The 537,500-nt window shown below is 44.8% G+C and overlaps 42 protein-coding genes, 1 non-coding gene and 1 pseudogene across 72 annotated transcripts in view; 20 read left to right on the top strand and 24 right to left on the bottom strand.

The window, feature by feature from the left end:
• Positions 1–562, bottom strand: part of LOC120828520 (zona pellucida sperm-binding protein 3) — a 2,089-nt gene extending 1,527 nt beyond the window's left edge. Inside the window, exon 1 of the mRNA XM_040192139.2 lies at positions 1–562. This exon is cut by the window's left edge and continues 17 nt beyond it. Coding sequence (XP_040048073.2) covers positions 1–385 — 385 coding nt within the window. The 5' untranslated portion in view covers positions 386–562.
• A 1,044-nt stretch (positions 563–1,606) lies between these two features.
• Positions 1,607–4,381, top strand: LOC120828287 (zona pellucida sperm-binding protein 3). 2 transcript variants are annotated; one of them, XM_078083881.1, is made up of 10 exons: positions 1,607–2,272; positions 2,343–2,458; positions 2,530–2,633; positions 2,701–2,875; positions 3,148–3,265; positions 3,339–3,421; positions 3,500–3,642; positions 3,736–3,858; positions 3,983–4,084; positions 4,167–4,381. In XM_078083881.1, the coding sequence occupies exons 1-10, from the start codon at positions 1,901–1,903 to the stop codon at positions 4,175–4,177; spliced, it is 1,347 nt and encodes a 448-aa protein (XP_077940007.1). In that variant the 5' UTR covers positions 1,607–1,900; the 3' UTR covers positions 4,178–4,381. The 2 variants fall into 2 exon arrangements, with proteins under 2 accessions (XP_077940007.1, XP_040047715.2); XM_040191781.2 differs by having other exon boundaries at positions 4,162–4,381.
• Positions 4,382–5,423: 1,042 nt separating this feature from the next.
• LOC120828291 (zona pellucida sperm-binding protein 3) lies at positions 5,424–7,825 on the top strand. The gene is made up of 8 exons (XM_040191787.2): positions 5,424–5,982; positions 6,066–6,181; positions 6,259–6,362; positions 6,427–6,604; positions 6,672–6,789; positions 6,875–6,960; positions 7,506–7,594; positions 7,685–7,825. Exons 1-8 carry the CDS (start codon positions 5,581–5,583, stop codon positions 7,741–7,743), a joined length of 1,152 nt encoding a protein of 383 aa, XP_040047721.2. The 5' UTR covers positions 5,424–5,580; the 3' UTR covers positions 7,744–7,825.
• Positions 7,826–10,698: 2,873 nt separating this feature from the next.
• On the bottom strand, positions 10,699–13,388 carry LOC120828288 (zona pellucida sperm-binding protein 3). Its single transcript, XM_040191782.2, has 10 exons — positions 12,821–13,388; positions 12,621–12,736; positions 12,446–12,549; positions 12,204–12,378; positions 11,794–11,911; positions 11,638–11,720; positions 11,420–11,562; positions 11,172–11,327; positions 10,995–11,085; positions 10,699–10,936 (listed from the first exon to the last, which is right to left on the bottom strand). Exons 1-9 carry the CDS (start codon positions 13,190–13,192, stop codon positions 11,003–11,005), a joined length of 1,350 nt encoding a protein of 449 aa, XP_040047716.2. The 5' UTR covers positions 13,193–13,388; the 3' UTR covers positions 10,699–10,936; positions 10,995–11,002.
• A 1,515-nt stretch (positions 13,389–14,903) lies between these two features.
• LOC144382990 (zona pellucida sperm-binding protein 3-like) lies at positions 14,904–17,545 on the top strand. Its single transcript, XM_040191777.2, has 10 exons — positions 14,904–15,451; positions 15,522–15,637; positions 15,711–15,814; positions 15,883–16,057; positions 16,291–16,408; positions 16,482–16,564; positions 16,643–16,785; positions 16,877–17,017; positions 17,142–17,225; positions 17,315–17,545. Exons 1-10 carry the CDS (start codon positions 15,080–15,082, stop codon positions 17,485–17,487), a joined length of 1,509 nt encoding a protein of 502 aa, XP_040047711.2. The 5' UTR covers positions 14,904–15,079; the 3' UTR covers positions 17,488–17,545.
• A 4,438-nt stretch (positions 17,546–21,983) lies between these two features.
• Positions 21,984–24,610, bottom strand: LOC144382967 (zona pellucida sperm-binding protein 3-like). The gene is made up of 10 exons (XM_040191784.2): positions 24,113–24,610; positions 23,926–24,041; positions 23,749–23,852; positions 23,507–23,681; positions 23,104–23,221; positions 22,948–23,030; positions 22,734–22,876; positions 22,485–22,631; positions 22,291–22,382; positions 21,984–22,197 (listed from the first exon to the last, which is right to left on the bottom strand). The coding sequence occupies exons 1-9, from the start codon at positions 24,482–24,484 to the stop codon at positions 22,330–22,332; spliced, it is 1,311 nt and encodes a 436-aa protein (XP_040047718.2). The 5' UTR covers positions 24,485–24,610; the 3' UTR covers positions 21,984–22,197; positions 22,291–22,329.
• A 2,337-nt stretch (positions 24,611–26,947) lies between these two features.
• On the top strand, positions 26,948–29,644 carry LOC144382989 (zona pellucida sperm-binding protein 3-like). Its single transcript, XM_078083878.1, has 10 exons — positions 26,948–27,458; positions 27,530–27,645; positions 27,717–27,820; positions 27,888–28,062; positions 28,384–28,501; positions 28,575–28,657; positions 28,736–28,878; positions 28,981–29,121; positions 29,246–29,329; positions 29,419–29,644. The coding sequence occupies exons 1-10, from the start codon at positions 27,087–27,089 to the stop codon at positions 29,580–29,582; spliced, it is 1,500 nt and encodes a 499-aa protein (XP_077940004.1). The 5' UTR covers positions 26,948–27,086; the 3' UTR covers positions 29,583–29,644.
• Positions 29,645–30,776: 1,132 nt separating this feature from the next.
• LOC144384538 (zona pellucida sperm-binding protein 3-like) lies at positions 30,777–33,181 on the top strand. The gene is made up of 8 exons (XM_078083880.1): positions 30,777–31,335; positions 31,431–31,546; positions 31,624–31,724; positions 31,789–31,966; positions 32,034–32,151; positions 32,237–32,322; positions 32,866–32,954; positions 33,045–33,181. Exons 1-8 carry the CDS (start codon positions 30,934–30,936, stop codon positions 33,101–33,103), a joined length of 1,149 nt encoding a protein of 382 aa, XP_077940006.1. The 5' UTR covers positions 30,777–30,933; the 3' UTR covers positions 33,104–33,181.
• Positions 33,182–35,064: 1,883 nt separating this feature from the next.
• LOC144384539 (zona pellucida sperm-binding protein 3-like) lies at positions 35,065–37,466 on the top strand (annotated as a pseudogene). The gene is made up of 10 exons (XR_013451328.1): positions 35,065–35,436; positions 35,504–35,617; positions 35,698–35,792; positions 35,860–36,034; positions 36,246–36,363; positions 36,428–36,510; positions 36,587–36,729; positions 36,821–36,961; positions 37,086–37,169; positions 37,245–37,466. The product of XR_013451328.1 is annotated as a zona pellucida sperm-binding protein 3-like (transcript).
• A 4,167-nt stretch (positions 37,467–41,633) lies between these two features.
• LOC144384537 (zona pellucida sperm-binding protein 3-like) lies at positions 41,634–44,184 on the bottom strand. 2 transcript variants are annotated; one of them, XM_078083879.1, is made up of 10 exons: positions 43,751–44,184; positions 43,565–43,680; positions 43,390–43,493; positions 43,148–43,322; positions 42,745–42,862; positions 42,589–42,671; positions 42,375–42,517; positions 42,126–42,272; positions 41,933–42,023; positions 41,634–41,849 (listed from the first exon to the last, which is right to left on the bottom strand). In XM_078083879.1, the coding sequence occupies exons 1-9, from the start codon at positions 44,120–44,122 to the stop codon at positions 41,965–41,967; spliced, it is 1,317 nt and encodes a 438-aa protein (XP_077940005.1). In that variant the 5' UTR covers positions 44,123–44,184; the 3' UTR covers positions 41,634–41,849; positions 41,933–41,964. The 2 variants fall into 2 exon arrangements, 1 of the variants encoding a protein (XP_077940005.1); XR_013451327.1 differs by having other exon boundaries at positions 41,801–41,849; positions 42,167–42,272.
• A 1,641-nt stretch (positions 44,185–45,825) lies between these two features.
• LOC120828286 (zona pellucida sperm-binding protein 3) lies at positions 45,826–48,571 on the top strand. The gene is made up of 10 exons (XM_040191779.2): positions 45,826–46,344; positions 46,451–46,566; positions 46,640–46,743; positions 46,811–46,985; positions 47,312–47,429; positions 47,502–47,584; positions 47,663–47,805; positions 47,908–48,048; positions 48,173–48,256; positions 48,346–48,571. Exons 1-10 carry the CDS (start codon positions 45,973–45,975, stop codon positions 48,507–48,509), a joined length of 1,500 nt encoding a protein of 499 aa, XP_040047713.2. The 5' UTR covers positions 45,826–45,972; the 3' UTR covers positions 48,510–48,571.
• Positions 48,572–49,714: 1,143 nt separating this feature from the next.
• On the top strand, positions 49,715–51,837 carry LOC120828289 (zona pellucida sperm-binding protein 3). 2 transcript variants are annotated; one of them, XM_040191785.2, is made up of 8 exons: positions 49,715–50,262; positions 50,346–50,461; positions 50,539–50,642; positions 50,707–50,884; positions 50,954–51,071; positions 51,160–51,245; positions 51,537–51,640; positions 51,720–51,837. In XM_040191785.2, the coding sequence occupies exons 1-8, from the start codon at positions 49,861–49,863 to the stop codon at positions 51,782–51,784; spliced, it is 1,173 nt and encodes a 390-aa protein (XP_040047719.2). In that variant the 5' UTR covers positions 49,715–49,860; the 3' UTR covers positions 51,785–51,837. The 2 variants fall into 2 exon arrangements, with proteins under 2 accessions (XP_040047719.2, XP_040047720.2); XM_040191786.2 differs by having other exon boundaries at positions 49,735–50,262; positions 51,726–51,837.
• Positions 51,838–55,066: 3,229 nt separating this feature from the next.
• On the bottom strand, positions 55,067–57,436 carry LOC120828157 (zona pellucida sperm-binding protein 3-like). Of its 2 annotated transcripts, none has more exons than XM_078083876.1 (9): positions 56,981–57,436; positions 56,709–56,824; positions 56,532–56,635; positions 56,290–56,464; positions 56,088–56,205; positions 55,932–56,014; positions 55,711–55,859; positions 55,386–55,544; positions 55,067–55,289 (listed from the first exon to the last, which is right to left on the bottom strand). In XM_078083876.1, the coding sequence occupies exons 1-9, from the start codon at positions 57,350–57,352 to the stop codon at positions 55,108–55,110; spliced, it is 1,458 nt and encodes a 485-aa protein (XP_077940002.1). In that variant the 5' UTR covers positions 57,353–57,436; the 3' UTR covers positions 55,067–55,107. The 2 variants fall into 2 exon arrangements, with proteins under 2 accessions (XP_077940002.1, XP_077940003.1); XM_078083877.1 differs by having other exon boundaries at positions 55,067–55,256; positions 56,981–57,433.
• A 724-nt stretch (positions 57,437–58,160) lies between these two features.
• Positions 58,161–62,487, top strand: LOC120827516 (uncharacterized). The gene is made up of 4 exons (XM_040190462.2): positions 58,161–58,278; positions 58,764–59,123; positions 59,229–59,335; positions 60,646–62,487. Exons 1-4 carry the CDS (start codon positions 58,230–58,232, stop codon positions 60,856–60,858), a joined length of 729 nt encoding a protein of 242 aa, XP_040046396.1. The 5' UTR covers positions 58,161–58,229; the 3' UTR covers positions 60,859–62,487.
• A 1,877-nt stretch (positions 62,488–64,364) lies between these two features.
• Positions 64,365–94,950, bottom strand: tnrc6c1 (trinucleotide repeat containing adaptor 6C1). 6 transcript variants are annotated; one of them, XM_078083871.1, is made up of 21 exons: positions 94,725–94,950; positions 89,541–89,643; positions 89,026–89,047; positions 82,742–83,095; positions 74,886–77,429; positions 73,605–73,790; positions 73,134–73,300; positions 72,955–73,041; positions 72,607–72,822; positions 71,933–72,115; positions 71,522–71,641; positions 71,260–71,343; positions 70,868–71,108; positions 70,597–70,785; positions 70,274–70,450; positions 69,878–70,027; positions 69,479–69,589; positions 68,893–69,111; positions 68,426–68,499; positions 68,154–68,293; positions 64,365–68,058 (listed from the first exon to the last, which is right to left on the bottom strand). In XM_078083871.1, the coding sequence occupies exons 2-21, from the start codon at positions 89,601–89,603 to the stop codon at positions 67,677–67,679; spliced, it is 5,709 nt and encodes a 1,902-aa protein (XP_077939997.1). In that variant the 5' UTR covers positions 89,604–89,643; positions 94,725–94,950; the 3' UTR covers positions 64,365–67,676. The 6 variants fall into 6 exon arrangements, with proteins under 6 accessions (XP_077939997.1, XP_077939998.1, XP_077939999.1 ...); XM_078083872.1 differs by having other exon boundaries at positions 70,621–70,785; XM_078083873.1 differs by lacking the exon at positions 69,479–69,589.
• Positions 94,951–115,446: 20,496 nt separating this feature from the next.
• LOC120827567 (septin-9) lies at positions 115,447–171,387 on the bottom strand. Of its 7 annotated transcripts, XM_040190553.2 has the most exons (12): positions 170,982–171,387; positions 162,298–162,360; positions 146,652–147,419; positions 122,747–122,956; positions 121,552–121,680; positions 121,126–121,207; positions 120,818–120,955; positions 119,285–119,402; positions 118,112–118,207; positions 117,846–117,942; positions 117,076–117,127; positions 115,447–116,690 (listed from the first exon to the last, which is right to left on the bottom strand). In XM_040190553.2, the coding sequence occupies exons 1-12, from the start codon at positions 171,001–171,003 to the stop codon at positions 116,549–116,551; spliced, it is 1,917 nt and encodes a 638-aa protein (XP_040046487.2). In that variant the 5' UTR covers positions 171,004–171,387; the 3' UTR covers positions 115,447–116,548. The 7 variants fall into 7 exon arrangements, with proteins under 7 accessions (XP_040046487.2, XP_040046491.2, XP_040046489.2 ...); XM_040190557.2 differs by lacking the exons at positions 162,298–162,360; positions 170,982–171,387 and adding an exon at positions 159,040–159,642; XM_040190555.2 differs by lacking the exons at positions 162,298–162,360; positions 170,982–171,387 and adding an exon at positions 152,786–153,228.
• On the top strand, positions 132,894–135,397 carry LOC144384536 (uncharacterized). Its single transcript, XM_078083859.1, has 2 exons — positions 132,894–132,977; positions 133,275–135,397. Exon 2 carries the CDS (start codon positions 133,276–133,278, stop codon positions 135,199–135,201), a length of 1,926 nt encoding a protein of 641 aa, XP_077939985.1. The 5' UTR covers positions 132,894–132,977; position 133,275; the 3' UTR covers positions 135,202–135,397.
• LOC120827570 (uncharacterized) lies at positions 135,911–138,199 on the top strand. Its single transcript, XM_040190568.2, has 2 exons — positions 135,911–136,050; positions 136,436–138,199. Exon 2 carries the CDS (start codon positions 136,437–136,439, stop codon positions 137,349–137,351), a length of 915 nt encoding a protein of 304 aa, XP_040046502.2. The 5' UTR covers positions 135,911–136,050; position 136,436; the 3' UTR covers positions 137,352–138,199.
• On the top strand, positions 138,246–143,613 carry LOC120827569 (uncharacterized). 7 transcript variants are annotated; one of them, XM_078083866.1, is made up of 3 exons: positions 138,246–138,422; positions 138,855–139,066; positions 142,082–143,613. In XM_078083866.1, the coding sequence occupies exon 3, from the start codon at positions 142,086–142,088 to the stop codon at positions 143,076–143,078; it is 993 nt and encodes a 330-aa protein (XP_077939992.1). In that variant the 5' UTR covers positions 138,246–138,422; positions 138,855–139,066; positions 142,082–142,085; the 3' UTR covers positions 143,079–143,613. The 7 variants fall into 7 exon arrangements, with proteins under 7 accessions (XP_077939992.1, XP_077939988.1, XP_077939989.1 ...); XM_078083862.1 differs by lacking the exon at positions 142,082–143,613 and adding an exon at positions 139,504–141,182 and having other exon boundaries at positions 138,294–138,422; XM_078083863.1 differs by lacking the exons at positions 138,855–139,066; positions 142,082–143,613 and adding an exon at positions 139,494–141,182 and having other exon boundaries at positions 138,308–138,422.
• Positions 171,388–174,295: 2,908 nt separating the features above from the next.
• On the bottom strand, positions 174,296–177,148 carry LOC120827980 (uncharacterized). The gene is made up of 4 exons (XM_078083870.1): positions 176,934–177,148; positions 176,519–176,821; positions 175,841–175,953; positions 174,296–174,928 (listed from the first exon to the last, which is right to left on the bottom strand). The coding sequence occupies exons 1-4, from the start codon at positions 177,016–177,018 to the stop codon at positions 174,851–174,853; spliced, it is 579 nt and encodes a 192-aa protein (XP_077939996.1). The 5' UTR covers positions 177,019–177,148; the 3' UTR covers positions 174,296–174,850.
• A 3,593-nt stretch (positions 177,149–180,741) lies between these two features.
• Positions 180,742–188,541, bottom strand: LOC120827984 (jupiter microtubule associated homolog 1). The gene is made up of 5 exons (XM_040191237.2): positions 188,281–188,541; positions 185,750–185,889; positions 183,398–183,546; positions 182,695–182,725; positions 180,742–181,348 (listed from the first exon to the last, which is right to left on the bottom strand). Exons 1-5 carry the CDS (start codon positions 188,334–188,336, stop codon positions 181,200–181,202), a joined length of 525 nt encoding a protein of 174 aa, XP_040047171.2. The 5' UTR covers positions 188,337–188,541; the 3' UTR covers positions 180,742–181,199.
• Positions 188,542–188,869: 328 nt separating this feature from the next.
• sumo2b (small ubiquitin like modifier 2b) lies at positions 188,870–193,604 on the bottom strand. Its single transcript, XM_040191238.2, has 4 exons — positions 193,033–193,604; positions 192,447–192,578; positions 190,681–190,752; positions 188,870–190,140 (listed from the first exon to the last, which is right to left on the bottom strand). Exons 1-4 carry the CDS (start codon positions 193,051–193,053, stop codon positions 190,078–190,080), a joined length of 288 nt encoding a protein of 95 aa, XP_040047172.1. The 5' UTR covers positions 193,054–193,604; the 3' UTR covers positions 188,870–190,077.
• nup85 (nucleoporin 85) lies at positions 193,294–198,980 on the top strand. Its single transcript, XM_040191225.2, has 19 exons — positions 193,294–193,783; positions 194,333–194,423; positions 194,530–194,686; positions 194,814–194,884; positions 194,965–195,008; positions 195,335–195,404; positions 195,596–195,717; positions 195,841–195,975; positions 196,102–196,224; positions 196,383–196,514; positions 196,606–196,712; positions 196,813–196,896; positions 196,986–197,051; positions 197,231–197,382; positions 197,482–197,599; positions 197,774–197,874; positions 198,120–198,271; positions 198,390–198,491; positions 198,763–198,980. Exons 1-19 carry the CDS (start codon positions 193,751–193,753, stop codon positions 198,859–198,861), a joined length of 1,959 nt encoding a protein of 652 aa, XP_040047159.2. The 5' UTR covers positions 193,294–193,750; the 3' UTR covers positions 198,862–198,980.
• Positions 198,981–198,988: 8 nt separating this feature from the next.
• Positions 198,989–204,890, bottom strand: LOC120827975 (ADP-ribosylation factor-binding protein GGA3). Of its 2 annotated transcripts, none has more exons than XM_040191224.2 (17): positions 204,757–204,890; positions 204,269–204,353; positions 204,103–204,178; positions 203,926–204,024; positions 203,708–203,831; positions 203,526–203,629; positions 203,230–203,310; positions 202,961–203,098; positions 202,750–202,831; positions 202,548–202,673; positions 202,200–202,448; positions 201,921–202,003; positions 201,681–201,850; positions 201,235–201,518; positions 200,983–201,152; positions 200,781–200,891; positions 198,989–200,675 (listed from the first exon to the last, which is right to left on the bottom strand). In XM_040191224.2, exons 1-17 carry the CDS (start codon positions 204,794–204,796, stop codon positions 200,565–200,567), a joined length of 2,133 nt encoding a protein of 710 aa, XP_040047158.2. In that variant the 5' UTR covers positions 204,797–204,890; the 3' UTR covers positions 198,989–200,564. The 2 variants fall into 2 exon arrangements, with proteins under 2 accessions (XP_040047158.2, XP_077939984.1); XM_078083858.1 differs by having other exon boundaries at positions 202,557–202,673.
• Positions 204,891–204,918: 28 nt separating this feature from the next.
• mrps7 (mitochondrial ribosomal protein S7) lies at positions 204,919–207,010 on the top strand. Its single transcript, XM_040191230.2, has 5 exons — positions 204,919–205,091; positions 205,867–206,058; positions 206,132–206,195; positions 206,275–206,442; positions 206,532–207,010. Exons 1-5 carry the CDS (start codon positions 205,048–205,050, stop codon positions 206,751–206,753), a joined length of 690 nt encoding a protein of 229 aa, XP_040047164.2. The 5' UTR covers positions 204,919–205,047; the 3' UTR covers positions 206,754–207,010.
• mif4gdb (MIF4G domain containing b) lies at positions 206,984–211,561 on the bottom strand. 2 transcript variants are annotated; one of them, XM_040191233.2, is made up of 6 exons: positions 210,920–211,561; positions 210,435–210,517; positions 210,143–210,252; positions 209,690–209,845; positions 209,314–209,406; positions 206,984–208,626 (listed from the first exon to the last, which is right to left on the bottom strand). In XM_040191233.2, the coding sequence occupies exons 2-6, from the start codon at positions 210,511–210,513 to the stop codon at positions 208,399–208,401; spliced, it is 666 nt and encodes a 221-aa protein (XP_040047167.1). In that variant the 5' UTR covers positions 210,514–210,517; positions 210,920–211,561; the 3' UTR covers positions 206,984–208,398. The 2 variants fall into 2 exon arrangements, with proteins under 2 accessions (XP_040047167.1, XP_040047166.1); XM_040191232.2 differs by having other exon boundaries at positions 211,128–211,269.
• A 29-nt stretch (positions 211,562–211,590) lies between these two features.
• On the top strand, positions 211,591–214,701 carry slc25a19 (solute carrier family 25 member 19). 2 transcript variants are annotated; one of them, XM_040191228.2, is made up of 7 exons: positions 211,591–211,819; positions 212,252–212,413; positions 212,602–212,757; positions 212,849–213,019; positions 213,442–213,625; positions 213,721–213,851; positions 213,934–214,701. In XM_040191228.2, exons 2-7 carry the CDS (start codon positions 212,282–212,284, stop codon positions 214,138–214,140), a joined length of 981 nt encoding a protein of 326 aa, XP_040047162.2. In that variant the 5' UTR covers positions 211,591–211,819; positions 212,252–212,281; the 3' UTR covers positions 214,141–214,701. The 2 variants fall into 2 exon arrangements, with proteins under 2 accessions (XP_040047162.2, XP_077939994.1); XM_078083868.1 differs by having other exon boundaries at positions 211,683–211,819; positions 212,263–212,413.
• A 374-nt stretch (positions 214,702–215,075) lies between these two features.
• On the bottom strand, positions 215,076–246,730 carry pitpnc1a (phosphatidylinositol transfer protein cytoplasmic 1a). Of its 2 annotated transcripts, XM_040191226.2 has the most exons (10): positions 245,329–246,730; positions 245,132–245,250; positions 225,548–225,696; positions 223,672–223,760; positions 222,864–222,871; positions 220,038–220,109; positions 218,739–218,834; positions 217,623–217,778; positions 217,031–217,094; positions 215,076–216,349 (listed from the first exon to the last, which is right to left on the bottom strand). In XM_040191226.2, the coding sequence occupies exons 2-10, from the start codon at positions 245,177–245,179 to the stop codon at positions 216,039–216,041; spliced, it is 993 nt and encodes a 330-aa protein (XP_040047160.1). In that variant the 5' UTR covers positions 245,180–245,250; positions 245,329–246,730; the 3' UTR covers positions 215,076–216,038. The 2 variants fall into 2 exon arrangements, with proteins under 2 accessions (XP_040047160.1, XP_077939993.1); XM_078083867.1 differs by lacking the exons at positions 245,132–245,250; positions 245,329–246,730 and adding an exon at positions 225,902–226,025.
• A 9,158-nt stretch (positions 246,731–255,888) lies between these two features.
• LOC120828480 (voltage-dependent calcium channel gamma-1 subunit) lies at positions 255,889–263,731 on the bottom strand. The gene is made up of 4 exons (XM_040192081.2): positions 262,264–263,731; positions 257,690–257,764; positions 256,885–257,022; positions 255,889–256,581 (listed from the first exon to the last, which is right to left on the bottom strand). The coding sequence occupies exons 1-4, from the start codon at positions 262,502–262,504 to the stop codon at positions 256,349–256,351; spliced, it is 687 nt and encodes a 228-aa protein (XP_040048015.1). The 5' UTR covers positions 262,505–263,731; the 3' UTR covers positions 255,889–256,348.
• Positions 263,732–265,371: 1,640 nt separating this feature from the next.
• cacng4b (calcium channel, voltage-dependent, gamma subunit 4b) lies at positions 265,372–276,515 on the bottom strand. The gene is made up of 4 exons (XM_040190734.2): positions 275,891–276,515; positions 268,861–268,944; positions 268,248–268,388; positions 265,372–267,933 (listed from the first exon to the last, which is right to left on the bottom strand). Exons 1-4 carry the CDS (start codon positions 276,111–276,113, stop codon positions 267,416–267,418), a joined length of 966 nt encoding a protein of 321 aa, XP_040046668.1. The 5' UTR covers positions 276,114–276,515; the 3' UTR covers positions 265,372–267,415.
• A 1,192-nt stretch (positions 276,516–277,707) lies between these two features.
• On the top strand, positions 277,708–281,136 carry zbedx (zinc finger BED-type containing X). The gene is made up of 2 exons (XM_040190733.2): positions 277,708–278,105; positions 278,414–281,136. The coding sequence occupies exons 1-2, from the start codon at positions 277,905–277,907 to the stop codon at positions 280,124–280,126; spliced, it is 1,914 nt and encodes a 637-aa protein (XP_040046667.2). The 5' UTR covers positions 277,708–277,904; the 3' UTR covers positions 280,127–281,136.
• Positions 281,137–282,612: 1,476 nt separating this feature from the next.
• aimp2 (aminoacyl tRNA synthetase complex interacting multifunctional protein 2) lies at positions 282,613–285,927 on the bottom strand. 2 transcript variants are annotated; one of them, XM_040190736.2, is made up of 4 exons: positions 285,518–285,927; positions 284,617–284,841; positions 284,035–284,269; positions 282,613–283,453 (listed from the first exon to the last, which is right to left on the bottom strand). In XM_040190736.2, the coding sequence occupies exons 1-4, from the start codon at positions 285,611–285,613 to the stop codon at positions 283,065–283,067; spliced, it is 945 nt and encodes a 314-aa protein (XP_040046670.1). In that variant the 5' UTR covers positions 285,614–285,927; the 3' UTR covers positions 282,613–283,064. The 2 variants fall into 2 exon arrangements, with proteins under 2 accessions (XP_040046670.1, XP_040046671.1); XM_040190737.2 differs by having other exon boundaries at positions 285,599–285,764.
• Positions 285,928–291,958: 6,031 nt separating this feature from the next.
• Positions 291,959–294,269, bottom strand: pvalb8 (parvalbumin 8). Its single transcript, XM_040191749.2, has 5 exons — positions 294,011–294,269; positions 293,564–293,631; positions 292,921–293,053; positions 292,552–292,661; positions 291,959–292,248 (listed from the first exon to the last, which is right to left on the bottom strand). Exons 2-5 carry the CDS (start codon positions 293,622–293,624, stop codon positions 292,223–292,225), a joined length of 330 nt encoding a protein of 109 aa, XP_040047683.1. The 5' UTR covers positions 293,625–293,631; positions 294,011–294,269; the 3' UTR covers positions 291,959–292,222.
• A 1,094-nt stretch (positions 294,270–295,363) lies between these two features.
• trnaq-cug (transfer RNA glutamine (anticodon CUG)) lies at positions 295,364–295,435 on the bottom strand. Its single transcript has one exon. It is a non-coding gene; the product is annotated as a tRNA-Gln (tRNA).
• A 1,897-nt stretch (positions 295,436–297,332) lies between these two features.
• Positions 297,333–299,216, bottom strand: LOC120828267 (parvalbumin beta). Its single transcript, XM_040191746.2, has 5 exons — positions 298,920–299,216; positions 298,272–298,341; positions 298,050–298,182; positions 297,748–297,857; positions 297,333–297,634 (listed from the first exon to the last, which is right to left on the bottom strand). The coding sequence occupies exons 2-5, from the start codon at positions 298,333–298,335 to the stop codon at positions 297,609–297,611; spliced, it is 333 nt and encodes a 110-aa protein (XP_040047680.2). The 5' UTR covers positions 298,336–298,341; positions 298,920–299,216; the 3' UTR covers positions 297,333–297,608.
• A 1,225-nt stretch (positions 299,217–300,441) lies between these two features.
• On the bottom strand, positions 300,442–302,762 carry LOC120828268 (parvalbumin beta). The gene is made up of 5 exons (XM_040191748.2): positions 302,641–302,762; positions 301,727–301,795; positions 301,373–301,505; positions 300,970–301,079; positions 300,442–300,727 (listed from the first exon to the last, which is right to left on the bottom strand). The coding sequence occupies exons 2-5, from the start codon at positions 301,785–301,787 to the stop codon at positions 300,702–300,704; spliced, it is 330 nt and encodes a 109-aa protein (XP_040047682.1). The 5' UTR covers positions 301,788–301,795; positions 302,641–302,762; the 3' UTR covers positions 300,442–300,701.
• A 1,703-nt stretch (positions 302,763–304,465) lies between these two features.
• Positions 304,466–306,890, bottom strand: LOC120827154 (parvalbumin beta). The gene is made up of 5 exons (XM_040189819.2): positions 306,758–306,890; positions 306,268–306,344; positions 305,172–305,304; positions 304,924–305,033; positions 304,466–304,735 (listed from the first exon to the last, which is right to left on the bottom strand). The coding sequence occupies exons 2-5, from the start codon at positions 306,326–306,328 to the stop codon at positions 304,713–304,715; spliced, it is 327 nt and encodes a 108-aa protein (XP_040045753.1). The 5' UTR covers positions 306,329–306,344; positions 306,758–306,890; the 3' UTR covers positions 304,466–304,712.
• Positions 306,891–307,657: 767 nt separating this feature from the next.
• On the top strand, positions 307,658–329,104 carry lmtk2 (lemur tyrosine kinase 2). 3 transcript variants are annotated; one of them, XM_040190893.2, is made up of 15 exons: positions 307,738–308,008; positions 308,131–308,279; positions 314,200–314,327; positions 314,477–314,630; positions 314,745–314,821; positions 315,210–315,328; positions 315,646–315,733; positions 319,552–319,682; positions 321,395–321,479; positions 322,460–322,581; positions 322,977–323,126; positions 323,296–326,362; positions 326,477–326,603; positions 326,751–327,002; positions 327,121–329,104. In XM_040190893.2, exons 2-15 carry the CDS (start codon positions 308,177–308,179, stop codon positions 327,147–327,149), a joined length of 4,632 nt encoding a protein of 1,543 aa, XP_040046827.2. In that variant the 5' UTR covers positions 307,738–308,008; positions 308,131–308,176; the 3' UTR covers positions 327,150–329,104. The 3 variants fall into 3 exon arrangements, with proteins under 3 accessions (XP_077939983.1, XP_040046827.2, XP_077939981.1); XM_078083855.1 differs by having other exon boundaries at positions 307,769–307,785; XM_078083857.1 differs by having other exon boundaries at positions 307,658–308,279; positions 326,751–327,006; positions 327,125–329,104.
• A 102-nt stretch (positions 329,105–329,206) lies between these two features.
• tecpr1b (tectonin beta-propeller repeat containing 1b) lies at positions 329,207–339,461 on the bottom strand. The gene is made up of 25 exons (XM_040192074.2): positions 339,320–339,461; positions 339,043–339,142; positions 338,080–338,312; positions 337,817–337,996; positions 337,589–337,711; positions 337,379–337,501; positions 336,789–336,963; positions 336,174–336,274; positions 335,973–336,074; positions 335,075–335,202; positions 334,391–334,962; positions 334,176–334,303; positions 333,937–334,092; positions 333,707–333,856; positions 333,452–333,609; positions 333,058–333,185; positions 331,792–331,885; positions 331,582–331,678; positions 331,398–331,477; positions 331,263–331,319; positions 331,007–331,181; positions 330,689–330,917; positions 330,507–330,613; positions 330,287–330,406; positions 329,207–330,014 (listed from the first exon to the last, which is right to left on the bottom strand). The coding sequence occupies exons 3-25, from the start codon at positions 338,302–338,304 to the stop codon at positions 329,883–329,885; spliced, it is 3,540 nt and encodes a 1,179-aa protein (XP_040048008.2). The 5' UTR covers positions 338,305–338,312; positions 339,043–339,142; positions 339,320–339,461; the 3' UTR covers positions 329,207–329,882.
• Positions 339,462–339,489: 28 nt separating this feature from the next.
• Positions 339,490–344,575, top strand: bri3 (brain protein I3). The gene is made up of 3 exons (XM_040192076.2): positions 339,490–340,981; positions 341,884–341,992; positions 343,291–344,575. Exons 1-3 carry the CDS (start codon positions 340,828–340,830, stop codon positions 343,421–343,423), a joined length of 396 nt encoding a protein of 131 aa, XP_040048010.1. The 5' UTR covers positions 339,490–340,827; the 3' UTR covers positions 343,424–344,575.
• A 143-nt stretch (positions 344,576–344,718) lies between these two features.
• Positions 344,719–364,229, bottom strand: baiap2l1b (BAR/IMD domain containing adaptor protein 2 like 1b). Its single transcript, XM_040192075.2, has 14 exons — positions 363,790–364,229; positions 362,102–362,177; positions 361,845–361,931; positions 357,112–357,173; positions 355,703–355,774; positions 354,970–355,104; positions 352,061–352,213; positions 351,630–351,785; positions 350,826–350,940; positions 350,416–350,632; positions 348,752–348,814; positions 347,808–348,024; positions 345,681–345,727; positions 344,719–345,591 (listed from the first exon to the last, which is right to left on the bottom strand). Exons 1-14 carry the CDS (start codon positions 363,838–363,840, stop codon positions 345,519–345,521), a joined length of 1,524 nt encoding a protein of 507 aa, XP_040048009.2. The 5' UTR covers positions 363,841–364,229; the 3' UTR covers positions 344,719–345,518.
• Positions 364,230–373,894: 9,665 nt separating this feature from the next.
• On the bottom strand, positions 373,895–382,543 carry nptx2a (neuronal pentraxin 2a). The gene is made up of 5 exons (XM_040191745.2): positions 381,621–382,543; positions 379,935–380,175; positions 379,132–379,376; positions 376,470–376,649; positions 373,895–375,975 (listed from the first exon to the last, which is right to left on the bottom strand). The coding sequence occupies exons 1-5, from the start codon at positions 382,068–382,070 to the stop codon at positions 375,748–375,750; spliced, it is 1,344 nt and encodes a 447-aa protein (XP_040047679.2). The 5' UTR covers positions 382,071–382,543; the 3' UTR covers positions 373,895–375,747.
• Positions 382,544–489,552: 107,009 nt separating this feature from the next.
• Positions 489,553–514,262, top strand: fam20ca (FAM20C golgi associated secretory pathway kinase a). Its single transcript, XM_040191312.2, has 10 exons — positions 489,553–491,023; positions 491,283–491,479; positions 494,171–494,249; positions 508,860–508,952; positions 510,495–510,610; positions 511,322–511,502; positions 511,616–511,725; positions 511,826–511,907; positions 512,113–512,172; positions 512,596–514,262. The coding sequence occupies exons 1-10, from the start codon at positions 490,467–490,469 to the stop codon at positions 512,855–512,857; spliced, it is 1,737 nt and encodes a 578-aa protein (XP_040047246.2). The 5' UTR covers positions 489,553–490,466; the 3' UTR covers positions 512,858–514,262.
• A 4,069-nt stretch (positions 514,263–518,331) lies between these two features.
• The window catches only part of rai1 (retinoic acid induced 1), a 48,009-nt gene continuing 28,840 nt past the window's right edge, over positions 518,332–537,500 (top strand). Inside the window, exon 1 of the mRNA XM_078083847.1 lies at positions 518,332–518,652. The gene's annotated coding sequence lies outside the window, so the exon portion shown is untranslated. The remainder of the gene's footprint in view (positions 518,653–537,500) is intronic.

Genomic DNA, 537,500 nt, shown 5'->3' with positions numbered 1-537,500 from the left:
AGTCTTGCAGTTCTGCTTCAATGATATATTCAGAGTCACCAGCAGCAACAGCTCGGCACTGAGTACTCTGTGAATGCTCCGACTCTCCTAAAGAAAGCTCTTCTGCAGACACAAGGAATCCATTTTTGTAGATATCAGCCTTCACCACAATGATCATGGAGGCAGCTGTGCATTGCACACGGACAGTGGGTCCATCGTTGCGTTGTGGCGACCTGGGGTATCCTGCATCAGTTGGGAAATTGGCAGATTTATATTCTCTTCCCTCAGCGTCTATCATAGGTCCATCTTTCAAAGTTCTGACGGCATCCGCCACGCCAAAGGAAAAAGCTATCAGCAGCACCAGAGAGGCTGAGTGAACCACGATCACCATTGTGCTGGTTCTCATTACGCCACAAAGCCTCCTGCTCGACTTAATCAGTGCAGCAAGTGGGTCGATGGTTAAACAGAAGCAGTGGTGTGTTTTAAAAAAGGCTGCAGAAGGTTCAAACGCTCAGCCTCAAATACTTTCTATCTCAAACCAATCAAATCACATGGAGACAACAGCTGAAGCCAATTACTCATTAACTGAAGTGGGAGTTGAAGCTGCAGTCACACTAAGATACAAGCCTGTGATTGGCCCACAATGAGCCAGTGATGCAGCAGAGCCAATAGCTGTTATTGTGGTCCAATATGTTGACACTATGAGAGATAAAGGATCATACTAATGTACTTTGCCTTTTTATTTCACACTCAATGATCAGATGTTCCAAAACTAATACTGAAATTCAGTTCACAAAACATTAATTTCATTTTTTTTCAACGCTCATTTCTGGGACCTTTTTACAAACTTTAGAAAGCTTTATTGGTAAATGGCAGTAAGAATAAGTGTTTCACTCCTAGCTTTCTTTGTGATGCAGTAAATGCTTGATCGCCATAGGACCTCAATAAAAAAAAAATCTCTAATATTGGATCATCCTTTCCAGAACAGATCAGGTTCTTCTGGAACTGCAGAATGACTCAAAGTTTCCATTTGCCGCTGTGTACGAAGAAAGGAGGGCGAGTCAACATGCTCTCGCACAAAAACTCTGCTACCCATCTTGAACTTTACCCGGACTGTCTCACCTGTTTTGCAAGGTTCATGACCTAGTTTCATATCTCACTTGCTTCGCAAGTCTCATTTCTGCCATCTGCCATGCGGTCTAGTGGTTAGGATTCGGCAGCGCAGCGGACCGCCTGCCACTGGAGGTGACCTTCTTTTGTGTGTATACATGTGTAAGCTCGGTACTTTGACTGAGACGCCATCTCCATAGAGCTGAAATACGTGCTTGTGTATTTGACCTCCTGCTTGCAAGCAATAAATTGACGTTTTTTTATGAGATAAACATTGAAACAAATTATCTTGTCTTCTCCCGAACACAAACCCACGAGGACCAAACTTACCAGGACTGCTGGGCTTATTGTGACAATTCCCACATAAATAGTCATTACCATCAGCTGACCTCCATCTGAGAAGAAAACATTCAGGCCGCCTCATTTACTCTCAATACGTGTTATGGGGTAATTTTGGACTGGATCTCACTTGCCTGTCTTTTACAAAAGAACACACTTTATTTGGTGCGTCTGCATTATTCTTTGCAACAGCAGTCAGGTGACATGTGATGTAGAGCTGTTAGAGGGGACTAGAGTGTAAATACCTACATGTGTAGTAATTACTTGACTTAATGACTTAAGTTATGTGATTTCCAGCAGGTCTGAAATCAATCACTTGCTGATCTATCTCAGGTGTGAATTGCTGTCTGTTAGACTGCTTGTGTGAATATAAAGTAAAACATGCTTCACTGTTGAGACTTGTGTGCTGCCTAGTGGGTCTGACAGGAACACAGTTTGTAGTCTGTGCTAGTTCACCAGGTATTTTTGTGACATGAAAACCTCGTGTTTTTGGCTCAACCTCCTGGTTGGTCTCTGCTTCAGATCGTCTTTGGCTTTTCCTCCCAAAGATTACACACGACGTGCTTCATTTAAAGGACCTCTGGTCACAGGGAGCTCCCAACTCGCTCCCCAGCAAAAGGCTCCGGCCAAGGAACGAGAGCAGGTGAACACTGTCTCAGTGACCTGCTATCCAGACTCATTGGAGTTAATCATCAAAGCTGACCTGTTTGGAGTTGGATTTCCTGTTCGTGGTGATGAATTGCGCCTTGGAGTGGAGTACGATGATTACTGTTTCGCCAGAATGTCTTCAGAAGATGAGTTCAGGATACACGTTTCACTCGTGGACTGCGGCACTAAACGATGGGTAATTAATTTTGTTATAATTGTTTGTTTATTTGACATGTGACAGTTTTTAACCCCCTGTCTATCCACAGATGACTGAAGACACTCTGGCCTACACAAACCTGCTCATCTACTCTCCTGTGGCGTCTCCAGACGGGGTTGTTCGCATGGACGAGGCTGTAATTCCAATCGAGTGTCATTATGAAAGGTCTGTCTTCCAGAGCTCATCTCTTGAGACAGTCTCACTAAAGTTAAAACGATACTTGTTCTCCCCCTCAGGAAGTACAGTTTGTCCAGCTCTTCACTCTCTCCCACCTGGATCCCCTTCACGTCGACCCAAACTGCTGTGGGAACTTTGCAGTTTGACTTGAGAATTATGACAAGTAGGTTTGGTTCATTGCTCACTTGTTGACTTATTTGAGCCTCTATTGATTTGTAATTTCTTTGCAGATGACTGGCTCCATGAAAGAAGCTCTAATGTGTTTTACATCGGTGAGCCCATCGCCATCGAAGCCTCAGTCAGAGTTGGACATCACATGGCGCTGCAAGTGTTTGTCAGCAGCTGTGTGGCGACGCTGGAACCCGAAATGAACTCTGATCCCAGATACGTCTTTATTGAAAATGGGTAAGAACTTTATGGTGACTCAAACTCTATTTGATCATTGTTCACTTCCAGCCCTCCCCATTCTATCCCCCTCCCTTTACAAAGCTTGAATGAAGTTTATATTTGCGTTGGCGTTGAAGACTAAAAGATAAAAAAATAAAAATGACTAGTTTAGGTTAGGTTCTTTTTTTAGGGGTAGGGTGGTTCTGGTCTTTGTTCAACCCAACTTCATTTTGGCATTGCTTGGATGATTGTTCACTACCAGCTCTCCTCTCATTCTCTCCCCTTCACAGGTGCTTGGTTGACTCTGAGCTTCCAGGTTCTAGGTCTCACTTCTTTTCCAGGATCGAGGATGACAAGCTCCACTTGACTATTGATGCTTTCAAGTTTTATAATGAGGAGCAGGGACAGGTGAGGCTCTACTTGAGGTGGGTTAAGTAATTACTACACATGTAGGTATTTACACTCTTGTCCCCTCCAACAGCTCTACATCACATGTCACCTGACTGCTGTAGCAAAGAATGGTGCAGACGCACCAAATAAAGCGTGCTCTTTTGTAAACGACAGGCAAGTGAGCTCCAGTCCAAAATTACTCTATAACACGCATTGAGAGTAAATGAGGAGGCCTGAATGTTTGCTTCTCAGATGGAGGTCAGCTGATGGTAATGACTATTTATGTGGGGCTTGTCAAAGTCACAATCAGCCCAGCAGTCCTGGCAAGTTTGGTCCTCGTGGGTTTGCACTGCCAGAAGAACCTGATCAGTCCTGGAGCAAGAGGACCAATGCAGGTTGGGTTTCTCAGCAGTCTTAATGATGCCTTCAGTCGCCTAAAATGTGTTGTGCCATCAGCCTTTACACATGGTTTGGATCCTTGTTTTCAGTGTGGGGACAGGATGCAAGAGTGGGTCCAATGATAATTTTACCTGCCGAGGAGCTTCCTGCTGTACATGAAGTCACACGACCTTCACGGTATGGAAGCCAGTGGAGAAGTGTCATAAAAGTTGGTGAGTTGACTTACAAATCGGCTGATCAATCATTCGACAATGGGTTTTAATTGAGGTCCAGTGGCGTTCAAGCATTTCCTGCATTGCAAAGGAAGCTGTGAGTGACACTATACTTCTGTCCTAGATGGAAAGGGTCCTGGTTCACATTCCACATCAGACGAGGTGACTGTTCAGACTTATGACGAAGCGCAGACTAAAGATGTCAGAAGTGGATCTGATCTAGAAGGTAAATATGCAAAGGCCATTGTTATTGCAACAGACTTCTTACAGATGGCAATGCTGGTAAAAACTCTGCCCTTCCAGAAAAGTCTTCCCCTGAGGACGTGAAGTCAAAGGCGCTGGATGGAAACGGCACAGCCTTCAACGTCATCCCCACTGCTCAGTTTACTGTGGATGTGACTCAATAATCACATGCAATGGGAATTGTCCTTTCAGATCCCGAAACACATGGAAATTTCTTAAATCGTTTTTTTAAATTGTATCGTTTCTTTACCTGCAACACAAATAAACCCTGTTAAAATTATGCGTGTCTCACAACTCATTCAATATACTAAAGCTGTACTTCAGTTGGCAAATTATCGCGGTCTTGCAATGTGATTTATGTAAGATGGATCATGTATACATTTTGGACCTCAGTCTTGCATCCTCATAGCTGAACGTCTGACATGTGTGAATTTCAAACGTTGTACTCTGACCAGTTTGGTTCTGCATGCATAGAGTATATTAACCACTCTGAATGCACCATCTACTCAAACCACTTGGACACCTGCATGATATGAAAGCAGTTTGTGTAGTGAGAAACTCTGAGGCTTAAAACACTAATGTGGTTCAGTGCTGAACCGTAAAGGTTTGTATAGTCTGGGTATTTAATCCTGTAGGTCTATAGTATACAAAATAATTGCACTTTTTTTAGGTGGTATTAAATGTATTGTGAATGATTACTGCTGTAATCAGTCGGTTTCTTGGCCATAATCGCGGCTTTCTTTTAATTGTAGTTTGAGAAGGTTGGCCAGAACGTGCACTCCCATTCCCAGGCTGTTTAAAGGAGGCAGGTCCAACCAATCAGGATCTCTAATTCCACCCATGCAATCTTTAGCCATGGGGTAGACCGTACCGTTTCCATCTTGAAGGATGATTGGAGATTCCTGTCCTGCAGTAAAGATGGCCACATTGCGCTCACTCTGAAGACTGATATTTTTGAATTTACCAATGAAACTTTCAAAAGCTCCCAGAAATGAGCGTTGACAAAACATTACAAAACAAATTGGTTAATGTATTTATTTATATTCATGTTTTGTGAACTGAATATCAGTATTAGTTTTTGCACATGTGATCAGTGACTGTGAAACATAAAGCTGAAGTACATTAGTATACTTTAGCTCTTATAGAGGTATTGGATCATTCTGTAAAGCCTACACAAGCAGCACCAGACAGTTGCTGGAAAGTCAATTAACAGCTACTGGCTCTGCTGCATCACTGGCTCATTGTGGGCCAATCACAGGCTTGTATCTCAGTGTGACTGCAGCTTCAACTCCTACTTCAGTTAATGAGTAATTGGCTTCAGCTGTTGTCTCCATGTGATTTGATTGGTTTGAGATAGAAAGTATTTGAGGCTGAGCATTTGAACCTTCTGCAGCCTTTTTTAAAACACACCACTGCTTCTGTTTAACCATCGACCCACTTGCTGCACTGATTAAGTCGAGCAGGAGGCTTTGTGGCGTAATGAGAACCAGCACAATGGTGATCGTGGTTCACTCAGCCTCTCTGGTGCTGCTGATAGCTTTTTCCTTTGGCGTGGCGGATGCCGTCAGAACTTTGAAAGATGGACCTATGATAGACGCTGAGGGAAGAGAATATAAATCTGCCAATTTCCCAACTGATGCAGGATACCCCAGGTCGCCACAACGCAACGATGGACCCACTGTCCGTGTGCAATGCACAGCTGCCTCCATGATCATTGTGGTGAAGGCTGATATCTACAAAAATGGATTCCTTGTGTCTGCAGAAGAGCTTTCTTTAGGAGAGTCGGAGCATTCACAGAGTACTCAGTGCCGAGCTGTTGCTGCTGGTGACTCTGAATATATCATTGAAGCAGAACTGCAAGACTGTGGCTCCAAATTAACCGTAAGTCGTTGGTGACTGCTGGACATGTCGGTGGTAAAAGTCTGCACCTTTTGCAGTAAGTTCCATGATTTCTTTGTGTCTAGGTCTCTAATGACTCTGTGATTTACTCCAACGAGCTGATAATCTCAGCAGCTGCCAGTTCCCATGGCATTACCAGAAGGGCGCGTGCCGTCGTTCCCGTGTCTTGTCACTATAAGAGGTGAGATTTGCATCAATGTTCTGCAGAGAAGCTGCTCTGTGACGTGATGAGGTCAGACGTTTGCTTTTCTTTCACAGGACACACCTTGCGAGCAGCACTGATCATCAGCAGCAGCACCAGCTGCCCCCCTCCCTTCTTGAAAAGCTTTCCCCTGCTGCGTTCTCTCTCAAGCTGATGACCGGTAAGTGAATGCAACCTGTTTGTTTTTGCCGAGTGTGCATGCAGCGACCTCCGTCTACCTGCAGGCGACTGGACGGGTGAGGTGCTCCCCGAGGCTTTGTACATCGGAGATCTCCTGCACCTGGAGGCGTCTTACACTGGTCCTGACTCCGGACAGAGACGGCTCTTCATCGACAGCTGCGTCGCCACTTTGTCACGTGACGCCACGTCGGATCCCAGCTACTACATCGTTGAAAACCATGGGTGAGTGGCTCTGTAGGCCTCACTGTGTGAAACCTGGAAGACTGATCAAGACGTTGTTTTTTGTCAGGTGCCTCGTTGATGCAACAGAGGAAGAATCAAACGCACGATTCTTACCCAGAAGGAGGGCTTCTTCACTGCAACTGCAGCTCAATACTTTCCTTTTCCACGATGATTCAAGAAACTCAGTGAGCTACTTTCATAAATGTGGTGATTCAAACGTGTTTGGAAATGCTCCGAGGTTGTTGGGTGACATTGATCTCTTCTTTAAAGATATTCATCACTTGCCAGTTGAAGGTAACTTCTGTAATGCAGATGAGCAGCTCCATCAACAAGGCCTGCAACTTTGTACATCCAAGGTGATTTTCCTTTTGTGTATTGTAGCCCCATAACTGAATATAGTTTTTACTCAGCTGGCCAAATGATATTGGAACTTGTTTTCTAATTTGGATTCTTGTATACATGACCTTAACCTACAACCTGAGTCGGTGCCTACCCTCAACAATAGTTTTAAATACAAACTACATTGCATCGGCAACCTGCACAACAAATTGGTAGAATTTGGGGCGACTGCTGGTGGGTGCAGAGTACCGTGTCGTCCTCAAATTGGAGGATTGGTGTTTCTATCCCAGGCCCTTCTAACCTGTGTCCTTGGCTAAGACACTTGACCCTAACATGGGTCCTGTAGCTGGGACTTATTAAGGGAGCTACCATACAATCAGTGGGTGAATGATGACATTAACTGTTCTAACTGCTTTGAGTGGTCAGAAGACTAGAAAAGCACCAAGTAGTACAGTCCATTAACCATTTATACCCCCTACAGATCGGATTTTAAGTGGTTCAACAAACTGTCTGCTGCACAGTAATGTAAAGGTTTTATGCAATGTGAATATTTTTCATTCAGATGGATAAATGTTGACGGCAGTGACGTGTGTCATTGTTGTGGCAGTATCTGTTCCCAAAGCTCTCTGGATTATTCCACGAATCACAGAGGTATGTTATAGATTCTAGCTTTTCATTAGTGTGAACCTGTGGAATTTCTTTGCTAAAGTCTCAACAAAATGCCCTAAATTTTATTTTCAGATGTCATGGCTTCAGGAACTGTCACAATTGGCCCTTTGATGATTTTCCCCAGGAAATGACTAAACCGTTTCAGGGAAAGAAATGTCCACAATGTTTTAATTGTCATTTTTTTCTTACATTAAAATCGAACTTCAATCTTCAGTTCTTGTTTTTGACAACTTTGTTACTAGCATAGTGTATTAAGAGGGGTGGTATTTAGAATTTCATAAAAGGTGTTGAGTGCTAAAAAATCCTTTAACCTGGGACCAGGGGTGTTTCTAGACCCCCTGAGGGCCCCCAGAATCATGATTACTGATCCGTAGTCCTGGACTTCATTTAAGAAATCTTTCGTTAAACAATTAACATACAAATTGCATAACTATCTGAATGCAAACTTTACACACAATGTATATCAGCAAAACAAACAAATGTGCCAAATTTGCAGAATAAAAATGCAAAAAACAAGGAAATTATGTAAAAAGGAAACTTAAGACTTGCTGTGACACAGTGGTCATATATCCAGTCCAATAGTAGTGCCTTTTTTACTGAACTGCTGCTGGTGGGCCTTGGCTTCTGCAACTGCAGCCACTATGTCTCCCATATCTAAGGACCTCTGAACATCTTTCTATTGAAATCAGTGAAAGTCCTGTGAGCCTCTCCTGGCACATGGTTGACCTCATAGGTTTCAATCAACTGCAAAGCAGAAAAGGTTCTCTCACCAGAGGCAAGAGGAGACTCAATGCTTAGCTTACTGTACAGATTTAAGGTGTTCACTCTAAATGTAATTTAACATGCCATTTGGGCAGGTGGAGGCGTGGTGCAGTAGACTGCAGAATTGATCTCCAATTCTAAATCATCTGCCTCAATGTCATGCATGGTTTGCTCCAAGTTCTTGTAACTTGCACGAAGCTTGCCACTCTTGGCACCTGTTGCACGCTTTTCTTTGAAAACAGGAGACTGTAGAGAGCATAGACATCTTCCAGTTTTGAGAATCTATCATTCAGGCTTCTAAGGGCTGTGTCTACTAAAGGGGGAGAACTCTTCTAGACTGGGTTTCTGCTGCTCCCTCAGGCTGAAATCTTTTTGCTGCCTTCCCTCTGGAAGCTCCATTTCAATTTCCAGTTCTTCTGCACTTTCTACTGCATCAGATTGACCTGAAGCAGGACCACTGTCCCTGAAGTTTTCCAGCTACTGCCTCACACAGCGTTTCTGTTCTAAGAGTTTCCAGAGAAACATCTGGATTTTGCAGCAGCTTGCTCACACGGTTAACCTGGTACAAGCCCAGAGAGATGTACGCCTCATTTGTGTGCTTGACTGGGACCGCACGTCGATGCCGGCTAGTAAGGGGGCCCCATTAGGGAGATTCCCGACGTGTCATTGCAGTGTCTACGGGGGTTTCAAGTTGTGTCGCTGATATGGAGCGATATCAGCCCTCTGCCCGGGGGACTCTACTAGCAACTAGCCAGTGACAAAGGAGGCCCTGCGCGGGGTATTTCCGATGGGTTGTCGCTGCAGCGTCTAAAGCAGTTCCATCATTTTGTCATTGACGTCAGCCGTCCCTCGGGGCCCCCTTCAGCTCGGGTTGCCTGCCCCGTTGCGTTTCTGCCTGGGATCCAACTTCCAAGCCATTGCCACACATAAGGAGGGATTTGCCTTGGTGCAACAAGAATAAAGTAAAATATGGGTCTCCCGTCCCCAAAAGATCTGTGGTTTAAAGATTTTACCTTTTGTCATTTGATACAAGTTTGTGAATTTCAGAGCTCGAAAAAACACTATTAGTGACAACTAATTTGGCCTTTTGAAACAATCCAGACCCAATCACATGTTCTTCCACGTAGACCCCGAACCCTCAGTGAACCACCGATTGTTTCCTGGGATGTGCTTCGTGTGAGGATGCAGCCTACTTCTAACCTGAATATATTTGAAAAATGGATGTGATGACATTTGAAAAGGCATTTTTTTAAACTTAAGACCCCTTGTAGGAACACTTGAAGCTAGCCGGTTGCAGTCTGTTGGGAGAGTTCTCTATTTGATTTAAGATTTCTTTGATTTGCTCAGGATGGCTGAAAGTCATCAGTACTCCAGGTACCATACAATGAGCAGATCTTTGAACAAAATTGCATAGGTAGAAACTGATTTGATTTTAAACAGCTTAGCTCTGTCCAGAAGATTAGAGGTAAGAACAGTAAAATGTGAAAGGAACTGTGCAACATGCTGACAGTTTACAAACTGTAGTTGAGACCATGTCATTCAAGGTAGCCCACATTAGTTTCATTTCAGATGGCAAAAATACACTGGTGCCAAGTGGCATTTTCCGGGGGCCCTTTCAACAGAATCTGTATTTAGAATCAAATTTAATTTAGCCACCGAAAAACTCATGTGGACAGAAAACACATGATTGAACGCCATGAATCTGAAAATAGAATCTATAAAGCGCCAAATAGCCCAGAATCAGTTCTGGTCAATACATAAAATGTTGTAGTGAAAGTTATCCAAAGTTTCAAGACGAAACCAACCTTATGCAAAGAAAAACAGAATGGTGGCATCTGCGAAGGATTGTAAATTGAGTTGGAAGCTTGCAGAAAAGTTTCTGAAAATGATCTTGTCCACAAGCAGCCTTTGTTCTAGCCAGTCCCCTATGTAGGTAGTGGTGTAACGCCTGCAGTATGAAGCATTCAGTGAGTCAATAACTCTAGAATGAAATTCGGTTCTATGAACAAAGCCATCAATGGATTACATTAATATTAGAGGGTTAGTTGAAATACCCAGTGTTCCTGGAGTTTTAAAAGTACTCAAAGAAAATGTGGGGATTTGTGAATAGAATCTTAAGCATTACAGATAGTAATCTTTCAGCATATACCTGAGCTGGGGGGGGGGGGCATTGCATGTGTTTAATGAGTGATAACCCATGTTGTGAGTCAAACCCTGAACGGAATGTATCACAAGAGATGGTTGAGGGATTTAAAAACCTGACAATTGTTTTTTTCTAAATATATGCACTTGTAGAAAAAATTCCTACAGGAGGGCAAAGGAGATGTTTTTAATGAAGTTTATTTCCTTTGTGTGTTGCAGACAGTCAAATAAAATTAAAACTAGTTTAAATTTCACAGACATTTGGATCTGAAAGGACAGTTCCTATTGCATTTTAAATGTGTTGCACAAGAGTAAACTGATCAGTCAGGCTGCTGTCTGGTTTTCATTCAGGGCTGCCGGCTATGACGTCATGTAGTCCAAGACTTTTCCAGAAGGGGAGAGTTCTTACAGCATCGACATCTGTAAGAAATCAGTTTCAATAATGCCATTTTAAAAGAACAGGCCTTTGTGCATTTACCTTCTAGATCAGTTCCACTTGACTGCGGTCGGCTGGTCATCAAAAGGGAAACCGTCACCTTGTCTGGATGGTGACCGAAGACCCTTTTCATCTACGATAAAAGTTTGACTCAGCTCTCTTTGCAAAGCACGTCATCAGAAATTAAGGCAAATGATCGTAGTGGAGATTCCAACTCACCAACTTTGTCTTTTATGACACTTCTCCACTGGCTTCCATACCATGAAGGTCCAGTGACTTCACGAACAGCAGGAAGCTCCTCTGCAGGTATTTGCTCACTTTGCTGGTTGGCAGGTAAGATCATCATTGGGCCCACTCTTGCATCCTGCCCCCACACTGAAAACAAGGATCACAAGTCCAAAACCAGGTGTAGGCTCAACACATTTAGGCGACTGAAAGGCATCATGAAGACTGCTGAGAAACCCAACCTGCATTGGTCCTCTTGCTCCAGGACAGATCAGGTTGTTCTGGCAGTGCAAACCCACGAGGACCAAACTTGCCAGGACTGCTGGGCTGATTGTGACTTTGACAAGCCTCACATAAATTGTCATTACCATCAGCTGACCGCCATCTGAGAAGCAAACATTCAGGCCTCATTTACTCTCAATGCGTGTTATAGAGTAATTTTGGACTGGAGCTCACTTGCCTGTCGTTTACAAAAGAGCACGCTTTATTTGGTGCGTCGGCACCATTCTTTGCTACAGCAGTCAGGTGACATGTGATGTAGAGCTGTTGGAGGGGACAAGAGTGTAAATACCTACATGTGTAGTAATTACTTAACCCACCTCAAGTAGAGCCTCACCTGTCCCTGCTCCTCATTATAAAACTTGAAAGCATCAATAGTCAAGTGGAGCTTGTCATCCTCGATCCTGGAAAAGAAGTGGGACCTAGAGCCTGGAAGCTCAGAGTCAACCAAGCACCTGTGAAGGGGAATAGAATGAGAGGAGAGCTGGTAGTGAACAATCAAAGCCATGCCAAAATAAAGATGCATGCTTGAACAAAGACTAGAACCAAACTGAATTAAGAAAAGCTTTGAAAAGTCAAACCGCTCTAGCTAACCTGGACTCAAGTTATAGTTTGTGGTCTTCATTCTGACGCAAACATAACTTATTAATTTCTCTCTTTTAATTTCTTCAGACTTCACAATAAGGTCTGCAAACAAATGCGTAAAGGTTTTCTAGGTTACCGTTTGATTCACCATAAAGTGCTTACCCATTATCAATAAAGACGTATCTGGGATCAGAGTTTATTTCAGGTTCAAGAGTCGCCACACAGCTGCTCACAAACACTTGCAGCGCCATGTGATGTCCAACTCTGACTGAGGCTTCGATGGCGATGGGCTCACCGATGTAAAACACATTAGAGCTTCTTTCATGGAGCCAGTCATCTGCAAAGAAATTACAAATCAATAGAGGCTCAAATAAGTCAACAAGTGAGCAATGAACCAAACCTACTTGTCATAATTCTCAAGTCAAACTGCAAAGTTCCCACAGCAGTTTGGGTTGACGTGAAGGGGATCCAGGTGGGAGAGAGTGAAGAGCTGGACAAACTGTACTTCCTGAGAGGCAGAACAAATATCGTTTTAACTTTAGTGAGACTGTCTCAAGAGAAGAGCTCTGGAAGACAGACCTTTCATAATGACACTCGATTGGAATTACAGCCCCGTCCATGCGAACAACCCCGTCTGGAGACGCCACAGGAGAGTAGATGAGCAGGTTTGTGTAGGCCAGAGTGTCTTCAGTCATCTGTGGATAGAAAGTGTTAAAAAAAAAAAACCCACGTAAAACATGTCAAATAAATGAAACCATGAAAACAAAAACAATCATTACCCATCGTTTAGTGCCGCAGTCGACGAATGAAACATGTATTCTGAACTCATCTTCTGAAGACATTCTAGCGAAACAGTACTCATCGTACTCCACTCCAAGGTGTAATTCATCACAATGAACAGGAAATCCAACTCCAAACAGGTCAGCTTTGATGATTATCTCCAACGAGTCTGGATGGCAGGTCACTGAGACAGTGTTCACCTGCTCTCGTTCCTCGGCCGGAGCCTTTTGCTGGGGAGTGAGTTGGGAGCTCCCTGTGACCAGAGGTCCTTTAAATGAAGCATGTCGTGTGTAATCTTTGGGAGGAAAAGCCAAAGACGATCTGAAGAAGAGAACAACCAGGAGGTTGAGCCAAAAACACGAGGTCTTCATGTCACACAAAAAACCTGGCGAACTAGCGCAGACTACAAACTGTGTTCCTGTCAGACCCACTGGGCAGCACACAAGTCTCAACAGTGAAGCATGTTTTACTTTATATTCACACAAGCAGTCTAACAGACAGCAATGCACACCTGAGACTAATCATCCACTAATCACTGTGTAATTTGTTTCACACCGTCTGAGACTCAAGACAAAAGTCGCGGGGGGATTCTTTTGAGGAAATTCGGCTGCTCTTTTTCCCAATTACCCACAACTCATTGCAATGTGACACGGGATAACTAGTGGAAGCACGAAGGTAAACAAGAAGACGGCACATGTCAATTCAGCCTCTACGATCTAATCAATAATAAATTATATAAAAATTAAAAATTAAAAAGTTTCTCCTACCACAGCTATGCCGATGACACCCAACTAATTCTGTCCTTCCCTCACTCGGACACCCAGATGGCGGCACGGATCTCTGCGTGTCTGACTGACATCTCTCAGTGGATGTCCGCTCACCATCGGAATATCGACCCTGACAAGACTGAACTACTTCTCTTTCCGGGAAAAGATTCTACGACCCAGGACTTGACTGTCAACTTTGGCAACTCTGTGATAACGCCCGCTTTGACTGCTAGGAATCTCGGCGTCACATTCGACAGCCAACTTTCCCTGACTCTCAACATCACTGCAACAACAGGATCCTGTAGCGACACGCTCTACATCATCAGGAGAATGTCTCCTTCTTAGCGCAGGTACTGATTCAGGCTCTTGTCATCTCCCGCCGGTCGACTTCACATCTTCCGCTGAAAATTAAAGACACACCTCTTCAGACTCTACCTTGACTAAAGACTAACAAATTGTAGCACTTAAATTGTACTTGTAACGCCACTTGTCTGTAACAAATTGTAAATCGGCTTATTTGAGGAAATTGCTCTTTCTTATTTCTTGTTCTTCTGAGTTTGTATCCCTATCGTTGAATGCACTTATTGTAAGTGGCTTTGGATAAAAGCGTCAGCTAAATTAAATGTAATGTAATATAATGAGGAAAGAGCCTGGGTTTAAATCACAGATGAATAAAATGCCATCAGTTCTTCGCCATATATTTCTACATTGTTGTCGCAATCTACCATTTGATCGGGGACGTCTGTAGCTCCTTCAGGGTTCAAGGCAAGGCAATTTAATTTGTATAACATTTTTTAGATTTGTGTGTCATCTGCATAACTATGATCACGCACTGTTGTTTTCCATAATCAGAGCTAATGGAAGCATGTATATGAGGAAAAGAAGGGGTCCCACTATTGAACCTTGGGGAACACCACATTTCATTTTCTTCAGCTTTGATGTGTAATTATAGTATAGTATAGTAGTTACATACATACGGTCTGTGCAGCTAATCTTCAATGCCTTGAATGACTTATAATTATTGTCATTCCTTTTAAAAATCCAACCTATATTTGTGATGGAAATCACAAATCTTTGCATGGTCATTGATTACTAGTTTCAAATGTAATTTATTTTTGTAAAGAAGTTCAATCAAGTTTATTTTTATTCTTAATATTTGAAATGCAATTTTCTGCACTGTAGTGAACTGTAGTACTTTTCGGAAATTCCAAAAAAGCAAGCAATGATACAAACTTTTGTCTTAAATGTTTTAACATATTCATTTCTGGTGGAATTCCCCCCCCACACACACACTTCCCTTTCCCTTGATTCCCAGCGGGTGTGAAACCAATCACGTGCTGATCTATCTCAGGTGTGCATTGCTGGTCTGATTAGACTGCTTGTGTGATATAAAGTAAAACATGCCTCACTGTTGAGACTTGTGTGCTACCTAGTGGGTCTGACAGGAACACAGTTTGTAGTCTGCGCTAGTTCACCAGGTATTTTTGTGACATGAAGACCTCGTGTTTTTGGCTCAACCTCCTGGTTGTTCTCTTCTTCAGATCGTCTTTGGCTTTTCCTCCCAAAGATTACACACGACGTGCTTCATTTAAAGGACCTCTGGCCACAGGGAGCTCCCAACTCGCTCCCCAGCAAAAGGCTCCGGCCGAGAAACGAGAGCAGGTGAACACCGTCTCAGTGACCTGCTATCCAGACTCGTTGGAGATAATCATCAAAGCTGACCTGTTTGGAGTTGGATTTCCTGTTCGTAGTGATGAATTGCGCCTTGGAGTGGAGTACGATGATTACTGTTTCGCTAGAATGTCTTCAGAAGATGAGTTCAGGATACACGTTTCACTCGTGAACTGCGGCACTAAACGATGGGTAATTAATTTTGTTATAATTGTTTGTTTATTTGACATGTGACAGTTTTTAACACCCTGTCTATCCACAGATGACTGAAGACACTCTGGCCTACACAAACCTGCTCATCTACTCTCCTGTGGCGTCTCCAGACGGGGTTGTTCGCATGGACAAGGCTGTAATTCCAATCGAGTGTCATTATGAAAGGTCTGTCTTCCAGAGCTCATCTCTTGAGACACTGTCTCACTAAAGTAAAAACGATACTTGTTCTGCCTCTCAGGAAGTACAGTTTGTCCAGCTCCTCACTCTCTCCCACCTGGATCCCCTTCACGTCGACCCAAACTGCTGTGGAAACTTTGCAGTTTGACTTGAGAATTATGACAAGTAGGTTTGGTTCATTGCTCACTTGTTGACTTATTTGAACCATTTATTGATTTGTAATTTCTTTTCAGATGACTGGCTCCATGAAAGAAGCTCTAATGTGTTTTACATCGGTGAGCCCATCGCCATCGAAGCCTCAGTCAGAGTTGGACATCACATGGCGCTCCGAGTGTTTGTCAGCAGCTGTGTGGCGACACTGGAACCCGAAATGAACTCTGATCCCAGATACGTCTTTATTGAAAATGGGTAAGCACTTTATGGTGACTCGAACGGGAACCTAGAAAACCTGTGTTTACATATTGGTTTGTACGCAGTTCTTAAGTAATGCTACATTGTGTTTTATGGCTGCAGAGGAAGTTTTTTTTTATTTCTATTTAGGGGTAGGGTGGTTCTGGACTTGGTTCAACCAAACTTCATTCTGGCATTGCTTGGATGATTGTTCACTACCAGCTCTCCTCTCATTCTATTATCCTACACAGGTGCTTGGTTGACTCTGAGCTTCCAGGTTCTAGGTCCCACTTCTTTTCCAGGATCGAGGATGACAAGCTCCACTTGACCATTGATGCTTTCAAGTTTTATAATGAGGACCAGGGACAGGTGAGGCTCTACTTGAGGTGGGTTAAGTAATTACTACACCTGTAGGTATTTACACTCTTGTCCCCTCTAACAGCTCTACATCACATGTCACCTGACTGCTGTAGCAAAGAATGGTGCAGACGCACCAAATAAAGCGTGCTCTTTTGTAAACGACAGGTAAGTGAGCTCCAGTCCAAAATTACTCTATAACACGCATTAAGAGTAAATGAGGAGGCCTGAATGTTTGCTTCTCAGATGGCGGTCAGCTGATGGTAATGACTATTTATGTGGGGCTTGTCAAAGTCACAATCAGCCCAGCAGTCCTGGCAAGTTTGGTCCTCGTGGCTTTGCAACGCCAGAAGAACCTGATCTGTCCTGGAGCAGGAGGACCAATGCGGGTTAGGTTTCTCAGCATCTTCATGATTCCTTCAGCTGCCTAATTGTGTGGTCTCCTCAGCCTTTACACATGGTTTGGATCCTTGTTTTCAGTGTGGGGACAGGATGCAAGAGTGGGTCCAATGATAATTTTACCTGCCAACCAGCAAATACCTGCAGAGGAGCTTCCTGCTGTACGTGAAGTCACACGACCTTCGCGGTATGGAAGCCAGTGGAGAAGTGTCATAAAAGTTGGTGAGTTGACTGACAAATCAGCTAATCCATCATCCGAGGATGGGTTTTACTTGAGGTCCTGTGGCGTTCAAGCATTTTTTGCATTGCAAAGAAAGGTGTGAGGGACACTATACTTCTGTCCTAGATGGAAAGGGTCCTGGTTCACATTCTACATCAGACGAGGGAACTGCTCAGACTGAAGATGTCAGAAGTGGATCTGATCTAGAAGGTAAATATGCAAAGTCCTATTAAATAAATGGCATTGTTGCTGCAACAGACTTCTTACAGATGGCAATGCTGGTAAAAACTCCTTTCTAGAAAAGTCTTCACCTGAGGGCGACGTGAAGTCAAAGGCACCAGCGCTGGATGGAAACGGCACAGCAGCCCTTGACGTCATCCCCACTGCTCAGTTTACTGTGGCTGTGAAACAATTCTCAAATGCAACAGGAAATGTCCTTTTAGATCCAAATAACCGTGAAACAATGTATTAAGTCAGTTTTAATTGTATTCTACTTTTTGACTTCAAAGAAATAAACCTTGTTAAAATAATTCATGTCTCTATGGGAAAGATTCACAATCAATATATTAAAGCAGTCCTACCATCTTGCACCCTTAAATAACTGAACGTCTGACGTAAATGTGACTATTATGAGCAGTTTTGTTCAGCATGCAGAAAAGTTATACTAACCACTTTGAATGCACCATCTACTCAAATCACTTGGCACCTGCATCATTGATATGTAAGCAGTGTATTGAAGGGCAGAGGCTTGAACAAATGGTAATCTGGTTCAGTGCAGAACTGTAAAGGTCGGTCTGGATATTAATTTAATCTAAAATTTCTACTGATGTGATAAACAGATGGTATTCTCAATACTCTGCATGGATTCAAATAAATGGCTTAGTCGGACTGAAATCTAATTATCAGTTTCATGTAAACTCTTTTGTCCGACTAACACCCCTGGATAACTCTATGCGATCCAGTTGATCGACTATTGCGGCATGTAACGGTGAATTGGATAAGGAACTGGACTTTGCGTCTTTGCATGCTTGAGATCCCGACCGTCTTCTCAGTTATCAAATCAGCCAATGGCGCCATTCGCTGTACTATTATGCGAAAATAGTGGGATGTAGCTTCACCTTGCTCTCCGATCTCCATCTTTCTCGTAATGTTGTTGGTTGGTGGTAGTGGTGAAGAGGTCAAGCGGAAATGGCTTTATCGCAACTAGTAATGAAAACAGCGCCACCTATCGTATCAGATATGACATGCTTTCGGCCAATGATTCGATTTATTCACGGCCATGTATATTGGGACTTGCCCCCGAAAGATAGCATAGTCCGACTAAGCAAAGATTCGAATTATACCATGTAAACACACTGATGACTGTTCTGGTCCTGATCTGAGTTTACTTGAGGCCCGCGGGCCCCCTGACTGGCCCCTCTGCCCCCCACTACTTGAACTGGCGCGATGAGGCAATCCCCCCCATCCTGTTTAGAGACGATGTGACCGGCATGTAACGTTAAAGTTATCTGCTACTGTAGCAGAGCTGCAAGTTTAACAGAACGAGCAGAGAGAGAGCCTGTCGCGTGCGCACTCTCTTCGGAGCCAGGCGAAAGTGTAAACAAGACTTCACCATCTCCAAACTAAACGCTCTCTTGCTCTTTCCCTCGCACCTATAAATCAAAATAGTCATGGAAATGTGCCGAAAAGTATTGGTTAAAATGTGTATGAACCCTGAATATGGTGCTTCTTGTGTTCAATCTGTCATCCCTCCATGCCAGGGCTCCAGAAGGCACCCTGAAGTGAGGAGAGGAAATTGCTGTTGCTGACTCCATCCCAAACACAATTCATCATCCATCCATCCATTGTCAAACCGCTTATCCTGCACACAGGGTCGCGGGGGGGCTGGAGTCCATCCCAGCCAACTTCGGGCGATAGACAGGGTACATCCTGGATTGGTCGCCGGCCAATCGCAGGGCTACACAGAGACAAACAACCATTCACACTCCCATTCACACATCTACGGGCAATTTAAAGTCCCCAATTAACCTGATCCCCAGAGCATGTCTTTGGACTGTGGGAGGAAGCCGGAGAACCCGGAGAGAACCCACGCAGAAACCCAGGACCTTCTTGCTGTGAGGCAACAGTGCTAACCACCGCGCCACCGTGCCGCCCTCACGATTCATCAACAATCACTTTCATATACTACTGATTTTGATTGCCATTATTCTGTATTATGGTTGTGCTTTAGTTTTGAGCCTACTGCTCATTTTCCCCTTGACCTAAAAAATGTTTACTGAACATGCTCACCTGGATAGGCATAAGAGCTGGCTAGTTGTTCTATTACTCGTGTTATTATAATTTCAATGTTTTTTTAAATAATTAATACATTTTATAAGCCTATTTATTTGACCTTTGTTAAGTGCTGCACATACTTATTAATATTAATATCAACAGGCCTACCTATAATTTATAATTTTTCACTCCCGTTTGCCAGTGTCAGTCACCTCAACAAGTCAGATGTTTCTTACCTTGACAGCTTTGATGTTATTTTCATTTGAAAATATATAAATGGAATATCTGTGATATTTCAAAATAAAACAAAGTGTCAAGACTCAATTACTACTTTTGCAAACCACTAGTGAAGATAAACAAATATGTGCCAGGAATCAAGTGTTGATATAGAAGTGGGGATATAGTAGTGGGGATGGCTGTGCGAGGCAAGTAATCTCTACTACACAATGAGGCCTGCTAGTGGTCATTTTGATCTGGGTCATACAATTCTTTATTGTATAGCTGACTCGGCCCCCCATCACAGTTCGGAACGATAATGTGGCCCCCAGAGAAAAAAGTTCGGTGACCCCTGCACTAGAGATATCCAACCTTTTAAGAAGGTTGATTCAGAATATGCTAGCTCCTACCTCTGCACTTTACAATCAATGCATCAAGCAACATGCTGTATCAACCACCTGAAGCTTGGAGGGGGCACAACCCTTTGGTCTCTATCCCATTCCCTAAAATCAGTGAAGACCTACCTGACAATCTTGGAGTTACAATCTCGATGATGGAAGTGCAGGAGGCTATTAAAACTACTACAAAATGGCAAGTCACCAGAATTTTACAAAACATGCTCCGAACTAGTCTCCTCTGCTGACAAAAGTATATAATGAATCATTTACAAAGGGAAGGTTACCCCCAACGCTATCTGAAGCCACAATTTGTTTACTAAAGACCCCGTATGTGACAATTACAGGCCCATATCCCTTTTGAACGTTGACCAGAAAATCTTAGCCAAGGTTTTATCTATACGTCTTCAGAAAGTTCTACCATCTCTGATCAGACAAACAGGCTCCATGGCAGGACGAAGCTCCTCATTCAATACTAGGCGGCTGCTTAACATAGTCGGCTCCCCAAATCACCCCTGAGGCAATATTATCTTCAGATGCAGAAAAAGACTTTGACATAGTCCAGTGAAAGTACCTAAACTATATTTTAGAAAGGTTTGAGTTTAACCCAGACTATAGCCTGTATCGAGTTGCTATATAATTCTCCGACTGCCTCCATTCTCACCCCTTCTATTCGGTTTGATTATTGAACCTCTATGGCTCCGGCTATTACGTCCAGGCTATTACTTTATGCGGATGACCTCTTGCTGTATGTGTCTAATCCTGTCTCATCCCTTTCGGTCGTCAAAGACATTCTACGTGAATTTGGAAAATATTGTGGCTATAAATTAAACTTTCATAAAAGTGAGCTTCTCCCCATAAATCAGCCAAGGCACTACCAAAATCTACTTTTCCATTTAAGGTGACCATTGAAGGATTTAGATACCTCGGGGTGGTCGTCACACCATCAATTAACAATCTCTTTGGCAAAAAGTTGTCTTGTTGACAACTGTAAATCCGATGACCCGCTGGTCTGCTCTCCCAGTCCCCAATTGGCCGCATCAACCTCATAAAAATGGTAAATCCGTTTCAACATATTCCAAACTATAAGAAATAATTTTTTCACCAACTTGATCAGACCATCTCTACATCCCTATGAGCTAATAAAACTGCCTCGCATTAAGAAAGCAATCTTACAACTTCCTAAAAAGTTAGGTGGATTAAGATTGCCTAATTTCATCCAATACTATTGGGCCTGCAACATTGAAAAACTGCGTTGCTGGCTGGATGATGGGCCAAGGAACAGCCCTCTGTGGGCCCAAATGGAACGATCCTCTTCCAAGGTCTCCCTTCAATCCCCCATCGCCATTCAAAAATGAAACTTTCAAAAACGTCGTAAAAAAGGTCCCAGAAATGAGCATTGACAAAAAAAGGAAATTTAATATTCATATTAAACATGTTTTGTGAACTGAATCAGGATTAGCTTTTGCACATCTGACTGAAATACAGTTTCAGGCCAGATTTTTGTATAAATTACCACAACCTACAATCCGAGTCGGTGCATACCCTCAATTGTTTTAAATACAAACTGCAGTGCATCGTCAATCCTGCACAGCAACTTTGTAGAATTTGGGGCGACTGCTGGTGGGCGGAGAGCACGTGTTGTCCAATTGGAGGTTTTGATCCCAGGTGCTGCTAACCTGTGTCTCCTTTGGCAAGACACTTGACCCCAACATGGGTCCTGTAACTGGGACTCGTGTATGGTAGCTCCTTTCAGTGGGTGAATGAGTAACTGTTCGAATCGCTTGAAGTGATCGGCAGACTAGAAGCGTCAAGTAGCACAGTCCATTAACTATACCTCAATGACTTATTCTCCTGGTAATGCAAAAGAGCAACCACAGTCTTGTAAAATGAAAGATCAGTCTGCATGTGCAGAACCTCCCAGTTTAGGTTGGTGCTGTAGCAGATGGACCTTGCACCACCATGACACTGAGAAATTCAGACTGCTCACATGACTGGCTTTCTATTGTGTGTATATATATATATATATTTTTTTTTTATAGAAATAAGCTTGCCTCTTGAAGTACTGCAGGAGTGCAAAGGATAGATTTTTAAACAAAGTTTATTTCTTTTGTGTGTTGCAGAAAGTCAAATACAATTAAAATTGTTTGAATTTGTCATTTGGATCTGAAAAGGAAATTTCCCCATTGCATTTTAAATTTGTTACAGCAAGAGTAAACTGGCGGCTGCTGTCCAGTTTCCATCCAGTGCTGCCAGCTATGACTTTAGAAGGGCAGTGTTTTTACCAGCATCAAAGTCTGTTAAAAAAAGATATTGAAATTATATATATATATATATATATCTCTCACACACACACACCATTTTGAAATAAAGATCCTTTGCGCATTTACCTTCTAGATCAGTTCCACCTGACAGAGGTCTGCTAGTCATCAAAAGTGTGAACCGTCATCTCGTCTGGATGGTGACCGAAGACCCTTTTCATCTAGGACAAAAGTAAGTTTGACTCAGCTCTTTGCAAAGCAAAAGCGCTTAATCATCAGAACCAGAATTTAAGGCAAGTGAGCCTAGTGAGATTCCGACTCACCAACTTCGTCTTTTATGATACTTCTCCACTGGCTTCCATACCGTGAAGGTCCAGAGACTTCACGAACAGCATGAAGCTCCTCTGCAGGCATTTGCTGCTTGGCAGGAAAGATAATCATTGGACCCACTCTTGCATCCTGTCCCCACACTAGAGACAAGGATCACAAGTCCAAAACCATGTGTAAAGGCTCATGGCACAACACATTTAGGCGACTGAAGGAATCATGAAGACTTCTGTGAGAAACCAAACCTGCATTGGTCCTCTTACGCCAAGACAGATCAGGTTCTTCTGGCGTTGCAAAGCCACGAGGACCAAACTTTCCAGGACTGCTGGGCTGATTGTGACTTTGACAAGCCCCACATAAATTGTCATTACCATCAGCTGACCTCCATCTGAAAACAAAATTCAGACCTCATTAACACTTCGATTTGAGTTATGTCATTTTGGACTGGATCTCACTTGCCTGTCGTTTACAAAAGAGCACGCTTTATTTGGTGCGTCTGCACTATTCTTTGCAGCAGCAGTCAGGTGACATGTGATGTAGAGCTGTTAGAGGGGACAAGAGTGTAAATCCCTACATGTGTAGTAATTACTTAAGCCACCTCAAGTAGAGCCTCACCTGTCCCTGGTCCTCATTATAAAACTTGAAAGCATCAATGGTCAAGTGGAGCTTGTCATCCTCGATCCTGGAAAAGAAGTGGGACCTAGAACCTGGAAGCTCAGAGTCAACCAAGCACCTGTGAAGGATAATAGAATGAGAGGAGAGCTGGTAGTGAACAATCATCCAAGCAATGCCAAAATAAAGTTGTACGCTTGAACCAAACTAACAGAATTCAGCTTTGAAAAGTCAAACCAGCTAACCTGGATTCATCAAGTTATAGTTTGTGGTCTTCACTCGGACGCAAACATAACTGGATTTCGATTTCAATTTCTTAAGACATCTCACAATAAGAACTGTGTGCAAACCAATATGTGAACACAGGTTTTCTAGGTTCCCGTTTGATTCACCATGAAGTGCTTACCCGTTGTCAATAAAGACGTATCTGGGATCAGAGTTCATTTCGGGTTCCAGCGTCGCCACACAGCTGCTGACAAACACTCGGAGCGCCATGTGATGTCCAACTCTGACTGAGGCTTCGATGGCGATGGGCTCACCGATGTAAAACACATTAGAGCTTCTTTCATGGAGCCAGTCATCTGCAAAGAAATTACAAATCAATAGAGGCTCAAATAAGTCAACACATGAGAAATGAACCAAACCTACTTGTCATAATTCTCAAGTCAAACTGCAAAGTTCCCACAGCAGTTTGGGTCGACGTGAAGGGGATCCAGGTGGGAGAGAGTGAAGAGCTGGACAAACTGTACTTCCTGAGAGGCAGAACAAGTACCGTTTTAACTTTAGTGAGACAGTGTCTCAAGAGATGAGGTCTGGAAGACAGACCTTTCATAATGACACTCGATTGGAATTACAGCCTCATCCAGTCGAACAACCCCATCTGGAGAGGCTACAGGAGAGTAGATGAGCAGGTTTGTGTAGGCCAGAGTGTCTTCAGTCATCTGGGGATAGACAGGGGGTTAAAAACTGTTGCATGGTCAAATAAATATACAATTAAAACAAAATTAATTACCCATCGTTTGGTGCCGCAGTTCACGAGTGAAACATGTATCCTGAACTCATCCTCTGAAGACATTCTAGCGAAACAGTTATCATCGTACTCCACTCCAAGGCGCAATTCATCACCACGAACAGGAAATCCAACTCCAAACAGGTCAGCTTTGATGATTATCTCCAACGAGTCTGGATAGCAGGTCACTGAGACGGTGTTCACCTGTGCTCGTTCCTCGGCCGGAGCCTTTTGCTGGGGAGCGAGTTGGGAGCTCCCTGGGACCAGAGGTCCTTTGAATGAAGCATGTCGTGTGTAATCTTTGGGAGGAAAAGCCAAAGACGATCTGAAGCAGAGACCAAACAGGAGGTTGAGCCAAAAACACGAGGTCTTCATTTCACAAAAATACCCGGTGAACTAGCGTCGACTACAAACTGTGTTCCTGTTGGGACTGTCACTAGGCAGCACACAAGTCTCAACAGTGAAGCATGTTTTACTTTATATTCACACAAGCAGTCTAACAGACAGCAATGCACACCTGAGACTAATCATCCACTAATCACTGTGTTATTGGTTTCACACCACCTGAGACCCCGTTTACACGATGGGAAAACGCGTATACTTTCATGCATTTTGGACTTCCATTTACACAAAAACGGAGGTTTTATCACGGAAAACGATCATTTCTAAAAACTCCGGCCAAAGTGGAGATTTTTGAAATCTCAGTTTTTGTGTTTGCGTGTGAACTAGGTCCAACAGAGTTTTAGGTGTTCAAACGACACAGTATGCGACTTGTTGTTGGTTTTGAGAATTCTGATTGGTTTGCATGTCTTTATCCTTCTTGTTACACTGCCGACTACAGGTTTGGCATAGTTATGATGGCGTCCGGGGCCATATTTATGCGGGTTCATATAAACAGAAACTTTTTTGAAAACGGAGGGGCAGAAATATTTGTTTCTCTAAATACCCAGCTATGTGTAAATGTGGCCTGAGACTCAAGACAAAAGTCTGATGAAGTGTGGGAGGATTCTTTTCAGAATATCTGGATGCTATTTTTTCCAATTACCCCCATTTCATGTTAATGTGACACGGTATAACTAGTGGAAGCATGGAGGTAAACAAAGAGGACGGCGCATGTCAACTCAGCCTCTACGAATTCTATCTAATCGAAGAAATATTATCAAATATGTAGTAAAATATATGAAAAGACCTCTTATCTCATGAGAAAATAGCCTGGAAGACGTTCAAATCAAGGAATGAATCATAGATGAATAAAATACGTCAGTTGTACATTATATATTTCTACATTGTCGTGGGGATGTGTTTTGACTGTTGCACTCTATCATTTGACCGAGGACGTCTGTAGGTCCTTCAGGGTTCAAGGCAAGGCAATTTAATTTGTATTTCCTTCTTTAGATTTGTGTGTCATCTGCATAACTATAATAACTCACTGTTGTTTTCCATCATCTGAGCTACTGGAAGCACGTAGAAGCACGTAGCGGCCCCAGCATTAAACCTTGTGGAACATCGCATGTAATTTTCTTCAGATCTGATGTGTAATTACTCACAGATCAACAGTGTTTTCGGTCTTTTAAGTATGTTTCAAATCAGTCAAATGGTGTGCCAGAAAGTCTCACCAAGTGGCTTAGTCTGTCCAGTAGTATGTCATTGTCGACTGTATCAAATGCCACGCAGAGATCCAGTAATCCTAAAACCAAAATTCTGCCAAAGTCTGTGTTAAGAGGTAGTTTAGCTTGTGAAATAACACCTTTTCATCTATTTTACTTGTAATGGGCAGGTCTGATATTGGCCTTTGGTTTTTCATCGTTGCGATGTCTAAAATAGCCGTCTTTAAAAGTGTATTAATAGCAGTTTTTAAGGCTTGCTGGAAGACACCTGAGAGAAGAATTGTTACAATTATACAAGTATTTAGGGTTAAAGTGGGAGTTCTCGATTGGGCCTAGAATTGGTTCATAGTTTCTCAAGCGTGATGGAGAACTACAGAAGCCTCCAGGTAACTGAAAATGGCTAAATGAATCCACTATGGCCACTTGTTGGTGTGTCAGTTCTCGGCTACTCCAGAAACAGACGTGCAGAGAACTCGCTGTATGCTAACATCAAGGATTCATTCAAGGCTAACAAAAACACTATTATTAGTTTCAGATATTTATACTACATTCCACTTCTGCTAAAATATTCTATAAACTGCAACACACTGTATCCTTAATTGCATTTACCGTTTGAAAGCTCGCCAAAATTTCTGGTAATGACTGTCATGTCGAGATATCTTAAAATTCTCATTTGTTTTTGCAGGCATCCATTGAATTTTCCATCTTGTGTGACCCCCTCATTAATTCAAGTTCTACTGGAAATAAATGCATTCTGAACAAATAATTTAAGATGGGTACTCTGCCTCAGTGTTTTGAATGTCTATGGTTTATATACATACGGTCTGTGTAGTTGCTCTTCAATGCCGTTAATGAGTTATGATCATTGTCTTTCCCTCTAAAAGGCATTCCAATATTTGTGATGACAGCCTCTTCAAATATTATTCTGATCAAGTTGTAACTGTTATAGAAATTGAACTTTCCAAGAAAAGGAATGCAAATGATTTATGCATGGTCATTGTTCACTAATTTAAAATGTTATAAAAGTTATTTTAGTAAAAACGTTCTTTTATTTGTATTTTAATTCTTAATGTTTCAAATGCATTTCTGTTTTAATTTAGTTTGCACTGTAGTGAACTGTAGCACTTTTCTGAAATTCCAAAGAATCAAGCAATGATACAAACCTTTTATTTATGGTTGAATCCCCACAGACTTGATCAAACTTTGGCCTTGATTCCAAGGAGGTGTGAAACCAATCACATGCTGATCAGTCTCAGGTGTGAATTGCTGGGCTGTGAGAATATAAAGTAAAATATGCTTCAATGGAACCTGTGTGCTGCCTAGTGGGTCTGACAGGAAGTAGTCTGTGCTAGTTCACCAGGTTTTGTGAGATGAAGACCTCGTGTTTTTGGCTTAACCTCCTGGTTGGTCTCTGCTTCAGATTGTCTTTGGCTTTTCCTCCCAAAGATTACACACGACATGCTTCATTTAAAGGACCTCTGGTCACAGGGAGCTCCCAACTCGCTCCCCAGCAAAAGGCTCCGGCTGAGGAACGAGCACAGGTGAACACTGTCTCAGTGACCTGCCATCCAGACTCATTGGAGATATTCATCAAAGCTGACCTGTTTGGAGTTGGATTTCCTGTTTGTGGTGATGAATTGCGCCTTGGAGTGGAGTACGATGATTACTGTTTCGCTAGAATGTCTTCAGAGGATGAGTTCAGGATACATGTTTCACTCGTGAACTGCGGCACCAAACGATGGGTAATTAATTTTGTTTTAATTGTATATTTATTTGACCATGCAACAGTTTTTAACCCCCTGTCTATCCCCAGATGACTGAAGACACTCTGGCCTACACAAACCTGCTCATCTACTCTCCTGTGGCGTCTCCAGACGGGGTTGTTCGCATGGACGAGGCTGTAATTCCAATCGAGTGTCATTATGAAAGGTCTGTCTTCCAGAGCTCATCTCTTGAGACAGTCTCACTAAAGTTAAAACGATACTTGTTCTGCCTCTCAGGAAGTACAGTTTGTCCAGCTCTTCACTCTCTCCCACCTGGATCCCATTCACGTCGACCCAAACTGCTGTGGGAACTTTGCAGTTTGACTTGAGAATTATGACAAGTAGGTTTGGTTCATTTCTCATGTGTTGACTTATTTGAGCCTCTATTGATTTGTAATTTCTTTGCAGATGACTGGCTCCATGAAAGAAGCTCTAATGTGTTTTACATCGGTGAGCCCATCGCCATCGAAGCCTCAGTCAGAGTTGGACATCACATGGCGCTCCGAGTGTTTGTCAGCAGCTGTGTGGCGACGCTGGAACCCGAAATGAACTCTGATCCCAGATACGTCTTTATTGACAATGGGTAAGAACTTTATGGTGAATCAAACGAGAACCTAGAAAACCTGTGTTTACATTATTTTTTTTACAGTTAAGTAATTCTACATTGTGTTTAGCCTTTTCCTGGTTGTAGAAGCTGTGCAGTCTGAAATGTAATGTTTGTTTGTTCAGTTTGGTTTGAAGACTAAAAGTTTAGGTTAGCTAGTTTGGATTTGTCTAGTCTTATCAGAAAGGAAGCAATCATTAGGGTGTGTTCTGGTCTTTGTTCAACCCAACTTCATTTTGGCATTACTTGGATCATTGTTCACTACCAGCTCTTCTCATTCTATTTCCCCTCCCTTCACAGGTGCTTGGTTGACTCTGAGCTTCCAGGTTCTAGGTCTCACTTCTTTTCCAGGATCGAGGATGACAAGCTCCACTTGACCATTGATGCTTTCAAGTTTTATAATGAGGACCAGGGACAGGTGAGGCTCTACTTGAGGTGGGTTAAGTAATTACTACACCTGTAGGGATTTACACTCTTGTCCCCTCTAACAGCTCTACATCACATGTCACCTGACTGCTGCTGCAAAGAATAGTGCAGAAGCACCAAATAAAGCGTGCTCTTTTGTAAACGACAGGCAAGTGAGCTCCAGTCCAAAATTACTCTATAACACACATCGAGAGTAAATGAGGAGGCCTGAATGTTTGCTTCTCAGATGGAGGTCAGCTGATGGTAATGACTATTTATGTGGGGCTTGTCAAAGTCACAATCAGCCCAGCAGTCCTGGCAAGTTTGGTCCTCGTGGGTTTGCACTGCCAGAAGAACCTGATCTGTCCTGGAGCAAGAGGACTAATGCGGGTTCGGTTTTTCTCTGCAGTCTTCATGATGCCTTCAGTCGCCTAAATGTGTTGTGCCATGAGCCTTTACACATGGTTTTGGACTTGTGATCCTTGTCTCTAGTGTGGGGACAGGATGCAAGAGTGGGTCCAATGATTATCTTTCCTGCCAACCAGCAAATACCTGCAGAGGAGCTTCCTGCTGTACGTGAAGTCACTGGACCTTCACGGTATGGAAGCCAGTGGCGAAGTGTCCTAAAAGTTGGTGAGTTGACCTACAAATCGGCTGATCAATCATTCGAGGATGGGTTTTAATTGAAGTCCTGTGGTGTTCAAGCATTTTCTGCATTGCAAATAAAGCTGTGAGGGACACTATACTTCTGTCCTAGATGGAAAGGGTCCTGGTTCACATTCTACATCAGACGAGATGACTGTTCAGACTGAAGATGTCAGAAGTGGATCTGATCTAGAAGGTAAATATGCAAAGTCCTATTAAATAAATGGCGTTGTTGCTGCAACAGACTTCTTACAGATGGCAATGCTGGTAAAAACTCCTTTCTAGAAAAGTCTTCACCTGAGGGCGACGTGAAGTCAAAGGTACCAGCGCTGGATGGAAACGGCACAGCAGCCCTCGACGTCATCCCCACTGCTCCGTTTACTGTGGCTGTGACACAATCGCATGCAATGGAAAATGTCCTTTCAGATGCTAATGACCGTGGAATATAATGTATTAAAATTGTTTGGTATTTTACCTGCGACACAAAAGGAATAAAATCTTGTTCAATTTACCAGTGTCTCTTTAGTGGGTTGGGATTTACCAGTTATCCGGTTAAATCCTTTTACAGTATGTGCCAACAAGAAATTTCTTCTGTACAGTTTGGACCCAGTGTTTGTACTCTCATCAACTTGAAGCCCCGAATAACTGCACTCAAGATGGAGATGGGATTTTTAAAACTACTATTTGCATAGTATGCATGCAGTTGGCTTAAAATATAGTTGGTAATTTAACTGCCTCATTACTTAACTGGACATTACTTTTGAATGGCAGTTTCAGTGTAGTGTGCACAGCAGAGGCTTAATAAGCAGGTTGGTGTTTTCGTGCAGAAATGCAACTCTGTATTCAGTTCGTATACTGTATGACTTTGGAATTGTGTAAACCGTATACTGATTGACACACAGAATAAGGGTATGGTAAAACTCTGGTTCAAACTCTGCATTTATGGGTTACTAATGACTCGTTTAGACTTGAGGTGACATTAAATCGTATGATCTGGTTTTCAGAAATATTATTGAAGCATTGTGAAATAAAGCCAGGTGGCATCAAGAAATGTATTCTTACTGCCATTTACCAATAAAACTTTCAAAAGTTTGTAAAGTCCCAGAAACGAGTGACAAGCATTTGTTAATATATTCATGTTTTGTGAACTATTACATTTTGAACATCTGATCATTAACTGAAACATAAAGGCAAAGTACATTAGAATGATACTTGAGATTCCTGTCCTGCAGTAAAGATGGCCACATTGCGCTCACTCTGAAGACTGATATTTTTGCATTTACCAATGAAACTTTCAAAAGCTCCCAGAAATGAGCGTTGACAAAAACATTACAAAACAAATTGGTTAATGTATTTATTTATATTCATGTTTTGTGAACTGAATATCAGTATTAGTTTTTGCACATGTGATCATTGACTGAAACATAAAGCTGAAGTACATTAGTATGATACTTTAGCTCTCATAGAGGTATTGGACCATTCTATAAAGCCTACACAAGCAGCACCAGACAGTTGCTGGAAAGTCAATTAACAGCTATTGGCTCTCCTGCATCACTGGCTCATTGTGGGCCAATCACAGGCTTGTATCTCAGTGTGACTGCAGCTTCAACTCCCACTTCAGTTAATGAGTAATTGGCTTCAGCTGTTGTCTCCATGTGATTTGATTGGTTTGAGATAGAAATTATTTGAGGCTGAGCATTTGAACCTTTTGCAGCCTTTTTTAAAACACACCACTGCTTCTGTTTAACCATCGACCCACTTGCTGCACTGATTAAGTCGAGCAGGAGGCTTTGTGGCGTAATGAGAACCAGCACAATGGTGATCGTGGTTCACTCAGCCTCTCTGGTGCTGCTGATAACTTTTTCCTTTGGCGTGGCGGGTGCCATTAGAACTTTGAAAGATGGACCTATGATAGACGCTGAGGGAAGAGAATATAAATCTGCCAATTTCCCAACTGATGCAGGATACCCCAGGTCGCCACAACGCAACGATGGACCCACTGTCCGTGTGCAATGCACAGCTGCCTCCATGATCATTGTGGTGAAGGCTGATATCTACAAAAATGGATTCCTTGTGTCTGCAGAAGAGCTTTCTTTAGGAGAGTCGGAGCATTCACAGAGTACTCAGTGCCGAGCTGTTGCTGCTGGTGACTCTGAATATATCATTGAAGCAGAACTGCAAGACTGTGGCTCCAAATTAACCGTAAGTCGTTGGTTGGTTAAAGCAAGACTGCTGGACATGTCGGTGTTAAAAGTCTGCACCTTTTGCCGTAAGTTCCATGATTTCTTTGTGTCTAGGTCTCTAATGACTCTGTGATTTACTCCAACGAGCTGATAATCTCAGCAGCTGCCAGTTCCCATGGCATTACTAGAAGGGCGCGTGCCGTCGTTCCCGTGTCTTGTCACTATAAGAGGTGAGATTTGCATCAATGTTCTGCAGAGAAGCTGCTCTGTGACGTGATGAGGTCAGACGTTTGCTTTTCTTTCACAGGACACACCTTGCGAGCAGCACTGATCATCAGCAGCAGCAGCTGCCCCCCTCCCTTCTTAAAAAGCTTTCCCCTGCTGCGTTCTCTCTCAAGCTGATGACCGGTAAGTGAATGCAACTTGTTTGTTTTTGCCGAGTGTGCATGCAGCGACCTCCGTCTACCTGCAGGCGACTGGACGGGTGAGGTGCTCCCCGAGGCTTTGTACATCGGAGATCTCCTGCACCTGGAGGCATCTTACACTGGTCCTGACTCCGGACAGAGACGGCTCTTCATCGACAGCTGCATTGCCACTTTGTCCCGTGACGCCACGTCGGATCCCAGCTACTACATTGTTGAAAACCATGGGTGAGTGGCTCTGTAGGCCTCACGGTGTGAAACCTGGAAGACTGATCAAGACGTTGTTTTTTGTCAGGTGCCTCGTTGATGCAACAGAGGAAGAATCAAACGCACGATTCTTACCCAGAAGGAGGGCTTCTTCACTGCAACTGCAGCTCAATACTTTCCTTTGCCACGATGATTCAAGAAACTCAGTGAGCTACTTTCATAAATGTGGTGATTCAAACGTGTTTGGAAATGCTCCGAGGTTGTTGGGTGACATTGATCTCTTCTTTAAAGATATTCATCACTTGCCAGTTGAAGGTAACTTCTGTAATGCAGATGAGCAGCTCCATCAACAAGGCCTGCAACTTTGTACATCCAAGGTGATTTTCCTTTTGTGTATTGTAGCCCCATAACTGAATATATAGTTTTTACTCAGCTGGCCAAATGATATTGGAACTTGTTTTCTAATTTGGATTCTTGTATACATGACCTTAACCTACAACCTGAGTCGGTGCCTACCCTCAACAATGGTTTTAAATACTACATTGCATCGGCAACCTGCACAACAAATTGGTAGAATTTGGGGCGACTGCTGGTGGGTGCAGAGTACCGTGTCGTCCTCAAATTGGAGGATTGGTGTGTCTATCCCAGGCCCTTCTAACCTGTGTCCTTGGCTAAGACACTTGACCCCAACATGGGTCCTGTAGCTGGGACTTATTAAGGGAGCTACCATACAATCAGTGGGTGAATGATGACATTAACTGTTCTAACCGCTTTGAGTGGTCAGAAGACTAGAAAAGCACAAAGTAGTCCAGTCCATTAACCATTTATACCCCCTACAGATCGGATTTTAAGTAGTTCAACAAACTGTCTGCTGCACAGTAATGTAAAGGTTTTATGCAATGTGAATATTTTTCATTCAGATGGATAAATGTTGACGGCAGTGACGTGTGTCATTGTTGTGGCAGTATCTGTTCCCAAAGCTCTCTGGATTATTCCACAAATCACAGAGGTATGTTATAGATTCTAGCTTTTCATAAGTGTGAACCTGTGGAATTTCTTTGCTAAAGACTTAACAAAATGCCCTGAATTTTATTTTCAGATGTCATGGCTTCAGGAACTGTCACAATTGGCCCTTTGATGATTTTCCCCAGGAAATAACTAAACCGTTTGAGGGAAAGAAATGTCCACAATGTTTTAATTGTCATTTTTTTTCTTTCATTAAAATCGAACTTCAATTTCCAGTTCTTGTTTTTGACAACTTTGTTACTAGCATAGTGTATTAAGAGGGGTGGTATTTAGGTGTTGAGTGCTAAACAATCCTTTAACCTGGGACCAGGGGTGTTTCTAGACCCCCTGAGGGCCCCCAGAATCATGATTACTGATCCGTAGTCCTGGACTTCATTTAAGAAATCTTTCGTTATGCAATGCAATTTGTATGTTAATTGTTTAACTATCTGAATGCAAACTTTACACACAATTTAACAGCAAAACAAACAAATGTGCCAAATTTTCAGAATAAAAATGCAACTAAGCAAAAAACAAACAAGGAAATTATGTAAAAAGGAAACTTAAGACTTGCTGTGACACAGTGGTCATATATCCAGTCATATAGTAGTGCCTTTTTTACTTGCTGCTGCTGGTGGGCCTTGGCTTTTGCAACTGCAGCCACTATGTCTCCCATATCTAAGGACCTCTGAACATCTTTCTATTGAAATCAGTGAAAGTCCTGTGAGCCTCTCCTGGCACATGGTTGACCTCATAGGTTTCAATCAACTGCAAAGCAGAAAAGGTTCTCTCACCAGAGGCAAGAGGAGACGCAATGCTTAGCTTACTGTACAGATTTAAGGTGTTCACTCTAAATGTAATTTAACTTGTCATTTGGGCGGGTGGAGGCGTTGTGCAGTAGACTGCAGAATTGATCTCCAATTCTAAATCATCTGCCTCCAATGTCATGCATGGTTTGCTCCAAGTTCTTGTAACTTGCACGAAGCTTGCCACTCTTGGCACCTGTTGCACGCTTTTCTTTGAAAACAGGAGACTAGAGAGCATAGACATCTTCCAGTTTTGAGAATCATTCAGGCTTCTAAGGGCTGTGTCTACTAAAGGGGGAGAACTCTTCTAGACTGGGTTTCTGCTGCTCCCTCAGGCTGAAATCTTTTTGCTGCCTTTCCTCTGAAAGCTCCATTTCAATTTCCAGTTCTTCTGCACTTTCTACTGCATCAGATTGACCTGAAGCAAGACCACTGTCCCTGAAGTTTTCCAGCTACTGCCTCACTCAGCGTTTCTGTTCTAAGAGTTTCCAGAGAAACATCTGGATTTTGCAGCAGCTTGCTCACACGGTTAACCTGGTACAAGCCCAGAGAGATGTACGCCTCATTTGTTCATCTGTGTGCTTGACTGGGACCGCACGTCGATGCCGGCTAGTAAGGGGGCCCCATTAGGGAGATTATCAGCCCTCTGCCCGGGGGCCTCTACTAGCAACTAGCCAGTGACAAAGGAGGCCCTGCGCGGGGTATTTCCGATGGGTTGTCGCTGCAGCGTCTAATCATTTTGTCATTGACGTCAGCCGTCCCTCGGGGGCCCCTTCAGCTCGGGTTGCCTGCCCCGTTGCGTTTCTGCCTGGGATCCAACTTCCAAGCCATTGCCACACATGAGGAAAGGAGGGATTTGCCTTGGTGCAATAAGAATAAAGTAAAAGATCTGTGGTTTAAAGATTTTACCTTTTGTCATTTGATACAAGTTTGTGAATTTCAGAGCTCGAAAAAACACTATTAGTGACAACTAATTTGGCCTTTTGAAACAATCCAGACCCAATCACATGTTCTTCCACCGTAGACCCCGAACCCTCAGTGAACCACCGATTGTTTCCTGGGATGTGCTTCGTGTGAGGATGCAGCCTACTTCTAACCTGAATATATTTGAAAAATGGATGTGATGACATTTGAAAAGGCATTTTTTTAAACTTAAGACCCCTTGTAAGAACACTTAAAGCTAGCCGGTTGCAGTCTGTTGGGAGAGTTCTCTATTTGATTTAAGATCTCTTTGATTTGCTCAGGATGGCTGAAAGTCATCAGTACTCCAGGTACCATACAATGAGCAGATCTCTTGAACCATGAACCATGAAGACCTCGTGTTTTTGGCTCAACCTCCTGGTTGGTCTCTGCTTCAGATTGTCTTTGGCTTTTCCTCCCAAAGATTACACACGACGTGCTTCATTTAAAGGACCTCTGGCCACAGGGAGCTCCCAACTCGCTCCCCAGCAAAAGGCTCCGGCTGAGGAACGAGGGCAGGTGAACACTGTCTCAGTGACCTGCTATCCAGACTCGTTGGAGATAATCATCAAAGCTGACCTGTTTGGAGTTGGCTTTCCTGTTCGTGGTGATGAATTGCGCCTTGGAGTGGAGTACGATGAGTACTGTTTCGCTAGAATGTCTTCAGAAGATGAGTTCAGGATACACGTTTCACTCGTGAACTGCGGCACTAAACGATGGGTAATTCATTTAGTTATAATTGTTTGTTTGACATCATGCGACAGTTTTTAACACCCTGTCTATCCAGATGACTGAAGACACTCTGGCCTACACAAACCTGCTCATCTACTCTCCTGTGGCGTCTCCAGACGGGGTTGTTCGCATGGACGAGGCTGTGATTCCAATAGTGTCATTATGAAAGGTCTGTCTTCCAGAGCTCATCTCTTGAGACACTGTGTCACTAAAGTTAAAACGATACTTGTTCTGCCTCTCAGGAAATAGTTTGTCCAGCTCCTCACTATCTCCCACCTGGATCCCCTTCACGTCGACCCAAACTGCTGTGGGAACTTTGCAGTTTGACTTGAGAATTATGACAAGTAGGTTTGGTTCATTGCTCACTTGTTGACTTATTTGAACCTTTATTGATTTGTAATTTCTTTGCAGATGACTGGCTCCATGAAAGAAGCTCTAATGTGTTTTACATCGGTGAGCCCATCGCCATCGAAGCCTCAGTCAGAGTTGGACATCACATGGCGCTGCAAGTGTTTGTGAGCAGCTGTGTGGCGACACTGGAACCCGAAATGAACTCTGATCCCAGATACGTCTTTATTGAAAATGGGTAAGCATTTCATGGTGACTCAAACGGGAACCTAGAAAACCTGTGTTTACATATTGGTTTGCACACAGTTCTTATTGTGAGATGTCTTAAGAAATTTTTTTTTTTTTTAGGGGTAGGGTGGTTCTGGACTTGGTTCAACCAAACTTCATTCTGGCATTGCTTGGATGATTGTTCACTACCAGCTCTCCTCTCATTCTATTATCCTTCACAGGTGCTTGGTTGACTCTGAGCTTCCAGGTTCTAGGTCCTACTTCTTTTCCAGGATCGAGGATGACAAGCTCCACTTGACTATTGATGCTTTCAAGTTTTATAATGAGGACCAGGGACAGGTGAGGCGGTGGGTTAAGTAATTACTACACATGTAGGTATTTACACTCTTGTCCCCTCTAACAGCTCTACATCACGTGTCACCTGACTGCTGTAGCAAAGAATGGTGCAGACTCACCAAATAAAGCGTGCTCTTTTGTAAACGACAGGTAAGTGAGCTCCAGTCAAATGACTCTATAACACGCATTAAGAGCAAATGAGGAGGCCTGAATGTTTGCTTCTCAGATGGAGGTCAGCTGATGGTAATGACTATTTATGTTGGGCTTGTCAAAGTCACAATCAGCCCAGCAGTCCTGGTAAGTTTGGTCCTCGTGGCTTTGCAACGCCAGAAGAACCTGATCTGTCCTGGAGCAAGAGGACCAATGCGGGTTAGGTTTCTCAGCATCTTCATGATTCCTTCAGCTGCCTAATTGTGTTGTCTCCTCAGCCTTTACACATGGTTTGGACTCTTGTTTTCAGTGTGGGGACAGGATGCAAGAGTGGGTCCAATGATTATCTTTCCTGCCAACCAGCAAATACCTGCAGAGGAGCTTCCTGCTGTAGCTGAAGTCACACAACCTTCACGGTATGGAAGCCAGTGGAGAAGTGTCCTAAAAGTTGGTGAGTTGACCTACAAATCGGCTGATCAATCATTCGAGGATGGGTTTTAATTGAAGTCCTGTGGTGTTCAAGCATTTTCTGCATTGCAAATAAAGCTGTGAGGGACACTATACTTCTGTCCTAGATGGAAAGGGTCCTGGTTCACATTCTACATCAGACGAGATGACTGTTCAGACTGAAGATGTCAGAAGTGGATCTGATCTAGAAGGTAAATATGCAAAGTCCTATTCAATAAATGGCATTGTTACAGATGGCAATGCTGGTAAAATATCTGCCCTTCTAGAAAAGTCTTCCCCTGAGGGCGACGTGAAGTCAAAGGCACTGGATGGAAACAGCACAGCAGCCCTCGATGTCATCCCCACTGCTCAGTTTACTGTGTCTGTGAAACAATTCTCAAATGCAACAGGAAATGTCCTTTTAGATCCAAATAACCGTAAAACAACGTATTAAGTCAGTTTTAATTCTATTCTACTGTTTGGCTTCAAAGAAATAAACCTTGTTAAAATAATTCATGTCTCTATGGGAAAGATTCACAATCAATATATTAAAGCAGTCCTACCATCTTGCACCCTTAAATAACAACGTCTGACGTAAATGTGACTTTATTATGAGCAGTTTTGTTCAGATGCAGAAAAGTTATACTAACCACTTTGAATGCACCATCTACTCAAATCACTTGGCCACCTGCATCATTGATATGAAAGCAGTGTATTGAACGGCAGAGGCTTGAACAAATGGTAATCTGGTTCAGTGCAGAACTGTAAAGGTCGGTCTGGATATTAATTTAATCTAAAATTTCTACTGATGTGATAAACAAATGGTATTCTCAATACTCTGCGTGGTTACATGGATTCAAATAAATGGCTTAGTCGGACTGAAATCTAATTCAGTTTCATGTAAACTCCTTTGTCCGACTGTGCGGTCCGACTAACACCCCTGGATAACTCTATGCGATCCAGTTGATCGACTATTGCGGCATGTAACGGTGAATTGGATAAGGAACTGTACTTTGCGTCTTTGCATGCTTGAGATCCCGACCGTCTTCTCAGTTATCAAATCAGCCAATGGCGCCATTCGCTGTACTATTATGCGAAAATAGTGGGATGTAGCTTCACCTTGCTCTCCGATCTCCATCTTTCTCGTAATGTTGTTGGTTGGTGGTAGTGGTGAAGAGGTCAAGCGGAAATGGCTTTATCGCAACTAGTTGTAATGAAAACAGCGGCACCTATTGTATCGGATATGACATGCTTTCGGCCAATGATTCGATTTATTCACGGCCATGTATATTGGGACTTGCCCCCGAAAGATAGCATAGTCCGACTAAGCAAAGATTCGAATTATACCATGTAAACACACTGACTGTTCTGGTCCTGATCTGAGTTTACTTGAGGCCCGCGGGCCCCCTGACTGGCCCCTCTGCCCCCCACTACTTGAACTGGTGCGATGAGGCAATCCCCGCCATCCTGTTTAGAGACGATGTGACCGGCATGTAACGTTAAAGTTATCTGCTACTGTAGCAGAGCTGCAAGTTTAACAGAACGAGCAGAGAGAGCCTGTCGCGTGCGCGCGCACTCTCTTCGGAGCCAGGCGAAAGTGTAAACAAGACTTCACCATCTCCAAACTAAACGCTCTCTTGCTCTTTCCCTCGCACCTATAAATCAAAATAGTCATGGAAATGTGCCGAAAAGTATTGGTTAAAATGTGTATGAACCCTGAATATGGTGCTTCTTGTGTTCAATCTGTCATCCCTCCATGCCAGGGCTCCAGAAGGCACCCTGAAGTGAGAGGAAATTGCTGTTGCTGACTCCATCCCAAACACAATTCATCAACAAGTGCAAATCCAGCTCACTTACATATACTACTGATTTTGATTGCCATTATTCTGTATTATGGTTGTGCTTTAGTTTTGAGCCTACTGCTCATTTTCCCCTTGACCTAAAAAATGTTTACTGAACATGCTCACCTGGATAGGCATAAGAGCTGGCTAGTTGTTCTATTACTCGTGTTATTATAATTTCAATGTTTTTTTAAATAATTAATACATTTTATAAGCCTATTTATTTGACCTTTGTTAAGTGCTGCACATACTTATTAATATTAATATCAACAGGCCTACCTATAATTTATAATTTTTCACTCCCGTTTGCCAGTGTCAATCACCTCAACAAGTCAGATGTTTCTTACCTTGACAGCTTTGATGTTATTTTCATTTGAAAATAAATAAATGGAATATCTGTGATATTTCAAAATAAAACAAAGTGTCAAGACTCAATTACTACTTTTGCAAACCACTAGTAAATGTAAACAAATATGTGCCAGGAATCAAGTGTTGATATAGAAGTGGGGATATAGTAGTGGGGATGGCTGTGCCAGGCAAGTAATCTCTACTACACAATGAGGCCTGCTAGTGGTCATTTTGATCTGGGTCATACAATTCTTTATTGTATAGCTGACTCGGCCCCCCATCACAGTCCGGAACGATAATGTGGCCCCCAGAGAAAAAAGTTTGGTGACCCCTGCACTAGAGATATCCAACCTTTTAAGAAGGTTGATTCAGAATATGCTAGCTCCTACCTCTGCACTTTACAATCAATGCATCAAGCAACATGCTATATCAACCACCTGAAGCTTGGAGGGGGCACAACCCTTTGGACTCTATCCCATTCCCTAAAATCAGTGAAGACCTACCTGACAATCTTGGAGTTACGTTCTCGATGATGGAAGTGCAGGAGGCTATTAAAACTACTACAAAATGGCAAGTCACCAGAATTTTACAAAACATGCTTCGAACTAGTCTCCTCTGCTGACAAAAGTATATAATGAATCATTTACAAAGGGAAGGTTACCCCCAACGCTATCTGAAGCCACAATTTGTTTACTAAAGACCCCGTATGTGACAATTACAGGCCCATATCCCTTTTGAACGTTGACCAGAAAATCTTAGCCAAGGTTTTATCTATACGTCTTCAGAAAGTTCTACCATCTCTGATCAGAGAAACACGCTCCATGGCAGGACGAAGCTCCTCATTCAATACTAGGCGGCTGCTTAACATAGTCGGCTCCCCAAATCACCCCTGAGGCAATATTATCTTCAGATGCAGAAAAAGACTTTGACATAGTTCAGTGAAAGTACCTAAACTATATTTTAGAAAGGTTTGAGTTTAACCCAGACTATAGCCTGTATCGAGTTGCTATATAATTCTCCGACTGCCTCCATTCTCACCCCTTCTATTCGGTTTGATTATTGAACCTCTATGGCTCCGGCTATTACGTCCAGGCTATTACTTTATGCGGATGACCTCTTGCTGTATGTGTCTAATCCTGTCTCATCCCTTTCGGTCGTCAAAGACATTCTACGTGAATTTGGAAAATATTGTGGCTATAAATTAAACTTTCATAAAAGTGAGCTTCTCCCCATAAATCAGCCAAGGCACTACCAAAATCTATTTTTCCATTTAAGGTGACCATTGAAGGATTTAGATACCTCGGGGTGGTCGTCACACCATCAATTAACAATCTCTTTGGCAAAAAGTTGTCTTGTTGACAACTGTAAATCCGATGACCCGCTGGTCTACTCTGCCCGTCCCCAATTGGCCGCATCAACCTCATAAAAATGGTAAATCCGTTTCAACATATTCCAAACTATAAGAAATAATTTTTTCACCAACTTGATCAGACCATCTCTACATCCCTATGAGCTAATAAAACTGCCTCGCATTAAGAAAGCAATCTTACAACTTCCTAAAAAGTTAGGTGGATTAAGATTGCCTAATTTCATCCAATACTATTGGGCCTGCAACATTGAAAAACTGCGTTGCTGGCTGGATGATGGGCCAAGGAACAGCCCTCTGTGGGCCCAAATGGAACGATCCTCTTCCAAGGTCTCCCTTCAATCCCCCATCGCCATTCAAAAATGAAACTTTCAAAAACGTCGTAAAAAAGGTCCCAGAAATGAGCATTGACAAAAAAAAGGAAATTTAATATATTCATATTAAACATGTTTTGTGAACTGAATCAGGATTAGCTTTTGCACATCTGACTGAAATACTGTTTCAGGCCAGATTTTTGTATAAATTACCACAACCTACAATCCGAGTCGGTGCCTACCCTCAATTGTTTTAAATACAAACTGCAGTGCATCGTCAATCCTGCACAGCAACTTTGTAGAATTTGGGGCGACTGCTGATGGGTGGAGAGCACGTGTTGTCCAATTGGAGGTTTTGATCCCAGGTGCTGCTAACCTGTGTCCTTTGGCAAGACACTTGACCAACATGGGTCCTGTAACTGGGACTCGTGTATGGTAGCTCCTTTCAGTGGGTGAATGAGCAACTGTTCGAATCGCTTGAAGTGATCGGAAGACTAGAAAAAGCGCCAAGTAGCACAGTCCATTAACTATACCTCAATGACTTATTCTCCTGGTAATGCAAAAGAGCAACCACAGTCTTGTAAAATGAAAGATCAGTCTGCATGTGCAGAACCTCCCAGTTTAGGTTGGTGCTGTAGCAGATGGATCTTGACACCACCATGACACTGAGAAATTCAGACTGCTCACATGACTGGCTTTCTATTGTGTGTGTGTATATATATATATATATATATACACACACACACACATATATATATTTTTTATAGAAATAGCTTGCCTCTTGAAGTACTGCAGGAGTGCAAAGGATAGATTTTTTAAAACAAAGTTTATTTCTTTTGTGTGTTGCAGAAAGTCAAATACAATTAAAATTGTTTGAATTTGTCATTTGGATCTGAAAAGGAAATTTCCCCATTGGATTTTAAATTTGTTACAGCAAGAGTAAACTGGCGGCTGCTGTCCAGTTTCCATCCAGTGCTGCCAGCTATGACTTTAGAAGGGCAGTGTTTTTACCAGCATCAAAGTCTGTTAAAAAAAAAAAGATATTGAAATTATATATCTATCTCTCTCACACACCATTTTGAAATAAAGATCCTTTGCGCATTTACCTTCTAGATCCGTTCCACCTGACAGCGGTCTGCTAGTCATCAAAAGTGTGAACCGTCACCTCGTCTGGATGTGACCGAAGACCCTTTTCATCTAGGACAAAAGTAAGTTTGACTCAGCTCTTTGCAAAGCAAAAGCGCTTAATCATCAGAACCAGAATTTAAGGCAAGTGAGCCTAGTGAGATTCCGACTCACCAACTTCGTCTTTCATGACACTTCTCCACTGGCTTCCATACCGTGAAGGTCCAGTGACTTCACGAACAGCATGAAGCTCCTCTGCAGGCATTTGCTGCTTGGCAGGAAAGATGATCATTGGACCCACTCTTGCATCCTGTCCCCACACTAGAGACAAGGATCACAAGTCCAAAACCATGTGTAAAGGCGGATGGCACAACACATTTAGGCGACTGAAGAAATCATGAAGACTTCTGTGAGAAACCAAACCTGCATTGGTCCTCTTACGCCAAGACAGATCAGGTTCTTCTGGCGTTGCAAAGCCACGAGGACCAAACTTTCCAGGACTGCTGGGCTGATTGTGACTTTGACAAGCCCCACATAATTTGTCATTACCATCAGCTGACCTCCATCTGAAAACAAAATTCAGACCTCATTAACACTTCGATTTGAGTTATGTCATTTTGGACTGGATCTCACTTGCCTGTCGTTTACAAAAGAGCACGCTTTATTTGGTGCGTCTGCACTATTCTTTGCAGCAGCAGTCAGGTGACATGTGATGTAGAGCTGTTAGAGGGGACAAGAGTGTAAATCCCTACATGTGTAGTAATTACTTAAGCCACCTCAAGTAGAGCCTCACCTGTCCCTGGTCCTCATTATAAAACTTGAAAGCATCAATGGTCAAGTGGAGCTTGTCATCCTCGATCCTGGAAAAGAAGTGGGACCTAGAACCTGGAAGCTCAGAGTCAACCAAGCACCTGTGAAGGATAATAGAATGAGAGGAGAGCTGGTAGTGAACAATCATCCAAGCAATGCCAAAATAAAGTTGCACGCTTGAACCAAACTAACAGAATTCAGCTTTGAAATGTCAAACCAGCTAACCTGGATTCATCAAGTTATAGTTTGTAGTCTTCACTCTGACGCAAACATAACTGGATTTCGATTTCAATTTCTTAAGACATCTCACAATAAGAACTGTGTGCAAACCAATATGTAAACACAGGTTTTCTAGGTTCCCGTTTGAGTCACCATAAAGTGCTTACCCGTTGTCAATAAAGACGTATCTGGGATCAGAGTTCATTTCGGGTTCCAGTGTTGCCACACAGCTGCTGACAAACACTCGGAGCGCCATGTGATGTCCAACTCTGACTGAGGCTTCGATGGCGATGGGCTCACCGATGTAAAACACATTAGAGCTTCTTTCATGGAGCCAGTCATCTGCAAAGAAATCACAAATCAATAGAGGCTCAAATAAGTCAACAAGTGAGCAATGAACCAAACCTACTGGTCATAATTCTCAAGTCAAACTGCAAAGTTCCCACAGCAGTTTGGGTCGACGTGAAGGGGATCCAGGTGGGAGAGAGTGAAGAGCTGGACAAACTGTACTTCCTGAGAGGCAGAACAAGTATCGTTTTAACTTTAGTGAGACTGTCTCAAGAGAAGAGCTCTGGAAGACAGACCTTTCATAATGACACTCGATTGGAATTACAGCCTCGTCCAGTCGAACAACCCCGTCTGGAGAGGCTACAGGAGAGTAGATGAGCAGGTTTGTGTAGCCCAGAGTGTCTTCAGTCATCTGTGGATAGACAGGGGGTTAAAAACTGTTGCATGGTCAAATAAATATACAATTAAACCAAATTAATTACCCATCGTTTAGTGCCGCAGTTCACGAGTGAAACATGTATCCTAAACTCATCTTCAGAAGACATTCTAGCGAAACAGTTATCATCGTACTCCACTCCAAGGCGCAATTCATCACCACGAACAGGAAATCCAACTCCAAACAGGTCAGCTTTGATGATTATCTCCAACGAGTCTGGATAGCAGGTCACTGAGACGGTGTTCACCTGCTCTTGTTCCTCGGCCGGAGCCTTTTGCTGGGGATCGAGTTGGGAGTTCCCTGGGACCAGTGGTCCTTTAAATAAAGCATGTCGTGTGTAATCTTTGGGAGGAAAAGCCAAAGACGATCTGAAGCAGAGACCAAACAGGAGGTTGAGCCAAAAACACGAGGTCTTCATTTCACAAAACCTGGTGAACTAGCACAGACTACTTCCTGTCAGACCCACTAGGCAGCACACAGGTTTCATTAAAGCATATTTTACTTTATATTCTCACAGCCCAGCAATTCACACCTGAGACTGATCAGCATGTGATTGGTTTCACACCTCCTTGGAATCAAGGCCAAAGTTTGATCAAGTCTGTGGGGATTCAACCATAAATAAAAGGTTTGTATCATTGCTTGATTCTTTGGAATTTCAGAAAAGTGCTACAGTTCACTACAGTGCAAACTAAATTAAAACAGAAATGCATTTGAAACATTAAGAATTAAAATATAAATAAAAGTACGTGTTTCAGGAAGCATGTTGAAGCACATAGCGGCTCCAGCATTAAACCTTGTGGAACATCGCATGTAATTTTCTTCAGATCTGATGTGTAATTACTCACAGATCAACAGTGTTTTCGGTCTTTTAAGTATGTTTCAAACCAGTCAAATGGTGTGCCAGAGAGTCTCACCAAGTGGCTTAGTCTGTCCAGTAGTATGTCATTGTCGACTGTATCAAATGCCACGCGGAGATCCAGTAATCCTAAAACCAAAATTCTGCCAAAGTCTGTGTTAAGAGGTAGTTTAGCTTGTGAAATAACACCTTTTCATCTATTTTACTTGTAAAGGGCAGGTCTGATATTGGCCTTTGGTTTTTCATCGTTGCGATGTCTAAAATAGCCTTCTTTAAAAGTGGTATAATAGCAGTTTTTAAGGCTTGCTGGAAGACACCTGAGAGAAGAATTGTTACAATTATACAAGTATTTAGGGTTAAAGTGGGAGTTCTCGATTGGGCCTTGAATTGGTTCATAGTTTCTCAAGCGTGATGGAGAACTACAGAAGCCTCCAGGTAACTGAAAATGGCTAAATGCATCCACTATGGCCACTTGTTGGTGTGTCAGTTCTCGGCTACTCCAGAAACAGACGTGCAGAGAACTCGCTGTATGCTAACATCAAGGATTCATTCAAGGCTAACAAAAAAACTATTATTAGTTTCAGATAATTATGCTACATTCCACTTCTGCTAAAAGATTCTATAAACTGCAACACACTGTATCCTTAATTGCATTTACCGTTTGAAAGCTCGCCAAAATGTCTGGTAATGACTGTCATGTCGAGATATCTTAAAATTCTCATTTGTTTTTGCAGGCATCCATTGAATCTTGTGTGACCCCCTCATTAATTCAAGTTCTACTGGAAATAAATGCATTCTGAACAAATCATTTAAGAGGGGTACTCTGCCTCAGTGTTTTGAATGTCTATGGTTTATATACATACGGTCTGTGTAGTTGCTCTTCAATGCCGTGAATGAGTTATGATCATTGTCTTTCCCTGTAAAAGGCATTCTAATATTTGTGATGACAGCCTCTTCAAATATTATTCTGATCAAGTTTTAACTGTTATAGAAATTGAACTTTCCAAGAAAAGGAATGCAAATGATTTATGCATGGTCATTGTTCACTAATTTAAAATGTTATAAAAGTTATTTTAGTAAAAACGTTCTTTTATTTATATTTTAATTCTTAATGTTTCAAATGCATTTCTGTTTTAATTTAGTTTGCACTGTAGTGAACTGTAGCACTTTTCTGAAATTCCAAAGAATCAAGCAATGATACAAACCTTTTATTTATGGTTGAATCCCCACAGACTTGATCAAACTTTGGCCTTGATTCCAAGGAGGTGTGAAACCAATCACATGCTGATCAGTCTCAGGTGTGAATTGCTGGGCTGTGAGAATATAAAGTAAAATATGCTTTAATGAAACCTGTGTGCTGCCTAGTGGGTCTGACAGGAAGTAGTCTGTGCTAGTTCACCGGGTTTTGTGAAATGAAGACCTTGTGTTTTTGGCTCAACCTCCTGTTTGGTCTCTGCTTCAGATCGTCTTTAGCTTTTCCTCCCAAAGATTACACACGACATGCTTCATTTAAAGGACCTCTGGTCACAGGGAGCTCCCAACTCGCTCCCCAGGAAAAGGCTCCGGCTGAGGAACGAGCACAGGTGAACACTGTCTCAGTGACCTGCCATCCAGACTCATTGGAGATATTCATCAAAGCTGACCTGTTTGGAGTTGGCTTTCCTGTTTGTGGTGATGAATTGCGCCTTGGAGTGGAGTACGATGATTACTGTTTCGCTAGAATGTCTTCAGAGGATGAGTTCAGGATACATGTTTCACTCGTGGACTGCGGCACTAAACGATGGGTAATGATTCCTTTTTAAAAAATGTTTTTTGATTGTTTCATTTATTTCACATGTACGTGGTTTTTAAAAAAAAAACTTGGTTTTTTTTAACACCCTTTCTATCCAGATGACTGAAGACACTCTGGCCTACACAAACCTGCTCATCTACTCTCCTGTGGTGTCTCCAGACGGGGTTGTTCGCATGGACGAGGCTGTAATTCCAATCGAGTGTCATTATGAAAGGTCTGTCTTCCAGAGCTCATCTCTTGAGACGCTGTCTCACTAAAGTTAAAACAATACTTGTTCTGCCTCTCAGGAAATACAGTTTGTCCAGCTCCTCACTCTCTCCCACCTGGATCCCCTTCACGTCGACCCAAACTGCTGTGGGAACTTTGCAGTTTGACTTGAGAATTATGACAAGTAGGTTTGGTTCATTTCTCATGTGTTGACTTATTTGAGCCTCTATTGATTTGTAATTTCTTTGCAGATGACTGGCTCCATGAAAGAAGCTCTAATGTGTTTTACATCGGTGAGCCCATCGCCATCGAAGCCTCAGTCAGAGTTGGACATCACATGGCGCTGCAAGTGTTTGTCAGCAGCTGTGTGGCGACGCTGGATCCCGACATGAACTCTGATCCCAGATACGTCTTTATTGAAAATGGGTAAGCACTTTATGGTGAATCAAACGGGAACCTCGAAAACCTGTGTTTACATTGTTGTTTTTGTTTTTTTACAGTTCAGTAATTCTACATTGTGTTTAGCCTTTTCCTGGTTGTAGAAGCTGTGCAGTCTGAAATGTAATGTTTGTTTGATCAGTTTGGTTTTAAGACCAAAAGTTTAGGTTAGATAGTTTGGGTTTGTCTAGTCTTCTCAGAAAGGAAGCAATCATTAGGGTGGGTTCTGGTCTTTGTTCAACCCAATTTCATTTTGGCATTGCTTGGATGATTGTTCACTACCAGCTCTCCTCTCATTCTATTCCCCTTCACAGGTGCTTGGTTGACTCTGAGCTTCCAGGTTCTAGGTCTCAATTCTTTTCCAGGATCGAGGATGACAAGCTCCACTTGACCATTGATGCTTTCAAGTTTTATAATGAGGACCAGGGACAGGTGAGGCTCTACTTGAGGTGGGTTAAGTATTACTACACATGTAGGTATTTACACTCTTGTCCCCTCTAACAGCTCTACATCACATGTCACCTGACTGCTGCTGCAAAGAATAGTGCAGAAGCGCCAAATAAAGCGTGCTCTTTTGTAAACGACAGGCAAGTGAGCTCCAGTCCAAAATTACTCTATAACACACATTGAGAGTAAATGAGGAGGCCTGAATGTTTGCTTCTCAGATGGAGGTCAGCTGATGGTAATGACTATTTATGTGGGGCTTGTCAAAGTCACAATCAGCCCAGCAGTCCTGGCAAGTTTGGTCCTCGTGGGTTTGCACTGCCAGAAGAACTTGATCTGTCCTGGAGCAAGAGGACTAATGCGGGTTCGGTTTCTCTCTGCAGTCTTCATGATGCCTTCAGTCACCTAAATGTGTTGTGCCATCAGCCTTTACACATGGTTTTGGACTTGTGATCCTTGTTTTCAGTGTGGGGACAGGATGCAAGAGTGGGTCCAATGATTATCTTTCCTGCCAACCAGCAAATACCTGCAGAGGAGCTTCCTGCTGTACGTGAAGTCATACGACCTTCACGGTATGGAAGCCAGTGGAGAAGTGTCCTAAAAGTTGGTGAGTTGACCTACAAATCGGCTGATCAATCATTCGAGGATGGGTTTTAATTGAAGTCCTGTGGTGTTCAAGCATTTTCTGCATTGCAAATAAAGCTGTGAGGGACACTATACTTCTGTCCTAGATGGAAAGGGTCCTGGTTCACATTCTACATCAGACGAGGTGACTGTTCAGACTGAAGATGTCAGAAGTGGATCTGATCTAGAAGGTAAATATGCAAAGTCCTCTTAAATAAATGGCATTGTTGCTGCAACAGACTTCTTACAGATGGCAATGCTGGTAAAAACTCCTTTCTAGAAAAGTCTTCAGCTGAGGGCGACGTGAAGTCAAAGGCACCAGCGCTGGATGGAAACGGCACAGCAGCCCTCGATGTCATCCCCACTGCTCCGTTTACTGTGGCTGTGACACAATCACATGCAATGGAAAATGTCCTTTCAGATGCTAATGACCGTGGAATATAATGTATTAAAATTGTTTGGTATTTTACCTGCGACACAAAAGGAATGAAATCTTGTTCAATTTACCAGTGTATCTATAGTGGGTTGGGATTTACCAGTTATCCGGTTAAATCCTTTTACAGTATGTGCCAACAAGAAATTTCTTCTGTACAGTTTGGACCCAGTGTTTGTACTCTCACCAACTTGAAGCCCCGAATAACTGCACTCAAGATGGAGATGGGATTTTTAAAACTACTATTTGCATAGTATGCATGCAGTTGGCTTAAAATATAGTTGGTAATTTAACTGCCTCATTACTTAACTGGACATTACTTTTGAATGGCAGTTTCAGTGTAGTGTGCACAGCAGAGGCTTAATAAGCAGGTTGGTGTTTTCGTGCAGAAATGCAACTCTGTATTCAGTTCGTATACTGTATGACTTTGGAATTGTGTAAACCGTATACTGATTGACACACAGAATAAGGGTATGGTAAAACTCTGGTTCAAACTCTGCATTTATGGGTTACTAATGACTCGTTTAGACTTGAGGTGACATTAAATCGTATGATCTGGTTTTCAGAAATATTATTGAAGCATTGTGAAATAAAGCCAGGTGGCATCAAGAAATGTATTCTTACTGCCATTTACCAATAAAACTTTCAAAAGTTTGTAAAGTCCCAGAAACGAGTGACAAGCATTTGTTAATATATTCATGTTTTGTGAACTATTACATTTTGAACATCTGATCATTAACTGAAACATAAAGGCAAAGTACATTAGAATGATACTTGAGATTCCTGTCCTGCAGTAAAGATGGCCACATTGCGCTCACTCTGAAGACCAATATTTTTGCATTTACCAATGAAACTTTCAAAAGCTCCCAGAAATGAGCGTTGACAAAAACATTACAAAACAAATTGGTTAATGTATTTATTTATATTCATGTTTTGTGAACTGAATATCAGTATTAGTTTTTGCACATGTGATCATTGACTGAAACATAAAGCTGAAGTACATTAGTATGATACTTTAGCTCTCATAGAGGTATTGGACCATTCTATAAAGCCTACACAAGCAGCACCAGACAGTTGCTGGAAAGTCAATTAACAGCTACTGGCTCTGCTGCATCACTGGCTCATTGTGGGCCAATCACAGGCTTGTATCTCAGTGTGACTGCAGCTTCCACTCCCACTTCAGTTAATGAGTAATTGGCTTCAGCTGTTGTCTCCATGTGATTTGATTGGTTTGAGATAGAAAGTATTTGAGGCTGAGCATTTGAACCTTTTGCAGCCTTTTTTAAAACACACCACTGCTTCTGTTTAACCATCGACCCACTTGCTGCACTGATTAAGTCGAGCAGGAGGCTTTGTGGCGTAATGAGAACCAGCACAATGGTGATCGTGGTTCACTCAGCCTCTCTGGTGCTGCTGATAACTTTTTCCTTTGGCGTGGCGGGTGCCATTAGAACTTTGAAAGATGGACCTATGATAGACGCTGAGGGAAGAGAATATAAATCTGCCAATTTCCCAACTGATGCAGGATACCCCAGGTCGCCACAACGCAACGATGGACCCACTGTCCGTGTGCAATGCACAGCTGCCTCCATGATCATTGTGGTGAAGGCTGATATCTACAAAAATGGATTCCTTGTGTCTGCAGAAGAGCTTTCTTTAGGAGAGTCGGAGCATTCACAGAGTACTCAGTGCCGAGCTGTTGCTGCTGGTGACTCTGAATATATCATTGAAGCAGAACTGCAAGACTGTGGCTCCAAATTAACCGTAAGTCGTTGGTGACTGCTGGACATGTCGGTGGTAAAAGTCTGCACCTTTTGCAGTAAGTTCCATGATTTCTTTGTGTCTAGGTCTCTAATGACTCTGTGATTTACTCCAACGAGCTGATAATCTCAGCAGCTGCCGGTTCCCATGGCATTACCAGAAGGGCGCGTGCCGTCGTTCCCGTGTCTTGTCACTATAAGAGGTGAGATTTGCATCAATGTTCTGCAGAGAAGCTGCTCTGTGACGTGATGAGGTCAGACGTTTGCTTTTCTTTCACAGGACACACCTTGCGAGCAGCACTGATCATCAGCAGCAGCAGCAGCTGCCCCCCTCCCTTCTTGAAAAGCTTTCCCCTGCTGCGTTCTCTCTCAAGCTGATGACCGGTAAGTGAATGCAACCTGTTTGTTTTTGCCGAGTGTGCATGCAGCGACCTCCGTCTACCTGCAGGCGACTGGACGGGTGAGGTGTTCCCTGAGGCTTTGTACATCGGAGATCTCCTGCACCTGGAGGCGTCTTACACTGGTCCTGACTCCGGACAGAGACGGCTCTTCATCGACAGCTGCGTCGCCACTTTGTCACGTGACGCCACGTCGGATCCCAGCTACTACATCGTTGAAAACCATGGGTGAGTGGCTCTGTAGGCCTCACGGTGTGAAACCTGGAAGACTTTGATCAAGACGTTGTTTTTTGTCAGGTGCCTTGTTGATGCAACAGCGGAAGAATCAAACGCACGATTCTTACCCAGAAGGAGGGCTTCTTCACTGCAACTGCAGCTCAATACTTTCCTTTTCCACGATGATTCAAGAAACTCGGTGAGCCACTTTCATAAATGTGGTGATTCAAACGTGTTTGGAAATGCTCCGAGGTTGTTAGGTGACATTGATCTCTTGTTCTTTAAAGATATTCATCACTTGCCAGTTGAAGGTAACTTCTGTAATGCAGATGAGCAGCTCCATCAACAAGGCCTGCAACTTTGTATATCCAAGGTGATTTTCCTTTTGTGTATGCAAGTTCTACTCAGTTGGCCAAATGATATTGGAATATCTTTAACATTAATGTTAACTTATTATGGTGTCCCCATGACCTTTTTTAAAACTAAATGCTTTAGTCTGTGTCTTAACCTTAATCATTCTGTTAGATACCTTTTTGGTCTAGTGAAGCCTGAACAGTTTCTATCCAAATGACTAATCTTTTCCCTAACGATTATGCAACTCGTAACTCCAGGTGTTTTGATTTCAGATATAATGTATAACTTGTGTGTGAATAAATTTCTCCAGATGGGTAAACGTTGATGGCAGTGACGTGTGTCAATGTTGTGGCAGTATCTGTTCCCAAAACTCTCCGGATTATTCCACTAATCTGAGAAGTCAAGGATCTGACGGTATGTTACATTGTAGATTACCTTAACTACTATAGCTGTGCAAAAGTCTCAACAAAATGCCTTAATCACTGTTTTTCAGTTTCAGATATCATGGCTTCAGGAACTGTAACACTTGGCCCTTTGCTGGTTTTCCCCAGGAAGTAGAACCATCAATGTCGACTATGTTCTTTGTATTGTGATTAAAATCAAACTTCTTAGTTTTAGTGTTCTTTTTGAAAACTCATTTGGTGGGGTGCTACAAGAAATCCTTTTACTTGGGACAGAGGACACAGGCACAGCACCTACAAGCTCCTGCAATGAAAATATTTATTTGATGAATAACCAGGTTCTGCACACTCAAAGTTCCATACCTCTACTTTCAATGTAGAGATGAGAATTATAAGTATTTCACTATAATCTCTTGTTTGAATATTGATGAAACGTTTACATTTATGCATTCTTGTGATTGAGCAGGAAGGGAATCTAGTTATGAATTTCAACTGTTCAAAAATGTTTTCAAATATATGAATCATTTTGAGGTTATGTAAAATAAACCCCTGCTCTAAAACATTAAAGGTTAATCATACATTGTGAAAGACTGTTTAGACATTTAAAATATTCTGGGTCTAAATTGACAACATACTGCGACTATCTAATGCGAACAGTGTTTAAAGCACTGACCTTTCTTGCTGATTGACTTCATTCTGGCGCAAGGCCTTCCAGAGAGGAATTTCAACACATCAGACCGCTCATATAAGCGTTACAAATATAACATTTTCTTCATGTGGAGCTCCTTTTTAAAGCATTTAGAGCTCTCAAACGGCAGCCACTTGTACTACTTTGGGGTAATTTCACTCAGACAATTCGCTTCAAGCTGACTGAAGTTAACCACCCTGCATCTCCCTTAACTACAAAAGGATGTGTCCTCACCACTGCAGTCCCTCAAGGGTCCTCTTCTCTCTGCACAACTGCCTCATCTGTCATCCCCTCACGTGGCTTCTTCTCCTAAAGCTATGCCAATGACACCCAATTAATCTCATATTTCCTCCCCTTCTGAGACTAGCAGAATGAATGTGCCTGTCTGACATCTCTGGATGTGCACTCACACCACTTGAAAATTAACCTTGACAAGACTGGACTGCATCTCCTTTCACTGTTTACCACTACATCCTATTCCTACGGTGGCCCTGAAGCGCAAAATAAGGAACGCACAACAGCAAATAGGATAACACAACATTAACTTCTTACGGAAAGGGTAGGGCGTTATAGCCGGAAGCAGAGGACGGACCCTCCTGATTGGACAGACGGACTGTCTTTTAACCCTCTTAATCCGAAGCCTTTCGCCGGCGACGGAAAGTGACATGGAGGATTCAAATTACCGTGACTCCTTTAACTATTTGCACAATCCGATTGTGAAATCTGAGAAATGCCGCTTCCTAGATATTATGGCAATCAATAAATCAGTGGCGGGACTGAGAGCCTGTGATGAGGGTGGAAGTGACGCAGCAGGAGAGATGGCAATATTTTACGAGTGTCTTAAAAGGGTCCTACTAGTGTTTTACCATTGTTTTACCGGTATTTTGTTGTTCAATTATATTTAGAAGTAAAAAAAGTAAATAAAAGGGGGAGGGGGGACGAGGAATTGTATGTGTGGCTGGAGTGCGTGACACTTGAGAGCCCTGTATCATTTCCAGATAAAAGACAGACAGTTCGACTGTCCAATCAGAAGGGCCCATCCTCTGCTTTCTGCTATAAGGCGCTACCCTTTCCGTAAGAAGTTAATGTCGTTGTGTTTTGCACTTCAGGGCCACCGTATATTCCCTCCCCTGCACGGCCTGTCACACCTTTAACTTTGCCTGACTGCCAACATGTTGGATGTTGTGCAATCTTTAACCAACTCTATCTCCACCACAACAACCTCCTTGACCCTCACCAGTCAGGCTTCAAGGCCATTCCAGAGACTGCTCTCCTCGCTGTCTCAGAGCAACTCCACACTGCTAGAGCCGCCTCTCTCTCCTCTGTCCTCATCCTTCTGGACCTTTCTGCTGCATTTGACACAGTAAACCACCAGATCCTTATTTCCTCCCTTCAGGAACTTGGTGGCTCAGGCTCTGCGCTCTCCCTTCTCTCGTCCTACCTTGACGGCCGCACCTACCGGGTAACCTGGTGAAGATCTGTGTCGGAACCTTGTCCTCTTACTACTGGAGTTCCTCAGGCTTCCGTCCTGGGTCCTCTCCGCTTTGCGCTCTACACCAACTCTCTCGGCGCAGTCATTCGCTCGCCTGGCTTCTCCTACCACAGCTTTGCCAATGACACCCAACTAATTCTCTCCTTCCCTCACTCGGACACCCAGGTGGCGGCACTGATCTCTGCCTTTCTGACTGACATCTCTCAGTGGATGTCCACTCACCATCTGAAAATCAATCCCTACAAGATTGAACTACTTCTTTCTGGGAAAGTATTCTGACCCAGGACTGGACGGTTAACTTTGGCATCTGTGTTAATGCTCACTTTGACTTCTAGGAACCTCAGTGTCACACTTGACTCCCAACATCACTGCGACAACACGATCCTGTAGATACACGCTCTACATCAGCAGAATACGTCCTCTTACTGAGAAGGCAGCCCAGGTACTGATCCAGGCTCTGGTCATCTCCCGTCTGGACTACTGGAACTCTCTCCTGGCAGGTTTCCCGCTCCCGCCATTCGAAATCTGATGCCCATCCAGAATGCAGCAGCTCGTCTGGTCAACCTTACACTAATCACTGGCTACCCGCATCCAGTTCAAAACATTGGTCATCACGTACCATGCTGTGGATGGATCGGGTCCAGCTTACATCCAGGACATGGTTAAACCCTACATCCCGACCTGCACTCTCCATGCACGCTCTGCATCTGCCAAACTGCTTGTTCCCTCACTGAGCAAAAGACTCCTAGATCACGACTGCTGTCTTTGCTCCTAAATGGTGGAACGAGCTCTCTGAAGACCCCAGGAGAGCAGAGAGCCTTCAACTTCCGCCGCAAACTAAAGACACCTCTTCAGACGCTACCTTGACTAAAAGACTAACAAGATGTAGCACTTAAATTGTACTTATCTATAGCAAATTGGATTATTTGATGAAAGGGTTTCCTGCTCTTCGGAGTTTGTATCCCTACGGTTGAAGGCAGTCATTGGAAGTTGCTTTGGATAAAAGTCTCAGCTAAATGACATGCAATGTTCCAGTACTCATGCTGCAGATCACCAAAATACAGCCGCACTACTAAATGGTAGGAGCTTTCCAATGACACCAGGAGCAAATACAGCTTTGTCGTAAACCATCAATAGTCTGCTTTTCCTCAGCTAGTACAGAAGTTATTATAAGGTACTTGATATAGGCTACAATATCCATTAAAAACAAAAAAGTTCCTTTGTGTTGCAAATAAGTAGCAGCACACTAAACACTAGAATTCCATTTTAAGGAAACATCTGTTTAATTCATTTTTGTATCTCAAAGCACATTTCCGGTTTCATTTGACATTTGTGTCACATCCACAGTAAACTGAGCATTTGGGATGACATCCTCGAGGGCTGCCGTCCTGATTTCATCCAGCGCTGCTGCCGCCTTTGACTTTACGTCGTCCTCAGGGGAAGACTTTTCTAGAAGGACAGCGTTTATACCAGCATCACCATCTGTTAGAAGTCAGGTTCAATAATGGAGTTGCAGTTTGCAAGGCTTCAAATAACTACATTTTGCCATCCCAGTGAAAAAAAAAAAAAAACACTCACCAATGTTGTCTTTTCTTACACTTCTCCACTGGCTTCCATACCGTGAGGGTCCAATGACTTGATCAAGAACAGCAGGAAGCTCCTCTGCAGGTATTCGCCCACTTTTCTGCTTTGCTGGCAAAATAATCATCGGTCCCACTCTTGCGTCCTGTTGCCACACTGAACACATGGAGTAGAAAGCAAATTATATATATATATATATATATATATATATATATATATATATATATATATATATATATATATATATATATATATAAACTACTATAAACACTACTCATAAGTTTCTGAAAAGAGTCATGAAAACTGCTATTAGAAACCAAACCTGCATTGGCCCTCGGTTCTTTTCTCCAAAGAAGATCAGGTTCTTCTGGCGTTGCAAACCCACGAGGACCAAACTTACCAGGACTGCTGGGCTGATTGGGACTTTGACAATTCCCACATAAATAGTCATTACCATCAGCTGACCTCCATCTGAAACAAACATTGAGACCTCCTCATTTACCCTCAATACGCGTTAGTCATTTTGGACTAGAGCTCACTTGCCTGTCTTTTACAAAAGAGCACGCTTTATTTGGAGAGTCTGCATCATTCTTTGCAGCAGCAGTCAGGTGACATGTGATGTAGAGCTGTTAGAGGGGACAAGAGTGTAAATACCTACATGTGTAGTAATTACTTAACCCACCTCAAGTAGAGCCTCACCTGTCCCTGGTCCTCATTATAAAACTTGAAAGCATCAATGGTCAAGTGGAGCTTGTCATCCTCAATCCTGGTAAAGAAGTGAGACCTAGAACCTGGAAGCTCAGAGTCAACCAAGCACCTGTGAAGGGAGGAGAACAGAATGAGAGGAGAGCTGGTAGTGACCAATCATCCAATCCCGTTTGAGTCACCATAAAGTGCTTACCCATTTTCAATAAAGATGTATCTGGGATCAGAGTTAATTTCGGGTTCCAGCGTCGCCACACAGCTGCTGACAAACACTTGCAGCGCCATGTGATGTCCAACTCTGACTGAGGCTTCGATGGCGATGGGCTCACCAATGTAAAACACATTAGAGCTTCTTTCATGGAGCCAGTCATCTGCAAAGAAATTACAAATCAATAGAGGCTCAAATAAGTCAACAAGTGAGCAATGAACCAAACCTACTGGTCATAATTCTCAAGTCAAACTGCAAAGTTCCCACAGCAGTTTGGGTCGACGTAAAGGGGATCCAGGTGGGAGAGAGTGAAGAGCTGGACAAACTGTACTTCCTGAGAGGGAGAACAAGTATCGTTTTAACTTTAGTGAGACAGTGTCTCAAGAGATGAGCTCTGGAAGACAGACCTTTCATAATGACACTCGATTGGAATTACAGCCCCGTCCATGCGAACAACCCCGTCTGGAGACGCCACAGGAGAGTAGATGAGCAGGTTTGTGTAGGCCAGAGTGTCTTCAGTCATCTGTGGATAGACAGGGCGATAAAGGGAAATGAGGATTTTTGGTTAATTTTGTAAACACTGCTCTTGGGACTACAAAAGAAAGATTTGCCTTACAGAAATTGTATTAATATGCACATCCAAAATATCAATATACCAATAAAATGAATGAGATATTACCCAATGTTTAGTGCCGCAGTCCACGAGTGAAGCATGTATCCTGAACTCATCTTCTGAAGACATTCTAGCGAAACAGTAATCATCGTTCTCCACTCCAAGGCGCAATTCATCACCACGAACAGGAAAGCCAACTCCAAACAGGTCAGCTTTAATGATTAACTCCAATGAGTCGGGATAGCAAGTCACTGAGACAGTGTTCACCTGCTCTCGTTCCTCGGCCGGAGCCTTTTGCTGGGGACCGAGTTGGGAGCTCCCTGTGACCAGAGGTCCTTTAAATGAAGCATGTCGTGTGTAATCTTTGGGAGGAAAAGCTAAAGACGATCTGAAGCAGAGACCAACCAGGAGGTTAAGCCAAAAACACGAGGTCTTCATGTCACACACAAAAAAAACCCCAGCAAACCTCAAGCGAATACCAACTGTCCTCCTGTCAGACCCACTAGGCAGCACACAAGTCTTAACAGTGACGCATGTTTGACTTTATATTCACACCAGCAGTCTAACAGACAGCAATGCACACCTGAGACTAATCATCCACTAATCACTCTGTAATTGGTTTTCCGCCCTCGGGGAATCAAGACCAAAATTAATGTGTTCAAAAAACTCCAAAAACAAATATACCAAACTATGTCAAAAAAGTCATCATATAATTTTTTATCTTTTTTAAAGTCAACATAAACTCAAGAGTAAAATCCTACAAATTCCATATAATGGTGATAGACAGAAAAAGTCTAAATTAATGATTGAATTATTAATTCAATCATTAATTAATTATGAATGATTGAGTATGTCAAAAAGTGAGTACAATCCTAGTATATTATGATTAAAAAAAAACATACAAATTAATTACATACTATGCCCATAACATTCATAAAAAAGTGCATATTGGAAAAAAAGTGGAGTACATTGATAAAGATCACATTATTGTATGTTGAGAGTGTTATTGAAAAAAAGTCACAGCATAGTGTGTCAAAAAAGCATTAGTAATGTGTATAGTAAAACAAGGTATAGTATACTGTCAATATTAATCGCAGTATCATATGTTAAAAATAAAAACATGAGTATAAGGGTTCATTAGAAACCTTATACTTGCGGGTCTTACTCTGATATCCTCTTTCTGCTTTGAAGTGAAGGACAATACACACAGCGGTGGGTGTTGACAAAGTCTCACAATAGACGAGCAGGAAATGGGAGGAGTACGACATGACTGAGCCGTGGTAAATCTTATTGTCTGTTCATAACGGCAAAGGCCATGAAGATGAGCTTGCCATGCGTTCTCCTTCTCATTCAGCTCATTGAAGGTAAGATAAAACTCACAGGTGTGACTTTGTCACCCTGACAGTGCGTTTCTTCTACCGTGTAACAGTTTCATTGGTTTTTCTCTACTGGGAGAAAATCCAACGACAGTTGGGGCTAAAAGATGAATGCGTGATTACAATGACAACGTGCTGTTGTTCATAACGAATGTTACATCATGTTGCGAATATATCAACAGCAGCCTTTTAGCAGTTAACATTTAAATAGATGAATCTTTTTAGGTTGTTTTTGAAAATGATTCACTGGACTGTCCTTGGTTGTGCCAGTATTTAACAAATATAACAGTGGTGGTAGAGCTGTTAAAACAGAAGGTTCTGGGTTCGTCCCCTGTGGCCGACTAGTGGTGCGCCAGAGGAAAACATCTGCCGATCAGGGGACCAATGCAAGACATCATAGCAACCCACCCAATAGTAGTTGGGATATTTCAGGCTAAAGACTGACGTTAACTGTGTATTTTCTTTAACTGCAGCCTGTGCGGAGTTGATCTTTCGTCAGCAGACGGACGGCCAGTCCCTGGAGCTCTCCTGCTCCCCTCAGCTGCAGCGCGGCGCTCCCACCGGCCTCCACCTGTACCACCGCGGCGCCCGCAGCCAGACCACCCTGCTGTCCATGGCCGAGGGCGGCGGCGGCCCGAGGCTCAACGCGGAACACGTGGGCCGCCTCAGGCTCGCCGGAGGCCTGGACAGCCGGCAGGTCAACGTGACCGTGGCCCTTTTGCAGCCCAGTGACACGGGCCTCTACGTGTGGGAGCTGAGCTACGGACGGGGGAACCGCTCTGAGCAGATGGTCCTCGGTGCTCCGACGGTGTTCTTGTTGGTTGAAGGCGCAGGTACGTGGTTGAGACACCTCGCGATACACTCTGCTGTGGTTAAACCCCGAGTAGCTCCGTGCAGATTGAAATGCGCCTCCATGTGTGTGTGTGTCTTTGGTGCAGGAGGGTCCTGCCGGTGCTCAGCCAGTTACCCTCTTCTGCTCCTGATCATCTTTACCGTAGCGGGGCTTCTTCTGCTCACACTCGGCCTGCTGGCCTTGGAGAAATGTGTAAGTGTTTAAACGCTTTAAATTGAATTTATGTTTTTTTTTTATAACGTGAAGCAAGAATGCACATGGGTTTGATTAACAGCATCTACTCGTGTCTTAGACGTTTGCAGTATTTCTGACTGAAGCGGTGGCTTTTCAACTGCTGCACATTTAAATATCAGTTGCTCAAGTGAGTCATGTTGAGTTCACAACCAATTATTGTGTCAGCGTTAATAACGTTGATAGAGGCCTGACAGGATCGCTTTGATGGAGCCACTTTTTCAGAAAATGTACGTACTTTAAAATTACTGCTGGGATTATTGATGTATGACTCACAAAATCTGACAATACGCCTGAAGACAAAAGGGAGGATTTCTTTGTGGACTCTTATCTGTAGAGACTGACGGCCACGAAATAAATATCTCAGGCAATTGTAACAAGTTACGGCTTCAAAAATGACCATCATGTCCAGATATTGTACTATGTAGTCTTAAATAAGCAGTAAATAATTCATTTTTTGCATTATGCATTTCAGCTATATTGGGTTGAAGATGTTATATTCTATACTGTATAATCCCATATGTGTGTTATTTTGCTAAACAAGCCTTACCTTTGTCGTTCTGTGTACTTATTTGTTGTGTGACTGAGACCAGACCTTCCATTTGTTGCATGTTTCCCAAGTTGGTGCCTGCAGGGGTGAAGGATTACGGTCTCTTTTTGGACCAAAAGAACGATTGACCTCGAACACAAGAGGGTCTAAAATGTATTAGTTTTCTCATGTGAAAGGAAAAACGCTCAAGTACGTCAATATAATCTCAAATGGCATTTCTCCATTAGAGATGCAATTAGATGATCAGAAAGAAACGCATTAATCAATTATGTAATTTCTTAAACAAAGATCCCGACAATCCTTTGGTTCCACTTGTCAAATGGGAGTACTGGTTAACCTTAACATCTTAATGATTGTAAACTGAATTTCTTTTGGTTTTAGGATGTTTTCAAGATTTCACTTTACATAATAGATTAATTATGTAAACACTAGACTACAACGTAGTAAGGTAATAAATACATAGAGGAAATGGAGGCTTTGAGTATAAAGAGTATAAACTGTAATGTTGTACGTCACGGCCATGTTGTAGTTTATATTCTAATCGTCCTTCATCACTTCTGTTAGACATGTGCGGTGAATTGTCATTGGCCAATTGTGTTTTGTGATGTCACACTGCTCAGGCAGCTCCAAAATGAGTATGTCCACCAGAATATACGTACATACGTCCTAAAAACATAATGTCCCCAACAAAAACACCTAAAAGTAATGTTGTGTGTTGCAGGTGAAGTCCCGGCATCATCACAGACCACAACCCCCTGTTCCCATCTACGAGGAAATGACCTGCAAGCAGCGCAGTCCGGTGGCCCCCAAAAATAACCCTGAGGCCCCCTCACACCTGGAGGAAGTAAACTTCCCCGCGTACGCCAACACGGACATCCGGCAGCCACAGGACAACTACTACGCATGTCCCAGGCAGCTCGCCCTCAGGGCCTGAGGTGACTCGGTGGAGCAGATGTCAACAGGATGTGACATCAGCGCCTCTGCAAACACACGATGAGACGCTCAGGATATAAATATTTATATAACTATATATATATATATATATATATATATATATATATCTAAAATGGGTTTAGTGATGGAAAAAAAACACCCAATTGCCCATCTTTAACAGCCAAGAAAAAAATGCTATTTTATTAATATTTCAAAGAAGCTCCATAGTTCATGAAAACATTTGTTTCGGTGCATGTCATTTAACAATCACATTCTATGAGGAGAAAGAGATATACAGAGAGAAAAAAAACAAAAAACATTACAAGCCACTGACTTTTCATTAAATCTCAGTACAGACATTTTTACTCAATATTCCAAATAAAAAAGGCAAAAAAATGAAGAGGAAAAAAAAGCAGCCCTAATCCAACACCCACCGCCCTCCCAAAAAAACCCTTAACTCAGAAAACAAACCCTTGAGGGTGACAGGCTAGAATCCCACAGTGCTAACGAGTGAGACGCTCATTGGTTTTAGGAATACACAGCATGGCGATGTGGCGCTATAGGTCAATCTGAATGGGGAGAAGGAAGCTGGAGGCAGAGAGCTTTACATGAATCAACTCGCCCCTGCGCGCCCTTCACAATAAAATAAAAAACACATTGGATCCCAAAAACCCAGCAACAGATGAGCCACTTAGAAGTAGGCCATAAAATCCCCCCCCCCCCCCCCCCCGAAAAAAAACACTTGTGCATAGTTTCATGATCCTTTACAACCAGCTCATGTTTTATAAACATCCTCCAAAATGGGAAAAATGTTCCACAAAAGTCTGATTTCTATATTAATAATACCCGCTGTGGGAGAATGAGAGAAAGAGGAAAGAAAGAGTAATGCACAAAGTTCCTGATTTAGTCAGGACAGGACCTCATTTAGAAAACACAATAAAGATTCCAACATACAGCATTTTGTTATTCAGTCTTTTTTTTGACAATCAAAATCATTGACCTTTTTCGTTTTTAAATGTAAAGCAATTTTAATATATAGATTTTTTTTTTATATAAAGCACTCCATTTTCATTTAAAGTCCATTATTTGGTTATTATGTAACTGCTACGGATTTAGAAACAAAAGGTATTTTCTCTTCTTCTGAAACCCATAACTTTCAGTGCTTAGCATTGTTTCTTTTAAATCGTCCATTTGTTTTACTCATCATAGAAATGTACATTAAAATGGCGTGGAGTTGGTACTCTGGAACCCTGGCCTTCCTGAGACAAAATCCACTTTTTCGTGTGCAAGATAGTGAGCAATTATGTCTTTTTTTCTTTTCTTTTTTTTTCTATATAAAGGAAAAATATATATAATCAACATAAAACGTACAGGCTTCAGATAATCGATGAAATCAACATTAACACACAACAAAGAAGGTTAAACAGAAGAAGACAACACTGTTCAATCCCAGAGTTCTGAAAGTAGCACAAGAAATATTCATTTATTTGAAGTGTTGTGTTTTTTTTCTTTAATGGAAGCATTTGTCCTTTTTTTCCTTCTTTTTACAACATTCCCATTATTTAATTCCTTTGTGTTGCTGATTTATTTTTTTGAACTCCAGAAATAAACAAAGTGTTTGTAAACTGTCAGTGGCCTTGCAGGAAAACAAACGACAACATGAGTGAATTGAACGTTGAAGTGAAAACAGAACGGAAAGCTAACAAACCAAAAAGGTAGGCACCTCTGAAGTCAGCCCTAGAAGCCAAGGCTCAGTCTGATGTCTCTTTCAATCCCTCCGTTGCTTAGATTTGGGAGAGCTGAAGTCCTTCTGCCCAAATCTATGGCGACAGTTCTGCAAAATACTTTTTTTTTTATGCTGAATTTTATTTTATACATGTCATTTTTTTATTTCTTTTCTTTTCTTGCTTTCTTCTTTTTCTCAGGTTTATAGTCCGAAAAATGGTGCAATACTCAATTATGATCCATACTTTCTTGGATTATTCGACAATGAAAGCCACTAAGGTAGATAAACATTACATTTTAAAAACACACTTATTTTAGTCCTTGAGTAAACATTTACACATGAACTGTCCCCGTCTCCCCTCAGTACGTGTATCATGTTGTTCGTTTAGCTGGATGAGGGATGAGGCCGACACTCAGTGCAACGCTAGAGGCTAGTCACAATTAACATCAGAATATATTTTTGACAAGCGAAAAGAAAAAAAATCAAAAACAAAACGATACTTAATTGAAAAAGAACCACGAGGCGGAGTTTCCTCCGCTGTAATCACGAGATCTCATACATATTTTCACCTCGTACACTAAACATTCGTTCATACAACATACGGTACAAGCAGCCTTGTGCAAACACTCAAATACAACAGACATAAATTTACCTTTATATCGACCTTTGTTTTCAACACTCGTTTTCCAAATTTTAATTCACTCCTAACTGATGCTATCAAAAATCTCTGTTTATGAATGAGACAGAAAGTCACTACAAAAAAAGTGTTCACATTACATTATTGGCGCTTCTTTTGATTCAAGTATTTGTTTTCATTATTTTGTATTACTCTGATATGTTTATGATCTTGTCTTCTGGGGAACATAACGCCGAGGAGGGTACACGGGGTAAGTGCCAAAGCCGGGGCAGGGGGGCAGAGAGGGGGGTTGTGGGGCTTAGGCCAAGTGGAAAACAAAGAGATCTAGCCATATACACACACACACACATTATGTAATCTTGGTTGTATAGATGCATGTTGTGTATATGAACTAGCATGTGCATATTCAACCCAGGCCTTTTTTTTTTATAAGAGTGATTTGCTAAGTCCACTTTTTCGGGGCCTTTGACCCTCGTCTGATCCATGATTGAGAAGCATTTGCTTGAGGTCCAGTTACCTTTGAGTCTGTGTGACTTTCAAACAGGGGCAGCGTCTGATTTCCAACCACAGACAGGCAGATAAGAGAGCGGGACGCGGGACGCGGGAAGGGGCGGGCTCTCAGTGCTGGTGCGGCGCCAAAACAAAAACAAAAAAAACCCCCGGGCACTTCTGAGACTTGACCTCCGTCCCAGTGACCCGTCCTCCCACTCCACTCGACCCCCCCAGACGCCAGTTGCTTGGTTCAAGTCCAATGTGGAGTTGATGCAGGTTTTTTTTTTTAGGAACAAACGAACACACAACACAGGCAATAGTGATGGTTTTGTTGAATGAGTCTACAGTGACTCTGGAAGTTTTTAAGACTCAGTACCGAACTTAAGGTTTTGTCCCTATTTCTGATGATACCTCGGACCCTGCCCCCCCCCACCCCCGAGCCAGATGAGCAGAAATGACCTGTCTTTGACCTTCAGGTCAGAGGTCCAAAACGAACCACCTGGATGCAGCTTCCCAGACAGGGCGAGAAGGCGGGCGCTTTCAGGGACACGGGACACAGACGCCTCGGAGTGCACAGCTCGACGACCCTTTTCCTTTTCCTTTTTTGTATTTTCTAGTTTTTGCAAAAATCTTGATGATAAAGACAAATACGTTTTTGGTTTTTTAAAGAGATGTACCCGATTTGACCCATAAACAGTGCACAGACACCTACAGGGGGACCCTTCGCCACCGCCCTCCCCAGCCTGGTTCGCCACTACGGTTCAAGTCCACTGTCGGTGAAAGCCCAGCACCATTCATCTGTCCGGCCCTTCTACTCCCCTTGCCTCCCGCAGCTGGAATAATCTCGCTTAAGATAAATTAGGATATGGCAAAGTGGAAGTAAATGTTTGTGGATCACTCGGCAAAACACTGAAGAAGGGACTTGGTTTGCCAACGACTCGCGTCTGCAGCAGGTCAGTTAAGAGTCACGCAGCAGCTCCGTCCACACAGCGGGGGGCTAAACCCTCGAAGGGACTCGTTCAGCGTCCGGCTTACATTTGATCAAGGGGGTTTGAAGGGAAGCTACCGGTTAGTGATGGTGGAGAGATGTGAGGATTGGCAAATGTGTGTGTGCGGGGGGGGGGGGGTCTGCGAATGAACACCTCCTCGTCTTTGCATAGAAATGGAAGGCTGTTATCAGTTGGTTCTAAGTGTAACTGAGTGCTCCCAGAGTTAAACATAAAGCACCAGTGTGAGTGTGGGGTGGGGGAGGATGGACAGAAGAAGTTGGCCGACTATCCTGGAGAACCTTTGACTACACAACCCTTTCCCACCTGATTGGACGTGACTCTTTTAACCTGTCCGAGTAAAGAACTCCCCCCACTGACCCTGTCGACTGAGATCTGCAGCGTTTCGTACCTCGTCACCACACACCGCTTGTGCCCGGGGGGGGGGCAGTGGGAGGGGCAGGAGAGGGGCAGGAGAGGGGCTGAACACTGCATAAAAGACCATTGTGAAAAAAAAAAGCCATGAAAACAATCATTATCATTATATCCTCAATGATAACAGCAACAATGTCAGCAAACTTCATGACAACAATCAAATAAAAATCCACACTGGCGATTCCATAAGTGAAAGCAAGAAAAACAACTACGCATTGAACGCCTCCATTTCTGGGTAAAGTGATCCTTGCAGGAGGGAGACAAAGAGGGGGGGGGGGGGGGGGTGTTGCTGAGGACAGACTCTGGCGCAGCAGTAGTAGTAAATGTATTATGAAAGAGCTGCTCTCGGCCTGGAGGCCAAAGTGTGTGGGGGGGGGGGGGGGACGCCAGTCTGTAGGGATCCGCAGGGGGGGGGGCGGCAGCTGCTGCAGGGCACCGTACTCTGCAGCAGGCAGGCACTCAGTGGCCACACTATCACACAGGTTGGCAGGGCCTCCAATAGAAAGAAGAGGAGAAGAAGAAGACCAAAAGAAATGGACGAAGACGGCGGCGGCGGCGATCCTCCCTGCTTGGATCCAGTGGAACATGTCGAGGGTTTTCCAGACACCGAGGCGGAAGGTTCCAGAGTACGCAATGCAACAGTGATATTTACTTAGTTGAAGAGGGCGAGTGCTTTGGGGGTCTGGCCCCCGCTGCACCCATCGTCAGTTGAGTTAGTTCTTGCTTTGTATTTCCCTTCACTTTGCTACCATGTTTGACATCCTTCCTCGTCCTTGAGACTTGAGGGAAGAAGGATAGAGAGAGGAGAAAAAAAAATACATCTTCACATTCATGTCAAGTTAAAAAATAAGCGTTTGGAGAAGCCACCAGGCAGATTGCTTTTTTTGTCTTATTTTTTTTTCCAGTTTTTTTTTGCCATCGTGGCTTCTCCTCTCTTCTGTCTGTTGGCGTTAAGGGTATAACGAGCTGCGACGCTCTTGCTAAGTGCTATGATAGACGACCTATTCACAAATCTCCGCTGCCAACATTCCTACCAATGCAAATATGAGCAAACAGGGAAAACACAAAAAAGGTAACCTGGTTTTCTTGGGTACAAAGAAAAACCAGCTCCTCTCATTTTGGTTTGATGCCTTCTACCCAAGTGCACACACACACACACACACACACACACACACACACACACACACACACACACACACACACACACACACACGCGCACACACGCACACACACACCTTTCCCTCCTCCCCCGAAACCAGTCACTGGTGTAAGTGTGGAGGGTGGGCTGGCTGAAGAAGTGCTTTGTGGGTACCTCCTTGTATCTTGGACATAAGGTGGGTGAAGACCAGCTCGCTGCTCTCCTGCGCACACACACACTCTTGGGGGGGGTAGTAGTGGCAGTTTTAAGGGGTGATCGAAGGGCAGATTTTGCGGTTCAATCATTCCTTACAGTCTCCTCTCTCTCTGAGAGGTGGTGGTGCTTGGACGGTAGAGTCTGTGGCATATATTGCACGGGGGGGACATTTTACGACTTGAGGTTTTTCCACAACATCGGTGAGAGGTTCCCGAAACTGAGACCAAAAACTGCGAGTTGCCCGCAGATGAGTTGAGGTGCATCGAAGTGACTTTACAGTTACTTAGTAATAGCAGTGGTTCCTTTTGTAGTCCATCGCGCCCATCAGTGTACATGCGATGACCCCCCCCTCACCACCCAGAGATTGACAGACACATTTGAATAATATCATTTCTTAGCTTGCAATGATTTAAGAAAAAAAAGAAATACAAAAACGAATGGCTTGAACACCACAGAGTTGCATCATTGTGTCGGGGAACTCGATCCGCTTGCAAAAATGCACTGAAGCTGTGAGCTGTGGTTGCTTGCGTCGGGCCGCAGCAGCTGTGGACTCTCCACTCGGGTTTCACTGGCTCAGAAATAAGGGTGTGCAAGTGTCCGTATGCTTCTTCACCAAGTACAGAGTGAGTGAGGATAGCAGGGCAGGAAAGAGGTTAAGGCTAATATTAGTGCTGAGAGAAACAGAAGTTTGAGTCCGGACCAGCTGAAAGTTTGACAACCACTCTGATTGAAGGGTTTTACTTTGGGAATGATGCCTTTTTCATGGATCTCTGAGGTGCAGTGTGATTGCCTGAAAAGGCAGAGAGGGATTACGCAAGTTTAAAGATGGCGGCTCGTCATCTCGTGTCAGTTTGGACTGAAGTTCGCGTTCCAACTCGCGAGTTCCCGCGCAAGTTCATTTCTGTAAAAAGTTCTCCTTCTTTGTCAAACGAAAGACTCCTTCCCGTGTCTCGAAAAGAGAAAAGCTGAACACTGAGATTCATAAAACAACTGCAGCTGAAATGTCATTAAAATACAAAAAAAAAAAAAAAAAGGAGTGGAGGAGGTTGGCGAGGGTGAGCAGCGAGGATGTAGCCCCTCCCTCCTCTCGTCTCCCCTTCTCACCGTTACAGCCACACTGATTATCTCCACAATGATTTGCAAGATTTGATACTCCTGTTGGTGTTTGTTGCGCCCGGGCTCCTCCGCCCTACATGGACTCTCCACTCAGCAGGTCCCCAGGCAGCAGGGTATTGATCTGTGTGGGACTCCCCATGACCCGCCCCTCCTCTCCACTCGGCGGCCCCCACAGGCTGGAATACTGCTGCACGCCACCCCACAGCAACTCCCCCCCCGTCTTTGCTCCGCCCGCTCCGAGCCCTCCGCCGCCGTTGTTGTTGTTGTTCCAGTGCGGGGAGTGGCCGATGGGGTGGGGGGCTCCCGACCCGGCGCCGCCCATCCTCGTCTGATTGGAGCCCGGCGTGGCCTGCCAGCTGGTGGTGCCGCCGAGCGACTGGCCCTGTGCAAAGAAGCGGTTCACTTCATCTTCCCCGGCAAACTCGGCCAGGATGGTGGTGTTCCCGAGCACGCACCTGGGTGGGGGCGAGAGGAATAAACACGGGTAAGTGAGGGTTCAAGCCTCCTTAGCAGAAAAACCAAAAAAAGGGAATTTTATTAAGAGGTTTACATGTGCAGGGACTTCTGAGCCTTGGCAGCTTCGTCCTTGGAGCTGTAGCGCACCACGGCGTTGCCCTGCGTCAGGTTGAGGTGGAATGTGATGAGGGGGCCGTGTTGCATGCACAGTGTACGCAGAGTCGAACCGTCGATCTGGGTCAAAGAACAAGGACACAGAGAGAGAGTGAGAGAGAGCAAGGCCACGAGTGCAAGGAAACGGTGAATTCTCTGTGAGGCCTGAATGCTTTCAGCCCGGGAGGAAGCAGCTGTAGCATAAACCGGTACCTGGGGAGTGAGGTTCCTCAGAACCAGCCAGCTACTGGCCCTGGTGGCGCTGTCTGTACTCCACGTGGTACCTGCTGCATAGAGAGAGAGACACACACACACACACACACACACACACACACACACACACAAAGATGCTTAACAAGCTCGCGTGAAACCAAAATCAGTTGCAATAGCTGAATGGGTGGTGTCTAGTTCTGCCCAGCGTCAGTTGACAAACTGTTGAACTCCATGAGTAGTTTTCACCCGCCTACTCTCTACTCTCAAAGTGGTTATATGACACATCAAAGTGCAGCCTCGCCTACACTCCTCCTGCATTCTTTACAACCACACACACCAACTCATTGGGACCCCTTTATCTCATTTAACGCCTTGTAGCGCTGCTATGCGGTTTTCATCATGTCATAAATGTAAGAATGTTTCACTGGGGGGGGGCGCAGTTCTGTATATATTCACTATCAGGCTACCTGTTGTGTAGGAGCTGCTCCAGCCTTGAGCAAGGCCCAGGGAGTTGCCCCCCCAAGTGGAAGTGGGCTTGCTGTTGGTAAGGCCAGGTGGAGGTCGGGAAGGGGCCGCGTTGCTGCTCCGGGGGCCCTGTGGGACCTTCCACAGCTCGTGGGATAGAGAGGCCTGGTTGTGGGAAACGGGGCCCGGAGACCAAGTCGATTTCATTTCTGACAGTTTACCTGGAAGGAAAAGAGTGAGTGAAAGGTCGACCTGCACAACCAAGCGGGGCGGGGTTCCTGCAAATGCCTAAAAGGTTATTCATAGTTATACATATATTTAAGTGGAGAACCTCCCGTGCCACGTACAAGGAGGATATAGACCGACAACCACAGGGGAAATATGCCCAGCAAGAGAGGAAAAGTGGAGCGCGAGCTCAAGGGAGGATCTTATTCAATCAGAAGAGGGAACGGACAGGTGACATGTTGTCTGGTTGTTTTAGGGTAAGAGGAGGGAGAGGATAATGTTGATGTGCAGTGATTCAGCCACTGCAACCTGGGAGGGGGGGGGGGGGGGGGGGGGGGGATTGGTGATGGATGAACCATGTACCTGCATCGTCTGTCTCCGGGGACGACAGACTGAACGAGCTAGTGTAGGCACTGACTGGCCAATCACTGGGGGGAGGCACAGCCTCGCTCTGAGGCGAGGGGGGGGAGGAGCCTGAGCCGATGCAACCAACACCAACAAATAGACAAACAAAAAAGGAAAAAGTAGCAGAAAGAGACAATGGAGTAAAGGAAAAATGCAGGACAAATGATGAGAGCAAGCTTGTGAAGAAGAGACTGGAAAATGACAATGATTATAAAAGCTGTTAAAAGTAAAAAAAAAAAAAAGGAGTACAAAAGAAGCAGACTCTTTTTTTGGCAGCAGCTGCACGAAGAGGACTTTAAATCGATGGGGGTTTGCTCCATGAAAAATGAATTCAGAGTGACTACACAAAGCTCTCACCTGCGCTCCTGTCCCGCAGCAGGTAGCGGTTGACATCTTGGATGTTGGTGTTGATGGTGGGCCCGCTGGGCACACTGCCGGGGGTCACGTTAGGGTCGGTCTCAGGGTCAATATTCTGGAGGCCCTTCCAGGGGACACCTGGGCAGAACTCTGAAAAACAAAATTATTGTTATTAGTTAGCTTTTTTTTTTTTTTTACCTCTGAAAAATTCCACATTACATAACGGCTGCCAACCAGCTGGCGACCGGGCATCTGTTTTACTGAATTGTCACTATATTGACTTTAGTCCTGTCTAATTGAGTTGTTTTACTTGATTGTATCTCTTCAGTTCTCTTATCAGCAATTCTGCCTCCCAACGACAAACCATCAGCAGAGAGCTCCTAAAGTCTTGCTAACCTGGTGGCCAGTTGATATTGGTCCCGTTGGCCATCTTATCACTGGTGCCCTTGACCTGCCCCCAGTTGTCTTGGGGGACCAAGGGGCTGTTAGGAGAGTCTGAGCTGGACATCAAGTTGTAGTGGCTGTACGAGTCCTCCATCTGAGGGAGCTTTCCAGGGGGGCCCAGGTTGGCACCTGAGAGAAGGGATATTAAAACGGAAAATATTGAGGTTGATAACAGGGGGAAGTGGTAAACATTTTTTGCTCCATTCAGGTCAACTATGAAGGACATGGAGAAAAGGGCTGAATGTGAAAACGGGGTTTGATTAGTATTTAATTACCCAGGATGCCATTTCTTTTCTCACCATGCTTGCCCAGGTTGGGCTCCAGAGGGGAGGAGCTTCCGGAGAGGCTTTCGATGGAGTTGGGATGCGTCCATTGCGACAAGCGCGACTGGGGCTGGTGGGGCTCCTTCATGGACAGACCCCCCACCTCCACGCAGTTTACATTCATGTTCTGATTCAGTCCGGCTGAGGAGACAGACAGTGGTTACGACGCGAGCCCACCAGGCGCTTTTTTGCGGTTCGCCATTCAAAGCCACGAGCCACTCACAGAGAGAGTAGGGGCCGTAGGAGTTGGGAGATGACTGCGGCTCTTTGGTCTGCAGGTCGTGGAGGCCCGCAGCGTGGGGGTGACCCGGAAATAAGTCCAGGGCGGATTTGGGCCCGCCGGGGTGCAGGCCAGAGTGGGAGGGGGGCGGCTGCTGTTGCTGCTGCTTCATCAGCAGGGCCTGGGCCAGCTGACGCTGGTGCTGTTGGATCTGCTGCTGCATGTTGTTGATTGTACGCGCGACCTGTGATGACATCGCAGTGGTTGGGATCTATGATGTGGAGGGGTTACGTCGCAAGCTACCTTTAAAAGCATAGTCAGCTTGTATTATGTAAAAATAAGTAGTAGTGATTAGAGTGACGGAAAAGGGAGAGGGGGGGTGGAGGAAAACTCACTTGCTGCTCTTGTTGTCGAATTGGGCCAGAAACGTTGCGCTGCGCCTGCAACATCTGCTGCTGAATTTGTAAACGCTGGTATGCCTGTGTATCAGCAGGAGGCACGGGGGCAATGTCAGAAGATGTCACTCACGAAATAAAAAAGCTACAATAACCTTAAAAAAAAGGAAACGCTCATGGTGGATTTGGTCTTTGAGCCCTGATGCAGATTTTGTATCTAATGTATTTAAACTGAAAGTAGAGATGGCTAAATGCGACTCACCAGTTGCAGCTGGTAAAGTTGATTCAGAAGGGTCATATGTTGAGGGTTTATTGGTGAGGTTAAAAGTGCAGGATTCAGACCAATGTTTTTTGCTGCAAACTGTAAGAGCTGTGCTTGAACCTGAAGGTATCAACACAATAAAAACAAAAAGGCTTTATCTAAAAATATATGTATCAAATATTAGTTTTAGGTCAAGTTTGAAGGGTCCTAAACTGCTAAATAATAAATGCTAAACTCAATGGAGATGCTTTTAAAGACTGCAATCTGAATATAACAGATTTATCAATGCATCGATTAAAACGCCTAGTATGCACTTATATAATAGGAGAGTAATTAGGCTGGTGTATACACACATACAAATATACATATGTATAGATACATACATACATGCATACATATGTGCTTCTTTACCTGAGGGGACAGAAACTGAGGCACTTGAGCACGCAGACTGGGCTGAGAGGAACTGAGAGGCTGCACAGGAGGCTGAGGAGGCGGCTGTTGCTGCTGTTGTTGTTGTTGTTGTTGTTGCTGCTGCTGCTGCATGGCCCGGGCTTGTACTGCTCCACCACCGCCAAACATTCCACTCTGCATTTGCTGGAATGGACGACGGCAACGTCAAACATTGTGTTCTTTATTCCTTATCAGTTTCCGTTCATCTATGCCACTACAGTGATCTCGAAACGGTCCACATGCGTGAGTTTGAAATGTCAAAAATTGCATTTAGAGTCGATAATGGAGATCACAAAATAACTATGCATCAAAAGTGATATCAATGTTATTAATGACAACTTTTTCTTTCTTTTGCAACAGCAGAAGGCGAGGCTGTGAGAAACTAGTTTATGCGTTGTTGATTTGTCTCATCCTGTGCACAAAGAATATATATTCCTTTTAACCAGACAACTAAATGATAATTACACTTTAGTAAAATAGGGTTATTCTAAGGTGTCTCATTGTAAAATGTAAAATGACAATCAATTTAACATTTAACCTTGTTATCAACTTTTACAGTGAAATATTTCCTACTGACACTCAAATTTTAAACTATTTCAATACACAGTTTGTTTCTATGTCATGGACTGAATTACCTTTTCCATGAAGGGCAAGCGGGGGTCTGTCGAGTGGTCTTTGGAAAGAAGCGGAGGCCGAGGGCAGCTCATGGGCTTGTTGATGAGCCCGTTGTAGTCGTGGCCGGTTATTCCCATCCCCCGCTTGTCCAGCTCCGTCTTTTTCTCCAGCAGGGCGCTCATGGCCTGGTCCAGGCTCATGTTGTTGCTCTTCAGAGCCTCTTCTGACGGATCTCTCTGGTGAATGACCCAGAAATCGTTACAAACTATAGAAATAAATCAACGCAAAACCGGGCGCTTTGCGAACAGAACGGCGTCTTCAGAATCGCTCAGAGGGCGGCGGAGCGGTTAACTGTCACTTCAACTCACAGGGAAGCCCATGTCCGTCAGCTGTTTGATGAGACGATTCATCATCCACGCATCTTCTTGCTTCCCCGGGACCTTTGCCTGGGAGAGCTGATGACAGGACATCGGCATTACCGCACTGTGTCAGTAATATTTGACTATGAAAAAAAAGAAATGTCATTTTTGGCCTTCTCTCGTCTTACCTTCGGTGGGCCCTTTTTAGATGCGTTGCCCCAGGAGTTACAGGAGGGATTGCTCTCCTGGGACGCAACGCTGTTCCACATGTCTCCCTCCTCGGCGTCCCACTGACCGCCCGTCACGCTCAGCTCTTCGCCTCCACCTCCCCATCCGTCTTGCATAGGTTTGGGACCTGGAAAACACGGCGAGAGGATGTAAACCATCCAGCAAGCAGGACATCCACTTTGACAATGGCGTCATGCAAACGTTACGATGTTCATAACTAAGAACCGGTTAAATACTTACAACTAAAAATTGCACATTACAATCTAAAAGTAATCGCAAATGGCCACTGGGGGTCAGTGTGGATCCCCCTCCCTCCTCTACATTTTGATGACCCTGATTGACTTGGGAGCTGTTCAACTATTTATTCCGCAGTGGAGCCATTTGTTTGGGATTCATTTGTAAATATATATATGGAGAGTTAAGCTACATACCAGGTTTGCAGGACGCGGATGTCATCGTCAGGTTGCCCCTGCCGTAGCCGTCCGGGTTGCTGTCCCCCCAGCCCCCACTAGATTTGCTCCAGGCAGACGTCCCGTTGTCGACGCTGACTGGAGCGGGTGCAGCTTCCCCCCAAGTGCTCTCTGGTTTTGTGTGAGAGCTGGATGTCTCTCCCCAACCTTAAAGGGCACACAAGGACATTAGAAATGCTGAACATGTTTTTATAGCAGACCTAAAAGCACTGCATAACACGTTTTTTTTTTTCAAATGGCCTTAACACCAACAAACGCGTGAAATGATATTGTTCCGTTTTGGGGTGTGAATGAAATGTAGCTCATTAACAGAGAGAGAAGATACCCATTTAAGAGTTGGCCCGTCTCCTATTGACGTGAGCGACGCAGCACCGTCTGGGCCTGTGGCCGAGGCAGCGCTCTCCCTCTTTCTCTCTCAAAATTATAATAAACATTCAACCTTCTAGTACGACCAAGTATGACCAAGACCACTCTAATGAAGGCATAATGGAACGAGCTAATTCTTTTTAAACAGCATGCCATTAGTTATAAATAGTATATTGGAATTATCGTTCTTTGTCCTTAGCCTGGTCTACGCACGGCAGCCCGTATAGCTTCTGAAGGGCCAGCTATCAGGTTTTACTGCGAAAGGAAAACAATCCAATGTGAGGGACAGCAGGGGGCGTCGGCTCCTTCTAAAGCTTCTACAAGGCCTTGCTGCTCCTCCTCTTCCTCCTCCTCCTCCCTCAATCAACTGACAGATGGCGGCTCCCATATAATCACACACTTCCGATCCTTCTCAAACGGTTAGTGGTGAATCTCCATTTTCCCGAGGCACTGTGTAAACAGCATTCTTGTGCTTCCTTCGGGGAACTATTTGAGGGTACCAGGGTTACTGCTCCCCCTCACCACCCCGGCCTCCCCACGGACGTGTGTTGTTGTGAAATGTGAGGAGCCTCGTGGAGGGATGGGCTGGCCCTGATTAACTCATTTGGATAGTCGATTAGATGTAAATCCAAAGAGGGCGAACTAGGTCAAGATTTTACCTTTAAGTGGATCATGAGATTGGAGCTTAACAGTGCTAACTAAACATCCAGCTTTCATGTTTGACACCTTTACTATGAATGGTGGAAAGGAAAACAGAAATGCTTGGTTATGTTATTTAAAAAAGAAAAAAATGAAAATGAAAAGAATTAGTTCTCTATGGTTAAATGAATCTGACCAGCTGTGTGCTAAGTGCCACTATTACACATGGAATCTCACCTTGAGCTATTAAGGGACTCCTGTTGTGAGATGGCCCCGACTGGTGTTGGACAACAGGATCCATGGGCCCACTGCTGGGTCCTGGGTTTGGGGGATTTGGGGTGTGGTTCTGTAAAGGGGCAGGTGGCCCTTGATAGGGGTGATTGTGCGGGTGGGAATGGTTGTTGTTGGGGCCCGGGGGGTTATTGCCTCCAGTGGTAACTTTAGCCTGGGACTTTCCTGGATTGTTCCTGTCCCACAGGTTGACTGACTTTCTGTGGTTAACTGGGTCGCCCCAAGCCGAGGTCCCGTCATCTATCTCCATCTTACGGCGGATTGAAGGTGGGGAGGGCTCTTCCCAGCCTGTGGGTGGAGCAGAAGACTCCTTTTTACTGCCGGCCCAGCTTCCACCCTGCTTTACCGAGCCCGATCCAGCCCAAGAGCCCATGCTCCCAGCCGCACTACTACCGCCGGGTCCATCCTGAGGCTTGGCCCCCCAGCTTTGGGCAGGGCCACTGGGACGCTGGCAAGCTGTCTCTGCCCAGCCCCCATTTCCTCCAGCTCCGGGTGTCACAGGTCCTGAAGAAGATCCTCCCCAACTTCGTTGATTTTCCTTCCAGCCCCCTGCTTCTCCCTCCCAGCCCGGCTTGGTGGGATTCTTTTTGCTCTCCTCTGGTTCTCTCCAGTCACCTGGGTTATTGCTTCCTCCACCATTGCCCCAGCTATGGGATGCTTTGGGTTGCTCTCCCCAGCCCTGGGATGTTGCTTTGCTGCGAGAATCGTCCCACCCAGTTGGCTTCTCTTCTGCCCAGGATTGACCTCCATTCTTGGGTACGCTGGGTGTGGGGGCTCCTGTTGGCGGATTGCCCCATCCACCAGGGCCACCTGGGGGCTTAACGTTGTTGACTGGCTCTCCCCAGCCGGCGATAGGTGGGTTGTTGGCAGCTATGCCTCCACCCCAACCTGAAGCTACCTGAGAACCAGGCATATCATTTTGACCCCCAGGATCAGCCCTCTGAGAGGGGCCCATGTTAGTGCTGGAGGGGCCCACGCTAATGCTGGAGGGGGCCATGTTAACGCTGGCGGGCCCCTGAGCGTCATTTGGAGTGGTTGGGCCGGAGCCCCACGAATCGGCAGCCGCATCATTCTTGCGTTTAGACTTGACCATGTCCCAGGTGGTGTGCTGGCGAACAGGGGTCTGTCCCCAGCCGGTGTTACACAGCACCCTGGGGTCCAAGTCCTGGGCAGGCAGCGGAGGAGCAGGGTTATCTCTTGACGAGGAGTCTCTGTGCGGGGGCTGTGCTTCCATGCTGTCACTGCTCCCTTCACTTGCAGCAGCTGTGCTCACTGCTCTGTTCCAAGGGGTGGCCTGTGGATCCTGGGGAGGAGAGCCAGGGGCCGCCCAGCCTCCCTGGGCCTCTTCAGTGCGCGGTTTCCCCCAGCTTCCACCAGACTGGTCACCCCAGCCCCCAGAGTTTCCTGCTCCACCTCCACGGCCCCAGCCAGAGTCCCATCCAGGCGCCTCCTTGGATGAAGGTGCCTTCGAGTCACCACTGTTTCCCCATACTGAGCTATTATCTTCTCCATTGACCTGCTGGCCCCCTGAGGGTGTCTGGTCCATGGAACCCAAGTGTACAGGTTCACTACCCCAGCCAGGCAAATTGCGGATGGGGCTGGGGGGTTCCTGCTTATTAGTGTGATTTGGTCCGTCAGTTTTAAGGTTCTGAGGTTCTGAACTGAAAGACACATTCGTGGATGGGGAGGGGTGTGGCTCCGGACTGTCAGAGGTCATTAAGCTACCCCAGGCGCTGCCAATCCCCGCAGAGCTGTTAGCGTTGATTCCGGTACAGCTGCTGGTCTGGACTGGTGGGGGGCCAGGCGGATTACAGAGGTTGGGTGTAGGTTGAGGAGGTGAAATGGTGTTGGCTCCTCCTGAGCTGCCTCCCCCTGTGCCAACCCCATCGTGTCCCAACATGGGCCAGGCGGACGGGTTGGCGTTAGGGTTTAGGTTCAAGTTAAAGTTGGTGTTGGAGGATGATGAAGACGACCCCCAGCCCCTACTGCCTCCCGCTCCCCCAGGGCTGTCATTCTTCCCTTCGCCCCCCACTGAGGACTGAGGGGGGCAATGAGAGGATCCAGGCCCAGAGCCCCAGCTGCAATTAGCTGCAACCGGGCTAGAGAGCATGCTGGTTCCAGTATGATTGGCTGGGCTGGGCCCACTGTTAACCTTGCTGCTAAGGTGGTTGGCAGGAAAATGGCCTGTCTGGCTATTAGCCCCCGAGGCCATATTCAATGTACTACAACTACTACTAATACTACTGCTGCTGCTGTTGCTGCTGGCCAGGTGACCAGGGTCAGTGTCCGAAGAGCATCCTCCTGGAGGGGCCTGGCTCTGGCTGAGGGTAATAGAAGGCCAAGCCTCCGTTTCCTTCTGGTCAGTGATTAGTTGATCCCAGTCACTAGGATTGGTGGAAGATGCAGCACTTGTGGCACTCCTATTGGCTGGCCGGTTTCCCCAGAGGGGATTATCATACTGCGCTCCCTGGCCTCTCTGTGGGGGCAGTTCTGTAGGGCAGGAAAGAAAAAAAGATAGGATGATGATGAGAGAAAAGAGGTGTAAGCTATGTACGTCATCACACCCACATATTCTCAGTAAGGTTGAAATACCATGGCAACATATAAGATGTATGCTTAGACTTCAAAAGATGCTTTATTAATACAAATAAATACCACCCACACAAAATATGCAAACACACAGTAAATGACGAATATGTTAGCAGAGGTAGCTCACCCCAAGAAAAGGAGAAGATGAAGAAGAATATTTGGAACCCCAATAACGCATGTGACCAATGACAGGAGTCATGCAGCCACGTCATTGTTCTCTTCTGACCCCCTCCCTCCAGTTTTGACATGAAGCCCTAGTCTGCACCGCCCCCCCCCGGGCAGCCTGTCTCCTCACCGACACGTCAGCCTCTATCTGCCCATACAACTGCTCTGACAAGCCAAAAAGATGCTTTGGCTGATTTCTCTCGGATTCCTGTGGAGTGAGTTGAGCAAGCTCCACGTTGCTTATGGATGGTCTTAACTAAGCCCAGTTTGCAGATCATTACTGCGGCACTGATCAACCCGCTGCAGCCTCATTGCCCCATTTCTGCCCCCCCCGGAGCTGCAGTGGCTTGTTGTTTACGTTTGCATGCAAAGACCCTGACTGTACTCCTGTGCATGAGGGAAGTGACAGCAAACACAAATGCTTGCACCTACAGCACAGAGAAGAGGCAGTCAGATGGGGGGGGGGGAGGCACGTGGGGGGAAAAGTGCACTGTCGCTCTGTAGCGTCTCTCCAGTGAGAAGTGCAGGACCGCCATTTTCTCAGTGCTGAACCAAAGCCAAAAAGGCTGCGAGCTACCGCCGGTATCTTCACCGCTGCCCGTCTCACGAAGCAGAAAGCAGACTCGGCACTGCGTGCACCGCCGCTGCAGCTTTGGCATTTGGAAAAGTGCTCATCTGCTCAGTGTGTAAATACAAGGCAGCAAAAAAAGAGCAGATGCAAGACGAGCGAGAGAGAGAGAGAGAAACAAAACAGGGCGGCTGAAGAGAACTGAAGATAATGAAAGAGCAGTAAAAAAGAAAAAATACCCGCGTTGAGGCGCCTCCCAACCATCCTGCAAAGAGCCGGGTTCTGTGCGACGTAGGGACCATCCTTGTTTCAATATGTCTGCTCGGCTCGCCAAGCCTCTGAGGCTCATTTTTGAAATGCTGCCAAGAAGTTGCACAGCTCTTGCGCGGCATGAGACAAACCCTCCCACCCCCCCTTCCTTCCGCACCCCTCATGCCCAGTCCCTCCCGCCAACGTTGCTTCGGCTGGGTCTCTCTATTCTATATATTGCCTCCCTCTGGCTTTATTTATATCATGTTCTATTCCTATCCCGACCGAGGATATTCTCCCTCTCCGGAAAAGCACTGAAAGAACGCTGGTTGGGGGAAGGGAGCGTTGGAGAGATGTGTGGAGTGAGGGAGGTGGGAGGGGTAGTATTAGTGTGTGTGTGTGTGTGTGTGTGTGTGTGTGTGTTTGGTTGAACAGCTGAACGAAGATGTTCACCGTTGCACTCACGAGGCATGAAGTAAAACAAAACTGTAATGTGGGGCTCTTCCGACCCTCACATCATAGGAAGGAAATGAAATAAACGAACTCCTATGGATCTGGAATATATGCATCCTACTTTTAAAAAAGGCACGAACGGAGGAGGAAAACTGTGGCTGGGAGCCCCGCAAAAAGAAAAAGGAAAGAAAGAAAAGGAAATACAAAAAAAGCGCAGCAGTCCTCTGGATCAAGGCCGGTATTGTTTACAAATGATCGCAGCGCCCACGCAACAAAACAACAAGTCCATGTTTTGTAGAGAACAGAATCCCTTTATGGCCGAGGCTCAGCCCCCCCGGTGCCCCTCCACTGTGAGCTCCTAACACGCGGTGAGGTCATGCCATGCTGCTGCATGGACGCTCTTTTGTGTGCTCACATGCACACAGTGTGTACATCGCATCTACCGTGTGGCCACATACACACTACATACACACTAGCCAAGAGCGGGGGGGGGGGGGGGGCAAGGGGTCAGGCTAAAAAGGATCACCGGGAATACAAATACAAAGAAGGATGTTGATGGATGGAAGGAGGAAGTGATGTAGCAGGGCTGTGTGGCCTCAGCTGGACTGACCTCGGCCTAATGAAGCCCCCCCGAGGGGCCGTGCAGAGTGGATGGGCATGCTGCCAGCCAGCAGTCGACTATCATCTCATCCTCACCTCACGATTGATTATTCAATCAATGGCAGCTGCATGAATTGATAATTGAGTCATCATTTTTGCTTGTAATTTTTTCAGGCAGAAAAGGCCAAACTTCACTGGTTCTTTTCTTCTCAGCAGATTTGATATTTTGTTGATTTTACAGTAAATAATGATAAAAGGAACATCTTTTTTTTGTCAGAAAAACAAATAAATTTTGGTCGGTCCGCATGAACTTTAGCAAATTTAATGGTTATTTATCAATACTTTTACATTTAATAGCTATAACAGTTAATCGATGAACATAAGAAAATACTGCGCATACTGATCATTGGTTAGACGCCGAAATGTATTTGCATTTCAGCATTAAACTTCAATTTCAACTTCAATTACAATGTATTTTACTTACGTTACAGCAGCTGAGATTATGTAAGAATCCGATCCGATCTTTTACCAACTGCAGGGATTCAATAGTTCAATTATTTTTATGTTGTGCAACCACAAATTTTCATCCCTTTTTTTGTCTCTTCAGTTTTTCAAAGCTTTATTCTAGAGACCCATAAGCAAGCAAATAATACACTGCTGCAAATGAGATATTGTATGTGGAAGGGTACTGGAGCAGCCAAACCCGCGACATTTCTTGCAGGCCCAGAATAAACATAACACTTGGCAGCCTCTTGTTACTGCTACTTTAGGGAATATGCTAAAGAGGCAAAGATAGTTTGTTGGACTCATCCTGGAACAAACAACAGCTGCTCAGTTACACGGACTGTACAGAAATATTTGCAAGAAACGTAGTTTTCTCATGGATGCTTCCTTTGTGTTAATGCAATGCTGTTATTATCTCAAGGGCAGATCCTAACAGAGGGGCAGAGACAGAAGTAAGAAGTACACGTCTACGTAAGAAGACATCTGGTGGTCGTGTTGGCCTGCTTTATTCTAAAGCATAAACCAGGTCAGCGGCTTTCTTCAGCACGCCGCTCTTAAAATAGCCTTCTCTCTCACGCCGCCTACATGGAAGGGCCCTGGCATAGCAGCAAAGAGCAGCGCCGCAAGAAGGCCTCAACAAATGGGCGGATCGACAGGCCGACATTATAGTGTGCGCGGCCCGGAGGCAACGCGGGCGCCGTGTGCGGCGGAGGTGGAGGAGGCGAGGGACATGCGCATCGGGGAAACACCGAGCTCAGAGAGCGAGTGAGCGGAGATGATGTTTAATCACGAGACGAGACGAGCCGGTCCTCTCGGGGAGAGGATTCCCGGGGCTCTTTTTACAGCATCATCAGCAGACTTTAGAGAGCGTCAAGTCCAGCGTGCACACACTCAGTTCCCCTAGACAAGCCATTAACACATTAGCTGCACTGTGCGCTAGACGGGGCTTGTTTTTAATGAACATTTGTTGTCGTTGGCCTCTGCTCTGCTTGGAGAGTATAAAATCTTGATCTGTGCTTCAAGGAGTTTTAGATAAACGCGGATAGGGAGGGGCTATAAATTGTTACTGCTACAGCCAATACGTTATAGGATTACCAGCTAACTTGATTCGAACATATGTGGAATCGGCACCGTGGGGATTAAAGTCCCACCAGCGGTGGCTGCTGCTTGCTTGAGGAGACGCTTACAATCCTGCAGGGACGGCAGAGACTGCAGAGGGGAGGGCGCCCGTGTTCTCATGTCCACGCACGCATGTGGACAAGCGGGCCGCGTTGATCAGCCAGGCTTTCCGAGAAAGCCAACATCTGACTGGGTAACGGGGGGTTGGGGGGGGGATGGGGAGGGGGGGGAGGAGTGAATGAATGCTTCCACTGTTATCTGCAAGAAATAATATGGGATGGGACAACAGAGACAGTTTTGTCAGTATAGACGAGGCTGTCGGGACAGCAGCAGGGAGGCGTTTACCTGTAGCGTCTTACATAACATCGCTGAGCTGTGAGGTTTTTAAACTAGTTTGTGCCGTGCAAAAAAAAAAAAAAAACTCCTCGTGCACCAGTTCAGCGTGCAGTCTGTGGCGAGGAATACCAAACACTCCCGTCTCCCAGCCTGGAAGGATCTCCTGTCGGCCCTAATGTAATCAGTAGGTTCAAAGACACACGGAGAGGAAAAGCAGAGCGCAGCCGGCCTGCCAGAGAGGGGCGGAGAGAAGCTGCAGCTTTTACCGTAAGCCGTGAGTCACTGCAGCCCACAGTACTGGACCTCTGCCATGCTCGCTCTCTCCTGCTTTCTTTCTTTCCTTCTCCACTCGGTCTTTCTGTCGGTGCCAGGTCAAGCCCACTGAGGCGCCCCGGCCAACCAGCTTGCTCCCTGTGGCTCCTCCTCCGATACACAGGAAATACTGTGGGGCTGGTCAGCAACGCTACACGGAGAGTGGGAGGACGGTGACGATGACGATGATGATGATGATTATTATTATGAGTGGGAGGAGAAAGGTCAGGGAAAACATCTCATCGCCATGGAGATGGAGCGGCCTTCAAAAAGCATCGGAGGGGTTTGACAGTTCTCAGACACACTTAGAAAAAATTAGTTTTTTCTTTCCAGACAATGAAATGTGCAGAGTGCTCTAAAAATAATGTTGGACATCTTAGTCATCAAAAGCACATGGCACTTTAATAAAAACCACAACAGACCCACACTTGGAAATACAGAGAGAGAGAGAGAGAGAGAGGGGGGGGGCAGCTGGGTTTACTTTGCATCCTCTGTACTCTTTATTTCTATTTCCCAACTAGGCAGACTAAACAGCAGCCCCTTGGATGGAAGTGCCTTCAAAATGCCCCTGAGGTAAAAACTGCCGTGTCACAATCTCAGTTCCATACAAAAGGTAGACGTATAGGCACCGCCATTCAACAACGCCATTAAGCAAAAACACGACCACCACCACTGTGCACAGTAGTAATATATCAGACCGCTGTCAGAAAGAGGTGCCCCCAAAAAATCCACTCTAAGCAAAGGAAAAGTCACATAACTAAATATAATGAAAGCAGTTCACAACAACCTCCAAGCCTCATGCACCCCACTGTGGTGCTTCAAGATGAACGCTTTCAGTGCACATTAAACGCATTCCCATTAAAAACCGCAGAGATCTCGCATCTCGCCAACAGAGTCTCTCGCTGACCTGTAGGCAGGCTGGCTGTGGAGGACGAGGAGCCGGCGAGAGAGGAGAGCGCGGCTACCGCTGCCGCGGGTTCAGCAGCGGCGGGACGTCCCGTGGTGGTGGGAGGCGGGGTCCCGGCGGGCAGAGGCTGGCCCCTCTTCAACAGCTGCTTGTGCTCCTGCTGGCGGAAGCGCGGGGGCACCTCTCTCGGCGGGTAGCGCTGCTGGAGCAGGTTCTGCGGCTGCTGTGCTGTCTGCGGCTGACCTCCAGAGGGGGCGCGCTTGCCATTGCCACCGCTCGGGGGTGCAGACGGGACGGCACTGGGGCTGTTGGGGGGAAGAGGAGGGGTGGGGTCTCGCCTGGCAGAGTCTGGCACTGTGGAGATGGGAGGGTAGGGGGAGAGGGGACGGGGGTGGGGGGGGCAGGAACACAGGGATGAGGAAGGTAAAAAGGAGCATTAGGAAAAAGCAGAGTTATTGAGCGCATACTTGTGCCAAAACTATTTTTTGACTGATTATTGCAATAAAACATTGTGTACCAGATAATGATGACATTATTGAGGGCTATTGTCAGCAAAGTGTTCAACGTAAGCTCTGTGCCGGGTTATGGCCCTCAAAATGATCACCTAAGCCGTTAGATCCTACTAGCTTGTTACCCGTAGCAACAGATTGTGATTTTACTCCGCTCACGCACGAAAAATTGACATTCAAACGCATTAGCAAACAGACAGGTATTTATACAACCAACAGTTACAAAGCAATTTTTTCTTGTTTATTGGTCTCTTTTAGCTCAGATATTTTCAGATCTTTTTTGGGGGGATTAAAGCCACTTTAAAAAGGCCCGCTCCACATTTAAATCTGCATGGTAAAAGACGAGCAATGTCACATTTATTGTCTTTGTAAACAACGGCAAAACAAATCAACCTCAAATGTAAAGCCACAGGGGCGGCTAATATCTTGTAGATGAATGTGGAAGTGCAAGGTCAGAGGTCACCACTAAGTTGAGCAGGAGGATCAGCTCACTCCGAGCTCGCTGCTGGCTGAGATGCATCATGGGACACAAAGCGCGCGGGGTAATCGCCTCAGAACATCTCATTACGTAATAGACTGATCTGATAAACTAGAATGTAAACAGGACACATGAAAAGGTGTTTGAAACCTCCACGAACTGCTGGAAAACAAACCCAAGCAGCTGATCGGACTGTGTGTGCACCCAAAGGTATAATAGAGGTAGTCTTTGCAGGTAATAAAACACAGAAAGAGGATTCTAAGGGGGGGGGGCTTGTCGAGACAGCAACCGAAAGGCGAAAAGAAATTCTTTGTGTGGCTGAAATGAGTTTTAAAGAGCGGTGCTTCAACATTGGCTGCAGTCCCGCGTGTGTGCGTGCAGTGAAAAACACACACACATGCAGCCAGCCCGACGCACACAAACACACAGTTATGCAATCACGAGGCCCTCGGCGAGGGGGGTGGGGGGGGGGGACTGGGCAGGATGGTGTCGCAGAATATACTTTCACAGCCCTGTAAAGGCCGAAAGACACGCTCGCTCATAAATAAGTACTTCTCGTTTGTCTGTGCACGTTTCCGTCTGCGGCTGATTTCCTCCTAAAGTCAGAGGACTTTGCGTCTGTGCCGCAATTTATACTTGCAGCCATGAAGGCAATGGCTATATAGTTTGGTGCGTCTGATGTTCGGCATAGACTCCTGGACACCGGGGGGAGGGGGGGAAGGAGGTAGAGCAGGCAGGGTGATGAAGAGAGTTGTATGTGTGTGTGTGTGTGTGTGTCCGTCTCCACCCCCCCCTGCCTGAAACCAGCTTTAGTTTAAATCCGCTCACAATTAAAACACTATCTGACTATAGTATGCAATGCTGCACAGAATTGTTTTTCTCAGGACAACAACAACACGAGTCCTGCACATTAGGTGACATGAAAGTCGCTGATGCACTATTAAGAAAAATGTTCTAATTATTGCGTTTGTTTTCATTGGGAAAATCGGATTACAAAAAGGATTCAGGAGAACAAACAAAAACCTTTTGGCATCAGAGAGGTTGTTAATAAGCCGCGAGTCTCACGAGGCGGTGCTTTTGTAGAAAGAAGTGAAGCAGGGTAAAGAGAGACAGATCTAAGTCACTCGCTCTGACAGCCGATTTGCAAAAACAAAGTCTTCGGCTGCACAGGAGAATTCACAGTTCATCAAAGATGCACATGGAGCCGCGGCTCAGGGGCCTCGTGCGCTTCCCGCAGAGAAAGACAGCTCATTTTTCACTTAAAAAAAAGGGGTCTTAATTGTGCTGGTAACCAAGTTGCCTGACTGAACTTTGAGTCGCCTCTGACTCCAATAATATCAGTGCTCGTCTACCCGGAGGTTTAATAACAGCACGGCGCTGACTCTACTTTCCGATAATCAAAGCAGAGCATCGCCTTTGAGTGAACACAGATGAGATGCACGAAAAGGTTCCGTTTGTTAGCGACTATAAGCGTTCTTTAGCTAAACTTTTAATCATGCAGGTTAATGCCCGAGGTTAGCTGTTACAAACGCCCCAATCGACATATTGTTACTTTAATCGAATCTGAATTGTGTTAATAGAATGGCAGCACAATTATCAACTCTGTATCAACAGTGCGACAGACAACGGACAGACAAGACATAAACGTGTCCTTTTTATGGAGTAAAATTAATGTGTATTCATTATATTGATACATGCTTAATCTTGAAGTATGGTGTCACACTAAAATGCTCTAATTGAAGCCAAAAAGAAAACATGGGAATGTCTGGATCTTTATCAGACGCAACAGAAAGAGAATCTGCGAATGATGAGCGAGGAAGGAAGGCAAGTCTTTAGGGTTTTTATCGTTTCTCCTCTGGGCTTTAAAATGTGAGCAGTGAGCAAGATGGAAGATTAAAAGACTTAATTAGAAGTGAATAAATGTGACACTGTAGTTAAGAGAGAAAATCTTCCCTCGCATTCGATGCAGACAAAACTGCTATTTAAAAGCAGGACCGGACGGGGCAAAAAAACAAAAACACGGCTATGTGGGTCAGAGTTTTTATTAAATGGTAACCAGATATGTGAACGGAGCCACAGAACGGCACACCGGAGCGGGTCAACACGCTGCAACGCACTTCTCTCACGAGCGACGCTAGTCTTTCAGTAGCAGTTTAACCGACCCGAGCGGTTGTCCACGCGCAGAAAGGGCAGATCAGAGGCCCGCTGCTCTCTCAGGAGACGTCGCTCCCGTCCCGGGACTTTGTGTCAAAAAAAGCTGCGGGCGACCGAGGTTCCCCCGTCTGTTTGCATTTAGAGGAGGCGATGCGTAAAGAGAGCGAGGACGCAGCGCCAACGCAATCCACAGAGAAGAGGCGGCGTTATTGGCTTCATACAGAAACTGGAAGAGGCAGCACTTTATTTTTCCCCCGAAAAGAAATCATATTGGATATATTATATATATATATATATATATATATTTTTTTTTTTCTTTTTTAAAATGTTTTATTCAAAGTGACCTTTTTGACCTTGTTCAGAATACCACTTTACTATTTTTTCTTGCATGACCCCAGATTTGCACTCTGTAACTTGCTCTCCCTCTATAATATATATATATATATATATATATAGAAAATCCTGCACCCAAAACCAATACATCCGCCCTCCACACCTCACTTTACTGACAGCTCCAGGAATTCTCGTAACACCCTTTAACTCACCACTTACGGTAAGATAAACACACCCACCGTATTTAGCAAAAAAGAAAGTGAATACTTATCACTTAAAAGGCTCCAGAACCAAATCCACTATTCATAATCTGTGCGGCCCTCCGGATAACGCCGTGCTCGGAAAGACATATTTAATGACGGCTCACATATGAACAATTTATAGCGTAACGCTTCTTCACAGCAACATCCTGTGTTACCCGCGCTGCTCTTTACAATGCGGTTCGTCTGCACCAGCGACGCGAAGGAGAGGCGGCTCGCCGGTATAAATTACACCCTGATCACGCCGCAATTTAAGACCCGCCGACACAGAGCGCCGGGCGTAATTAAGCCGACGTGAAACGGCAAATTAATCTGTTATGAAGTGACTGCCGCGGCACTGCTTTATAATAATATTATCTTTCATGGTGCAATGTAAAGGTGCGTTTGGCTGTGTATGCATGTGGTGCTCCGTGATGAAAATGAAAATAACGGAGCATGAAAAGACACAATTAACTCCTTAAAAAGGAACTCTAGTTGTTGCTGTAAACAATAGCTGTGAAAGTCCCCAAAAATATCAGCTCGGCTCATTTATCTGGGCATTTCTTGAGGGAGCGATTCAATAGTCATTGTATAATGAATTAGGTACGATACGTATACAGTTAAATGTCTTGTAAAATGACTTCTTAAACTTGTAAAACCATGCGTGTGCGCCGCTGCTGTTTGTCGGATTAGAGGCCTGGTGGAGTGAGAGTGTGTCTGAGAGGTGAGCCAGCGCAACTATCCCACAAAAGGGCCCCTCGGCCGCCCGGCTAACAGGAAACCGGCCTTCTCACAGTTGCACCATGGCTCCGTCTGTTTCTGCTGCTCCCGCCTGCCCTCCTGCCGCCTCCCTCAGACGGGGCCCACGTGCTGCAGCGGCTGCCTCGCTGCACTTTGCACGGATTGAACCAACACAATTCAGCCCAGTTTCATTGCTTCCTGCCCGCTTTCTTCGTCTGCTCCCTCTTCCCCTCCCGCTGGTCCCAGAGTGGGCCCCTCCGCTGGACGAGACGGGAGGTGGTGTAGTGTTACTATGGTGCTCAGGGTCTCACTGGAGATCTCCTGCGCACGGACGCATGTTTGTTCGGCCCACGCGCTCACAACCTTCTCCTAATTAGTTCCCAGCGTACCCTTCATTAGTGTCATATATACTCCGCTAAAAGGGGAATTAAAAATAATAATAATATGTATATATTTTTTCCATTGTCTACAATCATTAAGAACTCAAAAATCACAAAAAAATTCATGAAGATTTGCGATCTGGAAATATCCTTCTATATGTCTGAATGAAACAATAATAATCAACGTGTTTTAGTTATAAAAATCCTATAAATAGTCAAGTGGGAACAACAGCAGTCATACAGGAAACAAACCGATGGACATGATCATAAATATGTACACAAATATGTTCAATATGCTCAAAAGTCAAGCTTGATGTTCAGGATCACAGTGAAATCAGGCAAGTCGCCCTCATGAGCAGAAGCCAAGAATATAGTTCCGGATCTCAGCTTAGTTTGAAGATAAGGCGACGGGTAGCGAATACGGGTCAATGTGTGGATGCTGTGAGAAAAAACCCACAAAGTAGATAAGAGACAAAAGGAACGCGAACGCTGCCAAACCCAGATCACATTCATTAGTGCGGCGTACTGTGAGGGGATGAAAGTGCCTCAGAGGAGAGGGATAGGGAGTCAGAGGGGGGGGGGGGGGGGGGGCTGTGTGACATTACAACCTCATTACCTCCTTGAGCCCGGACAGAGAAGAGTTCACGGGACTACGTACTAAGAGGTGCAACAGCTGAGCAACACCGGCCCCCCCAAACTCACACGGACCAAATGCGTCCAGGTGGGCCCAGCGTGATTAGGTGCCCCTCCGCTTCCTGCCAAAAGGTCTAATCAGATTTCCCCCCCACACACACACACACATCAAGTCCCATCTGCCGGCTCGTCCAGGAGATCCGCTGCCGAGGGGGGGGGGGCGAGCGACCGCCTAACATCGCCCACCCGCCTCTCTCTCTGTGCGGCCATTAGGAGCTCCGGCTCGGGGGAAGCGAAGCGGACGCAGCGAGACCTGCAAGCTGAACTCAACCCGAGTCGGCTTCATTTGCTTCTTTCTCTCTCGCTCTTTTTTTTTGTTTTTTGAAAGGTTTGTTTGGTGGTTCTCTCGCTCTCCTGAGGTTCTCCTCCTCACCTCTGCCCTCCTCGGGATGCTGGAGGCGCCCACGAGGAGCAGCTGTACCTTCCCCCTGCTCCTTATTAGTCTCGTATAGGCAGCTGGCTCAGGTAGTACGAGCCGCCCTGCTGCTGATGTACTGTTAGAAAGATGTTTTTGCTAGAAATCAAGATTTCTTCACGTCCATATTGATCAGATGTGAGCAAAGGGGAAACTCAAATATAAAAAGCAATCCTGGACAGGAATCGTTCATCTAATTAGGAGGATACAGACGTATACGATGTCCGTATTGTGGAACACATTCCAACACAAAGCAAAGTTTTTAAATTGAAAAGAAATCTAAAGAAATAAAATCAAATTAGAGGAGCTTAGTTTAGTTCACCGTAAGAAGCCACAACTCACCTTTGGTTCTCTGTTCTGTGGCCTGCGGAAAAGAGAAAAAGAGAAATCAATGTATAAGCCATAGAAAGTAAAAATAACTGTACAAGTGGCCCTATGTTAACACGCTGATCCCACCCAGTCGCCTCGGCTGGTTCTCAGCGACCGGCCGGGGGCCACCGGAACAAAATGTTCAGGGACGGCTTTTGCCCATCTATTGAAATGCTAAAAGGTTCACGTTCATCCCTGCTGCTCGGCAGGGTGAGCGGGTTCGCTGGGCTTGTGGCTGCAGTGGGAGTAAAATAGATGCTCCGCTCAGCACTGACAAGAGGGATCGAGGACACACACACACACTATATATATGTATATATATATATATATATATGTATAACAGCAGGCGAACCCTGAAAGCACGCGAGCCACTGAAGGGAAAAATGAACCAACGCCAACCGGTTGTTCACGTTATTTTACTTTACTTGTGTTTTCATTCGATGGTGGGCAGGAAAGTCTAATGAAAAGATGAGTGTGTCAAAACTCACCTTTTTCTGAGCGGCTTCTTTCTTTTTCTTCTCTTCTTGCTTTTTCTTTTTCTTATCTTCCATCAAATGGTTCTCTTCTCGTGTTCTTTGCTTCTTCTCACAGCTTCAATTCAAAGACAGACAGAGAGGGAGAGACATTGGAACGTTTTTATCCCAATTACCAACTGAGGGCATAAACATGAAGCGGTTTGCCATTTCGTAGCTCCATTGTTCAATTGTATGACCCCCCCCCCCCAAAGGTAGACGCGGTGTTGTCAATGGCTGCTGTTGTCGCAGCGCACGAGATCACGTGCGCAGAAGAATGTGGGGTTTGTTTTGCACCGTGTGTGCGTTGGCCGGGCGCTGCTCTGGAAACCATTAAGGAGTCGGGGTTCCACCGACATCAGCGCAACACAATGAGTATGTGGGGCGGATCAGAAAAAGGACACGTAACATTGTTCCCCCCCCATTCATCTGTTGACAAAGTCTCCTTCCTACGTCATGCACACGTCATTCTTGAGAGGAGAAGTGTTGACGACAGGCACACACAGCAGCTGGAAACCACCCGACAAGAGCTTTATCCAGACTAATCCTCCCGCACAGAAAAAAGAAATGAATGAAAAGCTCTTTTCGAAAAAAAAAAAAAAAAGGACTGAGGCAGGTGGAACAACACTTACATGTGACATTAAAGCCATCAGCCGATGCTGCTACAGGCAGCAGCGGTGTGTGCGGTCGCCTAGCAACAAGCGCTACCCGGGTGATGGGGGGGGGGGGTCCCAGTGGTGGAGACAGACGGCGTCCTTAACCGCGGCGGTGGAAATCGGGTCGATTTTGGCGGTTCGATAATGGAAGTGGGAGTTTGAGCGATTACGTGACATCACATTTAGCTACATGATGCACGGTTTACTGAATCAGAGTTGTGTGCCGTCACAACCCTTCACTTTAATGATGAGAATAGAAAAGTAAGAAAGCAGAAGCCCCCCCCCCCCCCCAGGTGATTAAAGAACTCAAGTAGGATGCAACCTAAATACCTCTGAACAGATCATAAGTAACATTTAGTCTGCACTTGTCCTGAATGTTAGAAGAGGTTGGGCTTAGGCGATAGATGGGTAGTAAATTAGAACACAACATCTATGGAGGTCTGTGATCATCTCATCTCGATGCACACTCACTTGCATCCACTTACATTACAGAAAATGTACAGTGACGTGCAAAAGATTCCACCAAGAAACGACAACAGGATTTTTGCACGGTAAAGATAATGTGGACGGGGAGAGTTTTTCCCGATCCGATCTTGCAAACCGCACAGCGACGCCGCGTCTCCAGAGTGCTTCTCCGCTCTCGGGCCGAGCGTCGAGCCAAGAGGCGGCGGAGAGGAACGAGCATCAGATCCCACGGCGTTCCTTCAGCTTTTTAATTTCCTCTTTTTAAACACTCTCTTTAAGTCGGAGACATTTGTGACACAGTCGAGTGCTGCTGCTGTTTTTTCTTCAAGGGAAACCGGGGGCATTCGGTCAGTGTAAAGTCGGTCCTTGCATCATTTTGAACGACGGGACGTGCAAATCAGACGTGTACAAAAAGGACACGAATAAATAGGACACCTGACGTTCTACCCAATATATTTTTGGTAGAGACACTCTACCATGGCTCCTCTGAATCAAGAACAAAACTCACCTATTAACTCCAACAGATCCAAATATGCAACACAAACACAAATCGACAACCAACAACCTGTGACTACTCATTTCAGCTTCAACCGCTTATTTCGCTCGGCTTTTAACGCTTTCGCTTGTGCGTCTTTTTTTTTCAAAAATAGAAGATGGCATCAGCGAGCCTCCACGGTGACACATTAGGAGATATTTTTAGACAATCCTCTCACTCGCCGGCTCAGCCCACATGCCACCGACGTTTACGCAGCGGCGATGAGAAGAGGCAGCGTGACGCGGAGAGCCTCTCCCTCACTGCCCAGCACTTCTCGTTGGAAAGCGCCTCCGGTCCCGTCCACCTCATCGGCATCATCACCGCAAACCATTATTTTCTCGGAACCCGCGTGCTGCAGCTGCCGTGCTAAATATAGCCGCCGCTGCTCCTTTCCGAGGCATCAGTGTGTGGGGGTGGAAGTGTGGAGGGTGGGAGGAGGGGGGGGGGGGGTTGTGTTGTGTCATGCGGGATCAGAGGATAAGAGCGATGCTCCAGTTAACGTGAGCCGCCGTCGGCCTCCGGCCCGGCTGAGGAGGCCGACGGGGGCGAGCAAAGCGTCAAAAGGATTCCATTTTTACAGAAACATTGGGTGCCGGAGCCGGACAGCGAGAGTCTCACCCGATGAGGGCGCCCGTGTCGTTCGCAAACATCTGCCCGGATCGGACAGATGTGCTTGCCGATGGCGTAACAGCGGCTGTTTCCCACTTGGGCTGCTGCCGGCGCCTCTGGAAAATACAATGGCACGTGCCACTATGCACATGGCGGCATTTTAATGAAACCGTGATTGGAAAAGATACAGAAAGAAAAAAAAAAACAATTCAAAAAGGAACCCTTTCATAAAATGTAGATGAGAACATCATTAACTACATCGCGATGGAGACGGAGGACGCGGGTCAACGAGCTCAGCTCTTTGGTGGAATTACACCCTCCTGACAGAACAACAGGATTACGGCTCGGTGTCCCTCTTAAAACCAGGCAGACACTCACTCTGACAAAGGAGGGCAAAGAGGGGAGGGATGAGGGAGGGGGGAGGGGGGGGGGGGGGATACCCAAGGACGGCCTCCAACCAGCGAGTGTTAGATCTGTAGGGAGATGAAGCAGAGGACGGCGCCGTGTGACGATTTGTGGACACGTACATGCCGAAAGCTGCGAGGAAGATGAGAGGGATGCAACGGAGGGGGGGGAGGGGGGGGTGGGGGGCTGTGTGCATGCAGGGAAGGGGATGGAGGGGGGGAGGAGGGGGGGCTGCTAGACGGCAGTCGCTGGGCACGGAGCCAGGAATGCCTTCGTTGCCAAACGAGAGCGCGCCCTCGGGAGAGCCGAGCTCAGCAGCTTTTTGGCACAATGCGCGGCTCCCGCTTTTGGAGCGAGACGGTTTTCTCGACCACAAATGCACCACCCAAAAACAAAAAAAAAACAGCAAAAGAGGTGGGGTGGGGGGGGGGGGTCCAAATTCAGTGAGCTACCTCGGAAATGGTGTGACAGCTAATAAGTCACCACCGACCCAAGAGGATTGCGCCCTCTAAAGTACTCGGAGCGGTTCTCAGTGGGAGGGGGGGGGGGGGGGGGGGGGTCACGTTAATGCTTTCTGACCCGAGCGAAGGACGAGGAGGGAAGAGAGAAACGCATGCGGGCCATCCTGGCACTCGGAACGGACCCGAAAATAACTCCCGCGGCCCCCGCTGCAGAAGGTCCGCCTCCCGGCCCACAGGCAGAAGTGAAGGGTAGCGGTCTTGTTTCAGGGGGACGGTGTGTTGGTCCAGGAGACCAATGGACGCCGCCAACAAGCGTCTCTTACAGAGTCCATTTGTCTTCAGGAATTGAGCGATATTAGATTATCTGTGTGGATTAATGGCCTGGATGAAAAGAGAGCTCACATAACTGGGCTGCAGATATTTATTACTGTAAAGGACGATTATGGAAATGAATTATATTTGCTTTTATAAAACACCCCCCCCCCCATTAGAATTAGAATTGGAAACCATATGTGCACTGCTAACAGCTTAAAGTAACTAATCCTTACCCAAATACAGAAACTTCCAAACGAAAGATGAACAGCAACTTTTTATGAAGTCAAAAATGTTCTTTGACAGCAATAAACTGCAGAACGCCAGTTCATCACTTCCACTGAGGACTCGATCACTGACACCGACAACAACTCGCCAAAGCCAAATGACCCAACCTGGCAGAAAGCCCCTCGGCCCGGAGCAGCAGGAAGCCGCCGTGTTTCGGGCTGAATGTGAAGCTGTGACCTAAAGCCTCGTAGTAATCGGCCCATTTAGAGGCCTGTTTTTGTTATCAAGCCCCCTCTGGCGCCTCTCTGTGAATACACACTGCCTCTTTCAGAGACAGAGCTGGGTGCTGACTGGGAGGGGGGGGGGGGTGGGGGGGGGAGAGAAGACACCCCCCGCCCCCCCCCCCAACCCTCCACCACGGACACACCAGTGAAAGCAGCGGGCCTGCGAGCTTACGTCAGGCTGCCCTCCTGCATGCATCTTCGTGCATGCTGGCATCCCCAGTCTGCACACGCGGCTCGCTGCTTCAGGACTGTGTGACACTGCAGGAGCTCTGCAAAATGCAACATACCCCAACGTTGCTCAAAGTAAACGGACTGTCAGTGCTTGAGTTCCAACACACACGCACACACACGCACACAGGGAATAAAATAGGAAGCAGTCCTGCAACAGTGCCAACAAAACACCTCTCAAGGTTATTTGAAGCCAATGAAAGGCGTCGCTATAAACAGCTCTCTGCATTTCTATTTTCTGCATTTACAAACGGAGCCTCTCCAACCTTTCAGCAAGTGTGTAGTTATTCAACAAGTGAAAAATAATGCATGGGTGGGGATGGTGTGTGTGTGTGTGTGTGTGTGTGTGGGGGGAGGGGGGGGGGGTCATTACAGCAGCTAAATAAAGCTGCTAAAGCTAAACCCTGTGTCGACATCATGAGTGGAGTAAATAAACTCAGCCTGCTAATGCGTTTACTGCCTGTCAGCTGATGCACAGCTCGCTCTGCAGAATGAGCTGCACCGATCTCCATGTTCCTCCTCCTCTTCCTCCTCCTCCTCCTCCTCCTCCTCCTACACACACCAGTGCAGCGGCAACAAACAGCCCGTCTGCAGACACACAACAAACACAACAAACCAGCAGGGTGCCCTTGAATCACAACAAGGAGCGGGGCCACCGTCAGGCCGGCTGGTTACCCGGACTGAAGCTACACCCGGATGCGGGCTGAGGTCACAACCCGGGTAGAAAGTACCGAGGACGGGTCCGACCAGCGCGCGCAAGAGCGCGCGACCCATCGACGTCAAAGTGGGCCGAACCGAACATATTCCCGTTCCCTTTTGCAGCATCGCTCGGTTAACTTAAAAAAATAAAACGCGCAGATTTTTTCCCGAAAGTGCAAAGCGATCGCGGTGCAAAGAAAGCGGAGAGAGAGAGAGAGAGAGAGAGAGAGAGAGAGAGGGGGGGCGTCGGGTCGGGGGGGGGGGTTAACAAATCCTACCGTGAAGCGTTCAGGAGCTTTTCGTCGGCGGCGGAGCCTCTGCAGCCATTTTGTAGTAACTGACCGGAGCAGCAGCTCGAGTCGGTTGAATCGGTGGTAACGGGAGGGGAGGGAGGGGGGGGGGGGGGGGGGTGGCGGGGAATGAGAGAGGGGAGGAGCTTCACCTCGCCACGTGACCTTCAATAACAAAACAAACTGGTCCCACTTCCCAACGCTCCACCCCGCCGGCGTTTCCATGACAACTGCAGCCCCTCCATCAGTCCCCTCTCTCTCTCTCTCTCTCTCTCTCTCTCTCAGCTCTGTGGATTCCTCCTCCCCCCCAACTCCCTCCCTCCCTCCCTCACGGTGTGCAGCTAAAGAAGGAAGTTTGCGAGTTTGTCGGCGGAGGGAAAACGTCAATCGTCCTGTTCGCGGATAAAGAGGACAGCGCGTCATTCTTTGTGCAGCCGGGCCACGTCTTCACACCAGTAGAGGGCGCAGTTCCCACCGTTAACCAACTTTACTCCACAATTTGTATGCTGCTCATACAAAGGGGGGGGGGGGGGGGGGGTCTATATATGAGTCACTTCTTAGTATTTCAATTCTTTGCTTCTTTTATGCTACTTACAATTATTGACATTGATACGTTTTACCCTTTGTGTCATTTTAATCGGAGCATTTTTCTCTACTTGCAATTGCAACTTCTACTTAAGGAGCTGACTACTTACCCCCCTCTATTTGATGTACTTGATGTCCTGCCATGCTGACACCATATGTTTGCACCATGAGCACTTTCACCGGCAGGTTACGAAGGGCTCTGTAACGACGTTCAGTCGACACTTTTAGCATCTCACTGCACCTTCAACAACCCAAACCACCAGCTACAGCATCGACTGACCAGTGGTGGTCTCCACACCACCCAGTTTGGATAAACAGACTAGTCACCTCTATATAAAACCTCAAATAAAACCACATTTTTTTGGCACTGAAAAATTCCTTCAATGCACTTCATTTCCAGCATCAAACTGGGGAGAAACCGATAGGATTGGAGCGCGTGCCGGGCCAATGTGTCTCCGTTCTAGCTGGCAAGGAAGCCCACTCCTGAGAAATGATTCTGTAAACATCAAATGGAGAAGACACAGAAGAAAGTTCCATGAATCTGATTATGAAGCAAGTTGATCTCCACCGTGTGCTCGCAATTACACGGCCATCTGTACTCGTGTCCCGGGCATATGGATTACGGTGCCACACACATCTGGATAATCGGAAGGATATGCATCACTCTGACGGTGGCAAAACACAATTATTCAGTCTGCAAGATGATGGAGCGCAAGTGGAGAAGTGTGTGGAGGGGAGGCGAGGCACTAATCACGCACCGTGGTGATGAATCTTTTGTGTGTCACGGTAGTAGATAGATTGCCTGTGTGTGTGTGTGTGTGTGTTTCTATTCAACAACCATGCTTTTTTTTTGCAGGAGTACAGTTGATGATGAGATCAATATCCCATCAGAAACACTCATGTCAATCACCCTCTTAACAACAAAATATCCACTGCTGCCGCTAAGGATTATGAATTGTACAGTTTTTAATGTAATATTAGTTTTTTGCTCTGCACAGATAATAGGAAACTGTCAAAAACGAATCCTACACAGTGAATATACAGTATTTACATCCTCACATGAACATACTTTACATTATCATCCACTCCAAAATGCATCATATTGATTTTAATTGCATTATTTGCGACGTTTACAGCTAACCGAACACTTGACTTATTTAAAGACGTTTTATTCCGTATTTCATTGTTGGTCATCGGTGCTTTTTACGCAGCTGAGATGAGGTCATACCCTCATTTGACCCGCAGTGGATGGTGCACAAAGTCCCCTGTGTGTGTTTGTGTGTTAGAGACAGCCCTAAATTGTTAGAGAGAATAAAATCTGACCTGCTTGTTCCTCCACTTTGGCCGTTAGCGTCAGCGGCATTGATCTGTGATCGCAGTCAGTCAATGGGAATCCAAGAAGATAAATCATGACCGCCGCCAGCCGAACTGTCTGGTTGAGGGTAGAGTTCAAAGGTCGAACCGATGCCACGTCGGCCCGATCACTCCGGGGAAGGGAGGAGGTCAATCGAAGTGTCATTTGATGACAAAGAGGCGTCGCGTCTGGGAGATCTCCCAGGAGCAGAGAGGCGTTTGTACCGATGGAGGCAAAGGTGCTGGAAACACGCTTGTCACACTTTTGTGTGAACAGTGACCTAAAGTTATTGATCAATAACTATTTCAATCCTTATTTTCATGCCTAAATATAAATATATTTCTGGTACTTCTTAATACTACACCCCCTGATACTATTGAATGCTTACAAAAATACACATTTGTGGATGCAAATACTTCTGCGACTGAATTTGAGGACGATCACTGCATACACGTTATTTTATTTCTTTGTTATGTTGCACACCGATCCTTTCTATGAATGAGTGGGCACGGTGTGTCTCACACATCCACTCCACAGATAGAGAGAACATTAGTTCATACCAACATCGTCCTCCTCTGTCCCGTATTATTCCGACAGTTCTGCAGTAATCTGAAAACCAGCGGCGGCCTCACGCCTCCGAGCTAAACGTCACGTTTCAAGTGTAGCGAGACAGCGGGTGAAAGTATGGAGCGCGAGTCCATCCCAGCGAGTCAATCATCACATTGAATCCATCGGCGTCGCTCTGGCGGAGTCCGTGAAGTCTGATGGGATGCAGCATCTTTGTAGAGTTTCCGTGTTAAAAGACAGTGTTCCTACTTCATTTGGCAGCTCATTCGGCTCGACCTCAAATAAGATAACTGGTATTGTTTACTTCTACTCATTCACTGCACAGCATTTGCTCCCCATAGTGTGTGACTGCTAGAGTGATCTAAAAAATGGTAGATGTTACCAAAAGATTCAACTATCAATGTTTTACATTTGTAGCAAATCATTGACAAAAACAAACACAACAACTTTTTCTCTTTCAGCATCGTTTTAACGCTGATGTTTGAGTCCAATCATAGATTGTGTAATAATAGAAAGAGATAAGTGACGGTGCTTTCTATCTAATAAGTGATATACGTGAGCGGTGTGGGTGGGCATTACACCCCCATACAGCGTTAATCACATTCATGGTACGCACAATATAATTGTGTGCCTTTGATTCAAATGATTCAATTGAACAATTCAGCTTCAGCAAATATTATTTTGCCTTTTCTGAATGCTTTATTCGTGCAATCCGTTTCTTTCTAATTCTCTGCGTCACATCTTTAAGCTGCTTTCTTCCCTCCTTTTATGACCGCATCACATCTTCAAAGCACGAACACTGACAGACACCCACACACACACATGAAGCACCCCCCCTACAGAGAGGAGACTGGGAGAAAGAGAGGACACAGTATGCTATGAAAGCCTCTCACTTTGTCATCCTTCAAAATCAACAAAGAACACACCTGCCAAGGTCACTCCGCTGTTTGGGGCGGGTGGGAGTGGGGGGGAGTTGGCGAGTGTGCTACATCATTGAAAGTGTCACCCCCACCAGCAGCTATGATTGTTTCCATTTTTTATTTGAAAGGAGATTAAAGTCCTTGGGGGCATCAATCTGTTGTAACACGATGAGTCTTTTCTGGGGAGCAAACAGGCACTTGGTCCAACGACGGTCGATATTTGTCCACCAGCAGCAACCGTATGCAGAGGAGGCATGAGAGGGAGAGAAGGAAGACGGATGTTTCACCGGACACAGAGCAGTGCAGGCGTTTGTTAAACCGTTGCATCTTAATTTAAATGAACAACAACACTCAGAATACAGAATCTCCGTAAGCTGAGTAGATCATCACAGTGAGGAAATGATGAGGAATAAACTGCAAGCAGCAGAAAAGTGTTGGGTGGATTAACACAAACGCACCATCCACTTTCCCCCAGAAGTGTCAGAGTGATGAATGTCTCCTTCCTGGCGAGTGACCTCCAAGGTCAGCGGCAGCGAGGCGGACGCAGCCGTCGCTGCTCCGCTTCCCCGGCAGCTATACGGCAAGGTAACCTGCTCGGGCGTGATTCACCAGCGCTTAGCAGCAGCTCCAACCGCCAACGCGATCAAGCTGGCACCGGGCCGGACCGGATCAGGGTGCACGCAGTCTGTGCGGACACGCGCAGGAGCACCTACACACACAAACACACACACACACACACACACACACACACACACACACACACACACACACACACAAGGTCTAAAGCTTGTGTTACACCTGCACATGTAGTACACAGTTCCAACCATGTGACCCAACACACTTTTGTGCCTTTGAAGACAGATGTCATGTTTGAAATGTGTATCTTCTCATTTTCAAGGACGTCCCACCCCAACACCTACGAATAAAAAAAATGGACAATACAAGACACAATGGTATACAACGCGACAGGCACCACACCAACAGCAAATCACCAAATCAATAACAGATGGAAAATTAATAAATAGTTTAAAAGGGAAAAGAAAAAAAAAAAGAAGAAGAATAAGAAAAGGAGAATAATCTTAAGACGGCACAAAGTGAACAAACAATGATCAAACTCCAAATACAAAAAGAAACATGGCATTACTGAAAACATTGGCAGTCCATTTAGACAAAACATTTAAGCAGTAAATGATACCATTTTAAAACACTGTATTCCAAACAGGTGGGGCTCAAAAAAATGCCAGCTTTTTTAACCAACTTCACTGGATACAAAGGACTCTACTGCTGCCTGCTTCACTTCACAAATTCAGCTACACTTCAGAGAGAAGATGATTCAAATAAAAGCACCAGAGAAATGCACACTGCGAGTAATCCGTCGGTCTCTACATGGGAACACACTGTAAAGCTAAACTGCAGACGCCTGGTGCCAAAAAAGGCCTGTTTTGTCCCGTTGCATCATGTTTGCCGCCTCAGCCTCTGGATGTGCCCGTAAATTATACATAAGTGTGTCGTTACGCTCAGAAGCCGACGACGGTGGCCTAATGAATATGGGCAGCGTCGCAGTCAACAGCGTCCCCTCAATGGAGAGATGCTATCTGGGCCGCGGCATCAATCTTCCTGTCAGCCAACCACTAGCCAGGCCTCGCCACCACAAGCAGATATATTATTCATGAATTAGCGTTATTGTCCACTTAATTATTCAGCAGGTCTTAATCATCCGGCAGACAATCTACTTCAGGTCGTGGGAAATTGGATGAGGGAAGATAACGTCGTTTTGAGGGTCTCACCATCCCGAGGAGGGCGCGTGTGTTTTCTGCTGGCCGGGATTGTAGATTGAGAAAGAATTATTTCCATTATTGATTTAAAATAAACGATATGAAAGGAAGAAGGAATGAAGAAGATGAGACAAAGGAACAAACAAGCCCGGGACATATTTTGATTAATGGGATAATAAAGTGTGATGAATAGCAATTAGTGCACCTCTGAGTAGTAATGAGAGCCTTCATTTCAGAAATACTCTCTTAATGGAGGAAAAGTGCGTCCTGCAGGCCATAACCAGCACAGAGACAAGGTTAATGGAATCGTCCAATGGTCATTGCAGGTACATTGCTGCACATATGCAGGAAGATTACTGTAAAATGGCTGACAGAGCATTTTATTTATGTCGTTCTACCCCAAACCTCATAATGTCTACTTCATGATCCTCACTGCTGTCCTCCACCGCTGGCCATGTTTCTCGTCTCCGGTCACCTCATCTCCCCTTCCTGCAGCCATGTACCGCACCCTCTCTTCCCCTTCCTTGTTTCCTAGTCCAGGCACATACACCGTGGAGGGGCCATGAATCATTCATAGCAGCACATAATGCCCTCGGCCGTCTCCCCAGAGAGCGACGGAGACAGACGGAATGAAAGACAGCAGGACGAGCACATAGACAAGAGAGCGAGAGAGAAGAGGGGAGCAATAGCAAAGCAATTCAGTGAGCGGGCGGATTAAATAGATGGAGCAGATATACAGCATGTTATGGGGAGTCTGAGTAAGACATTCCACCATTTAATAAGGTCTGATTTGCTGATACAGACAATATATTCATAAAGTAGATAAGACTGAAATTGTTGTATGTGTTTAATAATAATAGCTCAAGTCAAAACACATTTATTTTTGTGAGAGGATGTGTCGATATGCTCGCACAGTGTTCAAGCATATCTACAGGTTTGAACTGAGCTCTGCACGTGTAGTCAATGCTACACCCACAAACAAAAGTCAACACGGCACAAGTCAAAGACTTTATTATTCACACCACATCTGTTATGTTAAAGCATTATCTTTTCATCATCCACCTTTCTCCCGTTTCAAAATACTGTGAGAACGACCGTATTGAACCACTGGGAGACCACAGGCATCATCTGACAGGCGTGCAACAGCTTGGGTGTGCAGAAGCATCTGCTGCAAGTTGGGGTGCAGCCTGAGGACATCTCCATCTCTGGTCAGCGGGCCTCTAAATCACACAGCTAGTAATTCACTTATGGTCCCCTGAGACCCCCCCCACCCCCCCACCCCCCTCCGTGCGGTGCACTGACAGGAGATTACACAACCACATATAGTAGTCTGGATTCCTTTTGAAGAGCAAATCTGTCCACGCGCCTGTGATATTATCAGCAGCGGGAGAGTGACAAAGCGTGTAATCGTCCTCCTTCTTTCATCAGTTGTGCGAGGATTTTCTATTTCCCCGCTGTGAGGCCGGCTCGTCTCTCTCCCTTCACTCCCTCGTGATTATTTTCTCCACCTCACCTCTTTTACTTTTACTTACCTATCAAAACTGTACCCTTTAGCCTCTCCGGATATCTGGCTGACCGCTGACTTTACAACAGTAATATTTACAGCACAAACCGGTTGCATTTAACTTATTAATGCGCTGGCACCTCAGAAAGGGATATATGTGTGTTTATTATATAAGCCTTTAAAATAAAGCGAATGAGGTCCGGCTACACTTCTGCATCCTGGTTGTTTTGTAGTGAGCATGTGAGGTTAGATGCTGCTGGAAAGTACCAGACTTTCCAAGGAAGTATTTTTCGGGCCCTGCAGGCTGTGGTGTGCATGCAAAAGCTTGTTTTTACCGGCGTGTTACACAAAATGTCTCAAATGCTGCACTAAGCATGAGCTTTTTGGGTGGCCGCCTTTGTGCAAAACACACAGCAAACAAATATATTATTATTTCAGCCATGGGCCTTCAGACGTCTTGGCACATTGCATCCAGCTGTGAGAATGACAGCCATTACACCTCAAAAGGCCACAACAAGCCCGGTCTGTAAAAGGAACGAGTGCTGTTTATAGGCGTCCATTATCTCCACCCTCCGTAACCTGCAACAACCTATTGTTCCATTTCAAGGACCCAGAGTGTTTTCCTTTTTAATGCATCCACTCACCAAGACCTCACCTCACCCTCTCTTGTCCTCCCCTCTCTCACATACAAATGCCTTTAATGTCTGCAGTGGGGGTGGGGGGGTTACCGAGTGTGTGAGCATTGGATCCGCTGTTATCTTGGCAAGCTCTCACACGGCTAATTGCTGCTCTGGAACCGGAGCTTGCGGGACAGACCTTCTAAACCCACAGCCTGCGTTCACCCTTGTTCAATGAAGGTGAGACGGAGAGGGTGAGACAGGGACAGACGGATGAAAAGAGACGGGGATTAAAGAGAGTGAACGAGGAGACGGATGCAATGTGTGGGAGAGAGAGTAATGAGGATCACGTGTGAGGGAGAATGTGGAGGAAGAATCAGCAGAATGCAAGAGAAGGGAACAGTAAAGAAAAGATACACAGAAAAGCAAATCTGGCTCAGGAAGATGATTTTTAATCCACTTAATGTGTCACAACTGCTTTATCCTGTTTAATAAAATATTTGACTACCTGCAGGATCCAGCAATACGAGCAAATTCATTACTGAGCCGGAGCATTTCATTGCACTTATATTCTAATGAAAATAAATTAATGAGTGAGTGAGGTACAAGTATTATAAGCCTTAAACAGAACCAGGCATCATCAGACTATTTACTGTACCTTATTAGAGGGGGGAGAAAATCCCTTTCGCTCTCCTGAGAGCTTTTAGTAGCAGGCAGCCGACTAGACAACTCGGCCCAATGGGCTAAAGTCCCCCCCCCCACTGTTGCCATAGAAATAACGAAAGGAAGATACCAGATGGAAAATGTAAATTACTGTATAGGCAGGCGGGATGTGTCGGGTATCCGGCGGGGAAGCTCCCCACCTGTCCATTTAAATGTGCGCCGTCTCTGCGACGGTGCGTCACCGTCCTTCTGGGGCAGGAAGACCCCCCCAAACATATTGATCCCGCTGCGCGATCAATACAAGCAATAAAAGCCTCTTCAGGGAGCCGTGACCCACAATAGAGATTCTTCTGTGTGTGCGCGTGTGCATGTGCGCGTGTGCGTGTGCGTGTCAACGGCCCACGGTGGTTTCCTTGCGGGACTCCACAAACATTTAACATGACGACGGAGTCAGTATGCTGCGATCAAATACCAGAGCGCGTGCACAGAGAAATTGTATTGGTGCACGCGCATCAATCGTAGAGGCATTTTTTACACCGCGAGATTTGTGTGCACACGCACACGCTCAGACACGCGCAGGGTGAGAGGCAGCGCCACCTGCAGGTGAGTCACACGCTGCAACTCCTTCATGTTGGGCCACAATCATGATTGCATTCATTTTATATTTTTCACTTCTACTTGGAGGACATTTTAATATTCCTATTTCATCAGGGACCCTGCTCAGACCCACTGCTGGTGGTAGTATTATTAATCGCTTTTTCTAGTTCTAAATAATATCATTGCTGCTTTTATTATCATCATTCTACTATATCCGCTCAGTTTTTCCCTTCGTGAGGATCCTGCATCAAAGGATGAGTATTGAGACATTGTGGCAAATTCGTGGTTTTGAGAGCTACAAAATCCATTCAATTGTATTGAATTGCTTTTGCACACACAATAAATGAAGTCACAACTTAATATATTGAAAAGGGCAATACAGAAAAGACTATTTGCATACATTCCCTGCAGTGACACAATTTTCCGGACCCGGAATGAAAATAAAAATGAATTCTGAAATTATAGGGAGGATATTTATAATCCCTGTACATCACTGGGTTTTTTATACTACCCCCACCGCCTCTGCAATCATCATTATTTTTATTGTGTCAGTTGTAGCATCATTAGCATACTGTATTGCAATGGGTTGGGGGAAACATGAGGTAGGTTGTGGTGCTCGTAATACTCATTGTACGCATTTCTTTTAATATCTGGTGGAATTCACTTTTTTGTTTTCTGTCGAATTCATGAGGTGTGTGAACTGAAAAGGTGCCGTATGTTGTATTTATGGATATCGGCCAATGAAAACCACATTTCTGTGCTCAGACATCTCCCCGGCCTTGGTTGGTCTGTTTATCAGCGAATAGCCTGCAGTTTTCTTGTCTGGGGAAAATCTTACTGAGGGCGATATTGTGTTCACTGGATTCGAGCTGATTCTTGTAAACAGAGAAAATAAATTTGACCTGATGGTGGGCTGCTGTCCATCTGCTCTGACCCTCGGCAGTGGTGAATGCAGCACGGAGAGAAAAAAACACAAAGCGAGGTCAGAGGCAGGTGTTCAAAAGGAAGGATGGAGGGGAAAAGCAGAGCGGCAGGATGAGAAGACCTCAGAATGACGGACAAATACATGAACCAATGTGGAAAAAGAAAACATCACCTAAAATTCCAACATGTGAGCAGACAGACTGAGAAGCTGTAAAACGAGAGAGTAGAAAGCCTGCGATAACATGACAAATCCCAGTGCATGTGCTCCCTCAGAGGATTGGGCTTCATTAACAGATAAAGAGTGGAGGAGACAGAGGAGAGAGAAAAAACAGGGGCGAGGAGAGACGCTCTGCTCTTTGTTCCTCAGCCTTGATTCATTTCACTGTTATCTGCTTCGGGGAGCTTTATTTGACGACACGACCTTTAAGTTGCAGGAACATGAATTTGGAAAAAGGGCACACGTTTTCAACAGTATGCTGATGTGCGTTTAATCTCCTGCTAGGAGACTTTCTTATCACATCCCCTCCTGCAGTGGCAAGGATAAATAATAGTGTCTGTGTGTCTGTGAGTGCAGCATCTCAAAGAAATGAATACGCAGCGTTTTTTCACAACGGCTCCATAGGAACTCTCGGTTTGCGGTTAAAAAAAGTCCCCTAAATGATTCCCAGGAAGGGATTGAAATCCATTGGAAATCGTGCATAAAGGAACGGTTGAACATTTTTTTAACAAATGACAAGTTGACAATGATGAAACAAGATATTTTCATTTGTGATATTTACATATAGGTAGATATGAACGTTTTAAAATAAATAAATGTATAATATATTTCTATTAAATGTATTTTCAAAGTTGCTCCGTGGGACCCGGCTTGTATTTATGGGAGAAACGTGTGAGTGAGAGAAAGCAGAGTCAGATATACGTCTACATGAGCCCCGTCAGCCCCAGACCGCCCTGGGAGTCACTGGAGAGGTCAGAGGTCAGGACTTCAAACAGACCAGACCAAACCAGACATGACCCCTGACATTATAACCCTTAACAACAGCTGATATGAATAGGGATCCTGGTGGGATATAAAGTGATGTATGTGATAAAAATCTGCACCTTAATTTAATAAAGAAATTACTTCGGCAAAGCAGAAAGAACATACGTGCATACTTTGTAGTGCTGGTTGGTTATGCACAGTTACAGGGAGAGGTTGCATCGTTAGAGAGGGTGAAGAAGTAGGAAGTCGAGGAAGATGATGAACAAGGGTGTTATTTATAAACCATACGATCAATAACCATTACAATTTTAATTTCCTTGCAACAGCGGTTGGCGCGTGTGTGTGTGTGTGTGTGTCTGTGTGTGGGGGGTGGGTTGTGGGGAGCAAGAGAAAAGGGAAGGAAGAGAGAAGATATCGACAATTATTCCATTTACATTCGCAAGCACTCACACTCGTTACGCTTTTGTTAATTTTCAGCAGTTTTGTGATGAATGGAAGGCCGGGGTCTTTTCATTAAATCGTCTCTCCCTCATGAATAAAAGTTCCTCGGAGAGATTTAGATTGATATCTACACACAGCTCTTCTGTTAGAGAGGCAGGGGGATATCATGCCGTCGGCACTTAAGACAGCCCATGTTCATTCCTTCTCCAGTCCTTCTCCTCGCTTGACGTATCCAGGATCCAGAATGTCACTTGGACACACTTGGACGGATGATTCTTCCCTGCAGTGTCGACGCAGGTCATGAACTCAACGCGCCTTATGGTTGTGAACACATTCGTATTCTTGGAAAATACTTAAATTGACTACAGATGAGCTCGGAATGAGAAGCCCCCCCCTTGTATCTGTTTACCGAGCATATGCTGTACCACTCAGCCTCCAATCAATCCCGCCATGACCCCCCCCCTCCCCGCCCTGCTTTACCCCGATGCACCGCGGCCTGGGTGAGCTGTGCGTTAATTGCCATTTCGTTTGGCATCAGGACGGATGCTGTATGCTTAAGAGCCGTTTCCCTGGTAACCCACATTAAACGCAACGTGGATTGTTCCGCGGCCTCCGCAGCAGGCAGCAAATGCTTGATGGTTTACAGCGTTGGCCGGGTGAAATGTCATCGTGTGGGTTGTCAATTTCCCCCGGTGAGCTCTGAAACGTCTGGAAAAACACCCAGCAGCCGCAGCTCTGGAACCTGATATCGGCCGAGGAAACGGCGGTTTGATCTGCCCAGCAACAGGAAGTAATCACGGTGAGTTACTTCATCTCTCGCTCCCTCTTGTTCACCCTGCGCAAACATGAACTCCACCGGGAGTGACACACACACACACACACACACACACACACACACACACACACACACACACACACACACACACAGTGAGCTCACCTGTTCTCAACCACAGCTCGCCTCTGCAAACTCGCGCGACGCCTGGTGAGGGGGGATTACGGACGGACTGCCGGAGAGCTCTATTCACCATTCATATCTCGCAGCCTGCAGCCCCGCGGGATCATCCATCTCCATTTCCTTCTCCCTGTCCACGCGTCTGCACCACCAGCTCAGGCTTAATCAATTTAATTACCAAGCTCCGAATGGCCCCCCGGACACGTCTATACCAGCCAAAGCTTCCAGCCCCTCTAAGGGCCTCTGGTCTAAACATCCCCTCCCCCTCGGCGGAGCTGGATTGAAGAGCATTTGATTATTTGATGGTTAACAGCGAGAAGAAATAGATGTGGAGTTTACAAATTAGTTTTATTAATAAAGACAGTTTGAAGGGGGGAATGAACATTTATACTTTTAATACGTTTTAATCATGTCGACGCAAATCTTAAAACCGCCCATTTAAGGCTCACATTTAGGTAAATGGAGTTGTGTTTCACAGTTTCTTTCGCTGATAATATTCACGTTATGTCATTTTTAGGCTTTCACACAAGTTGCCATTCGTTTTAACTTAATCAAAATACCTTTTAATTATCAAATGTATTTTTAAGCAATCGGACAAAATGACGAATTAAATATTAAATCAAATAATTTGATATATATATATATATATATATATATATATATAGAGAGAGAGAGAGAGAGAGAGATAGTTTGATATGGATCAAATATCAAAAAATCAATCAAAATACAGTCCTTGTTAGTAATGAATATTAATAATGACCTTGCACGCACACTCCTACGACTGGAATCCCATCACTGGTGCAAGAAGAAAAAGAAAGTAAATATGATCTCTCTCTCTCTCTCTCTCTCTCTCTCTCTTTCTGACAACGGCAAGCTAATTAAAATCTTTTCATCTTTCATATTCATCACTAATTAGCTTAGCGAGATGGCAGCTCCGGAGTGGGCTGCTCTTAATTAAGCCGGAGAATTTGAGCTACACTTCAGTGCGTAGGCGGGTGTGTGTCTGTGTGCACGCAGGGTGTGTTTGTGTGTCTGTGCGCTAGCGTCTCGGCTGCATTCGTCGTGTCGAGAGCCACGGCATTCTCCTGGAAGCTGAGGTTAAAGGTCATCTAAAGTAGCCTGTATATAACGCACGCTACACACCGTCCGTGTGGTTTAACGGGGTCCACGGTGTTTCATGCCAAACTAATTATAAAGACGTCATTATAAAGTACATAATTTTACACAACAGTTAAGTGATGATGCGGTACAAATTGTGGAAAACCTTTCATCAGAATTAATTGGATATCCACAAGATAGGTGGCGTTTTTATGTTTAACAAGTGTAAAAATGAGAATTTATATGAAAATATGTATTTTCTTTCACACCCTTTTCCCATTATGAGATGCGAATGAGGGGGAGACGAGGCGAGCACACTGCTCTACCAGGTGAGCAACCTGGGCGCCCCCTCAATTAAGTTTATGAGTTATGTAACCCGCCTGGTTGCCTGGCAACTTCTCAAAGTCAAATTCATAGTCATGCACATAACTTCCAAAACAGGGAATCACCATTTTTTTTTAACTTAATCCCAGGGTTGATTAGTCAACCTTTCCACTAAAAAAAGGCTCCTGCAAAAACGAGTTTTTTGTGCTCATTCTGTCTCTAATCCTGTGTGACTATATTCATTTGGTTTATATGTATTCAGGTTTATATGCATGTACCTCAGCACCACAACGAGATACACAGCTCCCTCAGGCCTCAGTCTCAGACACACCGTTCCAACCAGCTCTCATTATTATGTCTCCCACACACGCTGAGGATATTCTGTTTACCGTATTGCTCAGGTGAGCAAGAACTGAAGCAAGAGTCCAGATAATATAATAGATTCAAATTGTGTACACCTTTGTTTTGCTCGGGTGTAAGATCTTTTCTCCGTGAAGATTTAGTGAGGAGGGACAGAGGAAGAGGATAAATAAAGCACAAGGAGAGGAAGTACAGGTGCGTATAACGTTCATATCCCCTGCTCAGATTCTCCTAATCCCAGTCAGAACATCCTCTTTCATTCTTTACAAGATTCCCAAATCCTGCATTAATCCAAAACAAGACTTTAGTGCACTGAGAACCCCTCCCTGACTATATAGAGATTTGCATTTTATAAAGCAATTTGAGCTGAACTACACTGTTGTGACAACATCACCAGCCCACCTGCTATCCGTCATCTGGCCAAATTAAAATATCCAACAAGTTCATCGCAGTCCTGCAACAGTAAGAGCTACAACATTGTTCAGCCACAGAGAGATTTTGTGTGCAGCCATAGCTTCAAGTCGTGAAACCTCCTGGAGATATTGTGTCCCAAATGAAAATTTCACAGAAGACGAGGCCGAGAGCAGAAACTAACCCCCCCCCCCTCGGTGGAGATGGATTGAAGAGCATTTGATTGACTTGCCGTCCATATGTTTGCTAACTTGCTGAGGAGCTTCCTGGAGTCTTTGCTGCTATAAGACTTTTTTTGCCCTGTTTTCAGCCTCTATGCTAAGCCAACTGGCTGCCGGCCCCATGTGCATGTTTACTGCATAGGAATCAGAGCAGCATCAACATTCCCATTCAACCCTCAAAAAGGCAAGAAAAAAAGAAAAAAAAGTGCCATTTCCCCTTTCAGACAGCGAGGATTCTGAACAGAATCGAATCAAATAACACATGGAAAATCACAAAATATATTCGGTATGAATCGTTGTCTCTCACTGTCATCAGAAGTGAATGTCCTTCAACTGAACTCACATATGCAGCTTTCTTTGCACATGATTAATTAATAAATGAACCGCATAAATGAGCAGTAAAGTGACCTCAGGAGCGCTGTAGTCAAACATAGAAACCCCACACCTTCCCATTGAAGCAGCGTTGTGTGTCGTTACGATGACTGTGCCGTTTGGCTTGTATTTCATTATGTATTTCAATGGCTCTTATTATTATGACGAAGAAAAACAAGGTTGTGTTTTCAACCGACGCGTGATGGAAAGTCAGTGGGTGTTTTTACTAATTTAACGCGAAAGGCACATTCTATGTCCTTACAGAACAAGCTACACTGCCGGTTTGAATGCGTGTCCTTGCGTGTGTTTGAGTGAAGGATATTATCTGTCAAACGTTGGCTGCCGAGGCCGGCTGGCTCTGATCCACGTGTTCCTGCAGTGTGTAGATTAGCACCAGGTTCATCGATAGGCTGCCAACCTGACATGCACACGCACACACACACACACACACACACACACACACACACACACACACACACACACACACATTAAGACAAGCAAGGTTCAATAAAGGATGTGGTTTCCGAAAGAGGGACACCTTGAACATCTTTGAGGAAACAACAAGACAAAGAGGTGAAACAGTCACATGAGATGAAAAAAGGTTTTTAAAAAAGCAGAGAAGAAGTGTTAAAATCCATTTCTCACAGACGGGCTTGTCATCTGCATGGTGCATAACAGCTCCTGTGCAGGTGCACACAGACACAGACACAGTGTGTGTGTGTGTGTGTGTGTGTGTGTGTGTGTGTGTGTGTGTGTGTGTACGAGGGTATAAAAAGCAGTCTGCATGAAGAAAATGAACCCATAAATCATTACAGGACTGAGTTAAAATACATCGTAGTTGATCTAAATACTGTGCACAATTTGTATTCATCATTTCATTTGAAATCTCATTACACTTTTTGCCTCCTACTTCAAACAGATATAACCTCCATCTTATTTATCCAAGGATGAAGTTAAAATGGAAAACCTCGTCACATAAACACACACACACACACATTACATTCCGACTACATACATTTCCACAACTATTTATTATCTTTTTTCCCAAACTGCAAATTCTGCGGTTTGTCAACATCTGTTTGATGTAATAAAGTTTCATTCTCCTCAACATTTTTATTGCCGCAAAATGACTTTTGGCAGTGAATGAAAAGGACTGAGCAACATCACAACCTTGTTCTGACCACATTACCATTACCCGTCACCGCACTAGTAAATAAAAGCAGAAAGAAAGCTAAAGAGCTTATTATCCATTTTCAGCGAAGTAATTGCACAATCGTCTTCCAGACTGTCTCCCGGTCAGGTGTGGCCTTTTATAACCTCGTTATTCCGGGACAGATTAAGCCGATAGAGGCCCCGGAGCTGTGAAAATATTGACTTTGCATTTGGCAGCTCATCCTTGGAACACTTGGCACGCGAACCAAAGAGGCGCCGACGCCAAGTGAAGGAAGCCATCGCAAGGCCGCCTTTCCAAATCACTTGGAGGTGCGTAAACAGGCAACATTTATAAAAAACGTGTCACAGACCAAATACTTACAGCCCTGACTGTATACGCAGAGACATGCTCCTTTTCCTCTGGTCGTCCATAGAACACTGGTTGTCTAAATATATCACTCCCTCACTGACAGCCAGCAATCGATGGTGAGCCATCCGCCCACCTCCCACGGAGGAATGAAAGCAAACACAGTCGCGCTTTTGTTAACAGCGCAGTGGGCTCAAATCTCAGACTTAAAAACAAACAAAAAGACAGTTCACAGTTCCACATCACACCGTACAGCAGGCCCGACAATATTGAACACATGAGAGCGGAGACGGAGACGGTGCAGAGGTGCCGTGGAGACGAAGTGAACACCTCATTTCTCCTCTAATAAAGAGCTGGTTCTTCCTCTGCCGCTCTACGCGGGCTCAGACTGTCTGGCTTTATTGGTTCATGTCTGACTGAACAACTACTGCAGCCACAGGGGGAGCGTGTGTGTGTGGTCAGGATTTGCATAATATTAATCCCTCAACACATCAAACCATGGAAAAGGAAAGAGACAAGTTGATGGAGAAAGAGAGCCAAAGCCCCGAGGACAGATGTGCATGGCAACGGAATGACCTGTAAGGTAATCTCACATCATATCAGGTGTAATAAAAGGGAAAATAGGGTTTAACTGGCTTTATTTACGAGTCAGGCTTATGGAATAATTCCTTTAGTATCTCAAGGGAATTCCTGCTGTGAGATGTTGTTTAATTAGACAGGCATGGGAGGCTTTGTGAAGGGTTTATCAAGCCAGCAAACTTGGCTCGTACAACCAATAGGGAAATAAAAGGAAACATCTACCTCTGCTTCTGTGTTTGTGACGTGTTTGTCCTCAGTGTCTCTGCAGATGTCTGAGTGCAGAGCCTCAACCCGGGGTTCAAAACTCTGTGGCAGCAACTACTTATATCATCAGTTTTGAGGTTAATAGTTGGAACTCAACCAGAGGATGCTTCTCTGTCTATTCGCCTGTTTGCTCCTGCAGTGTGTGTGTGTGTGTGTGTGTGGACTGCTTATGCACATACGAGTCCAGCCAAGCATTCACACCTCCTTCCTGATTAATTCTCGTTAATCCTCTCTACCGGCATTCATCAACAACCTTTCCGTTGCTTTGGCTCGTTTTTCACCCTTAACCTCCGTTGCTATTCACCTGCAGCCTCCCCCTGGCTGCACACATCAAATCCGGCTCTAAGAGCCTCTTTTCCAGAGAGAAGGCTGGCTTTATTCTTCCTATTGCTGATGCAATTTGAAGGCTGGCAGCAGACTTGAGCAGGAAAGTCAAACACCAATCTGGCGAGCGCGTCCTTGCTACAGGAGCACATTTAGGATTTTCCCCAGGCACATTCACACTGATTGGATCTGTTGGTGTGCAGTAGGTCCTGCATGCAGATCATAGACACGAGCCAACCAAAGACAAACCGGGCCTTGTCCCATTCTATGATCGTTGAATCTGAAATGACTCAATATTATGTATTTGCTGTAACCAGAGTGACTCTGTGAGCTCCCTCATCTCCAGCTCGTCTCCGTCCTTCTAATCCCTCTTTTTAATTTCTCCCATACCCTCATTTTTTCCTCCCCATCCATTTCGGTCTTCAGACTCCGTTTCACTCATCGACTCTTCGTGATGCATCACCCGTCGTACCTCAACAACCTACCAGCCCGTTTTTCTCGGTGGTCTCTGAACGCTGAGCTTGTGTCGTTGGTGCACCAGATCGGTCACCGATGCTTAAATGACAAACTGCTTTGGACGAAATGGTTCTCCACGCGGCCAGTCCAGGGGCAGCATAAGAGACCAAGACTAAAAACGAACAAGCATTACTTTACATGTAAGCATACGCCGTTACAAGTACACACACACACACACACACACACACACACACACACACACACACACACACACACACACACACACACACATTCACAGCTCACCTTCATTTCCATTACAGCAGCATAAGGGTGGACATGAATCTGTAACTAGTTTAATTACTCCCAGTAATTAGCCAGAGGCAAGAGCTACGAGCGCAGCTCCTCTCTCTCTGTCTGGATCCCTGTGTGTGAGTCAGCGGAGTTTCTCAGCATTCTTATAATCGGACCGGTTGCTGCCATTGCCTATTCTGCTTTATTCCCTCGTTAACGTGACCGTTTTAACCCGGTCTTTACTCTTTTATCAAAATCCGTCCCACCTAGAAAACCTCAATCCCCGTTTCTTTGTGTTCCAGTCGTCTCCCTCACGACGTCTGGAGATTTACTTTTGATCCCAACCCGCTTCAAAGCCATCCCAGCAAACCCACTCCTCTCTGTTCAGGGCTAATTGAATTTGCATCCGACTTTTAATTAACAGCAGAGCCAATTTGCATAAAGTCGAATGATTTGCATATGGTCTACAGACCCATCCCCCCCAGCCCTCCCCCTAGGTGTCTGAGTGCCTGGCACAGAGCCATGGGTAGGGGTGGAACCTGACATCATAGAGAGAAATAAGGAGGGAGGAAGGGACGGGTGGAGGAGGAGGTGAGGTATCTGCCAACAAAGAGAAACAGCAGATGGGGGAAGGAGAAGACAAATGGGGGCAAACAACAACTCATAACATGAAATGTGGGGCGGTGGGGTGGTGGGGAGCAAGGGAACGTCGCAGACATGCATTTACAGTTACACACACCAAAATAGATGCACGACATGATCGCCGCGCACACGCACGCCTGGCATCACACTGGCACAAATACCTCTGCAGATTTTGCAATCAAGTTAGCTAATTAAAATCAAAAAGGAAACAAATTAAATAATGAATGCTAAATAGTTCTACTCGTCTGACAAACAGGTGTTAAACGATGGCACAACCGAATGTGGCAATGCGGTGCAACGCATTTACAAGCACATTGGCGGCTTCGTGTGGAGGGACGCTGCAGGAGAGCAAGTAACCACGTTAGTGCAGAGACGTGCACGTTAAGCCCCTGGTTTTAGATGTGGCAAGTGGCTTCTAAGGCACACCCAAACATACCAACACTACTGCACTGCATACTCGTGCACACATTAACTCCAGTATCCGGTCCAGAGGGCGCGTCCTGCGCCGCTGGGTACCACCCATCACACGGTGCAAAGTTTCACTAATAAGCAATCTATTAACAATGCCTCGTGGAGTGGTCCGTCTTGTCTATCCAGCAACATTTTGCAACACTGGATCACGTGGCCTGAGTCTGCAGTGCAATCTGGCAGCAGAGTGGCAAAGATGTCACTGAGAATTTAAAGCAAACTCGCCTTGCACTCAAGCAGCAGTATCCTCACGCACTACGTAGAAACCTGACCTGAAATCTACAATGCACAGTCTACATGTTACATTCTACAATGCGTGTACGCAAACAAGCAGCCTGCAAACAGAACCCTGCGCGTACCAGCACAAGTTCTGTCTCCGTCCGAGTTGCCAGACTTCATTAGTGTTCGAATAAAAGAAAGCAGCTCATTAAGGAACGCCATGAAGACCAGCAGAGTAGAGCTGGGTTGCTGCCAACAGGGCGGCGCGGAGGGAGGGGACGAGCCTCGACCCGGCGAGAGTGGAGATACAGCTGCTTCTCTCTCGCTCTCTCTCGATTGTTCCCTGGGGAGATAAAAGGGAGAGTTGTGGGGGGGAAAGGAGAATGTGGGGGTCTCGACTTCTTCGAGGTTATGAGGAGGGGGGGTTTGCTCGGGGCTGTGGCCGTTGCAGGCGTGTGCCATCGTAACGCAGGAACAAGGCGTGGCTTACGCCATTTTGAGCAGTGATGCAGCGTGTCGCCATTTTGAAGGGCACGGGGGGGGGGGGGGGGGGGGGGGGGGGGGAGACATGTGAAGACTATTGTTCCACTTTGGCAGGAACTTATCGGCGCACGTCACTGCATGGACTTTGCAGCAACAAATTAACATCAGATAAGCAAACGATATTCCCGCACATTTCACCAGACCTTCTGTTTCTCTGACATTCACATGTAGAGAGAGGACCTATAGCTACGTCTAAATGTGTTCATCCAAAATCAGCAAGAGCGTATTTAAATTAAACACGACTGCGACTGGGACTATTTTCTTCTTGATATCAGCCTTTTAACGGTCTACATTCTGGTGCCGTTTCGATACTTTAGGACACGGACATCTGCACAACGATCGGAAGTCGCTGTCTGGAGCTCAGGACTCATCTTCTCCCTTCTCGGTTACTAAAAAAGAGGAGAACACACACTTAGGTGTTCAGTAATTAGTGCTAATCAGCCATGCACTGGCCCAGCACGCCGCTATATTGATTTCAGAGGTTAATCAAGTAAAAGCTTAATGACATAGCAATTAAAATGCTTCAGAGTAGGAATTGCACCTGCAATTAGGTACTACGGGTATCCAGTGTGGTAGAAAATGATCTAAAGTGTGGTCTAGTTGTTCATCCCAAGCCTCAATACACTTGCGGGTCTGTAAGTGTATTGATGGGGGGAGGGGGGGGGGGGGGGGAGCAGTTCATACAGTTGTTGACAAAGGAAATTATTACAACAGTGCCAAAAAAAAAAGTCAAATAAATTGTATATTTACAGCTCTTTATTTCTTTAAAATAAAAGAAAAGAAAATGTGTTATCATCAATAGTACAAATACAAAACATGTATGAGAGCACAAGAATATACAGAACCGGGCATGACGGTGACGGCTTAGAGAAATGTATGGTTCAAACTGTTAAGGATCCTTGGTATATCATAAAAAAGAGTGGGCTGGTCAATGGAGAACTGGAAATAAACAAATGGAATTTAGATTAAAAAAATAACCAACTGTACTAAACAACAAACCTGCTCTTTCCAGTTTCAGCCAAAATGCTTGCAAACATTCTCCAATAAATAAGGCACTACGATGGGCCCAAAAGCAGGAAGTGTGTGTGTGTGTGTGTAAATAATCTGATTAAGTGGACCACAATGGATGATAAACTTTCACATTTTATATCATGCATAAATACTTATTCCCCTTAAATCACTCTTAAGATATTTTTAATAAAAAACATGGACATTAATGGAGATTTTAGAAAGACAGAAACAAACTGACATCTATATTTTACAAACCGCTTGTGACAAAAAAGGGATCAAACACATGATGCGCTGCTTGATCACCTTATCTTGTTTATCTACGTTGAGGGAGCTGATGTTCAAACATGCTTTTCCAAAGACAGACAATGTAGTGATCATGTGCAATAATTATTTCTAAGCACGGATTAAAAACATAAAACTTAAAAAGAAAAGTTGAGTATAACATGACACCGCTTAAGGCAACTGTGGCAATAAAAGCTATTAAGTGTAAGTCGTTTCTGTTTGACGGTTGCCTCAATGTTTGGTACCAAAAGGAAAAGAAAAGAAAAATCACAAAAGTAAACCATGAGATCGGGATGCGGATCTCATGAAGGAGAATCAAACTTCTCTTCACTCTCTTGATGGTGTAACGAGGCAATGAACTGACATGAACAGTCCGAGCGGCATTGAAAAATAAAGTCCCCTCTGGCCGGCTTTTACGTTTCTGTCCCACCTGTGAGATGGAGAAGGGTGGAGCGGAGGGCTGGAAGACTCTCAATGAGGGTCAAAGTCTCACGGTAAATGAATTATAACCCGTTGAGGTGCACTGCGGCGGCGCGGCGGCTGGCCTCTACATCTCGTGGGCGGCCAGGTGATGTTCCGGCACGCCGTTGGCGTGAGCCACCACCGTGTTGTTCTCGTTGAGGCGCCTCACGCGATACATTTCGTAGTGGATGCTGCTGGTGATGTCCTTAATGTTCTGCATGTGGGTCCTGGAAGAAACATCACACGGCTGTTAGAAACCAGAAGGAGAGATGGACAAAGGCCCAAAAAACACCAGACACTAGTTTTCATTGTCACTTTGATCAGATGTCTGATTTACAAAGTGCAAATATTGAGTTTGAAATATTATTTTCTTTACATTTATCTGCTGCTGTTGACAATGTGTGTGGGGGGAAGTTGAAACATTCAGCACACAAACACCAAGAAATCACTTTTCAATGTCTTTTGTCCATCAATTATATGTTATTAGTTATCTGCATATTCATTTGGACTCTGGATTATTTCAAGGGGTTTAACAAATTTAAACATGACTGGTTGTATTTCTAACTTGAAGCATTTCAAATGCAAAATTACATGGAGACGAAAAGTCCTCACCTGATGAGGAGATCCCGTAGATAGGCAAACTCACAGTGGGCTATGTTTTCGACTGAAAGAGACAGAAGTCACGAGTTATCAGAAATAACAAAGTGACAGAATACACACAAAAAGGACAGTATGACAGTTGTGAGGTCAGTTTGTTGCCATTTGAGTTTCCTAAACAGGCCACAAGGGGGAATCAGTGCAGAGCTCCATGGAGCCTCCCGGGGAAGACCTAAATCCTGTGTATATGTGTGTGTGTGTGTGTGTGTGTGTGTCTCTCTCTCTGCACTGAACACTCTGCAGGGAAATAAAGTTAACGAGACACTTGATTGAGGGATGGGGCCTTCTGTCTGGAGTAGATAACATAATTAACTATTTGAAAGATGAATCTCGCAGTAATAGTGGAAACAGTTTTCAGGGGGGTTTTCAGTATAAGATTTAACACATGTGAGCAAAATGCATATCCAGTGGTAGCATCCACAGTGCATCCTCTGTGATACAAAAAAGGGGAGGCGAGGAGTGGAGGAGCCACACAAACAAATCAGGCCTCTCCAGACAGAATGCGTCTGCTGCAGGCCGAGCCGGCTGCACGGCACACGACGCCAGTCTGCCGGCTGAATGGAGCCTTGTTTCATTGACCGGCTGGCTCAGTGAGGTCTCCCTTTTGTCTCTTCTTCTCAACAAAGCCACCTCCGGGGTTTGTTATGTGCATACGGAGATATTCCGTACAGGAAGGAGAATAACAAAGTCGTTGCCATGGCAGTAAAGGAGAGGGAGCGTTATACCTTCAATGGTTCCCCACTTTGTCTTCCTCCCCAGCAGCCTCCTGCCATTGACCTGGTACTCCTGGTCGCTGCCCACCACCGCAAACGGGATCATCTCCTGCTCACAGGTTGCAGATCAAGCGTCAGAAGGGATTCATCTCAAGTACGTTAACAAAAGGGAATCGTTTCAGGGTGCCATCGCTCTATGCAAAAGCATGTCAGAGCATCAATGAGGATAATCGGGTCAAAACTCCTGCCACATCGATCTGTAATTTCTTAGGCCTCACCCTGATCTTCTCGTTTATCATTCGGTCCTCGGCGTCCTCGTCAAACTCCTTCTGAGGGTACACGTCGATCCCGTTGGCTCGCAGCTCTTCCCTGATCTGGTGACCGCAGGTGGAAACATGGAGGTTACTTTCACATCGCAGAGCCTAATTACCAATTGCATTTTGTCTTTGCCTCTTTCCGTTCACATTTATTTTTGAAGTGAACAGAAAAACATCTCACAAGCAACCACAACCGTTACACCCCAGCGAGATTGGCACGCACGCACGCACATGCACGCACGCATGCACGCACGCACACGCACACACACAGTTTGGGATACAAAACATACGACTCTGCTTGACTTGATGTGTGACATGTGACATGGGCCCCTGATCGGGTGAGTGGAAAAACACATGAATCCCAATAGGATTGTTCACTCAGTGGTTGACCGGATTTAGGACCACACATAGCGCAGATATGATCAGAAGAAATTACATCCATGTCACTTGAGTCATGAATTTGGGCTTTGCAATGTGAAGCCAAAGAGAAACTTGACAAGCTTTAAACCCACTAAAGATTTGAAAGGATATAAATTAAGGCCTTTAAATGCAGGAGTAATTAGACAGACGTGCTCAAAAGACATCAAACTAAATGTACCTAAATCTGCAGTGTACAGATCAAGGTGGTATTAAGAATAATCTGCCTTCTAATCTACTTTAAAAGTTTGAGCTTAGTCATTAATCGCTGTCCGTATACAAACAGAAAACCTCACAAGAAGGATGATTTCCATGTGCACACCAGTAAGCACAGGCATGCCCATATAATCCAGGGGGGGTTATGCTGCTAATTAGAGAAGGGGAAATCCTGAGATTCTTGCAGACTGCCAATAAAAACATACAAATGAACGGCTGCGGCCTTATTAACCGTGAAGAGGAAAGAAAGAAAGGGACAGATGCTCTTGAGCTCCTGCTGGAGTCGAGCCACAATTTGTGACTATCCAGAGAGCGAAGGCAGAGTGCCGCTACAGGAATGCATCTCCGGTTACAGCTCCACAAAGATCGACGAATGCAGGGATGAAGAGGGAGAACAAAAAAAGAGCGTGTTCCTAGATTTTGGATTGATAGAAGAATAAAAGGAATTGTAGATACAGTAAAATGTTGAAGGATAAACACGAGGCACCAGACAAACATTACCTTCTTTTTGAAGAAGTCCCTCTCCTCCAGGGTGAGCGTGTCTGCCTTGGCAATGACTGGGACAATGTTGACCACTTTACTGAGACGTCTCATGAATTCTACATCCAGAGGCCGCAGACTGAGAGCGGGAAAGACAACAAGATAGATGAAAATGTGTAACACCGAACTCCTCCACCAGGGGGCAGATGTTCATCACAACTCTCCACCCAGATGCAGGAACTACTGTACTAACATTCAGTATTAACAGTTTAAAGGGTTGAATCCATGACCTAATATGTGTGATCGAGTTTGAAAGGAGTGGTGTTCAGTTTGAGTGTCCCGCAGTCGGCCCGGCTAACAAGCCTTTGACAAAAAACAGCTATTGTTGACGCGCAGCGTCGTGCACCTCATGCATGTCTTGCAGGAGCAGACACAGAAAGACAAGAGTGCAAAATTGATTGCATGCTCCCAGACACCCACGCAGACTCTCTGTCTCCCCCGTCCTTCCTTCCTCTCTACATTAGACTTTTTAAGGCAGTCCTCGTGCAGCTGCTGGCCGGCCCATGTGACATCTGCAGAGCTACATCAACATGAAACATTAATTAGTGGATGGGGCAGAGATGGGGAGGTGGGGGGGTGGGGTCGTTTTCACACGAGGGCCCTGCCAAAGTGAAGAGTCCCATGACCCAAAAATGTTAATAAGTGAAATGCAGCACATGAATGGTGCCGTTGATAGACTTTGTGTCTTTGTGAGTGCGCTCAAACAAGGCTGACAATCCACAGCTGCCCTCAACATTTACCCTAAGACCGCCCGCAACACTCGACTAGAGGGACACAAAAGCAAAGGCCAGGAAATGCTCTGTGAATCCATTACACGATGGACACGACAAGCCTATGCGAGCTCTGCAGTGATACACGGCACAGTGTGGAGACGGACGTTTATGCAGTTCGATCGGAGCCAGATGTGCGTCTCTGTGAGAGATCCAGGGAGAGGAACTCGGGACATTGTGGTGCTCTGGGGCCCGGGAGATCAGCCCATCTTTCCTCTGTGTGTGTGTGTGTGTGTGTGTGTTGGACTGGTGTTCTGTGATATGTTGCGTCGAGCAGCAGAAATGTGTGTTGTCAATGAGCGGCACGAAATGTTTCAACCTGCCCGAACAGAAAGCTTGAGATTTATCTTTTTCTGATCTTGTAGCACATTCTCAACACACACATTTGTTTCCGGGTCTTTGGTTATTATCTTGTCAGCTAAAGATCAGTCAGGTTGTGTCAATGAATGACTCACCGGTTACCATTTGGTGATCACCATGGTAATAAAAGACTTTGTCACTTGACTTTTCAAGAGCTGAATGAGAAGACCCGTCCAATGCCTGTACTCTAAACATCTCTATCACCAGCTAGCTTTGCTTAACAGAGCAACTGGTAACAGCAATATTTTCATCCAAGAGAGTGAACTACCGAATATGCCAAAATGTTTAAGCCCCAAGACTGCTCTTTTCCGAGTGGACCTGTGCTCTCATATCTACGTGTAGCCGCGTCGCCGTGCGTCCTTACCAGTGTCCGGTCGGGGGGATGAAGTATATGCAGCAGTGGACTCTGGAGTCCGGAATCCTTTTCTTCCTGTTGATGTTGATCTCCTCCTGCAGGTACGCCTCGTACTGGTCATTGATGAACTTCATGATGGGCTGCCAGCTGGTCCACGGGAGGGACGGGTTAACGGAAGCGATGAGGGAGGAGATGGACGGATTGATGGAGGTGAAGATACAAATGTGAGGTGACCGAGAGCAGGAAGAGAGACATATCTAGTTAGAATATTCAACAGTTTATATAGTTGCTGCAATGATGGAGAAATTGTAGCGTACCAGTTCTCATTGTTGATCTGGTCTCCAAAACCCGGTGTGTCAATGACAGTCAGCTTCATTCTCACTCCCTTCTCTTCGATGTCTGTGCACAAAGAATTACACTTTATTCTCTGGAAACTTCAATACACAACCACACGTTACAGATGCAGATACAGATTAAGAATGTAGCACGATACTGCGTTGCACAGCTGCCAAATTTGAAACTGGGCAAAAAATTATCTACAATCAAATTGTGTTATCTGTGATTAATTTAATTTAGAATTAAAGAAAAGTAGAGTGAAATAAGGACAAGGCACTCTAAGTCTTTGGTGCGACTGCACAAAAGTGTAAATACAAAGAAAGTATCAGAGCAGATGAATATCTTGGCAAACAGTTGACAGAAAAAGATACAGAGGGAAGGAGTTGAGGGGTTAAAATCGACCTTACCATGACTGACGGACTTTATTTCTATTGTTTTGGGGATCTTCTCCTGCGCTGTAGCCAGCACCGACTTACGGCTCACTTTAGACTTAAACAAGGTGTTCATCAGAGTAGACTTTCCTAGGCCACTCTGTCCTGTGAGCACAGACAGACAGGCAGACAGTGAGACAGATACAGACCGCAAAACCTAAACAATATCCATTATTTGGACATGGCTCAGTTTTTTGGCCAAAGCGGTGACAAGCTGCAGATGTGCGCCAGCACACACGGTGAAAGAAACATGACTTCAACCCATTAACACCATCAATAAGTCATATTGGATGTGCAAACTTTTTAAATCAAAAGGTTTGGGTTATTGTGCGTTGAGTTTTTATTCATGGTGACACCGCGTCACAAATGAGACCCACAGACTAATAGATCATAATGTGAAAAACTACAGATAGCACTTATAATATTTGCACACATCTAACCGGTACAAATGCATGGTTGCAGTTTTCTTTCAAGGACCCGACGATAAAGTGAGTCTGGAACTTAGCCGACTAAATGCTCCCCAACCAGATGAGATGAAGTGAGGGCGACTTTAGTGGAACCAGCGAGACTCACTCCAGCTTGTGTCTGTATGTCTGGATGGGACCATCTGCGCCTCCCGCCCACCATGCTTACAGCACCGCGGGGTTAACGAAGAGCTTATAAAAGGGGCCCAATGGAGCAGCGAACATTCACAGTTCAACTTAAGGTCAAATCAACGCGGAGACCTTTACTGATTTATGGAGACGCAAACTCCGACGCAGGCTCGTGTTCAGAACTGTAGAAGCAGTACAGAAGACAACAGCTGCATTCCTTCCTCCACTGCTTCATTTTATAAAGTGGGCTATACAGCGTCACCTAAACATGGAGAAAACGGTTTATTACGTTTCTTTTACCATTGCCTCCACGTCTTTATCCAAGTCAATCTTATGGCCGAGGCTGCCTCCGAAACAAGCATGAAACACACAGACCAACCGGCGCGACACCATCCGGAGGAGACACGTGCTTTACGACGGCTCGTCTAGCGTCGAGGTGTGGACGTGTAATTAGCTCCGGTTTTTAAAAAGGTGTCTCATCGCAGTGATGAGGGCTTGGTGAGAAACGGCTTTAAGTCGTTGCTCATTAAGAGAAGTTTAATGTCCTCGCGATACGGGCCGAGACGCGAGCTACTTACCCACTACCATGATGTTGAGCTCGAAACCCTGCTTCATGGCCTTCCTCCGCATCTGCTCCAGGATGGCGTCGATGCCCACGTAGCTGAAGTCCACCCCGGGGCCCCCGGCCTTCTCCCCGTACGGCCCACCGGCCGCTGGGGACACCGTCGCATCAGGCACCACCGCCTCAGACATGGCACTGCTGCTGTAGCTGGAATTCACCTCCAGCCCTGATGGGACAGAGCGGGAGAAGAAAAAGGAGGGAGAAGGTTAGATGAGGTCGAGCAGAAGTGACGGATGAATGTAAGATGAGCAGAGGGACCAAGAACAAAGATAGGGAAGTGGACGAATATGGAAGAGTAAGATATGACGGCAAAGTGTGTTGAATAGGAAACAGTCTAGTGTACGATAAGATACCAAGATGCACAGAAACCCTCGATTTTGAGAGGAAAAAGAAACTCCACTTATTGACGGGGAGTTTGGTGAGAGGATCAATGCCGCCCGTCTGTCACAGCCACATGTGGTACATGACCCGCTGTAAAACTGCAAATTGCTGCTTTGTATTTAACTTTTTGAAAGAAAGTGTATTTCACAACTATTCTGCTCATCAGTGCTTTGGTGCAGCTGATGAATCCGGAAAGTTGCTTTATTCAAACTACAAAAAAGAAAAAAAAAGAAAAGAGAAAACACCTCCTGACTTTTGAACAGCGGGAGCGGCCGGTTTCATGCCGAAGCAGACGTTTGACACAGCAGAAAAGTATCAGAAGAAACAGGGTGTTGAATTAAGGTATTTTGCATTTGGCAAGAGGTTATCCCTGCAGTTTGTGTTGAGTAATGATTTGCTTCACGTCGTCCTGTGGAATGCCTTCGGATAAATATTCAACTTCTGACGTGTCTGCAGACACTTCACAGCCTACAATATGCACGCAGAATGTAACGAACCATAATGTGTGGAATCAGCGCAGGTGGAGGGTTTACAGTGTGCGTTTGAGTGTATGCACGTGAAGCACTTCATGTAACCCCCCCCCCCCGACAAGGCCTCCCTCTCGCCCGGTCGCTCCACAGTGTTACTGTCCTGTTGATGCCGAGGCTGAAACCCGATCCGCCGGCGCAGTTAACAACCCCCCCTCCCTCGGCCCTTTCCTGCGTTTGACCCGCCAGCGCGCACAAGCGCATGAAAACGAGCGGAGCGCCAGCTGCTGCCAACTGGGGGGGCACATCTCACCCCAGAACACTCGGCCTTCCAAGAAGAAGTCCAGACAACCGTCTGGTTGATTCTTACTGCTTTGGGGAATTAAATCAACAGAAGAATGACAACTAGAAAGTCCACACAACTTCCAGCTGGCACGGCTTCGATTAATTGAAGAAATTTATTGAAGAATAACACCCCTGTGGAAACAGTGGTTCATATTCACCCTTTAGTCTTACTGATATAATGTGCTCCATTGTGTGTGTGTGTGTGTGTGTGTGTGTGTTGGAGACACACCTATGGAAGCAGCTCTCATGGCCTCCGTCACCACTTCCCCATCCTGTTCCAGCGGTCAGTCAGCAACTTACTGCGACTCGCTGTCCTCCACCTCACCCACATTCCCGTACCTCCTCTCACCGATAGCGTCCAGCCTTGTCATCGGTTTCCGCTCTTCCCTACATCGCTTTAGTTTCCCCCCCCAGCGGCTCGTCTGGCTTTTATCTTTTAGCATTACATTGGTTCCCTTTTTTGGTTACCTCTACCTCATTTGAATTTCACTTATTTGTATCCTGCGCTTTCCACTTTAGAAGTCAAGCTCCCTCTCCGCTCCGCCAGCACTTCTCTGTGGAGAGAGAAGTCGGCCAAAGGCCTGCTCGCCTCCACGGGCAACGGAGCCTCACCTCAGGCAGGACGCCAGCGGAGCGTCGACGGGAATGGACACAAAATGACTGGACACAAAATAAATGGGCTCAACAGACACTTGAGTTCAAATATCACCCAAGAGCAGATTCCACTGCAAAATCGTAAACACTCCTCTGTTAATATTAGAGTTACTTAATAAAAATGTCAGACAAGTTTTAGTTTCAGGATTTTAAGCCAAATATTTAGCTATTAACTTTCTTTTTCGCATTTTGTACTGAGTGACTTTAAAAAAAAAGGAGAAAACCGTATCTTTACCTAAATGTAAAGACTACAAGACTAAATTAAAGTGTCTCATGGATCCAGCAGCATTGTGTTAAGTCACTTTGATGTTTGAGTACGAACCAATAAGGTATTGTACTAAAATGCGTGTCCCATTTCCCTGTTTGAGTGCAGGGTACCGCGAACAATACCACCCACCTCTATTGTATTTACCTGCTTTGTGTTTTGTAACAAAACAGTAAGCACACATCATTCTCCTGGTGTGGGTGGAAGAATTCTGAAGCCTCCCCAAACAGAGCGTGAATGGAGGAGAGACAGAAAGACTGTTTGTGCATGCCGCCTCTCAGCCCAGCTTCAGAGCACCGTTAACGGTCCTTTCACCACCAATTTACCCGAAACAAGAGTAGAGTCAAGCACTCGAAAAGAGCTGGCAAACTACACAACCCACACAGAAAGAACAAAGAGCAGGAGCATCTCCACCCAACGAGGGACATCAATCTCCTTCATCACAGGTATGAAGCAGGAAAGTAAACAAAGGAGTTCCACACAGACGCAACATTTAGGAGCAATTTCTCAAACTTCCCTCCGCTCCACTCTAAAGATTGTTCCCGCTTTCATTTCAAGTTATGGGATTGGATAGAAAAGAATAGAAAAGGGTATTTGCTTCGAGTCTGTGAGAAAGTTAAAATGTAGTTTAGAAATTGGAAAGCAGAACGTGAGTCATTGAATGTGCCGGGATCCTGTTTTCAATTACAGGGACTAAAGAATGTATTTTTTTCTCCCCTTTTCTTGCTTTCAGCAGCATCGGATTACGTTGCCTTTTGTTAATACAGAGCAAAGCATTCGGGAGAAGGCAGGAATACAGAGGAGTCACGGGCGCAACAAGGAGAGAGTCAAAGCAGCAGGGAAATATGCACGACTGGGAGAAGATATGAGATAAAGAGAAGCTGTAAGGAGGAACAGGATTATTGAGTAGTGGGGGAGAAGAAAAGATAAGAACAGAAGAAGGAGTTTGGAAAACAGGGAAAAGGAGACTCATTTGAGAAAGAAAAGAGCAACAAAGAACTCTGCCTGCGGCGTCTATGTTTAGTGGCGATTTGGTCCAAACCACTGAGCCATGCCTCGGCCTACCAGGGTGTTTATCTTGACAGCATGGCGAGCAGGTCAGAGGTCATGTTCCCGGTTTAGGTTGTGAAGGAGTGGCGGTTCTACCCTTTATGACAAACCAGTGGTTTGACCCTCTGTACAAACTGACCTGAAATCACAACAGAGGAATCCAGAGAGAGAAAAAAATAAAAATAAGGACTGGAAACTTGGCCAGAGAGAAGTTCCGTTGCAGCAGAATGAGTCACCCGATGCAAACTCTTTGATTGGTTTCTCCCTGTATTTTCACAAAGAAAAAGTAGAAAGTACTACTTTATTTCATGTTTACCAGCCAGGAGATACCAAGTCTTAGTATGACTCGTCACAATGGGTTTTCCTACTGCTCATACCGATCATTAACAATGTAATCACCATTGTCGGCCCTTTCTGTGGTTTGTTTTAATTAATTAGCACTAATAAAGAGTGTAATTACTGCATGTGGATGAACGCAGGTCAGGTCCACCACTGTTCCAGGTGGCTTCTACTCGTCTGGAGCGCCATGTCAAACACACATTACCAAACTAATCCATCCCAAAATATTTTATGGGCCCCGTTTGAAAACATCTGCTCCGCTTGTCCTTTATTTACATTCCCAGGAGGGGAAAATAAGGTTTGCATCCTGTCCCATCTTAATGCTGCTAAATCTGTTTTTGACGCAGTGGCAATTCATATTTGTGGTGATTAAATAAAAATAAATGCATTTCTGTGCTCTGAGAACTTTCACAGAGGAGGAATATGGTATCAGCACAGTCGGGGAAAGACGGAAGTGCACGCGGCCGTTAAATAACTTTAAACTGGGGCTCAGACAGCCCCACCCCCCTCCCAGGCCTGAATCAATCAGATCAGCCCACAAGGGTTCTGGCAGGCCCAGGGGAGGTGATACAAACACATACATACACCCAAACACTTTTTCCCACCCTCTGACAGCGAATCGCTTAATAAAAAAGGGGGAAAGCGAGGCGGTTGTAGTGCAAACATGGTCGGTTGTATAATTAAAGTCACAGTGTTTGTGCAGGAAGGCCCCGTTCCCAGAGTCCTCCTCGTTCAGCTCTCTGGGGAAATCTGCCCTTTGACCCCGACGGGGTTCAACTCGTGTCACCTGGCGCTGGACACGGCGTGTGCATCTGTCCGTGTGTCATACATGTGATCCGCTTCGTAACAGGAGGAGGAAGGTCACACATACAGTACTTTGCATGCATGTTCATGAGGACGCGTATGATCACTACTCTTCACCTCCCCACAGCCTCGAACCAATTCTACCTCATTTCAAGCATTAATTCAATCCCGTTTCTTTCTGGGTCAAGGCGGTTTTACTCAGTCAGTGCAAATGTTACTTTACTGCCGTTTTTACAACATTTTCTGAAATGTCTGCAGTGAGAGTAGAAGACCACAGGTTTGTCCAGACTACCAGAGGAATGTGTTCGGTCTCTGAGAGCTGTTGTTCAACGTCCTCCCACACAGAACTCATAAGCTTTGGCTTCAACTGCAACAAGGTGCCTTTTCCCGCAATTCAATCAGCGCATCGTGCAAAACCAACTCCTCAATCCAAGGCTCATTTATTTCATTTCACCCCACAACTATAGTTAAGGAAAGCAATTACACTGCAAAACTACATTCCTACAATTGAGCGAATTTTCAGGCGTGAGAAAACAACATGCTAGCACAAAGTAATTGCTGAACATTAAGCAGCAAGTAGGTTTACACAAAAAGCTCACTGGATCAGGAAGTCGCCAATTTTGTGAGGCGCTATGAAAGCCGGCTGAATAATAGCTTAACTGGCCATTATCTGCTAGCTGCACGCTGACGTGAGTCGCTAAAGTCAACAGCCAGGCGGCGGCAGCTGGCCAGTGGGGTCCGTTATCTCTGCCTGCAGGTTAAAGTGTATCAGTGAAATGGTTGGCTGACAGCAAGTGTGGGTCTGCAGGGCTCAGGAACCCGACCTCTGTCCTCACACATACCTCACATCAGCAACAGTAGATTAATCACTCAGATTAAAAAAAACACACAATTTTAACTTTCGGTTTATTCAAGAGATTATTCAATAGTTATTACCAGCATAGTTAAACACGAAGACGCTCTTAATGGCCAACTTTTGATGAAATCTGTGTGATACTATTTGCTTCTCTAATTACCATTTGATTCTGTATGCCAGCAAAGAGACAAGTGAAGCAAAATAATAAATAAAAACACTCCTGCAATGATGCACATCCTCTGGAAAACCTGCTATTCTGAGATATGTGTGTAGCATGTCAAGCTACAGAGACAAAACCGTATCCATCTTACAGGACCAGGGCTCCGGTTACATTCATGGCATGTTTTGCATTTGAAAGTTATGATGCTGAATTCCACCACAGATACATAATCTTACTGCACCGACTTATTGGCTGACTCAAGCATTCGCGGAGACGCACAAAGACCTTCAAGATACGGAAGGTAACGATGACCTTTTCAGCATCCCGTCCAACGCTGCTGAAAGGACTCCGTCTGTTCTCGCCTGGCAAATGCACAGGAGCCACAACAGAGCTCCTTTCAACTGCTCTGTGTGTGTGTGTGTGTGTGTGTGTGTGTGTGTGTGTGTGTGTGTGTGTGTGTGTGTGGCAAAACAGAGGCGGGTTGCTGCTTTCCATCGGTTTGATATTGTCAGAGAGCAATGGCAAATCTCAGGTCAACCCGGGGCAACAAAGCCTCGGGGGCACAATGCACGGACGAAACTTGTTCCTACTGCTGCACGTCGCCGGTAAGTCAAAAGCTCACACAATCGCAGACTGAGAGGCTTATCAGAAGACTAGACGTGACAAAAATGACTTGAAGGTGAAATTGTACGGGTGGAACACAGCGGCTCAAACAGGGTTTCCCTCCACAAAGAAAAAAAAAAAAAAAAAAGGACCACAATCAACCAATTCAATAAATAAGATGATTCCTTCACTGTACTTTCTATCCAGGAGCTAAACCTAATGAGTCCTTCTGCACTCTGTGGAGCCACCAAACCAAGAGAGTCAAACTTTTCTGCACACACAGACACACGAACATCTGAGCGCTCGCTGCTCGATCACGTAATGGATCATGGTCAGAGAAAGCAAAATGTGAATTACATGAATATACACACATTAATAAAAAAACAGTGGAATTTAACTTCGACCTGAATTATAGCAGCAAATGTTTCAACAGTCAACTTGCATTTGCTGCTGAAAACAACATTAAGACGCATCCAAACAGCAGAGGTTCCTGAGTGAAAGGAGATATTCAAAGAGTTGGAAAACAACGGATGATCAAATCCGTAGAGAGAAGGAACAACAGTGAAGGGAACAGCACTCCCTCTTCTTACAAACACACCCACGTCACACACATCCATGCACACCCACGCAGACGCTCTCCCGGCATGCAAAACACTCACCGTGTGTGAACTGTGTATGTGTGTGTGTGTGTGTGAGAGAGAGAGAGAGAGAGAGAGAGAGAGAGAGTCGTCCCCGGCCAAAGCGCAGCGCTCCAGTGAGAGGCCAAACTCCGCTGAGGCTCTGGAAGCTCCCGGCCTGCCCCCTCCCGCCCATGCCTGTCATGTGACAGTACGCAATGGCAACTAGATACGCCCATTTCCTGCAACCCCCCCCCCCACCACAAACCCACACTCCAACACAGAGTAAAAAGATAGTGTGTAAGAGAGGAGGGGGGGGGGCTCCTTATCTATACTGATATTGAACGAGCCTCCGGGCCCTCTGAATGTCGCTCTCCTAAACTCCTCCAGGGCATGCGGCCCCAATCACGTGACCCCCTCGCCTGCTCCTCCCCGGGGCTCTGCATTCATCGCACCCCATTCATTCCTCTCGCACAGACCTGAGACACGTCAAGCCGCCCGAGATTCCCTTTGTGTGAACCCCCCTTCGCTGGTGCACCGTCGCATTCCGCTCTGAGTGTTCGAGACACAGAACAAACCCTGCGGCGCTCCGGGTCATCGTTGTCGCGCATGACTCCGGGCGGCCTTCTTCACAGCCGTGTGATTCAGGCATTCTTGTGTGATGCGGGGAGGATGTGACAACGTTGGTTCTTTCTCAAAAGTGAGAAAATGTTGAAAAAGCTGGATGTTGCAATTTCACAGCAAAGAGAAAAGTGAACAATCCGGCAGCAACGTCCTCACGCACTGCTAGACAACAACAACAACAACATGAGCATCCAATAAAGGCGTCCTACGTTGATATAATCAGTATATATATTGATGTTGGAATCCAGACATAATGATGAGTAAGATTTAAGTCCAACTCAAAATTGCTTGCAACTTTGAGTTGGATTGCAACTTTCTGTTGAAAAGTCAGAAATGCAGCCTTAAATTATTTATTTCTTCAAACCTGGGAACAAACCAATTACTTTGGCTGATTACTATTCTTATACAAGTGTGTATGCGTGTGATTAAAGAGGAGAGGAAACAGCTGTCTCCAGCCTCACAGGAAGTGTAATTACACAGCAGTGCAGTGGCTGGAGTGGAACCTCACAGCCGCACATGTGCACACGGGGCAACACCTGCATTCCACCAAATAAAGAGTCCGCTTTCTTAAATAGTGGCAACGACCGGCTGGAAGGGTGGATTTCGTTTCGTTGAATTAAACGCGTCTCCAAGCAGCTCGAAGTTAAATTACCAGTCACACCCAGATCAGAATACATAGAATATGAATCTAACTGATTGATATAGGCCTTCAAAATTCTGCACTTTGCCAAAATATATTAAACAAACAAGGACGTCCGTGTGATCGAAACCCGGACTTACCAAATAAGGAGCAGAAATAAACCACCGTTAAACTTAGTTTTACAATGTGGGAAACGCTCCATTTTCCCCAAACCCCCCCCCTCCCCCCATTCCACCTCTCTCCGTCCAAAACTCCACTTTATCAGCCCAATAAAAGTGCAGTGTTTGAAAAGGAAATACTCGAGACGATATAGGAGATAAAGGAGCCTCTGCTAGTTGGATTTCTCATCACCGCAGACCCATTTTGGTGTAATTTACATGGAACACAGGAGTTCTTCCTCACTGGGTTCTTTACAACACCAAGAGGAAAAACATGTTTTCACATAATAATAATAAACACGTTTATTTCTGTACTCCATTTAATGAAAGACATTTAACCCCCATATTCAATTAATTTAACTACGCAGCAGTATCTGCTGACACGGCATATTTGCCCCGTTTAACAAATTAAGTTTTGAACAACTCCGATCTTAAACTTCTCTCTCCGGAGCCAAACTCCAGAGAAACAAACTTTTTCTGAGCTTTCTGTAAATCGGTGTTCGCCCTCGGCACCCAACGTACTCCAATTCACTGCAGGTTTCACTATAGCTCAGTCTGTGTCAACTCAACTACAGCTGTGCGAGCAGACACAGATGTTAACGGGTCAAAACAATATCATTTTCAACACTACAAAAAAAAAAAAAAAAAAAGATTATTATAGACTATTCCCTCCCTGTCAAAGATTCTCCGTGCACGCACAGGCAACCAGCAATCATTGGTTTGATTTGCACGGCATGCTGCTTTGTTCTAGAGGAGCAGGGGACACGATCTAGCTTTGGGGGGGATGGAGCGGCAGAAGGTCGTTGGTGTCAGATATTGGCAGGCGGAGCAGAGGGTCTGACCCCGGACAGCGTCCCCCTGCAGCTGTCCAAGGACATCCACTACAACTTGAGGCATAAAAGTAGCACGAGTCACCGAATTTTACCGTCAGATAAAGAGTGAAGAGGATGACGTGTATGAACGCGTGCGAGCGCAGCACAGGCCTATCAAAAAGGGGAAATGAGTTAATCAATTTCTCAAAATTTACTGGATCATCAGCATCTCTAGCAGCACGGTACATGTTGAGAGCATCGTCAGTACCTCTGTGTGAAAGACGTGGGTGGTGACCACTGAGAAACTACACGTCTCCTTTGTGTGTATTTGACTCTTTGTGTCTTTCCCACAGTGAACACCAACGCGAGTCTTTGTGAATACACAGAGGGAACGTTTATCGAGTCACGGGAAGAAGAAATACTTCGGTTTATAGAGCGCTGATCTGCTTGGTATGTTTTAAATGTAAACTATACTAGCCTAAGCAACGCTTTTACTGATACCTTCCAGGTGTCAGACAACTACCTGTGTGACAGCGCCTCCTGCTGGCTTCTGGTAGAAAAGCAGCAGTACAGAGAATAAACAGGACCATCAAACATAATACAGTAACACAACTTTAACTATTCCCAATCCACAGAGGAGAAAAACATATAGTACATCTATATACAGATATATGGCTTTATAGAATATGTTGTATTGTTCGAAATGCCAACCTTTGATAGGGTGTCTAACACATTTCAGCGAAATTGCACCACAAAAACTGTAATGTATTTTTTTTTATATATATATATGCCGTTTATGCCGTTATGAAAAGGATCCCACCACCGACCACCAGAGGAACCAACCACCGACCACCGGAAGAACCGATCACTTTTCGCACAAGGCGTCACTCCGATCTGCAGGTGCATTGCGGAGAAAACCAATATGGTGTCTAATTTTATCTGGACAGGTTGTGTGTGTGTGAGTTTTTGAACGACAACATGTCGGAATGAAAAGAAGCCCAAATTAAATAGCAATAACTAGTTTTTTGTTTTTTTAAACGTAAGTAGAAAGTCGTCAGAAAAATAAATACTCCGGTAAAGTATAGATACCGTAAGTAGAAGTTTTGGGTATGTGTGTATATATACATTACACACATACACATATATATATATATATATATGAATGAAATAAAACATGTGAGGATAGTGTATAGTATATATATCATCGACCAGCCTATCTGAAAACAGCATGAAAGCACGAGCAACGCTTGCTTAGCCGGTTTGATTTACACCAGAACTGTAACCTAGTTACAGAAAAACATCTCACAAGCAATTGGCGCGCGCGCACACACACACACACACACACACACACATATAGAGAGAGAGAGCGAGAGAGAGATCAGATACCTGACGGCATGACAACAACAACACAGGTGAGCGCCATCATTTTATGATCACTAGTTCTGTTTATAATATTCATCGTGGGACTATGTAAAATGTCTGGGGAAGCAAATCAACTCAAATCTTCTTTGTAAATTGATCAATTGAAATTGAGCGGAAATACACGTTCGTACAGAACGTGCCGTAAGGATTCCTTCCACTACTTGAACTCCTCATAGCACAAACCACAGCAAGAAGCGAACCGGTTTCTATGTTTACCTGGGAGTGGTTTTAAGAAGCACTAATAGAATGTACGACACAGATGATTAATGCATCAAATATCTGTACAGGATGATGGCACGTGTAGATCTGCTCTTCACCTCAGGGTCGGCTGCACACGAAGAGCTTGATTCAATAAACGATTTAAAGGAAATCGACTTTGGTCAATCGGTGCCCAACCACAGTCTTCTGCTGCTCTACTGGTTTGCCAACGCAGTGGAAATCGACGAGAATGACGACATAAGCCTGACTTTTGACCCGGACAGTAGAGCTTACGGCTCGCATTATTATGGTAACTACGAGGGGCTGCTGGACCCGCTGCCTCGGGACAAATCATACCGGTACTACACTATAGGCAGTCTATATCAAGACAGTTCCATGCCACTTCCTCCTTACGTTGTCCGTCCACTGGCCGGGTACGTGGCAGGAAACAGGGACAGAATCATAATTAGGGTCAGGGACCCGGACACCGCTCAGCCGAGGGTAGACCAAGTGTACATCACCCAGCATATTGTAAATCAGGGGGAATATGATCCAGATCACACCTACAGCGTCACTACGGACCTTTTGAGAGAGATCAGACGGTTTTCTGTTGGAGAAAAACAGCAGCTGTTGCAGCTCAGGAACCGCTTTGGAAGCAACGCGGACGTTTCCTCCATCAGAAACACGTGGCGTGAACTCGCTGGACTTGGACTGCTGCTGTTTATCGTGATCAAGGAAAGGTCCTCTTTTCACCAGCAAAACAGCTCGGAAATCCACAACACACCGCAAAACAACTACGGACCACAAAACAACAGCAGATCAGAAAACAACTCTGAACCCCTAAAGAACTACGGACCACCACACGACTCTGAACCCCTAAAGAACTACGGACCACCACACGACTCTGAACCCCTAAAGAACTACGGACCCCAACACGACTCTCAACCCCCAAAGAACTACGGTCCCCAACACGACTCTCAACCCCCAAAGAACTACGGTCCCCAACACGACTCTCAACCCCCAAAGAACTACGGTCCACCACACGACTCTGAACCCCTAAAGAACTACGGACCCCAACACGACTCTGAACCCCTAAAGAACTACGGACCCCAACACGACTCTGAACCCCTAAAGAACTACGGACCCCAACACGACTCTCAACCCCCAAAGAACTACGGTCCACCACACGACTCTCAACCCCCAAAGAACTACGGTCCACCACACGACTCTCAACCCCCAAAGAACTACGGTCCACCACACGACTCTCAACCCCCAAAGAACTACGGTCCACCACACGACTCTCAACCCCCAAAGAACTACGGTCCACCACACGACTCTCAACCCCCAAAGAACTACGGTCCACCACACGACTCTCAACCCCCAAAGAACTACGGTCCACCACACGACTCTCAACCCCCAAAGAACTACGGTCCACCACACGACTCTCAACCCCCGAAGAACTACGGTCCACCACACGACTCTCAACCCCCGAAGAACTACGGTCCACCACACGACTCTGAACCCCTGAAGAACTACGGTCCACCACACGACTCTCAACCCCCAAAGAACTACGGTCCACCACACGACTCTCAACCCCCAAAGAACTACGGTCCACCACACGACTCTCAACCCCCAAAGAACTACGGTCCACCACACGACTCTCAACCCCCAAAGAACTACGGTCCACCACACGACTCTCAACCCCCAAAGAACTACGGTCCACCACACGACTCTCAACCCCCAAAGAACTACGGTCCACCACACGACTCTGAACCCCTAAAGAACTACGGACCAGAAAACTACAAACCACAAAATAACAGCAGATCAGAAAACAAATATGAACTCTTAACCTACAGACCACAAAATAACTTTGAACCAAAAATCACCCACGAACCCGGAGACGTAGAAGCTAATGGGGATGATGACGCTTTAATAATCTGCATTCCTATCGTTTTGTGTTTAATTTGTTTATTCATTTATTTCCTTAAATCATTGAAGATTTATATAACAAAATAAGGGACCATTTGTCCAAAACAAGGTGTGACGGTATCGATGTTTCAAGACGATTATGACCACAAGGCTGCCAGTCTCTAAATTACTGATGTTCAAATGCCAAAAATACTTCAAATCATCAGTCTTAAACTGCTGTGACTATCTGAAGATCCTCAGAAAATTCAATTTGTACACAAGTATAAATATTACAAAACACTGATCTGGCAACACTGCCCTGCTTGAGCATTTTAATCTAATAGAAATCATTCTTCCTGTAACTAGTAGATACAAAGAGTTAGTTAAAAAAAAATTAAAAGTGAAAGGCTCCATGATGTATTACTATATTATTATGACAGATTTGATTAAAATAATTTTATTTTTTTATTTATATAATATATATATATTATATATATATATATATATATATATATATATAATATATATATATAATATATATATAATATATATATTATATATATAATATATATATTATATATAATATATATATTATATATATAATATATATATATATATATATATAAATAAATAAATAAATAAATAAAAGGAGTTTCTCTAATCTTAAGTCCATAAAACGTATCTAATATTAAATGTATTTTTAGCATGAGTTCAACTACGTGACGGCAGCAGACTGACAGGAGCTCTCGTTATTCTATGATCACGTTTTCTTTTTAGTATTCAACGTTGCACTTTGCCAACAGTTGGGACGTAGAATAAAGCTGGGACACACCCACTGTCACTGTACTTTAACAAAGCTGTACTGGTTGTCAGTTTCATTTACAGCGAAGCTGTAAAGCAGGTTTGCGACACTTTCTCATAAACGAACAGTTACCCGGCGGCAGCAGTCTTACTCAGGTGAGTTCTTGCATGTTCTGATGCCTAGTTTTGTTTAATTAGTATTTTATGTAAATATTTTGTCCTCAATTTCATCGTTACACTGCAACTCAACAAGGAAAGACTTTCTATTGAAACATTAAAGAGGAAGTTGATAATAACAATTTGATTAAATCAGGGTGCTGAAGCCTCTTCAGATAAGAGATAATAACATCAGATAAACTTACAAATAAATATTTGCACAGAATGAGAACTGTTATTTCTTTCATAATACACCTACAAATGGCCACCGGACTAATCAAAACATAATAATTTGATGCATCTCCAGTTAAAAAGATTTAGTATAGATTAAGAAAGTACAGTGTGGATAAATAAATGGGATAAATAATGTATAATATCCATACAGGATGATGAAGATGGCAGGAAGAGCCATGATCTGCTGTGTAGCTCTGCTTCTCATCCCGACCACAGTGTCAGCTGCACAGAGATCGCTAAATTCAATCAACGATCTGAAGAAAATCCCCTTTGGTCAATCGGTGCCCATATGCAGTCTTCTGCTGCTCTACTGGTTTGCCAACGCTGTTGACATCGAAGGCAACGACACCATGACGCTGACTTTTAACCCAGACAACAGAGATTATGGCTCACATCATTATGGTAACTATGAAGGACTGCTGGACCCGCTGCCTCGGGGTAATTCATACAAGTATTACACTATTGGTAGTCTCAATCAAGACAGGGGAATGTCACTCCCTCACTATGTTGTCAGTCCCCCAGCAACAGTGTATGGAGAAAGAAACAGGGACAGAATCATTGTTCGTATCACGCAGCCAAACATAGGAATGCGAGCGGTGCAGAGGATAGACCAAGTGTACATCACTCAGCACATTGATAATCGGAGAGAATATGATCCAGATCACACCTACAGGATCACTGCTAACCTCTTGAGAGAGATCAGACGGTTTTCCGTTGGACAAAACCAACAGCGGCTGTTGCAATTGAGTGACCATTTTGGAAGCAACGCTGCAGTTTCCTCCATCAGAAGCACATGGGGGAACCTCGCTGGCTTTGGACTGCTGCTGTTAATTGTGATCCAGGGGAGCCGCTCTTTTTTTCAGCAAAGCTACACACAAGGAAGCAACTTCACACCTCAAAGCTACTACACACAGCAAAGCTACACACCAGGAAGCAACTTCACACCTCAAAGCAACTACGGACGTGCAAACATGCAAAATGATGGTTTTGTGATGTGCATTATTCTTGCATTAGTAGTGGTTGTTTTTGTCTTTGTCGTATTTGGTCTTGCAACACATGGCAAGTAGCTGGCGAGAGCGGAGGAAGAACAGTAGATGGTGTAAACCGAGGTGAGACGGTACAGCTTTTTAAAGGGGGATTAGGACCTTGAAGCCAGCAATCTATTGAAAGAAATAAACAAGGATCAAGCAGTACTTGTGAATAAGGAGTATTACTTTGATTTAACTCCTCATATTCAATTTTATTGTTTACTTTATTATGTTTGTGGTGAAATATTATTCTTGGTATATCGTCTGGTGACGTGCTGCCAAATTCCTTCAATTCCCGATGTCCGAGTATCTTTAGAATGTTCAGACCTTGTTGGAAAAACTGCAATAATGTTCCACTTTCGTACGACAGAAAGTCCATGCTCATCTGCACAGAGGTACACGGTGTTCTGGGTCATCTGATAATCAAGACGTTTGTGCGTCAATGTTCATAATCTTGTGGTGCCAGAGATGATCGTCTACATCCGAGGGCGACTACCAGCACTTGGGTTTTGCCCAGAACCCCCACCCTGTTTTTCTTGCAACTATGTGTTTCTGCTACAAAGATGAAGACCTTGGAGTAGCCTTGACGCAGGACTTGTGTGTGTGTGTGTGAGAGCAAAATCTAACTGAGCAAAATCTTTCATTGTATATTATAATACACTCATCTTGCATGGTCATTAAGCTTCAAGATTCATTCAGGCAACACTGAAATGCTTTAATCTAATAGAAAATACTCCCAGGTCATTCTTCCTGTACCTGAGAGAGGTACAACGGACTCTACGCTCTGTTAACAGCATTTGTAATTGATCATGTTTTACCTTTAAAAAAAATAAAACAAGTTTATTTCAGCTTTGGTTTTCTTTCTATTAAACCATAATTCTCAAATCAGAATGAGTATTTATTTGAATACAAAAAAACGTTTGTTAGCCACTTCCACTCTCTCGAGAATGAAAACAAATCCAAAACAGTTTTATTATGCAACTTCCAGTCAATAGAAGCAACTCTGTAATTTCACAGTTTCATTTTCAAGGAAACGGTAACCAAGAGGAAGCTGAACAGCCTCACACAAAACACACAGATCAGAGGGGGAACAGCAGCAGACAAACGCAGGTGAGCTCTCTTTAATCTATGATCACGTTTGTTTTTAGTAACTACCAGGCACTATTCTACATAATTGGTGAAGCACTTTAATTTGTATGGTGTATTGACAGTAACTTAAAAGTAAAAATACTTCATTTGGTGAACTTAGGCTGCAAAAATGCAGATGTGGAGACTGTCCCAGTTTATTGGTGCAGGCGTATAAAGGCTGCTCAGACTTCACTAAAGGCTCCAGTGTATAACAAACTTATGGCAGATTGTAAATAGCCTTTGTTGTAAATCGGTACAAAGTACAAGGAAATCAGTCAGGGTGGGGCCAGGTTAGTTTCAGGTTGTTGTTTTTTGAACTGATCTCACATTTAGAAATACACATATACAGAACACTAACATGTAAAAAAAAAAAAAAAAAACAAGTGCTGCAGTTTCTCTATCTTTTGCACAAAGATTGGACCTTCATCCGAAGGACACACCGACTGTCAACCCTTTTTGCAGTCACGTGACGGGGAACCAACAGACTGCTGAGAAGTAACGCAGTATTAATTCGATTTCCTGAAAGGCTGGTTTTGCAGTTTCATTTACAGCGAAGCAATAACGTAGAAGTTGTGACACACTTATTCTCAAACGATCAGATACCCGGCGGCAGCAGACTTACTCAGGTGAGTTCTCTTACTCCGATGTTCCGTTCGAGAGTTTTGTATCAGTAAGTCTTTTGTGAGCGTGAGATCATTGTTACACTGAACTCAAAGAGGAAACACTATGTTGAAACATTAAAAGGGGAACAACAACACCAACTTGAGGATATTCACTTAATTTGATTAAATCAGGGTGCTGAAGCCTCTTTAACATCAGATAATCTTACAAGTACATATTTGCACAGAATGAGAAGAGTTTGTTCCTTCGTAATAGCGGCATGGTTCTCGTCAGTATGAGCAGAAGGAACAACAACAAACAAATCTTGTTTAGTCTTCAAATGGCCACCTGATCAAATCGGGAGAAATTTGATGCATCACAGGTTCCAAATATATAGTATGGATTAAGAAAGTACAGTATGGATGAATAATGACAATTAACTTTAATATATAGGTTTACACAGGTTAAAGAAGATGGCAGGAAGCGCCGTGACCTGCTGTGTAGCTCTGCTCCTCGTCCTGACCTCCGTGTCAGCTGGACAGACGAAGCTTAAGTCAATCACCGATTTGAAGAAAATCAACTTTGCTCAATCCGTGCCCAAGCACAGTCTTTTGCTGCTCTACTGGTTTGCCGACGCTGTTGACATCGACAACAACAACATCATATCGCTGACCTTTGACCCAAACGCAGGGGATTATGGCTCACATCATTATGGGAACTATGAAGGACTGCTGGACCCGCTGCCTTGGGGAAACGAATACCAGTACTACACTATTGGTAATCTCAACCAAGAAACCGTCGTGCCACTTCCTCCTTATGTTCGCCATCCCCCAGCAACGGAGTACTTCGGTAGAAACAGGGACAGAATCATAATTCGCATCAGGAGGCAGAACACACAAGGGCAAGATCTGCAGAGGATAGACCAGGTCTACATCACACAGCATTATGACACTTCGGAGAACCTGGGAACCCCGTATGATCCACATCACACCTACAGGATCACCGTCAACTTCTTGAGAGAGATCAGACAGTTTTCCGTTGGACAAAACCGACAGCAACTGGGGCAACTCAGAAACGACTTTGGAAGCAACGCTGACGTTTCCTCCATCAGAAACACATGGGGGGACCTCGCTGGCCTTGGACTGCTGCTGTTTATCGTGATCCAGGAAAAGTACTCCTTCAAAAGTCCCAACAACAGACCGAAAACCACGAGAAGTCCTCAGAGCAATGCTTCAAGAAGCAACACCAACATCCCGAGACCTATTCAAAACCAATGTTATGTTGCAATAGATTTCAATAACTATGAGGACCAAAATCGCAGCCGGGCGACTAGGAACATAGAATCAGGCCCTGACAATAACTCACCTCCCCGCCGGCGGAGATGCCTTTGCATTTGTTGCATTTGCTGTATTGCCACCTTTTTCTTAATTTCATTGGGTGTTATATTATTTGTTTTGTATCAAAAAGAAATTATATGAGAAAACGTTTTGTATTGTCAATTGAATTGCTGTGCAGCAGTCTCAATATTAAAAAAAAGGTGGAATCTAATGAAATGTGAAATATAGTAAAAATAAGGAGAAAGTCCGATAAAAAAAAAAAAAATCTGGATAATGAATGATAAACAGGGTAACAGTGGACATTAGGTGGCCACACAGTATACAACACAGAATGTGCATAATCATGTCCACGATATTGCAGTTAGTATTTGACCGTGTCCAGTGAGTCAGTGGTTAGAATAAGGATCATGATAAAACTGTTCATGTGAATTGTTTAAATATCCGGTTCATTTGTTATGAAAAAAGTATTTGAACCGAGCAAAATGCATTTCATTGTAGATTATAAGGCAGTGCTTTGATCCTTAAGCTCCAAGCTTAAGTTATGCAACAAAGTCAAGCTGCAGCATGTAAAATCCAACCGTAATGACTCGCTCATTACGTGTCTGATAGGGATGACGCAAATGTATAATGCACTGATAAATAATGTGGTGGAAATAAAAGGCTTTTTACTGCTTACATGTTACACATTGTTGATCAGATATTGTGTAATGAGGGAATGGTCTTAAATGTTTGAAAGGGACTTATGTTTGGACCTAAACTGTTAGGTCCAAAATTCACCCAAATTAAAAATCAAAATCAAGGAAAATTGTGATTTTTGTGCGTGTCCCTCTTGACACATTTCAAGATGTTTGTCCAGTGTTCCTAATTAAGCAACTTTGTTGGTAGATTTAGCTTTTCAGACTAGCCTGGACACATCTTCAAACAGCACTAAGCAAGAAATTGAGCTATTTATAAAATAAGGGTTGGCACTTACAGCAACTTTTGGAAAGTGACTCAACTGCTAAAATGCACGCATTTGCCCTCTAAATGGCACAAAAACAACATGTGCCTCCTCCATCTCGGCTTCAACAGGCGCTCGGCTGGTGCACAGGCACAAAAGCCTGGAGACAGCTGGAAAGAGATGCAAAGGGCACACATTATTATTAGCAGCTTGTACCTATAGTTGATCCGTTTGGTAGCATCTTAACTACCGATAGAAAGCTTAAAACTATAATTGTTCAGAACGTGAAGGTTTACTAGTTAAGAAAAAAAAGCACTGTTCAATAATTAAATATGTTGTTTTTAAAAATGTTTATATTCTACAAATAAAAATATGTGATAATGAACAAACTAATCTATCAAATTGTCAGCAGTCAGCTACATCGGAGAAAGCAAGACGGTAGCGCCATTTCGTCCTTTACAGCGAAGCGACAACCTAGAAGAAGTATTTTTTGTCAGCGTCTTATCCGCTTTGTGGTTTCATTGTTACACTGCAGCTCAACATGAAACATTAACATCAGAAACATTAAAAGGGAATTTGGTCATAAAAACACTAACCTGGGAGGATATTCACTCAGCTTCTTTAACATCTGATAGACTTACAAATACACATTTGCACAGAATGAGCAATGAGAATTTATTGCTTTGTGACAAGTTAATGCATCACAGATTACAATATATATATATTGATGAATAATGGGAGAAATAATGTGTGTGTGTACACAGGTTGATGAAGATGGCAGGAAACGCCGTGACCTGCTGTGTAGCTCTGCTCCTCGTCCTGACCTCCGTGTCAGCTGGACAGACGAAGCTTAAGTCAATCACCGATTTGAAGAAAATCAACTTTGCTCAATCCGTGCCCAAGCACAGTCTTTTGCTGCTCTACTGGTTTGCCGACGCTGTTGACATCGATGCCAACAACATCATATCGCTGACCTTTGACCCAAACGCAGGGGATTATGGCTCACATCATTATGGGAACTATGAAGGACTGCTGGACCCGCTGCCTTGGGGAAACGAATACCAGTACTACACTATTGGTAATCTCAACCAAGAAACCTTCGTGCCACTTCCTCCTTATGTTCGCCATCCCCCAGCAACGGAGTACTTCGGTAGAAACAGGGACAGAATCATAATTCGCATCAGGAGGCAGAACACACAAGGGCAAGATCTGCAGAGGATAGACCAGGTCTACATCACACAGCATTATGACACTTCGGAGAACCTGGGAACCCTGTATGATCCACATCACACCTACAGGATCACCGTCAACTTCTTGAGAGAGATCAGACAGTTTTCCGTTGGACAAAACCGACAGCAACTGGGGCAACTCCGAAACGACTTTGGAAGCAACGCTGACGTTTCCTCCATCAGAAACACATGGGGGGACCTCGCTGGCCTTGGACTGCTGCTGTTTATCGTGATCCAGGAAAAGTACTCCTTCAAAAGTCCCAACAACAGACCGAAAACCATGAGAAGTCCTCAAAGCAATTTTTCAAGAAGCAACACCAACATCCCGAGACCTATTCGAAACCAAGGTTATGTTGCAATAGATGTCAGTAGCGATGAGGACCAAAATCATAGCTTTGTGACCATGAACATAGAATCAGGCTTTGACAATAACTCTCCTCCCCAGAACAGCTGGTGCAAATGGATTAGCATTTGCTCTATTGTCATTGTTTTAATTATATTACTTGTTTTTTTGTTTAAAAAAATGATATGAGAAAACGTGTCAATAATAAAAAAGGAAAAATAAGTCCTAATAATGTAATAATCAGGATAATTTATAAGCAGGGGAGCAGTGGACATTAGTTTAGGTTGCATAGAGGTGGCCTTACAGAAGGTGCATGCTTATGTCCACAATATTGCAGTTAGTATTCCACCGTGTCCCGTGAGTCAGTAGTTAGAATAAGGTAAAATTAATATTTGTGAATTGTATAAATATCCGGTGAATTTGATACGAAAAGGGTATTTGAACCGAGCAAAATGCATTTTATTGTATATTATAATGCTTAAGCATGTCAAATCGAGCAGTAATAACTCACTGATGATTAATTATATGTCTGATAGGGATGAAACAAATGTATATTGCACTGATAAAAGGATTTTTTTAATGCTTATATGTTACAAATTGTTGATCTGATATATTGTTGCGTGCATTCGTCCATATTCTATGTTGTAGTATATTAGCTTATTTTGTAAATGTTGTTTTGAGTATTCTTTGCTGAAATTGTTTATTATAGTTAAGTCAGACTGATGTACTTTTGTTCGGTGTTTTCATTTTAAGTTCAAGGAAACTGGATGAACACAAGCCAGACACACAGATAGACGATTTATCATCAAGCCATTCACTTGTGACACGCACAAGTCTTTGTTTCTAGCCAAGTCCAAGGCCGCCTGAAAAAAAGAAAGAAATTGATCTTCCTGTTTATGTGTGAATGCGGTTTAAATGTGATGGAGACAAGATAACACTGAGCAGGCCAGCGCGAGACCCAGCTGATGAAAAGATGATGAGTCATCGAGAACTGCAGCCGCCGACTACGCTTTCAGAATATTATTATTATTATTAAGAAAGATTCCAAGAGCCAATGTTGAATAACAAAACAGGGACTGCGGTTCCTTAGGAAAAATTAGGTTCATTTATTTATGACACAGTGAGCTGAAAGTTGACATTCGTGTTGTTCGCTCTCACTTCCAGTTACGAGCATTCTGGGACATTTATTGAACAAAAACACAATTGTGTTCATTATTTTTCTAGTAAATGATTAATGAAACTTGTATGAACAGCAGTCCATGTTGATTTTTCTAAATGATATACAACATAGAAAATCAGCTAAACTAAATACTCCATATGTGCGGTTGTGCTTTAAAAAAAATAAAACCATTAAAATTGTAAATTCTGACTACGCTTAATGACAAATTCCTCAAGTATGACGACAGATAAAAGTATTATCTGAAAGGAGTTTGACGCCATTCTTTTCAGTAAAACAGTGGGGAAATACTTGAATGACCTCCCCAGAAAACACAGCGGTCAGTGTCCGTGTCGCGGGGGAGTGAGAGGATGGAAGGAGAATGATTACTTTGACACCAAGAGCTTGCAGATCATCACAACGCGTTTCTCATGCAGCCACCTTTCCATTTACGTCCAGCTGTGAGAATTCCCAGATGATTTGATTTAATGGAGCTGCAATTATTCACCGGTACTGCAGAGTCGTCCATTACCAGCGAGTCACACGTCCACTGAAATGAGCTAAAGCACCAACAGGAACCCACTATACACAATGAGTGTAGGCACTTCCAATGCATTGCACTTGCAAAAACACGTTATACAGCAAATTATTTAATATGCAAACCGAACCCCCCCAAAAAATGATGCGATGTAAACAAGAGTAGATGCAGCAGAATGCTACATGCTATGTAACATGCAACGCAGCAGCAGACAAAACGGGCGGCGCTCTGGGACAGGAAACTGAAGTGAGCAGCGTGCTGAAGGAATGAATGTGTGCGTCTGTCCGTCCACGTGGGATCACATCCTGTTGAAGCACGAGACTACAAACAGCTGCTCGTGATTAGCCAACAAATCAAGCGAACAACAGCACACGTCACACAGCGGCGTGCGCCTCACAACAGGCGCCACATTCTTGACGTCCTCATCCGTGTGAGGATGAATGCACGTATTCAATACGAATACTTGTATGTGAGCACAGAGACACAAACACACCAAGAGCCCGGAAGCAAGTAGATCTGAAATACCCCATCAGCCGTCAGGCAACCAGCTAATTGGCCTAACGGGACGCATGAAACAAAACACACTTCCCTCCGGATTCGGTGTCGATACAAGCAGTAAAGTAAACAGAGAGACAGACTCAGTTTCCCCCTTTTCAAAAAATACAAAAGGATTAAAGAGAACAAGAAGAATGCGTCTGAATCCACAGTGCGTGTACTTGTTGAGGAAATGGAACATAAATTGTACTTTCGGACCATTCATCAAAGCAGTGCGGCCTGTCAGCTTTTAGGTTGTTAGGGTTTACTACCAAATCACTTGAGGTTAAAGTGGGCGTGTCTCAGTTTGTTTTTCTTCCAGACCGTGCGGGTTCTTTGCAAGAAATCTCTTGCGCGCTTTAAGCCGCCGCCCCCATGTTTCCGCTTCTTCCCTCGTGCCCACTGAACCTCCGCTTTCTTTCTCCCTCTCTCGCTTTCCCCAACTCGTATCTGCTCATTGTTTCTTCTCCAGCTTCTTTTAAGCAGCGCCTCCCGCCTTCCACGTGCACCGCTGAGCAGAAAGGTGGTAATCTGAGCTAAAATGTGGCTGAAGTTGAGACTTAATCCTTTCACCCCCCCGCCTTCTACTAAAATGAGGCCACAGTTCAGATATTTAGCATGCATATTTGCAGAGTGATTCACCTACTACCGAAGAAACCATGGCCTCGGCCAAAAGTCAGACATCAACGTTAGCCCCTTCTTGTCTGCAGAATAAGCGACTGACGCAGACACACAGTGTGAAAAGAGGAAATTGGAGGTTTACTATTTTTATGTTGAAGGTTTTATGACCTCCGCATTTGGAATGTTTCAGCCGCCCACGCCTGGATACTCCTCAACCAGCGCGAGCAACCCATGAGCACAGCGGCCTCTAGATTAGTTACACCCACATGAGTTTCACCAGGAAACCGAGAAAAGTTGTGATAAGCCGATGCATTAAAGCATCGCAAATAAAATCCAATCTAGATAATCATAGGATTTCTGCCAGAATATGAACAATACAGAGTTTGTCCACAAGGTGTCGCTTAAGGAAAGGTCATGAGGTGAACTTAAATATCAGGTTTCATCAATAGTGCCTCTGCACTGATTCGATTTTGGATGGCTTCCATGATAATTTACCTTAATGTGAAAAAATGACAATAGAAGTGAGGTGTAACTTGCAAAAGTCAAGCAAGCAATTAACAGAAAAGGAAAGTCAAAAGACCAAAAAGATCAGTACCTAACAAAACTTGCTTCGTCCCTATCAGCGCCTACGTCCTTTCCAACACACAATAAACTAAGGTTTCCAGTGAGGGAGCTCAGTTTTCTAACTCGTACTTCTGAAAGGCCTCTTTGAGAGGAACCCTGGGATTCTCCTCATCACTCTGCCTGACCTACATTCAGTCAGTCTAGACTTGTCCACATGCACAAACCAGATAGTGGAGATAACAGAAGAGGAGGAGAGGCTTCACTGCATCAGCGATCCCACATTGATGCCATTTCATTTCACACAGCAGTGTTAGTTTAGAAAAGCTCGCTGAGCTGATCAGGTACTCACTGTGTGCTGGCCGGGCCAGGGGGGCCTCTGTGACAGGGGACCGCATCCTCTCCACCCTCGGCTCTGCCAGGGAAGGCGGAGGAGCACTGGGAGCTGGAGGCGGGTGGTTGTGGTGGTAGTCGTCGTCGTCCTCCAGTGCGCCGCTCGGCACCAATCCGTCCGGCTGCCTGAAGACGGGCATCTCCGGCCTCCTCGAGGCCCCCTCGACGGAGCCGGTGCTCGGGGACGCGGGCTCCCCTCTTCTCTGGGGGGGCTCGGGGATCCTCGAGATCGGCGGCGAGGACAGCTGGGCGTCGACCCTCTTGGGCGGCGCCGGGGGGTCGTGGGGCCGCGTGGCGCTGAGCTCCGCCCGCCGGTTTGCGGAGCCGGCGACGGAGTTGGAGGAGCTGTCCAGGTGAGTACTCCGATTGCTCAAGCTGACCTCGGGGCGCTTGAGACCAAAGCGGGCAATGCCAGCGCTGGGTGAGCTGTCAATCTGCTTAGAGGACACCTCAATGGACATCTCGGTGCGGCGGGACGAGGCCGCGTCGGGGTTACGGCCCGGTAACTCCACGCGCCTCATGCCCGCCTTCGGGGAGCGCGGGTTGGAGGACTCCGAGGGGGAGGATCTGGTGGAGGAGAAGTCGGAGTTGCGGGAGCTCAGGTCGTAGCTGCGCTGGCTGGACGCGGAGGAGGACGATGAGCGGAGGGGGTTGGTGTTCCGGCGAGTCAGGGGCGAGGAGGTCGCGGAGGAATCCGCCTCCTCCACCTCGAACGACCGCTTCAGCGCTGGAAGACACAGAGCATTCGAGGTCAGAAGGGAAACGGATGCATTTGACCTTTTAGATGCTGGTTCAGGAGCTCAATGATATTTCCCTCTGCATTTCAGGGTCATTATGCGAACAAAACGTGGTCAACAAGTCCGAAGCGAAGATCCTGGAGTGGTGATCATTTGCGTGACCTTTAGCCTTGAACTCCATTAGAGACACAGCAACATGTGCAGCAACTCAAACCACAAGCAGCACCACCTGTGCATTTATTGCGTCAGAGGAAATTCACGTCTGACAAAACCCACGATCAACATGTTGACGTTTTTGCTGCGGGGGGAACAATTAATGCAAATGAGGAGGAAGAAAGTCACGCGTTTAAACAGGACCGATTGACGCGGGTCAATGCGGTCACTGTGCGCGTGCGGTGAACGCGGCGGCGCGTGCTGCTCTCACCGCGTTTGACGCGCTTCACGTAGCTCGACAGCATCGCGTCCGTGATTTCTAATTCCCTTCAAAGAAGAAGAAGAATACCGAGGTTAGCGACAAGGTTCCGGTAATAATCTCAGGTACGCGCGCACGTAGAGGTGACGTAAATCCCCCCCCGCCGACCTTTATGACACTATACGGGCGGTCTGTTGACGATGTGACGTCTCTCTCACACACCTGACATCTGATTTATTGATCACCTGACCGCCGGCGCCGAATAACCATTTCATCCACGGGGGGGAAAATAACTAAATTGTGGTGAAAATAAAGATATTAAAAACCTTCCAAAACCAAGACATAAATATATATATATATATATATATAGTTTATATTTCAGCAAATAAATGGAGCAAAAATATTTTGTGTGAAGCTTGAATTTGTTTTTTACTTTTATATTATTTGGCGTTGTGGGTGAGACGTTCAGAGAAACATTAAATGTCATGTTTGCTATGCTGCTGAAGATTTTAAATGGCAAGTTTCTTTGTGTAGGAATTTATTATTATCAAAACTCGGCCATCTCCCTGCCAATATTTCACCAACAGCATTTTTTTAGTTATCGATGTTTGATTCAAGCCTTTTACTCATCCTGGGAATGTTTTAGCAGGTTTTGGGGTCAGATATCAGAGGGTCTCCTCAGAAGCAGACAGTTGTGCTCATTTGAAAGACTGTAATGTGCATAAATGTCTCTTGCTGATTTGCCTCCATAAGTCATAAGTACAGAATACTGTACAAATGCATTCCTGTGTGTTAACTCCAAGTGACAATTCCGGCACTTTTTTATTTCACCACTGAGTGACAAGTAAGACAATAGAAAGAAAGGCGAAAAAAACTTCAAACGCGCATCGTAAAGTGTTTCATCCGTCTATGAGAGAAGCTCTTTGTGTTGCTCTCATGAAATAGAAAACTTGCTTTGTTCACTTTTCCAGAAGTGTGTGTAGTCCTTTATCTGTGTTCTTCTTTAAGTGACATTGTATGTAACGTTCACTGGATGCAATAGCAAAGGCCTTCGACATAAGGATGTTTATATAGACAGGAAATTAACCAGGAATGGTTTGTCTAATTTCCCCCGTTCAGCCTTTAATGAACATTGCATGTACTGTTCATGAGGTGCGTTGCTCAGAGACCCCGTCCGTTACGCTTCCCTCTCTCTCTCTCTCTATGTGTGTGTGTTTAAACGCAGCTCAGTCGGTCCGGGTTGAACCCAAACTCTTTGCCTCTGTTGACGTCGCACCGCACTGCATTCTGGGATGTGCGTGTGTGTGTGAATGACGGTAGATGGGGAGGTCACACGTTAATAACCCTCCATCCGTTATTTGCATTTAAAAAAAAAAGAGGAATAGCCGTACAGATGTGTGTTTTTTGTCGAGGATAAAACCATTTGGTGTCTCCAAGCTGCTGCTTCTCTGGACTGAACTGCCAAATAAGGAAGACATTGCAGCCAAGCATACAACATATAGTCCAACATTTTGCCAGTTTTAAATGACCTTAACATACATGTAATACAGCATCACTGTTGGTCATTTTTATTTTGCATTACAAGCCTCACAGTTTATTCATTTTCTCACTACTCTTATGTTACTGCTTATGCATATGCGACATTCCCCACTGTTCACATCCAAAGTGGTAAAGGACAGGATTGCGGTCGCGAGGAAGGGTGAGTAATGACTTTGTCAGCGAGTGAACTGGTGACCGGGACGATTTCCGGGACAATATTTGTGTGTAGTGGGAAAAGAATCAACAGTTGAGGACAGCAAAGTGTTAGATGATGTCTCCAACTCCTCAGCAAGTTAACCGAGGTTTGTTTGGCATCACTGTAAAGAGATACAGACCCCCCAAAAAACAGCTGCTCAATGAACCGTGTGCACTGTTACCGTGGGAACAAGGAACCCAGGACCAGGATGTGAGTCAAACATTTTGCAATAATGGCCAGTCTGACGTGTTGATCACTCCCTTTCTGTAGAAAGGTTCTCTCCTTAACTACGGCCCCCTAAAAGTGCAGAATAAGAGCATTTGGCCCTTAAATATATTCTCAAGGCCCAACGTTCTCTCCTGGAAGTGTCTGCCACAGTTTTCAAAGTTTTTCTTTCCATCCCCTGCAGAAGCCCGATCAACTCAACGCACAAAAGAAAACCTTTCAACGCGGGCGGTGGGTTTTTAGCCGTAGCGCGGAGCCCGTCGTTAACTCCGGGGGTCTCGCCTGGTCTTTGGCATCCGTGCAGATTTCACTCTGCGTGTCCACCGGTGAGAAAAACAGCAGTAGCTTTGAATCCCAACAAAGATCTGCAGTGTTCACTCTACCTCAGAGTGACCCGCAGTGCTTCCCAGCAGCTCTGACGCAGGAAACCTGTCCGAGCTGGTGAGCGTGGATCGTCCTGATAACGCCGATAAGGATGGAGACCATCATCAGCCTCCGTCAGGAGACACTTCCTCCTTCTAACGCCAGAGCTGAAAGCACGTCTGCGAGGCTCCTCGTGGCGTTTAGTCACAAGACTGACCTCAAACCTTCACAGTAAACAGTCTGTTAATAGCCTGTTCTTGGGCAAAAAAGAAATAAATACCCCAAAGCTTCTTAATAGCACAGTTACAGTGTATTCTGGGTAACGGAGCGCAAAACTAACTCTGCGGAGTTCCTGAAAAAAATCCCACACCACAGCTAAGTGGCAGTTCCCATGAAGAGGTTTTTCTTTTTTTTACTCAATGTTTCAGAGTCAAACGCTTCATGTGGCCCCTTTGTAAATAATAAAAACACTGTGCTCGGATTCACTCCTACACTGCCTGCCCCGACATTTTAACCAACAACAGAAAGCAACTCCTGTGGAATTTCCTTTCACTGGACCAGCCAATGCCCTTTGCGGCGTAGACAGGCAGAGAGGAAGACGGGAACATAGCGACTGGCATCGGCGGCCGCGCTCGCGTTCTCTTGCGGGACAATGAATTGAACATAAACCAAATATCCTGCAAACCTTGCGTAACGCTTCACCAGATATGACTAAATTAAGAGGGAAAAACCAGAGGCGACCGGCTGTAAAAGTGACACTGTATGAATGTGTGTGTGTGTGTTCATTCTGAGCCAGTGGCCCGGTCAATTATCTGAGTCAGTGTGTGTGGTTGAAACCCCGGCTGAGGTCATCCGCCTCGTGGGCAACCAAACCCCGTCCTCTGTCTCCTCCGGTCCCTCGCCGGCGTCATCAGCTCAGGACATAGAAACCCCAATCGCAATCAGCCAACGGACCCACTGGTGCACGACCAAACCTCTCTCCTTCATCCACAAATCAACTGAAAAGTTTACAGTAGCAGCATTCGAGAGCTCAAATGATTAAAAGCACAGAAGTCCTAAAGTCAGTGAACCGACACTTTACGGCGGTACGCATTTAAAAGTGTGTAGCCACAGCTCCTCGTCATACCAGACCAAGTAAGGCAGTGCTAGCAGTAATAGCCTTTAGCATAGTGCAATAACAAAGGGTGTGTTTTATTCAGTTATGTGGTTACTCATATTAATACTTAAATAGCCTTTCCTTAAAACCAGCTGTCATGAAAACTGGTTGACAAAAATTACAAACAAATTCTTGTAGGAGGACGACTGAGTGATATTTAATTGATCATGACATGACTCATAATAGTAACTAATTTAACATTTGTGAATTTGTTTATACAAATGCTTTTTGCAGATAGCCTCATAGGAGCAGAGTTGGATGATGTCATCTTTTCAAAAGTAGTTCAACTATTTTACAGTGTCGAATATCAATATAGCAGATTTTAAAGAGCTAATATTTTACTTTAAGGCAAGAAGTGTACTTTCTCACCCTGATTCTTATCAAGCTGCTGCGGTGCCCGGCCCCTGAGCCACACGGGGTCGTACATCAGGCGCACGGCGGTGACTAACGCAATGTGACGCAAAGGTTTTACCACTCTGCCCAACCGAGGGCAACGCACACCATGGACAATCACAACAGCCACCCTTTGTGCCGGAGCGGTCGCCCGTCTAAAGGCATGACTCGCAGCCACATGGTTAAAGCCCACTTTCTCGGCCGCTCTTCTTTCTGCTCCGTTTCACTGCGTAAGCCGGTGCTTGAAAGACCCCAAAAAGGGCAGAGTGAGAGATTCACAACACATACCACCAGCTAACTGGTTTCGACAGAGCAGCCGCTCCGGACAAGTGCGGATGCGTTCCTAATGGCTATGTGTGTGTGGCAGACAGGACAGAGATAGTCAGGTAGACAGTTTGAGAGGGCCCGGAGGGGGGGGGGGGCGGAAGGGTTCAGAGGGGGTGTGTCATGCCTGTCAACCAACCCCCATCCACCCTCCTCCGCCGAGGACGGACGAACCGATGACAGAGGAAAGAGGAGGCACGGCCGTTGGGCGAAGAGGAGGAGGACGAGTGGGAGGAGAGGGATGACAAGGGGGAATCTGTGGGCCAGGGGCAGAGAGATGAAAAGGAAGAGGGAGGGAGAGAGGGGGAGGAGGGGGGTGGGGGGGTGCCAGGTGTTCCCCTCACAGCCGTATGGTCGGTTGCCGTCTCCCGGGAGCTCGGGGGTACAGGTCACGCAGGTCGCTCCTTCAGAGAGGCTGAATCAGCCGCACAACTTTTTCTGCATGCACCGTTTCTCTCTCTGACACACACACACACACACAAAACATCCATCACAACAAAAGTGTAAGTGACGTAATGAAGTAACAGCTCTTAGCACCATTTGCCTTTCAACGTCCCCACAGCTCACCGCCTGACGCCAACGAGACCTTCGCGCTCGCCGTGTCCTTTCCCAGATCCGCTCGCTGTCAATCGCACATGTGGAAACCATCAACAGTGTCCTCATGGCAGGGCTGAAGAGCGCCTCGCTCCCCCGGGGTCACAAGGAGAACAAAAGTGAACGGCAGAGCTCGAGACGGAGCGAAACTAACCTTCAAAGTCTGATATGATCCCTTCCAAGTGCGCGTTGACAGTGGAATCAGACATTTCGGGGAGCGAGTGAGTGTGTGAGGGTGCGTCTGAATGCGAGAGAGAGGGAGCCGGGTTCCCTTTCCCCCGGCAAGGAAAAAGTCTTCTTGAGGCGCAGTCCTGCTTTTAAACAAATCCCAAATTAGGAGCCCATGCAAGAGAGAGAGAGGGAGGAGGAGGGGGGGGGGGGGGGGGAGTTGAGCGCTCACTGATCCAAAGCCTCTCTCTACCTCTCCTCTCCTTCCTAAAGCAGCAAATTGTTCTTCTCTTCTCCTTCTCAACGTCCAGAGCTTGGAATGAGCCAACGATGACAACCCCCCACCCTCCCTCTCTCTCCCTCTCTCTATCTAGCTCTGTCTTCCCTCCCCCCTTTTCTCCTTCCCTCCATACCTCCCTCCCCTTCTGCAGCCTTCCTCGCAGACTGGTTCCTTTCTGTGAAAGCGCTCGTTTTTGACTGGCCTGGTCGAAGTAAAAACATTCAATCGCACTTCCTGCAGGCCCGATCACATGACTGACACTCTCGAAACACACGGACTAACTGTGAGGTTTTTGTAAAAGCCGCACTCACTCTCGCTTAACATAATATTAAGCACATAAATTAGTGCAAGTCCATAAAGTCACACAGAAGAAAAAAAAAGTCTCCATCCAAGCAGATGTTTACAGGGGTGGAGTGAAAAGTCACAGCAGATGGTGAAGTAAATCCAGAGTGAGACAGAATCATAGTGTGGACTAATATGGTCAGGACAGGCTCACACAGGAGGTCGCCTGACATGCTCAGTCGCTCCGGAGGCAGACATCAATAAATAAGTTGCCTAATGACTTAATGACCATGTGAATGGGGCTCTGTGCTCGTGTTGTGGGAGGGGAGGCCTGAGGCATTGCGAGATGAACTTATCCTGGTAAAGATGATGATGCACAAGTAAATCTATTCTGACTACAATGTAGACGCTGCCGTCTCACAGTAGACTCTGTCGCAAAGGAACTTATTTCTCTTTACCCGGCCCTCCTGCAGGCGGGGAGAAGCGGCCCCCCGAAGGCAAATGAAGCATATTCAACCTCCACCGGCCGCAGGCCACTGCTGCTGGTCTCTCTGCTAAAATGAACCAGTTAGTATTGAGCAGTAAGTGCTAACATAGCAGTGTGTGTTCTCTGAGAGATAGCAACAACGCAGGAAAAAAATGAGAAGATACACAATGGAAAATCCTTTGGATTTCAGCTGTAATAAATCCATCCGGCTCTAAAGCGACCGAAAAAAATATATAATAGTCGTCCCACGTGTGATTTCTCTTTAGGACCTAAATCCTGCATGTCCGGTACGCTTACTGCCAATTTGTTGCTTACATTGGAATAGAGGTTTGCGTTTTCTGTTGATTTAGGCATGTTTACCAATCATAAACACAGATGTGCGCGAATCCACAAACATGCACCAACACATTGATTTAAAAACAAATCTGAGGCTTTACTGCACCGAAACCTGCAATCTGATCTAAATCTTACACCACATTTCCCCACAGTTGGACCACGCAAAAAGCCCGTAACCCACAATAAAGTCAGAGAAAACTGTAATCTTCACAAAATATTTCTGGCATGAAAACTGGACCTGTGCCGGACATTTTTAAAAGCCAGTACAGTTTCAAAACGTTTCATGTAGCTGGCTGGGTGGTCCGACTCCACCATTTGGCTCACGCAGATAACAGCTATATTATTTGAGCATATTCACGATTTCTGAACGCCACGATATGTGACACTGCATGACCTTCTCCAGCAGGGGGCCCTGTTACTCCTATACATAAATCACCAGCATACAGTAATGTGATCTGGAAATAGACGACAGTATAGACATGGAGAGAATCCCGCGGCCGGACACACCCTCCACCCACACGGTGAGTCCTGCCCAACACGCGTGTGCCAGATTCTTACGCACCCTGGCACACACTAAATCAGATGCATGCAGACACACACACACACACACAGACGAAGGATTTATGAACATGCACACACTCCAGTAAGCAGCACATGCATGAAATCTACGCCTTTCCCTTTTACTAAAAAACCCACACACATAGAAAAGGCACACTTCCTTCCGCTGCGTATCCTTGCAAGTCCAAGCAGGCCCGGACGGCGCTAATTCGATCTGCTGTAACAACTGTGGTGTTTTGCACCCTGATCTGTGAGAAGTCCATTCACATCACCGCCGTCATCGTGATGCCGCATGTAATGCAATGCGCTGCTCTGAAAATCACTTCAATCTTCCATTAGCAGAACATAAGCCCCCCAGTGTGCAATGGCGTAAATGTTTTCGAGGCTGTGAAAGTTAATTCAAGGTCAATGACGTCTTTTGCTTCTCAAGGTGTGAATTCCACACCCACCTTCCTTACCACAACTTCTAAAAAACGAAATGCTGCTTTGTCACCGCTGCCCACAGACTAGTTTCTAGGAGTAATGCAGTCGTGACCGTACAAATGACTTTTGTCCATTAATAAGGAATCTCTTAGGCCGTCAGGCTTCCTTTACATTAGTGTATTGTATTGTATCTGAACAGGCAGCTGCACGGTGTTATGTTGCACTTCATACAGACTAAGAGGAATAGAGACAGCCGCTTACTGTTTAAAGCAACCCAGACCACCAACACCACCCTAAAGTGGGTTCTGCCCCTCGTGAGAGAGCTGAAAAATGAGAGGAGCAGAGTGGGAGGAGAAGAGGATAACTTCTATAAACGGATGCCCAGCCGGCGTGGCAGTTGCTTGGGCAATGCCAGGGCAACAGGGGTCCATCTGTGTACCAACGGGTCCACACCAACGGGGCCACAAGATTGCAGCCCCCCCACCTCCACCCCTGCAGACCAGCCCAGGCCTGTGGACGGAGAGACTGAGGTGCAGGAACAGCTGGATGTTGATCATCCACACAGACACACACTGGGCAGCGGGCTCCAGGGATCCAGTTTTACATTTTAAGCAATGATTCTTTTCAGGTCATGTGAGGTCTAGACAGTTCTTTATATTTTAAACATTGCCAGTATCTGCTACAGAGGAAACCTCAGCATCCTGCCAAGCTCATCCTAAAACAGCAAAAGCTTTGTTGGCCTACAAACTTACCCATGAGGCAAATAAGCCATCTGAACGAGGCCAAATCTGTGCGTGTTGAGCGCTGGTTGAGTGTGTGCATTGAATCTGTGTGTTTAACTTCACACAAGTGTGTACTTTGGACGTGGCTGGCCAGTTGCTGCAGCTCTGTTTACATGGCAACTTACATAACAAACATCTCTACCTGGCTCAAGAGGGAGGGAAAGATGGACAAAACGTGAACGGTGGGGAAAGGTGAGCCAGCTGCAGTTGAGCAAGCCGGGAAGTTTGAGAAAGCAACGGGGAGACACAGACAGAGAGTATGACTAATGGAGTCCGCAGCACTGGTGGTGTAAACAGTAACCAGAAAAGCGCCGGGCTCTCAGTACAGCACAGTGCTCCCAGCTGGATCGTAGTTCTTTCAAAAATGATCAAACTTGCACAGCTGAAGTGTGCACTAAAGATACATATGGAGCAGGTGAGACATTTTCACAATATTACACACAAACACAAACAACCCTTGCGAAGCCCCAGAGCCCACATGAGGAAACAGCTAGAGCGTATGCACAGCTGCAGCGACAGCAGCTGTTCTTAACTAAATGTTAAACAGCAGCACCCAGCCGAGCTCTGCTAACTTTAATCATATACAGCACCTGTTGGAAACATGGCCGACCTGTACACACACACACACACACACACACACACACACACACACACACACACATACCTCCCCTTAAATTTGCCTTTGCTCAGTGCTTTTCTTTGCAGCGTGACTGTGTACTCGTGTGAGTGTTTCAACTGTCTGCACACATGCTGCTGCTCACATGTGTGTGCGTGTGTGTGCATATGATCCCTCGCTCTTGATAGAGCAGCTGCCCTCCGGCACAGATCTCTCTATCATCTAACAGCACTGTTTAGTACGTTTTAACAATGCTACGCTGTGGCTGCCGTCCTCGTCGCTGTGGCTGTACCGCACGTATTGTTTTACTCAGCACGTTGCCGGGGCAACTCACCCAACAACCCCAATCGTGAAGCAACACGGACGCAATTCCCTTCAATGCAATTCCCCATTAAACTATAGTGGCTCTTTTTTTTTTAACAGCTCACCCCAAAATAGCACGTGCTCTCCTGTGCAAGTGTTCCCAACAGAGAGGGAAAGTTTCAACTCAACTCAGCACCTCAACCTGGTGGGCGAAGCGTACATTGCATTTGACTCAAAGTTCAGCAAAGATAAAAAAAAAAAAAGAAGCTTGAACGGCCTCACTGAAGCCGCTCTATAAGTCAGGAGTCCGAGCCGCGTCACACACTCTCCCGTGTGACATCATCGGATGAGCGCGCTGCGACTGGAATGAATGTGGATGCGTCACCCTCTGTACGCTCCATTCTGCGTCTCTGCGTGGCTGATGGACGGCTTCCGCTGGGAAGCGTCACCCCTGCTGATTCATGTGGGAAGAGAACACAGGAAACAAAGGCACCCTTGCACGTAAGCATCCACACCAGAGGGGGGAGGAGAATTGGCGAGACGTGAACTAAATTGATTTTTATTTTTTTTGCCATATGGACACAAGTCAATATAACACGGGAGTGGGGCTCTCTGTGATGTATAACATGTGATGTTAGCAAGCAGAAGCCAATAGAGCGCAGGAGGAGGACGGCTCTACTTTGTTATTATTTAGTTTTATTTGCAATATGCAGACTGTCGTACATCCCTGCTGCTTTCGCTGTAACCAATAACACACTATTTTGAATATCCAGCACTCTTCAGCATCCGTATGAGCAACGATATTCTGAGCCCATCGGTGTCACTAATTGACGTTCAGAGAAATTGCTCCGTCCGTGATGTTTTTCCTTCAATGGAAATAGCACAGTTATTTTGGCCACGGTAAAAGGACTGGATGGAAATATATTTTTGCCTTTAATCATGCCCAAATGTTTTGTACCCAGTCGTAGCACTTCTTTGTGTGCACACATCATACTGAAGGCCCACAGACAATCACACTACTAACCAGTAAGTGTAAATGCAGATTTTATCCAGCAAATGTCGACTTTAAACAGAAAGATACACAAAGTACGCTGTTCTTCCCTGGAGGAAGCACCTGGAGGCCACAACAGGGGAGAGAGAGAGAGAGAGAGAGAGAGAGAGAGAGAGAGAGAGAGAGAGAGGGCAATTCCTCCATCACACACTTGACAATGATCTCACCTGCGTCCCCATTTCCCACACCGTGGAGGTGCTACGAGCTACGCTAGGTCACAAGCGCGCACCAGAGGCCCGAGGCACCGCTTGTGCCATTTCCACGGCAATGACCTTTTTAACAACACACACTAACGCTTGTAAAAATACCATTAAGGAGCAGACAGCATTGCCTCACTAATGACTTTAGCATAATGTACAACCCACCTAAACACACACACACACACACACACACACACACACACACACAGACCAAGTCTTAAAATCCTATTTATAGGATCCAGCAGCAACAATGTCAGAAGGGAATTTGGGGGAAAGTAAGAATTTCTACTCCAGCTTACTAGTAAACCGAAGCAGTATGTGACTGATGGCTGACTCGGGAACACAGCCACAAGGGACAAGAGTAGTACTGTTCAAACAGAGCTCTTTCCTGTCTTCACACCAAAGAAGAATGGGAAAATGCAGATGGAGTAAAAAGGAGAAAAATGTCTTTGACATAAGGGCCCTTTTCTGTGTCGCTTCACCACAAATCAACCCTTTAATGACGACAAATCTCAAGCAGACGGAGACGGGATTGGAAAAGAGGAGGTAACTGAGCGACAACCTCTAATGACAAAAACCTTTAACTGGAAACGATGTGAGTGAGGGGGTAGGAGACGGTGGGCACAAACAGAGAGAGAAAAGCCTGCAAACGCAACGTCCACGAGACAGACAGAGACAGACACGCCGCCGAGCTGCTGCACAAAAGTCCTGCAGAGCTCCGAGCTCCAAAACCCCAAAGAAAACATGCAGTCAGCAAACAGGACAGAATGAGAGAGTGGAAAATACCACGGAGGGGAAAATAGAGGCCGGCTCTGACAGAACAGACACCCGATCACAAGAAAAAAACGCTGATCGAAGAACCTGAAGTTGCACTTGGTTTTCCATTCAGAACAGACGCATACGGGCCGAGAGTTTGTCTTACCTGAGAATTTGTCCCCCTCCATAACCAGCTCACTCCCACCACAGCCACATGCAGTGTCTGCTCTTTGACTCCACGCTCTTTCTCCCTCCCTCCCTCTCTCCCTCCTTCTCGCTTTCTTTTTTTGGGCTTCCCTTTCTCTCCCCTCTCTCTCTCTCTCCCTCCTGTTCCTCTTCCTCCTCTTCTTGCTCTCGCTCTTTCCTTGCGGGCTCTCTGTCCACCCTCCCTCTCGCCCCGTTTGATTCCTTCAGTGTGTCTCGCTAATGAATTCAGAATTACGACATCGCCATGTGCTTATCATATGTTGAACTTGCGACTCTCTCTTTTTCTTTCTCTTTCTCTCTCTCCCTCTTTCTCTCTTACCCTCTCTTTCCTCCGAGGAGACCAGAAGACTGAAGCGGCTTTGTATCTTGAAAATAGAAACCATTAGCTCCGCCATGTGACTCGGACGTGCTCCTTGCAGACTAAAATAACCTGCTGGACTTGCAGACACTTCTGCCTTACTCACTCCTGCTGCTGCTCGTGAGTGTGAGGCCTAGATGGATTTGATACCAACAGCAAACTTGTCAAACGGGGGAGAAAACATTCCTGGAACTACGTCTAGACGTCTTTAGGAATTGGGCACAGCTCTTTGCAGACGTGCGGAAGGATGAGAGCCTGTTGAAATAATACCGACATGCAAAAACAATACACGGTGGAATCAAAGCGGGGACTCTGCTATCAAAACACATGTCCTTAAAGTGTTTTCAAGGCTCCGGAGGAGAGGCAGTGTGGTGGAAAAATGACGGCGAGAGTGAGAAAGTAAAAGAAACCGCAGCCCTCCGCTCTGAAATGTTGCCAGGACTGCGTCCCTGCGTTCAGGAAACTCTGGTGACCTTCGACCTTTGGCACGTATCTCACACTGAGCCGGGGGTCGGAGGCCACGGGGCGAGCGTCTGAGCTCTGATAGAGAGATCAAACACACTCGGGCATGTCAGTCCGACGTCTTGTGCAACACTCCAGAGCCTTTGTGTGTTGCACGCCGATCCGCCTGTGCAGCTCGTTTGTGTATTCCTGTTAGCAGCTAGTGCGGGTGTGCGTGTTTGTTTTTCTTTCATTCACCCGTCTCTCGTCATGTGTTCATTCATTCTTTCATTGAACCCAGCTGCCTGGTTTCTGTGCACGGGCGATAACATTAAGGGAAACGTGCACACTGGCGGTCCCAAATGGCCAAACCGTGGAACTCTGATTGCCTGCAAGTTGCCATAAGTACAGAGCACACAGTTAACAAAGCCATCAGGAGGTGCATGGAGGGAGAACCCATCAGGTGGTCGGACCTGAAAATGTGCTTCCCAACGAAGCGATGAGAGATGAGAGAAGCTGGGAGCACTCACTCAATCCAGTTTATTAAATACTGTGTAAATTCAATTCATAATATTGCAGAATCACTTTAAGCAACAGATAAGATAAAAAAGGTTGAAACATATAAACAAAACATCTTTCTTGTTGAGGATAAAAAATAATTAAATTAAATATAAGTGTAGCTTGCTGTGTCCATATGAAATGTTACAATATTAATCATTTTAATATACTTTCATCACTCTATAGGACTTTGTGACCTTGTAAACATGCACACCTCTGACTGGGATCGGCACTAGTTGTGTGTGACCAATCGAGCGGGATCTGCTGACTGCCCAATGGGAATTAACCACACAGAGATCAACAATAGGGGCAGTGTTGGGAGGACCTTTGTGTGTGTGTGTGTGTGTGTGTGTGTGTGTGTGTGTGTGTGTGTCATGGGTTGAGGTTACAGTTAAAGCATCCTCCCAAACACCCGCCTGCTGGCACATAAATCTGCCCTGTTGGCAGATGTTGTGAATGGAGCATCTCCCTCAACACACACACACACACACACACACACACCCTGTGGCGACGGCATTCAACGCAGGGAAGGTGGGGGGCGGGTGCCGACAAACGAGGCCTTATCCTGACCCTTAAGCTCTTCTCAACAATCTGCATGTGTGTACATATGCGCTTATGCGTATCCACATTTGTGTGTGTTTCTGTCTGTCAGTATGCTTTCGTGCTTGTGTGTGTGTGTGTGTGTGTGTGTGTGTGTGTGTGTGTGTGTGTGTGTGTGTGTGTGTGTGTGTGTGTGTGTGTGTGTGTGTGTGTGTGTGGATCTGCTCACTTATTGCCCGTCTATCCGCCTGCTTCACAGAGCAGCTCAAGAACTGGAAGAAATCAATTCAGCTGGCAACAATTTAAAGGGAAGAATTTAACAGATTTTAACACTTTTTGCAAAGCATGTTTTAGAATTATGTGTAAAATCAGATCAGTAAAATAAGGATGTATTTATATGTATGACTTAGGTTGTCATAGTAGGGCCTAGCAGGGCGAGCACCATGCGCTGTCACAAAGTGCCTGCTGCCTGGTCTCACAAATGCGATGTTCTAGCACAAACCAATCACCAATGGGGATGTTGCATGTTTATGCCTTTTGGTTAAAATGTTGTGATGAACCGTAAAGGAAATGACCTCATTCTGCAAGTCATAGCCTGCATGCCGCAAAGAAACAATCCACCGCAGGTAGACACTCGGCTCCTCGCATGGTGGGTGTGTGCTCTTCTCGTCCCTCTTCCTCCTCTCTATGTGCTAATGGGTGGTGAACCGCAGGCACAGATTCAGCCGACGGGGCCAATACAAGCCATACGCAGACACACAGAATTACTTAATTTGGTGGTGTTGGTGGAAGGGTGCTATATATTAAAACCCTGAAGGGAGATATCATTATCAAATAAACAAAATGTGGAGTTTTTTTGCAAAAATGAATTCTTTTGATGGGTTTCAACTAACGATTGTGTCTTCTGTGGATACCAAAAGCGCACACCTTCCAGCAAGCAGACAAAAGAAGAAAGAATGTATTTTGTTTTGTTTGCCACAGCGTGCCACCCGTGTGTCTCCAAAGCTGTCTTTATCCCTGCGTCTGCGATCTCATGTTCACCTGCTATCAGCTGCTATCTGGGCAGGAAGGGGGGCCTGCTCCGCCCTCAACGCGGCCCTCTGCTAACGGTCAAGGACACAGACTTACTCAGTACTTTAAAGGAACACTGAGGGATTCGTGGAAGCCGGTGAAGGGAGTGCAGGATTTACAAAAAGAAAAAATCCACACATCTGGATGCATGCATGCAAATAGATGTGTCAGTGGACAGCGCTCCAGGTATCCACCGAATGCACGTTTGCACTACGTATGCATGTCGGGGGGGGGGTGCAGTCTACTTACTGGGACTGGTGATGCCAGATCCCTCTCTCTCTGTTCTCCTTGTCCGAACGCTGGCCGATCTTCCTGTGAAAGGAGGAAAAGGGAAAGCTCATGACATCTCAAGGAAAGTAAAAAAAACAAAAGTGCTGTCACGTAGTTTCTGATAAATACTTTTAGGATAAAGGACCTGCCTGAGTGGCAGGTTTGTTTTTTGAACTCTGGACTTAATGAAACAAAACACGCATAAGCACCACATGGAAAACGATTACATCACATTCTCCTCAAGGCCAAAAAATCGAAAGTTGACTAGTGGAAAAAAAAAACTGCAGATATTTGAAAGATTGCTATTATTACTTCAAGACCATCAAGGAACTGCCATTTGGTTACTGAAGGAAAGCAATTTAATGTGTGGTTTGTTTTATATTTTTGGAAGTGTGAGGTTTATGTGGAAATAACCGGGACAAAATTCAGTATATATGAGAATATGAGTTTAAGAATGTAGGATATTAAATACAAGAGCAGGGCACACAGTGTAGGAACTCCTCCATAAAACCCTTTTCGTGCGTGTTCAGTCAAATTGATTTGCACATTGGTAAAGTAAACGAGCTGAGGGAGAACCAATAAATATCAGCATGGGACTTTGACAGGCGGTGTTACACATAAGTGACGATCAGAGACAATGTATTTTTTAAATGGGGAAATTCAAAGGAAAGCACAGATCCAAAGCAATAATAAAGACAACAGGTCATTTACCGTAACTAGGGCCAGTGCTGATCCCAGTAAAGTGCAATAAAAGTTGGGATAATGAGGGAAATGTGCAAATCTAGTATTGATTTTGTCTTTTTTTTTTTTTAAAGGAGTGACAATTGCAGGAAGCAGACTGGGGATAAGAGGCGGACAGATCGGTCACTGCGATGACCCGAGGCGCCCGATGCTGTTTCAGTTAAACACAAAGGTCCTGGTGATTGTCCACTACAGTCTTTTCCTAAACCGACTGGTCCGTGTCCTCATTCCGTGACGCCGGCTGCTTTGGTGTCCGGAGGAATGCCTTTTCCTCTCAGCTGGCTGGTCTGCTCGGGGTAATCTCGCAGTGATCAGCGTGGTTTGCGTGTGTGTGTGTGTGTGTGTGTGTGTGTGTGTTCAGTTCTGCTGAAACACAAGCGATTGCACATGCAGAGGCCGAGCCAAACAGGGAGGCTGGCGTTGTAGGTAGATAGTCGATAGTAGATAGGTCTTATCTTTGAAAGGATTTACAACAAAGATACGCATTTTCACCCATGCCTGCACAATAAAGCCTTTAGACTTTGGTGATCCCTTCACTTTTCCTTTAGAGGCTGTTTTGAAGTTCTTAGAAGTGCTTCCTGCCCGCAAATCAGCTCGACCACATAACATTTACTTTCCGCCAGAACTGCCAGTAAACATGTTGGTGTTCAGGCTGTGTTGTCACTGGTTTTCAAGAGAGGGAGAGTTCAATGAGAGAAAGAAAAGTGAATTAAATAAACTACTGTTCAAGATGATATACTTCCCTTTCTAAAGTATTTTGGGATCGTTTCCAGGAATGTGTACTTTCATATTTAATATTTCAATGCCCCACGAGTCAGGCGAGAACTACAGCAGGTAAGACCAAACTAATCAAGGCCACATTTGACTTTGTTTCTTTGAGCGTGAGAAATATGACGCTGTCCGTAACTATCTTGAGGAATGCTTCTCAGATAGTAGAACAGCATCAGACCAACTCCACCTTTCTGACTTTGGGATTGGAAGAACTGTGTTTAAAAGCTTCTGTAACTTACTGGAAAATAAAATCCAACAATCACGGACACTTCAAGCCTTCATTGGCCAGCTGGAACATGTTTATTATATTAAAGCAGAGGTCAAATAATGTGTTGTGCAAAGTAGATCGGTTCAGGAATGTAAATTCCCACTGACATCTGAATATCTTAAATGTATATGCTCTCTATTTTAAAAACAAGATGAAACGTATTAGGTAACCTCTCAGTGTTACTGTCGTTGTAATGTGTTACAGTCTACGGTTCCATCAATGAGTGACATGAGCAATGCCTTTATTAGATTGAAGCGTTGGCTGCTACACATTTAATAAGCACAAACATGAAACAGTGTCCATCGGCGTCTGGCTCTGCAGAGAGGGTGACCCCTCTCACCCCGGACGCAGACTGTGTGAGCTGCTTCCCTCCGGCAGGACGCCGCGGTCCATCAGGACAGTTGACACTTACCATGGAAAATATATGGAAATACTCACGTGTTTTAACGTGATTATCTTATCTGTTCATATTGTTTTAATGTTTGCTTGTATATTTTTTATCTTGTTATACTCAAATGTATTTTTACATTGCATCAATCGTGGAGTCAAATGCCTCTATGTGTAACCTACAGGGCAATAAATGGCTTCTGATTCTGATCTGATCTGCAGAAGACACTTCGATCGGAGCCTTTCTGGAGTACGCTGAGAATGTTTGAGCTAATGCAAAACGAGTTAAGCTCATTTTGTGCAGCATATCATGCTACTTTATCCAAGGAGACATGTGTCCAACTGTAATGCTCCCTGACCACCTCTGACAACCAGACTAGTACGTGTCCATTTGTATTGTGTGACAAAGGGGTTGTGTAGTATCTTTCAGTAAAAGTATTGATCTTAAACTGTGGAAAATGTCTGTGATAGAGCTGCTTCTAGCCTCCGTGTTGATTCAGAGAGGAAGCATTGACTTAAAAAAAATCAGTAACGGGACATTCCAACTGTCAAAAGGCAAAGAGTCAAAGAGTCAAAGAGTCAACCACTCTTCCTGATTTAAGTGCAAATCATTAATCTGAGACGAGCCATGTGACACCGCCGTTGGACAGATGTGCACATATCTTATAACAATGCCTTTGTCTATTCTCTCGTCTAGCTGGAAATATAGCTTGAGAGTGAGAGATGAACAGACACACACACACACACACACACACACACACACAAACAGCAAACCCTCACTACACAAGGTGTCTCAATTTACCATTGAAGCAAAGTAATGCGCTACAGACGCCGTAACAAAGCCACAAAGTCGTGATGATTAGATGATATTTGTCAGTAAAGGGATATAATGCGACACTTAAGACACGCGATAAGTGTGTGTTTTAAATGGAGTTCAAAGTACTGACAGATAAAAAGCAGAACAATATGCAACACCCAATCACAGTGAGCTTAAACAGAAACCAAAGGAGTGACACCTGAAAAGTTAAACTGTATGTTGGAAAAGTGCGCTTGTGTGTACTCACCTGCTCAGTCTTGTCTGGAGCCATAAAAAAAACGTTGCTTGAAAAGGTTTCATAAATGTCTCCGACACTAAGATCCATGTCTTTTCTCCCCTCAGGGGGATTTGTAATCTTTTGAGGTCATATTTCCCTTATAACAGGCCTGTGTACAACAGAGGTCACGCATGACACACGGAATGAATGATCCCAGTGTTTAAGCATATGGAGGGAAAAAAAATGCACTTTGAGCAACGCTGAGACTCATATTGTGGACCATTGTGAATGCGTTGCTGCCTGTGTGTTTGCTATGAGCCTCGCCTGATTGATGTCAAGTGCTCTGCTCAATGTCGCCGTGTTGCCGTGTTTCTGTGTGTGTAAGTAACATGACCGGTCAAGTGCATTTGCCTGGATAAACATGTCAACTGATTAGTTATTGGTCTCAGGTGAATAGGACAGGTAAGAAGAGGGCAGAGGGTGCAGCACTTAAAGAGCTATCACACACACACACAGAAATAAGGGAACACACATACAAGGGTGGAGCTATTTACAAAACACGCACTATATTGCACACTCCGTCTACTTCACACACACAACTACCTGAGATTTTTGTGTTTGCACAAGGAGGCCTTGCCGGCTCTTAGTTGAGTAACAGGTTGAAAGATCTCCTTGCTTTTCTTCCTTGCTATTGGCATGTCCTCCTTTACCTCAACCTTTCTCGGGTGAAACATTAATGGACCTGTGTGGGAGGCAGAGGGCGGACTCTGCCTGCGTTTTTATGGGTGCATCTTGCAGGGTTGTGATGCCACTGACTGAATAGGTCCACTAACATAGAGGCACCTGTCAACATAATTGACAATTTCACTGTATTGCGTCAAGATTTAGATCATGATTTAGATTATAGAAATATACAAACATGATTTTATTTTTTCCAAAACACCTTAAATGTTCTCAATTTTTTAAACATTTTTAATTTTTCTTTCCAGGCCATTTTTCAAACCTTTTATTACGCATATGTTAAACCAATCCTACTGACAAGTTGCTTGTGCAATCACACTGCATTGATCCTGTTCCCCTGTGCTTATTGTTTATTCATTCTTGTATCTTTGTCTTGTTCTGCTTGAGAAGTTGGCACAGTGTCCCTACTCCACAATTCAGACTACTTGCCAATCCACTTTTGAGAGACTCAATCAAAACATAAATCTGTCCTGAACAAACCTCACCCTCATCTATCGTTGTTTTAAAGCAACAGAGGCTTTTTACCACGGCAATCATCATATAATCCCAATTATTTATCCATTCAAACCACTGAGTGAAAACGTTAACACAAGTCATTCCTAATTCCTTTCCTCCTCCATCTCCCTTCGCTCACCCATCCGTCCCCTTGTGTTTTTACGGCCCTCATTACATGCGTTTAGGGCGCGCTGCAAACACGACGTTTCACAACACTGCCCGTGAGAGCGCAAAGATGGGTGGGGAGAAAAGGAGTGAATGAATAGAAAAAGAAGAAGAAGAAGAAAGAAGGCAAGACGGCCTGAAGGGCGAGTCAAGTTTTTTTTTTTTTTTACCTGGGATGTATTCTTAATTAAGGAAGGACCACACCAAACACACATACAGCCAAGATAGACACTCAAACGTCACAGAAAGACGTGAAAAAACACGGGACGTGACCCCCCCCCGCCCCCCGACCTGCGCTCCTCCCAAACGAATAGCCGCTGTTCTGGCGGCAAAAGGTGTGAACCGGAAAACACCTTTTCCTACCGCTGCACTTTCGACACAAAACCCATTCCTCACTCAGCACCCTCGTTGAAAAACCAACACCACTTTGACAATCACCTTTCTGTCCTCTTCCCAATGCAAACATCGCCCCCCCGAGTTGCATTATGTAAAAGTGTTTTTATGCCAGGGTCAGACAGGATACGGCGGCGGGCTATAAAACAATACCGGTGTGGCGGATAAGGATCGGCCTTCCTTCATCAGAGGTTTGGTTCGTAGAGGTTTATGGTTTGAAACTCCCCCAGGAAACGTGTATTCACTGTATGTCATAGGTGAACAACCCCGGCGAGTGGGCCTGTGCGTACGTGCATGTTGAGAAATGTCGGAAGAAAGAGATTTACGCAAGCATCCGTGGCGACTGAACGAACGCCGCAACCACCTTTATAGAAGCAACACACAGCCAGCGAAGCGCGAGCGTTGATGCATAACACGTGTTGTTGTTGTTTTTTAATTTGTTTGTGAACCAACGATCGTGTTAGTTCAACTGGAAGGCGGTTGTTGCGCTATTAAGAGGGATTACCTTGGACACAACTTAAGTAGTATAAAGTTTGCATGCTGCCAACAATGAGGCTCGCACGCAGCTGACACGCATTATTTTTCCAATCCTCCAGCAAGCGAACCAAGAGATGAATCACTAACACGTGAAGAGTTTGCAATAAAATGTCCATTCATGTCGTGACAGGACGCGGTCGGTCCTGCCAAACAGTGGAGCTAATGTCTCTAAAGCGGTGGGCAGCATGCGGTGAGCTCAAAAGGTCACGTCGCTGAAATCTTTGAGGTATCTGAACTAATGAATGCATGTGTAAAATACAAAATAAGGGTGTAACTTCCTGCCCTTACGCGGAATCGTTCTAATACCCAGACACATCAGACCCGTTCTGAGCCTGCCATTATCTTTTTATAGACTCCCCCCGGGCCTCGGGCCTGCAGTACAAGGCACTCTGTTGTATCAGTCGACACCCCGGCAGCAGCAGCAGCGGCAGCAGCATCACAGAGATGCATTCTTGGCTGCAGATAATAAACACAGAGCGCAGTGGACACTTCAGAGCCGGCTCCACGCGGCTGAGAGGGGAGGACCAGAGACAGGATATGGACTCCTGCAATTAGTGAAACTGTACATTCCACAGGGTATCAATTACACTGTGTATACAGTGTGGTTAGGCTTGTTTGACCTCTGTGCCCAACCACGTGTGTTTTTGATATCTATCTCTAAGGTATTACCTTTGGATTAAGCCACGCCTCCTTTAGATAGCGGCTACGCTTGTCAATCTGTCAATGGCGATTCGACCCTCTATAGTCTCCTTTTTGCTCTTGACTTCAGGCAAAGGTGAGCGATGATTTTATGAATGAAAAATGCCAAACGGACAGGACACATGATACTGGATCTCCCAGACAAAGTGTCAAGTTAAACTTGGCCGATTCTCAAATGAACAACAGCACCAAACTGTAGTTTAGTTACAGCAAAGTATTCAGAGAGTAAAGTAAAAGTAACTCTTATTCCATACTAATGGTACTTTTTATCTGCTTTCCTCGAACAAGCAAGTAAGATTCAAATCTTTTTTTCTTCTAATTTTACAGCAGTTATTACGCTTCCAACCATCAACTGATGTGTGCTGCACCCTTGCTTGTTTTTTTTTTCTTTTTTCGAGCAACTATTTCCAGAGTTATGTCTTAAGGTCCAACTTGAACACCGCTCTCTTAGATCGACCCGAGTAGTCTACTGTACATTTGCGCGTCCACTTGCTCCAGTACCTCATTATTCCGTTACTCACAGGGGGGGAGCGGGGGAGCCAAATTGAGGGTTTAGACGGCACTCGGCGTGCTCTGCTAGATGACAGGGCGAATATGTCTCAACACAGTTTATAGCTCGACTTTAAAGGTACGATCCAACAACAGCTTCAGGCTCTGAACCGGAGATCTCAAACCGGCCCGAAGACCGGAGGCGGAACAGAGCGAGGCCTCTGTCACACGGGCACCAGAAGCGGAATACGGTTTGTGTGTGTGTGTGCGAGTGTTTTGTGTAAGATATAAAAGCACATACCAGGAGGATTGTGCGCGCGCGTGTGTGTGTGTGTGTGTGTGTGTGTGTGTGTGTGTGTGTGTGTGTGTGTGTGTGTGTGTGTGTGTGTGTGTGTGTGAGAGCCGTGGTGGGCTGTCTTCATGCAGGTTACTCATTGATCCAGAGGACTCGACGGAGTGGTGGTACAAGGCGGAGATGGTCTCCAGGAGCAGCTGTGAGGGGCGCGTGAGTGAACACAGACACACACACACACACACGCGTGTTCATGCAACTTCTCAGAAATACACACGTACCCTAAAACTGAGACGTTGCATGTGCCAGGTACACGATCATTGTGTGTACGGGTATTTGCGTACAGAACACACACATGGGCCGACCTTCCTGACTCAAAGTCACCCCTCCACATCTCTGATGCTTGTCTAAACACCCCTACACAGAGAGGAGGGCTTTTCTCAACACACACACACACACACGCACGCACGCACACAAACACACTTTGTTATTAGACAATTCCCCGAGTTGAGCTCTGACAAAGAATGTGACAGCTCCACACACGTCGTCTCACTGCAGAGCTAGAACACACACACGCAGGAGGAGGAGGAGGAGGAGGAGGAGGAGGAGGAGGAGGAGGAGGAGAGGCAGCATGACCCAACATGCGCTTGGCTCCGGTGGAAACCGTCAGACGCTCCGTCGCACAAAGACTCTGGAAAGACGAGCGTGGAAAACCGGGCATTCCGCGGGACAGGGTTGTGTACACTGGACTGAGCCGGAGCTTAGAGGGAGCGCAGGGGGGGGGACAAAGGGGGGAGGGAGGGAGGGAGAAGACCATGGAGGCCCGGAGGATGATGGAAGTGATGGTAAGCAGTGCAGGAGAGGAGGAGGGCGGAGGAGGGAGGGTGGGTGGAGGGGGGGGTGTGGGGGGGGTGTCACAGGTATCAGTGGGGGGGGTGTACAGGGACACAGTCACAGCGGTTTCCTCGTTCCATCCTTACAGCTTCCACGCAGAAAACATGTCTCTGCCGACGGGTCCTTGAGCAAACATTTGGCTTAACCTGCACAATCAAACGCGTTCATTGTTAAGCTGCAAACCTCTGCATCTTCTAAACCCACAATTTCGCAATAACCCCACACCGATCCGGCCGGTCTCAGCATAAATAGGCTTGTGTTGACGCAGGTGGATTAATCGAGTCATTCTTTGGCGTATTAGTGGGGAGGAGGGAATGAACTGGACCATACAGCTGTCCATCAAACAGATTTATAACCGAACTGTCTCACGATTGAGCGTTATAATATTTAATTAAACGCCGTGTTTTCTTATTGTTAGTGTCAATCAATACAAACACAACGTGTAACGTTTATGCAAAAACAGGAGAGACACTTTTCCTGATGCCTTTGTGGAAAGCGCTGCAGCAGCTTTCTGTCATGACGTCATACGTGTAAGAAATCACCTTTGCAGATGTAAATCTTTTACCACCACAGACGTCACATGCGAGCCTAGATGGAATGGATTGAAATAATGTCCCCTGTGAATGAGCAGCTGTGAAAACCACACCTGGGTTAAACAGTTACCTGAGTTCACGTAAATAAATGCTCCCATGCACGCGCACACCCATAGAACCAATTAGGAAGAAGAAAAAGAAACCTCTAAGAGCAACACTCTTACCTGAATACGAAAACTTCTTCATGATTGCCGATGTCGTTTAATTTCAATGTGAAAGTCGTAACGGGCGATGCGTCGGTTCGGTTTCTCCTGACAGGACGTTTGGCATCCGGAACTTTTCCAGATAGCTTACTCCCTCTCTCCCTCTCTCCCTCCCTCTCTCCCGCTCTCTCTCCCTCTCTCTCGCTCTCTCTCCCTCCCTCTCTCTCTCTCTCTTTTGTTGGTACCCTCCTCTGTCTCTCCACTGCCACTCCTGCGCGATCCGCTTTCACCTGTGCGCAGGTAAAGCCGCTTCTCGTGGAGCTTTCCTGAACTTGCTCCCGCGCCCTAATCTCCAAGGAGCACCGCTTGGAGAGGCCGTCTGCTGGGAATGGATTCATTCCCACCTGCGCTCCTCGCGACGCACGCCCAGCGCCGCAGCGGGAGGGGTTTCATTCAGCTGAGCTTCGGGGGGGCTTTTACCTGTCAAACCTCACAGGTGGAATGAAGACGCATCTCAAAGCACATTGGCTGTGAGTTTATGAGCTAAGAGAAAATGAACCGTGGCTTTAAATTAAACTTTTAGAAATATCTTATATGGGTCTGAATTGAATCTATTAACCACCGTTTGTTTTACCCATGAGGGAGCGCTGGGGAAACTGCTGTTCTAGTATACATTCGGCCTTCGTCTTCTTAAATCAGGGGTTAAGTTTGTGCCACAGAGTGCTGCAGCTCGCAGCTCTGTGGAGGCCTCTCGTGGATGATGTCGTCCTCTCCCCATCTGCCCTCTGAACCCAACAGCTTCGATACAGCAGATATGGGAACAGTCACATCCAGCTGTGACACCTCATTTAGTCATTCGGGCAGGCCGGATGTTACATAAAGAAATTAGATTTACAAGCATATTGGGGTTTTTGTCCCCGCAGGTAATCACAGCTAAACCCAAACATTTATGCATAAATGTTGACTTAGAAATAATACGGCAGTGAGGAGCACTTTTCCTTACATTCCTTATTAAAATTGAGGTTTTTCAGGTTCAGATTTAGCAAAGACATGCAAATATTCCGTAATTTAAATTACACCAGAAGCAGCCTTCAAAATCAGACCTCTCAGACAGCTGTAGACCTGCAGGCTGTTTGAACCAGAACAACGTAAATGCATTATAGCACAAGTGGTTTATTTACATAAAGTAAGATAAATAATACTTTTCTTCTTTCATATCAGACTTAAACATTTAAGGGGGGTTTTACAAGAGAAAGGACACAAAAGGTCAAGTGAGTCATTTCATTTCTCAGAAACCCGAGTGCTTGTTGTGCATGGAAAAAGCTCTCTGTCCCTTAAAAGGCTGATGCAGCGATGTCACGTTAAACTTAAGACTTTATGTACTCAGTTATATGTACGTATGCTCCTGCATGAGGATCCAAGCGCTTCACCTGTATTCATACGAGTCATCTCCTTCGTAACGAAGGCTGCGGGCCGCTTGCCGACACGGGTTGGAAATGTAATTTTAGGACTTTTTCAAGTTATTTATTTAAGCAACCTCTTGACAAACAGACCGCAGCCTTCTGTGAAGAGCCGTTTAGGACTATTGGAAGAACTTGAGACACTACTGAGACACTACTAATGAAACGCGCTTATGTTCGCTATTGAAATGCTCTCACTGCTGAGACACTCACACATACAGTCATACTCTGTATGTGCACATGCATATATACTATATCTAAAACACTGAAACACACGCGCGTGCATACATAGAGTGTCTCAATAGTTAAGTCCTAAGCGGCCTGTTGACACACCGACCACAGAAATGTGGCTCGAACAACTAACTTCTCGTCTGAAAAGCATATCGAGGAAGGCCGCAAGCATGGCGCCCTCCGCTGTAACTGAGAGGCCTTCCGTACGCGAGTGAGATTTCATCTATACACACTGGTGAGATTACTCGCATGAACACATGTGAAACGCTTGGACATCCTCATGTGAGAGCATACACCAGGCCAACAGGTCATAATTCTGGCTTTAAACACTTACATGACTCGTAAGGAAACAAACAACTCAGAAAGGGTTTCAGGTCCTTTGGAACAAAACCTTTGTGCACCTGCGTCTACACTTCTACAAGTGTCCACGCGTCCCTTTCTCACAGTCTCAGCTAAAAAAAAAAGCATGAGATGTAAGCCACAAACAAAAATAGCAAGACCTTCATTCAACAGCACCTGTGTGTGTGTGTGTGTGTGTGTGTGTGTGTGTGTGTGTGTGTGTGTGTGTGTGTGTGTGTGTGTTATCTGACATGAAACTGAGGCCAAATTAGTACAAACTGTCAGAGGCTTCAAAGAAAAACATCATTGGTTTTGGTAAACACAAACAGATGATAATCTTTACTGTTATCCAGTATTTGTGCGCCTCAGGTTCTGGTGCCTCACACTTTGGTGTTTCCTGTCACAAGATATGAAAAGCGCTGCGGAGGCACAATCTCTCCTTTTACCGCTCAGCCTAAATGAAGACAGCGGAGGGAAAAAGTAAAACATTTGCGGCTTAAAGAAAAGGTGTGCAAAGCGGCAGTAATCCTCCTGTGGTGGAGACGCGCCGCGTCTGCGCAGCGAACGGGCCGATGTGTCTCGTTGTCTCGTTGGAGGGTCTCAGCTTCTGCACCGCTCACCTCAAAGCCCACTTTCCGTCCCTCGCTGAGATGTTCTAAATGGTCCACCTTCACACACACAAACGCACACACACACACACACACACACACCGCACTTTGACACCTGCCCCACAGCCAGGAGAAAACACACGTTTCACATTCGCTGATCACCGATGCTGGAGTCACGGCTCGCGACCACACGGACGCGCTGCACGAGTAAACATTTCTTGCACGCTGCCACAAAATGACATTTATATTTTCCCTGCGACCTTTTCAGTTTTGTTTACTCATGCGGCGCCTCTCGGTTTGCAGCCGCTCTGACGCGGTTTCATCTGTTTGTGGAAACACGCACTCGGCTCGATTTATGAGTTGTTGTGATGTTTATCAAAAAGGTTTGTGCAAAAGCACGTTTAATGTCAAAAAAAAAAACAAGCCACTGAATTCTCGTGTATTCTCATAGTGAAAGAAAGGCTGTGACTGATTTGATGTGGGGTGTTGGGGGCGGAATATGTGTGAAAATGAGAAGATCCTTCTAATAAGTAGATTCATTTAAGTTTACCATCAAAATGAACAGGAGTTGACAGGTTTGTCTACAAACCAATTTAAACAATGTTTGTGATTAACACCACTGATAAAGATCACACACCATTTGGTGGTTGCGGTGCCACAGAACCACCAGGTTTAGTATTATTTAAGACATGGCAACTAGTGGTTTATTGCTTTATTCCGGACGACGATAATTACAGCCATGATGATCACAATAGTAACATCATGTATATGACATTCAAGTAAACCGCTGGGAACCGCAAGGTTGGCAGTTCGAGTCCCGGCTGCTCCATGTCTCATGTCCAAGTGTCCCTGAGCAAGACACCTAACCCCTAATTGCTCCCCGGGCAAAAATGTAAATAGCCATGCGTTAAAAATGAATAAAAGCGTCAGCTAAATGACCTGTAATGTAACGTTATAAGAAATGTACAAAATTGAAAAAGATATATTTACATTAAAAATACATGTAAGGGTCCAATCCAGTTCATTTTCGTGCCAATAAAAGACAAACAAATTCAGACTTTTGTTTTTCTCTGTACATTCAAACAGAGCTGGGTGTTTTGTTGGCAATTCATGGAATTGCCACAACAGTCTTTCACCCAGACACGAGGAGACGTCGCAGGTCTTGGCTGAGGGACATATCCTCGCATGCATCACTTGGAGCGATGCAGACTCATCGTCTGGTTTCAGGCCGCTCGCCTGCACGCCGACATCTTCAGCGTCTGATTGTTGCACGCATGTCCTCATAAACATCATTGCCAGGGACGCGCTGCGGTTTCCTTGGTGTGCACATCTTCAACAACAGATGGGATTACACAATGAGTAGGATATTATTACATCATTATTATATCATTAACCTTGTTATTCGGTGTTCATCTTTGCATCAGGACAGTTTGTAAGACTCAGACAAAGAGGACTTGTGGTTTTATTTCAAGAAAAAACTACCCCCCCCTTGAATTTTTACTCAACGTGTTCATCGCAAAACAATTGTCACAAAATGAAAGCTAAAGTTTAGATTGTTTTCAACCCAAATGCATTGTCTTTGTGGTTGCTTGTCATATGGGTTGTCACACCGCCCATCAAAGTGTTGCGTTGAGGTGTTGCATGTGCAACCAGCGGGCACTGCTGAGTTGGAGTGTGCAGAACCTACGTTTGCCATCACCGTACCTCAGGTAGTGAATGTGTGGAGCCCAGTTGATTCGTCTACTATCGTTAGGCCTGTTCATTTGTTCTCTATGCTGCTTTATACGCCGGCTTTAAGAAACATTACATGTTATTGACGCTAATAAGTGCATTTCAACCATAAGGATACGAACTCCAAAGAACAAGAAACAAGAAAGTGCAATTTCATGGCTCATGATGCAGTGAGTTATGTATTTGTCAACTTGTCAGTGAAATTCAACTTTCAAATTTTATTCCGGCACTTTGCCTGGATTCGGCCCGTTAAAATAGCATTGTGACCACCATCCCCACGATGGGGTTGTCACCATGCGGCAGATAGTTCTTTATGGGTAATTACCTCTTTGTTAAGATTAGTCGTTGGAAAATGAGAGATACACATTTCAAGCTAACATTGTAAGCTTCAACTTAATGGAATAACCATTCAAAGATGTTTGGATGATGAGCGAGTCGCACTACAGTAAATAGTGTAACGCTGAAGAAACAAACACACACACACACACACATAGGTCAAAGCACACGGTACCTTGCGGATGATCCATATGAGGAAGCCTAAGATGAGCAACAGCAGGACGGCCCCACAGATCAAAAGCGACACCAGGGTCAGATTGTCGTTTGGCTCCTCACACCTCATCGTATCTGTTGTTAATGGAAAGTGTGTTCAGCCGCGACATGGAGAATGCTTTGCCCTTTTTGAACCAGTATTATATTGTCTGTGGCATCTTGGGGATTGTAAGTGATTTTACATTTGGGGTGAAATATCCTAGAACTATCAAAACATTGTTTTGGTAAAATTGCACAAATTCCATTCAAGAAGGAATTGCAATAAAGAACGTGTTAAAATAAATGTTTCTCTACCGGCCTCTACTGAATGTGCAATTATTTTGTTTTTCTCTTTTGTGTTTTTTTCACCTTTTTTTCTAAATTAGGTTTTCATGGAAGTCAAGTCAAAAACGGTTTCATTTGCAATGAAGCGAACAGGAGCCGTTTAATCAAATAAAAATCACCACGAAGCACTATGTGAAATCTTAATTCCCTGGATATAATTGTCTGTTAATACTTGAAGTATTGTGTGGCTGTCACCTCTGAAGCTAACTTACAGCTTCCTGCTTAAAATGAATTGTTGCACCATGTTGTAATGCAAACTCTATATTCTACTATATTCTTCTATATTTTGTGAGTACACGGGAACGGAGAGGCTCACCTGTCACCACCAGGAGCACCGACCCCTTTCCCAGCACCAGTTCAGTATTGTACTCGCACCAGTACGCTCCTGTGTCGTCCGAGGTCAGGTTTTTGATGATAATGTCGATGTCGGGGAATTCTCCAGTCAACTGAAGTCTGCCTGAGACTTCTGAGGCAATGGTTTCTTTTCTTGATTTGCCATGTACGTTCAAGATTTGGGCCTCACTCTTCCTCAGACTCAGGGACGTCTGGCCTCCTCCAGGAGGCCGGCAGCCGATGGTTACGTTTCCTCCAACATCTTTCCACTCCACTCCGCTGCTCCCTACAGACAGAAAAACAGCACCCATGTTGAATTGTCCTGTCTCGTCTCGCGTTGTATTTCACACGGCTTTACGCCTGCGTGTTTGATCCCTCGTTCGCGTGGTCAGTCTTACCTGGGCCGCTCAGGGCCGTGCAGCAGAGACAGAAGGTGGTCACCAGCTTCAAATGGAGAGCAGACATGCTGACTGTCACACGCATGAGTTGTAACTGTTTATAACCACACCACCGACGTGACCTACATCAAGGCGGCGATGTCATCACGCGGCGCAGAGGTGTTGTAATGTTTCGCGGCTCGTACGGGAAGTGTGGATGAACGAGTGAGTTCCCTTGTTGTTTTGAGAGCCTGCACTAGCGGAGGAGGTTCAAACGCGTCAGATGACAATCAGAGTGCGTTGAAGTCTGGTTCTATTGTCAGAAGTAGAGCTTTTAATTGAGTTGTCACAACGGTTAAACTCTTTAAAGTGTGTGTTGATAAATTAACAGCACAATGTACTTTATGTTTTAAAGATGAGTTCACGTTTAGATTAGATCACATATAGACGTTAATGAATACGATGCCGACAAATAACATGTTTTTGTACAAAGGAGGAGAAACCACCTCATTGGCTGCAGAATACACAGAATCACCTAATTAAACAGTTGTGCACACGGGTTCTTATAATTCTACGCAGACGGACACAAAGAAAAAATCTCAATCACAATCTCAGGGATGCGAAAGCTTTGTGGACATTAAACATGAAACAAGTCTCACCTGGACCACCGACGGAAGACAAAGGAATTTTTTGAGCTTCAACCAGACAACATACATGATTACGAATAACAGATTTTCAAAAATTTGTAAAAAACAGTTTTCATTTTGTCATTATGGGTTCTTGTGTGTAGACTGTTGAGGAAAATAATGAATTTAATCCATTTTGGAATAAGGCTGAAACATAACAAAATGTGTATGTGCATCTTTAAAAGAGAGTGTAAGAAACCTTTTTTGCTGAGGCATCAGGTTTCTACAAAAACATGTGAAACTGCGTGCGAGAATAAAATAATTTATGCAACACAATATTTTCCAGCTCTAATCTGAGCTGCAATAATATCACACATGGCATGAAATAGTTTATCATCCTGACAAAAAACAGATTATCCATCAAATATTTTTTCCTCCCATAACTGATAAAAGACATTAGATTGTTCATCAGATCTCCCTAAAGCATCAGACACAACGAGTAACATGAACATCCGACAACATAAACATGTTTTTGAGAGCTTGTCAATGCATATTCCTCACTGAAAGTAGGTAAAGGTTTAGCTTTTAGTCGTGCACAGAGGGCGGGAGACCTTTGATTTGCACTGTATGCATTGCCCTCTAGTGGCAGTCGTATTAACCATTCAGATAAAATACAGTTTGAGGCTAAAACTGCCAATAAGTGGAGTCTGCTGTGACTAAACTAGACTGAGCTTTTACAACATAGTTGAAATAGAGACATTCTGAAATTTATTTAAAATCATATGATGAGCCCATCTCAGCTCAATGAATCATCTAGAAGTTAAAACACTACAATAAATATATAGCATCGTTTTTTGCATCCCGACTGTTTCCCAAGGTACCCTCCCGTATATTCAGGACACAGTGAAATCATGTGTTTTGCTCACAAGGTTTTACAACGTAAGCCATAAGATGCCGACCATTGTCCTTCGAAGCAGGAGTGACCTGAACAACCTATTAAATTTTCACCTGAGAGAATTGTAAACATCAATCACATCAATAAAAGGCTTTCATTGTCTTTGGAGATCTATTCAAGAACCCCCCAACCTGCTCTTTCTGTCTTCCTCTGGGACAGATTTAAAAAGGTCCCTGTCATCCCCCTGCTCTTCCCTCCTTCAGTCTCATCCGGTTAAAGAGATATAACGTGAGCCGGCGCAGACACCGCCAGGAGGGCTTTTTTGCAACCCCCTTTGTTGCTACGGAAACGGCCTGTCCAGTGCTTCCTGTTCAGGGCTTCTGCTGGGCGGAAAGCGTTTTATATTTTTTTAGACTGCGAGACAATCCGGAGGCCAATTATCTCTTCACACGACAATATAATTACTTTGCTTGTGGTGCACAATGTCAGTAGAGAAAAGTATTTCTGCTAAGCATCCCATTAAAAGCGTATTCCTCATACAACTCTCCTGTCTCCTCAAGTGCTGAGTCAGTGCAGTGTGACCGAATGGGATCATTGATTGGCTGATTGCTTCGCCATGTCCCTCGGAGATGACTCACCTCGTCTTCTCCGCGCTCTCACATCCTTTTCCCCCTCAGGGAGGCTCCGGGGAACACACACGCCTCATCTGGAGTGCACGTGGCATCATGGCCCCGGTCGATACATGGAAGTTGCAAATGAGCGTGTGTGCTCAGACATTAATCACAGACATTGGTTCAAATGACCGGGCATATGGCTGAGGGGGAGGAAAATGGTAATCTCCCGTCTCTCTAGAAAGATTAGCAGGATGATCATGGGGGGGGCGGGGGGGGATCGACAGAATAGTCTGTTTCTAATGAGGTTTTACTGATGAGCTGTTGACCTGGAGAAAAGAGCAAACGGCAGGGTTGCATTTGTGTAGAGTGAAGTAGAAATTTTGAACCAAAAATGAGTCTTCTACCAATGAAAAAGCCACAGAGATCTTTTCTGAATGCTTGTCAAACCGCGCAGGACTTCCCCCGGTGGGTACGGCACTTAGCCAAAGACAAGCTTTCATTGACTGCCCTCCAACATATACTGGCGCGTCTCCAGGGCAGGAAGTTCTTTTCTTGATCTTAGGTGACCTCTGCATGCCTTTCGCGGCCGACGAGGGCTGAAGCACACCGCTGCTGCAAAATATATGGCGGAAAAGCCAACGGCGAGCTCGGGAAGAACACCAAACTAAACGTGGGGTCAGCTGGGGACCCGTGAACATAACCGCCGTTCCCAGTTATTTCTAAAGATTGGGTTATTGCTGCTGAAAGATCCTCCAGCTACACACAGAGTCAACAAAGCAGGCACTTGGTTAGAGGTCATAGAGTAAGAAATATTCACACAAAAAAAATCCTATCTGGGATTGAATTTCTACGATAATCACTCTTGTCTCAGTCGGTCTGGTAATTACAGCTGCTGTTATAAGATAAACAGGGAGGGGTATTCTGGCATCACTACGGCTGGAACAGCTGAATGGCTTACATGCATAAATGCACCACATAGAGGTGACCACATCTCAGATTTACTTTTTATGTCACAATGCAGACAGGATAAAAAGTCTCTCCAACAATTTGAAATACAATTTATTCATTAACAGAAAGTAACCAAAATAAATATGATCGCTTGCTCGTTTGTCATAATTCCCCAATCGTCACGCAGCTCAAATAAAGGAGGTCCAAGATACATTCCCCCAAAACTACGCGGTGTCTGAATATATGAAAAGAAAACAATTTTGTGTAAAGCACAAAAAACTTAAAAGCACTTCATGGAGTGCTGTCAAAGGTTTCATAAGTAACTTTATATCTTGATGAATCATTCACCATTTGGATCAGACTTTAAATGCAACTCCCTTTGTAGACCAGTCAGACTGCAAAGAGCTGAATATCTAGCCTGTGATGTCATGATAAGACCTCCTTTGGCAGAATAGGGGTGTGTGTAGGGGGAAGGGGGGGTCAGGGTTTTTGTGATTACTTTGGCTGGGCAGATCTCCAGCCAACCCGTCTCTGCTCTCGACAGCAGCAGTTCTGTCTTCATTCGACTGTACTAAATAATATTCAGCTGTGTGGTTCTATAACTATTCACACACAAGAAAAATCAAGCTTAAGAGTTTCTGTGACTACTTGCCTCAATCTACAGTATTTTAAAACAGATTCCTTCCAATCCCCAATATTTAGATTAGCTGTTTTTCTATTTGCACAACCAAATAAAAAGCCACCAGTCACAGCAAATTCATATCAATCTTTATTGTATTTAGAAATCCACGCATCAAATCCTTTTTATTATTTTTTCCTTTACCATGTACAAGAGGAGGAATGAGGGACAAGCTAAACGTCATGCCTTTCCCAGCAGGCGCGATGCACTACAGGATGGGCTGAAATGGAGGAGGAGGTGGAGGGGGGAGGGGGAGGACGGGCGGGAGGGCAAGAGAGATACATAAAGTGCTTTTGTCAACAGTTTTCTTATTTTAATAGAAAAAAGGATCAAAACAAAAGGTTTGAGGGTGGAGGGAAAGGACGAGGGGGTCCACGGACGTGACGGCGGAGAGTGCATGAGAAGTAAGGACGAAGGTGACGAGTCGATGAGGAGGAAGAGAGTGGTAGGGGTATTTATCTTTTAAAAAATAAAAAAAGCGTTCCAATGAAAAACAAAGACAAAAAAAAAAAAAAACAGGTGGTCTCAACCCAGGATGAGGCTGGACTTGCCACCGGGTGGGTTTCTCCGGCCGCCCGCGGCAGCGTTGGCATCTCCCGACGGGGCGGAGGGCTGTGGCGAGTCCTTCAGCTGCTCGGGCTCCTCTTGCTCCGCCTCCGCGTTGTCCGGGGACTCTGCGGGTCGATTCAGAGACAGGACAGAGTGTGTGTGGTGAAACCAACTGAGCAACTGCACTGCAGATGTAAAGGAACCACAGAGCTGGAGCGGCGGGCTCTCCATGTCCATTAGAGCCCAAATCACTGTTGGATTTGCAAACTCAAGGAGGAGCTTAACAACTTAAATGTCACAAATAAGGTCAACATTGATTTTGAAAATCTTCTAAGCATGACGGACACTTAAATATTCAGAGCTCGACACTGAAGCGAGTGGTGCCGTTGCTGTGACAACTGCTTAAATGTTTTAGAACATTTGGTGCTGCAGATTTCAGGACTAGAGAGAGGGTTCAATGTGGATCCAGAAGCTCACATAGTCCAAGTCTGCATGTCAGATTTACTCAGCTCTTTGTACCTGTTCATCAAACATGCACCAGAATGGAGATGACGTGTGCATAATTCAGTGAGAGTGTTTGCAATGCGCAACTTTCTCCCCATCTTATTAAAGGGAGAATCTTGCAAATAATTGGAGGCAAAGTGCTAACAGAGGGTCGTAATACACCTCTGGGAGTAGTATTTTTTTTTTGGCAAATGAGTTGGATTACATCCAATCTAAACATTTGTTAATAAATGTAACTACCTCGTCATTTATTTTCTGAGATTAGTGAGGTCATAGAAACCCCACCTCTGCCCTAGGCCTATAAACCTGTCTTCACTGGTGGCGTTTTCATAAATAATAAATCAGACGCACACATTTGTGCCACGGCATTGTCGGCTCTTTGTTCCACTCACGTCCGCCCTTCTCTCTGTGAATGATGCGCTTTCTAAAGCAACATGTCAAGAAGCAGATTAACTTTACTATGTTGATAAACTGCTTGAAGTCTGTAATATTTCTACCATAATAAACATTTCAAAAGCATACGCGCTGCAATAACATTTGAAAACCAGACAAATAAGTGAGCTTTTATTTTCTCAACACTCAACCCTCCATTATCTCTCACCAACCTCCACCTGGAGGTTAATAAAAAGCTTTTCTTACTAAGTGAAGCCTGCCATCAAAGAACAGCTGCCTGACTACAGAGCATCGAGCCATCATGACAGGGAAAAACCACATCAAAGACATCATGGGATGTTGACTTAGAAAAGGAGAACATTCGAACTGTATCTTTAAAGGGAAAAAAAGGTAACGGGTGCCAGCAGCACACGGGACGCCACATAGTTTGCGGCAGTGAAAGTGGAGTTGGCTGAACTATTAAAAGTGAACCGTGGTGCCGTTGATTGAATAATCAAAGTCATGCACTGCTGTTTAGACAGAGAAACACCTAAAAAGGCCTATTTTTAACAGCTCAAGAGTTTGGGATACTTACCAGCAGATGCTGGTTCTTGGCCATTTTCAACCTACGATGGAAAGCAAGACAAAAGTCATCAGATATCCTCAATGACACTCAAGGACACTCTTTTGCTTCTTTATGAAAATGTCTTGTTGTTATCCGAATCATTTGACTCCATGAAAGAGGTAGTGGATTGTATCTAGTAACAGTTAAGAGGAGATCCGGATCACATTTCATCCTGTTACTGTTATTTTCCTTGATAGTGGTCGTTATTATAAAGTCCCCTCTATTTGTGTTAATGAAACAAACTTGGCCTTAGCTGTCCTAATTATTTGTTACACAAAGCAAACAGAAAAAGATTTATCACCTCAGGATAACGCCACAATATTCACTGTTACTGAAGAACCATCGAAATATAAGCGATTGATTTCTCCGTGTGTCATTAACTCTTCTGTCAATTCACATTCTGTTGCACGGCCTTGTTCTACTTCTAGAAAATCCTACCCACCAGGAAGTGAAGACGAGCACATTCCCAGATGAAGAATTAAACCTCCCCAGGGATTACAAATCACATCGATCAAGCAACATCCTGGGTGATTTTCAAATAGACGGATTAAGTCGTCCACCCCCCCATGAGTTCTCCACTGAACCGTTTAGAATCCCACTTTATCCATGACTGTGTCCTGTTCCCGCCCCCCCCCACACCTCGGCGGCGTCTATGTTTTGGAAACAGCGGTACCTCTCGTCTCTGGTTCCACACCATGGCGGCCCCCGAGTTGTGGATGGTGGTCAGTTCCGGCTCGGGGTTCTTGGGGAAGAGAAGAGGCTGCTGGCATCGCCTCAGCGGGGCTGACGGCTCCCCGCACAGGGTCCCTGCTGCTTCCCCGGCTGGGGAGGCAAGAGACAGAGAAACGGTAAACATCAGCAAAGCCGATTGGGCGTCTGCAACGGACCCAGAAACACAGTGGAACACGACACGCTAAAACCCACACAACCCCGTAGCGCCTGTAGTCTCCTTTAGCAGAAAAGGGATTAAAATCCCGGCGTTTGGCACACGGTGGACAACCAAAGCCACATACGGTGACCGCCTGGCTCCCGCCCGGTGGGGACAGACGGTCTTTGTCATGGAGGGTCGGAGGGGGGGGGGATGACAACGGCCGCTGAAGAAGCAGGGGAGGGGCCATCGTTGTTAATGGACTGAAGTGAATCAGCACTGTTGAGAGCCTCAGTTGCTCAACAAGACCTCGTTCATCTCTGGCTCCACATTTATGAGTCACATCAAACGGCAGACGATTGAGCCGGATTCACTGGACGGATGCATTAATTAATCATCGCTGCAACACACATCCGTCCACTTAAACCTTATGGATCCCCCGGGTCTGAGACATAAATGCATGTTGACGCTAACCTCGTTGGACTAACAAGCTTGAATGCTGCTGCTGGTCCCCGATCACAATGATCCTCGGGCGGAACGTCGCTGAGGGCTTCGAGCAGACTAACAGCTTTGGCTTCTGAAAACCCTCAAATCCTGACAAGCAACCTGCCAAAGGCTGTGGCCAACACTGGGCTTATATGTCAGCATGAACATGACATCAGCACACTCCTACAGTGGCACTGAAAACTTAACGCTCGTCAGAAGATTAAAAAAAACAAACAAAAAAAAACCTGGGTGAGCTTTTCCCAGATAAGGGGCGCATTATGAAGTTAAATCACAAGAATGACACTTTCTCTTAGTGATCAAGTTTGGTTTGGAGGAGGACGACTATTTAAGATGATAAGTTGGTGAAAGGGAAGTAGCAGGTGGCTCCGCACATACGCGTACTGTTGTAAGTGTAAGATAAAATGCTAAAAAGCATCGTCCTAGCTGTGCTAGTGTACCCAATGTTGTTGCGTGATATCAGATTATAAAAAGACTAGACGAACAGCTGCGCCATGTTGAAAGCTTGGATACGTACTGCAGGACAGTCTTCATGCTTAAAACGGATCTAGTGGGGACGGCCTGGTCATCTCCGCGAGGAGTTCACAGGGAGGCCAGACAGATCGCACAATGCTTTCAAAAGCGGTTATAGTAATAAAGGGTACTCATTCAGCCAGAAACCATTATCCTCGTCCAGTTGTATCCGTTTAAGTGGGAAAACGATGAGAAGGCTCCCATGAACTCGACCTAGACCCAAGCGAAACAATGCGAGCAGGAAGAGGCCGTTACTGTCAGCAGCTGCTGTCCATAAAGGTCAGAGGCTGAACTAATGATTTTAGGGTGAATTCTTCATTGTCCACACGTCCCGAGCACATGATACACCATGTAAACAGTTTCCCACAGAGTGACCAGTGTGGAGGCATGTGACCGCTGGCTTGTGAGTAACTTCACAGTCTCGAGCAGAAATGGGATCCAAGTGCTGGGGGGGATCGAATGTTCCTCTTTCTGCACACCGGCTGTAGGCGGGTACATATTCAAGCCTTAATTCCATTCAATAAGGATGGTGCATACTTAAGATGAAGATTAACTAAGAAATTTGGCTAAAAGCGTTACCTAGACGACTATTAACACGCTGGTTGCCAGGTGTCCGACTGCGTTCATTTTTCAATCATGCCTCAGTGGCTGAATGTTTGCAGTGACGTGACATTTTATACATCAGTTAAATTGCCATTGACGGGTTTTTCGTTCCCTACTGCTGCATCTGTCCGCCTCTTCTCGTGTACCCAAGATAAAAAAAGGCCGTGGTGTCTATAAAAGGCCACACATTTCACCAATTGACACATTTTTAAACTGACCTAGTTCTTTCCGTTGAGGGCTGATCCTCATCCCCATCCGACAAAGCCTAGCTTCAAATTACCCTTATCCCAGTACTCCGCAGCTATTGGCCGTTTCACTGGTGGGATGTTCTTTCTGACAACCCAAATGGAAAAAAAAAATACTTGGTAACACTCTAGTTTGTAGCTTTTCCACACGCAGAATTAAGTCCATGGTTTTATTCCTGGTGCCAAACTCAAACAAGTGTTTGAATCTAAACCCTGTTGTTTCAGCCCTTTGGTACGGTCACATGGAAACTTAATCAAGATGCGGCAAGAAAGGGATCTTAGACTGAGTTACTGGGTGGATTGTTCCTCCGATGAGCATGAGGATCTTCAGGTTCTGCAAAGATGTTGGAGGCCATCTTGTCCTTGCGGGGAGTTGAGTTGTCGTCTGCGCCGAAGGAGATGCTGGAAGTCCCACCGGGCGGCCGTAGTACCCTACAGAGCAACAAATAAGCCATAGCAATATAAATTTAAAATGACATTGTCCTAAATAGTGGGAGATGGTGGTACAAACTAAAACCCAAGGCCTTCATGTCACATGCCACACATCAGCTGAAAAAAAATAAAATAATAAATAGTCAAAATATAACATCAGGATGCCTCAAGCTTCTTGCAGCTTTCTGCACACCACCCGAACCCTTTCATAAACATGCCAGACACACAGAAACGCTCCGGCTACCAGCAAGGTCTCCGCTCTCTAAGCCCCGGCTGTCGGCCTGTCAGACGGACAATCTCTGCCCTGCAGCTGACTGCAGTCACATATAATCAAAGAGGGGAGCTGGCTGGCCGCTGACTCTCCTCGCCGCAGATTCCTTTGCAGTGACACGGAAGGGTTGTGGCCGGCGGTTCCTGCGTCGCACTACGGTGTCGTTATTCAACAAGTACATCAAGCGTGACGCCCCTTCTGGGTCGACATCACGCAATAGAGGTGACAAGTCTGATGTGCCCACTGCTAATATACACGGACCGTTCTAGAACAGCGTGGATGCCACGGAGGGCCAAACAGACCACCGACATTCCTACCACCACGAGCTGAACAAAAGCGACCCGATAAGGAGTGAGGAAACGGCCTTTTCCTCGCAGCGCTGAAGGACGGTCGGGGCGGACGGAGGAAACGGGTGCGTTTGTGTCGGCCCCTCCCTCTTTATTTCCAGCAAACTCTCCTCTCCTCAGAGTCCCTGAAGCCACCAGCTGACACGCCGAGCAGCTGTCCGTCCGAGGGCCAGGGAGGGCAGATGGGAGTCCAAAAAAACACACACACACACAGCCTACTGGGCTCTCAAAGCAAGACAACAAAGAAAGCCACTGCATCGGCGTGAATTTTTCATTAGAGAAGAAAATCAATTCCCGTACACACACACACACACACACTCGTTGGGACTGTGACATTAATGCCTAAACCAGACTTCACCTCCCGGCCAGCCAGCGAGGATGAGCTCATGCTTTCCACATGGATTGCGATTGGGGGGGGGGGGGGGGGATTGGAAATGGTGGGGGGGGGGGGGCTTTTAGCCGTGCCTAGCAGCGGACCCCACCCTAGAATGAAACTGTAAATAATATCAACGAAACGGCACGGTTTAGAGGGTGGCATGTCGGGCCGGTGTGGAGCTGGGGCAGATGTGGCTGAGCTCCAAAAAAGGCCCAGAGATGGTTCTGCCTGATCAGGACGGCTGGGAGGCTTTCGATGGCCTACTAAGATTATTTTTTTTATAGCTTAATTCTGCCCAAGAATGTGCCGCACGGATCCGAGCTAGCATCGGAAGGGACCAGCGACTCGTAACAAAAAAAAAACGAATAAAAAAGGAGCAATCGGGAAGAGCTAAGGGAAGATTTACAGGCTTAGCCGGCGCAGAGCCCCCACCCAAGGCCCCACATCATCCGAAAACACAGCGGGCGACTGCACCACGCTGCACGGGCCGACCGAGGGGCAAAGACTAACAATCAGGTGTTTTAGTCAAACAGTCATGACCCGTTATCGAGACAGCGGTAAATTAAAAGATGCATTCCTGCCCCCTCCGCATCGTTTCCACAGCTAAAAGGGGCCCGGGGTGCAACCAGGCGAGACGCATCACTTACTGGAGACCCGAGGCTGCGTGCCTGGGCGATGAGTGGCCCTTTCACAGTGCAACCCCCCCACACACAAACACGAATGAAGGGATTTAACACATTTCGTCCGCCAGACGATGAGGCGTGGATGAACTACACATGGAGAGCATCCAAGTTTCTCCCAAACTTCCACTCGTCCAATCCAACAATGCCGGCGATCAACGACTCCGTCTGCTATCACTTATTTCACATTATGGGTACAGAGAGATTTAAACGTTACACTTTTATTTTTACTTGTATTGAGGAAAAACACTGCTATGCAGCGTTAGCAGATTGGGTCGATTAGCATCCAGCGACTCCGAAGAAAAGCACATTTCCCCGCAGGAGAGGAGCTAGCTGGGACTCGAACGACCGCAAAAAGTTATTTGGCGTGAAAACCAGGCGGGTTACGGTTGGGTAACGGCGGCTCCCACCGTGCCTCCCCCTCCCCGCTCAAGCCCGCGTGTCTAGTTTACGCATTTCTACCAAAAAAAAGGTCCCAGACAGGCTAACTTGGCGTAAGCTAAACCAGCATCCGTCGGGCAATAAGATTAACTCAATTAGCGAGACTCCGTGACAGTTTCGCTAAAACCCAGCAGACCGGCGGGCCGACGTCAGGCGGCCGTCGGGCGGCCGCAGCGAGGAGGCGTTTGCTAGCTGCGGGGCTCGTCCGCATCACGCTTCTTTTGTTCCTCCGCGCACAGGTTTTTTTTTCAGCTGTTTTCTCTTCACATTTGTTACCTGGAACTGCTTTTAGAGCCCGGTTCCATTCCTTTATAGGTGGTTGTCGTCGTCATCTTTCACAAAGTATGTGGACGCCTCGGCAGCGAGTAACGGTCAACGAGAAACTACGGAGAAGAAAAAAAAATAAGGCCGTCAGTCCTCCTCGTTCCCCGCAGAGCAGCGACGGGATGTAGACTCCACCCGACACTGAAGAGCGCAACGGCGACCAGATCCGCTGGTTCTGCGGTGCCAGCCCAGGGAGGCCCAGCCCACCGGCGTTCGGCCCGCTCTGATTGGATGGGGCGCCACATAACTCATCTCTCATTGGACAGAACCTCTGCCATCAACCTCTCCTTGTTGGTGGCAGCTTCTCGGCATCACGTCTGCCGTCAGACAGTTGCGTCCACATCCCCGAGGCATTTTTGTATCTAATCTATTAGTATTGATCGTAAAAATCAGCTAATTATGTCAAACTGCAATGCATGGGGAAAGAAAAACTCTCCTGGGTCATGTGGACCGGGCGTGTCTGTTTTATACATTTATCTTTTTGTTCGTTTCCTCCCAGCAGAGGATGCAGCAACCACACTGGAAAGCAAGACAACATTAGTGGAAGACTCGAAAATACAATAGCTTTATTCTAATAAGCATCTTAATAGACAATACAAATATGCCTTTAAGGGGAGAAACCCCAGGTTAATAAGGTAAAAATGTGTGACTAATATCATCAGAAAACCGTTGATTGTTTATATTAAGGCAATCATTTCTTTGTATTACAAGTTTTCCACAACATTCATTTTTTATACGCAAATGAGGCAGTATCTTAATAAATATGTATCATTTCCTTACATTTCCAGAAATTTGAACATTGGATCAAAAAAATCTTGTTTCATTTCGTAGACATGTTAAGTGTTCAAAGTTTTTACTGAGGGGCATTTGGATTCGCATCACTCTATAAATCAGAAAATACTGTCATCACATACATACATTGTTTTTAGGAACAAAATGTTCTTTAAATCCGGCTATGAAGGATATATGAACAAACCCCTCTGTAGAAAACCAATAGGAATGGAAGTGGCGACTTTGAGGTCAGTAAGTGATCCTGAGGTGGAGATTTACGGTTGACTTCATGAGAAAAAAAATAACTTAAAGAATAAAGACATGTATCGTAAAATTCCTTACATATTAAAGACGATACAGATGAATAGGGTAAAACGTTTCAGTTGAAATATGCAAAGGAGACATTAGCTTTTGCTAACTTTTGAGGAATCACAAATAAACAAAGTGAAGTAAAATAAACTCCTAAATGTGGTTTTTATTTTTTTAGGTTTCCACAAGTCTGAGCTAAGAGACGTTATGGAAGAAAAATAGCGCCGATGCATAACTGAAACACCACTTCAGGCTTCCCAAAATGTGTCAAACTATCTTTGACACATTTCTTTACACATCCTCTATTTCATAAACATTTATAAAATGACAATGTAGCCCCATTCCCAAACTGGGTACACTGTTCCCCAAGGGATTAAAATGCATTTTAAAACAGAGATATTCTGGACCCTCACCAAGCCTAGACCAACAACAATCGCTCAGTTAAGTCTCAGGGCTCAGTCACAAACCCTGGGTGTGGTTTACAAAAAAAAACAGAACAGCAACTATGGCGATAATGAAAATACTACAGCAGTTGTGTGTGTGGTGCAGAGAGACGACCAACTCTGCTGCACAGAAATCTGTTGAGACGAGAAGAAGCGGCCCACTGTTTATCACAGGCCAGGAAGGTTGATGGTGTTTAGAAAGGAAAATAGCGAAGCATGCGGTTGATTAAATGAGGCCTCCAGTCTGTTGTTGAAAAACGTCAATTGTATCTTCATCTTCCATTTCCAACTGTGAAGAGGAACAAAAAGATAAATCAAGAAGAAGAAGACATTTTTATTGCAGAGCATTATTTTACACAAACAGGAAATTGTTCTCTGCATTTAACCCGTCCGACACGGGGAGCAGTGTGCTGCCGTAAAGGCGCCCGGGGAGCAGTTAGGGCTTAAGTGTCCTGCTCAGGGACACGGAAGCAGCCGGGGTTCGACCCGCCAACCCAGCTAACCCTCGAAATAATCTTACATTTTATTTCCAGTTGGTTTATTTATTTAGATAAATTGACTTGACATTAGGCAAAACATGTAAAGTGAGAGGAGAATTGGGAGCGAGGGGACGTGCTCATGTTGTGTTAAGATGTGGATGTACTATTAGCCTTGAGGCCGAGCTCGGCCTCTACTCAAGATTAAATTTGTTGTATGTTTGTTGTGGTACCATTGAAACATCATGCATGCAGCATGCATGTCTGAATCAGTTTAAGGTATGATATAATGTCATATAATGACTTCATTTCAATTTGAAGAAGGTTTTGGTGTCTCAAAGCTTCACACTTACCTGGGATGGTGTATCCGTCTCATTTATTGGCTGCCCATCAAATCTGAACCGGATTTGCCTCATTGAAAGTCCCTGGAGAGACAAACGCATGAAACGAATGATGTTAATGAAAGACTCTTGTTACTCCCATTGCTTTACAGCAATTGTAAATCAGATTGTGCTGATCAGGTGACTTTAACCAACTCTTTGAAGGTTTCACAGTGCAACAAAGGGAATTAAGGATGGTTCATAAAAGAACCACATGTGTTCAAGGGAAACAACATTGTGAGTGATTCTCACGCCAGCTGCTGTGTATTACATTTAAAAAACATGAGCGACATTTTACAAAGATTGTACGAGTAAACTCAAACAATGACTAATTCACCATCAAAATAGAGATTTCACCTGGAGACTAATGCACAAAAGTGATGTTTTTAACTAAGGCTAAGTGGTGGGTTAGCACGCCCATTGGTAAGCAATACTATTATGAATTCTACTAACACATAACACACACAAAATAATCATTATCTGTGGATTGTGTGTTACATTTAGGAAGAAAAAAAAAATCGCAATTTGACATATTTCCCAGCGAGCAACTTTAGGTTCACTGTCTCACTCGGGGAGACTTTGACACCTAAACGGGAGGAACCTTATGATTTTATATCATTTATAGTTTCTTGCATGCATTCAGCCCAAGCAGGGCCCTTATCGATATTATATTTATAACATTTGTATTAATCGCTGATGTTTGAAGACAGTAAACGTATTTCGCTATATTGTCTCCTCAAGTTAAAGAGAAATAAAATAGTAATGAATATTGCAGTTTAAAAATGATCCGAATGACCAAAATGTCTCTTTTCGGGCAGTTTAAGTAACAGACATTTTTTGAGCGAGCGGTAAGCTGTCTTCATATATTGAGAGAGGTTTTGCATCGGCCGCATGTCATAGAGCTTGAATTGGATCACAGCCAATAAACCACGGACAATGTCTCTTTGAGGACAAGACGACTATGATGAATGGCTCTTTAGAGAGTCTCTTTGGGCTTTTATTTAATGTTTGACCTTTCAACAGACTGCAATAAACGGGTTGTATGTGACTTGTCTGTCGGACCAAACCATGCTTTCTCTAACATCCCGACTCTGACCCTAAACATCTGCAGTCAACTTAAGTCTTTGTGTCAAATAAAAACAGTTACACACTTGTGAATTGCCCAGACATGGCAACCGGTTTGCTTGAGGTTCGGATTGCGCAATTTAGAACGCCGGCCTTTTGTGTCTTTAAACAAGATTAAACATGTGCGTACTTCCAGTAGGTGGCTTTACACTATGAAGCAATTCAAATAATGACTCCCATATGATGTGAAGGCAGCTAAGCAACAAAGCTCTTCTGAGCCCTGCTCCACACCGTCTACACACATGGGAAGTGGGTGTGAGTAGAAATGGGGGTGCTGCACATTTTCATTACAAAAAGATAAAAAAGCGAGAGAGGACTGCTAAACCTTGTGGGCATAGTAAATACATTTGAGGCAAGTGTTTGTTTGTTTTTAACTCGAAATGACTCGTTTAATCAAGTGGTGGTTGACATAAAGACCTCACAGCTAAACCGCTTGATAATGAAGGAAAGGGACTTGAGACATATGTGGCATTTTCATAGCGGCTGATACAGAGCTAAATATCGCAACAAGCGAACGTTCAGTAAAGATCTTAAACAACGGAGTGCAAACCGGAGAACGCCAATCGGCCTCATGCTGCAGATGTTGTTGTGTGCAGATGTTGGGCCACACCCACCTGTCTGTCGCAGTAGGCCTTCATGAGTTTGATGAGCGGTGTGTGTCTTTTGATCTTGAACTGCACTATAGATCCATCCTGACCCGCTACCTTCAGGTTTATGTGTTCGTTGTTTTCTGTCTTGACTGATTCCTGATGGTCAGAGAGAAAAGAACAAAAACTGTTAAAAAGGCCATGAAGAGATCCAGAGTTGATGAGTCAGATTTTCCATCAACAAAATGAGATCGGCTTGCTTGAACTTGGATTTCAAATATTTCTGGTTTAGAGCGTCGCAGTCAACAACTGCATATTTTTCTCCATTAATATTAATATTATTTTTTTATGTTAGATCAGGTAAATGACCTGAGCCTGTGAGGAGGACTCCCGCTGGTCGGGAGATCAAGCAGACAGCAATCTGCGCGCCTCTGCATGCGCGTGCACAAACCTTCCGGTCCATCAAAGTAGGTGTCGCTAGTAGTAGTAGTTTCACGTTGGCTCTCAACTTTACCAACGTAAAACACAACATGCAGGGTATTTTCTATGAGCCTTTATGAAACAGGTCGGGTGAAATAAAATTATATTTTTGATGCAATTTGAAGATACTCACCTTTGGTTTTTCATCAGCCATGGTCACTCTTTTGGCGCTTCTCTACGCTTCCACACAAAGAATACGGGTGCGCGCACGTACCCGTTCCCGTATAAAATATTCGAACCATGCGTGCGCGGTCACGCGTTTGTGCACGTCCGCAATGCCGGGCGTTGAATGGCCACGGGTAATCACGAGGATGAAAGCGCGGTCTGAGCATGGGCGGGAGAGTCCCAATGCGCGTGACAGGGCCACATGCACGCGCAAAGCTTAGTTTTTCCTTTTGGTATCATCATAATAGAGATTCAACTATCACACAACATCCGTCTCCTCGCACCGCTGACCTCTCATCAGCATTCAGTCATTCTGAAATGTTCAGAACATTTTTTGAGAATCCATGAATTATCTTGTATGTGAACCCCGTCTCACAAAGCTTTATGTGTATTTAGCTCGTTTTCTTTATTCATTTGCATTTTTAGAGCCACGTATGTCGTGCGTACAGCCCACGGCTATGACAAAAACACATAAAGACCGATGCGAAGCAGACGTGAAAAAACACCCTGTGCAGGCAGGAGAATCGCCAGTCCTTGGGTGACGTCATCATTACCGCGCCGTCAGGTCCTTCGAATGAATGAGTGAGGCGCGTAAGCAGCGCTGGACCTGTAGTTCATGTGGTAAAGTGTTTAGAGCTGAATCGTTGGTCATTCATATTATATCGGGTTACTAGCATTGTTCTCTGATGGAGGAGGTAGATGTGGAGCCGACAGTCACAGTAAGTAGCCGCTGTACTTTAACTTTCTCTCTCTTCTCCCAGTGAATAGCGTTGCTAACTAGCTAACCGCATAGCAACATCACTGAAACTCAAATCAAGCGAGTTGAACTCAAGTCCCATAAAGCGTGTCAGACACTTAATACATCAATATTAAAACACACACACACGTGTGTGTGTGTGTGTGTGTGTGTGTTTGTATATATATATATATATATATATATATATATATATAAATGGAGTAAGAACACATTTGACAATAATGGAAGAATAAACTGTTACGTTAGTTCGAAAGTAATCTAGATAACTAATGTTAACTGAGCAAATTCATCCATTTTAATTATGAGTAGACTGTCAGTACAGTTATAAATTTGGCATCACTGCTAAAAAGTTGAATAAAAAAAATACCGATCCATTTCATTATGTCTTTATTCAATTTTCAACAAAGTTGCTATCTTGCCAGGAGTTTCACAACACAGTATGATTTTATATTTGAATCTCTCCGTTTTGGATGGATCATTTCTGTAAAAGTCCCTCTTTTTTTGAATGCAGAATATTCCTGCAGCCAGTGATGGGAAGCATTTGGGATTTGCATGGGGTCCGGGGGACATCCTTGTGTACGAGACTCTCTACAAAGGGTCAGGTATGTGCAGACGTTCATACAAGCCCCCCTCGATGCTTTCACTCTCTCCTGTCCTCTCCCTCTCCTCTAATCCCCCTCTGTTATGCCATCTGTTCTTTCATTTCAGACGCTAAAGGATCAGGCTGTTCCTTCATCCACGAAGTCAGGAAAGATGAGGATATATATTCCCCCATTTTACGCAAACTCTTCAATGAGTCTCATCACATCTTTGTTGGCCTGCAGACAATTAGAGAGGACCTCCCCAGCAAGAACAAAAAAACCCAGTAAGGCGATCGCTCTGTTTCGGTGCATGTTCATTTTGATTTTCACATAAACCCTCATTTTAAACGGCAGAATAAGCACCTGCAGAAAAGATCAAATATAGTAATTTGTCTCTATTCTGCTCCTTAGATTTGTCAGCATCAGTAAAAATTACAGATCTGTGATACGAGCCTGTATGGAGGAGCTTCAGCAAGTTGCAGGTCTGATTTAAAAAAATATAATTTAAATGTTTTGGTTTTTATTGTAAATAATTAAATTCTATTTTTTCTCTTTTCTGCAGTTTCTACGAAAGAAGCAGCAGTAGCCACGCAATATGGAAACCAGGCATGTACTGAGATGTTTCATCCTTATGTGACATGTAGACATAACGCACACGCAGGATGCAATCTGTTTATTAATTTGAGTAGAGCTGAGCAGCCATCCAAGAAAACATGTATTCAATTCAGTTGAATTGTATTGTGACAATATAGTATCATGTAATTATTTATATGATTTATGACAACAAGATATATTCATTTATACACTGAGCTATTAGCTGCAGTAGTTGGATGAATAAAGGGTTAGGGTTAGGTTAAGAAAGAAGAGAAATTAATAGCTATATTGTTTTCATTGAAACGGTCCTAATCTTAGCCTCTGTTTTGGTGCTTCAGGTTTCCATTCTGTTGGCCATAGAACTGATCTGGAATCTGTGTGAAGTGCTCTTCATTGATGCTGCACCCGGTCAGTTTCACTTTGTGCTTGTGGTAATCTCCTTTTGTGTCTGCAACACATTTTATAGTGTGTGTGTGTGTGTGTGTGTGTGTGTGTGTGTGTGTGTGTGTGTGTGTGTGTGTGTGTGTGTGTGTGTGTGTGTGTGTGTGTGTGTGTGTGTGTGTGTGTGTGTGTGTGTGTGTGTGTTCGTGTGTTCTCAGCGGGTTCCCTGTTGCTCCACCTCCTAGACTGGGTAAGGTTACACAAGGCTGATGTGGATGAGAAGGCCAGAGAGGTGCTGCAGAGTGAGAGCCCTGCTGAGCACCGCGACTACTGGGATGTGGTGGGTGCCGCGCAAACACACGGGCGTTCACGTCTTTGAAACTGTACAAGCTGCTTGCAGACCGAACCCTGATTTTGAGGGTGGAAGTCCCGTAATCTAATGTTTTTTTTTTAATCTGTGCAGGTGGTGAGTTATGTGCTGCAGGGCAGGTTGGAGGAAGCCAGACAGATGCTGGTGAAGCAGGCCGCCCTGCAGCCTGCTGCCAGGAGCATGTACAAGCTGATTGACACTTTGCTCAGCAGGATGCCCTTCTACAATGTAAGATTGTCTTTCAGTAGTTCCTCTCACAGAAGGATATCTGTATTTTATATTCTTACTTGCCACAACGGGTGACTTTTGCATTATTCAAACTCTTTTATTTAAACTCTCTCCGATGACCATCAGCCTGGTGGCAATCAGACGCTGACAGAGTTTGACGTGAAGTGGAGACACTGGCATGACGAGGTGAACCGCTGCCTGCAGGACAACTCGTTTGCCAGCAATCGACACCTAGAGATCATCTGCAAGGTCGGAGCCCCCAGTCGACTCGTTTTTACAAAAATCAATATTTCTAATTACAACTGCAGTGTGAGCAATAGCAAGTCATCTTAAAGATATATATATTCTTAACATCGGTCAGATGAATCCAACACCTTTTCCCTGGCTTTTGCATTTTGGCATTTAAGATCCTAGCGGGGGACGAAGACACGTTGCTGGAGCACAAGGAGCTGCTGAGCACCTGGTACCACTTCCTGGTCACTAGGCTGCTCTTCAGCCACCCCACAGTCAAACCCACCGAGTTACATTACTATGCACAGGTACACTACACCAACTGCTGCTGCACCACTCGGCGTTCAAGTGTACTCCTGTTACTTACACTCTGTCTTTGCGTGTCTGTGTGCGCCGCAGTCATGCCTGACCATGTTTCTGGACTCGAGGAGCGTTCCAGAGCCTTTGGACAACATTTTACTGGCTGCTTTTGAGTTTGACATTCATCAGGTCATCAAAGACTGCAGGTACCATGCAGAATTACGTCCATCTATAAATATAAGGACATACAAGCTACGTTCATGTTTTAAACTTTTCCCCTGATTTCTCCACCACACATCTCTTCAGCATTGCTCTCAACAACTGGTGGTTTGTGGCCCATTTGACGGATCTGTTGGATCACTGCAAACTCCTCCAGTCTCACAATCTGCAGTAAGTCTCTTTTAATCTGGAGATAACCAGGTAGCACTCTTCATTCATCTAACGTCCACCATGTTGTTCTTGTTTTTGCATCTTTTCAGCTTTGGCTCCAATTTGAGAGAGTTCCTCCTGTTAGAATACGCTTCTGGTCTCTTTACTCATCACAGGTGCGGTTGTTGAAGTGTGCACATTATCCTCACGGTGGGGAAATGAAGTAGAGTATCACATGTTCATTCAAGGCTTTAATTCTTACTTAAGACTGTAATTTACAGACTAGAGGACGCCCTCGACGGTGTCAGCACACTGGAAACCGTGTGATCATGTTGTCATGTGTGTTTGTGTGCAGTCTGTGGCAGTTGGCAGTGGATTACTTTGACCACTGCCCAGAGTTTGGCCACGTCTACCTGGAGCTGCAGATCGAGCGGGTTCCTTTAGACACCGAGCGCAAAGCCCTCAAGGTGCTCAGGATCTGTGACCAGAGGCAGATGTCCGAGCAAGGTAGCGCTTCCTTCTCAATACCCGCCTCTCTTACTCGGACGGAGACAATTGTAGAGCTGTGTGTTTATTCCCAAGCGTTCATTTCTGTTCCCCATTCAGTGCGCAGCATCTGCAAGATCATGGCTATGCGCGCCCTGCGGAATAACCGACTGGGCTCTGCTCTCTCCTGGAGCATCAGGGCCAAAGACGCTGCCTTTGCCACGCTCATTTCAGAGAGGTTGGTAACCCGGACAACACGTAGCGTCTGAGAGACCGTCAACACTGTTTATGCCTCAAAAGGCCTTTAACAGAAAAATTATTTTTTTGTGATTTGAGGTCAAACTTCTTAAAGCATGAGGTTATTTTCTTTCCAATTTGTTTTTAACATTGTGTGTGTGTTTGTGTGTGTGAGGTTTCTACAGGATTACTGCACCAGAGGAACCTTCTCTGATTTGGACCTGATCGACAACTTGGGTCCAGCAATGCTGCTCAGCGACAGGCTCACTTTCCTCGGTATGAACAAGCAACGTAAAACAGCGTTTTGTAGCGCTGCACACCTTCTCACCTGGCAAGTTAAAGTCACTCATCAAGTGAGGGGACGTTCAGTCAGCAGATTGTCCCCTGGACAGCTTCACTTTTAGCCCCTTTTAGTCATTGATGTGAGACTAAACTATCAGAAACCGCGGGGGCGTAATCGATGTCCGCGTCGGCTTGGTGGCGTTGACTTAAACACGGGGGCCCGTTTTCATTACTTCCAGGGAAGTACCGGGAGTTCCACAAGCTGTACGGGGAGAAGCGCTTCGGCGAGGCGGCCAAGCTGCTCCTCTCGCTCATGACGGCCAAGATCGCCCCCCGCAGCTTCTGGATGACGCTGCTGACCGACGCCCTGCCGCTGCTGGAGCAGAAAGAGGTCCGTCACCGCGCCCGTCTCATCCCGATGATTCATTTTAAATTACTAGTCACAGGACAATGGGAGGAAAATGTCTCCCTTCAGCTGAAAGGTGGCTTTTGTTGTTTTGAATGTTCAGGTGATCTTCTCGGCAGACCAAACCCACGAGCTGATGTTCTGTTTAGAGGAGCTCACCTCCTGCCTGAACGCCTCAGCGCTCGGCTCACCGAAGACCTCGCAGGTACGCAGCTCCTCACGCTCCGATGATGGTTGTTGTTTGACGAGAAGAAGCTCGTTTCCTGTGAAAACGCTTGACAAGTCTTTGATATTGGGTTGATTTAGTCAAATTTACTGCTTCAGTTTGAATGAAGGGAAATGAAAGCTGGTGTGTTTTCCACTCTACGGTGAATTAGAAAGCATTTCCCCCATGATGCATTGCTCAGTTTGTAAGACTTGGTGGTGTAATATCACACCCCGGCACACTTCTCATGCGAGTGCATTTCTGATTTCAGGATGAAGACATTGAGCTGACCAAAGTGGAGCTCCTGAGACTCTCTCTGGCCCGGAATCTGGCCATGGCGATTATTAAGGAAGGAACCGTGGAAGCGTGAATGATGACGTTGAACGGAATGCTCCTCTTTTGACATTTTTGTATTGTATATAAAGTTCAAGTAATCAAAATATGGTATTTGATAATAAAACTCTTTTCATTATGTTTATAAAAACAAAACTCTGACGTCGATTTGAAAGTATTTATTGTTTCCATGTAGTGAACAAACGGCCCGTCGTAGAGAAGTCTCCCAACAGCTACACGTCACACACCAAAGGTACATTGCACACTACGTACAGTAAGGGCACCTCTTCTGTACATCCATTTGATGAGCGGAGGGCTTCCAGAGAAGGGAGCTACGGGAGGATTGGCTGGACTGCCTTAAGGAATGATGCTGAACACACTTCATGGGGACAGATTTCCCTTTAGAGCAACCAGATTTTGTTGAGTTCACATTTCCCAGGTTCAGTGATGCACTGAAATACAATAACTAAATGGAAATAAGCCAAAATACTTCCAATATTAACACTGGTAGGGGTAGATATCTATAGAACAAACTATTGCCCGCTGCTAAAACTCAAGTCTTAAACACAAACACCCGCATTTCTCATTCATTTTTTTTTAGAAGGAAATCTCATGAAATACAGTTTGACTCAAACATAAATTTCACAGAACGAAATATTGTCACATATCACAAGTATATTTATAACCATGTTAAATCATCAAATTAATAGTACTTATTACTAAACACACATGTTCCAGTTTATCTCACCATCTTAAGACATCTGCTGCATCCCGTTTTCAAACATCTGGATATATTCAAGTATATTTTCTGTGGGCTAAGAAAGTGCTCGGCCGGAGGAACACGTGACACTAAAGCTCAGCTGTTGGACCTTCGGCTCTGCTAACTTCAGGTGTAGCATTCTGTGCTGCATCGCGCCTCTCAGAAGCTGAGCTCTAATGCAGTGGTTCTCAACCTTATTTTTTTTTTTTTTTTAGAGATGCCCCCCCACCCAAAGCAGTGCAAAGCATTTTGGGAGGAAAATTCACAGCGCCGTGCCATCACTGTCTGTTAACACTGAAACAACAACACTTTGGGTGGGTGACCCCTCGTGGATGCTGCGCTTCAAACACGACTCCTTTGTTTGAGCTTTCAAGGCAGCATTGATTGACAGGTGAGGAGGGAGGGGGGTATGTGCCAGGAGGGGTCAAACCATCCTGGTATGGGGGAGACTCTGGGTTTTTAGGATATGAGCAGAGCGAACCAACAACCATTGGCAATTTTGGGCTATACAAAATAAAATGAATTGAATATAAAATTCAGTTCATGAACTTGCACTTAACATTTATTAGATAACTATGTTTGAATGGATGCTAATTTAATTTTTTTTAAATCTCATGCACCCAGAGGAGTACACGTTCCGCCATTTGAGAACCACTGCTCTAATATATTGATCTTAGCACAATTAAATAGTTAATATTCATTTTAGGCAAACTCCCTTTTAATATTGATCTTAATGCCATCCTGTAAACACTACGGCTGTCTTACCCGACAGTGTCTCTCTTTCATTTGTTCACAAACGTATACAAGCACCGTATAAATACTACTTTAGTTTCAGCTTCTCACTGCCAGTAATAACAATGGCCAAAAAGAAGAATCAACAACTATAAGGAAGGTGAAGCTGTACGGTCGAGTCACCTTTCACACCTTCATGGAGAGCAAACCGGTCTGTACCTGCTGAGCGGCAGCAGGCCTGCGCGCCTCTATAGATGACCCCATAGCTCTGGCGGGGGGAACTGGTCGACCTCTCCGACCTCGTTGCACAGACGATCTCCTAGTGTGAAAGCCAGCTTATAGCGCAGACGCACCTTCTCCTGCGAGGACACACACACACACACACACACACACACAGATCTCTTAGCCTCATCAAGGCTCTGTGGCTGTGCATTCACGTCCTTAAGTGTTATTGTGTCGCCTACCTTTGTTGGGTTGGCCAGCAACATGATCTGGGTGATGGAGGCGGGAGGTAGGATGGGGTTAAACGGAGCCACTTCTGTACCCGATGGAGGCAGCAGCTTCACCTTCATTGACTGGTGGAGGAGGAAAGGAGTCTGTACATTTACACCTTCGTTAAAATGGAGGAATTTGCAGTTTTTTTCCGCGCCGGACACACGTCTCCACCTTTGGCACGGCGGCTTGCAGGACCACGTTGTGAACAAGCAGCGGCGCCGTGTTGAGCATGGACACCACCAGCACCAACACGTCGGGCCTGCCGGGGGGGCAGTCCGAGGCGAAGTTGAGGAGCATGCGAACGCCGTCCTTGTCGTAGGCCGTCACGGGCAACACTTTACCTGAGGAGGAAAGGGCACATCATTCATCCCAAATCACCCGCCCGTCAACAAGTCCAGCCCACAAGTCCCTCCCCGCCGTTACTCGGTCTGATGGCCTCCAGGGGGACGTGCACGTTGCTCAGGGAGTCCGTGGCCCTGGCCGGGCTGCCCTGGAGGGGGAGGTCGCAGGGGGACAGCGAGCGGAAGAGCGGGCTGCCCGGGGCGGAGCCCAGGCTCTGCGCCTTGGCGTGGGACAGAGCCGGGGAGCCGGGAAACGCCCCGCGGAGGAAGGAGGGGGAGGAGGGAGAGCCGTGGCCGTGCACGAGGGGAGGGGCTGCCGCAGGCAACCCGAAGCCGCTTCCTCGGGCCGCCTTCTGGATGGACGAGCTGAGAAGCACATTGTATTTATTTATTTTAAAATAAATCCCTTTAACAAGTCAAAATGTCTACAGCGTGCATCATAAGTGAGGTTATGTGGGAAGGAACTGCGCTTAACATCGGTCAAATTGTTACAGAGCACCGACGGAGAGGCTGTGGATGGCCGAGTACCTCTTGTGATCAGAAAAGCCCATCATGGCCAGGTCCTGCAGGTCCTGGAGACTGTGTGTGGCAGCAGCTGGTTCCGCTGCAGGAACAGCTGGGCGAACAGCTGGAGGCACAACTGGAGGCACAGTTGGACCTGAACGAGCGACACTGCCAAACATGTCCACGCCTGCAGCCTGCAGAGGAGATGAGGAGGTAATAACCACCCTCTCCTGTTACATGGGAACCTGCGAGCTGCGGTCGTACCTGCAAGGAAGTCCAGTGATTGGTGAACTCATTCAGCCTGGGTTTTGATTGGCCGCTCAGAGAGGCGGGGGGGTCGTTGAGTCCTGGAAGAAGATGCAGGCAGTTGTATTATCAAAAGAGAGAAAATCCAGAACAATTTTTGAACAAACACAATATCACATTTTCAGCGAGCTTCAAGACGCTTGGCGGGCGGATTTTGAGAGACACGAGACAAGCTTGTCACCCCAAAATGTCCGACTGCTCCTTCAACTCAGTAAGTCCCGATGGCGGATACGGTACCCAGACACAGCAGCTCATCGTCGAGGAGGGACAATGTAGTGGAGGCCTTGTCCAGGGGAGGGCGAATCGGGCTGCTGCTCTGGCTGCCGTCGGAGCCGGCCAGGCGTTTGGGCGGAGGAGGCAGGACGGGGATGGGGGACGCAGAGAGATCGGCGGAGACGGGATTCAGGGACTGGAAGGGAGGGGCGGCGGGCTGAGGGGGACTCGGAGTGTCCAGGCCTGCGAGGTCGATCAGCGTGTCCGTGGTCTCTGATGAGCGATGGACAACGGCAAGATATCGGGACGTTTATTTAGGCAAAATGCAACAAAAACAGAAAAGGCGCGGGGCCCCCCTACGGGGTCTCTCACCGCTCTCACTGCGACCGGCCGAGGGTCGGGGCTCCTCGCTGTCCCCGTTGAGGGGCTGCCCCTCTACGATCTTCTTGTAGGCGTTGATGACCCTGGAGAGGTCGTCGCTGGCCTGCAGGATGTCCCCTGAGGAGTCAAAAGGTTCACAGATTACACGCGAGGAAGCGGCCCGAGACGTCGAGAACGGAGGGGGAGGGAGGACCTAAACTGGTGTCGTTGTCCTCCGTCTCGGTGGCCATTTTGAAAGCAGCACGCCTCAGCTTGTCGCATCGCTCGTAGAGATCCTGGGAGGAAAACAGAAAAGGAGGCGCAGCTGAGGTGTCATTTCAACGATGGCAATAGTTTTCACGTGAATAAAGTAATTCTACATCTGGGAAAAGTGTGTTTTCACCGATTTTCTTCTTGACACACACCTTGATGATGTCCCTGTCCGAGTCGGTGGAGCGGTCTTTGTCGTAGTGGGACAGCATCTCCGTCAGCAGCTTCACGTTGATGTTCACCTCCTCCAGCGTGTGAATACGCTTGGTGACCTTGTGCACTCGGGCCTCGTCCTGACGCAAACATGGAGACACAACGTTACCGTCCACCACACATCGTCACGCGCAGCAGATGCCTTGTAACATTAGACGTCTTTAATGAGCTTAATCCTACGAGCGGCGAGCAGCGACCACGCAGCGTTTACCTCTTTCACCATGTTCTTGATTAGTCTGTTGGCTTCCTGGAGGTCTTCTGGATTTTTACTCCGGAGAAGCTCAGCAAGCAGCTAAACACACACACACAACAAATTATACAGAGTTCACACGTAAACTTGCCAGTGTGAACAGCAAGGAATTCAACCTCCTTTTTTTTTTACGTTGTTGACAAAGATAAACAGGACAACAAAGTAGAACAGAGGTACAAACATGTCACTACTACGTACACATATGAACTTAAAGCACAAAAACATTGACGAAGTGAAACGTCCCTCCGATCTCTCACCTTGCCCATGTCCTCGTTGTCAAACACCGGATGTTTGGGCCGAGTCGGAGGAGAGGGGATCAGAGTCCTGTCCAGCGGCAACTCGGGGTCGTGTGTGACGAGGCCTGGTGAGGAGAGCGAGGAGGATGAGGCATCTTTTTGTCACATGCATTGTGATGAGCGCCGGACTGAACCCAACGCACCCTGTCTTCTCAGCGTCTGGTAGGCTTCGCTGATCTTGATTTCGTTTGGGAAAGCCACCGTCCAGCTGTACAGCATCTCAACAATCTTCATCTTCACCTTCTCGGGTGCACTGTCGCCCATGTACTGCAAATAAAAGAGAGAGGATTAGAGGCCGGATGGTAGGAAATACAGATAACATACATACTTTGTTTTATAGTCCTATTTGGAGAACGCATACCTTTGGCGACACAACTTTAATCAGCTCGTTTAAAAATCGGTATTTTCCGACTTCATTGTGAAACCTTCTCCCGCAGTTCTTCATACATGCCTCCAATACCTGAAGACAACGTTGTTGAGATTAAATACAAATTTTAAAAAAAGATGCTGGTTAATATTAAGGTGAATCATTTCTTACGGTCAGAGCCTGAAGAGCTTCCCATTCTTGTGGCGAGTGTATTTTGTGGACGAGGAGAGGCACAGCTATCTGAGGACTGCAAAAAATAAAAACAGAAACTCAAACATCAGACACACTTCTGGAGGTGAATAAAAGGTAATGGTTTGCAAAGACATCGCGGCCGTACCCTTCCAACTCCTTGTTGATCTGATCACAGAAGCCTATGATGTACTCCCAGTCCTCCTGCCTGTTAGTCGGATGGGTGGCTTTATCTGCCCAGAGAGAGACACACACACGTCACGTCCCACCGTGAACAAACAGGGAACAATGCAGCGATTGTCCCCTTTGTAACTACTGATAGAGAGCTCATCGTGTCAACAGTGCTGCTCACTGCTGTTCAACACCAGCTGCGAGTATGAAACTGTGCTGAGAGCTTCTCGCAGAGCGCCTGTGAACCCCGAGCTGTCATCAAGGCTCTCTGCCCCCATCCTGCCAATGATGCAGACGGATGATAGGGAACCAGGAGGACCCTCGATCACCACCACTACCCCACCCGTAACTGCCCCCCCGCCTCCACCCAAGCAGCTTCCTCACTAACAGGTTTTTAACGCTACTGCCCCGAATCCAGCTAATTACACACTTGATTTAATTCATAAAATGAGAGGAATTACTCACTGAGCCAGGATTCAAGCGACTCCCCTTCCTGGTACGCCATGGCACTATCAACAAGCCGTGACGTCACCGCCAGCGTGTGCGCGAGAGTCCAACATTATTGATCAGAATTATTAAAAGAAATTAAAAAAAAAACACCGTTTCACATCATTGTAAAAAAAGTATTAAAAAAATCACATCGGTGTTACATTTCTTATCTGCCGAATAAAAACTTGATTTTTAATGTAACCTTTCTGTGAAGGCATCTGCGGGAGCTACTAAGCCGGGGTCCTGACAGACACTCACATTTTCAAGATGGCTGCTTCCATCACTGGATTGTTAAAACCTTGGACACCAAGGTAATATCAAATTATAAACACACACACACACATTACTAGCTGGCGTTAGCAGTCTATTTGGTATTAATGTGCTATGGACGAAATTTTACGGCAATTCAGGATTAAAACATTTAGAATGATGCGGTTGTGGTAACGTTACATATCTGCCAACACGAGCCGTACAATTGCAAACAGCTATTAACTTAATTATTACACGTAATTCCTCTGTTCTGTGAAACCGATGTATCGTTAGCTGTTTAGTTTTTCATCGGTCTCAATGAAATGGTTACATCATGTAAAGCAGACTAGCTAGGCTTCATATACGTCTATACGCCTTTATGTGTTTTTGCACCTTGTGCTGCGGATATAGATTGCATTTATTATAATATTGATTATTTAGCTGCTTCTGTTATTAGTGTCAAACTATAGTGTGTAGTAGCCCCATCATTGTTTTGCTCAAGATATCAAATGTTACCAACCACCAATGACAATGATCATACTAGCTTTTAATTTACAGTGATAACGGAGAAAAGCATCATATCCTGTTCGACATTGAACCAGACCAATTCCTTCAGACTGAAATCAAGAATGTTTTTGTTAAAAAAACATGACCTGACTATTATTTCATTTTTAAAGTGTACAAAGTGAATATTTCTCACTATCTGCTTTGATCTACTGCCCTTAATGATCGCTGCCAAAATCTCTGTAAATAATATGGATCGACCAATCGGGGCTGGTGATTCCGGTCCTCACGCCGCAGAAACTCTCCAAACTAATTGGTGTCCCTTGTTGGCAGAGTGTTCCTGGTGAGGTGGAGCAGATACAACCCGTACTATCTGGAGCCGGAGGTCAGCAAGGAGGCCTACAGCACACCGGAGACAGAGCTGAGTGCCGAGGAGAAGGAGCAGCGGGAGCTCAAAGCGGTCCGACCTTTCAAGGCAGCGACCAGTGGAGTCACCAGCTCCGTTTTCAGTGACCCAGTCCTCAGGTACTGGAAAAACATGAGCTGTGCACCTTTTAGAAATTCATCACAGGCAATAATGTTTGTTTTTGCTTTTCAGTAAATTCATAAACATGATGATGACAGACGGAAACAAGATTTTGGCCCGAGAGATTATGACAGACGTAAGAAAACAAACACAGTCTCAAAGGGGAGCTCAAAGATTTGTGTCGTATCTAATCTAACTTCTCTCTCTGCCTCCAGACCCTGGCGAGCATAAAGAGGAAACAGGTGGAGAAATATCACAAAGCTGCAGAAGGGAAAAAGGAAGAGATCGAGTGTAACCCGTACGCCGTTTTCCACCAGGCTCTGGAGAACTGCAAGCCCGTCGTTGGGTTGGCCAGCATACAGAAAGGTGGAAAGTACTACCAGGTGAGCGATGAGGCGCATCAATAATGCTTCAGATGAGGGAATAAACATAAAGGCTAATTATATTCGGTCTGGTCCCCACCTCCACCCAGGTGCCCATCCCCCTTTCGGACAACCGCCGTCGCTTCCTGGCCATGAAATGGATGATTACGGAGTGCCGGGACAACAAACATCGCCGCATGCACATGTACGAAAAACTCTCCCAGGAACTGCTGGCAGCATCTGTGAAGGAGGGCAACGTCATCAAGAAGAAGTATGAGCTGCACAAGATGGCCGAGGCCAACAGAGCCTACGCCCACTACCGGTGGTGGTAGAAAGCCCCCCTCCGGCCCCTCCTCTCCCAGATGGACTTTCAGTGACTCGTTCTGCCATTTCTGTAAATAAGGAGCACTGTGACAATGTTGGAAAGACTGTGCAGAAAAAAAGTGCTGTAGGACAACAGTGAAATGTAAAAGGAAGACCTGGACATTTGTGTCTTTTTGTAAAGAGTTACTACATTGTGTACGATACAGACTCCACTGTATTGTTAATAAACACACAGGAATAAACTTCAAAGATTTATTTGAACAAATAAGTCTGCATCAAATGTACAAACAAACCATGAAAATGGAATTGAGAAATGTAAAAGTGTTATTAACTATGAGCTGCTGTTGCAAGTCAGCACTGCCTCATTGAGGGACTAATTTAACTTGAATGACTCACGTTCGTTATATCTACTTGATCTCAAAGTGGTGAAAAACAAATGTTAAACTGAAATCCTCTAACACAATCAGAAGATATTTGGGGAAATATAATACACTTCCTTAATCAATCTGCAAATTTTACATTGAACCGTACTCCTCTACATAAAAAAACTGGGTACAGCTTCTCCGAGAGGTGTAACGTTTGTCTGCTGTGCTGTTGTCAGAATCAAAAGGCACAACTCTGGTTAGAGATCGTGACGCCGTAAACAGCAGAGATCCGCTCAGAAGAAGTGTGGCAGTCCTCATTCAGAGGAACATCACTTCTCTGCAGGGAATTCAGTAGACAGACGTTCCTCCAGCCATGGGGGGGGGGGGGGGGAACTAAGCACATTTTCAGGGTAAATATTGTTTATTCTGTATTAATGCATCGATTATTAGGATCCAATAATATATATCTATAGATATATATATTTTGAAATGGGTTATCCTGCAACATTTTGTCTACTGTCATATTGCTACTTTTATTTCAGTTAGTCTATATTTGCACCAATTGCTTAACAAACTAAACTTGTGAATCCAGAAATATATTGAACGTCAAATGTTAAAATGTGAACTGCAGCTGTGTTCTTATGTTTTAGTTGAGCTATGACAAAGAATTAAAATAAAAGGTCTCAATTAATAAAACTGCCTCATACTATGACACCTAACCCAACTTTAATGCAGGAATCTTACAAAGAAAAAAAAAGGCAGAAAATTCCTCTGAATAGCTTTTCAAACCTGTAAAATGTCCATTCCACACAAAAAAAGCTCAACTAAATTATTAAAATATAGATTTTCAATCAAATTTGGTCGCACGACTATAAAAAGTAAAGCAAATGAGCTTGTTTCTTACTGGAATGTCGCTTCCAAGTCCTTTGGATTTGGTAAAAAACAGGAATGCCGGCAAGATCAATAAAAACAACAAATAAAATAGCTTCAGCTTCTTAAGAACAAAGTGTACCTGAATGTGGCTAAACCTCATCAACTGAACTACAACGCCTTGTACAACTATTGCACATTCCGCATCCACGCCACCACGTGGCGGTCAAATGATCAAACAGCCAAATCAAAAAGCCATTCCACAGTTTGTGAGGCGCCGTCTTCTCGAAGCCCTCCCCCCGTTTCCCCGGAGGAGGCTGACGTCCTTTAGAAATTTGCTGGTTTTCTAATCCGAAGGGCTGCAGAAGCAGCGGCTCGGTTCCCGCGTCCACACAAAACCCCCCTAAAATCCCTGATCCTAGTCAGCAATTTCGCTGTAGTAGTACTTGTGGGCGGTGCCGCTGAGCGACCAGCCTCCGGCCCGGAACTCCAGGATCTCCAGCAGCAGCAGCCGGGCCATGGAGGTCAGCCCCTCCTGCAGCAGGAAGCCGTCCCGCAGCAGGAAGAAGAGCTCGTCCATGCGCGGGGCGTTCACCTTCTCCAGCTGCTCGCCGATGCGATGCAGCTGCACCACCAGGCAGTCTACCTGCGGAGGAGGGTGGGGACGTCAGGGGTCTGATATTTTACGATGTCATTGAATAAAACCTCTGAATCAAGGGAAGGTGTGATATTAATTGTATTCAATTTAATTTTGATTGTATTGAAAAAACGATACCAATTGTGTTTTTTAAATATGCAACCATTTACGGTCCTCATTCGTCCAAAATTGTTGTGTTCTTTTTTTTAAAAGAATAGGATTGTGTTGTTTTGCATTAATCAGTCACATGACTGGTGGACAGAGTTCTGTTAGTGTGGAAATGGCCTCAGACCCGGTTAAAATGTCTGAATAGAGAACGGTGGTCTAGAGATGTTTTTATTTTGCTGGACTTGCATTAAGCGTCCCACTGGTCGCCCACCCACCCGCTGTGCGATGTCTCAAAATTTGACATTAGCATTATTGCTACCATTGCCCGTGACACCCCCAATGAAATGTCATAAGAAATTACAATTGTCCCAAAACACTTGAGGCACACCCTCAACGCCCCAAACTTGTCCTGGGAATGTGCGATGGAGGGAGTCAAACAAAAACCAACTAAACGGATGTCACTAAGGAAAACTAGCAAGCAATGTATGTATGTATAAAAAAAAGACAGGAGACATTTTACTGACAATCTAGAATCTAGAGTAATAAAATGACCAACAAAAGGAGCCATAACTACACGTGGTTCCTCACCTCCTCTTCATTCATTAGAGCGTCTGGTTGGGCGAGCCGGATCAGACAGTCATAGACAGGATGTACCAGAGCCACCATCGGCATGTTGTTCACCTAAACGTCAGGGAAAAACATAGATGGTGCTTACAGCAGCTGGCCGTCACCAAACTTAAGACAACTCAAAGTTTCATGGATGCAGCGGTGATGTTGTACCAAATTGAATTTCCACCTTTCCAGTGAACAATCAGCCCTGACCCACTTTTAGAGAGATGACCTGTGCAAAACAACGATGGCCGTCATTGAGAATGAAACCGGAGTCAACGTGAAAGCGAAGTGGGACCACCAGCCTCCAGCCTCGCCGCTGACTTCTTCATCCAACTGAAAGAGGGGAACTCACTTTGAGGTAGTTGAAGACGTTGCAGATGAACGAGACGTAGCACATCCACTCCTGCCGCGAGCGCCCCCTCGTCTCCTCTCGCCTCTTGTACTCTTGCTGGAGGCGGTTCAACACGCTCCTCCTGAACACGTTGCCGTTGTTCTGCTGGGTCTCGGCCTGCACGGGGGGACCGAGATGGGACGGCACAGCATGGACAAAATGTTGGGAAACGCATCGATGTAGGTAAGCTGGATTAAGAGCCTCCTGTTGCTCGGGTGTCAACTACCAGTTAGGCATTAAAAAGAGGATTAAGACATTGGTTAAGAGACTTAATGGAATGCTGAAGTTCTGCTCTGGTTTCTTAAATACCTTTTGTCTCAATCAAAGATATTAATGTGGACAACAATGGCGGTTGTATGGACAACGAGCCCGTCAAACTGTGTGGAGATGAATGTAAAAGCGTAGAGCCTGCACCTGCACGATGGTGTAGCAGATGCGACCAGCTTCTTTGCTGAAAAGTTGGTCCTTTAGAGACTGATCCACGATGACGTTTGAAACCTTCTCCAGATTCACTGAACTTGGATCTGAAAGAAAAAAAAAAAAGAAGAAGAAAAAACTGCATTAAAAAAAAATACATGTATCCTTGGCACTGAGGACGCTGCAGGTAACTTGATGAATGAAATGCAATTATTGGAAAGGTATTAAAGGCATTTGGGGACATGGATCTGATTCTGACTTTGAAATAAGAGGACAGTGACCTGCTGACCTTTCAAGGCTGTCTTCAGCAACATCTGAGTGTCCAGGTCAAAGGACTGGATCCTGTAGTCATCAGCAGGGCTTTCCATCACGCTGTGAAGATGTTTAAATGAATTTCAGGAGGACTCAGAACTTTAATTATGTATTTTTTTGACGGTGACTCACAAACACACCAACGTTACCAACAACAGAACAGTGACCGGGGAAACAATTGCCGCAAAAATCCTGTACCGTCATCAAACTGGCCGCTCATTCACTGAGGGATAGGAGGGATTACGTGGACCGACTGGGGGGGTCAACCGAAAGGTCACCGAATACCCCAAATCAACAGATTTAATTCAAGCATATTGTAGTTTTAAAGTAAGAGGTATTTAGCTATCTACCGCTAGCCACGTTAACTTGTGTAACGTTAACCGGGTAGCTAAACCAGCGTGGAACGGTTTGGCTGTATGTCAAGGCACCAATTTAACTGTTGAGTGATGTAAGTTAGCTTACGTTAGCTAGCGTGAACCCCAACGTTAACGTCGACGTGGAGACGAGTTAGCGTCCAGTTTGTTATCTGAACCTAACGTTACGTGCGTTACGTTCACCGCCCGCCAAAAGAAAAGTAACGTGTGACGTTAGGCTAACATTACATAAAGTGCAGTCAACAAAAATGTTCAAACCAGTTATCTACATTCCCAAGAAGTAAGCGAGAAATCACCTAAAATTGAGCAAGGTTAGTCCACTTCTTTACACCGATGCTGGTCATTCCAGTTGGGTGGATGTAAGTCCTTCAAAGGTTAAGTGTGACGGCAAGATGAATCCCTGCCGTTCTTCTAAGGTAACGTAACGGCGAACGAAAAGAGGCCGTTAGAATGGCTCTCTCGATGCAACGTTAAAGACTTTAAAGCGCAGTAGGTGTAAAAAGCCACTGGTAACTCACACAGAAAATATAAGTTCTCTCTATGTAGCTGGAGTGTTTTGTGTGAATGAAAACAGCAATTAATCGCTGTGTTTCAACTTGCTTAACACAATATACCTTGCAGATTATAATGTAGCACTGCATAGTCATATCATCTACATTTAAATTGAGCACAGCTTAACCAAGTATAGCTTCACCTTAGCAACTATACATCAAAGCTCAATATATTTGTGGTGTTAATAGGAATTAATAGGGGGTTTACCAAAAATCGCTTTATTTCCGGGTTGATGAAGTGAGGCAGGTTCATCTTGTCGCAACATGTGTGCTTTGAAAGGCGGAGCACGGTCCGTCTTACCCGGATGTAATGCTTTTAGATTGCAATACATTACCAATGAGTAGAAACCCTTTTCTTGTCATATTATTGTTGAATTGGACGCGTTGCGTTCAGTACTTTGGCTTTAGTTTAATTTGGGAAGGACTTTAACTAAAAGGTAACTTTCGGTTCTCTTGTGTCACTTAAAGACAATAACCTCTCTGTTGTTGTTAGCTTAGCTTAGCTAGCCCCAAGGTCTCAATGCATGTCCTCTACACATGTTGTGTCTTTGATATGGTCCCCATTACGGGCTGCTAATATCAATATGTATGATTTACAACGTCTGGGTGGGGGCATTCTGCATTGTCATCAATCTTAAAGACTTATATATTAGTCAAATTTTAAAAAGTGCAGTACTTTTACCTGTAAATCCGTACTTTTATACTTTTATTGTGTGTATATTTTTAATTAACCATCTGGACCTAAATCAACAAAGTTTGATTGATTGATAACAAACTATTTCAGGCTTATGTCAAGTAACTTCTGAATCTAACCCCATTGTAACCAATTTAAAAACACAAATACTGTACTTCACCATTCCTTTCTGCAGTCTTTCTGCAGAGTCTGTTCCTGCAGCGACATGGTGGGCTATGACCCCAGGGCTCAGGGGACAGCGCTGTCACCAGAGGAGGCCGCCCTGGCCGGGTCAGCTGCTGGAATGGTCACCCGGGCGCTCATCAGCCCCCTCGATGTGCTTAAAATCCGATTTCAGGTAACGATGCTTTGTGCGCTGGATTCACCTACGCGGGAACGAATATATTAAAGTGTATTTTTGAGACACGCAAAGTAATAACGTATATTAAAAGTAGACAAATGATCAGTTGTTGGTTTCCCCTCTCAGCGTCGTCCTTGTGGCGGTTTTTCTTCCTGCACGTTTATCCCTGATTCTTTGCCCCACAGCTGCAGATTGAGCGCGTGTCTTCTCTGAGGCCCGAGGGGAAATATCGCGGATTACTGCAGGCGTCCCGGTGCATTTACTCAGAGGAGGGACTCTCTGCTTTCTGGAAGGGTCACGTCCCTGCACAGCTACTCTCCATCTGCTTTGGCGCTGTCCAGGTAGAACCCCCTCGTGGCACTTTCAAAACCAACCCCGTAACACAAGCTGTATTTACGTCTTTTGAAATGACGGCGTGCACGTGATTTGCAGTTTGCCACTTTTGAGTTCCTGACGGAGGCGGTTCACACGTCCACGCTGTACAACAGCCAGACGGCAGGAGTTCACTTTGTGTGCGGCGGCCTGGCTGCGTGCTCGGCCACCGTGGTCTGCCAGCCTCTGGACACCCTGCGGACACGCTTTGCAGCTCAGGGAGAAACTAAGGTGGAGTCCAGGAATTCCTCACGTTCCTCATGTTTTTTTCCGCTTGTTTGTTTGAAATGGATCGGACGAGTTGATCTCATCAGACAGGCCATGTTCTTACTGAACAACTGTGAATGTATTCTTTTACTTCTACTGCAGTTAAATGCATCTTAAATTGAATTGACAAAAGTCTTTTTGTCTTTTTTCTACTAGCTTGGCTAGTTTGGATTTGAGCAAATATTGAACTTAATAAATCAATCATTTTGTAATTTATTCGTTCCGTTCTATTTTCTGTTGCAAATTCCCATTAATTGAATTCATAAGGAACTATTGTTATTACTGGAAATACTAAAATAAAAATAATAAAGTTAGCATTTCTTCCAGGAAGGTATTTAACTTTGTAAGCCAGAGACCCTTTGTAAGGCTTCCTTCTTTCCTCTCAGGTGTACAGGAACCTGCGTCACGCCGTGTCCACCATGTGCCGCTCGGAGGGACCGCTGACGTTTTACCGCGGCCTGTGTCCAACGCTGGTGGCGGTGTTCCCTTACGCTGGGATGCAGTTCTTCTTCTACAATGTCTTCAGGAAACTGTTTGCTCTGCCGTCCAAAGAAGCTGGAAACGTCGGAGGTCTGTGGGGTTTGTGGCGTTCACCACAGCACATACAAAGCATATGAAATACTCGCGGCTCGACGTTGTATCTTTTTGCACGTCCCACCTTCAAGGGCACCTGAGAAGCCTGGTCTGTGGCAGTGGGGCTGGAATGATCAGCAAAACCATCACTTACCCCTTTGACCTCTGCAAGAAGAGACTCCAGGTGGGGGGCTTCGAGGCAGCCAGGGTTCAGTTCGGACAGGTGAGCCCGCCGATGACGTGTCTGACACGCAGCACACCCGCGTCTGATGTGTAAGCAGCGTGTCGGGTTTTCTCACGCGCAGGTGCGGACCTATCGAGGCCTGGTGGACTGCATGGTCCGTATAGCCAAAGAGGAGGGCGTGCGAGGCTTCTTCAAAGGCCTCTCGCCCAGCCTGGTCAAGGCGGCGCTGTCAACGGGCTTCACCTTTTTTTGGTACGAGGTGTTCCTCGACGCCATGCGCAACCTCAAGGAGAGGCGGAGGAGAAATGGCCTCGAGGAGAGAAAGTGAAGGGGAAGGAGAAAGGTAACAAAGGCACAATCACGCACATCGGTCTGCAAGGCTTCCTTACTTGCACTTAACCCGTTTAGTTAGCTGGATTGATGTCAGTCGGTTTTTGTTGCGTTTACATGTAAGAACATGACCTCATTGTATTTGTTTTTGTCCCACTTTGCTTGTCATGACGTGTGCTTTTGTATTTATTTAATATGAAAGGGGTTTCTAAAAGGTATAGATGTTTTTCAACGATAACTATCTAAACAGGTCACTGTCTCACTGAACGGCTCACATTTTAAGCTTCAATTTAATCTTAACTTTGCAATGTCGTCTCACAATTTCTTGACATTTAGTCATTCAACTGGAAGTTGAACGAATATTCAGAAAAAATGTACTTTGGTTGTGTGGTCAAATGTGTTTCGCCTCATGTTTTAATATTTATTGTATTTTGTACTATGGGGGCGAAATACACTCCCCACTAAGTTTACAGCTTGTCTGCTCAAAGTGTCTCTTCCTACATGTCTATACAACACCTTCGGGTAATTCTTTTTTGAATAAAAGTATTTTGTAATAAAAGTTGTCTGTGTGGTGAGGATTCACGAATGCTCAGAAAACCCTGACAGCAGTGTTTCTTTGAAAGTATTTACCTGTGCAGCAACTATAAAGTACTGGAAGGATTCATAGTTGCACTTTTCAAACAGGCTCCCTATAGGATGAACGTTTCCTTGTGTCTGTGTAGACTTTAACTATTTTGTCTCCATCTTCTGGTTGAATTAAATCCAGTACAACATAGAATAAAAGTTCAAATTCCAATTTTACTTTCAACAAAAACTATTTGTACCAACATTGAAACATAAAGTCGAGATCCGCATTCTGCCCACTCGTGAGTGTTTTTTTTGTTTAAATCTTCTATTGCCTTTTTGCACGGCCATCAAAAACCTCTCACACAATTATAGATATCAGTATTGAATTTTAATTAAATTTACTGAATACAAAACCCATCAACAGTATGACAAAAAATGAATACAATTTAAAGGAATTAAGCAGCAAAACAACATGCAGAACCAAATGATCAGTCTGTGAAAACTTGTTAACACAACATCAAGTGTGAGGCCGAGCTAGTAAAGAGGACAAAGAACATTTATTATTCAGTCTCTGCAGAATCATGCAATTACTTCTCCATTTACAGGCATTGTAGTGACGCACTATAATAAACACTTGAAGACGATAAGAGAGTCCTGTTCTTTAAATTACAATCTAATAGCAGCATCTCCCTGGAAATATGATATTCTGTTTGAATTACTAACGATTAGATATAGATCATACAATATATATACAAGAATACGCAATCACCTTACACCTGACAGTAAAAACACTTAACGGATACAGTGGTCGTAAAGTCCTAACCACATAAATAGAAACGCCAAACCACAAGGTCCATTTAACAAAGCCAGACACTCCGACGCCTGAGGCAGAAAAAAACAAACTCTGTACATGTAAAGAAGATGTGCGGTGACTGAACCTCAACACACCTCGCCAACGCAAGCAAGGGGGGTGACAATCTGTGGGATAAAAACGGTTTCAGGAATGTACACTACACTCAATCTGACGATAGCGTCTGACGGTTGGCGCTGTGTCTCCAGCTGCTTTTGTTGGACTCAATTGGACGCGCTGTACCTTTACACCTGGCGGGACGTTTTGCTATGGACATCAGGCTGCCTGTCGGAGGCTGTAGGCTTTGGCTGTAACAGTCGGCGAGTCGGCTGAGGGGGCTTGGATCGCCAGGGCGGTGCAAAGTCTCGGCTTCACTTCAGCTGGCTGAGGGGCTTGTTGTGGGACGTGCTGCTCAGGCGTCCTCCGCTGGTCCACAGGGCGAACGGGGGGGGGGCTTCACCAGTGGCGCGGCCCGGCCCTCATTCCGGCTGCGGGCTGGAGTTCCAGGAAAAGAAGCTGGGCAGCTTGAAGAGCGAGTCCCTCCGGCCCGGATCCGGCAGGGTCAAGGTCTCCGGGGCGGACTTCTTCCTGGGGCGCTCCTTCGGCACCGACAGGAACTCGGGGGCTTCTGTGGAGAGGGGGGTGGTCGGGGCGCTGCTGGGGCCGCTGCGGGCGCTGGAGGGAAGCGGGGTCTCTGAGATGGAGATGGCGGGGGGGAAGCTGCCGATCTTCAGGTTGGTGGCTTCCTGCGTGGCGCGCTCGTACTCTCGGACTTCCTCCATGGTCATGTCTGTGGGAACGGAATACTCACTTCAATAGAGGGACAGGATTGTAACGGGGGGGGGCAGTGACTTATTAAATTACAAATTAAACAGTAACGGCTCACGAGAGGCGTGAGATGAATCGTGGAGATGAAGTGCAATGAGAGAGACTTGGAGCTTTCAGTGAAAATGAAAAGCTCAAATTGAATTAAACAGCCGCACTAATTGGAAAGCTGCTTCGCTCTCGTGAAATACAAACAATCTAACATTAGAAAAAACAACCTGATTTAGTGACATGAAATGTAATTCTAAAAAGACGTGAGCTGACCGGGGATTCATGGGACAGGTTCTCTGACATAAACTAGTATGAATTTGAATGAATACATTTTATGTCTTTGACGGATTAAATGCTAATCAACAGAACAAGTCATAGAGTTCTCGACCCCTCTACAGAGATTGTTATATTTAATCAAGTTTAAAGCCAAAGAAAATAGAATGCTTTAGTGTGCAGTGTGTATAAATAATGTATAAATAAAAGTGATCTATGAGACACAAGGAAATAACTTTCTGATGACCACAAGAAAAAAATGCCGACAGGGATCATTTCAGCTTGACTACAGATTGGGGTGAAACTGTAAACTTTATTCCACTGACAGTTTCAGATTTAATCTTGAGATGAATCAGCGTCCCACGTTCTCCAACAAACTCACCAATCCACTCATCCACCCAGGCAAAGGCCTGCCTGTGTCCCAACAGCAGGACGTCTCGAATCACCTGAGCAGAAGCACACAGAGAGGGAGGAAGAGGAAGCCAAAAAGAGGCGTAAGATCAGAGAGTGAGAATGATAAAGAGGGGCGGAGGCAGTTCGTGGGGGGAGGAGGTGAATCACTGCGCGTTAACTCTGGAGGACGTTAAGTGTTTCAAAACAATTTTGTGTTCTAAATGTTGCCCTTCACCCCTTTGCGCTTTATACGAGTCGTTGGCGGTGTTACCGTGCGAGTAACGGCCCTGGCGGTGTGTGCGTGTGCCTCTGGGCGACGGCTCACCCGGTGGGCCGATGCTGTGGAGGGCCGGGGGGAAATTATTTTGGGAAATGAGAGAAATGTAGTTTATATGCTGCAGCCGAGGCAGAGGGAAGTTGGCGCGAGGTAATCTGTAGGATGCGGCAGATGTGGTAAAAGTTAAAAACGATCTGGGGTCGTGTTTTCAGAGCGCGAAAAAGAAACACCACAAGTACTGACCCTGATCTACAAGGTGTGAATTGTTTGACTGAAATTTCTGAGATATATTTTCTGTCCCGACCTTGTGCACAAACTGCTCCACGCGTGTTTGCAGGCCCCAGACTTCAAACTTGACAGTGACCAGTTTGTAGGAGCACATGATGGGCTCTTGGCTGTTGATCCATCCCTCCTGCAGGAGGCCTCGGTTAGTCTTCTTTGACTTAAAATAATGCAGGTCCTGCAAGGCCACGAGACACCAGTTTAGTGAAACGGTAAGGTTAATTGTTTGTCAAACTGTATCCTTTAAAAATCTTCCTATCCATCACGTACCTCTCATACACACATTTCCTCCTCCACGCCTAAAGGACAGCAGCGTGAATTCATTACGTGTCCCTAATCACAAACCCAACCTGCATTAATCAGGTAGACTAACTGTGCTGTACTGATCATTTGTGTGACTGTGACAGTGTGCGGGGGTGATACACAAGCCCTGCTGGATAAAACACTTGTCTATACATACATATATACAAAGCCACAGCTAGCAGCATGATAGCGTAGCTTAGTGCAAAGAAAGAGGGGAAAAAAAGGCCGTTGTGGTTCTTGTGCATTGTTGAGTTGTCTCTGAAAAAACAAGATATTTACATTGGCCACGTGACATCCCCTTTTAACCCTGGACGGAAACGTTGTGCTATTTTTAGCTGTGAGAGGACAAGAGCACCATAAAGCCTGGTGGGAGTTTTGTATATATCTGTGTGTGTGTAAGTGGAGGTGTCAATAATAAAACACCACAGCAGTGACATCATAGCCCCCTGTGATTATTAATAGCTCAGCTTTTTATGACCATCACACCCTGACAGACGGGCAAACACACACACACAAATGTCAAATCAACACAGCTAATGTCCATTACCCCCCCCACCCCACATCCCCTCACATAAACATGTATTTCAATCACTTAGGAGGCAGATGGCCAGCTGGTGGTCAGAAATTAGCTTGCGCTGCAGGAGGGATAACACTATTCTAGCTCTCTGCTCACACCTCGTCCCTTCTTCTCATTTTTTATTTGTGGACTTGTTTGCTCTACTTTTTGTGCTTCCTCCTTTGTGTATTCATTCGTCCAGCGCTCTTCTCGCTCATACAAACATATTTATGTAAATATATATTTGTATCAGGAGGTGGATGACTTGACTGCCCTCACCTCTGACTCCTTGTAGTGGCGCTCGGGGATCTCATCATAGACGATGTCCACGAAACACACCTCTGTTTCCTCGTCTTTGGGCTCGCTGCAAAAGATCTAAGAAACAGGGAACAGTTCATTGCGCGTGCAGGATGTAATCAGGATGAAATCAGTAGGCGTCTACGCTGGTTCTGATGTGTCCACTGTCGCTTTGCACGGTTGAAATGGCGCAGCTTCACACACTTACTTTCGGAAAGGGGAAAAGGACATTAAATATTAAACAGAAAAGCAGATGTTCAAAGGCGTATGTGGCAGATGGACGATGACATGATGTCGTGTTGGGTCTTAAAAATGCAGAGCACAGGTTTCCTTCCATCTGGCTTTAATAAAGTAAATGAAAAGGATGTTTGTGACTCACTCCGTGATTTCTTCCTGTGTCTCACACAGGAACACAGGAACAGCAAAGCAATGACATCCTGTTATCTGCTCCGTTACTTGATCCCACTTTTCACACACAGTCATGCAGATGTAGCGGGAATGGGAAAACGACAGTGAGAGGGTCGAAGAGAGTATTAAAACGGACGAAGGAGACGAATGAAAGGAGAAAAACACATACTGCACAAATGGGACAGGAGGTGTCAACTCGACAGCAGAAGGAAGAAACACTCACATCCCAAAAAACACCTCGGCTTGTTACAATCAATTTCCAATGTGAAGTTATGAGCGTCTGTGAAAGCATACTGGGTTCCCCCGAGCCACCACTAGGTGGAGCCGCGGCCTTTCCTTTTCAGCCACAGAATGGATCCATGGAGGTAGTATTGCATAACCTTGCGACCCCCCTGCCACCAATGTGTTAAGTGGTACTGAGGGAGCGGTGGAGAACAAGCTATGTGGTATCAACTATGCTGTACCTACATGCTGCCAATATGAGGTTTCAAAAAATGTCGATCATTAGAATATAATTAGTCGTTCATTAGAATGAAGTGAAATGATTAAATGGTGCTGTGATGGAATTTTCCACTTGGCGGTTGATTGTCATGTAGCTACAGAACCGCAGCAGGTAGTTTATTGCTAATGAAGTCTTACTATTGCTGTTCTGACTGACCTGCAGCCAAGTCACATACTGAAAAAAATGTTAGCAAATGCTTGACCATACGGGGTAAAAACCTTTTATGGGATGTGTGCAAAACGTATTTAAATGAAAATGAACCGAAAACTGAAGGACTGGGGATTGTGTGGAAAAGCCACAATGAGATCCCTTTTGTTAGTTTTTTTCACAAGATACATTCCCAGCCATGCGACACGCTGAGCTCTACTCACATCATTATTGCTCCCTTTGTTGTCCTCGTACTTGGTCTCTATGTGGATGGAAAACTTGGGCAGGAAGGAGCACTGGGCGGGAGAGACACGAAAGGAGAGTGAGCGATTGATACGAAGAGATAATCACATTGCATAGGATTGCACCGGAGTGACACGTGAGGCTAATCGTGCGTCTCGATTGTGTTCAACCAGATGAGCAATAACGATTACCACTGTGTAGATTTACCGCACTTCTCTTTCTTCAACACCACACGCACACAACCTGAGACGGAGTAATTACTTCCTTATGCGCCCACACTTCTCTTTAATATCTTTGGTAATATTGACTGGCATTCATCAGCAGTTTGATTAGATCAAAATGTAACACGTTCTAGTATTATAGCACCAAAGAATACTGGTTGCATAAACTGTTGATGTGCATGCTGGCGTGTGTGCATGTGAATGTGTGTCTGTGTGTTCCACAGCAGGACAAAGACAGCCAGAGGGATGAGGAAACGATGAGCTGCTGCAGGATTGAGTCCCGATATCTGCAGAGGAGTTCACACCTCTGGTGTCCTCGTCTTGGTTACGTGCCTAAAATAGGATACGTGATTAACACCAGCTTAAGTGATATTGACGGTTTGTACATTTGCTATTTATCTATTATATTGTATGATCGATATCTAACCCAGTGTTTTTCAACCAGTGTGCCGCGGCACACCAGAGGCTGTCAGGTGTGCCGTGAAAAAAAAATCATTTTTTACATACTGTCACTTCATTGGTGAAAAAAAAAGAGCTAACTTGTGTTCGTGTGTGTATGTCGTATGTCGTTGGTGGTATGAAGGCTCAATACTCCCCTCTGCCTGTGGGTGGCGGTACGCAGCGTAATTAATAGGCAAATTTGCTGAGGCGACAATTTAAAAAAGTGAGATTTAAGGCCGGCGCATGCTTCTGCGCCTGCGTATGCGTCGTTGCGTCGACGCACTCGTTTCAATTCATGGTTCTGCGTGTGTTGCAGAGCAGTTCACCGCCAGAACAACAGGCGGAGTAACGTGTTTTGTTGAAGACGGCGTTTGCGGCGATCTCCCTCCGTGAATCCAACCCGCTTCTACAACCCGCCAATGACGGCTTGTAGAAGCGCTCGTATTTACGCATTTCTTCCGACAAAAGTTCTTAAATCTGATCCGTTTCTCTCGTAAACATTCTTCGTTTTAATAATGGCGGTATCGGACCAATCGCAGCCTGGTGCGCTGCGGGAGGCCTGCGTCGCAGAAAAATGGCTCGACACACGCAAGGAGGTGTGACAAGCGACGCAAGGGACAACGCAGAAGCATAAACTAGGCCTAAGATACCTGGGCATAAAGCCTGTGCCATCTTGGCATTAGGATGATGTCACGTTTAATAAAACACAACAAATAGAACACGCGTTTCCCTGATTTCTTAAGAGTATATTATGCTCATGCTGAAACTATGTTTGGGATTGATTTTCATATCATTTTCGGTTGTTGGTGTGCCGTGAGATTTTTTTCTGTGTCTTAAGTGTGCCTTGACGCAAAAAAAGGTTGAAAAACACTGATCTAACCGATATCTAATTGTCAGGACTTCATCATGCCGACTCTGTAAATCCTGCTGGAGTCTGTCTGTAGTCTGTAACATTAGCTTTATCAACGGCATTCAAGCTTCCAAAATCATAAAGGTTGGTGTTCTTTTGTGGAGATAATTTAGCTCAACTAAATGTGTGTGTATCATAAGCATTTTCTTTAACCACACAGTTTATTCACTGCAATAATGCAAAGGAAAATAATCACAGTGGCTTTTTGTCGAGTGAACAAGTGCAATGCTATCTCTCGTTGGTCTACAGAAATATGTCCTTCCTGCAGCACTCTACAGGGCTTGAAGCTGGGAGCTCATGGGAAATGCATAGGTGTGTGTGTGTGTGTGTGTGTGTGTGTGTGTGTGTGTGTGTGTGTGTGTGTGTGTGTTTGTGTGTGTGGGGAAAAAAACACAGTGCGAGAGGGAGTCGTCATTGTTACTCTGGTTATCTCGCACAGTGCAATTCGACTCTCACTGGCTTTGTGGCTCTTAGAATGTAAGACATGAGCCATGAGTTTCTGTTTTCCAACACAGTTCAGCAAATGAAATGAACTTAAGCGGACATTAGCTAATAAGCCCAAAACAGCAGGTACAACGAAGGCCAATGGGAATTTGTTACAAAATTTGTGCAAAAGAAAGAAAGATGGTGCTAGTTGAAAAGTCAGAATATCCTAGATCATTTCAAACTATCACTAATATCTGTAACAAATGTCATGTCAATTCATCAAACACTTACAGGCACAAAGACAAGCTGTTTTACAATCCAATCAATATCCTCATCCTTTGCGTCATCACCACCCTCATCTGGCTAATGATGACAAACCTTTCCCGTGAAGCAGCGTGAAAACACCATCGACACAGTCTATAAATACTAAGGACATCAGGACCTCCTTTTTCTTTAGAGGCTCTTTTGAAAACCACCATGGTTGCTGATTTGAGGATTCAAATATCAACCGGCTAGTAAGAAAATATTGTATATATTATAGCGCATATTGAAAGACGTTGTATCCCGATAGACTACAGTATAACCGGTAGGCACCACAGATGTGCACAGTGTGACGGACGGCGATAACAGACATTCCGATGTTACGATTCCTGCTGCAGACCGTATTTTCACGTACATTTGTCATCCAGCGGACGAGCAACCACTGTCCCCTTTAACCCCGTGTGTCAGCTTCTAGATCGAATGGGATTCTAGTGCGTGTTACTTCGTGTGTGCGCGGACGCGGACGCAGACACGTTAGGAGTACTCACCGTGTACTCTGACCATATTCCCAGCAGAGGCCATCAGTGTAATGGGCAGAGATAGGAGGTGTGTGATGGATGCAGACAGGTTGAAGAGAATAGAAGAATGAAACCGTATGAGAGAGATGAGAAAAAAACAAAAACAATTTAGTTCAAAACGGACAAAAGTCCATTAAGCCTGAGCAATAGCACTTCAATCTCAGCGATGGTGTCTTTGTCGGTCTCATCAAAAAATAGAAGCATAGTGTTTATGCCACACACACAGGAGGGCTCCCGTGGTGGTTTGCAGCTCTTCCAGTTACTGAAAGTTTCACATAACCCGATAGACGATGGTCACTGGTATATTTTGTTAAGCTTGTTCATGTTAATCCTTCAAACTGACTGTTTATCTTTTGGATAAACTCGCCTGTCCTCTCTCCATCACCTCCACTGTCCCTCATGACTTCCATCTCCCCTCCCTCCCGGCCCTCTGCTGATCGGGAATATTATAGAATATTGCTTGTATACCTCGTTGCCCTCCACACGATCCCTTATGATGGAGTCCAGCAGGTTGCCATGATTATAGAGGGCTGCAGTAAATGGGGATTTATTTGTGTGGAGAAAGTCATGTTATTACAAAGGTCAGAGATCTTTACAAAAAGATTGGTGGGTTGCCTAGTTTATTTTAAACCAATGCTACCATCTGTTACATAGTATAGTGCTATTTAGGTAATAATGATGGCACAAAGGGGCCTGTCTAAACATGCCTTTTCATCAACCTCTTGACTGCCCTGCTTGAGATAATTGCAGAACAAGGATGTGTAATTTAAAGCCTTACCAGTGATAGTGTAGGGGTAATAGTTCCAAGCCTTCTCTGTGACATAAAAGATTTTTGGGACCACGGCTCTGGCCCAGCTTGGCAGTTTGCTGAAACACAGAGAAAGAGCAGATGTATTTGTAAACTGAAAAGTTAGAAGATTGATGATTCAAACAACTTTCTGCACAGTAGGATTCAGCCCCCTCTCAAGGGTGCTCCACCTAGTTTCCCTCACCCAGAAAAGTCAATGATAAGCCTCCAACTGTGTGGAGCCACGGAGTGCGTACAAAGAAGTTGATTATATTGATTACACGCTCCACCCTGTAGTGGAGTTTCACCAGGGCTGCAGCCAAGTATCCGGCATCCAATTGGGCATCTAATCTAAGCGAGAGCAACTACTAAGGAAGAGGAACACCCGGAGCCAGACCTCTGGAGGGAGATTGCCGATGCAAAAATAATGAAAATAATGCACAATTCCACATGTGAAAAGAACAGATTTCTGGGACAGTGACACATTTTAACAATTGAACAGTGAATCCAGATTAGTGCAGCTTGCCTTATTACTCATTACCTCATTGCTGTGGGATGATTTTCAGCCAATCAAGATGGAAAATAGTACCATAGTTGGACACAATGCAAAAATTCCCATTCCCAATTTCACATTGAAGATAATGGTCTTTTACACCAGCCATTGATTATTTTTGCTCCCACGCTATCAACCTGGTCCTTACTTATTCTGAGTCTAGCAGCTGTAATTGAATGTGGAAATTATAAAGAGTCCTTAAGGGCCACTTGGACAAAAGGGACGGTTCCCTCCGGGCTCTCTGTCACATCTCCCAACAGTGCCTCAACTGCCAGCCACACACGCGCACACACACACACACACACACACACTGTCACACATGCATGGACTGCAGCTATAGCATGGTAACAGGTGGTTTGTGGGTGGAGAGAGGCAGGCACGGCGTCCAAAAGTGGCTGCTCAAATTATCCATCACTTACACTGACCTTATCTACCTCTGCCCACACACACACACATGCACATACAAACGCACACGGCACTAAATCTTCCCGTCCTCAGAGAGTTCGTCAATGACACTTCACATTTCCCCAAAGGCCCACTTACTTGTCACTCATGACCAAGAAAACCTTCCCTTCTCTGCCTCTCACTTCGGTTTGCTCCATGTCGCTTTCTTTTCATCTCGATCTCATTGTGTTACTTTTGGGAATCAGTGACCCAGTTGAATGTGACAACAGTATTTGATCTGATCAATGTGGGCTCCATCTTATCAGTGCGCACCGCCCTTTAATTTGAGTATAATAGTGCCAAGGCACCATTGCTCTGTAGCCCAAAGGAAAATACTTAGAAAAAAGCCAAGTCGTTTTAAGGACCTATTGTACGGTTTGATTTATATATACATTTTATTTAATCTATATTTTGTACAACATTCTACAATGTCTTCAACAGAAAAATAATCAATTCCTCTAGTTTAACAAGGCATAGGAGAAGAAAAGCTTGGAGAGATGAAAAGGGACACCCAACTACATCGTGCCCTTGCTTATTCAAGGGGACACGGCCTCGGGGAGAAGATGAAAACTCCACACAGATGGTTTCAGAGCCCCGGACCTCCTTGCTGTGAGGCGACTGTGCTTACCACCACTCCACCGTGCTGCCCTTCAGAGTAAAAGAGTAAAAATACTTGTTTATACATGCATAGTGTAAACAATTTTTAAAGAATATTTTGAAATGGGATACAAAGTTGCTATGGAGCTAGACAATAAAAGACAGGTTTCTCTTAGTGGGATTGATGTAGTATAAAACCACATTTCTCAACATTGTCAATAATTTCATTATTACTATTGCACATATGTTGCATGGCAGGAGGAAGACACTCACTTGTTGAGGTAGATTCGCTTCTCGGTGAACTGGCCTGATCCGTGCTCAGGGTCCTCGTACGGCTCGTTCTGGACCACCTCCACCCCCTCCCCACGCTCACTTTGTTCATGACTGTGTTTACTGATCATATACAGCTGGCCAATCCGGTACTGAAAGGCAGACAGGAGACAAGACAGAAAGAGAAGCTCAATGTTAGATCAATTGTTTTATCAAATACAGTGAGACAATTAAGGCAAGAGGAGGAGATCATGCTGACATCGAAACATTGCTATAGCAACAGACTCTTGAATTTACAGCTGCTATAAAAAAAGAAGGGAAAATAGCAGGATTACTGATTTCAGGAGTGGTCCTTACACAGTTGTAAAAGAAAGCAGGGGGTATTATGAGCTGTGCGCAGCATCGTGGAAAAGTCAGGGTGTCGGGTCAGGACCAAGCGGTACAACAATAGTAACTCTAGAAGCAGCAGCAGCCAGGGAGCCTGCACCCCGGCCCCACTATGGCACATAAACACCGACATCTTTCTCCCAACATTCAACGCCCCACTTGGCCTAAAGACAATGTCCATGTTGGCTCCTTCGGCGGGCCGGATCATCACGCTGCAGCTATTTTCCGTACATTTGGAAAGCGACACGCATTAAGAGTGAGACCGGTCCAGGACGGAGATTTCCGACTGCTCGTAGGCCTATTTCCGAGCCGCGGGGAAATCGATACGGCCTTGATGGTGACTTATGCCACTGTGCTGGAATGCCGAGGGGTCATGTCGGACTCCACTGCCCCACACACAAACAGAGCAAACTAATGATAGCTGCGTTAAGCAAGTGGAAAAAAGGGGATGAGGACTCCCTGGGACGCTGACTTGTGACTTCCTATCCGATCCAGCCACAAAAAGCAAGGAATGACGGACAGAGAAATTGGATAGGGGAAAAAAAGCAAAGCCAATGGGTAAGTGTAAACAAGCTCAGGAGTTAACTGCTTTTATCAATGCCACATTTTTCCATCCGCCGGCCATGAGAGAAAAGGCAAAGGGCTGAAGCGGAGTATTCCTAGCTGGAATGTTGATGGCCGTACAATTCTGACTGAACAGCTGTTGGAGTGTGGCATAATTTTTCCGCTGCAGTGACAAAGTCACAAGGCCAAGCGGGAGGATCCTGTGTTTAGACAAACACACACACACACACACACACACACACACACACACACACACACACACACACACACACACACACACACACAAACACACAACACACAAACACACAACATACATACAAGACACAGTGGCCGTGAATGATTTGAGGCAAAACAACAATAAGGAAGAAAAAAAAGCATAATCTATACAATTATCTGCTGAGACCAAGCAGCAGACAAACATATAGTATAGCTGCTGAAGATTGTGGAGCATTTAGCAGCTTAGGAGCCAGATAAGATAATCATAACAAAATAAAAAAGAGAGTGAACACATGATCGACAATAGAATGATTGTGTTGACTGTGTTAAGTATGAGGGGTTTGGACAGGGGCCAAGAAGATCATACACACGGAAAACACATATTGTGTAAAGAGAATTGACGGACAAGAATAGCAGTCACAAGGTGAAACTAAACACCAGGGGCATACTGAGGACATACTGTATACTGCGTTCAGAAATTTCATAGAAAACTATTCATCCAAAACAAATCAGGCCCATCTTTGTCCCCCTGCTTACAAAAGGGAGTCAGTCACGCTGCAATGAGTTCCCAGTATTTTGTAATCAATTGCACACTTCATTTGTATGTAATACAACAAGTGGCATTGTAATTGAGAGGGGAGGTTGATGATATTTAGACAGCTAATGGAAGAATAAGAAAGGGGTTGTCATAAGAATCAATAAATACATTTCCAGAGATTCCTGTTTGGGCAAAAAAAAGACGAGAGGGGGGTTGAACTGCACACATACATTTCCCCACTGGATGAAAAGCATCAAGGCAGAATAACCACTCAGAGGACCTCTGAATGTCTCTCTGATCACACCGATGGCCAGCCACAGTCCATTAACATTAAGCACCATCTTTCATGTTTCCCGTGGCCCATTCAGGGCTCGGACATATTGTGTAAACACAGCAGCTGTTACCGTGTTCTTCCTACCTGCCATTGTGTCCGGCCCCTGTGTGCGGTCTAACGGACGGCTGCTGCTGCTGATGAATAAGAGGCTGCTTTCATTGTTATCTTTGTTAAGTCTCTAAAGCCTCGAGTTAGAGTGGCCATCAATAAATCTCTTTATATTTCTCCCTAAAGAAAGTAGAACTATTGGGCAGGACCGTGGGCTGACAGCGAGGAGGAAGATGCTTCATTGTTAGCACAGGTCTTTTTTAAATCTACAGTTAATTTTCTTTACTTTCCCCTTTCTCGTTCTTTTTAATCCTCCCTCTCCCTCTGTGTCGCCGCCTAATTTCAGCCCTTCCATTTGTGAACACCTCTCTTCACTCCCTCCGGTACGTTTCAGCACTCGATCCTCTGCAGTCCTGACTATCATTAACTGTGGTGCCAGTGATTACTGGAGGTTGATGGCTAAACATTATCTATCATTTTGGGGTCAGAGGGACAGTGGCTGAATGAGCTGATATTATCCTGGTGTTGGTCCCCTTAGTTCCTTACTTTCAATCCCTTTGTGAAACATGTCTGTTTTCATGTTGGTCAAATAAAAAGCTACAACAAAGGCAGAAAAATTAAAACCGGGGTAAACTGTTTCCAGCTCCTTCATTTTAAATATTGTCTGTTTTTTTGACTCTATGACAAAACACAACATTTGAGGACCTCACGTTGGGCTTTTGGAAACACTGAACAAGATGGTTCACCATTTTTGGACGTTCTAGAGACCAAATGACTAACTAACTATACAATGATTTTTCAAGAAGACAACGGATTATTCAACAATGAAAACGATTGTCAGTTGCAGCTCATCTTCGGACACAGCGAGGTGAGCTGTTTCATCTTTTCCTGTCTTTATGCTAAGCTAAGCTCAGCTAACCGGGCGCTGGTTGCATCCTTTTCTTCAGAAGGGAAAATTTGAGAATAGTCCAAACTGGTGACGACTACAAAAGTAAAGTCAAATTCTATTTAAGGATTGAAGCGTCGAACAAGTTGTATGATCAAACTGTGTCGCACACGGCCTCTCTGTTCTGACGCAACAGCAGGTGGTGGGGAGCTGTTATTGTGCTGCAGCCAAGGAGTGTGTTAGTATGAGTGTAAGATAAGACTCCTGACAGAATGCACACACACACAGACACGCACAAAAACACACTTCGGATACTGGGCACAATGCATATATGTAATTAAAATGTAACCCGAGTAATTACTGCTTCATGTGCTTTGTATTCTTTATGCTCCTGCTAACTGTCTTTTCCAGTTTGATGTACTTTTTAGGGTTGTGTGTCTAAGTGCAAACAGATCACGTAGATCTCGGTTCAGCTTCAATCGTGGTTTTCAGTCACAGATCGGTAAAGTTCTAAACGTAATCCTTTTACTTTGCTATTGTCATCTACTGTGGATATTTGCATGAAGACAGGTGGAAAATATTATTATTTATTGTAAAAGGAAAATTGGAATTCAGTTTTATTTATATATTATAGTTTCATTATTTCTAAATATTGTAAGTGCTTGAACAGGTATTCATTATTTCTCTATCTGTGTTATATTACCGTGAAAACAAGTGTGTGTATTCACATTTCTCCCCAAAGAGCACATTTTCCAAAATGACATTTCACCACGTTATGATAACACTTTAAATGACTTTAAATGTTGAACGCGTTGTTGTACTTTGATTTATCATAATAGACTAGCGCCATTGATCAAATCTAAAAGTTTAATTATATCTACATTTTTAAAACTGACTTCTATAACATCAGCATACTGAAAAGTAGAGGGAAGAAAGCACATTTTGAAGGGTTTATAGTACAGCCTGTTTGATTTAGTAATAATTTGTTCAACTCCCATTAGAAAGAAGTTATGTAGACAAAAGAGATGTTAATCGGGGATTGCGCAATAGACAGAGAAAGGGGCACATTCTGACACTCCAGTAGGCCAAGGAAAACTGGGTTTAATTAAAAAATATTTTAGTATCCAAAGATATGGAGAAAGAGCTCAAAGACAAAAAGGCTATCTAAGACCATGCAAAGAACGGAATAAATCAGGTGCTGCCAACGTCACTAGCTCTGCTCTTGTGTATTTCAACACAGATTTAGTTCAATATGTAAATGATCATGGAACAGAAACAAGAAAGCATGGTGCATGAATAAAAATCGGTCACTGGCAAATTTTGCATTCTGCTGCAGCAAACTGCATATTATTTTGGGTGTTTAAGCCACCTGCAGCGAGCAACAGTTAATCCAGGTCTTTTTACGCAGTGTCAATTTACACTCGTGTTGTGAAAAAAGAAGAAGCCGTGGAGCCTAAATAAAGGCTTCACGTTGGGTTAAGGGTGTAACACAGAGCTGAAAAGCTAGCCTACACAGAGCCGGTGCAGGCATATGCAACGAATAGAATGAAAGCCAATCTGTTGTGCAAGAGGTGCAGGTGAAAGTCGAGTCTGATGCTCTTGGATATTCTAGATGAGGGCTGAGCCAATTGGGGGTGGTGTGAATTTAATCACAAAATGCAGCATTGGTTGTCGCAGACACACCTGGAGGGGACTTTCTAATTTCCAGGAGACATCTTTATTTATTAAAGAATAAATTAAATCTAGTGAAAGTGAATATTTACTTCTTTTTTTTCGACTCGGGTGTGATGTGAAAAAAGAGAGAGATTTCATTTATTTCAGGCGATGTCACTGAGCCTTATGGTATCTTCTCCAGCTTTATTTATTAAGTTTCATTCCCTTTGTTTCTTCACAGAAAATGTTTGTGAAATCCATCCTTGTATTATCTCATCTGCCCATATGGTGGATGGATTATTCTTATATTTGTGGGTGCACTGATAGGAATATAAACACTCCTCTTCTCACAGCAGATGCACACAAACAGTGCCAAATTAAATAATTCCAAAATGTTAACGGAGAAAGTTGTTTCCGTTGGCAAAGGTTAATCCCAATTTATCAAACCATATGTGAACACCCATGCTTCACAACTTGGGACACAAATACATTCAGTACTCGGACCAATCTAGCATAAATCATCCAACGTATGCGTTGCGTATCTCAACTCCTATTAGATGCCTTTTTACATTAAATATACCTGAATATAATTAGATCTGTACGCAACATCTCTACGAATGCAGCTGCAACAAACGGTCCCAAAATCTTGCAGCAGACGAAGCACACAACAAATGATCCACGTAGTGGCTTACTAACGAGTCACAGTGCTGCAACACTACGTTGTGTCTTTAGGCAGTGTGAGAGAGTAAACATCATTTACTCCTTCATCTCAGACTTAATGAAACCACACACCAGCATGGTAAACACACGACTGCTAAATATCTTGCATACAGATCATAGAGCACCATTACAAGTACCGCCGGAGGCCTGGTGGCTGGCAAAGAGGTCCTAGAGCTTATACCCCGGCATAAATTACATTGTGCTCCAGGGTTGTGCTGTGTCAGAGGAGTGGGAGTCCTCTATCACAAAGAAATGTGCGAGCAGGACGGATCCACAGAGTTTAGAAAGTCGAATGTGAATATCTCCTGCAAGGGAGAACGTGAAAAGGCTGCTCTTTTCCATGTGATAGACAGAACCAATACGTGATAGACAGAGCTGGTCAGAAAAAAAACGAGCAAAAAAGAGAGATATTTATACATCAGAAATGGCAAATTAATCTGTGTTCTAGAAAAACAATCAGCATAGACATCTTGTTAAGACCAAAATATCATTCAGTGCTTGCACAATCGTAAGGAAAACTCTGGAAATAATAGTAATATGAGGCTGGAAAATAGAAAATATATCAACACAACAAAAGCTGTGGTGCTGCTAATGCCTAACACACACACTCACACACGCAGAGCTAATATCATCAGCTGAACGTAGTCATTCGGTGAGAGGGGCACACATGTCCTTGTCACTAACAACACATCTAACTGAATACTTTCTCACAACCAAATCCGAATTCCATTGTAGCACAAGGACTATTGTCCTTGTCGCACAAGTATGACACAGACACACACACCACGCTGCTGTTTCAGCAAAAGAGAGAGCGTGCTGTTGAGAGCAAGCGCATATGACTGACTGTCTGTGGCTCTATTCACGCCGAATCAGCAGAATTTGAAGGTGAGCGTCGACTCCCTGGAAAGGTTTGTTAAATCCGCAAGCTATTGCATTGTGGGTCAAATGGGCAGTGCATGAGGATGCCAAAGATGTCAGCGGGCTCAGGGAAGCAGTGTGTGTGTGTGTGTACCGTCCTAATCATACTCGAGAACTCAGTCAGTCAGAGCAGAATCCCGAAGCGATGGAGCGTGACGTGTCTGAGAGCAAGATGGGTGTCAGCTGCTTTTCTTCCAGGAGGACCAGGAAGTTCAGATTGCATTTTGAGTAGTCAAGTGTTGCAGGAATTCATTATACGGGACTCCTTCTGTAATCACGTACAACATGGATGGAACAGACCACATAGCCTATTCAGCTCCTATATCTATCTAGGGAAAATTGAAATACCTCTGCTATAGCGTTCATAAAATCCCGTTGACCTGTACGTCGCTTTGGATAAAAGCGTCCGCTAAATGACATGTAATGCGCCCCCCCCCCAACATAATTTATTCTGCATAACTACGTGGTTGATGCGCTGCAACCATATCAGCATTTTGTTCAGGTATTGATTTTATCAAACGAAGGTTTGACATTTCCCGTTAACCCCTCACGGGATTTGTATCACTGGGTAAGACGTTACTTTAGCAGTGGCAACTAAGCATTATGAATGGCTTGAAGTGGATATGGCAGCAGCCGTGTTCCACAGAGAGTGGTCTTCTTAAAGCCACTTGCCAGGAGCAAAAGACTGCATTAAATAAACAATGTCAAAGAGGTGGGGAGAAGCATAATTTATTAATACTGATTGTTGCAAAGGGGGGAGGGAGCCCTCCCCTGTCGTGCATCCCTCGCTACCCCTTTTTGCTCTCTTGCTCCACCCCCTCCCACTTCTCACTCTGCGTCTCTGCAGTGTGTGAGGTCAATGAACCGAACATTACATAATGTCAGGATCGCTCACCGTGGATCATTTTTACTCCCTGCCAGGCAGCACAGGACTCGATCGAGGGCAGCGGTTTCTCTCTGGCTTCGCCCATTTTCTCGATCCTCTTCCCTTTTTGCGTGTCACTTTCGGCTGAAAGCTTTTCTCCGCCCAACATTTTCTACTTTGCACCATTAGCTCTTTCCCTCTCATACTCACTGTCTTTGCCTCTTAGCCGCTCTCCCGATACTAGTGGAACGCGACTCCTCATTTCAAGTCCCACGATATTACCTCTGACAATATTTCACAACCAATTACATTAGGCCTTGACTGGGCTGCCCGGGACTGCAGTATATAACTGTGTAGCTTTTAAGTACTCGTTGATGCAATGCCTGCATAAAAAGAAAAGAAAATATTATCGGACTGTGATTTATTTCATGGTTCTCAGATGAATCCTAATAACTGTGGTGATGTTGTGACTTTTGTTCAGGGGTGACAATGTGGCTGGTTTGAAATGTTGTAAGCGTTAGATGCCATAACTAATCCAGCGGTACTAATGGTATCCACATCATCCTTGGCTGTGCTTTGTGCTTATTATCAGTACAGTCTCAAGGAGCCGGTAGCATTACTCAGGACTTGTCCTAAAACATGGAGATTTCAGTCAAAAAACAGTAAGAAAGCATTTGGTGTTTGGCCGCTGACACCCTGAAATGAAGGTTCCCTTAATACACTAGGTCGAACAATTTAATTGAGATCAAATGTAAAATCAAATGAGTTTTTACCCTGCCACCCAGGCTGTGTTTAATCTCACTCCCATCAAAGCTTCAGTCAATAAAGAGCAGGAGCAGAGAGAGATCAAACTCATTAGCAGAAAGAAGGATAAGGCGAGCCCACGGTGGAGGAAGCCGTGTGATTTGGGATTTATAAGGTTACTTGTGTCACAAACACAACATTGATATGTGGGCTCACAGCTAAGCCCGGTTTCAAGTCAGTTTGGAGCTTAACTGATGTGCAGCCGAAAGGAACTTAAGAGGAATTTACTTTACCCACAGTATATTTTGTCAATACCTCTTGGGGCCAGAGCAAGAAAGAGGGGGGGTTATTTCCAGGCCTCGCCTGTCTGTTGATAAATAACTTTCCCTTCAGGTTACATAAGGAATTTGTCCTCTCTTTTCCACTCAGTGTTTTGATACACTTGTTTTGGTGTTAAGTTGCTTGGGGAAAAAATCGTATTCATTATGCATAGAGAGAGCTGTGTGGATTTTCATACAGCTCCGTGGAAAATGAAAGGGAAAAGAAAGGTGCGGCTGAAAAGTGGAGTGAGGGAGAGAGAATTGTCCTGGTTTGGTCACATCAGCCTCTCCACCTACTTTTCCATTACCTCATATTTTCTCTGCCTATTCTAACTTATAGGGAAGGTAGTCGCCCCTCGAGGCTGATGATACGGGTGCAAACACAGCTTGTTACACACCATAAATGGGTTGGCATGACATGACACCAGTAGGAACAGGTGCAGCAGACCTTTTTAAAGTTTGGAAAGATTATGACTGACGTATGTGTTCACACACACACACACACACACACACACACACACACACACACAGTTTGGCAATGGAAATTGCTCGTTGATCCTATTGATAAGTGCCTTTAATTAAGCAATTTAATTATGAACTCATCTGTGTTAATTAGCTAGCCGATCATTTACGTCACTTGGTACGAGCAACTACAGCAGCTTCAGCCAAAAGCCACCAGTGAAAACCTCACTTGTTAAACATCTGCTACTCGGTCGCGATCCTATAAAAATGATTTTCTATATAGAGTCTTCTGTTGGAGAATCAATTTTGTCAACCTAACATTTGATGACTAGAAATTTTGATGCAGTCAAAAGTGTAAATTCTGGGTGGCCGGGGCACGACTCCTTCTTTTGCCAACATACAAACGTACATTATTAATGACATTGGTAGTCAGAGTGTCTTTTAGGGCAGAGGACTGAGAGGCCTTGAGGCTGAGGACTGAGCCAATGGTCTCTATGGAGTAGAGCAGTGCCGTGGGAAAGAAGCTGGTTGTAGCACTAATATAACCGCAAATGCACAGGGTTTTTTTGTTCCCTGGGAAAACAGGACGAGGGGTGCGTTGAGAAAATGTAGCATTAAAGGTGTGTTAAAATTGGAAATTGGAATAATCTGTATTTTCTTTTAATCATCAGTCAAAAAGTATTGTTTGGTTCATTGCAGCAAAAGCAGTGGATACTCCTTTTTGAATAAACACAATAAAATAATACATACTCACTTAACAATTGCAAATCATTCTGTTCGAAAAAGCAAGGTACTGTTATAATAGCCATGGGTAGTATAATATTCAACCAGTTGCTCAATTAAGGGGGTTCAACTAACATGTTTTTAATTGTCTGACTGTTCAGAAAAGTCCCGTTTAGAAAGGTTGCTATATAGCAATGGAAGCAATCAGTATGAGATACATAGAATGACGATATTCCAATTTTGTAATTTTGTTGGGTGTTCTATTCAGACCACGTTGGATGGTCTGTGCCAACACTGCTAGGCAGCTTCACTTACAGGAAGATGTACCACAGGAGACGAAACCTGTCCTGTTAAAATGAGATGTAATTTAGTAAACTTGTTTATCCATTCAATTTGCAATCAATTAACAATACACCTTTCCTTTTTTCATCTTGACCGTGGTAGAGAGTAATGCATGAGGGAGACTTGCACACACACAGAGCCCTCCGCCTGTCTCAAAAGGAATCCATGTGCATGTAAACAGACAGTAAAATACATTAAGTACACTTGGTTTAAAGTTTTATTATAAAAATGTATCTTACCTCATTGGTTGATGGAGACTATTTTGTCTGCACATAAAATCTTCTTTTGAAATGCTTTATAGTGCACAAAGGGGATCATTTTCACATTTTTACCTCTTCAATTGAATATGCTGTGAATCCCTCCCAGTTTCCTCTTGTGCTGTTATACTGCATCATTCATTTATTATTAAAACCATTCATCATGATATACTCATATATCTTTAATTAAAACAAGCCCCTTGAATATACAACATGCTGTGTAGTGTGAACAATATTCTTGTTCTTATGTAATAAAAAGGAGCGAATTGCATTATTGTTAAATTGAGAAATAAACCTGTTGCCCTGAAAATTGACTTGAACCAACCATGCAGCGGCAGCTGTGTTGATACTATTAACAGTTTTAATAAAATGTTTCAAGTTTCAAGTTCAACTCGTCTGGACGGCCGAGGCAATACATCACTTAAACACCGTTTAGTATCACTTTATTCAAAGCATTTATAGCCGTGACAAAGGAAACTGTAACCCACATATTCAATTCATAACGTTTAAAAAGTGTGTTTAATGCAGCATCTCTGAAGTGAATGAAAAAACCATTGAATGCATTTGAAGGACACACTTAACTCCACCGTATAAGCACAAGACACAAGCACAAGACAAGAGGTCCTGGTACTTTTGATTTAGTGCGATACATGAGCTTTCAGGCAAATGTGATTTAGCAGAGAACAAAAATAGTTTAGTTTAGTGAGGTCACAAAGACCTTTCGCCACCAAATTCTCATTAGTTCAACCACAAGTCCAAATTTGATTTGAAAAATTGGGCAAGGCTTTGCCGAGACATCATGTTTACTGAAATGGAACAGAAGTGAGGTCACAGTGACACTGACCACCAAAATAGAATCAGTTTACCCAAGAGTCCAGGGGGATTTTTTAGTCAAATTAGTGAAAATCCCTTCAAGGCAGAGAAGTCGCGTTTGCGAGGAGGTGTCGGACGTACGGACAACACAAAAGGATAATATCTCCAAGCAGGCTGCAAGTCACTTCTGTGCAACCACGGTTCGCAGAATAGAGAATAGCTCCAGATCACTTGAGGTCCGCCGCTAACAGAGGCAACAGACGCCACAGTGAGCGAGAGAAGGATCCATGCTGCTGGCCACCTGCCCCAATGGCACTAACTAGTTATCCGCCCAGGGAGGTTGAATCAGTAAAACCCGGCTCCAAATACAAAAGACAAAAAATATAATGACAGAAAGTGTTTGTGGAAATATAAAAGCAAGGATGGTATGAAGGATGGCATAATCATGTCCCACAAGATGAGAGGGTTTTTATTCCGTTTGAATTTGTGGTCGAAAAAGATATTTGGCAGTTAAAATACCTCAAACCACTCTAGCTCTTTGTGTGCTTGGCTGGGATTACATACTGTAGAAAAAAACTAAAAAAGCTCTTGTCAACTGAATGGAAATGTTGTCCTTGTGTGATTGTGTGTGTCCAACAGTGTTTGACAATGATTTTGAGCCACTCGAGGGAGATGATGCATATTTGTAATGGATTTCTGATGGTTTGTATACTTGTCTATTACAGATTAAAAAAAAAGCTTTTCACAGACACCTAAATTACTCCAAAATGGAAAAGAAGGAACACGACCCGCTGAGCCTAAAACAGATATTGGCTAAATGCAGGCTGTCACTGGAGAAGGCAGTTAAAGGCTTGTCACAAACGATGTGGACATCATCGACCTTGGGGCGTCTCGCTGAAATGCCACATACGACCAGATACAAAAAACATGCAGGTAACAGGGCTAACAACACTTTAAATTTAGTTTGTACGCCTTCTGGGGTTTCGGAGAATAATGCAGCCATCAAACGCCCCCAAACTTCACTAACTACTGGTTCCATTGCCAAGTTGGCTTCCTGAATTCTCAAGCTACGCAGTCACTGTCCCATGGAAGCTGTTCCCTAGATTATCAGGTTTTGCAAAAACACATCAAAAACATTGAAAGGTGCGGGAGACGTCAGTTAGTAGCCCTCTAATAAACTGTCTTCCTCTGTTTCTCAGGGTTGCTGTGCCTATCAGCACATACATTTATACGTGAGTGTTGGCCAACTGCATACAAAAGGGATTTTTAATCAGTTGTGAGCTGCTGATGTTCCTATAGCAACCAGGGACACTTGTAACTGCTATAGTATGCACACTGGGTATCCGTGCATACTCTGTGAGAAAGGTTAATGGCATGTGCGGGTACAGCTTTATATTTAACGTCACTTTGATTGTGTCTTGAAAATGACCGGGTTGGGAGATGATTGGGTTTGTGCCAGTGGAGTTGGAGGGAATTTCTCCTTTAAAAGCAAAATCTTTCAAAAGGAGTAGTTTTAATGAAGGGAGCGTGTTTGGCAAGCTATTATTCAGGGAAAACAAAGAACTCAGGAAATCAATGTCACAGAGGAGTCAGTGTAACATCTGTGAGACAAATGTGACTGAATACAGATTTGTCAACATGAAAAGACGGGACCATAATGACATGGCTGGAGCAAAGGACTTGAATAGCTATTTATATTCCTATGCTTTGTAGGAAGGGTGCTTGTCGTAGTGCTATGCTCAGGTGCACTCCCAGTCGACTGAGGTTATCAATGAGGTGCTTCTTTGTGTTGGTTGTCTAGGATCTCTACGTCCATCTCAGCGGAAGCATCAGAAGTTGGCAGATTTGTTTCCTATTTTAGAAGAAAGATTGAAGGCTGAGGGGAATCGGTGTCATTTTGATAAAAAAGCAAATGACTGATGCACGTCACAAACCATTATCACATAAACAATCCACCACCAATCAGACTGCACAATGCGTCCTGTTACATTGTGATCACATTATAGAGTGGCGTGCCCAGCTGGTCCCTTTCTCACACTGCATCTCTCCTACCACCTGCCTTATAACTCTACTCACACATTCACAGTGTGTCAGCACAGCTTCTATTCTCAGCAGCCATTGTTTCTCCTTGTTTTGACAGGATATTGACAGTAAGTAAGGGTTAGCAGGAAAGGAGGAGTACAAGGTGACCAAGGGACAAATGGAGAGACAGGCGATTAAGAGCTTCCTGTTCCAATAAGGTCAATGATGATAGCTTTTAACCTTGTGGAAGTGCAGCCTGGACAACAAGATATCATATACACATGCATTTTTCAAATCAGTCTAGTCTCATAACCTGAACTTGTGATACGGAGTACCAATGGGATATACTGTAAGTGTATTCGAAACAATATACATATATACCTTTAGGGTCGTCTATAAGTTTATCAATTTGTGGAATGGATTGTGTTGCTTTTACTTTTTAAAGATTGTCTTAAAGCTGAATTTGAGGACCAGTATTTTCCCCACCAGCCATCATATAGGGATTATCTATACTATCTGTTATATTTAAGATATAAAGAAAATTCAAAAACATATCTTTTATATTCCTTTTTGGTAAATTAATTGTATTGTAAATCCAGATTGTTGAAACTCATTTTTAGAATAGACGACAAATGATTACATGAATAATTAGACTAATGAGAAAAAATGTCTAGGGTGGAGTAATCAATGAAAGAATAATAATAGGTGCAGTCCTAATCCATTAATCAATAGAATATATTGATTAATCGTTTCAATCGGATTGATTGTTGCCATTGATCCCATTTTCAGTTACAAGAGATTACGTTGACAAGGCTTATTGACCTTCAACAGTGTTGTTCTCATCAGGAGGTTGCTAAGCAACCAGCAGATAGTATTTCCTCGACCTCTTTTAGTCTTTGCTAAGCTATGATACAAATGTTCTGAACCCAGCCACATGAGAGTGGTATAAACCCTCTCATCTAACTCGGTTAGGGAGAGAAAATAATACCCGTATTGAAATGTGGAATTGATTCCTTTGAAAAGTATTTTGCAAATTTATCCTGTAACGTGCTGTTCACATGTTGGATTCCAGTTGTGCCTGCTGTTACTAAGCAACCACAATCTGCATGGAAAATGACGATAATGACGTAGTTGTGATTTAACAGTAAGCCTCATTGACTAAGCTGAACAGGATTGAAACAAAGCACCAACACCACAAATTTGGAGCTTTACTGCTCAATTCATCTGCTTCATTTTTGCTGACCTTTCAAATGCTGTGGGCGAGCAGAACAAATGATTATAATAAATAATTACATTTTTGCATACATTTTTGAAATACATGTTTTCAATTTTTTTTAAACATTTTTCAAACCCAACATAACTTTTTTTAAAGAAAATTTCACTTTATTAGACCAAATATTTTCTTTTCTGGATACTTCTAAACAACATAATTGTCCTACATAACAAATTCTAACAATTTTTTCAAAACATTTTCTGATTTATTTTTCACCCTTTTTTTTAAAATAAAAAATATTTTACTTTTTTTTTCTAAACATTTTTCAAGCTGATATATTTTGATCTTTTTTTCAAAAATATGTTCCGACTCAACATTGTTTGCAAAAAATATTTGAACTAAAAGTTTTTACTTTTTATCCATCCCACATAGATATTTAGACTAATTTTTCATCACTTTTTCAGACTGGAACAACTATACTATTATTAGACGTTTTTACATTTTTCTACATAACTAATTTTGACTTTCTTCACTAAAATATTTTTTGACTAAATATTGCTTTCTACTTTTATCATTAGATTTGAGTTTTTTTCTCATAACATTTTTCGACCATATATTTTTTTACTTTTATATCAAAATATTTATCGACCTAATATTTTTTTTTAACTTATTTTTCAAAACATTTTTTTACTTAAAAAAAACTTTGGAATAAACTAACTATGCAGTACTGTGCAAAGCTAGGAAATTATAGGAAATTATTTTCTGAATCTGATCTAAATGTCCTGACCTTATCCATCTACAGAGAAAATAAGCAGAGCTGATCAAAATATAATTTCTCACACTGCCTGTGCACATTTAATTATAACTGCAGAATAGAAAATGATTTGGGCAGATTTTTCCTCGAAGAAGTGTCTTAAAAAGTCTCAAAGTGTGTGTGAGTGTGTGTGTGTGTGTGTGTGTGTCTCTGTAGTGAGTATGAACAGGGCCCATTAAAATGTGTCACAGCTTCTTCTAACCATAAAGGACTTCTGATCGAATCTCAGTGCTGCAATGTGTGGAGTCTCCACCACAGCCGGAGACAGAAGGACACACAGATGATAAGCAATGATATGACGTATCCCCCTTAGTGTTTAGCGCACATCTTTGCCACAGGTAAATCTTAGCGTAAAATTGGATGATGATATAAAAATATGCAATCAGGAGATTGTCAGGACCCTGATAATGCTACATTTTGATGTTGAATCTCATTAAATTACATTTGCTCTTTTTTTTCTTTTGTGCTGATTCAAAACACTGATGACATTGTCAATTGAGTTTAAAGATTCTTTGTGACTTTCCTGTTTTAAGCACCGTTTTTCTGCAGCGCACTCATTAGTTTCATAGGGGTCATGCAGATGGCACATTTTTTAGGCAAATCAAAGGCCAACTTGGTATAATGGCATGTTTAAATGTCTTGTGTGTACTCCTTCTCCCCCTCAATTGTCCACTATAGCCACGCCCACAAACCTGCGTCACCTGACTAACAGTTCTTTCGCATTCATTTAAATCTGCTCTCTACTATAAATAGAAAACTGTTGACCATTCATGTTTACCAGATCAATGTTGCTACGTAGCTGTCACAGATTGTCCATTTTTGATAGTTTGTCTGTTTTCTTCTCAGCAAAAGGCCTAAAATATGTTACTCTGCATGGTCTTACTTAGCTTGACTGTCTCTGCCGAACGTCATCTCCCAAATCATAACAAACAAAGAATGTAAAATAAATGAAGCGCACTAAGAGGATTATGTAGGAGCCTGGAAACACATTGCAATAATTCTCTGCAATGGCACATTGTTTGGCAATAGATTAGTTGACGGAACCACATTACAATGCAATGAAGAATGTAAAGCCAATTTTTCTAGATCCCCCCCCCAAAAAGTATTACATGGAATATAGCAACGATCTGACTCAGAAAGAGAGGTTCTCAGCTGGAGAAGATAATAAAAAACTGTGCTTTAATAGAAAAGCCATAATCTCCGAAAAAGGCTGCCGGGAGCAACCTCAAAAAAATACCAGCAGGATTTCAATTATCCCCACAGTGGGTACTTATTCAGGGCAGCCCTATGAGCTGGCAGGCTGGCAGCTGGATAGAATTCAGGCAAATGGAAGCAGTTTAAGAAATGTTATGTGGATGAATAACCAAACTGAAGGATCCCTATCAGTTACAATACTTGGTAGAATGTAACAAAGCAATAACGAACTGACTGTCAAAGATGTACGGAAACTACAGGCGCCGAGTATGGATAAAAAAGAAACAAAGAAAAAGTAACATCGGAAAACATAAAAGCAAACTCCAGCAGGATTCAGCAAAGATGTGGCAGAGAAGCAATGCAATAATTTTGGGGGTCTAATTAACTGCCTTTATTACACATGATTGCAAACAGGAACTTCTCTTGTCTTTATTCAGAGCACCCTCCAACGCACATTACGCCGGATCTGATGAAGCAGGCAGTGAGAGTAATTCAACTGCTACTGCAGAAGTGCAGAATGGACCATCCTAGTTCCTTAACCAGTGAATGGTTAAATAAATGCAGAATAAACAGGATTGGGATTTATGGAGGTGGAGAAAGCTTTGCTTAGTGAAAGAATCTTCCATAGCTGTACGTGACATTTGTTTTTTTAGGTGTACTGGGGAGTAGTGTTGGCCTGCATATTGATCCACCAGGTATACTGTTTTTAATTTCTTCACCAATATTAATTTAATCTATCAGATATATATCAGTATGCAGAGACACAAACAAACATATGGACCGCCCACCCCCCATCCCTCCTCTCCCCTAGAGAGGGACCTTACACAACGTGGCTGATGTCACCTTAATCAAAACAAGTGCAGGTCCCTCGGGGTGCAGGAGAAGATACATTAAGCACGTTCCTTGGCTTAGTGTGATCAGCAGAAGCTCTGAATCTTCATACGAGAATTCACAGATCATTGAGAGAAAAAGGCTTGCGCACCTGTTCAAACCTTGTGGACCGAAGCCCTTTTCTGTTTACATTTTCTAACCTTTTCAAAGTAGCATTCTTAAGTTAAATGGTAATGGTAAATGGACTGTACTTGTATAGCGCTTTTCTAGTCTTCCAACCACTGAAAGCGCTTTAACACTACATGACATCATTCACCCATTCACACCCATTCATACAGTGATGACAGGAGAACCATACACAACCATACACCTGCCCATCAATGACTACCATTCACGCACTGTAGTCGCAGCTACAGGAGCAATGTTGGGTCAAGTGCCTTGCCCAAGGACACATCGACATGCGGGTTAGCCGGGCCTGACATCGAACCGACAACCCTTTGATTGGAGGACGACCGTGCTCCCCACTCACCCACAGTCGCCCAAGTCCACAGATTCAAACCACCAGAGCTTTACTTCTCTGTGATTACAGCACAACTTCCCAATGACAAAGAGCCTCAGTGTTTGGGTTTTTGTGAGTTAATTTGTGAAGAGTATGTCTTCTGACCGCTCTCATCTTATTAAAAGTAAATTTGTGTAAATCAAATTCCCCCACCAAACTGTGTCATGTGCTCTTTAAACAAATAGCATTCATACTTAGTGTTAATATAGCATTATGGAGTTATATGAACAAAAAACTAATTTGCAACACAACACTAAGAAGAAAGTACTGCAGATATTTCTAGATACATGTTTTCTAAATGTCCACTGAACTGCAATATGAGCATCAAAAGATCCCAATGCAAGTGCTCCAATTTGTTTTCTCAGTAGTGCAATAATTGGATCCCATCTTGAAGAGGACTTGTGGATTGTTGTTAATGAAATTCAGATCTGTGTGTACAACAAACCCTCTTCCCAAACGGACTCGTAATTATCCGTGCCCGGTTGCATAAAACCCCTTATGATGTTGTAATGATATCCGTTTGATCTCTAAGTGTTCGGCCTCAGCTAATTGAGTAATCCTTTGTGCTTTGCTAGAACATCATTAGTAAGCACTTTCCACAGAAAACCATGTTAGTTTCTTACAAGAGAGCGCAAAGGCTGAATTTATGGGGATAAACCAACCAGACGTTTGGTATCATTACTGTCAACAATGTGACATAAGCCTTTAGACTAGTAACAAGCTTGGAAACTACAGCCAAACGTTAACATTCTCACATACTAACGTTAGCTATATGGTTTTATTTCACTCTTATTTAACTCCTTTCTTGCAGCCATGGTAATAGTTCTTCATTATTTCATCCACTTTGGATTAAGTTTTATTTTTGTATTCTCTTTTTTCATCCATGTTACAGAAGGTAGCTTACGTTGACGATAACGCAAACATTAACGGATGATGAGGTGAATGAAGCGTACCCATGGCAACTGAAGTGCACATCGACATGTGCTTTGTTGTGACAGGTACTGCACGAAAACGCCTTCGGCTAAACCAAACAGCAAGAAGACAACAAGAGTTTATGGGAAACGTTTGGAAGATGACGGCATCCCTGAACGATAGATAGATCACTTCCTAATGGCCAAGGTTGCTGCTCCGATGAATTAGGGAATAATGTATTCTTTTTACTTTGTTTGCATTAGAAAATAATTTTCAACAGTTTTTAAATACCTTTGAGATCACCACACACACACACACACACACACACACACACACACACACACACACACACACACACACACACATACACACACAGTGGTGATGAGTGCGTATTTGTATGTGTTAGTGCGTACATTGATGCTGCAGACATTGAATAGATTATAAAGGGTAATTTGTCGAGTCAATGACAGATCAATAGAATAGGTTGGATCCCGGAATTAACAGGACAACAGTGTATTTAATCACTATTGTAGCAAAGCAAAGAAGAAGAGCCAATCAGCCTTAGAACACAACGTGATAAAATGGCATCCTGGTAATTATAAACATGAAACTCACAGGAACCAAGTGGGACAACAGAGCAAGAAAAAGATCAGGATCGGGATCAGGACTGATAGACCTCAGGAGAGGATGTTAAAGTATCTCTGATTAGAGCTACAGATTCCCTCCTCACACCATACCAGTCCCCAGCAATGAGCTTGGCCTGAACGGTGGCATCTTCACAAACAGCTGACGGAGAAACAATTTGACGGCAGTGACTCTTTGAACCACACTCATTCAAACAACACCCACTTCCTGTAAGTTGAAGCCCAGGTCACATCATAAACTGGGTTGTTATGTGTAGTCGACTTACAACCACTCACAAAAAGCATGCCATCACGATCGGAAACCAGATGCACAGATTTGTCCAGTAATAACAAGCAGATTGTGTCCCCGTGAAACCCGGAGACCGCAGCAGCTCCACCCGGCGGCGGCTCCCGGACCGCACCTCGCTTCTGAGAACTCGGCGTGTGCTTTTGGTGCAAAATGATAACCGCACACATCACAACTTTTCGAGGCTATGCCTCGCGGTCAAACCAAACGATTCTGTGGCTGGCAGCCACGCTTTTGTGACGGAAGAGCAGACCGTCGGCGGACAGACACAGAGAGCGCTGCAAAACAGCTGGAGAAAATAAACAAGGATAACTTCACCTACCTCCTCCACGGACAGAGGCATGCAGATGCGGTACTCCTTCATCAACATATTCCTTGGGCGATGGCGATGGCAACACGGAGGAAGGTGCACGTTGTCCGGCTTCGGTCTCGAGCGCTACCCTGCAAGTCAGTTATTTAATTGAAAGCATCTGTCCAATGAAACGAGGCCAGTGAGTTCCACGTGCGATGCCTACGTACGTCTGCGCACCCCAGGTCCGAAGTACGGGAGACTCTTCCAAGGGGGGTAAATTTACTCTGCCGTAAAATTCAACATTCGACAGCTTGTACAAACTAATGCGACGGCTGTGGTCCGCGGTGTGGAGAAGTGTACCGAAATCACAACAAACTCCAAAATAAGTCGTATCGAACTATACCGCAGTTTTCGAGCAGCTTTCTTGAAACGTCAGCCGTTTAGTGTCCCGGGCAAAGATGGACCCCGCCGTGGTCCGTCCTTCCCTGGCTCTGAAAAACACCCCACGTTTTAACCGTGTTCACGTAAAAAAAATAAAATGAGCTCCTCACATGCACCATGCGTGTCTCGTGCTCCTTTGAGTTTGTACCGACGGCTCCGCTCAGGGATGCGCAGGAGTCAAGTGAGCGCGAGGGAGACAGACAGCAGTGTACCGGAAGTACGAGGATGTCACCGTAAAAGCCTCTTTAGTTAAAGACGACGAAACACTCGTCATAACGAAAACACGTTATATGAAAAGTGTCTTACAGCTCTTAGCATCTTATTTTCGTGATGCTTTCAGGGGTTTAGGGATGTTTCAAGTTTAGTTAAAACTAACAGGATGATGATTCAAGTGAGTGAGATGATTTTTCACCCATTTCTAAAAGAACCAAAACCCTGGTCTAGGTGAGCTGAGTTTCATAATCATACATCTTAACGATCTGCAATAGTATGTTTCTTTCGCCTCTATATTGTCAATATACACAACCTTTGTCTAATCCCCTTTATTGTTTTGGTACATGTATATAAATTACAGACAACCTATTACATAGAATATATTTCGGGATAGAATCATACTCATATATGGAGTATAACAACGGGCCAGGGGTCCATGTCTTAGTTCTAACAATAGACTCTACCCAAAATCTTGCGAGCTGGCCTTGGTTCTGAACTGGAGCTGACCGTGGTTCTGAATTGACCCAAGTCTGAAAGTTTGCTGACTGAGTTTACGTAGTCAGCAACAGCACGTACAACAGCAGCCACAACCTGGCAACCCGAAAGCTGTTACTTATGACATGTTTTAGCAATTCAGCTTAGTTTACTCATTTTAGTGTGGCTGTACATGTATCCACATACACCTCTAAACGTACACTACTTTTCAAGCTAATATCTTTGTCATATAAAGATATTAGCTACATGCTAATAATTAATGTTGTTAGATAACGTTCATTCACGTTTCTTGACTCGGTCCAAGCTAGCTACGGGTTGGGTCACTTACTAGGAGCCGTATACCTCCGTCGTTATGTTTTCTTCCATTACATGGTCAGATACGTGTCGTGTGTTCATTTTCGTCGGTTAGCAGACTATTTCTGTTCTACAGGTGTTTTAGCTTCTGGTAGACGCGAGCGGGTTCGAACTCAGACTCAACATGCCTCGTTGCCTAGCAACGTTAGGCAACATGCCTCGTTGCCTAGCAACGTAAGGCATGTAAGGCAATCGTTTTTTTTTTCTGTTCTAATTTTACAAGACAGAGTAGCAGAAATGATAAAACACAAATCCTATAAGCTTTTATATTGTATTTTAACTTGTAAGTATAACTCATAGAAAGAGCACGCAGTTCTCTTTTCAAACGGCAGAGATCATTAGAGACCGTCATTTTACACATCCCAATAGTAGGGAAGACAAGCACTTGTATGGCATTAACGAAAATTTCAGTAATATATTATAAAAAACATTATCAATACATGTTAAATGTATGGCAATTAATTACGTTAAAATGTGTACTGGTGCCATCAGTCATTTTTATTCAATAGCAAATTGGGGTACTTGATATTTTATTCACTGCAGGGACGGCCCTGCTTTGACAACTGAAGTAAAAAGTAAGAATGATTCACTGTCTCTCATTAGTTTTGTATTAATCAAGCAGGAGTGGACTGTCATTGTGTGTGGAATCAACTTTTTCCTCTTTGCCGGACCGGAAGAAAGTTCTTTGGAAGTTCTTATGTCTCAACTCCAGAGGGCGCAATGTACTCGCATGTGGACACTGAAACACATTTCCCACACTGACCATGTCACGGCCCTAAACAGTGAAAAGCCAGCACAGACATAGAATCTGTGCGTGCATACAACCACAAAGACCATTATGTGTGATCAAAACTGCACGTCTCCCATCATTACCAAAAGCATTCCCACCGCAACTCACTTTCAAACTTTTCACCCAGAAATTAAGGGAAAACTGGGCGTGGCAGCTGAAGATAAACTGCGATTTCATAATTATTCATGTTAAATCATTATCATATGTACAAATCTGTCCACAACAGCACATATCATTGTTTTGGATGAACTGTAGTGTGTCAATTAAATACTGTATTTTTGCCCTGTGTGGTCACAAAACATGCAACCGCTTTATTGATGCACAAACTACAAAGTGCAGACACTCACACCATCCGACACGGATTCATTAAAGGGCCAAACAACTGTCTCAGATTGGCGGTCGATGCCCCCCATTAGATCTAGCGTCCCTTCTTGTACTTACTGTTCAGCAGCTCAATTCATTACATGTCCATGCACAAGGCCAACTCTAACACACACACACACACACACACACACACACACACACACACACACACACACACACACATACACAAAAAAGGAAAGACATTTTTTTGCCACAAGACATCATGCCAAGCTTTTTGTGTTGTCATAATGGCACCAGCTATTTGGGCGGACACACATGTCTGCTCACACACATACATGCGAGATTCTGTTCATTCCAGCCGGTATCACAGTGTAGGCGGAGAGGACAAAACTGTTGCTAAGAGACCTGGGTTCCTCGCCTCATGCTGCTCAACATCCTTAGTTGGCCTTAATTTTGACTTTCCTCACCTCTCAGCCCAGTCAGTCCACTTTTACTGTGGCCAAAAAGGCTCGTTTCTCAGCTTGTCCAATTGAGGTTTGGGTGGGGGCCAAAGCTAATGCGGTTTTATTGGAGTCATCGCTCTGGGAATGAAAACACTGGTGTTCGATGGGCGTCACAGTCTAGCTTAATGGTGGCATTACATTCAGGGCAAAGGAGGGTGAGGGGTGAGGGGAGGGTGGAGGGGGGGGGGGCGGTCATTCACGCTTTATTTGTGTTTATCTCAACATTATCTCAACATGGGTCTGTTGAGATAATGAGCATATAATACACGCATGTACACACACACACACACACACACACACACACACACACTCCCCACTGTATCACAACACAGACGGGCTGTTGTGTCACCAGTGAGGTGGCAGTTGAGAATCGAGTGGTGCCGTTAACGTGGACAACGATTGTGAAGATGGTAACACCTTATGAGGGATTTCACAAGGGAAAGTTTAGATAAACTGCTGTGTTTCCCCACTGGCTGGAACAAGGCAGCACTTTCAGCACATTTTCCCTGATTCCCTGATCCCTGATGGCAGGATTTTGAAAAACAGTTGAACTTGATTACTGTGAAGTAGATAGTGGAGTGGCGATTACTTAAATATAAGAATTGGGTGCCAGATAGCAGTGCAATCCAAACCGTAAAACCGTCACTATAAAAATTTGCAGCAACTTTAAGAAATACTCTTTAACACTACAAAAATAAGATATGATTAAAAAAGAGGGTCCAAGCAGGCAATGAATAGGTCAAAGGGCAGTGCAAAATCAGATTGAACGATTTGGATTACGATTAAGGAGGGAGGAATTCTCATTAACCTGAGGTAGGAGACCTCAAATGTCTGTATCCACACCTTAATTTCCCGTCAAGGCTGCAATCGGCCAATCAGTCCTTTTTCCTTTCACTTTTTTCTGCAATTCTAACACAGAAATCAAGGGATTCCCAAAAGTATATTAAACATCTTCTAATGATGAACACAGCAAAATCATCCTTTATCATCCTTCATGTTTTATTTCATTATGTTGAGAATGCTGTGTTGATTTAACATAAATACATACTTATTGCTGTGTGGAATCCGAAGGAGCCGTGGAGCACAACAGAAGGCAACGAGCGCGGCATCAGGATGAGATATTACCAGCACATCGCTCACAAAAGCTAATCCTCTTTTGCCACATTTGCTCTCACCACCTATCAATCATGCATTTGCAACTTTTTTGACTATCTGTCTTGTTATCACAACGGTTTCCACGGATACAAAGACATCCAATCCGCTTCTCAGCGTTCCCTATTGCTCGTCTAAAACCTAAACATGTTACATGATTCAAAAACAGCACTTCTGTTTTGTTTTTTTACCAATCAGATGAACCAAGCACCTTTTTATCGAATTTCAAACTTTTCCTCCTTGCAATCTGACAGCCATCTAGGAGCAACGTACGTTTCATGGAGAGCTGAAGATTGTCTCACGCATAATGAATAATGAAATGTGAAATCAGTGCAGGGCCGCAGGGCTGCTAAAAAGATGCCACATCTCTCGCAGCAATATTGCTGTGAAAAAAAGTCATCTTTTTTTCATCTCTGGGCTCAGCTTGCATTTCTCGTCTTAGATGAAATGACAACTGGTCAATGTCACAGCCATCAGGGTGTGATGTTGGAGGGGAGAGTGCTTTGAGACGGGTGCATGTAAACCCACACAAGAGGTTTTCTCCTTCGGTTACATGTGGACACATATATATGTGTGTGTGCGCACGACCAAAATGTGGCAGAATTTGATTATTTTTGCTTTATCACAGTGGATGCAGCACACTTTCAGGTTTGCTGATCATCCCCTGCTCACAGCCCAGCTACTGCCTCCATGTCACTATGGTGACGCTGGTTGCTATACATCAGCCAATCAGTGCAGAGCAGGAGATGTTAAAAAGTGTGTCTGTTTAAAGTCTCTAATGTTATGCGCACGCTCAGGGAAGTTCTCTCATCTCTGTAAGTGCCAGTTTTAGGTTTTTTTCCTCTCCATTGATGGGTTTCCATTCAAGTCATTCACCTGAAATATTATGATATTTAGAAACTGAGAGGCAGAGCGGAAATGGGAAAAGTCAACACAAGGTTCTCGTTTTTTGAAGCGGAAAATAAACCTTTTAGAAGAAGACTGCCACGTTCTGTTGAACAGATAATGACTGACTTGGCGCAGTCAGTTCAGTTAGAAGTTGAAATTCACCTGGAGGACGCCTCTTGTCTCTTTACGCCTTGTGGGCTCAGATCACATGACAGAATGAGATCAGATCATCGTGAACAAGCTTTCATAACAAAAAGTTGATTTCTACAGTATCTTAAAACTAACGTTTAATTAATTTACCTCATGTTTATCCCCATTTGTACCCTTCATTTGGCAGTGTGCCTTTGTGATACAACCCCCCAAACACACCCCACACCTCGATCACAATTTATTGAATTTCTTCATTTCCATAGTAACTTTGCAGACACCCCACATTCATGCTGGCAACTAGGTACATTTTTATTCTATTACGACACAAGTGACCACTAAGAGGATTGTGATTTCGGCAGAGCAGTATGAAGAAGCTGAATGAAAAGCTAAAAAAGAGGACGTACTGATGATTAGAAAGGGGAGGAAAAGGGGGGAGAGTGGAAAGAGTTCTTACAAAACGTAAGAAAGACATGGGAAAGCTGAGTTAATGAACCTTCAGATGGGGCTAATGGGTTCATCTGAGGGGCTGTCTAGACCTTGATGGAAGTGCGCGCGCACACACACACACACACACACACACACACACACACACACACACACACACACACACACACACACACACCATCATCCATTCTCCTGCTCCTCACCTGTGGAGTGGGAACAAAGACACACCATGCATTGATGATGAGTATCTTCTTCGTGTATTTTGCTGTTAACATCTTGCCCATAGCTGTTCGGGCTTAAGCACTGACAGCACCTGCGTTGCCAGAATTAAGGCAGCTTAAAGTTTAAAACTCTGGTGTTCTACCTCTTTTTCCATCTTGATGTTATTGCACTGAAAGAACAATACTGGTTTTAAACCTAACGTCTGCTTCGTGGCACCTCTTAATCAAACAATTCCTTTGCATTTTACATTGCATTGTATTTTTTTGTTACACGCCATTGATCTGTCCTCCGCTTTCCAAAATGCCTCTGGGATTACATTTGCGCATATGGTGGTAGACAGTATGGTGGTGGTGATGGAGGGCTCCCTGCAGGCGTTGCCTCACTGTGAATGGTTTGTGGTCCTTGATAGCCCGGCTCACTCACCTGCATCATGCACAAATGCAATGCAGCGGATTAATAATGCAGGCGCCTCGCTTCTCCGAGAACCCCCCCCCCCCCTGATTGGATTGATATGTGGCTGTCGCTCTCCATGCCTCTCGTCTTCCATTCAAACACAATGGACACACACACACACACACACACACGCGCGCACACACACACACACACACACACACACACACACACACACACACACACACACACACAAACAAACACATGTAGATGTGAGGAAAGTAACAAACAAGACACACGGAGACACACACACACACACACACGCAACATGAAATTTGTCTGTTTCTTCATGGATGTTCCCCACATTTGTCTAATTCCATCCAGTGGAAAACTAAGGGCTGAATTGAATCTGAAGAGAACATTAGTATGTCTCCATACATCATCATTGATAAATAAATGCCCACTAATAACAAAACACATTGGAGCAGAAAGTACACAAAAAGTGCTTGCGCACAATTACAGTAACGGTCCAGAGTCTCTTTCCATCATATTTATTTACAAAATCCATTTACTGTAATTTGGATGTATAAATCAACTAACAACTTCTGTCATGTCATGTTATGGCAATGAATGTTACGTTGTGGGACAGAGAAACCCACTGCGTTGTGTGTGAACCTGATGGGTATTTCTATTGGAACTCACTTGCACCCAAATATGCAAAAGGATGATGATCGATATTTGAATTGAAAAAAAGCCCACAGGCAGCAACAACTCTGACAATTTAAACCCCTTACAGGAAACAAGCCATCATTAAAGCCAGGGTGCACTTTTCTCTCTTTCTTTCTCTCTCTCCCTCTCTCACAGTCGCCATGGAGACTGTGAAGTTTATATGAAAAGCAAGCAAGCATATACTGTATAATGAGAAAAAGTGAAATGAAGCCTGGGAGAACTTGTTGCTTTAGTTATGTGCTCTCCTCCCACATTGCCCACGAGTGAGTCACAGGGCGGCATGATGGAGACCAAACGTCATCCAAAGGTTCAGTGGGCACTTTTGTTTCTCTACGTCCTTCCTTCTAGCATGAAAGGCTGGCGTGGATCGTAGGGTGAGACCTCAGCGTCAGATTTACGTTTTTCTGTGAACGATGTGTAGGTGGACTTGCTGCATATTAATTCTGGCTTATTCATGAGAGTTTTGTCATTATATGCTATGCTCCAGATGATTTCCTCTCTTCCCACAGCATCTACTGGAACTGTAAGTGATGGGAAGAGGAAACTCCAAATTCAAAATATGAACACAGTGAGACTGGATGATTTTGTTTCGGTTTTAAATTCTTCTTTGCTCAATAACAATAATAAGTTTAAGCTTCACAAACAAATATCAGGCTCCTGTTATTGTCCTTTTGATATTGCTTTATTTTCTTATAAAGAAGGTGGAAAGAAAAAGTTACAACAACAAAAAATCTAAGACAAGAAAACGTAAAGTAGTGGAAACACAGAAATGAGTCACATTTGCTGTTTGCTCTTAAAAAACAACTGTTCCTGATTGGTTGTCGTCTCAGTGATTACTCATTCTCATTCTGTCAGCCATTCATTCCTGCTTTTCCCTTATATAATGGAAGAAATCTTTTATATTCCACCAGGACCGAGTGAATAACGCCTCCATGCTAATCATTTTTAACAATTGTTTCCTGTGTGTGTGTGTGTGTGCGTGCGTGTGTGTTTGTGTTTTTTTAGGTAATCATTGCCCGACCTTTTTTTTCCACCTCTCTTCCCTATTGATTGTGAAAACTGACCTAGATAAATAATTCATAAAAAATCTGTTTTTACGACCTTCACGTTGCTTATGATAGCAGGACCAGAGCATATGTTTATGTGCGTGTCTAAAACACATACTTTACACCAACTGAAGCCCGGTGACCTCTAACCTTATGTCCACACTACCACGTTTTAATTTGAAAACGCCACAGTTTCAGTGCATCAGAAAACGAAATTTGAAATACATGCGTTAAGTACTTCATTGGCTTCTAGCAGTCGACATGTCTTCACCTTTTGAATATGCAATATGCAAAACACTTCTCTGCCTCCTTACTTCACCCCTCCGATCCTTCTTTGCTTGCCCTGGCGTTGGTTTGGATTGTTATCTGCTCTCAACAGTCACTACGGGTCCAGGTCATTACGCAGCAGAGGGCCGACTTGAGAGAGCACTTGAGCAGAAAGATACAGAGGGGCGAGATAGGGGAGACAAAATGGGAGAGAAGAGGAGGAAGGACGAGGATATGAAAAAAGGAGGAGAGGAACCCACTGTCCCTGCCTCCAAAGGAAAGGGAGAGGAGAGAAGAAGAGATGGAAAACAAAGAAACAGGGTAAATAATGAAGGCATCACAGAGGAAACACGGGGGGGATTAGTCTGCTGCCATGGCAATGAAAAGAAGCACAATCATAAAAGATGAAGCACATAGATAATAAAAAGATTAGCAAACAAAGAGTGAGACAAAGACATAAAAAAAATGACCAGAAGGAACAGAAACAGAAGGCAGGTTGCAGAAGGACAAAAGTAGGATTACTGTACAAAATTATCAATACACTAATATCAGCAGAAAATGGAAATGTCAAAAGAAAATTTACAAGAAGACAAATCAGGGTGATTCCCACAATTGTTTCTGACGTGTGGAAAAAAAGATTGTGTAATATAAAACAAAACTCCAAAGCAGTTCCAGGGATCACAATCTGTGTGTGTGTGTGTGTGTCAGGGCGTAAACGTTCACACTTTGCCCACTCTGCTGTCACTGCTTCAAGGCGAAGGTCCCGTTGTGCATCTATCACAGCCACCCCTGATAAAGCGCTGACCTGCAGTGCGAAAGGTCTCTGGACCCGTTTCCAGTAGGGTTGTTCCCCAATTCATGCTTGAGATTCCCAGACCGAAGTGTCTCGAGTGTGCGAGTGTGTGCGGTGAGACCAGGGTGGGGAAATTCTCAGTCAAGAAAAGACTGAATGGATGTACATCATTTTACTCTCTCTCTTTCTCTCTTCACATACATATATAGATATTATGCATCAATATTGGTAAGAGACCATATAACCATCTTGAAAAACCTGCACGAAGATTGATACTAATATTAAAATGCACCTCTAACCTTTATGTTTTTTCTGTTCTTTTGAGAAAGACACACTCACCCACATATTGTTTTTGTTTTTTTAAATGTACCACTACAAGGTTACTTTTGCAATTGCAGACAAATGGAAATGGAGCTCAGAGTGAATGTAATTGATGAACGCTCTCCTTTGAAACAGCGTAATTTAGGTAACTTTAATTATTTCACTGCACCTGCACGAGCTGAATGACTTCAGGGCCAGAGAGAAAAAATATCATGTTTGAAGCAGATGGTTGTTTTGTGGCAAAGCTACGCAAGGAAAAGGACTGCTGTCTGGAGATGTGTGCTTTTTTATTAAAAAGATGATAAATTGAAAATTCATAGAACTAAGAAAGCTACTTAAAAGAAAATGTGTTGTTTTTGTTTCTGATAGCATTTTTCTTGCATGCTTTAATGAAAACATAATTTGTGTCATTTATATTCCTTTAAAGAAATTCTCTGAGGATGCTCAAGATGTATTTCATGCTCAATAAGCCCATCTTAGCTTCATACTGTATTCAGCTGGCTTTTTGTTCTGTTTGTATCATGCTACATACATGATTATTTGCAAAGCTGAAGCGGGAGCTTACTGGGCCAGGAAAAAAAATATGCACCCGGAAATAAATGTTGTTCACTCACTCACTCTTTTTCTCAATACTTTACCTTTGTTTGACTGTTACAAGGTAAAAGCAGGTTATCCAACATATCGGGAAATGCCGCTAGTTCTGGAAGTAATGCTTTGTCCCGAGGTTACTGGTATTTAGCTGGACACAGTGACGGGAACGAGGGAGTCTCAGGCGTGTGATTTCTCTCGAGGCAATTAGTGGGATGATTGATTGTGAGTCCTTGAACGAAAGAAGAAGCTGCTGCAGTGACTGTGGATTGTTATGATGACTCTCTACTTCATTCTAAGCAAAGCGTGACAGCGTCTTTATCTATTTTAGTGTGCCATTTTCATCTTGCCTGGTCTTTTGTATCAGATTTGATTCAAGTCTTTAGGTCTGATCATGTCAGACCTACTTGTTGTTGCACTGTAGTTAAAATGTTTTATTCTGGACAAGTCCCGTATAAATATACTGTATCTACTATACATAATAATCTCAAAACCATTCTAATTTCATGTGAGTGAAGGACATAACTTCAGTTGGACAGTTCAAATGTTCAGAACATATTTGAACAGGATTATCAAACCCTTAAATGTGCCACTTTTCAAGATTTTCCTGACTTCCAAGCATCCACCGAGAGCAATTTATTCACTACAGTATCAAAATCCATCAGAAAACCACTTGAAGCGATGGTATGTACTTTATTTCAGAACATATTTAGTTACATTTGTTGATATTCTCCTTACATCCCCACGGAAATAATAAATGAGTTTCATTATTACATGACAAGCGTCAACGCAAAAAATGACATATGGACTTTATAAAAATGATACTGCGAGTTTCGTGAATTCTTGTTATAAAAAAGGTGCCGCTCGACGGATGACTAATGATGAATCATTCCTCGGCTTTTGAACCCACCAATAAAGCCTCATCGAACTCCCCACTTGTAACTGTTATCTCCTGTGAAGAAAGCTGGAACTTCCCTGTGGTCGGTGTCACAAAACTCTCCAAGTTAGTTATAATATTTTAGACAATTTAAAATAAAAGGACATGGAAGGTTGGAAACGTGTGTAAATGCTCGCAGTAAGGGTACAGGCTGTTCTATTAAAGTGCAAAGCTACTTGTATTTTTGTCTATCCAGTTGGCTACTCTAAGGTGTCGGGTTCCGCGTCCATGCAAGTCTCCCAGGGGTTACGTGGCATGTGGGGCATGGAGATGAGGAGCAGGGCGCCTCCACTGAGGATTAGCAGGAAGAAGGAGGCGCAGGCGCAGGTAAAGGACCAGGAGTAGTAGTATTCGATCCAGATGGTCTCATCGCTGTCAATCATCCGCTTGACCGACTGCCGTATGACTTCGACGGAAATGATGATGCAAAGGCCTGCGTGCCGGAAAACAGGAAAAAAGGATGAGTTGTTGCTGAAAGCAGAAGCTTCACTCACATTGATGTAAAAAAATATATATGTGTTTGAACTTTTTGCAACATTGTCAATACAAATGCTGCCAGATGGGAGTTTAATCTGACAGAGCTACACCTCCTAACATATTTGAATGAGAAACCAGCGCCTTCAACTCTGTTTAATTAGCTGAGGCGACGACACTGACACACCTTGTTTCAAGTAGAGCGGCAACAAGAGAGACAAGAACACAAGGGGGAACGAAAGAGTCGGCCACGCCGTCTGACCTGCGAAGGCGAAAAACATCCCAGCGGGCCGCAGCAGGTAGTCCCGCCCCTTCCCAAAAGACAGGACGACACAGAGGGTGCCGAGGAACATGAAGAACAGGCTGAAGATGGCGATGGCTGCTGCTGAGATATTGTACTCTGAGGAGAGAAACCAAAAAGAGGAAAGGGGACGAAAGGAGACAGCGAGAGGAGGCCGAGAGGGAGGGAGAAGACAGCGAGGAGGCAAGAGAGATCGCATGATGGAGATACGGACGGCAAAGTCACTGCAGAATCATTTCATCATTTCAACACACAAATAATCGGCCCTTAAATTAGCCTCACTTTAAAAAACAACATTTAAAAAATGTCTTTCATCCTAAATGGCAACATTGCAATTTTTGCATGACCGATAAGAGGCTGCGGGCTGGTAATAAGATGATGAGAGCACCTCTCTCCTCCTCCCGTCCGCCTCCCCTCCTGTCTGATTCCACATGAACACAATCTAGTGTTTACCTCTCGCTAACACTCAGCTGTGATGGATGTAATCCTCAGCACCCCAACTGTGGAGTATCACACAAGTAAATAGCCTTACACATACATCTCATAAGTCTGTTTGAGGAGTGTTGGTCTTGGGGCATGTGTGTGTGTGTGTGTGTGTCAAAGTCTCTTCATGCTCGATGGAAATCGTCAATTGTTTTTGGTATAATTTTAACAAAAGCCATAATTTTTGTTTACAGTGATCTTTGAAGATGCCTGTCCGCCTTCCTTTAACAGGGTCTGACAAATCCAGATGTGTTGCATCGTGCCCTTGTGAGGCGGCTCCCACCTTTCTGGGTCTTGACTTCAAAAACTTCGGCTTCTTCCCCCGAGGTGAAGTGTTTGAAGTAGGAACAGTTTTCAGCTGCAAAGTAAGAAGAGGGGCGGACATAGGGAGGGGGGAGGACGGGGGAGGGGGAGGGAGTACAGAGAAGGTGGTTCAGGTTGTGTTTATAGTCCAGTGTGTTTTCAATGCCAATTTGACCTTGACTGAAAGCTAAATCTCTCTACGGGTTCAACAAGAAAGCCATCAGACACACATTTATTAATGAAACATAAAAAAGTAAGAGATTATTAGTCCAACTTGACGTTCACTAAATGAAATAGCATATTTAACTAGCTGCATTTACAAACCTAACTTATTACCTCACAAAAAATAATAATACAATATTGTGGAGCCAACGTTTATCCGCCCATCCAGTCCAAGAACACTTTACCAGGGTGGATGCAAGGACAGGACACTTTGCACTTAGAGGGAGAAAGAGGGACAGACAGTTTCATGTGTGATTCAACATACAACCAACTGTTGCAGCTCCTATTTGTAAATGTTTTAGTTCTTTGACCACAATCTTTAATAAAGCTGGGCTGAGAAGGGGGGAGGGGGGGGGGGGGGTGCAAAGGTCAAGGGAGAGTCCCGTCTTCCCTCTGCTCCACAAATTTAGCTGAGATTAAACCCATAAAGCAGATGTGTTGGTGTCTGTATGTGTGTGCAAATTATATTTGTGAGTGTGTGTGAGTGTGTGTCTATGTGCACCAGGAAACAGATGAGCTGTTTGTTAAACAGGACGAGAAATAATCGCTAGAGGTAACCTAGCAACAGGCAGTTTCAGGTCTGTTTACTAAGGCAAATTGAGAGGAGTGTGCTCATGCATGTCTGTGTGTGTGTGTGTGTGTGTGTGTGTGTGTGTGTGTGTGTGTGTGTGTGATTGAGGGGATGCACTGGTGAGCAGTCAGAAGAATCAGAGGCGGGGTCACAGAGCAACTTGGAAATATGTAAATATATTATTTTTTTCATTGGTTTTCACTCATTAGCTGCATTTACCTCTGGGGCTAAACTAATCTAAGCCAACGTGTGATTGGGTGTAGTTATATGATCTACTCCAGTTTCTATGGAGAATATTATCTGCTCACAGCACAGACAGTCGTGAGCAGATAATATTCAGTAACAGCGAGACCTTTGGTGTGTTCAAAGCAAGCTGCAAAAGCCTGAGCTCAGTTATGTGCTTGATCCCAATGTGTTGTCTTTTGCGTCACAAGGTGATGCACAGAAACTCTTGTTTATCAGGGATAAATCACCTGAGATGTAGGTTCACTTTCTTATAGACTTCTTTACAATCTACAGGAAGGGCTCAAATAATCTCTAAAATGGGTGGTCAGGAAAACAAACCTCTCCTTTTTTTCACCATGGCAACATGTGTTTTGCCACCACCTCGGTGTGCTGGGCCAGTAAGTTGGAAAAAAAAACAACCCCAGTCAACTACACTCTCTCATGTTGTACTAAATGTAATGAAGAAAACATCCCACAAAAGGTTAAACCCGGTAAAGACATTGGCTGAGGAGGAGGAGGACATCTGCGTGCGCATCATTGACCTTGCAGTCAGGCTAATTGGGAGATTTAGTTCCAGGCGTGGGAGAGCGATTACAGTGAGGTACCGCCTGTCATTTTGATTTTGCCTCTTTCGACCGCCAGCCTCCTCTGAGCTTCTCCTTTACCTTTTCGTCATTAAACCTGTCTCTCAATTCTGTCCTGTATTCTGTCTGGTTTCTTGTGGTTGTCCTTGTCCTTTCACTATTGTTCTCCTGAAAGTACTTTGACGTGTTTACCTATTTTCACATTTAGTATTGAAAATAGCCTCCTTTTGATTTGAAGGAGTATTCGAGAAGATTTTTTTTTAGGCGATGCAGGGGCGGGGGGCTGTTCTTTTCCTATAGCCACGCAAAATGATTGACTAATTCTGGGTCAATGTGAATAGGATGGGCAGTGCTGGTATTTGAGTGGCTAATAACTTCCCAGTTGGCTACAACGCCAAATTAATTCCAATTCCCTGATATTTGAGCCACCAAAATCTCACTCCTAGGTTTTTTGAAAAGTTTGCAGCTCTGTGAGGTTAAAAAAATACACATCTTAAAACAGCTCTTTAGATTTTTAACTGGGAACATGTGAGCCGAATATAAATACGATCAGAGCAGCAACGAGCAGTTTCAGTCCATGTGGTGCTGCGGAGCAAATGAAAATGTGTTGAAATAAGTTCCACAGTTAAAGCACCCAGTGATCTTGTGTTTTTTAATATAAACGGGGTGCACTTTTCCACATTTCAGCGTAGGAGATGCTGGGAGTGAAACTTTCTCTCAGCAGCAGGCCGCCAATGTTCTCGTGAGTATCCATGCCTGACTTTTATTGTGAAATCCAAAAAGTAAAGCTAGTCTTTCGACATCTAAGCCGCCACAAACGCCATCCAGGCGTATCATACTGTAGTCGATGCTGAATTCTGAATTTTGTTCCCTTTATGTTTCTCACATTTACATAATGTGGAGTGATTCATTAAAATACTGGACATTCTGCATGTTTTCGGCATGCCAAATGAGCACTACACCTCCGCAGCTTGGGCTCTGCACCCAGAGCTGGCAGATTAGTGAGGAGAAGTGACTGGGCGTGTAGAAAGTGGACGCTTTGGCTCAAGGTGAAATCTGGGCCTCTGGGAGTACGAATTTGGGACACCAGCATTGTGTCACTGGAAGAAGCAGGAGGGGAGATTTATTTGAAGATAACCGTTCCGGTTGGAAGCTTTAAAAACATCCCTGATAACAAGCATCTCTCCTTCTTTCAGCACGTATGTGTAGGAACACACACACACACATGCCCATAAAAACCCAATATGTGCTTTTAATTTGCAGCGCCACGCAATCCGTAAAGGTTTTGTTTTGATTTTTCACAGCATCCACGCGGTCATGATCGCTTCTTTTAGTGGGAAGCTCATTTCAAAAGTCATTCGGGTTCACTGCTTTGCTGCCGCTGTTATGTAAACCCTCCACTAACGCAATGTAATTGTGCCTATTTGAAAAACAGTCTCATGAGTAACTCATTCTCCCTCTGTTGCAAAACGCAAATGTCTGTTGTCAGATCAAATCACTGCTGCTTTATTTGGGTGTAACGTTCATCAAGAATGTTTTCTGTTAAGGAACACTCTTGATCGACTCAGGTGTTTTCTCCTTTTCACGTTATGCTTTTCTTATGTGCTAAATATCCGACGCATACTAACTTTTGGAAGCATCTAAAGTAAGGCGGGTGTGGTGCTTTTGGCCAGCCACCTCTGCATGCAGCGTTAACGCAGTTTTATTGTCCTTTTCTTTGCAGACACCCTGACAGACATCGGTCAGGTCATGGGGGGTTATAACTGATACAATACAGCTGGAGTCTTGTTCAAAGGGGAAAAAAGCCTCATCTGTCAGCCTCTCCGCCCTCCCTTTAGCATCCTAATACAGCATCACCTCCCCCACCTCCTGTGGTTACCATGGAGGTGCTCTCGTTCACCTACGCAGACTTGTGTTTTCTTCACCAGCTCCCCTCATCTCTCCCGAGTCTCCCAGGTGTGCTTTAACTCACGAGCCGGAGCGGGAAGACAGACTTCATTAGGCCCGTGCTGATCCTGAGGTGCTGGAGCCAGAGGCTCAGTCGATGAGAGATGCGGAGAGAAATCTCTGCTTTAGGCTGCGAGGCACGCGCACGCAGCCAGAGGCCGGCGGGCCGGATCGGTTCAGACGGGACTGGTAATTAAAGCGCAAAGGCTATGCACACTTTTTAAATAAAAGATCAAATGTTTTTTGCACTCTTTTTTTTATCACGTTACGCAATATTAAGCAAAAATGACCAAAAAAAGACCAAACGGCCTCTCCCACCTAACATGTTTATCGGAAAACACCCTTTGAAGAAGCCAATATCTGATCCGCATTGACATGTTGAGCCATGCTGAAGAAGACATGGTTAAGTTTAATAGCTTATACATTCTAGCATGTACATGGCTGTCGAGTGTGTGATGAAGCAACACTTCCTCTCTGAGGTAAAATTGATTTTATTTTCTCATCCACCCTGGGAGAGTAGATTCATGTAAAGCTGCAAAGCTCCTCCATTGACTCCCTGACTTCTGCTGCTCGCCTGCGCCTGATTGGTAGCCTCTTTAGAGACTTGGACTTGTGGAACGCAATGATGGAATGATGATGAGAAGCCGGCCATAAAAACTGTTACACAGTGTTGGATTATATCGCTCATATGTACAGACACACACGCTCCAAACCCCTTACGGGTGCCTCTTTAAACCCACCAACAGGTTCATAAAATACCCTGAGGCTTTAATATACCAAGACTTATGGAAAAAGCATCTAATAATGTACGTTAGCAGACAGAACATTCAGCGGCTAAGTTCATTGGTTCTGCTGTTTTAGTCTGACCTTTGACATGCAAATTTAAATTTGCTAAAAGAATATGTGCCAAAATACATCACAACGCGGACCGTGAGGGCGGCACCGCAACGACTTCCGGACGGGAGGTTTTCCTCCACCAACAGTAGGGAACAAAGGACTCTTTACCTCCAGGTAGGCTGATGGGGCCGCAGCCTTTGCCGTCGGGGTCTTCCTCGACGATGAAGATGCTCTTCTTGCAGAGCCTCCAAAGGCCAAAGTGGGCGGCCTCGCAGGTCGCATTCAGCTTCTCCACCCGGGGGCTGAGCACCGCCCAATGGTCCGTCACCACCGCCGCCAGCATGGACGACATTCCCACCAAGATCACCACGGACGTGATCTTCACCCTGGTCACCTGCTCCTCAAACATGTTGCTGCTCGACGTGTGTGTGTGTAGATGAAGGGTGCGTAGCCGTATGGGGTGTGTAGGACAGTCAAAGGTTGTCTTATTTGTCTTTAGATCCTCGTTGTGTGCAGCTAGACGCCACTCGAGATGATCTCTCCTCTCTCCCGCTCTCCTGTCCACACCTCGTTCTTTCTCTTTCTGTGCCTTGTGCCTTGTGGTTGTTGAAATGGGGCCAGATAACAGCGCCCTAGTTTCTAGCTCTCTCCTCGCTTCCTCTCCCTCCCAGGTTGCCTTCCGTGAGCTGAGGCCATTCGGGCCGCGGGATGAAGATGTCCGGCGGGTTTGTTTACACCTTTCGCACCTTTTGAGCCACCATTCTGACGTCGTCGAGAGTCGGGTCACGATCAGACGCTTTCATTTAAAAGTCGATTGATTGCGAGCGTGTGCCAGTTTCTAAAACTCCTAAAAGAGGTTTGATGTTTTGACTGCTATTCAAATTCTGCCGTTACGTATCTGTCATTCATCAGATGGTTTTATTCAGTTTTATTAGTCTTATTCAGTCTGTTTGCAGCTGAATGGTCTCTGGCGCTGTGTGTCAGGGGGGACTCCTAGACAGGGGGAGGGGAGGGGGGTCCTCTATTAGTTGTCATCTGAATGAGCTGATCTAATTACTCAGCCAATCAGCAGTTGAGGCGTGAGGCAGCGGTCCCACTTGGTGCCAACAGTTGATCTAGATTTCTGATCTAGAAAGACAGAAAAAGGGCTTCGGCATCGGAGTTATAAAATTTGACATTCAATTTTGTAAGTTGTTTAACGACATTGACTAGACACACACACACACGTTTAAGAAGGCCTTCACTAAAAAACACAGTTTGAAAAAAAAACACTAATAACCTGATACCTCTCAAAGGCACAATCAACCTCTTCCCTGTGAAAGACTTGAGTAAATTAGCGTGCTTTTTATAAACCGCTGCCCCACTTCAGTAAGGATTCTGGCCCATTTTCAGCCCTGAAAACACCCACAGAGCCCTGGGTTTTAACACAGTAAACGGGAAGCCATGAACAGCAAGAACAGGCGGTAAGGAGCGAGAGAGGAACACAGCCTGTCTGATGCACCACACTTTTTTAGAAAGTGTATATGAGGTGAGACCAAAGTGCTCCCTTTAGTCGCAAACTGAACCGGGAAATTCATCATAAAAGAGAAATCATCTCACGCGCTGCATCAAAAAAAAAAAAAAAAGAAAGAAAAGAAATTCAATACCACAGTGTTGCTCGAGGAGAAGGAAGAGACATTTGTGTTCATTATCATGTTCCACCTGGAAGCGTTCGCAAACAAAACGGCCTCTTTCCCCCCCAGAGGAGGCCGGCAGTGAGAGCCGCAGCACGTCTCCGGGTGTGTAATAACAGTGTCTGTCGGTGACCCCTCTGACCTGCTTCATCTGCTCGCGGCCCCCCCGGGGACCAAACACCTCGCCACTGAGGAGGTATCCCGGCAACAGCCGGCGACGCGGATGACTGTCATCCACCATGCATGTTCGCAGCAGGGACGAGAAACAGAAAATGAAAAATGAATGATATAGCGTTTAGACAAAGTCACTTCTAAAAGCCTCGGTGATCAGATTCCAGCTTTACTATCTGAGGTTTTTTATTAAACAACCTTAACAGTTGGCTAATTTTACCCACTACGAAATGGACTGCGCAGAGGGACCTGCCTACATATTCGTCTGCTAATGACAGGCCGCATTACTCAAGCTAAATTAGATTGTCCCGAGGCCACGAAGGGTCCGTGTTAAAAATTGTTTCTGAAACAGCGGCGTCGGTTGCCACACATGACGCCTTCCTCGCTCATTCGACCTGAAGCCGTGGCCATCGATCAACAGGAAGCCGAGGTCGGCCGATGACAGTGAGAGTTAATGAGCCCGAACTGAGGAAAAAATTAATTAGGTGGAAATTAGAAAGGGCCGATGTGGCGGTTTAATTGCAACATCAAATTTTACTATCGAAACATAATTTCCCTTGCTAGATAAACAGCAAACTAAATTGAAATCCCACCAGCATAATTACACATATCAGAAAAGCGGATGTAGATGTTTTTTTTTATAAGTCAAAGCATTTTATTACTTTAAATAGAGGGTTCTCTGAATTCAGAGCTTTTTCAGCTGTGCAATGAAAATATGCAGTTGGTAATATTCAGATTTTCCTTGCAGGTTCATAGTTTTATTTGCCAAACAAAACCTTTGACAAAGCAGTGACATACACTGCCTTGAGAGAAAAAAAATAGGTAGGTTTGATTATTTCTGATTGGATCGGCTCTGCAATCTGCATCGGTTTCTGAACCACAGTGACGGCATATTAACACTTTGATTTAAAAGTGCTGCCATCGACACGATTGCTGAATGATTTATTGACTGATTTACAACACAGAGACTCTGAGACTGAGGAGGCTAATGGCTCATTCAAAGAGGACAATGACTCAGTCTTATGCAACAGTACATTCAGGACAGAGAAGGTCAGCCAAAGAAATCCGAATGACTCGCTGTAATCAAAGGTTTTCAATGGAAATCAAGCTTTTCTGAGATGAATACCTTCATTCACATGGGTTTCTATACAGTTACTGTATAGCTGTATCAGTATTCTCTTATATACTGACACATATATTACAAAATATTGGATGGATTCGAAGGATTTTTTTCCAGACATTTTGGACGAACATCTAATGAAATTCAGTTTTTTACCAATATCCGACCAAATAACTGCAAAAACAGACTACATCTAAATTTAACATTGTAAATATTAAACTCGGAAAACATCAACAAGTCACAGTATGATGTCACAGACCCGCTGGCATCGCGGTAGTATTGTTTAAAAGAAAGACCCACTAGAGAACAACAGATAATCCTGATATAGTTTATTTATCTATTTACAGTATTTCTTGGGTTGCAACCAAAAAAAAAGAAAATCATTGTTACAATAAAAGCAGAAAATACAGGAAATTTTGAATAAAATAAAAAAACAAAGGCACTCTCCTATCCAATACTAAAAGAAAACACTTTGACAGGAGGGATGTTCTTGAAACCAGAAATGGAATCATTTTTTAATCGCTAGAACAAGTCTTTTCTGTGGATTTCTTTTGGTGTACAAGTCAGCAAATTAGTTTATCGCTAATTCCTTGGAAGAAATATTGAGAGTTTGCTTACTTCACAACGATAGTAAGCCTTGAATAGAAAAAAGCACACAATGTAAAGTACGGCTGTGCTTACACATGGGAAATATAGCTTTGTTTCCTACAGATACTCACTATACTTCACCTCACAGAACATTCAATACATTGACCTTAAACAGTGTGTGTTTGCCTGAATATGTTTGAGACATTTGTTCAGTAAAACGCTTTGAATGCTGTGTTGCACATTCAATGTTATTTTTGTACTTTTATATACAACTTGACATTACAAACAAATACATTTGGGGTTTTTTTTCACCAAATTGTACTTTGAAAGTGTTGGAACGGATCACGTTGGTGGCTTTGTGTTACATGAGCTTAGCCGAGGATATGAAGGTTTTTGTCCAATGGGATTTCAAGCACACTAAATACAATCAAATACGCCTGTGTTTGAGTAAGTTCGTTTGCAAAACCATAACCGACTGAATAGCCCTGAGACTGACAATCACACACACACACACACCAGCTCAAGCAAACAAATAAATACAATTATGGCATTTTCTTTTCTCAAATCTTTTTCACAAGGTTTATTTTCATCCCTGGTCCATTTCCCAGCACTGTCACAAATTAGGGAGGGGGCTCAATAGTGTCCAACCAGCAAGAACGAGACAGTATTTCCTGAGAGAACTAAAAGAAAAAGCAGTGACAGACAAGCAGGACGACAGTACACACAGACACACACACACACACACACACACACACACACACCCCTCACATCTTTACGGATGCGGTCGCAGACAGCTCCCCCTGCATCTGTCCGGGTCCAGCGGGAGGAAACAGCCGGGTGGACTCGGCGACGGAGAGACGGCTGTGATCCCTCATCCGATCGAGCGCTGAGGACGTTTTTTCTTTCGGAGCAAAAAGAAGTCCTGACCTGTAGCGTTTTCACAGTTCCGAGCAGCGTCCCCTCTTGGTCAGCTGCCCGTCCGTCGTGAGGGGAACACACACACCAATCAGGTGCGCTGTGACAAAAGGACGGCCGGCTGACATGGATGCAAAGGAAAAGGGGGGGGGCCATTGAAAAAAAGTGCTCGGCTGGGAGAGCAGACAAGTTTCGACTGACAAACGTCAGAGAAGAATAACGATGAGGCGGCGAGAGAGTTTTGAGGGTCGACTCGTACGTACCAACAACAAACACTGGACGCTCAATACATCACAACTCAGCAAGTCAACCGTTGAACAATGACTCCTAAACTACACTCAGATGGAGTTTGTTGTAAAGGCCGTACATCAGAGATACAGAGAGAGGGACAGTTGTCTCTTATAAACCTTTGATTAGAGTATAAGGCAAGACCAAACTGGTTTTGGGAATCCAACAAAAACTTGGGGTGACAGTTTATCTACATACATACAAATGGAACACTTTCAAGTTGAATAGTACATTTCATCTAGCACCTTGATCAATCTTTTTCAGGTTGATTTATACTGATTGGCGCATCTCAACATGTCCCGCCCACAATGTTTAGTGACCACTCCACACAGAACTGTCAATCAGCTCCAGCAGATGCAAAGATCTGCTTTGATGATTTCTAAAAGTAGATAAATGGTTCTCAGGTCTTGTTAACTGGCTCATCTTTCGTCCAGCTGAGCGTCCTCTCTCTCCTCCTTCCAGGCCCTTTCAAAAAAGCCAGTCTCTTCCAAAATCTCCAACAGATCAGCCCGCGCTCATCGCTTCGCGTTCCTCCGCCTGCAGGAGGACCCCGGCCCCGCGGCCCTCACACCGGCGTGGTCCTGCGATTCCCCCCGTCCTTCGAGTCGCTGGGGAAACAGTTGTGCACCTGGAGGAACTCGGCGGCCGCCTCGTGCTCGGGGCTGTACGCGTTCTCCGCCCCGCTGTCCCTCGCCAAGGCGTACATGGACAGCTCGTCCAGGGGCCCGCCGGACGACGGCATCCCCTTCAGTCCGGCCACCGGCGAGTTCTCCCGCGACGCCTCCGTCGAGTGGGAGCTGGTCCGCCGGCGGTACCGGAAGCTGGGTATCCTGGAGTACGGGGAGGAGGAGGAGAGCGAGCGGATGAACTCGCGCCGCGCCCTCCAGCGGACTTCCTTGTTCTTCTCGATGTAGATGTTGATGGCGAGGACGGCGACCGTTTCGGCCACGATGAAGGAGAGGGCGCCAAAGTAGAAGGACCAGCCGTACGCGTAGGTGTACTTGCGGTCGTCGTCACGCTTGTCACTGGGGTCTCCGGCATTGCTGGAGATGTAGACGATGATGCCAATGATGTTGCTCAGACCTGAGAAACAGAAACACGCAGAATTGATGGCGGGGGGAGAAATAAAAGACAAAAAGGGAAAATGTTACAACCAGTAATCTAGAATCTAAAAACGTCATCACCACCGAGAGCCTTAAACAACACTGGTCCTCATCACCTGCGAGTGATGAATGGAGATCTCGACCTTTATCGTTGGGGGATGAAGTTCATCTGCATGATTGCATCGACTTTGACGGAGTGCCAAACGTTATCACAGGCGCCAGATGAAGCCGCCTTTTTTCTTTTCATTATGAAACCTGACGAACTCTCAAACAATCGCTGGGAGCGAGACTCACCTGCAGCCACAAAGAGAATGCCGGCGCTGAGCAGGACGTTGTTGGTCTTGTTGTAGACTCGGCCCACGCCGACGCACAACCCGCCAAGCATCAGCAGGACGGTGCTGAGGATGGGGAACACGCTGGAGGCCCGGACTATACCTGCAGGGGCGACGGGGGAAGGACGTGACATGATTAATAACTTGGTAAAACGTTTTTGACACAATTCATTAAGCAATATATGACAGTCAAGGGACTGGTTGACGAAAGATGGATAGTTAATGAATCAATCCATCACCCATTGGATTAGATTGGGAAGCAATTCAGAGAGATCAAAATTCAACAAAATTCAATTCAACAAAAAGAGTTTGTGGAATTTTTTTTAAAAGAAAATCTCGAAATGATTTTCATTTTGTGGAGCTCTGATCGATCTATTTCATCATTTATGCTTTGAACCCGGCAGCCCTGAACCTGTTCAAAGTCTGTCTCACTGAAAGCCTTCCTCCTGCGTTTGATCGATCTCTGTATAAAAAAGTATTTGCTGTCGAGGAAGAAAAAGACGCTGAAGGAAAGGGGACTTTCTGCATGCTCTTAAAATTAAAGGAAAGATAAAGAGCAGACAAAGAGGACTCACGCAGCAAGTATTCAGAGCTGTCTGTGTCATAGTCGTTGTCATCGGGGAAATGGTTGATTCTGTAACAGCTGCCTTGATTGATTCCTGCAAAACAGAAAAGGGAGTCTCCATGTTAGAGATGAAAAACAGTCCCCGAGATGCTATAAAAGGTCTGACTCGCAGCATGTGATGTGTTGGAGGACTGCTCATACAACAAACAGGAAACTGGAATATTGGAATTGATGTTCTTTTGGGGCAAGCTGAAGGTGCAGATTTATTTGATACTCGGGGGATTGACTTTTGATGTGAATCCATGCAGGATTCTGCAGGTGGTTTCGTTTGGTTAAAGGATGAGTCAGACAGAGACACCTGGCAACCCGTCTAATGCAACAAGACGCCTTCATGCTCTAGTCTCTAATGAAAGATGAAGTGACGGGAAATCAGTTATCGGAAGAAGATCATACGATAAGATTAAGATTATAATGGAGCACTTAAGTGCTTCTCCGCGAGACAAATTAAATAACAACAACAAGCTCAGACTCAGAAAGTCTTATTTCCTCAGGCAGGTCGTTCCAGGTCGCTGAATCTCGGCCAATTACGGTTATTTTTCCTGACTTCACACTGCTGCTTACTTTAACTTAACACCGTAGTCTGACAGGGTTATTTATAGAACTGTAAATATGACAACTGAAAAGTAATGACGTGTTCGTACCAGTGTTTGTACCCTCATTATACAGAACCTTTCCTAGCGTTTGTTGAATGTAGCACTCCAACAAAACATTTTCCTTTGGATGAACTCATGCACCTCTGCATGCTTTTCAACAATCGAAGAAAACTACACCGGTGACCAGACGCGGATTGTTGTTCGTAGCTCCCGCTCTCCGCCGGGAATCCCGCATGCTAAAGATCACGGCTCAGTGCGCCTCATATTGTAGGAAGAAAGCCGGCGTGAGGAGGGGTGCGTGTTTTTCGGGGGATCAGCTTATCCGGTGGCGGGATTGTGATTGCGTTGCCCTGCGGGATTTGGTGGCTGGTGGCGCGCGTCCATATCCAGCTGAGGTGGATGGTTGAGTGGCGGAGGGAACAAGAAGCCAATTTGGAAAAGAAGAAGGCCGTGTGGAGGAAGCTCTTAATGCAGAGAGCGGAGAGGAGACGGAGAGAGAAGCATGTAGCTGTAAGTGAGAAGGATAATAAAAAAACACCTTGTCTAGAGACAGAGGTTGGGGGTTAATGGATGTGTTCAGTGCAGCGGTGGCTTTTTGGCTCTTTCACCGTTTGGGGGAGAATGACCTCACCGCTTTTGTTTGCATCTCAGAGAAGGTGACAGACAGGGAACCATTGGCTATGGTTACTGTTGCTATGCACGGTTCTCACACAGCAAAAGAAATGTTTGAACCAAAAAGCAGAAAAACTGATGACCGAAACAATCCGGGAACAAAAAAGAAATGGTACTAAAGACAGACTATAAAGGGGGTGAATGCAGAGTGATACAGATCAGAACACGGCAGACAATGAAAATGGTGGAAAAACACGGCTTCATTCGGGTGACCCTGTTTGGCTGCTTCAACCTATTATTTTCAAAGTGCACGTGCTGTTCATGAACGATGGTAATGAAAGCCAGACAAAGGGTGCCCGGGTTGGGCAGACACATTTTTAAATAATTTCTTACGTTGCGTTGCCGGTTTTGGGAGTGATGAAAAGAGAGGAAACCCCCCTCCACACTCGATAAATGAAAAGTGTCTCTCTCACTCGAGCGCCATGCACATTGCCTCACGTTAAGGAACACGCGACGATTGGACAACCACTGCTTGGGAGAAAGAGCGAGGAGTTTAGCGAACAGTCAACAGGCCGAACATAGAAAGTCACTTTTTATCCCTAAAAGCCCAACGGGCCGCAGAGATTAGAGCCGACCTAATGTCAACCATTCAATTAAGGGACTGTGCTTTCTGCCGACAGACACCTGTCAACTCTATTTCTAAGGGTCAACAGTACATCGTCGTCTGTGCATCAGCTTTTATCGGCGAGCTTGTTTCCATTAACTAGGTCCGCTGCTTAATAAGGGACATCAAATTAATTAGCGTCAAATCAGTCGGTGGGAATTGGAGCACAAGTTTCTGCGTCTGGTGGCTGATCGAAAAAAGATCCGTGGTATTTTACGCAGCGATGTGAAAAAGTCCTGTGAAGAAAGAAAAAAAAAACATCTGGCTCTTTTGGTTGGATCAAGAACCGTGAAGATACCGAAAACACCGAATGAGCTGCAGCACCAGAGCGTGTAGCTGAAAAATACATTTTTCAGTCTGAACACAGGATGCTATTAATTTGGACTTGCACCCAATGACCAGACCCCAGCCTGCCTGACGCCTCGGTCAGGTCTCCTGTGTTTGAGTGTGTGCGTGCGTGTGTGTGATGAAAAATGGTAGAAATACAACGCAGCGGCTTGGTAATCTGATTATCAGCAGAGGCCTTCGAGGCTTGTGATTTATGAGTGACAGTTTCCAGCTCAAAGAATGAATACTGACGAGCGAGGAGGGGGATGGGAGGACGGGGGGGCGGAGACTCAGCGCGGGACGAAGGTAAAAGGAAATGAAACAACAAAAGCGCAGTGGGCAGAGGAATGGTGGGGATGCAATAAAGATATGGGAGGCCACATCAAAGGGGGAATCAGACGGAGCGGCGCACCAATGGACACGGCGAGAGTGATAAAAGGACAAAATGTGTTTTCAAATGTTGTGCGGTAAAAAGTATGACGGAGATTTGTGTGATGTAAAGTCTATAAAAAAAAAACTAAAAGGACAATATAGAGACAGAGCGATTTGTACAAAAAGCCGGCGATCCACTAATTGGTTGCCGACTGTGGTGGGACAAATTGATTATCAATCTTACACAGTCAACACGTGACATGGGAAGTAAAGGGTTCCTTGGACCTGGCTGGATGCCTGCTGGGCATCTTCTCCATGGCAACCCATCATCCCTTAAGGCTTGATCATCACATTTACATAAACAATCTCAACGCCTTGACAAGCCCCAATCACCCTCGACAGTTTATGACCCCCTAAACAAACACATGTGAGCATTTTGACAACACGCACGCACAATGTGTAGTGGGAGCAGCTGCGATGCCACAGGCAACTGGAAGATGTACGTCTTCATTATTTTTGAATTAGCACTGCCAATATGGGAGTTGTCTCCTTGGAATACACCAATAGCATTGTCTGAACTCCCAACCGTGACGACGAGCTCAGTGTGTCACATGACCCCCACCGTTTCAGTTTACAAGCCCCAGTAGCTCTGCGAATATATTGACGAGAAAGCTAATCGAAAGTGATATGAATACTGTATTTCTGCAGAACTGTGCAGATTACAGTGGGAGACTTTCAGCTTCACATAAAAGATCTACAGCGAAACACGAGCAGCCCGTGCGACGTTCTGCTGAGTTCTTTTCCTCGATGCTTGGCGGAGAACGTCAGCACTAAACGGATGACAGCATTGCTACTAGGGCTTGACATCGAAGGCACAGACGAGTCACTAAATTGACACATGCAATTAATACTTTGGGACCAGGGAATTCCAGAATGGAGTACAAAAGCCACTCCAAATTTCAGACCAAGTTGGACGGTTTATTAATCTGTCAGCAGGCAGCGATTTTGTCAAACGCAGGTCTGCTTGTGTCACGGCTCTCCTGCATTTTCCTCCCCCGCCATGTTTGCACCGCACTCAATATTTTCCATATGATTGAAACCTATTGTCTTAAAACAAGGAGGACAGTGTCTCTTAACAATAATGTATAACAGAAATTACATTTTTGTAGGGATATATAGTGATACAACGCCAGGGGATATATCCCTGTTGCAAATAAATGTAATCAATCCAAAACAACTCTCAAGTGTTTTTTTTTTCGCAATTTCAGAACCAGTCCCAAGACATTCAATTAATTTACTTTGAGTTTTGCAAAGAAAATGTTCCCAGGGGGAGGTGGATGGTTAAGGGGTTTGAGAGCAATGAAGAATGAGGAATAATCTCTTTACAACAGTGTTTCCAGTAAATGTAAAGCTACCACAAGCAGCAGGAAGCCTACAGCTGAGGACAAAGACTGCAGATGGGGAGGACAGCTTGAAGGTAACCACATCTGTCTACCAGCATTGTCATGCTAAGCTAAGCTAAATGACTGCAAACAGGAGCTTTGTAATTAGAGTGGTATGGACCGTCCCTTTGGACAAGAAAGCAAAATTTGTGTGTTTCCCAAAATGGAACAGTTTTGCCAAAAGGTTCCCTTTTTGCGAATATCTATTGACATATAATTCAATAAAAAAAACACATTAAAGGCATACAAAATGAAAAGGGGGGAGGGAGATTGAGAATATTCATGAGCTTCGATAATAAAAGTGGAATGAAGCTGATAAAAGAAAGATGAGGAAGAAGGAGCAGTCTGAAAAGAGATGGGGAGAGAGCGCACAGCGAGCAGAGGGGAGGGCGACGGCGTGGAAGTGGGGGCCTGCTGGCTGATTCGTGCCCCCGCTCAGCTCCTCGGTTGTTTAATTACAGACTGGTGGAGCACAGTGGGAATGACGGAGTGAACCTCCCACTTCAACCCTCCACGTCCACCGCGCCCCGTGCCTCGCCACGCACACCAACTCATCGCAAGTCGGCGTGTTTACCGTAAATATGTACCTGCTAATTGGATTGTTGCTCATCCTCACAATTAGTTTAATTTACCCAAGTCACACTACGAGGAACGAGCTTCCGGTGCGATACAGACTCGCGCAATCGATGCCGGTATCACAACGTGCACGTGGGCAAACAAACAAATTCAAAATAAACAGATGTTTGGAATTGCACAAAGCGAAGGTCATAGCGCTGACCTCACAGCAATGGAGCCTCGCGCAATGTGCTCCCGCCCGCTCCTTAAATGTCACGGAGGCCCCTCGGGAGAGCGGCCGACGCCTGCTGAGCACGCAGGGCGACTAGAATCACAACAACACACTCATTAAAGGGTGCTGCTGAGCGGCTGCTATACGTCTGATACAGCGGCGAGCTGTCGCTGAGAGAAAGACGCGTTGTCGCCGCAATCTGTCCCCACAACCCCCCCCCCAAAAAAAAACGTGGAGAGGTTTTCCCCAGAAGATGTGACAGACACAGACTCGTCCCCGTCGATAAACCCAGTGGGCTTCGCCAACACGACCGGATGGGGTGTGTGTTGCTTTGTGTGTGTCTGTGTGTGTGTGTGTGTGTGTGTGTGTGTGTGTGTGTGTGTGTGTGTGTGTTTGCGGGGGGTTTCATCTTCTTGCCTTGTTTTCTCCACTATACTTTGGAGTCTCCATGACAACAGAGTCACCGTGTATTTTTAAGCAGAGGCACAACTATTAGCACAGGAGGGATTTATATGACAGACTGGCCTTTGATTGTGCAAATTATGGATTCAAAACACAAGTCTCTTGTGTCATTAATCTAGAAGTGCAACGTACTGATGGGAAATCACCCTTGACATTATCGTTGGCTGGCATTTATTGTATTTTAATTTGTTTGGGGGTCTTAGAGGATGTAGGTATTATATTATTTCACTGTGCAGTGTGTTCACATTGAAGTCGGGGCTATCAGCTAAGCAGGGCTCTCCGGGATGTGCCTCCCGGGTCTAAAGCATCCATCTTCCCCCCCCCAGGACAAGCAGCCGCTGTTTAATCATTGATGACTGCTCCCTGTATGTGGGGCCTGATGACATTAAGCCAGACAGGGAATGAAGGAGGAAAAATGCACAGAATATACTGAAAGAAACCTGAGATTTAAACAGACTTCTGCAAAAGGTAAAGCATGATACTGTCAGGCAAAACAGATAAAGTCCAGACACAGATAATAATAATAACAAAAGCTGTGAGTAAACAAAAGATGCATGAAAGAACAAACGTTTCTGTTTCCATCTGCTGTGAGAAGATGCTGGCTGCAACAATGCTCCAGAAACAGAAGTCAGAGTGTCACGTTTCACACAGCGATGTGGATACTTCCTCCTTAATGTACATTTCTCTGTGTTTCTGGAGCTACGGGCAAATGCTTTCTGTGTTCTCAAGACAAAATCCTGTTCATACAGATAGAGTTTCACATCACAGCCACTTAGTGGCACGATCTCTATTTTCGAGGCATAACAAAAAGGTTTTACGGGGTCTTGGGGTTACATTTCGCCGGCTTGGCTCAAAACTGGTTCAAAACTTCTCTAAACCAATTGTTGAAGAAACGTGAGTCGTTATTTCTTCGCTGTAATTCATTCATGTTTTCATCCATGGGCGCATCGTGAAATGAAGAAAAGCATCCTGTCGGAGTCGAGGGGTGGCCGACTGACTCTGAAGGTATGACGTAACTGTAGGCACACCTCTCCAAACATCAAATGCGTAAAATGGTTTCAAAAACACTTTCCAACGAGAAGCAAATGCAAATGCAATGTGGATGTTCACTTCAAGTTCGGTTAAAAATGTATTTTATACTTGCTTGGACATGACGCGATCATCTATTTTTATATTGCCGTGCATGTTTCCATAGCAATTTCACGGATGTTGCCAAGCAACAGCGACGGATACAAAGACATAAATGAAAGTGGACAAAAAAGCACCACTTTTCCTGCCAGGCACCATATTTAATGTGAATGGGTTGAGACGCGCCGGCTTGGCATCGCCTCGCAGACTGTAACACAGCCGGTTTTATTGTGTGGGCTTATTGAACATTGCGATGTAACAGTTGGCCGGGAGCTGGAGTTGAGCGTTTTGTGGGAGACTGGCCGCTTGTTTATCTCCTCCTGCATTGGAGTTAAGTGCTTATTGAAGCTTTTCTCCATCTGACATACAACCTCTGAAAGTTGCTCCACGTGTTGATTATTTTTCCTGCCCGATTGAGATATTTTCCCTGCGTAAAGGGTATGCGTCTTTTTGCGCGCAAGGAGCATTGAAAGACTCCACCTTGTAAAAGACAGAAAAGAGAATTTGAACGGACATAAAATGGAAACTTGCAGTACTGTATATATGTTTAATTACCGTGAAGAGCCAAAGTGTGAGAGTAAGAGCCGACTTACCTTCAATGCAGCAGATTCTCCACAGCCCAGAGTGGGTGAGATCGCCCTTTTTGGTTTTGAGCTGTGACTGGGTCTCGTCTGTGGTGGCATTGGTGCTGTTGCAGATGTACGCCCGTGAATAGAGCCAGTAGTCCGTGCCGATGGCGATGGTCATCAAGCTGAAGGCAGCAAAAGCCCCCACGGTGGCCAGCAGGGTTTGAACCCCGCGCTCACACCAACCCATGGCGCTTCATGCTCGTCCACACTCTCACGGGTCCGGCATGCGCTCGCCGGAGCGCGTCAGGACGCGGAGGCTTCGGTCATACTTTCAGGTTTGGGGTGCGTCCGATCTCTCTGTTCTTCTCCTCGGAAAAAGTTGAGCCCGGTGAAAGAGCAAGCTGGAGTACTGTCTGAAACGCTCACCTGATGCTCAAAAACAACTAGTTACAGCTGTGACTGTGAGAGAACCTTATCCAGAGAGTCCATGATGGTTTGAAGCGCGCAACTGATCAATTGAGAGCACTTCGTTTGTCCATTTCCCCCTCTTTATCTTTATCTGTCTCAAAAGTCTTTTCTCCGCTTCCGACACGGACTGTGCCGCTGTCTAAAATCTACACGTCAGTGGCTCTAAAGTGAGACCCCACCCTCACCAAATCTGACCAATGGAGGTGCTGTTGATTAAGGAAGGAGCCAAAAGTCCATGTAACAATACAATTTGGAATTTAATATCAAATGCATTGGTGGAATATTTGACAAAATGTGAATTTGTCTCGACTGAGACATTTGGAAACTCTGCAGGGGCCAAGCTGCCACGTGGATGTGGGTCGGAGGGATACATAATGAGAGGTTTTGAAAGGTCCTGTGGTGCATGCCAAACAACCAACCCCTTGTAGAACAGAGCATTATAAAACAATTTGGTTTGGTGAGCTCGTGTTACCACATGGAACACCGTAAATCACTCAGGTTGATCTGATTTCCCAAGATCATGCAAGGAAAGGATGCTGAAAGGCAATATGATAGATTAGAGAGAAAGGCGAGTAAGGTGTGTCTCACTATGGAAAAGCAAAACAAAATAATAATGTTAAATGATTAACGTTCTTCCCTCCGCTGCGTATGCATGTGAACATGTGGTGGACTAATTGTTTTAATGAACATGCAAAAAGAAAACAGCTTGCATGCCAACCTGATTAGTGGCATGCTAAATTCAACTTTGAGCCAGATGTAAGGTTTCCCTTATTGGATATTGGTATCATTCCATTTCAGACATCTACACATGCTACACATGTTATTTTCTGCAAAAATGTTTATTTACCGAGTCAAATATTCTTAAAATCACCATCCATTGCTTGGGTTTGTTTCATACTATTTGACTAAATAGGCATGTAGTCCATTCTCACGTTATACACTATAAAGATATTTATAATATAGGAGTTTGAGAACTGTCGGCTGCAATGTGTGTATGTAGTGAAAGAATACGCCTGTTAAACCAGCCACATAAAAAATGTGACAGTTGAGTTATTATATTTTTTTCTTCTACGGCCGTTTCTTGAGATCGCTGATAAAAGCACCATTTCATTTTTATTTCCATTTTTTTTTTAAAATTTTATATTGACTGAGTGGTTTTGATTTAATGTGTCAATTTAAACCTGCTCCTCCGCTGACCGGCCGGTGGCGCCAACTCGCCACAGCGAGAGAAAAAGGGAAACGCTGGTAAAAGTACTCCGTGAACTCGAGTAAAAAAAAAAAAAGTCACAAGGAGACGACAGTGACGTCATGGCTGGATCATCCGGGTCCTCGCTCCACCGTCGCCATACTCTCAATGGTGCTCGCAGACTCTCGATGCGCATGCGCGTCACCGAAGTGTGACGTAGGTGTCTCCTCCTCGTTCGTTTACTGGGCCACATCTGAACAAAGGCCGGCCCCCTTTTTCATGAGGATTTCTCTGCCGCCATCGTTACTTTACGTGTAATCACGATTACTAAATTGGATTACGATACTTTTATTCTATTTCAAGACGTCGAAAACAGTCGAGACAATGTCCGAAATGGATGGCGATCCCCATGACAGCAGCGGCGAGACCAAATCGGCCATGCATACTTGGCGTTATCGCCACCATTTCACGTACAAGGCAGATCAAGGGAAGAATATCATCGTCCAGTGTAATCTATGTCTGCCGAGGGTTAATCTGCTGTCCACGTCGAAAACCTCCACGTCAAACCTAAAGAAGCATTTAGACGTAAGTAACGCGCGGTAGTCCTTAGTTGTGGCTTCCCGTGGCTGTAATGTTTACGTGTGAAAGAGGCAATGAATGAATACCTTGTGTTAAATGACGTTACATTGCAGCCGCATGTTGATGACCAACTCGTGGCGCTAGAGGCTTTTAAAAAAATGTTATACTAGGAAGAAAAAAAAGCAATCATTTTAGAAAACAGAATTCTGTTTTTTGCATGTCAAGTTTACAAACTAATGGGAACTCAGAACGCACAAACTGCACACCTCCCAACAACTAACATGAACCCCTGCGGGGGGCGTTTCGTCCTGCAGAGGACCCACTTGGGCTGTGAAGCCAGGCCTGATGTCAAGAGGGGGAGGAAGAAAGAGGAGCACAACGGCGAGGAGAGCCGGCACTGCCAGCTCAAGAAGCTGAAAGCGGAAATCATCTCCAAATGCATGACCCAGGCGAAGATCGACGAGCTGATTTTCAACTTCATCGTGGAGGACTGCCAGTCGTTTTACGTGCTGGAGCAGCCCGGCTTCAGGAAGCTGATTTCGGGCTTAACTGAGGGGCTGAAGTCCATGGACAGGGTGACCTTGTTCACAAAGGTGGACCAGGGTTTCTCCAGGATGCGGGAGGAGCTCATGGCGAAACTCGGCGGCATCCAGTACGTGTGCACCACGGCCGACATCTGGACGGCCAACAACAGGAGCTTCTTCGGCATGACCTGCCACTGGATCGACAGGCACTCCCTGGAGAGGAAGTCCGCCGCCCTGGGGTTCGCGCGGCTGCAGGGCCGCATCACGCACGACACCATCGCCGGGCGGATACACGACATCCACGTGGCGTACAACATCGACAGCAAGGTGCAGACCACGGTCACCGACAACGGCAGCCCCTTCGTCAGCGCCTTCAAGGAGTTCGCGGTGGACGGCCCGGAGAGCGACGACGACATCGGCTTCTACGAGAACGTGGGCGCCGTCCTGGAGGGCGAGCCGGAGCAGGACATGCTGCTCTTCCTGCCCACCGTGCAGCGCTGCGCCTCGCACACCCTGGAGCAGATCGTCACCGAGGACTTCTGGCAGGCGGTGTCGCAGGGGCCCATGTGCCAGTTGCACTACAGCACCATGGCCAAAGTGTACTCGCTGTGGAGCAAATGCCACCACCTCCAGGTGGGCATGGACGCGGCGGAGGAGATCGGGAAGATGGCCCTGGTCGTGCCCGCCGTCATCCGCTGGAATGTGGAGTACTGCGCCGTGCAGAAGATCGTCTCCCTCTCCGAGCGGGAGCTGACGGAGCTGTGCGCCCGCCTGGAGGTCGTGCGCCTGCAGGCGGAGGAGATGGCCTTCCTCAAAGAGTACGTGACCGTGTTTCACCCGCTCGCCTTTGCGCTCGAACTCTTCCAGGCGGAGCAGAAGTGCTACCTGGGCCTGGTCATCCCGACCGTGCTCAGCCTGAAGAACAAGCTCAACGAGCAGAAGGACTCGGCCAACTACTTCGGCGACGTCATCGGCGCCATCGTGGTGGCCATCGACGTGAGGTTCCAGGAGCTGTTCGCCAGCACGGAGGCCAAAATCGCGACGGCAACCACGCCGCAGTTTCGCCTGTGGTGGATGGCGGCCTCGGACCGGGAGGAGATGTGCGCCCTGCTGGCCACCGAGGCGTCCCAGATGGACCCCGGCAACATCCCCGAGGCAAACACCAGCCGCAACGTGTCCACCATCGAGTCCGAGGACGACTTCTTCAGCTACGGCTCGGCCAAGCCCACCGTCCAGATCCAGCAGCGGGGGGTGACGGAGGAGATCCGCAAGTACATCGAAGGGACGGGGAAGAGCCTGGAGTGCCTACAGGACTTCCCCAGGGTGAAGCAGCTTTTTTTAAAGTACAACACCACGCTGCCGTCCACGGCCCCCGTGCAGCGCCTCTTCAGTCAGAAGGGCAACCTGGTGACCTCGCAGAGGAACTTCCTGACCGACGACTACTTTGAACGCATTCAGCTCTTGAGGTACAACAGCCTCGTGTGCGCGCCGCTGGCCGAGTGAACGCGTGTATGGGCGAGGGGAGGCGGTCTCTTGCAATCAATCTACACTAACGACTGAAAAACCATTGAAAAATATTTTCTTTCAGACAATTTAGCCCGTTAACGTTGTGTTGATGTAGCTTGGTTGATAGGCATATCATGTATGTACCTCCCGACTGCTGAATGGCTTGATGAAGATGCATGAATTGACAATCATGGACAATGAGATTCGAGGACTGTAAACGCTAACGGAAGACTTTCTATCGGTGCTGTGGTTGTTTCGGAGAAGCCACCGGGCTGAACTGAAGTGATTTTTGTCTTTCAGTTCAGTTTGTTTTTTCTATGGATGCTCAATGAGAATGCATCTCCGGTTTGTATGTTTTATATCAAAGACAACAAGAGAACAGCCTTTTGGAGGGGGGGGGGGGGGGGGGGCTGGCTGTGTCTCGCTTTTTTTGTTGTTAGATTTTAAGTGAATTGACAGACACTGACCACAGTTTTTGAAAGAGGTTTGTGTTTTGTGTGCGAGGACGACGCAGCGCAGCAGAGAACCAGGTGCATTCGGGGGCCACGTGTCCACAGGGCCCGAGATGCTATCTTCCAGAGAGGATACGAGAGTACGAAACGCTCCTGGGATTGGCCTTTTCTTTTTTTCAACACCCTTTTCTGTATATATTCTATACGTCCCACTTTGCCTAACAGAGATTAAGGTGAAGGTTTAAAGCTCCTCTGCTGCGGCTGGCCCTCACATCTCTAAAGTGTGATTCGCTTGAGAGACGGGCTGTTGGGATTCTATTCAATCGCACATCAGCTGATGAGGGAAAACACAGCTTGAACTGCTGCTTGCAAGTGAAAGGACACAGAAAAAGGGCCGCTGACGCGAGGCGGTAGGATAGATATCGACCAGCTCACACCTGAGCAGGATGGTTTTAAATGAAAATTGCACATTGATCAACAGGTTAGTAAATAGGGGAATTAAACATGCTTAATGACTAATAAAATGATCAGGTTGGATGTGTTGGAAGATGAAAATTCTCCAGTGTCTTCTAGAAGTGTGCTTCATTTTTCACTTTTTTCATATTGGATTTACAAAATCATACTGGTCTGTTTCACTAAAACGTAAAAAGTTGTGCAAAGCCAATAAGGACTTACTGGGATGTTCCTTTTCTTTAAACAACCGAGAAACATAAACTTTCTAGAAAGGTCCCTTTAAGGTCTGAATGTCAAACGTTCTGCCATAAAGTAATCTGAAAAGGTGCAACGGATCAAAAAACCCTGAATTAAAAGAAACCAGCCGTCCATTTAAACGTACTTTGTTATCTCAACGTTTCAGTCCTCACACCTTCATCAAGGTTCACGTTCTACTGCAGGGACATCAGACAAGAACATTACGCAAGCTGCTTTAAATCTTTTAAAGGCCGCGTGAGAGACTTAATTGTTAAAAAAATGTCTTTGCCAATGTCCTTCGAGAGCACCACTGTTCAATGTGAACCACTTCTTTGTTATATTGGCGAACTCACAGCGCATGCTTTGCATTGTAGGAGCTCAGCATCGGGCTTGTTTGATCCGAATGCGCACGCACACCAGGTGGGGTTTCTTGGTTTTATTTTCATCGGTTCCCCTTAAAAATGTTGCATGCAAGAAATGTTCTAGACAAGATCCTTTAACAGCTAAAGAAATAACTTGTCACTGCCCTCTGGTGAAGGAACTATATTTCTAAAATGGTTTTGCTCACATATTTATCAAACTAATTTAATTAGAATATAATCTGATATATGGTCCCACCTGTCAAGTTCTTTTACAAAACCTTGGTTGAAAAATGAGCTTGCGATTCAACTTTAGAGATCAACCCATACTACCTTGGTATTTGCTTGAAAATCTTCCTTATGGTGGAAGTGTGCTCGTTTGCTGCAGCCGTCCAATGCTACACAGACAATTACAGCCTCAACAGCAAAATGTTAGGAAGGTTTTCTGAACACAGACATGTCAGTAAAAAGCTTTCTATTAATTACTCAAAATTAATTAATTACTAGCTTAATTACTAGCACAACCATGAATACAGAAACATATGTTTGATGGAGGTTCCTCCTTCACATTCAATAGAACTACATCCGGTTGTTTCTAGGGAGGCCTTTCATCATAGCTGGTGCATCTGAAAACGGTCATTGATGCTGTGTGCGCGAAGGGTTTAAACCATTGTATCTTGCTAAATTGTACAACGCAAAGCCAAAGAGTTAATATATTTTTAAGATGCATTTACTTTTGCGTTAGTCAAGAGGTTCCCTACCTTCCACTTGTAAGGTGGGACGAGGTACCAAACTTACGAGGTAATCAGCGGGGAAACAAAGTTATTGAACGACTATATATCATCTTCAAACTATACATGCAAATCCTGCCACCTGTTGGACACAGAGGTGAACTTCAGTCATTTACACCGTAGCATTCTTTTGAGGAAATGTGTTGTCAAATTAATTAAACAATCGAATCAAATAAGCCCCGGCTCAAAGGTTGATCCAAAGTGGAGGTTTTAATGATTTAAAATAAAACTGCAAAGTATTACCCATGAAAACACCTAGTAATACCTGTCACCACACATTTAGAACAGGATGTTAGGCACAGTGGGTGGAAAGTGTACAGAGTGTGTTACTTCTGTCAGTACCTTTGATTTAATCCGTCACCACGCCGTTGTCTTTAGTGTCCTCTCATGCTCCCCCCCTCGCAAAAATAGCCTTAGAATCGCCTTAATATACAAAAGCAACACGGCTGACACAAATACGTTACTTTAATCGGCAACCACAATGCTTCTACTGAGTCTGTCAGTTCAGTAATAAGTTACTGTAAGGGGGGGAGCATTAGGGGGTGTTCCAGACACGGCCGGGATATTGAAATATTCTAATGCCCTGCTCTCACTTTACTCGGCTTGGACGCCCTTCTGGTTTCTGGTCCTGTGCCGGCACCATTTACTTTAGATACAGCTTGGCAGGGCCGAAGTGGCCCAGGTTCTCACAGGCCTTGATCCAGCGCTGGACATTAGTGGGAGCGGACGAGGCGGAGGCGCTTTGCAGCACGCAGCAGTAGCAGGCAATGTCGGCTAGGGAGAACTCCGGCCCGGCCAGCCAGGGGTTGCGGCCCAGAGCGGCGTTAAGGGCCCGCAGGACAGTCGCCCGCTCCTTGGAACTGCCCTCGGCCAGCTGGAAGAAGGCTGTGTCCACCCAGCTGTCCACCAGTGTGGCAACAGCGGGGTCACTGGGGTAAGGAGACAGCAGCTTGAAGAGGAAGCGCGCCACGTTGGCCTCACCCTCGACGGGACACATGTTCTGGACGCTGAACTTCATCTGCAGTTTGGGGACTGGGAAATGTGCAAAAGGAACATGTTTTATCGAGGGGAAAGGCATTTAACCCATCATCAGTACATCAACATGTCAGTTATTGATAACGCAAACCGTAAGACATTACTTTTGAATACTAACGGGATTTATGTAATCTAAAACAGTCGGGGGAGGGGCGGGGGCATTTCATCAAAAACAATTGATCACGTTACAAAAAAACTAACTAACTTTTTGTACCAACAAAAATCTCCCCCTTAAAACATTCAGAGTAAAAAGCAGGGTCCCTCCCTAAGATTCTTGATGTTGGACTGCAATGGTTGGTTATGTGCAATTACTTGGGCAGAGCTTAAAGGCCTTTTTTCATAAGCTAACCAGCAACATAAAACATTCCAACTATCCAGCATTGTTGTGGAGCAGAGTTGAATAGTTATTCCAAATAGCCGAAGCATCCCTTCGTTGGATGTCGCTCATTCCCCTCCTGTTTCTACTGCGCCTCTAGAAGGACATCTGTTTCATATGAAGGCAAAGTGGCACTAGCATATGAAACTGGTTTAGAATCGTCATGCTGTCGGTTTTCATTTACTTCAAGTTTGCGAATTACCATCTTTCCATATGAGGGTGAAGCCCAGCTGGAACATCTGGCGGGCGTAGCTGTCTGGATGGCGTGGGCCGAGGCAGGACAGGAGCTGTGGCGGCACGCTGGATGCCGAGGAGTGGACGTGGACGGTAGAGAGAACCCGATAGCGCTGACACAGCACACTGTGGAGCACCAGCAGAGTGAGCGGAGGCTGCGCCGGGTTGGCGTTTATGACGATGTCTCGGAGAGCACCAAGATCCTTAAGACATAAAAGAAGAGAAGGTAAGTAAGTGAATCCTGTGTCTAGTCTATCTGGACCAATCCAGCGTGCACAAACAGGCTGCAATGAGTCAACACCATCATATGTGCTTCAAGGCGATTTCCAGAGTAAACCAGTTCTGTGTTGCGTGGTGTGATTAATCTAATGAGTTATGATGGGTGGAATCAGGAAAAGATCTAAGGAAAATAACCACAGAGAAAATAAAGTACAAGACAGCTCTGTCAGCACGGTTTCATGTAGGGTATCCCTTTTATATGCTAACGACGTTCATTATAAACACTGTGCAGCGTCCTGGATGCGAGGCTCACTAGTTTTAGGATCGTCACCTTTCCCAGAAGCGCGTCCAGGTCAGTGGTGCCTCTGAAGGTCGTGGAGGTGGGGCTTTGGGACGAGAGGCTGCTGCTGCTGCTGACTGTCAGGTCCAGATCAGCATCTGGGGTGGTCACCGTCTTGGCCAGGCCCTCCACAGCCGCTTTCAGCTCGTACAGCTTCCGCATGATCTCATCCTGCCGGGCCTCCAGAGCTTTGACTGCAGGTTCCACTTCACCATTCTGGGAGGACACAAGGAATTCGCTCGTTTAGGCTGAGGCCCCCAAATTTAACGGTGTAAGTTGTATTTTTACATTTTCATTTGTATAGCTGTAAATCGAGGTGTAGAGCGAGTAGGAAATGGCATGAAACAGAAATAACCCAAAAGACTAACGATAGAACACTGTATTTACGTTAAGTTAAGTAACGTCAATGATAGAGCCACTGGAATTACAGTTTAACTAACGTAACCTGTTAAGTAATTCATACAACAGCAATAGGCATAACAGACCTGTGTATTTAACCCACCCTGAGTGTTTAACAACAGGGGGCTTCGGTGGTAAGAGATGTCATCATCATCACTGAGGCTCATTATCACCGGCAGTGTCAACAAATACAGCAAAAGATGGACTATGAACATAATAAATAATGCATTCCTCTTTAATCGTCGGAAGAGTGGCAACTGTAAATATAACGTTAACGTTTGTTGCATCAGCCAGGAGGAGGCTCACTTTGCTAGGCTAAAGTAAGCTAATGCTAATACACAGAGAGAAAACAAATAGCTGGCAACCACGACCGATATTAACGCTAAACACGAGCTTAAAAAAGCAAGTTAAATACAAGCTAAGCAGCAAAAAAAATAATACATACATGAATAAAGATAAATCATCCGTGTCGAAATGAAAGCAGTTGAGTTACCTGAAGCGCGTGGACGTTCGGTACGGCGTACATGCAGGTCGGTAAGTCGGTCTTCACGTGACTCCCGCTGACGGGCTTTACCTGGTACATCGGCATGACGGAGGGCCGCTGGCGCTCAGCTGTCGTCTCAGACGAACCGTTTTACAATAAAACCCCGAACGCGGGCGTCTCGTGGCGGCCGCGGTGTTGACGGGCAGCAGCAGCGGGGGGCCACCGACGGTCACACAGGAAGAGGCCGCGTGACGTCACATCCGGGGAAAGTATAACGACGTGTATTTATGGTGGCGAGTAGCTTCATCCATTTGTTTTTCGGATTGGGCGTTAAAGGGATTTTTTTCTCTAAATGGTAAATAATACTCACACAGTGGAAAAATCCAGATTTACTCTTTTCCCGCTGCGGACGTCGCATCGCACGAGCACTAGAGTGCGCCACAGTGTCATTTTTCACTTCCCATCGTTGTGAATTGATTGAATTGCAATTTAAGCGGATGAATGACCTTAAAAATGACCCCATTAAAGCGGATTGATTCAATGATTATGATGCGATGTCATTTTTATTTTTTATGAGAATAGGTCATTCTAATATTATTTTGTAAGATTATTTTTCTTCTATTAAAGAGTATGAGACTATTTACATCATACCTGTTGACACATTCACTTTAATTATACATGTAATATTCTTTTTAGCAGGACTTTCTTTTACCAATATTTACAAAAGAATATCAGGGATGCAATCTTGTTTTTCATGCCACCCATGAAGCCCTTCAATATTTTCACTACAAATAGTTCAGTCCATAAACTTTAAGAAATATGTTTTTACTAAAATATATATATATATATTTATTTTTTTCACAGGAATAAAATATATTTTGGAAAGTTCTCCTTGTCAATTATTTCACAATAATCCATACCTATATATGTGATACGATTATTAAATATTTATATTAGAAATATACGTGCATACATGCAACCTTTGTTAAAAGCTTTTGTTTGAGCTTGCATGTGCACAATTCTGTGTGTGTTTGTATAACTATGACAATCCTCTAGTTAACGGTCTATAGTCACTTTCAGCACCAAGGGATATAAGTGAAGAATGAGTTGACATTTTTTCAGATCAAAATTGTTACAGTCTACCATGGCAGTTAATATGGAGTAGAGTTTTCTCCTTTTTGACTCGTAAAGTTTGTCGGCTTTCTGCATTTGTTTTCTTCTGTCTGCCCTGACATCAACGGCACTGTGCTCTCCTGGATTCAAATATGCAAAGCTTTTTTGGATATGACTCCTTCAAACTCAATTAGCTCATTCTCGTGTTATACAATCACAAAGGATGGAATCAAACCATATCGGATCTGTTGGCCAGAGTTAGACCTGAGAAAGAAACTGAGACTTGCGGGGGGAGCTGAAACCTGACAGTTCACAGTAGTTCTCTAAATCATGTAGGAACACGGGACGTGGAGTCTGTGCTGTCAGGCTGTGGAAAGCACGGGTGTAGGTGCCAAAGGCCTTGTAGTGCTGTCAGCTACTGTCTCACTGTGTCACTGCCGTGGATAAACAGTGTGAACCGATGCAATGAATACTTTACCTGGAGCTGCTTACGGTGCCTTGGATAAAATACACTTATTGGCATAAGATAATGGTTTCCACTCTTTTATATTTGTTTTAGATTAGATTATTTTAGCTGGAAGGCGAATCAGCGCCTCTAAAGTTCATTACATTAAATCTGGTTTGTTTAACTTAAAAAATCAACACATTATAACTTTTTAGGGGGTTGTGTGCCAAAGTATTTGTTGGCTGGAATTTATAATGCTTGGCAACAGTTTAGCGTCAAGGAATACTCCCAAGTTAAACAATGCTTTAAACTAGGCTTCTAAATGGTATGTGTTTCACAGGTTGAGTGTAGTTATTAAATCTTACTTACTTGAATAATAATAATATCAAAGTTAAGATAAAGTAAAGTGCATTAGGAGGGATGGGAATGAACCATCTTATCACTGCACATCTTCAGTCCACGCGTGTGCTGGGAAAGGACGATGTTGATACTTCAGGCCAGTTGTTGTTGGTCATTTGAACAGCTTCATGGAGATTAAAGGTCTTTACTCATTGTTTGTGTAACTTGAAAAGTATAATATCAAATGATCTACCAAAAAGAGACATTAACAGCAGAAGATGTTGTAAATGATTTACTGACAATAAACGTTTTACAATACACACTACATTTCAAGACGCAGACAGGAGCCTCTGAAGGCACCACGAGTGTAATGCACTTTTATAAAGTGTGTATGTTTCTTGGCCCTCCCCTCCTACCATGTAGGTTTGCTTCCACTATGGTCAAAGCGAGTCGGCCCGGGACTTTCGCCACCTCGCCTCCCTGAGCCTTCTCTTTTTGGAGAAGTCAGCAAAGTAACCGTCTACTTCTCCACGACAGCCATTACTCAGTCCGAGCGTGAGTCAGCACATGTGACGGCTGCGCGGGGGGGTTTAGGCAAGGTGTGGCTTTGAGTCGCCAACCTATGTCTCGTAAATATATTTAAACATGAATAAAACATGTATTAGGGGAAATACAAACAGTACGCTCAAGGCGGGCTGGAAATAGATTTCTCAGAACTTCCATGCACAAAGGTCCTGATGTATCAGGGGTCGTCATCGATATGTGCACGGCCTATCATTCATTAATGAAGGGAAGCTGCACGCAGACATCATAGGCAGAGGCTTAGGACTAATGCTTGTTGGCGAACAGAGGCAGTGCTGTCATCCCCTGCATTATGGATGGAGTTCTTGCACAGAGCTCACAAAGCCCATTCAGTCATCCTAAAGCTCCAGTTAAATCTTTCACGACGTTCCTCCCCGTTCAGACTATCGGGTGGCGACATCTCTGAGACCTTCCAGGCTCCAAACGACGGTGGAACCGATCTAAGTATGATCAGTGTTTGTTGCGTATCGCGGACGTCGGGAGGGTTTAACTTCCTTTTAATCGCGTTTGCTTGAGCACTTTGTGTTGGTCATCGGTTGAAGATGGGGTGCGCATTAAAGTTTCACACAGGCTTAATCAGTAAGGTGAGCCTGACACTCTTTTCTTGATATGAGTTTTGGTGACGATGACGAGAGCACAATCAATTATTGAAGAGACAAGCAGGCATGTGTCCATCTTCCACGGCCCATCCAGACCGATGTTAGCAGTCACCACAAAACATACCGGTGTAAAAGTAGTGAGGTAAAAGTAAGTCAACCGTGAGATTAACTTTGCAGGCTTACTTTATTTCTTGCTAATGCTTTGTTTGTTACCTAATGCTGACACTACTACTGCTACTGCAGTTACCACTACCCCTTCTACTATGCGCTGTACTACTGAATTCTGCCCACTTGAGGTTTCCATTGTATTTCTTTTAGAACTTCAATTGCTAGAATGCAAAATAACACCCTCATTGATCAAATAGATAGTGTAGAATGCATACTGGTTACAGTGCAAGGATTATACTCCATGTCCAAAGTGTGTATAGAGGTCGTCGTGGCGCAGGGGTTAGAGAAGGTGTGCTGGGAAGCACAATGTTGGTGGTTCAAGTCCAGGCTGCCCCATGTTCCATGTCGAAGTGTCCCTGAGCAAGACACCTAACCCCTAACTGCTCCCTGGGCCGAATGTGAAAAAGCCAAGGGTTTAAAGTGTAATGTAAGTCGCTTTGGATAAAAGTGTCTGCTAAATGACATGTGATGTAGTATTCCAATCCGATAATTATAATAACATCTACTTGGATTTACCTTAGACCTACTGCATGAAATTACACTTCAGAAAATAATGTCTGTTTTATTTTATTCCCATCAACAGAATGAATAGCTCGAAAAAGAACTCCTTCATTGTGGTTTCAGCCCTCGATGGACGACAGAGCTACAGTATCTTCTTGTGTAAGAATATCAAAACCTCTCCAGTGTCCATCCTGCAGTCCAATATGAGCATAATGTTGTTTTGTCATCTTGCTCATATTGTCAGCCCCTCAGGGCTGCTGGTCATCATTGGCCTGTCACAGCAGCTTTCCTAGAAAGAGACGTGGCTAAACGGACAGAGCTCGTCTCTCTCTCTTTCCCTCCCTCCGCCCTTGAGTCCAGGTAATCTGCTTGTCACATTATCTCATACTGACGTCCCACAGCAGCGCATCCAGCAGTCAGTGTCGGCCCGTTGGCTCACATTTCCTTCCTGTTGACCGCTCGCTTCTATTGACCTGCAGGGGTCACTGCTCCATTGTGTGTCCCATGGCTTGTGTTACCTACTGGCTTCCCCAACCTTGTCCCATTTTCAACCGTGTAACCCCCCCCCCCCCTCCGCCTCCCCCTCAACCCTCTCTGCCCCCCCCCACCCTCCCTCGCTTCCACCGCATGTCTGCAGAGATGACGGTCAGAAAACCGATAGCAGCAGATATGGATCCCTGGCGATGAAACCAATGCGGCCTCTGTGAATGAGTTTTTGTATCGACTGGCAACATTTTGTCTCTAAAAGTCTTTTGGTTCAGATTTCCAAACCTCGTTTCAGTCTGTTGAACATTTGATCCTATGTATTTTACAGTGTACACCAAATGTTCTCCAAACATAATCACAGCATTAATAAACCAGCAAACAACCATTAGCGTTGTAAACATTTAGTGGCGTAATGTCTACCTACGTATCCCTCCCTGTAAGTGTGTTGTTATCCAAGCTTTTCTTTACTTTGATCACATAACCCGCCGACCACGCATGCTTTTAGTGCCTGCGAGTGCAAGCAAGCATGTGAGCGCGGTTAGCTCACTGGACGCCGTGCTCATGCACGGCGGTTGCAGCTGATTACACCGGCTCGCTCTTTTCCTGTTGTTTGCGCCGTCAGTGTCGTTGGTTGCGAGCCGGCGACAACTAGCCGTCAACATTACATTACAGGTCATTTAGCTGACGCCAAAGTGACTTGCAATGCATTTATAACCCATGGCTTTTAGATTTTTGCCCAGGAAGCAATTAGGGGTTTGGTGTCTTGCTCAGGGACACTTTGACATGGGACATGCCAAAGCGCCAGCGCACCCTCTCTACCCCTGCGCCACATCGACCTGTTGACATGCTGTCGACCGCGTGGATTCCTTCGCTGTGAAATTTGGGTTGCGCGCTTTTAAGTCTCTACATTTTGGTCACATGGCAGCACTTTTAAATCACAAAACAAACCACGCAGATGATACATCTATTTTATGTGAATGATCAAATTGTACAGGTTAAATTGCAAATAAATTTAAACGGCCACATCACATTTATACCACCTCACAGGGACAGTGCAATGTATAATATAGGCAATATGGGCCCTGACTGAGTAGAGTAAACTATCATTATTAAAGCACACTTTCTGAATCAAGCAGCAGGTGCGAATACACATCCTGCGCTGGGAATACGACCTCATGTTAATATCAGGGTATGCCTGCCGGTTCTGAGTAGCAGGTGTCCGCTGTAATAGTCAGGTTCTCCCTGTAATATACAGGTAATTGAAAAGACACAAAGCTGGAACCGCTGCAGGAACGCATGGCGCTGCGTATTTTGCCGGCTCTAGTTGGTGGGTCAATAGTGAAGTAGTTGTTAATCTTAATCCCATGATTCCTGTAAATGCAGAGCATGAAAAAGCTATTTGAAGTCTCTTTAGTGGACGGCGCAGCTGTTCGATGGTCAGTCTTCTGTCTGGGACTTTGTCTGAGTGGAATCAGCTGATAGCTTTCCTGAGCTATGGTGGCAAACCTGGCGAAGGAGAAGATGCTGGGAGAACTTCCACAGCTATAAGACTGATGTGGGTTTATGTGCATTTACGGGAAGATGTGTGCTTCCATGGAGACTGAGTCTGTGTCTGATCTCATATTTGATTCTTGCGAATCCATTGGGATGTGTGTGTGTGTGTGTGTGTGTGTGGTAGTGTTGCTCTATCCTAAGACACACCCAGGTTCAGCTGGGTTTATTTACATAGCTGAGGTCAGGTGTCACTTGATCCAGCCGCGGTCACACTCAAGTGGTCATCAAGGTCACCTCCTCTGCTTTTTCCCTGTGCTAGCTCTATGAATCTATAAACTCACACACACACAGACACACTTCTACTGTATATACACACCTCGATCAGAAACCCTGGGTTGTCACTTATCATGTACATCACAATTGGTGACATTCAGTCTAATGTACTGCTGTGTTCGATAAGTGAAGATACAAAGACACCAGAATCAAAAGTAAATGTTGTGGGTGTGTCTGCTTGTGTGTTTGTTTTGTGCATGTGTGCATGGATGCATGGGTTGCCACTTAAAAGTTAATTAAACACTTATGAAATGATTCAACACTCGCTTGACCACCATAGTGTGCACGTTTCTTGCCATGCCACCGTGTGTCACCTGAAACTACATCTGAGACGACGTACAGAAACACACATAGATGTTGAATGGGAAACAAGGAAAAATGGACACACAGTTTGAATTTTATTGTTTTATTTTCTCAGTGATTTGATAAATTCAACATTTATTTGGGAAAAACAGCTATATGATATGTTTAAAACATATGAAAGACAAATCTGATCCTGGTGAAGCTGGATGAGTCTTGAAAAAAAGAGGTCGCGATCCAACAAGTTTCATCTATCCAGGTGGAAAATGATTGAATAAAACTAAGAGAGCCCTTGAAGTGGAGGAGGCGGGTTGAGGAGTGTCGGATCGACTTGGAGCCACAAGGTCCAGTTGTTTAGGACAACACCATGGCCTGGAACTCTGTGGGGGAGAGGACACAAGTATGTGTATTTCATATTTAATAACTAGACAGACATGACCTGCTATGTAAGTGCCACAACAACACTTGTCTAACAAACTAAAATCTAAAATCACAAAAGGTGTAAGAGGACTGGTGATGATAATGACTCTGATTAAACAACTGAAATCCATAACTGTCTCTCTTTAGAGCAACATTTCTGGAAATAAAATATGCTCATTCAATCTGCATTCTGTTTAATAAGGTTGAATGTGTAGCAGCACACATCCATGTCTGGCATCATGCATCGATTAGGAACCACTCACCATCTACTCCAATCTGGCCGTCGCCATCGTCATCGGCGGCACACAGGAACGCCTTTGTCTCCTTGTCGGTCAGGACGCGGGCCCCAGGGGTGAACCTCTGGAGGAAAAACCTGGAGAGAGACTTAGTGTTAGTGGGAACAAACGGACGCACAGCAAAAGCCACAAAGCGGGAACCCAAGAGAAGCAGTCCGTCCACTTCTGGTCTCTTATCGCGTCAGCCGCGAAAAGTTGTTTGAACTAACGATGGAGCGTCACACCCTTTTCGCTGCAGCAACATCATGAAACGTCTAATCTCTACTCCTGTTGCAGGATCATTTACATCCTGGGCACAACATGTAAATGCCCGGCGTGAACTGGCCGCTCACTCACTTGAGCTCTTCCTCCTCAATAAAACCGCTGGCATCGTTGTCCAGGATCCCGAAAACCTTCTTCACGTCCTGGGGGCTCTTCTTGGTGAGGCCACACAACTGGAAGAACTTCTTGGGGCAGAAGGAGTCTGGAGCTGAGGCAGGATATGGAAAGAGCCAGAGTCAGGATTTTACACATTTACTCGTTGGTTCAATAAACTATAATTAAGGCAAAGTCCCCATAACGTCAGCAAAACATCTCAGTTTAATTAGAGGCAACAAGGCAATGACTGATGTGGTATCATTAAGTGTGAGGTGAGATGCATATTATGGAGAAAAAGGAAATTGATCCTGAATCTGTCATTTATTCTTTCAAGGTTTAAATGGTACATTTATACAAATATTTGTCCTCCAGTTGTGATACTAACCGGATCGTATAAAGTCCATCCTTTGCTCGTGGCTTTGGCCCAATTGATGCTCAATAAATCTCTGGAACTTCTCATGACACTATGTTCCATTCTTTCCGTTGGTTGTCAAATATAACCAATATCAAAAATGATCCTATTGACAGAGCAAGCTGCTGCAGAGAGACTATAGAACTAAACAAAGGAAGAAAAAAGGGCTCAAACAAAGAGAGAAATAATGATATTGGTGGAAGACGATACCTTGGCAGTCCTTGATAGCACTGTCGATGGCATCAGCCGAAAGGATAGATGAGAGCGACATTTTATTCCTGTAGGAGGAACAACCACGTTTAATTATTAACATACAAAGCCGAGTACAGGAGACGTCCCTCTAACTTGACCGTGATGGAGAGTAAAATGTGTGCGGGTGTGAACGCTTACTCTGAGAGGTCAGTGACCACGAACGTCACCAAGGCACAGTAATCTTTCTCCCCCGTTAGATAAAGCCTTGCCCGTATTTAAAATTATTCAAATAACTTTTATGCATCCCAGTACGCCATTGTTCCACATGCCATCTAAAAAGCAGCCTCGGAAGTGCTCAGAATACACAGCGGCCGGAAAATCCCCATCTGCAAAGTCTTTCAAAGCGAACGAAAGTCAACTGCTTCCCATCTGAAGCGGCATCTCTGAATCCACACAGCAACTTACCGCGTTTCGGAGGTTCTCGGGCCGTTTGGTGATGCAGCAGAGAGGTAAGCAATGTGGTGAATGGCTGCACGTCAAGGCGGATTTATATAGGTCTCACTGTCGTGACAAAAGGGATTGCTTGAGTTACCTGTCTATGGATCAAATTCTGACTGCCCGCCCCTGATCCAATTTCCAAGCTAAGTAATTAACCTTTACTATTTATAACACCCCGGGCCGGAGAGGCCGGACCGTGGACATCTGTAGCACCCTTGGAAATAGCAAATTAAGATAAAAAAAAAAAACCCTTTTCTCTCCCCGTCCACCACTCCCTCCTCTCATCCCAGGGCCCCTCCTCCTCTCACCTCTAGAATTATACAGTACAGTAAATGCAGGGAGGCTGTAATGTACCTGCAATATCTCTTGCCTTTTCTCCCTCTCTTGCTGTTTCTGCCCCCCTCCACCTCCCCCACACACGCTTCCCCTTACCCCACCCTCACCCTTTCATGCAGATATCCTTTTTCAAGGCAGCAGTCCCCAAACGTGCACATCTGAGCCACATCCCGCTGCATTCATGCCCCTCTCATTACATTGGAGGTGAGTTATGAGAAATAAAATGTCTGCTGACGATGACATTTTCCATGGTGCATTCGTCTGCAGAGATGACCCTGCGTCTCGTGTTAATGCTGGGTCATGTGAGATTATTGAGTCAGCTGAGAGGTCCGCCCATTACACACTGACATGCACACTGACATTCTGCTGTTTTCACTTGTCATCTGAATGCACATAACAAAAAAGTAAAAGTGAAATAATAGTTGCTCAGACGCAGACAGAGTTTATTTTCCTCGTCACTGAATGTCAGGGACGCCGGGGCTCCACAACCTTCTCACTCTCTCAAAACCGACGTGGGGGACAACCTCCGCAAATCGCTTCGTCAACTGTGCTGATTAAGGGACTCGAGGTCACCCTCTACTGTCGATGTCCCATCCCTCCTCGGCGGTGTTGACGATGCATAATGTCCCACATATCCACCTATTGCATAACTGGAATATGGGTATAGCACTCTGAGTCACTAATTTCTACCGGAGTTTAAACACATTTTCTCACTTTGTTTTGTTTGTTTGACCGTCCAATTTATCCAGTTGAAAAAAGGTTGACTCCTCCGAGGGCATTCACGGCTCCCGGCAGACAAATGCAGGGGTCATTAAGCACAGAGGGGTGTGTTCACTGCAGTAGCACATGGAAAAAAAGGTTATTCATTGTCTATGATTTCTGAGTAAATGCAGCTGCTATGGCTGATGGAGGAGAACTTCCAGTTAGAAGAGGTAGCAGAAGAAGTAACTCAAAGGCCGACGTTGTAAGAGCAAACAATAACTCAGGTCCCACCGAGATTTGAACTCGGATCGCTGGATTCAGAGTCCAGAGTGCTAACCATTACACCATGGAACCGGTGAGGGGCTCGGGTGATTATTTCTGTTGGCATCTTGGAGTGAAGGTGCTGTTGTCAGCTACTAACTTGTGCACGTGTGCGCACTGTGTGTCCGCACGTGTGCGCACTGTGTGTCCACACGTGCTCTCTTGTTTTGTTTAATGCATCGGCAGCATCTTGTCGTCTTTCATTGTTAAATAAAAGGTTAGTATCTCAGGAATCAGGAATCAGCAAACCTTTATTGCCAAAATATGTCAAACATATAAGGAATTTGTCTTGGCGGTTGGTGCGTGACAGTACACAAAACAGACAATAGACAGCAGTGCACAAGTAATAAAATAAAATGAAATGCTAATGCAATGGGTTAGTAGAATAAGGCTATGGGTTAGTATGAAATAAGAGAATAAAGTTAAAGTAAAAAATTGAAAATATTTAAAAAGCTAAATGTAGACTCTACATCTAACATTTAGATTTAGATTTAACATTTAGATTTAACATTTACATTTAGATTTAACATTTAGATATAACATTTAGATTTAACATTTAGATTTAACATTTAGATTTAACATTTACATTTAGATGTAACATTAAGATATAACATTTAACATTTACATTTAGATTTAACATTTACATTTAGATTTAACATTCACATTTAACATTTAACATTTACATTTAGATTTAACATTTAGATTATTTAACAACTTTGTTACTGCCAAACATTATCCTTGGAAAAGTTACTGCATGAATGTACATGAATGTTTGAAAAAGTGACATGTAAATATTGTCGTGCTTTTTTGTTCATACGATAATGCTTAATGTGGAAAAACTGCGCAGGATTTTAGAACGTGCAACATTTTACAAACGGCGCCCTATATGTTACTGGGCGATCATTTATTCATTTACATTTGATATAGTGTTCTTTACGAGCAATAGTCTCACTATCAATATTACATAGTTTTTCTCACAAATTAACATTTTTCAGTGCATATTTCTTTGAATCTAACCCCAAATAATTAGCATTCATTATTCAAATTGTTGTTAACAATACTTTAAATAATAAACTGTCCAATATGTCTTCTTGATTGTTATTTGTAGCCACTGGGAGTTTCCTAATTGCCATATGCCAGGAGGCCAGAGACTAAAATGTCCAAACAGCTGTCGTTTTTTTAGCCCTATGATCCACTACATCTTGGCCCTGTGCATTGGTCCCATCTTCTGAGGCACGTGACTCCATCTACTGGCTGCAGGGTGGAGCTACATGACTCTACACACCAATATCCACTGTGTGTGGGGGACAGAGATCACAGAGTAATCTGTTACTTCACCAGAATGTTAATTCAAATTGCTCTATTACAGGTACATGTTCATTTATATGCACTATGTCAGGGGCCTTCAATGTTTTTCAGGCCAAGCACTATGTCAGGGGCCTTCAATGTTTTTCAGGCGAAGGACGCCCAAACTGATGGCGAGATGGAGCAGGGACCCCCTATTCTACAGTTTGGTCTGTCATCTTTTATTTTTGTGCTTCGCGCTCTTTAGACGTGAGCATAAACACGATCTTTGTATTTGCATGAAAGGTGCTGTGAGTGAACCGGTGCTTGAGAGATCCTGTGGGGAGCTGAATGTGTGTGTTGCGGACTGAAGGTTATCCGTTTGCTACAATATGTTGGACTCATGTTAATGTGATTCTGAAGACATTTAAATTTGTGGGGAAAAAAATGGTTGAAAAAAATAATAATTGTGACCCCCCCCCCCCCCCCCCCTCCCTGCAGTACCTCTGTGGACCCCCTGGGGGTCGCGGACCCCCTGTTGAAGACCTCTGCCCTATGTGTATTACTAAGCAAATTGAGAGAGAGAGGGGTGAATGTATTTGCTAAGTTTTATATAGTTGAAAAGACACAAATCACACACAGGGAATGAAAGCCCAATAAGACCGCAGTAAAATAATATTTATTATTATTTTTGTACCTTTTTTACCTGGAAAGTGCATCATAGATTTTACATTAAGCAAAATTCATATTTAAGACATGAACACAGCCGAGCGACATTCACAATCATCATTTTTGGACAATGTGTTGCATAAGAGGAAACGCCTCTTTTGCAAATGTATAAAAAATGAGTTCTGTTCGGATGAAAATGGGAGGAGGTTGACGTGGGCTTTGTTGTTGCATCGCTTGTTGGTCAGTTGCCACTTTATTTCTTAACCATGGCGATGAACTCTGCAGAGATACACAAAACAAACACAGCACAAAGTTGAGCGTTCGTTTTCCTTTGGGCAGCGAAACAAATCCAAAGAATGCTTTAACCACTTTGCGTATGAAAGACTCCGTACCGTCAGCGCCAATCATGCCGTCGCCATCCAGGTCGCCGGCCTTCAGGAATTCCTTGGTCTCGGCGTCCGTCAGTGCGCGTGCGCCTGCCTTGAAGGTCTGCAGGAACAGCCTGCAGACACAGAGTTAGCCTATGGTTAGTTCAAGGCCCTCAGCTCCCCCATTGGCTGAGACACACTTCATGTTACATGTATTTGAAAGCATTCGATATGAATAGAAAGAGTATGTAGTGGCTTGAAGACAGTTTGGCCCTGTGATTTGTGGACACTGTTTTAGAACAGAGGAACAGGTGGGCGTCCCTTACTTCAGCTCCTCCTCCTCAATGAAGCCACTCTTGTCCTGGTCGACGATGAAGAAGGCCTTCTTGACCTCGTCGGCGGTCTTGCCGGACAGGCCGCATGCCTTGAAGAACGTCTTGTGGTTGAATGTGCCGGCGTCTGAAATGAACGCCGGTTGTTACTTAAGCACGTCGACGCTACAAACAGGCATGCGATTGGAATTTTGTGAGTGCAACTCGAAATGTCACCTTTGCAGCCTTCCAGGGCTTTAGCGACATCGGGATCCGTCAGTCCTACACTAGCGAAAGCCATTTTGATCTGCAGAAAACAAATACAAGTGATTATTCTTCTTCTTCAGTAGGACGCATTGGGGCTAAGCAACACATATCGTTGACCTCGTGGATTATGGTTAACTGTGTTCAGTTTTAGAACAATTCAATCAATCAATGGCATTAATCACACTTCGCATTGTCATTAGAAAACAGAGCAGCACTATTTGCACCATAGATACAGATAATGAAAACATTCTGTTGCTGTTCCAAATGGAATGAGAAAAGATTAAGATGTATATGGTTTAAATTTCAAAAGTCGAATTAGCCAGTCCACTTGTTTCTGTGAGTGGCACTGTGTTGCATTTCCAAAACCGCTTCAAGAGCCTGGGATTGACATGTGTTCCCTAGTGCGACTCTTTAGATGCTGCGAGGTCTGACCAGTAATCCAAGCCTTCGTGCGGCTGACGCTTCCCGCAAGAAAAGCACAGCAGAACTTCTTCTTTGTATGCTGCATTGAGTCCAAATGTTTTTAAAAAACCATAGTTTTCTGAAGCGGTGCTGGATGCCGGCGCTCTGTCTGCTTGGATCCCCGGGGGTCTCTTTCCCATTTCCATTAAAACTCACCTCTTTGGTGTCTCCGCTTTGTAGACTACAGATGAAACAGACAGGACTCGAGTCGACTGCAGTGATCTTCCCGGTGCTCCTCGTGACCTTTTTATAGTTTCACTCCATCGAAATCCGAGGCATAAGATAACTGACACCCGCGAGAAGGGGGTGACGAGGATTTGTCCTGCGACGAGTCTATTTTGAGTTTCACAAATGAAGACGCTTAAAAGGTGCGTTTGAAGAAGTCTTCAATGTCCCCCCCCCCTCAACGCTAAGAATAGGCGTGTGCACTGCTGAGGAGGACAAATTGAATGTGTTGCTGGCAACAAACGACAGTAGGCTATTCAAGAGGATGAGGAGCTTGCACTCAAGCTGCCACTAGTTGGTTGTTATCGCGCTCTTTGTGTGCCATTGTTGAATGAAAGTATGGACTATTCATTTCTTTACAGGAGGAACCACACTCGTAGATTCGATTTAGGCCTTGAAAATGCATCGTAGTAATTGTATCTTCTGTAAATAGCTGTATATTCTGACATTGAAATTGATTGTCTCCTATCCAAAGCCATATTGTGTCATATTGTGTTTTCAGGTCATTTGTGTTTTGTCAGATGTATCTGATCGACTTACAACCAAATGAAGCACATTACTGTCATGATTATGGTGCATGAAGTTGGCAATGTCGCAATCAGTCCCAGTTTGGCTGGAAATGAAACAATGTCATACGTCTAAATGTATGAAAATGCTCATACGTTTTTTGTTTTTAACCTCCAAACAAAGTAAAGGAGAGAAGGATATTCTGAATGCTGCATGTTGACATTAACCCCCCCCCCCCCCCCCCCCACTCGTAATGCTGAGAGTATCTTTCACCTATAGGTGGCAGCCCTGTCCTTTGGGGAGAGGGCAAGACGCCATCAGGCTGCTGTTCCGCTGCTCTGTTTTAACCTGCCGGTTGATGACAACGAGCTCAGTCATCTGATCTGGTACAATGGTTACATATTGCTGATTTTTACCTCCCCGAGCGCTTTCAGCTCCCCCACGAATCGTTTAAACTCGACTGATTAGCTATTTCGATTTGTTTTTTTATTTCTATTTAAGAAAAAAAAGTGAATTGAACAGGAAACTCCTCAGACATGTAAAGATGTGCATCAATGCACCAGATTCCAAAGTTCCTGCTGACGTAACAGTGGCCGTGAATAGCCCTCCTGATGCCACAGCACATTGTCTAAATGACTGCTCAGCAGTGGGTGGAGGAAAAGACCTTGAAAGACACCAGCTAATTACACTATGCGTGACAGCTATCCATTGCAAACCGCCCTGGATCAGGGAGTGTATGAGCACAGGGGGCTATTCCTGATGTGTTTGCCAAGTCGAGTACAGCCATCCAAGCCATTTTGTTAGATTTACATTGTAAAGCGTCTTTGGGTACCAAGAAAAGCGCTATAAATAACGAAAGTATTATTATTATTATGTTAACCAGCCTTCAAAACTCAAAAGCTCTGCCTGAAGCACAGCGCAAAAACAAAAGACCCGAGGCAGAGGATTTTAGACCAAAAGAGTATTTATTCCTGGTTTTTCACTCTTCCTCAAAAGTGCAGATGGTGTTGTACAGTTTGTCATTTTTCAGGACATTTACCACTTCTGAGTAACATTCACAGTAAAACATGTGTTCCATGTTGAGAAATAATCCGCAGGCAACTCATAAATAAGGTATAAAAAAATATTCTTTCAGCTGGTGGATAGAGAATCTTGCAAGAAGTTTGCAGTTCCATGAAAAGAAGTGGATCTTGGTCAGTGGAGATTTTATGCCTTAACCAAGGCAGCGAACTCTGTGAAAGTAGAATGAAACTGGCATAAGTAGAGAACAGAATGTAATGCTGCTGGTTTGTGCGAGCTGAGTCTGTGCCTGGATGTGTGAATGTATGTTGAATAATATACCGCCATGCAGGGGGCTTTAGAGAATGCCAATGGGTATTAGAATTAACCTTTACATGTCTCTGCCGTGTTCTGCTTAGGTTCAAAATATTTAAAACAGTGCAATGTGCCCAAAAAACCCAGAAAGAAACGGTACCTTCGACTCCGATCATGCCATCACCATCAGCGTCACCGGCGGCAAGGAAAGCCTTGGTCTCCTTGTCTGTGAGGGCTCTGGCACTGGCAGAGAAGTTCTGCAGGAAGAGCCTGAGGAGTGGAAAACATGAGCAGCTGAGACTATATCGATTGATTGGAGAACAAACGTCATTTAAAGGGTTTCATGAAACCTTCAGGCTTCATTAAAGGTAGCGTTTGTATTCGCTTCATTTGACATGAGTAGTTGGAGCCACAGATTAGAGCCAAACTAAGACAAAAGATATAAAAAGATAATGCTCGAATTTGTCTAAAAATCCAAAATACGGTGCTGTAATATTAGATCGGGTGCATTTGTAGCCCCAGGGGAATCGCTTGCTTAAGTATGAGTTGCCTGTGTGTCTTACTTCAGCTCCTCCTCCTCAATGAAGCCACTGTTGTCCTGGTCAATGATGAAGAAGGCCTTCTTGACCTCGTCGGCGGTCTTGGCGGACATGCCGCATGCCTTGAAGAACTTCTTGTGGTCAAAGGAGTCAGCAGCTGGAACACACATTTTAACAGCATTAGCACCTTGTCAAGCCTCACATGTGGACCTCAGTGTTGATCTAGCGGCATATCTGTGGCCGGCAGTTTAGATAATAGTCAGTTCAGTGCATCTCTTTTACTTTGCACTCGCAGCGAGATTTTACAAATGATAGCGGTGAAGATGAAGTTGTAACTGTTTAATGTCATTTGCACACATGACAGATAAGAAAGCTCACCTGCGCAGCCGTCCAGAGCGGCTTTGATGTCAGCATCATTCAGGGTACCAGCGAAGGCCATTTTTTATTCTGCCGGAAGAAAGAAGACTCAGCGTTAGTATGTAATTATTACAAATGCCACCCTAGTCGTGTGATTGCATTATGAATATGCTTCTTTAAAGCGATAACTATTTATATTTTGTGGGTTTTGCTATTATGCAACAACTTTGGAGGAATATTGAGGATTTGTGTTTTCCTGTTTAAAAAAAAAAAATCATTAAAGCCTGAAATCCTCCATCAACTTCAAATTAAGGCTATTCCTCCTTTTGCTTCACAACAGATACAAAATATAAAACCAGTAACACTGCTTTGGAAAGAATCTAGAAAAATAAAAAAGGTTTCCGAGCCTCTTGTTTGTTTAGCCCACTAATGATTCGCTTCAATTAGCTTTAATGGCTTCCCCAGAGCATCGCCGCTTCCTTGTCAAAGGACCACAGTGCTACGCTCTTGGTCTCCGGATGTCAGCTCGGGTCTGACTCAGTTTACCCCGACGCTGCTAAGACACTAAATAGATGATGCTCCCACTGAGAGCGCTCCATCACGGCAACAAGAACCAGTGCCACAAACAGGCTCTGCAGCAGGGCGAGACGCAGTGATGTCGATAGCTGCCGGCTTTCGTCCGGTAAAAAGACACAAGGCAAATTAAGCGCCAGTTATCATCCAAAGAAGCTGATCCGTTGCAACCAAACGGCCACACTTCGAGACGTCCCGTGGTCCGTGCCGTTTCTCTCTTTTTTTGGGGGGGGGTTTCTATGTCGGTTCCATTTTCTCTCTAAAGTTATAGTCCAGGAGGTTCTCCTCGTCTCAATCCCTTTCCTCCCGGTCTGACAGAAAGAAGTCAGCGCGGCCCCCGGCCGGGCGCACATCCCACTCACCTTTGGGTTGCGTTGAGGCGAGTGAAAACCAAGGAGGACTCAAGAGCGAATACCTCTCACTGCCGCCCATCCCTCTTATATATCCTCCAGCAACACCATTTACAGAGATTCAAGTCTCAGTGTCAGGTACCAAGATGCATGGGTTTCGAAAAAAAATGTGTCAAGTAGTCTTGAACTATTTTTAGGTGAACAAATGAGGATGCTACCATGTGTGCAGAGTCCTATAGCTAGACGTGCGGAAATGTGAGCAGGCCTGCTTGCTGACTTCACGGGACAGGTTGCCTGCGTATGATTTAAAGCAGTCCACGTGCTGATGCTGATGCTCTAAATTTCATCTGAGATTATAGATGAAATGAATGTTGGAGAGTGGATACGTATGCCAAGGGGTCATATTCCTGAGAAGAAAAAAAAAACATGGAGCCAATTGGCTCATGAATGAGTTCCAAGGAGTGCCAAGTGTAACAGCTGCTCATTTTCTTAATGAAGAGAGGAAATGTTCTATTAAAAAAATACTATGGCTACTCGAAGGTTGTAAAGATATTTAGAATGACTGCTTGTACTGCCCCCCATGAGGACTTTTGGGGTTTATCTCCTCATATGATAACAGATGTATCTCTGCTGAAGCCTCTGATCTGGGATGTTATGCATACTTTGTATCTGCTGTCCTGTAACATTTACTAGCTATAGCTACCTAAAATACATGCTACCATATATTTCCATACGATGCATCTGAACTCGGCAGGGGGTGGAGTTTCAAATGAGTGGCCCAGCAGGTTTTTGGGGCCCACACTTCCGTCTCCCTGTCGTGCACCAATCAATCAGATTAATATTTGCCGGCTGTGTGTTTGGAAGCGTTAACACGTGAACAAGTCATAAGTTTGTTGGGCATCTCATTTAACTCAGACTCACTTCCATAGCACAAAACTCAGACAAATAACTTCATTAATGCAGATATAAAAACCCATTTTCTGATGGACTTTGATCTCTTTATTAAAAGAATAAGATAGACTGGGCTTTTACCTGTATTGTTATTCCTCAATGGCTCATCTTAGTCATCTCGATTCTGCGTTGATTAAATAAAGTAGGTTGCCATAATTAACATGAATATTTCTACCTGGGTCTGCAGGAATTTGAAACCCGTCCAGTAGAAGGCAGTGATAATCCTAATCAGAAAAATTTAGCAAACAATTTTTCTACATATACGGTGTATGTTATCGGATTATCTGCAAACACTGGTGATACTTCTGACTAAAACGACGTCTCTTGACATCTAACGATGTTCTGTTCAAGTGAGCCAGTGAGAGGGACGGCGAGCAAACATAAACAATACAGAACCCTGAAAATCAAAGCAGCTAAGAGGAATTTAACATCATTTATTGTATTATCCACACCTGGCTTTAGTGGAAAAGGCCTCAGGGGGGTTTCCTTACCATCACCAAATGATTCTGTGATGACATCCTGATTCTTGATGACATCCTCCTCCCCCGGGGCAGTGTGAGTCAGATAAATAGCTGAGTCAACAGGCACCGGACGTCATCCAGTTTGATTCCTGCTCATAAACTACAGAATGGTAATTTATATTGAATGAGTCTATGTCTTTTTGCAGCATCATTCGGCGAGAAAGTCTCATGTTTCTCATGAATTAAACGTTCTGGTCATCGCTAACTTTTCTGACACACCACTTAAGTGATGCTGGGACCACAAGTGGATACGTCAATCTAAACCCCTGAATGTCTTTGATAGTAGTTTTAGTGTTGATGTTAAAGCCTCCATGAGACACATTATCCAGTTCAGGCAGTTTGAAAAAAAACATTACACAGCGATGTCACATCTGAAAAGCATTTAATAGCCCATTCCGGGTACCTGATTGATTGAACACAAACACTATAACATCCAGCTTCCACCAAGCATATTTAATGTATCACATCCACAGGGAGAGCAGCAGGCAGGTGGGGGGTATCCAAGGTTTCTGGCCTTGGCATCAATCAATCTGGAAAATCAGGATTTCCAATACGTAATTCGTTAACTTAAAAGAAGGGGAAAACGGCGGTGGTCAAAGACGTCCGTCTTCTTTATTTTAGGATATCACAGAACTCTGTCGGGGAGGAAAATAGATTAAGTCTGACATTCACATCAAGCGCAACGGGGATGTAAAACAATATTATGAATAAGCTCAGTATGTAGAGAATCAACACATTATTTGGTAAGGGTCAGTTCCCCTGCGTACACGGCTCCGTTGTCTCGTCTGCCGTCAGCTTTTTACGATGCTTTACATGCACCCACCTTCCATCCCAATCTTGCCATCGCCGTCCTTATCTCCGGCAGCCATCAGAGCCTTGGTCTCAGCCGCAGACAGCTCTCTCGCCCCGGGAGAGAAATTCTGAAGGAACAGCCTGGTAAGGGCGCAAAAAAATATGAAAGAAAAGATCAGGCTTACATCATCATTGACTATTTCCAACACCATTTTCCTTTCATTCATACAGTGACCTTTGCCTGCGGACCATCGCAGTATGGTCACTTGCTATCCTTACTTGAGCTCCTCCTCCTCGATGTATCCACTCTTGTCTTGGTCCAGGACCATAAACACTTTACTCCTATCCGCCTCGGATGAGCTGGTTAGTCCCACTTGAGCAAAGAACGACTTGAAGTCGAAGGTGCCTGGAGCTGCAGGGGTATAGGAGAGGAGAGGAAGTGAGCAAAAAGAGAGACGGACAGATGTGGGAGTGAGAGGTCAATCACAGAATGACAGCAAAGCAGGAATGGTGAGCTACTGAATAGATATGTCACATGAACTCATTCGCTCAAATGACTTTCATTCTTCCAGCGATGACATTTACCAATAAACCCCCCTCTGGCAATCCCCTGTCTTATGCCATCATAGGCTGTGGCATTATTCCATTGAAACATTCAATTTTGCCCGTGGGCCAAATGGAAACCTAAATGCTAAAAGCCCTTTTTTATCAAGCTTTTCAGAGAGGAAATTCTTGTTGGATGAGTTGCCCTCATGTACATCGCTGAATAAGATTTCCAGGCACAGAATAAGAGGTCATAAGATTTCAAAATATTCATCATATTATGAAGAACGCAAAATCATTATTTAATGTATATCTGATGTGCCCACTTTAATAAAACATTTTAGTTTTTTGTATCACTTTTGAAATGATGCTCCTTATATACATTCTCAGAATTTAGATAAAGCATGTTATTTTTGCCTGCATCATTGCTAATGGCGCTATAAAGGGCAAATATGCGCTGACATTTGGTTTTAATCCAAGGGATTGTGCGGTGTCTACCTCGTCATGAAATGTGATTGCTAGATGAATGATTAAATCATTTGTAATGTGAGGGCTTAATAGACTGTGTGATTTGGTCCTATCTGTGTGAATTCTCAATGTAAAACACTTTGGTATCTGGTGACTGCTCTCCTGCCACATGGCTGCCTGGATACCTGCAGGCTCCCTTTCCCTACTGTGAATAACACATACTGGCATCCCAAGTGGGACTGCATGAGTTTCACAGTGCCTGTCTTCCTTTCCAATATGTGCATGGAATTATATCGTAAAGTATATGTTCTTGTGTTATTGTGCGTGTCTCCCTGCACGTGAGCGTGTGTGCTGTGTGACTCACCTTGACAAGCCTGGACCGCAGCCGTGATGTCCTCGTCGCTTAGTAGCCCTGCAAATGCCATGGTCCTCTGTAGCTGCCTGAGGGATGTTGCCAACACCATGTATGAAGGAAATACAAAGTGATAAAGTGAGTAAATAAAACGAATGCAGGTATTTTCTGCTGCCACATAACATTTGTTTTAATTTGACAGTAAAGTACAGACAGAGTAACAAAATACTTCACTATTTAGTACCAAAAATATTAAATGACATGATTTAATATATGATAATACGAATGGCTTGATGATCCAAGCATTCATTTAAAAAAAGAAAAATAAAGTAGTTGCAAGTTGAAGGAACAAATAAAAGGATTTGATAATCTTTTTTTATTTCCCGTTATTTTACAGCAGCAAGACTGAGATGATTCAAGGCACAAATTCACCCAGAAATTGCATGCTATTACCACACAAACATTGCCAAACACATGCATTTACAAAAAGTGTGATACTCACTGTGCTTAGGATGAGATTTACACTCTCTGAGTCTATGTAGTGCAGATCTCTGCTCCTCTTGCTTTGCTTGCTACCAGCACCCTTTTGCAGCTTTGTGATCCGGTGTAAGAAGCAACGTGACGTATTTGTCCTCAAACCCAGAGAGATTTCCCCCACGCCACAGAATACCTCCTCCTCCTTCATCAGTTAATCAGAGCAGATAATTTTCTCACTCCATTTTTTTTAAACAAACTTAAAGGCCTCAGAAGAAAAACACGATCAAATTGAAATACATTTAATTCTGATAATCATGAATATGAACGTTTTCAACTGGTGGATCTTACAATTTTCGACTTTAAAGCATACTGTTATTTATAGTCTTATTGATAAAGAATAAGAATATAAAATACAGACGATTTTACATGATAATTAGGATTCAGCTATGTGAATTTAATTGTTGTTTTAAATATGAATGTTCGTTTAAAATGTGTCTTAATAAAGACACTGTGTAAACAGATGAATAAGGCACTGTCATATTGCAAGTCTTAAAAAAGAGAAACTATGTCTTATAAACATAAAGACTATACCAATAATTACAACATATTGTGATATATTAATATATAGGTTTAATTGCATCTTGTACAAATATATACATTATCATGTATAAAAAATCACTTCATGACGCTAAAACCATCATCCACCCACTAGCTAATTCGGCCCGACACACATAATCAATGCTGCTGAGCAGTTTATGGTTGGCCATGAATCCAAAATAAAACATATATATTTGACAAATAATTTTCCAAAAATGATTACAGTATTGCGTGCCTCACGTGGTTGGCAGTGACTGGATGTAAAAAGCTCTCTGCACCTCTGATACACAGCACTGGATTTACATCCCTTATAATAAAGCTTGAAGCCGATTGGGTCTGTGTGTTTGAGGTTAGGCTATTCTTCGTTGTGATTGGCTTGATTGCTTGTCAATTGTTTTGTGGTTTTACGCCCTTATTTCGCTATGTGACGTCGGAGAGGAACATGGCGCACTGGAGGTTAGCTGTTTCATGACAGTCAGGGCTATTGATTAATTTCCTTTAGCCATGTTTATTTAAATAACCTCATGGCACATACTTAAAATATGATACCCCTTGAAAGTCGATGGCTCATTTAGCCTCTATGGAGAACGGAGCACTACATTTCGTAGCTGTGTTTGCTGTCGTCAGCTGGAACTGTTAGCATCGATATGCTAGCTGAAGCTAGTTAGCTGGTCTAACTGTAAGTAGCCAACGTAAGGCAGACAGAAAATATGCGTGTTTACGTAGCCTACACTGACGTTAAACTGACTACAAATGATTAAAACGCGCTGCACAGCATCAAACTAGACGTTTATTGTTCAGGACAACGGTCCCAAATAGCTAACATTGTGTTAGCTGAGCCAGGAGGATGAGGAGCCGCCATGGATGTGGTTGGTTGCTGGCCGGTGGGATTCTCCTATCGGTTTTTTGGCTGTCTGAAGGTGCCCCTCTTCCATATCCTCGCACATCAGGTGAGACGGCTGATTTGTGAGCTGATACACAGATAAGCGATTGACTCATCACGACTTCTGTCATTCTAGCTACTTCGCTAGCTAGTAGCGGTTGCTAATCAGTTGCTAAAAGCTAACAACATAACAGCTTAACGTTAGCTGCATTTCCTGCTAACGACATATGACTCTTCCAGTGCACGTATAGTTTTACTATCTCCTATTGTTTATTTAAGAGTTAACCTGATGTCAGTTCTTTCTGTCTATATGGACTGGTGCATAGCTTAATAACGCCTTTAATGTCAAATACCTGCATGCCATCGTCACAACGCTTCTAATTGGCAACTGGTAATCACAAACGTTACACTCAAACGAATCAACAGTTTCCTTTGCCATAATATATAAAATATCAAGCCGTATCTAGTTTATAACTAAATGATTTTTAATGAGTTGACCCAGACGGAGTTAATAGTTCAGCCTGTTGTATCCGCAGGTACAAACATGTTAATCTGTCAGTGGGTTGGGTCCAGTCATTGACATTTAACCGAGTTTATAGGACAATAGACTAAATGTGGGCCGACCAGCATGGAAACGCTGTTTCCTCATCACAGGTGGTGTCACATTGTGCTCAGTTAACTATTCCTGCATGAGTCAGAGTGTATTCATTGAAGAAGACTGTTTGCCATAGTTTTATTAATTACTAATGTGTTGATTCAGAGACTCTTGTTCTGGATTGAATCACAGAACTATAGGGAAATTAAATGGGTGAAATTCAATTCAATCTATTTTACTTGCAAAATGATATATATGAAATGAGTGTTTTGTAATTGATGGTTGATCAATAAAAACATCTTACTTTTTATATGAAGTATATGCAAACATTTGGATACAACTTATTATGTTATATATTGGTACAGAATTAGTTGCCCTGCTTTTCACCATTTTAAATTGGACGTTTTTAACCTACTGTCACTATTTTTCTGTACAAAATGAAGAGTTTTAAAGTACAGTACTCTGTCATTCAAATGACTAATAAAGTGTGTCCAAACTTTTGACTGGTACTATAGATGAATCAGCACCAAAAATAATCACTTATTGAAGTCGTATCTTGCGGATGTCATACATCCACTGAAGACACATTTACTTTTACTGTTTTGCAGCTTTGCGAGTGTCAAATTCCTGAAGAACAGCTGATTCTCATACAAGATGCTCAGTGAGAAATGAAATGAAAAATGCAGATGTGTATATGCTGTAGTCAGGACTGGTAATGTGTAACCATAATACATTCCAGTCTTATCAGCACCAGTCAATGATTAATGTTGTTGTTTGTTAATTACACTACACCTTCCTGGAAAATGATGTTGCAGTTACACAGGCATGGTTTTTATTATTTTATTACAACCTGATCTTCGCCCTTCTGCCTCAATCTTTATTTTCTAGTGTATCCAGTGGTGATGCAGTTATAATGGATTGTTGAGATCGCACTTCAAAGAACAATCAGACTCACTTGCAAAGCAGGTGACACATGCTGTGTTTACACACATCACATGAACACAAGTAGATAGTTAAGCTTTAACGTGAGTGTCAATGTTTTAACTGCAGTTATAGCCATGTGATCGTGGCCTGCCCGGTCTGTTAGTCAAGGTAAACCCTTCGACTTTAACCATCTACGACATTGCTCAGTGATGCAGTGGTAACCACCCAGGGGTGAGGAGGAGGCTGCTGCTTTTACACACTGTGTAATGTTGACAGATTTATGTGGTGATATTTCTGTTTTAGTTTTAGCAGTGGAAATATTACCAAGTAATAATTGAAAAAAAGAGAATTTACAATATGGATTACTAAAAGGTTCGCCGGCGGTGGTTCCTCATTTGATCAATGAAGCGTAGCGCTTCTTGTCATGGCAGCCAGAATATTCCTAGTGGAACCCAAACACGACAGCCAGACAGCGCCGTTCCTCAGCCTGTACATAAGCAGACGTACAGACATCCACTTCTGCACTCTGGAGGGTGAAATTTGCACAAAAAAAAATGGGTCCTCCTTTTGCGTGAATGCCTCTTCAAATATGCAGTGGAACCAAAATAAGACCTGGCAGCTTCCTGCTGTATTGGTCCCATAAACCAGTTGAGTCATTTGGTGGGGCCTGCCAAGTTATAATATGAACCCATGACTCCGATAAGGCCCGACCGTGGAGAACTGATCCCATGTGGTGCTGCCGCCGTGACCCCTCTGCTGTTTTTTTCGATCTGACTGCTGCCGCGGCCTCTCTGCAACAGACGGGGTTGTTTGTGCCTAAAAGCTGCCTACAGTCGCAGCGAATATTTTCCCCAGGATTGTTGTGAAGTTTAGCGCTTTTAAAGCCAATTGGAACTCTCTCCCAGAGCGATCGCTACTGCCAGAGACGGATAATTGCGTCGCTCGCTATAATTGTAGATGGGGATAGTGTCTTGTGAAAAACAGGCAGCGCCACATATTTTAGGTCTGACTCTCCAACAGTGGTTTACATTTTCTGTCATTATCTCTTAATTGTTGGAAAATTGTTACCGGTCTCGTATGGTTAAAAATGTGTTTCACAGAAGGATGGTCTTACTACACGGTATTCATGTCACAATAGTTTGATCGGATGGATGTGCAGTTTTGGAAACATAATCTTTTGGATGGAAAAGTCTTCTTTTGCATCTGCTGCGTGTCATAGTGAAAGACCCCACTCTCTCCGAATGAGGCTGTGGTACCCACCTGGGTGTGGTGGGGAGGCAGTACTGTAATGCTTTCATGCAGCAAATATTGTGTCACGTCATATGTTTTGTACTTTGAAGTTTATCTATGCTCTGAGGTATTGTGTACCTCAAGTTACTCTGACAGCTGTCCAAATAGATCAAGACCTACAATATGATTTGTAAATGTATGCTCAGCTCAGGCAAAAACGTCTTGCTATTACTGGAGGTCAGCATAATGTCCTTTCCCTTTGTTCACCTATTGTGACATTATTTCATCCCTCTGGGAAAATGTTAATTATTCTACATTGCTCTCTGCAAATACTTTCCTCCTCCTCCTTTTGTGGATGTGTCATTTTTCTGTAAAACGTCATGCAGTCTGTGGTTTAGATGGATGCATGTTAAGCAGATTTCCGTCGCTTGGGCAGCCAGCTGTTCTCCACCTGTGCCTTCCACTTTCGTCTGTGGCTCAGAGGAATCAAGTGTAACCTTGAGCAGCCCCTTTAAACCTAACCAGTGTCTCCCTCCTCATGTCCCCCTCCCAACGCGGGACACTTTCATTGTAAGTACACATCTCCATTTAGAGCCTGGTTCCCGATGATGGAGCTATTTAATCTTTCATTTCTCTCCCCATTAATATTTCAATGCAGACTGTTTTCTGCTGCAATCTTCAGCACCAAGGAAAGATTTGTTGAGGTAATTCGGAGAAAACATCCATTATTTAGAACTAGGTAAAAAATCAGTGTTCATGCATCCATGTATTTAGGATTGTTACAGTTGGCATCACACCGGCTTCTTTACTTTCCCCGTGACGTCTTTGGCCAAGCAGGATGTAGATTGGTAATGTTGTGGCCCCGTTTTGATCGTAAGTGAAGAGACCGGGTTGAGCAATCCTTTCTATTCCTGGCGGCGATGGCTTGGCGTAGCGTCGTACACATGAAATGAATCCCAATCGCGTGCCCATACTTTGGATCGTAGCTAATGTTCCCCTGGGAGATAAAGTGCTCATCTCGTCTGTCCGCAAAATGAACTATCGCTCAGACCGAACACGAGTTGTATCATTGCTCAGCTGGTTGTTGTAATTCCCTTTCAGCCTCTACAGGTTCTTACCTCTATTTCATCTCAGGGGAATTATTTATTTATGACACGGGGAGAAGGCTGCCAGAATAATTCATGTGATTTAGTGTTGAGGACGGGCCCAAGTTAACACTCTGTCGCCTTTTTAATAATGGCATGGTCAATAGTTTTGGCCACGTCTACGTGCATGAATCTAAAAGCATGGTTTATATGTAAACAAACAAACAAACAAACAAACAAACATACATGCATCCATATGTATTGGGCAATCCCTGCACCCTCAACTGTAGCAAATTAGCTAAACCTTCCATTATCTTCTGGTAAGTGTGTGAGGGAACCCATCCTGTTTCTTTGCCTGCCTCCGACTCAACTTTTTCATTAACATTCAGTAAGATTCCTCTCCAAGTCTGCATTGATGTGAAATGGATGAGAATAATTCACGTGCTGCTGCCTAAAGAGCATTGATCAGTTCACAATGTAGTGCCTTATCAAGCAACCTAAATACAAATAAGGATTAACATGCCCAGAGTGTCTCTAACCAAGCATAAACCAGATTTACATGCACCGTCTAGACTATAATTCAAGGATTTTTCAGATCGGGTAAAGCATTTTTTATAGTATATTATGAAATCTGTTTAGTGTCGACACATTGGCCGTCATCTGGTTTATCATATATTCCCCAGGGCTGACATCTGGTATGACAGTCTGTGGTTTCTCTCCTTCGTGTTCTGATGTGAAACCAACCAGAAGTGGGTTTGTAGTCCTGATGAATTCAGCACCCGCTTTCATCCGTCAGGAATATGTAGCTCAGCAGAAGGAGAATCAGTAGGTGTTGATTCTCCCTCTAGCAGGCAGGATGTACCTGACAGGCTACAACCAGTGGGAGACAGAACAAAAACACAGGAGGGAGAATGGGGACACTAAATCCCACTACACACACACACACACACACACACACAAGGTTACCTTTTATTGCAATGTGATAGAGCATAGTGAATTTACTAAATGAATAAATCAAAGTGCATTTGCATGCAGCGAGATTCATTACATGACATTGCACACAGTATCTGACCGACATAGTTGCAACGACATCCACAAGAGACGTGTAAGCATTAAGTGGGAGGGATTGAGTTGTACGTCTTCTGACAGATGAATGGGACACGTTCTCAAATGAGCAGTGACATTTGGAGGGTTGACATCAAAAGTCTGCTCCGCATATCATTTTTATTTTTCTGCTGTCCACTGGAGCCCACTAACATTTCTTGTAACAGCCCGTTCCCCAGGTTACTTGCAAGAATAGGTAAACGGGGGTGAGAATGAACCGTGGACGCGTTTTGCGTGTGAAGCCGTCTCCAGAACGAAGACGCTGGTCGCACCAAATTGGAAAGCGCTGCGTGGATGTTGGTCAGCGTAGCGTGAGGGGAGCGCAGTGGGCGGCTGTCAGCCCTGATGATCCAGCGGACTGCTGGGCCAGCAGCATCTCCTCCACAGGCGCAAACCTCACACCCGCTGTCACACCGCTGCTGCACCATCAGCTGCTGCACCATCAGCTGCTTATCGCCCCGGTCGAAGCCCCCGCAACTGTCTCTCTGAAGGGCCGACGAGGGGCAGAGGTCAGCTGAGCCGGCCTCCCGAGTCCCAATTGTCGCTTCGTGTTTGCACAAGTGGTACGGCTTTACCCAATGACAGCGGGACGGCAGGAAGCGTATACAAGCAGACTAAAAACACACCTCTGCTCACTATACCTGGACTGGTTAGCGCTTTATTAGCACTTGTGGAGAAAGTGGAGAGGACAAAGTCCTCCACTTATAGCACTTTGTAGTTTGGCTTTCTTGCAGAGACTCTCTTGGTTGAATGCACACATTGTGAGTCGCTTTGGATAAAAGCTAAATGAAAAATCTTTTAAAAAAATGCTTGTTTGGACGCTATATAAGAAGAGGGAATTGATCGTTTGTCTGTTACATTTTAAGAATGCAGTTCTTGAGCTTAAACTAACCTCTCGTGGGTGCACTTGGAGTATGTGGTAATACCATCAAACAAACACGTGTGTTTCTGACCTTTTTCTTTTTGTCTCAATGAATCGGGTAAACAACTCCCGGTTGTGAGTGTGAATAATTCAGCATAGTTTCTGTCTGTCTCTCCACACACACAAGGTGGAAGCCCGGGGGACGCGCTGCCCGTCTCCCTCTCCCTGGCGGTGTCGCTGACGGCGCTTTTGGCCTTGGCGGTGTTGCTGGTGAACTGTGTGACCTGCTGCAAGGAAAGAGAGATCAACTTCAAGGTGAGGGCGCTTGGCGGACAGCCAGCCATTCAGACGGAGGCAGCTCCACCTGCTTCCCACGCCGGCCTCACCTGGCGAACTCGGGCTCCGATGTGAAATAAATGCCCTGCAGGTTTGTGCTCTTGATTAATGTATTTCTGTCAATGTAGGAGTTCGAGGACCACTTTGACGATGAGATCGACTTCACTCCACCGGCAGAGGACACGCCTTCTATGCAGTCACCCGCCGAGGTGTACACCCTCGCTGTGTCCCCTGTGGCCCTGCCCGGGCCCCCCCACCTCCAACCTCCTGTCCGTATCACAGGTCAGGCTCAAGACACATTCGCAGCAACAAATGTAACTCAAAAATGCCAGCTAAAACCTGGTTTATCTTCATCGGCCTGAGTTAACAACGGCATCATTGTGGTTGGTTTCACAGAGGGATCCACAGGCTTCCAGGTAGCACGTCACAGTCTCAGTTATATCCAGGAGATTGGCAACGGCTGGTTCGGTCAGGTAAGACGGGTTTTGTTGATGTACAAGTTTTGAATAGATTTGGGCCTCAAACTAGAAGGGGACTATTTGTGTATATATACGCTGGATATATTCTTTGAATCTGTTATTACAAAGATGCACAAATCCTCCTCCCTTTATGTCTTTAGTAATTCCACTTGATTTTTCCATTAGACCTACTATACATTTGTTTGCCGCATATATTTGAAATGAAACCGTATACAAGCGCCTCTTTACTTTACACGGGACAGCTGTGTTTTTTTAAAAGTCTCTCAAATTAAATCTGAAATATATTCCTATATCTCTTAACGTGCCCAGTGGAATCGTCCACTGCTCTATGGCCCTTTTCCATGCATCTTGTTTATCCTAAAGTGTCGTCCTGTACTAACAGGTCCTTCTGAGTGAAATCTACACTGATCCAGGTGGAGCCCGGGTGGTGGTGAAAGAGTTAAAAGCTAATGCAAGTGCCAAGGAGCAGAATGACTTCCTGCAGCAGGGGGATCCATACAGGTAAACGAAAGCGAAAGATATTGTAAAACTCTCTTGATTAATCGATGTGAAAATTTTAATATGACATCTGCATATGTTCTCAATTGTGCACAACTCGATAATTTTCTTATTAAACGCAATTTATTATTTCTGACTTTATTTACATAAAAAAGTGGTAGAAGGACATGCATACAATATCTACAACGACCCAAAAATATCTAAAGGGCACCCCTGCAATACCTAATCACCTCTCACCGATTGCCAGTTTTATTTCCACGCGTATAGTAGTCTTAATTAGCATTGGTACCAACAGCCTTTGTGTGTTTTTGTGTATTCAGAGTTCTGCAGCACCCAAACATCCTCCAATGCCTGGGACAGTGTGTTGAGGCCATTCCCTTCTTACTCGTCTTTGAGTACTGCGAAATGGTGAGTGATTCGATCTGATATTCAAACGCACAAAATCTATCTGTGGAAATGAAATAAATCTGCAGTGTGTCATGTTTATATTTATTTTGTGCTGGTTTTCTTCCATTTAACATGCAATGTTTGTGCACCAGTGTCAAGGAATTGAGAGATTTACTGCTCACTAAACTTAGAAGGCTTCATTAATGGAGATATTTGTGTATTATCTCATGTCAGCCTACTCTTTCGATCACGAATTAGCCACATTGTTCATCCTAATGTATTGATGTAACTCCGACGCCATCGTGGTGACTGACTGCTCCCCGCTGCCTGCCGAAGTTGCACAGCTAGTCCAAGACTTGGACTTCTCACATTCCCACCTCACCCAGTAACGCACCGGGCTCTATTTACGCTCCTCTGCTGTCGCCTCCACCAGTTGCTGCGTTTGTGCATTTCTCTGAGTTGCATGTTGGACACTGTTGACTTCAGTCTGAAGTAAACTAAGCGGCTCCTCACAGAACTTATGGGGATGGCCAGTGACGAATGCAAGAAGCCCCAAAAAAGTCCCCTAAAAATATCCACCACCATGGCGTCGGATGATTTATTAACAGGAAAAACCTTAACGTGGGAAGTACAGTGGCTTTTAGCATCGTCCTATTAAGCACGGATGCATGAAGACTGGATATTTAAATGCAGTAGAAGCTGTAACGAATACTAACCAGTCAGATGTTGATTCAACATTTCAGGTTCTTGTCGGATCGAATAACAGTGTTTGTGCTTCTCTGTTCTTAAAGGGGAGCGAAAATATTAGCAACGCCTTCAGATATGATGTCGCCTAATCCGTCAAAGTGCAGACTCAGAACATTCCCCAGTACAGTCGCTGCATGTCACTTCTAGTCATCAGTCGAAGTTATTATTGCTACTGGTTGACTGATTGTAGGGTGAGTGAGGGAGTGTCGACTGTATTTTTATAGTGTACATGCCCGTAGTTATGGAACATTAAAACTAAATACAGTTCCCACTAGCAACTATTTCCTCTTTCTCTTTAAAGCGGCTGATATTTCTATAAAAACAATGCAATAAATAAATGAATGAGAAAGGGAGGAAAAACCTCCAGAGAATTATAACCTAAACCTTTCGGAGCATAATCACAACTTTCAGCGATATTGTTTCGATGTCTGTTCTGTTACTTTTAATTCACGGTTTCTGCCGTCATGCCGCAGTTAGCACCCGTTTCCACCCGCTTAACCAATCACCTGTTGCCGGGATACAGGATGTCCGCTTTGAGGTGACTATTATTAATACAACGTGAGCCACGAAGTTTGACTTTGACTGCCCCCGCGCGAACGAGGAACCTTTTCATTTGGGTTCCTTGTTACGTCGAGTTGCATTTAATCTGCGTGCAAGTTGTTGGGCGTGACACAAATGCAACGACCCCGGCCGACTGGCCTCCACGTGAGCGTGACCTGTCATTGTGTGCAAACTGGTCCGGTTTGTCGCCACATGTTGCATAACTTTGTCGGGCTGCCCGGGCCTGGCCGGTGTCCCGGCATTGTGGTCTCTGCCAACCAGCTCTAGTAGCGCCTCGGTCAGGAAATGGAAATGATTTATCACAGGTGTGTGCATGAGTCATTTGGGAGGATTTCGTATAAAGACCAGGTCCTTTTTCGTAGAAGGTGATAATGTGTGAGGGGAGCACAGCGGATTGTTGTCTATAACCGTTATCCCAAACCGGGTTAAGAGTTTTTAGGACTTAATCCAAGTGGGATTTGGTCTGTCACAATACTTGATTCCTGTCTTTTAATATACGCAGCTCCTGTTCCATCTGCGACACCTGCTTGTAAGGCCGACTCGGGAGCGCTGTACCCGCTTTTATGTTGACTTTTCACTTCGGCCCACATGAACCACCCTCCGGATGCCGAAATATGAAATGCGACACCGCAGCTGCGCAGCGGGCGAGCGGAATCCCAAGAAAAGCCGACATAACAGTGACTTTCCCTCGGACATCCTGCCGTTTGGCGGCATTTTGTCCGTCTCTTATCACCTGTGTGCGAAGCATTTTACACATCAAAATACATCAGGCAACTGGCACGGGGGCCACGGAGAATGTCACATAGTGCCGAGTGAGCGACGGCTTTTAATGCATGGATCTCCGGCCTGGTGCCCGGCCAAGACGTCGGGCAGACCCATCTCCGGTTCAGGGTCTAGGAGACGAGCCAGCAGTCTACTGCTGGCTTTAGAAAGTTGTTGATCTCCTCCGTTTAGTCCAGCAGTTAAAGCAACAATCCGAGCAATGTTATTGAAGTGTTATTACCGTCATGGCATTTATAAAGTTATACGTTACTGTCCGCGCATGGGCATGTTGAGTATTATGTTTCAGCTAGTGGGTGAAGTTTCCCTTTTTTATGGGTTTGATGTCCTTTTTGACTTTTAAAGGCCGCTGATGCACACGCTGCTTGTGTCTCCATGCGCCCTTTTCTAGCTGTAGTAATGAGAGTAATTTCAATTGTAAATAACTTACTACTTTGACAGTAATGTACTATGTAATTAACATTTTGACAACAATAATTAAGTAACAGTAATAAAGATAATCATAAAAGTGGTTAATTACACTTAACCAACACTGGCTAACAGTAATCCACCTTCTTCTAGTACCGACTAATAATATAGAGGACTTAATATAGAGGAAATAATAATATATTTTTTTGTGTGGATAAGCGGATCATGTGACGGCGGAGCCAGACGCCGAGCTGTTCATTCAGAACTTAGTGCATTCTTGTTTGTTCCCGGGTCAGACACGAGGCCTAATTGTTTTGGCCTTTCACGGTAAATGTTGTTTCATTAATAGCGCCCCCCACCCCACACACACAACTCCGACCTCATCACCTGCTGAGGAGGCATCACAAGTCGAGACGGCCAGAGGGTATCTCTTACCATACATTGGATATAGCTCTTCTGGGAAGACTGCTTCAGAGAGCTGTGTGTACATGTGCGTGTGAACATGTGGGTGGGTGGGAGGGAGGAGGGGAGAGAGGGAGGGGGGGGGGGGCAAAGGGGTAAATGTAGTTGAAGCACACCACGCTGCTTACGTAAGACGCCTCGGCTAACTTAAGCTGCTGAGCATGTTCTGTGAGTCCCGTGTGTACAGTATGTTCTCGGGGGAGCTCCGTTCTGCTTGCTAACTGGGAATCTCCTTCGCTGCAACTTTGTGCCGAACATGATTCCGAAAGCCCACATAACTGAGACGAGCCCCTTTCTGCTCTCACATTTAGGAGGTCAGACTGAAATGTGCAGTTCTTTAAAGTTGTAGCCAAGCGGCTTCACGCTGCCCTTTTTGTCTTTGTTTGTCTGGATTATCGCATAGTACAACATACCGTCCTGTAGTTTCTCCACCATTACATAATCAGTCACGTGTGTGTGTGTGAATGATAACCACAGATCAACCGGACTCTGTTCGACCGCAAAGAACCCTGCAGGCCTGCGATGTTAACAGACATCCTCTCACAGCACTAGGATCAGTCATTCTAACATAAGTCTCAGTATCGGCCTCTCAACATGTGTGTGTGATGTGTGTTATTACGCGCCGTAGTCCATCATCCCGCTGTGCTGCTTCGCTCTCGGGACACCCCGTTGAGTGATCTCCTTACCCTTATTTGGTCGTCACCCACATCCTGAGAAGCGCTGAGGAGACAGAAAGAAGAGTCTACTGCCCCCATGTGGCGGTGTCTGTTACTTGCATTTAACAAACTGCCTATTTGGTATTATACAAATGTGAATCTTCTGGATCTGTTGAATGTTCATTAGATTTGGGTGAGCTAACACCGCTGTGTGTGTCTTTGCAGGGGGATTTGCGGGGCTACCTATCTCAGCAGGACTGGATGTTCCAAAATGCTGAGTTGCTGCAGCTGCAGAGGATGGCCTGTGAAATCGCTGCTGGTGTCACTCACCTTCACAAACACAACTTCCTGCACAGGTAGCACATCATTCGAGTTCACGGGTTTAACAGCCGCTGAGCGTTGGGTTTTTGTTTCTCTGCTGCTTATGGTATAGTAAGCCACATTGCATTTAGATATTTTATTTACAACCTAGTACTTTCTGCTCTTCCGCCCCATTTCCATTATTAGATTGGTAGGCATCTTAATTGAATATGTATTAGTTCATTTAGATGTAGTTCACTTTACCCTCTTGAACCAAATGATAGGTGATACTGGTTTAGCTTTTGTCATCTGGACTGCTCTTGTTCATGTCATTTAGCTTTATTAGTATTTCAATTTTGCGAAAATGTCAACATTTTGATATTGCGTCTTGCCATCTCAACTGTCACGGTGAACATTAATAAATAGGAACTTAACAGGATATTTAACGTCACCAAACACAAACCTCAACAGTCGACTGTTAGTGCCACTTAAGTGCGAACCGTCCAACCAGTGTCCGGAGTACCAGTGTTCTCCAAAAAAGGGGTGCAGAGCAGAGAGGTGGCATTTCATTTTCATTTTTACCCCGGTGAGAGCTGAAGGCCGGCCTGCTAGCAGCCAGCCGGGTACAGGGGGTGTTCGTGTGGCTCGGAGGTTACATGCGACGCTCGGCTCATCGGCTCTATTTTGCATGCTCAGAATAAGCCCGCAGGGTTCCAATAACACCGCTACCATGCATTGCCACAGTGTCAGCTGTCTGCTGTCAGAGGGATATGATGATTCTGCTCTTTGCATGTAAAAGGATAGCCTCATATTGGGCGTTGTGTTTTAATCCTTGTTTACAACGGAGGATAAATTCAATTTGCTATCGTGAAAATATTTCAGCTCAGATGCAACACAAAATAAATACGAAAACACTCGTCGAATGGTGAACGCGGCCACATGCCGGCTGAAGCGAAGGAGTTGATTGATTGTGCAGCTACACAGACACAAAACCCTCAGGGCGAGTGCTGTAAAGGCCGATATCCAAAGCTGAAACCTCAGCCTTGCTATCATGCATTGGTGAGGGTGAAGCCACCAGTTTGGCTTTCCTTTCTAGATCGCGTATCAGCCTTGTAGGGCTACGAGGTTGGGCCCATTTTCTCCCTGTATGCCGGGCATTAAACCTATAGTGGGGGAACTAGAGAGTTTAAAATACATATTTGTTCTCCTTAGAGGTTTCCGTTGGTCTGACAGTCGCTGGGCCACACACACACACACAAGCAGGAACGCTGATGTTAGCAGGGTTTTGTTGTGAAGCAAGTGACTGGGACCTCTGCACAAGGAATGCAGCCGGGCAGAAGGGAAACCAAAGCCTGCCTCTTTAAAATGCATATGTACTACAATGTGTTCCCTACGCCCTCTCCTGGCAGCTTTACAAAACGTTCCTGTGTTTCCTTCCAGAAACTATATCTCGTTGCCGTATGCACGAGTCAGGAATAGCCCGCGTATGAGACTTGTTGCAAGGTGAAAAGCAGAGGCAAACGATATATGACTGTCGTGTAGTTGCCAAAGTCACTGGTGATCCTTGCCAGAATCCTTTGCCCTACTTCTTGTGAGGTAATCTTACCCTTATAAGGTTAAGAGGAGATGGTGGATCCCGTGTTCATATTGATTCTATCAGTTTGTGTGTTCTTTTCCCGCTGCTGCCTGCAAGCTTCATAATAAGTGAATCTTTTGAGTATGTGGATTTATGTAAGTGTCTAATCCATTTCCCTCTGTGCTCTTTTAGTGATTTGGCTCTGAGGAACTGCTACCTGACTGGAGATCTTACAGTCAAAGTGGGAGACTATGGAATTGGACCCTACAGATACAAAGTAAGCAATGTGTTACGCATGAAGAGTATGGAACTGCATATTTTAAACAGCGAGGGCCAGTTACACAAGACACGAGTGATTTATTGACCGTCTTACTTCCAAGTTGACATGATCCCATGGGGGTTGGGCAATCATCTATTTTCATACTGTCTAATGTGGATACTCAAGTTTTTCAGTAGGTAGGCGGTAGGATTATTGAGTGGATGTGGGCGGAGTTATGTCACAGCACGCCAGTCTGACAGAGCTTGGTAATAAATTAACCATAAAAACTCAAATTGACAGCTTTTTCCCCCGTAAAACTGACACGTTTGCATACGTGGGAAGGAACGATCCAAATACCAAGAAGTCTGACTTCCCTCCATCTGGAGTCTTTGGAACGCACACTGTGTTAAGGTTGTGTGGGGGAGACGGGGCCCCACGATGGATCCAGCAGAGATTTGTTTGTTTTTACCTTTTATTTAGGATTTTCTTTTTCCTGATGTGTGACATCAATTACCAATAGCCTTTAAAAAGCTGTGGCCCGCTAAATGTCATTAAACATCAACATAGGCCTCCTTACCAGGGATCCGAACTCCTCCACTTAATGTGACTGAAGTCTGTTTATTTGATCAGTTTTTTTATTGGAGGGAGTGCAGGTGCTTGCCTCTTATCACTTCCAGGGTTCACTGAAGATTTATGGTTGTCTAGTAACTAGACACGTTATTTCTCAAGGCGGTTCTGTCTGGTACATTCCATAAATACTGCTGATCTGTCAGTTTCACTGTCTGAATTTAATACTCCCGAGATAAGGTCACCCTGCGAATCTATTTTGGTAAAGAAAGTGGAGAGTGCACCGCCTGGAGGAGATCGAGTAAACACTCCCATGTCTTCTGTTGCAGAGTGCTATTACATGAGGTTCATTATTCAGTGTAACCTAGAAAGTTACAGATAGTAAACATTGCAAATATGATGTGTGACTGATTTTGATTCCGTTACTATAGGAGGATTACATCATCACAGAGGATGATGTGTTTGCACCCCTCCGCTGGTTGGCTCCTGAGCTGGTGGGCGAGCGCCATGGCGGCGTGATTACGATGGAGCAAACCAAGCCCAGCAACGTGTGGTAGGCTACAAACCGCAGCTCCTCACGCACACTTTTAAAGTCATGAGAAGAGTAGAAGTGGTTTTCAAAAAGACAACAAATTGCTCAGAAATATGAGCCCTTCCTGCAAATACCAAAGCTAGTCACTACCTAACAGTTTCCAGAAGGTGGGGAGAAGACAGACTCTACACCAGCTAAGCATCTCTTTTCAGTCACAACTTGTTGCACAAATGCCTTTTGGTCAAAAATTCAGAGCTACGTGAGGTAGTTTAGCCACATTTCTTTTTAGTCTCTCTATACTACAGCAGTGTGAGTCAGGGTGTTGATGACAGCCTACCTCCTGAAGGTTTGGGATTGTTGGGGGCTGCTTTTGTCCTGCCGGAAATTTGAACCATTTTGTCCTGAATTGTCCGTAGGGCCTTGGGTGTCACATTGTGGGAGCTCTTTGAGAGCGCTGCCCAGCCCTACCCACACCTTTCTGACCGGGAGGTTCTCAATCATGTGATAAAGGATCAACAAGTCAAACTCTTCAAGCCGCAGCTGGAGCTTCCTTATTCTGACAGATGGTGAGTTTTGGTCTGTTGGCCAAAAGCTGTTGGATAATGTACAAATGTTAGTGTCTCAAAAGTCAACGTGGGATTAGTGGTTTGCCTTTTAAGCAGGATTGAAATGATTTGGTCATTTAAAATGTATCTTGCCGGGAAAAAAAGATGTCTGATGAGCTTGTTCCTGCAGGCACGAGGTCCTGCAGTTCTGCTGGCTCTCTCCAGACAAGCGGGCCACAGCAGAGGAAGTGCACCGTCTGCTCATCTACCTGCGCATGCAAGGCCAGAAGGACATAGAAGAAGACTTTGAGCAACGCTGGGACGCCCTCAAGCCCAACCCGTCCACGCGGCAGACCACGGTCAGCCACTCGTCGTACCCGATCCTGGAACAGTTTGCCGATGACGCCCTGCGACAAGAGATCGACGAAGTCCTCACGGTCACGGAAACCAGCAAAGGTCTCAGCTTCGAGTACGTTTGGGAGGCGGCCAAGCATGACCACTACGAAGGCAGCCGCGGGCGCTCGGGCATGGACACGACGCTGAACTACCACAGCATGTTCTTTCCCGTTTCCAGTGAAGACATCCAGGCCCATTTCCCCGATCCGGTTGGCAGAGCAGCAGGCTCAAAAAGTGGCAACACTCCTTCAGGAATTCCTGGAATTCTTCCAGTGTTTGATGCACAAAAGCCAGCTACCGGAAATGAATATTACATACAACTAGAAGAGCAAGGGGAGAGGACAATCGGGGAAGACATGGACTTCAGCTCAGGCCGGCAAGACTTTGTTGTTCTCCAAGATGTCCGTCTGGACGAGTCCAGTACCGATGCTGATTTCTTCCACCAAAGTATTGACTCCAAGGATTCATATTTACCAGACAGCCATATCTGGTCCTCTCTTGAAAATGACAGTCCATACCACACCAATATCTTCACCGACGGGGGGTCCAAGCAAGATGACTCTCCTACCTGGAGGCGGAGTTTTATGGAGCTTCCAGAGCACAATGGCAATCCTTTCCTCGAAGGTGGACCTCTAGAAGTCCAAGCGGTGGCTATAGATAAAAGCAATGTTTTGGGGGATTGTTCAGAAGCCCCGCGCCTGGCGGACTGTGGGGAGGTGGTGAGCACAGACCAGAAGAGGCTTCTGAACACTGAAAAACTAGCCGAGAACTTTATGTTTCTCACGGACCGGAATCTGATGAAAGACGGACCGGGTTTCTCAAGTCCACAGGAGAATTTCCTTTTTCCGGGACTGACTCATGAACCAGAGGAACAGTTCAAAATGAGTTCGTGGGAAAACATGGAGAATTTAGGCAGCTTAGTCTCAGCAGAGAATTATTTAAAACCCGTAGCGAGTAGCACATCCTCCAGACAGGAACTTTTAGACTCTCCAAGTAACAGTTCGGGGGAATTTTGTCTGTCTCTGACAGAAAATACAACCCTGGTGCCTTCCATCACAGTGGTCACAGAAGAGAACTCGAGCAACCAGCTGCCAGTTAGAAATAGTTCTTCCACAGAAGACCTCGGTCTGCTGCAGCCCTCTCTCAGAGGTGCAGACTCCGGTTTTAGTTCTACCTCGGAGAGGTGTGAGGTCATCGTCAGTCAAACCGATGGCCACGCCCCCGCAATCTCTGAAAGTGCCACCACGGACTCGTTGTGCACGGATGCCAAAATCCCCAGCCTTGAAGAAGACCTTGGAACCTCGAAGAATAGCGTCATAGGAAGTCAAATGCCTGAGAACCTGCACGTCCACACGTTGTCCTCCGACAACGGACACAGTGAAGACCTCACAAGTAACGATCTGTTGAGTGAGCTCATCGAGGACGCCGACACGGAACTGGAATCCACGTTGTCTGACCACGAAGAGTCCTTCATGGACACTGATGGGCACCCGACTGTCAGGTCGTCCCTGTTGGTATCCGGGCCGTCTTTGGACCAGATCAGCCAGGACAGTTTACTGGAAGACAGTTTGTCCACGACTCTACCAACTATGGACCACTCCGCCGAGACACCAGACTCTTTGGACTCTCTTGACATCCACAGGCTGGGGGACCAAGGAGACGAGCTGAACGCTCAAATAGCCCCACACAAACTCCAGCCCCCGTACAAAATATCGGACAGCGGCTACGAGACGGAGAACCTGGAGTCCCCTGAGTGGAACTCTCAGCCCAACGTTGAAGGCCAGTCCCCTCTCAAAAACGGCCTCAGTGTTGCCAGAGAAGAAGAAGAAGAGGAGGAGACCGAGGAGCTCACCGCCGCGACCAATCTGGTTCCACCAGAAATCATCATCTCCGAAGCAGGGGTTGGGCTGGATACTCCGAGGGAGGGGCCCGGCGCCGGCGAGCAAGCGGGTGGCGCGGCTCCCGCCGAGGAGCCGTTTATGGGCAGCAACTACCGAGACTCGGCCTACTTCTCGGACAACGAGTCGGAGCCAGAGAAGAAGGCCGAGGAAACGGCCGCCGGAGGTTCCGGCGAAGTGGCGTGGCCGGGGAGCTCCGGCGAGGGGATCAGCGCGGCCGCTGCGGTCCCGCTGCCGGAGCGCGACCCGGAGGGGGGTGCCGACCCGTGGATTTCTCAGCGGGAATCTCCCGAGACGCGCAACAGTGGAGAGGCGCCTCATTTTGGAGGCGTGTCATCGGATGCCGCTTCGGATATCGCGGGCGGACGCCAGACGGAGTCTGCGAACCGTCACAAAGAAGATTTACACGATTCCGAGTCACTCGAGGACGTCGCACCTGCCGATCGACAACAATCAGAGGACCCAGACACCTCAACCGGACTCCTTCCTCCGCTTCCCGCCGTCTCCCCTGCGGAGCCGGCGCCAGAGAGCTCGGGTCACGCCAAGCTCACCAGGACCTACGCCACCGACTGCCATAAAATAAGAGAGCCGGGCCTGGAGGGGCGCTTCCTGGGGAGACAGGAAGGACAGGAGGACGGCGGCGGTGACGCCGACGAGGAGGGCGCGAACAGCGACGACTCAGACGACGACGACGACGACGGCGACAACGTCCGGGGGTACCAGCTCCGCAGCTCCAGTTCGGAGAGCGAGGACGCCGAGGGCGACGACGACGGCGCCGCCGTGCACACGGTGCCGCTCATCGTCTCGGATGACACCAGTGCGAAGAACCTCAAGAGCTTGTTGAAACCCGCCGCGCCCAACGTCCAGCCGTCGTCCTCGCCGTTTCCTGCCGGAGGCAAAGCAGACAACGCCAGAAGAGCCGTGTCTTTCTTCGATGATGTCACCGTCTACCTGTTTGACCAGGTGTGTGTTTTTTTTCTTTCCTGTGTTTGTTGTTTGTGGGATAACAAAACGTATTTTAGGTGTAACAAGTATGACACAATATTTCTAACTAAAGTACAACTCATTCTGCTGTAGGAGACCCCCACTAAGGAACTGGGGGACCACTCCTCACACAACAAGGCTCCAGAGTTCAGCAGCCCGGTGTCCACAGCCGGCTACCTGAACCGCTTCACCAACTCCGAAAGCTCCACTGACGAAGAAGGTGTGTTGTGTGTGTGTTGTGTTGTGTTGTGTTGTGTGTGTGTGTGTGTGTGTGTGTGTGTGTGTGTGAGGGAATAAAAATAAGCGCAGGTCCTGCTCCTTGCCTTTGTCATTTCGCGCCCCCGGCTCATTGGTGAAATCCCCGCAGGTGGCGGTTTTGAGTGGGACGACGATTTTTCCCCTGCGCCCGCCTTCCTGCCCAGGACGGACAAAGACCCCCTGTCAAAGGCCGCGTCCTCGTCCGCCGCGGCTCGCTTCGCCTCCTCGCCACCCGCGGCCGGCCGCGTGCCGGAGCCCAGCTGGAGCAACTCGTCGAACTACTCCCGTTTCTCCATCTCCCCGGCCAGCCTCGCCAGCTTCTCCCTCACGCATCTCACCGACTCCGACACCGAACAGGGAGGCAAGTTGAGCGCGCAGTCACACTGCCGAGCGTTAATATACCGGCCTCAATGACGTGGAAGTTTTGTTTTTGATCAGTTCATGTTTAAACTCTTCTCTTCCTCTTTTGTTCACCACAGGAAGCAGTGAAGACGGAGAAAAGGACTAGTGTGATATGTTAGCGTCCCGCTATTGAACTCGCACTTTTTAACAATCGAGAACAGCTGAACAAGGAGAAATGGTTGGAGGGGCAAACCGGTGCTTCTCTCAGGCAGAACCGCTCTTTCTTTCCCCGCCCACAAGGCCCCCGCCGGAGCCCCCCCCGCCTCCCCACCTACATCAGTGTGTCATTTCAATTCCGTGCAATTCCACTTGGGGAGAAAAAAAAAGGTTTCTACATGTTTGCTTTAAAGACTTTATCATGTGCATTCCAGGTGTTTGGCTGCTTCTTTTTGTTGTGTCCACGTGCACTCATTGTTTCAGGACTTTCACCAAAAAAAGAAAAGAAAAATGAAAAAGAAAAAAGACTTCTTATGCTCTGAATTCAACACACTGGGCTGACAAAACTCACTACAGCCAAATAGGAATGAGCTCAGGCTTATCCTCTCACTTTGTTGATTTTGTTCCTTCGTGTTGTGCGATTATTTTCAGTGGATGCCTCTTTCGGGAAGAATGATTTTTTTTTTTCTTCTTTTTTTTCCGTAACCTCTCATCAGGTGTTTTTATGTGACTATCTCCTAATTGGAGAGAAGCTGCGTGTTGTATCCCGCTGTACAGCATTTGAATAAGAAGGGTTTGAACTAAACTGAACTTAAAAAAGAAAAACCTCATCTACACAGGTGACACGCTGAGTGTTCCTTTTTATTTAGGTTTAAAAGGAACATTTGCAGTAAGTAGTTTCATATTATTGAGACAACCCCAGTAAGAACGTTTGTTATCAGACAAGGATTTACATATTAGTCTTTACTGAGTTGATGAGGTAAAGCTAAAGACAAGTAATTCATTTTGTAAGGCTTAATCGGATGCTCTTAAATGTGCCGGAAGGTGCTCGGATGGGTTTTACTACGCGTCACTGAGGACAGCTGCATTCCTCCATCCACCATCACTACAACTTCAAAATCACACCTTTTTAGTGAGATCCTGTAAAAAGTGAAAGATTTTATTTTTTAAATGTGGGAATGGAGAAATATTGAGTTGTTTGCACTTTTAAAAAAACAAAACCTATACAATGATTGAGTCTTCAGTAGTGCAGGGACGCAAAGCTTCAACAAAATCATCACTTCTAGAACAATAAACACTGCTGCGTTTATCAGATCAGTGTCATGAACAGAGTCGTCTGCCTTTTTTAAATTTATTTTTTTAACATTGTGTCAAACTTAATTAACCTGTTCACGTCCTTTTCCGCATTAAGCACCCATCGTCCACCTGCATTTTTTTTTTCTTATCTTATTTGCAGGCCGTTCATCATGTGCTGGTCTTCATCAGTTTCTGTACAGAAGCATAAAACAAAACTGTTGTGAATCGAGATATGCTTCCCCTCCGAGGTGTCCATGTACGGCTATGAAGGCAGGTCTTTTATGCTGTAGGTTACACGGCGACCGTGGTTCAAACACCTCGTAGATTCTGTCCCAGACGACCTGCTGAACAGCGCTGCGTCCCCTGTGTTAGATGATGTCCATCTCCCCATACAGAAGACACTGTACCTTTTTAGATGTTACCTCTGTTAAAACCAGCAGCCTCTGCTTCAGTTAAACTTGAACATTTATTTAAGGAAATCCTTTATTTGACGATGGTATACATTGGCTTAATCTTGCACTTTTGAGAGACGTAACTTAATGTTGAACTGTACCGATGTATGTAAATGTAAAAAAAAAATGTCTAAATGGGAAATGTTAACTTGAGGTTTCATATAACTTAAGATGAGTTGATCAGAGGAACATATCACGATCATTGGCTAAAAGCGGTTAAATTAAAGACGAAAGCAGATGTGAATTCATTCTGTCCTTTAAACTTGTAGATTTAAAAAAAATATTTTTACTTCCTATTTATCATGCTTAGTGTAATTGAATGAAATGTTTCTAATTCCATTGTTTATTATGAAAATAAATGCAAATGAACTTCTAATCTGCAATGTTTTTGTCTTTCCTCTGTGTACTTCACGTAGTCCGTTTATTGAAATCAACTCGGGGGAATTACTCGCATACCGACTGAAATGATGTCCGAACATAAATCAATATTTCTTTTATTTCACATTTCGATGCCCTTAAGATGAATGTCATTGGTGACATCCGGAGCTGAAATGACAACAGTCGCAGTAATGTAGGTGGATACGATACTCACAGGAAGAACTGTCATACTGCAGCAGGATGGAGGGGCGTCTTAATGTAGACGGAATGTTGCATTGGGAAGGATGTTTTTTGAAAAAGCCTTAAATATTTGGGAAGGTTTGAAGTAGCAATATGGTCAACAAAAACCAAAAACGCCATTGCAAATAAATAAAATAAACACATAAGTTAATAAATAAATCAAAAAGCACGAACAAATATGTAACCAGCCCAAAACAAACACAAAACAAAACAAGCTTCTAGTAACTGAGCTCATTTAGACAACGGTGGGATTGTGTGTTTGCAGACAAGTTCGTTCAGTAGCCTTAGCCCTTTATCGAAAAGTCCCCCCCGCTCAGGTTATCACAGGATACCGTGTGGACAAATAGAAGCTGTTGCTGGATCCCAACAGCCAAAAACGTGCACTAACTTTTACGTTTTCACCGCACAACAAGATCCCTTAAATGCTCTCGTTCTCCCTTTTCCCATCCCGACACCTACGGGATCCGGGGTCGTGATTGTGCGTTCCCTTCACACGAAGGGGCAGTAAGCGCCCGAGGAGCCGGATGTGGATCCAGCTACACGCCCACCGCGCTGCCGTTCACCTGCGCGGGGGGCAGCGGGCTGCGCGGGGCTCCGACGGGGCCGGGATGGGGGCCGCGAGGAGCCTCCGCAGAGTTCCCCCTCACGCTGATGTGCTCCCATCCTCCCTGGGAGTCAGAACACACGGCAGTGAAAAGGGACGGATGGTTCCATGGGTGAATAAATAATAATAATGCTGCTAAAAAGTAAAGTGCTCCGGAGTTTTAGGTACATTAAAGTGCTGTTTTTCAAGACATCCATTGTTTAGTTCTTTCATCAGATTGGTCGACAATATGAAAATATATAGCTTTTTACAATTCATTGAGTGCTGAAAGTATTTGTTTTTTTTTGCTTAGAATTGAAATATAAATTTGGGAGGGCATACTGACGGCGGACTCACCCCTATGCCATAGTCCCAGGACTGTCCCCTGGGCTGCATGGGTCCCACCCCCAGCCTGTGGCAGACAGCTCCAGGAGTCTCAGCTGGGAAGCCCGGGACTCCCTCTGCTATGATCCACACCTGGAGACAACATCTGCAATGAACCATTCGCGCTTCATCCACAGATACGGTTCACACTCCGCTTCCACTGTGCCGGTGAAACTCGACAAAAGTGTCTGACCTGGTCCAGCGGTCCCACGGAGACCTTGGTGACGTTGTTAGAGATGAGCTCCCAGGCGGAGCCCTGCGGGTAGCTGGGGGTGAGGCCCTGCCTGAACCACAAGTTACCTGTACGGAGATTAACGTTAAGCGTTAACTGGAGTGTAAGTATAAAACAACAAGGAGAACTTCACAGCTGCTCACTGTTGTCATCCACAGCAAAGACGGAGGTCCTCCCCACCGACAGCTGCCTGAGAGTCTGCCTGGGGGGGCACGGGATGTGGTACCAGCATTCTCCCGCGGGGTTCTGCGGGGACACGGAGCCCCTGTAGAACACCTCTCCGTCCTTGGCGATGGCCCACACCTGGTTGGCGCCGCCGATGGAGATGGACTTGAAGGGCTGGTCCGTGCCCACGTGCAGCCAGGAGCTGCCCTGTGGGATCAGACGCAGCGGAGTGAAGAGAGGAGACGTTTTTTTTTAAAGAGGACCGATGAACGCTTGGTGTTCCAGCAAAATCTTACCGCGGCGTTTTGGGGCGTGACGCCCAGTCGGCACAAGACGTCCCCCTTGTCGCTGAGGGCCCAGACGGGGACCTGCTCCATGCTGCTGTGGGCCAGGCAGGGCATCAGAGAGATGTCACTCAGGCAGATGGGCGGGACCCGTTGCCACGGGCCCGTCAACGTGATCGTACACTTCCTGCGAGCAGAACGTAGCATTACTCCAGCGGCGAAGGAACCGCGCGTTGGAAACCGCCGAGGAATGCGTGCGTCTCATCACCTCGTCCATCGCCTGCGCCTGACAAAGTCTTTCATGGCTTTGTGGCCATGAAACGTCCTGCGGGGAGCGAGATCAGTCAGAGCAACGCGACGCCTCGCTTTCTTATCACACCCTGAGAACATAATGACAACGTACGTGGGGAAGTCGGCCGCGTACTGCCAGCCTTCTTGGTCCGTCCCCCCGGGGACGTCGTAGTCCACAGCCCACTCGGACGCCTGAAACGCAGGCAGTGTGGGAGGGAGGGAGGGGTGGGGGGGGATTAGCCGGGGGATGAAAGAAGAAGTTTCTTTTTTTTTTTGAGTGTGTGTCTGGATCCTACCCAGGACCACTGCGGGGAGGGCGGGTGCGTGTTCCCTCTGGTGCGTTCCTGCAGCCCGCCCTCATCGCTCCACATCGGGCGGTCAGTTGGAAGTCCTCTGGAGGCCCCCCCCAAAAAAAAAGCGGTATGTTCTCAGATGTTCTCAGAGGAGCCAGCAGACAACAGCTGCACAGATTAAGATGCAGACGTTGGTAAAGAAAGGGTTGCTACTTGTCTGTGTATCCTGTCATGGGGTTCCACCTCTGGTTCTCGTACACATGGACACTCCGCACGTCGCTCTGCTGGTGCCGCTCACCTGCATCTCCTGCCGCACACACGAGCACGCGCAAAGATGTGATGCCAGCGGGGAAGTAGTTACAGATGTGAACGGCTGCAAACAGACGCTTAAGCAATTGCCCACAAAACTAGAAGCTGGAAGCAAGACGATTGAATCTTTCTTATGTGTTTGTAAGCAATTAAATAAATTGTGTTAGTGACATAGATTTGACCTTTAAGGTAAAAAACTGATTAAGATTTATTTTGACCAATTACAGATTATGGCACAAGCATATAGAATAACGTAAATTGACTTTGAGAATCTAAGCTTGAGCAGCCAATATTTTGTACATTTACACTGATAAATATTCAAGCAGTTATTAAAAATGAACAAATTTACTGGATCACTTATGAAAAAATAATTAAATAAATCACCGAAAAGACTTCTTGGAATCGGTGTTAGCGATAATGCATCCAGCTGACAGGTGTGGCAGATTAAACCATTATACCATTATTAATGTGCCTTAGTGAAGTCACAATAAACGGTCACTACAAAACACGCACTTTTTTGTGTGGGCCACTCGCACGCTGAGTGAACGAACGGCAACTGTTGTTCATGAAACGATCAAGATCCTGTCACACGTCGCTGTGCCGCTCATCTGCCACCATCGATTCGTGCTGCGGGACGATGATGATGATGATGATGATGCACAGCTCCGTGTCACAAGGATCTATACACAACAGGCCCTTTTCACTGCAGCCAACTTGACAGTTAAACACAGGTGGAAGCAATGATATCAATGAATGCATGTGCCTACTGGAATGTCTGTGACACAACAGTCAAACCGTATTAGGACCATAATTCATTTATTTAACTACATTAGCCGTATAACCAGCTTTTAAACTGACGGTGGAGATTCTGAAGCTGAACACATTTCACGATAAAAAAGTAGTGACCAGCCCGAGGCACACCTGTATGATACCTATGCTGTTTAATGCTGTTTAATGGATTTAATTGATGCGCCAACCTGTCTGGTGGATGAATCAAGCGCTCATTAACATGGATTCAAACTAATTTGTGCAAGAAATCTGGGAGAAATTTGCCTTTTTGACGCACATTAAAAGCCATCAAGTGTTTTGTGTTTTCAGTGAATGAAGTCCACATGTTTTGCAATGTCAGACGGTTCCTGAATGTTATTTTAAATTTGTGGGCAGGTTTACCCGGGATGGGCTGTTGCCCACAGCGCCCGCTGTAGACCCAGGCGGTGCCGTCCCACCCGATGCCCCACACCAGCCCCAGACTGTTAGACTCTACGCAGCGCAGGTGACCCGGGACCTGCCGCCAGAACCTGTAGCACCGCACAGCGGAAGCACCCGACATTAGCCACATCATCGTTAGCACACAGACAGAGACAAGGTACCGGCACACGGTGTGAGGGGGGGGAGACTTTCACCATGCAGGGCCAGTTTGTTAAGCTTGTTAGCGACGTGTTGGCTGACGTGTAGCAGAGTAGAGACAAAGTAGGCACGAGAGAAGCGGACGCCAAAAAAAACAGCTCCAACAGTAAAAGAGAGAATGAAAACGGGGGGTTCTGCTATTCGGCGGCAGCCTCACATGAGGTCACAGGCCAGGGTGTGCGCGGCGGCTTCCAGAGAAAAGGACGGCTCGTGGACCATGATGTCTCCCGTGGAGGTGGTGGACCACAGGGCCTGTCTGGACGGGGGTCCATCGATCCCTCGACACTCACAGCAACAGTCAGACAACAGGCTCAACTGAACAACACAAAAGGACAGAAACAACAGGCGGTGTCACCAGCAAACCTCTTAGTTTCACTCTAACTGTTCCTCTTTCTGCTTCAAAAACCGTTACCCAATCCTTCATGTCCGTTTGGGTTTGTGCTGCCAGAACCAGGGGCCACCTCTGTTGGGTCCTCTGCGTGGTGTAGACAGCAAAGGCATAGTGGCAGTCCATGAGCACCGGCACCAGCGCTGTGACTTCGTGTATAAACACATGAAGGTACTGCGACAAAACAACAAAAGAGAATGAGTGAACAACCGTGAACTGACCAAAGAGAGAGAATTGAGCCGAAGCCAACCGACCTTTTTCTCATCGTACTGCGTGTAGTAGACAAAGAAAATGCTGTCCTTCCTCCCGTCGGACTTGGTGGACTGCTCGAGAGCGACGGCCACGTCCACCCAGCGCTGAGGCTTCCAGTCCCTCCACCAGCGCAACGCACCTTTACGCACCCACACGGACTGTGGAGGGGGAAAGGGGTGTGAGCACAGAGCAGATGCGATCCGTCCCGGGGCAGGACGGAAAGGACGCGATGCCGCCTTACGTGGCTTCTCTCCAGCGGCTTCTTGCTGATCTCCCCTCGGCTCTCCTGCTGCTGCTGCTGCTGCTGCGGCTGTTCGCTCCACGCCGCCGACTGCACGGGAGTCAGGGACAGGGAGCTGCTGAGAGGACCTGGCAGGCGAGTCGAGACCTTTCAGACAGACGGACACACAGGTGCCCCCCCCCCACACACACACACACAGGTTGTGGTCTACGTACCTGTGGGACTTAGCCAGCTGATCTGCGAACTTGCGTCCACGTCGCAGCCCCCACCGGAGATCCAGCTCCACACCGGTGCGTCCTCTTCCCCGACGCCGCGGGAGGTCTCCAGGGTCCCCGCGGCGCCCGGCGACAGCCCCGCCGCCTGCGCACATCGCGCCTCCAAATCCACGTTCATCCAGGGGACGTCGTGTCCTGTGGTCTCGGGGGTCGGGAGGATGGGCGCCGGGGACAGCTCCTGGACTCCCTCCCGCGGCGCCTCCGTGACGGGGACTTGCGGAGCGGCGGTCTTGTCGCGGTCCGACACCAGGCTGTTGATGAAGCTGTCGCTCGCAGGGATGAACGGCCTGGGGGCGTCCTGCTGGACGGCCGGGGGAGGATCCCCGGTCTTCGGAGGAGGTGAGTCGTTTCCCCCCAGGGGGACAACCGATGAGGCTGCTGCTTCGAGGACTGGAAAGTCTTTAGTGGCGCTCTGCGCGTCGGCAGGACCCGACTCGGAGTCGGAGTCGGTGCAGCTCAGAAGGGAGCTTTTTGAGGCCTCCGCCCGCCGGTCACCCAACTCACACTCCTTCCTATTAAACAACAAGCGCACGCGGGCAGCGCGGGAGAACACGAGGGGTGTTAGCAGATCGGTTTCATTACAGTATTCAAGAGGAACGACTTGATCGTCTTCTTCGTACGGACCCGGGCGGGATAACCTCTTTGCTATTCCCCCATTGAGCGGAAACAGGAATCCAGCCGCTCCCGCTGGGTTCGGACGGCGTGACGCCCATCCTGAAATACAGGCCTCGGTCCTCGCCCACCGCCCACACCTGACATGAATAAAGAGGCCAGAAAACAATGCAAAACGACAAAGGTGCAGAGCGCACACACACACACACACACACACCCGTCGTGACAAGATGGGAATTCAGTCGCAACAACCAACAGGATAAATACGGCGGAATGGCGTCAAATAAAATAGAAGAACACTTGTCGTCACTCTTCAAAAAGTTGTATTCGTGGCACCAGTAGGCCACAGGCAGCTGTTACTTTATAAGGCCATACACTGTAACACTGGCACCTGCCATATCCATAATTATCCATATCCAACCCTGAAATATGAAATATGGGATATGATGACGCCGGCTTGGCCAGCTTCTAATTAGGGAGTCTCCCGCATGTCAGGCCAGTAGGAATATAGTCCGGGGATATATAAGGCCGAGCCTGAGGGGGGCTGCTGCTGGGTGGGGGGTAGGGGGCATTGGCTGGGGCGGCTGGGCGGGCTCGTGTTACAGGGCAACCTCGGGGGCGGGGCTGGAGGCCAGAGGTAGAAGGGCCGGGGAGGGGGGAGACCAGGGGTGAGAAAAGAAGGCGGGAGGGGGGGGGCGTGAGTTGAGGGGTTTGCAGTGCTACCGGAGTCCTCGGCAGCGAGATGCAGAGAGAAACCCCCTCTGCCCTTGACCCCAACCTTGAACCGGAGGGGCCCAGATCCAAAAGCCGAGCGGTGACGTGAATCAGTAGTGGGGGGGGGGGGATTAGCATTAAACAATAAAAAGGGGAACACCAATACATTGTGACCAGGCTGAAATGATCTTTTCACCTGCTCATTGAGTCCCACGTCCACCACCATCATCTCCCCTCCGATGCTGATCCAACCGGACCCGCAGGGGTTGTGGGAGTTCACGCCCCGCCTGAACCACACCTGGACACACACACACACACATGCATATAACAACACGCATACAGATGTTTCCGTCGCAACGCGGAACAGCCAGTCGGCGTGTGAGGAGGACCCATTCACCTTGTAGTCTTTAGTGACCACCCAGACCACACTAACTCCAACCGCCACGTGGAGCGCTTCGATCTCCTTTCCCGGTGATTCCAGCTCCACCCACGATGTGCCTGACGGAAGAAAAAACGCTGCATGTTTACCGACGCGGCATGAAGGGAAGATCTGATCTCGGCAAACCGTCCCCTTTAGTGTGGTAGTTTAAGTTTTGCTGTGTCAAATATTCTGCTCTACTAACGGCTGAGAATAATGTGGGAGGAACGCTTTAATGGCACCTTTTGTTCGAGTGACGTTGAAGCTTCAATCATCATATTTGATGCCTGTGCCAGGCAGTGTATATCTGGCTTATTTCTTTGGTGCCTAAATGACTTGTGAGACTTGCACCGTGGGTTACGGTCATTTTACTTCAATAAATGTCTTACTTTCTTAGGTAGAGTATTAAAAATGTATCTCATTATACTATTGTGGTGTCACAAAAGAAACTGTCTGATACGTAGAAACAAAACTGACAAAAATCACAAGCAATCCAGATGAAGAGACACAAAGGTCATATCGTAACACATTTTCCACCATCTCACACCAGAACGAATCGTATATAAACATATGAATATATAAATGTGAACTGACCAGTGGGGCAGTCCAGGCTGAGGCCAGTACGGACCAGCAGGTTCCCATCCCACAGTAACGCCCACAGGAGGTCCCCGGGGCCGGCCGACAACTGAGCCACCTCCTTGAGCACTTCTACTTCCTCCCAGCCGGAACCCTCCGGGACCCGGGGATGGATCCCCTCCCTGAACCACACCTGCAAGGTTAAGATGGAGCCTCAAGATGGCACCGGGTTTGGCACAGTGCAGCATGCTCCGTAAAGACCACTGAAGCATATCTGATGAGTAATTTTACACGAATTGTATGAAGTAATGCTGCCCTCTTGTGGTCAACGTTTATAGGCGCTAAAAAGCCACTTGTTAATGCAATATCTGACAGATCTGAATTTAAAGCATTTCATCTCATGTTATCCTCATTAATGAATGCAGCGTTCATCAGCACTGCAGATGTTGCCTCGGGGAAATATTACAGCAGGAAATATTCGGTGCTGCGTCAAGCTTTCAGGAACTCTGCAGAACTCTAAACCGCAGTGAGGGAGCATGTAATCCTTCTCTTGGGTGAACTTCAGATGCACATTTGTCACAAGACCGTCGAAACCCGCGGGGACTGACCTCTCCTTGTTGGGACACGCCCCACAGGTAGGGATACCTTCCAGACTGGTCGCTCATCTGCCAGCCACCGCAGCTTATGTCACAGAGCGGCAGCAGCGGCTTCCTGGGACTGTCCAGGGGGATCTGCGGAGACAGACAGCGGCTTTGCTTGAAACCTCGGCGCGGAACCTTTCTGCCCTGATATTGCTGCGACCGGAGGAGCGTCGGCACCTTCGCCCAGGTGCCTTGTGCTGTGTATCTCCTGTAGCGGATCCACCGCCTGCGACGGACGCAAGAGTTCCACTTCTTATCCGGGGAGAAGTTGGCGGGGAAGTCGACTGCGTACTCCCAGCCCTGGGGGGGGGGGCACACAGTAGCAGAGCGGCGTGTCGAGCGTGGAAGAAAGATGTGCAGGAAAGATGCAGACACTTAAAGAAAGGACTGCGTGTTGTTTCTTACCCCAGTCTGGCTGGGTTCTCCACAGCTCTGATCCACGTACCAGTCCCCCTCCCAATCCCAGCTGCGGGAAGGCAGCTGAAAGCTGTGGAGCGGTTGAGGATTCATCCCGGTCACGTCGCTCCACGGCCAGCGGTCGGTGGGCAGCAGTGTGTCAGTGAAGCTGTCGACCGGGTTCCACCTCTAAAAAAGATCATTGAAAACACACACACAGCGCTTGAGCATTAAAAACATACGGCGTCCCGGTTGTAAGTGTATCAACGTACCTGGTTTTCATAAGTCTCCTCCCGGTAGCGGATGGAGGTCTCGCTGGGCATCATGTTGAGGTAAACGTGGTGGTCGCAGCCGATGCCCCAGCAGCGGTCCTTCCCCGCTGTGACACGCTTCAGCTCCAGCAGCGTGTCATCTGCACGCACCCACCGCTGGCCAGCTGTGGAGAGGCTGTACACCCTGCCGTACACATCCACGGCCCACAGCAGCGTGATGGGCATGGTGGCCCCTGAAGGGAGACAGCAAAACACTCCGGCGTTTATCCTACGGCTCAGTGCACTTGAGTGAAGAGACGCGGCTACGAGTAAAGGCTACATTTACAATTTAGATTTATCCTTGATGGACTGTAATTTCCCCAGTTTGGAAGTGTTTATCACCACAATAGAGCCAAAAGAGAAACGTATATGTCACGTGACTTCCTGTATTATCAGAATTATGTTATTTGTTTATATTATATTTCAACTTGACTGTTTAGAATGAATTTAAAATTTAGTCTTGCTTTAACTTCAATAAAAAAATATTCCCAAACCCGTTTTTATTTCTTATTTTCTCTTAAAAAAAAGAAAACCGACTAACTGGTGCTTTTAAATTGAAATGTCTAACCGGAAGTCTGGCGTTTATTCTGGTGGCACAATTTGACAGACGACAAATACTAATCCGCTACAGCGTTGACATTCACTGTGCCTCGACTACCACTATTCGATCAAACGGGCCCTCACGCGGTTTATTCACGTGAAGTGTGATACCGGGTCACGTGATCTCAACCAGCCACTTCAACTGGATTCTCAAATTATTTTTATGAAACGGAACCGGTGGAAATAGTAAACCTCTTCCCATTACATTGTTTTCTCGCTATAATGAACCCCACCTACCTTAAAGACAGCAGCGTATCCTCGAACTGGTGCACACTCACTCACTCACTCACGCACGCGCGCGCGCGCGAAGCAGCCTAGCGTTACCTGGATGTAGGTGTCCGATCCGCGGTTGTCAAGGGAATATCAACACGCGCGACGTGACATCAGGTGCAGCCGCCGATCCGCGCCATCTCCGGTACCCGCGCTAAAAAGAAGCTCAAGTTAGTCACCAGCAGAGGAAGTTATATTAGTGAAACTGTGAAAACAGACAGCGGACACGGGGTCGAATGCCGCAAAGTCGTCTATAAGCTGTTTACATCTCTAGGGGAGGAGGGGGGGGGGGGTTCTTGACCCCCCATGGACCCCACTTTCCATCACTTACAGACGCAGCTCGGTCACGAGCAACACCTCATGGAGACGAAGAGCGGAGTCATTCATGCGTATTCCGGCTCCATGGGTTTAATTCCCATCCCTGGTCCCGAGGAACGGTCTGACTCCTGAGAGCACAACAGGAAATGGAGGGAGCGTCGCTCTGATTGGTCGAAGCTCGGCGGGGGGGCGGGATCTCGTTGTCCCATTGGATGGAAGGAGACGCGCTCCCGGTATTTCCTTTTTTCCGACAGCCGCTGATTGACGCGCATATTTTAATAATTCATTCAGTTCAAATGAATTATTGAATCGCGAGGTTGGTTTTACATGTTTGGAATATGTTATCACAAACAAACACCAAATGATAGGAAAATACCAACACCAAACAACACTGAGGTTTATGCAACGCATACATGTACTGTTACTGTCCATGTTAATTAGATTTCTTGTCACTTTAAATTTAATTGAGGATTTCTATTTCATGCAACTCTGACAGCTAAGGTTACTTTTCAAGCCAATTGTGTCTAATTAAGTATACAGAAATTTGGAGATATTTAATTTGAATGTCTCCGATGTTTAAGGAAACACTTCTTAAGGTTAATGAAGGTTAAAAAAAAAGCGTCATGGATCAGCTGGAAATGCTTCTTACTTTATAAACTACGCAGGATTGTTACCCCAAATGTATATAAACGAGTTCCAACTATCTATCTGTCTGTATCCCGGCTAGCTCCTTCATCCCTGGGGGTGCGAGGGGGGGGCATCACCATGGGCAGATATATATATATAATAATTATTATTATTATGCAAGATTAAGGGCAACCCCCTTCTAATGAGGACAGCAGTTATGTGTTATGTAAAATGCAAGTACCCCCTCCACACATTGAAAGTACTCATCCCGATTCGAACAAATGACTGCTGTCCTCGTTATGTGAACCATTGGGCCTGCCAGTCGCCATTGGGGGGAGGGTGGGGTGTGATCACGGTGTTTAGGCTCTGCAGAGCACTGCGTGGTGCACCGAGCTTTGTCTTTTCCTGCGCTGTCGCTTTAAGAAGCCCTGCGGTGCGCAGAAGGCGCAGCGCATCACATGATTCTTCTCTTGTGACCGTCCGGACAGAAAAGGAAAAGCCTCGCTGACTTCCAGCTGTTCGAAGACACGAGTACCTCTGTATTGGTACCCAGGGACTAACTCGAGGAGGGAGATGGAGTTAAGTTAACTACCACCGCAGAGAGTCACACCCGCGCTGCCTTCCAAAGGGGCCATCCGGCGTTGTTGCGCCAAAGGGGACAAAGTTGGCGCATGGAGAGGGACGAAGTTTCCTTTTTTTTTGTTGGTTGTTGTTGTTGTGGCGCAGCGCGCTTTCCTTTTGTTTCTGTCGCCACCGGCGTCAACGCAGCGTCGCGGGCGCCCGGAGCCGAGTGAGCGGAGTTTGAAGCGCTAGTTTTTGCGGAGAACTGAAAGTGAAAGGGAGCTTTTAGACGAGGAGACCCGACGGCGAGGACGCGCGTCACGTCGGCTGAGAATGGTGGACAGCAAACCTCTCCTCCAGGACCGACCTCCCGCCTACGCCAGCGTCCCGGGGGCTTACGAGTACGGCCCGCAGCCGCAGCAAAGCTATGGCGCCATCCCGTCCCCGGCCCCGCCGCCCTACCCGTACACGTACCCGGACGGCCAAGGCAAGTAACCCCCCCCCCACGGTCCACATCCGTAGCGCGGCGTCACCAGGCGGGTGGAGAGGAGCACCGCTGCCCGCTTCCGCCTTGGTTTTAAAACTCAACGGAGGGTCGCTTTTGGTTGTGACCCCCCCCCCCCCCAGCAGCTCGCGATTCTCGGTACAATCCGAAGCAACATGTCTGACATAAGTAACAAATACCGTGAAAGTGTTATTAAGTTTCCTTAATCAGGCGCTACAATGCTGCGCATGCGCAGTAGCGCGATGGCGACGGCCGGTGTTTACCGACTAGTTTTTGCTCAAATAAATATTTTTTGTCTAAAGTGGTACAGGGTAAAATTAATGCTCAACTAACCGAATTAACTTTAAAATGTGTTAATTTATGTCATCACATAAGCTGGTTTGTGTTTTTTATGGGAAGCAACAGCAGGCGAAACGGGGCTTTGGTGCGTTTAATTAACCTTATGTGAAGGAAGCAGGAATCTTCTGATGGATTCGTGTAACGGCTGCAGCAACGAGAAAGTTACTCCTTCCCAGAATACGGTCTGATTTCGTTCAGTTTTCGTGTAACTTCCTGCTTGCTAAATAACGTGTTCTTGCGGTTATTATAAAAGAGTAAAGGTACTTGTACAGCTGAGCTGTAATCCATGTAAACGAGCACGTATCAAAGTTTACTGAGTCACACAAAAACAACCACAGATGGACAGATTGTGGTAAACCACAAAAAAAAGTCAACATGCCCCGAGGGTCAATGAAATGAACTTGTGAATCCACAAATGTCCAACAACAACAACAACAGTAGAAAGAAGAAAGCCAAACCGGATGCGCCGATACTTTCAAATGACTGATCTACGTACACCGTAAATAACAACAAGCGTGTGTCTTTCTCCTCTCTCTCGACCACAGGGTACCCATCGGCTCAAATGAACCCCGCCATAGCTCAGCAGCCCTACGCTGGGACTTACACCATCCTACAACCCTCTGTGGTGGTGGTAGGGGGCTGCCCGGCCTGCAGGTGAGCGAAACACACACACACACACACACACACACAGCGAATAGGAGTGTGTATTGCGGCAGATCTGTAGATTAGCTCGGGGGTTGATGATGAGCGTCCCGTGTTCACCGTGACTCGGCCGATTTCTTTTTTTTTTTTGCCGGTCTGTGCGATGTGGTCGGGCCTAGCGTGACATAATCGCTTACCGGATGTGACTTTCAGCGGTGGAAGATGGGTTTTTAAATGGTTTCGCTTGGCCCGAGTCCACATCCTGTCAGTCAGCTGATTTCCTGTCAGTCAGCTGATCAAACATGCGACCGGTCAGATCCAGGCCACAGTTCACAAAATGAAAGCAAACAAATGAGGATAAGATATTTCATTTTGTGACGGGGTCGGTTATTGCTGTCACGAGGTGAAGGAATACCTCCGTTCCAGTTTACCGGAACTGAAAGTTCACATAGTTGAATGCCTGCTGGATCGCTTGCTATTCTATACGCTGCGCCCCGAAACCTTTTGTCGTAACACTCAAACCAGTGTGTGTAGTCTCTCTCCACAGTAGAAACATTAAGTCTGGTAGAGTTCGTGTCCCCATCGGCTGTGCCATGGCTGTGTTTCCTCGGTCGGTAAAAGTCCCAGTTCCCGGCACAAGTGTACAAATAAGTTGTGTAAATAGTCGCTGCGTGGGACAGCAGCACATTGCGTGGTGAGGTGCCCTGATTAGAGCTTAGAGCCTTTTAACGGGGTTAAACCGAGGTCACCCCCACCACACATAGTCTTGAAAATGAGTCCTTCTATCACTATTCTATCCCCTCCACCCCAAAATGCAGAAATGCACACTACATGTATCTTTAGGATCTAGTTTGACACATTGCATTCGTTAATTCCTCTCTCAGATTTACTGGAATGGAGAAGTCATGAGACCGCATTTGGCATTTTGTTCACCACTTTAAGCCGTGGATTAAAGCTGCTCTCCTACCGGGAAACAAGCCGCTTCGGGTCCTGACCGTTCATCTTTCACTTTGAATTGATTGATGGTTGCTTACAGGGGGACGTCGGGACATTGTGAGATGGACATCAGAAAGAGAGACTTCAAAAACCTTCACATTATTAAGAGTTTTACCTATTCAGTGTGATCAATTAATGAAATGATGAATAATACAAAAATACATTTTGAAACTGTAACGTGACGTTTGTCTCTTTATGTTTATTATCTGCCCTTCAGGAACGCACAAATATCCACTAGGATTTAAGTATAAACTGATCAGTAACCTGATACAAACTAATGAATCGATTATTAATATAAACTGTGTGTGTTGCAGAGTCGGCGTCTTGGAAGATGACTTCACCTGCCTGGGGATCCTGTGTGCCATCTTCTTCTTCCCACTGGGTCTCCTCTTCTGCTTCGCACTGCGTCAGAGAAGGTGTCCCAACTGTGGCGCCTCTTTCGGCTAAAGGGACCAAACCCCAGCTCGTCCACACACACACACACACACACACACACACACACACGCACATGTAATCCGGCATTTTTGTCTCTTTAATTTTATTATCTTTCCTTCAAAATGCACATTGCTGTTGCCATTACTTCATGTACAACAAATGATCAAGGTGATATTACCGTGAATTATGATGCTTTACTAGAGGCACGCATGGACTTCTTTTCATCTGCCGGTTGAGGATATTTTCTTGCATACGTGTGTGTCCAGCTGTTGTCAGTGCCTTCACTACATGCCGAGTGATCCTCACAGACTCAGTCAGTCCTTCTTCTCCCGTAGGTGTAGCTCGGTCATCCCAGGATCTGAGCAGATTCCTTTTGTTTCTCGCCAGAAATGACTAAAACACGTGCTGAAGTTCTTTTTTTCCCCCCTTTCGTCTTGGCTGGTACACCGCATGCATATTTTAACGCTTCGAAACCTTGTACTCAACACAGAATCCACCTAGACCACCGATGTATTACCTTTCCCTGGAAATGTAAACCTTCTTTTGAAACGTTTCTCTTTGGCTCAGTGTGTCACAGGGAAAAATACATAAAACCTAGTCAGCTAAAAAGAAATACAGGATCTGAAACAATGGACTTGTTTTGGACAGAACGCGCGCACCGTTTTGTCTGCCTTTGTTGATGTTATTTCTAGGGGCCATATTTGCACTGACAGTTTGTTTGATGACTATTCTGCTGGCTTGTGCTTTTCCAGGGCCAATGCAGACCTCAGGTACATACAATCTGAAACGCCCTCGACTTTACAACCTCAATCACTGTTTTACTTCGGGCTTCTACCTACTTCAAGGACTTGCAGTTTCACTTCAAGGAATCACGCTGAGAAAACTGAAGAATACTGTAATCTCTGGATTTTTATTTTAGTACTCTGCGACAAGTCACCCCGTCCCGTTCGTCCCGACCTGACAATCAAATGAGAATGTCTTTGTCCCGTATCTGTAGGTCCCAGCCAGATGTTGTAGAACTGTCCATGGCAGAAGAAAGAGCTAGAACTGGGTGGGAGTGATTTTAATGAATCTTGCTTCAGAAGACACACTACGCACGCTGTTATGATTGAGGTTATTCCTTTTTATATATCCGCCATTGTAATTAAAAATGAATGCAACTCATGTGTTTGACTACTTCCTTGACTTTATTTATCAAAGTGATAAATTGATAAAAGTGATATTCGATATACTTCTGATTCGTACGAAAGATTTAGACACTCTTTGAACTCTGCACTACTTGTGCAGGACAACAAACAAAGCAGCACTTTGAAGAAATAATTCTTTATTTTAAATAATCTTTATTTTTCATACAGCAAATTGTATCAAGACTGATGTGGGCTGAAAACAAGAGTCTACAGGTCTTAAAACTGCAGGAGCAATGATCAAAGCAGGAACGACCACATCGCCATTGTGAACATAAGTGACGGTCCACAATTTGAAGAACAGACACTGATATCTTTTACAGTAATTATGTTTGTGTCATTAAGGCAAAAGTTTTGTCTACATGGCAAATTACAATATTCATAGCATCTGTCGCGCAACTCTATATACAAAAGGGACTTTTGGAGGCATCTCTTTAAAGTCTCCTTGCTGCAACATCATAGCATTGACCTTAAAATGCAACGTTTTATAAGGACCCGAAGGTGAAATGAATTACGTTCGACTGTCCTATGGCAACAGAAAACGATTTCCAACAGTCATTTTGACGATGAACAAGCAACATCAACAGCACAAATACCTTGCAGTATTTGCTACGACCGTTTTCATTCATCCGTTTCTCAAGTGCAGGTAAAAATGTGGTCCTCCTAAAATCACCTCCTTAAACATGGGGACACAATAGAATATATATATATATAATAAATTTGTGAGCATCTGTATTGGAAAATAAAAATGCCAAAACACTTCAATGTGAGAGTTTGTAGCAGTAAGGGGATCCCAGATTCAAATGGCATTTTTTCTTTGTCGTCTCTTGCGCTGGCCAAGTTCTGTCTGGTTCCAGACCAGCAGACGCCGCTGCACAGTAACGGCAGATGACACTGGAAGTTGTGGGAAAACTGGGCGGCGATCAGACCACCGGCGCGGAGCGGTCGTTGGTGACTGTCGGACGTAGCCGGACTGTGGCGAATGGGTTCCCTCCCCTGTGAAAACGAGGCAAAGGCGAGGGGTGAGCGCTCGTCTGAGTGACAGGCGGGTCAGATCACGTCGATCATGTGGTCGTGTGACTTACGCGAGGTAAGCAGGCTGAGGTCTTGAGGTGCCGTTTGACTGCAGCGCCTGTGGAGAAAACAAAGGATCAGTTTCACAAGGCTGACACTGTAACACACCGACATTACACACGCATATATATATGCATGCTGAAGGGTTGACACAGTGACGAATGCATGGCCGAGGTAAAGTGTGGGAAAGTCAGCGTGCCGCTGCGTCGTCACAAGACTCTGGAATCTGGACCTTCTGGAAATTCAAGTCTGTTTCACAATTAACCACATTTTCCTAAGAAAAGCCAGAGTCAGTTTCACATGCACAACGTTTAGAGAACAGTGAAACCCTGAAGGTGAAGATTTGGTTTAACACAGTCCTCATCATCTAAAATAAATTCAAGTTTCCTTTAATTTTTTGTTATTTACACATAAAATCATTGTGAGATATTTCAATGACTCCAAAGCATACAGTTTATTATAAAGGGAGTAGTGAGTGACTCAATTGGGGAGTTATTTCATTAGAGTTTTTATGAACAGTTTGTCAGCATCAGTGCTGAATATAAACCGTGGACCTTCCCTCCTACTGGCCTTCTCTTCCAGTTATCAACCTGCAGTCCAGCAGAAATTCCACAAGAGGTCAGAGGAGGACAGAGGGACTGATGTCTCGGCACAGTTGCTCCCACAAGCATGCGTGTCGTGTCATCTGCTCTGATAAACACTTGAAAAGGTGATAATATGTGCGTGTGTGTAACACACATATTTAAAGTACGGCCAGGATTATCAACAAATAACCAGAAAGGCAACGCACAACATGATGGAAAAATTAACCCAACTTCCTTCCAGTATCAGCGAAGAGGAAAAACACGCTTTACCACTTGCCCATACAAACTCAATTAGTCACACAAAAGGCAATGCAGCACACGTATGTGGCTAAAAACAGCGTTGGTGAATGTTGCAGCCACAAGCCCCTAACAAACCCAACGGCAGACAAACGCACAGACTCAGCCACCCACTCATACAGTTAGCACACATTAGAGCTACTGCTGCAGTGGCAAACTTTTCCCCACCCGCATTTCTATTCCGAGATCTGTGTTACGAGCTAAAAGAGACGCGAGGAATGAACGGAGGATAGACTTCCCTGAAAGTGGAAGTTATTTTCATTGGAAATGGAGGGGAGAGGCGGGCTGTGAAGATAGAGGAGCCAAAGGACAAAGGAGCCGATGTTGAGATAAATAGAATAACAATGAGTGGAGAAGCTGAAAGGATGAACAGAGGGGGGGAGCTGGGTATCAGGTTCACCCAGAGTGGCATTCCAACATAGTGCGGAGTCAGTGGTGGAGAGATGAGAGCATGGCAACTGTTGGCCCTGCTGCTGCAACTAGTAATGTATAGAATCAGGGAGTCTCTGCTGGTAGACAAGAATACCGGAGACTTGACTGGAGACTGGCTGAGGGAGAGATAGTAAGAAACAAATGTCGCCTGATGTCTCCAGGCAGACTGGAGGATCGTCATGTGACGTGTTGGTTGTGTTTGTGATCGTGCAGGACAGTGCAGGTGTACCACAATGCATTTACATTGATCCAGAACAGGAAAACTAAAGAAGCTCTCACAGCGGGAGGCCGCAACTTTGGTTGGTACTTTGCATGTGTTCGCAAATGGGACGTAATGACTTCGGCCATGTTGCACGCTGAAATAATGATATTATATGAACATTTAGTATTCGATATTAAAACCGTAGAAGTCGTATCTACAGCAAACTCAAACATCCTCTCCCAACAATTGATTTTTTTATTGTGTATGTCAGCCAACGTTGGATCAGATTCTCCTCAGGTTTCAAAGGGTGACATAAAGAGCTCCTCTGTCGCCACACACACACACACACACACACACACACACACACACACACACACACACACACACACACACACACACACACACACACACACACACACACAGAGTTATCAGCAGTAAGGCTGAGGGTACAGTAGGTATCAGGTGAGACGAGGCCTCACGTTGCCAGCTCTATCACGGAAGCAGAAAGGTCCGACAGCGGACGGAAGGTCAAAGTGCTCTGGGCTAATTACATCTCCAATAACAACATTTCCCTCTCTGAGACTGTGAAAGAGGTGAATGTACGTGACCCAAACAACACTGACCGCGTGGGGATTGGACGAGGACGAGGACGCAGAGAGCGTAGGGGAGTGCCGCTGGACGTAGTTTTGGGCGACGGTGCTGCTGCTGCTGTTGCTGCTGTTGTGCTGCAGGACGTTGCTGTAGTCCGCCGGCGGGAGCACCATGGTCGCCTCGTCCGTCTCCGTGTCCTGATGGTGGAGGTTGACCACGCTTCTGCTGCGGTGCGGCCCTGCAGACACGCTGTGGAGGAACGGGAGCGAGGGGACGGATTACAAAACAGATGCAGGAAGGATGAATAAAGACACTTTGCATGTTTGTGCTCCTGTACCTTCGAGGGCTGCATCTTGAATCGAGAGTTACTTTGTGTTTGGCTTATAAAAATACACAATGAAATAAAGTCGGGGAAACAAACTAACTGGAGGCTCCACAGAAGGTCCAGGATGCACATGCGTGTTGTGTCGCCCGGCGGCGGTTACAGTGTAAACTTTCTGTGGCAGTTGCCTGACAGCCTCCCTTTGGGAGGTGCAGCACGTTAAGATCTAATAAATGAATCCGACTGGGATTAGTCTCTTTGAAGAAAAGGCTGGAGTCAACTCTCTCTCATCAACAGCAAACTCTATTAATCAGCACCAAACATCCTATTTCCTCCTTTATTGCTGAGCTTGTGTGACATTTTATACACACAATATTTATGTGAGCAAAATATCCGGAATTTCTTTTTCGGGCACAACACACACGTTGCTTTAGAACATCTTAACAGAAAAGCACAACAGGAATCAAAGGTTGAGGAATGACAGGGTCTCCCGTTGCATTAGAAAGGTTATTAGTCTTACAGGAGTAACTAGAGGAAACGCCGCCAACAATACAGCAGACTGCAACGGGACTCCTGCTGGGGGTTGTGTGTGTGTGCGCGTGCGTGTCTGTGTGTGTACGTGCGCGTCTTAGGTGGAACCTGGAGTCCTCTTACCTGTTGTTATTCACGACAGGCTCGGAGAGAGCACGGCAGTAAGAGGAAGGGAACCAGCCCCTCCTGTAACACACAGACCGAGACAGAGAAGCCGGGTTAGGGAGGATTACATCGGAGTTCTGCCCTCCGGCCTGTCGGCTCTCGTTGCACAGGCGTCCAAAACAATGATTAGCAAAGAGCTGAAAGCTCAATAAAGTCCTCCATCTCCCAAACCAGAAGATGAAAACACATTGATTCTTGTATACAGCTATTATAATTATATACTGTGTATACTGTGTGGATGCATGTCCTGGTTACTATGGCAGCGAAAGAATTCAGCACAGAAAAGACGTCATCGGGGATGAATGCATCTGATTTGTAAACAGAGAGGATCAAAGTTCATGTTCAATTTCGTGAAATGTATCTTTTCTAACAGCAAATACCCACTGCTTGCCAGCAGATCAAATCAATGACTCGAATGAATTTCAAGCCCACACAAACAAACACCAAAATAACTACATCACAGAGTTGAAAATCAGATTGAGACCAATGCTGGTCAAATAATTTAGTCAGACGTGGGTCCTCCAACTATTCCTCAATATGATTTGATCAAAATAATAATAATAATTTGTTAAGCTTGAAAACAAACCAAAAAAAAGTTCAAACCAAGGACTGTGTGTCATTGTTCCGTTATGGTACAAGGTTGTTTGTAATCAGCACATACGTCAAAGTAGATAATGTTAATATTTGCACATCTGGCATGGAAAATGCCAGATAATAAAAACCTTGTTCAAGGACAACTAAAGAGCACTGGTAGAACAGAGGTGTTCCCCAATACTATACTGACTTCTCATGGACTAGAAAGCAAAACGCTAACAAGCCCGTTTGAATGATTCAAGGTGTCGCCGGGCTTTTTCGGGACAAAGCAGATAGGAGACAAAAGGGAGAAACCATGCGAGAGGCTAAAACTCACGAAAGCCAAACCTCCTGAAGGAGGCAGAGCTCGTCTCATCACACGCTGGGATCTGATAAAACATGACGATCAACACATTTTTAATGCCGAGCTCAAGCAGCATGACCAAACTGCGGCATCCTCATTTCCTTTCTGCCCTTAATCAGTTTTCTACACTTTCTACATTTCCCCAGTAATTCCTCTCAAACCCCACCACAATGAACAATAATAAAACAAAAAAAATACACATCCAAGATGTCAGATCAAATGCCAGTTTAAATAAAATCAGGCATCAGAGCCTCGGGAAGAGGGGGCCTGGTTGGTGCTGGTCTGTGTGGGCGAGCAGGTGGTGCTCTTAACTTCTCCCTGTGCCTCCCCTGCGGTCCCGCTAACCGACATCCCAGCCTCAGGCCGTGCTTCACTTTGATTTCCCCCCATCAGCGAGCGTTCCAGATCGGGCGATGCGGGTACATGGTCAGCATAACAATCTGAAGAGGGACCCTCTGGTCAGCGCAGTCCCACTTCATCGGGGGGCCGCCGTAAATTGTCGACGACGGCCCCCCGATGAAGTGAAGGAGATTGTGGTAGAAAACGGAATCACTTGCAGCGTATATTCCGTGGGATGGAAGGCAACTGTAAGTACTTGTTATGTGTGCATCACACATGTATTGTAAGAACAGAACGGCATATAACACATCATTTGTACGAATGCCACACGTGCGATTCGACTCACTTTCCGCTATTCTCCAGCTCGCCGTACATCCAGCCGTCCCTCTCCTCGGGGATGAGCAGCGTGATGACGTCTCCCTCCTCGAAGCTGATCAGTGTGCCGTTGTTGCCAGCAGTGTGGGGGAAGATTGTGCGCACTCGCGGCCTCTTCACCATATTGTTGAGGCCCGTGGCGACGGACACGCACCTGGCCAGGTTGTGGTCCTCGCTGCCCCCGTGGTCTGGGAGAGAGAGGAAGGGAGGAAGGTGAGGAGGGGGGGGGCTTGTTTCAATGCAACACAAAAAATGTTTTCATAGAAAAGCACAGGTTTAAATGTAAACAGTGTGTAGCATTGAGGGGGGATCTATCGGCGGGGGGTCCCTATGACATTGGTGTCTAATCAAAGACTAACGCCAAGCTCCCTGGCAGAATACCTATGCTGTTGTTGGTAGTTCTGGTTGCAGTGGCGATGTTGTTCCCCTGGGTGAACATGTTAGCCAGAGGACTTGTCTGCGCCTTCAGAGGCGGAGCCGGAGGAGCGGTCATGTTCTGCCACAACAACAACAGTAAGGAAAACGTTAGCATGTGAAATACGGTGCTAAGGAGGAGAAAATACACCCTTTTAAATGGTAAATGTTTTCATAATTCACGCATCTGGCTGAGGTCATTGCTGCAAAGTAAAGTTCAAATCAGACCACATTTTATGACTAAACCATGCAAAACTGCATGATCACCTATTTCTCCTGCACAACTAGCACTGTGGCAGAGGCGCTAGTGCTGCTATCTATAGTTGACTGTTTAATGATTAACTAGTGGCCTCATCCACAGCTAAATATTAACCTATTGCATATTTAGCAAGAGGCTTGATTTAACAATGTACTAAAAGTCACCAAACAAACTATAAGATGTAAACAAGAGTCACTCAAATTTCATATTGTCATAACACATTAAACATAATTGCGTCTATGTGAATATTAATGTACATCATGCTTAATAAATGTAGCTTATCTTGATTACCAAAAATACACTGTGTGATATGGATATTTTACACTATTCTCTCTTCGCCGGTACGCAAACCCATTCAGCAAAGAGCGCACGAATCCCATCATCTAATCTGGAAGGACGTCATTGGATGATTTCTATCATTTCTATCATGCCGAGATGTTGTGTTCTACCAAACAAAAGGCAGCCCGGTATGCAGCCTGAGAACGCGTCTTTATCTGTGCGTCCCATCATACCACGCTGTGCCGCGATGGGGAGGGGGAGGGCAGAGGTGTGATGGAGATGGGCGTCTGCAGTCCCTCGATCATGGACAGGATACTGTCGGGCATGTCGGAGGCGTCGTTGCACTGGTCCTGCCAGCTGTTCAGCTTCGTCGTCAGCAAGTCTCTGGCCTGTCCGGGGGGGAGGGGGGGGCACGGGCACGAGAACCAGATGTTAAAAAGAAACCATGAACAATCAGTAGAAACTGGGTTCTCATCACTACGGCAACAGGAGAACCATGCGATCATGCGTTTTTGCAATAAATGAATGGTTGAACCTCCTGGAGGTGTAATATAATGTACATGTTTGGATTTCCCTTTTTAAAAACACATCAAGTAGAACATAGAGATGGCTGTAAGGTGCTTATACAAGGAAAAGCTCCACTTTCTGCAGAAGTGACTTGTACCTTCTCGTGGAAGGAAGCAAACTGGTAGGAGAACATGCAGTGTTTGTCCACCAGGAAACAGAAGCGTCTCTTCTCCTCCACCAGAGCCTCCTTGCAGCCCTCGGCGATGAACAGCTGCATGTCCATCTGACGGCTCGTCAACGTTTCCAGGCACTGAAGACAAACGCACATGTAACACAATATTATAATGAAGATGTAATAAGTCAACATTGTTTGATTGAAAACCGTTAGTTGGTCTTTTGTGTCTTACAAAGTACCACCTCAAATAGATCACGATGGATTTATCTTCTGCCACCACACGGTTTGAAGCCATCTCATCCCTTTCACTGCCCATTTGTACACAAGCCCAACCGGGGGACAAATTGCATTAAAGGACCAGGTTTCCTTTATAAAAACCCTAATCTTTCTCTTGCAGGGGGAAACGTTATTATTGGACTAGAATTTACAGCATTGACTGATTGCTTTGGAGGTTTACTGAAAGGAAAGAAGCAACAGGGGGAAAGGAGACTTGCAGAGAGGGGATTTGTTATCTGCACAGACAGCCGGAGATTATAAAAAAGGTCAAAAGGCCACCGACAGGATTTCTGTATAAGTGTGTATTTCCTTGTGCATGTAAGTGGAAAATAATACACACACTTACTCATCATCTTGATTCATTTGGCATTATCACTTTGTGAAAAAAATGAACACAATGGTTGTTGTGGTTTAAAAATTGGCAGAAAACATGGTGAATTGTATTATTTTATTATCAATGGTAACATTAAGAACCAGGGCCCAGATGTGAGCCTTTGGGAAAAGTACCATTCACATATTAACATTTTCTTGACCCCGCCCTGCACCTCTTTTAACATCTAACAACGTCTTTTGTTCCTGGTTCCTTGTCAAAGCTCCATGTCGTCCATCGGCACGCCCCTAACAGTTGCTCATACAGTGACACACACCCTCTCTATTCACATTTTATAACCGTCCTCCTCTGATGAAGCTTTAAATTACTGAGGGCCATATTTACCAGGACGCTTTTGTTGGTCAAGTGTGTTTATGGCACGAAACATATTGGACATGGAAATGTGGAGGCGAGAGAATGTTCAGCAAATTCAGCAAATTTATGGGAACAGCAAAAAAAAAAAAAAAGTGGTTTTAGGTTGTTTCTCTGGGTGTAGAAATGCCAGAGTAAACACGCCCTCGTAACTCAAACAGAAACTGAATTATTTCTATAACAACTAAGAGGATATAAAATAAACACACGTGTGAGCATTCAGTGATAAAAGTGACGGAGCGATGGTGATTATGTCCTTGTCCAAACAGTGCCGTCTGTCTCCAGGAAGTTCTAACATGAACTTCTCCATTCAGAGTTTTATCATTCATCTCACCAGATGCGCTATGATAAGAGATGTAGCTCTGTGGCTACATGTCAACAAACAAGAAGATGCAAATGCTGAGGCAAACAAACACACACACACACACACACACACACACACACACACACACACACACACAGCCCTTTATTTCTCCTTTGCTGCCGAAGCTGTTTCCGGGCGACGCCTCTCACATCCCATAATCTCACCTTGCTGATATAACTACAAGCTTCACTGAAACACGATCCACTCGCCATTATGCATCGTCCTTCAAGAACGTGCAACTCCAAAGTCAGATTGGGTTTATAAAGACCACACTTTAAAATGTTTATGCTGTCCAAAACTAATCCGGTGCATAATCATTGCTTAGCCTGTGAGTATTTGACTGACTTTTTAACTAGTTTTGTGATTAAAATCTGACTGAATCCCCCAACTCTCAATTATTATATATATATATATGGCATAAATTACAAACATATTTGATATTTATCATTAATTCCCCTCCTGTTGCCCTCGGTGAGGAAAAGTGAGATATTTGATAAAGATAAAGATTATTGGAATGGAATAGAATTCAGACAGACGAGCCCAGCAGCGAGCGAACGAACCCACCGATGCACGGCTTGGTGGGGGTGACAGGAGGTGAGAAGGAAAGACCAAACAGAAGACGGTGACGGCGCGTTGGGGACGAGCAACAAGAGCAAAACAACAAAAGAATGAAAGACGTAAGTGAGAAGAATAGAGCAGAGAAGACGAAGAAAGCCCTTCAACACACACACACACACACACACGTACACACAGAGGCTGGGTGGATTGGTCGTAGAGAGGTTGTGTTGTCTGTGGCCGCCGTCCGTCCATTGTTGCAGATTTAGCGTTAGACTCCCTTCACTCAACACAGGCAGTGCTGGGTGTGGTGGGACCACGTCATAACCGACTATAATGATTCACATTCCTCAAAGAGTGTTGCAGGTATGACACCTGAGGTGACAATGACAAAATTCCACCTCTTACTGTATGTGTCAAAATGGAATAAAAACAGAATTTGGACAAATATTACACTAAAGATTTGTACTTTAATGCATCCAGGGAACGTCCACTCAGACACATTTATCACTGTGGTTGTCATGACGACTGGCAGTCATTATGTGCAGAGACAGTGCACCGTTTGCATGTATCTAAGCAAATAAGATTTGGATTATACAGTAGTTTACATCCGGCACCTTTGGTCAAATACTGTTTGAGTGCTTAGTTGTGCATGTGTGTGTGCGCGTGTGAGTGTGTGTGTGTGTGTGTGTGCGCGTGTATCAGTGAGCACGCGAGTGGATCAAGAGAAGATAACACGCGGGTGTATTCATGGAGCGGGAAAAAAATAAATAAATCAAACAACAAACAGATCCTTCCGTGCATGACTGCACAGACAGGCGCTTCGCAGATTATCCCCAACTACTGTTACAATGCCTTTGACACGGTGCGTCTCGGGTGTCTCGGCCTGTGAATGGTTGTCGTTTTCTGTGTCGGCGAAAAAAAAAAAAAGAAAGAGTGAGACGTCCATCTCACCTCGCTCTCCTTGTTCTCGTACTTGTTGGCGTTCTTCCCCTGGCTCTTCCTCCTCAGCTTCTTCAGGTCCGACTGGGATCTCTCCAGACAGTCCTGCTTCATCTTGTGCTCAATTTGGTACCTCTTGAATGTGGCCTGCAGCAGAGGAAGGAGGACATCCATGTGAGTGCAACGACGACCTGATCGTCACGTGGCGGGAAAAGAAAAATCAAGCGTGGGTTTGCCGGCTTAGTTATTGGGATAAAAGTTTGGTCCATACTTCAGTTGGATTTCATGCCTGGACTTGACATCATGGACCATAATGTTCAGAGTACAATGCGAGATCTTATATTGTATATTCTTGTTGTTAAATTGGTTCCATCAGCCACATGGCTGAGATACAAATACAACATTAGACTTTCATCATTTCAATATGTTTCGACTTCTTCCGGCAAATATGACCTTATTTTTACTCTGTGGAGCAGCAACATCTCCCATTAGGGCATAAAGCAATTGCCTTGCCTCCAGTCGTAATGACAGATATTATACTACCGATTTGCTTTCAGTTTAAATGAATCCCCCATATAATTGAGCCTTCCATCCGCCTGCTCATCCTGTTAATGATCACAACTATCGATAATCAAACAGTTTAACTGACAGAAGTCCAAAACGTAGTGAAAAATGTGAAAAGCAGCGCGTGATCTCATGAGAGAGGACGGACATAAAAAAAAAAACATGCACCGAAACTACTTACTGTCATGTATTTGACATCCATCTCAGTCTTTCTCTCCAGTTCGGATATTATGTCCCTGTGGAACCTCTTGAACTGCAGGTGAGGAGGAGGAGGAGGAGGAGGAGGGGCCAGGGAGAGAAGAGGGGAAGAAGACACACCGGTGATTATAAACCTGATGGGGAGGATGAAGTGCAGCAGTTTATCAGCCTCGCTGTCTGCAGGCACGCAGGGAGAACGCGGCAGGTCTCAAAGAGAGAAGCGGCGAGCGGCGGTTTGGAGCGGATCCGTGCGAGCGCGCAGGGCGTGCAGGGGGGGTTGATGGGGGTTTAGAGCCCAGTCCGAGGTTGTGCTTCTGAATGAGTCAGAAACAAAAGGGTGGGAATGATGCCTGCAGACTCCTCTCCCTGTTCTCCCCGACGCTCGCCCATTAGAGGGTGTCAAAGTGCTCCCATCGCCACGGCCTTGATGCGGCGGCGCCCACGCGGGGCGGACCACAGAGTTGGAAAACACGATTAGCGAACGCACACGGAAGCCCCCCCCCCGGAGACCTTGTCGCACACAACGCAGACAACCCGAATCCAAGCCTGTGAAAAGGTTTTTGTTCCATCGTTTTTTTTCATTTTCTCTGACCTGAATTGATGCTGTGACTCACCAGCTGGAGTCCATTAACAAGTCAACCCACTCAACGGGGCTCAGAGGATTCCTTCAGCTTTTACCGCCCGCAACGTTCACATTTAACACCTTATTTTCATTATTAGTATTTTTGAGCCTTCATTAGCAAACCAAATGTTACCAAGTGATGTGGTTCCACGATGAGACTTCCGACAACAAGTTTTCAGTTTATTCGTCGGAGTCGTGTATGAAATGAAAATGTAAATGTTAGAGCTTATCCTATGTGACATTTTTGCAGCATTCTTCAAAGCTCTTCATCACAAACTGCTTTGAGTTCTTGAGAACTATAAAACTGGAAGCTCAAGGAACTTCGACGAGCCTCTGGCCTTCATTTCTATCATAACGCTGATTATTACACTTACTGAAACAAGAAGGAAAACAATCGGTGCAAGCTAATGAAGCCGCCACGGATTGCAGCGGCTCCAGCCGGGGCTTTCCGGGAGCATGTTGAGGCCTGCCCCCTGTTCCCAGCGACAACAGGTGCTCCAACAACCCCAACCTGTTGTTTTCCTCACGCGACCTCTCTGTGTTACGCCCGTCACAGTGAATGTGGTCGGGAGAAGCAGTGAGATCACAGGAGGAGGAGGAGGACGACGGAGAAAGCTCCTGGATGACAAGTGGTGCTTAGTGAATTGAGGCCTTGCTTGCGGTTGTCTAAATGCACGGAGTGAGGGTTTCAGAGAGCGACGAGGAATGTGCGTTTGGGGTTGGGCACCACGGTTTGAATGTGTGCCAGCGCAAAAGACTCAAGTACTCACATTTTCTTCCAGCTCGAGATTGACCTTCCTGTGGACTTCTGAGATGTCCATGAGCACTACACCTGTCGCACAGACAGAAGAGGAGCACGATGAGGGGAAATATAAAATACACGTGTATATATTTATATGCACATCAGAAGATGGACAGGCTAGCAGTAATCTCATTGTTTGCTTTCTGAGCAGAAAAACACAATACATACAGACACAACACATGCAGACACAATACAAACTGTTTGGGATTCGAAGCATCGCTGGGAAATGGTGTCAACCAATCAAAAGTCACCAGCTATGGATTTTGCTACAAAGGATTTCCATTGCTGAGACGAAAGTAAAATAAATACAGGACCAGAAAAGCTGGACCACCTACTGTTTGGCTAATGAAAAAGAGATCAGAGGGAAGGCGGCCACGAAACTCAACCTTCTGTCATTACATGTTAGCAGCAAAGGCAATCAAATCAGGATTATGTGGCGTTATGTGAAAGATTAGAATCACACGATGCCCCCGCTGCACTACACACCTTCGGCCATTATAAAAACACTAAAAACATAATTGAATACACACATTTGTTAGGAATAAATAACAAATACATAGATTACAAACTTTTTCCAAAAGCACTAATCATTTCCCATCAGTAAACACACGTGTCATCGCTGTAAGAACTCTAGTCTGAGCGAGACGCTCACGCCGGTGCACGTGTATGTGGTGTACGCATGCAGAGAGGGTCCTTGTCCAGCTGTTTCTTGTCATTCATTTCTCAAACATGCAAATGATGGAAAAAACAAATCCAGGCCATCGCTGCTTCACTCATGAAAATAAAACTTTTCCCAAATGCTTTTTGTTTGTGTACAGTGAGCAGGACCAAGAGAATTCTTCAGTAGCTAACAGCTGTGCACACGGCTGCCGATAGTGATGTAACCTTGAGCCATTTGCCAAAGCCACATTTCCCACGAACAAGCTAAATTGTGTACAAATAGAAAACCATGACCATCACAAGAGAAGTTGGCTTCGTGAATGGAGACTTTTGTCATCCACTATTTCCATATTTGCAGATGCTGTAGTCCTACATTGCACCGAATGTGAAAAGGAGTCACCCACTCAAAAGTCAAACATTTGTGAAGCTGTCCTTGAGCCTAGAATGTACTTCTTTTTCCTTCACGTTCAATGAATGATCTCATCAATGGAAAACCATATTTCCTTAATACCGCCGTGTGTCGTCACCGGCATGTAAACAGTGCCCTTCCCCACCACGCCCCTCCCCGCCTGGCCTTATGGCGGCCCGGCTCTTTCTCTCAGCGCAGTTCAAACAGCTCCGCAGATAACGGGTCCCCCGTAAATCTGCCCTTCGACGGAGCAAAAGGGCAGGAACCCGAGGGGGGGGGGGGGGCAGGCCAACTAGCCAAGACTAAACACCTGACCTCAGAGTTCCTTATCTTGCAACAAGGACAATGTAATCTCAACAGTGTCACTGGGTGTGGTATAGAGTCAAATACCTGACGGACTAGTTTATTTTCTGGATCCAAACGTTGTGAGTCACCCACATGTAAGAGTAACAAAATTGTTGCAAACGTGTCAATTTATAATGACACAAAGCTCCATTAACGTCACATGAATCGACAGCAGTTTCATCCCAGCTGCTCAGACTCATTTGTTTGTTGTTGTCACCGCCTCTGCAAAACGTTGCCGAGCAACAGGTGTTCTCGATCGGCGCAAGGCGTGAGGAGAAAAGTGTGTCACCGTGTGGATCACACAGGCAGGCGATCCACCGCCATTAGCCAACACAACCGAGCCCAGGTAAACCCACAGCGCAGAGACGGGCTCAAACGTGTCTGTAGTCGTGGCTGGACCGATGGCTGCCGAAACCCCCCCACCCGCCCCCCACCCCGAAAACAAACAGAACATGGCGTCGTCGGACAATTCCGCAAGTTAAACGCTTCAAGTTGAACGCGTCGCCGCCCGGGTTTCTCGGGATGGGCGGGAGGGTACGCAAATGTGAAAAGGGGTTTATGGTGGTGAGAGCAGGCGGCGGCTACAACGGCTCCTCTGCTCGGCGAGCGATGTGGAAAACAACAGAACGGCTCCAGTCCTTTAATGCGGCGTGGCTCGTGGCCCTGAACACTGCTTAGTCCCACGTGCACACGGGACAAAGGGGAAAACGTGCTGTGTTTCGTTTGTTTGTTTCTTATTCTATGACAAACAAATGAATTGAAATCTCAATTTTTAGATCAAAATGTTCAAGAAATGATAATAAAGTAAAATAAAAAAACTGAACAGAACGGAACGAGTGCCAAATACAGAAAAAAGGGAAGAACCCCCCCTCGGCTTTAAGCTGATGTTGTAAACATTTTGCCGGTAGCATTCAAAGCGCCCCACAGTTCTTCCACAGTTTTTGACTGTGTGCAAAATAATTCTGGCATAGGAGAGAGGAGCCACCTGACGGGCCATGCAAACATGCTAGGATTATGTAAAGTGGGCCTGACGCCATTTGATTGGGCACGGGCCATCAGAAGATGGCGACCACGTTTGTGTGTGTATGTGTGTGTGTCCGTGTGTCTGTGAAGCGTCTGCAAAGCCTTTTTGGCTGTAAAAGGACGAGATTGGATGGGATTCAATTCCCTGTGGATAAGAAAACGCTGCAGAGACGCGGCGTCTCGCAGGCTGTTAAATACTCTCTAGGGTTTTGATGGCAACAGCTGTAGGTTCCTGAAAGGATCTAATTAGACCAACAACATATTTTAGGTTGCAGTTTAATTCACACTTAGTTTCACCTCCGATGCAAACATCCTGGTGCTTTTAGATCTCAGGTCTCGGTCCTGGTTTTACAGGAGAAAGAAAAAGGTGAGATGCCTGAGTGCTTGAATGACATTTGACCTCTGGCAGGGAAGGAGGGAGACTAAAGGAATTAGAGGAAGACGGCAGGAGGACAAGCTACACCGGCCCTCCGATGCCTGTCAAGGGTATCTGGTTTCTGGTTGGCTGCGCGTCACCGGAGCTCAGGTTTCTGCCGGGAATCACTTCTCCACACCCCCAAAGCTCCCGATGGGACAGAGACGTTTTCATTCTTTGGGAAACTCCAGAGATTATGCTTCCTTATAATTCATTTGTATTGTGCATTAAAAGCTCCCGTCATTAGTTTGTATGTGATCACCCCCTGCGCTACATAATCCCCCATGATGACTCGGACCGAACTGATGTGCCACGATGTGTCTCTGACTAATAGGGGGATTAGTGCGTGCTGAGTGCGACTTCACCGAACATTAAAAGGGTTTTGTGAAGCTAATGGCGTGTTGTTCTTTTCTAATTTTCTAAATAAGGGGAATTCATTTGCGTTTTTTTAATCTTAAAAAAGAAGACTGACATGGACGCAGTGCGTGTTCATGTTTCCGTCACCTCATCTTCACTCAAAGCAAAATCCAAGAGGCCACAGGTTTACAGTAAACTGCACTTAAAAAAAAGCCTTCTTACGAGGGATGTTTGCATACATGCCGACACTCAATACAAAGGAGCTTTCATTCAGCAATTTGGGTATTTGGGGATGAAAATTCAGCAGTGTCAAATCTCTGTCATCATCAAAACAGATACACGGTCACACCTCTGTGTTTCTGCCGCGTCGTTTTGGTTCACGTAAAGAGAACGTTATTTCTTTCCGCAACGGGAAATCATAAACTATAACTGATTAACCAACCAAAATCAACATTTAGACTTCCGAGGATAATCAACCACCTGTAGATTTATACAAACTCAGTGTTTCAACCACGGTTGAAAGTAAATGTCTCAACCTGTCCTGTCACTTCTCAAATGTCTATATTGTTACAGACACTCAAGTCTTTGTTTGCAGAAACAATGATCAAATGGAGGAAAGGAAAGCCGAGATTATCACACAATAAATTTAAAAAAATAGAATCAGGAATCTGAATCTTTTGCCGCAAGCATGAAATAAATCTGACCAGTCACATTTCTTGACTAATTACCTCCCTCAAGACTGCGCTACAGTTTAATGTTTGTTTTCTTCGCTTTAGGTTTGCCAGGATATGGACACCAGAAGGACACCAGGTGGCTCTTCCCATTGCGCTGCTGAATTTAATTAGCACTGTGGCTGCTAATCAGCAGGGGAGCAGAGAGACGCACCGTGGTTATGTCAAAGCGTGCCACTAGTGACAGCCGGGTAGGAGCCCAGACGTCTTTGGGCCACGATTGAGCTCGCGGGGAACTGACGCCCGGGGAGTTGGCGAGAAAAGAACACATGCTACGCTACAGCGCATTAAGCTCATTGCATGCACTATTGATCCTAAGTGGTGTGTGTGTGTGTGTGTGGAGGGGGGGGGTCACTATGCTGTGCATCAGATCACGGTTTCGTTACGAGGCTCCGCTGTGAGATCCTCACGCAGATTCCTCGTCGTCTACGCGGAAAGGAAAAGGTTTCCAAGTTTGGCTATCAGAAATTTGCATATCTGCGCGATCAGCTGAAGCTGGCGACGTTGTAAAACAATGACTGGCTGTACTTATATTCACTTGTGTTATCTTGCGTTTATTACGGCTTACCTCATTGATTTGTCAGTTTCTATTGAGTGTGAGGCAGTGCTATTAAAAAGGAAAACACTAACATTGTTTATAGCTGCATTTTTACAAAGGGTGGAATAGAGAACTGAGCAGGAACTACTTCGACCCACAGTGGATGTAGAGATGCCGAGGACTGGGCCATATATATATATATATATATATAGATAAAACTTACCTAATTCTCTGGAGACGGGGGACACTGCAGCATTCTCCCCGATCTTAGACATTGCATCGAAATACGACTTTCCCGCCAGGATCATCGCTGAGGAAACGATAAAACGGCCGTTTAAATGTCACATTGCACGTTGAGAAGCACTTAACAACAACCTGAATATTCTCTATAAAAACGATACCTCATCCACCTTCTAGTTAAAAAGCATCTTGTTTATCCAAATGAAATGTGAGTGTATATTTGTGTGGACACTCGCTCACCAGCCACTGATTTCTCGTAGTTCTTTCCCAGGTTGACCAGGTTCCGGAGTCCCGGGTTGAACTGGTCCATCACGCTCTGGGTGGGTTGAGACACAAGAACAGACACCGTTAGTCATTCAAGGTTTTAATTGAACTGAAACGCTGCTGACTCAACAGGTGGGTGACGTCAGACGTGACAAAAGCTAGTGAGTAACCAAATAATCACCCTCACGTTGAAGCCTGTTGCTTATTCCTTAAGTGGCTATGACCTATGACCTTTAAGACATAAGGCAGTTACTGCATGGAAAATGAAACAGGTGACAGCCCTTCAAAATATAAAAGAATGAGGAAGAGTGTAAGAGTGGCAATGAGCGGAAACAAAACCGCGGAGACGTTAGAAGAAGAGAAGACACTTCAACAAAGCAGTTGCTTTAACTATTAACTATTGTCAGTAATCGCCTCTTATATGTATCTCTGGACTTATTTAGCTCTTCTTTCGCCCGGTTATACATCACAATGATGTCTTCGCTCGGGTTCACACCCAAGAGCAGGATCCAGGAAACGATTAAAGACACCCGTGGCAAACAGTGTCCCCCCCCCCACCGATCCGCAGCTCAGGCCTTTGTCAATAAGTATCACATTTATTTCAGTACACACACACACAAATATTTCATCCAGACAATGTTCCACTAACTTGCTGCACCTTTTAAAGTAAACACGCTGTGGACGGCGGCAGCGCGCTGCAGGTGACGGCTCGCTGTATAATCTTACCACGTATCTCACTCGGCTAAATTATTAAACCTGGAGTCTTTTTCCCTGCATTTCATCACACCAAGGAGCAGCGAGGGGTCGTCCTGAGAGGAGGCCAGAAGCTACGCAGGAGGCTAAATGCCTTTTAGGAAGAAAAACTTGTCTACATGGGTAATACCACCAACCCATCCCAGTTACTTTGACACCTGTGGAGTGTGCGGCGTAATAAGTTAAAGCTCAAGGTGGAAATGTGAACTGTTGGGTTGAATTCGTCATTTTTCTATGTGAATGGTTCAGGGAACTCTATGATCTTTGTTAAAAATAAAAGTTTAGAGTTGAATTCTTTGGGTAGAAACACAGTTTTACAGATCGGTCGATTAAATCTACATCTTTGGCTCACATCGGATACTTTTTAATTCACTGGTCAGGTTTCTCTTTCAACTCTAATGGAACCACGTAGCAACTGACAATTGATTATGTTTCAGGAGACATTTCCCCAACAGAGAATCCAACAGCTCAAAGCAAGTAAAAGCAATTCCATTTCAAATCAGCCACTAATATTTAAAAACAAAACAAAAAAAGTTAACCGGTGAAGGCACCCAGAGGAACACTTCACATGGCACCCCAAGGGTGGACCTATTTTCTTTAAAAAACACCAGACATCAAATGAAGGTATATATATATATATATATATATATATATATATATATGTAGAGAGAGAGAGAGAGAGAGAGAGAGAGAGAGAGAGAGAGAGAGAGAAAGCGAGAGAGAAAGTAAACAGATTCCAGCTGGGCGTTTGGCTCCACTCGTACTTTTCCTAGTGAACAGTTTAATATCTAAGCAGATGTTTGAAACCCCTCCAGCCGGTAAAAGTTGAGCCACGGCCGAGGACGGTGTTCTAGTGGTGGACACATGCAATTTGGGTTTTTCTCCCGTGTTGTTCTCACACCTGTACCCACCTTGTATGTGCTCTCCGTGAGCTTGGTCACCTCCTCCACGTTCCGCGACATCTCGTCCTTCAGAGCCCTTCCACTACACCCGACAAATAAACGAAATAACAAAACTAAACGCGTCCGAACTCCCCTCTTCCTCCTCCTCTTCCTCCCGAAACCAAAAAAAAGGAAAAAGAAAATCCAACAGGGGGGAAAAGTGACCAAACCTCACGGACACATGAAACTCCTTTATGTCCAGCGGGAGACGCGACGCGCACACATGACCAAACGCGAGACGACACCGGCTGAGAGGGACACACCGCGGGGACACGTCCGGGGGAGGACAGCCGGCTGCTGGAAGGGGCTGAGCTGTCAAACTTGTTGTAGGAGGTGAGTTTGGAGGAGGTTGGGCAGGCCTGTGGAGATGGGGAGGTAGAAGGTGGGCGGTCAAGCCCGAGAGGAGCACGCGAACACCGGCTGGGTTCCGGTTGGTCGCCTTCAAATTAAATCCGTTGTCGCAACATTTCCGTTGGTGGAAGAAGTATTTAAATCGTTAACTTCATTATCTTAAGGAGTGTTAATAACACGGTAGATGTATATTAATATACTAAATTATAAGATGCCGCCCTGCATTAAAAATGTCACATTATTAAACGTACAACATGATGATCTGCCAATCACTTAAGTAGTCAAATACATATAGTAAAACAATATTTGCTTCTGGAGGTTACTCTAGAATAAGTATATTCTACTCATTTTATTACATGTATCATTGTCATTTATCATTTACAACCCTCGTCTGGATTCACCTCTAGTGATTCCACAGAATGTCTTTTTTTAACGCTTTTATTCTGAAGGTCCTCTGCCAGTATCGATCTGTATATTTCTGTCAGACTTTCTGTTGGCAGGTAGAAAAGGTGGGAAGTGAACTAAATACTGGAGACGGGCGCTCCCTGGAGGCAACTAATCCACAACACAATGAAAACGCTCATCACAATCGACTGTGCTGGACACACCCTCGTTTGGGATCAAAGGTCCGGTTACATTTACATCATTTATTTAAGAAGCTGTAACATTTGGCTCTAATTGACATGAGCAACTTCTTTTTAAAGTGTTTTCTATTTACCCACTCATTTCCGGTTTAACTTCATGGAGTGTGCATGTGTCACCAACAACATCCTTAAGGAAATATAGACTACTTAAATACATTAAACCTCGCAGTGAAATGTTGGAAAATATCAACAACGCTGCTTCGGATCTCCATTTTTTTCTGTCAAAAAGTATCATTGCTAATGTAGTCGAAATAACAGGCGAGGGCTCCTAGTTTGAAGCATCAAACATTCAATGCTGTTGAGGAGGGTCCATGTTTCACCACTAGAGGCCCCTCGCGGGCAGCTCATTTTCTCTCCTGTTTCACAACCAAAAAAAACATAAAATGTATCTACGTGGCGTGTAACGTTATTGTTTTTAATGCTCTGTGTTTGTTATGATTTCTTTCTTTTTCTCCATCTTTCTTTTTATATTCTATGACACGGTGACGTAATCAATACCGATACATTACCAACTCTGACTGACTTTTTCTGCCTCTTTTTGGACGGCAAACAAATCAAACAAAGCAGCGGCAAATATCACCAGTGTCAACCGCGAGAGCAAATATGCAGGGCCTTTGCTTTGCAAATGTCATTTGATGACTGTACAACTGTGTGAAAGCTCCCGGTAGCCAGGAGAGCTGCAAGAGGAGCTGAATGTAAAATGAGATTCTGCCCTCGGGCTCTGGACACAAACCACTGCTTTCGACACTCAAAAATGCTGTACGGAAGTGCCACATACGACTTAATTAGTCTCCACAGCCACTGTTTCATGCTTCTCTCGCCCTCTCTCTCTCTTTTTGCAGTATCTCCTGCATGACGGCGTAGCTGACAACCTCCCACTGAGTTATTTTCCCGCAGGCATAAATCAATACTTTTGGAACATTACACTAAATAAATCAGCGCTAGGGTTCAATTCTGATGGGCTGAAAAGTTACTGAGGGCTTTCACTAACTTGCATGTGCTCATCGACGAATATTCTTCGGTTTTTGAGCACAGGGTGTAAATTTAAAAAGAATTGAGGGAGACTTGGCTCCTCAGCTTGTTCAACCCCGTTCAGAGGATCCACCTCGACCAAGGGCGAACGGCCGCATCCATTTTCAATAACTGCACAGTTAAGTGCGGACTTTTGCTCCATCAGCGAGTTGACCAATGTCAGACATTCATACCACTTCTCAAACTCTCCACTCCGATGACGAAATCAATGTTATCAGCACGAGCCTGAGAGAAAAGAACGCAAAAGAAATGGAAGCATTGCACAGTGTACCTTTGAATAAAACAATTGTGTAAAAAAAAAACCACACACAAGGTCTTTCGGCACCGGAGCAGTGAAATTAAAGGATATTGGACAACGTATCTGTAGTAGTTCTGCATGTACTCTACTTGTTGCCCGTCCTGTCCAAGCTCTTTGTGACCTCGCGTTTATTGTCTCCGCTGTCCTCCGAAGGACAGCCTCCCATCCGCTGTGATGGAACAGCTAAGTGCAGTAAGGGATTCAAAAGACGGCCTTCTTTGTGGTGCGCCAGCAAGGCCGCCTCTTCTCCAGGCTCGCCATTTCTTCCCCTCGCAGAGCAGCGGACAATGGAATAGGGTAAGAATTCGCCTTTCTACTTGAAGATGTACTTTCACACGCTTTGCTTTTGCAGTCCTCATCCAAGGGAATCTGTCAGAAGTAAGCAGAGGAAAGCACGGAAATATTAATACGGCCTCCGAAACTCTTCATTTGTTTGAAGGCATTCATGCTGTTCAAATATACAGGTACAGACTAAAACTAAGGAAAATCCTACCTGAGTTGCAACACTGGAGCTCATTAATTTCAATATGCATCAATCTAGAATAACTCTTTTGGGCAAAAGTGAAGCCCTCCAGACAAACGACAGATTCCTATTCACACCGTTGCGTTGTTTGCATGTAACAGCTCGACCATGGAGGCTAAAAATAAAACCCAAGAGGCTTAAATCTGTAGTTCTGAAACAACTGTGTTGTGCATTTAGCAGAACGACACGTATCCCGACGCCTTAGTGACACCCCAGCTACTTCCATCACACGAGCCTTTGTGTTTGCCGTCTGCAGCGCTCATGTGGGGAATCATCCGTACACACCGGGTGCTGAGCTCTGACAGGCTCACCGTGACGGGTGAAGAAATCCGAGCCATCTTTTGGGGTCGCACCGCACCAAATAATTCCCAGGACATTTCCGGAGTCGCGGCAGACATGCATGTCTAAAATAAAACCTGGATGGATGATGATGCTTGAGCAGGCTGGATGAACTTCAGTAAGGGGGGGGTGGGGGGGGGGGCGGGATGTACCCATATGTAGGGAAATAGATTTTTACTGGAATAGGTTTTGGAGGTCCAATGTTATTTTGCTCTGATTTCAAACTTATTTTATGAAGAACAATCAATCATTCTTATTCTCATGAGGAGAAACCTCAAATTCCCTAAACCACCGTGTCATCGGCCCAGCTATTCTTCAACAATATATTGAAAAAAGGCTGGAGCTGATGCAGAGATACATAATAAGCAACACTGTTTTTGCCATTTTCATTTTTCCTTCAATTATTCCTTTTTCCTTTCATGTCCAACAGCTTCCTTTTTTTCAAAGTGCAATACAAGTTTAATAACTAAACATTCTCAGGCTGGAGAGTCAAGTCTGTGTTGACCTTGTCAAGGGCTAAAATAAATTAGGATAGTACCTCCAGTGTATCTCCCACATCCCCAGCGCACACACACACACACACACACACACACACACACACACACACACACACACACACAGCAATAAACGGGCCCGGGCATGCGCCGGTTTGCAAGGGTTTGATCTCGGTGATATTGCAGTGTGTGAAAATGTAATAACACAGTTCATGTCTGCCTCACCCGACTGCATCCGCCGTGTCGGGGAGGGGGAGACTAAAGTCCCCTGTCACGCGCGGGCTCGCCATGCTTCAACCGACATGAAACCTTTACAAACAGGAAACAGGCCGGTCTGGGAGCAGGGCAGCTTGCGCATGTGACTGTGTGAATGTCACGGAGAAAAGGCTCTCGTTAGGGATGAGCGATATTTAGCAGAGAGGCCAGACAGTCGTGATTGATGCAGCCCCGTTTCTCCCCGCCTGCTGACCTGCGGTTGTGGCAACCTTCTGGGGCTAATCGGTGTGTTCTTTAAAATGCCACACAAATTAACTTCGAGGAGAGAAGTGGAGCAACTAATACTGCCTGCGGCCTGGTGCAGGGTACGTATTCACATCTAATCGTGCATATAGTTACTCTTTGGAAACTCACCTCCGTGCCCGGGGGGCAGCAGGCGTTTACATTCATCACATAATTGTGTTTACGCAGAGTTCCTTTTAGAATCCAGACATTTCTTGATCACACCAAAGTCACATTTAGAAGCTACAAAAGCTTGTAATGCTGCATTGAGAAACATCGCCCGCAAATCTTGTCTGAAGGAGACAAGAGCTGCCATTTCTTTGCTGCAAAGCTCTGCGCTCGGGGACCTTAACTGAGAGCTTTTGAAGGCTCGTTGCACACAAATACGCACACGTGCATATACGCTAATGGCTATCTCTGTCATCCCTACGGCTACGCTAAATACTCAAGGCTGGGATGATTAACACCTTTCCGATCCCTCCGAATCTACGCCTTGCCATCTAAATCTGCTTTATGACAGACATGCGAAGCGTTGTGTAACATCTAATTTAATACATCAAATGCGTCACGTGTTTTCCCTGTCTGCAAATATAGTGCGCAGAGACGTAAGCAGCATCGATGGTTCACGTGGGAATACGAGACAGTTTCCACAGCAGTCTCTTTGCCGCTCATGTGTGAACATGCCGACGGGGCATTATTGTGCTTGTGTCACGTAAGGGCATCGCTCAAGTAGAGATGAAGTCCTGCGTGTCCCGGAGAGGTGTGACCTGCGCTGCTCCGGCCACCGCCGACCATCGTCTCTAATTCAGAGCTCAGCAGCTTCACCACAGACGGACAGAGTGAAGCGCCAGGGAGAGATTGAGGTTGAAGGTGTGTTCGTGTGCATCGTGCCTGTGTATTTTTCTACAGCGGATTAAACATGGACGTGTAACTCACCTTTGAGAGGCTGCATATTTACGCCCCGCTCCTCCAGCCGTTTAAGCATCATACCATGTGGCTCACAAATCCCACAAGAGGATACGACAGATGTAAGGATTTGCAACACAAATATAATTTTGGGAAAACCGGTGGCTGGAGAAAAAAAAGGCCTTTTAAGCAACAGATGCACACTTGGAAATTGAAAGCAGAGTGGCCATCTTGGCTGCGTCGGACCCAAAATACGGCTTCCAGAACAACTTTTAATGCAAACGTCTTAAGTCCATAAACCACATGTCCGTACTCACTTCCAGCTGGATTACATCCGGAGCTGAGGATGCAATTAGTGAGAAAAAGAATGGCTTCTGTTGATAATAGCCTCCATGAAGAATGACCGGTCTTATGCAAGCCTGCCATCAATTATGCAAAATGTTCTGTTGATGCGAACAACCTTGAAACTCTTCGGCACAATGAGTCAGTCTTGCCACGATCAGTCATGGACACTGTAACTCAGGTGAACGACAGACTCCTGCCCCTGAATCTCCACCTCCACCGCCTCTCTAACAGAATGTATTACTGCTTGATTATTTAACACTTGTGTCTGCTACTCACGACTCATCGTCTACAAGAATTATTTAAAACGAAGAAGGACAGAAAGATAATCAAATGGCGCAGCGTTTGGTGCAGAGAAATCTACTTATCTGTTCATCTGCGTCAGGCTCAAAGTTGAGTTTGAACAAATGAAGACCCCTCAGTGACTTATCTGCGTGCCTCGGGTACTTTATTGAAATCATTGAAGTATTTCCTGGGGTGTAATTCCCCAGGTACTGTTGTTGGTACTATTCCCCCAAAGCCCCGTCACATCTGTAAACGCACCTGCTGAATCCGCACCCGGCATCCTCTAAGCCAAAGGGAGTGTGCATGAGGAACATATGGGTGGCGTGATGAGGCTGACCTTGGCGGGGGAGGCTGTTCCTCCGCTGCCTCGCTCTCATCGTGTAACAACCATTCCTCATCACATCACTCTCACACGCACAGATGCTTATTTTCTTTTCACGCTCTGTTGTTCTCCCGATCCAGTCGAAATAAGCAGTGTTTTTTGAAGACGTGTGCACTGAAACTTGATATGCTTCCCCCATCTGTCGTGGTCCCGGAGCCTCTTTCCTGAGTAATAAACTAGATTTAGTCGCTTGATCCCAAACAGGATGCACAGGCTTACTTCCAGCCAGCGGAGACGGGAAGTTCATATTCATAAATACTACGCAGCTCTATAAATAGAGCCTGCATGGATTATATTATATTTCCACAAATAAAAGGTTTTATGTCCCTAGATCCCTCTTCCTGCTGAAAGTCACATGACTGACTAATGTCTGCAAAGAGCACCGGGTTAAGTCACACCAGCAGTAGTGTGCTCGATGCGCGGCAGGGTGGGTCCATCTCCTGGGTGGGAAACATTGGCTGGTGGTGACTTTGTTAGATAATACACTTACCCACGGCACCTCTGGGGGAAGGCGAGCTGTAGACATCTGATTAGATTCCACAGAGATAAAAGGATCATGAGGAGTCACATGTCTGGTTTATTACTGGGTGACTTTGAGAGTCCGTGCGGTGAGAGTCGTGGCTTTCCGTGTTTCCGCTGATTTGTGCGTCGCGCGTTCTTTTGGGTGAGTTTCGCTTTTTTCTCACCTGCTCAACTCGGGTCATGTCTTGTTGTTCATTTTTAAACAAACAACAAAGAAAATGAGGAACAACTGATTCTCACAGCTGTTTCTTTTGGGTTTAAAGTCAGAGTATTGAGTTGGATACTTTGTTTAAAGTCCAAAGTGTAATGATTACTCTGCATTTAATGGAAACCCTAGTGATTTGCTTGAGTTTGCTCACTTGCTACCAGGTTATTGTAGGGAAAGCAGTATTTCTCTTCTCACCTTATTATTGGTATATGAATAATTTTCCCAAAAAGAGAAATCCTGAAGAACTTTCATGACCTTGAAACGTTTTACCAGTCAACGTCTTCATTTGTTGCAGTGGAACACATGTTTTTGGAGCGATGCACGATGAAGAGGTCTGGAGCTGCAGAGCTTCCCTGCTTGTTGAAAGACAGACAGGTCTGTGTTGAATCTGCATTCCGTACAGGAGCTGAAGAGATGTACGCTCTCATCCTTGCAGACGTAAAATTACAGCCCCACTTTCAGATTCATTAAAGATTCTCAAGCGGAAATCCCTTAGATATTGTTGTAAATGTGAACGATCTCGGTTGGAACAAACACACTTTGTAATCTGTCCATGAAGAACCGTTGGATTTAACATCTTCTGCTATACTCGGTGATACTGCGTGTTGTTTAACATAATAAAGATGAATCGATTTCTGATTCTAGCCATAGGCTGGTCGATTTTATGAGAGGGGGCCGTTGCAAACATACAGCAAGTTTTCTTTTATTGCTGATCAATTTGTTCCCTCGTCATCGCTGCCTTTTTAATCTCAGCCCCTTAAAACAACGTTTACGCTCCTCTATTAAGTTAGGCGGAGTAGGGAGGTTGAACTTGAGATGAAATGCGCTCCATGAAACCGTACTGATATGTATATTTAGGGAACATATTCTCCTGTGTAACCAACAGAAAAGTGAGGGTCCTTGTTAGTCTGATTTAAAAATGGCTGCCGGGGCAAAATCCAATATGGCAGCAGAATATAACATTTATCATGCCTCATTTTGTAAAGGCAGTGATGGGGGCTTGAGAGGGTTTGGGTTTCTCACTGAGAGTCTGTCACATCCAAGAAAACAGCAGTTCTCAAATGCCTCGGAGAGCTTCGCCGTCTGCACAAGCTTTTTCTTTCATCAGGCTTTAATTACCGAGCCAAAGACTCAATCCTTAAACTTGTTTTTCTCACAGTTCTTAACCGCGCTCCACGTCTTTGGGGCTCCATGGGGATTCCGTGTGAGAGAGAGAGGGTGCTAGGAGCAGAATGGCACTTTAATTCTACCCGTCCTCCCCCCACCCGCCGCAGATCAGCACACGTATCCAAAGGCGGTGAAATTGTGATTCGATTTTAATTATACGATCTTCACACACTTTTAAAACGACCTCGGGCGATGATGCAAAAGTCAGATAATCTCAATGACAAAGGGGGAGACCAGCATGCGGACGAGATCGGGCTAAATAATTATTCACGGCCGCTCTATTCCAGTCATGTGTAAAGAAGCAAAGATGGCCACTAAATTGGTAATTTGTTTTTAGTGATGTACTGTTATCATTACATCTCCAGCAGCTGCTGAGATCATTTCTCCCTCAAGGATTTCCCTCTTCAAACTGCGCCGTACTGGGAGAAAAACTCAATTACCTGAACAAATCTACTCTCCCCGATTTACTAACAAAGTGTTGCGTTTCAGTCACACATACGCTGACACGTGTTGTTTATCCCGGTTTGTTCACACCACCTTCATATACAAAGATGGTATCTGTAACACTGAACGAGGATGCTTTCCAGCTCAACCCGCCTCTCACCTCGGCTTCATTAAGTTCCATGCATCACCTCCCGAAATATTACTGGGCCGATGCACAATATTTAACAAACCTGACTGGGGAGGAATGCAAAATGAATGCAAAAGGGTTTCACTTTGTCATGAACCCCATCGCATCACTTCAGCCAGTTGCCACGAGACGACACGGACCCTCCTCCTCCTCCACACCTCCTCTTTTCCTGCATTGACAGCATGGCGGAAAAATTCAAGATATAAACAGACGACTGAAACACAGAACTATTGTTTGGCTCCGGTACTTGCAGCCACTTTGCCTCACAGCAACAAAAATAGGAAATTTCCTGAATAGTTTGTGTCACATGTATCCTTTTAATTGTTTTCTTGCATTTTGCATTCTTGGACCACATAGCGTTTTACAAATGAACCCACTAAATATGTGTTCAGCAGTCTTTTGTTTTGAACAATACACAAAAAATGCTTCTTAAACTCAAGTTGAATTTAATTTTTTTTAATAATCCACTGTTGCTTAACATGTGGGATCATCGTGATGTGCAGTGATGATCACGGCAGCAACGCATTTAAAATCAGAAGTAGAGAATTGTTGGAATAACTGCAATAATGTCAGTGGTGCCTTAAGAGAGTCTGTAGTCGCTGATACAACAAAACAAGTGTACGTCACGTCAGCTGACAGGCTAAAAGTTTGTCAGCAGGGTCCAGATAAACTCGTGGGGTAAAACGTATGTCCTGAGGTGCACAACATGATCGCTTTCATCCAAGATCGATGACTAGCACTGTTGCCCAGAGGCTCCTATTCTAGTATATTTATCTCCAGTTAAAAGTCCCAGTGTGCCGGAGAAGATGACTTTTGAAAAGCTTTGATGAACAGCCTGTGAATGTCAACTCTGTCTCTTAACTTGCAAGTATTGCTAAACAAATGACCTGTTTAATGATTTAACACCAATTATTTTAACAAGAAAAAACATCACAGAGAAAAGTCAAAATCTTTGCTGTCTGCCGGCGGCCAGAGATTGTTAAAAAAAAAAAAAAAGCGGCCCCCCTGGTGGGTCACCACCAACACGCTGGCAGCAGCATGGACACAAAGCGTCGAGGAGAATGAAGAAGGCTCACAGTGTCCTACATTGTAGCAGCACCCATAATCCACAGGGGCAGATTATTTCATTTCCACCTGGACGACTGCCAGTCCAGAAGATTTGTCCACTGACAACATGACATTGCCCAGATGAGAGGACGTATCCTCGCATGTTTACTGTGGATGGTCATACAAATATTATGACTATTCCAAACAGACAAAAAACCCCCACATCTGTCTGAATAAGGGGGGACCAGAAACGTAAAAAAAAGACTAGTTTATTTATCACAAATGCCGCGTGACTTTGGCGTCACTAAATCAGTGATATATATTTATTAAGCAAACATGCTTTCTGCAGATTCCCTCTGATTTTCTGTCATGTTTTTGAGTTGCTGCTTCAATTGCCACACCTGGATTCGTTTCACTGTTTTATTGGGTACAAAAGGACGTTCAACCCAGACATCAGAAAGGTGCGAAACTTGAATGGATACTGCACACCAAGATGAACTTAAAACAATGATATACACAATTATTCTTTTCTTGTGTCCATTTACTGAGCTGCCACTGAGCTAATGCTAAAAAAAAAAATGTTGGAATAAGCGAAAGCACATACGGTTCGAACAAAAAGGCCATTCACCACACAAACAAAACGTTTCTACGAGTACTGCATTCTTTTGTTACTTTATCTAACGTACTGTGCTGCTAATGGACAAAAATCATGAGCAGAAAAAGCTACAAAATACACTTTCTATGAGACGGACGTCTTTTGATTTTACATTGAAACATTGTTAACAAACAGTCGCATTGTGTTGCCGACGTATCCAACGAGTGCACACTCCCTTTTTTACGACATTCTGTGCTGTCCAGTTACCGACTCCTCATATATTTTTTCAGGTGGATGGAAGCTGTTTAATAGTCTTTATGCAAGTGTCTACTTAGTGAATAAATCCACCAAGAAAGAAAATGTGAGACTCTGTTGCCTCTTTCACATTGTCTCCTTGTGAGGCTTAAGCACAAGGCGTGATAATATTTTACTGACAAACAGTGAAAATGAAACAAATGTCCACCACAACATTCAGGACAAAGCTTCAAAAAGGATCAATTATGTTCACTGGAGCTGTGCCAAATTCCATTCATTTCCCCTCTTCTTTTAAAAATAAACCATACGCATGGACCCAAATTATTCTCCTCGCTGAGTGAGAGCTGATCATGACCTCCATACCGTCCTCAGAGGGCTGCTCTCGTTCGCCATCGCCAATTCTAGATTTTAGCCGTCTTCCTTTTTGGCTCATTTAGCGACTACCCCCCCCCCCGTACTCATTCAAGAACACAATTACTACCCAGATGAGGAATTAAGGATTGTCCTAGCGGGTCAAGCCCCAGTCCCTGCCCTCACTGGGCACGTGGAGAGGCTGCACAACTCTGTCCACACGTCAGTCCAACCTGAGCAGAGCCGGCGCGTCCATAAAGCTGTTGGGGACGTGGCAGCTGCTCAAGGGGCAGAGAGGTATTAAGCATAGATTTACAAGAATAAAAATGTCCTCCCTCCCTCCCTTGTAATCTCTGGTCTTTTTACACGCAAGACAAGCCATATGCCCATGAACACACACACACACACACACAGAGTCTTGCGTAATGGTGTCAGCACGCTGCATTGGCTTGTTTTGGATGGACCACGCACACCGTTTATTGACAGAAAGCATGCGCTGAGAGCTTTTGTCATTTTTGAAAGTAATCAACGGTGAAGGTTGTTCCACTTTGAACTCGTGAGCATCCACCTTATTTCCCCGCGGTCTCTCCGGTTCGGCGCGTCATTTCTGTCTTCCATCAGAGCGGGAGGCTCACAGCTCGCAGCATATAGTCCATCACGTAACTCAGGAATACTGTTCCACATCACATCAAAGCCTGTTTGAGCCTAACATTCAGCACGAATACAGCGCAGCATTGTCAGAATAAGAAATGCAACCAAAAAGAGCTTCTTTTTTTTGTTTTTTAAAGAGGAGTCAAATGAAAGCTGATCTACTGAAGGGAAAGCACAGAATGACAGAAAGTCACATCATTACAGCAGACTGATGCAACAGCATATCTTCTTCTGAGGAGCACATCAATTTAAATTGTCTTCAAGGCTCAAATTCAATGGACCATATAAACATGTAAAAGTGTTGCACTGGAACCCTTTCCTTTGGGATTTGACTGCAGCCACAAACGGTCTGATTACATGGCCTCTCGATTACCACGGCGATGATGAACTTCCTCACATCACGTCCTTTAGGAATCGAAAGCGCGATCCTCACAGATCTCCAGGGCGGCTTTACTCGCACCACCAAACACTTCCACGTTCACGTCAATCCAAGGAACCACGTTGCCCGGCATGTAGGCGGAGCAGTTGGCCAGACCCACGATGTCCACTGGCCGCAGTACCCGGTCCCACATGTTGAACTGGCTCAGCTCGCCCACAAAGGCCTGCGTGGCGTCAAAGCGGCCTCCAACTATGTCCTTCAGGGAGAGACAGGAGATGAGAGTTGTTGACTTCACTTCTGCAGGAAATGCAATCAAACTTTAATTCTAATGCATGAATTCTGTTTGATTTCCATCGAAATAAGAGCCTGAATATCTTTTCTTGTGCTGCCACTTTTAAATATCCAAGTGTTGTGCAGTGTCCAATACCGTGCAAGATGCAGCACTGTATGTAAATGTGCTTGGACTCCAACGTAATGCAATATGACTCTTTGAGAATATCATTTCGTTAACTGCTGAAACAACTCGCTACTTCAGCTCCAAAGGGCGTAAAGGTGCTCTCATCTAGAAGTAGATGAATGAGGTCATTGTGAAAGGGCAACGATAGCGTGAGAAGAGCCATCTCCCCCTTGCTTCCTGCCTCCGGCATTGAACTCAAGGGAGAACACAGCCAGGGATCTGACTGACACCAGGAGACACCCTCACGCACGCACACTTGCTCATTACCGGCTGAGCTTCCTTCGTGCCCTCACCTGCTCCTGCCCCAGGATGATCACCCCTCCGGGTTTAATTGGGTGCCAGGGGGCCAGGTTGTCCCCGGTGCCTTGACGCTCGCCATCCTGGTAAGCCTCCCAGAAACCGTCCCTGGTGGTCCAGGTGATGCAGATGTGGTGCCAGCGTCCGTCGCTCACTGACAGAGGGAGCTGGGCCACCTGGTCAGGAGTTCAGAGGTGGAAGGAGCAGGAAGGGGGAGCAAGAGGAGTCGAGAGAGATTTTTAGATTAATTGGAGGCACGCTGGAAACAAGGAGAGCAATTAGAAGGGTTAGCGCTTTAAAGAGAAAGCCCTCTGCAGAGAATTCTCCAGATGAGTCGGTGCGACGCGTCCAATTTAGATTACCCAGGTGACATCAAGGGATTGAACAACCTTCAAAGCAGTAAGGTTGCTAACAGCAAAACAGTGTCCTCTTATGCTCTTGCGCTTTGTTCAGAGATCAAAGAACAACAACTGGATATTTTACCCGATGACATCATAGTCCTCTGAGGATACAGCACATGGGACTATGACGGTGTAACTCATTAGCCTTTTCTTTATGAGCCTACAGTATAAAATCACACTCGCGTCTTGTTAAAAATAAACCTAGAACGATGGCAAGAGCCAGAGGAAACAATGTCCAGGCCACGTGAAATCACACAGGCGATTGTCCTGGTTAAGGTTGCCGGGTGGCATCCTAACCGCACCGGGACTACAGGGAACACAGTGACATCACAGAGTCTGCTTCACTGACTGTTTCAACATGTGAATGAAAAATACACGTGTTGAATATTCCTCACAACTTAAAACATGGCACCAGTGATCTTTTATACAGGAACAGATTATTAATAAAACACTATATTCACAGGGTAAACACTATGAATACATGCCTCACTCTTGTTTACCTAAAAGATTACAATTAATCTCATTCTCAAAAAAAAAAAGTTTTACAGCAAATAGTAGAAATTATTATTTTCCCAATGGCCCTTTTAGAATTACACATTAGATTTAGTCATAGTAGGAAATCTGACACCTAAACTGATATCTGAATGTGATGTAAGTGTTATGTACAGCTATGCTTTTCCTGCTGTAAAATGTCAAAATGTCTGTCTGTGAAAAGGCCCATGATGTATTTTACTCCTCGTTCAAAGGACATTTTCTTCTCCGGGTCTCCAAAAGACTAGATAAGATAAGGTTCAGCAGATAAAATGTTAAAAGAAGGTCATAAACGTGTCTACTACAGTCTAAAAAATGATGTTGAAAATCAGCTCACATGCAGTGTTGAAGAAGAACACCATAAGAATTTAAAATGAATTAATTCAGCAACATTCTAGGCACAGAACATTTCCAACATTATGAAAAAACGTCATCCAAATAACACCAGATTTATAAGCATCAGATTACACATGCACACTTGTCAAACAAACTTGTTTTGATGTTGTACAAAACCAGTTCAATCCATTACAGATTAAATTCCTGGCGGCTGCACTAGATTAGAAAAATGAAGATACAATAAGCCTTTTTTAACTGATTTGATATTTGGAGAAAAACAGATATTGACCAAGCTGCTGAACACAGACTATCCCGATGAAGCTGAATGAGGAATATTCCCTGTAGCTTCCCTCTCAGTATGCAGCTGAATGAACAGCATACAACACGCGGCCCAGTGGACCCTGTTATCACTGTGTACCAGTTCAACACACGGATGTGCGGCTGCACATCGGGTTATTCGCTCCCACCAGTCCTGCCTCGGCCTCCTCCACACCGCTCTCTTTTGCTAAGATGCTTCCCCTCCCCATAACTTCCCTTTTCCTCGCCGCTTCTGATCTTTCGCTCTTTCCCCTCTCTCTCCTCAGCACCCTGTTGCTTCCAAAGCTCTGCAGCTTCTGGGTTTCCTCCCCTCCATCCCCTCTTTCCCCCCACATGCTTTCATCATCCTCATCCTCATCATCATCATCCTGCTCTCATGTGTCTGACTTGAATATATTGTATAATGCATGGCGAAGGGAAAGCTGTGAGAAGACCTGCCTGGGCCAATAATGGCCAACTTAAACAACACAGAGGAAAACGCCCCCCCCCCAAATCCAACACTGCACTGCTAACCCTATTATTTTAGCATCACCATAACAATTACAGCTCTTTGAGTAAACACCATGAAATATTAATGCTTCTAACACTTCTTCTCTTTCGTGTTACAGTAATTGTGGACAAAAACCTTAAAGTATGTGACTATGTAACAACAGTATTTACGGCAGCGTGCATGCTCATTTGAATTACTGTTACTCATGTGTGTGTGTGTGTGTGTGTCTGTGGAATGTCGGTTAATGTTTTTAAAGTTGCAAAGTTAAAAATATTCAGAGCCGATGGTCAGCGAGTGTCGTCTCTGCAGCATCGTGGTCGTGCTCACACAGAGCAGTTAGACACGAGCATGTTCGTGCCTTCTTTGCAGTTAATTAGCGTCACTGCTGATCCACTTCTACCAACGTCATTACAGCCAGCAGTGCTGCCAGGCCAGCATGAATGATTGAGCTGTCTGATGAGCTTCCCTCATGGTGAAATCAGGCCAGAGGGAAAGAATCAAAGTTGCTCTCCTCTCCCTCAACAAACAATTAAAAAACTGCATGCACCTCTCTCTCTCTCTCTCTCTCCATTGTGGACCTACCTTGTCGTTAACGAGTAGCTCAATGGGGTTGTTCCCCCATTCGATGAGGACTATCTCGTTGGCCTGGCCGGGCACTCCGTAGGAGAACGGGGTTCCTATGCCGGGACTGGCGCTGGACTTGAGCCACATACACACGGTGAAGGCGTACATCTCCGGGAGGCTCTTCTTGATGCGTCCAAACAAGTAGTTAGTGCGAAGAGAGAGGGAGACTTTGAAATCCTCGGGTGATTTGAAGGCATTGTTACCTGTCGGCGGACAGTAATTACATGTGGTTAATTTTGGTCTGTCGCGACTTCTTCTTCTACCAATGTTGATGGTTTTAAACCACCGCCGCTGATTCGTAACGTTTCAATCTGAAACGTCTCCTTGGTGCAAAAGATCCCGTTACCATTTACAGATAAGGGCCATCAATAGTGGAAAAAAATGTTTTTTGAGTGAAGAACTGATTTGACACCTCTTGAATTCTGGAGGTAAATTGAATTTAATGAGGCTAAGGTAGCATTTATTGTGGGGCTGTTGTGTTGACTCGTTCTATTTTACTGGTGGGTGTGTTGTTGTGGCCACTTTCAATGTGTCCAATTCACTTTGGTGCAAACATGCATCCTCACACAGCCGCTGACTCAATCGAATAAGTCTTGGGAAACGGGTCTCACAGGAGACGTCCCCTTAGTGGTGAGATTCTATTGCTCTGATGTCTATCATCTCAGTGATATGACAAGACTAACTAGAGCCAGATCTTTCAGGCAAAAAAAAAAAAGCGCCTGGCTTTCAATCTGGCTGACGTTTTTATAGCACCCACTTACTTTTCTCAAGCTCCGTGATCCTCTCCAGCAGGGAATTGAGAGCGCTCTCTGTGCGACGGCGGTGCGCCGCCGTCTCATTGTAGAGTTGGCTCTTCTCCTGCTCCAGATCGACCACCTTCCGGAGGAGCTGGCTCTCCAGCGCCCCGAGACGCTGCCGCAGAAGCTCCCGCAGCTCTTGTGGTAGTGGAGACAGAGCCGAGACCACTCCGGCTGACACGTTGGTGCTGGGGAGACGCAAACTCTGCAGGTGGAAAGCCCGAATTGGAACGATTGCATGGATGATGGATGATTAGATGGATGGATACATGGATGGATAGATAGATGGGAGGGGGGGAGTGAGTGACACATATGCGAACAGTGACACAGGCATTTAATCAAGTTAATCCTGCTCACTCAGCCAAGCACTCAGTCTACATAAATACCTACATTTGCAGTGGAGGACTGATTGCATCTACTAGCCCTTTAACCTCGTATTATTTTAGCACTATTGTTTTTCACAGAGCAATATCCAAATGAAGACAGTTTATCCCTGCGGCAGACTTTGCCTGGTGACCTGCCAAACACCCGTGGCTTAAAGATGGGCGTCACGAGTGGCGTTGCCTGAGTTCACACCAGGCGCAGAGGTTTTTTTTGAAAAAGGGGGACGGACACGCTTATAGGTGTGGCTTTCTCCTTGCATCGAAACGCCCTGAGATGTTCATTTCTAAAATTGATTTGGTCCTGGTACATTAAAGATTTGTATTAATTTTTTTTACACAGCGTGCAAATGGGACGTGAAATTATTAGATGTCATTAGATGAAAAGGTCTTGTTCAGCCAGTTTTCCTTTCATTATGTTAAGCAGATGCAGATCAATGCAGATCAATATATGTGATGCAAAATGACATTTATCCTCACAGCTGCAGTATATCCTTGATTTAATCGGGTGTTAACGTCATAGAGAGGGTTATGGGGAAGGGACTGTAGACGGATGGATTGGTATAATGCAGCAAAAAACAACCTTGAATTTAGATAATCAGAGTTTAATATGTTCTCAGGACTGTCATGTGGTGAAAAAGGTTACTATTTCACATGACATAAGAGATAAAGCCTTTCTCTGGCCTTCTGCACTACACGGTGACCTCGATATCAGTTGTGATCTCCAACCTGGTGACGCATGCAGATCTGCACGAGCAAGCTTTATCAACAACTCAACTATTGAGATTTCATGCAGGTGAAATCTACGGGAATTCATCTCACCAGCTATACAAATAAAACAATATGTGTAACACACACACACACACACATAGACAGGAGTCATACATTATTCAAGTTTGCGCTCCCTGCACCGCATGCGCGATTGCACCTTTGACGCGATTTTTTGCGTTGCTCATTTCTTATTAACGACTCGTGTGCTGCGGCTTTTTGACAATCAGGGCTTTTGACATCTTTTAATGATAAAAGCGCATTGATGTGACATGGCTATATGTGACCCTTTGATCTGGAAATCCTCCCAAAACGACTCCCGCAGCACAGAGTGAGCCAATGATTCGACGTGTAACGAAAATTACTTGTGAATGGATTCAAATATATTCCCCCCCAAATGGAATTATTAAATGTAGTTTGTTTTGTTTATAAGTCATTAACAGCTTTCAGGGGGAACCTAAACCAACGCGCTTTTCTGGGTCGTATTTGTGTGCAATCTTACCTCTAAATTTTCCAGCCGACCCTTTAGACTCTGCATGGTCTTGCCCAGCTGGTCTATGGTATCACCGGGGTCCCGGGGCAGGTCCCCCATGGTGTTCTTGCCGTATTCCTTCCGCCTGGAGCCCTGACCTCGGGACTTGCCCTGTGGCGACTCGTCGGCCGCCGCTTCGCAGCGCACCAGCTTGGAGTTGAGCTCCTTGATGGTCCCCTGCTGGCTCACGATGGTCTCCTTCTGCTGCAGGATGGTCTCCCGCAGCTGAAGGATGGTGATCCGCAGCTCGTCCTCCGCGGGGCTGCTGCTCTGGACACGGTTCACCGTGGGATCGTACCCGCAGCCCGGCTCCGCGCCGGGGGGGATGGCGTTACAGACGAAGCGGCTACCTGTAGCATCCTGGCCGCGCACCGTGCGTCCACTGACCAGGAACAAAAGTCCAACCACCACAAACAGCATCCCGACTTGACGCGCAAACTCCACGTATTAAAGGGAGAATAATATTTAAATATTTAAAAAAAAGGCTCCGGAAGTCTGCTGTAAATTAATGAACTTAGTTCAACAACGGTTGGTTAATTTTGAACGATTGTGGACATTTTCCAAAGATGGATGAAAAAACAACAAAGTTGTGGGAATGGAAAACAAACAAATCAAAATCCGCAGTGAAAAATCGTAAAATCATCCATCCAACCGCAAACCACGTGAAAAAAAATATACTAACGAATCTGTTACTTTCGGCAGATGGAAACGCGAAACAAAAAGTTGCACTGATTTATAAATGATCCTCAAAAGGGGTCGCAGAGAAGTCAGGTTCGCCCGCCTTGCCGCTCCGCTCGGTTGAATAGTCAGTGAGTGGTGCTGAGGAGACAGCGACGCCGCTCCGCCGGATTAGTGGAGGGAGGTGCGCACTGGTGCTTCCGCTCATCGTCTGCGCGCTCCGGTTATTCCTCTGCGGGATACAGTAGCTGCGTCATCCCCTGAATTTTAAGTCACGGACAGTCCCATCGGCTCTGTGTGGCCCCCGTTTAAATGCGCCGATGCTTTAAGAACCAAACAACCGCGATAGGATATAACGAAACACAATAGTAGGATAATGATTGGATGACTTCCCATCTGCCTGAGTCCTGACTCGGGGGATTGTTGCACTCTTTATGCCCCTCAGAATCTGCATTTGCTTGGGTGAAATGTACCCCCCCCCCTCCTCCCCCACCACCCCAACAGGGATCACTTGTTCTGAGGTCAAACTAATAGGATTTGTAAAAGCAATAGAAATCCACAGTTCAAATTGGGAGTCACTTCACTTGATTTAAAATGAGCTCCACATTGTCTTCTCTCATTCTTGAGTGTAAGAAAATAACTTTAATTCTCAACACATTGTGGAGCATTGACGAAACTGAACGCTTGCTTGATTTAAACCTGAACAAACCTTGAAAAAATGATGAAGGCCATGCATGCTAAATACAGTCACAAGTGCTATAGCTTGCACTCAAAATTCCTTTCCGAATATAAATCAAGACTTGTAAGTGTTTTTGAAAAGGGAACTATTAATAGGGGTGTAACGATTCATCCACTGAATCGATTAATCGATTTATATTCCTGCGATCCAACTGAATCGATCTGTGCTCCGCAAATCGGCATTCCGGACGACATATATCGATTACAAATCGATTGAAATGGTACATAATCAATTGTATCGATACTTGGAAACTGCACATTGGATTTAAGCACAAAAACGGTATGGATGTGTGTTTGTTTGTTTGTTTTTTAGCACTTTAGACACGTTAAACGTTACTCGATTCAGTCTGCCTGTCTGTGACAGGCAGACTGAATCGACTGAAGCCGCACGAAACTCGGAACAACAACAAAACACAGCGTGGCAGCGTTACCGCTGCAGCAGCAGCAGCAGGTAACTCCAGCTCTGCAGACTCCTCAGGCCTCGCCAGCACCAAACTCAACATCACGGTAACAATTGCCAAGTTTAGCTGTAAAGACATGCGACCCTACAATGTGGTTGAAAATCCGGGGTTCTGTGAATTGATCCAAACATTGTGCAAATATTGTGTAATGTTTACATTGAAAATGGTTGCACAATAAAAGGTTAATATATTTGCCATTAATTATTGTTTGCTTGTTTATAATATCCATAATTAATTCAAACCTGATTTCCGTACAAGAAATAGGGATCTCGGAAACTTTGCCTGCACTGTCCAGTAAAGTTACTGAATCGATTTCAAGTCACTGAATCGGATCAAATCGAATCGTTTCTAAATTAACCCAGATCGTCCATGAACCGAATCGGCAACCATGAATCGCAATTCGAATCGAATCGTTGTTAAAATGAATCGTTACACCCGTAACTATCACTATTAGATAACTGTTTCACAGGGAAAATGTATGTTATTGCCTGTTTCGGTTTCTAAAGAGGAAGGCAGGCTACGTAGGAACTTCCCTGCTCGACAAACATTTTCTAATATTAAAATCCAATGCCTCCTCACACAAATCTCACCCCGAAATCGAGAACTCCAAGGTAAACTCTGGATGGGATCCCTTCTCAAAATAACCCAAAGACAGTGAACCATATTTGGAAGGAAGATGGAAGTCCCTCGGCTTCCAAGTACACAGCAAATCGTTGCTGTTGGACGTGTAAAATGACTTGACGGAATCGGTTCTTTATATTTAGAAATCTGCAGGCGAATCCACGTCGGTGGCAGCACGACACCATTAGCCTCTTTGACAATGATAGACAGGGAGGTAAATCGCTGCAGGCTTGGTGTGGCGCTCCCTTCAAGTCTTTTCAAAATAAGACAAGGGATCTGGCGCCTGTCAGACACCTGCTAAGAATCGTAGAATATGAAAAAACTTCAAAGCCAGACGTCGGCTTGGTTCAGATCGGCGCGGCTGCTATCAAGCACAGACGCATCTTGTTTCCCAAAACAGCCACGTCAATATATATTTCCTTAACATAATTCCCTTAAGACATGAAGCGCTGAGGCAGCGGCGTGCTCTCTTGAAGTGGTGTGCAGTATTGCTGCGCTGCCCATCGCATCCATCATCTCCTATCTGCTCACAGGGCCCAGGAGGGAAATGTCAGCCGGCATTAATGCACACTCAGCGCACAATGGGGCCCACGGAGCCTGACAGGGAACCGCCGAAGTCACTGCTAAGGAAGGCAGTTTCTAATATGACAGGTCCCCTGGCAAAGGGGACACACAATCACCACGGAGACCTTATATATCCTCCCTGATCTCCCCCCCCCCCGAAAAAAAGCCTCGTCCCGGCTACTGCGGTGCTTGCAGAAGTAAAGCGGGATTACTGAAGACCCAGCAGAGATGACAAGTTTCACTTCAAAGTTGACGAGATAAAGTTATTTCCCTTTCATGTCGCAAATGGTGAGCGCAGGGGTGAAGTCACTTCACTTTTTTTTTTTAGGGTTGAGGTGTCAGTAGCGATTGAACCCTTAAGTTTCCCATAAAGATGAATACATTTCAAAGTTCTAATTTGCACTTGGCTACAGGCAATAATAATGTTTGTCTACGTAAAAACAACGGCACTTATTTACAGACATAGGGTCATCAACATGATTTAAGGATGGATCTCCACTCCTCCTGTCAATATCATGCAATCGAAAACAACAGAACCACAATCTGCAGCCACAAGATTAACAGAATTGTATAAAACCTTTTTTTATCAGCGACAATATTTAGATCGGGCCATATTGAATCACCTGCCCAGAACAAAGGAACCACGCACTGGCTGTACATACGGTCAAATGACTGGGTGAAAATACAACTTGAGACTTTACTATGTGAATGTATATAAGAATAAATATTTACAATTACATTTTGAATTACTTCAAATACCCTCTTTGGTGATGCAACCTTTGAGGCCTGAGCCGTTTTTTTTAACATCTTCCTTCCAAGGTTGTTTCACTAGTTGGATCGTCATCCGTGCACCTTCCTCCTCATCAGTGCGACGTGGAAGCGGCGGATGCTGAACACTCACCCGCGGGGACGCAGCGCCACGGCGCCGTTTAGTCACGTCCCTTCCTGCGCTCCCACCATGCCTCCATCCCCCATCCCTGCACCTGGTGCTACCTGCTCATACACATGCACCCTGCACACCCGTCCTACCCACGGACACGCAGAGAGCACACGCGCTCTTCAAAGGGGAGCCAAAACAAAAAGAGAGAGAGAGAGGCACATCGTAAGTGTGACATTTGTGAGTCACATTTTTTGTAATAGCCACACTGCAGTCACGTTTCTCCACAATGAACAAAGAACTAAATGTCCAACCACACCAAAATAGAAATAGATACACACGACCACATGCTCACACAGACACACACACACACACACTCACACACACACACTCTCTCCGCCGACACTTACTCACCTTACCAAATGCACGCAGTGAGCGGAAAGTGTCAGACATGCTCACATTCAAAGTTTTCTAGAGTTTCTATAATGATGTGGCTTTTCAGGAGTTAAATCTTTATTGCAGTGAGAGACATTATGAATAAAATTGGGAGAATGTTCTCCTACACAAAAGCTTTGAATTATGCAATTTCATGAAAACCTGCGATCTTATTGTCTAGATTTTCTGCAGACTGGATAATGAGTATTTTCATTATGTTTTGAAGACATTAAAGTAAGAAAGGGTCTTCATAGAGTATATCATACTTACATCATCATAAATGATCCAGCGCACACTTTGCAATAAAAAGGGTCTATTTTTGGGATGCTGCAGGCCGGGGCCCTTTTGCAAACTACACGTCATGGATTCTGCTTCCGGTCGACTTTGTGGGGGACTAATCGCGTTTGCCACGCACTCCCCGCTGCTGCTATTCAGCATCTCTTTTTGTTCCTCACTTGAGCTGCCATCCTCCAACACCACTTCAAGCCAGAGGGAAGTGGCGAGCCGATGTTCGGGCTTTGTTCAGTCGGTGTTTGTGCGCCTGGCAAAGTGCAGCCGGCTGCTTTATTGGTCTGCTGCAGATCTGCTTGTAGGCGACGTCTTAGCATTTGCTGGCTGCTAATCTCATGCCCTCGTGCCGCTGGTGCCAACCTAAATACGTATAGCGGTGTTAATTGTGGATTTCAAACTGAAGCTGTGCACCGCTGCAAATGTTGGGATGCACAAATGGTAAATGGAATTAATTATCTTTAATTCCTCTATTATTTTTCACCTCATTGAGACTCATATGCTGATGGCAGGAGCTACCATACATTGAATATTCAGTTGTAATAGTTGTCCTGGAAACAATGAAAAACAAGATAAATATTTTTGGGGAAGATAATAACTTGTGCGCTTAAATCATAACCGTATGTTAACTTCTGTATTTTTTGACGGGAGACTGCTTTGTTAACCCCAGCTTTAGTTAAGTTGAACAACCTGGTAAGAAGTCATGGTTACAACATCAACCGGGTTAAAGTCAGGGAACTATTGCAGGCATGGTTAAAGAAACCAGACGTGATTGTATGTCAGAAACAAGAAGGAAAATGTATGATATTTACACAGTAAATGTATACGACTGACCCATCTGAGTGCTTTTCCCTGCATCCTTTAGACGAAGAGTTCTGCAAGTGTCCCTTCTTCGTTTGAACGGCCACGGAGTGGTTTGTGCTGCCGGCCCACACGTTCCACTTAATAACTATCTCTGTATGAAATGCAGTCCGGGGGAGAGTTTATTGTCGCTCCTTAATGTCCTCTAAAGCAGCAGAAGCAGATTCTTAGTTTCTTGTAACAGCGACGTCTAATGATTCGCCTCGGCAAGTGAGTAGTCAAAAGGAGAAAACGTAAAGCAAACAGTAAGCTTTTCGCCTTGAAAGCTGCGAAGATGTGAACTTAGAACATTATTTCACATGTGCATCGTTAATAGCTTATTATGCAGCTATCATGCTGAATGTAGGACAGCTGCCTTCTTAAATAAATAAAAAAGCTTAGATTGACTTTGTTCAATAATCCGCCAATTGCTTTGATGTGCAGAGTGGCATTGAGGAGAGAATCGTGCGGCTCAAATTGAAAAGAACTTAATCTCGTCCTGTCATCAGACACCTCAAGTGCTCACTTTGAAAGAGTTGGTGAGGAACACGTGAAGGAGATCTTACCCTTAACCTTCGTGACGCAGAGCCGCATGCAACAAGGCATCGTCATGAGATCTTGGACTTTTGATTGCGGCGCATACAAACTGTTATGAACGCCTCAAGGTTTGCAGGCACATTGAACAGATTTTTCTAAAGAGCTCAGTCTCTGCTGTGAGCAGTGCGCCGCATTGCTCTCCAGGCTGTAAGCATTGCGTCACGTGGAAGGGGTGATAACGTCTAATTTAGTCCATGGCGAAGCCCGCAGCTCCATGACTCGTAAGTAAAAACAAACAGGGCGGCTCGCAGGTTTGCAATTATGTAATTCCCCCGCTGCGGTAAGGAATGACCGCCCACAAACACCTCGGGGCATGCCATCAGTGCCGGGCCAAGATGAGTCAGTGTCTGTGTGTGTTTAAACAAATGCGTATTTGTGTGTGCATGCTTTGCTGTGAAACTTCTGGTGGATGATAGCAACAACAATAAATCAAGGAAATCAGTTAAACAACGCTAACTTGTGGCAATTTAAACCTTTAAACCTCAGCTGTAGAGAGTAATATCAATAATGTGACATTTCTTTCTGTATTTTAGTAAAGGGCCAGTGAGGCCTCGTCCTTCAGCTCTGCGATCAGACAAACACACTCCCACTTTAAATCAAGCAACTGAAAATCAATTAACCTCAAAGTCCGTCCCGTGAGGATCACGCAAACATTTCTGCAAGATGATTTAGGAAAACTCATTTGAAGGTGAGTGCGTGGGGCAGTTTGTGTGTTTCTGGCGAGTCGCCCCTCAGGAATGTGCGCGCGCCACACTTTGCTGTATGAGTATCATTCACTGAAGACTTCAAAAGCTACACGATGAGCAGCCAAGTCAGCTGCAGAACCGCCTGAATGTCCTGTGTGAGAAACTCAGAGCCCCGAAGCGACACAAATAAGCATTGAACTGCGACGCCGGTGTATTGATCCGTCCACGAGAGGCACGATGACCGAGTCTGATTTTGATGGAACCCGACACCATGAAGTGAATCACCGCTGCTTTTATTGCAGATTTAAATAGGAGGGTATATTAGTCCTGTTTACTCTGACGTCAACAGCATCTTAAGTGAAGGTCAGTTAAGATCTCAAAGTTGCAGAACATCACCATGGAAACTAGAGCTGTTAATTCTTACACTTTTCACAGATCGAGTAGTGATATACTGTAACATTTTTTAAACCTGGAAGAGTAATCACAGAGCAAAGCAGCACATATTTTGCATGTGAGTAAATGCTCACAATCCATACTTAAGAAAAAAGATTGGATGGGAAAAACGGATAAGGTACATTTTTCATTCATAATTGATCGGTCCAGTCTTTATAATGGAGCATTTCTTAAATGATATCCGCTGTTCTGTCGCATGGTTGACAGTATGTCAATATGACGATATTCAACTCAAAAGCCCAAACGTTCTAATGCGACTGACTGTTTTGACTGTTTTGAGTCATTTCATAATTTTATTTTAAGCTGAGAAGCATTCTCTATGACAGCATTTCTATTATTACCCAGAATCAATAAGGAAGAATGCGCCAGAGAAAAGGGCCGTCTAATATACGCTTCACGCACAAACCACAATTTGATTAACATACTCATCATATAATCACAAGTAAGATTCCAAATCCTTTGTTACCCCCCAATGCATGCCTCTTAATGGAGTACGTCATCATGCAGTGACTTCCCTTCGCAGGTTCACATTTCTTCAGAAGGATGAGAGGCAGTTAAGGTGCGAGAAAGTACGTCTCCAGATTGAGTGTGTCCACGAGGAGATGTGGGCGAGCAGCAGACAGTTATTGACAATGATACTGAAGTCTGTCGCTCATTCCCATTTCAGATCCTCCGCCGTGTTCTGGGACCCACCCCGAAAAAACTGACCGCTCAACGGGTTCCAACAGGTTCCAACAGGTCCGCTGCTGTCTTTAATGGCGTGACTGCCGGAGCTGTCCGCTGCTGGCAGTGTTTCCAGGTCCAGCTGCAGCGGGTCGTGGCCCAGCTCAGGGTTTCAGAAGAGAGGGCAGGCCTGGCAGCGTCCACACCCAGGGGACACAGGATGTTGAGACAGGGCCTTCTGGATGTGTGAGGTTGCCAGATGGTGTCTGGACCTCGCCAGCCTTGTTCGCCGTGGCATCAAGTGGGCTTCACTTGCTTGGCTTTCCACTGCTGGAGGTTATTAGCTAGTGTAAGCTCCCTTCGGGAATGAATCACTTTGTGAATGGTTATTTGCTATGTACTCCTCAAATACGCAAGGTGTTACCAGGCATGAATAGTCAATCAGTCTCCTCCCGCTTGTCTTGTTAGCTCCACACCCGCAAAACTCGCAAGTACAAAATGTAAACAAAGTTCTAATAGGTCATCAGCGGAGTGTCACACACAGCTGTACTGGCTTCCTTCATGAAATGTTATTAGGATACAAATCCCTGCACACATTCGCGCATGGTGCCATGCAGGAAATCTTCCTCAACATCTTTGGGCTACGCGAGAACAGGATTTAAGACTGTAACAACTATGCAAACTCTGCTTTCTACATTGCGTAGGTTTTGCCAAACAGAGCTCTGGAGTCTCAGATGGATGCAAGGAGCCACGTCATGTCAAACAGTCTGCGATCTTACATCACTGTTCTCACATCACAAGCAAAAGGTCGAGATCTCACCTCAAAACGTAAATTGTGTTACCATGGCAACGGTCAGATATGTCTGCAAGTTGCACACTACCCACAAGGCCCATCTTTCTTTCTACAACAGCCTTGTTCAGCAGGTTTTGGATCGTCCTCTGAGCTAAATCCCCCGAGGAAATATGTGTAGCTTATTATGTGCGGAGAAGGACTTAGTGTCTTTGTTGGATGACCGGGTTGTTTTCGGTTTGCTGCAAAAATAACGAGAAATAATTAAGATAATGTATTCAGACAATGTCATCAGTTTTTTGTTGCTCTAACAAATGAGAGCCGGGTTAAACAGACCGAGACACTGAGCCTTGTACGTTGTCTATCAGCCACCCAGCCCTCATGAAGCATTTGAAATATGGCTTAAAAAACACATTTATGTTAGCCGCTCCAATATCCAATTGACTTAATGAGTAGTTATTGCTGCAAATGAATGCTGAATCAATACTAGTGCAAACTGTTCCATCACACTAAATGTCTATTATAAGCGTGATGCTCCCCTCAGAAAGTTGCCACGGACACTTCTGCCCCCTGAAAGACATCTCCTCTACCTCTTCATCTCTGAGCCGCGGGCCGGAAGAGGATTTGGCAACAGCCGTCTTTAAGACAGCTGTGCCGTGTGAGACATACGGAGTGGAACGTGGCCCAGAAATGAGGCGATAATGTGGAGGCACAGATGTGCCCTCACCGGTTAATTTGTCTGAGCAGAGAGCCCACGCTGCGAAGTAAAAATAAAATATCAAGGACCATATTTCCTGTGAACTCCCCCACTGCAGGTCTAACAAAGGATTATGTTATTTTATCAATTGCCAGAATCTTTACTAGAAAATCCGTTTCAATTAATTTTCAAGCCGTTTATGCAATCCATTTGTCTTTCTTTTAAGGAGTCTTTTAATATTTCACGCAAAGGTTCATTGGCATTCAAGGACCAAAGACGCAGCGCAACAGACCAGTATCTCTGGCTTGGTGACTTTTAAATAAGTCTAATTCACAACATTGAAAACACTCTTATGTAAAACTTGCATTCAAATGCCTTCTGGCAGATTTTTTAGAATCGTATTTTTAAACCACAGTGTCAGTTTTTTAATCATAACTTTCATTCTTAACTATATTCATAGTTTTTTATGGCCGTTAGGAACGCCCAGCTAGACGGTAAAACTAATTTGTCTGCAGCTGCCCGCTAACGACGGCCCACTGCAAAAGCATGATGTTCATTTGAGAAAATAATAAAGCAAATAGGAAGGTTTGGATTCTGCAGCGAAGTCGTAAAAATGAGTTTTCCTAGATGGGCAGGGACACCATGGGTACAAACTGAGCCATCTCACCGAACCCAGCAGAGAGATCGGCTTCAGTTATCAACTGATTCAGACGCAAGGGCTTTGAATGTCTTTGGGGAAAATGTTACCAGTGAATGTCTACAGATCAAGTTGTGTTAGATGTGAAAACATGACGACTCTTCACACCGATTCCTGGCTCACAACAAGTTGTGTCGTTGTTGCTAATTAGCAAACATCTCGGCTTTGACGGTGAATAGTTTTGTTGTCTTTCACCTCCCAAACGCCATTGAATCATCCAGAGAGAAAGTACAGATTACTGTCATCTCGACAGCAGTAAGAAGATGGATTCCCTGCGAGATGTAAACATCGGCAAACCTCATGTTTGATGAGCAAGTGAAGAATGCATCTCTGGATGTGAGATGCGTATCAAAATGTAATCCTATTCTTCGCCAACATTGTGAAAGCTATCAATGTGTTTATCATTCTATTTTTGGAATGCAGTTGCACAAATCGAATCCCTAATTACACACATCCTTGTTACACTGCACTTTGCATAGACCTGATTAGTTTTAAACCTAATCAAAGCGTTATGCCTACTGGCAATAATTATATATGTATCAATCCCATGTGGAACTGATCAGTCAGTCATGATGGCGCACAAAACAGTTACTTATTAAAGGTTGCCTGTATGTTATAACCACATTCCAAGAGACACGTGCACCTCTGACCACACAGTGTGCCGACACGTTCTCTGGCTTTCAGGGTGTTTGCAGGAGTGCAGCTGTTCAAAAACTCAGACTCGCCCTTGAGAGTGTTGCCATTGGTTTTCTATTACAAAAATATTGTCTCTGCATATTTGTGATATTTTGAATAGTGATCAAGGCCGAGGTGAATGACACAGCAGAGAAATAATTCGGAGAAGTCAAGTCTGTTTCTATCTCTTCCTCTATTCTCCAGGTCTCTCACTCCTTCCCCACCTTGCATCTGTGTGTTTTGAATAGGTTTTAACAAGACGCTTGGCGTTAAATACACCAGCCGGCTTCGAACGGGGTGATTTAGCATTCTTGCTGTCCTCCCGGACTCTCCCCCTCTCTCTGCATCCGCATCAGATATTCTTTTATAGCCGTCTCAGAGGGAAACGGGGAGAGAGGCTGCTGCACACTGACCCACACAGACCCGATGCAGAATGCATTTCACTCTGCTTTCTGCTCTAATTTTTACCCCCAGTTGTTGCTGTTGCAGTTGCTGTGCTTTTATTCCCCACTGTGGCAAACCACAGTGCTCATTCCCTTTGTTGGTTTAACTCGCACCTGTTTGAAGTGCTTCCATGTGACTGAGGCTGAGTGACACTCAAAGTGAGTGTCGTGCATTCGGATATCTTCTTAGAAGGGATGCGGGTGATTTCTTTACCACCCTCATCTTTGTCTTTGGCGAATGAAGGGCCCCTCCAGCTTTCTTTCCTATTAATTCAGGACTTTTCTCCAGATAGATAAGCCTCCACAATACGTGCCAGGAACTTCTTTGTTTGCACTCTTGACTTTCCTCCCTGCTCCCTGCTGGATGTGTTTGGCTGTTTCTCAATTTGCTGCAACGAAGGCATGAAAAACACACACGCTCCTCCGCTCATTTTCATTCATCCGGTGCTTTGCTGACTTACTTGCTTCATCTGACTGCAAAAAATGCTGTCTGTCTGTTGATGTCTTTTCTGGCTCATCTGATTAACTTCCCACTTGACCAGGTGTCTTTCTGGGGACCCAAGTGGGTGGGTGAGGGCACCGTCACCTGACATGTTCAATATTAATACGTTTAGAAGAACCAAGCCAACAGCGTTGGGGGGCGGGGCTTCAGAGGCTCTGCAGTGTTGCCTGCAGCGGCTCATCGAGTGCTCACGTGTTCTTAATTAGAAATCGTCGATCAGCAATGCTGCATGTCGAGCACTCCACCTGTTCATTCACTTCTTGAATGTGCACAGGGGCTTGTGTTTATTTAATGACTCTGTGCCCCTGAAAAAATGAATATGCAGCCGTTGAATGGATTGAAATAATGAGAGAAAACAGGTAAGTTCACCATATCAAACCATTTAAGGTTTAACTCATCTCATCTCAACCATATAAGATTTATTATTTTATATATATATATCATCTATCATATCATCTATATTAAGGGATCAACAGAATCATAGCCCAACTGCCGGGACATTTTGTCCTTTGTTTTAAAGAGGATTCAGTCTAATTAAAATGGGGCACTACTTATAGTAGTTAAATATTTTGTGAGTTGCAGTTTGTATTTTAAGGAGTTATCTAACTGGGGTACAAAATAATTGTAACTGGACATTAAGCAATTACAATCCGATACTTTTTAAATATTTTTAAGGGGATAGTAATCTATACACTACACAAAGGTTTTCCTCCCAACACTGTGACGTGGCAATTCTGGTTCTTGAAGTTCTTGAAGTACAGCTTATTTTAAAGGAGAAAAGAGCATCTGTTTAAAGAACTGGTGAACTTAGAGAAGTTATTGGTTAGCTCCCTGACGCCGTGTCAGTACCTGTTTCCTCTCACTTTTTCTTCAGTGTGCGTTGTCGCTCTTTCCCTGTCTGGGACCGTCGGTGTGCATCTCGCAGTTTGACACTTGAAAGGGAACCGGCTTGTGCACCTGAGCTCTTTGTGTGTGTGTGTCTGGGGAGAAATGTGCGACTTCCCACTGAGTCACCGTGTTCGTGCGTGTGCTTCAGGTGCATGAATCTCTAGGCCTATTTGATGTTCTCGCTCTCTATGGCGACTGCCTGCGTTGGTTCCGTGCGATTGGGAAGAATTCGGTGGTTTCGTCAGCTGTGGGCCGACAGCAGGGGACGACTGTGTGACACGTCATTGTTGTCCGACGAGCTTTAAAGATGTCTTCGCCCCTATCTGGCATGCAAAACGTATATGTTGGTTTAAAGGAGTTACGGCTGATTTTTGCTTTTTGAAGGCCACTGAGATCCATGTAATGGCTTCCATTGTTTTGGAAAATGTGTAAACCTCATCTGCATCCCCCCACGATGTCTCAGCGACAACATTACTACGCAGCGCGTGAGAGGAGGAGAAGGAGTGGATGACCGCAATTATACTACCCAAAATGCGGCTACAACCTGGAATATGAATAGATTAAATGACAAATTCAGTGGCGTACTCCCACTCAGTGGGACAGAACACAAATGAACAGGTGTGCAAAAAGCGAATCAACAACACAAAACCAGCTGGCAGGAGCTTTGACGTTGATGTAGTTTGACCTTTGCCGACAAAGTTTTCTTCACTACCTAACGTGAAAACTTTAACTACGGAAAATTGCAGTTAAACAGTATCTTTATTTAGCCCGTGTGTAGCACGTTAACAGTTTGCAATGAATGATAATAATAATCTGAGGCTGAATGTTTTTAAATTATATATTGTTATATCATCCATCCGTAATAGAGAGTGATTTCATCAAAACTATGACATCCCAGGTAAAGTGTGAGCATCCTGACATTGAGGCAGCTAAATGGAACGCAGCCATCCTTCATTTTACAATTTACACCTGTGACTTCAAGTCGATAAGACAATGTCCTCCGTGAAAAGGGCCTGGTTGTTTTGATAAACATTGTCATAATGAAATCACGGGTTCTTCCATTCGCTTCCTTTGTAAAATTGAGCAACGATGCCAAAGTAACCGGAGCCGAACAAGGAGGGCTGACGTCTGTTCAGTTCAGAAGCGTTGCGAGAGGAGCAACTCTGGCAAATAAACTGTTATTAAATGAATCATCTGGTCAGTGTAGCATACATTTAAGGATCAGACAGCACAAATAAAAAAAAATAATAAAAAAAACAACGACATGAGCCGGGAGGGTCCGCAGTCTCTCAGCCAAATTATCCAAAACCACAATAATGAATGAGAGCTGAATTTCAAGTGAACATTAGCGCTTAGAGGATCGAGGTCGTCACCTTTTGACCCCCCCTCCCCCCTATGCAGCATGCTCACATGCAAACTCTGCATCCACACATCCTCCCTCTTGTGAAACAGTTGTTCAGTAAAAGATGTAGACAAGGTTCTCCATCTATCTATAATATTTCTCAAATACTTATTTCATAAAAGCAAAAAAAGAAAAACTTCTTCCTTTCAGTTTTACTAATAAATGCTGTTATAACAGGAAGGGCCCAGAGCTCAGGCTTTGTAGTTGAATTCTATCAGCCTGTGTTTTGGACGTCGATGCGAAAACAAAACATTTTAAAATGAGCTCCATAGAATCTCTGCTTTTCTGCATTATTAATGGTTCAACAGAGACCAGACATAGGGGTAGCATAAAGGAAGAGAGGTGCAGGAAATGTTAGAATAAGCGTGTAAGAGGGTGAATAAAGAGAAAAAGAAGGAACAACAAGATGGATAAACAGTTAGAGGCTAATTTAGACATTGGAGGAAAATCTATAATAGAAACCAAGTACGTATGAAGTATAAAAACAAGCAACAAAGACATAGTGGCAGAATGAAATCCTAAAAGTAACCGACACGAGAAAAAAAGCTCATTAATCTCATTTGAGGTCGTTCGACCAATTAAACACACTCCAAACTGTGCGTGTTTTTGTCCGTGCCTCGGTAAGCGAGCCGAGCCGCTCGTGCCACCCAAACAGTACCTGCAGCAAGGAGCTATTTAAGCACCCATTGAATTATTCAGAAAGCTCAGCAGTGTGTAGAACAAACCCTCAAACCAACAGTGGACCAGAACCTTTTATATCTGCTCCAATCTTTGTTTGTTTTTTTGAGTCTCTTCCTCTTTCTCCCCTGTTCATTCTCTGCTCTTTGTGCGCTCACTTCTTCCGAAAAAGAAGCGCACAGTAACGTGAGATTAACTCAGCACGAGTGGGCTGGACCTGTTGCAGGTGAGAGTGGTCCTTCTTTATGTACGATCTGGTACTGTGAGCATCACGATATCAGGCTTTGAGGCGCTGCACTAAAAAAAAAACAGGCTGCATGCTGGGATGCAGCGTAAGCTCTCTTGATGAATCACGGTGATTCACAGGGTGGAAAACGACACGCGATGGGAACTGGAGAGCTGGATTGTTTATAATACTTTCGCATTCTTTTATCAATAAAAGGGATTTCAAAACAGAACGTGAAATGCTAGAGCTTCAAAAAGAACGTGTTTAACCCTCTCACAGCAGATACGTAAGACACAGATATATAAGACACATTTGCAGCCTCCATCATACCTCCACCGCCTCCCGTCCCTTTGTTCTCTGACCCAGTTTGCTGACTCACCTCAGGGGCTCCATCCCTCTGGCTCGTAATCCTTTGTCCAGACCGGGGGAAAACAATAACTCGTAAAGCTAATTCCTCTTTATTTCCCCCGAGAGCAGCTCGGAGACTGGTTTTCAATAAAAATAGATTCAGTTTTCTCAATAAAAAAAAAAAGATTGTGTTTTTAAGGCTTGTTGTTAGATTGTTACAGCTCTCACATTGTCATAACCATTTTTCAGTGGTGGTCAGCAACACACTGTTACTGCTGTATTGAGCCCCTCGTAAGGGGATGTCTCACTATTTATATATATATATATATATATATATATATATATATATATATATATATATATATATATATATATATTTTATACAACGTTTTAGTTGTTGGCCGTGGAGGTGTAAGAAATTATGTCTGAGAATCTCAATCTTAAATCTTAAAAATGTCATAAACTTGTGGTTATCGTAAAAGATTTTACTGGGAAATATTCAGAGGTTATTTCATTACATGGAGCTGTGGAACAGTTTGATTAAGTTACATATCATGTAGCAGGTCTCTATTGCCTTCTGCATGAGTCACAAATAAATTTCCCCCCACTTTCAAAAATAAGACAAAACTTTTCTGCCGTGATATTAATCCAAACTTGTTTTGAAAAGCTTCTTCTCTGCCTGGTGCGGTGCTGCAGGCTGACAGCCGGCTCCTGCTGCCAGAGGTGTCGGGTGAAAAACTTTTACCCCAGACATCACAGAAACCCATCCATCAGCTCATCCGTCACCCCTCCGCCACCATCCAACCCCGCCCTGACTCAGTCGCATTCAAGTGCTCTCTAGAGGAAGGCTCACAGCAGTGTGAGGGACATGTAAGTCGGGGCTTTGGAAAGCAAATAGAATATATGTTTCTTCTTTCTGTACTGTGCTCTGGGTGAGGTGATAAAATTGCATTCTAAAGTCACCAAAACAACTTCCTCTCTGTTCGACTCAGAAAAAGAGATAATGTGGCTTCAGTTTTAATGGAGTTGAAGTTCATAGGTTGCATTGCCAAATATGTTTGGAGGGATGGGGGATAATTCCAAATTCTATAAGTTCCATAACTTAAAACAAAGCATTCAAGCTTATTTTTATTGGCATTAATAATTGCAGTTAATTTGAACTATTTCAATGTTGGTATTTATTAAATTATTTTATTTATTTGTTAGACTGATCATTTTACTTGGTGTACAACACTTGATGTTGCATTTAATGCATAACTTGTATTTTATTGATAACCTCGGATAAATAAAGTATTAGTCACTTCCCGACACATGAGTGCATGGCCTTGGCTTTTAGAGAAAGCTGGGGGTAATATTTTGAGAGAGATGAAAAACAAAGTGAGTGATAGACACTAACAAGAAATTTTATACCTGCATGTTTTGCAGTGTAAAGAGCGGCTCGCAAAAGGCCTCACGTGTGATCAATCACTTTGTAAAATCAGTTTAAGCAATAAATCCTTCTTGAATGTAGACTAATGATGATTGAGGTGTCATTGCCAATGACATCCTGCAAATACATTTGATTAATACATGATAACACACTCTATGTATAGCCACAATTGAGCGTAGCAGTAATTACTTAAATTGAGTGAAACTGAGCAACCAATCACATGGTGCAATAACCATCAGTCAATTGGATTAATAAAAAGCGCTTTAATTCATACACAGCAGAAGTCCATAGCTCACGGCACAACCTCAGCAGCAGGGAGGGGGATGATTCACTTTTACCATAATTTATAAATCACATTTAATTTTGCTGACCCAAAGAGTCGGATCCAGCATGAATAAATCACAAAAACAGCCAATGTGATGTCTCCAACCCGACGTTAACTACGTCATAGCCACAAAATATATTTTAGTAAAACTGACTCCAAAAACAGATTACGATATAGTGATGAATTGGGATTACATGGCAGCCTGCGTTCATTTCCACGCACCCTGGTTTCAATGCAAAGACCTCGTTTTGAAGGATATAAAACTAGAAGCTCAGCCACTATGTGGACAGAGAAAGAAAAGATTGGTAAAACGACATGATTAGGTATGCAGCAATATCAACAAGCTCTAGTTCTGCTCAGCCTAGATTCAACACACTATGACCTACATTGCCTGAATAAATCTCCACTAATTTGTTTAAGGCATAAAGTAATAAGAAATAAATGACCCGGCTATGTGTGGATCCATCTGTGTGTCTGAATGTGTCTGAATACGCCCCGTTGTTCACTGTGTGATTGGGTTTCAGTAATAGGTGTTTAGTGAATTCAGCATGACTGTCAGGTTAGCATAAGGGACAGTGTGTGGGAGATGTCCGCGGAGGGCTGTTAGACGGAGTGAAGAAAATGACTTGGTGCGTAATCATCATTTAGTAGTTTGATAAAACATAAGCACACTGAATGCTGCCTTGGAGTGGTGTAGAATATTAATGCGCCGCTGCGGTTGTCTGACACGATGGTACAGGATGTGGTGTTTATTGAACTCAAAACAACATTACGTAATGATGAAACATCACCCAGGGTTTTCAATGAGAGCCGGCATTAAATATCGATGTTTCACAAAGCCCGAAAACAGAAGACACAGCGTCAAAATCGGGTTGCACACTAGACTTCCCTCAATGGGAAGAAGCGCAGATCTGCAACAACGACCGCCGTTCAGTTGGGAACGAATGGACTCAATCCAAAGAGGCCCTCGGGTCAAAATCGTAGTACTGAAAGCTTCATGCAATCTCCTCGTTTGAAAGTTTGAAACGCAACACCACAAAGCAATAAAAGTAAGCGGCGGCGCATCAGAGAGGAGAGGTTTTGCAGCAGTGTATCCGTAGTTCCATCAGGCCTCACTGTGCAGATGAGAGATAATTTCTTACCCGTGTGGAACGTTCACAGGTTTACAGGCTTAGTAATAAACCGGCTAGCTGCAATGTTTGAGTTCTCCAAGGAGAAAGAATAAGTCATATTCCATACATATGACAGAAAGGACTTAAGTAATGACTGGTAAGCGATGATGTAGTATTAACTAATAGATAATGGAAATGTGACTAATGATACCAATAATAGTAATAATAAATAATAATAATATGTGTATGGCGCTTTGAAAAGGTGACCAAGGTAAAAACATGAATAAAACAAACAATAGGCGTAGTAGGGGTGATGAGGAGGAACACATAGTTAACTTTGCCTCACAGGTTAAAAGCACGTTGAAATAAATGTGCAGTGGATGTTAGCAAGGCCTTGGCAGGAGGAACGACATCGGTCCGAGCATAAATAACGGGTCACGGGGAACCTGTGAGGCGAGAAAGCACAAAAGAAGAAGAGGAAGAAGCAGTCAGTGATACAAACAAACAAACAAACAAACAAACGGGAAGCCGCCTGAGTTCACAAACACTCTTCACACTTCATTGATAAAAAATAACAAACATGAAATGGCAGACATGGAATCAGGGGGATACATTTCTGAAGCCACGTTGGGTTCAATAAGCTGAGTTGAGAAAACATGACGGGGTCAGAGGAATTGTTTGCCCTTTTGTGTTTGTCCAATGTTTGCCTGTTGCACGTTCAACGAGCACATCTCTCCATCCTGACGGCAGAGTAAAGCAACAGGTCATGAGCTTGTTGTCATGGAGCACGATGTCGATCGGCTTAAAACTCACTCGCTGAGCTGCACGTGTTGCCTCGCGCCCGGTTTGCTCTGCAGAAATACGGGGACTTGTCAATCGCCAGAGGCATTTGCATTACGCTTTGGTCAAATGCTTTGAATCCTGAAATATCTTTTGAACCAAAGTCGGACTTTATTCCATCAGACGACGCCGTGGTCTCTCTGTGATGTGCTTACCAGGACATCACATCCCTGTGAGGGGAAAAAAAAAAAAAAAAGCTCAAAACTTGCTTGAAGGCCTCTGTGTCTTTTTTTTTTCCAAGGGAAGGTCTGTTTGGAGGAACGCCAGGATGTTACTAATGAACGCTGCCCGGAGAGCTCGGCACATGGCTACTTAATGAACTGATTAGCCATTCCTTTTCTGCATTTGAAGCCAACCAAAGTCGCTGACTGAGCTTGAATTACTGTTTTTGAATGTGCCCCTCTTAGAGTCTCGCTGCTGAAAAATCCCGGCATGAAGCATAACAAACAGAGGCGGCCGCCGCGGTCTCCTGATGCTCGGCGCGTGTAGACATAATAGCTCGTTAGTCCCGCAGACTGAATGGTAGCTTATGGTGAATCACGGTAAGCCGCCGTTCGCTTTAATTACAGATAACGCATTCATCTTCCGCTACGTTCTCTTCTCACACTCTGGGTCTCTTTGGGGATTCTCCAACTCTCCGAATTCCTCTCGCCGATCTGTCGTAAGACGATGTAAGAGGAGAGGTGCGCGGTGTAACACACGTCTTATTGGAATGAGGACGGCATAATAACTAAGCAACACATCCCTCCTGCAGATTAGGCTCCTGTGGCAGCTCCGCCCTTTTGAGGCATCAATCGAGCTAAAAATCCGTCACGTCCAGGTTGCAGATGTTTTGCTGACCTCGATATTTGACTATGTTGATCAGTCCACCCAAGAGATTGATTAAGACCGTTGCAGGTTTTAGAGTATCCCAAAGTCGTTTGGATAATAATCTGAAGCCTAAATCCTTTTAAGGGTCAAGAAACCGAGGCATTGGTTTCACTCTCTCACGTCTACAATTGAATTCATTCTCAGCATCTGTCGGTTGCACCGTTTATCCTGTAGGTCTTAAGTCAACAGGCAGGTTTCTCCCGACAAGCAGCGTGTTACCTTGTGGGCTCTTTCAGCTCATTATTTTGGTTTTGTGGTCCACAGTTTAACTGTTTCGGTTCGGTCATATCAAGCCTATCAACCCTGCTTCCAGAAAAAAAGAAAAGGCCCGGCCGAGGACTAATCGGCAGGCTGACGTGGCGACCGACTGCTGAAACGTGATGGAGCAGTAAAGAGCCAGAGCGTTTGAGAACAAAGCACAGCCAAATGAGTAGGCAGGAAAAACAATTAATCGAGCTGAGCAAGGTTTTTTGTCACACTGCTCCAAGGCGGCGAAAACAAGCTCTTTGTTGTTTTTGAATCTAGTTTCTGGCTTTTTTATCCACCTAAAACAAGTTTATATGGAATTACACCTCCATAGATGGAAAGCCTGATATACTTCATAAAAAGCTCAATCTGGACACAATTCAAAAACCAGCCCACGTGTATTCAACGCAAAATATCCCCTACTCATTCATCTTACTTACCCGGCTCAAATTGTGCAAGTTTCCTGGTCGAATTTTACAAGAACACAACACCTTTTGTGATTTGCTTATTTATAATCATCCAGAATGATAACCTTAAGGCGTGGAAAACATTTTTCAACTTCACGTTGAAATCTTCAACTGAGACATTCTTCAAAACTTGAGGCAGTGCCGTCCCACATAAGCTGAGGGGGGGAAATGCGGTAAGGCAGAAGCTTCTCCCGCGCTAACGAGAGTTTGATCTTCAAGTGTCAGCTCAGCGTAGTCGTCCTTACAAAATGAATCTTTGCTTTTTTGATGAAAGGGAAATTGAATGTCCCAGAATCCTCTGCCTGGTGGGAAGGACCGAGCTTCGTCTGAGCTGAGGGTTTGGTAAACATTTCCCTTTTCATCACAAGAGCCTCTTGAAATATGGTCAAGGGGTGTCTATTAGAATTATCTGCTCGGTCCACTCGTATGGAAACAGCAAGAGTAATCTGACCGGCTTTTTACTGCTTTTCATCCTAGAAGAAAGATTAAATCTCCACTCTCATTTCTCTGCAGCAGTGATGTTTCCTTTTGTGCCAAACTATTAATCCACATCCACAAATAAACACCAAACAGTGTCTCACCAAATCAACATAGTCAGCATGAGAGATCCCTCCGCATCCGTTGTCAGTAACAGAAACTCGTGCAAACTCGCAGCCAAATGAAACTAGACGCTGACAAAGGGTTTGATACGATGAAGACTGCCCTTTTAAATCCACAGCAGTGTCACCATTACTACATAAGTCGGCCTGCAGGTGGTACTGATGAGCCAGAACATTTTGCGTCATGAAAAGACGCGTGAAAGCTGGAGTAGATGATTCGTCCAGGCTGAAGATCCAACAGGCTGAAGTGCCAGGCGGGAATGGCAATCTGCTGTGTGCACACCTGAAAACCTGTGGACCTCCGATGTCTGATGGACGGTCCCCCTTCACTTCCCCCTCACCACAGCAGTGTGGGATGAAATATTGATTAGTAGTCAGGTCTCTATTCCCGTCACAATCACAACACTATTTGTGGATTACATTTTTCAAAATACTACACATCATAAACTCTGTTTCTCTCCATCTCCTTGATCTCCTTTGGCCCACCATACGTCTTGAGACAATTTATTTTCTCTTTTTCTTTTCATTACAAGGACACAAGATGAGGCGCACTTTGCCGCTGAAAGAGACGGAGGGAAAGAAAGAGGAGAAGGTTGTTGCTGCGCCCGCCTTCAAAATCCTTTTTGTATGAAGTCCATGTGGCCTCTGAGCATACATGTAGATGCCGTGCGTTGCTATGGTAGCTGTTTCGCTCAGCAGACCCCTTTTGCAGTAAACACTCACAGCCCCCCCCTCTACGGATGCACTGCGAGGACCCTTTACTGGGGACCGGGCGCTCGACCCGCCGTGGAAGGTTCTCTATATTGTGTGTGTTATGAAAAGTGGACGGAGGGAGAAAAACAAAAAAAGGGGGTCGCTGAAAGATTCATAGAACCCCCGTTCAACAGGCGTTTCCATGGCAACGCAACAGTCTCTCTGGCTGAAAGAACCGAAGGCCTCAGCGCATGCAGCTCCATCACCTCAAAGACCCTTTGATATGTGTGTACACTGGGAGCCGAGCAGACACACACCAGCACGCTGCCTGTTTTGTACACGTCTCATTTTGCGTAATGAAATTTTGTTTCCCCCCCTTATTGGAAATCACTTTAATCTTGTTCTGCCTTTGCAATAAACACTTGACTTGATTTCTAACCAATCGAAGGCTAACGGTATTTTACTGTTTTTTTTAATCCAGCGAGTACATTTAAATGGATTTACATGGTGTTACACGGCTGATTAGATGTAATTACTTGGATACGGGATATCTGGCCGATCGTGGGCTAATTGAGTTTGATGGTTGTGAATCGGTCCCTCCCTCACAAGCACACATTCCAGAACGGTTCAAATACACTTCTTCCCTCTTTCATGTGGGTGATTTGTTAGAATGTCACCAGTGGGAGCTTCTGGAGGTTAGCTGTTATTTTGAGCACGTTTAATTCATTTTTTTCTTTTTTTTTAAACACGGTACGATCCCTTTTCATCTTTTCTCAGATTGCTCGTAGCCGTCCATAGACGGAGGCACCGAGCCGTCAGCCCACGATGTAAGGTTTCCCAACGCTGGGAATAAAGCACCCCGCTAAATGAAACGATTTAGTGCAAAAGCAAGACAAGTAACAGGCAATATGGCTTGAAATTATGACTCCCAGCAAAGATTTAGGTGAGGTCTCACCGCAGCTCTGCCCCAGAGAGGGGGGACGGGGGGCACTGAATGATAAAAATGCTACAATGTGTCCATTCCCTGTGAGACAAGGCAATTAAATGAATGGATTAAGATTGTCTACATTATTCAAGCATGTGTTTTCCTCATGGAAGTTTCCTCCCACGTGGTGGGACAAAGTTCTAACTTGGTAGTTGATGCCCATTTCATTCACAGAGTAACAAGCCCCAAAAAGTTTTGTTCAGAACATAATTAATTCATGGCTATTTCTGCGGCGGTTTGAGTTGAAAAGAGACCGTGCCAAGAGGACTACGACATTTTCTTACGTGTGACTTTATTTCTCTTACCTTCCTTTCTGGCGTACTCCCATCAGGAGAAGGCCGTTCCTGATGTAAAGACCGCGGATAGCAAGGCCAAGCTATTAGCTCTCCATCTTTATTCGAGCTCGCCGCATTGTTGCGACTTGTTTCTTTTAACAGAAAGTGACATATTGTATGATTACTGTGTGGTCGGAAGCCATTCCATCACCAACAGGACTTTATACGCTCGACACAAGTGACACACAAACAGAAAGACACGAGAGAAACATGCAAATACACACACAGAGGGCGCACACACAGGAACACAATTGCATATAGATGGACGCAAGCGCATAGGAAAATACATACACACACACATATAGAGACACAAACACACACCTCGGCAGATTTACTTTCTCTGCTGCCAAACCGAACCATTCTGATTCTCCCATGAGAGATTAAGAGATTACTGAATTTTCTCCCTCTGTGTGTGTGTGTGTCCCTGCATGTAATGTTGGTGCGTGAGTGGCAGAACCACGTGGCAGACATGTCTGTAAGTAGGATGTTTTCATTCAGTTTTCATGTTGTGCGCGTGGGTCTGGTTCTGCATCGCAGCGCTTTTGGAGTAAAGACTTTTAACCTTTAAACCCAAAGGCACGATTCAAACTGCGTCAGAAATTACACACATGGTGCCCCGTGGATGTAACATCAAAAAGCGTGTGTGCACTTACGCCTGTTTGCATTCACGTATGTTGTATGTATGCAACGGTTTTGACCTCTTTAATGAAAGCACCACACGTTTTTTCATCACGCATACTTTAAAAAGAATCCTAATACTCTAAAGTTACAAGCTGTAAATCCAATAATTCCGCTCTGGAGTTTAAACTCTGACCCCCCTGTGAAAAAGGACTCGAAAGCAGTCATCATTTTTATCGTTTTCGGATGTGACGTGTCTGCTGTACAGTCATAGTCTGTAATATTGCAGTTTCTCCACCGGAACAGTTCATTTAATTGATGAGGTCCTTAAATTCTAACTGTGTTTGGAGTTTACAAACTTTGTATGGTGGTGACGTCAAAGCGGAGGAGAAAACGGTCAAAGGAACTTCAGGTTAAAGAAAAAATATGACAAAAGCTCAAGGACACGAGGAATAACAAAACCCTCTCCAAAGCTCTTTTCATCAGATTTGAAGATTCTTTTTTTTATGCATGTGAATGTGAAAAACTGGACAGACCTTCAGGACTATGGATTGCACATAGTACACCAAGGAAAACACTGAGGTTGCAGTGACCCCTGCTGTTGCTTGTTAGGAATTGCAGTTCTGGCGGTTTCTATGCAAACCGATTAAACCATTATTAAATAACTTCAGTTTCATGAACTGAAGATGAAGATGAAGTATCTGAGGCAACTCATAGATTTATTTTGGCAGAGAGTTGACCTTAAGAGAAGCTGACATAGTCAAAGTACAAACCCGGTCATCTGTTCATTTACAAGCGCCTGCATCACATGCAAATTGATGACAATGCAAAATGGCCTGTGGGAAACTATTGTATCTCTGTAACCAAATCACATTTAATATATTCCACGTGATCTTCTTTTTGTAACGTAATAACTACTGTGATATTCTTTCACTTTTATTCACTGAGCCTCCTACAAAACTATTTAGACCCCCCCCCCCCCCCGATGGGGGGCCGCCGCCAACTTTATAAACCTGCTTCAAAGCACAAAGCTAGTAGGATTTTGATACAGAGAAAACCTAAAATAATAATGAATAATAGACATGACATGCTTTTATACCTTTTAATGATTGATGTGCAAAGATAAAACAACTCAGGGAAGTAAGCTCAGTAAAGAATTATGAGTCTAAATTGGAATACTGTTACGTAATCAAAGAGTTGCGTTTTGTTCTATTTGGCATAAACCAAAACCATAAGTTTCAAGTTATTTTGTAGGAAATCCACCAAAATCCTGGAAGTTATTTAGAAATAACACACACACACAGAATCCGACCCCTCCTCTCAGCTCTCTGGTAGTGAAACACGGCTTTCTTAACTCCTTAGGTTTCTCTGTGAAAAATGTTAATGGAATTCGGTGGGAAATGAGCTTCTGAGAGCTTCACATTGCCCCTGTTCCTCACCTCCTGCCCCCTCTGTCATCTCTCCTCCAACCACTGCTCCTTTCTCCTCTTGGTCCCTTTCTTTACTCCTTCCTCATCTCTCTCTCTCTCTCTTTTGACTTCTGTCTTCTCCCTCCTCACCCCCCCCCCCCCCTCTCTCCCTCGACGCCTGTCCCACACTGGGGGTCCCTCCAATTAAAGGCTGTCATGTTTGCTCCACGGCGGAGCAGTGGTAAGTGGTACAGACAATTTGTATTACAGAGGGTTCATCTCATGCATGGCTGAGCTGGGTGATGGGGCCTACCTGGGCTAATAGTCCGGACGTGCACCCGAGCACTCCACAACTGGAGGGCTCAAGTAGCTGCTAGTTAAACGCAGTGTTCAGACTGGACGGAGACTACATGCTTTCACAAAATGGCAGGTATATAAAAAAATATATATAAAAATAAATAAATAAATATTATATAATATAATATATATAAAAAAATATATATATATGGTGTGTATATATATACACTGTGTATATATATATGTATATATATATATACAGTATATATATATATATATGTGTATATGTGTATATATATATACAGTATATATACTACATATATACAGTGTATATATATGCACATATATACATACAGTATATACTGTATATATATATACACATATATGTGTATATATAAATGCGTAGGCCTGTTAGGCGATTCGTGCACGTACAAGGCAAACTAAGAGGCAAACAGGCACATTTGTAATTCTAGCTTTTGTGCTTGGGTTTCTTTTTCTCTTCTATCCCTTCCTTCTGAAACTCTGTGGCATCCCGTTCCCGCTGATTGGACCAGGCGTCACCGATCACCTCTCATTGCTGAACACGACAGTACCGGTCTCAGCCGCTTTGTGAGAGGACAAACAGAAACATGGAGGAGAGCAGCTGTGGGGTCTGTGTGCGTGTGTGTGTGTGTGTGTGTGTGAGTGTGTGTCTGTGTGCGTGAACATTTTCATTTTCCAGTTCTGATCATGTACAGTAGAATTTGCATTTACAAAAGAAAATGTTAATTCATAGTAATATCATTTTGGATTACCATCACAAACCACAAGTTGGAAAAGTTAGAAATGGCTCCATATATGCGAGGGGGCAGAGGAGGGGGGTGGTGGAGGGTATTGAGAGATTGCCCACATATTGCCTATTTATTTGTTTATTGGTGTATTTCTGTCCAATTTTGGCAGGTGGCCGCTGAGGCTCCTGAAGCAAGGGTTTATGGGAAAGGTCAGCCAATCTGCATAATTCCCTCCCATTGCTGGTAATACGGGAAGTGATTGGATTCAGACAGGCGGCAAGTGAGATGGTAAAAAATAAATCGTATTTCATGTGCCTACTCCATGAATTATTGCTCACCAAGACGTGTGTGTGTGTGCGTGTGTGTGTGTGTGTGTGTGTGTGAGTACAGTGGTATGAGGATGAATGTTTGTGATGCATGAGTGTGATTCTGTTTGTGCCCTGCGTGTGATGCAAATGCTCAATGTGACAACTTCACGTCTTATATACAGTTTCTGCACCCAGAAAACAAGCAAAATGCCTCCTTGCGTGACTGTGTATGAGCCATAGAAATACTGTAATATATGAACACATCTGTCCGCCAAGCCAAGAGTTTTATTCATATCTTTATCCAAGACCAATTTTTCTGTCGGTCCGAACAATTGCAATTTCAGATGAATCACTCGTGCAAATGGACAACAATTGTATTACATTATTACAATTATATTACTATGAACTACTATAACTAAAAACAGCAGATAAGCTAAATGCAGTCTGAATAAAACATGTACTGCCTTTCCTGACCATCGGAAAAGAGGAAAAGAGTTCCAAGAGGAAAGCACATAGCAAAGGGTTTTAAATCCGTTGAATGGTAAAAAGGTAAATACTGGCTGACACCTCATCCTCATTCACCCGGCTCTCATTTGAGTCTGAAGTGGTTAACTCAAATTGTGTTCCTCAAACACACTTCCAAATATATCTAATCCAGTTCTGCGTCAGGAATCCTTAACGAGATTTAGTTTGATTTCCCAGATGATATATTTCATTTCATACCCCATTTGCACCAGGGATTAACATGCAAATCTTTACCTGGATATCCACTTTGGATATGAAACACTGTATTCCACTCAGTGTGAATACAAGGGAATGTCATTGAAGACGGAGCCGCACCTGTTTTTGTCCTCTGTGAGAATATCTGCTCAAATTGACAGTAATTTGGAAAAGAAAGTACCAAATATTAATTGAACCATAATGGACCAAGCTAAAAACATTAGTCCAGGTCTTATTGGGTATATTGCAATCACATTTGATTTGGGTTCCTTGTTCTCTGTTGACCTCTCAAAATGTATTTACCCTATGACATTACCTCAAAACTACCAACCAGACACTTAGTAACGTAATCGCTGCCCACATAGAAACTAAACGCATCGCAACATTCTTGGAATATGTAGATTTGCTTGTTCCCTTCGGGGTAATTTGTGTCTTTGCCCCATTTCTATAACCAAGTACGACCAAACCTTTTCAAACCGCGCTGCCCTCATTTGTCACCGTGCGTGTTTCTTTCAACAGAAAATTGCCGTACTGCTGCTGCGCATGTATCAGTAATGACTGTAATAGTTTCGGGCCACTTCATATTATTTATAGAAATCTTTTGATCACCACCATTAAAAATGCAGGTTTGATATCAGCTCTTTCTCAGCTCTCCTCCATTCACCTATAAGCAGGAAAGCGAGAATGTGGTAGACTGTTCAGAAGGTGTCGTTATTGAATTTAAGTGTAAAAGGCAGCCGATATTATTGCTGGAGGAAATGATTTATCCCAGTGCTCCTTGTTGTTTTTTCTTTGCATCAAGCTAATGGGTCTGTCAAGGTGAGTCCATCAGCACAGGAAAAATTCAGAGAGAAGAAAATGGACAAGCTAATTATAGAAATGTGTGTGTGTGTGTGTGTGTCTGCACGTGTTATACACTAGTGTGCGTCTGTGAACGGGAGAACATTAAAGCAACAAATGAGATTAAAAAACAAACAAAGACAGTTGCAGCATTACAGCGTGAGTGACGAGCGGCACCCCCACCCAAAGGTGTCATATTCAGTCACACTCTGAGCTGTGTTGCAGCAAGGGGCGGGGTCTTTGCATCACATCTGTTTTGCTGAGACTGTGCACGTGCGCTCACCTTAAAGGTCGAACCACCTGAGGTGAAGCTGAGCAGTTGTTTCACGCACCGCTTCATCCGAAGCACCGGCACTGATGTGGTCCGTCGACGATCAGTGAACGAGGGCCGGCTTTTTGTGTCAGAATGAGGCTCTCTCTGTGCTTTGATATGCTTCTCATCACCTTTCTTCTCGATGGATTCACAGGGTTTCCTCCACGCGTAACGGTTGCGCGTCACATGTTGGAATTTGCCTCCAGGGATTGGAATTGTAAATGTTTAATAATGTGTGTGAAAGGTACGGCGGTGCTTCGCCCATCACATCAGAGCCGTGGGTCCTATTACACACAATGTGTGATGTTGAGTCCCTGTTGTCATTCACCTTTTCGTTTTTTCATTGAGCAGAGATTAGCGTGCGTTTTGAACACTAGAGGGCGCTCGCAGCGCTCAGGTCATCCGGGCAGATTTCCCCGTTTCTTCTGAAATTGTCTGTACACACACACACGGCAAAATACTCCCACAACATGTCTGCTTTACACATTTGTAGTTTAAAAATCAGCCAACTCAGTAATTATAAAATCAAGCACACGGATGTATCATGAAAATGAATGAGCTTCTGTGTATTGTCAACAGCGTTCTAGGTCATATTCTTCCTTTCGTGGCCATCACCGGCGGCCCGAAGCCCCCCTCCCTTTTGCTTTCCACAGCTATTCCCTCCAGAGGGGCTTTTTTTTTTGCTGACGGGACGTCTCTCGACCCGGATTATAATAAATTATGGGAATACATAATCACGAGACCAGTCTGCGTGTCAGGCCTCCGCGGAACATTCATTTGCCTGCGTGTCTCCGGGAAACCGTTTCCGATAGAGACCAAAGAGCGGCGGGCCTCTGTGAACATGGACGTCCTGTGAGGCGAGGCGCCGCTCTCCCCTCCCTCCCCCGGAACGCGGCTCCCGCTCTACAGAGCAGCCAAACTGAATATGGATGGAGGTGCTGCCGGTAGGGGAGGAAAACAATGTGCAACACTGTGAAACAGCAACCGTGAAACAGCTGCAGGATCAAAACGTACAAGAAACCGCACCTCAAACTTCTGATGGATGACCCGTCGTTTGTGAAAGAACCAAAAAGGATGGTGTATTACCGATCAGTCATTTTGTAATTTATCTTAGATATTATTAATGATACTATTGATTTCAATGCGCCCAATAATGGTTCGCAGAGAAATGTCCTTGGGACGTCTTAAAGTAGAAAAGTGGTGACTAACGCCCTCAATCCCCTTTTTATTGTGTGCGTCCAAGGCCAAGTCAAAGGACAAGCATCGCAAAGCTTTGTGATAAAAGTGCGGCGCCGTGTGTGAGATCTCAACCGGCTGTAACTTCCAGCTTGGTGCTCCGGCTCCTACTTGGTATTCAGGAGAGTTTTTTAGGTTTTTCCCATAAGTGTTCCTTTTATTAGCCAACACCTGCCATTTGCTTTTCCCAGGCTGACATTTGATTAATTGACTAAATGGTTTACGGGAAAATGTCATGTACCACACAGACTGGGCTAATGGATGATGTCCAAATGGTGTGTTTCTGTGTGTGTATGTGTATGTACATGTGTGTTTCTATTAACCAATCAACACCCAGCTTATCAGTTATCCTGTTCATCCATATGAGATTGGTTGATAGTCATCGTGGTGTGAATTTATGTACAAAGTTCAGCCCCTTTTCAAATGTGCAAACGCAATTGATGGGGGAGGGGGGGGCTTGCAAATGGCAATCCAATCTGCACACATTTATTGAACATGGAATCACATTTAATCCGTGTATGGATCGCTGCCAGCAGACCTGAGATGAAATTATTTATAACTTGCGGAAGAAAAATGTGGTTTGAGGCAAAAATACGGATGGCAATGAATTGGCTCATTAGTGAAAAAACTAAAATGACCGGGGGCAGAAAGGACCGGCCAAAGCCACACATCTGCTGTGTCAAAGAAACCGTGTCCTTTCACTGCAGCGTCGCACATGCACAGTCCCTGAACTGTACCAAACTGATTTTGGTTCACTACAATCAGCAAAATCAGGCCAGTTTAAAACATTTTCCATTCGTTCTTAAAAAAAAGCTAGTTAATTCCACATAATTGAAAATGCTGCTACGCTCTGTGCCTATTGGTACATTGATGTAAAGAGGTTGTACTCTGCGATTCAGGCCCTGTGAGTTCTGTGAATACGACACCTGAGTGCATAGAACCTCGGAGCTCGTTGCTATAAGAGAGCAGAGGAAGATGATCATTTATATCGACTTGGTAGACATGTGAGAGCGCTGGTCCGATGCCGGAGGGAAATGCAGGGGCAGCTTGACTCTTCAAAGCAGAGTGGAGAGCACTTTGTAAGTAAATTACTCTAATGATTCAGCCAATGGAGCTGTAATTGCCAGCAGGCAGGGAGGCATGGTCGAACGAGGCAACTTTTCTTTGTAGTAGACAATGGCCCTACTCAGGAAATTCTGTTGACTCAGTAAGCTGTGCTATATATGTTAAACAGTAATGATATTAGTGACATACCTTCATTATTCCCATTGCAAAATGTCCTCTTCTGCCCCTCTCAGTTAGATTAGTCTGAGTGCAGAGAGCGTGACGAAGCAGCCATACGATGTGGTACACAAAAATCATATATATATATATATATATATATCACATGTGATAACCTTTTTATATAAAGAATTTGAAAGTTTAAAGGACAACTGTGTCTGGTGATTTTAAAGAATCCAGACTCCAGACGTAATTGGATGCTGGTTGTGATAAGTGAAAAGTTTGAATCGACAAAGTTCTTGATGAGAGTTAGATGAGGAGATTTCACCGTCATATCTGGATGGTAACTAGAAAGCTACTTCCAGCAGCCAGTAAACGTTATTCAGCACGAAGACTGAAAGCAGCTTTGTTTGTTCCAAAAGAACGAATATCTGACGATCATCCATCCATCACCTCTCTCCTATTTATTTCACTCATCATCACCTACACTGTACACTGACAACAACATGCACTCACGTGCACGTGGGAGCTAATGGCTGCTGTGATGTTATTGTAAAGGACCAAATTGAGTGATGGGGACACCACGGTGCACCTGTAAGAGCTCGGCACCACCTTCCCGACTTCACAGCGCTGCCTCATCCTCAACCTCACAGCGTTGATGGAGTTGTCTCGCCCGCAGGAAGCCCCCTTGCAGGTGGAAGTCTTCTCATCAGAAAGCAGCTCAACTGCACTGTAAAACACATTTTGGAGGGTATATTACCCATGCAAATCGTTTACATTTTACTGCAAGTGTATTAGTCAGAAAACAAATGTATAATTATGAGTAAATTTCACCTACACAACCTATTTTTCAAGAGGTACAAGTGCAGTCTAATAAATTATAACAAAATCTACCCGAAGATGATTAGTCTGTAGTGCACCGTGTGCACACTATGAAAAAACGCAATCAGTTGTATAAAGTGTTCGGTAGACTTCACCTAATTTCTTTTAGCGCATCTTAGTTATAAAACATGTGGTGAAATCTAACCAAACAAACCGAGTGCAAAGTAGATTATAGAGTATAGAGTAGATTCTATAGGTTGTTTTTTGATAGCGTGGAAAAAGTGAGGAAAATCTCAAGGAGGGGAAGGCGATCTAAGGTGGAGCAGCGGGAGGAGAGGAGGTGGGTGCTTTCTCTGCCAGGAAAGATGCTGATCTGGTCCGGGTCTCTAACGCGTTGAATTGACCGCAGTCTCTTCACTCTCTGTTTCTTTCTTTCATGTCACCAAATACTCTGCTCACCACACTAACACACCCTCACTAGGCTCCAGGGTTTCATAAAGAATCCTCTGTGCTACGGGCTCCCCCCAAATTGCCTCTCAATTTTCATTTGGCCGTTCGATTAGCCTGTGCGTGTAGCTTCCAGCAGGCAGATCAATGGCTCACTGCCCCGGGAGGAGCGAGGGAGGGCTGATTCCGTTCTGTCTCGCTCCTCTTTCTCCCTCCGCTGCTTTTCTGTGCTTCTTTATCAGGCGACAGACGAGGCTTTTCCCCAAAAATTCTGCTTCTTCATCCCTTTTGTTAACGACAGGAGCTACTTGTACTCCAAATATCTAATGTGATTCTTTTCATTTTTTTTAGCAAGTAAGTTTCTTTTTTTCTGTCCGTGCATCATTGTATGACAGCACATTAAGAAAGGCCCGATGATGTGATTACCGAAACCATCATGACTAGAGACAATTTGCTTCCTAGGATGCTGTTAGTCACGTTACATTTGCATGTTTGTGGGAGGGAAAGTAAAAAATAATAAGTACAATTTAGATGTGCGTAGGGGAGTTTTGGTGAAAGCACATTTAGGTTGTGGTCAGTGATTAAAGGCAACCACTCCCATGCCTTGAATACCTACTGCTGCTTAAAATGAAGGGGGTTCGCCCTTAATTCTCTGGTATTCTCTTGAAGTTTCCTCCTTTTTGTTACATTACTCACACGTCTGGCGGGAAATGAGAGACCTGGGTATCCCACTGCAGCAGAAAACCTAAAAGAGTGAGGTAAAAGCAATGGAAAGCTTGAGACTTGGGTGTTGATTCCCAGTTGGATTGAAACCAGCCTTTACTGAAATCAATGTTCATTTATATTTCAACCATCCTTATTTCCTCTGCTTCTTCAAAGTCAAAGTCTGATTGACAGAAGTCGGTCAACGAGCAGCCAGAGGCACTTGGACAGAGACACGATCTCTTCACCCTGCTCTCTGCACCCTACATTTCCCCATCGCAGGGTCCAACCCACACTTTTACAAGCCCGGGGATACAGTGCTATAGTTAATGTGAAGAAGTCAAGTTCAACCACACAAAATATTTGACATGAAGCAAAGGGAGTTTATTTCTCTCCTCGGAGAGCCTATTCTCTCCCCGTGTAAGGGAAGGTTGTTTAGACGCGGCTGATGGTAAATGGCGCATATGATTGAAGATGGCAGAGCGCGTGGTAGAAGTGACTCATTCATCACATCCGGAGGTGGATGGGGCAGCAAGGGAAGGTAGTGACTCAAAAGGAATGTGAATCAGAGAGAAAAGAGTTGATTTCTTGAGGTAGTTTACACTCATCAACCTCTTCTCCCTTCGTCACCTGAGCCCCATCCGAGGCTGTGTCCCAGCAAGTTACACCGGGGCATAGATGTGTGTGTGTGTGTGTGTGTGTGTGCCTGTGAGTGAGTGAGTGTGTTAGAGAGAGCGGGAACACCTGAGGGGCACAAAAGATTGATGAACTGCCATGAATCAGCAGACCTAAAAGCCTGAAAGCTGCACTGATGCTATGTGTGTCTATGTGTGTGTATTTGTTTGCTCATGTGTAGGTTTCTGTTGACCCAAGGCTGTGACAGCTGTTTTGTGCTGCACGCAATCTCTGTATGTAATCTTAGCACCATGCGGTCGGCTTGGTGACGTATGTCTGTGCATTTGTCCATGCAGGTAATATTTTAGAAGGCTGAATTAAATCAATACGAGTTTGAAGGAGAGCAATCAATGTCAGTGATGTGTCTGTAAGTAGACCCCATAACCTTATAATAAACCACTATATAAGATTCAAGATTCAAATATGTTATTGTCAAATACACACTCCCTGTGTATTGAAATTGTTATGCTTGCCTTTTATGGAAAGCCGACCAATTTTAAAATTAAAATAAAAATACAATATTTACATAAATGTACATGTAATAAAAATAAGGCAGAAATGAGGTAAGGGGAAATGTGCAAAACTGAGCAGGTTGTAAAACAAATTAAATTAAATTAAATGTGTGCAATATAAATTAACAGTACAGGACAAGTGAAATCCAGTGCAGACCAGTTGTGAGTTAGGCTATAGAGTCCTCTCAGACGTTGATGGCTCTAATCGCAGTGGGGGAAAAAAGGGGTTTTCAGTCTGGTGGTCCTGCATTTGGCACTTCTATACCTCCTGCCTGAGGGTAGAAGCTTGAACAGTCCATGTTGGGGGTGGGTAGGGTCTTTAAGAATGGAGGCAGCTCTCCTGTGAACCCTGCGGTGGTAGATGCTCTGCAGAGAGGGCAGTGGGGTCTTGATGATCTTTTCTGCTGTCCTCACCACTCTCTGCAGGCGTTTGCGGTCCATGGTAGATGTGCTGCTGTACCACACAGTGATGCAGCTGGTCAATATGCTCTCGATGATGCAGCTGTAGAAGTTGCTGAGGATCTTAGGAGACATCCCAAACTTCCTCAGCCTCCTCAGGAAGTACAGCCGCTGTTGAGCCTTCTTGACCAGCTGCGTTGTGTTGAGTGTCCACTATCAGCTCCTTGGTCTTGTCAGTATCCTCGCATGATCACACCGAACTGGCCACCTCCCTCCTGCATGCCGCTTCGTTCCCCCCAGTGAACAGGGTGTAGAGGATGGGGCTGAGGACACAGCCCTGTGGGGTGCCGATGTTGGTGAAGATGCCGGCTGAAGTCCTGTTTCCAGGCCTGCCAGTCAGAAAGTCAAAACAGCCAGTCACAGAGGGTGGGGCGCAGAACAAAGCCCTTGCACTGTCCATCTTCAGCAGGTCCTTGTAGGCTTGTAAAACAACCACTATTGCCACCCCTGCTAGTCACTGCTATTGTAGAACATGTGATGGAATGGGGTCAAAAGGGCAGGTGGTCGGACGGGCAGAGCTTACTAGGGAAAGAATTTGGTTAGAAGACAGGGGGGTGAAGGAGGAAAGTGGGGGCGATAGAGGTGAAGTCAGTGGGACACGAGTAGTAGGTGGTGGGTTTGAGAAGGAGGAGCTTATGTCAGCTATTTTTTGGTAAAGTAGTTGACAAAGTCTCCCGGAAGAAGGGTGGAGGGGGGGATGGGGGGGTGGGGGACTAGGGGGTTCGAGGAGTGTTCGAGGAGTGTTAGGTACCAATCCAATTCTGGATTGGTACCTAACACAGGTCTATTTTACGTCTGAAACAGGCTGTGAACGGTTTTCCCACTGCGCTAAAGAATCTTCTGAGCGCGCTGCGTTTCTTTGGCTTTATCATATGCTTCTCCAGTGCCTCGCAGATTTGCTCAATGGACAGCGACGCCAATGCCCTTGCACTGTCCATCTTCAGCAGGTCCTTGTAGGCTTTCTTGTCAGCCCGCTTGATGTTGTGTGTCCGTGCCTCGACGGCGACGTCAATATGTTGCAGTTTTTCAAGGAGCTGCTGCGTCATTGAATCGACCATGACTTGGTGGACGTCAGCCGTTGACGAATCCCCCGTTATCCGGCTCACCAGCTTCTCCACTACGGTCCTGCAGCCTAATTCGTCTCACCGATTTTGTGTGTCGGTCTCAGCTTGCCCCTCTTGGATAGAAGTTGGTTGTGATAAAATAGGGTCCGTTGTTGTTGCGACCCTTTCAATAACGACATGCGACTCTGAGTTTGATGGCAAACTGGATGGAGCTGAAGCGTTAAAATCAGTTTCTACTGAGGCTTCTCCTTTCGTTGCAAGCGAACAGTGTTTGTCCTCTTCTGTGCTACAGTCAGTAGACTGGACCGAAATGTCAAGCTCCTCAGCTATGTCAAATTCATCCCAATATTCCTTGAACCAGTTCAAGGTCTCCGAAACATCTTGACAATTGTAATCGTACACTTCCTCAGACTCTGAGTTCGATGGCAAACTGGATGGAGCTGAAATGTCAATGATGAATTCTCCCAACGGCTCCATGTGAGGGTTCAAGACCTCAAAAGGATGTGGGTAATTATCACTGTGTGGTCCCTCGATCAAATTGACATCGATATCAGTGTCTGTACACAAACTGGATGGAACCAAAATGTAAAAATCAGCTACTACTGAGGCTTCTCCTTTCGTTGCAAGCGAACAGTGTTTGTCATCAGCTATGTCGAATTCATCCCAATATTCCTTGAACCGGTTGGAGGTCTCCGAAACATCTTGACAATTGTAATCGTACACTTCCTCGATCAAAAAGTCAGATTCTACAGTTGGCTTCTGACCCATAACATGAGGAATTAGGCTGTTCATTTCTTTAAATTAACTTTTTTTCACCAAATTAGCTGTTCTTCACTTCTGGTGCTTGGCTAACAGACGTGAAGTTTCCAATTCTGTTTCTCTGTTGCATCGCAACAGCCACACGTACAGGGACTATTTTCTCTAGGCTACTGAAATGCGACACACAACGTATTGTGGCTACAACCACACAAGTAAAGAATAGTTATCATGAGTTTCGGACAAAAGGGGCAAAATGTCTTGTCAATAACAACGTTAATAAATAAATTGAAGACTTGCCTGCACACATTCCAAGTCTTTGGCACTAAATACATGTGACATCAATTCACCAGTGCTCGTGTAACCCCTGTAAAATGTCTTCTGCTTTCCCTGTAAAATATAAGGGACATAAAGGAAATTGTGGACCTCCTTTTAATCCTCCATCACACTCACACGAAATACTTAGACAGTCATCGTATAGTTTTAGAACAACAGAACTTGACTACACAAGCAATACAATGAAACACATAACCAAAGAATATATACAGGTTAATCAACCTAACATAACATAACATACCTGTAAAATATAACGGACACAAAGGAAATTGTGGACCTAGAAGGACGACATAAAATCGATGTTAGCTAGCTAAAAAAACGGACATTGTTACAGACAATAAAACATATCACTAACTTAATAAAAACATGACAACTTTAAACAAAGACAACGAGCATCTAAAATAATAAAGCTAACTACACCATAAATGAAATGAGTAAACATTTTCCACGGACATGTTAGCTCCTTTTAATCCTCCATCACATTGAGGATTACCCACAATCCTTTGGATGTTTGTCTCCCCCTTTATGTCTGAGGGCTGTGATTACATATCTGCCAAACGCCTTTTCATCATGAAGACTCATAAACGGTGAGGAAGGTGTGAAAGGGTCATCATCCTCTCTGAGCCTGTAAAACTGTGTTTTCTTCTACCCACTAATACGGTCACATGTTACGGTGTTTTAACAGCCGGGCGGACAGCAGCTTGCAATTAATGTATGTATTGTGTTCCCGCACAGTATCCGAATACTTTGCATTACCAAATATTCCCTGTTAATAATTCCACTGTTATTGAGTATGGATTTAATGCAGCCTGCAATAATCCACACAATGTACATTAAATGTTGGTGATAAATGACATACATGTCGCGTAAAAATGACAAAATACAGACAATTTCTATGTTTTCACTTATCTACTTCCCATCAGTGGGGGTGGTTACATAAATCTGAGCTAACGACTGGGAATCATAGAGAAAAGAGGGGGAGAGTGAAAAATGGTGGTACAAATGGTAGGACCCTTGTCCTTGTGCAGCTTTTTAATAGAGTCATAAATACGTGAAGATGTTGAGTGCTCCATGATGGTGTCAGCGCTCAGCTGCAGGGCTGTCGTACATCCATGCCACACAGACACAGCCGACAGGCCGGGTGGGCCGGAGCAGACAGTTAGTGGGGGCCACGACGGGGCCGCAGTATCTCAGAGAAGCATTGTCGATAGATGTGGTAGTCGAGGGCAAAGACATGCATGTACTCGCTGAACACGTCGATGTAAACTATAACTTTTCATGTAGGGACACGTGAACCCACCAGTGAGCTTCTTCATAGAGTTATAGTTAGCAGTGTACATGGGATATCGATCGTCTGAACTAAAGCGTCAACACGAGGCTACTTTCCATAATGTTTTTTTTGTTTGTTTTACATACACAGAACAAAGCCAATAGTGCATGGGTGAGAACACACCTGCTCCACCCACCTACACGCACACACACACACACACACACTCGCACACAACTGAGAGGACTGATCATTCATGCAAATTACATTCAGCCCAGTCACCTGAAATAAACATCTCCACATCAAACGAAACAGTGTGAAAATCAAAGCGGATGGCGAGGTAATTTTCTGACAGGAATTCACATCAAGGAAAAGCTTCAACATTATACTAAAAACACAGAGTTACAGTATATCTATTGAACACAAGAAAGCAAGAACACAGTTAAGACAAAACCAGCTAAAAGTAAAAAAAAGTATAAAATTACACTGAGATGTAACAATCACTCTGGAAGGAAACATTTCTGTCAGTGATGTTGCGTGTTGAATTTTCTTTTTTGGGGCGGGGGGGTTTGTCACCTTACACACATCAAATCACAGGGACTCTAACTTGTGAGATTGTAACTTACTCCAATTAAAGATGTTAATACGCTCACCGGCGAACGGGATCTGGATGCTTAGGATGACAGATGGGCCGTGTCCCTCCGCCTTTACTCCTCTTTGATCTCTGCTGTCTGCGACTGTCAGTCTGCCCCCCTCCTGCAGCTGCTGCCGGCAGGGTGAGTGCCAGACGATGCAAGACATTTGCAGAGACGCCAGATGCCAGGGTGGCATTCAGAAACTTAAGAAAGGTTGAGAGGTAGAAGTCTGTACTACGCTGTACCTCTCTGCATCAAGGGAGCTCAAACTGATGGACTTAGTGTGGTCTTTCATTTTGAATTGTTCAATTGAATTGCATGTTGTTTCTGTTCTTTTCTTTTAAATAAACAACCTAAAACCTAAACTCTTTGTCTTGCCAGGTTCATAAAAAGTAAATTGTCCTCCATGAGTTTTGTTGATGTTCTCAGTCCTCACAAGGGCCAATTTTTACAAGGGTGTGGACAACTGAGTCTTCAAGGGTAAAAAAAACTATGTTGGTGAGGATGCAGATCAGCATAAAAGTACACTTTATCAGCCTTGTTGTGTCACAAAGAAATAATGCAATCGTGCGGCACAGAGGAACAAATCTACCAGTGACATTTCACAGCTCAATCAATTTCATCCAACAACTGTGTGTCTTTTGAATCGGTATTGAATCACGCCAACTGAAGAGGCTAATCTGAGTGAGAATCAGCCGATTGCACACCCAGGCAAGCAGAAATCAGACAGAACATGTATGACGGGCCTTTTGTTCCCAACGCGGCTTCGCTAACTTGCTGATAGAGACAATAAAAACGCAGGACAGGTCTCACCGGGTCTCACCGGGTCTCACCAGGGGTCTCACCACGTTGGATGATGTACTGCATTAATGTACACATGTGATGTGTGTGGTGTACAATACAGGCAACGTTATTACGTTATTAACGTTACAGCTGATGCATCTGATCTGCCTCATTATAAAAAGCAATCTGTCGCTTTGTGCCTGAAACACAAAGTAACTGAATGCATCGTGCAGAAAGAAATCTGTGTTGGCCACAGAGAGTGGGACGGAGCGGCAGGAAGGGCGGCTTATAATCACAGCTTTTGGCAAAGGGAAAAAAGGGAAAATGGTGTTGTTGTGATGGCGAGCGGAGGATTAAAAATAGAAAAGCAGGCAAACAAACACGGCTCAGTGTGAGAGTCTGGTATTTCATAGACTCACAGGGTTCCCGCCATGTCTGGGGGGGACGGCTGCTCCGGCCTCCCCCTCGCTTCTGTGGCACAAAGCGAGTGACTCGGATCAGACGCTCGCTCTGTGCTGCAATTTGTCCACACGGAGTATCAAAATTCAACGCGTGCATTCACAAGTGTTTGTACAAGTGAGGCGGCTGGCTGTGTCTTTCATTCGGGCTTGTTTGTTTGTTTCCCCGTTGTTCGTTTTCGCTCTTTGTTTCGGTTCCCCTCTTTTCTCTGTTTATTTTTCTTCCTCTTGTCAACTCGTTTCTCCTTCCCAATCCTCATGTACCTTTGAGACTGCACTCCCCGCCTCGCTTTCAGACTTCAGGCTATTTTTTAATGCACCAATTAGTCTGTTCCTTTGACTTATACGAAGTGAAAAGAGCAGAGAGGGGGGGGGGGGTAGATTCTTGGCAACAAGAAAGAAATAAATCATCCTTTTATGGAGTGAACAAACAAAACAACTGGCTGGTCTGATATCTAACAAGCAGAAAACACATAATGGCTTGTGAGCGGGTTCCAATAAGTGTGCCAGATAATCGACACACACATACAGAAACAAAACCTTTGACCCCTGGCTTGGCCAGGTTGAATTTATTTGATTGGCCCTTTGCTCCCAGTGGCCTCCCACCTGCCCGGGGGGGGGGGGGGGGGGGGGCACAGGATCATTGGCCTCTGACACAACATGGAGGCCCAGAGAGTTTGTGCTCTCTTACCAAAAGCCCTTGTTGGCTCAGCGGGGTGAGTACGCTCAGAGCCGTGACCTGCCCCGCTAAAATCCCAGTGGACACCTTATGCTGTGATGAATATGCTTATGAATATTCAACACTTCGTTGCTCACGCAGTCTGAAGAGGGAAGGTTGCTCCGGCTGTTGCCTTCCACAGACTTAAAGAGGTGCCATATGCTTTAAAATGTCTCTCCTCAATGTGAGAATCCCTCTGAAGAACCTGTTAGTTAAAGTAAATCTGTTTACATCAAGGGAAGTAATTGACCTCACACAGGAGCGTTTTAGTATTCTCGTCGCCTCTTATGGTCGGCCGAGTGTTCAAAGTCAGATCCAGGTAACTCTCCTAACTGGAAGAGCTAAATCGCTAGTTTCAGCCCGAGCGAGATGCCAGCGGCTCGTGGGGAAGAAAGATTCGAAGATTTGCTCATGAGCCGGATCTGCACCCTTCCAAGAAGCCGTTACGCTGTTTGTTCATTCACAAAAAAGGTACCAAAGAGCAAAGAAGACTTAATCGCCGCAAAGCTTCAAGTCCTGATTTGAGTCATCAATTTGCTTTACTTTAGAAAGCATGATTAGCAATGTCAGTGTTTATGGTAGTACTTAAAGTAATTAGGACGTGTTAATAGCCAACAATGAGTCAACAGAGTCACCCTGCAATATTAGAGATGTAAACAAGGAATGGGATTACATCAAATTCTATGTATGTATTTTATTTAGGTTAATTTAGATAAATCTGAATAAATGCATTCATAATTTGTTCTTTTTTATTCATTTGGATGGTTGTTAGATTTGTGGTTGTATTTTTGTTCACTGTGAATTTTGTGCAGAAAGTGAGTCAGTAGTTTCCACATTCCCCCTTCTTCTTTGGACGGAAGGTGTTTCTGACTTCGTTAGCTCTTATGTTTTGGTTAGGTTTGGTTAGGTTTGCAGGAGGTCACCGCATCAAATATTTTTTTTCTCTTCAGTACATCTTGCAGATACATTTGCGAGATGTAATTTACATATGAATCATTTCTAAATAAATCTAAGTGTTTTTCATCTTGCCTTTTTCTCTATGCATAATGGCACTCAAGCATTTAATGCACAATCATTCCCCGAACAGGCTTTCTTATGTTAGTAAGTGTGATTCATAGCTTGGTCAGTCACCTCTTGGATCTGCTGAATGCAAAGTTATTTCCTTGATATGCGAACAGTCATGATGAAAAGGTCATATTACCAACCTTCCTCCTCTCTCTGTATGGTGACAAGTGCAGACATTTATTACAACCTATACGGTTCAACTTCACCTCACATTTCCATTCAGTTGGAGAGAACACACTCTGACAGAGAAGAATGTTCAATAAGATACACTTTTGTATATTTAAATGCTGCTGTGTCTGAGACACCTTAATTGTTAATCTAGAAAAAAAGTTACGACTAAACCAACCAAGCCAAACTTTTATGAAGTTTGAAATACAATTTAATTATCACAATCTGTTTGTCTCTTTAGACAAACAATGAATAAAGGACTCAATTTCTCAATTGGGTGCAAAAATTTAAAAAAAAAATCCAAAAAAGAAATCAATCTTTGCAATTCATAAAATGTATTTTAGAGGAGAGTGAGGAAGCTCGTCTCAGGAGATAACAGCATAGATACACCGCTGATGCAAAGTCTTTTTTGTATTTGGTATGTAGTTGTAAGAGTGATGTATTCGTGAGATTTAATTAGTTATTTTACTTTTATGCGTATGCTGTGCTAATATAGTAAATATTTGTGTGTTGTGTCACCATCAATGTTCACTGATTTATTTATGTCTATGTCATTAATTTGAAAGGTTACATAAAACTAGTGTTTCAGTTGTTTTGCAAGGCACTGCATTGATCTCAAAGGATGGTAATTCCATTTTTGTATTGTTAGAGCTGCAAATTGCACAAATACAAGACCAGATGGAGATACTGTACGTGGGGTTAATTGAGAGGAGAAGAGCAACACGAGCCAAAGGCAAATTCAAAATCGACCTTGACGGTGTAGTCTTCCACCTTTCACATGGTATCCACATTAGTGCGCATTGATGTGTGTCTGTGTGACCATCACAGTTCACTTTGACACAGGACAGGCTCAGAGTAAACCCTTTTAAATCACACAGCAGCTGGTACAAACTACATACTGAATGGGACAAGAATCACGGTTTGTTATATTGAACTCCTTGCTGAACTGGTCTGTTACGTCCCCAGAGTTGTGTGTTCGTATAATGATTCCGATTCGGGGATTGCGTGCGTGTGTGTGTGTGTGTGTGTGTTTGTTTTCCAGGTAGGATTGGGACCTGGAGCTCCACCCCCTCGTCAGTGGTCGCAGCTGGCTGGGCTCTTTAAAATGCCCAGTTTTGGACCAGCTCGCCCTCGCTGCATATGCTGTTACCTGGTTTTTGGTTTGTACCCTGTGTGGGGATATTTGGATTTTGATCGTTTGTGTTAATGTTGTGTTAATAACCTAACTTGTGTTCCTTTTGGAACGTGTAGCAGCAGGAGGAAGCAATTGTTTGTTTGTGTCCTTTCAACTGATTATTTTGTTTCCTCTTTCATTAACAGGGAGTGGGGAGTAGATTTAGAGCTACCCCGAGGTAAACATCACCCGTAGGTGTACTTCTGTCTAGAAACACCAGTTTAGACCTTGGCGGACCACCACCTGTGCGTTTGGTTAGGGCGCCTTGACCGTGTGCCAGGTAGAGATTGTATCTTATTTTTGTTTAGAGAAAAGCGTTATACGGTAGGCCTATTTGGTGTTTGTCCTTTTCTCGCACCGCGACTCTTTGCTGGCATCGGTGGGCCCGAGCAGTGGGTTGCCATGTTCCCCTCCCTTTTGGGAGCTGGAACGTAACATGGTCCAGTGTTCTTGACTGTTCATTTGCATTACAAGTTTCAGTGAAATATTAAAGTTCTTAAGCCTAACACCCTGTTGTATATTTTGATACAGCCTTTTTGGGGGCTTAACAGCTTTAAGCTGGATTGCAATTACATTTGGTACAGACATTCATATTCAAGTTTTTATTAGTGCCACACATTTCAGCACATTTTTCAGTCTACGACCCAATACTTTGCTGCACTCTAACTGCTAATGTGCAGATGTTAGCATGTTAACTCACCAAACTATGATGATAAACATTGTCAACTTCATATCGTCGCTTTATATTGTCAACTTTGCATCAGCATGTTGGCATCGTTACTGGAAGCCCATTAGCATGCTACTATTTCTGAGCACCGCTTTGCCTTGAGACACGCAGTTAACAAGACTATACACTTCATTCCATTAGTGGATGTCCAGTTTCTCCCTTGTGCCCAATGCATGACAGACTGACAGGAATTTTAAAAAGCCGGGAGAAAAATACTGTTGATGTTAATTAAGTGATTTCTATTGAGTGAATACTCAAGGAAGCATCGCGCTCTTGTGGAGGGGAATAAGTGGAAAATGTATTGCTTGGCTTTTAATTAACAGAAATATGATAAGGTGCTCTAGGTTGACTGACTGTAATGTCAATGCTGAAATATCACTCACTTGTAACGTATGATTTACCATTAAAGGATCTCAGCTTTTCCTACTTGTATGTACAGTCTCATTTTATAAACATTGTACACACACTAAGCCTCAGATTTATAAAATTCTCTCTTGCTCTTAAACCGTCCTCAATGCAGGAAATCAGTGACTTTGTGGTTGAAGTACGTGATTATCCCTCATATTCCTTTGAGAAAACACGGAAGTTCCAAAAAAAGGTTATAAGAAATACACCTGCGCCGAGCAGAACGTACCTAAATCTATGAGCAAACTGACTACTCCGCAGTAGGATAATACAATATGATAATTTGAAAAAGAAATGAGTAATATGGCCTCTAAATTCTACCCTTCAAATTAAAAATATAGAATATACATATATTCTTTTCCACTCAAAGATAGAAATGTTATGTTAGACATTAGGACCTGATACCTACACGACGTGACAAAGAGTAAATACTCTTACAATTTAAATGTCTTGGTTTAGTTTGACTTTGAAACTTAAGAATAGCTGCAGGTGTGTCCCCCCCGCTGCCTCCTCTGATTACCGTTAATGACTTTAGAAGAAGTTAAACCAACAGTAACTATATGAAACACTAACTGCTTAACCTCACACCGCTGACTCAGTTTCTGCCTTCTGGAGAATTTACCTGTGGGGGTCTCAGCATGTGGGGGATTTTGTAATCAAATTTGGCTCGGTTGGGAATTTTATGGTGTGTTTTGTGTTTTCACTTTTGAAAGATGTGGATGAGATTGCTGCACTTTTTCTTACCTGTTATCTTATTTAAAAAAATATACATCTAAAAGAACCCTGGTTTATCCTTTTAATTTAAAATAAACTAAATGTTAAGGGCTTAATACCCCCCACTTCCATCTGCCCATATGCCTGTGGAGGAGCGTAATGAGTTTACAACGTTTAAACATTTTAGATGTGAAGGCTGCCTACAGTAAGGGACACAACCTCATTTTCAAGGCGCACTCTTGTTAGTAAGAAAAATGTACTGCTGGTAGATAATGAGGTAAATATTGCTCTCACAATCCCGTAGCGCAGCGGTTTCTCTACAAAACATTTCTTGTTTGCCGCACTGCATGTTAGGAGAAACTTAATGGCCAAGTTAAACTGAATTCTTTTTTTGTGGCTTTAAAAAAATTGTAAAGTTAACTTTGACAACTCAAGCAAGGACACTTTTTTTGTCAATTACATAATGACAACGCAACTGTTCTTTTAAGTCAGATGTATCGAATTGACCCGGGGCGAGGACGTCTTGTGTGTGTGTGAGGGTCGGTCTCGGGGAGGCGGGCGATTGCGCCCCGTGGGACGGACGGTCTCTGCGAGTTCCGGTGCCTGCATCTGGACGGGGCTTGGACACGTCCCACATCTCTGACCGGGAGACAGGCTTGTCTGCCAGCCAACGTTGGCCAGCTGAGGTGGGGGGTTGCGGTTTTGGGGGTGATTAGGGAGGTGTCAGGCCTTTACAAGGGCAAACAGGACGGCCAAGTGTCCGTGTCTCCAGCGCTTGCTTTGTCCCGTCCCGCTTGGATATTACTCCACAATTTAACCCCAAGCAAGAACACAAAGGCAGATCATTCGCGAATTAATTCATCAGTTTTGTTCTGATGGCGGCCTCAAATAATTAAATGGCCATTTCCTAATACTACTGTATGTATTTAAACCGTTGCTGCTGTGAGTCACATGTTTACTCGTGTTCAAAGTTCTTATCACATTTGAACTTTTTCAAACTGCGCATGGTGCCAAGTCAGTCTTAGTACACAGTGGGAGCAATTAAATGCTATATAACTTTTCCAAAACAATAGCTTTTTACATTCAGGCTTCAAAAATGTGCTAAGATGAGTCAGTGAAGAACCACTGTTGTCATCAATCATATTGTTTAACTTTCTCCTTCCAGCCGTCTCTTATTTTTCTGTGTGTGTGTCTTCAGCATGCGTATAACAGCTATCTGTTTTTGTTTCTTATCTTTTTTCTTATTGAGAAACACAAAGGCAGGGGCTCCCTGCAGAGTCCAATAAAAGTGATTAAAAAAGACAGCGGTGGTACGGAGACACCTCGGAGCGGCTGCAAACCTCCCAAAAAGCTGTAATTACTTTTCCCTTCATCTTTCCCCCTCTCACCTCCCAGACTCTGATTACTTACCCGGGAGAAAATCTAATTGACACAGCAAATTGGCAAACAGACTCTTAAGAACTTCGGCACCAAGCCAGACGATCCTGACTAGATAACTGGGAGAAATGTAGCCTGGCAACTTCCAAGGCCTTTGTGGGAGTGCTTAAAAGGGGGGTTTGGAATCTGTCTTTTCGGGCCAGTGATTAGTCAGTAATTACAGACTGGAAGAACATTGGAAAGGTTAAAAACACAGAAAGAAACAGGGCGAGAGGTTATTTGTGTATAATTCTCCACTTGGCCTATTAAGGCACACACAAGACTGGAGCCACTTTTTTGTCTGTTTACTCAACTTGGCACAAGTCCGTTGCCGAATGAGGTCCATCTTTTAACTTCTCATGGTGCTAGAGCTTTTGTTTTTTTAGACATCATGTCATGATTTGAGATTATTGATCTTTTCTTCCATAACTTGTTTTGTAAATTAAACTGGATAACGGAGGTTGTTATCGATGAATCCAAGAGTTTCGAAATTTGGTTTATTAAATTAGCCCAGTTTTCCTGTTTGGTAAAATTCCAATAATAATTTCAAGTGTCGGACCTAAAAAAGCCAGTCATTATTTAACCCTTTGATTAATTATTATCCCCTCATAATAGGCGGTTTGTTCATTTCACTCTGATCAGGTTAACAAAAAAGTCAAATTCAAGGCTATAGTTGCACAAAGCAGTCAATATGTGTGTTACCAAAAAAGCACTGCTCCCGTGCTTTGCTTGAACTCAGGCAAAGCTTCATATCTGGAGGGATGGGTCACCAAAGCATCCGACTTTGCTACTGGCGACAGCATTTCAATTTTTTGTTTTCACATGTTTAGCATTGTTGCCAAGGTGATGAAGACCCCTGTACTCCGCTTAACCCAAACCACAACCGAAATCTTTCCATCTCCAATCGAGTCAAACTCCAGATGTCACCCTGCGTTACGGCTGCATCATCGGCCCTCCTGGAGCGTTTAACCTCTGGCTGCTCGGCCCCCCGTCCCTCTGCGTCAGTGAAAGGGGGTAGGGGAGGGGGGGCTTGTTGGGCCAGAGCCTCCCGACATGCAAGCGATGTAGCAGCGGGGCTCCTCGGGGGCGGTCGGCCCGGCATCATGACCACACCGACAGAATGCGAGAGAGGGAGCGGATGTCGCAGGGAGCGGAGTGTGAGTGAGGGGGGGGAAAAGGAGGCCAGACCGACTGAAAGTGCAAATGAGACAGACATGGAACGGGATGCGTGGCAGTGAGAGGAATGTGTGACAACCAGAGACTAAAGCTTGCGAGGGAGAGGAGCTAGAAAACCAAAAGCAAGGGAGAGAGGAACAAAGCACAGACGGACAGTAGTTGTGACTGCTGCGGTACCCAGCAGCCCTAGAGGCCCTCACGGACCAGTCCTACAAATGTCAGCCCAGTCAGGACCACCCTGGGAAGCCAGCAAGACCCCCCTGGGATCTCCAGGAAAGCAGATAACTACTGACGTGAGAGAGCTGAGCTGCCACTCGCACAAACGCAGACACAGCACCGCCTCCTGTTCTATACTACACGTGCACATATATGGGCCGCTTGGGCCTGGATTTGTTCAATCCGTCCATGCGGGTCGCAGCCTGCTGCAGCCGGAGTGCGGGCACGAGTTTGCTTCACACATGCTAATTCTCTGGGACTTGCAACACTTGGTTCCTCCTCAGACTTAGACAGCCCACCACATGGTTGATAGGGGATGATAGAAAAATGGCCTCATTCTTTCAGTCTTTTACTAATGCAGAGATGAAGGAGAAATGGGAAAAGCGTCCAGTCGGGGGAGCTCTCAGAGAGCGCGTTAAAGGAAGAGAGAGGAAGATGGTGGAGAGATTGAGAAGCACAGACAGAGATGGAGAAGTACAAAACAAAAGAGATGGGGAGAGAGAGAGAGAGAGAGGGAGAACAAAGCGCCCATCTTCCTCCCCCGGGGTTGGGGACAAAGACAGAAATTAGAGCCAAGGGGAGCGGGAGGAAGAAGAAAAAAAAAAAAAAAAAGTAGGCGAGCAGGAAAGAGCAGTCTGATTAATTGAGACAGAGTCAACTGACCGCAAGTCATTAAGCTGCCACTGGGCCGAGCGCCAGTCACTATTCATTCTCCTCACCACTGCTCTCTGCTGCTCGGCTTTGAGCCCCGTATCATCCCGGCGTCCCCTCGCTGCCTCTTTCACACATTCACCACCGCATGGGCGTAATTCCTTCCAGACAGGATGGCTGTTCTCAAAAAGGAGCTTTTGTCTTCATTAGGCATCCACTTGGAGGGATGTCATTTGGGATGGCTGCACTTGAGTGTGGGATGACAAATGATTATTGTTTTACTGCACCGAGACCAAAAAACAACGTGTTTCACTATACTGGAGATATAAAGTGGGTGGATGCGAAAACGCAAGCTCCTTTCACACAGGAAAAATGGGACATTAGACTGAGATGTGTGTGTGTGTGTGTGTGTGTGTGTGTGTGTGTGTGTGTGACAAAAGCAACAAGGTTGGCAGAGTTATGAAACGGGATTTAAGTAATATATGTGCTGTAATAGTTTTGACTCAATGTCCTGTCCAACTGAGCTTAACTACTTTGCTAATAGACAATTAGCAACCATACTAGTTTGGGGATCTCAATCTTAATAATTCTTCATAGCGCCACTGTGACTCACTTATCAGAACACGCTCCAGGCTGTCTAGCATGTTTGAGGTTAGCTTGCGGAACCACAAATGTCCACGCACCACCCAGCCATATATCTCAATCAACTTTATTCCAGACACAAAGGTCCATAGAGAATACATACACATAAAAAAACAACAATACAAACAACATTTAAGAATGATGCAGACGAGGCATCATTTATAAAAAACTTATGCAGGCTTCGGGTCCAACGTTTCCAGAAGCACGATGTATACCTTGTGTCACTCTTGGAGACATCATCTAATGTAAGGTCTGTCAAGACGATGCCACAATGATGGTAGGCTCGTATAGAAAGATTGCCTCCTTTTTTGACCGCTGTGCTGTCTAATTAGGGCATTGGGTGCATGGGAGGGATTTAAAGATGCGACTGGACCAGCCCAGTGTAGCTTTAAAACAAAACAGGGGGCCAATAGACTATTGACCAATTGTTTAACAGGCCGGGCGATTTCCTCACATCACTTCTCAGCACATCAACGGTCAGATCCGTTTTGCTAAACGGATCCTGTTCTTATGAACGGCCACTCTAACAACTTTGGGGTTGAGCCCGAACATGTAATTAGTAAGACAGGATGGTGTGCAGCCAGCAGCCAGCGTTGGGCCATAGCTCACACTCAATTCAGTCCATTTGGAAAGCTTTCAATCAGCAACTCCTCACAAGGCTAAATTGAGCACGGTGGGGAGCCGTGCTACATGGAAATGAACAGCTAATAGAAAAGTTTTGCTTTAATTAAAGCCAGGTCCATTTTCTGGGTCAGTTTGAGTTCATGTGTCCCGTCCATATATCTTTATTCTGTTAATGGACTTGAATGCGCTTGATCAGAAAAACCTCTGCGGTCCCGTCAGTGTATTTCATTTAGTTGTGACAAGCTAGTTCTCCGTCATCTTCATATGAACTGACCGGTTGAAGAGGTGACTTTCAGACTTATTATTCTTGCTTTGGTTTGACCCGGAGAAGAAGAACGTCAAACCAGTTTGATAGTAAACCAAACACCAGACAGGGATACGGAATGATATCACCTGGTGATGCACTTGACTCTCCTGAGGGAAACCTAATGAGAGGCGATGGGTGAGAGTGTAGATACTACTGTGGATCCACATGGCGGGAGCTCCGTGCAAAAGTATAAATCAGGCATTAGTTTATTTATAGACAAACACAATAGTGTGTTAATCACGTTGTCATATTGTTTATCACTAAAGCAATAGAAGTGGAGTTCAGCAGCGTGGCCAGCTGCACAGGTTGCTGATGTAGGCTGTGTTTAAATTGATCATGAAGTCAAAGCTAAAAGTGCTGTTTCAGCCGGTTCGCAAAACATCCAACTGGTTCATGCTCGCACACTGAAAGACCAAAACTAGAAATTGCTTCCCCTCACTACTCGTTCTACAGTTTGCTTTGTGCAAAAGGACCTTTGATTGGTCCTGAAACAGGGATCTTTCCCTAATTACGGACAGTTTTTTCTGTCCATTTCTCCTCTCGGAACCTCTACAGACGGTAAAGCTCTCAGGACACATGCTGCGGATGAAATCTACTTGACCTTATTTGTGACGCGTCTGTCACCACAATGACACATCACTAGCGGTCAACTCGAACTCAATGTCAGCAACGTTCAACTCATTTTTCCCCTCCCTAACATCATCTATTCTCGTACCACCACGCAGCTCTTCCCCCTCACTGCCTCCTCAGACAGAACGCAAGGCACATTTTACACGTGGTGCAATTGCATTGGAAATCAATGGAAATGAGACGCGTGCTGAGCTGCACTATCCCCATGGTCCATCTCAGGAAAATCTACACAAAATATCCAGCAGTCTAACCCGCTTTGTTTTAAGTCAAAGCACCATTGGATCGTCTCCTACAGAATCACGGACACAATTAAACCCACAGAGCTTTGTCCTTTTGGGGTTATGTGGCAGGGTGAGATTTCAGGCAACTCATCACACAAGGGACATACGAGTTGGTGCCAAGAGTGTGGTTAGGTGCTTAGCCTGGCACATTTCTAGCCATGCTAGCCTCATGTTTATCTGAGGATTTCAGAGCTGGCAGGTCCACTAGTTTGGTCCAGACTGCAATGTCTGCACAGCTATTGGAGGCATTGCCAGGAATCACGGGGCGCACAGATGCATGTTGTCCTCAGGATAAACTGTAAACTCTTTGGTATCCGCAGACCTTTTATTTATCATCAGGTCAAACTTTCACTCAGCTCAATACTTTTAATTTATAACCAAGTGCTAATGGCAGCAGCCTCAGCTGTACTTTGTGTGGCGGTAGACATTTTTTGACCTTCCTCTGGCTTTCAAATTTGATTGTAAAATACTTCCTTGTCAATAGCAATCACAGAAAGCAAGCAGTATGTGCAGGATGGCATCAAGAAATGTGGAAAAGTCACATATCATCTTCAAATCAAAGAACCAGAACAGAGCTCATCCCTGGTACACAGCGCAGTACTCCAAATGAAAATGTCAGGGACCTTTTTGTTCAGGTGAGCTCAGCCAAGTCCGAATCTCAGCACAGAAGATTACATCATTTGAATGGTGTCTTCCTCCAGCGTGGCATTTGGATGCCCTCTTCTGAAATGTGAAATAAAACAGTCTCTGTGTGTAGATGTGAGTTTTGATTCCTTACTCCATCCCATCACGTGTCACGCCTGCTTGATTATAAATCCCACTGCTTTTTCTCGGCGAAACCCGAGGGCGCAGCTGATTGAGTTAGAGGAATTTGTCTGATTTTTCGCCATTCTCCTGGATTAGTCTGAGCCATCGTGGTCAATCAGGTCAGCGTGTGCGGACTTGTAGAACCTACTGCTTCCTCATTGAGTGCGAGCGCCTCGCCAGCGCTCGAATAATACTTGTCTGGTATTGGTCTTGGCTGGTCTTGGCTGGTCTTGGCGAAAAAAAAAGTAGTGGGAGTCATAATAACGTGTCACTCCGAGGTGGAGGAAGTGTCTCATTACCTTGTTCTTCTAACTCCCATCTAGCACCTCAGGAGTGGATCTAGTTGCGGTCCTCTCCCACTCCGATGAGGACAAGCTGACCCAGTTGCCTGTGAGTCACACCAGACAAGACGGTCCAACGGGGGCCGTCTAGTTTGCACAGAGGTGTGGGCCAAATACACTTTTTTTGCAGTCACGATGTTGCTGTTTTTCGTTGGCTCACATGGGTAGCCAGGTGTGTTTTTTTTAATAAATTGCCGGCGGTGAGTTTGTTTTATGACTTGCAGTAGATCAGTCCCCACCCGCTGTTTCAGGATGTTCAACCTGCATGCAAAGGCAATCAGGCAGACACCGATGCAGGCATTTTACCACAACAGGGCCTCAGCAGTTTAAACGTATCAGTCATCAGATGTGTTGTCCCTCGGGTCTTTGTGTCTGCTGCGTTTTACTGCTGTTCGGTGTTAGCATAGGGGTAGATCATTTTGCACACTGAAAAAGAGTAGTAACGATTATTAGGTTTAGCATAATAATCCCAAACAACATATTATAAAAAAGGGTCAGGAAATACATGTAGTCTTTTTCATAGCATGGATGTAGTGATTAAGACATGGCAGTTGTAAGCAATTGAGCTACAGTGAAAGAAAAACCTAATTTAAGCAGACAATGGTGACATAACACGTTTTCCTATTGTATATTACAAACTCCAGAGAGCTTTGAACAAAAAAAAATTCTTGCTCTAGTCGCTGACTACAAATTAGACGCACTTATGAACACTTAAGGAAATGTCACTAAGCACCTTGGGTCCGCGCTGGTTATCTCTGCAGGACGGCATTCAACATTACAGAGGTGCATTTAAACATAACAACGCTCCTCTGACACGGCCTCTGTTTTACAAGAAGGAATTTTGCAATGGATAATCTCTGGAAGGAACCTTTCCCTCTGCTTTTAATGCTCGCTCTGTTCTCTCTTATTTTGAAATGTTCTTTGAAAAAAATGTATTTTGAAATGTACCACGCCGGCACGGTGGCGTGGTGGTTAGCACTGTCGCCTCACAGCAAGAAGGTCCTGGGTTCGACTCCGCCCAGTGGCCTTTCTGTGTGGAGTCTGCATGTTCTGCGTGGGTTCTCGCCGGGTTCTCCGGCTTCCTCCCACAGTCCAAAGACAGGCTCTGGGGATCAGGTTGATTGGGGACTTTAAATTGCCCGAAGGTGTGTGAATGTGAGTGTGAATGGTTGTTAGTCCTGCGAGTGGCTGGCGACCAATCCAGGATGTACCCTGTCTATCGCCCGAAGTCGGCTGAGATGTATCCCCCCCCCGCGACCCTGTGTGCAGGATAAGCAGTTGACGATGGATGGGTGGTCCAGTGTTTTGGACATTTTTAATAAGTCGAGTTATTTGTTAGGGAAAACAAAGTGTACAGTTTGTAGTCAGTATCTTTGCCAATTTACAAACATTTTCTTTCCCGTGCATTCAGGAAAAAAGTTGTGGAGACAGTGTTGGAGAACAAAGGGAAAGTTTCTTCTGTTGGGGGGGAAACTGAAGTCGCTCTGCTTGGTATTTATATCATGTTGCTTGGTGATGACGTGCCACATAAAACATGCACCTCCACCTGCTCTCATTTCACATTCCTTCCACCTCTTTTATCGGCTTTGATTCCTTACTCCTTTGTGAAGCTTCAACAGTGCTTACAAGTTGAATTTCAACAAGCAAACTATGATTTTTCATTTTTCCTCTTTGCTGTTTTTCTAATGCCTGTATGAGTGATATTTCAGAACATCCAAAGGTGATAATTGAAATGCAAGAGCACTCTCTTCTCTCCTCTTCTCTCATTACAGCACTACCATAAGTAATGGAGGCTGATTCCTTTATCTGGCCTGCTCCGATGTACATCCACAGCACAGCCAAAAGGGATGACCAGCATACCGTTCCTTATTTTCTTTGGATCCTTGGATCTAGGGGGAAGACTCGTGTGCTTAGTGCTTGCGGCGAGTAGTCGGGACCCCCGGGTAGGACTACTAGCCAGCTTCCTTCTAGCAGTGAAGCTCTTCGAAATGAAAGTGACTCCCTTTTGCTTTCACAGCCTGAGTAAAAAAAAAGAAAACTAATCAGGAATGAGGAGGATGGAGCAGAGCGAGGCTGTGTCAGAGTAATAAGTCAGTGGCAGAATTAAGTCGGCGTTTAAACAGCAAAACATGAAGTTTCTTCCCCTTTCATCGTCTTGCTGCATTTGTCACTGTGTCACTTGTTTTTTCTTCCTCCATCTATCTCTCCCTCGGCTGCTCAGAATGGGTCTGTGTTCCCATTATGCAGCCGTTTACAGTGTTTTGGTGTAACCAAATAGTAAACTGGAGGAGATTTTATCAGCACACTAGGGTATCATTGCCAAACAGGGCGGTGTGCTTTTTCTCACAGGAATGTTTTAAATAATCAGCTCCTGGAAACGCTGACTCACTGATCTCTGCGCACGTTTGTGTGTACGCACACTTTAGTGAAATATAAAGTAGATGGTATTTCAGATGTTATTTTGGTCGGTTGTCTCACAGGGATTAACATTCCTAAATTATTAGTGAGTATGCACAAAAATATCATTGTCCGTGTCGGGGTCTTCTTCTTCCACATCCGTCTGAAGACAATAATAATATTAACTCCTAGGTCGCTGTATGGTTCTCCCCTTTGTTTAATCAACCCTAAAATCGCATGTGTTTGCAGAGAATTAACGGACCAACGTGATCTCCAAAACCTGTTCGTAAAAATCTACACAAAAGTCTTGAACATACAAATTCATAACAATACATCCAAACTGGCGGTGGTTAACCACGCCCCTTGAGTGAACAACATGGCGGACCATGTTGGATTCTTGAGTGAACGTCTCTCTGCCATGTTGGATTTTTTGAGGGGGTTAGGGTTAGTGTTGTATTCTTACAAGTTAACATTGATTTCTCGTTAAAAATGCAATCATAACACGTTTATTTTACATGTGTGTTTACGGGGTGCAGGTCCCCATTCACTTTGAATAGGGTGACGTCATCAGTTGCAGTTCGTATTTATTTCGTATGTATCACTACGAATTTGTATGTTCGAACAGGTTTTGGAGATCAGGCTGAACAGACGAGATACAGTGAGCTCATTAGTGTTCTTTAGAGGTGCAAGTGGGCAGATTCTGTTACCATTAGAGCCGAGCCAGCTGTTTCTCTTGCTTCCGGTCTTTGTGCTGAACTAAGATTGATAAAAAACTGACAGACAACCTGACAATAAATCATCAAAAAAGTGCCCATCATAAAAGGTGATCTTAAAACTAGTCTTTTAGGTTGCCGGCGGTCCTTTTCGGCTGTAGTCCACGTCTCGCTGCAATGTACTTTATCTTTTTTGTGTTATCCCCCCCCAGTTCAGAGCTGTAAATCAGGCAGCAGTTATAGCTGTCGTGGTGGTTTGTGGCTTTCTGAGCCATGAATGACTTTTAATTAAGGACGTACATTTCCACCAGACGGGCCATTAGGGCTGGATGCCGAAAGACAACAGAATGATCATTGAGCTAATAAAGCATGCTCAGAATGTCCCCAGTCTTTGATTCATCCAGAGGGCTCTGCCTGAACAAGTCATCTGGTATCATGCCGAGTCAATAATGACGATACAGCGCTGACAAAAGAGGCGGTTTTTATTACGTTCAGTGGCCGTCTGTCCATTCTTCTCAAAAATGCCTTGAGGGGATTTTGTTACTTGTACTCCCCGATGAACATTAGCTCTCGCCTCTCTCCGATCTAGTCTTTGAGTCCCTGTCTGCACATGCGGCTTGCACGTGCAATCAATCCACTTGTAAAACAGTTATTATTTCATCTTCTTTATAGATGTTGGTGCAGTCTTACTTTCCCATTAATTCTGCCAAATACTACAATACCAGAACTGTATGTTGGCATTTTATTACAAAATAATTGGGAGATTCGAATTATATTCCCACACTACTTCACAAATTGAATATGCGCCAAATATATCTATAATTTCTAAATGTCTATCATTTTTTTTCCTTACCTGATGTGTGACTTAGTGGCGGTGTGGCCGTGCTGCTGCAACTGTGATGAGAAAATGTGGAAGTGGTATGCTATTTTATGGCAAACTTAATGTGTGCACCTCAATCAATGGAAGGCTGTCATTTAGAGTTCCACCTTCTGAAAGAGAAAAGAAAATCCACAACCCATTGTACCTTTCTCGAAAGAGTTGATTTGCGTTTCCCGCTTTGAGCCAGCAAGTGGGAGAAATTACAGGCTGAGCCGTCGAGTGTTTTGTATAGTCTGCTTGTATGAAGACATAGATATGCTACATTCTTCTCGTCTCGTATAATCTGCTAACGAATTCACAAAACCTTTGGCAGGACGAATGTAATAAAATGCCTAATTTTAATCCCTGGCAGAAGTTTTCATAGAAGGGCATTTGTATTAAAGTCAAAGTGCATTCACCATCAAAGAGGGGATCTATTCGCCTCTACTGAATTTAGGTAATACGAATGTGGAGGAGAGGAGATTAAGAGAAGTGGGAGAGAGGAAAAGAATGCAGAATAAAGAGAAACCTCTGGGGATTAACACTTTTGTAGCCCACAGACGAGATAACCATTAAAATAGTACTTTTCCTGCTGTCTTGCTGCCTCATTATTAGGGTCCCTAAAATAAATGTGTGCTGAGGAAGTTACAGCTGTCCACCTTTCTGAACTGTAATGCAGCAGGGCTTTGAAACAAGTGCAGCTCTTCATACGTGGAGTCCTTTTGAAAGGCGAAGCTTTAAGATGGGAGAGTGACATTTACTCGATCGGACACCTGCTGACACAAAGGTCCGTATCAAACCCACCTTGAGACTCATTATTGAAGCCCCTTTAAGTAGAGGTGTTGGAATAGAGAAAGGTTCACAGACATGAACGCTCCATTGACGCACAAGAACTCAACATAATGTTTAACCAATTAGAACAAATACTGCTTGTCTTTGACAATGTGCCAGTTCTTATTCAAGACATCAGAAATTTGACCAAACTTATTTAAAAAGGGGGACTCAGAAGCTCTGCTCTCTGGAGTTCTTTGCAGGGGAAATAAAAAAGACAGACGTCTTTGGTGATTTTTAAGAAAACATGGAAAAAAACTTTGATGGCTGCTGTAGAAGATAAAACAGACTCAAGTGAACGTGGGAGGGACAAAATCAACACTAGCAGAGTTGAGTTTTAAACAACGTACAGTTAAATATGCTCATTACTTTTTGTTTTATCTCGCTCTCTGTATTTGTGCTCGTCATTTGGAGATTTGTGTAAACTTAAAGGAAAGGGAACTTTATCTTAACTTCCAGACTTCCATATGCAAATACTTTCCCCTCACCTGTTGGACCACACACATTATTATTAAATCATTACTCACACGTAACTTTTTCAGCAAATTCCTGAACAAACTTTCTGATGAGCCCTTCCAATCGGATCCATCACCTCATCCGCAGCGTCTTTCCAGCTCAAAGGCCCACATGATAAATTCCCCGACCTGACTGGCTAAAAAAAAAGAAAAACTCCAGACTGATGCCACTGGTGCTCCATCTCCATTAACATGTAATATTGATGCTTTTGCTCCGGCTGAGATCAATATACTTTGTCCCGCCTCATTAGGCCAGGTAGAAATGCTGTTTACTTTGCTGTGACCACAGAGGTCTGTGATGCCGGATAACAATGCAGGTCTCATGTGTCGTGTTCCAGTTCAAGGTCAGAAGGGGCGGGGGGGGCATCACCTGGGCTTTGGATTAACTGCCCTTTGGAGGCTTTTTGTTTGTGGGAAACAGATGCTTTGCCGCTTGACCTCGCGGAGGTTATTTTGGGCCCTCGGGATTCGACAAAACCACATTTCAAAGCCGCGGCCGGTGGCTCCGCGTCCAAGGTTAAATGTTCAGGAAACAACGAGGTTAAAGTGAGATAAAGTCTCCAATGTTTTTCCCCCCCGTTTTAACCTTGTTTGCGATGCCCCTCAGTGACGGAACGAGGCTTGCACGTGTCTTCCAACTCAACGCCTCTCACAGATTCTAATATGGACGTATCGATTGCTCTGCTTTACAAATATGAGCTGGGAATTGCGGTGCCTCTTTCCTTGTTCTGATCCAGAAAGTGTAATATGACGACCGCAAATTGCACTTCTTACCAGACATGCTGCGCTGGATCAATCGTTCTTTAAGGATCAAGTGTTTGCCAAATATGAAATAGTCTCATAGTTGACATTAACTTTTCTTCTCTCCTGTTTCAGTTTTTCACATCTTTAATTTGCTTTAAATATTAAACAGTTGGACTGTGAGATTTCAACATGGTTATTTGAAAAGAATACTTTATTAATGCCTTATAAGCACATCGTTCTTTGATCATCTTTAAAGAAAACGCCTCACACGCCGTGAGCTGATATGCACCCAGCAACAACACAACCGTCTTCATTATTCGTCTTTATTTTGTTCTCTAAATGATGAATGGAAACGTCTCCCTGACAACCTCTCTCATCTGCTTGTGTGCCTTTTGACTGAATAACTCATCTAATGTTTCCTTTCCTTTTCATGTTTTGTTTTTCACTTAACCAAACAGCATTAATCACTAAATAATCATTTAAATGGTTCGTTCAAAGGGCCAGCAGCCGCTCTGGTGGTTAGCACAAAAGCCACCACTAAAAGAAAAAGCATCACAGACCCATTTATTCCCCCCAGATGAGGTTTCAGTAAAGAGCTCTTGTCAAATGTGTTTCTCGGCAAAAGGTTTTTGGTGAATACTACACTGTAATGTGTCCCCTCCTTATGTGTTACACTCACTCCTGCATGTGTCAGATTACCGAGCCGCTGTTATAACTCCGTCCGCATACGGTGTTTTATTAGCATCACTGCAGCTGCAGCCCTTCTCTTGCCCCGCACACAGGTAGATAAACATGCACACGCACACAAACATATTAGAGAGACTCAACCTGCAAATGAATAGCCAGTAAGCTTAATTTAGGCAGATGTATATGTTTTCATGCATATTTCTGGCCTGCAGGTAGGAGAGCCTGGTACCAGCAGCAGTCTGTCTCTATGGGACAACCTCTACAAGGTCAGAGCATCCATCTTTCCCACCTTCACGCCCTTTTTATCCTTTTCCATTTCCGTTCTCTGACCCCGAACCACCAAAAAAATTGTCTCACGTGTAATGAAAACGTAAAGGTGAGATGATTATTTGATATATTTTCTGATTGATCTGTATCAGTTGATACGTGTCAGATGCTTTATGTTGACTTGTAAAGATGCCACATTTTTTATAATTGGATACATTTGTTACTGACGTTGTCAGGCAACGTCAGTAACAAATGCATGAGGCGGGGAATGAAGGTCCTCAGGTAGTTTGGCTGAGATGGGATATGCCACCGGTACGTGTACAGTACATGCTGTGTCCGTGTGCGTCTGTCAGTGAAAATGGAAGCTGTGGAGATCACAGATCGGTTGTGATGTGTCAGCCTAAAGCATCCTCGCACTCTACGGTGCACAGTAACCTCCACTGCACATACAGTATATTTTATTTTAATATACCAATAAGCTAATGAATAAAGTACTCACAAAAAACTGTTCAGTTTAGGGCCTTTTTGAATGTTTGTTGGCCCTGTAGTCTAAAATTCATGAAGGACACATGATTGATGTTTTTTGAATGTGTTATTCCCAAAAATGAAATGGTAAAATATGATTTAATTACCAACATCCCTTTTACAGCCAGCGGGTGAGCAGTTTTTAGGTATTCTTTCAAACTGTCTTTTCCCTTTTTGAAGTTTTAATATTTTGATTAAATGTGTATCACGTATCACTTATCACAAGAATTATGGCGGGTTTACCAAGCACCAACAACAAAGGCCGTCGAACCAGATAATGGCCCTCTGCGCTTGTGTATCAACACAAATTAAGTTTGCCTCCTTCGTTAACCATGACAGACATTTTATTAAATTAACTGTAACACAATTGAATGCATGTTAAAGTGTTCTCTGCACTTTTTAATACCACGTGTGGGAAGTGTGATGACTGTTGCTCACAGCGGAGCCGATTCATCGCAGCTTTTCTCTCACATAAACAGACTTGCACAATGTCGGCATATGTACTGAAAAACTTAAGAATTTAAAAGAGGAAGTAAGATGGAAACACGGGTTGTGCAGCTTTGTAGCTCATATTGTGTTCTCTGCATTTAACACACACATATATTCTTTATTTTTCTCCCATCTTTGTCTGATTCAGGGAAATCCGGCCTCACAAGCTCCTCTCCTGCACATGTTGTTCACTCCCTGAATCCCCTGGGCGCTGAGCTGATTATAATATGCCCTGCTCGGGAAAGGAAAAACCTGATGCATATCGCGCACACACACTTCTTCTTTCATGTTTCATTCAAATCGCGTTCCCTTCCTTCTCTTAATCATACGCATGGCCACTCGCAATTTGTTGCCCCACGCGTCATCCATAGCGCCAGAAAATTTACTTGCAATAGCAGTTGGTTTGATCCTTTTACTCCCAAACCCAGCTGAAGATGACAGCTCCGGCCCGCAGTATATCCGGAGGTGACCTGTGTCTCCTTGTCGAAAACCTAAAGATAGTTAGTTATCTGAATAATGCAAAAAGTGTGTTGTTGTTGAGAGCACTAGTGGGTCATTTAATCATTTCTCTTGAGCTCTTTTTTCTAATTTTAAATAATATTGGCCCCCTTCTGTAGGTAAGAGCACGTTGAGTGTGAATACACCTATTTATGCTTTATGTGATGGTTATCGAAAATAAAAATAATACAGGACAGTTTAAAACTCCTCAATGTCTGACTAGTGGTATGAAAATGTGTGCAGGCGGGGGAGGATGGCGGGTGGCGAGCTAAAGGTCACAGGTCCACCGCTGTCTTGAGCTTGTGTGGGCGGCTGAACGCTGATTCACAGCAAATCATCTTTTCTTCCATCTGATGTGAAGCGGCGGCAGGACTAATCGAACGGCATCTTTCAACATTTTGTGCTGAACAAGCTTTAAAGTGGACACATTTCTTTGCAAGGATTAACTCATTTGGTCTTTCCTCTTTCTCGCAAAGGGAAGCGAGAGAACAGATTGTGAGAGTCTGCTGTTATCCATCATAAATATGTCTGACACCACAGGGGTCCAGTTAGCGAGTTCTTTCAGCATATTTTTGTTGTTTTTTTGTTGCGTCAGCATAATACAATGACAGACGCTCCTAAGGGTTCATTTCTCGCATCTCATAAATGTTGCAAAGGTGGTTTTTATTTTGAGTGATAGCAAACCTGGACTCCAGTCAGGTATTTTAAACGCAGTTTCCCATTTCAACACACTGCAGCTTCTGTGTCATTATGCGTGCACGAGTGGCTGCAGGTCTGTCGATTTTAATAGTGTCGCTGTTTGTGTGTTTTCCCTGGCTTGTTTGCCATGCACCACCCTGTATATCCATGCATAAGTCATGCACACAAGCAAACCCATTGCATTGCAAATACTAACACCTTTCAGGCAAACTCGCTCTGGCCAGCTGCTACGGTTTATTTGTATGTTTTGACACACTGACATTGCCTTAGGTCAAACATATGCTATGCTTTTGATCATGTGGAGCGGAGCACCAAAAAAAGGTGATTAAGCAAATGCATGTATGTAAACTCTTATACGTAGCGCTGTTTCTTGTAGCAGTTTGTATCCTCCTGCTGCTGATGTTTCCTGCAAATGAAACTAACTTCAATAACTGCATTTCACAATCTTTTATTCCTGTCTGCCTTTAATTATGAGTAGCATCACAAACTAAAACCCAGTAATGGATCAGACTAACTTTTCCAATCACATAATACCATTCAAATTCAATTCATCACCAGGCTGGAAGAAGAATTCAATCATACAACATTTTATTTCATATCAAACGCATCATTTCATTTTCCCATCATTCTCGAGAGGCATGGTTGCCATGGAGTTTTCATATGGATGGAACAGAGAAGTGTGAACGCCTACTGCCTCCAAGAAATCACTGCAGAAGTGGAGTCATAACCAAGCTGAAAATTTGAAATAAAACAGGATTCTGACACAAACAAACACCCACCTTTCAATCTACTTTCATACACATTCATATTACTGAGGTGTTTATCTCAAATCAAAAGTTAAGATCTAATTTCCGCACTTTTCTCAAGCAGTTTCTCACTTGTCCTTTTTTGTCTTTGTTGTGCATCTCTCAATGGGATCAAAACCTTTTCTATCTCCCCCTCATTTGTACATGATGCAGATATAAGCAACCTGTGTACCCGGTGAAGATTACCCTGAGGGCGTTGGGACATAACTGCCCAATTCTTCTCTGTCAAATCAAGCAGAATTCATAAACAAATACTGATGCGCGGAGAGGCCTTTACAACTAAATTCAAAATATAAAACAGTCAATAACGTTGTCCTAACTGCAGTTGTTTTTGCCGGATGTCACATTTGAATCATTAAATCAACTGATGAAGGACCTCTTTTGATGCTACTCTGACCTCTTATTCATTTATCAGTGGAGTCGCAGATTTTGTTCATAATCCTCTAAAAGCCGATGAGATGACAGTGCAGCTGTGCAAATGCATGTCAAAGCAGATGTGTCTGCATTAGACAAAGCTGCCAGATGTGTGATTAAAATTGATTATTTCGAGATTTGAGTCGTTTATGTGGACATAAACCCAAATGCATGAAAAATAATTTCAAAGCAAAACTGTGCATCCCCTTGAAAGCCCCTCCTGCAGTGACCTCAATGAGCTCTAGTGGGCAGAAAGGTTAATTACGCCAGACCACCAAACTCAATCACCTCAGCGTCTCATCCATCACTTCATGACCAGACCCAACTCAGTGCCATGGATAACGGCCATTATCGGATTCCGAGTTCATCAACAGGTAGTAAAAATCTCTGAATAACATTATGAATCCTCAGTGATGCCAGCAGGAGGTTGAAACAAGTAATGATGAGATAAAAATGTTTCCAAAATTGCTGATGCAAATAAGTGAGAAAGTGGCACGTATATGAAAAAGACTAAGCACACAAGTCTCATATTTTCCTCCACAACATCAGTAATGCTCAACACAGCATAATCATCAGCCAGTGGGGAAATGTGAGAGACTCCATAAAGTAATTTACACTCTAATGTCTGCTTTCCCCAAGAAAAGCAATGGGGTGCAATTTAAAGATAGTATACTCTCATCTTTCTTATTTTCTAAGATAATAACCAAGAGGCTTTATATTGAGTTCAATCAACTTATCTTTCATTTCTTTCAGTTGAATGAATGGCGAGCTCAGAATAGCAAGTCACATCAGGCCAAGTAGTTTTCTACATTCAAAACAGTCACTATAAACTCATTTAAAGTGTTTCAATCTCATAATCAATCAATATGCAATCCAAAGTTTTGGCAGGGCTACACAGGCAAGCCGTTAGCAGAAGATAGAGATATGCCGCTATTTGTAGTTTTAACCAGGTTTATTTAAACTATAAAACGTATAAGCATGCAGATCTCACCGGGACGTGACCACACAACAAATGAAGATTTATTCACAGGAATGATTAACAGTGAATTCTCATCCAGAAAGTAATATGCAATCTGGGTCTGGCATAACAGCTGTATGCTTTCATCATATTCATCTCACAAATTTAAAAGAAAGGAGAATAGTCACTGGCTCTCGGAATTATTTGAGGAAGATCGAATTTCAAGTTTATGATCGATTTTCAAGTTTACGTGTATGAAATGCGCGATGTACCAGTCAACATGGAGACACGGCGCATTTCCAACTGTTTGAAAGCTTGAGAAGCCTCATCCTTCAAACACCAAGTCTGAGACAAAGTGCTGCAAACTAAGAAAATACTGATTCTCCTTCTTCTCTCTTCCACCGTGTTATCTCTCTCCTCTCCTCGAGCGACCCTTTCCTCTCCCCTCCCTCCCTCTTCCCTCCTCCCGGCCTGTGTGCTCCGTTGCCTTTTATGACCTGTAATCCATGCTTATTAAACAAGGTGCCGGTGCCATTAAGAGTGGAAAATGAGCCCTAATGGCGACGCCGCTGGCAGCGCCCGCTGCCTCAATGCCATTTCGCACTTATGGGCAACGCTACATTAGCACCCTAACTCGAGTGGCCTTGCATCGCTGCCTTCTGAAAACATTTTCATAATTTAACTCTCCCTCCGCTAACCCTGTCTCCAGATTGGTTGGGAAGGCTGTGTGGTATTGTAGGACAGATATACGTTCTACCTGAAGCATAAGGCCTCGGGGGGGGCGGGGGACATGACGGAGGAAAAGCTGCTCTGTTAAGATCAAGGTGGTATTGGTGGTCCTCTGATGGAGGAAACTGAAGGTGCACAGAGAGTTGAAGGATCCGCATGATGGCAAATTGATTTATTTGGCTTTGGAGGACAAATCATCGAGGACAATGGAACAACTATGAGCACATGGATCATTATAGGAATCGTCCCGTGCCTCATGAGAACAACATCACTTCATCTCTTTGGCACTGAAGGATACGTCTCAGGGCCGTGCTCTTGGCTTATTGAAGTCTCAACTTAAAGCTCCAACAGGAGTTACATTTTTTTTTTTTTTCATGGCCAAATACCTCTTATGGTTATGTTAAGTAGCAAAGCCCTCTGCAGGGGGTTTGCGGTCCAGCCTGTTGGGTGCATAGAGACAACGTCTGCATTGGTTGAAGGTCAGGATGAGTCCAGCTTTGACTCATCCTGACCTTGGCAGGCTTGTAATTGCTCCTCAATTTCAACCTTAGATAATAAATGGTGTATTTTGGTCTATCCTCCGCCATTAGGGCACCTTGTGCTAATGGCAACTCTTAAACTACGCATTTTAAATACACAAGCTTAAATATACAACTATGATTCCCCACCAGTCGATGGGGCTGGTGTGTCGCAGTTCATCAATGTCTATTTAGCTCTCCCTTCATTGTGTTAGCTGATTATGATCCACCGACATCTGTTTGTGCATACATCATGTCATCTGCTACCCTTGGAGATGACGTCCTAGCGGAGCTCATGTCAGCTGTCAGTGTGTCAGGAGCATCGACTTGAAAGTAGTGGGGCTTCGTGTCCTTGATATGATCCGGCCCATAAATTGTTGAGACCTCTTAACAAAAGCAGCTTTGTCGAAAGCCCCGCTGAATCCCCAGATTATTTTATTATGCACTTGAACATTTGTGACACCCACAAAAAACATCACTCAATTTCAGGTTGAGAAGGTGAAAGTATGGAAAGTTCAAAAGAAAAGTAAATTGATTTGGGGGTTTGAGAGGTTTTTTCCTGATCGTAAATAAATTGAGTCAGAACTGTCCACAACCTTAAATTGTCATGTAACTCAAACGTTTGAGTTACATGAAGGAATTTACAGTATGTTATGAACTCAGTCCTTATCATCATATATTAAAAAAGCTTATTGTCAGACACATCAAATAGATTAATAATCAGAAATCAAGTTTCTATAGACTTTTAAAAAGAAATTACCTTCAGCCAACTTCAAATGTCTTGATTCATCCAAACAACATTTAAGACCCAAATATGTTCAGCTTGCAACAATACAAAACAGATTTAAATGTGTAAAACAACATTAAAAAAAAGTGTATATTTCTTAAGGTAAAGTTTTGAAATTCAATATTAGTTGTTTTTTTCCCTTTCAACAGGGATCCACTCGTACACAAAGTGAGGTTCTCCCAGCAGCATTCTTACATCGGTTGTGTCTGCATTTTACAGCAGTGAAATATGATCCACCTCACATGGATGTACGTGATCAAGGGAGGTTCTCCACGGAGAACCTATTAATCTCCCAGTAGCAACAGAGCCAAACGAGCAAACAAAGTTATATGTTGGGCCACAGCGAAAGGAGATAAACACCAGCGATCCAGCACAGTGAATTAATACTTCCCTGCTGCTTTTGCTTTATTCCACTGCCGCAAGGTGTAATGGAAGTTTGGCTGCAGTGTCTCTCCTGCTCTTTGAAGACTCCATTCTTCTCCCACTTCCAGACCCCTCTTATCCTTTCAAGAGACGACTTCTTGACTACACAGGATAAATACTTGCCGTGTGTTTTTTTGTTTTTTTATCACTTCCCCCGAGGCAGGTAGACAAACTTTGGTCACGATACAGTAACTGGGACTGAAAATCATCACGTTGCTTCAACAGAAGCCCCGAAGCAAACTGCTGACAGAGGCGTAAACTCGTTGGCAGCTTTTCAGGGGGTGAAAGCTTGTTTGTAATTGCCTCAGCTACAACGCAGTGCCCTCTTTGAAATATAGACTCCACTTGACTCCTGTTAGTAGAGTGGATCCGTGCGTTAGATGAGAAATTGGTTGGTATGGGGGTTGTGTACACTCAGTTCTGAAGAGCCCTGAAGGGGATGGTTGACAAAAATACGGGGCAAAGGATTGATATTAATAGTGAACTTTTTTGTGGCTATAGCTCAACATACCACTGCACAGAATAAACTGTTTTTCTATTCGATAGCTTGTAGGATTATAATTTGTATAATCAACATTTATTAAACTGCATCATGATTTACATCGGTTGCAGGTTGTTGTGAAGCAGGACGCTTGGGACTTGCATTAGTTTGGCGCTTCAGTAGTTGTTTCGTCAAATTGCGTTTCAATGTTTCTTATCCGAGTAGATTAGTTGACATCCTAATGAGACAAAGGATTTTAACTTAAACCTATTACATTAAAAAAATGCATGAAAAAATACATTTAAAAAATCATCCTAATTATGTTTCTTCAACATTAAAAACAATTCACATTGCTTCTGCAGAGTTTCAGGTGTAGCAAGGCCAGCGAGGTTTTCATTCACGCCCCACTGGACAAACCCGAATAGGATTACCTCCAGAGAAAATCGCACATTTTCCAACTCATAGCACTCGCTGTTAAACTGCTCTGCAACCCCTGTCTTTCAGGCCTCACATTGCAGACCACTCAGGGTTTTGGCTCTTAACATCCTGCTGATGGAGGGAAAGCGATCCCGGTCTGACCGCCGGCGGCTTGGCCACCGAGCCGAAGCTGACGACTCACATCTCCCTGTGAGCCTCCCGGGAGCAGTTTGATTCATGCTCTTCCTCATCATTTCGGGGGGGGCGAAGTCAACCCCCCCCTGCAGCCCAGTGTAGAGGGGAGGTTATCCGTGATGTTTGATGCGGCTGTAAATGACGACGACAAATTGATTCAAAAGTCTGACATGTCTGTGGAGGAAGCAGGTTTCAAAGGATGTAAAGCATTCGGGGTTTTTCTGGATAGTAGATTGTTATTTTGAGAAAAAACATTGTTCCCCTTAATCTTTGATCTTGGAGCATAGGCACCAAATAAATATGATATAAATATATATACTGATTTGGTGCCAAATGGATTTATCAAGGTTTTGAGGATTCTGAAAATGGTCCAGAGTATACTCTGAAACACAGGTATGGATTTTGCACATAGTGACAATGAACTGAATAATGTTCTTAATATAGTCTACAGATTAGCAATAAGCTGGGGTTTGTATAATTATAGTAAATCAGACCTACTATCTCCACTTCAGTGCAGCAAGAGAGGAAAAGAGAGAAACTAATTATAAAGCTACCTTGCGATTTATGGCAAGGTAGCTTTATAATTATTTACTCTATTAGCCATCAGTGGTTGACACAAAGTGCACTGGCTGGCAAAATTAGAATCCTTATCTGAATGTTCCAGAACCTCCCCTGTATTCCGAGAGAATGTGTAAATGCAGCGGGGGGGGGGCCCGAACCGGGAAGCAGCAGGTGCACAAGGACATTCTGAGGACAGGTTAGTGTGTGTGGCCCCCTGGATGGTTTTGCAGTGCAGTGAAACTGTGATTGAAACGGTCAAACCTAAATGCCTCTTTGCTTGATGTGAAAATAATGGTTGAAGTCAGTTTTAATTGCATCAATGTTTTACTTTTTTTTGCAACTTGATGATCAGCGGGTTGGTTCTAATTTCAAGGCAATGATCGTTAATTCAACATTTACGTTTAACCAATCAGAAATACTGTCATTCATTTCTACTACCACCAGATTAAAAATCAACCAAAAATATGTTACACTTCTAAACGCAGGAGTCTGTCTGTTTCACAGTTCAGCTCACGACAAGATGATGGAAAGAGAAACTTTTACGTAGTTGTGGAACATTTGATTTAATATTGTTGACTCTAGAGAAGCAAAAAGATTGCATCTTTCTTCCCATTTCATATAAATGCTTATCATCTTTGCCATTGGCTGGGATTCCTGTGAAGTGGGATCATACCACGTAAGCTCCTGCAGGTTTTCTGAATGCACTCCGGTGCTTAGAAACGCTACTACCTTCGTCCAGAGGGACCGCAAAAATGAAAGACGATAATTCATTTAGTCAAATTTCAATATTCAGTGATGAATAGGATATTTGCCATATTTGAGCTGTCCCGGGGTATTGTGATGCATAACGGAAAAAAACTACTCAGGGGCAGAGTTATATTTAACATTTTAATCTCAAAGCCGAAAGTCTGAAAGAGCATAAAACAATCCGCATATCTTCCCTTTGATGAGGAGGGCCTCCATTGACCCCCTTCTGGGACCTCATTGGGATTTTGACCTTTTGACATTGGTGGGGGGGGGTATCGATTCATTTTGTAGGTATTGCAGGAGCAAAAGGCATTAAACGCACACTTGATGTGGGGTAAACCGAGACTCGGACTGACACCCCGATGCACCATACACACGGTCTCCTCCTTTCGCTCTGCCAGCCTTGGGAAACTTCTAGTACCTCATCAAAGTCTAAAAGTGCAGCTGCGGTGCAGTAGTGCAATCTTCTGCAATTTCTGAATCATATTGCAACTTACACACACGTCTCTGCCGTGGCTGCCTTTACACTTGGAATCACCGAGCACATGAGGGTTTTGGAAGTTTCCACTTCAAGGGTCGAAATGTCTGACGCATGTTGTAATGAGAGGGATGATTCACATTTAGAAGTTTTAGGTTTTAAATGTGAAAATACTTTTTTACTGTAGGTTACAAATGGTCCAGGAGCTTTGAATGATATGAAGCTGCTATTAACGTAGCATGCGTCAGGGATTTCAGCGGCTTTTGTTATTGCATTTTCCGTCAGATATTTGTTGTCTCAACCAGAAACCAAAGAAAGCGTCATATTGTTTCAAGTGCACAGAAATACCAGAAGGTTTTTCCCTTAAGCGAGGAAGGAGTAGGAACCTTTACATTTGTCAATGTAGAAAGATATCCATACATACAACAGCAGGACACAGCAAAAACATATTTTAGCATATATTAGCTTTTACTAATGTCACTGATTGTTCTCATTCTTTGCCTATCTCAATTACTTCCCTCACCCCACACTGAAACAGAAATACATATATATAATAATGTTTTTAGTCAAGTATTCATATAGAAATACTGAACCGGTGTGTTTTTCCTATCAGGCATCAGACTAATATATATCATCATGTTACATGAATATGTTTTTTTAGAAAAGATGATTTAATAAAATATAGAAATTTGAATCTGAGTTTTTCATATTTAAGTGAAAATGTGAATCGCTCAAAAAAATTCAAACTCGAATGGTATCAGTGTTTGATTTCGTGAAAATCGTAAAGCTTCCCTTTTAGACGAAAGCATTGAGGAAAGTGAGACTAAGCATACGGCAATCGCTGCAGTGTCAAAATCACGAATACCCTAGAACAGCGGTTCCCAAACTCAAGAATAATTTGAAATCTGAAAATCTTTTACGGCCCACCCAAACCTTTAATCAAAACTCAATCAAAACATAAACTACAGATGATTAAATGACCTTAAGAATTTAACCGATAAAAAATGTATTAACCTACAATGTATGTTTTGTATACCATTTTCTCCAGAGCTCATATATATTTACTTTAATACTACAAGAGGGCGCCACGTTTGACATAGTTTTATATTCATTTCAAACTTTTCAAAATTGAAAATTAAAAACATTTTATTTATTTATTGTAAATGACCTCTCGCGGCACATCTGCAGTTCCTTCGCGGCCCACACTTTGGGAATCGCTGCTTTAGAAGGTGTACAATTGACATTTGTATTTTTGGTTCAATGGGAACATTTAACCAGTGGACTCAGGCATGTTTCCCATTCTCATCATTTAGGAGCTGTTCAAGAACAATTTGGCTCCAGGTAACCAAAGATCAAATCGTCCCCCTTATCGTCAAAGATTGCTTCAGTTGCCTCTATTGAAACATGTCTACTAACATCATGTACGTCATGTCTGACTAACATGACGTACTTTAAATGGTCGGGTTAAGATTAAATAATTAAACAGTTTAGTATGACTTCTTTAATACAGCCTTTCTCGATGTCTTCGCCAAACACACAGAAAAGAGAGGCCGTTCTTAACACAAGACCATCCAGAAGGCAACACTCACACGATCTGTCAGATAAGCATTAACTGAGAACATGGTAAGCTCTTCTCCATCTCAGTATCCCCCCTGAGCCGCAGTGCTGCATTCAGCCCGTGTTCCCGCTTTATGCCCCCAAACACCCTCCCTCATGCCTGCGTGACACAAAAACACACACCGTCTCTCTTCTACGCATAAGCAAACATGACAGCTACCTTCCCTTACATTTTTGTTATTGCTACTATATCATACCACACAACAACGGCAACACGCTCAAACAGTTTGAGGGGCACTGGTTACATGAGGACAAAATACGCCCTTCCCGACTTGTGCACACACTTTATGCAGGAGCAGTAAATCAACACCAAATGCTAAACTACAATATGGATATACATGGTTTCAGATACAGTAAATGAATAGACCAGAGCACAATATATCTTATTGTTATTATTAATATTGTTATGTTATTGTTAATACTCTTTTTATTGATAACATAATTGCAAAACAACAATAATAGTTTTAATTTAAATTAACCTAAAAAATAATAGAGCAATATTTAATTATATTTCATTACGTTCCTTGGTTCCTCTTTTATGTGTGTAGTATGTGAATGTTAAAGTAGTACGTGAATGTCACACTAACGATGGCGCATTCCGGTCCTCACAGGCTCGGAGAAGACGCCATCATTTCCCACAACCTTGAGACTCAAAGCACTCCAGATCTATTGGGTTAACCTACATTTCGTCCTCTGGGACCACAGAGACTCACCTGCGCCAGGCGCACACTCCTGCCGCAGCAGACATGAATCATTATCATGAATCCTTTACTTACAAAAGTCCTGGAGGGTCTTGCAGCAGAAACAGCAACTGTGCATTATACAACGACAACAGTTACACAAAGGCAAAGTAGAAGATGCAATGCAGTTTACATGGGTGCTTTTATATGAAGCTGGGTGATGTTTACATTGCTCCTCTCTGAACTGGCTTCCCATCGTCACTTCAAAGCATCATCTCTCTTCGGGATCCCTCAGAGGTGCAGTTCACTCGGAGTTCATCATTACTCTAAACCCCAGCGTCAAAGTTGCTTCCCCTCTCCCGCCTTAACGTATTTCTTAGATTATTTAGAAAGCAGAAACGGAACCACCAAAGGAAGCACTCAAACGCCTTTGATATCAGCGTTGCGCCCCACACGGCGCTCGGCCCAATTATCCCGAGGTTGCGCAATTCTTTTCCCCAACACTCGGGTGCCCCGCTGTACATCAACACCTTTCGCTCCCCTGAGAATCCGTCAGCTTGAATTGTCACACGGTTCCCAGGCGGCACAAGAACAAGTGGCTTTCCTCGTTAAGCGCGCACGCTGTTTTACAATTGGAACAAGTGGGACGCCCATCGCGCCTGAAGACGAACGGCCCCATCGGAGCCTTATTAAAAACTCTGCGGTTGTGAGGAGTAATCCAAAATAATGTTCAGTTTGAAATTTGGAACATCTGTTTCTCGATGTTATGCACCCACTTCAATTAGACTACCAATTCTCTGCATTTTTGTTTGACATGAGACACGTTATTAATGATTGCTTATGGCCACAAAAGAAGGTAGAAAGAAAAGAAAACGTTTTTCATACGCATAAAACATTTAAAGGATAAGATTTCCCATTGGCTTTCACTCAATCAAATATCTGACATTCAATACTTCCCCTTCATACGTCCCTCGAGCCCACACATCCACACAATAGCTTCATCTCACACAACACAGTCTCATTATTTATACAGCACCTGTCTGCGAAGGAATATTAGAGATTGCAGTAAATAAGCCGCGCAATATGTGTCTAGGGAGGCGGGCAGCACATGAGCATTTACTTTAAAAATACTCGGCGGAGGACAGCTGCCAAGAAGTAAACTGAATCCGTAATGGCCTCCATAACAGAAAACCCTTCCCTGATGCCTTTCATTTGCACTGTGGAGGACGGATCCTCCTCGCGGTCCTTCTCTGTCTCCCCTCTCAACCAGCACAGATACCTCTTCAAATTGCCCTTTAGCATCGAGGGCCCCGTTGCACACTTCACATTATTCAATGCAGTTTTTGTGGAGTTAACCTCCAATATTTATGTGATCATTTTAAAAAGAAAAGCATCAATGTGAAACACCTGGTCATATGATCCATGCAGGTAGGGGGGGGCTTTATTTCACCTTCACTACTGGACACATGCCATCGAAAGACAGAACAGACAACTAGTAACGTCTCTATTTGACTAAACTACTGAAACTGTGAGAACACTGTTATCTTCATGTGTAGCCATCTTTGCATTTACTATGACATTGAGGCTGAAAGGTCACTGTTTGTTCTACATAATATCTACAATACCACACATTATTATCGGTTCAGTTTTCCAATTCTGTTTTGCCAAAATATTGACTGTATTGTTCTTGTATGAAGACCAGCAGAGAAGGCATTGGCTGTTATTTATGAACATTTGCCGAGGACGGGCTAATCTGTTTTCCCTCGTCGAGGTGCCGTCGAAGTCTCACTGGGGTTTTGTGCAGAGAGGAGCTCTTCATTGTGCCGTCTCTTGGAAGGCTTTGATTTCAATTGTTCCTCATTAGCGCTTCCATTCGGCAGAGAAGTGTGTTGGCCATGAAATATTCAACAGTTCCAACGCGAGTCGGAACTCACTCGTCTGAATCAACGGCGAGGAGTTTTTCTTAAGATCCAAACAAGTTTTGCAGCAGAATTTAACGTTTACTTTGATGCATTTAAAGTCTGTGTGTCTTTGTTGTTGTTTTTCGGGGCTGCAGGGAGGGTGTGTGGGGGGGCTCTTTGAGGGTGCTAATCAGCCCGAGCGAAGGCAAACTTTAATTTGTAATAGCTTCAAAAGAATAAGAAAGCCTGTTGTGCTGCGATCTGATTGAGTCGAAGCTCTACATTGGAATGACAAACGTCTTGTATCTGATCAGAGATGTTTTCTGAAGCAGAAGCTGTAATGTCTAATTAAAAGAAAAGGAAATGTATACGAACCAGAGATGTAAGACAACATGTCCTTCTCTTATAGCAACAGCCCCTGCCTCCTTCAAATATCTAACATGTGATACAGCCCCTGAATAATATGTGTACGACACATTCTTTAATTATTCATTTTATCATTCGAATAGGGCAAAATGTGACTCTGTGTAAGTAGAATAGTCTTCTATTGGCTTATGTTTTATTAACTGCCAAAGCTTTGTTCTGACTATGAATGGTCATTGTTGTGTGACATGAAAAGAGCCACCGCTAATCCCCAAATGAAGTGGCTAACATTGGTATTCAGCTTCTTAAGCTCATGTTCTCTTCAAATCAGCCTTTCGATTCCCTCTTATTCCAGAAAGTCATTTTAATATTAATGAAATAAGCTGTGGCAAACAGCTGGAGATGGTATATGCGTTATGTATCGGAGGGGGGGGGTGCGTACATGCAAATGGTGTTTTAGAATGAATCAGATTATTTCAAGTTATCCAATTGCAGGTGGTTAAAGTAATTAAAGGTGCAATATGCATTTGCACTCATGATAAGAAACAAGGCTGGAGTGTTGGAGCGCATTCAAGCGTACACTCACGGCAATTAATAGCAGAATATGAACCGGATTGTTTAAATATAAATCCACGTGTAGCGGGAAGAGAACGATAACTGATGATGCCGTATATACACACACATCTCACATAGTCGATGCTGCATATTCCTGCAACATCCTTGGCCAGAGGCCACCGGGTTAATATTCTATCTGAGAAATTCTTTCATTTTGCATAAACGCTCACCTGGTCTCAAGGACGAATGACTCGATTTTAGTAGTCAACGGTCAAACTTTTACTTTTGGAATTCGTTTTGACAAATATTTTAACATTACTATAACATAGTTATTTTTTGCAGTCTTCAATAGGTATTTGCGATTCAAAGCAGTTTAACATATTATTCAGCCATTGAGAAGCCAATTACAATGAGGTCCAGTTAACAGCACCATGTTACTTAATTATGTGCGGCTCATTTTTCATGTCTCTAACTTTGAATACATTTATTATTATTAATCTATTATCACACAATGTAGCCTCTTATTCGATGCTCGGATTATTTTTATTACTCTGGAGTTTGCGTACCAAATGCTCCAATATGGAGTGTATGAACGCACCAGAGTCTAACATGTACCCGTCCACAGTCGAGTGCGTCTCCTTTAGGCGTTGTAAATAAAATAAGCACACGAAGAGACACTTTTCCAGCCCGATTCCACCAGCAGCAAAAGAGAGAGTGCACCGACCCGGTCACGTCAACGATCACATTAAATGAAGCCAGAACACAAAACCCAACCGGTCGGTCCTCGCCACCTCCCGGCAATTAGAACGACAGGCCCGAGGGAGCGCATGACAGACATGAGGCTCTGCTGCTAATAGGGTTCATGGCATTTAAAGAACAAATCACTCCGCGAGTCTCATCTCGACATCTGTCCTCCCTCACTCGCTCGCTCCTACACAAAGCCAGAGATGCTTTGACAAGAATCTGTTACTTGATGCTTGAAAGATCTTATTTTGTAGAAATTACCAAAAAAACAGCAGCCCAGCAGGAAGTAATCAGAACAGCACTTTTCAAAATAAGAGACAGACTTACGGGAATTTACTTTATTTTTGTCATTATACTCCAACATGGCATCCAAATGTGATCTCTGTCAACAAAAATACTGAAAAGTGTAGCTGTCTGCAGCACAACACTAAAAAAAAAACAGGTCGAAGCAAAACAAGCACCTCCCTGAGGCATGAATAATTTACAGGGCACAAATCATTGCAGAATCTGTCAGCTCCAACGGGTCCCAAGCACAGCTGGACTCAAACTTCCGTGGGTGTCAGGGTCTTTAATCCTGAATAGCCGCCCCCCAAAATCATTTACTATGACTAGAATTACCAAAACACAGACACTTTAACATTTTATGAAGACGTGCACGGCCCCCAGGAGAAGCGTCGTGATTTCTTTTTGCCGTCCTCAAACATTTTACTTGGATGGATCGCTTGGTAATTTCGTGCAGACATTTAGGGTTTCCATAGTATGAAGCCTTAGAACGCCGACTGGTCTTCTAGCATTGATATTCATGTTCCTCTCAACAAACATGCTCAGCCCGGATGCAGATCGTGACCACGTTATCATGCTGTCAGTGCCCTTTAGCTCAAAGCATCGCTGCGTTTCAGTAGAACCTCACAGATCAGTTAGCATCTCTGTAATCCCTTAGTCTCGTTATTTTCTCTGACACATTGGGTTCATCGTCTTTCAGGAGCATAATACACATCTCTTGCTTAAAAGTGTTTGTGTCCTGATGACTTTGGACACATTTGTTGGTAAGTTTAATTGTCACATCAATAATCATAATCGTTTCAGTGTTGAACAGAATATAGCAGCTTTGTTGTTTGTTGCACATGTCAGCAACGCAGCCAACAGAATGCAACGCTGGGGAGAGGCAGTGGGTTATTTATATATGTCTCTAGGTGATTTGCTCTTGAGTTGATCAGGTGGAAGCTGACTTCTTGTGACAGCCCCTTAATATGGCAGCACTCAGACATCAGGCAATGGACTGACCACGTGCAAACAGGACCACGCTGCCAGCAAGGACTCCCTATTTCACTCCGTCATTTCTCCCAAGCTCTCGTTTAGTCTCCTGTTGTCGCTGTTCTACTCCACGGTTATTTTTATTTTAGTTATTTATACACAGGAGGTATCGTAAAATGACTATTGTACCACAAGCAAGAAACAAAAAAGGAAAATATTACCAGCAATGCACGTGGTATATTTCCTCTTTCTTTACCTCTCATATTATTCAACTCTCTCTCTTATTACATGTTATTTCATGTAAAGAAATAACATTAAATGAACAAGCCTCCCCACAGAGACATTGACACGTTGGGTGCAGAGAGACATCCATGAACATGGAACCTGGCCACCGTCAGAAAAAAACTTTTGTTGTGCCTTTCGCATTCGCATTCACGATGCAGACGCAACATTTGCGCCGCTGCTCAGATCTGTCGTCAACTTTCATTTGGCTCTCGCAGTTTTCTGTGCTCAGTGATGCCTTGTGGGACGATTTTATCAGGCAGGTCGGACAAAAGCAATGCAAAATGCAGGCATTCAAAATAAAACCTGTAACATCCTTTAGATAATACCTTGTCCTGCCCTAATATTACCTTATTCCATCTTTTCGTATCTGATCCTCTTAGATGCTCTTTGTACTTCAGTGCGTTGCAGGCCAATGGGCGGCTCGCCCATTTAGCTTCTGTGGCAGGAGCCCACAGCACCATCAGAAAGAGAGGGCTCAATTGATGGGATAGTTGGGTTAGTTGGCTGAGCTCAAATTCAATTTCAAATTCCAGGAGGACCCTCAACGTCTAAGCCAACATTTCACTGGAGATGAGCAGCGAACAAGTTTTCATCAAAGTCATCTGCAAAACGTATTGTATTATTTAATCTGTATGTTACATGCGAGGGTAATTGTTGTCTTTCAGTACCTTCAAAACATTTACAGATGTTCGCGACATTGCCTCCGGCTTTCCTTTCAGAAGGAACTCAAATCAGTGTTGAAGCCTCTCAGAATGTTGACAGCGCTCCAAGAAACACATTAACATGCAGTTGTGTAAAATTCAAATAAAGTGCTGTGAATGTTTTCCATGTGTCCGTCGTAACGTTTGACGAGAAATGAATTGGCCCGGTTGGGTGGAAGTGAAGTACTCAGTGAAAATGGAAGTAGATGTGAATTGTTTGTGAAAGAGGAGGGACAGAGAAGGGAAGGAGCAGAGAGCACGCTGTCAGCATGGAGGACTACTCCACCTTTTCATCTCCCCATGTTTAGGCTGAAGGTGGTGGATCCTCAGGCAGTGCTGGTCACCAAGACATAACTTCCACTGGGAACCATTTCATCTGCCTTTGTTTGCCATCGTTGGAAACCACTTCTAAACAAATTAAAAGTAGGGAGCAAAACAGAAATGCTAACCTGTGTTGGTAAAGGTTTTGTTCATTACTGGCATAGATAAATATTGCTGTAACACCAAGAACGTAGTTATCCTAAAGTAGTTTATTGTGTGCAAATCAATACTTGGCAAACCGACAACGCATTAAGGGGTGGGAAATTGCACAATGATTAGCTAAAACCTTTCCGCAGATTCAGATACTTCTCTGTTAGAAGTGCCATTACTGTCTGCATTTCATACAACTCAAGAAAAAGTATTTTCCGCAAAAATAAGAGTGTGGCGGCTTGACCCACACTCGGTTCTCTGTCACTTACACAATGAAACAGTAACATTAACGCCTTGAAGGGTATATCGCAATTCATTTAATCTAGTGGCCATTATACTTGCAAACAATGTGCTTGTTTATCATAACAGCCAAGGATGCCCTGGACAGACAAGCTTGTTTATGTCTCCTTGTCTTTGGCGGAGTGTCCTCACTTGATAAATATCCCATTAACTCCTCTGTTCCACTTAGCAGTCGGGCCATGTGGGACTCCACTGTGACCACACACACAGACACACACACACACACACACACACAGTTTTACATGCTCATGTTCATCTAAATGGTCTTGTCAAGTCTTGCACACACAGGGCAGTGACACAAAAAAGCCTCGTTACCGATCTCTCTCCATTTCTTACCCCCACAAACACACAAACGCACACTTGTTGATAAACTGTATATTTTTGGTGTCCTCGTGGGACTGCTGTGTCACCTAGTTTGCAGGATTATGTATCACCTCCATCGACGCAAGTCTCCTTGCAAGTTTGCAAAGTCCTCTTTACTCCCGCCCCCTCACACTGACACCGCTTTGCTTGCTAAATTAGTATAGAGAACATTGTAAAAAGCCCTCTGTGAGCTGTCAACACAATGCTTCAGCAGCCATTCATCCTCCATGCCACGCAGGATTTAGGAAAAAGAGGAGGACGTAATTCACGAGAGCAAATCAAATTCGGCAGCCGCAGGTCTCTCAATTTGTATTTATTGCGTCCTTCTCGGCTTCATTGGGCTTTCCAGATCCCTCCAACGAAGGAGAGAAGATAAAAAACATTATTCCTTCAAGAGAATGTTTGTCGAATGTTGAATGTTTTAAAATGTTGATGCTTCAGATATAAAAATGATGATAATGGAAAGAGCAACACATGTCACAGCTGGTTAATTCTATGGTAACTTGTGAAAAAAGGTGAAAAAAATGTCAACCCTCAGCCAGACACACATGCTCAGTTTAGAAAAGGCATTTTTATACCCATGCATGTACCTAATATGGCCACTCCACAAACCATTTGGTGTGTGTGGCCTGCGGCGCTGCCTGCTGTTTCATGAAATGTAAATCTTCTGTACCATTCAATCAGTAGTCATTTTACTTTCTCCTTCCGGAGGCATTTCTTGGTGTGATATTACGGCGCGTAATCAGTTAAAACGAAGTCGCATTGATAGAATTTAATACAAACTGCAGAGGAGTTTGGCTGCTTATGCAACGGTAAAATCTCTGCTGAGATCACGTGACCACGACTTCTCACTTCAGGGCTCCTCGTGAACGGAGAACAGAAAGTATAGAAAACAGCACTCCGACGCTGATATAAGGGATGAAACATTTCGTATTCTGGAGATGCACCGTCGTAGGAGAGAGAGGTGTCGTGGACTGCATAGATGCACAGTTCACACACACACACACAGTTCACACACACACACACACACATGCACACACTGTGCCGGAGAAAATGAAAATGAAAAATGCACGGACGGTCCTTCAGATCTTCGACTATGCTGGCGCCTGCACTGCCGATGTGACTGTGGAGAAAAAGCGCACACAAGCCTTGTCCTCGTGTGAGGACGGACGTCGCGGTGAGAACAAGTGGTACGGCACGTGTTTTCCATCGGGCTGCCATCTGTAAGGTCATCCCACCGGTAGTCTGTCGTCTTGGGCGGATCACGAGACTCTCAGTTCACCCCGAATAAAAGAGATTTTAAATATTGGGCTGTGGGACGTGTAGTCTTTTTAGCCTGCTCTGATAAACACATGAAATATGTTTTTAATTAAGTTATTACAGTAAAGCAAAGCCATATTCATTATCGGTTGTTTGCCGACTTCATTAACATGATCTCATTGGTGGTGTAGTTTTTCCTCTGCCCCGGACATCTCGTAGAGTTTCCTTGTCAGCAGGCGAACAGGTTTGCATAAAATACCGTCAGCCTCAGACACATAAAGTATTCCCTCCACAGAAAACAAACATGAACCAGGCAATGCTACTCCCACTCTGCACCCGGCGCAAACTAGTCACATGTCTCTAATTCAGTGGAGTCTTGGGAGCATTAGAAATAAATTGGAGTCATTTTTCAACTTGCACAGGCTTTGTGTCAGAGAGAGTCGATAGTCGGCTAAATACACGGTGTTAGAAGTCCGGCTCTGGTGCTGTAGGTTTGGCTGCAGGCCATTATCGGAGCCCTCATGCGACACAGATCTATCGGCATCTGTACCTTAGGTGGAGATTAGTTCTGAGAGCGAAGGAGCCTGCGAACGCTGGGGAGAAAGAGGTAACAAGACCTCTCCGCTGTGTCTGCGAGGAGGGAAGGAGTAATTGTGCTGAGAGGTTGTCGCTAGGGCCCTTCACCTCAGCATCTACCCGGACTGGAACAAACAATTGTCAAAGGCTAGTTATAGTTATACATAACTGAAAATCAGTCAACTAGTTGAATTCACTTTAACCCAAAGTATAACCCCAAATTAAAAGTAAACCACTAAAGTAGTCTTGTAAAACTGGAAACGAAAGGCAAATAGAACTATTTTCCAAGTCTAGGCTTGATGAAGTCTTCAAATAGTTGACGATTTCAACAAAATGTAATGAAAAAACTTTACTATTGTGAAGTAACTTTATTACAATACAGTTCTCCAGTGATCTGAATGTAACAAACACGTCATTTACTAAAAAAGAGGACCTGAGTGACAAGAATTGAATACAAAAATGCCTTAATCTGATACCGAAATAAACTAAACTGAATAACCCAAATAAACCTAATGAAAAGTAATATTCTGGGGGCATTAGATTGCATCGGTATATTAGAAAAACAGCATTTTTCTACATTTCAGTAGTTATAAAGAAAATCTCATATCGCAAGGTCAGGTCCGGTATTCAGGTCTCTTCTGAGCCAACTACACTGCAAGTTTTAACAGAAATAAAATAAACTTCAATAGATATACCTACAACTTTAACATTTTTGCCTTTTAAAAACATTTTAAAGTTGTATAGACACTATGAACACAGTGTTAGGGCGACTACATAGCTTTGTTTCCAGCTGTCTTCCAGATGTTGTTGGTATATTGGAATGCAGCTGGTCTTTCTCTTTTTTGTGGCAGGTTCAGTGATTCGAGGTCGCCACTGGTCGACGACCTCGAATCCGAATCTGAGTCCGATTTCGGAGAGAGATTTAGCATGAAACCAGGATCAATGGAGGACATTCAAGGTCACTGCATGTTACTTCATCTTTGTCTAATAAGGATTTGTTTAACCGCCAAATAAATAAATGTAATTAAACTCCACGGACAGACTCTGCTGGTAATGTTAGCAAGACTGGGGATCATTTTCTCTCGAGTCATTAATAAGCGAGCTTATGACCAATCATGTGTCAACTACACTTTAGTGGGTATCGCCTTATTGGATCAATAATCACATATAATTGCAGGCTGTGTTGGCGCGCTTTCTTCCATGAATAACAGTACATGCTAAAAAGTCTCACACGATGTGACAGAAAAAGACAAAACTCTTCAAAGCGCCGTTCCAAATAGATGCACGGCGGAGGACGTCTCTCGATTGTCACGAGGATGACATGCACAGCTGCAGCTTAAGGTGTCCGCTTGTACAAATCCTACAGTGAATCTTTTTACAGTGCTGGTAGATGAAATAGAAATGATCATAGCATAACACACCCACGGAAAAATCAAAACGCCACAGTGGGATAAAAGCGAAGAGAGAGGTTTGAGATTTGTGGGTTATATCGTTGTGCGCGGCCCCAGAGAGGAGTGGAGGAGAGTGGGAGGACTGATTGTCTTTGTAGAGGCTCATAAAGTGCAGGGTAATTAGTGCTAATCATGCCGTGCTGTCACCTAGGCAGCTGTGATTATCTGACTTCTATTGTTGCCGCCGCTATCGTCCTCCTCGCGCCATAAGTGCTCCTCGTCCCTTTGTTCACGAGTGTGACAGGACAGCTCGTCTCTTCACCCGTCTCTCCGTCTTTGTTGCTTTCCGACCAACAACGTGTCAACAAAGTCGCTGTGTACGGTCAATCCTTTGCGTAAACCACCACTCAAGGTGTTGACGTCTGTTCCCTAGTGACCAACTGTCACAATCTACCTGTGCGAATTAGCACAGATGAACAGACCCCCCCCCCAACAAATAACAACATTAAAAACAATACAGAAGAGGCCCTTCATCCATTTATCCTCACTGCATTCTGACAGCGACGCTGCAGTCAGGGCTTTGTGCCGCAGAACTGTCCAAGGTGCTGGATTATACTCCCTCTGACTAATGCAGCCTGTGCGCCGGGATGAATACGCAATAACAGCTTCATAAATGACACGACTAACAACAACATAAGCTGGTGTTTAGAGAATATGTTGATTTAGATCACTCTCAACAATCAGTCAGATCCAGCAGGGGATGCACGGTTTGCAGCTGTCAAGGGTGTGAAAGTATGAAGCGTTCAGTTTTAACATCTCATTTTCATGTGTTTCATTATTTGTACGGATTCATAAATGGTATCTGCCTGTTACGTGTGCAGCCCATACATTAGGAAGATTCCTCGCGGTTGCGTGTGATCTTTCGTTAATCTTGTCTTGCATGTGCGCGGCTGTGTGGGTGTGTTGGTGTTATGTTCCTCTTAGCATCTTTTACAAAAGGCTTGTTAATTTCAACCTTCTATTATAGTTATCATCCTTTATGTGAAATGAAAACTTCAGGGTCAGGCTCATTATTAGGCCACTCTGATGAGCGCTGCTGTGTTGGACGATGCTGTCCAGGGACGGAAGTAATACATGAATGAGAGGTGAAGTAATCTTTGTGCTTTGCTCTGTATTTACAGCAGGAGCCCCACATCCCTGCTACCACCTAAACTTTCTTAGACCTGCTTTCATGAACTCACAGTCAGGTTTAACCCACGTGCACTTTAATTCGAGGTTACAGGCATTGAGTTAAAGGGGACGTGTTCCCTGCATGTCTTAAAGTGTTGTGCACCGGCGTGATTGATAAGCTCACCCTCACGCTCCCTCTGGCAAACACACCTGAGCCCCAGACATGTGAAACCGGCGGCTCCTTTTGTTCCTCTCCTCCAGGTAGTGAGCCACAATCTGGAGACAATAGGTTTAGTGGGATTATAAAGGGCGTCAGAGGAGTTTCCATGGATCACAAAGCTCACAACCAATCCACGGACAGCTCTCTGCTTCCTGTAACAACGCGCCGATCGTTCACCTCGTCTGGTCGGAGTAAGCAGCCGGGGGAGCTGGGGACCTACGCGCAGGGTCAGGAAGACGGTCCGGGTCAATGTTCTGGAGCCCTGAACAGAAAACCCAATTATCTCAGCATTTCAGTCCAACCTAATTAGGCTTGACTGATGTGCTGCGGATTCATTGTGTCTCTAATTAAGTGCCTATCAGCGCCAGAGAAGTAATGTCTTTATGGTACATCAAAACCAAGCTGCACTCTGCTGACATGATTGAAAAACTATCCTTTGGCAATCTTCCGGAGTGGGGAGGGGGGGTCGCGTGGAGGTTGTTGTGTCTTTCATCTTGTGGGCTGCCAGGGACAGAATGTGTCGTGGATTTGAGATGGAGGTCTTTCTCAACCACCAGGAGAAACTAAAGACAGAGTATGACATCTTGAAGGAGTAGAATTGATGTTTTCTATATCAGTAAAGGATATGGGCTTCTAATCTAAAACACCAAATGTATTAATGTTGGAAAATGTGCAGGTGCAAGGACTGCATTTAGATTATCACATGATATCTGCACATACAACATGAATACAGATCTAATTATTGGTCCTTCAGAATAGACTGACTACAGATGAACTACTTTTAATAATTTTGCATATTTTTCAGCTTTATTTTGAAGAAGTACTCTTAAAATGGGATACTTCACACAAAAATAGTTCTAGAGTTGATTCAAGGACAAACACAGAGTACGTGGACTTGCAATGCCGTCTTGACCTGGAGGAAAGTTTCCCAACCTTCGGGTATTCTCTTTGAAACATTGCCTTGGTGATGCCAATTCATAAACAGTGCATTCATGCATCAACGGGAACGGCTCGGCAAAGCTGCAAAGAATGTTCTGCACACAGACACCAGGAAACACGTCCCAACCACTCTAACAAAGTGGCACAGATAGTCTGGCTTTTGACCTTAATCGACATCATGAATGTATGTCCCACTTCACAGAAAACCAAAATAGAGCACTGTGATTTTTTTTTAAGGCAACAACATTTATGAAGAATACATGTGATAACCAGCCACATTGCAGTAGAGTCTAGAGATTATAAAACAAAAACAGATAACGTAGCAGTTTGTCTCTTTTATTTTCTTACTTTCATTATTATTATTTCTTACAGCCGGACTTTGCATTCACACATTTTCAGTTTCCAAGAGTTGAAATAAATTAACACATGAAGACATTTTTCAAAGCCAAAAGGTTATAAATATAATAAAAGATTATATTTCTTATACATATTAATCCACAACGTTTTTCCTATCATAAATAATTCATTGTGTTAATGCAAAGAGGTTAAATAGACCTTTATATTTCTTTCAGTCTTTGGAGAAAAGGGGCATAATTTTGCTCATGTATATTTAGTACGATTGAATGAATAGCATTACTTTAATTAATTTTTAATTTGACTCACTGAAATGAAACATCCGTAGCGTAGAATATTCAGTAACCCAATATATACGCATTATGGGATAAGTTTGTATGTTTATTGATTAGAATTTTGATATTTAATGACTTAAGGAAGTGCCTTCGAGTTTTCATTCATAGTAAAATGATTAGTTTTCCATTTAGATTTAATCAGAACATGGGATTAGAAATGCATTCGGGTACATCGTTTTGTTAAAAACAAGCTGCTACGTTTGAAAGGAACGAGAGGAGCCGATGTGATCGGCCATCGCGGAAGTTATTCGACACCAGAACCATGTTCCCCCCCAAAGTTCATTCTCCTGCATGTTTGCAGGCTCCCGGCCGCTCCCCAGTCGATGGGCCCTCAGCGGTGTGTTCTGTTGTGCAGACCAATTTGGAGTCACCCAACGTGCCGGGGCAAAATCAATATCAGTATGACTCTGGGGACAGTGACCAGTGTTCCAAACAGCTTTCTAACGATAGGACCTTTTCACAGTATCAATGGCAGATAATTGGCACAAAGTTATGACAAAATAACTGTGTTTTTTTTAAGGACGACTATTTTTCAATCTCGGCATCATTGATTCACTTTAAATTTATGAAATATGTAGCAGCACAAATCATTAATTGCTTTGAATGTCTGTCAGAGGAACTTCATGGCGGTGTTTACATGTTTACAATCATTTATATTTATGGATAACGGGGAAGAAATAGACCCAGGTAAGAATTTGATCAGAGTAAAATATTTTATGCATAGTGTGTCACAATGACTGACGGAGTCTGTCGCACTTGAAGTCGATCCATCACTCAAGAGCCCCACTTTGAATTCAGCAAGAAGAGTCACTGTGCCTTTAATTTGTAAATCCTTCTTGCAGGGCACTTAGCTCTGTACATCTGAATGTACGTGTGTGTGTGTGTGTGTGTGTGTGTGTTTGTGTGCAGCTGGTGGGATTTTATTTTATCGTCCAGTGAAGCAGAAATACGGGAGGCAGTTGGAGAGCTTTGCTGCTGGGAGACATTTAGAGGAGCTGTGCAGGTTTCTCTTGGGGGGAAATGGGCACTCGTAGGCAGGTGATTGCCTGAATAGCCCTAAACCGTACTTTTAGTTTGTCCCAGTCAAAAGATGAGTCCTTCCTCTGTGAAAGCAATTGGTGAAAAGATGGAGAAAAATAAGAAAACTCTGGGGGGGATGGGAGGAGAGGGGGGGGCTTACAAGGCAGCAAAACACCTTGAGACGGACCCAAGCAAACATGTTCCTCTTATTCAGCTGTCGTTGAACATCTGACATCACTCATGTTGGCTGCGACAGTAATACGCGAGTGGGAACAGAGGGAGAGAAGAGGACAGACTGTACGTTTATATGTGAAGGAGCGGTCAGACCTTCACCGCTGAACAGTCCCGAGACGGCGAGAGCAGCTCTGCTGTTTTTCATCTTTTTGACAGAGAGGCCCGACACTTGTTTTTTTGAGGCAGGGCTGTCATTATCAATATTCACTGTACGCCGCGGAACAGCGTCGGAGTGATTGAGTGAGTTGTCGCGGGGATTCGCATTCTTCATCGGCCATTTATTTGAATCACTCCAAACTGCAATCAACATTTGAATGAAAACCGTTTCAAATATTGTAACCCTTAATCAATTTTAATTCTCACTGAATAATGGATTTGATTGTCCCTGATTGTAGAAGAAAAAGGACACAAAACAAAGCACACATTATGTAGAAATGTGGACACAGTGGGGATGGTTTTATATTAAATAGAAACGTAATGTAGAATTTAACACTTGAATTAAGGCTGCATCTTGTGAAGACTGACTCACTACTGCCCGACTTCTGCTTTGCATTTAGATGACAATCTCTAATGAAAATCCCTTGGATCAACAACGGCTGTGTGCCGAAGTTAAACCAAAGAATCCTTTGTGATGTTTACTCACTCTTAAAGGCTGGACCACACTTCTCCACAATCCAGTTTCCCTCAAGTACAGTTGTGAAGGTTAATGAACTAGTGACCACATTATCAGTTCTACGGAGCTCTGTATTTAAAATGTTGTGTAGCTTTAATTGGTTTGTATCCCTACGGTTGAGTGCACTTATTGTAAATCGCTTTGGATGAAAATATCAGCTAAATGACATGTAATGCAATGCAATGTAATTAATAATAGTCTTATATTTTTCCTATAAATATAATAAGTATGTATATTGTGTCTATATATAAATATATGCAAAAAGGAAAATAATAGAAATAGAAATAGAAATGAATACACATACCTTTATTCAGGTACATGTATTCATGTGAGTTTTCTATCTTGTTTGTGTCGATTTTGTGGAGCTACGATCACAAAGGCTTTACTGAGAAATGCATCATTTTTTCTCAGCTTTTGTATGTAGGATGGCAGACTTTGACGAACATGTTCAATCAGCAGGTGTCTCTGTTTGCACTGACATTCATTTTTTAAAGTTGCGTTCACATAATCCAGAGGATTATCTGCTCCTGGTGATGTAATGACGCGCTCTAAGCTCACAGCAGAATAAATCCTTCCGATTGAAGCCCGCAAAATCAGTGAGCTTGTTTTTGATTTTGTGGGACTATGAGTGGCTACAGTTTATATACTGCAGAGTTATTGTCACATTTATTTCGGCCCCACAGTAAGACACGGGCCATGCATCATTCATGACGAACAGAACATTGCCAAACGTTGAAAAAAAACCCTCTCCTTGGTTATTTTCCTCTTCCCTGGAAAGATAAAGGAAGCTAATTTCTATTGCAGCAGCCCCATTGAGACGTACAATCTCCAGTAAGATCAAGGCTCTGCGTTTCTGTAAAAAAGCATAATTGTTTCCTTTCAGCATGTACCCAGCCCACGTTGACCATTTATTTCACCACTTCCCTCTCGAATAGGAAATTTCGCCTCAGAAAGCACAGGAGGTGTTTCTCATTTTATGCTGTGCAGAAACCTGTCTGACATGGATTGAATTTGACGCGTGAAGAAAAGAATCACATCTTCTCGGTACTTTCAGCAGGGGTTCCTCTTCTGACACGAGCATTAAACAAATCACAAATGCATTGGCCTGCTGAAAGTGGACCTCGGCAAGTTATGTTTTTTCAATAACAGCAATCTAACGCTGCACCCTTGCCATGCCTGTCTGTTTTGATTGCTTTGATGGGGAGGGAAAACAACATGTTTTCATTTTTCTCAGGAAACGGGCCACAACTTGTTTTATATGTTGTATTATATTTCTGATGAAAATATTACAAGTATGAAGATTGGAGACATAATAAAATTCTAAAACTTTTAATACATCTAGATGAACTCCTTTTAAACCTATAGCTGACTTGAAGTATTTTAATGCAAAACACATTTTCATGCAAAACACCTTTGCAACAGCACTTTTCATTCTTTCATATCATTCAATCATATCCTGAACCAAATGAAGTCTAGCAGTTAAGACAACGGAGAAACTATGAAATTCATTTAGCAAACACAGCCGCCTTTTACAAAAAGTAAAAAAACAAGAGTAAAGAACATGTGCAATTTCATTTTCCACCTCATTTAGCTAAGCTAAGCAGATCAACCATTCTCGCCTGTCGGCAGAGGACTGCAAGGCCTCTGAATACAACGCTGCTCGGATGGTGACTGAATTAGCACAGCTAAGTGTTTCACACTCCAAAGGTCAGGAGCGCGCAGTGATTGAATGTTAGCTTGCGTAGCACAAATGAAATAAATTACCGTTGCGCTTCACGGAGGGAGGCGAGGATACAGCGAAAGACGAAAAAAAGACAAGTGCATCTGATGGAAAGGGACAGCGGAGGCTCGGTAGGCCGACCGCTCCGTTCACAACCGCAAACGTACACGGCCGAAACTCCTCAGCTGGGCGTTTTCTCTTGTGTCAAGTCCACGTCCTGTGCTCTCTCCTTACGTGGACCTCTTACACATGAAAACACATTTTCGGCTGGCTTTATACTGCATCAAGTTGTTGTGAAGCCTACACCATGATGTAAGGAACTCTGCCAAAGCTACTGCAGGAATGAATGTTCCTGCGATTAATGCACAACACACAGCGGTACTTGAGGAACTTGGTATTTTTGTGCGTGAGACGTCCTTCTTGTGTTACAGCGTTGCGGTGCAGTCTAAATACTGTCCTAGTTGTTACGTTTATGGCAACAGCAGCATTTCTCGGCCTTATTATTAATCAAAAATAAAACAAAAAAACTGCCGTGAATGGAGAAGACGATGTTGATTGTGGGTGACGTTTTCCACTGTTGGGCTTTTTACACTTCAGTGGGGATCCAAGTGATAATTGTTATGCTTATTAAATGAAACCAGAACATTAGGAATTGGTCAGAGCAAAACAAACAAAATGTTGGTGCTCGCTTATTACGACACACCAGGTCCCAGTAAAGCTCTTCCACTAGACTGGAGTGCTTTTTGTCACATACCGTAAAATAGGAGAAAACGCCAGCCTTCATGAATATGCTTTTGTCCTGTTTTCCTTTCATGATCCATTGAATGCAGAAGTGAAACTATTATTTACATAAGTTATTCATCATTCGTTTTTTTTCTTCTATCGTTGTAAATGTCAGCGACCTTTAGATCAGAAGGGAGCCCGTCTAAAAGCCTGCACACAAATCGTTTTCAAGGTCTATTTTACTCTAAATGGACTGTAAGATGTGAAGTGAACATGATGCTGTGTTGACAAAGACTTGAGACGAGCGATTGAGACCACAAACTCATGTTTACAATGTTTACTGAGGAGGCGCCTGCGTGTGGATCTCAGTTGCGTTTGCAGATTTGGACTCCTGATTGATTCTCCCTCAAACTCAAGCCATGACTCTTTTGTGTCCAAAACTGTCAACTATTTTGCATTTGGGCAGAATGAACAATAGTTTTGAATTTGTTAGGACCCCATTGAGTAACACATTCATTTGACATACATTTTCTCAATATCACCTTTGTAGGCTTTCCTTCGCTTTTTACTTTCTCGATTGCTCGGCTCCACTCTTTAAATTGTTGAGCAACATGTGCTGCAGCAAATAGATGAATGGTTTCACTGTTGCACCCTTCCGCTGGCAGTTTCCTCACAATATGATAAAAAACCCATTGCGGAAATCCCCCGAGCTCCAATTCAGCCAGACACGTTGTTCCTACGGTCTGAGGAGCTACATTCTAACATAAGCGCCTCCCCGGGAGTGGTTGGGCTGTCAGAGAAGCCGCCCTGCTGGGCTGCGGCACCAACCGAGATGCTGAGGGGGCCAAATATAGCCCCTCGGCAGGGGTGCCATTCTTTTAAATGCGAGGACGTGCACCCCATTGGAATTGCCGTGTTAAACCTTTAATGGCGATGGTAACTTCTCCGTGCGCTCATAAAATTGACATCCATGAGTTATGTATTTGTGAACTGAATCGGGATGAAAAGAAGATGAAGATATTTTGAATTAAAGCAGTTGTGTTTCTGCTTAAATAAACAAGTGTGCTGCCACGGTAACCCTCCAACCAACTTCATAACCACCTTTCCTCTCATATTTCTTTAATAGGCATCAGAATGTTTGTACAAGAAATACACGTCTTTAAATAGCTTCATATCTGTACAACAAATAGCCAATATTGTCCTCTTTGTACTGAGATGTAATACAGCCCTGTTCCCTCCCATGCCGGCTGCCTCATCTCTCTCTCTTTACCTGTAAGGGAAGGAGAAGTGGCAAGTGTGAATAATCCGACACATCTGATTTGTCGAGCCATTAGCCTGGCTATTTGCTACGGTGGCTCCTCCGAGCAACGCTTCTCCATGAAATAAATACACATTAGCCCCGTCTGCGTCACTCAGCATTTCTCTCACCGCTCAGGACGATTCTCGAAGCGTGGGCAAATTTGTGGTGGGAAAGTTCTGCTCATAAAATACCCTACGGATGGAGTTGGTCGGGGAGGACGCGCCAAACACTTGAGCTGTGATAAAGGCATTAGTGTCTTCAATAGGGTGGAAAACAATGTGTGCATGCGTGAAAGGTGTGCAGCCCACGGATGACAGAGCAGTAAACACAGGGGATGTATATACAGTACTTTACAATGAGTGCATTTCATCCATATACTTCGATATAATAATATCTATTTAGTAAATGTTATACCCTCACCTGTTGGTGTTCTTTTTTTCTATTTTTGTTGTTTCTTTGTATAAAGAAACGCTGTGTATGAGTCAAATTACGCATCTTATGCTTACGCAAACGTCGCCGTCAAAGCGAATTCTAATTCAGATTTTCTAGCATTCCAAAAAGTTGATTTTTGAACATAAATTATTGTTATGCATGCTTCAGCGTGTGAGGAGTCACATTGTATTTTTGTACATGTGACCTTCATTTCCTGTGCCCGCCTGTGTGCACGCTTGTGTGGGGCTGCGTGTGTTCAGACGTTCACAGGGGCCCAATGAGGGCCTCGTGTATCTGAGGTCGCGTGGGTGGCAGGTCTGTGCTGTTTGCGTGACGTGCAGTCAAAAGCCTGAGTGTTGACTTGATGTGTGTTTGAGGTCAGGCTGTGGAATTCAGACACGTGGGTGTGTGGTCAGCTGTGGTAAGACGTGGATTTCCCCCTCTGCGGTTTTAGGCAAACAAAGTTGCTCATAAACCAGTGTGACTGTGACTGCAGGAAGGGAAAGAAAAATAAAAAGTCACTCTTTCCTTTATTTCCTCTTTAGGTGCTTCAGAACTCCATTATATTTTACGTTTTGTCACGTGGAAGAAATTATCGAGTGCAGAGTGCCGACGAGAAGCTTGCGTTTTCGGGCTGCCGAAACCAGAAGCAAGCAAAGTTTTTTTTTTTGGTTTTTGGAAGTCAGCTTGCCGCTTCCGTTCAGTGACAATGAAGCGGCGAGATTGCGGTGAATCACCAAACTCATTGCTTGGCATTTCAAACCCACAATAGGTGACCCTCCCTGGGCGGCTGTCACAGCTGGCCCCTAGCCTGCATAATGTCGAGGCCTAAATGTCACAGCGCCTTTTTCTCCACAGAGGTGAGACAGCAGGGCAGCCTAAGTGCTGGCGTTCCCACTCAATACCCAACATGCAATGCTCTTGAAGGAGGAGGCGGACGGTGAAAGGATACGAATTAAAGCATTTAAAGTGGGAAACTCTAACAGTGGCATACAGTATGAAAGCAGTTTACGTAAACAAATGACCAGGTGTCACACGGCTTTCTTAAGTTTCTCATGTTCCTCAGTTTTCCGAGTCAATAAGCTACATATAGATATAGCTCTGGTTCCACTGGATGGAAAACTTTGGCTTTAATATCATGATCACTGGTGCAGTAAGCAGTGTAAATCCCCTGAAATAATAATCATTTAGTAAAACTTTCGTATCACATAATTGCTTTCTTTAAAATGATGCATAATGTCTAAAAAAGAAAAATCTATGGAGGAACAAAACACATTCCCGCGATGCTTTGAAACTACTCATGCAGTTCAGAACTGAGTTTCCCTGTCTGTTACCAGACACAATCAGTAGAGCAAAAATACAATTTTCATGTATTATTTACAATCCTTCATGAACCTTTGCCGACACCATGAACCCTGAAAGCCCTTTGGATGGAAGACACTCATTTCTGTCCTCTGTATGAAAACAATGACGGACAAATTGGTTTGGATCGGATCACAGGTGTTTGTGCGAGAGACGGTCAAACGTGGGGAACAAAGGCTGTGGCGGTAATGGAGAATTCGGGGAATATTGACTGTGAAGACTACGGAATATATTGAGGAAATTAGGGGGTTAACAGAGACGAAGCTCACCGTGGGGGTGCGAGAGACACAACGAGCGGTGGGGAGAGAGCAGATGGTGGCGTAATAATGGTCTGCTCTCATTACTTCCCTTCCCTGACATTATTGTTTGGGAAATGGATATTACAGCAGACATAATAGCCTTTATTGTCAATTTCCCTCAGTATAATTCTCTTAGTTCTGCTTCTTCAAAAAAGGCAGATGAAATGCTCACTGGATGAAGAGAGGAGAAGAAACCTTCTTATTTCAGCCGGCCTTTGTGCGACGCATACGAAATCAATAGAGCGGTCCAAACGTCCACGAGGAGCAAAACGCTCCCAGCGAGGTTCCATCTGGCCGCATTCTTTACCAGCCTGTTGTCGGTGTCATAAATATAAATCTTTCAATGCTCCAGAAGCAACCAGGCGACAGGAGCGAGAGAAGACGTCTTCACTCTGTATTTGGATCACGGAGCTTTATCTTAGCCGCGTCACGGACATCGACGGGCCACTTAATCTTTGCATATGCAAGTGGATAATTGCAGGCTGAAGCGTGTAGTCGCCACTTAGTGTGACCGGGGTTGAAAATGTTTCCAGAAAAAGAAATCTTACAATTGATTCCAAGTTCCCGTGTGTGGCTTTAGAAAGAAAATCCGACTTCCGCTCTCCCCAAACAATCCAATTAATATCTATATTACAGCTGCAGTGGGTTTTTTGAAGGGGAATGATTGGTACAACCGGGACGATGCTGCAGGCCTAATTGGAATAATCCAACTGCTGACTTTGAAGTGTGAAATAAGTGTGCTGGAGAGGAGGTTCCTGAAAGGTCAGCGCTAACGGCGCTACACGTTGCTGCTTTGAGCCGTAGAAGGTGGGTATAATATCGTTATCTGGATTTATCTTTGATTACAACGCAGGTTCAGGTCCTTTGCATTTTGACCACAGATATTCACATGAAACATTTTCGGCTTGATTTGTTTTTTTTAAAAGAACCCACTTCAGGGCTTAAACTATTGAGACCTGCCCACTGCTTTGGTCCAACTGTATTATGGCAATGAAACCAATGCTTTGTCTGACATCTGTAACCATGAATTAAGACTTTTGTTTTACATCCACGAGTTGCGGGAAAATGTGTTCTGAGAAATGTAAATGTCCACCTAAGGCGGCGATGCGTTTTGATCTTCACCGTGTCCAGCATTTTCTTGCTGTCGCCTGACAGTTGGTCACATTTATGCAGCCAATTTTGCAGATCTCACATATTAAAAGGTGTGTGGAGACATTAAAGCTCAGCCAGTTCTAGACATTTTTGAAAAGTAGCGGCACATTTTACAATAAATGTTGTACAACACACTCGTATATAATAATCAAAACATACATTCTATCCAATGTTACGTATGGATTCAAAGCAAGTTACGATATTATCTCTATACTTCAGTGTGTCCTTGTACGGCATCTATCTATAGCCATTTTTTACATTCTCGCAAGAAAGTTCAATCTGTTTTTTATTTTTGCAACAAAAAAACCCCAAGAGATTGGTGTTGCAAGGCCTAACTCTTCATTCCTGAGGGACGCAGCACAATGTCTACGAGTCATCAGAAACTTTTTACCACAAGTTTTGAAAGGAAAAATACAAAGAATCGACACGAATAAACAAGACAAATGTTCTACATAGTGTAACTCTGCAAGCCTGACTGGAATCGCACCGTCAATACCAATGGAGCGCGGTCGAGTAGACGCACGGGGCCCGATGCAGTGGGCTGTTACATATCGCCACGCGAGCTTTCAAAAAGCCAATTCCAGAGTGTCCTTGAGAGAAGGCATTAAAATGCTGGACACTCTGCCTCAGAGATTCTCACTGTTGCTGCGTATCTGCGTATCGCCGTCGAACAAAGTAGGCTGAACGAAATTTGTCACAGACCCATTGTAACGAGTTATGACTCCTTATCCGTATTTGCCCCGATTTGTTCACTTTGCTTTTGCACATCAGTAATCCATCTGATAGCCGATGACGCAGCTGGAGGCGCAATGAAAAGTGCCCACGTTTCGTAGTGTTTGTGGTCTTTGTTGTCGTCTCCTCTCAAGCTGTACAGAATGTGCGCAAGAGGCCTTAAAAAGGTCCGCAAAGTCGATGAGAGTGTTGAAATCACTGGTGATGTTTCAGCGGAGGTCGTGTTTTTATTTGGGTTTCCTGATCATGTGATATTCAGGAAAAGCTGTGCTCGGGGAAATACAGTGACTCACAGACTCGAAGTGGCTGGACTAAAATATATATTTTTAGATGATGGTTTTCCAGTATGTTCATAAATTTAAAGTACATAAGAGTATGACTCATGCGTTTTGTCATGATTCTCGTGAAACATGTGGTTATAGTAAATACATAAACGCCCTTTTGTATGAGAACCTAATGAATTTGTCTTCTGCATGTTTTACTTAAATAATGTTTTGTGGCTCTTAATTTGAAAAAAGAAACAAGTCTCATTAACCGTACTTGTGACTTTAAATGAAGTTGGAATTTGACCTTCTGCAGTCGCCGGTTTAATGTCCTTGGCGGGAAGAAGTTAGCGTCACTTGGCGTTACCTTAGTCAGCTGATGATTAAATACTCTTGACAAACTCCCCCTGATTTCATCTAGTTTTGCTTGTTCAAAGCTTTCCTGGTAAATTTGTACTCACTTGGAACCTTTTATTTTATTTATTTCTGATAGTTTGAACCTGATCAAGCTGCTCTAATAATTTGTTTTTTCAGGCAAAGATTTCCGTTGTTCTTCTGTTTTGTTGCAGTGGTTTACAATGTACTTCAGAAGCACTTTTCCCTTAAGATGTTTATTTGTTCAAAGATTTAAAAGTGTATCTTTTCATAATGATTCCATTCATTTAGAGTCTAATTGACTCCAGAACTTCAAATCTCCGTACTGTTGTTGTTTGCAGAGGAAATATGGAAAATCTGCAAACACATTAATGTTTCTTGCCACAATAATCTCTCCGCAGTAGGAGAAGGTGTTGTGAAAACTTTAGACAAGAACAATAAAAATGAATGATTTAACTTTCTCTTAAACACTAAAGTGTATCAAACAAACCTGCGTGAGAAATAAATCATAAAAGTGTAATGTAGAACTCTAGAATTTCTTTACTGCCGCGTATAAAACAAGAATACCTTCCGCCTACAATGTGGAATATTGTCTGTCTGAATGGGTGGAACAGATGTGGGGTGTGTGTCGGGCTCAACTTCAAAGACACACACACACGTACTGTGAAGGCACGAAACAGGACAGAAAAGACGGGACAGAGAATCCCTCCATCCCTTCATCCATCCATCCCTTCATCCATCCATCCATCCATCCCGCCTGTCTGCCAGACGGCTCGCGGATTGGAGCCGTTTTTATCTCTCTGACATTTGAAATGACTTTTAGTGGGAAATGTTCCCTGACGTTTAACGGCTGACAAATATCCGGGGATGCCACCGAAATGAGCTCATCTCCAAATATTTACCTTTCAGGGAATACGTCTGTATTCAGTCGGCAGGCGGCGTTTCAACGTTATCTGCTTTAAAAACACAGTTTGTCTTCCCCGAGCAGCGACACAGAAGGAATGAGCTCCCCACCTTCAAATAGCACCATGAGTATATATTGAAAGTTATAAAGGTAGCACTGGAGGAATGCTTCAGAAACTCAAAGAAAATACAGAACGGAGGAGCAATTTCAGCAATTTTGTCCACTCCACCAAAACCCTTGTAGCCATATTTGTGCCCGTTTTCTCACATAAAGTCTCAAATCCTTGGCATTAAATCGACACGCGTTTTTGTTATTGCTTCCTTTACGGTTTTCCTTCACTTTCATCAGCCAACCTGTCAGTCATGTGTCTGCTCAATAATTCAGAACTATACTTTTCTTTCTTCATCCGATAGAGAGACATTTATTCATGCCGCGGAAACTGCCAAGACCAGAACACCGGGGGGTTAAATTCAGCCGGTGACCCCGCAAGGTCTGTTCACATTAACGTGCTCATCGTCTGCAGGGTGGAGGGACGCTCGGGCCACAATACAAAAGATACACAGGTTTGCTTTTGGAAATATTCAGAGTCGTCTTTAGTCAAACACACATGCACACATGCTCGTCTTCACTAGTTGCCAATAATTCACACAACAGAAGGTTCAGGACAGAGTTATTAATCATGTGCTGCTCACAACCAAAAAAAAAGAAAGCCAGCCAAACAACCCCCAGGAAACAAACTGATTTGTTTATGCAGAAAATGTATTCTCTCTCATGCACATCTTGTTTAAGAATTAAAGAAATTAGCCTGAGGTAAAGACACATCCGTGGTGCGTGTTTGACCTTGTTATCTGGCAGCGCGGGGTATATATTAGACCAAAGACTAAACGAATGTGCAGAAACACCAAAGAATAGAGATTGTTTGGAGGGAACAGCAAAGAGTTCACAGGGTGCAGCAGAATAAAAGCAAACTTTTTTTTGTGCGTTGAGCCTTAAGGGTTATCAATATAGATTTTTTAGCTTTTTCATCATGGTTAATGATTGACTTCAAGGGTAACTTGATTTATTTTTTGAATTTGTTCCACTATTGAGGGATAACGCTGTCAAAGTGAGCGGCTGCTCGGGTTTTTTTTCATTCATCGACTCATATTTGTATTGTTAGATTCTGTTGTGGAAAGGAACCTATAAAGAGAAATACAGTGGGGGGGAACAGGTATATTTTACTGGTTCTGACCATCATCTTGAACTTCTTGTTCCGTCCTCTAGTCCATCGTGTACACTTTTATCCCTGATGTCCTTACACAGCTCTCTGGTCTTGGCCTTTGTGGTGAGGTTGGAGTCTGTTTGATTGATTGAATGTGTGGACAGGTGTCTTTTATCCAGGTAACGTGTTCAAACAGGTGCAGTTAATACAGGTAATGAGTGGAGGACAGGAGGGCTTCCTAAAGACAAACTAACAGGTCTGTCAGAGCCGCAATTCTTACTGGTTGGTAGATGATCAAATACTTATGTCATGCAATAAACTGCAAAATAATTTCTTAAAAAATGTGATTGTCTGGTTTTGATTTAGATTCCGTCACTCACAGTTTAAGACCTATGTTGAGAATTCATCCTACATGCTTTGTTAGTTACATACTTGTTCTCCCCACTGTATAATGTGTTTTATTTTTACCTTTTGCTGGATCCCATCGGTTTGTTAGTGTGTCGTGCGGCCTGAGAGAGAAGAGTGGCCTTTGTCAGAGTTCGTTGAGTTTGATTCAGCCGGAGTACAGCAAGTGTAGCCTTGTGTTATCTAATAGATTTTCAGTGTTATGCCTGACTGTTAAACTGATCTTGAAAATGTGGTTTTATATATTGCAGAACACAACTTCTTTGAGCAAGACACAATAACAAAAAGACTAGATGGAGCTGAAGGTGAAAACTGTAGTTTTCTGTATATGTTGTCAAACACAATCAGAGACATTAGCAAAAACAAGCACTGTTTTCAGCAATTTTTCAGAATATTAGTCCAAATTCCCAAATTTTTGTCCTCATTAGTCACTTAAACACAAAAACATGGCCAAATGGGGTCTAGGTATAAAAAAAACAAATAAAGTTACTCTTTAGAGCTCGCCCATATGCGAGCGTGGCCAGAGATGCATCGGATTTTTTGAGTCAAACTGTGAAGAATTATGGAGTTTTAAATAGCACTTAGTTCACTTCCGCTTTATTCCGCTGTCACTCATTGTGTGGCAGGGTTACATAAGTGCACACCGAAGGCTCTTAGATTAGCATAAAGACCAGCTGCAGACTTTAAAAAGCTGCAATCAAGTTTCTCAATAAATCTGTACATGCCAATTAGACTCATTGAACACTTGTTCAAAAAAGAAAACACAATCCAATGTGCTTTCCAGCAAAGTTTAAGTGTAGAGTGAGCAGAGAAAAATTAATCTGAGGAGGCCAAACACTTTCATTGCATTGACTTATATAGCCAGAAAGCATCCCTGCTAAATGTTATGGAACACTGATGATGTAAATCCACTTACAGGACTCTGCTTCTATTCTCAGAGAGGACAAGAACACATTTTTCATTGTCCAGTCTATCACAGCCACTCCCAGCGGCCCGGCGAAACATTAGTACAGCTCGCTCGGCTTTGTGCCGAAGGGCCGGGACGCGGAGCATAAGGACGGCCTTCAGTGCGGCTGAACAAAGGCATTTGGGGCCATTCATGTAGGACAAACACAGAGGATGGTTGTGGGTGGAGGGCATTTCACCTTCCGTCGGGCGAGTTGCAAGGAGCTAATTTGAGATGCATTAGTGAATGTTGTACATAAAATATGTACGATGCGTAGCCATGTTTAAAATATTAACCATACACATTATGAATAGCCTACATATCGTGCCAAAACAATGTGGTGCAGCACGTGATAACATCGTTTTCTGCACGACTGGCTTGTAGACAGTGCTGCTGTCCTATTTTTGCCTTTACAGTTGCTCAAACAAAAGGTGGAGTGTATATGGGAAAGGAGATGTAGACATGTTGTATTGTGAGACTGAGGCAGGAGCTTCAACAGAAGCTGCTCACATTTCACATCATTATTACTTTTTACTGCATAATAAAAAGAACACGAGATCTCTCGTTCAATTACTCAAATCTTTGTAGAAAAATAAAACAAGAAGGAAAATGGATTATTGTAATCGCATGTTTAGTAGATAGTAGTTTAGTGGTATGTCTTGGGAATTTTAAATAAAACAATGATCATTACACCGATAATAACCAAGCACATAGAAAATACATGTTTACAATACATTTTTGTTTTAATCAAGGTAAATTGGGTACATTTTTCTAACTCCTCCGAGATTTAGTCTACATAACTACTACTTTTACAAATAAGCGTCCTTAAAAAATTGTTTTATATCATTGTTTCAACGCCACATAATGTTCACAATGTTCTCGTGCAATGATGATGTGGTCATTTTCAGCTAAATGAATGTGCACATGTCATGAAAACTGGGTGAAAATCTCTTTCAAATTCCCTTCAGATTTAGAAAGAAACTACACAACAGCTACATAGGCTGCTGAGGGCAGATGGTTCGATTGTTGTAGCACATTTGCTTTACATGTTGCTGTGCTCATTTGATAACTGTAATCTAATATAGATGTGCCGAAAGCCCATCAAAAGTTGGCATGGAATATTTTGTCAATTCGAGAAAGACAAACATCAGCCAGGCCTCAATATTTACCATAGAGACGACTAAATGTCAAGAGATATGTGGGTGAAAGGGCTGAAAATAGAGCCTATCTCTGAAAATGTACAATCAGATGAAAAAAACAAGCCACTGACCTTGTTAGTGTAACTTTAGAATTTTTTTCTTCTTCTTGGAATCCCTTAAAAAGGTGGCTTCAAAGCCTCACTCTCTAACTACATTCTAGTAAAGTAAGAACTCAAAATATTGACGCTCTCTTTATTTTTCTCAAACCAAAACACAGTAATTTGATGTTGTCATTTCAAATTTTGTCACAGAAAGCCCACGTTTGAAGGCAAGACACATGTCAAGATTTCCTTCATGTCGCAACAAACATCTTGGCATAATCTGAAGTGGTTGCATTTGTTTGTGGACACCCATTATGCAAATGTGGCATCATGCAGAAATTCCTTAAATCCATCCTCCATGCTGAAACCGATTATATCAAAATCATTCTGTCTGTTTGAGTCGCATGTTAATCTGGTGAAACCGAGCTCATCTTGTCTTTTGCTATTGTGATAAACAAGCAATGAATATGCATGAGGGACAGTTTAATACAGTAATTTCTTCTGACGGCGCACTAATGCCTGTCAGTGGCAAAGCTGGGGAATGATATTGATGAGATGTGTTTAAACAGCACTTCCAACCCCCTCCCCTCCACTCCCCTTCCCTCACCTCCCGTCCCCTCCCCCAGCACCGACTGGCGAGATGAACTCCAACAAAGATCATTTCATCCTAACGTGCGTCCCCCTGCTGAGACTTAGAAGCAGTCTAAATATTTTCTAAAAAAGCTCCAGGAGACAACAAACAAGCGGCCTGTCCGAACTTTTAAGACCAGTTGGCACGCGCTCCCAAACAAACATCCCCAACGCACACCCTCGTATTGGCCGCCTCCAGCCGCCCTTTGACTAAAAGCCCTTGTTTACTTGGTGGTTCCGTGTTGGCTTCCAGGCCGCTCTGACCTGGGAGCAGGGTGACTTTCCGCGGCCTCGCCCGCCATGCAGCCACGGCCTCTGGCTGAAGGTCAATTTGTTCGGGTTCACAACCGGCAGGGAACGAGGAGCCAAGGAGGAGAAAGAAAGGGGAAACCGGCACGAATACAAACGTCGGGGACGGCAAAAATAACATATGTAACCGCGGTTACAGAAAGTGCAAGGCCTATTATTTCTGCTGATTTATAGACTTGTGTTATTTACTTACTTACTAGCATCATCTCTCAGTAATATAATATGTGTTTTATTGCTTTCCTGCTATTTCCCTCCATTGTTTTTCTTTTTATCTAGCAGGAGTTGAGGTGTTTGGTATAAAACGATTAGTTGTGGGCAACAGCAGAGTAGGCAGAACATATATATCGTTTGATTTTGTATATATGGTTTTGTTTAAGGAAGTTGTAAGACTAGTGGTGCAAAGGTAAATACATAGAAGTCAAGAGTTGCCCAAGCTGACCAAAAATATATGTATTAATAGAAGGTCATAATTGACAACAAGCCCTAAACTGTCAGAGCATCATGTCGGGGACTTTTGCCAAAATGCTGCCGGGCCATCATCAAGGACTGAGATCAGATCAGCCATCGATAGGCAATTATTCTAATGCAATTAAACATGATGCTACGCCGCCTCTTACAATCGATACCGATGCTTTGCATCTAATCACAGGAAACGCATCATCAAGTCCATCAGGGGTGTCACTTTTGCAATCAAACCTCAAAACTTAAAATAGCGCAGTACTCCCACTCCTTAACCTCATCCTTCCTCTCCACCATCGAGCGCTGTCTAATTATGGGCTACTGGGATGAAAAGTCACGGCCAAACACAACATATCCGACCGCCATTGCTCACACACACACACACACTGGCACTGTAATGAAAAGAGAAATGTCTGCCTATTGCTCACTTCCCATGCTCAGCTCTGTGTGTGTGTGTTTTCTTATGTTTATGTGTCTGCCATGTCTTTTTAAGTCTGACTGTTTGGAAGCTCAGCCAACGCCCTGCAATGACCTACGTGTCTACGAGCGAGTGGGTGCAGAGCGGTAACAGGATGAAGCCCACGAGGGACACTGAGGCCATGCCAGACTATTTCGTAACAAACAGCCTGTGAAATCAGCCGCAGCCGAGAGGGGGAAGTGAGGGCCTGTGGGGACCAGTGGGGGCCAGTGGGGGCCAGTGCCTTCCCCGCTGCAGACGGATCCTGCATGGAATCAAGCAGAGAGGACTGCCACGTCATCACAGCGGCTTCCTTTTGGTTGCCCTTTGTCGTTATCTGCGAATGGGTCAAGCTAACCTGCCCCAGCGGGTAAATCTATCTCAGAGCACAGATTAGATGTAACTTTTAAAAACAGCGTGTTACATGTAGTGTAATACACTTACTCTTACTTGCACCGTTTATTATTTTTACAATAATGCATCGTTTTGGTGGTTTGATTTGATTGGTGAATCTATCTTTAACACTTAAAACCAGGACAAGATAATCACAGAATTACTGGCCAACTACTAGCCGGGTCCAATTTGGACCTTGCCATCACTTTGGTGGATGTCATGGCCACTTGCTGATGTTTTTGTATATGTTATTGTTTATGAATATTCATGCTCCCCAAAGGATGAATACCCTTTTTTCTGTACCACCAGACATGGATAAACCAGAATGTGATGACATTTGATCACCATTAATTAAGAGAAATTAAAGAAAAAATGCTTTAGGACAAAAAGTTTGGTCTGGTTTAGAAAATAGAAAATTGCATTGCATTCTATTTTCAAGGTGAATATGTTGTTGTGATTTCCTTACACTATCGTTCCAGATTGACAAATAGAAATGCATCCTGTTCTGATGTGACGATGTCACAGATGTCTGGTCGTTCCAATCCCCTTACAAATGAATATACATACAAATACATGCATGTGACAACACAAGTGGTGATGTTTTGTCCTAAAGCAAATGGTTATGGTTTGCAAAACATGGTGGTTTGGGTTGACATTAAGTTTTGGTCAGGTTGATACAATGATAAGCTTCTGGTCATGGGACCGTTGTGGTCATGAGGAAAGGAAACCAGCGTTTGAAGTTGGTTGGAAACGTTGACACATTACAGCACTGAACTGCAAACAGTTCATTGATCCATTAATTAGGCATATGTGATATGAGATAGATTTGATTTTTGGCTTTAGGGAGTAATCCATCATTAAATTCTATGTGCTGCCTTTTATTCTTCTAACATACAACCGCGAGGGAAATACTGTGACCCTATGGCAAGCTAAAGGCTGTATCCGAAGCTTGTATTACTGGAAGTGACACCTCACTAACAATATCATCATTATTCACTCATGCACGTTACTTTTGTTTGGTTGAGCAGTAGTGCAGCTTCAGCCCTGCTGGAGGAGATCCAGCCCCTGATCCCCCTCAGAGGCATCACACTCTGACATCCAGGGAGCTAATATGACAGCATATTACCGCTGCAACACAGCTTACCAATAACCTTGCTGAATATAAGACTCTCCTCTGCTACAGCGAGTGGATGTAGTTCCGTCCACTCCCCCAGTTAGTGCATCATAGCTTTAGACAAGGTGCTTATTTAACCTCCCGAGCTGCTGAACGTGACTTTCAGAAATCGTTATTACCATATTAACAATATGCATTGAGACGGAGGAGCTTGAGGTAAACGTATAATAAATCACTTCCTACACGCTTAAGAACAAAGTCATTAAAACACCATTTGGTGATAAGCGTAATGACTAATCAAGTCAAAGGGAAATTGAACACATATTGATTTCACCTCATGCTCGTTGTTGTTTGCAAGTTGCTTAATTGAGGGCAAAGGTCGTCGGCTGTGGCTCAACTCAGCAACCCACATCCACGCGCTTACATGCGCCCCAAACAGACAAAAACACACCGAAACAATGTGACACACTGTAAGATCAAATCTGCCCCCTGATACACAGCTGGATAACACCAAGCAGGCTTATCTCTAGGTGTGTTAGCATCTGGTGTCAACCGAGGAAAGACGAGGCTTTAGTTCCCAATTAGTCAGCTATTTGTTGTAACTATTAGAGTCGTAGATGCTTCCCCATAAACCGATGAGGGCGGCATGCTGGATATTTGATTTCTAACAATCAGTAGGTGCAAGTTAATGATAAACAGAGTAGAAAAGTCATTTTACTCCTCTCTGCTACAATCTCCCTTTGGTCAATATCCAATCCTCATCAGCAGGGAAAAGGGAACACAGACACGCAACCGTTTGTAATCTTGCCGACAGCTTTGAATCTTCAGATCAAGATCAATAACACTGACTAGCACTTAGTTCACGCAATGTGTTTTTGGTCAAATCATTTACATGATTTTAGACTCGCTGTGTCTCAAAGGTCTTTGTGTTTTTATTGAGCAAGAAATTACAGAAAATAAATGTTGATGCTTGGCATCAGCCTAAATCACTAAGCGTACAATGGAGAGCGTAACTAAAACACATTACGGCGCCGAGTGTTGTTCTTGTAGCAGGAAATTTGGAATTTATGAGCAAATCAGAATCTCGGAGGAAGCTCTGGGTGAAAGGTAGACTCAGGGTTTATTTTTCTTCCTTTATTGCACTTTTGGTATCTTGTGCTTTAAAGAAATGTTGTTAAAGATGAGTTTGCTTTTGTCAAACGGCAGCACGTCCTCTTACCATTTAGCGAGATATTGGAGCACATCCCCCATATTGCAGATCCCAGCTTGCCTTTGGACAAAGTCACAAGTTTACCACATGGTCATCAAAACCCACAGTGAAACATGAGTTCAGTGAGCCATTTACTTCTTCTGAGATGCAGTTCATACTGTCAAAATACTCAGACGAAGGAGAGAACCACCTCCACAAACAAAATAATGACACCTTTCTTTGATTTACATATAAAATGACCAAGTTGCATCAAGGCGAAGGCTGAGCATAACCGAGCGTGTACAGATAGTGGCCTCAGAGTTGAAGTAAAAGGCCGACGTTTATCATTTGGCTTTGATAGTGGTGTGAAGAGGGACCTTGGGTGACCAGGAGGCGTCAACTGCTTTGTCAGCAGATGATGGACAGACCACCCGAACCATCTGAAGAACGACAGGCCAGCAGCTGCTGTAACGCCGCCATGTCTTTATCGCACGCACACACACACACACACAATGACACAAAGCACATGCGACCATCCCTTCTGTGTCTTCGGTCGCACCCCACCACCCCGTCGTTTAAAATCCCCCCTCAGCTCAATTTTTACTCTTTGAGTCTTTGCGATAAAGAGACCAACGCCCAACGCCAGGAGTCTCCTCGCTCTTATTCTGTGGCGTGCTGTGATTGGCTCAGGGTGCAAATGAAATACTAATACAGTACAGAGCGGTGCTTTATATTGAAAGTCCCATTACACATTAAAAAAAGAATATGGGCCGCAACACATAAAATTCCATTTTGCACTATTAGAGAGTATCTGAAAATAAAATCATTTAATTACATACTTTTTTTGTCAGATGAGAGAAATAAATTGGGTACTGTGTTTCGCAAAAGGAAATTACACTATTGTGGTATTTCAACACTCTTTTCACACAATGTGTCTCGAATGTTACCAAATAAAGTGCATTTTCGGCTTGTTCTCAGTCAAGTGAATGAATGTGTCATTACTCAACACTCTGCCTCACTAGTTCTGACTCGCTCGGTCAAACCCTCCCTCTGTGTTACTGATCCAGTGTTAATAACAACCACTTGTCAAAACAAGAATTTGTATTGCTATTTATTGCTGTCTTTATTATTACTGAATAATAACTTCTACGCTGGTGACATTTGTGCAGCCATTTATGCCTCAGTGCTGTTAACAAATCAGCAAGCTTATAAAACAGCTGGATATGGTTGAAATGATGTTCTTTTGTGGAAGGCAGCAATACAAATTCTTTCCCAGAGAGATATTGTGAATGTTTGATTCATTTCATGTAGAAAATCAAGCTTCACTTGGTTCGGGTGCTAAATTTACGTTGTCTCATGACCTTGATTCTTACTGATTAGATTAACATCGTGAGGTCAGGAAGCTGAATCTGAACTTTACAAAATCTGCTCCCAACCTGAGGAGCAGAAGAACCCTTGGGTCAAACATTCAGACACAGAAATATTCCCAAGCAGATCCTGATGGGCCGAGTCGGACCTGAATACCAATACCGGTGGTATTGATATCCTGATGCGTTTAGATGTGTACAGCAATGTAATTATTAGGCACAAAAATGATGGTAGACGTCCAAACCCTGTTTTTTTTTTGTTATCAGTACATTGAGTCGCTGCAATGCTCATTACAAAAAAGAAAAGGATTATTGTCGTAACGGACAGTGGAAATTCTTTACTTTTTCTGCATTAATAACATGTGCAGATGACACGGCCTGGGTGTGATGTGTTCCTGATATAACTCATTGCGGATCACTTCTTCATAACATTTTCTCATCAAAAACTGAAAAAATGAATTTGTTGAAGAGAAAAGCCATATGTGTGTTCATGGTTTTGCAGCAGGTGATGAGTTTGTGAGATTCCATACCGAGTGGCCTCGCTTAATCATGCTGAAGGAGGAAAGGCTGTCCTGCTACTTTAATTTCTCCCCTGATGTTTCACAAAATGTCAAAATAGTTCTCACTCATTCCGGAGCACCTTTAACATTGTAATGACTTTGACTTTAATCCAAAGCAAAGGGAGGCCGTTGCCTTCTTCAGGCCCTTCCTCCTCTTTGCTCACCTCAGGCGGGAGTGTCCTTCCCTTGAATGTCTCGATGCGGTGATGCTGTGCGGTTGTCTCCTGTTTAGTCCTCTTGTCTCTTGTCCTAGAGACAGTGGGAGCAGACGGTGTGACGCAGAAAGTGAAACGGATCAGAAGTGAATAGTTCCTACCTGACTTGTTCACGCAAACGCCATCTGCATTAAAAACATGTCTCGCCCTCCCCGAAAAAAGGTAGAAATCGTTGATGAAAGGTCCCAGACGGTCTCAGACAAACAGCCTGCTGGATCGTCCGTCTCCTCTGACAAAGTGGAGGAGGGCCGCTGATGAACAGCTCAGCATTAACAGAGCTGACTGTGGTTCACAGATCAATAAAAGTCTCGCTTCAGAACTTCCTTCTGCTGTTTTACAACATCACAGCCTCGTGCAGTGGGAAAAAAATTCAAAATAACTTTTTGTTATAAGTGGATTCCGACGTGTCTGAACGCGGCAAATTTGTTTTGTTTGGAGCCCCAGATGTATCGGGAGAGTAGTGTCGCCATTGGGGGAACAATTACTTGCTTGTTTTTCTTTAGGATGTCATTTTATTAAGCAGCAGCAAGCCTGGCAGTGGCACGAACTCCCGCTCGGCGCCTCTGGGAGGAGCGGCGTCGGCCACGTGAAGCTCCTCCAATCGGTCCCACTTAGTGAGCCGCGTGCAAGCGCACACACACACACACACACACATCCCAGGCCATAAGAAGACGGATCATTTGTTCATTTTATTACTCTGTGTTTCCGCTGAGCTTACATTACCAGCTTCCCATCTGAGGTTGTATGCATTCTTCCGCTTTGTGACAAGATGGTTAAATAGAATTTCTCAGTGTGTATATTTCTGCCTGGCACCTCGTGTAAACTAAATGGCACTTCAAATGCTACTCGTTTAATCCTGCCGAGTCTCAGAGAAATCTAGTCCAGCCCTAAGTACCGACTTCTATAATTGCTGCCTGTGTTTTGTCCCCTGCAGTAAACAGTAAGTTGAAGGTGTGTTTCACTAAATTGGAAAATATAAAAACAACAGAACTTCCATGGAAGGAAATTAATCTTTGTTGACAAGAGAGAGATGTTTGAATTAACGAGTATCCACCCCTCTCTCTTTAAACATTTATCTAGTATATATATACAGTACATGTAAATGCATGTACGTGTCAATCAAATAAAATTGTAGACAGACATTTATAGCAAACAAGCACAGATATATTAAAGAAAATGAACCATTTTTAGGACACAGATCCATTGCATTCATATATTTACAATGTTTGATTCATTCATGTGTCTAGTTAGCCATTGTAGGGCTGTGACATACTGCTGCTGCATAAAATAAGTGGTCTATTACTCGGTTCCAAAGATCCACAGAAAATTGGGCTTGTATTGATTGATAACAGTAGCTGCAACAGTGTGAGACTGGTGTTGTTTTCACCTTGACCGTCTGAATGTGAGTCATAACGCCACAATGAGGAACTACCACAGACGTATAGCTGCTCTTTCCCACAACTAAGTTCTGCATATTCCTCCCCTTTAGTCGTGCAATCAGGAAGACAACTTAACTATCACTCTGCTGGCACCCTGTCAGACAGACAGATTGTGTTACTGTTACTGCCAGAAAGCAGATGAAATGTTGCACCACTGGTCCTCCTACATACCAGTCTAACCCAACAGAGACAGTTGCAGGAGGGCTGCGCCTACTGTTACAGAATCTGGAGTAGCAATACAAGTTCCTGTGATACAGTGTGTGAGTTGGAGGCCACAAAAAACTGCATTTGGCCCTTTTTTTGCTTTTTTCTGCTTAGGTGTGCAATCTGCGTCCATCAAATGAGATGTGTCTCATGTTTGGTTTCGTAGACGGAGGCTTTTGGGTCTGGCACCAATACAATAGTCTACGCATGTCACCTGCCCTTTTGTGAGCCTCTCCTGAACTTTGAATGAATTACAAACCTTTCTCGTTCATCCACGAGGACCCGTCGCCGCCCCTCCCCCCCCCCCCCCCCCCCCCCCCCCCAACCCACTTTACAGAAAACAGTAGCTTATTGAGCAAATGGAACAATGGCGCGTATACCACACATGTTCTTCAGATCATATTTCACAGTACAAAGCCGGCATGGAATCTGCAGGTTGTGCCAACGCCCTCTGGCTGCGTGCACGGGAGTTGCGGCCACAAAAGGCTTTTCGGTGCACATATTTTTTCTGAATCTCGCCTTTCATGTCACCAGCGCGACGGTACTTCTGTGTGAAGACGCGGCCAACCTCTTCCCCGTGACGCAACCGAGGCGAGACTCGGAGGGCTGCGATCACAATATTTAACGCACCCACCGTGGATGAACCCTCGGAAGAGAAGACGAGGCGGCGTGAACGGGGGAAGAGGCGTAAGTGGAGAGAGGGTGTGGGGGGGGTTGGGGGGTGGAGGAGGAGGAGGGGGCCAAATGACAACCAGGATCCCTACACCTGCCAGCCAGTCTCGGGTTTGACTTCAACGAGGCTTGCGCACAACGGGAGCCGCGCAGCATCCGAGCATCTCAGCGGATCAGCTGTTATTTTATTTTTTTACTGGAATTTTTTACTTTCTTCTTTAGTTATCAGCTCATCATAGATTACGAGGAAGGCTGTGGACTACTCAAATTTCTTCTGATACTTTTTTTTTTTCCACTTATGACACAATTGGCACATTACTGCGCGCTGGCAGCAACACAAGGAGGCAGATGAATATCGGACAATTATCGGCGCTTTTATTAAGACCCCCCCCCCTCCCCTTCCTTCTTCAAGTTACCTATGATTAACGATTTATTTTGTGGTCCGTCCTACAGAAACGATATCCTGCTCAACAAGGCAGTGAATGAAACGCACTTGAGCCGCGGTCAGTGTCCAGAGCGCAAAATGTGTTGGCTCAGTCCACCTGCCCGGGAATGAACAATTTGGATTATTGTAATTAATAAGAAGATAGGAGTGAGCACATGACGGAGTGCTTAAGATGTCATCACAGTAAATCTTCAGCCTAACATTGCTGCTTTGCCATCAGTGTGTCTGCGCTGTAACGCGCGCTGCGCTTAAATCGCACTCGCCTGTCTCTGCGTGAAGAACGAAAAACACTTGGGGGAAAAAAAAGATGATATTTTTTCGTAAATTCCGAGTGCTGATACTCATGGTGTTTCTGGTCGCGTGCACCATGCACATCATGATAGATCTGTTGCCGAAACTGGAAAAGGAGGCGGCGGGCGCGGGGAGCGGCGACGGCGGCTGCCAATGCGCCCATCACCCGGGCGGAGAGTCGCAGGGCTGGGCGAAGCAACCCGCCATGCCCGCGGCCGAAGCGGGCTGGCCTAACAAGCACACGCTGCGGATCCTCCAGGACTTCAGCAACGAGCCGAGCTCCAACCTCACGTCGCGTTCCCTGGAGAAGATCCCGGCAGCCGGGGACCGAGCGGAGTCCTTCGGGCGGACCAAGCCGCCGGCGGGGAACGCGGACGACCACAAGCCGCTGATCGGAGCCGCGGGGCCAGCTCGGCCGGCGGCCCCCGCCGCCCCCGGTGCATCCCGCCTGTTTGCTCTGTTTGAGCATCCTTTCTACAACGTTGAGCTTCCCTCCCTCACCAGCGATGACACTTTGTTCAACGTCAACACCGACATCAGGTTTTATAACAAAGCAAATGGGAACCAAGGATGGTGAGTTGAAATGTTTAAAAGTGTGGGACCTTTGATGTATTTGAATTTACCGGCATGCTGGATTTCTTTTTTTTTATACCTGTCACTCAGGCTGCCCTTTAACCTCATAATAACAAATCCATCTGTCTCCAACGGCTCTGTGCCAAAAAGTAGTCAGTCTATATCTGTAAGCACCAATAACAACGACTAAAAATAATCTCAACAGGAATCTGCTTGCACCACAACTTCTTGTTAAACCTCCACCCTCTCTATTTTCCAGGCACAATGCGGAGGGGAACGAAGAGGAGGAGGAGGACGAAGAGGAGTTCTCTCCAAAGGAAGAAGGCACCGCAGAATCGTACCCTAACTGGTTACGTTTTCATATCGGCATCAACCGCTATGAGATGTACTCCAGGCACAGTCTGGTGCTGGACGCCCTGCTGAAGGACCTGGCCACGCAGGAGGTCACCAGCGTGGGTGAGTCAGGCACCAAATTGTGAACTTTGAAAGAGAACATGTCAACAACAGATGGGTGGAAAGGAAGGATGACATATGCTTCAAAATGTCTTCTGGCAGGAAAAATGAAGGGAACATGAAAAAGACTGTTTTTCATTAGTAGACAACAGGGCTTAATAATGAAAAAAATGAAATTCCTCTGCAAGAGTAGAGGATCTGCGTCCAAGAAAGCGTTAAAAAGTTCTGTTCTGTAAAATGAAAGATTTGTGTGGAAAGATTCCGTAAGAATAAGTCTTTCCTGCAAATGATTTCACAACTGTCCGTTTCTTTGTATGAGACAAGTCCGCTATGAGTCTGATTTGTATTTCTCCACAATGCTGCTAATGACTTCATTGTAGTTTTCAACTTCTTATTATACTGATACCATCTTAAATTCTTGTGAAAGAGATCTCGGTGTGAAAATACGTTATCTTTTTTTTATATAATTACTGCATTCAAACTGGACAGTGAACACCGAAATATGCTCCACTGGGGCGCGTTGTTATCTCCATCTCTTTGTGCATCAACGTCATTGTGTTCCTTATAGACGCTGTCTCCACCATCTCTTTGTTATGAGTCCCGCTGGCAGCTCACAATCATTCATTATTCATGTTCCACATCTCCGCCCAAACGTAACAGTTTGTGTGTTTTCCCCTCTGTTGGTAATAATTAAAATAAACCATAATTAAACCATCAATTATTTGTAGGTGTGTCCAGACAGACTCCTAAGAACACACGCCTGGAAGAACAAATTCTTTGTTCCTCCTAAATCTAAAAGCACACGCACACATCATGACTACCGCACTAAAATGAGTCTGTGTCTAGCTGAACTCATAAATCATACGCACAGCGCCGTGAGGTGGCACAGGTGAGAGCAAGGTGGATCCATCATGATGGGGATGGAAGGCCGGTGTCGTGGTGGGGGGGGGGAGAGGGGGAGCCCGGAGCTTCCAGAAAGAGCAAAGAACATGAAGGTTTGGAAAAGGCTACATCGATTCATTTGCGGGTGCTTGGAGAAGCACAGCGGGAGATGGATTGTTAGATGAACACAGTCCCATACATCCTTGCACAGGTACAAAGACAGATGGCCTATAGGAGAATCAAACGAATCGCTCGTTGAGGTTTGCTCAAGTAATGTTTGATAGCACGTCAGCGCAGATACAATTGAGAGAAACAATCAGCCGAGCTCTGCTTAGGTTTCTCACAGAGGTTTAACTTTTGTAGTTTCAAAAACAAAATTGTATGAACGTCCAGCACGGCGCAGAGAAGGAGGTCGGCTCCTCGTGGATTGTGGCTTATGGGCCCAAGGTCACGGCATTAAAACGTTGTCCATTGTTTCCAATCTCTCAAAGGTTTTAGGTTGACTGCAGCTGCACTGACTTTAAACATTACTCTGCGGCCTCTGTCCTCTTGACCCGGCTACAGCAACTCTGCAGCATGTGCAGGCGTTCTGCTCTTGGGTGGTGCTGTTGTTATGTGGGTTTAACTCTGTGCAACAGTGGATGAACAAATACAGTAGCGATTGAAAATGAGTCACGGTAAACGGCCAGGCTTACCTGTGGTGAGTAAAGCAAAGTGAGACAGACGACAGAGCGCAGCAGAGAGAATACGAATAAAATGGCGACGTGTACAAAGAAGGAATGAGGGGAAAGGAGTGAAACAAATAGGAGAGAGATATCAATAAACACAAAAGACGGTCCTGTGTAGCGCGGGAAGCTACTCAGCCAGCAAGCCGTTGAGTAAGTGGGTCCACTACACAGGGCTTATGCTGATATTGGGGTTAGGCAGAAGCGCTGTGTTGTGTAATATACTCAAGTTAATGCCCTGTAATAAATGGGCAAATCCCCCAAAAGCCTGTCCATTATGACGGAAACACAACGCCTGGCGGGGCCTTTGTCTGAGTCTGAGGCAGGCAAGAAGCTACGGCTCCTTGGAGACATCGTGGACATGACTGACGGTCGGAGACATGTGCTCCGGCTCACGTTTTGTTTCTTGGAAGATCAGCTTGGTGGGAGTGAGAGAAGAAAGGACCATGGAGAGTCTAATATACAAACGCACATCTGGGTGCAGAGAAACATCTGGTCACAAGCAGTTCTGCTATGTGGATGGAAATGTGGAGTTCATTTTATATTTGATTCAGGAAATGAAGATCCAGCCATGTTTTGAGAGATGATTTTCAAAATGTAATTACGTAATAATAATAAGCTGAATTGTTTTGTCTGTGGGCCTAATGTGCCAAAAGTGAAGGTACTTCTTTCACTCATTTTCATTTTTGGGCTCCCTCAAAGCGACGCTTGTTTTTCTGAAGACATTGTCGCTACTAGACTCAGTCAAATTGTCCATCTCCGGTTTCATCAAACTCCAAACTAGCTGTAGTTGTCAGCAGATGCTTTTCACGCCATCCCTGTCCCTCAGTCACACCCACCTCCCAACTGCCACTTTGATTTCACAGTGCCTGGCAAATTGGTCAGCAGATGTGATGGCTCTATCATGCAGTCATGCAAAATTGCGTCCTCCAAATTGGCAAATAATGAAACAGCTGTACATATGTGGAGATGTATTCCTGTGTGTGTGTGTGTGTGTGTGTGTGTGTGTGTGTGTGTGTGTGTGTGTGTGTGTGTGTGTGTGTTTGTTTCAAATACTCATCCAACATTTCAATTGTTTTTCTCTCAGCCATGAAATCGGGAGGCACCCAGCTGAAGTTGATCATGACTTTCCAGAACTATGGACAAGGTCTGTTCAAGCCCATGAAGTAAGTGGCACGGATGGACTCTACACATTACTACACCAAATCATCTTAGATAGTATCAGTGTCAGATCATTTGATCTTTTTCCCACTAAAATAACTGACATTAAAAAAAAAACGTATTCGATACACCCGGTTAAGGCGCCCACTTGTAATGCATATGTTTCAAGAGCGCTACATGAAATCTCCTCTGAATAGGTGCCAAGCACTGCCGCTGCATGTTTCGCTGTGTTTGGGATATACAGCTCTCCTTTCTGTGTGATCTTTTTTGTGTCTGCTTTTTAATTAACATCAACCGGCTTATGTGTTAATTAAGAGGAGCTTTGAGCCATCGTCAACACGTCTTTGGGGAGTCATACATGCTACTAAATCCACTTGGCACATGAAAAAAAAAATACCCTCCCTCTCAGAAGTCTTAAGTTTTGCCCAATGAATTCCCAAGCCGACTCGAATAAGCAGTGTCCAGGCCAACTGGAAGTAATTGCTCAGGAGCCTGGTGTGATTGCTATGAAATGCATAATGGGTTTCTACAGGAGAGCCTCACTGGAGAATATAGCATCCTGAGACAGGAACAAGGATACGAGTCGTACAGTTGTGATGAATGCTGGTGAAAGCTCACAGTGTCACACCTTGTCTAACTGCACAGGTGTACTTTATGCTGATTTCTTTATTTCAAATAAACCAAGCTCATTACCATACCAGCCGAAGCCAAACCAGAGGGAGGATAGGGAGTTCAGAGATGTTGAATGAATGATGGAACATATATCATATGTATATATATCTGATATATTATTTGATATAGCATACAAACCTCTCCAGTCAACAACGGCATCCAGCGTGCATGAATGGAATATTGGAATCTTGATGGGGGCAGAGATTGGATTGGACATGGACTACGTTGCCATGCAAGAGTGTTGTGATGTCGGGATAGATTAAAAAGGAGAGTGTTGTAAGGTGTTGTTAGGATGTATCATCTGGAATGAATAGCATGTGGGGAATGTCATACATAATAAGCCATCATGCAATGTCTTGTTATGAAGACTTTGTTGGTGTCAGGACGCAGAACACAGAGTTCTGTTTTAAAGGTTGTCAAGGAAGGAAATGCCATTATCTCTGTGTATTGTATATGTATATATGAGGATTTTATGTACTTTTGTTGTCCCTGACACTAAGAACAGTGTGTCACTTGCCTCCCTTTTCAATTTACCTTTCAATGGAAAGATTGGAGAGTTATGAGAGCCTAGAAAGTATATTTTTAATTTTGTTTCTTACTGTAGATATAAGTAAAGCAGCCTTTCTCAGTTACTGTCAGAAAACTCTTCTGGCGGTAATTAAATGTCAGTTTCTGAATTACATTCCACAGATTGCTGCAGCTCTTTATTTAGCCTGTCATGTTTTATTAAAACTCCTCGCTTTGACTGTCACAATCATCCGTCTAGAGTGTCTACAGATATTTTACAAAAGTCCTGGAATGAGAGGAAATACAAAAATATCTGTTTTCTGAAAAATAACGTAGAAGGATAGACTTTGTTCATCTTTGGGGTCGTAACAGTAACACACATCATGGAGTTTTGTTTTTTCTATCATACCATTGATGCAGTCTATTTAATTTTAGCATATGTGGTGCATTCTGGGTTCAGTAGTTCAGAGCCTTCCTGTGTTGCATTGTTTCTTCTTCACCTGTCCTATTGTTCATTATCAAGTGGTGCTTTAAAGACGCTTTGATGTTCTAGGCCTCCTTTGAGCCGAACGCAAATCTGTACACTGGCGTGAAGCGGGAGTCTGCACAAGCCGACAGCTTGCCAGAAACCTCCACACGATGTTTTATCTGTGAAGCTGCGGGGAAAGTTTGTCTGAGAAGCTCTATGATCTCGTTTGGTGATTTAAAGTGTGTGTGTCCCCACAATGGGGCAATTTGGTCATTTAAGTCACGCCAACCTGTTTTTCCCCCCAACTAGAAATTATACCCTCTGATACTGGTGGTGACTGTTTCTGATCCTCTGATCCAATCACACAGGTACAAATATTGTTCTTTAGATGCGGATATTGTAAATCATTTTCAGAGGTTAGTTCATGCAAATCTGCAGTTCTCTGCACTGATACTTTGATACTAGTGATGTCCCCATATGAACACAAATGCAATGCAAATCCTTTTTGAACAAAAGACGGGGGGGGGGGGGGGGGGTTCCAGATATAGTGATTGAGAGGAATAAAGTGGCATGTGAAAAGAAAGAGGTCTGGTGTTGGAAGACAGATGATAGGCAGGCATAGACCAGAGGGAAGGGGGAGCAGTTAACACTGCCAACCTGTCAAGGAACTGGGTCTACCAGCTGGAGGCATGTTCCGGCCTGAGCGGACACCCTCTATTGCCAGGTCTCTGTGTCTGTCTGGCTCCGGTACCCTGGTGCCCCATCCTACCCATCCCCTGCCAAGATCCTGGTTGTTGTGCCTATACAGAACCGCAATGCTCGTGTCACGCTAGTCGGATGTGGTCAGACAGAGGGTTGAGGGATTGAAGGAGGGAGTGTAAGCCTAACATATACAAAGAAAGAATTATTGCACGCTGTTTGACAAGTCTGTATGCATTGCAGGAAGAGCAAAAATAAATGGGATCTTCTCTTTTTTGACTGGGACATGCACACAACACGTGTCCCAGTCAAGCAAATAGCTGCAATACTAATGCACAGGGTTTGTTGCATGTAAACACGTGTTCTAGAACATATATAGGGCACACATGGCTGTCCTATAGCTACGTGGGAAATCCAGAGGCATGCTCATCTGCATGAACCAGATCAGTTATGACACGCTCTAGCGATGGTAAAGCCAGTGAGGATGGATTCTTAGCTGCGACACCCAAGAGGCTGCTACATGTTTATTATGTGCAGGCTGTTTCGTAACCAAAAGTTCCTCTGAGGGGCCTCATCTTAACTGCTGTGTGCCAGTTGGGTTGTCGCCGACATTCCTCCATGGATCCTCTCTGTAGGTTCATCTGTGATTCTATACAGGTAGCCTCTCCTTGCTCTGGTTATTGATCTTATCATGAACATTTGCTGATTTTATAACGGGATTTGCACGCATTTGTAAAGTGCAAGAGAAAACAGAGGTGTTTTCAATGGCTTGTGTATTTTATGGTGATCTTGGTGCTCCCCTTCTGCTTCCAATGATTTCCTTTATAAGAACTAGTTAATCTGTCCATCTATCCGTCCGTCTATTTACTAGCTGCTTATCCAGACATCACCCCAACAACACTTTTACAGCTCTTCCGTGAATCAACATAGTTTCTAATTAAAGCTGTGACTGGTATTTACTTTGAGTAACAGTTCTTTCTAGCAGTAAAAGTTAATGTAAAGTTGTAATTTGGTCTTGTCAGAAATAACGGGTCTTTTCTGGGTCATAATGTGTTCAGTTAGATATTTTCTGCTGTGTCCCTCCTTTTATTGTCTTTATTTCTCACACAAACACACGCGTACGCACACAGTCAGAGTGAGAGCTTTGAGGTGTCAGACGTTCACAACATCTGTTTCTCATGCAGCTTTGTTCTCTCGGCCAGGCAGCCGCGTCGGGCCAAACCCCGCAGCTCTTCTTTAGGGCTCCTTGGCAAATTATGTTGTTTTTCATGTATTTGAACTTGAAGTTTTTATATCTGGCTAACTGCATGTTTGTGACTGTCTGACTATGTCTGACTGTGTGTGTGTGTGTGTGTGTGTGTGCTTTTAGATGTTCCCCATTCCTACTGTCTCACAAGTGTTTCATGACCTCACAGTGTAACAGTTGCCAGGCTGGGCGTGCCCAAAGAAGTGTTCATGTAATTACAGGCCAGCTCAATTGCTTTTGATGATGCTAATCACGAGTTATTTTTATATGTCGGCTGCGTATCAAACGTATCACCCTATCTAACCTTTTTTTTTCATCTGTGAATTACTGTAACTACTGTTTCCACCTACAATTTGGGTAAGTAATAGATAGTGGATACAGTGAATGTGTTAAAAACTGTTTAATCATCAGGATATTATTCATTATTTTATGGAACTCTGTGGTGAGAATATGGTTGCCGGTGTTTCAGTGGTTTGGATGAGTCAAAACCGGCTTCCTACAATCAATCAGCTAAATACAGTACGCTGGAAGGATGGGTATTTAATGACTATATCAAAAGTTGGTTGGTTCTAAATTGCTGCTCTGATGGGTGTGTGTCTTTGTGTATGTGTGTTCATGCCTGTGGCGTTGGGTTTGGGACCAGAGCGTGTGTTACACCACATCTGAGGGAATCACATTCTTGCAGTGGTGCAACGCTTGTTGAGACTCAACTTTGTGTGGTTATGTTGCTAATCTACCCTAACATATAATTATAGCCTAAAATACTGTACGAGGGACAGCTTCCCGCCAGGAAGGTTGCTGCTGCATTTATCTGGAATGCTACAAATTAACTTCCTCCCAGGAGCTGAGTTCTAAACATCTCAAACAATCGTTTATTTCTGTGAGACGAGGAAAGCAGGCCAGACTTTGACTCATGAAGGTAAATAAGTACTCAGGAACGCTGGATTTAGTTGAAGGGGAATTTTCAAAGGATAATTGTCAATTAATCTTTGGTGAATCTTGCATCGGCAATTAAGACCTTGCATTTTATCAATTTGCCCAGACAGGTTAACAACTTGCTGTCTAACATACAATCTTGCCTAATTCCCTAATGTTTGTCTACCTCAGAAGCTATAATGAGGATAGCTGTTTGGGCTTCGACGCACCAGAAGGGGATGATTCTTCTTGTTTTCCTTACAGCAGTCTGAAAATGACAAAGCACACACGCTTCATTGTTACATCCTCACTAAATCAACTGTTGCCCGTTAACAATGGGACCACACGCACTGCACCAACCCTCACGACTGAGCTCAGTCATTAGACAGCGACTTTTCCCAGGTAGATCCATCGCAGTCTGCATGAATGTCTCTCCAGGTCGAATGAGTGAAACTACCGTTCTTCGGCAGAGAGAAAGAGGGAAAGCATTGTGGCCTATTGTGATGACATGCACGGAGGTTAATGGATCCATTGTGGGCCAGGCCCTTGCAGGTCAAAGCCTGTCCTACGCAAGGTGGCAATTAGGGCGATGTCCGACTCCCCTATCGCCCTGACAGAGGCCGGCGGATGGGGGAGGAGAATGCGATCGTTGTCTACCAATTAAACCAGTAGAGGGTTCCGCCTGGCTTTGCCCATTGTCGGGGCAGGATGTGGGAGGGGCCGCTGTCGCCAGGTACGGTATCACCGGGCTACCCGATCCGGCGGCTTGCCTGGGTCACCCTGGGCCTCCCACCCTTTTAACCGCTCTGGGCAGTAGCGGCGCAAACAGAAGGGGCTCTGTTGTACAGGTGCTGGGAGACTCCCGCTCAGTGTTGCTGCCGCTGGGAAGATTGTTTGCTAATGGAACTTCTCGGGTTTTAACAAATGTGTCGACCGGCTGGTGGAAAAGTAAGGGGATCACCAAGATCAACAGTCCTTACACTTTGGGATCCACAAATGTGTTTCAATCTCGCCCCTCGTTGTGAGGTATGAGGAGGACCAATGAACCAGCTGAACATCCTCATTATGAGTTGATGAATTTGGACACAATCTGCAGAGACATTAAAGGTCAGTGCCTCATGATACGCTGTATGACCAGTTTTAGTGAAGAGAATATATAATTCCCTTTAATTTGAGCCACAATTTCATTTGGCCTCCTCTAATAATAAGAATAGAATAAGTGCTTCTTCTTTCGAGTGATTTCGTCAATAGGTACTGAAAGTACCTTTAATCCTCAGAAATGAATACTTGATTTTATTCCTTTCACATATGCATTAACTCTTTACACCCTCAAGTACTCTGGATGAGTTCCATCCCATTTAGCGCTAACACAAGGATAAATGCAGCTCTTGGAACTGTTTTCCCAGCGGTTTCACCACTTCCTCCTTCACCGCCGTCACCCACTCACCACCGCAATGACATCTCTCAGCCGCCACTTAGCCTCTGATAGATGGCTTCTATTTAGGAAACGGCATCTGACCTCAAACCGCTGAACACAACAAGACTGTTGACAGGCCTAAATAGGAAAGTTCAGCAGCGGGAGAAGCGAAGCACAAACATCCATGCCTCCGGTTGGGTTCCTCGCCCACAGAGTAGCTTTCTGGAAAGACTCTTTCGATTGCTTTCGTTGGTTCAAGGTTCCGACGTTTTGGAGTTCTATGCAGTTTCACTGGGTGGTGTGGAATCCATTTTGATTGGGTGAGGAGAAATACTCGACGGCTTATTTAAATTGAGCTGAACGTGGTGATAATGTGGTGGATGAACTTCACGAGCAGAACACGACAACCGCAAAGCTTCTCAGGTGATTATTAAACACATTTGGGAGCTAAAAACAAAAGACAGCACTCGTAAGTCAAATGGTATTAATCAGATAACCAGAGACAAGCGACAGCCTCTGTGGATCTCCCGCCACATGTGTGGCCGTGTGTGTGTGTGTGTGTGTGTGTGTGTGTGTGTGTGTGTGTGTGTGTGTGTGTGTGTGCAGGTTGGCGTCCGACAGCCTTCATCTGCTTTTGTGGTGAGAACACGTTCAGTTAGAGTAAACACAGACGGGGAAAGGGGAGATTGGCCAGCAGGCACATCGCCCTTCGAGGGAAAATGAAATCAGAAGCGGGGAGGTGAGCGAGGGAAAGTGATGGAGATGTGTTTGCAGATAAAATGGCTCCCCGGTTTAGACCCGGGGAACCTGAAGGTGGCACACACTGCCTGGGAAAGACAGAGGCAGAGACAGAAAGGGTGATTATTTTCAGAGCAGTGAAGGTATCTGCCAGCTGCAGCAGGAGATGTTAGCAATTGTTTTAAGCAGTATGCATTTGGGAGAGAGAGAGAGAGTGTATGCGTGCGTTTGTGTGTGTGTATATTTGGGTCTTTTTCTTGTCTTTGGGTCAACATGATAGGATTGTCTGAACGGATGGACTGAGATAAAGGACGTCCACAATGCTAACTCACAATCCAATTAACTTTTCTTGGCCCGAACCAAACGTCCTGGCTGAAATTCACGTCTGTGTGCTTCTCAAGATTTAGCTACATTTGCTGTTCATCAACTACTTAGCAATAATCTAATACATCTTAATCCTAGGCCAGCCAGGAGGACGGACCTGCACGCAAACCCTCTCAGTAAAGATCCTCAGTCTAGGGATGATTTATATGGCTTGGCAGGTCCGCTCCTCCTTAGCACTCATTCTGGCCCACTCATCTGCCGATTTATGCACAGGGAGTCTGCTTTGTATTTTATCAAAAGAGGAGGACATGATTGGATTTTTGACCCGGTCAAAGATTCCCTCTATCCTTTTATGACTTGAAATGCATTTCGCGACTAAGAAAAAAAAATGACCTAAAACAGAGCATTGCTCCTGCTCTGGCAGCATCCACGGGTTTTCACGTGACGGTGAAATGCGGAGAAAAAGAATGAGAAGGAAGTGAGACTGAAGGGGAGAAAGTGTTGCTGCTTTCATTATCTATTCCCGAATCCTGCTCAGCCCGACGGGAGTGACTACGTTTTGCTAGGCCTGCAGTTTCTGCAGTTTACTGTCACGCTCACACTGAGATTTCTCTCATCAGCTTCAGCTTACACGTCACGCTGAATACCAGCGCTTGTTACTCATTCCCCGTGAGATGAAGACTCATGGTAATGCCCGTTGGTTTTGTGTGCCCGCACACACACATACAGGGAGAGCTCACAAAATCCCAGTTGATCCAAACACGCGGAGCACTTTCAGGTTTGTTGCTTTCCTTTGGGAGACGTTGTTGGTCTGACGGTGCCTTTGTAAGAACCGGAATGTGAAGCCGTCTTTTCCTACAATATGTACTTGGCTGTGGTTTCTTCGTCAGCCTCCCGCCGCCCGTCCACTCCTCCTCTCTTCTGGCGCTGTGAGTAGTGGCAGTAGCTTTTTCTGGAGGAATTTGCTGCTGGAATAGATCGTACAGTTCCTGTGTATCGGTGCCTTCTCCTGCATCACAAATGCTCTTTGTGGAGAACATTCCCAGTGAATCTTGGAACGCACAATGTTCATTGTCGGTGACGTGGTGAGGACGTTCCGTTTGGTAATGCTGTGACATTTTGAAGACTTATTCGTAACAGGTGGTGGGCCCTAAAAAACAATTACTGTACAACATGGGTATTTATGTAGGAAAATATACAGAGGAAAGCTTCAAGAGAGAAATGCATTCTGTCAGTGTGCAGCGCCAACACACACGTTCTGTAGCTCATTGTTCCAAACATCCCCGAGCTTGCACATTTTGACATCTAACCGCCGTTAACCCGAGATTGCCCTTAATGTTTGTGTATTTTCTGCATAATTCATGGTTCGTATGCTGTGCAAAGCCTGTCATGAGTTGCACACCCGCTGAAGGATTGCCTCAGACTTGTGCTATTGAAAGTGGTTAATCCTCTGCGGATGGATATGTAAATATAAATGGCTTTGTGTCGCTCCGCACTGAGGATGTGCGTTTTGTTTGTCGTGTGATGGTGTGGGAGAGAAGGGAGACGAACCATAAGCATAAAAACCTGTCCCCTTCTTCAAGTATATACAATCCCCTTACTGAACGCACGCGCCACACAAATGGCATAAATAAAAACAGCCGTATTGTTCCAGTATATGAACCTACAGTACATGCACATCACTGCCCCGCTGCACCATGGGTAAGTCATTCTTTTTCACAGAGTATTCGTGAGACGTGGGGAGTCTTTTCCCAAAGCAACACAGGGTCTTAGCTCAGCTATAGTTCCAGCTGGCTGAAGGAATTTGTTTTTTGGGGTTTCATTCACGTCCCCTCTGTCCCCTCCCTGATTGAGCTAGACGAGACAAAAATACCAACGCTGTATGTGGCTTCAGTTTATCGTACGAACCCAACAGGCAGATGGATTTCAGGCCAGTTGAGAGGTGGCCTCGGCCCGCTGAGATGTCTCGCTTGCCTAAATGTCACTCCCTGGGGATCAAACCCCCTTCAAACCACCGTTAACTCTCTTCTCCTGCACAAAGTGTTCACGTTCTCTGCAATTCGCTCACATCCATCACCGGGAAGCGCAAAGCTTCAGCCAGCCTGATGAAAGTCCGCCAGGTCGGAGTGATGTTACGTTCTGCAATGCAAATGTCCCCTTCTGCCGAGTGTTCTCTTCAGATGCCTCTCACGTACGTGAGGCTGGAGTTACTGACTTGATATTTGAGGCCCAGCTCAAAATAATAAAACACGTATGACACCATCTCCAGATTGTATTCATAAAGAAAATGAAAAAACAACACAACAATGCTGACCAAAATAATTTAATTTGTTAGTTTTGTCCAAAATCTGTTAACAGCTGTGAACAAGTTTGTGTAATATTGCAACAAATACAAGTTTTTTGGATTGAATGAAACACAATTAAAAAGCGAGTCGTCAAATATTTTGCCTCAAAGCCTCCACTCTGCAGCTTTGCAGGTCTTTACAGTGATTTGGGGTCTTTAAACACTGAGCACTGTGGAGTGATGTACCCAGGAGAACACAACTGAAAATGTCACACTTGTCAAATAAGGCCAGCAGAGAAGGAAAAAAAAAGGTTCATAGCCATTTCAGAAATAGCTCCAAGAGGAATGTAGAGCAGAGAAGAAGGAAGTGGGATTCAGCCTCACAGATTTAACTTGGGGAAGTATATGTGTGTGTGTGTGTGTGTGTGTGTATATATGTATATTGTACATGTTGACCAGGGATCAGCGATTTTCTAAAGATCCGCACCACATTGCTGAAGACTAATCTGCACCAACATCTTGTAATATCCTGGTAAAGCCGGACAAAATGAAGGATCAGTCAACACAATCATGTGTAAATTGAGATTTAACGTTGACAGTAGTCAAGATGAAGGAGCAGGATTTTGACACTACAATTGTGTTTCTAAACAAGAAATCAGCAGCAAACATCTTGTGTTTGTCAGTTAATTGTTTTAGTCAACAGTATTTTCCGTGTATCTTCTGGATTTTCAAAAAAGATTTAATTTTAAGAATATCCAGAGAAAGTTACGTTTGCTTTTTATTTCTCAATGTGAACGCAAACTGTCAGTAATCTGTTTTACTGTCCTAAGCAACCCGCCTTTTGAACGTTTCCAGGCTGAAATGAAGGGAGATGAATTGTGCGCAGGGATCATGAAATTACTCATGTTCTATTCACGTAGTGCTGCACTGCACTCGTTTATTGTATTTACACTAATCCCCCTCCAGGCATTAAAGGGTTTTCACTCACTGACAATCATATTTTGATCAGACCTTTCAACGTTCATATTTTAGCTCCCGTTATTGTCCTTAATCCCCGACCCGTCGACAGTCACGTAGTCTCCCCTCTGTTATATTTCCGGCCCTGTGTGCCGTCTGCATGCACAGAGGGACGATGGAGAGCAGCAGCGCTTTGCACGCCCATAAGCCGCGGTCTGATCCCTGACATATAGAGACAGGGACTGCGAGCCATCTGGCCAAATGAGACAGTCGGGTAGCTACGATCTCTCTGTTTGACGCTGGACCGTGACTCAACGCGCGGGCCTCGCACGCACACACGCACAGACACAACGTTTGAGCGGCTCCGAGGGGGTTTCGTCATCTGAAAGGTCGCCGGAGAGCTGCGGGGGTCACAGACAGTGACCTCGCCCGCGGCACGTTTCGATTGCGAATTCAAGTTCTCAGTTTATTGCGGAGATCCGGCAGCCGAGACTGACTGAAGGGCCTTGAGATAATTGCGAGACAAGGAATGAGTGAGATTAAGCAGTTTGAGATAATTGGAAGATGGAGAGCAGAACAAGCTAGATGACGTTTTAAGAGAAAAGTCGGGTTGTGGGATCTTACTACACATTTGTAGGCCAATTAAGATTAAGAGTTGTTGAATGTATATTTGCATTTGCTGACATTGCAGGGCCATGACATGTAGTACTGCAAACTAATGTGGTATTCAATGTAGGTGTGCAACACTTTTTAAATAATTGTAATACCTTTGAATAGAGACATTTGGTGAGAAACACTAAATATGAAAAAAAAGGTGTTTGCTTGCAATGAAAATCTGCACATCCTTCTAGAGATATTATGTAAATTAAAATAGAATGACTAACTCGTCAGTTAAAATGCAGTGTTAGTCGACACCATTCACATTGTCAGTTGCCTTCTATGAATAACAAATCCCTACCAGTGTGTCTTTTATGGAACATTTCCCTTAAAATGGTCCTAAATGAAAAAATCATTATTTTGTTAATGACTCATATCTTGAATCCACTTAATTCATGTAACTACATCCCTCCCCAGGGCACGCTTTTCTGATAAAAGATCAATCAATAGATAACTGCACTACACCTCTACGCGTACTGAATACTACATGCAGCAGAAAGGAATAATCTTCCTCCGCCTTCACATCAATGCCCCACTCTCGCCCCGCTTATGAGGATCTAATAACTTTGAAACTGGAGCCCTGACTGAGGCCGTCATCCGTCTTCTTCAAGGCGAGTCTTTTTCCCAGCGTTCTTATGATAATACGGCCCGTGCTGCTTCCCACACATGCAGATAACTTTTCCCTCCAGGCGGCGCCTCACCCCGGCTGTTGAAAATAGCCCCGACTGGAGCAGCACTTGTGCAGCATCGATTCCGAAATTCAATCTAGACGGCTACCTCGGGTCCCCGGGACAATCCTCAGACCCCTCTCCGATACTGATGCTGGAGGAAGCGAAGAAGTGTGGAGAAAAATAAAGGGGAATCAGCAGACACAGATCAAGGAATACACACGAAATGTATGAATACACACGCAGCTCTCTCTGATTCCTCTGCATGCACCAACAGATGACAGGTTGAAGAGGTCCTATCTAGAGTGGATGTATTGCACTAATCACCTGTTTTTCTCCATAACCCCTCATGTGCAAAAACAGACTGGGCAGATTAATTCACAGTACAAAAGATAAACCGTGTAGTGCTGCTCACACAGAAAGGGGAGAAGCTGCTGGGTGTTTAACAGTGTAATTGGAGTTAAGTAGGGTCAGGCTGGCAAGGGGGGAATTCATTTGGCTACACGGGGTCCAAACAGGATTGGTAAATCCAAGCAGGTGAGAAAACATTCATTAGGGTTTAATGTTATTGCCTGAAATAACAGATTTGTTTGGCCACTTAGGGGCAGCAGAAACAAGTTGCGACACGACACAGATATCTACCACTGAATTGATATAAACATGTGCTTATCTAGACATGCGGCAGTTACGAAGCAACGTTATTATTCACACGGCCGTGTTTCGCTCTGTTTTTGGCCTCCGGCTCCTCTTCTCCAACTATCCATCTATTCAGCAGGTAGAACAGAGCTGAATATCGAGCCTAAACGCACCATTAAGCTCCATAAAGCTGAGATGAGTTGCTGATTTATAATTGCCTGCAGGTTCATCACTACAAGCCACGACTTTAACAAACAAAAGTTGTTCATGGCTACATTGTCATTAAAGCACGCAGTCTCCTACAAAATGCAACACTTTGTAACCACACAGAAATGGTTCGTACGTAATGTTCTTTTTATTTTTTGTGTGTGAGTGTACAAATTTGTCAACTGCTTTGACTCATATCTCACAGAAAAGTACTCGCCGCGTCTTCCCAGACACACACACACACACACAGGGACAGAGGAATGAGGGTCAGACAAAGACGGCTGTCAGTGGGGCCTGAAACCTGCTGCGGATTACCAACAGATGACGGATCTCCCTTTCCGCCTCGCTCTCTCGTCCGCTCAGTTGAATCCGTAGCAAGAAGAAAAATATAAATATTGTTGATTTGTTCACATGTGTGCTGTTACCACCCAACAGAGAGGATCGTTTTATTAAAAGATTGCGCGCGTACGATGGCTGCGTGCGTACAAAGCGTTGGTGGTTGAAGTCCTCAAGAATTAGATCCCCGTGTCCGCAGGAACGTGCACGTGATCGGTAGAGGCGCTGCAGGAGCCGTGTGGAGGGTCACATGGGAGAAGTTGCCTAAAACAGACTCTGAAGCAGTGTGTGCTTTAGGGCCCGGGCTGCTTTATGATTGACAGGTCAATTGACATCCCAGCGTGGTCCGCTCTGTGAGTCGCCCGCAGTGTCGTAGTCCCACAGCGTTAAGCTCTCCACAGTGAGCGTTCAGTTGAGGGTTCCGGTTTTTGGTTGGGTTGGAAAATGTATTTTTCCGCATTCCGTTGCACTCTGCCCCGCCTCCTCGAGTCCCTTCTGTTTGGGCCGGTGTGCCGAGTGTACGCCCGATTCCTCCAACACAGGCCTCCTCTGTGCAGGCCTCGGCTCATGAAAGAGCACTACGGCTGCTGAGTCAGCAGTGTGCGAATTGAGTTCACACACGAAGGCGGTTCCGCTTCCTCCCGTCGGCAGCGCGCGCATTGCTGGAGCTTCTGCTCAGGCTCCACTTGGGATAAAGCGTCTTTTATTGTCGAGGACACTCATTCATATAGTGTTTGAGTGTGTGTCTGTTTGTGTGTGTGCGTCCATATTAGAGAGGGTGCTTGTGCGATGGCGTTTCACATCACAAGCCTGCAATTACCGTGCAATTGAAATTCTGAGCTTCTCTCGTGACAGGAAATTGCATTTCACGTCTTAGTGACCATGGCAACCAAAGGCTGTGATGACTGTCAGTCAGGGTCTCTTCAAAGCATAAAGTGCAATCAAGGAAGCCTAAACCTCAATATCTCACTTTGTTCTACAGACTTTCCACGAGGAGTAACTCATTAAAGTATGAGGTTAATATATTTGCAGCACCGAGTCTTTTCTGGTGACCCCTTTGATAAAAAGGCCTATTTGAGAGATAACAAGGTGCACTGAGTGCTCCGGCTCATGAGGGTCACCGCTTAAAAGCAACTTTTGTTCCGCCCTCCTTCACCTCCACAGCGTCTCCCATCCGCTCCCCTGAAACACCACCGGTCCCCTCCTGGCTCCGGGTGAGAAAGCAGCAGTTGATTTATGGGTAAATTGCTGCTTCCGTGACGTGCGAAAGAAAAGGACACGCTGGCTTCTGCTGGCAGAGGAAACTTGAGGGAGAAGGAGGAGTGAAAACAGTGGCGGCTTTCGAGGTGTAATCCCCACTAATGTGATGGAGGAGGAGGAGCACGAGGGGAGACGCTAAGTGTCGGCTTTGAGTAGACGCACGTGAGCGAGGTTCAGCCCAATCCGTGGGGAGGAACTACAGGATGGGATCGGAGATTCTCATCCAGCTCGTCCACACTCAAGACTCTTGGTCTGTCTGAGCTGAGATGAGAATCTAATGAAAGCCGAGGAGATTTGGGCGTTTGAAACGTCGTACCTTACGTCGAAGCGCATATGGAGATATTGTTTTAAATTGGCTTACTGACCCCGTTGTTACAATATTGGCTATAAAATCATCCCATTTGTGATAAGCGGGTTCTCAAGAGGGGGATGGTATGAATTCACCCTTCGGCCTCCAATTCGAAGAGATCTTCTTGAGTTTATGGCGGATATAAATGTAGAAATGTTCTTTCTTATCATCTGTCGTCTTGGTAATCTTATCCAAGGTTGAGAAATGAAAGGCCTCGACTGGAAACGATCCTGCTGACTTCATGTTAAACGCTTCCTTAACCGTTGTCTTTCAGGCAGACTCGAGAGCAGGAAACCCCTCCGGACTTCTTCTACTTCTCTGACTTCGAGAGGCACAACTCTGAGATCGCCGCTTTTCACTTGGACAGGTGAGTTCGTAAACCCCTCAAAAAAAAAGCAGTTGTTGAGGTTTCTGTGTGACTCAGGCGTTTCCCGTCCAAGCGGGTTTCCAAGTCAGCCTTCACGGTTTGTTCCAGGAAGAATGACCGGTGGCTCGTGTCCGTTCATAGAAACCACAACAGCATTTATAAAGCAGAGGTGTGTCTTAATGGACTCGAGCTTTGGAAATCTGAGCGGGATCCGATTTGTTACATGAGGCGTTCGATAACACATCGATCGTCTCCTCCGCGGAGTATATTGATTCCCACATGATCCTTTAATTCGACAGACTTCAGCTGACAAGGTAAAAAAAAAAGAACTCAACATTAACTTTAACATTGTGTATGAGGCTAAAAACTTTTATTTATTTATTTTTATTTATTTGTTTCATTTACTTTGTTATATTTCTGATTTGAAATAATCTGATTAAACATATTAAATATTGCCATATTAAACATATTAAATATATTTTCATTTCATTCAAGATTTTAGGTAAAGGGCCGAATCGCTGCATTCCTGTAAATACTTCAGGGGGGGTTTTACCATCTGTTCCTATCCCTACTGTTTTTATCATCTTTGGGAACTCGTTGTGACTCAGGGGTGTCTGGCAGGCAGAGTGCACACAAATAGCAGCTTGAGTGTCCCCTCATGGCTAAATACACACACACACACACACACACACACGCACACACACACACACACAGGTGTTCCTTTGTCACCTGGGCCCGACATGACGGTGCAGTTTGCAGCTCCTGAATGCGTTCCTCTGTAGGCTAAAGTTTCCCCAACTCTGTGTGTGTGTGTGTGTGTGTGTGTGTGTGTGTGTGTGTGTGTGTGTGTGTGTGTGTGTGTGTGTGTGTGGCCGTGAATGCTCCCAGGAGGCTTAGCTTCAGTCTCAAACAGGTCAGGGTCAGTTGGACAGCAAACATACAGTGAGGCGGGCTGAAGATGGGCTGAATAGGTTGTATAGTGTTCAGACATGAGAGCTGATGAAAAGAATGGGAGAGAGGGAGAGAGAGGGGGCGAGGGGGAGAGGGGGTGGTGGCAAAAGTTGAAGCACAAGAGTTTGAGACCACAAAGTGTAGAATTCACTAAAGCGTCTAAATATAGTTGAGACGGTTGGTGTGTGTTTGTCTGTGTGCTGGTGGGACGGGTGAAGGAAGACGCATGCAGCCGTTTTCTGCTTGTTTTGAAACAGATGGAAGTCAATGTAAAGTTAACAAATTGAAAGAAAACAATGTACGTGCTGCAATGATACCGATGAAGCCTGTACTGTAAAGACAAAATATCTTGATGTCTCACTTTTTTCCATGGATGGACATTTGGCCGGGGACGTTCTAAACGCTCTAAAAATCACCTGAGCTGCAGACTAAAGATCTTTTGAAGCGGACAAGAACATTTTAGAGCATTTTTGTAAAACTGTCTGAAATTGGCAATCGTGATATCATTGGCACCCATTAAAAAGCCGTTACGTTGGATGTAAAAATCAATTCAACCATTAACTTTCTTTAAATGTCTCTCTCGTTCTTTAGGATCCTTAATTTCCGGCGCGTGCCCCCAGTGGCAGGGCGACTCGTCAACATGACAAGGGAGATCAGGGACGTGACGCGCGACAAGAACCTCTACAAGACCTTCTTCGTCTCACCAGGTAGACGTGGCACAATACTGCAGCTAGCTGGCTGCATTACTCATTGTTAGGGGACAGAGCTGCACGCAACACTGGCTGTAAGACTCTGGATTACTTACAAAGTGGGATACGTTTCTGTAGTTCTGGGTTTTTTATGGCCTGGTCTTTTCTTCAAGGGAGTACAAATAGTAAGAACGTGTTGTGCCCTGTGTGGTAGTAGCCAAACGTCACCACCAGATGGCACCGCAAACCAGATTATTCTCATTAACTCAAGCTACGCTTTGATAAAAAATAAATACACATCCATATAAAACCACTCAATAGAACTAAATGACACAATCTAGAATATATTGGGTTATTTAGGGTTATTTAGGGTTTTACACTGATTAGGGGAAAACTATGGACTCTTTCAGAGTACAGGTGAAATCAAATGAAGGAATATATAATAATGCATTTGTCACGTATCGGTTTTCAGGATGCTCCAAAAAACATCACAAACATATTATTGTTGAACATGAAATAAACAATTTGATCTGCTGCATTTCCCAATGTGTAGTTTGAATAATAAGTGCAAGAAGAGGTTTCTGAATGAGAAGATGAGAAGAAGACTGTACATAAATTGAGACAGTTGTTTGAAGGCCTCATCACATTCCACCATGTTTGCTCCCTCGTTCATAAACGACCACGGCATCACAATTTCTAATTCAGTTTTTTTCTACTTCTTCCCTTTAGCCAATAACCTGTGTTTCTACGGCGAGTGCTCGTACTACTGCTCCACCGAGCACGCGCTGTGCGGTAAACCGGACCAGATCGAAGGCTCGCTGGCAGCCTTCCTGCCGGACCAGAACCTGGCCAAACGCAAGTCATGGAAGAACCCCTGGAGACGATCCTACAGCAAACGCAAGAAAGCAGAGTAAAGAAACGAGGACACTCCTCCGAGTCAGGGTCGCTGCCCGCGGCTCATTGCTCCGACTGGACATGGATGCAATCATTTCTTTAAACCTATTTACGGGTGTGCGTTTGCAGGTGGGAGGTGGACAAGGATTACTGTGACGAGGTGAAGAAGACTCCTCCGTACGACCGAGGGACTCGACTGCTGGACGTGATGGACATGACCATCTTTGACTTCTTAATGGGTAAGAAGAAAATTACGTAAATTACGTAGTAGATTAACCGTATGTTAATCTACTACCGCGTCCACAGACGCTCTGACCACTTTGCTCTCTGCTCGTTCAGGTAACATGGATCGACATCACTATGAAACTTTTGAGAAATTTGGAAACGACACCTTCATTATTCACCTGGACAACGGAAGAGGGTAAAGACACTCAGCTTCTTTTCAAGGGCCTGTCTTAACAGCCCAAAACATATTTCACCCACGGAAAACGGTTGTGTTGAAGAAAAGTTCATTAAGCATATATTTATATATATATATATAATATTTGCTTTACACATTTCTAATCAAAAGTAATTCAGCAAAAAGATGAATAGCAACGTGTGACATTGTGTGTTTTTCTCTGTAGTTTTGGAAAACACTCCCACGATGAGCTGTCCATCCTGGTGCCTCTCATCCAGTGCTGCAGGTCGGCCTTTTGCTTGTTTTGTAAATCTCTCTCTCTGTATTTGTGCTGGATGGAGTTTCAGAGCAGATTGAACTTTTGGCACAGCGCTCGCCGAGGGGTGCGTGGAAATGGTTTTTAGAGTGCAGTGTTAGAGTTGCTGCTTCCTGTGTTAAAGGCCTATAAATCTTTTTTTTTCTCAAACTGCTGACCTGGCTAGACTGACCCCAACGTTAGAAAGTATTTCCAAATTCCTAAGAGAGACACAGCGACGCAGAAAGAGAAAAAGACAAGAGAAATATAAGGTTGCCATGTGCCAAGATGGACAGATTTGTGCTTTTGATCGCAAATCAGATGCAAACTGGCGTGAAAGATAATCTTGTGACGCCATAGTAGTTGGAAAAGTATGGTTTAATGTCAAATATCCTCTTTACTTACCCGTTCCAGGCTGAAGACATCGACCTACCTGCGTCTGCAGCTGCTGGCCCAAGAGGAGTACCAGCTGAGCTCCCTGATGGAGGAGTCCCTCCTCCGGGACCGACTGTCCCCGATCCTCATCCGGCCTCACCTGCACGCCCTGGACCGCAGGCTCCGCCTGGTGCTGCAGGTCCTGGCGGGCTGCATAGAGAAAGAGGGTCATGGTAACGTTTTGGAGAAAGATGTTGGCGGGGACCCGAAGGCCACCCAGAGGACGCCGGGCCACAGGTAGTGAGGGCAAGACGCGCCAGGTGACGGGAAACGACACACACGTGAACGATGGACCGAGTCTGTGGCTGTTTTGACCAATGGGATCGCAGCGAGAGTCCACACAAGATATCGAGCTGAATTCAGTGAATTCCAAGACTTGCCATCATTGCCTCTCTGCAAGCTGCTTTTAAGTGTGCTCACACCAGGGGGGCGGGACAGGACGGGGGGGGGCTTTGTATCGAACAGATGCATTTTTGTTTTGTGGGACGGATAGGAACCGTCGATTCCTGACTGTTGCTGATTTAATTCTTTGTTTGTTCTGAATGTGGAGGGTGCCAGTTTGTTTTAGGTGTTTTATCACATTACTACGTAACCAAATGACAAAGTACTCTGACTTGTCGGCTCGTGTTGCCGGACAAAAAGCTTTATCGTTTTTTTCTTTGTAAAACATGTGAGGCCCGGGACTAAGCGCCAACCACCGCGGGAATAACAGCTTCAAAAAGGCTTTGCTGTCACAAAATGTCACAGTATCAGACCAGACTGACATGTTATCACATACTTCTGAACGGCATTAATCTGAGTGCAAGTATATTTAACTGTTTGTTCACTTTGCCTTATTCTGATTTGTGTCTCTTTTTTGAATCGTCTTCTTTTCCCCCATCTCCCGTGCAAGTGTAGCGTTCGTAAAATGCAGTACAACACTAAAATTGTGTTTTCCAAACCAAAAATAATGCAGAGAGACCAGATGGTTTGTTTGTGAAATGATCATTTCATTCAAATTCACTGACATTCTTAAATGAGCACCGGAAACATCTAGAGTTGTCTGTTGTGATACTGTTTTGCGATTCATGCATCACAAAATGTTAAAGTTTGTATGTGGAAATTTTATGAGATTTCATGTCAAGATAACTATTTATTGATGTGTCACAAAGATTGAGAGCCCTTTAATCACTTCTCTGTTATGCTGGTCTATACTTTGAGATATGATAACCTAAGTTACCATAGAGTTTAGCTATTTAAATTTCCTTTAAATACTATTTCTGATGTTCACTTGGTAGGACAACAACACGCCTATTTAATTTCTGACTCCTGTGCACTGGATGACCGGCGACCCGTTCAAGGAGAGAAGGACAGTACTTGAATGTTTTGGGGTCGGCAGTATAGACAACATGTATAGAGTTACAAATGGTGTACAGTCTGAGTGGAGACTTTTGCTTTGAGGGGGAGAACGGGGCTAAAAATGCCTCATCGATCCACCAGGAGGACTTTGGGCACAGTGCTTTTATCTTCACATTGTCAGTGTAAATACCCAAAGTCAGTTTGAAGACCTAAAAAGCTGCACCGTGATTTGCTTCTGTTTTCTGCTATTGCATTGTTACTGTGAAGATCTGTTTACTAAATGATTAAAGTGTGCAATGAAAACCAAAGTGTGGACACATCCCTGTCGTAACATTTTAACATTTTTCATTTCTTTTTAATTACATATATTATCCACATTTTGATGGCATACAACAACAATGGATGTAGGATTTTTGCAGTTTCCAGACAGTATTGTTTTGCAGGTTCACTCTTCCTCTTTTAGTTGTCTTTGTTTTCGTTCGGTCTGTTGCTCGAGACACAAAAAAGACATTTTAAGAATATCAGCTGCTGACAATATCTGTAAAACACAGAAACACAACACTTGTTGTGAACTGTTATTGTATATATCTATGAATTTCTTTGTTTGTTTTTTAGTCTTTGGCGTTTGGCACACCTCTTTACATCTAGAAAGAAAACACAGCAGGTTTTCGTGGAATATGGTTTTTAATCGTTCCACTAATCATAATACTGTAATGAAATGGCTCACAGACCAAACAGAGGTTAATTAATTCATACATCTTTGGCAAATCTTTGATTAGAAGGGAAAATTGATAAGCCGTTTTATGATTAAAACATGCAGTATTGCAGTATTGGAGCTGTCAGGTGGTATGTTGTGTGCTATGAATAAAAATGATGGCATAATTAATAAAACTGCTAATTTAACGACAAGCCAAAATCAACCAAGAGAAAATGTATTACCTGAATCATCTATGAAGCTTCCACATTAACATGATCTCACAGCGAAGGGAAACAAACATCACTTGCAGCCGACACATCTGCCACATCCATTCGTTGTAACGACCATAACGCACATAACTACACCTCCTTCTTTTGCTCAATGCGACGGTGTTAAACAACAGTAGACCGGCATGCATTTTGCAGCATAGCATTCATTATTCCAGCTTTAATCTCAGTAAAAGCCGGTAGTTCTTGTACCGCCCAGGAGATGGCGCGAGGGTACCGCGGCCGCGAGCTCAGGCAGAGCAGCCTGTTACAAGGCCTTAAGTCACCGAGCACTCAGAATGTTGGGGTCATGTTTTAGAGGTTTGCATACGTGCAGAGTTTTGTCAATCTACATACAAGTCATGAGCTCATTTTGCAAGAAATTACTACAGTGTTTGGAAAAGACGGGGTGCTTCGGTGTAATGATAACTTTTAACGCACTTCAAAGAAACGGCCACTGGGTTGTGCTCCAGGATTCGGCGTCACCGAACAGGTTATTGATCGATTTGACGAAACATTACACAAGCCATGGCCATCAAAGTCGTAAAAAATTCACATACACAGCACTGTGTAAATTCACATACACAGCACACTGATTTTTTTTTTTTACTTAAAAGTCTTTTTACAAAATGTGAATTATTTGTATTACAGTAAATAATCCAAGCAAGAATACTCCGTGTCCCTCGCCCCTCAGCCGTAATGTTTTCTACCCTCCACAGCAGCAGACCACCCCACGTTTTCTTTGCCTGGTAACAGTATCCAACACCACTGTCCTCCCGTCTCTATGGCAACAAAGAGCGACCCCCCCCCCCATCATGCCCTGCCTTCCATTGATCTAAGGTGTGTGGTTGAATCCTCGATGACCCTGAACCTTATACCCCCCCCCCCCCCCCCCCCCATCGCTGAATTTGTCGCACACATTTCTGGAAAACAAAATAGCCGCAGTAAATCTGTAAAGATAAAAGATGAATAAATCCACAACTTAAATGTGTGCTGAAATATCACACAGCCACTTTATTCACTAATAAGTAGCCTATTTCCCACGGGCTGGACTTTAATAACACCACAAACCGTCGAGCACCTGTTAGTATTTCTAAGGCCTCACACTGAGGACAGCGGCTCTCCTGCTGCTCCCTCTGAGTGGGAAACACACCTGAGAACAAGCAACATGCACACACTCCACACACACACACACACACACACACACACGTGCGCACCAAAAACAAGCCCGTGCGTCAGAGCGTGCGGGGCGAGCCCGAGATGAGAGGAGCTTTCAAACGCTTCTTCAGAGGCAGCGGGTTTTAACCCCTGTCCGTCCCGGTTGATGTGGGCGCTGTGGGCGAAATCACGCCTCACTCACAGATCTGCGTTGATCAAGACAAACGCGTCCCGGGGAGGACGGAGCGTGTATGTGCGCGGTGTGGCTCCATGCAGCTGGTGGTGCTTATGTCTAAACTGTCAAATACTAATCAACAGCTTTCAAACGGAGCAGGCGTGGAGGGTGGGGGGGGGGGGGGTATTTGTCTGTCAGGGCCTCTCTTCTAAAGCATCAGGTGAGTGGGATCGTTTCTTCGTTTTTACTGAGAAGTTTACAGGCTTAATCAACTCTCATGGTGGAACGAAACGATGCACCGTCCCTTTTCTGGTAAAAACAGGCCTAGACCCCCCCCCCCACCCACCCACCCCCTCTTCCCTCACCCTCCATCTCCCCCACTGTTTTTCAGCCTGAGCAACACCATGGTGATAAGCACGCCAGCAAGGAGCAGGCTCTGTGTCTCGTGAACTCATGAATTATTAAAAGGCGACTATTTCGTGGCTGCTGCTAAAATTAGGAGCTGCCGTATGTTAGCTCGAATTAGAAAGCAGATGGAAAGCGTCCATTTATAATACTGCACAGGGTTCGACGTTTCCAGGTGAAGATGCTTTGTGTGTGTGTGTGTGTGTGTGTGTGTGTGTGTGTGTGTGTGTGTGTGTGAGCACGGCGACAGAGACAAAACTCTCCCTGTCTGCTGTCAAGGTCAGACGGAGACGCATCCTCTTTGCGTCACGAGCACCGGGAGAGAAATTAAACTCCAAATCAATTGCCCTTGAACCACCGTGAGCTCGTGTGACTGACTGACTGACAAGGCGTGCCGGCACACGTCCTTTTACTGGCATGCGTGTGCATGACAGGAGCGATCATGGGCCATCGAACGTCCGGCGTGGAGGGAGGGAGGAGGCCGCCGTATGCAGAGAGGAATTTGGAGTTCTTGCCGATGAAAACAAGGAGAGGACGTTAATTATTGACGCGCGCCGGAGCAAGCTGCTCGCAGTCCCTCATCTGTCACTCAAGAAGAGGAGGAGAGGAAGAGAGAGAGAGAGAGAGAGAGAGGAGGAGACGACCGGATGGGAGGAGAATCGCAGTGCCTCCCCTCCCCCAGCATCCCCCCCCCCAACCCCCACACACCCTCCCTAGCTCCTTATTTTCATTCATAACACAATCAGTGACACGCGCATACAGGCCTCTACATATCTCGCCCGCGCAGTGGCTCAGTCCCTCTCCATCCAGAGACCACCCTCTCCCTATCTCCCTCACACACACACACACACGCACACAGACACACACTTTCACAAACATACTATGTCATCCCGCCCACCCTCCCTCCTCCCCCCACCAGCATCTTTTCCTATCGCTGTCTTTCACTCAGGGATTTTTGGTCATCTCTTTTCATAAATGAGTAAGAGCATGACTCACAAACACACACACCGTTTTGTTCTCGGGCACACACACGCCGCTTCCTCGCCACCCACTCAGAGAAACCGAGGCAGAGAGGGAGAGGTACGGGAGGAGGAGGAGGAGGAGGAGCAGGGAAAGCAAACCTGAGACATAAATGAGATTTGAAGCTGCCGCTCTACCTTTCTCTCTCCTGCCAGGTGCTGAGAGAGGGAGAGAGAGAGTGAGGGAGAGGGAGAGAGGGAAGTTTGAGAGGGAAGCAGGTAGCAGGTGGTCCCACGGCTCAGCCACTCCTTACCTCCCTCCCATAAGTACATCAGCAACCTCTCTCTCTCTCCTTCTCTCACCCTGACAAACGCACCCACACACACACGCACCCACACACACACACACACACACACACACACACACACACACAACCACACACACACGCGTGCGCACGTATGCGCGCGGTGACTGCTTGACTCCCCGGCAGAGGCTGCAGGACCAACCCTCCCTCCCCCCTTCACCTCCTCTTCACCTCCCCTTCAACACCCCCCCCCCCCCCCCGAGCTAATTCCATTATTCCCGACTGGAGGGAAGAGGGGCTGTCTTCTAATTGCTTTCTCCCCCCCCCACCCCCCGAGACCCCCCTTTACTCTCTCTCTCTCCTCCACCTCCTGCTCTCCTCCAACACCCCCCACCCCCCTGCTTTTCAGCCCGCCCCTCAGCCCCGCGTGCACTCAACATGGCAGCAGACAGGCAGGGGAGGGAGGGGAGGTAGAGAGAGAGAGGGAGAGAGAGAGAGAGAGAGAGAGAGAGAGAGGGGGAGGCAGGCTGCCGCTATCAGAGGGAATACTGGTGCCATTTTCAGCATCGCAGGGTAAAAGGATTGAGCCTCGCCGCGGTCCGCTCGGCTCGGCTCAGCTCGGCTCGCCTCGGCTCGCTACGGCTGAACGAGAGGTGGATCGGAGGGACAACCAAAGGAGGAGAGAACGGCTGAGCCCCCCTCATCACCCCCGAACCCGCCCCCCCAAACGCAGGTACCACGCCGTCCCCTCCATTCGTTTCTCCTCCAGCAGGTACACGGGACGGGACGTGCAGGTGGAAGGGAGAGCAAGGTGCAACGGCGGAGGGGGAGTGCGCGCTCGCGCGCTCGCGTGTGTGTGCGTGCGTGCGTGTACCTCAACGTGTGTCCATGGCCATTTGGGGACAGCAGAGACTCTCCTGGGATTGTGTTCTATTTTCACTCACTGGTTGCTTTACAGACGCAAACGCGCACTCCGAAAACCAACATGCGCACAACATGACAAAAACAACAACAAAAACAACAACAACACACGCACAGCAGCATGTGCATGCGAAACCCATCGGAGGACATGCGGGGAAACACGAGGCTGAAGCCTCCTTGTTTGTTGGGGTTTGTGGGTCGTTGCGCGCAGCATCCCGGTCCGAGGATGAGTTGCGTAGCGCTGCAAGCAGAGCCGCGGCGTGTCGCGCACGCTGTTTACTCTGCTCGTTGCGTAAGGAGCCGTCTGAGACACGCACACGCTCTAATCTATGAAACCATGCACGGAGACGGATCCTGGTCCTTTTTAATCCGTCTGTATCCATCACTGTCCATGTATGTTGTATGCAGTGCTGCAGTGCGAGGATACTGCGCACATAGTTGGTATTTTTTAGTTACAGGTGAATACTTGTTTATGAATAAGAATAAGAGAGTGTGTGTGTGTGTGTGTGTGTGTGTGTGTGTGTGTGTGTGTGTGTGTGTGTGTGTGTGTGTGTGTGTGTGTGTGTGTGTGTGCGTCTAATATGCTGCATAGCCTCACTTTACCACAGCGGCTTTACCACACTGTGCCATTAAAAGATGCACTGAGACTGCAGTGTCACTGCTGACGGAAACTGATGCTGTACCAAAAGCCTCGCTCGCCCCGATGAGAGCGAGAGAGAGAGAGAGAGGATGAAAGTGAGGGATGGAGACAGAAGGAGGGAGGTGGAGAGGAGGGAGAGAGAGAGAGAGAGAGTAAAAAAACAAACACTGTGTGTCTCTGCGTGTGTCTGTGTGTGTGAGTACGGCTGGTCTGTTCATGAGTGCGTATGTGAGAGAGAGAGAGAGAGAGAGAGAGAGAGAGAGAGAGAGAGAGAGAGAGAGAGAGAGAGCAAGGGGGTACGACACAGATAACGCAGAGAGGTGGAAGAGAGGTGTTAGGGAGAGAAAACAGAGGTGAGATAGAGATCAGTGGCGGTGTGTGTGTGTGTGCGTGTGTGTGTGTTTACCTAGGAGGATGTGTGTGACTAAGTTCACAAGAGAGAAAGAACGATAGAGCGCGAGCGGGAGAGTGATAAGAGGTGAAGGGAAGGAAGAATAAATGAATGGAAGATGAGGGACTGATCCCCTATTGCCATGCAGCGACATGGCGGCCATCAACACGTAAACGTCTGCCCTGGAAAAAAGACCCAGTGTGGAACTGTGAAATGCTTCTTTGCATATAGTCCAGGCAAACAATATGTTTTGAATCTCAAGTGCAACAGTGCAACAATGCCTACAACATGTTTATCAACCTCTTTTCCGGAGGATGCAAATGTTTTAGCTGACTGGTTGTGCGTGCATGGTTTTTGTTTTGTGTGTTTGTTTGTGTATCATAACCTACGTATTGGTAAAAGTAATATTTCTGTAGTCCAAAAGCAATAGATGAGACACAGACAGAGAGACAAGAGCCCGCCCACCGGCGTGGCACAGCGCGGCACGGCACGGCCTGGCAACGCAACGTACCTCGAATACGCAAGTGGTGCTACACACACACAAGCTGAAGAACACTCCCCTTTTTACCCTGGCTTTTCTTCTTCACACACACACACACACACACACACATAATCCTCCCGTATCCTGCGTGATGCAACGCGATGAAAGGAAGCTGATTATCATGGAGATTGGGAGGCGTGTGGAGGGCAGGTTTGTGTGTGTGTGTGTGTGTGTGTGTGTGTGTGTGTGTGTGATGGTCAGTAAAGGGCACACTGAAATTGGCAACTCACTGCTGTGGTGAAATGAAAGGTGAGCGCTCCCCTCTGTGTCTCTCCCTCCCTCCCTTCCCCTCTCTGTCTCTCCGGTCTCAGACCAAAACAAATATACGAGGTCGTTTATATCAAATCTCCTAATTTTGCGTCGTGTTCAACTAGATCGTCGCACTTTCAGTTTGTATGTGTGTGTGTGTGTGCGCTTATGTGGACCAGACTATAAGCCTCAAGTGCCCACCTAATTGCCCCGGAGGCTTATTGTTATTTACTGTGGGGGGGGGGCTATTAGGCAGACACACAGAGAGAAAGACTGTTTGTCCCTCATTAAAGAGAACCGCCGCGAACACGAGCGGGGCTGTAGGGAGCGACCGGACCTCAGCACCGTCATTAAAAGCGCCCACACACACAGACACACAAACACACACACACACACACAAACACATTTAGCCGCTAATGAATGTGGACACCCCAACTATGACTCATATAGTTGTTCATATTCACCTCGGATGACAGTCTCTATTTCTTTATAAAAAATCGAAGCGAGTGTTCTCTCGAACCGAATGGTTCAACATCAGCATGGGAGCTCAGCACAAACGTACACATCCGGCACACGGTGCCAGGTCAACATGCCAGGGGCCCGACTGGCGGCAATCAATTTTGCTCCCTCGGGAAAATGCGTAGGAGCCCCTTAGCATTGTACTTTATTGGTGCATACTACCGCACAAGTTTTCGAACAATTCATCAAAGGTGCAGTAATTAATTGCCACACTAGAAACAACCTGTAGCTTTAAAGGCCCTCCGGGCCCTTTAGTCAATTCACCAAATTGTAACAAATTTCTAAATGGCCAGAAGACAAGTTGGAGCACGACTTTGATGAAGAGGCCTTATCACTGGAGCTCAGTCTGGCTACGTTTAAAGTACTCTACTATGCGGACAGCACAATGACATTCAGCCAGAGAACAGGAACCTAATTGAGAAGTAGTTGTGTTGTGTAATGTTGTGTATTATCTGTGGCAAACGGCAAACACACACAGAAAACCCACGCATGCTCCGGAAGGAGTAAACACGTTCTGCAACATGATGTCACACCCATCCCTAATACAAAAACAAACACAGAGTCGAAATACTGTCCCCCACATCCCTGCATGACACTATGGCTCCGTCTGCATCATACAACCTGACGCACACAAACGCACCGCGCATTTCCAGGAGCTTGAATGTATCGTTGGCGAGAATGTGATCGAGTACACACTGTTCCAGTGAACAGTGTACCATGGCTGATAACCTAGATCTGATTACGCACAGCAGCTCTTCGCATGCACAACTGTGAGTGTGTGTGTGTGTGTGTGTGTGTGTGTGTGTGTGTGTGTGTGTGTGTGTGCGCGCGCGTCCACTTGGGCCTAATGCAGTTTGCAGGTAATATGTTTTTATCGGGCAAGCCGGGACAGCGTCGGTGCAGTGTATTTGTCTACGGAGGGCTGACGTATTAGAGTGGGGGGGAACATGGGGGAGGGATGGAGGGGGGAGGAGCGGGCAGGGGGGAGGGGGGAGCGAAGGGTTACTGCAGGGAGAAGACAGAGGTTGGGATGAGAGAGAAGGCAAGGAGGGGTTAGAGAGGATGAGGATGAGGAGAGGCTCATCTGTATGCCGGTTGCCGTGTGCCGCTTGTTTGATCTGCAGGGAGTACTTAGTGCTGGATGGTGTGATGGTGCGATGCTGCAGCGCGGGGAAGGCAAAAATAAGGCTCCCGCAAGACCGTGTTTGTGCGAGGGAGGACGGGTGTGCGTGCGTAATTAGGTGCGAGGCGGTGGGTGCGGCACTTTGCTCATTAAAAGGATCTGGCTGCCGTTCAGCTCAGTACAGTTCATCAACTGTCCTTCACATGTCTCGTCCTCTTTCTCCTCTTCTTCACGGCCTCTGTCCTTCGTCCTGGTCCGCTCTCTTTGCCCCGGTCCCGGCATTAACGTGACAAAAAGCTGCTGGGGGGCCGGTGGTCCTGACAGTTGTAAAGGGGGCAGGGGGGGCATCTTCCATCACTGATGAGTATTTGATCAAAAGTGGCTCATTAGGGCCGAATGTGTCATGCTTGTAAAAGATCACTAATGAACACATTTGCACGCATCCGTACTAATAAGTGTATGTGTGAGTATATGCGTGTAAGTCTCACTTACACAAGTGCTTTTTGGAAAATAGAGTGAAATAACATAAACGCGTATGTGTTTTTTGACTCAGAAATGCATAAGTTTTTTTTTCAATACAGTGACTTCACTCTCTTTTGCATCATATGGAGAATGACATGTGCTTATTATTATTATTATTAAAGTTTTCAGCCTGAGTGGGCAATTGCAGAGTTTTATTTGCATGCAAAGCCGCTACGCACTGAAACCGGCAAGAAAGAGCGTCATTTTAGTTGAGGTGTACTTTCATGGACACATGTGTGTGTGTGTGTGTGTGTGTGTGTGTGTGTGTGTGTGTGTGTGCATTCAGCTAAGTGAGCGCCTCGCTAAGTAAAGCCTGTCCCGCTGCTGTTTAGCCGTCTGCCAAAAAGACAGAGAATGAAAGAGAGGGAGAGAAGAAACAAATTAGGCAGAGGGAAAAGAGCGATTTCAGGGGAGAGAGATGAAAGTCCTACTGGAAGGAGTGAAGAAGAAGGGCAGAGAAGCAGATGGAGGAAGCAAGAAGAGATACGGTGAGGGGAACAAATACAGATTGGCGCCCAGGCAGAGATCAGGGAGCTGTGGAGGCAGAGAAAGATGGATTGAGGGGAACAAAAAAAATGCAATTTGGATAATTTGAAGAAGAAGAAAAAAGCAGGAACAGAAAGATACAGATGTATGTTTGAGTGAGAGAGAGGAGAAACAGGAAGCAGGTTATTGGACGAGGCGACCGGCACGAATCGTGCTGGAACCTGAAGCTGTCGCCGGCTACGTCTCTCCTGTGTTCTCATCGCGCAGCAACAACGGCCCTTTGAAAAGTTTTCTACCCACCTGCCTCCCTCCTGCGCCTTCAAACGGCAGCTGGAGTTACATAATCCAGAGAGAAACGTTGACAAAAAGAGAGATCAGAGACGAATAGAGAGGGAGAGATGTGTCCTCTGCCGTGAGATGATACACAAAGACACCCACTACAAGCTGAAAATGTATCCACGTGCAGACAAGCATGACACAGTGTTCTTTCTTTGGCATTTTATCAATTAGGAAGCTTTGTGTTCTAATGACTTTAATGATGTACGCAATGATAAAAACGGCCCATGAGCCCAACCCGAGCTCTGCATTTGAAACAGGACACGTGTCCGGTCTGTGTGAGTGAATGTTTGTGTGTTCAGTTGTTGAGTGTATCAGGGGGCAGGTGGGTTTGTGCGTGAGTGGGCGGGTGCCATCTACGTGTGTTGTGTCAGAGCATGTAGGTTAGAATAGAAGCGACGCTCTGGGGAAAGCACTTAAGGCATCGCTGAATGCCTCTGCCATTTCATACCTGGTCATTTAACAACGGGATCGAAGTGACGCATGCATTCACCCAACATCACACTCATCCATCCAGATGTTATATAGGTGGCCAAAATGTAGCTTTTTCTAAAACTCCGTTTTCAGAATGGGATATGAAATGATAGTGATCAGATGACCATGTGTAACTGAGGAGTTCGAGGTGTAAGGTCAAAGGTCAAAGGGCCGCATGGCTCCGGTGCACAAACATTCCTCCTCCACACAGACACGATGATCTTTCCTCGAAGTCGAAACGAGCCAACGATAAATCCCAGCCGCCTTTATGTCTACGATTGTTGCATCCCTCAACCCCCCCCCTCCCCCTCGGCCTCCCTCCCCCGGAGTGCATTACCCGTACCCCACATGCAGGGCTGTTGCTAGGTTGCACACGCGTGTCTGCTTAAGTGTACGTGCCGGCTTGTGTGTGTGTGTGTGTACGTCTTGCTTGGCTGCCTCAGTGCTATGGACGCAATGTGGGTTCTCTGCCTGTGAATTAGCTTCCATAGCAACCGCTGCCACGCCGCCATCCAGCCAGGCGGGCGTGGAGGTGAACGCCGCCGTGGAAGCGGGGACAGGCCCGATGCCAAACCTGCGTATGGAGGGCACTCCGGCATGCGGAGGGTTACAGACAATGGGGCGTTGATGTGGCAGTGATGGGAGCTGTGTGTGTGTGTGGGGGGGTATTTAACAATGTGAATTTGTATGTGGATGCAAACAAAGTCAAAAGTAGTGACTTTGTTTGGTGCTCCTACAGTTTGCGTTCCTACTGTTTCTCTTCCTCCTTTGCTATTTTTGTTTACTGCTCAGCATCTCTCCTCTTTTCATCCCCTGTTCTCTCCCTGTTTGCGTTCCCTCTTCTGTCTCCCTCTCTGTTTGCTTTCCTCCTCTCTTCTCTCATGTCTCTCGAAAGAGAAAGAGGTTGCGGCATCGCGGAGGTGGGTGTAACGCGGGGGCAGAGGAGATTTTTATTTTTATTAGAGTGTTATTGTCAGAGCCATCACCTTGGTAACGCACAGATATGCATATGCATCACAGTCAAAGTTTGGCACAAAACAAAAAAAGCGGGCCCAATGGTACACAACTCACGCGGTGAGCTTGAAGTCAACCGAACACAAGGACAAAACACCAAATTAAAAACATACAGAATGACTCAGACGCCAAACGTCGGCGTTTAATCTAGATGATCGCCACATCCCAAGGCGAGCCGTTCGGTCCCCCAGACAAAGGGGCGGTGAGGCGCATATTCGGGACGTGGCTAATTGCCAATGTTCTCATGCAGAGAAGACATGAAGGAGATGCTAATGACCTCTTGCTCAGATGTACTTTTTGTATGTCTAGCTGTAGTCATGGTAGCCAGGATGAAAGCACAGATACATACTCAGATATTCACACACAAAAAGTGACCTGTGGCTTGGATGAGGGATAAACCTGTGCCAACATTTGAAATTAAATTATAATTTGATATCAGCAATTATCTCTAGTTAGGATGTATTTCTGGAATGGTGAACAAAACATAATGAATGCGGAGAATGGCGCTTCCAGGCTTTTTGTGCTTTAAAAATTGCTTTAATAATACGTATCACCTTTTCTGTGGAGATAATAACATATGTGTTGAGGCTTTACACAAAGACGGGAAGGAAAAAGAGAAAGAAAGGGAGAAAGAGAGTGAAGGCTGCTGAAGTACCTTGTAGGGACCAAGAATAGTAATCAATCACACACGTGCACGCACATTTACACTCCCACAAAAACGCACAAACACACAGGCAAATACACGCAAAGCACAGCTGGGCCGTGGAGAAGCCATCTGTACCGCCAGAATAGCGTGCACGAGTGTGCGTCCAACGTGTGCGCACGTAGGTGTGAGTTCGCATTTTCTCTCACGTTGGCGACCGCGTGCATGTGCATGTGCATGCAACCACAATCAGGATCAAGTTCCAATTTTGTCGGCTGTGTCACATCTTAGGGCGTGGGGAGGCACTCACACAAGCCCGCATTTACATGCATCGCACTCTTTTTGCCAACGCGCGCATGCACACGCACACAAACACACACGGACGGACGTGGGGACTCATGCATAAGCATTAACCCTCACCTGCTGCCATAGGCTACATAGCAATGCATATTAAAAAGACCAGGATGGAGGGCCACAGAGTGCAGAGGGAGATGGATGAGACAAGAGACGGATGCAGTGAAGACAGGACGGCCTGTTTGGACGGCCAGAGTCATCTTTGATGAGATCTAGGTGAGAGAGGACGATGCAAACTTATCCCGGCTTGACAACAGTCGAGCAGCCTGGGGATTCATTTAAATTCATTAGCTCAGAAGGCTAATAACACAATCCGTGTGAAACGCTTGAATGGAGCGCCGTCAAACAATCGCACAACATCGATCTTCCTGTAAAACAACTATAGGCTCGTCACCTGGGTGGTGGAATTAGCTTACGCGGGCAACAATTCACAGCTACCGAAGCAGTCCCCCCCCCCAGCATTGAATTAGAATAGGTAAGCCGCGGCCCAATGTAGCATTTTGCGTGTTAGGTCGTGTTAGGTGAGTCACAAGCTTTGCTGGGAGAAGCCACAGCACAGATTTAAACATTAGAGCAGTCAACAAACCCTGGGCCATATCTCTGTGGCCACATTTAATCATGTGCGTTGACACCCACCGACACACAGGCGCAGACGCACAAAAAAACCTCATAATAAAAACACATACAGAACACAAACAAACTAGAGGACAGATTTTTCATGACGTAAACAAACTCTGGGGAAAGACCAAAACCAACAGTGAATTGATCCTACTAACAAGTACAGTACTCTTCTATGCCAGAGAGCTCTGTTGTTGGGAAAAAAGAATTTAAGAAACACGTCGTTTGGACTAACAAGAGCATTGTAGCTTCTTTTTGAGTCAAACCTACAGCGAGAACAGACTGATGTATGGAAATAGTCCCCTGCCTATTAGCACTCTCATATTAGCTGTTTATAGAAAATTGTGTAGCCTTATCTTATAAATTAAACTTCATTCTTGTGAGCCTTTTTTATTTTAAGGGAATGAGCCAATCGTATTTAACGCCACAACTACTTAAAACATGCAGCTGCAGCTTTGAATAATGAGTGAACTCTACTCTACTACAAATTTAGCCAAATAAAAAAAACTAAAACATTGTTTTGGTCTCACGATTTGCGACACGAAGCAAATGATAGAAGAACTTTTTACCCCTTTTAAAACGTGGTTCTTTTTTTATACTTTGTTTATACTTCTTTTTGCTACTTTGCAAGGTCCGTCCCCCTTTTTCGGGAGCAGGAAACCTTCTCATCGCTTTGTCTCCACTCCCCTTACATTCTCTCACTATACCTCTCCCCCTTAACAGCACCTCATCACATGACGCCACCTTTCGAGTTACCCCCCTCTCACTCTCTTTATCTTCTATCTCAGAGCCTCCGTCTTCCTCTTCCCCATCTCGCCTCCCTGTAACCTTTTCATGCCGTTGCTCTCTTCGCTTGCCTTTTTCCACTCCCTTCCTCTCGCTGGTTTACGCGCAGACGTCCCTCTCGCGATCCGTCTTAGCTCTCGATTTTTCAGTCTTTCCATCGTTCTAAGCGTCAACATCCTACAGCCCGCTCCGCCTCCTCTCTCCCTCTTTCTTTCCCTCCTTCCTTCCTTTTTCATCTCCGGCTCACATCACATCTGCAAGTCTAACACCAACCGCTTCCCTTTTCAGCATGCTTCCCTCACCACTTTTACACTCATTATTGGATCTGTTCTCCTCCCTCCCCGCCCCTCCATCTCACTTTCGCGATGACGCATGAATGCATATTTCTGTCTTTCGCGAGCAGCCACATGCTCAGGCGTCGGCGCGCAGTGCATCCTTTTCCCGGTTAATGAATTCAGCGTGCCTAATGTCATCTTCAAGGTTAACAGCTGAGGCGCTAATGCCGAGCGGATCTTGGGGTCGTTGCCGCTGTAGGAAACACTGAGACGCTCTCACCGATTGGTGTGCACTAGTAAGTATTTTAGGGGCTGGAAATGATGTCGTCTGATGACCTTCATCCATGCGTCGTCAAGGAAAACATCGAAGGATAATTAATAATCCTCCTAATCAAATGGTAATTATTGCCATGAATGTTTGGAACTCAAGGCAATCAACTGTAGGGAATTGCACGCTGTTCAAGCCTCAGCCCTCTATCTTTGTCCCCTCGTTTATGTTCATTAATGTGAAGAGCCGCCATTGTTCCATGGATAATTCATTGACATGCATGGCAGCGGCTCCCACGTGTTTGTTTGCGCGTGTGTGTGTGTGTGTGTGTGTGTGTGTGTGCGTGCGTGCGTTCGCCGCGGCGGGGAAACGGACGCAAAAGGCATGACAAGAAAATAACCTTCCCTCCCTCACTCGTCTGTTGCGATGACGAGACGCCTCTCTCTTTCTTTTTTTTCGCCCCCCTCTATTTTTATCCCCCCTACTCTGCCCCACCGTCTCCGTCGCTCCCTCCATCTCTCCCTCTCTCTCTCTCTCCCTCTCCCTCTCCCTCTCTCTCTCCCCCTCTCTCTCTCCCTCTCTCTCTCTGTCTCTCTCTGTCTCTCTCTCACTCATTCGGCCTCTCTGTCCTTGGGTGTCTGCAGCCAGCTGTGTCTTCGGGCCATTAGTGCCTCCCCCCACCCCTCTCCATCCATTTTCCCCATCACTGATTCCTCCAGCAGACTTCACCCCCCTCCCCCATCACGCTCTTAGTCCTCCCCTCTCCTCCTCCTCCTCCTCCTCCTCCTCCTCCTCCCCTCGCACCCCTCAGTCCATGTGACCACTGGGACTCCATTGTCACAGCAACCGCCGATAATAGTCTCGTCCTCGGCCCGGCATTCCGTTACGCCACTGCACCAAAATTAGATGTTTACCGAGACGCGTCTGTAAACATCCGCCGACATCTACGAACGCACAAACAAAAAAAACTGACGCATCAGATAAAAACACCAGCGACCACATGTCTAATGTTCGTATAGCACATTGCTGCCATCGCTACGCGAACACACCCGCCCACCCGCCACCAAATCTACACCGTCAGCATCCTCCCCTTTCTGTTTATGTAAACATCTTGTCGTGCTGCCGGCCTCTCGCGTTATGGAAAGTTATTGCGCTGCATAATGTAGTGGCATTTACTCCTCTGCACGCCACCCTCTAACTCACCCGTCGTGTGAAAGGCGTGATTGATGTCCCACCGCGGTGCGGCGTCTTCGGACACACGGCAGAGGAGAAAGGAGCAGGTTCGCCTTTGTGTCCCCGATGTGTCTGGCAGGGAAGCACGAGAGAGCTTCCGGGGCACACGTGGTGATGAGGTCGTAATTGAGTTGGGTTTTATTCTTTTATATCACCAACGTGAAACTGAAGTGAGAGCAAAAGGACTTAGTTCTGTGAATGACCGTTTTTTGTGGGTTTAGTAAGCAGCCCATCATGTCATCTAATTGCCTGACTACCCATCAGATTTACCCGGTCACCCCTTAGGGGGGGTCCAGAGAACCACCGGACGACGAGTAGTTAAGGCCAGGCTGGATTGAGGGGTGGGATGAGTTGGTCAAATTTTCTCATTTAAAAAAAAAAATCAAGGTATTAACATATTTGCTGGAGTAGATTCTGTGGAAATTAAAGAAGAGAAGATTTTGTTACCCAGAAAAATGTAAGTACTTCATCACATTGGAACGCTGGCCACCACGGTCTAAGGTCACACTTGAAATTCAAACCAGCTCCCCGCATGGGGATGGCGGAGGGGCCAGCGAGCAGCTAAGAGGGCAAAAAGCGCAGTGTTGACGGAGCTCACCGTGAAGACGAACGCTAGGAGCAAATCATTTAAATGGCTTTGAGGTTTTTGCATGTCTGTTATTTACGTATGCTTGATATTAAAGTGTATACGTGTGCTTCTGCATTTGTGTGTGTGTGCGTGTGTGTGTGTGTGTGTGTGTGTGTGTGTGTGTGCAGTGATGGAAGTGTCGTAGGTTCATGAATCCCGAAAGCCTCAATGGCAAAATTACGCCCGTCCAACACACACACACACACACACAAACACACCCACTGTCTCGCACAACCCATTTAGTTCCCTTTAAACCTCTGGACGACAATAAAAATGGGTCATCTCAAAAATGGGGGGGCACTTATGCAGAGACATGTACACAAAATGATGGCCCATTGCATAATTTGTATCCCCCCATCCTGTCAGCAAACCCCCCTTCTCCTCTCATCCTTTCTCCTGCATGCTCCTTCTGCCCATCCATCCATCACCCCCACCCCCTACTGCCCCCCACCCCATCTCCCCCTCCACCCCTCCAACCACTCTATTGATTGAGCCATTCAATTTCCGGCTGTAATTCAACTACACTGTTGCACTTGAATATGCAAATGACCCCACAGGGGTTGCCGGTGCTGTTGTTGTCATGGTAACCCCTCATCACACAGAAAGAGCACACGCGCACAGGACGTCGTCGCACACGAAAGCGGCCTCCTGTGGCTTCAGGAAGGAGAGACAAGGTGAAATGTGTGTGTGTGTGTGTGTGTGTGTGTGTGTGTGTGTGTGTGTGTGTGTATGTGTGTGTGTGTGTGTGTGTGTGTGTGTTATGAGTGACCGCTGTGCTCCTGTGAAACAGAAAATTTGACAGTGGCATGAGAATTGGCCGGGGCCAAAATGACCTCACCGTACCCTTGGGTGTTTGTGTGAGTGTGTGTGTGTGTGTACGTAGGTGCGCGTGTCTGTGTGAGCATCTGCGATTGTGCGCGCGTCTTTGTGAGAGAGGAAGACTGTGTCCATTGCCTTGCCGCGTGCTCTTCTCCTCCCCCCCCCCCCTCCACACACACACACACAAACAACCCCACCCCCCTCACACCATGTGCAGCCCTCTAATCGCACTGACAGGACAGCAGCACTCCGTGTAGCTTCTGCCGCCGCGCATGCACAGAAACACAGGGAACATAAACATTCAGGGTTTTAACACTGACCATGTTTTCTACTTTCTCGCTCATGCACACCTGTCAACGCAAACAAACGCGCACATGCGCGCGCACACACACACACACACTGTTTTTATGAGCCAACGCTGTTGTGTGTCGTCACTGCGCTCCTCTCCCTCTGTGCCACTGTCTGTCTCTGTATGTTGCTTTAGGGACATTTTTAGGTCACAAGGATGTTACAACAGTCTGTGTGCGCCTGCGCGTGTGCATGTGCGCGCGCGTGTGTGTGTGTGTGTGTGGTCATAGGGGAACAAGAGAGCGCCTGTGTTTACTCCAATATGCGATTCAATCTGTGAACGTGATATTAGCATGTGTTCAATAGTTTTTTGATGTATTCAGTAACAATTTTTGAAATACACATCTTGCGTTTCTGTTTAGTTTTTTTTAAATGTATGCCTGCTTAGGTGGGATTCTTTCTCTCTGTCGGCCCTTAACCGATCAATTATTAATGCAGCTCAATGAAGCGAGGGCGTTGGATGACGCGGTCGGGGTTAAAGCGCTCAGAAGGCAGCCGGGGCCCCGTGTCTCTCTCTCATGAACACTGACACTTCCATTTGGGTACGAATCAAGAAGGAAACATTTTCTCTCCCCGGCGAGGAAACAAACGCCTCAAATAGTGGTTTTGTCTGAGCTCAATTTTGGGAGCAAGTGGAAAGTCCCCCCCGGGCATATATGGGGGAGTGCATGTATGTGCGTGTGCGCTCCCTGCTAGGCAAATGAGCCTTTCAGTATGCGGCGCAGGCCTCTCTCTGGTGGCAGGCAGATGACAGTGCAGTGATTGGGCTGATTTCACCGAGGACGTGAGGGGAAATCTGAAGGCTGCCTGAGGGCTCGGGCGCTTATCACCTCCCCGCACACGAGCGAGCGCGCGCACGGAGCGCGCGTGCACAAACCCCCAACGTCGAACTTCTCGCGGCCCTTAAACGCACGGACAGGCGCGCTCTGCACTCTCTCTCCACTTTATTACATAGTTGATTATCAAAAGCCTCTCGTGGGTCTGCGAGCACGGTAGGTGTGTACGTGTGTGAGACCGATCATTAGCGGGGCAGGTGGGCGTAAGGGGGAAACGATAGTATGAGGTTGGGATGCACTCCCCAAGACAATCACTGACAATTCATCACGGGATAAGTGGCAGTTAATATATGACACCAACAGAGTTTGGATGAGGGGTTTGGGGACTTTTTTTTCTCATATTCTGCATCGTGGCGCCTTCAACATGGTGCTGCTTTCTTATCCTGAAACTTTGAAAGGTTTAAAAGGTATATGATTCAGTATAGGGGGCTTTTGGCATATGGGGTTAAACTACGACCACTAAGTGTTCTTTGGGCTTTTTAGCTTCTATGAAATTGAAAATTATATTTTAATTCACACAAAGAGTAAAGAGTCAGTGGAATCAAGTTTACCCGATGATTAACAGCTTCAAGCTACCAGAGTGAATTTGTCCATTCGTGGTGCAATGCAAACAACCTTCACTATTTGAGCTGCTGCGGAAGCCACAGGAACTACAATCTATTAGCTGTCAGATTATTGATCGCACTGTTTCCACTGCAATCATAGCATAGCTTTACTACCATTTACTACAATTATACCAAAAGTGCAGTTTATCAATCACCCACTAATTCATCCTAACTGAATACAGCTGGATTGTTGCTGATAAGTTGACATGTTGTTGCCACGAGAGCCAATGTCTCATCGTGCCCTCCTTGATGACTGCGGCTGATTCCCATCCTGCTCCGGGAGTCATTCAGCGCTTGTAATCGCGTGCCAAACCGTCGCGGCAATGCACTTTCACTTCGGTTCACGAGGAGTGCAGCAATTTAAAATAAATTACCTTTGATGGCTCACAATAGATTGAATAAGGACTGTGAACGCAGCAGGCTAAAAGAGGATTGACAAATGACAAACGATAAATGGGGAGGTTAAGGGGCTGTGAGAAGTCTTTCGTATCGCTCCATTTGGTAAAAAGTGACTCAATAGCTGCTGTCGGATGGAAAAAGACGTCAGGCGGCCCGGCTCTTCCGTCGGATCTGCTTGCCCGTCGCCCGTCTTCTTGTCCATCCTGCTGTCAGTATTTCTATTCTATTTGTCTGTCCACGGCACACATCTGTCTGCAGCAGGAAAGACCGTGAATTAAACATCTGAGATTCTCCCTCCCTCTGTCCTTGGTTCCTACCCCCCTTGCTCTGCTCTTCTCTACCCTCCTCCCCTGTCCCACGCGCTCGCCCCCGACTCTACGTCTTCTTCCTCCCTTCATCTCTGCCCTTCCCCTCTTTTCTCACTGGGCTGGATAGGGAGAGAGAGAGGGAGAGCGAGGGAGTGTAGGTGAGGGACGGTGCGAGGAGGCGGAGGACTGGAAGGGAGAGGAGATCATAGAGGAGATGAGGCCGCGTGGCGCGAATGGATGGACAGATGCATTGATAAGGGCCGCCGGCTCCACAGCACGCTCGCTGAATATCCAATCTCTCTCTCCCTCCGTCTCTCGTATCTCTTTTTCATTTCAGGACTAATGCTCCCGTAGCCTTCAAATGTCAGTCGAGTACGGCAGCCTATTAGATGGTTAGAGTGGCTGACAGCTCTCTCTCTCTCCCTCTTGCCTTCTTGCACACATCCAGATCGGAATGCTTGTCTAAAGCTTTCGCTGTCATTGGGAACAGGTGAGAGCGGGGAGACACCGAGCGAGCCTTGCATGCCAGCGAAGGACCCGCTCGCATGTCCTCCCAGAAAACGCCACTCCACCTCACGTAACTCACTACATTTGCTCAAGCGGGCTACTGCATTTAATCCTGCCATCAATATTTAATGGTGGCTGACTGCTTGTGCGACGGTTCGAAGGGAATCCAAAGGAATATCATCTGACGGCGCACTCTGGAATCCAAAGCATTTTAAAGCAATTTCTTCAGCTCGTGTTTTGGATTTTACAGGCTGCCGCTCCGCCGTTTTGGGCTCACAGCGTTCAGCAGAGTTATTTCCAGCCGAATAACAGCGCTCTAACTGCACACTCTCCTGCTGAGCACCAAACAGTAGAGGGACACTGTTACTTAACAGCTGGTGAGCATAGAGCAGCTAAAGAGACAGATATTTCTCTCAGGAGTTGGCGAAGAGCAAAACAGAAGTAGAAGAGAATAAATAATGCACCAGGTGAACAGCAAGACAGACATACTGGGTGTTGAAATAATCAACCGCTTACTAACAATGGAGTTCATCATGTCAACTTCAATAGGAATCCTATTGAATGATGTGAAGCTGACGGATACTCTGAATGCTTTTCTGATGAGACTGAATTAAGTAATATTGTAAATGCAGAATGTCTAAATATATATATACGCGAATGCATATTAATAAGGGAGAGAAACACAAAGAGAACGGCATGAAACAGAGGATTAGCGGCTGAGTTAGCCTGCATGAAATCCCCTTTTCCTCTTGGAAGAAGAAGGCAATTGTCCACATTATACAAAAGAGTAAGAGAGGGAGGCATGGGGAGGGAAGGGAGGGAAGGGAGGGGGGGTGTGAGGAGGCAGGCAAAGAATCGGACTAAATCCATCCTTGTTTTTTCATGTTTACCCCGCGCCCCACCTGTGACATCACTCGCACTCATCAATACAGGAAGCTGTTTTTACTCTTTCCTTGTTTGGCAAGGAGGGAGGAATGGAGAGAAAAGTGACATTGGCCTTGAAGCCTGCTATTGTCTATTGCCTCCAGGACAGCCAGCCGACCAGGCAGCGCGAGAGAGAGAGAGAGAGAGAGAGAGAGCGAGAGAGAGAGAGAGAGAGAGAGAGAGAGAGAGAGAGAGAGAGAGAGCGAGAGAGAGAGAGAGAGAGAGAGAGAGAGAGAGAGAGAGAGAGAGAGAGAGAGAAAGAGGCGGAGAGAGAGAGATAGCAAGGGAGAGACGGTTGCCATGGTTACTTTCCGGGAGATGCGAGCACTTGTTTATCTGTTGGCCGAGGGAGCGTGCGCGACGGGCCCTCTCGCTGGGCAGATGTGTGTGCATGTGTGCGTGTGTGTGTGTGTGTGTGTGACTAACACCAGGACTCATAAACTGAAGCTTCAACGCTTTTCTTTGTAAACAAAGCAGTTTGTGCGCACACACACATACACACACACACACACCTCTGCAATAGAACGCCTATTACATAGAGCTTACCAACTGTGCATTATTGAGCCAACAGGAGTGGACTGATGCAACCAAATTGGCCGCGCGTAAGATGAGCACCTGCAGAAGAGTCCGGGAGGGAGAGAAAAAGAGAAAAAAGAGATAGAAACACAAAAGTTAGAAGAGGCATATGAGAACACAAGACAAAAAGTGGGACAAAAACAAGGCAGAGAGCAATGCAGTGGGAGAAAGTCAATGAGACAGAAATAGAAGAAAAGAAAAAGTCAATGGAAACCGCAAGAAAACCAGAAGAGGATAAAAGAAGAAAACATCAGAATCTGAGGGAGGAAATGTGACGTGATGAGATGACTGATGTGAAGAGATGCGAAGCGACGAGTTCCAACCGGAGCACGCTGCCATGTTAGCAGCCCCGGTCCCATAAAGCGAGGCACTGCAGGCTCTGTAGTATGTAACACGCCACAGACACAAAGTCACAGGGCCGCTCCGGCGCTGCTGCCTCACACGTCACCACACGCAGACGCACACGCAAACACACACAGAGGCTGCTGGCACGTAAAAAACTTCAACCGCACGGGATTGCCTTGGCTTTTTTTTATCCTTTTTTTTTTAACTCACAAGATGAGGTCATGCATATTTATAAAAGAAAAAAAGGGTAAATTATTGCACACTGTGCACACAGAAAGGTTCCCATGGAGTCCGTGCGCCAGCGGTGTCGTCTCCGGGCCGACGTGATGAGGGGAACACACACACTCGCCCATTACCTCAGACAGATAGACCTGCAAGGCCATCAGGCTCATTTGCGGCGAGACAACTTGTGTAGGCGTGTGCCTCCCGTGTTCGCGTGTCCCCGTTTCTTCCCCATGCGAGGTGAGAGCGCCAGAGTTGCTTTTCTTAAAATAACAAGCTGGGCCTTTCCCCTCAGGACAGCAGACAAGCATCCCGCGAGCTGCCCGGTCCTGGGCCGCCCCATTTCACCGCTCAATCCATCTCCCTCTTTCTCACTTTCACTTCAGGCCTTCCCCGGTCTCCATGAATCACACACGGCGGTGGCCCAATAAGCGAAGGTTCCTCTCCACCGTTCCGCTGTTTACATTAAAGGAGAAAATGAAGATGAGCCCCGCAAACCAACTGAAATGATCAAAGACAGGGAAAGGCGGCATCACAGATGTTAGACGCACACAAACACGCACAGGCTAACAAGGTGTACCACTTTCAGCTAAGCTTAATGACCTCTCTTCCGGCTAGCTGGCCTGGAAAAGGCAGCGGTCAGCAGCCCAGGAGCCCATCTATCCAACAGGCTCTAATTCGCATCAGCCTCTGCACTTCAGCCGCAAATCCCTCCGCTCCGCAGGTGGACGCAGCGAGAATATAGGCCTCATTCTCTCAATTAATTCTTCTCTGTGTGCGTGGTGCTGAAATAACCGCAGTGCCTAAACGGGAAAGAGTGAACAAATGAAAGCGGCAAATGGTTCCGAGGACTTAGCGGCGTCTTATTTCGTCACTACAAACGTTTTATTTTATTGCATAAGGGAAATATGGGATGTAAGCACATTTGTGGATATGTTGCTCAGAAGATGGAGAGAAGAATAGTGACAAAATCGTACCCTGGACGAATGCGTGTTTGCATCACGAGTGATGTTTTGAGACAGCAAGTGCATGAATTCTTCATGCGCTTATCCTGCTTGACCCAGAGATGCATGTGCCTGCCTGTGTTTGGAGGCCGTATTTGCTTTCAAACCACTGTGTGTGTGTGTGTGTGTGTGTGTGTGTGTGTGTGTGTGTGTGTGTGCGCGCGTGTTTGTGTGTGCATATCTGTGTGTGTGGGGTGGGGGTGGGGGGTCCTCTTAGTAGGGGAAGATACAAGCGAGTAAGGCCTGCAGGCATCTGGGCTGTATGGAAATTAGGGGAAGTGCCGCTGTGAAGCAGGTGATGGAAGAGACAGGGGAGGAGAGGACAGAGGGACGGGAAGTAAAGGAGGAAGAATAGATAATGAGGACTCTGATGAGAAGGATGGAGAGCCCTGAACAGAGACGTCCCAGAGATGAAGAGTGGTACGAAAGGAGGGAGACGGCGCGGTGGAGAGGGGTTACGAATGTGGGGGGGGGGGTGCGGGAAACAGCTGCCACTAGTGGCGGCTGTGGAAATAAATAATGGATGGAGGGGAGGAGGAGGGAGGAAATGAAAGGAGAACACAAAATGAACAACAGAGAGAGAGAACGGCGTATTCTGAGGTGAAGGCAAAAAACGGTGAGTAGGTAAAAGTACAAAAAGGCCGTCAGGAAATGATTTCCAATAAGA

Source organism: Gasterosteus aculeatus, chromosome 11 (genome assembly GCF_964276395.1).
Source record: "Gasterosteus aculeatus chromosome 11, fGasAcu3.hap1.1, whole genome shotgun sequence".
In the NCBI taxonomy this organism is placed as follows: Eukaryota; Metazoa; Chordata; class Actinopteri; order Perciformes; family Gasterosteidae; genus Gasterosteus; species Gasterosteus aculeatus.
The sequence above is the reverse complement of the archived record's forward strand: the minus strand, read 5'-3'. Positions and strand labels throughout refer to the sequence as shown.

Excerpts from the sequence above, each read along its gene's own strand:
- LOC120828287 (XM_040191781.2), top strand. The coding sequence starts at position 1,901 with ATGAAAACCTCGTGTTTTTGGCTCAACCTCCTGGTTGGTCTCTGCTTC. Across the intron at positions 2,459-2,529 it reads ATCGAGTGTCATTATGAAAG|GAAGTACAGTTTGTCCAGCT; the intron begins GTCTGTCTTCCA and ends TCTCCCCCTCAG. Across the intron at positions 3,422-3,499 it reads TGCTCTTTTGTAAACGACAG|ATGGAGGTCAGCTGATGGTA; the intron begins GCAAGTGAGCTC and ends TTTGCTTCTCAG.
- LOC120828291 (XM_040191787.2), top strand. The coding sequence starts at position 5,581 with ATGAGAACCAGCACAATGGTGATCGTGGTTCACTCAGCCTCTCTGGTG. Across the intron at positions 6,790-6,874 it reads ACGATGATTCAAGAAACTCA|ATATTCATCACTTGCCAGTT; the intron begins GTGAGCTACTTT and ends TCTTCTTTAAAG. Across the intron at positions 7,595-7,684 it reads TTATTCCACGAATCACAGAG|ATGTCATGGCTTCAGGAACT; the intron begins GTATGTTATAGA and ends TTTTATTTTCAG.
- LOC120828288 (XM_040191782.2), bottom strand. The coding sequence starts at position 13,192 with ATGAAGACCTCGTGTTTTTGGCTCAACCTCCTGGTTGTTCTCTTCTTC. Across the intron at positions 12,379-12,445 it reads TGACTTGAGAATTATGACAA|ATGACTGGCTCCATGAAAGA; the intron begins GTAGGTTTGGTT and ends ATTTCTTTGCAG. Across the intron at positions 11,912-12,203 it reads TACGTCTTTATTGATAATGG|GTGCTTGGTTGACTCTGAGC; the intron begins GTAAGCACTTTA and ends TCCCCTTCACAG.
- LOC144382990 (XM_040191777.2), top strand. The coding sequence starts at position 15,080 with ATGAAGACCTCGTGTTTTTGGCTCAACCTCCTGGTTGTTCTCTTCTTC. Across the intron at positions 16,058-16,290 it reads TACGTCTTTATTGAAAATGG|GTGCTTGGTTGACTCTGAGC; the intron begins GTAAGCACTTTA and ends TATCCTACACAG. Across the intron at positions 16,565-16,642 it reads TGCTCTTTTGTAAACGACAG|ATGGCGGTCAGCTGATGGTA; the intron begins GTAAGTGAGCTC and ends TTTGCTTCTCAG.
- LOC144382967 (XM_040191784.2), bottom strand. The coding sequence starts at position 24,484 with ATGAAGACCTCGTGTTTTTGGCTCAACCTCCTGTTTGGTCTCTGCTTC. Across the intron at positions 23,222-23,506 it reads TACGTCTTTATTGACAACGG|GTGCTTGGTTGACTCTGAGC; the intron begins GTAAGCACTTCA and ends TATCCTTCACAG. Across the intron at positions 22,383-22,484 it reads TATCATAAAAGACGAAGTTG|ATGAAAAGGGTCTTCGGTCA; the intron begins GTGAGTCGGAAT and ends CTTTTGTCCTAG.
- LOC144382989 (XM_078083878.1), top strand. The coding sequence starts at position 27,087 with ATGAAGACCTCGTGTTTTTGGCTTAACCTCCTGGTTGGTCTCTGCTTC. Across the intron at positions 27,459-27,529 it reads ACTGCGGCACCAAACGATGG|ATGACTGAAGACACTCTGGC; the intron begins GTAATTAATTTT and ends GTCTATCCCCAG. Across the intron at positions 28,502-28,574 it reads ATAATGAGGACCAGGGACAG|CTCTACATCACATGTCACCT; the intron begins GTGAGGCTCTAC and ends CCCCTCTAACAG.
- LOC144384538 (XM_078083880.1), top strand. The coding sequence starts at position 30,934 with ATGAGAACCAGCACAATGGTGATCGTGGTTCACTCAGCCTCTCTGGTG. Across the intron at positions 32,152-32,236 it reads ACGATGATTCAAGAAACTCA|ATATTCATCACTTGCCAGTT; the intron begins GTGAGCTACTTT and ends TCTTCTTTAAAG. Across the intron at positions 32,323-32,865 it reads TGCAACTTTGTACATCCAAG|ATGGATAAATGTTGACGGCA; the intron begins GTGATTTTCCTT and ends TTTTTCATTCAG.
- LOC144384537 (XM_078083879.1), bottom strand. The coding sequence starts at position 44,122 with ATGAAGACCTCGTGTTTTTGGCTCAACCTCCTGTTTGGTCTCTGCTTC. Across the intron at positions 43,494-43,564 it reads ATCGAGTGTCATTATGAAAG|GAAGTACAGTTTGTCCAGCT; the intron begins GTCTGTCTTCCA and ends TCTGCCTCTCAG. Across the intron at positions 42,024-42,125 it reads TGTCATGAAAGACGAAGTTG|ATGAAAAGGGTCTTCGGTCA; the intron begins GTGAGTCGGAAT and ends CTTTTGTCCTAG.
- LOC120828286 (XM_040191779.2), top strand. The coding sequence starts at position 45,973 with ATGAAGACCTTGTGTTTTTGGCTCAACCTCCTGTTTGGTCTCTGCTTC. Across the intron at positions 46,986-47,311 it reads TACGTCTTTATTGAAAATGG|GTGCTTGGTTGACTCTGAGC; the intron begins GTAAGCACTTTA and ends TCCCCTTCACAG. Across the intron at positions 48,257-48,345 it reads AAGTGGATCTGATCTAGAAG|AAAAGTCTTCAGCTGAGGGC; the intron begins GTAAATATGCAA and ends ACTCCTTTCTAG.
- LOC120828289 (XM_040191785.2), top strand. The coding sequence starts at position 49,861 with ATGAGAACCAGCACAATGGTGATCGTGGTTCACTCAGCCTCTCTGGTG. Across the intron at positions 50,643-50,706 it reads CTCTCTCAAGCTGATGACCG|GCGACTGGACGGGTGAGGTG; the intron begins GTAAGTGAATGC and ends GTCTACCTGCAG. Across the intron at positions 51,641-51,719 it reads GAGAAGTCAAGGATCTGACG|TTTCAGATATCATGGCTTCA; the intron begins GTATGTTACATT and ends ACTGTTTTTCAG.
- LOC120828157 (XM_078083876.1), bottom strand. The coding sequence starts at position 57,352 with ATGAAGACCTCGTGTTTTTGGCTTAACCTCCTGGTTGGTCTCTGCTTC. Across the intron at positions 56,825-56,980 it reads ACTGCGGCACTAAACATTGG|ATGACTGAAGACACTCTGGC; the intron begins GTAATATCTCAT and ends GTCTATCCACAG. Across the intron at positions 56,015-56,087 it reads ATAATGAGGACCAGGGACAG|CTCTACATCACATGTCACCT; the intron begins GTGAGGCTCTAC and ends CCCCTCTAACAG.
- LOC120827516 (XM_040190462.2), top strand. The coding sequence starts at position 58,230 with ATGAAGATGAGCTTGCCATGCGTTCTCCTTCTCATTCAGCTCATTGAA. Across the intron at positions 59,124-59,228 it reads CTTGTTGGTTGAAGGCGCAG|GAGGGTCCTGCCGGTGCTCA; the intron begins GTACGTGGTTGA and ends TCTTTGGTGCAG. Across the intron at positions 59,336-60,645 it reads TGCTGGCCTTGGAGAAATGT|GTGAAGTCCCGGCATCATCA; the intron begins GTAAGTGTTTAA and ends TGTGTGTTGCAG.
- tnrc6c1 (XM_078083871.1), bottom strand. The coding sequence starts at position 89,603 with ATGGAAGATAAGAAAAAGAAAAAGCAAGAAGAGAAGAAAAAGAAAGAA. Across the intron at positions 69,112-69,478 it reads CCCGGAGACAGACGATGCAG|GTAAACTGTCAGAAATGAAA; the intron begins GTACATGGTTCA and ends TTTTCCTTCCAG. Across the intron at positions 68,294-68,425 it reads TGAGGAACCTCACTCCCCAG|ATCGACGGTTCGACTCTGCG; the intron begins GTACCGGTTTAT and ends TCTTTGACCCAG.
- LOC144384536 (XM_078083859.1), top strand. The coding sequence starts at position 133,276 with ATGATGGCACGTGTAGATCTGCTCTTCACCTCAGGGTCGGCTGCACAC.
- LOC120827570 (XM_040190568.2), top strand. The coding sequence starts at position 136,437 with ATGATGAAGATGGCAGGAAGAGCCATGATCTGCTGTGTAGCTCTGCTT.
- LOC120827569 (XM_078083862.1), top strand. The coding sequence starts at position 139,514 with ATGGCAGGAAGCGCCGTGACCTGCTGTGTAGCTCTGCTCCTCGTCCTG.
- LOC120827567 (XM_040190553.2), bottom strand. The coding sequence starts at position 171,003 with ATGAAGAAGTTTTCGTATTCAG. Across the intron at positions 121,681-122,746 it reads GCTCAACATCATGGTAGTGG|GACAGAGTGGCCTAGGAAAG; the intron begins GTAAGTAGCTCG and ends CTGTGCTCACAG. Across the intron at positions 118,208-119,284 it reads GGGACTTCTTCAAAAAGAAG|ATCAGGGAAGAGCTGCGAGC; the intron begins GTAATGTTTGTC and ends TGCGGTCACCAG.
- LOC120827980 (XM_078083870.1), bottom strand. The coding sequence starts at position 177,018 with ATGCGTGTGACAGTCAGCATGTCTGCTCTCCATTTGAAGCTGGTGACC. Across the intron at positions 175,954-176,518 it reads GGTGCTCCTGGTGGTGACAG|ATACGATGAGGTGTGAGGAG; the intron begins GTGAGCCTCTCC and ends CATTAACAACAG. Across the intron at positions 174,929-175,840 it reads TCATATGGATCATCCGCAAG|ATGTGCACACCAAGGAAACC; the intron begins GTACCGTGTGCT and ends CTGTTGTTGAAG.
- LOC120827984 (XM_040191237.2), bottom strand. The coding sequence starts at position 188,336 with ATGACGACGACAACCACCTATAAAGGAATGGAACCGGGCTCTAAAAGC. Across the intron at positions 183,547-185,749 it reads TCGGAGGAACAATCCACCCA|CCGGGGAAGCAGCAGGGACC; the intron begins GTAACTCAGTCT and ends TTGCCTCCCCAG. Across the intron at positions 181,349-182,694 it reads CCAAGAACCAGCATCTGCTG|AGTCCCCGGACAACGCGGAG; the intron begins GTAAGTATCCCA and ends ATCGACCCGCAG.
- sumo2b (XM_040191238.2), bottom strand. The coding sequence starts at position 193,053 with ATGGCTGATGAAAAACCAAAG. Across the intron at positions 190,753-192,446 it reads AGGCCTACTGCGACAGACAG|GGACTTTCAATGAGGCAAAT; the intron begins GTGGGTGTGGCC and ends TTGTCTCTCCAG. Across the intron at positions 190,141-190,680 it reads AGACGGATACACCATCCCAG|TTGGAAATGGAAGATGAAGA; the intron begins GTAAGTGTGAAG and ends TCCTCTTCACAG.
- nup85 (XM_040191225.2), top strand. The coding sequence starts at position 193,751 with ATGGAGGAGGTAGATGTGGAGCCGACAGTCACA. Across the intron at positions 194,687-194,813 it reads AGCAAGAACAAAAAAACCCA|ATTTGTCAGCATCAGTAAAA; the intron begins GTAAGGCGATCG and ends TCTGCTCCTTAG. Across the intron at positions 196,515-196,605 it reads AGTTACATTACTATGCACAG|TCATGCCTGACCATGTTTCT; the intron begins GTACACTACACC and ends TGTGCGCCGCAG.
- LOC120827975 (XM_040191224.2), bottom strand. The coding sequence starts at position 204,796 with ATGGCGTACCAGGAAGGGGAGTCGCTTGAATCCTGGCTCA. Across the intron at positions 202,449-202,547 it reads GGCCGGTCGCAGTGAGAGCG|AGACCACGGACACGCTGATC; the intron begins GTGAGAGACCCC and ends ATCGCTCATCAG. Across the intron at positions 201,519-201,680 it reads GGCTTTTCTGATCACAAGAG|CTCGTCCATCCAGAAGGCGG; the intron begins GTACTCGGCCAT and ends TGTGCTTCTCAG.
- mrps7 (XM_040191230.2), top strand. The coding sequence starts at position 205,048 with ATGGCTGCTTCCATCACTGGATTGTTAAAACCTTGGACACCAAG. Across the intron at positions 206,059-206,131 it reads TTCAGTGACCCAGTCCTCAG|TAAATTCATAAACATGATGA; the intron begins GTACTGGAAAAA and ends TTTGCTTTTCAG. Across the intron at positions 206,443-206,531 it reads AAGGTGGAAAGTACTACCAG|GTGCCCATCCCCCTTTCGGA; the intron begins GTGAGCGATGAG and ends ACCTCCACCCAG.
- mif4gdb (XM_040191233.2), bottom strand. The coding sequence starts at position 210,513 with ATGGAAAGCCCTGCTGATGACTACAGGATCCAGTCCTTTGACCTGGAC. Across the intron at positions 209,846-210,142 it reads TCTGCTACACCATCGTGCAG|GCCGAGACCCAGCAGAACAA; the intron begins GTGCAGGCTCTA and ends CCCCCCGTGCAG. Across the intron at positions 209,407-209,689 it reads ACGTCTTCAACTACCTCAAA|GTGAACAACATGCCGATGGT; the intron begins GTGAGTTCCCCT and ends CCTGACGTTTAG.
- slc25a19 (XM_040191228.2), top strand. The coding sequence starts at position 212,282 with ATGGTGGGCTATGACCCCAGGGCTCAGGGGACAGCGCTGTCACCAGAG. Across the intron at positions 212,758-212,848 it reads TCTGCTTTGGCGCTGTCCAG|TTTGCCACTTTTGAGTTCCT; the intron begins GTAGAACCCCCT and ends CGTGATTTGCAG. Across the intron at positions 213,626-213,720 it reads AGAAGCTGGAAACGTCGGAG|GGCACCTGAGAAGCCTGGTC; the intron begins GTCTGTGGGGTT and ends CCCACCTTCAAG.
- pitpnc1a (XM_040191226.2), bottom strand. The coding sequence starts at position 245,179 with ATGTTGATGAAGGAGTACCGCATCTGCATGCCTCTGTCCGTGGAGGAG. Across the intron at positions 223,761-225,547 it reads AAGCGAATCTACCTCAACAA|CAAACTGCCAAGCTGGGCCA; the intron begins GTGAGTGTCTTC and ends TCTGTGTTTCAG. Across the intron at positions 217,779-218,738 it reads GCCACTACAAGGAGTCAGAG|GACCTGCATTATTTTAAGTC; the intron begins GTGAGGGCAGTC and ends GTGGCCTTGCAG.
- LOC120828480 (XM_040192081.2), bottom strand. The coding sequence starts at position 262,504 with ATGTTTGAGGAGCAGGTGACCAGGGTGAAGATCACGTCCGTGGTGATC. Across the intron at positions 257,765-262,263 it reads CCCCATCAGCCTACCTGGAG|CTGAAAACTGTTCCTACTTC; the intron begins GTAAAGAGTCCT and ends CTTACTTTGCAG. Across the intron at positions 257,023-257,689 it reads TGAAGTCAAGACCCAGAAAG|AGTACAATATCTCAGCAGCA; the intron begins GTGGGAGCCGCC and ends TTCTCTCCTCAG.
- cacng4b (XM_040190734.2), bottom strand. The coding sequence starts at position 276,113 with ATGGGTTGGTGTGAGCGCGGGGTTCAAACCCTGCTGGCCACCGTGGGG. Across the intron at positions 268,945-275,890 it reads GAGAATCTGCTGCATTGAAG|GAATCAATCAAGGCAGCTGT; the intron begins GTAAGTCGGCTC and ends TCTGTTTTGCAG. Across the intron at positions 268,389-268,860 it reads CAGCTCTGAATACTTGCTGC|GTATAGTCCGGGCCTCCAGC; the intron begins GTGAGTCCTCTT and ends TCGCCCCTGCAG.
- zbedx (XM_040190733.2), top strand. The coding sequence starts at position 277,905 with ATGTCCGAAATGGATGGCGATCCCCATGACAGCAGCGGCGAGACCAAA. Across the intron at positions 278,106-278,413 it reads ACCTAAAGAAGCATTTAGAC|AGGACCCACTTGGGCTGTGA; the intron begins GTAAGTAACGCG and ends TTCGTCCTGCAG.
- aimp2 (XM_040190736.2), bottom strand. The coding sequence starts at position 285,613 with ATGCCGATGTACCAGGTAAAGCCCGTCAGCGGGAGTCACGTGAAGACC. Across the intron at positions 284,842-285,517 it reads CGAACGTCCACGCGCTTCAG|AATGGTGAAGTGGAACCTGC; the intron begins GTAACTCAACTG and ends GTGTCCTCCCAG. Across the intron at positions 283,454-284,034 it reads CACCCTCATATGGAAAGATG|TCCCCAAACTGCAGATGAAG; the intron begins GTAATTCGCAAA and ends CACATTTCCCAG.
- pvalb8 (XM_040191749.2), bottom strand. The coding sequence starts at position 293,624 with ATGTCGCTCTCATCTATCCTTTCGGCTGATGCCATCGACAGTGCTATC. Across the intron at positions 292,662-292,920 it reads ATTGAGGAGGAAGAGCTCAA|GTTTTTCCTCCAGAGGTTCA; the intron begins GTGAGTGAGCGG and ends GTCTCTCTCCAG. Across the intron at positions 292,249-292,551 it reads CGGCCAGATTGGAGTAGATG|AGTTCCAGGCCATGGTGTTG; the intron begins GTGAGTGGTTCC and ends TCTCCCCCACAG.
- LOC120828267 (XM_040191746.2), bottom strand. The coding sequence starts at position 298,335 with ATGGCTTTCGCTAGTGTAGGACTGACGGATCCCGATGTCGCTAAAGCC. Across the intron at positions 298,183-298,271 it reads AGCCCTGGAAGGCTGCAAAG|ACGCCGGCACATTCAACCAC; the intron begins GTGACATTTCGA and ends CGTTCATTTCAG. Across the intron at positions 297,858-298,049 it reads ATTGAGGAGGAGGAGCTGAA|GCTGTTCCTGCAGACCTTCA; the intron begins GTAAGGGACGCC and ends CTGTGTCTGCAG.
- LOC120828268 (XM_040191748.2), bottom strand. The coding sequence starts at position 301,787 with ATGGCCTTCGCTGGTACCCTGAATGATGCTGACATCAAAGCCGCTCTG. Across the intron at positions 301,080-301,372 it reads ATTGAGGAGGAGGAGCTGAA|GCTCTTCCTGCAGAACTTCT; the intron begins GTAAGACACACA and ends TCCACTCCTCAG. Across the intron at positions 300,728-300,969 it reads TGGCATGATCGGAGTCGAAG|AGTTCGCTGCCTTGGTTAAG; the intron begins GTACCGTTTCTT and ends CTACTTTCACAG.
- LOC120827154 (XM_040189819.2), bottom strand. The coding sequence starts at position 306,328 with ATGGCATTTGCAGGGCTACTAAGCGACGAGGACATCACGGCTGCGGTC. Across the intron at positions 305,034-305,171 it reads ATCGAGGAGGAGGAGCTCAA|GCTGTTCCTTCAGAATTTCT; the intron begins GTAAGGATAGCA and ends CGCCCTTACCAG. Across the intron at positions 304,736-304,923 it reads TGGCAAGATTGGGATGGAAG|AGTTCTGTGATATCCTAAAA; the intron begins GTGGGTGCATGT and ends CCTCCCCGACAG.
- lmtk2 (XM_078083857.1), top strand. The coding sequence starts at position 308,177 with ATGAGGAGCCGCCATGGATGTGGTTGGTTGCTGGCCGGTGGGATTCTC. Across the intron at positions 314,328-314,476 it reads AAAGAGAGATCAACTTCAAG|GAGTTCGAGGACCACTTTGA; the intron begins GTGAGGGCGCTT and ends CTGTCAATGTAG. Across the intron at positions 326,604-326,750 it reads AAGCTCCACTGACGAAGAAG|GTGGCGGTTTTGAGTGGGAC; the intron begins GTGTGTTGTGTG and ends AAATCCCCGCAG.
- tecpr1b (XM_040192074.2), bottom strand. The coding sequence starts at position 338,304 with ATGCCCATCACGCTGCTGTGGGCCGTGGATGTGTACGGCAGGGTGTAC. Across the intron at positions 336,275-336,788 it reads CAGCCTGGACTGCCCCACTG|GCACATCGTGGGTGGAGCTG; the intron begins GTCAGTTCACAT and ends TTCTTCCGTCAG. Across the intron at positions 334,963-335,074 it reads AAAGAGGTTATCCCGCCCGG|GAAGGAGTGTGAGTTGGGTG; the intron begins GTCCGTACGAAG and ends GTTGTTTAATAG.
- bri3 (XM_040192076.2), top strand. The coding sequence starts at position 340,828 with ATGGTGGACAGCAAACCTCTCCTCCAGGACCGACCTCCCGCCTACGCC. Across the intron at positions 340,982-341,883 it reads CACGTACCCGGACGGCCAAG|GGTACCCATCGGCTCAAATG; the intron begins GCAAGTAACCCC and ends TCTCGACCACAG. Across the intron at positions 341,993-343,290 it reads GGGGGCTGCCCGGCCTGCAG|AGTCGGCGTCTTGGAAGATG; the intron begins GTGAGCGAAACA and ends TGTGTGTTGCAG.
- baiap2l1b (XM_040192075.2), bottom strand. The coding sequence starts at position 363,840 with ATGTCGCGGAACGTGGAGGAGGTGACCAAGCTCACGGAGAGCACATAC. Across the intron at positions 351,786-352,060 it reads TTGCTTCCTTCCACGAGAAG|GCCAGAGACTTGCTGACGAC; the intron begins GTACAAGTCACT and ends CCCCCCGGACAG. Across the intron at positions 348,025-348,751 it reads CCTGTCGTGAATAACAACAG|CGTGTCTGCAGGGCCGCACC; the intron begins GTAAGAGGACTC and ends GTTCCTCCACAG.
- nptx2a (XM_040191745.2), bottom strand. The coding sequence starts at position 382,070 with ATGCTGTTTGTGGTGGTTGGACTTTTGTTCCTGGTCAGTGGACGCACG. Across the intron at positions 380,176-381,620 it reads GTCGGCTGGAAAATTTAGAG|AGTTTGCGTCTCCCCAGCAC; the intron begins GTAAGATTGCAC and ends TTCCACCTGCAG. Across the intron at positions 375,976-376,469 it reads TCATCCTGGGGCAGGAGCAG|GACATAGTTGGAGGCCGCTT; the intron begins GTGAGGGCACGA and ends CTCTCCCTGAAG.
- fam20ca (XM_040191312.2), top strand. The coding sequence starts at position 490,467 with ATGATATTTTTTCGTAAATTCCGAGTGCTGATACTCATGGTGTTTCTG. Across the intron at positions 510,611-511,321 it reads GACCTTCTTCGTCTCACCAG|CCAATAACCTGTGTTTCTAC; the intron begins GTAGACGTGGCA and ends TCTTCCCTTTAG. Across the intron at positions 511,908-512,112 it reads CACCTGGACAACGGAAGAGG|TTTTGGAAAACACTCCCACG; the intron begins GTAAAGACACTC and ends TTTTCTCTGTAG.